Raw genomic sequence first — 432427 nt, forward strand, 5'->3', positions numbered from 1 at the left:
GCTGTGACCACACTGCTGGGACTATCACTGACTCATATTATCACATCTGTACCCTGTGACATGGACGCTCGGCGCCTGAAGGACTACTGCTCTGCTGAAAGTGGCAAGATTTTGTGAGGAAGCTGACAACGTGGTTTTTCAAAATCTGGGACTGAAGTGACAGAAGTAAGTGAGGCTGTGATGATTGATGAAGGACTGACATTGTTTTATAGAAAAACAGCATGACATCATATCCCACATGGTGCATTTTACTAACTTAACTTGTTTTTCAAGTCTTCACTGTGTACTTTTCTCACACTGTTCGCTGTCACTTTAAATCCACTGTTGGTAGGATACTGTATACAGTATCCAAGCAGATGTGCACCTGTTAATCCTGTGTGCGCGGACACATGCTCTGCTGAACAGAAAGTCATTTGAATCCTTATCTTTATTGCTCCACTTCAGGTAAGTGCAGGCAAACAAGCTCAAAACATTTTTTTAAATTCTTTGATCTGTGACAGCCACAAAGTGCCTCAGCTCATGTGATCACTTTTATATTTTTGTCATGTGCTTTACCTTGTTTGTCACCGGAATCAATAATTCACCTGTGTGATTTACATGTATGAAGCATTTTCCGCTGTTTCACATTTTGCTGCTCCTTCCCATTGTGAGATCTGCAGCAGGGGCAGCCTAACAAAGGCCTTTATTGGACTCAGCCGGTAGCCATCCCAGAGAGAAAGAGAAGGGGCACTCCCCCGTCCGTGAGCAGAGTCCTTGGGGATTTTTTGATTTGATTTGAGTGGCTGAGTGTAGTTGGGCCCGCGTGTGAAAGACAAAGAGATTTAAAGAGACAGAGAGCTGCTGTGACACTCGCTGAAATGCATCTTAAAGAACACAAAGATCTCTTCCATCTCTCCATCTCCACCTCCATCTCTGCTCCTGTCTGATAATAAACCATACAGCACATTGAAAACATCTCAAACAAGGAGTGTCTTTGCCAGGCAGAGCTGATGAAGCTTATATGTAAATTGACACCGGCACACCGTCACTTTTGCAATTTTGCCTTATTAATTGAAATCAATTTTTGCTTCCACCTGCTGACACAATAAACACTTCCTGGTAAGCGGTTGTAACACTGGTTAGCTCTTCCATCACATGCACTGTAGAGGCTGTGTGTGTGTGTGTGTGTGTGAAGGAATGCGTGAGCCGTAAAGTGACTCCCTTGTTATTTTGTGACTTGCAGTATTGTGAACAGTGTATCAGCTTGCGGGTGTTGGGTTGTAGGAGTGGAAACATGACCCTTTGTGGGTGCTGTGATCCCTCATGAATAATTGAAGTTTCTTGGTGGAAAGGACAGAGGGTGAAAACTTTGGGGATTGAATGAACCCAACTGTGTGTGAATGTGTGTGTGTGAACGTAAAAGACGGAAATATAAAAGCTTTCCGACACAACTTTCAGGAAAACGAGATGCCACTGGCTCTGTGAGAGGCTGATAATGCAACCGCTCATATCACCTTACTGACACTGAAATGGGAACCTGTGTGTGTATATGGGACTCTCGACAAGCAGAAAATGAAACAGTTCTCTTGTCAGTGAGGACAGTAAGCAGACAGTTTGAGTCCAAAACACGAGAGTAAAAGTAAAGGATAGGAACAGGAGGGAGAGTCTCCTCTTGAAATAGATCTGAGGGGTTTGACTCATGACCTCACCCACCCCTCAATTCCACGGTAGAGCGAGACAACCTCACCACACACACGTTTTACCACACACACATGAAAGTTAAAATAAGATTGAGCTTTTAAAGATGTCAAAACATGACGAGCACCTGATGTTCTGGCTCTGGAGACGTAGACTCTTCACCTAAAATGGATAACCGTTTATAAATGGTTGAATCAAAAGCGTCTTGTGGATTAAATCGATAACTTCAGGACGTAGTAGAAAATATTTTGACACTTCAGCCTCTTTGTCAGTGCATCAGTTTGGACACTTCTGCAGAGGAGATTCCTCAGTTTGTTTTTACGGCGCTTTGACGTTAGTGTCTGTTGACAAGCTCAGATAGCATCACTGCCCCTCTGCAGCAACTCTGACCCCTCAGTAACCTCGCTGCCTCCAGGTTCGCTCCGTCTCCTTATCAGGTCAAAGGCTCAGTGAGACATTTTTGTTGACGGGACCATTTAGATGTTACAACTTCCTCCTCTCTCCTCTCAGCCTGCATGTGAAAACATGTTATAGCCTTTTAGATTGCAGGACTGAAATCTTTAGCTGTTCAATGAATTAGCTGATGATCAGAAAATGAATTTTGCTGATTGTTTTACTGTTTTCCGAGCAAAATTCTCTTGTTTCAGCTTCTCAGATGTGAGGATACCTTCTCAAATGTGTGGGTTTTAAGCTGTTGTCCAGACAAAACAAGCATTTTGAAGATGCTACTGTGAATGTCAAATTCTGATCAGTAATTGTCATTAATCAATCGACCGAACAATAAAGCGATCAATAAAATGATCTGAAAATGTATCAATAATGAAAATAATCAGTTAAATCAGTCAGTTACAGCCCTGAAGTTTTGAACGTGATGATATTGCATAGATTATCTTGAATCTGAATTAAAATGTGACCTTTGGAGTAGAGAAAATAGGATCGTAAAAACAGTATAGAAATATATTGATAATGAGGTTTCATTAACTGTTAGCAGGAATACAAGCTATAGTGATACACCAAACACTACAGCTAGTCTAACTCCCACCCTGTGAGTTATTGATAAGAAAGGCAATGTTTGGCCATCTGTAACCCTTAATGTGCAAACACGCACACACCCACAACACAAACACGCGAAACAGAAACGTTATTTTATGGAAAACATTTCAGCAGCGACAGCGGTCCTACGAGATTTAATGACTGTAAATTCACATGGTTTACATCCATTCCCCCTGATACTTGTGTCACTGAGTGAAGGAGTGCTCAGGTCGTACCGTGAAACCATCTGTCTAGCCATCAACATACCAAGACTGTTTACCCTCTGCTCTGATAACAACGTAACAAGCAATTACAAGCTACTCAGCAAGGTGGTTAACAGGCTGAACGCCATCAGCGTCCTCATCCCAGCTGACCTGTAGTGAAGGGAGGTATACAAGGAGTAACATAACTGTGGTGGATATACTGCCAACTTGTGCTTTGTAAACAGTTTATTATCGCTGAGACAGTTGCAGATTATTGGAAACATGATTAATAATCACTCAGCATTCATGGCAGCTGGTCGCATGAAATAGAGCAACCATTGTTTGTGTCATTAATCATGTCTGTATCGAGTGCTCTTTGGCATGTGTCAATATGGGCTGACAGATGCTGCTCTCTCTGTGACATACATAATGTAGGTGCACATATGAAGAGTGAATTGTGCCACGTAAACTATAAACAGCCCCTAAAAGGAGAGTTATGGATCATTACGCCGTGGTTCTTGTGTTCATAGCTCTGGCCGTAATTCCTCGCAGTTATGATAACATAACGCTGATCGAGGAGACGTCACAACGATGAAGTCCGACGGGACTAAAAGAGAGAATGAGCAGTCAGGGAAATTGACAAACTGACAACAGTTCAGCAGATTGGCAAATAGGCAGTTGAGGTTGAAGCAGGAGGTTGAATGATGCCTTAAAATAGATATAACAGTGATTTTCAATAAATTTGGTGAGCTGTCACTGAAGTGGCATCTCTCTGTGCTGGAAATCTCATACACACCATCATTAATAAATGGTAAATTTAAAGGTAATTCAACTTCAGTGATAGCTATTTCACTGTTAACGATGGAATGCTTTATAAACCATCTATTAAGCAATTTAAAATAAAGGTTTATAACATCAGTTGCAACTCAACTCAAATTATGTTTATAGATGAACTACACATTGATTAACTATTCACTCTTTATTCTTAAAATCAGCTGCAACTTTGCAATAAACAACTGTTTAATAAATGGTTTATAAAGTGAAATAACTATAAACTATACGTTTAATTAATGTTTTAGGTTATTATAAAGTGTTACCAGCTTTTTTAAGTGTGTACATTCTGAAATCTAGTTATTACAACATCCACAAAAGTTTAAGTTTAGTCCTAAAGTTACGTCGATGATACAATTCTGTCTCCGTGACATGAACAGTTATGCTGAAAGACATCATGTCTCCAGGTGGCTAGCTTGTTCTGGTTACATCTTAACCGAGCTGCACATTCTGTTTCTGTTTGTTCTTTTATTATTTCTCCTCAGCTGTCTTGTACATGAAGCCCAAAAAAATATGAGCACCATGTTTAAACCTTCTTGCAATTTGCAGGAAACAAAATCGCTTCGAATCATAAATGGTCTACAAGCTTGAAAAAAAACCTCAAGGCTTTGTATTTTGGCCTCAGGGCACCAAACATCTGCTCTCAAATGTGGCATGCACAAGTTACGCCTATAGTTAAAGGGTGTGACATAATACAACCGCTTATTCAGCTTGATAAGAACTGAAATCTCCTGTATTGGCATCGACTTCCACAGTCTGTATAAAACAGGAATGTATTGCTCTTTGTCAGATAAAATGGGTGTTTTACATGTGGGGCAGACAGGAAGAGTGGAGGCACTAAAAAAATGCCTCATCCACATGTTTTAGATTGTATAACTCCTGTTTGATTTACTACAACAAAACTTTTAACTTGGGGGCATCCTCGACCTACTTCCTGTGAGGGCCTGAGATAGAGTGGCTCATCAGGCGGTGAAACATTTATTTTTAAGCTGCTTTCTGTAGCCTGAGAGACAGGAAAGAACAGACTGTATTCCCCCGAGGTTTGGGATGAGAAGGCTACTAGTGTTACGTGCTGTCAGAGGAGGGGAAGCATCGTTTTACTGACTCACACAACGTGTACTGACACATGCTTGGATTGTACTGGGTTGGTTTATAGACCATGTGTTTTTTTTACTAACATGATTATTGAAAGAAGAGTTTGACATTTTGGCTAATATGCTTATTTGCTTTCTTCAACAGCAATATCATGTCTGAATAGTAAATATGAAGCTACAGTCAGTAGCCTCAGACAGGTTAGCTTAGCTTAGCATAAAGACTGGAAACAGGGCGAAACAGCTAGCCTGGATCTGTCCAAAGGTAACAAATTGCACCTACCAGCACCTCTAAAGCTTGATAATTAACATGTTATGTTTAGGTACTGGTTTTGACCTGGAGTTGTGGCAACTGCAATGGTTTATGCACTAAACATCCTCACGTGCATCTAAAGCTGATAGATCCGTAACGGGTAAAGCGGCATCGTGTCCAGGGGCTGTCGCCGGAGCGGTCGGATTTGGTGGAAGGAGCATCCCTAGACATCTTTTATCTGACAGCCGTTATCTGTTCCTCTTTCTCTAAGCATGGCCTCTCAAGAAAACTTTGCATTTTTAATTAAATCTCTAGGCTTGAGCTGGCTAGCTAGCTATTTGCCTTAATGATCCGTTACTGGCCGCCAACTGAATAGCGTGAAGGCAGCATGAAGCAAACTTTCATTACAAGTTACGTGAAGTCGGTATTAGTCCATTCTTTCGGAATTATTTCAATAGGGTGAGTTTAATAGTGATATAATATTAGGATTTTGCAGCTAACTCATATAAGAATTTTGCTGGCAGTTTTATAACTAGATGGCACAGACACATCCGGGCACATCCGTGGTCACAGGATGGATTTAATGGACAGACAAGAATTTGGTAACATCTCTAAGAAATTTCCCAAAATGCCTAACTGTTTCTTTAATTTGGGAATAGTCTGATAATCATAATTGGCTTTCTCTGGTGAGTACAAGCCCAGAATGCAAATATGTATTTTTTGCTTGTTATATTTGTGACAGTATCTAGAAAGAACAAAGGACTAATAACAGAAATGGATGAGATTTTATATTCAGATGTCACCAGTGATGTAGACAATATACCTGTGGGAGAGAAATATGACTCTCCCAGGACATTCTGTCTTCATACGATATGATCATTTCTGCTGTGTAACTGTGTGCAGCATTTGTAAAGCTCACTAACTTGCACATTCTGGTAACCTGGTAAGCCATGTGACTTCAGTGTTTACGGTGGATTCATATAATCTAGCTGCATCACGACCCGACATGCCATTAAAGCTGCTCAAACAATGTCTCCAGTCATGTACCTCTGTTCGCCTCCTATCTCTAATTTGGACTGTGTTATGAAAACAAACAGTCATTTCGAAACATTATTCTATAATTAAGCAGTGAGCCACAAGGGGCCGTGCTCTGCTGCGAGTTCAGAGCAGCTCAGAGAGAGGCGGCGCAGGCACAAGGTGAACGCAAAGTTTAAAGAAAAGCCCCAGACGATTTTTCGTGCTCAAACCATGAAGGGAAAAGGTTTTGTTTTATTGTGAAGCAGAAATTATGACAAAGTCAAAGCTGGATTTGGCACCAGAGAAAACTGATTATGGCATGAGCAGAAATATGTGCTGCAAGCTGTGAGCCCGTCTTAAAGGTATTTTCTGCTTTTCTTTGTTGCTGTATTTCACCATGTCTATTGGTAAGAGTGAGGCGTTTTGTCTCTGTTGTTTCTTTTTCTCTTTCTTTTATTTCCTGGAAAGTTCACTTCCTGCAGCAGCGCTAACTTTTAGCCACCAGAGTACAGCTTAATATTTAATCGATAATAATAAAATATTACTGATGTTAAAAAGGTTGTTCTTGCATTATTTAAAGGAACATATATTAAACATTGCTTATCTGATCCAGAGTAACAGAGCAGACGTTTTTTTCTTTGCACACACTGACATGGGAGTCATGTTAACAGAGCGAGTGGGTCTCTGTCCGTGTGGTCTGTCATAAACACCACAGACATTACAGACTTCTGTCTCTCATCGTGGGGTGGTGGCAGGGTCACAGGAAAGTACTTCCACCTCCAAGATGCTTGACCCATGAGACCAGACAGTCACCTCTCCTCAGGTTAGCCGGCACCAGGCGCCAATAACTGTCCAAGAGGCTCAGAGCCGCTCCAGATCTATACTTGCCCTGTGTGTGTGTGTGTGTGTGTGTGTGTGTGTAGAGGGAAGCAATAAATCACAGCAAGACAGATGAGCAACAGGTGGAGAAACACTAAGCGGTGAGACTGGCAGCAGGAGAGGTAGGGATGAAAAGTGATCAGGAGGAAGTGGTGGAAAATCGGGAATCCGGGAATAATGGCGGGGAGAAAGAGAGGGAAGAAAAATGAGAACACATGGAGCGATGTGGAAATTCAAAGGGGACAAAAAGGTGGAGGAGAGATGTTTGGACGGATGGGACCTGGTAGAGACGTAGAGAAACCCAAACCCAGGATATGTCTAATTTATCTTTTCAAAGACAGTTTCTCTTGAATCCTTGTACATCTCACAGTATATTAAGAAGTGAGATTCTGTCACTGTCATTCATTGTATTCAGTTACATGTTTTTCAAACATAACCTCACCACATACTATCCCAGCAGGAAGGGAGATTATGCTGCCACTGCCACAAGATGACCTTTCAAAGTAAAACTGCATAGACCACTGATTCAGAGATTTGTCTTGCATTACAGGCCTACAGAATACATTTAAATGCAGATTAATGTCTGCCTTAGAGACACTATATATGTAACAGCAGGAGGGGCAGGTTTGTTGTAATTCTACCCGTGACTTTTGCTTACGTAACTCTGAAACTGTGTCTTCCAAGTTGCATAATTTGTCTTCTTTGCATATAATTGGAAAAGGAAGTTGTCTATAATTGTTATGACAATTGCATTTTCTTTAGATTCGGACGAAATTAAAGCTATTCTTGCAGGGGTTTTCATCACTGACACATTTAACATCCAGATTTGAGTAAATACGACCAGAAAATCCACAATTTCTGAAAATTTTACTTGAAAGCACTCTACGTTTTTGCCCTATCCTCTCATAATAACTCTTATCTCCTTTTCCAGGAAGGAGGCAGTTTGTCTTACTTCTTTCAAACTTTCAATCTTGTGCAGTTTCTCTTGACATTTGTGATCAGTTCACAGCACAAGACATGAGATGCACTTATTATTTTTAATATATTACATTATGCATTTAATTAAATTCCTGCAAAATTCTTAGACCACACAGTTCAACTCTTTTCTCCTTCATAGGTCATCCAGCTGTTCGCCCTCCTGTCTCCCCCCCTCCTTCCTCACACCATGAGCTCCTGGGTGGTGAACAGGAAAGGAGAGCCGCAGTACCGCCGGCACTTCCTGACAGACAACAGCATCTTTCACGGTAACCATCAGAAACACACACACAGCAGAACTGAATGCAATGTACAGTATGTTCTCTCTGATGACTGTAAGTCACGGGAACAAACAGCAGAGGGAGACTCGTCTCCACTGTTCTGCCTCAATGCAAAATAGGTTTTAAATTGCAGACAGCACAGCCAATGGTCAGTCCTGTGACATCAATAAAACCTTATTAATGTCTACTGGGACAGAAAAAAACCTGCTGCAAGCCTCTGAATCAGTGTGTGACATGAATAAAAACCTGTCCAGAGAACTTCATTCAGACTGGATTTACTTTAAGTGTAAGTAGCCGGCTGCAACACCTGACTTGTATTGCCCATGGACGATTCATACATATCTGTACATATATTAGGATATGGTTGAGCCAATTATGTTGAAGCTGAAGAAAAAAATTATATATTTTCATCATCCAGCATGAACAAATGGGTGTTCACTTAGTGTTTTTATGCATCAACTTGAGTACCATGGCACTTACATGCATACCTGTTAATGATGTTATTTTTTTATTGGATACATTTAAATAAGCCAGAGCGAATTGTGCATTTATTCCTTTCCATCCTCCTCACAGCTGAAATGAAACCAGACACATAAAGGCATCAGTCTGATCATGATTTATGAGTTTCGAGGCGGTGAGCCTGACCGATCCGCCAGACAAATCAATGACAAATCTCTGATCTCGCTCTGCCTCTGTGGCTCTCACACCGACTGCTAAAGCCTCAACCTGACTTGCTAGAGCCAGCGTCCACATCCCACCACCTGCAGACCGTGTGTTACATACAGTACCAGTGTGTGCTTTCTGCTTCTCAGCGAACCGTAGTAAGAAATCAGGCTTGTCTGCTGTGGATGATGGATTGACCTGGTTGACTTGATTGATCTGTTTCCCCTTCTGTCATGCTCAGAAATATGGATATTATCTCATTTAAGGGAATTTCATCCATCTGTCTTGCTTTGTAAATATACTTCTTCAAGCCAAAGTTGACTCTTCCAGAATCTGTGGTTAATTAATGTTGTTGAACTGAAAATCAATACCTTACTAAGCATGAAATGAGAATACTTTCTCATTAAAAAAATCACACCACCTTTCTGACCCAATCCCAATCAATTTATTACAAGATAGCATGCTCGGATGCTAATCTACAGCCTTTAAAGGACAACTTCACCCAAAAATGCAAATGTAGTCGTTATTAACTCACCCTGATGCCGATGGAAATTCAGGTGAAATTTCGTAGTCCACAACATTTCTGGAGCTTCACAGCAAAACAACTTTGCAGCATTCTCCCAAGCAACTGAAGTAGATGGGGACTAACGGAAAAGATAAAATGGCTCCATGCAGCTCATCCGACGTAATCCAAGTCTCCGGAAGCCCCGAGATTGTGCGTAGAGGGTGTGAATAACATATTTTCAAATCATTTTTGGGATCTCAGGGCTTGTGGAAACTTGGATAACACCGGATGAGCTGTATGGAGCCATTTTATGTGTTTTTTCTGTATTTTTTTGCGTTTTAAAACAAGTCCCCATCTACTTCAGTTGTTTAGGAGAATGCTGCCCGCAACACTGTTTTGCTGTGAAGCTCCAGAAATGTTTTGTTGTCTCCAAAACTTCACCTGACTTTCCATCGACATGAGGGTGCGCACATAATGACTGAATTTTCATTATTTGGTTGAACGTTGAGCTCTTCAGAGAATCAGAACAGATTGTCTGGGAGTAAATCGTCTGTTGTCTCCTTCACCAGACTTCAGATCCGGTTGATCTCTTGTCTATGTTCATTCCTTCATGACGCTGACAGTTTGTCCTTTCTCGTCAGTCAGAAAACGTACGCCTTTCCCTTTGTTTTTCCCAAGACTTTGCCTCACTCTCCCCAGTTGCTTCCAGTCGTTTGTGAATGACAGAGCGGCTGATGGTTTTTGTTTGGCCGTGGTACATAAATCAGTGTGAGAGGGTGGGGGTTTGCAGAGAGGGTGGAGGCTGTCTGTGATCAGGCAGGTGTGGACGAGGAGAGATTTACACACAAATCAAAGTGAGCAATCACTGGAGAGTCTTAGACAGACGGCACTGAACCGAGGGGGACACTGGTATCCAGACATGTCTTTTTTTGCCCCTCCAGACAGCACTAATCGATTTGGGCGACCCTCTGTCTCTGAACAAAACTGTCTCTCTCTCTCTGTGTGTATGTGTGTGTCACTCTGTGTGTATGTGTGTGTGCGCTTGGTCACTCAATAATTGTCTCCTGCAATCCTAAATTAAAAGGCTTTAATGTGGACCAATGAACATGACTAATGTGGGAGCTGCAGATTGACCAACATTTCATTAGAGAATTGACACACACACACACACACACACACCCACCCACCCACACACCCACACACACTTTAAAAGCTAAAAACCTGTCTATTAATTAATGTTTACACACAACCTGCTGCTCTCCCAGTCTCTTTTCTCTCTGTGGGGCTCACTGCAGAGCATCCCTCACATTTCCTGAAGTGTGTTTCCTGCTGTGTCTCTGAGGAAGCATCGCTACCTAAACTGACGCACACACACAGAGAGCATAAAGTGGGTCATAGCTCTGGCATCCCCTGCGCACTGGTGACTCCTTTTCACCCAAGGATATCCACCGAGGAGTAGCTGACCAAAAACAAACAAACAAACAAACAAAAAAACGGATGTGGCACGACTTCAGCTTGGTGGAGGGAATCCAAACTTGTCGCCAAACAGCTGAAACGTCCAAATGGCCAACTCTCACTGCTCTGTGCGCTCTCACCCACTCTAGCAGTCTAAAGCTCTTGCTTATTAACAAACCACTCTCAGCCTCCAGTCAACTGAGCGTGTAAGAAATCGGCTTATGTTTTTTTTTTTTTTCTTTGCCTCTGTGTTGCGCGGAGAGGAAGGAGAGGATGTGCGCGCAGTGGATGTGATGGTTAGTGAATCCACGCCGCAGATCACAGTGGGAATCAGAGGCTGAGGAGCAGGTTGTTTCATGATGGAGAAATGGACTAATCAGGCATGTTTTGATGGCTTTTCAACTCGCTACAACCGGGAGATGAAAATGATGTCCAAAACGCACGGAGGGAGCTGCTGAGAGCGACAACTCCGGTCCTCAATGGCAGAACTTGAAGTTTGCAGGAATCTCAGTTTGGAGAAGGGTGAGTGATGGCTTTCGAGCTTTTTCTCGTTCGGTTGTTTCATGTTTGAGTCCCTCATGGAGAGGAGGAATACTCGTGTGTGTGTGGTGCACGCACTCCTTTGGATTTCCTCTAGTCTTCACTGCGAGCGAGGCTGAAGCCCCATGCGTAATTTCTCCATTGCGCTTGTTGTTGTGGAGGAATTGCATCACCCACGCTGCTTCAAACACTCGGAATCTTAATTGAGGATTGTCATTCGCTGTGCGTTAATCGTTCAAAACGTCAGAATCAATTACTTGAGTTGAATTATTCTCCCATGAATTCATAAGCTGCTGTCAGATTTTGTGAGAGCTTTTGATGAAGAGGAGCAGTGGAGCAGCGGGAAACTGTCCCTGGTGCTGAAAATGCCCCTTTGTGCCTGTCACTAGGGGGCAGAAAAGCCTCTTAATGTGTCACTTTTGACAAGACCTGATCTGTCCACATAGGTGTGGATGTGCCACATTCTTTACAATCCTGAATCCCTGAGATGTTTATGTGTTGGGTCAGTGAGAAGATGCCTGAGATGCTGACAGACCACTTGGATTGGGCTGTCAGCAGAAACAGGAGTCCCTTGAAACCCAGAGAGGGCATGTTAGCACCACACAAGCTTTGATGGCAAATTGAATCCCCAGCAGTCCCTGGGCTGTTAGAGCATCCCCCTTTTGCTCTCATCTATACGCTGTCAAAAATATGGCGCACCCAAAGCCGGATGTGTCAGGCTGTCAGTGCTCACCCCTGCAGCGCCTCTCTTTCTTTATCTACGTGAGCGTTGGGTTGTGTGAGGGAGGCCCCTGCTTGCCTCAGAGCACAAGAGGGTTACCTCTTTATTCATTTTGCTGTTAAGAAGAGTTGCATGGCACCACGAGCTCTTGCTGGGTAGAAAAAGGAGAGAAGATTATTGAGGGAGGAAGGTTTTGAGGAGCGTGCATGGCTGCTAATCTTCACCACATGGAGGAAATGTCTTTTCCATGTAAAATGTGTTTTTCCTCATGTGTCTCTCCTGTACTGATGATGATGAATCTCAGCATGCTGGCCCCCCTCGCCCTTTTTGTCTCTGCCTCTTCCTTTCTGTCCCTCCAGGGCAGAGAAACAGCTAACAGACACCAGGGGAGGGAACATGCTTTCATCCTTTCAGCTGTTCCTTTTTTTAAAAAAAATCCCATTTCTTGTTGTTTTCAATCTTCTCTCCTCTTCGTAACACTTAATTGGTGTTGAGTGAAATGCATCTGTGAGTACTGAAAACTGTCACGTACAAAAACTGGAATAAAAGATCTGACTGAGTAGTTCCATTTAAAAAGAAATTTTGTCTCAAATTTAGGCAAATTTCTCAAAGGAAGTTGAAATGAGCCTAATTTTGGTATCGATGCCAATACTCAGATAATACCACAGACAAAAAATCTCAAAGGAACTTTATAAATGCTTCGACTGTGCGACAAAATACAATATCACAATATTTTTTGACCAGATATTGCTGTTGCAAAAATATTGTATGGATGACCTTTGGAGACTATTTGTAGACGTTGATTAAACGTTCACAGAGAGCCGAAGTCACGCCCCTTCCGGTGGATCTCATGGGACCTTATTTCGGAAAAACTTTATATGGTAGTGAATAGAGAAAGACAAATAATCTTTTGATCCCGCTTGAATTATGTCATGGACCACACATATGATGTTTGTCAATTTAAAAGACAATTTTCCAAGTCAAGAAAGTCACAGTTTGTCGTCATTAAAGTGGAATATCATGTAGTTTTGTGTGAAACTGCTCAGTGAACTACATCGTCTCGCTCAACACCAACATGGCCGCCAACTCTGCACAGAAAAGGTACTAAACAAGATGAAAATCACAATAAATCTGTCAATATTGACAAATGCAGTTATGTGAAAGGGTAGTTCATCATTTCTGTGACCAGCTCTATATTCAAGTTACGGGTTTTGGTGAGTGTTCACTAACGCCACTAATGCCACCTTTGGCTGTGTAGTCTTTATAATTACATAATTTCACAGTCTTATATTTCATTAGTTTTATGACAAACTGCGACTTTATTGACTTGGAAAATTGTCTTTTAAATGGACAGACATCATATGTGTAGCTCATGGCACATTCCAGATGGGATCAAACAATTATTCATCTCTCTCCATTCAGTACCATACAAAGTTCTTTTGAAAAAAGGTCTCATGAGGGAAACTGGAAGAGGCGTGACTGCAGCTCTCTATACTGGCTTTCAGCTGTCAGGCTCCAAAATGACGATATGCTCTTATCGCTGCACATTATAGATGATAAAGGTGTTTAGAAAGCAATAATCAATGTAATTGCAGGATCAGGGATCAAACCAACAATCTTCTGATTGCTAGCCACAACAGCCACTATGCTGCCAGGGCTTGAAGCCTCGTATCTATTTCTTCAGCCTGCCCACTTTGCTCCACAAGCCATGGTCCACAGTAGTAGACGCTGTAATGCTCTAAGTATTCCTTTTACGATGTCCTGGAAGCCTCTTGTTGGCAGCTCACAGTCTATATAGTTCAATATTTATGACATTTTAAAGGCAAATACATAAGAGTTTTAGTGGCAAACATTAACCAAAATTGTCAGAAATGAAAGTTTTTGATATCATGACAGCCATGTATTGTGTTGCAGAGATATCTCATGACATTAGCATGCTAACCAGCTGGCAACACCATCCCGATATAATATAGATGAATTGCCCAGACTGAAACATTTCCAACAACACCCAGCCCTGCATCTCCTCTCCTCCTTTTCACTTGTTGTAACCAGTCGAGCAAAAAGCTGTCCCATTTATTATTGTTCATAAATTAACTCCACATCCCTGATTTCCAGAGAGCCACTAACGTGCCTCTTTGTCTTTTCCACTTGATCCTAATTTGCATTTACATAGAATTTCACCGGTAATGAGTTTTTTTCTTTTAAATCTCTTTGTGTGTTGACTTAGCTGCTGCTGGCACGTCACATTTGCTCTTACATCAGTGTGAAGCATCAGCTCCTTAAACCGACGGGGAATCTCATCGGTGTGAAGCTGCAGCTGGACGGTTTGCAAATGGATTTAGAGTGCTCTATATATACCTGTGTTTGAGCAAGAAATAGAAAGCAAATCGCCCATAACTACTGGCTTTTTATTTCATTTGCTCTCTCAGCAGTTAATAAGCCACAAGGAAGCTTGGTCCACTTAGTCACACAGCTAACCCTTTTAAGCTTCTCCTGTGTCCCGAAACGGAGGACGGGGGGAAGGCAGTTACATTTCAGTTCAAACAGTTGAGATCAGACATTTAGCATAGCAGTCTGGCTCTGCTGCCAAAGATAATGTATCTCAATCTGTTCACAGTCATCCAGCCCGGCTCTGGGAGGAAGGAAGAACAAGCTTGAACAGTGCAGCAAAAGTCAACATCAATATATACAGAATGTGCACTTAAAACCCTCTCACACCCACACACACACACACACACACACACACACACGCTCTCTCACACACACCCACAAGCTTGAGTTCCCTCTTTGATGTCAGTGCTGAACTCCTCCACTCGGGGAGCCCCCTGTAGCATCGTCGGTGAATGCATTATCATGCTGCGGTTGTCTTGTGTTTATTTTTATTCCGGTGCTGCTCTACACTCTGCACCCCGGGGGGACCTGCGAACCCATTTGTAACATCGCCGACTCGAGCGCTGCCTTGGGCGCGCTTAATTAGGTGAAGTGAGCGACTGTGAGATAAGAGTGTGTGTTTTCCCCTCTTCTTACTCACTGTTTCCCGGTGTTTCCTGACCTTTTAAGTCGCTCATAAGAGGGAACGTCAAAATATTTCTGACTTCCTCCGTGAAGGTTTTGTATAATTAGTGTGCTTTAAAAAGGTTTTTATATGTGGATTTCCCCCTCAAGGTGCCAATCGTTCAGATTCGCCAGTCTGCTGCAGGATGTGAAGCTTTGAAGCCGTAATAGTGAGGGAACACTGCTGGGTGTCACTAAGGAACTCATGTAGGTTTTCTTAATGTTATTCATGTCACACGCAGAACATAAGTAGGAATTAGAAGGAAATCTAAAACATAAAAATACAGAAAACCCTCCCCTGAAAACCAATTTTTGAGGCTTTCCTAACTTGAAGCAACCTAAGGCCTGGATTAGGCTGTACTCACACGCAATCCTCCCGTTCATCTGAATGTGGGTAGAAGTTGCAAAAAGTTGACATGGAGTCAACTTCTGGAGAAACGCAACCCACGTCAAGCTGCAGTGGCCAATCGTGTTAGCAGATGATCAGACGGGAAGACACCCACAGGTAAAAGAACCCTCTCAGTTGTGTCCCCACTTGGTTAATTTGTGTACCCAGCTTTGGCGTCTGCATCTGGCCTGCGGACTATGTTGCAAAATGTTCTTGTTCTAGCGTAGGGACCACGACAGCTACGTGCAGTTACAACAAATTGGAGGAACGTCCACACAGAATCAACACAAACACCCTATGATGGTGAAATTTACATCATACAGACCCTTGTGCACTCGCGTACCTAGAAAGTATGACTTTAGGTAACTATGTATAGTGTGCAACCAAAGGAACAAACACAATAGCTGAGACTGACTGGAATGTTTTACAGGTATTTAGGCGTAAACCGAAGTGTTGGACAAAATAAAATGTTGCTCAGATGATGCCGCTATATGACAAGTCAGGACGTCAAAGGTATCACAAGTAATATCTGGGAACCATGAACGTGTGCAAGGCTGTCACTTTGTGTTGAAAAGTGGTGTTTTCTAAAAATAGTCTTAAAATAGTAATTAGGAGATAATATGAGGAAAGAATAAATAATTATGGCAGGAAAATAATTGCATAATGGCGCATTAAAATTCATGTTATCTCATTTGTTAGGTAACATTTTAGCCCATTTTTAACTAATTATGCTTTTAAAAAGTGATGGGGAAAAAATGGTAATTTCAAAAGCTGGTGGGAACATGAAGACACCTGTGTGGTGTGTACCAAATTTCACAGCAATTTATCCGATATTTGTTGAGATATTTCACTAAAAGACTAAAAATGTGACCTCATGGTGGCCTAAGAGGAACATCCAGTGACCATCGATGCATGGCTTAAAATAGCAGTGCTGGTCACCAGGTCAAACATTTGATCTATCGGGCATCGAGCAACAGTAAAGAGATGGCAGGAAATGAGACATAGAGAGCGATGCAACAAAAGTCTTTGGCTGGATTCAAACCAGGGAGGTTGGGATTCGTGTTTTTAATCAGTCACACAGTCACACATCGTTAACATTTTCCATACAGGAGACCTCTTGTGGTTGTGTGAATGATGACTGCTGTCTCTCAAGAGCAAAGGCACAAGTAGTGTGATGTGGTTGAAGGACTCCGAAGCCTCTCGAGGGGGACGCGGGGTGGTTAAATGCACATCTCTTTTCACCCATTGTTAATGTTTCTTTTATCCCTCATCATGATTTTTCTATAACCTCTAAAGTTAAGCACAGAGGTGCTGCGTGAATCGTTTTGATTCTTTTTGTACTGTTAGTTTGACAAATACTGAAATGGATCAAGTTGGAAGGCAATTATAAACAACCTGTTTTAACGTTTAGTCAGAGGAGTTGTTGAACGTTCTCAATCGGCTCTTCCTGTAAGCGACTGCATCCTTCATGAGCCAGAGTTAGAACCATTCTGGTTATTTGACATGAGAGATTTCTGCATTTGTTTTGTGCCCTTCATTCGAGCTGTTTGGGACCTTTGCTTGGCGATTGACCGTTTTTCCCTGCACCAATCAAAAATTAAAGATATAATATTATCAGAATCACAGTTGCTGTGTTGTTTTCTGGGTGTACAGAGATTATCCAGTGAATTACATTGTGGCTGACAGTATACAGTGGCTGCATGTTATCTCTACATTCATGCAGCTTCTGTGTCTCCACATCAGGTGGATTAGAGTCCAGCTGACCCACAGGTACGAATGTGAGCGTCTGTCTATCTGTGTTACCCCTGACTGGCAACTGATTCCGGCTGTTTCCGTGCCATCCACCTTTAAATTAATGCATGCTGGGAAAGCCTCCAGTCCTCCGTGACCCTGAGCAGAAAACAAGCAAGGAGACAAAATGAATAAATGAAGCGTCACTTCATTATCGGTTCATTATGTCTGTTTGTCATGCTTGAATAAATATGACCACACTTTAGTCTCTGTGTTGGCCATCACACTGGTGGAGCAGTTTTTGGAGTTTGGATTTTGCCAAGGCTGAAGCTCAGTGCTGTCACAAATGTGTTAGCACCATTTGTCCCACCATGGCGCAGCCTGATTTCCCCCCACATTCATCCAGGAGTCATCATCATCGGGTGTGTGCGCCTGACAAAATTCATTTCATAAGCTGTTGAGTGTCCTGAGAGGAAACAGGGCAGAGACTGGATGACATAACATTAAATTCAGGAGTATGTAAGAAGAAAATGTGATGGGATTACACGAGGTGTCATTTGGGGTTTATCATCTTTGATTTACAGCTGTGCAGCGATATTAAAAATCCTGCTATCTGCTCATCTAATCTGAAAAAGGACTTTTGGTGGTTTAATGGATTTTTCTGACATGTGTGCAAATTACTCATAGATCAAAAATGAAATTAACAACAGAATACGAGGATGTTAAATATAAGACCTTCAATGCAGAGTGGGCAGACGGTGATAATTAATATTTCTGAAAGGTTGTACAATGAACACCCCAGAAATAAAGCCTTGAAAATGGATGCTTCAGTTTCAGGATAAAACGGTGATATAACTATAACTGCTCCCAATCAATGCCAGTAAACCGTAATAACTTAAAGGCTGAAACTAACTTTGATTATCGATTAATCTGCTGGTTATTTCCACGATAAATCAGTTAATCGTTTGGTCTAAAAAATGCTCAAAACAATTTCCCAGAGCCCAAAGAGACGACTTCAAATAGCTTCTTTTGTCTGACCAGCAGTCCAAAACCCCAAGACTCCTCATTTGCTTTGATAAATGACAAAGTAAATCCGCAAATCCTCACATTTGAGAAGCTGGAACCAGCAAATGTGCAAATTTCAGCCCAGTCGCCAGGATGTAATGTTAGCAGTTAATGTTTCTGCAAACCACAGATTTGTATGTGCCAAAGGCCATCTCCTGTATTACATTTGTACAAAACATGCCATATCATGTTCACTTTACATGTTTATTACCTGACTTTCACATTCGGGAGGTGGAGGGGATGTGGTCGGAGTTACAGGTGACGAGGCTGCCAAACTGTGCGACCGCAGTTCGAGTCTGCATTTTGGCATTTCTAAGTGTGAAACTACTGGATAGAACTCAGGTCAATTTCCAGATGTCTTCGATGAACCAAAACCAGATTTTTTTCACTGGAATTCGGGCCATCTCCAGCCATGTTTGTGCCGACCAGAATAGGTATTTTGAGCAAAGCCGACATGTTTTCCTAACCCTAACCGAGTGGTTATTGTGCCTAAACCTAACTGGAGGATACACAAAGTGTTGTGACAAGAGAGAAATATGAAAATTAAACCCAAACAAACGTAAAGTTGCAACATAAAGAAAACGTTTATCTTCTGTTTTGCTGAAACTTCTTACATACTCACATTTATTCTGGTAATTGGGTTAAAACCTATTTGCTGGAAAAATGACAAAAACAATTAATGAATTCTAAATAATTGGCAATTATTTTTCCAATCGACTAATTGCAGCTCTTAAGTCCTTGTGACTGACTCTTTACTGACAGCCCTCTTGATGGCTAGATTTCATTCAGCCGACATCACTCATGAACATTTCCAAAATCATACAACAGGTTATCCGCGGACCCTCCTCACCTCTCACTTTGATTCACTGCAGAGTGAAAATCAGTGATGGCACGAGACCTTTATCCCTCTTTAGATCCATTTCCATCAAAGTGAAATCCCACTCTTCAGACACTGCTTTGTAATTCAGCTTAATGGTGTGTTCAGGTGCTAATCGGGAAGGTCACACAAGGGAGTTGAAAAGTTAGCTTTCTCTTTTACGTAAGGATCTAACAAATTTACATAAATCATGTTGGGCAGAAAACGCTTGCTCAGTGTTTTCTGGGACAAATGATTTTCAGGAGCTGACATTTAAATGGCAGATTTTGCGAATGCAATCAACACAGACGCGAGAAGTGTTTAAAACCACTCAGACCACCTGTAGACAAATGTAGATGTGAGGCAATTTTTGTGGTTTTAGTTTGCAGAGGTGCAGAGCTGGTGCAGCGTGGAGTCCTTGATTAATTATTTAAAGACAGCAGATTTAATGATAATTGTTTCTCTAAACACCCTGTTTTGCATTTGTTTATTTAAAAAGATACAAGGGCTGTTTCATTTGAATTTTTTCCACTGAATAAATATGGAAATTTTGCCCGATTTGTTGTTAAGTTTTGCTGTCGTCAGTATTCAAGCAGCTGCTACTACAATAAATATCAGGTGCCTGTTTATTCTACCACTTACAGCATATTTTTGTTTTGTTTTTTTAATCACATTTAGTAACCTTTTCTCTCAGATTCCTCTGTTTCGCCATTGCTGCTTTCAAAGGGGGCCGGAGGAGCTAATTAGATTAGTGTTAACTGAAACTCGCCCTGACTCCACCTGTTGATCCTGTATCACTCAGGGTTCCTGCAGAGTCTTGAACGTTTGGAAGATGCTTAATTTTCTCTTGTTAGGATTTCAGGGTTTTGAATATGCCTGGATTTGAATGTTCTCCTTGAAAAATTGCCTGATTTGGAACATAATCTGCTGTTCAATCTATACAGTCGCTGTGGTTTTGATCATTTTTGATATGTAAACCAAAAGTCTTGTCATATGTAAAAATGAAACAATCCTCTCAACATATTTGTTTGTTGCTGGCATTAAAATAAGCATTAACCAATTAGTATGAAAACATACAATCAAAGTTAACATGAACAGCTGGTAAAATAATAAATTGACATTACACAAAGATTGCTGTGGTTATAAGGGAATTGCATTTATAATAACAGTTTAGATGTGATGATAAAGGCTTTGACAGTGTAGACATTTTTGGTTTAGCTACCATGAGAGTGCTTGACAAGTGCTTGAATTTCACTCTTATGAAGCTGTATGAACCCTGCACCTCTACTAACACAGTGTATTCAGCCTCTCTTTCATGTCGCGCCCAGCTGTGCCTGGTTTGTGCCTGTGATCACCAAAACTGCTACATTTTCCGGTTACGTCCATTTGTGTTGGCGCCTGGAGATTTTGCTCGCATTTGTGCCCTACGTCAGGGAAACAGTGCCCCACTGGTTTCCCATCAAAGTGAAAAACATCATAATCTCCTTTGTTATTAGGTGTTCTGTTGTGTTGCTGCTAGAGAGCGGTTTCTTCCTGAAATAGAAGAGCGTTGAGTACAAGATGGACAGATGTGCTGTCTTCCTGCAGCACCCCCCCAGACACGCTCATCCTGCATGTCAACCCATTAAACCTTACTTTTAGAAGTGAATTATCACGAATGTTATGTCATCGTCCTTATCCTCGTATCCTGCTGGTTGACCCTAATGAACCCGGCTGATATGCAGAGACACACATCTGCTGCATGCGCTCTCCTCCTCCCCTACTCTTCATAACAATACAAGAGGTGGTAAACGCTAAATCTAAATCAGTGTCGCATGTTTACAGGACTTGTTTTGATAGACCTGCGAACATCAGGGAGATCAGAGAGAGATAGACCGGAGAGCGGATGACCGGGAGACAGGTGGAAACATGTGTGTGTGTTGTCAGAGAGAAGACAGGCAGCTGAAGGTGCCGCCGCAGATCAGAGGACGGCTCAGAGGAGGATGAGCAGCGGGAGTTTTGGGGTGCTTGCTTATTGTTTGGAGTGTGGATGCTTTCTGTCTGATGCTCATCTGGAGTGTCTGTCAAGTCTGATCTGAGGGAAAGCAAGAGGTCCTTTTTTTTGTTTTTAGTTTTTGGCTACAGGTGGAGCTGAGCCCACTGGCTCCTGATTTTTTTTTTTTTGCAGAGAAAATGGAGGAAATCTGTTCTTCTCTTTTTGGTCCCACTGCTCATAAAGTTCGATCCAACTTTATTTACGCTCCTGCGGAGAAATCGGCCATGTTGACCGTGGCGATGCTCCTGGCACGTAACGTCTACCATGTTGGTGGCACCGTGGCTGTGCCGCAGAAGTGCAGGCTTACACAGACTGGTAAGTTAACGACTGTGTGTGTGAGTCTGGACACAAGGGAACTCATTAAAGGGGCTCTGTAGTGTAGTTTGAGAAGAAACTAGAATTTTAATATTTATAATATTAATGATTAATGATACAAACTCAGAAATATAAATATATAATATAAATAAATATAATATATTTATAATATTTATTTTTCCCATAACTAAATAAACAAGTTGTAACAATGGTATGAAATTGTGTTGTCCTTTAAGGTCAGTTGGTTTATTTTTTTTTTTTTAGGTAAAATAAAATCAGTCAGCGAAGATCTTTGTCTTCTGATGAAAATGTCTTCCCCAAAACTACGTAGTGCACCTTTAAAACCAACGAATATAAGTGAGACTCTTTTTGTCCGCTATATTTTCCACCTCTCAACAATTGAGTCGACATATCTCGTCTAGAAACCTCTAAAAACTGTGCAGGTTGTCTTCTACCGACTAAAGTGTGTGTTTGTACAAACATATTGCATATTGAACATATTGCTGCCTGCTGCTATTTATATCCCAGGAAAGAGCAGGAGCTCATGTTTATGTATCAGAATATCCCCAGGACGATCGAAACGTTCACTTTCTGCTACCATCGTTTTGAGTCTTGTCTTAATGAGCTGCTCCTCATTACACGCAAGAGAAGACTTGTCTCATTTGTGTGTTGGTCTCTGTGCGTTTTAGCAATAATTATAAGTAAATGTCATTCATTTTGTCCCGTGGACAGTCAGCGGACCAAAAATGAATCACATCTTGATTAAACTTCGGCACCAAAACGAACCCTCAGGTCATGAGAGCTAACAGACGGTATCAGAGCAGTAAGAGAAAAATAACACTTTTATTTCAGTTGGATTGCCGTGCACTTGTTGGGTCTCATCAACAGTTGATCTGGCTTTGATAGTTGGGGTGGTGGTGCCTTATGTCACATGAATAGTGCATGAAGGATCAGGCAGATGCTGCTGAATATGAATTTATGTCGTTATGAATAAATTATGATAAATCTTTGGACTGTGGTCAATCCCAATCTTAACAGAGATCTCATCCACAGCTCTGCAAGAATTGAAACATTAGTCCTAACCGATTATAAGCTCACAGAAATGAGGCTGCAGGCCAGAGATGGCTGAGAGGAACCTCACATCATGTCGAGATTAAGAAAAATGACAGATAAGATTGAAAATGATGAATGAAAGCTGCTGTTGATTCTGTCGGCCTGACCTCTATTGTATGGATCAGAGCGAAGACGAGCTTTGTTCATCAGGCTTCTTCTATCACCTACCCCATTAAAATATGTTTGAATTGCCTGGGCCTCTGTGGCAAGACAAAGCTTTGATCTGCGGCGTCTGCTCTGCGCCGACAGCGATGATGAGTTTTTACACGTGCACACACACGCACATGCATGCAAACACAAACACACCAGTGATTGCAGACACAGACTCTATTTCGCTTAAAACAAATGAGATCCAAACGTAGAGGTCGGGTAGAGACCTCGCTGAAAATGTGTTTTTTTTACACTAGAGTTCTTATGTACGACCGTCTTTTTGAATGATTTTCTATGAGATTGCAAGGAGATAACTGGCAAAGCACTGAATCTGAAGCCACAGAAGATTTTCCGGTTATATGCTGTGCGTAAATGTCAGCTGGGGTTAAAAAGACATTGAGGCATCCTGCAAGATAGATACTGGAGTTAGAAGTTCAAACTAAACTGTGACTTTAAACTCTCATGCTCAGACGCTTTGAGTATTAATGCGAGAAAACGGACAAGCGATGGGATTGATGATGTGAAGGGCGCTGATCATCTCTGGTCTTTTGAGAGCCACTTGGATTAGTTCTCATCTTTGATTACGAGGCAGCTGCCCTCTCCCAGGCAGATATTAACCCTGCTACCTCCTCGCCTCCAGACTGACTAGGTTTGAGATTCTACTCTCAATGGTCCTTAATATGCTGATGGAGAGTAAAGTGACTGGAGAACGGCTGCAGAAATGTCAAGGAGCAACAGGGAGATAGACAACGAGAGAAAGTAAGAAAAAAGGGAAAGCGGACAAAAAATAGGGAGAATGTGCCACTTTTTAAGGAGACCTATTATGATTTTTCATTCCTTTTTGTTTTATAGGTACTTGTGCACATAAAAGGTCTTGAAAGTTAAAAAAGCCAAAGTCCACACCAACAGAAGCTCCTCTCTCCCACAGAAAACACTGCTCCTGAAACACCTTGTCAGTAGCCCCGCCTTTAATTCCGTGACTTTGTGACATCGCACCATGTCACCATGTCACACATTTGCATAATTTCTGCCTAGCAGCTAGTTTGCCAAGTAAGAATTGATTAAGCACAACTGCTCTGTTGTTGTTAGCGGTGCTGGCTCTGGCGTGTGTGAGCTGACCAATCAGAGCAGACTGGGTATTCAGGAGGGGGGGCCTTAAAGAGACAGGAGCTGAAACAGAGCATTTCAAATGGAGGGGGCAGTATGAGGCACGAAGCATGTAAACCTGTTCTTGTTGTAACCCAAAAGAGAATTATAAACTTGAAAATGAGCAGAATATGTCTCCTTTAAGTTGTGTTTGGTCACAAACAAACAGATGCATTGATACCTGTGCATGTTAGTCCTCTATTTCTGGAGAGCTGTCTCATGTTGGCGGTTGCACTGGATGAAAAGAAAATTCTGTTTTAGCTCTTTCTTGTGAAATATATCTGTCTGCCTCTCGCAAGAACACTTTTACATATTTATACTCCAAGGGAATTGTGGGAGAATGGGCATGTACTCTCCGGTGATGGCGAACAGCGTTTATTCACTCTGGGCCTGATTTATCGTGCTACATATCTAAGCACAGGGGAAGTGTTGCCGGATGCTCATCTCGTCTGACTCATGGATTTTGCAGCCTGAGATGTGTAAGATCGAAGACCTGCTCACCGGAGCAGAGACTGTGGATATGATCAACACGACAGCAAAGCCACATTTGACAGCGACCGCCATTGAATTCCAATCGTTAATGAAGCTTCGGATTTCAGAAGCAGCTGTGTGAGATAAATATTGCAACACAACCGATTTTCCTGTTTCTGATTAACTCTTTTTCCTGGGTCTCTCCGTGTCTTCAGCACCCCATTATTTTCTGCAGCTCTGAAGAGTTCTCACAGCACTCGCTCATAAATAATAAGCAGATATCAGTTTGTATTAGTTCTCTGCAATGTGATTAAGGATCAGATATTTTGCATGTTAAATGGATAACTTTGCATTTCCTGTGACTAGCCTACTTCAAAATAAGTCAACTTGTGTTTCACCAGTTAAACGCTTTCAAATTGAAGTTGCAACAGTAGGAAATGTTAGGTTTGCATTCGCAGTCATTAACACAGCGCTCTACAGATAGTGAGCGTCTTATCTTGCAAAAAGCCTGGCGTACTGGGGAACGCCGGTTGTGTCACTGCGGCAACCCTACTCTTACTGCTCTCACCTGATGTATCACTGCTTGTCGGCTGTAATAACGGCACAACCTGCCCCTCCTACTGCGATAGGTGGCTAATAAGCATATGGTACGTGATATGCCAGTTTTGTTACACATGTCAACCTTGGAAGTTACTGTGGTTTGCAGAAACGTTTACTAACATTATATCAGGGATAATATCCTAAACAAACAACACAACAAAGTAAATTTTATTTACAGCTGCTCTGTTGTTTGTTCCCATAGGGGCTTACGTCCCACTATTCATGTCAGATGTTCTCATCAGTAATCCCTTCTACTCAACATAAAGGCCATGGTATACTTTAAAAGGCGACCTTTTACGAACCATTAATCCTAATCTTACCAGATCCATCCATCCATCCATCCTGTGACAGACTTTTGACCGTGAGCTGATCCATCTCAGGATGGACACCTGTGGTGGGATATGTTAACGTGAAGATCCTGCAGAAATTACAACCACACTTTACTGTTTTATTTACATGGCAGCTTGTTTCTCTTCCCACGTACTCCCCTGTGTTATCAGCAAGGCGGGTTGCGTGACCATTGGTGTATTCATGACTTGTCAGGCACCTTGGGAATACACAGGGCTCAGGTCACGTGCATATATTTGTGTGTGTGTGTGTGTATTTTTCGTATAATACTATCCCTGGGGTGAGTATCTACGAGTGAAAGAACTCATTGAATATTGAGAGTAAAATTTGTGTCATTGCTAAGCCTGTCCTCAGGACAGAGAGCCTGTTAACAAGTACTCTGCTGAGCGTGTGCTGTAAAGAGCGCTTTATTATGTGTTTGCGAGGTTTGACTTTAGTTGTCTTTGAAGATAATCACCGTTGTCCTTTTTATATTTTCGTGCATATGTGTGTGTGTGCTGCTGTGTGTCATACAATGTAAGAACATTTTGTATTTCCTCATTTTTCCAAAACTGTTACAGTTTGTAGTTTTAAGCCCTGAAGACTTTGAGTCATTAGGTTCCTTCACCAGATTTCCCATGCTTGGCCTCTAAAATGGTTTGATTTCATGCAGGAAATAACAAATCTCATTACAGCATTTACACGTCTCGATGCAGAAAGTCAATAATGTCTCTCGGCTAGATCTGGTGAGGTAAGGCTATAGCGGGTTGAGCCTTGGCGGAGTTATACTCTTTAGTCAGTTGTAGGATACAATCACCTAACATCTGAACCACGAATAAACCATGCACTGCTGATTTCTGATGTATCGTAGGTATGTGGTTCAAATACAGTTTGTTTTTAACTTCTGATTATTTTAGGGATCTGCTGGGAGTTCTTTTTCTTTATTGATCCAAAACACTGAAAATGTGCCATGGGGACTCTGATCACAGCTAAAGGCCATTAGTTAGATATTGGTTTCAGGAGCAGTGTGTAGGATTTTGTGGCATCTATAGTGTTAAAGTTGCAGATTGCAACCAACGAAATATCCTCGCCTAACCCTCCCTTATGGTGGCCGCTTAAAATGCAGAAAACGTGAAACGAGCCTCAGAGCCTCATGACAACAATTCTTAGCTTCAGGTGATTTTACACTAATGAAAACAGAATTATGAATATTGTTTTCCTTTTCTGCCAATAGATCCCCCTAAATCCCCCTTAATCCTCCACACCGGGCCTTTAAAATAGGAGTTATGGTACATTATGGTAATGGTTAATGTTGGGTTGAAAGGCTTGTTGTAAAATAACGTCTTCACACACAAACTGTGCTGTCTCTGTTTGTGTCTGCATTTTCTTTTGAGTCTTTGTCTTAAACTGTGTGTTGTATAGGATTTCCTAAAGGTCGAAGTTGTGTGTAATTCCTTGTTCTCACCTCCCTTTTGGTATTTTAGGAGCGCACACATCGAGCTGTCAACAGATATCTTAAACCTCCCTCAGCTGCACGCAGTGGTGTAGCCTGGTGTTATGTAACAGATCAGTGCGGCGTGCTGAATCTTTAAACTGTCTTTGCATATGCTGTATGTGTGCTGTATGCATTTAATATCATGCTTTAAAGGGGCAATCTGTTGATTTTACATGTTAAGATAACTTTATTTGTCATGGGAAGTGCTACTCACCCTGTGAAAACAGTTATTTAATGTCTTTATTTGTTCTTTTCTGCTTAGACTAGGAATCTATAATGGACAATTTGCATTACAAACAGGACCTCTGAAGGATGTGGGCATTAAAAGAACATTCATGGGAAGTGTGCGATCCAGCTGTTTTGGCGCTCCATATATTTCAGTCTCTGCTGATTTGATTTCCTATTTTTACTCTCTATCATAGTCTCCAGCTTTATGTAATTCACCGAAGTACCCATTTAATATAACTATGATATTCCAGTCCTGTGGGAAATGTGTAATTTCTCCCCAGTCCTGTCCTCAAAAGTTTCAATAAATGATGACATCTCATCAGAGATTGTCTATATATACAGCAGCCGTGCACTTTCTCTCACCTATACCTAAAGAGGAGGGTTGAAACGTTCAGGATACAAAGAGGACTTGGGAACAAAGCAGCAGTGTGCAAGGATTTTTTCATCCTTCAGTGCAGATGATTATTCTTCAGCACCAGAGAGAATTTAAGGGTGCATGTGCCTCTTGGAGATTGCCTCATTAGAGGAGAGTCTGTCCTTCTCGCTGGAGGACTCAACAATCATCTCAGCAACTGAAGAGTCCTTAACAAAGTCCCCGATCTCTTAGCAGAGAGTAGGCTGTAAAGCTGACAGCGCTATTCAAGCACTTTGAGCAGTTACTGTAGCAGCAGTGTAGCCAGAAATATTAATTTAGTTGGGCCTGTGGCATATGAGCAATAAGTGATATGTAGATTAACCCTAACAGTCTTTATCAAAACATTATTTGGACTATTTGCCTGTTACTGATTTGTTCATTGTTGTTTATTTCTTTATTCAATGCTGCAGTAAAATCCCCAATAGCGTTATAGCACAGCTGTTCCAGCTATGTTGGGTTGTGGCGACTACCACGGTCTACTCATTAAACATCCTCACGTCACTGATAGATCCGTTTATGGTTACAGTGATATCATGTCCCAGGGCTGTGGCTGGAGCAACAGCTGGAGTGCTCAGCTTTGGTTTAGAGGTGCTGGAGGGTGGAGAAGCATCATGAACACCGGCGTCCAAGTTTTCCTTTGACAGCTCTTTTCCTGATTGCTGTTCTCTTTTCCTCTGTCTCGATACATGGGCTCATAAACCAGCTGTCCAGGGAGTTTTGTTTTGACATCTTCGCCGTTATGATCTGTCACTGACGGCCAGTTTAATAGCAAAAGGCAGCACATGTGCCAAGGGGATCTGAGCTTTGAGCTGTCAATACAAATGACGCAGAGTCTCTCCATTGGTCTGTTTTTTTCCAATTAATTTCAATGGTGCAAGGAATCATAAGAAATAACACTAAGATTTTTTAAAAATGTGCTGCTAACTTTCTTATGATTTTGTTGAGTGTGCCTGCTTTAGTTTTAGATGGTACAGGCACATCTGGGCACATCTGTGACACATTTTATTAGAGAAATAATAGATAAGAATGGCTTTTATCAGACTGAACCTCATCTCAAATATTTTGTTTCAGATGTGGCTTGGTTTGGGGTTGTATCTTTAGCAGCACAGATTCAATTAAATGATCATAGAAATATTATATGAATACTACATGATCCTCTTGCTTTTCTATGACTACACGTTGTTACTTGTCACTTTGATCTTGAAGGTGACAATACTCAATACATTATATAGGCTACAATATAGTAGAATTGAGTAGTAATAGTTGAGATAATATTAGATAGTCTGCTGCTTCAGCACCACAGACATCACTGTGGATTCATTTTTCACAGCACAGTTAGACTACTTCACAGTGAGCCCATTTCAAAACCATGGTCGGGTTCATGGATTCTAGCTTGCACAAACTTCAGTCAGATGAAGGATGAATGAGTCGACTAAAATATTAATCTAACAACCTCTCTGCTCCTGCACCCTCTCTGCTGCTAGGGGATGGAGACGGGGCATAGCGGGGTAGCAAGGGGGAATGCATTTTGGTCATTTTGCTAACAAGAGGGATGGCGTCCCTCCTCATACCACCTACTGAGTGTCCTTAATATCTTGTATACTGGAAACAGAGAGTTTAGTCTTCAATTATACGTGTTTCTGTTCTTTCACAATCAAACCAAACTGATGGCAAAGGGAGGCTTGTTAAGAGAATGGGAATGTGATGGATGCAGCTTCAGATTGTAAAATATCCTTCTCTGTCTTCAGACACCTGAATACTTCAAAGCCAATGTTATATAGAGTTAAATCTGTTGATGAAATATTGACTTTTCTTCACATGATCTGTAATGATTTGTTAAATTGTTTAGTTTCTTAAGTTTTGTATATACTGTAAAGACAAATGATTGGCTTTAAGTGTGTATTAATGCATGATGCATAGCCAAACACATGCACTCAACAACACACAGGCATGCATGCACACACTCCACTAATGAGGCTGGAAATCTCGCTGTCTCTCTGCTGATGTCAGTGTCTGTATCCCTGCCACCAGCTGTCAGAAAAAGTAAAAAGTTTGAAGTTTTTTCTTTCATCCTTCCTCGAAGCTGGACAGTGCCAGGCAATCAAACACAAAGTCACTTCATCATTTCAGTCCCTCTGTGCTCCACTTCAGAAACAAACAGTAATATGGGGGAAAGAGGGAGAATATTGATGGAGTGTTCTGGTGTCTTGAAACTGAGCTTCTCTTCCATGTATATGACACGCGTACTGTACATACTGTATACTGTTGAAAAACAAGTAAACATATTTTGTTCATTTCCAGGTCCATCATTTTATTTTGGGTTACTGCTAGAATAGGTTTAGATGCTTTAATGCTTAAATCCCCCTCTGTCTGAAACACTCTGTTTTAGCTCCTGTCTCTTTAAGGCCCCGCCGCCTGAACACCCAGTCTGCTCTGATTGGTCAGCTCACATACGCCTGAGCCAGCACCACAACAACAGAGCAGCTGTGCTTAATCAATTCTTCCTGCTGAACTAGCTGCTAGGCATAAAATATGCATGGTCAACGTATTGTGATGTCACAGAATTAAAGGTGGGACTGCTGACGAGGCGTTTCAGGAGCAGTGTTTTCTGTGGGAGAGACGAGCTTCTGTTGGTGCGAACTTTGACCTTTTTAACTTTCAAGATCTTTTACATGCACAATAACCTTTATAAAACACTGAAGGAAAGGAATAAAAATGAAAAATAATAGTATGTCTCCTTGAAAAACACCCATGATGCAGCAGGAACTGGTACCAACACCCTGCAACCAAACATGAGATCCAGCATGTTTAAAGGGCGAATATTTAAATCTTCAAACACTCTTATTACGCTTCTCCAGCCTTTAATGCAGCCCAGCCGTAGCTTCCACCTGCCTCCGCATGAGGTGGAGATTTCTTCTGGGACAGCCTGCAGGGCCTCTGAGAAATTTAGAACAGAGAGACACTCATTAGCTCCGTCTCCCTTTATAAGATCTTTCTCTTTCTTCCCTTTCAGCAGCAGGTCAGTGAGTAACAGAAAAGCATCCCTGTGCGTTCACACAGAAGCATCTCTGTTGCAGTTTGGACTCTGACCCACATCAGCTGCTGCCTGCGCCGCTAATTGTGCGACACTGTGACACTTTGCCTCACTCCTGTTCTCAGGCCATGCACCTGTTCCCTTTGTGTCTTAATATAGTGCTCCACTGACCCAACGGTCTGTGTCTGTGTTTGTGTTTGTGTTTGTGCGTGTTTTCTTCTGCAGTGGAACGATGCATGAGTGTGATGCAGTCTGGGACACAGATGGTGAAGGTGAAGGCGGGATCCAAAGGGCTGGTGAGACTCTTCTACCTGGATGAGCATCGCTCCTGCATTCGCTGGAAGCCCTCACGCAAGAGTGAGAAGGCTAAGAGTGAGTATGCATGAACACACACACACACACACATATTTGCATGAACACGCACTCTCTTTGTGTCCCTGTCTCACTGTCCTGCAGTCTCTCATATGCTGCTGCTAGAATTAAAACATCCCGACTACACTTCTTTATTACAATCATAAATCATTAAATCATTTTGCTGTGCACTGATTCATTTGAAGAGGCACTCCACTGATTTCACACACAAGGATCAGTTTACTCATCATGAAGAGTGTCACTCAACCTCTAAAAGCAGTTGTTCAATGTGTCGTTTGTGGCTCTGGATTGAGCTTTTAAAGACTCAAATTTGGAACAGTTACAGACTGGGGGAGTTGATAGACACGGGTTTAACTAAAATCGTTATGGAGCTGCACCACGGGAAATTTTGCTGTTATCTTGCTGTTCGCTGCTTTGATTTGGAACTTTTAAAAAAAAAATGTGTTTATCTCTTCAAAATTCTCCAACTTGCTGAGAAAAAACAGGCTACTTTTCTTAAAAGGGGCAAAAAACAGGAGCAATCAGCAACAAAACCCCTGGTCAGACAAATGAAAGAAATTATAAAATTAGCATGTATCACACTTAACAGATCTAAAGGGCCATGCACACCAAGAACTATAACAATAACTATAAAGTATGGATGAATTTACATGGCCATTAATTAGCTTGATTTCAGGGACATTTTTTTTTTTTTTTTGCTCACATTGTTATCTTTATAGTTATAGTTATAGTTATAGTTCAATATTTGCATGTTACACCTACAATACAGTCAAACATTTAATGTTTAAGTTGAGGCACTGGCATGCTGCAGCGCAAAACCAAGCCGCAAACAGGACTCAGGGTGTGAATCCCAGTCTCTGGAGTCAAAATCCTGCATTTTGTACGCCTGACTGATGGACCATCTCTGTTGAGTGCAGTGTTGTCATAACCACTAAAAATGATGGCCAAAGCTACAAAATATGACCCAAGTTAATTAACAATGAACTGGAATTATACTTTTTCACTTACATAATAACACTAATAGTTTTTTGGTCCATGTATCATGTTACAAAGTGCTCTGCAGATCGTCTCCACCTCCTCCACCCTCCTTTTTTCCCTAGAATGTCGGCTGGGTTTCTAAAATCTGAGTCAGCCACGCTGCTGTGGCTCTGAGGGGATTATCATTATATATTTCATGGCCCCCTCAAAGCATCATTGTCACTTCTTTACTCCACTGGTTTTTTGCATCAACCCTCTGAAGCATTCATCTGTCTCTGGGACTGTCCTTACAGTACATGTGTATAAATGGCTGTGTGTCTGTATGCGAGTGTGTGTGTGTGTGTTTGCATCAGATAAGCCTCTTAGATGCTCTCCATTGACACGATTAAGAGAAACACACAACAGCTGCCCAGTTCTTTCTTTGAATGTGTGTGTGTGTGTGTGCGCGCGTGCATGTGTGTGTGTGTGTGTGTGCGCGTGTGTGTGTGTGCTATCTGTCTGAGGAGGATCAGAATGAGGCGGCCATATTGTTACTTTCAGTCGGAGCAGAATTTCAGAGATGAGATTATATAAAGGGATGAGAGAGCTGAGTGTAATGGGGAAATGGACATGGATAATTTTTGGAGATGGATTATGGCAAAGTATTTTGAGATGGTTAAGAGTAAATTGAATAAAATCTTCATATCTGTAATTCTTTAATCAATTAATTAAACGTAAATGTTGGTTGATCTGAGAAAACACATTAGTGCATTCATGAGAGTCATTAATAAATTGCTTTGATTGAACGAGTCAGCCTTAACAGGAGTTAACAGGGATCTCAACTGTCAGGAGAAAACGAGCAAGGTGAAGAGACAGATGGAGCATAATGTGTAAATACTGTATATAGGACAGGACATAGTTCACTCCAGGCTGTTTCTATCTCCGAACAAAGAATCAAAGATAGCTGAGTTTACTTCAATCTCATTAAACCGTGATACACTCTGAAGCCTTCAGGAACCTCTCTCTGTATTTTTACTCACGGTAGAGGAAAGCAGAGAAAGTGAGGAGCTCATACAATTTTGGTCACGGTTACTTTTTCGAAAAGCTATAAATTTTACAGCGACTCATTATTCTGCCTTTTTCATCCCATCCCATAATTATGCTGTGTTTGCAATTGTGAAGCACTTGGTTGCATTATGAAAGGAAAAGTGTGGTGTTTTTGCTATTTTCAGCAAATCGTAGGAAAAGACCAAAACCAACTATGTTTATGTCTCTGAAACACTTTCCCACCCTGCTTGTGGCTCTCAGCCCCAAAACGTCAGACTAAAACTTTGAACATTCTGCAAACAGTTTCTAAAACACTCTCAATTCAATACTGATGCCGCTACATGACCTACATAAGCAAACGAGACCATCAGTGAGAAGATTGTCTATTTTCTGTATAGTTGTTTCAGATCATGAAATTAAAGCTGTTTTTTCAATACTTATGCTCAGTGCAGAGGATGAAATGAAGAGTCTCACAGACTGAGGAAAGAAGTTGCTCTGTAGTCTGGTGGCACAGCAGCAGAACAACTAGTTTATTATTAACTAGAGACGGATATCATTAATGAGTGTAAGTGTATTTCCACCGTTAATCAAACTGATCCTTCTTTTTCCACCCCACCTCCTCTCTCCATCAGTCACCATTGACTCGCTGTACAAAGTGACAGAAGGCGGTCAATCGGACATCTTCCATCGTCACGCAGACAGCAGCTTCGACCCGGCCTGCTGCTTCACGGTGTACCATGGAAACCACATGGAGTCCCTCGACCTGGTCACGTCAAATGCAGAAGAAGCCAGAACCTGGATAACTGGCCTCCGCTACCTGATGGCCGGGATCAGTGACGAGGACTCGCTGGCCAAGCGGCAGCGAACACACGACCAATATCCTTTAAATAAACAGCTTCACACAAACACAATTTTTTTATACATGTGATATACACCTCATTTTCCTTAATGTGTGTGTGACGTGGCTGAAGCAGACATTTGAGGAGGCTGATAAGAACGGAGACGGACTCCTGAACATCGAAGAGATCTACCAACTTCTCCACAAGCTGAATGTCAACCTGCCGCGCAGGAAGGTCAAACAAATGTTTCAGGTCAGAATATAAAGTGACTTCATTTTATTTACTGCTAAATTAAATACTTTAGTCCCTAAAATCAAATTCATGACCCAAAACATTTATATACACACATCAAGCCCTCTATTAGATAAAAAGAAGGTTTGGTTTCATTTGTACACATTCAATTCCTTCTGTAGATCACTGACATCACATTACAGCTGCAGCTTTTATACTGTGAATTTGTGCATTTCAAATAAATGTGCGAGAAATATTTCATATGGTCGTGCACGAAAGAAACACTTTCAGAGGAGGAGGAAGTAGTGAAAGGAGAGAGATGCTTCAATTTTTTAAACAGAAGTCACATTAAGTAATGTCAGAAATCCACATACTGGCTTTTCTAATGCGGGTTATGGTGTGTAGTGACACAGTGCTGTTTCAATTTCTCACTTTCTTCTTAGGCAGCAATGCAAAGCAGGCAGAACAAAACCAGGGCTGTGAATTTTAGGCAAAAAGGGCGATAAAGGCATTGTGGAGAGCGTCAGGTGGTATGTTTGGGTGGGTAGGTGACAAAATGCAGTTTCTGAAACAACAGCAGAGGTCAGACAGAGCCTAAAGGATGCTTTAGACCTGCATTACTGTCAGAGTAACCAGGGAAATTATAGGAAGTCTGTATTACTCACAGGGGCCAAAAAAAACCTCACTGCAGTTCACTTGGGTTTTGATCATTTTAAGAGTGACCCTGTTTCATAATCTAGTTTTAAGCAGTGGTGGAAGAACTATTCAGATCCTTTTTATTATTTAAATTATTAATACCACGCTGTAAAGTTACTCCACTACAAGTTCAATTCCTGCGTTCAAAACCTTACCAAAAGCAACATTATTTAACTTTTTTTACTTTAAAATAACTGCTTCTAAATCATTTTGATGGTACAGTGTCTGTTAACAGGGTGAATGGTGTCTCTGTCTGTCTCATAACATACATGTTGTCAACACACAACACTGTTATGACGTAATGATGCTTGTTTGTAGTTAGCATTACATTTACATTACGTTTAATTGTTACAGACCTGGGATTTGTATTTACAACAGTGATGTTGCACTCAGAAAGGGGGGGGGGCAAATCACACAAAATGACAATTTCTACATAATTTCTACTAAAAGTATGCAAGTATTATACTTAAAGTATCAAAAGCAAAGTAGTCATGCTGCAGGAAAATGGTGTGTTTGTTTTACAATTATTTCTGATGTTTATGGATTTATATTATTGCTGCATTTTTGAACAGTTTGTAGAAGTAGAAGCGTTTTCTCAACACATAAGGGAACACTTAATCCTTCAGATTATCACAAACGTTCAGAATCACCAAATTTGAAGATACGTGGTTTACACAGGACAGCAGGGTTTGGAAAATTTTAACCAGAAAAGTAACTAATAAGTATAAATGTCAGACAAAGGTAGTGGAGTAAAAAGTACAATATTTGCTCTGGAGTCTGATATGTAGCGGAATAGATGTTAAAGTTGCATAAAATGGAAATACTCAAGTATAGTACAATACCTCAAATGTGTAGTTAAGTACATTACTTGCGTAAATGTACTTAGTTTGATCCCACTGCTGGTTTCTAGACCTTAATAGTTTCAGTTTATAATGAGCTTACAATGCATAGTCCAAACAGACTGAGGTCTATGTTTGTGTGTTTGTGGGGATGCCCACTCTGTGACCCCCTCAGCCAATTAAAATAGTAATGCAAATCTTTTATTAATGCTCCAAACTGGACCAGTTTTCTCATGAATCAGAATGGGCCTTGTGTACTGATCAGAGGAAGTCTATTTCATCTTAAAACTTAACTTAAACTGCCCTGGAGTGTGTATTTTCATTTCATTTGATAAACTATCCGAACAAAGTGTCCACAGAAAGCCTCCTCTTCTCCATCCCTGACAGTTTTGAGTTGATACAGTGGATTTCAAAGATTTTATCTCCACATAGTGGGCTACACTGTCATTCCAACCGTAAAATATTACATTCTCTGGGCTTAGATCAGATAGGAAATTTCATCAATTTATCTCTTTCCATTCAAGCACTGGTAGACAGCAGTGTTGCCACCTGAACAGCTTGTGCAGTTGCTTAAAATACCCCAAATCTCTCTGCTTTCTGGTCATGCATTTCTGCTGAAGTCCATCACAGTGAATTATCCTGCTGGTTGTGTGTAGATTCTGTCTGTGATCGAGTCCCCAATGCACACGGGGAGCTCATTATGGGAGTGTGATGGAGGCATTAGCGAGTATTATTAGATTTGGTGTGGAGTGGAATGGGCCCCCCGTGAGATCCAGGTAATATGAGATGCAGGATCCCAGAGAGGTGGCAGGATAGAACGAGCAGTGAGCCGTGCTGTGCGTGTCCTTAGGCAACATGTAGTGAGATATGAGGTGAGGGGAGAAAAAAATTGGTTGCAAAAATTGGTTTGTGTCATAAAGACTGTGTGCGTGAGTGTGAATTTATGTTGTATCAGTGTGACAGAAGCATGAAAAGAGAGGAGACGGGGAAAAAAAAGATGAGACAGCTGTTCCCCCCTGTGCAGCATTATTCAGCTGCTAATTTTAGACTCTGTGCATTGACCACTGGAAGGCTGATCACTTACAGTAATTATTGGTCTTAGGCCTTATATTATAATCAGACTCAATCACCATTATGTTTCATTCATTCAGTCTGAAATGAGTTCATGTTAGCGTATTTCTTGTTAGGTCAAATAGTTTTGCCCTAACTAATCAGTAGCGAGTGATGTATCCATCCTGGCATCATTTGCAGCAGGCACAGAAGCTGAGGGAGAAGCAGAATTTACTTAATTATTTAAGGTATTTATAAAAAAATAAATAAATAAAAGGGGCTATGTCCTGTAGCAGTGTAACTAACTCATGGATGTATTATAAGAACTGGATATGGCACCGCCACTCTTGCTTGTAATTTTTCCCCAGTGGCCATTTGCGGTATTGTAACCAAATTTCCCCCCATAGAGCTGTAAAACTGTTGACTGGACACCTCCAGCTGTAAACATAGTCAATAATGACTTTTTGTATTGTATATACTTAAAGCCACGGGGGTTTAATCTCTGTAAAACTTATCCAAAGAAAATTATTTTTTCCTGGATAACGTCACCGCTTTGTACAAGCTCGCTAAGCACGTTTGTGTTGTGTCTAGGGATTGGTTCACATAGCCCAGCTCAAGCATGATGAGATTAACACTGATAAACATAATCAGCGGTCAGCACACACCCAGACGTAACCCCATGCCAAAAAATGTTCTGCCGTATGCACTAGACGAGCAATTCTTATCAGGCTGACAAGGCGCCGTATTCGGACTAGGTATCCAACTCTTATAATACATCCATGAGCTGCTGTCTATGTAAGAAAATGACATAATTCATGTTCTCACCTGCTGAGCTCTGACAGGTCGATCGTTGTTACAATCAGGGGAGAAAGCCGTCAATGGGAACAGTACCAGACATATTTAAATTCAGCTGTAAGATGAATGTCAGTGGCAGTGGCTATGTTTCACGAGCTCTTTTAGCTTTTCATGTAATTAATTAACTGAATACGATTACATCAATTTTCTTTCCCAAACAGAAAAATACATCTGTACACATTCTGAATACAAATTTCCTGGAAGGGAATCGCAACTGGCTCCCCGGCTAACTGAGCCATGAGCTATCTTGCTAATGTAACCTTTAAGGAACCTCAGAAGTTTCTGTTGCTTCAGATGAGGACTGTGTGAATCTGCAATCCGTGAACCTGTTCTTGTAGATGTGGTGTCGCCACGAATTTAGCTTGAGGTGTGTCACCGATGACATATCACCTCCTCACCCTCACAGGAAGCAGACACGGACGACCAGCAGGGCACGCTGACGTACGAGGAGTTCTCCGTCTTCTACAGGATGATGTCTCTGAGACGGGACCTGTTCCTGCTGATGATGGCGTACAGCGACAGGAAGGACCACCTGACAGCGGAGGAGCTCGCAAACTTCCTGCGCAACGAGCAGAAGGTGAGAGGTCGGGCCGGTCTCTGGTTAGAGCCGATAAATACCTGACACAGTTTTTATGATTAAGGTGTCCGAACTACTTTCTCTACAATGAGCCGTTTGAAGAGAAAAGAGATTGATTTCATCTCGTCCTACCTCGTCTTAATCTAACTCCCTCCGTCCCAGCTGTCTGCCCAGAGGAATCTGCTCCTCTGAGCCAATCGATCACTCCCGAAATTGATTTGTCTCATGGGTGTCCTTTTCTTGCACTAGTCTTTTTTCTTTCAGTATTTTCCTTTGTGCTCCTGACATGCTTTTTTCTTTCTTGCACTACAATGGTGTCATTTTTCATCATGCTGTATTTACTGTCGCCCGCCCGCCTGCCCGCCATGCTCCACAATAATACTGTTATCAGACCGTGCTGCTTGTTTGACATGGCTGACAATTAAATTAATAGCAACACAACATTTTTACAAAAATGGGGAATCATTATGACTTCAATGAGCATTTACACTTCAAAGAGTCTAAACAAGGTCTTTATATGTCTTATGTCCATCTTTGTGTCTCTACAGATGGCCAATGTGACTCCAGAGTATGTTGCAGAAATCGTTGACAAGTTTGAGGTGTCTGACGAGAATAAACAAAGAGGCGTCATGGGGATTGAGGGTAATTTTCTCTCATTTTTCTGTCGTCTTTCATTTGAAATTTCATCTTTATTTTTCATCCCCCCCGCCCCCCCGAATCGTACCTTTTTTCATCTTGAGCTCAGTCATTCTTCCTCTTTTCCCCTCCCCGCAGCGGTCATGGCACACCATCAGTTTACAAATTACTCTGTTATTATGTTTGATTGTTCACCCTCCTCTGCAAACAGATCTCATGATCAGGTATTTATTGTTTATGCCTTTTAGAGTTTGTTCGAGAGGTGTCAACCTGCAAGAGTAGAAACAGATTGTGTTCATTATGATTATAGATGCTGGCCAGTGCACAAAACAAATGAGATTTTTTCACACCACTACAAACACTGAATGATAAATTGTGAGCAAAGTGTGATTTATTGATGAAGAAGTTAATCAAAACAAGCTTGTTTTTATAATGAATTAAGTTTTTACTATTATTTGATGGTATCAATCAGCTCACTTGGGTTTACAAGTCACCATCAAAGTTGGGTTTACATTTTTATATATTACAGAACAAGTAAAAAAAAAAAGCAAGACAGAACCCGATTTGTCATTTGGGGTTTTGTGTCTGGAAGCACACAATCACAAGGCTGTAAGTGTAGTTTTTACAGGCAGATTTCATCGTATATGACATATTCATAAAAATATATAAATTATTAATATATAACTGCAGAAAATAAAGTAAATGTTTTTTTTCCAGGCTTTTGAGACTAACTTAGCAAACTTAAACTGTCAATAGACAAGTTTTCTGCTTCAAAGGTCTTTCCTCAGCTTTTGTAATAATAAGAAACAATACATTCAATTGTAACAGTCACAAGATTGCATTTGACCTTTTTCAAAACACTATTTCAATTATCTCCACCTCCGTTTCATGATACACATAAACTTCTTATATACTTCAACCATTGTTGTGTCTTACGTCAACCTAAGGTCAAAACACTTATACACAGAAGAGGCCTCACCAACCCCCTTCAGGATGAACTCCTTACCTAAGTTCCTTTATGTTAATTTCCACGGCACATTATACCATATACAATACATGAATACATCCATTCATACTCTGCAACCACATAAACATCACAAGACAGAACTCATGTCGGAAAACCCACAAACATAAATAATAATGTCGTATCTATATTGTTAAGTTTCATATGTAAGAACAATATATCAAAATAAGAAGGGACATTTGAGAATTTCTCTCACACCTCGCTATCACAATACAATTTTGTCTGCCACGGGGCACACGTTCACCCTGGAAAAGGAAGGTTAACTGGCGATCCATTTCTATCATAGACTAAATGATTGAATAAACTCATGTTTCATCCAGTGTTGTTTGTGGAAAACCAGTTGTCTTTGCAATAGTGGTGCCAGGGGGCCACGCATCAGAATTAAATAAACTTTCAAATTTCGATCGTATCTTCACCAGAATATTGTCGTTGAGCCATTTCATTAGAAACTGGCATCATAGTACGTTCAGTACAAAAGATAATGGGAGTCACTTTGCACTTCACACAGCTTCTGAATATTTATAAATCAGCCAACCTCAAAGATCTTTTAACTCTTAGTTAAGTTCGATGAAACATGATTCAAGAAAACCTTAATTTAGGCGGCTGAGGCTCCTCAAGGAGGCACAGCAGTGGTCCACTAATCGAAAGGTCGGTGATTTAATCCCTTCCTCGGGCTGCATTTTGATGTGCCCTTGGGCGAGATTACAGAACCACAAATTGCCCCCGATGGCTGTTCCATCGGTGTGTGAGTAGCCTAGCTGAGTGAAGGTCTGAGCGTAGAAATATTGTGATGTGCTTTGGATAGAAAGTGCTGTAATGCTCCTGATGATGATGGCAGCTTCTGCCTTGGGGTGAAAATATGGAATAGTTTACCATCAATACACATCAAACAACCGGTAAATCTGTTTAAACAAAGAGTTTAAAAAATATCTATGGAACAGGCTCGCTAGCGCTCCCATGGTTAGTTTTACCTAGACATATGAAATTCGGGCTCTTGTCACCATGACCTACACCCAACAGGAAATCCGCCATTTTAGCAATTTGCACATGCTGTACTTTAAACAAATCCCCTCCTCGATCTTTAACCCAATTGACTTCAAATGTGTCCTGTTACCTTGTGCTTTTTAATTGTTTAATGGTATGATGCACAGTAATTTTCTACTTGTGTGGACCCCCAGGAAAAATAGCCTCTATGTCGGCAGTGGCTTATGGAGACCTGAATAAATAAATAAATAAATAAATAACAGTGTGAAAATGTGTGTGAATGGGAGAATGTGGGATGTGTTGTAGAGCACTTTGAACAGTCGGTAGACCAGAAAAGCGTGAAATAAATGTAGTCCAATATGTGTGTAATTTTGGTTTTAACAATGAAAAGAATTAAGAGAAATTAAGAGCAATTGAAGAATAATAACAAAAATAACCATTGTTTTTTAATGTAATAGCAAATTTACCAATTCGACTGACATGTACATCAACCCTGTTTCCTGTTTTCATAACAGTGAGGTGCTGAAAAGATCAAATAACAACCATACATGTATTGGGACTGTCTCTTTGGCAAGTGTTCATCTGCGAGTGTCATTTTAAGTAACGCCACTTCTTGCTGAAGGGTGAGCTTAAGGGAGAAGGAGGAGTGAGGATTTTGAAGGGGTAGCTTGGGTGAGAAAATGGGGAAGCCAGAATGACGGGGGTGGGAAAGTAGAAAATGGAACTGTGACAGAAATGAGAGGAGTGAGTGTGGGGAGAGGAGATGAGAGGCAGAGGAGGAGGAGGAGGGGTGAGACTAATCTTGTTGTAGGAGGCATGAAGGCCGACACAGTGTGTGTCTGACTGATCAGACTAGCAGACCTGATGTCTTGCCTGCAGGCCAGATGTGTGTGTGTTTAAACATGCATTGTGCACAGATGTGACAGAAATGTACAAACAGATCCACATTAGCATTTCTCTACAGTGTGATGCTACCTACAGTATTTGCTCTCCTTATGTTTGTGTGACTGTATAGGACTGTGTAGGATTCAGTACACAGTGTTCTTTAACATGTGGATTTAACCATGATGGCGCCATGAAGAGACTGCATGTCCACTCTGATCACAGACTTGCCATTAGTCTCCCATAGGACGTTCTTTCCAATATTTGCATCATATTTTTCCATTTCTCCCCGTCGGTCTCCCCCTCCTGCTCTCTGACTTCTCTCCTGCTCTTGGGTATTCCTGTCTCATTTTTGTCCCTCCTCTCTGGATGAAAGGATGCCTTCTTCCCTCTCACTCCTCCTCATGCGGCACCACCTAAAAAAAGTTGGCTGTGTGAAGTAGTGTGGTTTCAAACCGCACCACTCCGGTTTCAAACCGCAGTGCTCTGGTTTGAATGTGCTTCTCTGTCATCCTTTGCGGTTTTCCTGGAAATCAACCTGCTGGTTATTGTCGAAGTCGCTCTTACAGGTTGTTACAAGGTGCATCATATTCAGGATTAAAAAAACAGGCAACACTGGTCGCTAATATCACTGCATGACAAATATATTCAGTTCTGTGTGTACTTGGAAACAGTGGTGCTTTGAGCTAAATGCTAAATGTCAACATGCTAACATGCTGATGTCAAGCAGGCATTATGTTGGCCATGTTTACCATCTTAATTTAGTTTGTTAGCATGCTAACATTTGCTAATCCACAATGAAACAAAAGTACAGCTGAGAGATTGTGCGAGTGTCCTTATTTTTGCAGGTATTTGATCATAAACCAAAGTATTCAATGAAATTACGCTAGAGGAAACATTAGCAGATTCCCAAAATCATCAGGATTCATCGTCTGGGACCACTGGATGATCTTACAAAATTTTATGCCAATCCAAAAGTAGATGAGGAGGATAAGTGAACACTCTGACTTGCTGATAGTGCTAGAGAAAAGAGTCCCGAGATCACAAAAGTTATTAGAATTCTTCCTTTGGGTACCTTAAACATCTATAAAAACATTAAATTCAAGTGGAATGTCTTGTCAAAACTTTCCACAACAAAACCTCAACATAATGATGGTGGGAAAGGAAAAGACAGTGGATTATCATCAGAATGATTCATCCCCTGAGCAACATGAATGTCTGCACAAAATGTCTGCACCTTGGCACTGAAATAGACCAGACCTTCTTTTTCTCAAAGCATGGAGAGGCTGCAAGATAAAAAGGCCCAGCAGTGATGTTTTCTGCTGCGGAAACTTTTAGGGTTCAATATAAATAAAAAACACACACAAAAACAAAATCCTTAGCAGTGTCGTCCAACCTCAAATTGCACTACAAAGTAAAGTCAAACCCTCCAGAGTTTATCAACACGCTGCACACAGACATCATGCTAAAGCACCAAAATAGAACGGACCACAAAATCTTTGATGACACATCCCACCTCCTTCATACCTTTATTTAATAGACAGGAGAAGAGCGACAGGAATATTGTGGTGAAACGAACCCTGGGCCCCTGCAGCGAGGACACAGCCTCCGTACATCGGGTGCTCGCTCCACCAACTCAGCTACTGGGGCTCCCCTTCATATCCTTTTTGAGCTGATGCCTTCAGGGCAGAGGTTCATATTCCCAGTGCACGTTAGTGCTGTTTTAGTGCTGTTTTAATTTACTGTATCCCCCATTGCCATCGCACAGCTCAACAGTTCAGCTCAACTAAGGAAGACCCTATGGACTCACTGAGCTGAGCCAGCAGACAGCACTCTATGTTTGATAGCCACTGGTCAACATTTTATCTTAAGTCTTGATGTGAAGATCAGAAGGTAAGCTTAGTTTGGACTGGAAGGAGGTTGCTTGCATTTATGGACAATAAAGTTTTTGAATCTTGAAGCTGTCCAATAGCGGTTGAGATATTTCAGTCCGGACCAAAGTGGTGAACTGACCAACAGACACACAGAACTCTGCTGCTAGCATGGCTGAAAACAAATGATATCTGTACCCATCCAACATTCAGAGCGATAAAACACAATCGAATCAAAAAGCAGAAACCTCTAACAAATACTTGTTTTGATTCAAAATGATTGGCTTCTTGTGCATTTGTATTTTCCTTCAGGTTTCACAAATTTCATGCGCAGTCCAGCGTGTGACATCTTCAACCCTCTGCACCACGAGGTGAATCAAGACATGGAGCAGCCTCTGTGTAACTACTTCATCGCTTCGTCTCATAACACGTACCTGACCGGAGACCAGCTCCTCTCCCACTCCAAGACCGACATGTACGCCTGGGTGCTGCAGTCCGGCTGCCGCTGTGTAGAAGGTAAGCGTATGTCTGAATCACAATAAGGATGACATGCCAGACTAATCTGACTGTGGCTATTTCACAGTATAGGAAAAGCACATGTGTAGATAATTAAATTAATCAGGTGTTTCAGGGTAATTGTGCATGCTGGCTCTCTCTCACACTGCCATGGCTCTCTGGGACACTGAATTTAATAGAGTCATGGTTAATGGTATCAGCAACGTGTGTGCTTGTCCTGCATATCAACATGTCTGCTGTGAAAAAAGTACATTTTGATTGGACAAGTTGCCTTTTATGAGTCTGAGGGCTCCAGGTTTATGTTTTTTATACTGGTTGCATTGGTGCACCAGCAAATGATTCATTTTAATTGAATGTCTTAACACATTATGTAAATTATTTTAAACAGGGATAAAGGTTTTACTTCACTTTAATCACAGAACACTCAAAATGTTTTAATAGGCTGCATTTTATTTTTTAATTATTTTGACGGTAATATATTTCAGTTTTGCACTTAACAAATAAAACCATCAGTGTTTGGGATGTTAATGGACTATTTACCAATTTTAATGCCTCTGCGCCGGTGATAGCAGTGGCCGGAGGCGCCATGTTTTTGGGTTGTCCGTCCCATTCTTGTGAACACGGTATCTCAACGATGTACCGAGGGAATTTCTTCAAACTTTGCACAAATGTTGGAATCGAGAATTAACTGATTAGATTTTGGTGGTCAAAGGTCACTGTGACCGCACAAAACACATCTTAAGCCATTACTCTACATTTCAACTGATAGTTATGATAAAATTTTACACAAAAATATAATAGGATATAATAATGAAGTGATGACATTTTATATTCAAAAAGTCAAAGATCAACAAAATATTTTTTAAAAAATGTTCTGGCCATTATTCAGTGCCACAGCTCAGGAACAGCAACCTGGCTGGTGCACAGATGCATACAGCTGTGAGGCATTAATTCTCCTTTTGTTGATGTTTTCAAATTTAAACCCAATACTGTTTATTACCATTTAACGCTGAAAAAAACTCCTCCAGTGCAGCACAATCCTGCTCCGGCTATCACTTAAACATTACTTTTATTCACACTCAGAATAATTCAACACCAGCGTTGAATGTGAAATAGTTCAGTGTAAGAGCAGTGACATCTATTCAGAATGAAATAAACTGTCTTTTTTATATTCAAAGATGAACCGTGAATACTGAGGAGAGGCTGAAAACTGAGAGCGGGAACACGACGCAGTGTTTTATTCATGCATCACTTCTCCTGTTTTTTCTCTCCCCCCTGCAGTGGATTGTTGGGACGGACCTGAAGGAGAGCCGATGGTCCAACATGGCTACACTCTGACCTCCAAGATACCATTCAAGTTTGTCATAGAGACCATCAATAAATATGCCTTCATAAATAACCAGTGAGTCCAAGCCCCATATAGCATGTGTGTGTGTGTGTGTGTGTGTGTGTGTGTGTGTGTGCATGTCAGTGTTTGTGACATTTTATGGAAAGTAGACACTTCCATTATCCCAAAGGTATTGTACTGGGAGAAAATGGCCCAGAATGCCAAATAGAAGCAGCATTTTGCTTATTTCTTACACATAAATCTGACTGAAACATCATTTCTGTAGCACAAATAATATTCTTTGGACAAACAGCACAACATTTCTCAATCTGCACACATAGATTGTATTATTGATTGCATATTGTCCTCCTCTGTTTTATTATATTGCTTTATGGTCCACTATAGGAGGATAGAGCTCTCTCTCTATCAGTCTACTGATAAAAAAAGTCTAAAAGCAGCATTTTTCACACTGCAATGATAAAATAGATTTGACGAGAGGATTCCCCACAAGGTTTAACAAGAAAGTTCTAACATTTTGACAGCCAGGTTTGTGTTTTTCAGAAAACACCATGATTTCTGGCAGTAATTAGCACCTATTACTGAGCCATCTGCTTAGCAGCATTTCCTCCGGCTCCCCGAGGAGTCTCTGTTGGGTCCAACAATACCCAAACAAAGTGATGAACGATGCAGCTTCCTGCTGCCATATTGGCCTCGTTTTAACATCTATGGCAGATACTTATGATTAGAGACCCTGTGTTGTATAAAACAGTTTATCTTATTCAAAGGGGCAGGCTGCTGGCACTGATTCAGATTCATGCCATTAAACTAGAAGTGTAAGTACAGTTGGAAATAGCTTGTTGGAAGTTTAACTAAAATTTGAAGGTTGTGCATCTGTTATGAAACCTATTTTTTTAGTTGTTATTGTTGCAATTTTGCACTTATAACAATAACTGTTATTGGTCTTTAAGGAATACTTTGACACTTTGGAAAATATACTCATTATTATCATATATCTGCACATAAAACAGCCCAGTCTCACCCCAAAGTGTGTCATAGAATAAATAAAAGGAGGTAAAACTAGGTTATTTAAAACTGTTAGACTGACAAAACAAACAGGTTGATGATCTTTCTGTGTTTTCCAATCTTTGATCGGCCAAACAATCAATTTCATCAGCAGATTAATCTGTAGTAAAGATAATTGTTGCTGGCAGCCCGACTTTAAGTATAATATCAAAATAATGTTAGCAATTAAAGCATTTTTCTCCCGAGAATAACTTTGATAAACATCTTACTTTTCCTCTCTGTGTGAATTCAATTAACACCATGTGTTCAATGTAACCTCCTGTAAGAAAACATGCATACCTACTAATCAGGAAATACCTTCATATTCTCATACTCTGATATCAAAGTAATTAGTAATCTGTAATAACACTGACAGCATGAACAGGTGAATAATTTGAACTTCCTGTGTGTTACCTCGCTCTCTTTACAGTCAGCTGATATTTTATCATCAGTGCCACCTGTTAATATGATTAATGGCCCCTGGGCTGTATTGAAATGGAGCGAGTCTCTGCACACACACACACACACACACTCTACACACACATTACACAGCTCATTGAGCCACCTCGCTGTTTCACCTGAGCAGCGCTCCTGGTTGTCACTGTCTGTGTGTTGAAATGAAATGACTCTGGATGCTATCTCTTCATTCTCCGTTTGTATTAGGCAAAGTATCCATTTCTGAGTTTTAGTGTGTGTGTGTGTGTGTGTTTGGTGTGTGTGTGTTTTGGGGCTCAGACGTGGAGTTGAGAGCTGGGCTGCATCCCCTGAGGTAGACCTGTCAGTCTGACAAACCTGACATTTGAGCTGAACCGCTGTGTGGCCACGAGTCATTTCACCTTTTCTAAATGAAAACACAGGAACAACACACATACACCACTCCTACATACACACACACAGCGTGTCACAGAGGTGTTTATGCAGCTGTGTTTTTTATCATTTACCTCCTCACTGTTCTCTTGGTTGAAGGTGAGAAAAGGAAGAACAGTTTGAGATGTGATTCACACTCACTTCAGTCCATCGGCTGCGTTCGAGACACATTTTCTAAGTGTTGACAGGTTTTGATGTAACCTATGGAAACCTGAGTATGTATGTTGATGTTTTTTTCTTTTAGGTTTCCAGTAATCCTGTCCATAGAGAACCACTGTAGCATCCAGCAGCAGAAGAAGATTGCTCAGTACCTGCGAGAAATCTTCGCAGACAAACTGGATGTGGGAGAGATCCTGAGCAGAGACTCCAAAACATTACCCAGTCCTCAGAGCCTGCAGGGCAAGATCCTCATCAAAGTAAGAACACATATACGGATGGATGTATGGTGGACTGACAGTTTGTGTGTTTAAATGCAAAAATAAATTGCCTAGTCAGTTAGTGCACTTGTTAATTAAAGCATCTGCATCGCACATCTCCACTTCCTTCCTCTTATTTGAGCGAAGAAAAGCGGAGCGCTCGTTATCCCTCCATATTTTGCTTCATGTGCGTTGCGGTGCTGAGGATGTTGAGATGTGGAGTGGGAGAGGCACTGCAAGCCGCTAATTAATATCCATAAACAGATGAAGAGAAGGAAGAGGAGAAAGGGAGGACTAAAGTAGGTCATTGTTTTAATCATAGAGGAGAAAGGAGAATCGGAAGAGATGCTGGAATGTGATAACTCAGTGACAGATTTGATTCTTCTGTCACACACAGACAGACATATAAGCACAACCTGGCAACTCAGTTTTGGCTGCCAGTGATCTAAATAATTCAGCAATTAACTATGAGGAATAGATGAATGTTTGAAGACGCTTTTTAATTACCTGTAAAATGAGAGAGAGTTTATTACAATGAATCCTCTACTTCTCGAATCCCTGGTCAAAACTAAAAAAGCATTTCTTGTTTTTCATCTGAGGCTCAATGTAACGATTTTTCCTAAATGATAAATAATGCAGCTTTTTTCATTAAGTCACCTCAGGTATCACACATGCCTGAGGTGACTTAATGAGAAAAAGCTGCATTATTTATCATCTAGACCAGATTGTAACCCCTGGCACACATTCAGACTGATTCGATGCTCCAAATGGACTGGATTGTAAACTGGTGCTGCTTCCTGTCCGTTTTACAGTTAGCAATTCCCTCCCTCCTCTCTATGTCACCACATGAACAAAGCGATGTTGCAGCAAATAGGAGGATCCTGCTCTCACAGTACCATCTATTTATGGAGTTCTCTGTCCTGATTGGATACAGGGATACCTGAAAATGTCCTTTTCTCTTTCACTGCATGAGCAGGAGGAGGAGATACATGGGTTACTGACCAAACACAATGATGTAGAGCTACTTAGCACTTATTTAATACCAATACATCACTATTGGTGAGTACATACAGGAAGGAGGTGGATGGTTGGATGTATAAAGTTTGTATAAACTCACTGGTGAAAAGTGAAGCATTACTTCTGTTTGGGCTCTCAAAGACACCATCTGTAGCTCTGCTAGATTTTGGGTAAACCTCCACCAAATCCCAAATTATAGCAGTTGTGTTGTCTGGAAATAACTTTTTGGCAAACAGTAGGAGTTTTATTTGGAAACCTTTCAGGAACAAAGTCCAACTGGAACACATGGACTCAGACAACAAACTTTTATTAAATGACTAGCTTTTGGATGCCTTGTGTGTCTTCATCAGAGTCAAACAATACAAAGACTCGTGTCCTCTTAAATAACTTCCCCTGATTAGGACCTAATCCAGCACAGGCTGGAGAAAGGGGGAGGGGGCAATCAATGAGAAGTAGAAAGGATTCACTTGTTCAGGTAAAATACACAGATGACCAAATCAATAATAAATCAATAAGCACATATAGGATGAGTTATATTTGTCCATGCATAGCCCATCTAACATATAAAACCTTTAAAATGTCCTTATTTGGTCTCATAACAATGCTTCACGGTCCGTTCTGTATTTTCTTATTATTTTCTAAGTCTAAAGATCAGTCCGTGGCTCAGGTTGGTGGGCTACCACTTCAAACATTTGTCTATATTTGGTTTTGATAAGGTCAGAAGGGAACAAAATAAATATGTTTAAAGATAGACATTGGTTTTTTTAGAGCAGTGGATATCCGCAACCTCTGAGTCATTTTTGTTAGCGACCTCTCCTTCAGACAGCACGTCAGTCAAATCAACAGAACTGCCTTCTTCCCCCTCAAAAACATAGCTCATCTCCACCCATAACTCTCCTCCTCTGCTGCTGAAACTCTGATTCATGCCTTTATCACATCCAGAATTGACTCCTGCCACAGCTTTCTTATATGGTACATCATCCAAAGTCCTAAATAAACTGTGTTGCTCAGCTCCTCACCCACTCCCATTGTCCCACGATTCAAAGTCTCTCTTCTCACCTACAATACCCTCCATAACTAGCCCCCCTCCTACCTCACTGGCCTGCTCAACGACCAAAAAAAAAATAATTTTTTAGATCAATTAAATAGAATAAAAACTGTATAAATAAAAACATATATTAGACATTTACAGAACCTAGTAGATTAACTTACCTAAATGTCACCAACTTTAACCAAAGAGCAGATCAGAAACCACGCATGAGCCATTCTGGAAAGCCCATGTGACTTGTCAATAGCAACGATTACCTATTATTCGCCTCTCTGCCATCAATATGTCACACTTTACAGTTTGTAAGTTTTCTCTCTGCAGCAGCCACTGGTACTGTCCCAAAAGACAGGGCAGGTGTCCATTAAGATGATCTGTGAAACATGGCTGATATGATCTTCCTCAAAAAGAATTTTAAAAACCCAACATTTATTCTTTGTTCTTAAATATCAGCTTTCACTTTGACGGCCTCGCACCCTGGAAGATCTGTATCCACGGCACAGTACAGCTACTCCACAGAAACAGAGAGAGACTGATCGGACGCTTTCAGCATTTATTAGATTCTTGTTATAAGCACCAGATAAAATTGACTTTATCTGTAAAGGGAAGAAAGCCTGCATTGTTCAGCTGGAACAGGGGCTCTGTCTTTGACCCTCCTGAGCCCGATGTCTTAAAAGTGAAAGCGCATTATTGATTTTCTATAAAGCCCTTTACTCCTCTCTAACAGTTTTCCTCCTCCTCTTCCCTCCCCCTCTCTGCCCTTGTTTTGAGACCCTTTCACCTCTCTCCACCCCCCCCCCAGCGGAGCGAGAGACAAGAGAGTCACAAGACAATAAAAGGAAAAATATCGAAAGGGTTTTTTGACAAAGGGAAGATAAGGCAGAGAGGGGATAGACTGGTTGTGGCAGAAGGCGGTGATGTCAGCGAGAGACTCGGCGTACTGGAGGAAGCTCGGAGTCTGGCATTGATTTTGGAAGAAGAGGCTTAGAAAAATCTTGACTCCCACTCACACCTTCAGAATGGCTCAGTAATGGGCTTCCACTCTGCTGAAAGAGCCGCTCAGGGAGCTTCTCAGAGAATCTGCTGCTGATTGTACTATTTGTGTGTGTGCTTGAGCGTGCACAAGTGTGTGTTTGGTAATGGCCCTCACTCTGCCTGTACATACTACTACTTCCTTAAAGGTGCAACCTGTGTGGGCGTTGTAGTGTATAAAAGCGAGGGTTCGTGCTTTATTTAACACGTATGCATGGGTCAAATATATATTTATCGCTCTCCTTCCGTCTTTGTCTGTCCTCTCTCTATCAAGGGGAAACGCCTGCCTGCCTATCTGTCTGCAGACGCGGAGGAGGGGGAGGTGTCTGATGATGACAGCGCTGATGAAATTGAGGATGACTTCAAGCTCAGGAGCAGCAATGTAAGAGCGAGGAATGTTGTGAACATTATGTGCACACAAACATGCACGAACACATCACATAGACATGTTACTTCACATTACTTGAGTCCTTTCTCTAGATGTGTGGGCGTTTTTCAATCTTGAAGGCCTCTGCAATCAACTTATTGGGCGAATCCTAGAAATTGTGGTATTCAGTGTCCTTTTATTTCTGTTTCCAAACTTCACATAACCTCGTTGACAAGCAGGTTAGTGCTATGTGAACGTACCAATACAGTCATGTAGCCAGTTAGTTGGCCATGCTGATTGGAAGAATTCCAATCAGCATGGCACTAACAGAGCTTCCGACTCTTTGGGAAAAAATATTAAAAAACTTTCAAAAGAGGCCAAAACAATGCCTGAACTTCAAATTGTTCAACAACAACTTTGAATTTACTTTGGTGTGTCTTCTTACAATTTTAAATGAAAGGATATAGCAAAACTCTGCTATTTTATCTTTTTCGTTTTACGTCCTTTTGAAAAATGAAGACATAAAAGTAACTCAATTTAACTTTTCCTCCTGGTTGTCTGGGCTGCTTTCCTTTGTGCTGCTATTTCAGTGATTTAACTGCTAAGTAATCAGTTAACTCAAAAAATTAAAGGCAGCAAAAATATCATATCAGACTGATGTAAGAGAAAAACCCTTTCTCTATAAGTTAGATAATGGCATCTTAATGACATTGCCGTGCTCGATATAATGACTTCAGTAATTGGGTAGTAATGTTGCTGCTTGTAAAGTTTTACTGTTCATCATTGCGGTAATGTTTTAGAATAATCAATGCTTAATGGAGCAGATATAAGCATAGAGAATAGCTTGCTTCTCCTCGCTTGCTTATGCTCATTGCCTGGCGCCGTTTTAATAGTCAGTCTTAATCCTGTTCATTTATTCTGTGATACAGTAGTGCCAGGGTCCTCCTCAACACATTTAAAGCACGAAAAACGCTCAGTTGTTTTCCAGATGGTTCAGTTGTGTAACCGAATATGGCATCATTCTTCCGCATTTAGCTGGAGGCATGAGGCTGCAGATGCCACTTTGGATGATTATTGCCATTTTAAAAGGGTGGTGGCAGGTTTCCACTGATGAGGGGTTTTGTTTTGAGCTCATTAAACCAGCATGCTCTCACAGCAGTCACCACTTACAATGCACTAATAGTGGGATATAGTTTTCATCAAGTAGTGATACACAGGCTGGGGAAAAATGGTGACTTGTATAGTGTTGTTTGCTCCTATTCTGTTTGATGTTTAATATTTCTGTACGTTCTCTTTATTTTTGCAATTTTAGCAAAAAGTATGCAGTGTTATAAGATGTCATACAGGATGTTTTTTTAAAGTTGAGACCTGCAGCTGTAGACCTGTTGTTGATGATGCCCCCTACAGGCAAGAAAAGTAATAGCTGCTGCTATTTTAACACATGTGGCATCTGCAGGCAATGAGTGTCCATAACTGGGTCTGAAATCACTCCTTATTTACTGTAGTGCACGATACTCACCCACCACCACTTTATTACAGTTTAACACTGTAAAATCTATAACAGAATGAAAAGAGAATTAACCATGGTAATAGTTTCAGCTAGAAGTCCCACAGTGCAATGTGTCACATATTTTAGATGAGAAAATGACCCTTGTACTGTTATACTGTTATCTTTTATAAATTTGTTATATAACCTTAATTGATTTATCTAATTGATCTGGAATGAGGAATTTCACCATCCGCTGTACTGTGTGTGTTTTTTGCATGCAACTTTAAAATGTTATTTGATTTGATGGGGAGAAAAGTGACATGAGAGTGTTTGTGAACACAGATTATGAGTCTGTATAGTTTGAATGTTTTAAACTTGTACCACGAATTGGCTAAATTAAAAAAAACATGTGACACTGACATATAGTGGATTTTTAAATAGTCCAACAGAAGTACAATGCTGCATCAACAAGATGTTTGTAAAGCATTTATTAGTCTTTTTTCCCCCCTAAACACGACATTAAGCTTTTTGTTCACGTAAAAAACTCTGCACTCTTTACAAAATTACAGCCCGTCCACATCATGTGCAAGCAAATGCATGTTTCTTGTTCGGTGGCGACCTCTTGTGGCCATAGTAATTATTGTGACAAAGGAAGAAGTCAGGTCAATTAATTTTAAGAGTGACAATGTCCGAATAGGTAAGAGGATGAGGTGGATGGTTGGGTAAACGCCCCTACACACCAGGTTGACAATCAACGGGAAAGACCTAGTTGGAGGTATTTTGGCGATTCAGCGCTGCAATGGTTTTTTTGTTTCAATTTTGTTTAAGGAACAGAGATATACTGTATGTTGTTTTGGGAGTCAATGGCAATTGACCTATTCAGTTGTTTAGGTATGGGGATATGTGACAGAATTAAGCAGAAAATAAACTCTTTTGCAGGTTTAAAATATTCAATTTTAAGCATTAAACACACTCTCCCCCCGCATAAAATAACATTAAAGTTGTAACACTTCATGCCTGCAGGTGGCACAGGATTCAAAATTGAAGCTTTTATTTTCCTTGCCTTTAGATGGCGCACATCTGTATGTCTACATCTGCAGTTCAGAACTGCGGCTGTAGTTACTTTTCAAAGACATGGTTCTGGTTCTGTAAAACTGGTGGTCTAACTGTGGTGCTGCGACTCTGCCGTTGATTGGGCCTGGTTTCAGTGCGAATCCTTGAATCTCAAGACAGCACTACTCTTCATCATCTCCTGTCCATTAATGTGTCCTTGCACCTTTATTGAAATGACCTTCTCGTGTCTCCCGCTTCCTTGCCTCTCTGTCTCCTCCTTTGTCTTAATAACCCTCCTCCTCCCTCACACAGGGCAACGGTCATCACCAGGTGGAGTCTCACATCAGAAAGAAACTGGACTCTCTTCTGAAGGAGTCTCGGATCGGCGACAAGGAAGACACCGACAGTTTCAGCATACGAGCTCTGCTCCGGGCTACGCACCAGGGCCTTCAGAAAAACCTGCGACAGGTACCACACCCAAAGCGATGTGCAGCGCTGCATATCAAGCAGAGTAATACTTGTCAACAGAAGAGGAAGAGGAAGAGAAGAGAGGGGGGGGATAAAACTAGGCCATGGCATTAGTCACGGAGGGAATTGGAGAAAATAAAGGAGTAGTTCCTGCACCGCTCAGAGGTCAAACACACCCACTGAATACATTAAAGTGGTCAGTCAAGCAGCAGCTCCTCGGTCCACTCTGAAGGGACAGATATGTTCTGACAGCTATATTAGTTTTTCATCCATAGCATGTCGAAAACAGACTGAAAGTGATGAGAAACTAAAAGTCTGCAGTGTTACTTAATATTTAATTTCCCAGCTTGTCTCTCGTGCTATTTATAGACGCTTCATTTTCCTGACAGCCATTTTATGTGGTGGGTGTTGTGCATCGGGGTTTCCTATTCTCTTTATTCTGCTGCCGCTTTGTTGGTGATCCCCTTCACCTCACTGTCTATAAAGCTTTTTATTTTTTCTCTCTCTCGTCTTCCTCACTAGTAATTTTCCTCATTTTTTTTTTTTATTCCTCACCCACTCTCTGCTTCAGCTGTGCTTTGCTTTATTGGCTGATGTCTATTGCAGCCCCTCCAGTTTCTGAGCTTTAGGGTTTAAGTGACTCACTGGGTGCTAATGTGGTTGTTATTAGATTCACATCAAACGCTCCACACATGTGAATGTAAACAGGCACTCGCAAACGCATATAAAGAATCTCTGAATGTGTTCTCCTTGTCTCTAGAACTCCAAAGGGGTTTTGAAGAAATCCCAGAGCAGATCCTTCATCACGACGCTCAAACAGAAGGTGAGGAGCAGGGGGCTCTTTTTTTTGCTTGATTCTTGATCTATTTCTGAGGTCTGAAATGGCAAATTCAGGTAAGTTCGGCTCCAAGATAGCTGGTAATGACATACTTTTCCAACTTCATACCACAAGTGTCACAGAACTTCAGGTAGGCTAGTTCTCTTCTTCAGACAGTCGTTGTCTTTCCACTGATGTATTTTTTAAGTGGCGACCATTTTTGTGTCGTCTTCTTCTTCTTCTTGTTCTTCTTCTTGTTTGTTTATTGGCGGATGACAAACAACTGGTTGTTTCCAGTTTGTGACCTTTACTTCTTCTACTCTGTTTATTACAGCCATGCATGATGTAGCTAACTGCCTTCTTCCTACGAAACTAAGTTGGACTCCTAACCAGTTGATGGGAATGCGCCTAATTGGCATTTTCTTTTTTGCAATGTTTCAAAAGATCATTTCAAATTTACTAGACAGATATAAACTATAAAACTATTAGACATTATCCAACTTTGTATTGGCCCTATTTGACACATCAAACAGGCAACAACACTGCCCTTTACCTGAAAAAAAAAGACAATCCAAGTTGACTAAATGAGTAAAATCACAGATTTTAGACAGAACTCTCTCAGGCTTCGGTCACACATACAAAAAATGAACAATTGCAAAAAAAATAAGCCAAACATTTGCATCCGGTTGTGAAGACAAATAGCAATGACGTGTGTGTGCTTGACCCCACAAACAGACCACAAATCAGCACACTGAGTTCCATGTCTCTCAAATCCAGCACTGCCCACATGTAGCCCTGGCAGGCGATTTTTTCACTTTTGCCTGCACTCGCGTATGTCTGACTGCAGCCTCATGATGGCCTTGGCTGCTGATCGAGCATGGCCAATCAGCTGAAGAGCTGTAAGAGCTGACTAGAGCCAATGGTGCTGGAAACACCACAAAATACAAAGGCTGGCTAAGACTTTCCAATATTATCTGGTGGCCAGTATTTGACTTGGTGTGTCAGAGCTCTTGGATAGAACAGTAAGAAGTTAGGCTGAGAAGAACTTCTCCATGCAAAGAAAACACTGGTAGATCCAAAATGATCTGGTCCACAATGAGGTAAAACATTGAATGGACTGTGTTTGTACTGTTGCATTATTTTATTACAAGCAGTGCTAATCCTTCTTGACATATTGAAAACTCTTGCGAGGAGTTCCCATCGAACTTGCCACTGATCATATTGTCTAAACATTAAAGGGCTGTCCACACCAAGAATGACATCTATAACAATAACTTTAAATATATTGTTTTAAAAATCTTTCTAACTTTCTCAAGTGGATGGTGGCATCCACACTACAACTTTAACAAAAGTGACAGCAGGGAACTATATGATTGGGATCACTTTCAGAGAGATTTGATGAACAAGTAACATTAGCAACCAATCAGAATCCATCTGAATTTACATGGCCATCAATTAGCTTGATTTTAGGAGGCATTTTCTACCAAATAATGTTGCACAACTGCTTATAATATTGGTTTCCAACTGACGCCAACCTCTTTTATGTAGGTATTTGGTAATTTGACGGTATTTAGGGAACACTTTTTAGATGGTCTACTCTGTGTAACTCAGTCTTGGTTATTTAAACAACTTATTAAACACTCTTTTAACATAATAATAGGTTGCAAATTACACATAAAAAATGGCATTTTTCCTAAGACAAAGACTACCAAATGGTCTTTGGGGGTGATGGGGACTCTGAGGTTCGTATTGTCTTTACTATTGTCTTCTTTACGATTGATAATTCAAAAAATTACAATATTAATGAGGTAATAATACAAACTCAGACATTTTATTTTTTTCCATAACTTTTTTTCCTCTCAGAGGAAAATAAGGTCCCCAGAACACTGTTTGAAGCTAGATAGGTGGCAGGGTCCACCAAATATAAACAAAGTAAAACAGTATGAACTTGTCCTTTAAGGTCAGTTTGTTTATTCAGTTTGTTTATTTATTTGTTTAGGCATAAAATTCAGTCAATGAAGATATTTCTCTCCTGATTAAAATCTTCCCCAAAACTACATATTGCACCTTTAATGTTGTTTACACTGTTTACAGACGGCTCTCTCTTTCTTCAGTGTGGATCCTCACATTGTTATCTTTAAAGTTGCACACAGAAAATGCATATATGAGGCACCCTTATCTTGAGCCTGTTGTAGGTAGCAGGATCATAATTAAAACCGCCACACTTATCTCTCAGTACCACGCTGCAGATCAATGCAGTGAATGCATGCTTTTGGCATATCTTTGAAACATGCAAATCTAATGCAAGTACTGTCTTTGGATCCGCTTTAAGGTGTATGTTTGTAATTCAGACAGCTGCTCTTGGTGTAGGCTGCTCATTTTACAGTATGTTATAGGTTTGGCCTTCAACGTGTGTGTCTGTGGTTGTTTTTGTCACATTTTCTCCACATTTCACAGCCTGGTTATTTCTTCCTCTATCCACTTGCTTCTTTTCCTCTCTGCCCTCCTCTGTTTACCCACTCACATCTCCTCTTCATTCTTTTTATGCCTCCCTCTATGCATATTATACATCCTCCCACGTGTGTGTATATATGTGCGCATGCATGGGTGCATGTAATCTGTTGGCAAGCGGCCTAAACCCTGTAATTACTGCGACCCTCATCCTCTTCTCAACTCCACTTTAGCCCTAATAGAGATGTTCCTTCTCTCAGAAAAAAGCGCACACTTCACCAAATGCACGCTCGCTATAATTACATACGTTACACCTAGAACACCCACCAACATGCACAAACACTCAAACTGCTGCTACAATAACAGCACTCTCAATGAATCTCACAGGAACACATACAATTTGCAAGAGATATTATCAACAGCCCTCTCCCACTGAAGAACTCTTCTACCGAGAGGTCGTGTGTGGGCGGTATCATGTATGAAGTGTATTGAACACATTTATCAGGATTTCAACTGAACATAAGAATATAGGCACCACTTTTCTGGTTTTTAAGCTCAAACCTTCATCGTGATGTAACTGTTTGTTTATGTATTCATGGTGTGTGTCTGTCCAGAGGCACTCCAAATCCAGGCTGTCATGCCAAAGTGTGGACAAGGAGGAGGACAGTCAGGAGAACTCTGCGAGGGAGGCCGGAGGGCAGTTCAACAGGTGACCTTTGACCTGCTTCACCACACCACTGACAATCCCTGATGATCGTGAGGTTTGATAGCTGCTGACTGCTGGAGGCATGGAACAATCCAGTGCATCAATCGCATCCTACAAAACACTAAAGCTTCTTCATTAATCATTTATGATTGTCTAAAGGAAAAAATTATGGACTTAAAGCCCAGAGCTACCAATATCTGCGTTTACATGGACTCAGAAACAGAGGAGGGCAGGTAGTATGACAAAAAGTGAGCTTTAATGAGCTGAAAATCCAAAAGTGTGAATAATAAAAAGACAGGCAAAGGAAAACACAAGAGTAATACAGAAACATAGGACAACCAGAAAACCACAGGGAACAACTCAGGAACACAGGGAACACACGAGGGCCGGTGTACTGGCACAGGAGACACAGGACTGATGCAAGGACGATAACAGACAAACCAACAAAGACTGAGGGAACAACGCAGGCTTAGATACAAACTAAACTAACGAGGGGATGCGGTGCAGGTGGAGAGACACTGGGAACAGGGCAGTGCTGACGAGGCTGATGTGAGACAGGTGTGAGGGGGAAAATCAGGCCGGGGAAAAGCACAGGAACACAGGAGGGACACATACACTGGGAACACAGGTGAGCAGGAAGTAGAAAGTGACAAGACACAAGAGGATATAACTACAAAATAAAACAGGAAATCAAAAAAACAAACAGAATTACAGCCCAATCAGAGCAAAAATAATCGATAATCCGTTTTTTTTGGAGGTCTTAAAAGATTTAATGACTGTTGAACGTCTCAAAGCTCAAAAGGAAGGATGGAAGGACAGGCTGGAAACAAGTTGTTCGACCAAGTGTTTGAAAAGATGACTAAAACCAGAATCCACCGAACCATTTTCTGAATCAAAAACCGTTGGAGTAGTTTTAGGAGCCATTTCTTACAAGGCTAAAAGTCAAGATGGCAAAGGTGTTCCGACTGAGACAGAGTGTTAAGGTTAACAATCTTGTTGTTGTTGTTGTTGTTGTTGTTGTTGTGGTTGTTGTTGTTGTTCTTCTGCTATATTTCTGGGAGATTAAACATTTCACAGTGGGCAGAACCAATTTGCATATATACAAAAACAAAGCTATATTCTGATTAAATGCTTTGGAGCATGTAACGCACATCTTTACAAGCATCAGAATGACTGATGAAGTCTTGTCCATGTAAGCACAGCTACTGACAGCAAATGAAGGGAAGACAAATTGGTTTTGATTCCTGTTGATTTTATGCATCATCTTCAATATCCAGTGAATGAAAGACGGCAGGAATGATAACTTATGTTATTGAACTTCCTGATCTGATTTTTTTATTTTTTCATAATATCTTTTTTAATGTGGCAAGTTTGCTGAACTGACTCACAAGTGCAAAAGACCGGAGACAGAACACCCGGGTTGAATGAAATTGAGGCCAAGACTTGAGTCATCCCATATGGTGTCATCGTGCAGCTCCAGTGGCTCAAAGCAGTGTTTATTGTATGTGATAAAATTCAGCTTTTTTTTTTGATATTTTCTTTTTTTAACTATACTTTTACAGACTTTTTTTACATTAAAGCTAGTCTCCTGTGACTAGTGGTTGAAGTAAAAGACGCATAAAACACTCTATTTCACAATATTGTTAGAATCAGATCTGATCCACTAATGAGTCAGAGAATCTAATTGCGTCTGTTTTTGTCTGCAGCATGAATATATCCGAGTGTCTATCACGCATTCTTTGTCCACCTCTGTCTCATTCTTTCTTTGTGACTGAGCATTGGGCAAGAAGTATGGAAATTCAGCTTTGTTTTTCTGCCTCAGTCGCTCTCTGTGTACGAGGCCTTTGTCTCTCTTTGTTCTCCCAGTCTCTGTCTCTGGTTGCGTATTCATATATGCCTGTCCTCGGGAACTGTCACATAGATCCCTGCAAGAATCTGTCTGAGTGGCTATGTGACTGACTACTGTCTTTGTGCAAGACTGCGTGTGCATGACCGTGTGTCACGTGTGTGTGTAGTTGTATGTGTGTGAATGTGTGTCTGGCTGCACTGCATGCGCTCTGGTCCCCATTAAGCTTTTTGCCTTTGATGCTCTTTCCTGTGGTTTGCAAGCTGCTTCACTGATGCACAGTACTCTGTTGCCTGCGATGCTCTGGCTGCTGTAAATGCTTAAACAACTATACGAGTGTGTACATGTCTTCTCACTCACTCTCCTCTGTCCTCTCTCGAAATTGACTTCTTCGGTATCTTTCTTTAGGGGTGGAAGGAAGAGGAAGACGATGAAGCTGAGCAGAGATCTGTCCAATCTGGTGGTGTTCACCAACTCTGTTGCATCACAGGAGTGTCTGAATGAAGGTGAAGCACCAGCACTCATACAACAAATAGGCACAAATAAGATCTTTATACCCTGAGGTCATTTTCTTACCTCATGTTTCTCTTCAGGTACTCCCGGTGACGTCTTGTCATTCAGCGAGACCAGAGCCCAATCCCTGGTCAATCACAGAGCCGAACAATTCCTGGCTTTTAACCAGAGGCAACTGTCACGGATTTATCCCTCGGCCTATCGTATCGACTCGTCCAATTTCAACCCCCAGTTTTACTGGAACGTGGGCTGTCAGTTGGGTAAGACCATTTTAGAGGTTTTCTGTTAATGAAAAGAACCGGTGCCTTCCCTCTGGCCACATACCTGTCATTAATTGACACATGACACACAAACAGATTTCCTCTGTGGCCTGTACACCACACAGTTTGTTTACACACATGACGTCAATGTAGTTTGCTTGTGGTTATGTGTGCTTACTGTATGTATGAGCATGTTGCGTGTAACTGAGTCTTCAACAGTTGGATCAAGAATGTGTGAGGATTAGGGAGAATTATGAATAAATAAAAAGCAGATAAGCTAATGAAGAAGTGTTGGAAGTGATATTTATATCCGTGCAAGGCGCCATCAGGAAATTCAAGATCCAAGGAATCCCTGCCCGTCCTGCCAATTATGTGTTTTTTCTGTTAAACTCAGAGAACAATATTGGCTTCTAAGAAATTAACTTTTCAGGTGAACAAAAATAGAAACAAAGAGAAAATGATAAACAAACACCATACTCTGAGCTAGAATATCTTTGCAGCAGCTCTGATTCGATCTTCTTCTTTCAGTTTTCTTTTTGCTTGTTTAATATGTTTCAAGGAAAGAGACAGGCTTAATGAATAATAACTGTATTAATCAATCAAGAGAGGAACATTTGATTAAATGTAGAAAATAATGGCCACAAGAGTGACAAATCAGTCTCCTCACATGATTTTTGCCACAGACTTGAGCTTCCTCAGTGATTTTAACAGGCTGTGAAAAAAGAGCTTTCAGAGGTATCCACAAATGGCTTACCCTCAACGCCGCAGCCCTCATCTAATCCTAAAAGAGATTAATAGAATAAATACAAGGATTTGACAGTAAAGTGATTTTTAATTAGTCCTACAGTCCTAACTCATATAAAATAAATTAAAAAAACATATGAATGTACAAAAAAGTGATAAAAAAAATCCACTTTGACATTTATGTCACAAAAAGGGAAGTTACCACACCAAGTGGAGTGAAATTTGGTTTGTTCATGCTCACCTCCGCCTCTGGGTTGGGTTGCCAGGTACACACACAACCCGAAAGAAAACTGAAACATTCCCATTTAATTTGTATCACCGTGAAATCAAGGGGAGAAATTACCAATCGGGAGCACAGGGGGAGAAAGAGTTAAAAGTAGGGAGATTGAGAGGTATGGTTTACGTATCCTACACCAACACTTGGATAATAATTTTGAAAAATGAATGTCTCATGTGGATTTTTATCTCTTTCAGTCGCTCTGAATTACCAGACAGAGGGCAGGATGATGCAGCTCAACAGAGCCAAGTTCATGGTGAATGGAGGTATTGGCTACGTCCTCAAACCTCCTCCCATGTGTAAAGGTACTGCAACACACAGACTGCACGTGCACAAACAAGCACAAATACACAAAACAAATCAGTGTTTGCTCATACACATAAAAGCTGATGTGCAAACCAGTGTTTATTTGTTGCCATTGGATTGAATAGCAAGTCTTAGAGAATAGGATTAGAACCATACTGGATGAACTGTTCATCGTGGAGCTACATGCACGGGCTACAGGAAGTAGGGATGCACGGTACGGCCAATGCTGATAACCGATAATAACCTGCTTCTTGTGGCCGATACACAAAAGATAACAGATAATTTCACATTTTTGTATTTCAAAAAGAAGTTCTTAACCTGTAGTTTATGCACACCTGAGGACAAGACATTTTCAGATGTAGTGAGCAGTGATGTAGTGATGGTTAATTTCATACTGTTCAGCGCTCTAGTCTACATTGCATGGCTTTGTGCCACTCTTCGAAGTCATGAGCGCGACAACAGCGCGCTGCACTTCTTTTTCTTCTTCCTCTCAGTGTTTATTAACAAAATGCAACTTAAGAAGACCATGCTGCCACCTACTGTATGTGAGTGTGTAACTTCTGCACTCGTTCAGTCACTAAAAGCTATTTGGTTTTGTATTGTTAGCTTCATTAAACCGCTAGAATTTCACTGATACCAAAAAATAGCAGATAACAGAAATTCACCAGTATCGTCCCCCATAATTTATCATTCATCACTAATGAGAAGTTTAAATTTATATTTGTCTCTTTACACTAAGAAAGCAGATAATGTTGCATTTGGGCATTGACATTACCATATATGAGAAGCACTGGTGGAAGCACAATGTGATATTGTTTTGCAGCTAAAGATAACTGTAATAATTTGTTATTATATATCATCAAGTCTTGAATTTACATTTAAATAAAAAATTTCACACTATTGCATACAGTATATTTTGTTTCTGCTTGTTCCTTTGAACCTAGAGGAAATGTTCAGCTAGTGAAATACTCAAACGCAAGAAGAAGCAGACTTGTTTTTATTGGAAATACATTTTCCTGCTGATTCAGTGTGACATATGTGCTCTCTTCAGAATCTTTGGGATCCTTCTTAGAATTTTTGTGTTGTGTTGTGAGGTATGTTTCTGCACCACATGAGGTTATGGAGGTGATCTCATCCCCATTATTTCATACAACTTAGGAGTTAACTATATGATAAAGCACAAGCTTGCTGCACATTTACCACATAACTCATCATTCGCCCATTCACACACACATTCATACACTGGTGGCAGAGGCTACCATTCAAGGTGTCTCCGGCTCATCAGGAGCAATAACCATTCATACTCACACTCACACACCGCTGGAAGAGCCACTGGGAGCAATTTGGGTTTCAGCGTCCTGCCCAAGGACACTTTGACATGTAGACTGCAGTGGCTGGGGAGCAAACCACCGACCTTCTGAGTACATTAGCTTATTAAGGGCATGAAAAATGTGTGTTCACCACTATATGTGACTGTAGCCACACATGTCAACATTATCCAATCAGGTACAGAAATGTGTGTGTGTCTGTATTTCTCACCTTTGCACATTTTGCATATGAATGTTCGGAAACCGAAACGAGCAGAATAGTCAGAGAGGATTGGATTTCAGAATTGAGTCATGACATAAATCAATGTTCTTGCTCTGCTGTCCTTCGTTCCCTCCAGGCTCCTTCAACCCATTCAGTGATGACCCGCTTCCAGCTTACCCTAAGAAGCAGCTCATTCTCAAGATCATTAGTGGACAGCAGTTGCCCAAACCACCAGACTCCATGCTGGGCGACCGTGGAGAGGTACAAATGCACCAAAACACATACACTGTGTGCCAACGTCCTCCATCTGTCTTTCTTTCTCTGTCTCACACACACACACAAACACACACATGCATTATTATACTCAACTACTCAGAGATTTTCAGCTTGCTCTGAGCATAACTATATTCAGCATCATGAAACAAAACATTAATTTTATTGTCCTTTCTCCTTTATCAGATTATCGATCCATTCGTCGAAGTGGAGATCATTGGTCTGCCAGTTGATTGCTGCAAGGAACAGACACGAGTTGTTGATGACAACGGTTAGAGAAAACACAGATCAATTTGAACAATATAATACCGTTCACTCACTGAACCACTGACAAATGCTTTAACAGTTCATGTTGTGCAACATAAAATTGCTTAAATAGGCTCTAATCAAATATTATAATAATTTTTCTAAATAAAACTGTGAAAACAATGTGACAGTCACCCAAATATGCAGCTGCCCTCAGCTTTCTGGAGCTTTGCAGTTGAGTTCAAGCTCATTGTTAAGCCAGCCTGCAGCTTTATTGTTTTGATTCACTCTCCCTGTTTTAATACCCTCATTTTTGGCTGCAGCTGGCAGCTGTTTTCAGTGAACAAAAAAAGCCATAAAAATCCACTGTGTACTACCTGCTCAGTACCAACAGGGAGACAGACACAGCTGACGACTCGTAACTGGTGAAAATAACACAACGTTTAGCAGCTAAAGAGCCAGAGGTTTCCCTCAGAAGTTGGCATGGAACAAAAAATAAGCTGAAAGAGAGTGAATGTTGGACTTGAATCAAGAAATACATTAAATGATGTTCCCCCTGAACTGCTGGTTGTATAAATAAGCAACTGTTTGCTGAAAAGTTCATCATAAAGGTTGATAATACACTGATCAGCCATGGCAGTGGCAGGACAATGCACCCCGTCACACTACAAAAACGCATTATGTTTGCCTGTCAGTGGTTTTAATCTTTTGGCTGATTGGTGTATGTTAGGTTGTGTTTACAGTTACATGTCGTTTCTGCTGCCCCCAAGTGGCCAAAAAATCAATTTGAAAAAGCTATATTATCTGATCTTAGCATCCCCCCTTTTGACTTTCTAGTTGCAGCAATTTTTTACCTCAAGTAGATAACAGACTAGTTCCTGTTGGTGTGTGAATGAGTCAGGCCTGCATAGTTTTGACAATGGAGCTGTGAGTAGAGATGCCATCTTACTGTCTTTACACTTAATGCCTGTTACTGTATTTTCAAAATCAGCTTTTTCACATGAGACATTTTGCCACAGTTGGAAATGTGTAAAAATAACCATGGCTGTATTTGAGTTACCTGCCTCTGAATAGAACTGAGGCCATTGTTAATGTTGTGAGTAACACCCAAGCTTTTCCTGTTATCGACAAGTCAAAATATCTGCTGTGAAAAAAGGCCTATTGATTAAAAATGTTATTGAATATTAACAAACTATATTATACCTTTAACCCACTTAGCATAGATCATGACCTCAGGTGGCTACTCTTTGTTGGCACTTTGTAGATGAAATATGTAGATAAAACATATCCAGCTAACTCACCTTCTAAGGCTCTGATACTTTGCAAGGACTACACCAAAGACTAGATAAATGGGTTGACCATATCTGTGAATTTTTTTTTATTTCTTGAAGTTTTATAATGCACTGATATTATCTATGACCTTTTCATTGTTGTGTTGCAACAATGCAAACTTGTATGACTAATGCCTTATTTTTATACTGTTTCACTTACCTGTCTTTGTTGCTATTGTATTTTACCTTTTTCATCCTCTGAAAAGTCCCAAGTGCATATGATATGCATATTAAGTTTTGCATATAATAGAACATTCTGTATGTACGGCACACAAACAAAAGCAGTGTGATGTCATCTCGCCTTTGCGAACTTATTTCTAAAATAAATAGAGCAGAGATGAAATGATGCCATAGCCACAGATGCTGCACATTGGGCTGTGGTGCACTGCAAGGATTCAAAAGTCAGATTAATTAATTAGAAGTGTAATGGAAGCATAACGAAGGGGTGAACTGGTGTCGACCCTAACATGTCTCCACAGATGAGGACACCCGGCAGGGGGAGGGGAAAAGCCTCCTCTGGGAAAGGTTATCAAGCCCTGGGAGCTCAACATGGTTATAAGATTAGTGTGCAGGGCATTGATCCATGAAATACTTCATTTGACACATCATTACAACCAACTCCATTTTTTCTAGTTCTCTGGATGTCTTGTATATATTATTTAATGAGATAATGATGAAACAGATTTTAGTTTTAATGAGCATGCATGTGTGTATTTTCTTCAGGTTTTAATCCAGTATGGGAAGAGTCTCTGTCCTTTACACTTCACATGGCTGAAGTGGTTTTGGTGCGTTTCCTTGTCTGGGACCATGACCCCATTGGACGAGACTTTATTGGTCAACGGACAGTCGCCTTCAGCAGCCTGATGCCTGGTGTGTGCAGACTTCCTCAGTACTTTCAGCTTAATTTGACAAAATGAACATTTTGCGTGAGAGTGGCATGAACTTCAGAGGGGGCACAGTTTGTCACTGCGAGTCAGAATCATTATAGTTCACAAATAGACAGACTAACTCAACATGTAATTCCCCCTATGGCTCTGGCAATGTTGTAGCTATGGGGCACATTATCTTCTGTCTGGTGAACCATGATTTGTTTGATTTGTAAAGTAAAGGACTTGTGCCTTGGTGGGTTATTTTTGATGTCTACGTCCATCAGAGTTGTCCCTGAACCCTTGATGCCCTCTCCTCGGGGAACTACTACACAACCATTAGTCTGATGACAGCTGTTATCTTTGACTTACTCTCTCGCTCACATGCTTTCTCCCTTCCTCTCTAACAACAGGTTATAGACATGTTTACTTGGAGGGACTGACTGAGGCGTCCATCTTTGTGCATGTGTCAGTGCATGATGTCTATGGGAAGGTAAGTTCTGTACAGTCCCAGTGTTTGATGTAGCATCCCCCCCTGTGAGCCACTTTTGTCAAATGAGGTTAAAAGAAAAACATGTTTCTCTCGACACATCAGTCTATTTAAGCAATCAATCCTTTGTCTTTCTAGTGGAGCCCTCTAGTCCTGAACCCCAGCTTTACCATAATGCACTTACTAGGATCTAACAAGGTATCCTGGGCTCTGTGTGGTGCTGCATGAAACAGTAATGCATGATGCAAAAGCACAGTCTGTATTCAGCTGTATCTTCATTGACTTGTTTTTGTGTGACATTAACTACTGAGTCATACAGTTTGCTCTTAAGGTCATTTTTGTTCAGCTGTTGTCGTCTCATTTTCAACAAAAATGGGATAATATGCAATGTAAGCATGCCTGCATAATCCACAACGGCTTCCTGCATATTGTTTGTTGTGATAACTTAAGGAGTAAGGGTGCCATCTATAGGTAATGCATATAAAAGCATGCCATTGTTACATCTGGTGTGAACTAAGTTCAGTACATGGCATATTGTTTCATTGTTTTCATTAAAATTAACACTTGTGTGAAAAAGTTGTGTTTGGTGTACATCAGAAGTCACTGCACCTTGGTTGAAAATATGTGAAGCACATCTCCTCTCCTCTATGTTGATATCTTTTTTCCCCTTCTTATTTCCTTCCTATTCTATTCCTCCTGCCCTTAGGGTAATCAGCTGCGAGGTATCCGAGGTTTGTTTAACCGTTCTTCCAAGTCCTCTGTGGATACAAACTCTGGTGGCCTTCGGAAACGCTCCATCAGTGATCACCTCCTGCGGCGCACAGCCAGTGCCCCTGCAAAGGGACGGAAGAAGACCAAGATGGCCCTTTCAGAGTCAGTGGCTTCAATATCAGACCAAAAGAATGCCTCAGGTGCAGGAGCAGGAGGAGAGGTCATGTCAGGAAAGGAAGCAGGGGTAGAGAAGCGTCTTCAGCCTCGAGCCCCCCTCACCCATAGACCTATCTCTATGCCCCTAGACAGGCTTCTGCAAGGGCAGCTGTCCCTCTGCTCCACAAACAAGGAACAGCATGACATGGGTGCAGACACTGTCATTGGTGGGTATTTTTCAATTAATCTCAGTCAAAGAATTTAATATATTTTGCAATGATTCAAATTACACATAAATTACATAAATTATACCTTAATTAGCATAAGGAATTTGTAAGATTTGTGATTCAGTATTTAACACTAAGGGCCCAGACACACCGAACAAACTAGCGGCGATGAAGGCCAACTGTTGCGCCACCTAATGCCACATTTGTCAAGGCTGAAAAGCTGCATTTGAACCCACTGCAAAGACTGCAAATGGCACTAGCAAAGAGGACAAGGCGACAAATAAGGAGAAACTGCATTAAATGGGTGAAATTATGGCTACTTTACAGCACGGGGCTCGAAGGGCTTTCCTTTTCTTTATCCATTTCTCTTCTTCTGCACTGATTCGCTCAGCTGAACAGCCAATCAGAGTGATTTCTCTCACTGACAGGCTCCCACACAGATTCAACATGGTCAGTTGGTCGAAAAACTGCAGACAAGGGCCAACTAGCAGACATATTGCAAAAACTTGGGCCGCCGGCCTGACGACAGACCATTGACCTGGTGTGTCAGGGTCCTTACACAAACCAAGTCACAGCAATCTGAGGCATTAGTTACAAAGTTCACTCTTTGGGAACAGTTATTGTTTTTTACAAGTAATTTCTTTAAACTGAATGGCGAAAATATGCTTTGAGATGGCATGTCTCAAAACAGCATTTTGGATTGACTTGCTTTGCACATTGATTAATGTAAGTTGTTTGCAATTTCTCTCCTTTGTTTTACTTAAACTGTTACAATTGTCTAAAGCTCATATACAGTAACCATGTAAAGTGACAGACTACAGCCTACTCTCCATGATACCTTAACATGCCTTTTCTGTCCCATCTTCATCTGTTGTGCTTCTTTATAGTAGAGAACTGACTAGGATATTCCTGCAGGTAATCTAAAATACCTATTGTCTGAAGGTTGCATCGTCCAAAAACATACCAGTATTGCGTCCACCCAGTGTATTTTGTTCCAAAGTGGTCTGAGAAATATATTGATGTGTCATTTGATCCCATGTGACCAAACCGATCCCATTTGACCATCTCTTTCCTATTCGGATGTACATGGATTCTTCCTTTTATTTAAACTTCCACAGCCTCATCTTCCAGCTTCCCCTTCACAGTTGTACTTGGTGATCCATTTGTCTGTGTATTGCTACTGCCTTGTTTTGGCTGGACTGTTAATTGTTGTCATTTAATCGTGGTTGGCTTGATGTTCTACATCAAATGCTAGTAGATGAGCCTGTCTTTATTAATCTTTGTGTTCTATTATCTGTGTCCACAGGAGCTTGCCCCTTCAACAGGCCAAGGTCTTCCTCTTTGGACCCTTTCATCGAGTCATCATTCTCTATTGAACCAAACATCTCCTCCCCTTCTAAGTCATACATCAACAGAAACAAAGAATTTGACCAATCAGAGGAGGTTTCTTATCTGGTTATTGGTGGTGGAGAAGTAAGAAAGGAAGAAGATTATGCCAATTACCAGTCAGGAGACAATGTAGTCCACAAATCAGAGATCATCTCCACAGGAACAGTGAAAAAAGGTTTGGTCTCACCTACAGCAAAGAGCAAGATGAGATCAGATAAATCAGAAACATCATCAAACAGCACAACATTCACAGGTGCACCTTCCATCTCCTCGTCCTCCTCCTCTGCCCCCTCCTCCACGGCCCCTCTTTCCCCTGTCAATATGGACTGTGATCTGAGGAGTCCCACCTCTTTGCATGACAGCACCATCTCCAGACTCATTGATGCTGTGTCCTTAGGCAACGAGCAGGACACATGTGGCTCTATTTCTGCTCTGATTGGTCAGTTTGAAAGCACTGTTGACCAAAATGATCTCACAATGTTATCTCATGATCAGACCCCGTTCCGTCATTCGAACTTTAGGCCTACTACTCCTAAAGTGCTCCAAGATTTAAGGTCTCCTCTCAAGACCAGCAATTCATCTACTAACAACAGGCCTACCGCTCCTAAAGTGCTGCAAGATTCAAGGTCTCCTCTCAAGACCAACACTGCATCTACTCACAACAAGCACCTACTAAGTCCCCAAAAAGTAGCTCAGAAAACAAATCACACAAAACAAGAAATCCTTTCCCAGGCAGATGCTCCTGTTCCAGCCATCCTCTCCAGCCCAGAAACTGCTGAGCTTGAAGAAGTCTACACCATTCTGGACGAGGAGGTGCTGTCGCCTGTATCCCTGTACAACCTGAAGAAACAGACAGTCCATGTTCGGGCAGAGAACTCAACAAGCTCAAACAGCTTGGGGTCATCCCCAGCAAAGGTGGGTCAAGGTTTCGGGAAAGGGCACAATGTGAGCTGGAATGATATGCACAGGAAAAGGGGCGGGACTGAAGAAATTGAGGAGGCCGAGGAGAGTGTATACGAGGAAGTGTATGATCCCCCAGCACCAGAGATAGAACGGGATACTGCTAAAAGGTACATGGGTTCCTCTGTAAACAATGACTGTTTTCAGTTTCTCCATGAGTCAGCTGGCAATGTTTTTGCAGAAGTGGAGATAAATGTCGATGAGGATCCATTGGAGAGGATGCTTACCTCACCAAGACATAGCAGTCAATTGGAGGGGCTCATAAGCCCAACAAAACGTCACACGATTTACCAAAACCATCAGTCCACTCCCAACTACTCCCAACAAAAACAGCCTTCGTCATACTGTAATCCTCAACAACAGTACCCATTACATGCATCTCATAGACCATTTTCCCAGTCTTCCTCCCCAATGAATCAACCCTGTTATCAGCTGCCTAATCACAACCAACACCAGAACAACTCCCAGCCTTCTCCGTTTCACAGAACTGCCAACTCCCGACCCTCCAACCCCAGTCCGCTGCGTCAGAACAGCTACCCTGTACCTAAGAGTAATTCTGAGGCCTTCAACAACAGCAGAGACTTCAGCAGTTCCTACACACAACAGAGGAGCTATATTGGCAGCCAAAACCTAAATAGGTCAAATCAAGATAGGCAAGGGTATAAACCGATAGACAGGGAGCAAGCAAGGTGCTTCCCCAATGGTTTCTCCTCTTCTGAAAGCCTCCCTTGTCAATCTCCCATGTCTTCAAACATCTGCAGAGACAGAGGACTATATTCCCCTTCTTCAGACTGCGATGCAGTGTACAGCCGCCTGGACTATGACTGCATTACGCCTCCACCAGATTCTTCAGCTACTCAAAACCCCCAACCACACTGCCAAAGTCCAACACAATCATACACCCCAAAGCAGTCATGGAACCAAAAGGTTTCCCTCAGCAATACAAGGCACCAGTCACAGCCTGAATCCAGAGTTTCACTGCACTCAAATGCAGGCCTTTTATCAACAAAACCCCAGCCTGGTACCACAGACTCCACAGCCCCCAGCCAATGTAAGTCTAAGTCCCTGGGAGACCTGACTTCTGAAGACATATCATGCAACTTCCAGAGCAAATACCACATTATTAGTCGCAGTTTCATCACTCCCCATATGAGAAAGCAAAAGAGGATGGCCACCATGGGGGAAGTAACTTTCCAATCACAGTCATGTGATCCGCTTACAGAACAGCTAAGAAAGCTGGTCAGTCTAGAAGCAGATGAAAGTGACAGAGAAAGGCCTCAGCCTCCTCAGTTGCGTCAGGAACCGAAATCCCCACTGTCGCAGCCGCAGGCAACAAGTATAGCTCCTGTTGTTCCCAGGGATGTAGATGATTCCCCTCCACTCCTGACTCGTCGCCTCTCCTCTCGGAGCCAAAGCCGAGTTCGTCACATCAACAACCGTGCCCGTGAAAGACAGCAAGAGGCTCTCAAGCCTCGGGCAGGTGTGGTGATCAATAGTACAGCCAGCATTGGTGGAGTAGTATTGAGGAATAAACCAGCCTCACAGAATCCACCAGCTAACAGACACTCTACTGGTTCTTACATAGCAGGCTACCTTGGTCAGCTGGAGGACAGAGGACTTCCTGAAGGAGCTTGTACATCATTACATTATGGAAATGGGGATCATTATGGAGATCGGTACTATACCGATGACTCTCTTCCACCTGCTGACTCTAATCACTCTGCGTCAGAGCCTGAGGTCTACTTTCTGCTCAGACTGTAGCTCTGACAGTAGCTTAAAGTGAAATTGACTATCAGGCAGTGACTCTTGATGATGTTTAGTTAAACCAAAAGCCAGAAGATCAAGGAAATAAATACTTGCCATTGTTTGTTTACATGTTCCCTTATAACAGTTAAGTAAATCTTATCTGGGATATTTCTTGAGAAAGATACAGTCTGTACAATGTAATCCATGGTTGGATCTGACAGCATGAATTTCCTGTATGAAATGTCCACTATTCAATAGTGAATGGTCTTTCTAGTCTGGCATTGTAATGTCTATATTCTGCTTAATGTGTACATGTTTTGGGGAACTTTGATTCCCTCAAAATGGCTTCCTAGACTGATTGTACAGATACATGTTATCTCTGTCCTTGTGATGTACTGTCCAAACTTCGTACATTGACTATGAAGCAAAAAAACAAGAATTGGGTTTTAAGCAGAGAGGGAATGTCTTTCTTTGTATCATTTGAATGTGTAGTATAATCAAACGGCTACTTTTAATAGATGGGATTCATCTTTTCAAAGATCAAATGTAAGTCTTCCTTCTCTTTTTCAGTGGTATCTCTTTATTTGTGTTGTGTGTAAATATTTCTGTCATTGTTTTTAATCTGAGATGGTTTTTAGTTGAGAACCAATTCTAACTGTACATTTATGTTTGTGCACGTTACCTGTGTGAACATGTCAGGCATGACTATGCACCAATTTATACAGTAGATGTTGCATCGCCCAACAACAATTGCACAGAACAAAAAGTTGCATTGGATACAACTGAGGACATAGGCTTGTTTGTATTAGGTGCAATACAGTACGTAAACTTCCATGTTTGGACTCGTTGCTCTCTATGATTTGTAGAATTTGAAGACGTGATTGCAAATTTTAAAGATTTGGAGTTTAAAGGTTTTTATTTTTATAATTGCTTTGATACAGTCTGCAAAAAAATCTGTTGTTGGTTATGGTTATTTTATTTTGTATAACTCAATAGAATGAAAACAACAGAGTGATAACTACACAGGGCCCGGCTGAGAAAGGGAGGGTGGCAAAGCAGCAGTTTTTTTTCTATTGTTTCAGTGTTACACCATCCTTTTTTTCTTTGTATTGTTGCTCATTTAAGAACTGTGAGCATTTTCCTACCAATGCAATAAAATACTGAAATATTTGATTTCAACAGATTCCATGTTTATTTCCTGTTATTCTCTGAATGCTATATAGAAACAGATAATTAATCACGATTGCAGCTCAAGCTCAAAATCAATTTATTGTCAGTCGTAAACATCTTCATCTTTCCCCATATGCCACCTTGAACATAATGGGATGTAATTGCTCATGAAATTACTGTATAATAGAGCTGACAGATGGCACACCTGTTGCTCCGGGCATACAATTCCCTATACAGGTTCCAACCCACACTCACCTACACTACACTAAACACTAAGTTTTATAGATCAATCACAGCACAATATTTCTGAGAGAAAAGGACACATACAGTTGGATGATGATGCTTTGTTTTATCTCAACTTTTCAGCTTGTTAAGATAAGTGTTGAGCAGCCTCCCTTTCACCTGCCCGTCCTGTGGTGCAATATCTCAGTGACCTTGGGCCTTTCGAATGACATCATACAGTACTGTATCTATAGGAATCATTCCGTACACGCATACGCACACCCACCATTGCTAACTTCACACACGCTAATCACTTGTTAGCATTTGATTGGTTTTCCACCATCACTCTAGAGGGGAATAACTCTAAGTGTGGGCTGCTTGTGTCATCAGTTTGACTGATTCGCTTTACACCTATTATAAATACTCACATCGACACTTCACTCGTTCAGACTGGGAGGGGGGGTTATGTAAGTGTTTGTTCATAATGTGATGCATTTTTGCAGGTACCTGACATGAGACTATGATGTTACATGTGGACATTTTGAATTCAATGGGATCTGTTTTTGGTTTACAGGGACTGTTGAACGTACATGAGGTACCTTAACATTTTTTATTTCATGCACTCTGTTTTCAGGTTTGATGAAACAGGATTGATATGGATTGTGTTCTATACCAACTGAATTTCTTTCACCAGTCATTGATACACATAATATGCATGTGCGGGAGGATAGATTTTGTTCAAGGTGCAATTGTCACTTTTCACAGTTTGTCTTGTGATATGTGTGATAAGAGCTTTTTAACAAAGGGAGACAATTTTCTGTTTGTAATGTCATTTGTTCTTGCAGGTAACTGGCATGAGGCTATGATGTTACATTTGGACATGTTGAATTCAATGGGATTCATCTTTGATAACAGGATCTGTCATTTATGAGGTACCTTACAGTAATTTACCATATTGTCTGAACTTAACACACTCTGTTTCAGGTTTGATGAAGCAGGGTTGATGTGAATTGTTGCTGTTTTACACTGACATTGATATATGTGTTAATTGAGATATGTGTTAATTGTCCAGAACAGCTGCATCCATGTCTTTGTCCCTCTGGTTCCTCACTCGGAGGCCCTCCTCAGCCCTCTCCCTGCTGCTTCTCAGTGTAGTGGGCATACAGACAGGGCTGGAGGTGGTTCAGGCAACAGTGTGCTCCCGGTGGGGTGTACCGAGCGACAAGAGCCTCTCCCAGGATGGAGATGTGATTATCGGTGGACTTTTTAATCTCTATTACATACCTTCAGCTGTAGAGCAGGGCTACACCAAGCTGCCAAGTTATGAACCTTGCACTGGGTAAAATTTAATCACAATTTATTTATTATTTGTTAAATGTTGACCAAGAAAGTTGGCAATGCAATGTTTATAGTGCTCATAATATTTAATAATGTGCCCACTGTTGATAAAATTTGTATCCATACCTGAGATAAGGATATTTTGATCATAGTAGAATTTCAAAAGCTGTAATACATTTATATTGGTATGTATACATTGTTTTGTATTTGTTGTTTTTCATGTCCATGATTATTATTTTCCTCTATTTTAATTTATTTTGTTTACTATTCCTGTCTTCTCCTGTGGTCTCAGTTTAGCTGTAGAGCCTTTAAAATATACATATGCTATGGCATTTGCGGTGGAGGAAATCAATCGTAACAGCACCCTGCTACCAGGAGTGAAGCTGGGCTACCGTATACTTGATAGCTGTTTTCGATACCCCTGGGCTCTGCAAGGTGCACTGTCAATGGTTGGAGGAGACACACACAGCTGCAACTTAACAGCTGCTACGCCTCAATCTGCAGGTGGACAGCTTGTTCCTTTGCTCATTGGTGCTGCTGCATCTACAACAGGCATAATGCTGTCGAGGATTCTGGGGCCTCTCTCTGTGCCAGTGGTGAGTTTCAGGAAACCTCAGGACATAAAGCCCATTTTTGTAAAGATTTCGTCAAAAATCTGATAATATTTAAAAATTAAAATTAACAGTATTAGTATAATTATTAATATTGCTATTCCGAGTATAATTGCTGTGTCAACTAAAAATTCCATGTCTTTTCTTCAGATCAGCTACTTGGCTAGCTGCCCCTGTCTTAGTGACAGAACAAAGTTTCCTAACTTCTTCAGAACAATCCCCAGTGATATTTACCAAGCTCGGGCCATGGCACGACTGGCCATACGCTTCAACTGGACATGGATTGGAGCGGTGATTGTAAACAATGACTATGGTCAATTGGCAATACAGGTGCATTGATTTGTTGTTTAACTGTAAATTTCCTCATGTGTCTCCTTCATGAATGATACAAAAAAGATTTATGTGTGAAAATATTTGTTGTTTTGACTTCCATATTTCAGGTATTTCAGGAGGAGATTCAGGGGAAAGGAGTGTGTTTGGAATTTATAGCGACTGTACGCAGAGAAACTATAGTGAGTGATGCCAGACGTGCAGCTCTCAAAATTAAAGCTTCAACTGCAACAGTGATTCTGATCTTTTGCTGGTATACAGATGTAAAGAAAGTATTTCTGGAACTGGCCAAGAGAAATGTGAGTAACTGGCATGAACATTTCTGTAGGCTAAAGGGTTGATCATTAAACATAGAAGCACAGTTGTATTTCTTGTTGTAGTTTATTTCAGTGTTTTCTTATTGTAGGTGACAGACAGACAGTTTCTGGCCAGTGAGGCTTGGAGCACCAGTGATGATCTTCTTCAAGATCTTGCCATCTCTAAAGTGGCAAGTGGTGTTCTTGGTGTGGCCATTCGAAGTTCAACAATACCTGGATTTGAAAATTATCTCAGGAGTTTGCACCCAAGTCATCGTCCTGAAGATGAATTCTTCAGAGAATTCTGGCAAAAGGAGTTTGGATGCACTCCTGGAGCTGAACAATCACAAGAAACACAATCTTCATATTCCTCTTCACAACTCCAAACACGGTCTGACCATTCATCAAATGTTTCTTCTTCATCTCCGACCAAAGAGACCCTTCTGAAAGCTTCTCTACCAGCCTGCAGTGGGACAGAGTCCCTGGAGGGAGTGCAGCATCCCTTCACTGACACCTCTCAGCTAAGGGTGGCGTATAATGTGTACCTGGCTGTTTATGCTGCAGCCCATGCCCTCCACAGCCTTCTCTCCTGCCCCAACAGAGACAGCCCTCCTGGAAACAACAGCTCCACTTGCTCCTCTCCAAAACACATCAAACCCAGAGAGGTAATATACATCACTGTGTCCTCTTATGCACAAATAGTAGTATAGTTTTTAAAGTTTTGATGAACTGTAAAGTTTTGCATAGGCAAATTTTCAACATTTGATGGTTTCAGCTGTTGCAGCACTTGAACAAAGTGAACGTCACCACACCACAAGGAGAAATGTTTTATTTCCAAGGTGCTGACATTCCAGCAAAGTACGACCTCGTCAACTGGCAGAACACCCCTGAAGGGTCACTTAAACTTGTTTTGATCGGTCGTGTGGACGGGTTTGACCTCCACCTTAATGAATCAGCTATTCAGTGGAGCACAGGATCCAATCAGGTAGTCGCATCAACAAGTTGCGTCAAGGCTACTAAAAATGATCTGTTGCAATGACTGTCTGGCTTTTTGTTTAGGTTCCTGTTTCAGTGTGCAGTGAGAGCTGCCCCCCAGGTACCCGAAAGGCCAACAGGAAAGGAGAACCTCTCTGCTGCTTTGACTGTATCCCATGTGCTGAAGGGGAGATTAGCAATACAACTGGTGAGGAAATCACTCCACTGGGAAAGGGAAATTCATGTTTGCAAGTTCAATTTTCCCAGTTGTGTTTCACTTCCTTCTCCCTCTACCAGGTTCTCTTCACTGTGAGCGTTGTCCATCTGAGTTCTGGTCCAACGTTGAACAAACAGCCTGTGTCCCTCGTCAGCTGGACTTTCTTTCCTTTAATGAAACATTGGGCATTACTCTGACCACTGCAGCTGTGTCTGGTGCTGCAGTGACAACAGCTGTGTTTGTGGTGTTTCTTTACTACCGCAAAACACCTATGGTAAGAACCAAGACTAATGTAACAGGTGACATTTCTGTCACATTTTTCTCTGATAAAACATTGCATTGTTTAAATGGCCACATCTTTGTCTGTTAATCTGATTCACCTCTAGGTTCGAGCCAACAATTCAGAACTGAGCTTCCTGCTTCTTCTGTCTCTGAAGCTCTGCTTCCTGTGCTCACTGGTCTTCATTGGTCGTCCATCAGTCTGGTCCTGTCGATTCCAGCAGGCAGCCTTTGGGATCAGCTTTGTACTTTGTGTTTCCTGCCTCCTGGTCAAAACCCTCGTAGTTCTTGCTGTTTTCCGCTCAGCTCGGCCTGGTGCTGAAACCTTGATGAAGTGGTTTGGTCCGGGCCAACAGAGAGGAAGTGTCTGCTTCTTTACTTCTGTACAGGTATGACTATTGTTTCATTGATTAAATCAAGCAAATATTTTATTACACTTGATATTGATTAATAACACTGAAATGTGTTCACTTTTCATTCAGGTTATCATCTGTGCCATATGGCTGTCCCTGAGTCCCCCAGAGCCTCGACGTGATCTGGGTTTCCAAGGGTCAAAGGTCACCCTGGAGTGTGCCATGGCCTCTGTGGTGGGCTTCTCTCTGGTTCTGGGCTACATTGGCCTGCTGGCCTGCACCTGCCTCCTCCTGGCCTTTCTTGCTCGGAAACTCCCTGACAACTTCAATGAGGCCAAACTGATCACCTTCAGCATGCTGATATTCTGTGCTGTCTGGGTGGCCTTTGTTCCTGCTTACGTTAGCTCTCCTGGGAAGTATGTTGTTGCTGTGGAAATTTTTGCAATCCTGGCCTCCAGTTATGGTTTACTGCTCTGTATTTTTGCCCCCAAATGTTTCATCATTCTCTGTAGGCCTGAGAAAAACACCAAGAAACACCTGATGGCCAAATAGTGTTTCTTACTTGAATGACTCATTTTTATTTGGTGGCTCCTAATTTGCTATCATATATTAGTTCATCAGTGTGTGATATGTCAATTATTCTAAATCTAAATAATGTTGATTTTTAATGTACTTAGCTGTATGAGGTTTATAAATATCTTGTAGCCACACATAATTATGAGTTTCATTCGTGACTGAATATGTAAGAATATTTCTGCTGCTCTTAATATCATAAATTGTAATACATTTTTCATCTTCCTCTAAGAAAAATGCACATTACAATAAAATCTGCACACTTAAATAGATTTTTTTATGTACATTTATTTTGAATTCATGTGGTTGGTTGTTCTCTTTTTCTATGTTTGATTAAATACTGTATCTCAATTGAATAAATCTCAGAAAATAATTTGGATTTTGAGAACATGCATTCTTTAAGTAACACTATAAATGCATAATAGTGCTAATAAGTCTACATAACCACAATTAACCATTTATTTACTCAATTGTGACCTTTTATTGTGAGGTTGAAAACATGTGTGTCTTTAGGAACAATTCATAAATGCATAAGAGTGCTTAATAAGCATTACTCAACCACAATTAGCCATTTATTTATGCTCTTTATCACCCTTATTGTACAGCTGAAAACACATATCCCTTAAATAACACGTCAATAATGCACAAGGATACTGAATAAGCATTACCATAATTTACAAAGAACATTATTAAATGGTTAATAAGTAATGCTTTTTCAGCACCTAAATGCTGAAAAAGCAAATTTTTTAACTTCACAGGAACTTTCACTGAGAGCATTCTGTTGCACACTCTGACACAAAAGAGACATCCAGTGTTTAGAGGAATTCCTTTACTCCTTATTTTCTTTCTAGAAATACAAAAACACAAATACATCAGCATAACGTGGCTATATAACTTGCTGCAGGCAAGGTTAACTGAAAGACTGATTGACTATGGCTGGCTGAGTAACCCTTCAAATATTACCCTCTTACAGTGGAGACCAAAAGCCCCTATGGTGAGTAGAAAAAACTCAGGTCGAGTCATCTGAACATCCTGTAGCGGAACTGGTTGTGTTATCAGTGGGCTGCAATAAACTGAAATTATAACCAAAGAAACAAAATAAAGCATTTAATTTCATCATCATTTAATCTAATCTATGTCAAATTAAACATTATGGTTTAAACATTAAGTTTAATGTCACTTGATCTTATCATAACACAACTAAAACAGCAGCCCAAGATTTTGCATGTGATTTCTACTGTTTTATACAATATAATTTATTAATCCCCAATTACTGATTTCAGTAGAAATATAAAAAGGAATAATTGTATTATTATTATTATTATTATTATTATTATTATTATTATTATTATTATTATTATTATTATTTATAATAAATTGTTTAAAAAAGAAAAACTGACTTGGAATAAGTTATCTATTAATGTACTGTGATCTGAATTAAAATATTCTGTTTTCTGAGAGGGAGACTTTTATTCAGTTGAGGTACAGCATTAAATCAAAATGCAGAAAAAGAAACAACCAACCACATTTATACAAAATTAAATGCAATTTTTAGTTTGTGCCATTTAATTGAAATATGCATTTTTCTTAAATGGTAGTTACTGATGTCTGAGAAGAGGATATATATTTTGGGAAATTCAGTTCAAATCAAAGCAATAATTACATGTGTAACATTATTTAGATGAAAATAATTTATATATCACACACTGGTGAACATATACACATTCAACCAGCCAACCAAGTTGGGGGCCACCAGATAAGTATGATACAGTCATTATCCTCACTTTTCAGCACAAATAACTATCTGGCCATCAGGTGTTTCTTAGTGTTTTTCTCAGGCCTCAAAAGAATGATGAAACATTTGGGGGCAAAAATACAGAGCAGTAAACCATAACTGGAGGCCAGGATTGCAAAAATTTCCACAGCGACAACATACTTCCCAGGGGAGCTAACGTAAGCAGGGACAAAGGCCACCCAGACAGCACAGAATATCAGCATGCTGAAGGTGATCAGTTTGGCCTCATTGAAGTTGTCAGGGAGTTTCCGAGCAAGAAAGGCCAAGAGGAGGCAGGTGCAGGCCAGCAGGCCGATGTAGCCCAGAACCAGAGAAAAGCCCACCACGGAGGCCATGGCACACTCCAGGGTGACCTTTGACCCTTTGAAACCCAGATCAGGTCGAGGCTCTGGGGGGCTCAGGGACAGCCATATGGCACAGATGATAACCTGAATGAAAAGTGAACACGTGTTAGTGTTATTATTCAATATCATGTTACAGTATGTAATAAAATATTGACTTGATTTAATCACTGAGACAGTATTCATACCTGTACAGAAGTAAAGAGGCAGACACTTCCTCTCTGTTGGCCCGGACCAAACCACTTCATCAAGGTTTCAGCACCAGGCCGAGCTGAGCGGAAAACAGCAAGAACTACGAGGGTTTTGACCAGGAGGCAGGAAACACAAAGTACAAAGCTGATCCCAAAGGCTGCCTGCTGGAACCGACAGGACCAGACTGATGGACGACCGATGAAGACCAGTGAGCACAGGAAGCAGAGCTTCAGAGACAGAAGAAGTAGGAAGCTCAGTTCTGAATTGTTGGCTCGGACCTAGAGGTGAATCAGATTAACAGACAAAGATGTGGCCATTTAAACAATGCGATACTTTGTCAGAGAGAATTATGACTCTGGGTTCGTACCATAGGTGTTTTACGGTAGCAAATAAACACCACAAACACAGCTGTTGTCACTGCAGCACCAGACACAGCTGCAGTGGTCAGAGTAATGCCCAATGTTTCATTAAAGGAAAGAAAGTCCAGCTGACGAGGGACACAGGCTGTTTGTTCAGAATTAGACCAGAACTCAGATGGACAACGCTCACAGTGAAGAGAACCTGGTAGAGGGAGATGAAGAGTGAAACACAAATGGGAAAATTAAACTTACAAAAATGAATTTCCCTTTCCCAATGGAGTGATTTTCTCACCAGTTGTATTGCTAATCTCCCCTTCAGCACATGGGATACAGTCAAAGCAGCAGAGAGGTTCTCCTTTCCTGTTGGCCTTTCGGGTACCTGGGGGGCAGCTCTCACTGCACACTGAAACAGGAACCTAAACAAAAAGTCAGACAGTCATTGCAACAGATCATTTTTAGTAGCCTTGACACAACTTGTTGATGCGACTACCTGATTGGATCCTGTGCTCCACTGAATAGCCGACTCATTAAGGTGGAGGTCAAACCCGTCCACACGACCGATCAAAACAAGTTTAAGTGACCCTTCAGGGGTGTTCTGCCAGTTGACGAGGTCGTACTTTGCTGGAATGTCGGCACCTTGGAAATAAAACATTTCTCCTTGTGGTGTGGTGACGTTCACTTTGTTCAAGTGCTGCAACAGCTGAAACCATCAAATGTTGAAAATTTGCCTATGCAAAACTTTACAGTTCATCAAAACTTTAAAAACTATACTACTATTTGTGCATAAGAGGACACAGTGATGTATATTACCTCTCTGGGTTTGATGTGTTTTGGAGAGGAGCAAGTGGAGCTGTTGTTTCCAGGAGGGCTGTCTCTGTTGGGGCAGGAGAGAAGGCTGTGGAGGGCATGGGCTGCAGCATAAACAGCCAGGTACACATTATACGCCACCCTTAGCTGAGAGGTGTCAGTGAAGGGATGCTGCACTCCCTCCAGGGACTCTGTCCCACTGCAGGCTGGTAGAGAAGCTTTCAGAAGGGTCTCTTTGGTCGGTGAAACATTTGATGAATGGTCAGACCATGTTCTGCGTGGCGAAGAGAAATATGATGATTGTGTTTGTTGTGATTGTTCAGCTCCAGGAGTGCATCCAAACTCCTTTTGCCAGAATTCTCTGATGAATTCATCATCAGGACGATGACTTGGGTGCAAACTCCTGAGATAATTTTCAAATCCAGGTATTGTTGAACTTCGAATGGCCACACCAAGAACACCACTTGCCACTTTAGAGATGGCAAGATCTTGAAGAAGATCATCACTGGTGCTCCAAGCCTCACTGGCCAGAAACTGTCTGTCTGTCACCTACAATAAGAAAACACTGAAATAAACTACAACAAGAAATACAACTATTTGTTCTTACAAACTGTGCTTCTATGTTTAATGATCAACCCTTTAGCCTATAGAAATGTTCATGCCAGTTACTCACATTTCTCTTGGCCAGTTCCAGAAATACTTTCTTTACATCTGTATACCAGCAAAAGATCAGAATCACTGTTGCAGTTGAAGCTTTAATTTTGAGTGCTGCACGTCTGGCATCACTCACTATAGTTTCTCTGTGAAGAGCCTCGATGAATTCCAAACACACTCCTTTCCCCTGAATCTCCTCCTGAAATACCTGAAATATGGAAGTCAAAACAAAAAGTCACTTCTTATACCCGTTTTATGATTAAAGGGGATACATGAGAGAATTTTTCATGCAATTTATCTTATGATAATGAAATCATACACCTGTATCGCCAATTGACCATAATCATTGTTTTCTATTACTGCTCCCATCCATGTCCAGTTGAAGCGTATGGCCAGCTGTGCCATGGCCCGGGCTTGGTAAATATCACTGGGGATTGTTCTGAAGAAGTTAGGAAACTTTGTCCTGTCACTAAGACAGGGGCAGCTAGCCAAGTAGCTGATCTGAGGGAAAGAGAAGGAATTTTTATTCTGACACAGTTTATACAGGAATAATACAATTTTCTTTTTAATTATAATGTTTTCAAAACTCTTGTCAGACTTTTTGTCGAATTAGGCAAAAGCTAGAAATAATATGGTCACTATTAGACAGTAAACAAAGACAGTTTATCCTAAATTTGTTACTAAGACGTAATAAGCCGTAATATTGAATTAAATCAAAGTAAGCAAACAATAGAAATAATATGTTCTTTAATAGAAAATACAAACACAGTCATGCCCTAAGTAAACTAAGACATAACAACCAAAATTTTATATGAAATTAGACGAAAACTAGAAGTAAGAGCAAACAAACAGTTATACCCTACAACATGCTGTAAATAGAAACTGCGTATATCCTCTAAGAAAGTCTAATAAGGGTCCAACAATTGGGAAATAAAAATGGTCTTTGCTTTATTTTGCAGTACAGTTATTTTGTAATGTGTTGCAAATTAACCTCTAAGAAAGACTAATATAATACTACCATAACTACGATGTTTTTGAACTTACAGTATAGTTTTCTTGTTATAAGGTAATAAAATGAAATTATGTTAAATAATGTCCATATTAATAATGTAATAATAATGCAAATAAATGCATTGTCCTCTGAGCTCTGTGTTTTGTCCAACCATTATTAATATGGAACTACATTTGTTAAATTACAGTTTTTGCTGTCTAATTAAGCCAAGTATGGTTTGTGCATCACTATTTGGTAGTAAGGGTAAAATAACGTCTAAAATATTTTGGATCTGACATGGCATTGAGTTTGATTTCTAATTATAGTATTATTTAGGTGTTTGGTTTATAATTAGGGTATAACTTATTTTTAGTTTTTGTCAAATTTGATACCAAATTTGGGTTGTTACTTCTTACCGGTTTACTTTGGTTTTAATTTTGTTTTGTGTTTTAATTTTCTAATAAAGAACATATTGTTTTTAGTTTTTCCTAATCTGACACAAATAATGGCTTATATGTCTTAATAGTTTACCTATGGTATAATTGTCTTTGTTTCCCATCTCATAAAGGCAATATTATTTCTAGTATTTGCATACTTTTACTAAAAGTATGGCTTATTATATCTTATTAGTCTAAAGTTATTTTAACAAAAAATGTGACTGTAGACTGTACAAAAACGATGTCAGAGATTTCCTGTTATAATGAAACTCACAACTGGCACAGAGAGAGGCCCCAGGATCCTAGACAGCATTATACCTGTTGTAGATGAGGCCGCACAAATGAGCAAAGGAACAAGTTGATCACCTGCTGATAGCATTAGACATACATTAGATAACAACGATCATTTTAAACTGTACTTGTAAACCTGCAAACTATATCAGGTCATACCTGCTCTCTCTCCTGGTTGGTCATAAGCAGCAGATCGAGGCATAGAAGCTGTTAAATTACAGCTGTTTGTGTCTCCTCCAACCATTGACAGTGCACCTTGCAGAGCCCAGGGGTATCGGGAACAGCTGTCAAGTATACGGTAGCCCAGCTTCACTCCTGGTAGCAGGGTGCTGTTACGATTGATTTCCTCCACCGCAAACGCCATAGCATATGTATATTTTAATGGCTCTAGATCTAAACTGAGACCACAGGAGAAGACAGAAATAGTGACCATATAAAGAGCAATATAGATCAGTAAAAGATTATAATAATTTAATAATGGATAAATGTATTACAGCAAACATTTTAACATTTTATGAATAATGGTGCTATTACAATATATCATGAACTTCAAACATTTCATATCTTTCTAAGTCAACATTTCATAGAACTGGATAATATTTTAACAAAAACATATGAGCGCGATTAAAAATGTAAAACAATGTGCTGCCAGCATATGAGCAACATATTAACCATTAGACACTCAACAACAATACATGGAGTCATTAAGTTTTACCCGGTGCAAGGTTCATAACTTGGCAGCCTGGTGTAGCCCTGCTCTACAGCTGAAGGTTTGTAATAGAGATTAAAAAGTCCACCAATAATCACATCTCCATCCTGGGAGAGGCTCTTGTCTCTGGTTGCACCCCGCCGGGAGCACACTGTCGCCTGAACCACCTCCAGACCCGTCTGTATGCCCACTACACTGAGAAGCAGCAGGGAGAGGGCTGAGGAGAGCCTCCAAGTGAGGAACCAGAGGAACAAAGACATGGATGCAGCTGTTCTGGATATTAAACACATATCTCAATGTCAGAATATGCACCAATGAGAAGTTCAACAAATTCAGTCTGTGTAAAACAAAATTCACACCAAACCTGCTTGATCAAGACTGAAGATAGAGTGCATGAAGCAGAAAGAAGGTAAGGTATGTCATGCACAATGTTCATCTGTTACCATAGATAAATCCCTTTAAATTCAACACGTCCAAAGGTGACATCATAGTCCCATGTCAGCTACCTGCAAAAAAAACCCATTACATTATAAACAGAAACATGTCTCACTTAATGAGACTAAAAAGCTCTTATCACAGCTATCACAAGAAAAACTGTCAACTGAAAACAGTACCTTGAATCAAACCTACCCCCCTTGCACTGTGAAAGTCAACTGTTGTGAGTATTTATAATAGGTGTGAAGTGCATCAGTAACACTGATGACACAAGCAGCACACACCCACAGTTATTACTCTCTAAGGTGATGGTCTTAATAGTTTACTTATGGTATAACTGTCTTTGTTTACCATCTTATAAAGACAATATTATTTCTAGTGTGTGCATAATTTGACAAAAAGTATGGCTTATTACATCTTATTATTCTAAAGTTATTCTAACATAAAGTGTGACTGTAGACTGTACAAAAACAATATCAGAGATTTCCTGTTGTAATGAAACTCACAACTGGCACAGAGAGAGGCCCCAGGATCCTCGACAGCATTATGCCTGTTGTAGATGAGGCTGCACTCTGCAAGTTAACTGTTGATTTGATTATTTGTAATAAGTGTAAAGTGTATCAGTAAAACTGATGACACAAGCAGCACACACCCAAAGTTATTCCTCTCTAAGGTGGAAAAATAATTGAATGCTAGGAAGCGATTAGTGGTTATGAAGTAAGCAGTGGGCAAAGAGCCTCCAAACCTCAATAAATGTACCTGTGGATGTACAGATAACATGCAGCTTCAGTCTCACCACAGAATGCTTTTCAATCTCACCTATTTTTTAGTTGGTTCTGGACTTAATGCCTCAAGAAGGTCCTGGGTTCGAGACCTGGCTGGGGTCTTTCTGTTTCTGTTTGCATGTTCTTCCCATGTCTGAGGGTACCTCCCACAGTCCAAAGTTAGGTCACTCTAAATTGCCCATGGGCATTGTCCGTTGGTTGTTTGTCTCTATACATCAGCCCTGTGATGAACTGGAAACTTGTTTGCCCAATGTCAGCCCACCCCCACGTCCATCTCATCCTCATGGCCAAAAGGTAAGTGAAGCTGCTCTTGTTGACATTTTGTGAGTTGCTAATTCTCTGTCTCTGTCGGTTATTCTTGATTAACGTGAGTTATTGTAGTAAGAACATTAACTAACAGTCAATTAATAGTTAACTAATGTGTCAAGTCATCATTTGCTAATAGTTTTCATTATAGTTAAAGTTTAAATGTATATATTATTTGATAGGTAACAAAGATTCCATTAACAGTACAACAATACTAAGGATACACAAGTTAACATTAGTTAATCCAGTAATAACCATTGACTAACATTTAATGTGTCTAGTAATCTTTTACTGTTCATGCTGTTCATGTTAAATAAGGTGTTAATTTATACATCATTATTTAATATTTTTTAAGATGCTATTAATATTAGCTTATAGTAGTAAGCATTAACTAACAGGTAATTCATAGAATAATAAGCATTATGTAATGTGTCTTTTGTTGACCTTTATTACAGGTTACTTAAGGTTTTTACAAATATTGGTATATGGTTGATAAAGATGTCAATTAACATGTAGCCATGAAGCTAATCATAACTAATCCATCTTCATCGGGAGGTTTCTTTTTATAATGTGTGGGGGAAATGATGTCCACTTATCCGTCCATCCTCCAGCTTATGACTTATTTTTTAGTAAAGGCTGGGATCACTGGACACACTCCATGGCCCTAATATGGAGGTTTCCTTTTTCCTTTATCTGCTTGTAGACGTTCCTTAACGTATTGTGTGTGTTATACTGTATAAGAATTACTTAACCATTAATCGCTATTAATTTATTGTACATTAATAGATGCTGTAGTGTCGCCACAGGGCTCCTTAAGACCAGACGATGAAACCCTGATCTTCTCAATGGGTGGCACATGTTGCTACCTTATTTCATTTTCCTATTTTTCCTTGGTGGATCGTGGATGTTCAACAATGTGTTGCTGTGCCTGAATGTCTACCTGGTGGGTGATCTATAATTTATTATTGCCTTCATTTAAACTCGAAGATCATTGAGGACAGGCCCTCATTGGTTTGTGGATTCACTGTTCAGAAAATAAAATGTAAAATAAAATTTCTTCCCTTTAAGTTTTCCAGAACCAACTGAAAACTTCATGCACACTAATCACTTGCTTGCTTGTTTTTTTTACCATCATCACTCTAGAGAGGAATAACTTTGGGTGTGTGCTGCCTGTGTCATCAGTTTTACTGACACACTATACACCTATTATAAATACTCATATCAGCACTTCACTTGTGCAGAGTGCGAGGGGCGTAGGTTTGATTCAAGGTGCTACACAACACTGAAAATCAGTGTTGACACTTAGTCTTGTGATACATGTGATAAGAGCTTTTAAACCAAGTGAGACATGTTTCTGTTTATAATGTCATTTGTTTTTGCAGGTAGCTGACATGAGACTATGATGTTACATTTGGACATGTTGAATTTAACGGGATTTCTCTTTGGTATCAGCTGAACAATGTGAATGAGATACATTACCTTTTTTATGCTTCATGTACCCTATTTTTTAGGTTTGGTGTGAGTTGTGTTTAACAAATATATTGACATTCTCAATGATGCATATTCTGACATTGAGATATGTGTTAATTGTCCAGAACAGCTGGATCCATGTCTTTGTTCCTCTGGTTCCTCACTTGGAGGCCCTCCTCAGCCCTCTCCCTGCTGCTTCTCAGTGTAGTGGGCAGACAGACGGGGCTGGAGGTGGTTCAGGCGACAGTGTGCTCCCGGTGGGGTGCAACCAGAGACAAGAGCCTCTCCCAGGATGGAGATGTGATTATTGGTGGACTTTTTAATCTATATTACATACCCTCAGCTGTAGAACAGGGTTTCACCAAGCTGCCACATTATGAACCTTGCACTGGGTAAAACCTAATGCCACATGTATTGTTTTTGAATGTCTGGTAGTTATTAAGTTATACAGTATATATGATGGCAACACACAGTCTTTATTTTTTACATTGTTTGTCATGCTCATATTTATTTGTTAAAATCTGATTTAGTTCTACCAAATGTGGATTTAAAAAGTTATGAAATGTTTGTAGTACTTGTGTTTTCTTATGATAGGTCCAATATTAACAGTGTAAATGTTATCTATTTCTAAAACAAGCAGATTATGATTATAATTGAATAATTTAAATATATTAAGCTGTAATACATTTTTGTCCGTGATGATTATTTTTTATCTGATTTTTATCTGATATATCTAACTGATATTCCACTTTTTTTTGTTCATATTTTCTTTATCCTCTAGTTTAGAGTCCTTGAAAAATATATATGCAATGGCGTTTGCGGTGGAGGAAATCAATCGCAACAGCACCCTGCTGCCAGGTGTGAAGTTGGGCTACCGTATACTTGACAGCTGTTCCCGATACCCCTGGGCTCTGCAAGGTGCACTGTCAATGGTTGGAGGAGACACACACAGCTGCAACTTAACAGCTTCTACGCCTCGATCTGCAGCTTATGATCAAAAAGAAGAAACAGCAGGTATGACCTCATTTTATTAATTTAGTGCCCATTACAATGAAAACTTACATGATTATAGTATTTAAATATTGTTGTAATGTAATTACATGTCTAAAGCAGGTGGTGAGCTTGTCCCTTTGCTCATTGGTGCTTCAAGATCCACAACAGGTATAATGCTGTCTAGGATCCTGGGCCCTCTCTCTGTGCCAGTAGTGAGTTTCATGACAACAGGAAATAAATCTCTGATTAACTTTGTTTTTATACAGTCTACATCAAGAGTCTGAGAAGATTATTAAAAACATTTTGATTAAAAATAAAATTGTATTATTCCTGTATAAACCGTGTCAGAATAAAAACTCCTTCTCTTTCCCTCAGATCAGCTACTTGGCTAGCTGCCCCTGTCTTAGTGACAGGACAAAGTTTCCTAACTTCTTCAGAACAATCCCCAGTGATATTTACCAAGCCCGGGCCATGGCACAGCTGGCCATACGCTTCAACTGGACATGGATGGGAGCAGTGATAGAAAACTCGGATTATGGTCAATTGGCAATACAGGTGTATGGTTTCATTGTTTAACTGTAAATTACCTGAAAAATGTATCTCCTTGATTTGTGGTACAAATAAGATATAATTGTACAATAGTTAGTGATTTTTTTGTTTTGACTTCCATATTTCAGGTATTTCAGGAGGAGATTCAGGGGAAAGGAGTGTGTTTGGAATTCATAGAGACTCTCCGCAGAGAAACTATAGAGAGTGATGCCAGACGTGCAGCTCTCACAATGAAAGCTTCAACTGCAACAGTGATTCTGATCTTTTGCTGGTACACAGATGTAAAGAAAGTATTTCTGGAACTGGCCAAGAGAAATGTGAGTAACTGACATTGAAATTTTATTAATCAACAGAATTTTATTTTGTAAGAACAAACAGTTGTTTTTCTTATTGTCGTTGATGTCAGTGTTTTCTTATTGTAGGTGACAGACAGACAGTTTCTGGCCAGTGAGGCTTGGAGCACCAGTGATGATCTTCTTCAAGATCTTGCCATCTCTAAAGTGGCAAGTGGTGTTCTTGGTGTGGCCCTTCAAAGTTCAACAATACCTGGATTTGAAAATTATCTCAGGAGTTTGCACCCAAGTCATCGTCCTGATGATGAATTCTTCAGAGAATTCTGGCAAAAGGAGTTTGGATGCACTCCTGGAGCTGAACAATCACAAGAAACACAATCTTCATATTTCTCTTCGCCACGCAGAACATGGTCTGACCATTCATCAAATGTTTCTTCTTCATCTCGTACCAAAGAGACCCTTCTGAAAGCTTCTCTACCAGCCTGCAGTGGGACAGAGTCCTTGGAGGGAGTGCAGCATCCCTTCACTGACACCTCTCAGCTAAGGGTGGCGTATAATGTGTACCTGGCTGTTTATGCTGCAGCCCACGCCCTCCACAGCCTTCTCTCCTGCCCCAACAGAGACAGCCCTCCTGGAAACAACAGCTCCACTTGCTCCTCTCCAAAACACATCAAACCCAGAGAGGTAAATTTAAAAAAAAATGTGATTGTCATCTTATCCATAAGAAGTATGTTTGAAGAGGTTTAAATAAGTATAAATGCATTTTTTGTTGTGCATAAGTTTTTTTCAACTTTTGATGGTTTCAGCTGTTGCAGCACTTGAACAAAGTGAACGTCACCACGCCACAAGGAGAAATGTTTTATTTCCAAGGTGCCGACATTCCAGCAAAGTACGACCTCGTCAACTGGCAGAACACCCCTGAAGGGTCACTTAAACTTGTTTTGATCGGTCGTGTGGATGGGTTTGACCTCCACCTTAATGAGTCGGCTATTCAGTGGAGCACAGGATCCAATCAGGTAGTCGCATCAACAAGTTGCGTCAAGGCTACTAAAAATGATCTGTTGCAATGACTGTCTGGCTTTTTGTTTAGGTTCCTGTTTCAGTGTGCAGTGAGAGCTGCCCCCCAGGTACCCGAAAGGCCAACAGGAAAGGAGAACCTCTCTGCTGCTTTGACTGTATCCCATGTGCTGAAGGGGAGATTAGCAATACAACTGGTAAGGAAATCACTCCATTGGGCAAGTGAAATTCATGTTTGCAAGTTTAATTTTCCCATTCGTATTTCACTTTCCTTCTCCCTCTACCAGGTTCTCTTCACTGTGAGCGTTGTCCATCTGAGTTCTGGTCCAACGTTGAACAAACAGCCTGTGTCCCTCGTCAGCTGGACTTTCTTTCCTTTAATGAAACATTGGGCATTACTCTGACCACTGCAGCTGTGTCTGGTGCTGCAGTGACAACAGCTGTGTTTGTGGTGTTTATTTTCTACCACAAAACACCTATGGTAAGAACCAAGAACAATTTACCGACTGTATGCATTTGACATTGTCACGTTTGTCTCCGATAAGGTATCGCATTGTTTAAATGGCCACATCTTTGTCTGTTAATCTGATTCGCCTCTAGGTTCGAGCCAACAATTCAGAACTGAGCTTCCTGCTTCTTCTGTCTCTGAAACTCTGCTTCCTGTGCTCACTGGTCTTCATCGGTCGTCCATCAGTCTGGTCCTGTCGGTTCCAGCAGGCAGCCTTTGGGATCAGCTTTGTACTTTGTGTTTCCTGCCTCCTGGTCAAAACACTCGTAGTTCTTGCTGTTTTCCGCTCAGCTCGGCCTGGTGCTGAAACCTTGATGAAGTGGTTTGGTCCGGGCCAACAGAGAGGAAGTGTCTGCCTCTTTACTTCTATACAGGTATGAATATTGTTTATTGATTAAATCAACAGAATATTTTATTACATTTGATATTGATTAATTACACTGAAATGTGTTCACTTTTCATTCAGGTTATCATCTGTGCCATTTGGCTGTCCCTCAGCCCCCCAGAGCCTCGACGTGATCTGGGTTTCCAAGGGTCAAAGGTCACCCTGGAGTGTGCCATGGCCTCTGTGGTGGGCTTCTCTCTGGTTCTGGGCTACATTGGCCTGCTGGCCTGCACCTGCCTCCTCCTGGCCTTTCTTGCTCGGAAACTCCCTGACAACTTCAATGAGGCCAAACTGATCACCTTCAGCATGCTGATATTCTGTGCTGTCTGGGTGGCCTTTGTCCCTGCTTACGTTAGCTCTCCTGGGAAGTATGTTGTCGCTGTGGAAATTTTTGCAATCCTGGCCTCCAGTTATGGTTTACTGCTCTGTATTTTTGCCCCCAAATGTTTCATCATTCTTTTGAGGCCTGAGAAAAACACTAAGAAAAACATGATGGCCAGATAATTTCTTCCCGAGTCTGTAGTTAGGCTACTACTTAATAGCCACATACTTCCTTGTCAGCACGTTACAAAAAACTGTTCTGCAAAATAAAACAAAAAACTATATTTTCATCCTGTTTGACTCTTATTTGACTCTTAATGGTTAATTTTCAACAAATTACAAGATAACTGTATTGCAAAATAAAGCAAAAACCATCTTTGCTTTCTAGCTGTTAGACCCTTACTGGACTTTCTTAGAGGTCAATTTGCAACACATTATAACAAATAACTTTTCTTGGCTCATCCAGTACAATTTCATACTTCTAGATCACATTTCGAGTCAAGTGTAGTTTTAAATGGATTGCAGAAAAAGTGACATCAGAATAAAGTGTTATGCTCGGTTAGAAGAGTGTAGACCCAAAAGCGGACACTGAGGCAAGGAGTTGAGTACAAGGTAATTTACTGGCTGCACAAGGAATTAGTAGGTGATGATGTGAAGAGTCCCAGACTGAGTCCCTGTCTGAGAGCATGTGGGTGGAGGAGAGGTAGCTCACAGTGGAGCTGGTGGAAGCATGGCGAGTTGAGGTCACTGGAGGACACAGGCTTGAGCTGCGAGACACAGAATGTGGGGTGTACAGGTAGGGATGCGGGCAGTTTGAGGTGGACGGCAGTGGGGTTGATTATTCTATCCACCTCAAATGGGCCAACGAAGCATGGAGCCAGCTTGCGGGAAGAGGGAGATCACGGGAGGACACACCTTTTGTCCCGGTTGATATTGGGGAGCGGGGACACGAGGCGATCCGCCAGCTGCTGACTCCACCAGGTGGAACAGGTAATGGAGTCACGGGCCAACCTCCAAACCTCCTTGCACTGGGTGATATGAGTGTGGACCGAGGGAACAGCGATCTCGCCCTCCTGGGCAGAGAGAAGAGGTGGTTGATACCTGTAGGTGGCCATGAATGGGGTCATTCCGGTGGCTGAGCTGGTCAGAGAATTCTGCATGTACTCGATCCAAGGGAGGAAGGAGGATCAGGAAGTGGGATTTCGTGTGGTGACGCAGTGATTGGCGGTCTCCAGGTCTTGGTTGGCTTTCTCCGTATGACCATTTGACTGCGGATGGCAACCTGATGTTAAGCTGGAGGTGGTGCCAAACACCTTACAAAAAGCCTGCCAGACCTGAGATGTGAACTGGGGACCACGATCAGAGACAATGTCAGTGGGGAGACCATAGAGCCGGAAGACGTGTGGTCCACAATGGTAAGAATGGCGGTGTTTCCATCTGAGAAAGGAAGACTAGTGACAAAATCCACCGCCATGTGGGACCAGGGACGACTGGGAACAGGCAGAGTCCTGAGGAGACCAGCAGGGGGCGATGGGATGACTTGCTCCGGGCGCACACCACACGGGCTGCCACAAACTCCCTCACGTCCTTAGCTTGACCAGGCCACCAGAAGTGCCGGCGAAGAAATTGCAGCATCCGCCGGGGTCCGGGGTGGCAGGTGAACCTGGATGGATGGCCCCACTGTAACAACTGGATCTCCCACAGCACGAATAGGCGATTCGGTGGACCTGTACCAGGGTCGGGGTGACTGCGTTGGGCCTCTCGGACTATGGTCTCGATTTCTCAGGTGGCAGCTCCAATGATCTGGGGAAAAGGCATGATGGACTCGGGGTCAGCAGAGGGTGTGTCAAAGGAAAAAAGGCGAGAAAGGGCATCTGGTTTGCCATTTCTGGAGCCGGGATGGTAGGAAAGGGTGTAATTAAAGCGGCTTAGGAATAGAGACCAGCGGGCTTGGCGGGAGTTGAGTCTTCTGGCAGAGCGCAGGTAAGCAAAGTTCTTGTGGTCTGTCAAAATGAGAAATGGCTCCAGGGTCCCCTCCAGCCAGTGTCGCCACTCCTGGAGTGCCAGAACTACTGCCAGCAGCTCACAATTTGAGGCATCGACGGGGGCCTGAGTAAACAGTGCCTTCAGCTCCTTGAAGACTGTGTCGGCACCGGGAGACCATGTGAAAGGTGAAGCCGTGGAGGTAAGTTGGGTGAGGGGAGCCGCCACTCGGCTGTAGTCACAGATGAATCGGCGGTAAAAGTTGGAAAATCCCAGAAAACGTAACTGCTTTCGGGTGGAAGGAGTAGGCCACTGGCCCGGATCTTGGCAGGGTCCGGCTGAAGCCTCCCCTGAGCTATAACGAAGCCCAAAAAGCTCACTTCAGCAGAGTGGAACTCATATTTCTCTAGTTTTACATATAGTTCCAAGAGTCGTTGGAGCACAAGCCTTACCTGCTCGACGTGCTCGTTTAGTGTTCTGGAGAATATTAAAATATTGTCCAAATAGACGAACATAACATGGTTTAGCATGTCGTGTAGATCGTGTCATTAATGAGGGCTTGGAACACGGTTGGGGCATTTGAAAGACCGAAAGGCATCACCTGGTACTCGAAATGTCCTAGTGGGGTGTTGAACACCGTCTTCCACTCGTCCCCCTCCCGGATGCGGACAAGGTGGTAGGCGCTCTGGAGGTCCAGTTTAGTGAAAAACCGGGCATGACACAGAGGTTTGAAAGATGGGTCGATCAGGGGTAGTGGATACTTATTCTTCATGGTGATGTCATTAAGTCTTCTTCCCCAGACAGAAGAAGCCAGCCCCGAGGGGAGATGAGGAGGACTTGATTAAGCCAGAAGCCATGGAGTTATTGATGTATTCCTCCATCGACCCTATCCTGGGGCGTGACAGGTTATACAGGCGACTGGAAGGGAGCGGTGTGCCAGGGAGCAGATCAATTGCACAGTCATAAGGGTGGTGAGGGGGCAGAGACAGGGCTCGTTCCTTGCAGAACACAGTGGCTAGGTCATGGTAAACAGGTGGCACAAGAGACAAATCAGGTAGTTTGGGAGTGATGGAGCCAGACACCTTGACTGTTGTAGTGGCGAGTGGAGACAGTGAGAGTGGCAAAAAGTGCTCCAGCTGGAAATAGAGGCGGAGCACCAGTCTATATGGGGGTTGTGTACTCGTAACCAGGGGAGACCCAGTATGACTTGAGAAGAGGGTGAAGAGATGACATAGAGTTGGAGACACTCACGATGATTTCCTGAGATGATCAGAGTGATGGGTAAGGTGCGATGAGTGATAGTAGCCCAGCGCTGCCCATTTAGGGCGGTTACAGTCTTGGGGATGTTGAGAGTTTCAATGGGGATTAGAGACTGTTCAACCAGGGAGGAGTCAATGAAGCTGTCATCAGCGCTGGAGTCCACAAAAACATGAATAGGTAATGACTTACGTGACCACTGGAGAGATGCAGGTAGGTTGATTGGGGCAAGAGGGCTGGGAATAGAGGTAGTCTGGCTCACCAATGGGCCCTCCTTGTGAAAGCGTGGCGAGTTGAGACTCTGATGAGCACAGGGCAAGGCTGTTGGCCGCAGAGGTGCAGAAAGCTGGATGGCTGGTAGTTGGAGTGCCGGTGAACACTGGGCACAGAGAAAACATGAGAAATGTTAGATCTCCAGGAGAGAAATACGAAAACACTAGTAGTCTTACTGAATAATGATCTGACCGAAGCCATGTACCACATCAAAGAGACAAAATCATCTGGCAGCAGGCAGCGTGGAGAGCAGGGCTTATCAACAGGGGCTGATTGCCAACCTGCTGCAGGTGCATGTGTGTCAGCAGCTCTGGTGAATGGAAAGCTCCACCCAGCCTCTCAGTGCACCTCTGCAAGCACAACAGAAAACAAACACCAAAACACAAAATCTCTACCAAAGAATTAAGACAGTGTAGGAGATACACTAATAATAAACACTCGTTAATGGGGCACCACCTCCGTTATTTTGTCTATTTGAATAATCCGGAGGTAATTAATCAAATTCGACTGGACAAGTTTAACTTGTATCAATTTTAATCAATTTCAGATCAATTTATTCATCTCATATATGAAGCAGTGAGATTCTACACATATCCATCGGTTCTCCACATTAAAAACAAACCTGCACAGACAATGACATGCGGTTAAATATGTTTATTGACTAAATAATTCAGGTTAAATAAATGAAATGGCAATTTAAATGAATAACACAGGTAACAGGAAATGTGAAATAACTAGGTCATGGGTTATTAGTGGAATATAGGCTGATGGTGAGATCATGGGTTAGGTTGAAGCATTTAAATATTACGGTAGTAATTTTTAATACTAACGAGACCCTAACCGAATTTCTCTTAAGCTAAAAGATCAGAACCAGAGCAATATACACCATCTCATGTATCATGTGTGAATCCAGCTGTTGTGAGTGATGGAGAGCCTACTTTCTCAGCCGAGTTGCAGGGCCGCGGCAGCGGATTCCCTCGGGTGATTTGCGACTCTAGCTGGCGGTCCGATGGCCGGGGGTCAGCTCGTCCGGTATCAGTCGGTTGGGCACCTCGGTCCTTTGTCTTAGGAAGAGGGCAGCTGGTCCCGTACCGATCCGGTGCAGATCTTGGCTCAGTGCCCAGCGGGATGGTACCGCTAGCGAGCGCTGGGGGCTTGTCAAAGAGTCTGTCTTTCGTTGGAAACCGCTTGCACGGTCTCGGACACAGCAAGTTGCTGTGTCGTGATGATGATTGATAAAGATGTTCTTCTTCGTTTCTTCGAGTGGTTTTCAGGCTCTGACTTTGTAAACTAGATTTAACTTCTTGAATAAAATAACTGAGGAGGATACGTTGATCAGGCGGAACTTCCGTTGTTAGTTAATGCAAGGTAATCTAAATTAAGTTTACTTCCTCAAAAGCGAGTTACGATACTTAACGGTATAAAACAAATTAAAACAGAACTTTGTTCTGGTACAAACTTAATAAAAGAAGCTAATCAATACTGCGAAAAATATAAAGTGAGAAAAATCAACGCGTGAGCACTTCTGTTGAGATCGCTGTCTTGGAGCGTGTTTCAAAGTAAAGTAAAGAGCTTCAAAATAAGTTACAAAAGAAAAACTTAAACAAAACTTTTTAAAAACAAAACAAAAACTGTAAACAAAACTAAAACAAAACTAAACCAAAAACTCTGAACCGAGAGACGTGATCTCTCCGTTTTATTACTTGCAAATCGAGGCGTGTCTAGGCGGGGCTTACCGGCTTTTATCTCCAAGATTTAGTGGAGGTGTTAAGATTCACAGAAACTCACTGAACTAAACCGTGCTTCACCTTCTCAGTTTCTCACCATGGCTCAATAGATGTACTTTGTCTATCATGACAAGGATTATGACGTGATTAAACATTAATTATACATATTCAGCTTAATACTTGTTAAAACAAAGACATATCAGAGTCATTTACTGGTTATAACCATGAACATATTAAACAGAATATTTCTCGTCCAACTGTATCAGGACTCACCATCAGGAGGTGCTGTGGTTCCACCGAACACAGTACAGATTAAACATTAAAATTTGATTTCAGTCAATCTTAATCGTAGAGAAACGGGAGAAAGATCAATTTTATGAGCTTCTCTTACTGTTTCTTAATATGTAAGAAATAAGATTGTGAGATACTGACTTAATGGTTAATTAGAAATGGTCTGAAATCTGGAAGAATACAGAGACCATTTGGTTTGGAATGCGAGCAGATAGCATCCAGATGTGTCATAAATTTAAAGAAGACAGAGTAACAGCATAGAAAAACACGTCAGAAGGTGTCCGATGTCCACTCTGTGAATGTTTGTGGATCAGAAGTCATAGAGACAGAGAGAGAAATAGGTAGAAAGTGATCAGGCATGTTACTTAATCTGCAAATGTAAAGACATTGTATTAACACATTCTGAAGACATTCGTTCGTCCTTCCTGGTGAACTGACACAGGTAACTTCATGACCTGTGTGAGGAGGTTCTGGTCAAAGGGAAAAGAGAGTTCAGAAATGGGAGTTTAGTTGTAAATTAATTAAAACTGTCCTCATTTGAAGTCTTTATGGTCCAGGAAACACTATCCTCTCTGCCAGGAGATAAGATGGCACCCCTGTAGCCTGTAAATCGTCTTCATCCAGATGAAAGGGTTAACAAGAAACAACAGGCCTCAATATAATGCAGAGGCGATGGACAGAGGTTCCTACAACAGAATGTGACATAAAGCATCAAATGTCCCCTCCTCAGTGTGTAGCTGTGTCTCGTCTGTCCAGCCTGGTGGACCATCATCTCAGTTGCTTGCAGTGTGTACCTGCTCCTGCTAACTTTGTCGAGCAGACCATGTAGTGTCTGTGAGTCGAGGCTAATATCTGGGTGAGGGTCAGTCTCCATCATCTCACATGCAGGTTGACCTGCAATGACATGAAACATTTTTTGTAGATAAATCCACGAGGAGTCCCACAAGGTGCTGACAAGAAGGCATGTGAGCTATGCACTAATAGCCTACCTACAAACTCCACGGGACTCCTGAGAACATCAGGCCTACGAGAGACTACAATGTTGTTTGACTTTTGCTTGACCAATAATATTTGGTATTCAGGGTAAAAGAGCGTGTAATTAATGCATTTTGGATCTGATATGGCATTGCATTTTATTTCTCATTGCATGATCTTGTAAAATAGTGTGTAATAGTGTATTAGGATCTCCTATTTGGCTTTATCTTAAATTTATCTTATTAGAATTTAATTTGGTACATTGTATTTAAGTATAGGTCTAAAAAGTTATTATATATGGTTTCTAATAACAGCATGACTTAGGTATATGACTTATAATAAGGTTATTAACTGTATAACTGTTATAGTTATTGCCTTATATGATATAAATTATGGCTTACTATGTCTTATTAGATTATTAAAGATATACCTGTCTTTGTTTACTATCTAATAAAGACCATATTATTTCTAGTTTTACAACATATTAGTGTATTTCAAAATGAAGTGCGACCCAATATTATGTTGTATTAAGAAAATGGTAAATTTGAAGGATAAGCTCATATCTGGTTTTATCATGACATGACTGCGTGCCTTCACCTCAACAAAAATTTTAGAGGAGCTGCTAAACATAGCAAAAAAGTGGTGCTGAAAAAAAAAACATAAAATAGCATATTTGTTCCCTTTAAATTTTCCAGATATTGAAATGGATACTGCAGTGAGATTGAAACTGCATGTTATCTGTAAGTCCACAGGAGCGGAGTGGAGAAAACTGTGGGTGTGTGCTGCTTGTGTCATCAGTGTTACTGATACACTTTACACCCATTATAAATACTCACATCAACAGTTAACTTGCACAGTGCAAGGGGGGTGGCTTTGATTCAAGGTACTGTTTTCAAAGTTGACACTTATTCTTGTGATATTTGTGATAGGAGCTTTTAACCAAGTGAGACATGTTTCTGTTTATAATGTCATTTGTAGAAGGCAGCTGACATGAAACAATGATGTTACATTTGAACATGTTGAATTTAATGGTATTTGTATTTGGTAAAAACAATGTGAATGAGATGCTTTACCTCTTATATGCTTCATGCACTCTATTTTCAGGTTTGATGAAGAAAGTTTGATGTGAATTCTGTTTTACACAGACTGAATTTATTAAACTGATGCAATTTCTGACGTTCAGATTTTTGTTAAATATCCAGAACAGCTGCATCCATGTCTTTGTTCCTCTGGTTCCTCACTTGGAGGCCCTCCTCAGCCCTCTCCCTGCTGCTTCTCAGTGTAGTGGGCATACAGACGGGGCTGGAGGTGGTTCAGGCGACAGTGTGCTCCCGGTGGGGTGCAACCAGAGACAAGAGCCTCTCCCAGGATGGAGATGTGATTATTGGTGGACTTTTTAATCTCTATTTCAAACCTTCAGCTGTAAAGCAGGGCTACACTAAGCTGCCAAGTTATGAACCTTGCACTGGGTAAAACTTAATGACACCATGTATTGTTGATATCTGTTGATTAATATGTTGTTCATATGATGAAAGCACATTGGGTTTTTTTTTCTCTTTTTTTCCCTTTTTTCTTTTCCTTTTTGTCAATGTATTATGTTTTTGTTCAATATGATTCAATAAAAAAAAAAGATGAGGTAGAAAGTGGTTTGTGTGTTTGTTATAGTTGTCTTATTTCGATATTCATGTCCATGAAGATTATTTTATTTATTTTCTTCTTTTGGTTTATGTTGCAGTTTATTTTGTTTACTATTCTTTTCTCCTCCTGTGGTCTCAGTTTAGATATAGAGGCATTAAAATATACACATGCTATGGTGTTTGCCGTGGAGGAAATCAATCGTAACAGCACCCTGCTACCAGAAGTGAAGCTGGGCTACCATATACTTGACAGCTGTGGCAGATACCCCTGGTCTCTGCAAGGTGCACTGTCAATGGTTGGAGGAGACACACACAGCTGCAACTTAACAGCTTCTATGCCTCGATCTGCCACTTATGACCAACCAGGAGAGACAGCAGGTATGATCTGATATAACTTTGTATGCACTTAACAATTCCTATGTCCATGTTAGTTGTAAAATAACAACTTATGTGATTTTAGTAGTAAATGATTGTTGTTATGTCTAATGCTGTCAGCAGGTGGTGAGCTTGTTCCATTGCTCATTTGTGCGGCCTCATCTACAACAGGCATAATGCTGTCTAGGATCCTGGGCCCTCTCTCTGTACCAGTTGTGAGTTTCATTACAACAGTAAATAAATCTCTGATTAACTTTGTTTTTATACAATCTACACCAAGAGTTTGATAAGATTTTTAAAACATTTTGATTAAAAATAAAATGGTATTATTGCTGTATAAACAGCATCCAAATAATAATTCTGTGTCTTTCCCTCAGATCAGCTACTTGGCTAGCTGCCCCTGTCTTAGTGACAGGACAAAGTTTCCTAACTTCTTCAGAACAATCCCCAGTGATATTTACCAAGCCCGGGCCATGGCACAGCTGGCCATACGCTTCAACTGGACATGGATTGGAGCAGTGATTGTAAACAATGACTATGGTCAATTGGCAATACAGGTGTATGGTTTCATTGTTAAACTGAAAATTACCTGAAAAAGTATCTTATGTATCTCCTTGACTTGTGGTACAAATAAGATATAAGAAATGATTTTTTGTTTTGACTTCCATATTTCAGGTATTTCAGGAGGAGATTCAGGGGAAAGGAGTGTGTTTGGAATTCATCGAGGCTCTTCACAGAGAAACTATAGAGAGTGATGCCAGACGTGCAGCTCTCAAAATTAAAGCTTCAACTGCAACAGTGATTCTGATCTTTTGCTGGTACACAGATGTAAAGAAAGTATTTCTGGAACTGGCCAAGAGAAATGTGAGTAACTGGCATGAACATTTCTGTAGGCTAAAGGGTTGATCATTAAACATAGAAGCACAGTTTATAAGAACAAATAGTTGTATTTCTTATTGTAGTTTATTTCAGTGTTTTCTTATTGTAGGTGACAGACAGACAGTTTCTGGCCAGTGAGTCTTGGAGCACCAGTGATGATCTTCTTCAAGATCTTGCCATCTCTAAAGTGGCAAGTGGTGTTCTTGGTGTGGCCATTCGAAGTTCAACAATACCTGGATTTGAAAATTATCTCAGGAGTTTGCACCCAAGTCATCGTCCTGATGATGAATTCTTCAGAGAATTCTGGCAAAAGGAGTTTGGATGCACTCCTGGAGCTGAACAATCACAAGAAACACAATCTTCATATTCCTCTTCACAACTCCAAACATGGTCTGACCGTTCGTCAAATGTTTTGACTTCATCTCCTGCCAATAGATCTGTTCAGAGAGCTTCTCTACCAGCCTGCAGTGGGACAGAGTCCCTGGAGGGAGTGCAGCATCCCTTCACTGACACCTCTCAGCTAAGGGTGGCTTATAATGTGTACCTGGCTGTTTATGCTGCAGCCCACGCCCTCCACAGCCTTCTCTCCTGCCCCAACAGAGACAGCCCTCCTGGAAACAACAGCTCCACTTGCTCCTCTCCAAAAAACATCAAACCCAGAGAGGTAATCAAAAAAAATGTCATTGTCATTTTATCCATAAGACGTAGAGTAGTTTGAAAAGGTTGAAATAACTATAAATGCATTTTTTGTTGTGCATAATTTGTCTCAGCTGTTGCAGCACTTGAACAAAGTGAACGTCACCACACCACAAGGAGAAATGTTTTATTTCCAAGGTGCCGACATTCCAGCACAGTACGACCTCGTCAACTGGCAGAGCACCCCTGAAGGGTCACTTAAACTTGTTTTGATTGGTCGTGTGGACGGGTTTGACCTCCACCTTAATGAGTCAGCTATTCAGTGGAGCACAGGAACCAATCAGGTAATAACATCAACAAGTTGTGTCAAGGCTACTAAAAATGATCTGTTGCAATGACTGTCTGGCTTTTTGTTTAGGTTCCTGTTTCAGTGTGCAGTGAGAGCTGCCCCCCAGGTACCCGAAAGGCCAACAGGAAAGGAGAACCTCTCTGCTGCTTTGACTGTATCCCATGTGCTGAAGGGGAGATTAGCAATACAACTGGTGAGGAAATCACTCCACTGGGAAAGGGAAATTCATTTTTGCAAGTTTAATTTTCCAATTTGTTTTTCACTTTTCAACTCACTCTACCAGGTTCTCTTCACTGTGAGCGTTGTCCATCTGAGTTCTGGTCCAACGTTGAACAAACTGCTTGTGTCCCTCGTCAGCTGGACTTTCTTGCCTTTAATGAAACATTGGGCATTACTCTGACCACTGCAGCTGTGTCTGGTGCTGCAGTGACAACAGCTGTGTTTGTGGTGTTTATTTTCTACCACAAAACACCTATGGTAAGAACCAAGAACAATTTACAGACTGTATGCATTTGACATTGATGTCACATTTTTCTCTGATAAAACATTGCATTGTTTAAATGGCCACATCTTTGTCTGTTAATCTGATTCACCTCTAGGTTCGAGCCAACAATTCAGAACTGAGCTTCCTGCTTCTTCTGTCTCTGAAGCTCTGCTTCCTGTGCTCACTGGTCTTCATTGGTCGTCCATCAGTCTGGTCCTGTCAGTTCCAGCAGGCAGCCTTTGGGATCAGCTTTGTACTTTGTGTTTCCTGCCTCCTGGTCAAAACCCTCGTAGTTCTTGCTGTTTTCCGCTCAGCTCGGCCTGGTGCTGAAACCTTGATGAAGTGGTTTGGTCCGGGCCAACAGAGAGGAAGTGTCTGCCTCTTTACTTCTATACAGGTATGAATATTGTTTATTGATTAAATCAACAGAATATTTTATTACATTTGATATTGATTAATAACACTGAAACGTGTTCACTTTTCATTCAGGTTATCATCTGTGCCATATGGCTGTCCCTCAGCCCCCCAGAGCCTCGACGTGATCTGGGTTTCCAAGGGTCAAAGGTCACCCTGGAGTGTGCCATGGTCTCTGTGGTGGGCTTTTCTCTGGTTCTGGGCTACATCGGCCTGCTGGCCTGCACCTGCCTCCTCTTGGCCTTTCTTGCTCGAAACCTCCCTGACAACTTCAATGAGGCCAAACTGATCACCTTCAGCATGCTGATATTCTGTGCTGTCTGGGTGGCCTTTGTTCCTGCTTACGTTAGCTCTCCTGGGAAGTATGTTGTCGCTGTGGAAATTTTTGCAATCCTGGCCTCCAGCTATGGTTTACTGCTCTGTATTTTTGCCCCCAAATGTTTCATCATTCTTTTGAGGCCTGAGAGAAACACTAAGAAAAACATGATGGCCAGATAATTTCTTCCCGAGTCTGTAGTTAGGCTACTAGTAAATAGCCACATACTTCCTTGTTAGCACCTTATTAGACTTTCTTTGAAGTTAATTTGTGACATGTTACAAAAAACACTGTTCTGCAAAATAAAACAAAAAACTATATTTTCATCCTGTTTGACTCTTATTTGACTATCTTAAAGTTTAATTATCAACAAATTACAAGATAACGGTGTTGCAAAATAAAGCAAACACCATCTTTGTATTCTAGCTGTTAGACCCTCACTAGACTTTCTTAGAGGTCAATTTGCAACACATTATAACAGACCACTTTTTTGGCTGGTACAGTACAATTTCATACTTCTGGCACACATTTTGAGTCAAGTGTTGTTTTAAATGGATGGCAGAAAAAGTGACAACAGAATAAAGCATCAAATGTCCCGTCCTCAGTGTGTAGCCTCATGTGTCCAGCCTGGTGGACCATCATCTCAGCTGCTTGCAGCGTGTACCTGCTCCTGCTTATTTTGTCGTGCAGAGTATGTAGTGTCTGCGAGTCGAGGCTAATATCTGGGTCAGGGTCAGTCTCCATCATGTCACATGCAGGTTGACCTGCAATGACATGAAACGTTTTTTGTAGCTAAATCCATGAGGAGAGTCCCACAAGGTGCTAACAAGAAGGCATGTGGCTATGCACTAACAGCCTACGTACAAACTCCACGGGACTCCTGAGAACATCAGGGCTACGAGAGACTACAATGTTGTTTGACCTTATTTTACAGTACAGTTTTATTATCATTAGCTTCAATTACCCAGTGATAAAGTGAAACTATTTTAAATAAAGCCCAAATAAATGCATCGTTCTTTGAGCTCTGTGTATTGTCTGACTGTTAATAAAATGGAACTTCATTTCTCAAATTACAGCCTCTATTTTCTAATCAAGCCATCGTAGGTCCATGTTGGTGACATTAAGTTTGGTGTCTCAAATAATATTTGGTATTCATCCTGAATGACATGACTGCGTGCCGTAACCCTCAGCAAAAAGTTTAGAGGAGCTGCTACATTAAACAAAAAAGTGGTGCAGAAAAAAAAACATAAAATAGCATATTTGTTCCCTTTAAATTCGTCTAGATATTGAAATGGATGCTGTAGTGAGATTGAAGCTGCATGTTATCTGTAGATCCACATGTGCATTTATTCAGATTTCAGTGCATCCTGAAAACTCTATGCCCACTGCTAACTTCAAACACACTAATCATTTCATAGAGGAATAACTGTGGGTGTGTGCTGCTTGTGTCATCAGTGTTACTGATACACTTTACACCTATTATAAATACTCACATCAACAGTTAACTTTCACAGTGCAAGGGGGCTGGGTTTGATTCAAGGTACTGTTTTCAAAGTTGACACTTAGTCTTGTGATATTTTTGATTGGAGCTTTTTTAACCAAGTGAGACATGTTTCTGTTTATAATGTCATTTGTAGCAGGTAGCTGACATGAGACTATGATGTTACATTTGAACATGTTGGTATTTGTCTTCGGTAAAAACAATGTGAATGAGATGCTTTACCTCTTTTATGCTTCATGCACTCTATTTTCGGGTTTGATGAAGAAAGTCTGATGTGAATTCTGTTTTACACAGACTGAATTTATTGAACTCCTCACTTTTGCAATTTCTGACATTCAGATTTTTGTTAAATATCCAGAACAGCTGGATCCATGTCTTTGTTCCTCTGGTTCCTCACTCGGAGGCCCTCCTCAGCCCTCTCCCTGCTGCTTCTCAGTGTAGTGGGCAGACAGACGGGGCTGGAGGTGGTTCAGGCGACAGTGTGCTCCCGGTGGGGTGCAACCAGAGACAAGAGCCTCTCCCAGGATGGAGATGTGATTATTGGTGGACTTTTTAATCTCTATTACAAACCTTCAGCTGTAGAGCAGGGCTACACCATGCTGCCAAGTTATGAACCTTGCACCGGGTAAAACTTAATTACAACATGTATTGCTTTCAAATGTCTGGTAATTATTATGTTATACAGTATATATGATGGCAGTACACAGTCTGTATTTTTTACATTGTTCGTCATGCTCATATGTTTATGTTAAAATCTGATTTAGTTCTACCAAATGTTGATTTTAAAAGTTATGAAATGTTTGTAGGACTTATGATTTATTATAATCGGTCCATTATTACCAAAGTGTAAAGGTTAGACATATCTAAAATAAGCATTTGATTATAGTAGAATAATATAAAGATATTTAGCTGTAATTAATTTGTTTTTTTTATTCATGTCCATGATGATTATTTTTTATCTGATTTTTATCTGATATATCTAACTGATATTCCACTTTATTTTGTTCATATTTTCTTTATCCTCTAGGTTAGAGTCTTTAAAAAATACATATGCTATGGTGTTTGCGGTGGAGGAAATCAATCGTAACAGCACCCTGCTGCCAGGAGTGAAGTTGGGCTACCGTATACTTGACAGCTGTTCCCGATACCCCTGGGCTCTGCAAGGTGCACTGTCAATGGTTGGAGGAGACACACACAGCTGCAACTTAACAGCTTCTACGCCTCGATCTGCAGCTTATGATCAAAAAGAAGAAACAGCAGGTATGACCTCATTTTATCAATTTAGTGCCCATGATAACAAAAACGTACATGATTATAGTATTTAAATATTGTTGTAATGTAATTACATGTCTAATGCTATCAGCAGGTGGTCAGCTTGTCCCTTTGCTCATTGGTGCTTCAACATCCACAACAGGTATAATGCTGTCTAGGATCCTGGGCCCTCTCTCTGTGCCAGTTGTGAGTTTTATTACAACAGGAAATAAATCTCTGATTAATGTCATTTGTATACAGTCTACACAAAGAGTCTGATCAGATTAAAATAAAATGGTATTATTGCTGTATAAATAGGGTCAAAATAATAATTCCATGTCTTTGCCTCAGATCAGCTACTTGGCTAGCTGCCCCTGTCTTAGTGACAGGAGAAAGTTTCCTAACTTCTTCAGAACAATCCCCAGTGATATTTACCAAGCCCGGGCCATGGCACGACTGGCCATACGCTTCAACTGGACATGGATTGGAGCGGTGATTGTAAACAATGACTATGGTCAATTGGCAATACAGGTGCATTGATTTGTCGTTTAACTGAAAATTACCTGAAAAAGTATCTCATGCATCTCCTTGACTTGTGGTACAAATAAGATATAAGAAATGATTTTTTGTTTTGACTTCCATATTTCAGGTATTTCAGGAGGAGATTCAAGGGAAAGGAGTGTGTTTGGAATTCACAGAGACTCTCCGCAGAGAAACTATAGAGAGTGATGCCAGACGTGCAGCTCTCACAATTAAAGCTTCAACTGCAACAGTGATTCTGATCTTTTGCTGGTACACAGATGTAAAGAAAGTATTTCTGGAACTGGCCAAGAGAAATGTGAGTAACTTGCATGAACATTTCTATAGGCTAAAGGGTTGATCATTAAACATAGAAGCACAGTTTATAAGAACAAATAGTTGTATTTCTTGTTGTAGTTTATTTCAGTGTTTTCTTATTGTAGGTGACAGACAGACAGTTTCTGGCCAGTGAGGCTTGGAGCACCAGTGATGATCTTCTTCAAGATATTGCCATCTCTAAAGTGGCAAGTGGTGTTCTTGGTGTGGCCATTCGAAGTTCAACAATACCTGGATTTAAAAATTATCTCAGGAGTTTGCACCCAAGTCATCGTCCTGATGATGAATTCATCAGAGAATTCTGGCAAAAGGAGTTTGGATGCACTCCTGGAGCTGAACAATCACAAGAAACACAATCTTCATATTTCTCTTCGCCACGCAGAACATGGTCTGACCATTCATCAAATGTTTCTTCTTCATCTCGTACCAAAGAGACCCTTCTGAAAGCTTCTCTACCAGCCTGCAGTGGGACAGAGTCCTTGGAGGGAGTGCAGCATCCCTTCACTGACACCTCTCAGCTAAGGGTGGCGTATAATGTGTACCTGGCTGTTTATGCTGCAGCCCACGCCCTCCACAGCCTTCTCTCCTGCCCCAACAGAGACAGCCCTCCTGGAAACAACAGCTCCACTTGCTCCTCTCCAAAACACATCAAACCCAGAGAGGTAAATTTAAAAAAAAATGTGATTGTCATCTTATCCATAAGAAGTATGTTTGAAGAGGTTTAAATATAAGTATAAATGCATTTTTGGTTGTGCATAAGTTTTTTTCAACATTTGATGGTTTCAGCTGTTGCAGTACTTGAACAAAGTGAACGTCACCACACCACAAGGAGAAATGTTTTATTTCCAAGGTGCTGACATTCTAGCAAAGTACGACCTCGTCAACTGGCAGAACACCCCTGAAGGGTCACTTAAACTTGTTTTGATCGGTCGTGTGGATGGGTTTGACCTCCACCTTAATGAGTCGGCTATTCAGTGGAGCACAGGATCCAATCAGGTAGTCGCATCAACAAGTTGTGTCAAGGCTACTAAAAATTATCTGTTGCAATGACTGTCTGGCTTTTTGTTTAGGTTCCTGTTTCAGTGTGCAGTGAGAGCTGCTCCCCAGGTACCCGAAAGGCCAACAGGAAAGGAGAACCTCTCTGCTGCTTTGACTGTATCCCATGTGCTGAAGGGGAGATTAGCAATACAACTGGTAAGGAAATCACTCCATTGGGAAAGGGAAATTCATGTTTGCAAGTTTAATTTTCCCATTCGTATTTCACTTTCCTTCTCCCTCTACCAGGTTCTCTTCACTGTGAGCGTTGTCCATCTGAGTTCTGGTCCAACATTGAACAAACAGCCTGTGTCCCTCGTCAGCTGGACTTTCTTGCCTTTAATGAAACATTGGGCATTACTCTGACCACTGCAGCTGTGTCTGGTGCTGCAGTGACAACAGCTGTGTTTGTGGTGTTTATTTTCTACCACAAAACACCTATGGTAAGAACCAAGAACAATTTACCAGATGTATGCATTTGACATTGATGTCACATTTTTCTCTAACAAAGTATTGCATTGTTTAAATGGCCACATCTTTGTCTGTTAATCTCATTCACCTCTAGGTCCGAGCCAACAATTCAGAACTGAGCTTCCTGCTTCTTCTGTCTCTGAAACTCTGCTTCCTGTGCTCACTGGTCTTCATCGGTCGTCCATCAGTCTGGTCCTGTCGGTTCCAGCAGGCAGCCTTTGGGATCAGCTTTGTACTTTGTGTTTCCTGCCTCCTGGTCAAAACCCTCGTAGTTCTTGCTGTTTTCCGCTCAGCTCGGCCTGGTGCTGAAACCTTGATGAAGTGGTTTGGTCCGGGCCAACAGAGAGGAAGTGTCTGCCTCTTTACTTCTGTACAGGTATGAATACTGTCTCAGTGATTAAACCAAGACAATATTTTATTACATACTGTAACATGATATTGAATTATAACACTGAAATGTGTTCACTTTTCATTCAGGTTATCATCTGTGCCATTTGGCTGTCCGTCAGCCCTCCAGTGCCTCGACCTGATCTGGGTTTCCAAGGGTCAAAGGTCACCCTGGAGTGTGCCATGGCCTCTGTGGTGGGCTTCGCTCTGGTTCTGGGCTACATCGGCCTGCTGGCCTGCACCTGCCTCCTTTTGGCCTTTCTTGCTCGAAACCTCCCTGACAACTTCAATGAGGCCAAACTGATCACCTTCAGCATGCTGATATTCTGTGCTGTCTGGGTGGCCTTTGTTCCTGCTTACGTTAGCTCTCCTGGGAAGTATGTTGTCGCTGTGGAAGTTTTTGCAATCCTGGCTTCCAGTTATGGTTTACTGCTCTGTATTTTTGCCCCCAAATGTTTCATCATTCTTTTGAGGCCTGAGAAAAACACCAAGAAACACCTGATGGCCAGATAGTTATTCTGGCTTGAATGTATGCTCTTGACTCTTTATCATATTTGTCTGGCGTTTTTATTTTTTTGGCTATATTCAAAATTACTTTATTACAGGGTCATTTGTTTCTAATTATGGATAATATGTACTGTAAAATAAAGTCAAACAACATTGTAGCCTGGATGCTCTCAGGAATCCCATGGAGCTTGTAGGTAGGCTACTGGTAGATAGCCAGATGCTTCCTTGTGAGCAACTGTGCTGCAAAATAAAACAACAAAACATTATTTCCTACCTGTTTGACCCTTATTAGATTTTCTTAGATGTCAAGTTGCAACACATTACAAAAGACCACCTTTTTGGCTGGTGCAGTGCAATTTTAGACTTCTGGCAGACAAATTTCCCCTCCTCAGCGTTTAGCTGTATCTGTAATAACCGGTCTGATTAGGGTCTAACAAGCAGGAAGCAAAGATGGTTTTTGCTATATTTTGCAGTACAGTTTCCTTGTTATGTGTTACAAGTCAACCTCCAAGAAAGTCTCATAAGGTGCTAAAAAGGATGCATGTGGCTATGTACTAATAGCCTAACGACAAACTCCACAGAACTCCAGAGAACATCCAGGCTATGAGAGCAGGGCCGGCCCTGGGCATAGGCTGTATAGGCGAATGCTAAGGGCGCCGTCATCCATGGGGGGCGCCGCAAACGGGGGGAGAGAAAAAAAACAAAAACAACAAAAAACTGTTTTTTTACCAGTGCTATTACTACTATTATTTCGAAATATTATATAAGCCCACGGCAACATAACTTCATAGCAAAGCTTATTAGATAATGGAGAGGCCTTTTTTCTGGTTTCCTGGCTCGTTGCACTGTACCTGCCCTCTGTGAGGGGGGCGGGGTCGAGAGGCGAGCTGCCTGAATCTGACCGGACCGTGACCCCAAGACCAAGACAGACATTTATTGATACTGTAGCAGAACCACAATGTCCAAAAGACTGAAACCATCCGACGCCCAGGGAAGGAAAAGAAGGAAAGAAGAGAAAGAAAAACGTGGAAAGAAAGAGGTACAGTAACGTCAATGTGATGAAGTGAATGACATGAATGGTTTATTGCATCGTAGTTACCGTTGTTGGAGCAGAGTGTTAACTTGCTAGCTTACTTTGGATGATAGCAGCATTGTTTAATAATCAGTAAATAGCTGAGTCGACGTAAGTTAATGTTACTCCACCTTAAATTCATCAGGGACATTTGGAAAGTTAACGTCAGGCCTGTTCAGGTGTTATTTTAACCTGTTGGCTGTGTTTTCCTGCTTGTTTGTCAGTTAAAATGCTCTTAGTTTTCCATCCCCTTTATAAGTAATAGGGCAGTTGTAAGCCTTTGGTTTATTGTGTCACAGTTTATGTTTGCTAAAGTGCAGCTAAAGTGTATTACTGTTAATACTCCATACCTTAGCTTTCCCATATCATTCATAGGCTACATATATATATTAATTTCACTGCACTTTACTGCTTTTTGCACTCTGGTTAGACTGAATTGCATTGCAATGACGATAAAGTTGAATGAATCTCATCGTATCTTCATTATTAGTCTATATTAGTCTTATGTATAGCACACACCAAGCATCTGTTTTTTTATTAAAATGTAACATCCAGTGGTCACATATACTTCTCTCTTCAGATGCACTTTTAAAATATTTCACCACCACCCCCAGTGACACAGCATCAGGTGCTCCTGTCCTCTACCTCAGCACAACAGAGTGACAATATTCTTTAATATGTTTGTGCATTACCTTATTTATATTGTATTTTTAATTTATCACTTGTTTCTTTCTTCAGTTTTTATTTGGTGTGATATTTTTGACTAAAAAGAAATAAAATCTTGAATACATACATGCAGTTTCTGTGCGAGTGTATGAAAAACGATTGTGAAATTGACTGCGATGCAAGGGGGCGCCAGCTAAAATCTTGCCTAGGGCACAAAATTGGTCAGGGCCGGCACTGTATGAGAGACTACGATGTTGTTTGACTTTATTTTACAGTACTTTGATAAAGTGAGCTTATTTTAAATAAAGCCCAAATAAATGTATTGTCCTGAAATCTGTGTTTTATTTATTAATATGGAACTACATTTCTCAAATTACAATTTGTGTTGTCTAATTAAGCCATCTTAGGTCCATGTTGGTGACATTAAGTGTGGTGTCTACAATAATATTTGGTATTCAGGGTAAAAGAGCGTGTAATTAATACATTTTGGATCTGATATGGCATTGCATTTTATTTCTAATTGCATGATCTTGTAAAATAGTGTGTGATAGTGTATTAGGATCTCCTATTTGGTTATTTTATTAGAGTGCAATTCCGTATCATAGTGTTTAAGTATAGGTCTAATAAGATATTATATGCGGTTTCTAATTACTGCATGATTTAAGTGTATGGTTTATAATGAGGGTATAACTGTCTGTTTACTCTTATTTCTAGTGATTACCTAATTTGATCCAAACTGTGTCCTTGTTATGTCTTCTTGGTTTTTCTCTGGGTATACCTTTGCTTTTTATTGTCTAATTAACAGATTATTTTTAGTTTTTTTCTAATTTCACACAAAGTTCAGCTTGTTACGTCTTATTAGTTTCCTAAGGATATAGCTGTCTTTGTTTACTGTCTGATAAAGACATTTTGTACTCCAAAATAAAGTGTGATCCATTATTCTGTTGTAGTAAGAAGATAATAAATTTTAAGGATAAACACATATCTGGTTCAAGTATCATGACATGACTGCGTGCCTTCACCTCAACAAAAAGTTTAGAGGAGTTGCTACACACAACTGGCCACAGCAAATAAGTGGTGCTGAAAAAAACAAAACATAAAATAACATATTTCTTCCCTTAATTTGTCCCAAACCAACTGAAAATAGACTATATTGAAAAGGATCCTGTAGTGAGATTGAAGCTGCATGTTATCTGTACATCCACAGGTGCATTTATTCAGATTTCAATGTGGCCTGAAAACTCTATGCCCACTGCTAACTTCATACACACTAATCACATCCTAGCATTGGATTGTTTTTCCACCATCACCTTAGAGAGGAATAACTTTGGGTGTGTGCTGCTTGTGTCATCAGTTTTACTGATACACTTTACACCTATTATAAATACTCATATCAACACTTCACTTGTGCAGAGTGCGAGGGGGGTAGGTTTGATTCAAGGTACTACACAACACTGAAAATCAGTGTTGACACTTTGTCCTGTGATACATGTGATAAGAGCTTTTAAACCAAGAGAGACATGTTTCTGTTTATAATGTCATTTGTTTTTGCAGGTAGCTGACATGAGACTATGATGTTACATTTGGACATGTTGGATTTAATGGGATTTGTCTTTGGTAACAGGAGCTGTTGAACATTCATGAGGTACCTTACCATTTCTTCTGAACTTGATGGAGGTTTTAGGTTCTATGAAGATCATTTAATATGAATTGTGTTTTACACTGATCAAAGTAATTGAACATCTCAATCATGCATACTCTGACATTCAAATATGTGCTACATGTCCACAACAGTTGGATCCATGTCTTTGTTCCTCTGGTTCCTCACTCAGAGGCCCTCCTCAGCCCTCTCCCTGCTGCTTCTCAGTGTAGTGGGCATACAGACAGGGCTGGAGGTGGTTGGGGCGACAGTGTGCTCCCGCAGGGGTGTACCGAGCAACAAGAGCCTCTTCCAGGATGGAGATGTGATTATCGGTGGACTTTTTAATCTCTATTACATACCTTCAGCTGTAGAGCAGGGCTACACCAGACTGCCAAGTTATGAACCTTGCACTGGGTAAAACTTAATGACACCATGAATAGTTTTTGAATGTCTGTTCATTATTATGTTGTTCAGATGATGGCAAAACATTTTTTGTCATGCTCATATGTTTTTGTTAAACATAATTTAGTTCTACAACATGTTGACCTAAACAGTGATGCAATGTTTATAATATTTTTTATAATTTCACAAGAGGTCCACTATTAACAAAATGTTAATGTTATACATATCTGAGAAATACATATTTTGATTATGTATGTTTATTTCAACAGATTTTGCAGTAATACATTTATATTAGCATACGTGCAAATAAATGTGTATGTACATATATCCATAACAATTATTTTCCCGTTTCATTGACAGCCGTTGTCATTTATTTTGTTCGCTATTCTTTTCTCCTCCTTTTGTCTCAGTTTAGATCTAGAGGCATTAAAATATACTTATGCGATGGCGTTTGCGGTGGAGGAAATCAATCGTAACAGCACCCTGCTACCAGGAGTGAAGCTGGGCTACCATATACTTGATAGCTGTGGCATATACCCCTGGTCTCTGCGAAGTGCACTGTCAATGGTTGGAGGAGACACACACAGCTGCAACTTAACAGCTTCTATGCCTCGTTCTGCAGCTTATGAGCAACCAGGAGTGAGAGCAGGTATTACTTAATATTATATACAGTATATCATATGCATTTAACATATATCCATAAAAATAACAACTTGTATAAGTACAGTTTCAAATGATTGTTGTTATATAATTAATGTCTAATGTTGTCAGCAGGTGGTGAGCCTGTTCCATTGCTCATTTGTGCGGCCTCATCTACAACAGGCATAATAATGTCTAGGATCCTAGGCCCTCTCTCTGTGCCAGTTGTAAGTTTCATTACAACACAAAATAAATCTCTGATTAATATCATTTTTATACAGTCTACACAAAGAGTCTGATAAGATTTTATAAAACATTTTATTAAATAATAACATGGTATAAACAGCGTCCAAATAATAATTCTGTGTCTTTCCTGCAGATCAGCTACTTGGCTAGCTGCCCCTGTCTTAGTGACAGGACAAAGTTTCCTAACTTCTTCAGAACAATCCCCAGTGATATTTATCAAGCCCGGGCCATGGCACAACTGGCCATACGCTTCAACTGGACATGGATTGGAGTAGTGATAGAAAACTCGGATTATGGTCAATTGGCAATACAGGTGTATGATTCTGTTATTATAGTGTTGTATATGTTGTATGTTTTTCCTTGATTTATAAAAATACTTATTTATATAAATAAGATATATGATATAATAATAACATATGAACTGCTTTTTTGTTTTGACTTCCATATTTCAGGTATTTCAGGAGGAGATTCAGGGGAAAGGAGTGTGTTTGGAATTCATAGAGACTCTCCGCAGAGAAACTATAGTAAGTGATGCCAGACGTGCAGCACTCACAATTGAAGCTTTGACTGCGAGGGTTATTCTGATCTTTTGCTGGTATACAGATGTAAAGAAAGTATTTCTGGAACTGGCCAAGAGAAATGTGAGTAACTGGAATCGGTATTTTCATAGGCAAAGGATTCCTCTTTTAGACGAGAGAATTTTATTTATCTAACAGTTGTTTTTCTTGGTGTAGTTATTTCAGTGTTTTCTTATTGTAGGTGACAGACAGACAGTTTCTGGCCAGTGAGTCTTGGAGCACCAGTGATGATCTTCTTCAAGATCTTGCCATCTCTAAAGTGGCAAGAGGTGTTCTTGGTGTGGCCATTCGAAGTTCAACAATACCTGGATTTGAAAATTATCTCAGGAGTTTGCACCCAAGTCATCGTCCTGATGATGAATTCATCAGAGAATTCTGGCAAAAGGAGTTTGGATGCACTCCTGGAGCTGAACAATCACAAGAAACACAATCTTCATATTTTTCTTCACCACCGAAAACGTGGTCTGACCGTCCGTCAAATGTTTCTTCTTCATCTCGTACCAAAGAGACCCTTCTGAAAGCTTCTCTACCAGCCTGCAGTGGGACAGAGTCCCTGGAGGGAGTGCAGCATCCCTTCACTGACACCTCTCAGCTAAGGGTGGCGTATAATGTGTACCTGGCTGTTTATGCTGCTGCCCACGCCCTCCACAGCCTTCTCTCCTGCCCCAACAGAGACAGCCCTCCTGGAAACAACAGCTCCACTTGCTCCTCTGCAAAACACATCAAACCCAGAGAGGTAAACAAAAGAAAAATATGATTGTCATCTTATCCATAAGATGTAATGTAGTTCGAAAAGGTTTAATTAACAATAAATGCATTTTTTGTTGTGCGTAATTTCTTTCAACATTTGATGGTCTCAGCTGTTGCAGCACTTGAACAAAGTGAACGTCACCACACCACAAGGAGAAATGTTTTATTTCCAAGGTGCCGACATTCCAGCAAAGTACGACCTCGTCAACTGGCAGAACACCCCTGAAGGGTCACTTAAACTTGTTTTGATTGGTCGTGTGGCCGGGTTTGACCTCCACCTTAATGAGTCGGCTATTCAGTGGAGCACAGGATCTAATCAGGTAGTTGCATCAACAAGTTGTGTCAAGGCTACTAAAAAATATCTGTTGCAATGACTGTCTGGCTTTTTGTTTAGGTTCCTGTTTCAGTGTGCAGTGAGAGCTGCCCCCCAGGTACCCGAAAGGCCAACAGGAAAGGAGAACCTCTCTGCTGCTTTGACTGTATCCCATGTGCTGAAGGGGAGATTAGCAATACAACTGGTGAGGAAATCACTCCAACAAAAACTTTTTTTTACAACTTTAATTTACCCCAATGTGGTTTATTTTCATTCCCTTTCTTCTCTTGTTAATCTTCCAGGTTCTCTTCACTGTGAGCGTTGTCCATCTGAGTTCTGGTCCAACATTGAACAAACAGCCTGTGTCCCTCGTCAGCTGGATTTTCTTTCCTTTAATGAAACATTGGGCATTACTCTAACCACTGCAGCTGTGTCTGGTGCTGCAGTGACAACAGCTGTGTTTGTGGTGTTTATTTTCTACCACAAAACACCTATGGTAAGAACCAAGAACAATTTACCGACTGTATGCATTTGACATTGATATCACATTTTTCTCTGATAAAACATTGCATTGTTTAAATGGCCACATCTTTGTCTGTTAATCTGATTCACCTCTAGGTTCGAGCCAACAATTCAGAACTGAGCTTCCTGCTTCTTGTGTCTCTGAAGCTCTGCTTCCTGTGCTCACTGGTCTTCATCGGTCGTCCATCAGTCTGGTCCTGTCGATTCCAGCAGGCAGCCTTTGGGATCAGCTTTGTACTTTGTGTTTCCTGCCTCCTGGTCAAAACACTCGTAGTTCTTGCTGTTTTCCGCTCAGCCCGGCCTGGTGCTGAAACCTTGATGAAGTGGTTTGGTCCGGGCCAACAGAGAGGAAGTGTCTGCCTCTTTACTTCTGTACAGGTATGAATGATGATTAAATCAAGACAATATTTTATTACATTTGATATTGATTAATTACACTGAAATGTGTTCACTTTTCATTCAGGTTATCATCTGTGCCATATGGCTGTCCCTCAGCCCCCCAGAGCCTCGACGTGATCTGGGTTTCCAAGGGTCAAAGGTCACCCTGGCGTGTGCCATGGCCTCTGTGGTGGGCTTCTCTCTGGTTCTGGGCTACATTGGCCTGCTGGCCTGCACCTGCCTCCTCCTGGCCTTTCTTGCTCGGAAACTCCCTGACAACTTCAATGAGGCCAAACTGATCACCTTCAGCATGCTGATATTCTGTGCTGTCTGGGTGGCCTTTGTTCCTGCTTACGTTAGCTCTCCTGGGAAGTATGTTGTCGCTGTGGAAATTTTTGCAATCCTGGCCTCCAGCTATGGTTTACTGCTCTGTATTTTTGCCCCCAAATGTTTTATTATTCTATTGAGGCCTGAGAGAAATACTAAGAAAAACATGATGGCCAGATAGTTTCTTCCCAAGTCTGTAGTTAGGCTACTAGTAAATAGCCACATACTTCCTTGTTAGCACCTTATTAGACTTTCTTCGAAGTTAATTTGTGACACGTTACAAAAAACTGTTCTGCAAAATAAAAAATAAAAAACATTTTCATCCTGTTTGACTCTTATTTGACTATCTTAAAGGTTCATTTTCAACAAATTACAAGAAAAGGGTATTGCAAATTAAAGCAAATGCCATCTTTGCTTTCTAGCTGTTAGACCCTTACTAGACTTTCTTAGAGGCCACTTTTTTGGCTGGTCCAGTACAATTTCATAGTTCTGGCACACATTTCGAGTCAAGTGTAGTTTTAAATGGATGGCAGAAAAAGTGACAACAGAATAAAGCATCAAATGTCCCCTCTTCAGTGTGTAGCTGTGTCTCTCCAGCCTGGTGGACTTTCATCTCAGCTGCTTGCAGTGTGTACCTGCTCCTGCTTACTTTGTCAAGGAGAGTATGTAGTGTCTGTGAGTCGAGGCTAATATCTGGGTCAGGGTCAGTCTCCATCATCTCACATGCAGGTTGACCTGCAATGACATGAAATGTTTTTTGTAGCTAAATCCATGAGGAGAGTCTCACAAGGTGCTGACAAGAAGGCATGTGGCTATGCACTAACGGCCTACCTACAACTCCACAGGACTCCTGAGAACATCAGGGCTACGAGAGACAACAATGGTGTTTGACTTTATTTTACAGTACAGTTTTATTATTATTATTCTTGTTAGCCACAATTACCCAGTGATAAAGTCAAACTATTTTAAATAAAGCCCAAATAAATGCATCGTTCTTTGAGCTCTGTGTTTTGTCTGACTCTGAATAATGTTGGGACCCACAGATGAAGTCGTTCATCGTGGATTTCAAAATGGACTCTGAACTGAACTCAGTTTCCCAGAATTCCCCAGTCTTCACACCTAGGTGCAAATTCAGCTTTGAGCTACTATTGGACAGGATGACAGACCGACCCTCTGCCCAGATAGTCAAAACTCCAGCTTCTTCCTTTGTTCTCTCTCTTCTCCACCTCTCTCCCTACGGGGCTGCCTGCCTTCAAGTTCTCTTCTCCTGGATTCCTCTGGGCCTAACAGCTGCTTAGAGCTGCAAGCTACATTTCCAGCAGCCCAAAGAACTTCTCCTCACTGCAGCGACACGAGGTCCTGCTAGTATTCCAGATCAGTTAGAACCAGCAGCTGCGATGCAAAGCTGGCCAGCAAACTCCACAATCTGAGGAGCATGAAGTAAGTCAGCACTAAGCTGCTATCCCTGCAAAGGAAAGGAGCGACCAGTTTCCTCCACCTGCTGCTGCTTTATCAAACTTTGCACAGCAAGAACAGCATTGTTCAACATTGGAATTACAACCTTCCCCTGTTTGGCTCATCAGACGGGGAAGTACCAGCACCTTTTCCTCAAAGCCTGGTAACGTTGAACTGGGCATGGATAGCACACAGCATAGCATAGCACGGCTAAGCACAGGATTTTTAACTCTGGTTAATGTAATGCACATGTGTTCAATCTATGTGTTTGATCATTGTTTTGGTGTTATTGTGATCTCAGGTCAGGTTATTGGTAGTTTGCTTTGCTACACGGCTAATTTTGAAGTTAGTTGAATTATGCTTCACACAGACTCTCTCAGGGTCTTTGCATGCAAATAACCATCTTTTATTACCTGGCATCATGTCACACGCACACACACTTCTTCAGCCTTGAGCATATCACATCCACATGTGATATCAGTGAGCACATAATGTGAGAACCACCATTGTTTCTTTGTTCTGCCAGACACACACATACACACACGTACACACACATACACACACAAACACACACACACACACACACACACACCTGTATATAGTACATGTTAGTTAGATTGTGTCTTTTCACACTGTGTTAAATAAAATACTTTTGAACCTTCATGCTGTTCATTTAATATTGTACAAGAGTAAATGTTGCCAACCTCTACTCTGTCAATGACTCCAAAATCCTTTGACCATTACTAGCTGTTATGGTAATATTGGTTGTAGTCATTAAGTTAATAATTAATCAGAGTTACAAACAGTTTAGTACCTTTTTCTGACACTGATTTGGTGAATTGCCTATCTCTTCCCTTCTTCAAGGGTGGTGCCCCAAGGTGAGCTCATGTAAATTGGATCTTATTATTTATCACAATAATTATCCCTGATAATAATTAATTATTATTGATAGCCAAATTTAACCCAAAACTCCCTATTAATGTTGCACGAAGCACTACAATAATATGGATCTACATTTCTCAAATTACAGCCTCTATTTTCTAATTTAAGCCATCGTAGGTCCATGTTGGTGACATTAAGTGTGGAGTCTACAATAATATTGGTATTCAGGGTAAAAGAGTGTGTAATTAAGATATTGAAATGGATGCTGTAGTGAGATTAAAGCTGCATATTAGCTGTACATCCACATGTGCATTTATTCAGATTTCAGTGCATCCTGAAAACTCTATGCCCACTGCTAACTTCAAACACACAAATCACTTTAGAGAGGAATAACTGTGGGTGTGTGCTGCTTGTGTCATCAGTGTTACTGATACACTTTACACCTATTATAAATACTCACATCAGCAGTTAACTTGCACAGTGCAAGGGGGGTGGCTTTGTTTCAAGGTACTGTTTTCAAAGTTGACGCTTAGTCTTGTGATATTTGTGATAGGAACTTTTTTAACCAAGTGAGACATGTTTCTGTTTATAATGTCATTTGTAGAAGGCAGCTGACATGAGACTATGATGTTACATTTGAACATGTTGAATTTAATGGTATTTGTCTTTGGTAAAGACAATGTCCTCACTCCTCACTGATGCAATGTCTGACATTCATATTTTTGTTAAATATCCAGAACAGCTGCATCCATGTCTTTGTTCCTCTGGTTCCTCACTTGGAGGCCCTCCTCAGCCCTCTCCCTGCTGCTTCTCAGTGTAGTGGGCAGACAGACGGGGCTGGAGGTGGTTCAGGCGACAGTGTGCTCCCGGTGGGGTGCAACCAGAGACAAGAGCCTCTCCCAGGATGGAGATGTGATTATTGGTGGACTTCTTAATCTCTATTACATACTTTCAGCTGTAGAGGAGGGCTACACCAGGCTGCCAAGTTATGAACCTTGCACCAGGTAAAACTTAATGACACCATGTATTGTTGTTGATATCTCTTGATTAATATGTTGTTCATATGATGAAAGCACTTTGTTTGTATTTTTCTCTTTTTTTCCTTTGTTTTTTTTCACACATTTTGTCAATGATAGCTAATAGATAGCTAACCAGCCTGCAGCCTCGTTGGCTATCTACTAGCTAACATTGAAAACTTATGTTTTTGTTAAACTGTTTTTCAATTTTAATTAAAATATGAAGCTTAAAGGTTATGCAATGCTTATACACATGGCATTTTATAATGGGTTGGCTATTAATACAATTGTTTAAGTTTTATTTTTCTTTGCAGTTTTTGATTACAGACATACATAAGACATATATGTGTATATATATATATATATACTTTATATATATATATATGATTATCAGTGATTATTAGTGGACTTTTATGTGAACGTTTATTTTGTTCACTATTCTTTTCTCCTCCTGTGATCTCAGTTTAGATATAGAGGCATTAAAATATACATATGCTATGGTCTTTGCGGTGGAGGAAATCAATCGTAACAGCACCCTGCTACCAAGAGTGAAGCTGGGCTACCGTATACTTGATAGCTGTGGCAGATACCCCTGGTCTCTGCAAGGTGCACTGTCAATGGTTGGAGGAGACACACACAGCTGCAATTTAACAGCTTCTATGCCTCGATCTGCCGCTTATGACCATCCAGGAGAGACAGCAGGTATGATTTGATACAATTTAGTATGCACTTAACAATTCCTATGTCCATGTTAGTTGTTAAATAATAACTTATGTGATTTTAGTATTAAATGATTGCTGTTATATAATTCATGTCTAATGCTATCAGCAGGTGGTCAGCTTGTTCCTTTGCTCATTTGTGCTGTCTCCTCGACAAGCATAATGCTGTCTAGGATCCTAGGCCCTCTCTCTGTGCCAGTTGTGAGTTTCATTACAACAGGAAATAAATCTCTGATTAACATCATTTTTATACAGTCTACACAAAGAGTCTGATAAGATTTTATAAAACATTTTATAAAAAAATAAAATGGTATTATTGCTGTATAAACAGTGTCAAAATAATAATTCTGTGTCTTTCCCTCAGATCAGCTACTTGGCTAGCTGCCCCTGTCTTAGTGACAGGACAAAGTTTCCTAACTTCTTCAGAACAATCCCCAGTGATATTTACCAAGCCCGGGCCATGGCACAGCTGGCCATACACTTCAACTGGACATGGATGGGAGCCGTCGTAGCAAATACGGATTATGGTCGATTTGCAATACAGGTGTATGGTTTTGGTATTATAGTGTTAATTACCTGACAAGGTTACTCATGTTGTTCCTTGATTTATACAAATAAGATATAAAATATAATAATAACATATAAACTGCTTTTTTTTTTACTTCCATATTTCAGGTATTTCAGGAGGAGATTCAGGGGAAAGGAGTGTGTTTGGAATTCACAGAGACTCTCCGCAGAGAAACTATAGTGAGTGATGCCAGACGTGCAGCACTCACAATTGAAGCTTTGACTGCGAGGGTTATTCTGATCTTTTGCTGGTATACAGATGTAAAGAAATTATTTCTGGAACTGGCCAAGAGAAATGTGAGTAACTGGAATTAGTATTTTCATAGGCAAAGGATTCCTCTTTTAGACGAGAGAATTTTATTTATCTAACAGTTGTTTTTCTTGGGGTAGTTATTTCAGTGTTTTCTTATTGTAGGTGACAAACAGACAGTTTCTGGCCAGTGAGGCTTGGAGCACCAGTGATGATCTTCTTCAAGATCTTGCCATCTCTAAAGTGGCAATTGGTGTTCTTGGTGTGGCCATTCGAAGTTCAACAATACCTGGATTTGAAAATTATCTCAGGAGTTTGCACCCAAGTCATCGTCCTGATGATGAATTCTTCAGAGAATTCTGGCAAAAGGAGTTTGGATGCACTCCTGGAGCTGAACATTCACAAGAAACACAATCTTCATATTCCTCTTCACCACGCAGAACATGGTCTGACCATTCATCAAATGTTTCTTCTTCATCTCCGACCAAAGAGAATCTTCTGAAAGCTTCTCTACCAGCCTGCAGTGGGACAGAGTCCCTGGAGGGAGTGCAGCATCCCTTCACTGACACCTCTCAGCTAAGGGTGGCGTATAATGTGTACCTGGCTGTTTATGCTGCTGCCCACGCCCTCCACAGCCTTCTCTCCTGCCCCAACAGAGACAGCCCTCCTGGAAACAACAGCTCCACTTGCTCCTCTGCAAAACACATCAAACCCAGAGAGGTAAACAAAAGAAAAATATGATTGTCATCTCATCCATAAGATGTAATGTAGTTTGAAAAGGTTTAATTAACTATAAATGCATTTTTTGTTGTGCATAATTTGTCCCAGCTGTTGCAGCACTTGAACAAAGTGAACGTCACCACACCACAAGGAGAAATGTTTTATTTCCAAGGTGCCGACATTCCAGCAAAGTACGACCTCATCAACTGGCAGAACACCCCTGAAGGGTCACTTAAACTTGTTTTGATTGGTCGTGTGGACGGGTTTGACCTCCACCTTAATGAGTCGGCTATTCAGTGGAGCACAGGATCCAATCAGGTAGTCGCATCAACAAGTGGTGTCAAGGCTACTAAAAATTACCTGTTGCAATGACTGTCTGGCTTTTTGTTTAGGTTCCTGTTTCAGTGTGCAGTGAGAGCTGCCCCCCAGGTACCCGAAAGGCCAACAGGAAAGGAGAACCTCTCTGCTGCTTTGACTGTATCCCATGTGCTGAAGGGGAGATTAGCAATACAACTGGTGAGGAAATCACTCCACTGGGAAAGGGAAATTCATGTTTGCAAGTTCAATTTTCCCAGTTGTGTTTCACTTCCTACTCACTCTACCAGGTTCTCTTCACTGTGAGCGTTGTCCATCTGAGTCCTGGTCCAACGTTGAACAAACAGCCTGTGTCCCTCGTCAGCTGGACTTTCTTTCCTTTAATGAAACATTGGGCATTACTCTGACCACTGCAGCTGTGTCTGGTGCTGCAGTGACAACAGCTGTGTTTGTGGTGTTTATTTTCTACCACAAAACACCTATGGTAAGAACCAAGAACAATTTACTGACTGTATGCATTTGACATTGATGTCACATTTTTCTCTGATAAAACATTGCATTGTTTAAATGGCCACACACACATGGCAGCTGTGTCTGGTGCTGCAGTGACAACAGCTGTGTTTGTGGTGTTTATTTGCTTTCGTCAAACACCTATGGTAAGAACCCAGAGGAAGGAAAGAGTTGAAACTTGTGTTACATTTCCCTCCCATAAAGCATTGCGTTGTTTAAATGGCCACATCTTTGTCTGTTAATCTGATTCACCTCTAGGTTCGAGCCAACAATTCAGAACTGAGCTTCCTGCTTCTTCTGTCTCTGAAGCTCTGCTTCCTGTGCTCACTGGTCTTCATCGGTCGTCCATCAGTCTGGTCCTGTCGGTTCCAGCAGGCAGCCTTTGGGATCAGCTTTGTACTTTGTGTTTCCTGCCTCCTGGTCAAAACCCTCGTAGTTCTCGCTGTTTTCCGCTCAGCTCGGCCTGGTGCTGAAACCTTGATGAAGTGGTTTGGTCCGGGCCAACAGAGAGGAAGTGTCTGCCTCTTTACTTCTGTACAGGTATGAATACTGGCCCTATGATGAAATCAAGAGAATATTTTATTACACTTCATATTGAATAATAACACTGAAATGTCTTCACATTCATTCAGATTATCATCTGTGCCATATGGCTGTCCCTGAGCCCCCCAGTGCCTCGACGTGATCTGGGTTTCCAAGGGTCAAAGGTCACCCTGGAGTGTGCCATGGCCTCTGTGGTGGGCTTCGCTCTGGTTCTGGGCTACATCGGCCTGCTGGCCTGCACCTGCCTCCTTTTGGCCTTTCTTGCTCGGAAACTCCCTGACAACTTCAATGAGGCCAAACTGATCACCTTCAGCATGCTGATATTCTGTGCTGTCTGGGTGGCCTTTGTCCCTGCTTATGTTAGCTCTCCTGGGAAGTATGTTGTCGCTGTGGAAATTTTTGCAATCCTGGCCTCCAGCTATGGTTTACTGCTCTGTATTTTTGCCCCCAAATGTTTTATCATTCTATTGAGGCCTGAAAGAAACACTAAGAAACACCTGATGGCCAGATAGTGTTTCTAGCTTGAATGTGAACTGATGACTCTTCATCATATTTGTCTGTTGAACCCCCAACTTGCCCTGGGCTGTTATCATGCATATCTTCATTTGTGTGCTATGTCAAGCACACAAGTTCGAGGTCGAGCTGTATGATATTAAGAATTATGTTGAAGCCACACATAGTTAAGACTTTGATACGTAACTGAATATTCAAGAATATTTCTGCTGTTCTTTGACATCATTAAATGCTAATGTAACATTCAAATGAATGGATTTAATGGTTGTAAATTAATATAATAAAGACACTTCACTTTCAAAATGGCTCACTGTCATATATTCTGGCCTTACATAGTTAAATTAAGTTGAACTTTTATTTAAAAAGCTGAGCTTTAAAATGACTCATTACATAGGACATCAAAATCACATTACTGAGAGAAATAATAAAGTCTATCACCCATTATTCTACACCCAGTTAATACACTGATAACTAATCACACATTGACATCTTTTTGCTTAAACTGCATGTACCCAGTAAGGACCACTAGATGGAAGTATTATACCACTAAATGATGCTCTGCTACATCTTTCCTCATCTCTCAACAAAGTTCCTTCCTTGTTTGGCTGGCAGTACATCTGCAATAATCTTGAGCAGCCTTGCAACAGCTTGATGATTCCCTACTTGTAATTTAAGAATTTGCTTTAAAGGTAACGAACAGTAACGTCCCTAATCTTATTGTTGTGCAAATTTATCAATTCTTTTGTCTCAAATTTAGAGCTCAAGTTCTGCCCAAATGCAAATTATTAATCAACACTTTAGAATGAGGTCAAGATACTTAATCCAATCAAATCCAATCAATTTTATTTATATTGCCCAAAATCACAATCACATTGACCACCAATGACAAACAATCCCCTTTAATAAAGTCAAGCCTAGTCCAATATCAAACTCAATAGCTCTGTTTCACTCTAAATTTTAAACCACCCGCAACTCCTTAACCATAATATGAGCTCACCAAAGCTAGAACCAAATTTAATTATTTACTCAAAGATACCAGCCACCTAAATACAGCTGATTTTTTTCATCAGAATCCATACATTATTCCCTGAGAAATTAACAAATGTGGGAAAATGTCCTATCTCGCAATGTTCAGGAAAGTGAGAAAGTATAGAGAAAGTCTGTTTCATACAGATTCACACCAGAAGGTCATGGAGTCTAGTCTGGGCCATGACCCATCTCCATCCAAGTTTTGTGTAAATCTGTTCAGTAGTTTTTGTGTAATCCTCCTGCACGACTGGCCAACCGCCCATCAAACTAACAGGCCCCAGACCACTTATAAACAGCAGATATATTAGTGTCACTGTCTGATACCACCTGCTAGGAGCAATTTAAAAGTGATATCTAATGCTACTTTTCCTAGTCATATAAAACATCAAAATATGTGCAGCAGTTGCTAAGATATTCTAAATCTGAACCGTGATAGGTTGAGCTCCAACAATTCAAATCATGCAGCTTCAGAGCATCTCTTTGTTACACAGTATGTGTTTGGTAACCATATATGTCTTCCAAATTTCACACCCTATAAAGTTCATTGCAGTGTTGGGCAGTAGCGTCGCTACAAGTAGCGGCGTTACTAGTTTAACTACATTTCTCAGTAGCGTGGTGGTAGCGTCGCTGTTTTCTGAATCAAATAGCTTTTCAGTAGCTTAGCTCTTTTATTAACCAAGTAGTGCGGTAGCGTCCACACAAGCTACATTTTTACAAACATCTCTGAAGCTCAGCGTAGCGGAGCTTTCTGCTGCGGTCTGAAATAAAAGGATCAGTCAGTGACGCCACCGCCATACACGGCCGTGTATGTGGAGCCGACAGAAGCACTTCCGTATGACGGTGACATCACGGACCAATCCTTGGGCTGGCTACAACGTCTCTGCTGCAGGGGAATACAGACAAGTTAGCTTGCTTGAGTGAGTTACGTTACTTGATGGAAAGATGGCAGAGGGTGAGGAGGACGGAGACGAATTGATCCCGAGGGAGTCGCCGTGGCCGTACCTCGAGAAATACATGAGTTTGAATGAAACAACAGAGAAAAATTATGTGTTCAGGTGCTTGCTGTGCAACCCCAAGAAGAAGCTGCTCTCAACGTCCAAGACTTCGAACACAAATTTAAGAACACACATTCAGGTGATTCCAGAATAAGCTAACACAACCATCGCCAACCAAGCTAATTATCACAAGTCAGTGCAGTCTGCAAACACCAGCTAACAACTTGCAAAAGACAAACTTAAATAATAAACAAATACAGTAACGTTACATATAGGAGGTAAGAGGTGGGGAAATGAGGGAACAGAGAAACACAAAATCAAAGTATGGTGGTTAGTCAAAATTATCAGCTTAAAATGTATGTAGATATAGCTACTAGTACAGAGTGGGCCTAAAAATACCACTTTTGAAACTGCCAGTTATATGGGATACTGGTAGATGGATAGAGTACTTTATTAATCCCAAAGGGAAATTAAAGTGTTACAGCCACTTGACATGATTCAAAATACAAAAACAATGAGAAACAAATACAATTAAAAGGCTGAATTATATAAATAACTAAATAGACTAACTCAAATATAAAATATAAATATAAAAGCTGAAACTAGAATACAGCCTAGAGAACCCTAACGAAAACTATAACTATAATATACTATTTGCTGAGTATACACTGTTTAATTATGTTAATGTGCTACAGTGTAGGACACTGTACATTAGTGCAAGTCAGGTGGATATTGCTATGGTAGTAAGGTGCATGATTGTCCATGGATGTTAGAATTAAGTGTGCATTGATAGTTGAATAATACAATATACAAAATTGTAGAATTTTATTTCTTTTGTAGAGGGTCCACCCAACTAAAATGGCCTCCATGGAAATGGAACGTGAGCTGATTGACAGTTTTATTGATCACTGAGATAGCTTTGCCTTGGAATGAAGTTGTTCCAATATAAAAAAAAAAATAGCTTCAATGTAGTTAAACTACTTTTGCCATGTTGCTGTAGCTTAGCTTGCTACATTTCTCTGGGGGGTAGCTTCGGTGTAGTGAAGCTTAATTTAATGTAGAGTAACTGGTAGCTTAGCTCACTACACTTTCCAAGTAGCTTGCCCAACACTGGTTCATTGTTAAATAGTGTTGGTACAATGCATCCATGCCTGTAACCCATCCAACACCTTTTACCATTAAGGAAGCAGGTAAGTGTGAGGGAGTAGTTTACCGACTTGTGTGGCCTTAACTTTGCTGTTGTCAGTGCACAGAAAGCCTGACTGGGCCACCTTCTCTCTCATGATCAGGTTCCTGCTCATTCTTGTGTCAGTTTTGAAGTAAAACATAAAACCTATATTATCTTTAATTGGTTGCCATAAAACCCTTATGCATTTTATAAAGCCATACCTCTGCATATGGTAGTTATGTTTCATGACCACAAAGAAGAGGTTTCAACCGCCAAGAAGAGGATTAAACAATGTATGTTAAGAAATCACAGATTGTAGCTTAATTGTTAGCTTGATTGTAAGCGCTTAATTACAAAGCAGCACTTCCCATCTTGTGGAGGTCGGATAGAAGTAGTATGTTCATGTTATTTTTCCCCCAAAGCTGATTTCGTATTTTATTTCACATTCGTATCTTGCAGACAGTGACCAATTGAGACAAATACGCTGTTTCAGTCAGTGAAACTGAAAAACCCTCTCTTAAACGCTCTTTTTCTGTAATGTCTTACAAAGCAGACACTGAATCAATCACAGTGAATTATAAATTAGTAGCCTGTTTCTTTGAGTGGCAACATTACTCAATCTCTTTCAAAAGTTGAATTGCATACAGCAGCTACAGTATAATAATGAATCTACTGTAGATATTTTTGTCAAATGATGTCAGTGTGCTAGTTATGATCTGCAAAACAAACTGCAAAACAACAACAGCCAAGCAAACAGCCTCAATTGATCCCCTCTGTGCCACCTCTTTGTCAGTGTGTAATGGGATATAATTGCTTGTAAAATTAACAATGATGGAGGTGAGGTGAGAAACACCTGCGGCTCATCAGTTCCCCCTTAACCCCCCTCCCGATTTAATGCTGATGAAACTTAGTCCTGTGAGATTAGATGACCATTTGAGCTTTTGAACTAGTTTCTCGAACCCATTCTCACTTTGTTAACTCACAGCATTCAAACCACCATGTCATGTTGAAGTTCCTTAAAGTCATAATGTAGTTGCTTCTTACTAGCAGCTATGACACAAGCATAGTTGTTGACATGCTTGTCTACATACATTGTGTGGATAATTACAGAGTATATAGGCGGATCAGAAAATCATGAAACTAGAATATCTTTCTTGGATGCCTTATCTTGTACACTGTAAACACAACTTAAAACGATGACACTTGCAGAGGTAACTTTGCTGGAGATTAAAGATCATAGGTACAAAAAGTGACCGCAGCAACAACAGCCTCAGTTTGTTTGTTTTCTTAAAGGAAAAGTTCACCCAAAAATGAAAATGTAGTCATAATCTACTTACCTCCTTGCCGATGGAAAGTCAAGTGAAGTTTCATAATGTACAAAACATTCCTAGAGCTTCACCGTAAAACAGTGTTGCAGCATTCTCCTCACCAACAACCCTTTTTAAAGCTGAAAACTTCTATTCATCTGCTGAGCTAAAAAGCGTTAGCAAATACCTGTCTGAAGTGTGTGCATGAACTTGACCGCTTGTCGATCGCGGTGACTTCTTGAGACCTGGACAACGCCGGAAAAACTGTATCCATTTGATTTTCTCTTTTTGTTTGTTTATTGACATTTTTAAACAAGTCCCCATCTACTTCAGCTTTTTTGGAGATTGCTGCAATGATGTGAAGCTCCAGAACTTCACCTGACATTATGTCAGCATGGGGTTGGGAAGATAATAACTGGATATTCATTTTTGGGTGAACCTTTCCTTTAACATTCAGCCATTGTTATAGCTGACGATATTCTGCTGCTGAACTTTGCATTCAATGTGCCTTAATCTGTCTTGCAGACATGTTTAATTAATTTCTAACATAATCTCTGTAACATCTGGTTGGACAGTCCAGTCCCATAGCTGGTTAGGTTTATGTAGATAGCTAGTATAGTGAATGGTTGGGAGAGGATTGGTTGTGGACCACTGCCACTGACTTGGTGTCCCCCTCCAAGTCTGCCAAGCTCACCAGAGTGCAATGTGCCAATCCAGGGACAATTAGACTTTGTGTCAGTTTCAGCTAACAAGAAAATGGGGTAGGAGTTACTGAGAGGTTTCATCACCTCTAGCAAAGGCCAGATTGTGGCCTCCTTTTACATAGAGACACGCCACACCTAGCTCTCTCAGTCACAGGTGCAGAAGTGGACTAGGCCTGTTTTCCTAGGCTCTCTTGCCATCTGCTGTATTTGAACCAGATGCAATTAAGATACTCCAACAGGCCCAATATGCCTGCTGTTGTGCTACGTTTCAGTGCATGAATAGTGCTGCTGCTTCCTGGCCAGGTGATGCAAGCTGGTGCTACACCTGAACCCAACACTGGGGTCTGATACCAACCTATTGAGCTGTACCCTTTCCACCCTTTCAAGGACAGTGAACCAGCAGTGAGAGGGTCAGTCGTGGAAGAGGTTTTCAGATCTTTGTTTTTGAGGCATTAAAGCATGTAAACCTATTCTAGCAGTAACCCCCCCCCCCAAAAAAAAATATGAACCTGAAAATGAGCAGAATATCTCTTTGACACATTCTCTTTTTGACTTGCCTTCACCATATGAATGAAACTGTGAGAAAAGTTAATGCCAAAACATTCTCCAAAAGGTCTTCATAATGGCCTGACCTTCACTGAAACAACACTGTGATAAGGCAGCCACGAGGGGCCCAGTTTTTGTAAGTCACTGTGGATTAATTTATCAAAATGAAAATCTAACTCTGTTGGGCCATCAGTGGTCACTGCCCTCCATGCAAATGCTGGATTTCTGTACCACCCACCATTGTATTATTGCTTTGCCCTCACCTTTGAGAAAGGTGATTTAATGCAGTGTCATCCTGTTTACTATCATTCTGCCATGGGCTTCACATGCTGTTATAAATATCCTGAACAACATCTGTGCTATGCAGAGCAGGAGGGGGGTATGTCATACTGTAGATATGTTAGTAGTGCAAGTTGGATCTGTCATTAATATAATTTGGTTTACAGGTGGATGTCTATGGCTAAGATATTAACTTTCTCCTGCTGTGTTGATAAGAATTTATTAGAAGTTGATATTTTTATTTTAGGAACCGTTGACTGTTTATTGCACCTCTTATCTGTATATGTAATACCAATGCTAAGTTGTCTAACTGAGTGTACTGTACATATTTAAAGTGTCCAGAACGGCTGCAACCATGTCTTCGTTCTCCTGGCTCTTCACTCTGTGGCACCCCTCAGCCCCATCCCTGCTTCTTGTGGGGCTTGTGGGCAGACAGCTGGGGCTTAGGGTGGGGTTGCAGGTGGTTCAGACAGTGACTTGTTCTCGTTTGGGTTCACCGAGCAACCAGGGTCTGTTCCAGGATGGAGATGTAGTTATTGGTGGGCTCTTTAGTCTTTACCACAAGACTCCATCTACAGCCCACGACTTCACCCAGCTGCCAGACTACAAACCTTGCACCAGGTAAAACTCTGAACTGCATTGTTGACTGTGAATACTGTATGCATATGTTTAACACATGCTAATTTTGTTGTTAAAAAGTTACAAAGATGTTGTTTTAATTGCTTATCCAATGATGATACAAATTGATTACCTATATTACTTACAGATTATTAGAAAGCAGCTTAACACATTTTTACTGATATTTCTCTCATCCCTTTCCTTTTCATCTTCATTTCAGTCTGCAAAATCTCCCGTTACAGTACATATATGCTATGATGTTTGCACTGGAAGAAATCAATCATAGTACAAACTTGCTACCAGGTGTGAAGCTGGGCTACCACATTCGTGATAGTTGTTCCCTGCACCCTTGGGCTATGCAGGCAGCAATGTCACTGGTTGGAGGAGACAGCACCAGTTGTAATTCAGCAGCCCAGCCAGACTACTCTGAGGGCATTGGAGAAAGGAGAGGTACTAAATCAAGTTCACATGGAACTGTTGTACATTCTTCTCTATTAATAACAAGTGAATGCAATGTGGACAGCATGAACACGGCTAACAGAACCAAGCACTATTTTGATTTAACAAATGACTTTCATTATATCTCATAATGTCATCAGGTGATCGGCCTGTTCCTTTGATCATTGGCGGTTCCTCATCTATAGCAGCCAAGATACTCTGCAGAGTCCTGGGGCCACTCTCTGTGCCTTTAGTGAGTTCCATCAACATCCCCAAAGTTATTGGTGTTTGTTTTTAAGGAGAGTTGGAATTGAAATAAGAAAAGTTTTTCACTCAGAATGTTAAAATCAGATTTTCACTTTGTGAGACACTCTTTGGTTTAACATTTACCGTTAAACATAACATTTATAGTGTTTTCAACGCACTTTGATGGACTTTGGTGCGTAAATAGTGGCTCATTTATTTTTTCTTTTCATGTGCTTTTACTGGAAGCATAGGTTCACTGGAAAATTGACACTAACTGTACTTAAATAAGTAAAATACAATGAATACAAGTTGTTTTTGCTTGTAATAAGAAAATAAAACCTGTCAATTGGACAAGTGCAAAATTGTTTAAAAAGAAGTCCCATTTATATCTCTGAATGCTACTTTATAAGTGATTGTGTCTTATGTTAAGTATAATAGATTTTTGCTGTCCTGAAAGTAAAATTAACTGAAAAGTAAAGCTGAAATACAAGAAACAAACACTAAATGTGAGAAGAAAATGTCTTAATACTGGTGAAATGTCTATCCATGTAGCAAGATAAATTGACTTGACAGGAAATCTTTAAATAGGCTGGTTTGGTCTAGTAATAAGTAGGTGTTCAAAGATTTAACATAATTGGAGACTGCTCGGTGATTTTTTGCTTTCTTAATGTTAGCACACTGACAAACTGATGGCAAAGGGACGAGAAAAATGTAAGTGTGAATGATTATGATTATGCTGATACTTTTTTGTGAACGATTATGGTATGCAGCTTCACTCTACTTTAATGTAGATTATTTCACCACTACATTACTCAGTTTCAAGATTTCCTGATGAATTAAGGCATACAAGACATATACTAGATTGTACATATATACCACGAATTAAATGGTTGAAAATACTAAAAACACTTTTAAAACAAGATGATTAATTTCATATTTCTATGATTTTAAATCCTGTCAAGGACAGAACTTTTTGTGTATTTCCTAAACTGTCTTCTCAGAGTAGACAACATAACCCCTGGGTGAAAATTAAATTACTACAATCTTTATGATTGTTTTATCCAACTGCCTGATTCCCAGACACTGGGAGTCCCCCCTCCTCCTGGGTGTGTGCCTAGATTCTACTGTAAACACGCCCATTCATTCAATTGCAGGGTCCCTCACAAAATCATACTCGGCATAGATACCGTATAAACCTGAACCATATTTTTCTACCCCATTACATCTCAGTGGCAAATATAACACTTTCATCCCACTACATTAATGTAAAGCTTTTGTTAGTTTAGTTAGCGTTAGCCCTACTGGTTACTTTACTTAATTTATTCATATATTTTTTTAACAATAATCTAAGGTTGTAGTTAGGTTATATTATTATAGGTTAAGCCACCCAGCAGTATATAAAGTTATTTAAACACATTAATGCATACATGTATTCATGTATGTATGTATGTATGTATGTATGTTTCTTGTCTTTTAGGTAAGCTACACTGCTAGCTGCCCTTGTCTAAGTGACAGGCGCCAGTTTCCTAACTTCTTCAGGACAATGGCCAGTGATATCTATCAAGCCCGAGCCATTGCTCAGCTTGCCATTCGCTTCAACTGGACCTGGATCGGAGCAGTGGTAGCAAACAACGATTATGGCCACATGGCAGTAAAGGTGTTTCCATTTTGTTGTAGAAATAGAAATAGAAGAAAAGTTATGCCATACAAGATACAATATTTTAATACTTTTCAATCATTTAATCTTTTTGCTCCTTTCAACTGTATATGTCAGGTATTTCAGGAGGAGACTCAGGGGAAAGGAGTGTGTCTGGCATTTGTGGAGACTCTCCAAAGGGAAAACATCGTGAGTGACGCCAGACGAGCAGCAGTCCGGATTCAGGCCTCGACTGCAAGAGTGATTCTGGTCTTTAGCTGGTATACAGACGTGAGGGAACTGTTCCTGCAGCTCGCCAAAATAAATGTGAGCAACTGAATCTATCAAAAGGCAATCTGGATATTATCCAATATTTTGACAGACAATGTGGCTTTTTAAAAAAACTTTTCTAACTTGATGATGATCATGTCATGTTGCTCTCACCAGGTGACAGACAGACAGTTTCTGGCCAGTGAGGCTTGGAGCACCAGTGGCAATCTCCTCCAAAATCTTGTCTCTTCTAAAGTGGCAAGTGGTGTTCTTGGTGTGGCCATACGAAGTTCACCTATACCTGGATTTGATAGTTATCTCAGGAATTTGAAGCCATCTAGTCGTCATGACGATACCTTTTTAAAAGAATTCTGGGAAAATGAGTTTGGCTGTAGTCCTGCGGCAAACAGATTGCTTCAAAAGACTTCTCTACCAGCCTGCAGTGGGACAGAGTCCCTGGAGAGAGTGCAGATTTTTTTTACTGACACCTCTCAGCTAAGGGTGACATATAATGTGTACCTGGCTGTTTATGCTGCAGCCCACGCCCTCCACAGCCTCCTCTCCTGCCCCAACAGAGACAGCCCTCGTGGAAACAACAGCTCCACTTGCGCCTCTCCAAAACACATCAAACCCAGAGAGGTAAACACAAATATGTTTATTTCAAAACTCCCATGAGAGGCATTTTAAACTTTCACAACCCATGTTTACAAATTTCCAGGGGATTGATAGTTGTATTGGGGACATTAAAACAAAGTACTGTTCATCTACTTTTGAGTAAAATGTCAACTATTTCAACATTTGATGGTTTCAGCTGTTGCAGCACTTGAACAACGTGAATTTCACCACACCACAGGGTGAACTGTTATATTTCCAAGGTGCCGACATTCCAGCAAAGTACGACCTCGTCAACTGGCAGAACACCCCTGAGGGTGTTAAACTTGTTTTGATTGGTCGTGTGGACGGGTTTGACCTCCACCTTAATGAGTCAGCTATACAGTGGAGCACAGGATCCAATCAGGTAATCACATCAAGTTGTGTCAACCTGCTGTTGAAATGTTTCTGTCAATTCACATGAAAACAAATAATAATTGGGTTTTTGTTTAGGTTCCTGTTTCAGTGTGCAGTGAGAGCTGCCCCCCAGGTACCCGAAAGGCCAACAGGAAAGGAGAACCTCTCTGCTGCTTTGACTGTATCCCATGTGCTGAAGGGGAGATTAGCAATACAACTGGTGAGGAAATCAAGACATAAGATGGTCCCTTAAACATTTTATTCAGCCAGTGCTACAATAGCAATAGTACAACATTCTAATATGCAACAACCTTGATGCTTTTCAGGTCATCTCTGTTCCCCGTTTAAGTTTATTTATGGCTTTTGCGTGTCTTTCTCTCAGGTTCTCTTCACTGTGAGCGTTGTCCTTCTGAGTTCTGGTCCAACGTTGAACAATCTGCTTGTGTCCCTCGTCAGCTGGACTTCCTTTCCTTTAATGAAACATTGGGCATTACTCTGACCACTGCAGCTGTGTCTGGTGCTGCAGTGACAACAGCTGTGTTTGTGGTGTTTATTTTATATCGTCAAACACCTATGGTAAGGATCCAGGGTAATGCAATAATGACACACTGAACATTTTTGACAACTCAATTTTGGTTTATTCTGGCAGAAATTAATTCTGCATTACTGTATATAACGTAAATATTTGTTTAAAATAATCTAAATTAATACATTTTGGGTTAAATGTGCTTGTCTTTTCAATTCTCATTCTAAGGTTCGAGCCAACAATTCAGAACTGAGCTTCCTGCTTCTTGTGTCTCTGAAGCTCTGCTTCCTTTGCTCACTGGTCTTCATCGGTCGTCCATCAGTCTGGGCCTGTCGTTTCCAGCAGGCAGCCTTTGGGATCAGCTTTGTACTTTGTGTTTCCTGCCTCCAAGTCAAGACCATAGTTGTTCTGGCAGCATTTCGCTCAGCTCGCCCTGGTGCCGCAGCCTTGATGAAATGGTTTGGTCCGGGCCAACAGAGAGGAAGTGTTGGCCTCTTTACCTGTATACAGGTCAGAGTTGCACATGCACTTTTTATGAACAAAACTGCTATATTTTTCAAAATATTATATCATTATATACATTAGCCTGACATTGTGCAATGTTTTCATTAAGGTTATCATCTGTATTATTTGGCTTTCACTGAGTCCTCCAGTGCCCCAAGCTGACTTGGACATCCCAGGATTACAGGTCACCCTAATGTGTGCCATGGCCTCTGTGGTGGGCTTCTCTCTGGTTCTGGGCTACATCGGCCTGCTGGCCTGCACCAGTCTCCTCTTGGCCTTTCTTGCTCGGAAACTCCCTGACAACTTCAATGAGGCCAAACTGATCACCTTCAGCATGCTGATATTCTGTGCTGTCTGGGTGGCCTTTGTCCCTGCTTACGTTAGCTCTCCTGGCAAATATGCAGTTGCCGTAGAGATTTTTGCAATCCTGGCATCCAGCTATGGTTTACTGCTCTGTATGTTTGCTCCAAAGTGTTTCATTATTCTTTTGAGACCTGAGAAAAACACCAAGAAACACCTCATGGCCAGATAGCTAAAACATTAACAATGCATGATGTAACATAAAAAATGAGAGTGATATTAATTTAGAAAATACATTAAAGCCAATGTATTAAGCTCTTATATGCCTATCAATCTGCATCCATTTATTTCATTAATATAGTATCTATATATAGTCATTTTTATCAGAGTAGTCATAACTGATGAATTTCTGCTACCATCAGCTTTTTTAGACAACATAATATTAGGTTTATTCACACAGACAACCAAAATGTTTTTTTTTATTGATCCAAAAAACAAATATTTTGTATTGTTTTTCAACAAATCAAACTTTAAACCATATACTATATTTTACTTCAGTTTTCACAACAGTTACTAATATAACAAGCCTTGTACAGCATAAGACAAATAAACATGAATAAAAGTAAGATCCAAGGTTGTGTTTTGTTTTGTGATGCAACAGTTGAAAAATGTATTTTATGTTCTGAGAGAATCAGAGTTCTGAAAGGGATTTATATCAAATTGAATTTTATAAAAATGTAAAGAATTGCCCTTATTGGGGAGGTAATTGTTGCACTGTTTCCATATATGAACTGGATCTAAAATTATGTAGCCCGAGGAAAGATAAAGCTGGTTTGGAGGACTTGAACCTATACTGGCTAAATCACATCCTGTTCAGTCAGGCCCCAGGATCTAACCAAATTTGCAGTAGTCTCATTCAAAGTGCCCATAATAATAATGAAATCAATATTTTAAAGCAGTAAATTATCATCATGTTTAGGCAGTTATTGAACACAGATCTGTATCCTAACCCTAACCCTTTTACCCCTCCAGATCAAGCTGTTTAGTGCCTCAATATTACACAGAAAGGGAACAGGAATCATCCTGTTTAACATCCTGCCTAATCTTGTGAATACCCTCAGAATATCTGACCTTAACCAGATGGAGATTGGAGTATTTTTCTATTCCTAAATAGCCTATGTACCATAATACCCAGGGCCACCCAAAGGGGGGGAAAGGGGGAACGCTTTCTGGGGTCCAGCCTGTAGGGGGGCCAGCAGTAATAATTTTTATCCTAAATACAAGCAATGATGACAACATTTTATTTTGAACCAAAATACTCACTGTTACTCATCAAAACAACAAAAATAAACGTTTTATTTATTGTTGCTTTGGTAAAATGTCGCCTGTTTAATTTCTCAGGTCATGTGGCAGCTGGACACATAACCTGCAAAAGGTACTGTTCTAAACTAACCAGTAGTTTGTGTGAGTGAATTTCCTTGTTATACCAGGACCTGCACATAAATCAGGGTTCCAGAAAGGAGATAAACAAGAGCTGGTGAGGGCTTCCGACCCAAATAATATTAAAATTATCAGCTTTTTTCCGTCAGCAAAGAAAGTAAGTTGTTCCTATCTTTTTTCTTTTTTTTAGGGAGAGTTCACTGAGAGCGATATTCTTAGTTACACACTCACACCGGGAAGCTGTCCAGTACAACCACAGTCTGATCTGTTGGCCACTGAGCAGCCATACTGGAGCAGTCGGGGATAAGTGCCTTGCTCAAGGGCACCTCAGTTGTGATAATGGGGGTGGAACAAGTGAGAGTTGGGTAGTGTCAGTAAAGGAGCCATCAGCACCTGCGAGAAAGAGGATGATGTCGATAGTTGCGAATATGTTCCGCATATATTTATGTAGGAAAGCGAGTACATGACATGTAATAGGAGAAAAGTAGATCTGGGCAGGGCCCATCACTGGACCATCTCAGTGGCCCTCAATACATTACCAATTCTGTGTTTTTGCCATGTTGAAAGCCAAAATTCTCAACACATTTTGACCAAGAAAGAGCTCAAACACAAATAACGCTCTAGGTATAGAGAAGTTATATTCAATTGAGTGTAAGCTTTCCTCAGCATACAAATAAATTGTATGATTCGTGTTTTTATTATTAATTGGGAAGATATCTGGATTCTGTATACAAGTCAATGTCCTAATGGTAATGTAAATCAAACTGGAGAGAACAAACAGTCTTGATGTGACCCTCTATAACTGTTAACAATGGTCTGAAAGTGATCATTTGTAATTTAGGATGCTAATCCTTTCCCCTTAACTAATTTCATGTTCTCATGGCAGAGATCTTAACAACAGCTACAACTCTGCACTCGAACTGTATTTCATGTGTCATTTGTCATTTAATGACTGCAGTCATAAAATCACATTAAAGTTTATAGCAGTTTTGATGACATGTTTGTATGCCAGCCTTACTCATACCTCTTCAAAAAGAGGTTACCTGTATGGTTTTCTTCCTTCATTTTATAAGCTTTGGTTCTTTTTGCTTGGAATGATCATTTGTGCTGTTTCACTGAAACACCGAAGGTAGCAGGATCTGTTGTAAATGAGGCAGACCTGTATGTATATATATATATATATATATATGTGTATATATATATATATATATATATATATATATATATATATATATATATATATATACATATATAAACATGTGTTTGATCATTCAGACAAGAAAAAGGATTGACTTGCACTTACATATGGCATCCACTGATCACCTCCACCACCTACCTAATCAACAATAAGCATTTGTAATCAAGCTGTTGTTGTTTTTCTGTTACTCTTGAGAGGAGTGATGTGGGGTTGTGTGCACGTGCCATCATGTTAACTTGCTTGCAAAAAGGCCTTACATCTATTATAAATACCCACATTAATAGTTGGACTGTTCTGAGGAGAAGGAGGGGGGGGTGTTATGGTTTTGTTAGTCAGTGCCTGACCCAAGTTATGTGTTTGAAAATATATGTTTTGAACTTCAAATTGTTGTTTTTCTCTCCACAGGTGGATGTTTTAAAGCAAAAACACCAACTTTTTTGTACTGTATTTGATCTGATTTGACTTTCATCAGAGGAACTGTTTATAGATGTTGAATGTATTGCCTATGAGATACAAGTTACCCAGCTGAGTATAAATTCAAAGTGTCCAGAACAGCTGTATCCATGTCTTGGTTCTCCTGGCTCTTCACTCTGTGGCATCCCTCAGCTCCATCCCTGCTCCTTGTAGGGCTTGTGGGCAGACAGCTGGGGCTCAGGGTGGGACTGCAGGTAGTTCAGACTGTGACTTGTTCTCAGTGGGGTACACCCAGCAACCAGGGTCTGTTCCGAGATGGAGATGTAGTGATCGGAGGGCTCTTTAGTCTTCATTACCATCCTCCAGCTATAGACCACGATTTCACTCAGTTGCCGCACTACAAACCTTGCACCGGGTAACAATCTGAACTGCACTATTAACTGTGATTATTGCAGAATGACAATGATATAACAGCAGTTTGTATCTTTGCATCATAAACTTCAAAATCTACACAAGTACTGGTGGCTTTACAGAATCAATCAGAAGTTTGACTGATATTTCTCTTGTTTCTTTTCTCCTGTGGTCTCAGTTTCGAACGTGTTCCACTGCAGTATATATATGCTGCTGTGTTTGCGGTGGAGGAAATCAATAATAGTACTATGCTGCTACCAGGTGTGAAGCTGGGGTACCATATTTTTGATAGCTGTGGTCGACCGCCTTGGGCTCTCCAGGCAGCACTGTCACTGGTTGGAGGAGACAGCACCAGCTGTAATTCAGAAGGTTTTACAGATTATTCTGCTGGGTATGGAGAGGGAATCTTAACAAGGAGAGGTAGCTTGTTGTGCATCTATATCATACTGTGTCCTTTACCAAATGAAATGATGACAGTGAAACAAATGCAAAGCTGTGTAAAAGAGAGATCTCTTTTTTTAAAACTTTCTGTAGAAATTATTTGTCATGTAACAAAACTTTCACACTGTCATCAGGTGATCACCCTGTTCCCTTGATCATTGGTGGCGCTTCATCCGTAACAAGCCAGATACTCTCCAGAATCCTGGGGCCACTCTCTGTGCCTGTAGTAAGTTTTGTTTTGCATACTGCATTAACTGTAACTGTAACATATACTGTAACTTTTAATCCTTATTTTCAGGTAGATGCTGCCATCTTTAATTCATTGTGTTTTATATGAAGCACTCTTTTAATTTTCCTCTGATTTTCCTCTAAACTGCAGTGAGGCGTCTCTTCTAAGGACAGAAAAACAATTTTTGAAGACGAAGACACAAATTCTGGATGAAAGTCATCTGCTTTTTTAAAGACTGTTTTTTATTTCAATAAAATTAACCGATTATCTTAATTATTTAATCTTTCAGATTAGCTACCTGTCGAGCTGCCCCTGTCTAAGTGACAGGCGCCAGTTTCCTAACTTCTTCAGGACCATCCCCAGTGATATCTACCAAGCCCGAGCCATTGCTCAGCTTGCCATTCGCTTCAACTGGACCTGGATCGGAGCAGTGGTAGCAAACAATGATTATGGCCACGTGGCAGTAAAGGTGTTTCTATTTGTAATGTACACTGTTGAGAACATTTTATAATAAGCTACATAAATGCATTTCATTCATCTAATCGTTTTGCTCCTTTCAACTGTATATGTCAGGTATTTCAGGAGGAGACTCAGGGGAAAGGAGTGTGTCTGGCATTTGTGGAGACTCTCCAAAGGGAAAACATTGTGAGTGACGCCAGACGAGCAGCAGTCCGGATTCAGGCCTCGACTGCAAGAGTGATTCTGGTCTTTAGCTGGTATACAGACGTGAGGGAACTGTTCCTGCAGCTCGCCAAAATAAATGTGAGCAACTGAATCTATCAAAAGGCAATCTGGATATTATCCAATATTTTGACAGACAATGTGGCTTTTTAAAAAAACTTTTCTAACTTGATGATGATCATGTCATGTTGCTCTCACCAGGTGACAGACAGACAGTTTCTGGCCAGTGAGGCTTGGAGCACCAGTGGCAATCTCCTCCAAAATCTTGTCACTTCTGAGGTGGCAAGTGGTGTTCTTGGTGTGGCCATTGGAAGTTCACCTATACCTGGATTTGCAAATTATCTCAGAAGTTTGCACCCAATTCATCGTCCTGATGACGAGTTTTTAAAAGAGTTCTGGGAAAATGAGTTTGGATGCACTCCTGGGGTCACACCGCTCTCTTCATATTTCTCTTCATCCCTCAAATCTAGCCATCCGTTAAATATTCCTAGTTCACTTGCCAATAGATCTCTTTGGAAAGCCTCTCTACCACCGTGCAGTGGGACAGAGTCCCTGGAGGGAGTGCAGCATCCCTTCACTGACACCTCTCAGCTAAGGGTGACATATAATGTGTACCTGGCTGTTTATGCTGCTGCCCACGCCCTCCACAGCCTTCTCTCCTGCCCCAACAGAGACAGCCCTCCTGGAAAAAACAGCTCCACTTGCTCCTCTCCAAAACACATCAAACCCAGAGAGGTAAATACAATTATCATCCTGAAGAGGGAAATCTATTCTTTAACAACCAATGATTTTAAACTTCTGTCAAATTTTCATGAGAATCATACTCCAAAAACAGTGTGTCAATATTTTGATGGTTTCAGCTGTTGCAGCACTTGAACAAAGTGAACGTCACCACACCACAAGGAGAAATGTTTTATTTCCAAGGTGCCGACATTCCAGCAAAGTACGACCTCGTCAACTGGCAGAACACCCCTGAAGGGTCACTTAAACTTGTTTTGATTGGTCGTGTGGACGGGTTTGACCTCCACCTTAATGAGTCAGCTATTCAGTGGAGCACAGGAACCAATCAGGTAGTCACATCAACAAGTTGTGTCAACCTGCTGTTGAAATGAATATCTCTGTCAACTCACAAAATTATCTAATTGAATGTTAATTGGCTTTTTGTTTAGGTTCCTGTTTCAGTGTGCAGTGAGAGCTGCCCCCCAGGTACCCGAAAGGCCAACAGGAAAGGAGAACCTCTCTGCTGCTTTGACTGTATCCTATGTGCTGAAGGGGAGATTAGCAATACAACTGGTGAGGAAATCACTCCAACAACAACTGATGATGGCAACTTTCATTTTCCCCAATGTGGTTTATTTTCATTCCCTTTCTTCTCTTGTTAATCTTCCAGGTTCTCTTCACTGTGAGCGTTGTCCTTCTGAGTTCTGGTCCAACATTGAACAAACTGCTTGTGTCCCTCGTCAGTTGGACTTTCTTTCCTTTAATGAAACATTGGGCATTACTCTGACCACTGCAGCTGTGTCTGGTGCTGCAGCGACAACAGCTGTGTTTGTGGTGTTTGTTTGCTATCGTCAAACGCCTATGGTAAGAATCCAAAGTAATGTTAACAAAACTAAACTGTGCAGTTGTATTTTCTTAATGATATGGTAAGATCCATTTAATTGAATTCCCTAACATGGCATTTTTTTCCTACAAGCTAAAGTGGACTACATTACTGAACAAAATACAAGGTTAATCTGAATTATTCCCCGTTTGTCTGTTAATGTGCTTGCCTTTTTTTAACATGATTTCTCCTGTGCAGGTTCGAGCCAACAATTCCGAACTGAGCTTCCTGCTTCTTGTGTCTCTGAAGCTCTGCTTCCTGTGCTCACTGGTCTTCATCGGTCGTCCATCAGTCTGGTCCTGTCGGTTCCAGCAGGCAGCCTTTGGGATCAGCTTTGTACTTTGTGTTTCCTGCCTCCAAGTCAAGACCATAGTTGTTCTGGCAGCGTTTCGCTCAGCTCGGCCTGGTGCTAGAGCCTTGATTAAGTGGTTTGGTCCAGGTCAACAGAGAGGAAGTGTCTGCATTCTCACTTGTATACAGGTACTACAGATGTGTGCAAGTTTCACGTAAGTGTTGGTGTACTATATTTTAAATCAATTCAGTTGCATTTTATTTAATTCAGGTTATCATCTGTGCCATATGGCTGTCCCTCAGCCCTCCAGTGCCTCGACCTGATCTGGGTTTCCAAGGGTCAAAGATCACCCTGGAGTGTGCCATGGCCTCTGTGGTGGGCTTCTCTCTGGTTCTGGGCTACATCGGCCTGCTGGCCTGCACCTGCCTCCTCCTGGCCTTTCTTGCTCGGAAACTCCCTGACAACTTCAATGAGGCCAAACTGATCACCTTCAGCATGCTGATATTCTGTGCTGTCTGGGTGGCCTTTGTCCCTGCTTATGTTAGCTCTCCTGGGAAGTATGTTGTCGCTGTGGAAATTTTCGCAATCCTGGCCTCCAGTTATGGTTTACTGCTCTGTATTTTTGCCCCCAAATGTTTCATTATTCTTTTGAGACCTGAGAAAAACACTAAGAAAAATTTGATGGCCAGATAGCTTGGATAAATTAACATGACTTGTCAATTTGCATGCATTTACTGCATTTATTCAGTACTGCATACTGGAATGAGAAAAGTTGTTTTATTATTTTGATTCCCCAAAAATAGGAAATACCATAGAATTATACTGTTTTTGCTAATAGTGTATCAACTGTGCATTAAAAATTCAGGCATTCATATAAAATTATTATCTTTGTTATTTAAAGGACCATTCAGTCATTTAAAAAACACTCTTTTCTCCACAGATTGTACCATGAATTTACACTGAAGGTTTTTATCAATGAAAATAATTAGTATCTGTACCTCACACATGCTTACATTGGGATCAATATAGGAAGACAAATACTATTAAGTATAGTGGCCATTAGTGCTCAGTGTACTGCAACATAATAACATACATGCAAAAACAGAACACACAACACAATATGAAGTGCTGCAATTTGTACAGAACAAAAATGGAGCAGGGTTACCAAGTAAAAAAAGTTTAAAGTGGACATCTGAGAGAACAAATTTAAACAAAGAGGAACAAAACAAAACAGATCTGAGTAAGAAAAAAAGAAAGAAGAACCGGTCAGGATACAGTTATTTCCATGGTTTGTGGGCTCATGTAGATACTTACTCCACACATTTAATGCTCTTATTAGCTATCATTATTGTATGTATATTGTCAGTTTGTTTGAATCAGTTGGTTTGAGAGGCTAACTTTATAAAGTAAACATCTATAATAAAAATCTAAATCATCAGAGTGTTAAAATTTGAAGAAAAAAAGTATATTATTGGCTCATTTTCCAACACCACGGAAACATAGACATGTTCAGAAACTTGCTGTTCATTCAGGTTAATTTTCATTTATCCTGAAATCATACACATTGAATATATTTGTGTTATCAAAACAACACATGGTCATTACTGTGTCTAATAATGTCAATAGAGCTTCTACTTAATGTGCATTACTTCACAATCCAAGGCTTTTCAAAACAAAGGCCTTCACCTTGTAGTACAGGTTCCTGGATGACTCCTTGCAATCACCCTCAATGATTAAAAACTCTAACTAATCCAACCAAATCCTGATTCACTGCAATTATTCTATAAAGCATACATAAAAACTTAAAAAGGAAACAGACACTGATACTGATTAGAGATATTATTGCAGTGCCTTTTGCCGCTTTCAGGCTGAATTTGGGTTTTTTTAAAGTTATGCACAAGGCATCAAGAATATTTACATTTGATGAAAAGGTGTAGCCATGAAACAAAGAGCATTTGGTTTCAATATCTCGCTAAATGTTTACAATATATGGCCTACCTCCAATAAACAGCTAGACCGAGTTGATGCACAATAAATATGTGACACTTTCAGACGGAGTGTTTATTATTCTTTAACATCAAGGTGAAACGTGAGGGTAAAATCTATGTTAACCACTGACACTGACTAGACGGGCGGCAAACATCATTGAAGTTTCAGCAGCTACTGTAAGTTTGGGAAACATACTGTACAATGCCAAAACAAAGAAACATGACTGCATTTCACAGTGGGCCATCACTTAGCAGTGTATGTACTAATATGTTTGTGTGAAGAAAGTGCCATCTCGTGGTGACACCCTGAAATTGAGTGCATGAGGCTTGAATGGGCATGTTTACTGTGGAACTTAGCTGGAAAATGTCTGGAAACTGAATCCCAGCCGGCTGGCAGCCAAAGTGCCTCCAATTCTGAGTGACTGGGACTGTAATGTTCATTAAAAATACAATCATAGGGTCTTTCATTGTCTTTTCTCATACAGCAAAACTATGGAAGAGGATAGGGCCACAGTAAAAACATTTTGAGCTCTGACCTTTTTCACAGAATTCTGACTTTCTGACAAAAAGTCAGAACTCATTTGGAAAAATCTGGTAGTGAATTGAGTTGAGATAAAAGAGCCCCAGAACATTCCAGCAGATCATTTGATGATGATCCGATTTCATCCCATTCACTTCATCAGCAGCTGGCAGTAGAATTTCAGATCAAAACTTGAATGCTGGTGGAAGAGATTTTTGTCCTGCCACTGAACTCTTTCTTGAATGAGAAACATTTCATCCATCTGCACAGCTATTCCTCAGAGATTAAAGTGCAGTCATTGAGTTATTTGAGAATAAATGAATTATTAAATATAGCAAAAGTTATATGTTGTAACTCTAGTTCTATGGTGTAAAGCAGAGCACGTTCAGCTTGTGACAGTGCCATTGCTAGTCATTGCCACAACATACTTTTACTTCTTTGCTTGTATATCTGTAGTGTATACAGAAGAAGTACTGATTCTGTCTGCTGTAATTAAGTGCAGTTCTTATGACTTGCTCGTACCTCGACCCATGATTGCTTTCTTTGTGTTCCTCTCTGGCCTCAGCAGGATTATGTAACATTTGGGTCCAAACAGTGCCACCAAGAGACCAAAACTGGAAGCCAGGATGGCAAATACCTCCACTGCATCTGCATATTTGCCTGGTGAGCTGACATATGCAGGGACAAAGGCCACCCACACAGCACAGAAGATCAGCATGCTGAAAGTGATGAGTTTGGCCTCATTGAAAGTATCTGGAAGATTCCTTGCTATAAATGCAATCAGAAAACTGAGGGAGGCCAATGAGCCAATATAGCTCAGTAACACAGCAAAACCAACCGTGGACCCAACTGCACACTCAAAAACGATCTTATCATTGTTGTATTGAGTGTTTTTATGAGGAGTTGGGGAGGCAGATACAAGCCAAGCAGTGCAGATTGCGGCCTGAATAGAAGTGAGAACAATAACTGTCCCCCTCTGCTGCAAAACACCAAACCACTTCAGGCTGGCTCCACCTCCTGGCTTGGAGGCCTTGAACACAGCCAGAACCACCATGGTTTTTACCAAAATACATGAGACACAAAGCACAAAGCTGATCCCAAATGCTGCATGTCTCAGCTGGCATGTCCACAGTCTGGGGCGACCAATAAACAGCAGTGAACACAGGAAACATAACTTAAGCGACAGCAGTAACTGGAAACTCAGTTCTGAATTGTTGGCACGTACTATGGGTGTGCTGTGATGACAGATAAAAATGCCCAGGACAACAGCACACATACATGTGCCCAGCAAAGAAGTTGCTGTCAAGCAGATACCCAGAGGCTCATGGTAGGAGAGAAACTCTGTTTTCTTAGGAACACAGCGGTCACGCTGGGGGCTGGACCAGAAGTCCTCAGGACAGGTGGTGCACTCCATGGCATCTATGAGAAAAGGAACAGACCTGATACTCTATGTGTTTATATTGTGTCTCACAACTGCAATGGTTAAAGTTAAAAAGTTTAAGTTAAAGTTTTGAGATATATGTATATTTCCACACTACAGTGTTTGAAACTAAATACCAACCAGTCTCATTACTGATCTTCCCCTCAGAACAAGGGATGCAGTCAAAACAGCACACTGGTTCTCCTTTCTTTCTGGCCATACGGGTACCTGGAGGACAGCTTTCACTGCACACTGAGTGGGGTGGCTATAGGGATAAAAATAAGTATCTGTTATTATATACTACTTAACACTGCTATAATGAGTTATACATGGTGTGTCTGAAAAATCAGATATAACCTGATTTGATTCAAAGTTCCAGAAGATTTTGTCTTCATCAATTGTGAGTTCTTCACCTTTGGAAGCCGACCTCTTGACCTCACCCACATTCTGCAGTTTAGTTCTTCCATCAGGGAGCCACAGCCAGTTCATGATATCATATATCGGTAAGGCATCACCATTCTCATCAAATGAGACTTGATCACCAAATGGTGTGGTGAAGTTGACCTTTTGCAAGTAGTACACTAACTATGAATATCAGAATAAGGGAGAGAGAGAAAGATTCAGATATAGAGTATAGATTAAAAAATATTTCTATATGACCACCATGAAAAGTATTCAATTGTCGAACTGTGGATTTTACTCATGAACAGATGTATACATTAACATATCCAACAAAATCTTTCCTTTAAAGTGAAGTCACACGTCTGCAGAAGCACTGAGAGGCAAGTAAGAAATTCTAGTGATCCATTTTTTCGATGTCTTTGAAGGCATTCGTGTTTTCTTCCAGGTGAGTTTCAGCATCAAACAAAAGGCATGAAAGTAAAGTTACATAACTTGCGATGAACAATATGTGTACCTTGTGTTTAGAGTGCATGGAGAAATTAAAGCTCAGCTAGAATGAAATATGAATGCTTTGAGTTTCATTTTAGATCATGGTGTATTGGTGGAGTTCAACCTCTTGTGGCCAACATGAGTATTACAAAAACAAACACTTCAGATTTGGTCATAACAAAAATATTTTTCACATAGCCAAACTTTTACCCCTACTTGTCAAAGATTAAGGAACTAAGAAAGATTATCCTGGCAAAACCCCTTTTCACCTGTTCTTAAACGTAGAAGAGAAAACAATTTAGTTCAGACTTCATCACAACAATTTTCTTTTCTCACATGCCTCTTAGGGCTTTGGTATGTCCGTGCTGTTGACAGGATATTGTTATCTCTGACCAGATAATACTATCCACTGCTATTACCCAGCAGTAGGAAAAATCGGATTAAATCTTATGAACTGATATCACACCTGCCATGGCTCCAGTCGTTGTAAAGTAGCACAGCTGTGCCCGCTGAAAGGCCCTCTCCCTGGCTCACACTGCAGCATGTCATCAAGGGCATAGGCCAGAGCATACACAGCTTTGTACACATTATACTCTGGCCTGAGGTTTGAAGTGTCCAGCAACTCAGTCTCCACATCCTCTAAATCTTCCTGTCCTGTACATAATACTCCTTCAGTTTCCACCCAACCTGCTGGAGGTGGTGCAAATCTACACTGAAATGTGTATTCCCAAAACAGTTTCACCTGCAATGCAACCCACATATAAACAGAAATAAAAACATGATATTATTCTTAGACTTTGTCATCACATTATAAAGTTAAACTCTCACTATGCTGTTTCTATAGCTGTTGTTGTGGTTTAGGTTAGGACGTATTTGTAGCAGGAATTCCCTGAGCCCTGGTATTTCTCCTCGACGAATGGCAATGCCCAGTGTGCCAGCTAGGTACGGTATGAGGTGGGGGGTCTGAAACACAGCAGCTGCTGTCCAAGCTTCACTGGCAATCCACTGCAGACCTGTCACATTCTGCCTCACCACCTGTGTATTGAACCAACTATATAAATGAATTCTGCTATACCACTTAAGTAATGCCTTATTATATGCAGTTTATATGGTTGTCTTAGTCACTGATACACAGGTGCAATCCTGTGTTTTACAGAGTATTATGAGCAAAGTGATGCATGCAATATGTTGTTGTAAACTGATTCTCTCAGTTTGACAATTAAAACATTAAGTTGTGGAATTAAATTGTGTCATATCTAAGTTTTATTTCAAGCCCAACCTCTTCCATGAGGTTAATCATGTGACTCTCATGTGCAAACCCAATGACCACACGAGCTGTGGATTTCTTCATCACATCCACGATCCTCCTTAGTTCAGCTCGGTCATTTTCCCAGGGTAAGATCTCAACGTAGGCCAGACAACCTCCACCAGACCGAACAAAGTCAGATTGGAAGGATCGAGCAGCGTGGAGTCCATAGTCATCATCACTGACCAGCAGACCTGCCCAAGTCCAGCCAAAGTGGTTCAAAATCTGGATCATAGCCTGCACCTAAGTGAGTAAAGAGTGAAGGGATTAATGCACAGAAAATTGGAAAACATGCTAAACATGTTTCTCAATGAATCATGTATAATTATTACTTTTCAAAGATTATATTTTTTGATGTAGTGAAGGGACGTTCTTTCTGAGCAACTTTTTTATGCATGTTCATTTTGCTGATGGATGGTCACCTGGAAAGCATCACTTGGGATTGTCCTAAAGAAGGATGGAAACTTCTGCCGGTCACTCAGACAGGAACATGTGGCAAAATAACTCACCTGTGGACGACACAGACTGTACATCCTAAAAACACTCAAAGCCTTTTCCAGCTCTTTCATTTTTTAATGTTGTAGGCATGTTTATAACTGACGTTAAATTTGAAATCAAATCAAAATGAGCCACAAAAGTTATTGGATGGCAAAGTGGAAAACTTACCATTGGTACTCTGTATGAACCTATGACGGAGGAGATGGCAATAGAGCTTGTAGAAGAAGAATCACCCACAATCCCTATGACTGGAGGGGTTCCTACACAAGTCTTGTCTAATATAAACTGCTCTTCTTGACCACTGATGAGGGACATTGCCGCACGAAATCCTATCTGTAGTTTGACACAGTTATCATAAAGACTGTATCCCAGAGTCACATTAGGGAGCAGCTTGGAGTTTCTGTTGATCTCATCAATTGCAAAGGTCATAGTCATGGCAGCCCTGAACCCTGGAATGTCAAAACTAAAAAAAAAAATGCCAACGTTTATAAAAGAGAAATACATGACACAATATCTGACAACTACAGCTATTGAAAACAATTAAGCCAGTTGAATCTTAACAGTTATTAAAATACTTGTTTAAAACTATTTTTAAAAAGTAATTTCTTTAAAAAAGCATAAATGCTAAATCTCATTCTTCCAGATTAATATTTAATTTGCAGAAAACCATTTTACGTATGCAACAGATTTTCCCCAGCTTCAAGTATTTGCTGCTTCCCTGATAAACTCACCCATAGCAGGTAGGCTGTTGTGGCTCTGAGGTAAAAGACAGGTCAGGAAAAACAGAGAAGAAGTGGATCTCAAACAGCCCACCTAGAACCACATCTCCTGCTTTGTGCATCTCATTTAGATGAAACTGTCCCTGTAACTGGCAGGATGAGGAATAAAGAGGGGAGGACACAGCAGAAGAGAAGTAGGAATACAACAACATGAAATACATGAGCGAGAGCAATTTAATATCTAAAAATCTCCACATGACTTTCCTCCTGTTCATCCCTCTCCTGAGCCCAGTCAGTTTTATTGCTGTCAACCTCTTTTATTGACTTGCAGCATTGTTTGATCTAAAGCACCACCCAATGGGGTATAAGCAAAAGTAGGGGCAGGGCCTAGAATTATTTTTAATTTCAGATTGATTTTGAGCATACTAAGACAAGTGGTGGAACATTATGTCTTCCCATCTATTTTGTCTTTTTCATGACAACAGACAACAGTGTTTGGGGTAACGCGTTTCAAAAGCAACGTGTTACAGTAATATATTTCTTTTAGCAGTAACAGAGTAATATACTGTATTGCAGCATTGTTTAATCTTTTGCATCACCCAATAGGGTATAAGCAGAAGTAGGGGCAGGGCTTAAAACATATTACATTAATTTCATTTGAGTTTGATTTAGAGCACACTAAGACATTTGGTGAAACAATATGGCTTGTGATGCATTTTTTCTTTGTACTGTCTGTTTGATTGAGAGCTATAACTCAGTAAGATTAGGCTTTGGAAGCTGCCAAAAATGTTATTTTTCAGTATTAGCACCTTAATAGACCATCTTTGAGGTTACTGCAAAACATCACAACAGAATGGGACTGCAAAATAAATTAAAAAAAAAAAAACATCTTTATTTCCTACCTGGTAGACCCTTTTTAGAAAACAAATTGTCACACATTACAATAGAACAGTACCGCAAAATAAAAAAAAATTGCAACACATTACAGCAGAACTGTACATCAATATATATACAAACATCTTTATTTTCTACATGTTCTGTCATGATTAGACTTTCTTAGAGCTAATTTGTAACACATCGCCACAGAATTTTACCATATATTAGAGAGAAATCACATATTTGCTAGTTGACACACACCTTCTTCGGCTGGTCAAGTACAATTTGATACTTCTGACAAGCATTTCCAGCCAAATGTAGGTCTAAATTACATGGCATGAAAAGTGGCAAGAGGATATAGCATCACCTGATGTATGTGAGTAGTCTGAGCATTGTGGATGCATGTGGCTATATGTTTGTATCTACAACCTCCTGAAAACTGTGGAGAACATCAGCCTACGAGGGATGTATGAAGCAGTGACCAGATGTGGACTGATGAAGTTTGACTTAGGGCACAGTTTTATCATAATGAACAACAAATGACCCAGCAAGAACGTGAGACTATGTTAAATACAACAGTCTTTCATCTCAACACCAATGAAATCCCATCCATCTTAATATAAGACGCCGTAGAATAACTTTTTCCAAGCTGTAAGACATTTCATATTCATTTCATATCCTTGTGGGTTAAATCCTTTACGTCATGTACATGACATGAGTTTCCTACGTACCTACGCCTACACCAGGACTGCAAATACCTCTGCTGCATATGCACATGTATGTGACATAAGAGAGCATACATAATGTAAGTTAACTTGCGTGATTGAGTTAAAATAAGTGAAGTTTGCATATGTTTTTTTTTTATTGTATTTCGAAAAAAGTTTCATTCTGTCTCATGAAGATAAGTGCAGTTACTAGGCCTGGATTTCCCGACCCATGATTGCCTTCTTTGTGTTCCTCTCTGGTCTCAGCAGGATTATGTAACATTTGGGTCCAAACAGTGCCACAAAGAGACCAAAACTGGAGGCCAGGATGGCAAATACCTCCACTGTATCTGCATATTTGCCTGGTGAGCTGACATAAGCAGGGACAAAAAGGCCACTCACACAGCACAGAAGATCAGTAAGCTGAAAGTAATGAATTTGTCCTCAAAATCTGGGAGCTGAGATGAAAGAGCCCCAGAACATTCCAGCAGATCATTTGATGATGATCCGATTTCATCCCATTCACTTCATCAGCAGCTGGCAGTAGAATTTCAGATCAAAACTTGAATGCTGGTGGAAGAGATTTTTGTCCTGCCACTGAACTCTTTCTTGAATGAGAAACATTTCATCCATCTGCACAGCTACTCCTCAGAGATTAAAGTGCAGTCATTAAGTTATTTGAGAATGAATGAATTATTAAATATAGCAAAGGTTATACGTTGTAACTCTAGTTCTATGGTATAAAGCAGAGCACGTTCAGCTTGTGACAGTGCCATTGCTAGTCATTGCCACAACATACTTTTTTGCTTTTATATCTGTAGTGTATACAGAAGAAGTACTGATTCAGTCTCCTGTAATTAAGTGCAGTTCTTATGACTTGCTCGTACCTCGACCCATGATTGCTTTCTTTGTGTTTCTCTCTGGTCTGAGAAGGATTATGTAACATTTGGGTCCAAAGAGTGCCAGCAAGAGGCCAAAACTGGAGGCCAGGATGGCAAATACCTCCACTGCATCTGCATATTTGCCTGGTGAGCTGACATATGCAGGGACAAAGGCCACCCACACAGCACAGAAGATCAGCATACTGAAAGTGATGAGTTTGGCCTCATTGAAACTATCTGGAAGATTCCTTGCTATGAATGCAATTAGAAAACTGAGGGAAGCCAATGAGCCAATGTAGCCCAGTAACACTGCAAAACCAACTGTGGACCCAACTGCACACTCATAAACTATCTTATCACTGTAGTATTGAGTGTTTTTATGAGGAGTTGGGGAGGCAGATACAAGCCAAGCAGTGCAGATTGCTGCCTGAATAGAAGTGAGAACAATAACTGTTCCTCTCTGCTGCAAAACACCAAACCACTTCAGGCTGGCTCCCCCTCCTGGCTTGGAGGCCTTGAACACAGCCAGAACCACCATGGTTTTTACTAAAATACATGAGACACAAAGCACAAAGCTGATCCCAAATGCTGCATGTCTCAGCTGGCATGTCCACAGTCTGGGACGACCAATAAACAGCAGTGAACACAGAAAACATAACTTGAGAGACAGCAGTAACTGGAAACTCAGTTCTGAATTGTTGGCACGTACTATGGGTGTGCTACGATGATAAATAAAGATGCCCATGACAACAGCACACATACATGTGCCCAGCAAGGAGGCAACTGTCAAGCCAATACCCAGAGGCTCATGGTAGGAGAGAAACTCTGTTTTCTTAGGAACACAGTGGTCACGCTGGGGGCTGGACCAGAAGTCCTCAGGACAGCTGGTGCACCCCATGGCATCTATGAGAAAAGGAGCAGACTTGAGATACTCTATATGTTTATATTATGTCTCAAAACTGCAATGATTAAAGTTAAAAACCAACCAGTTTTATTGCTGATTTCCCCCTCAGAACAATGGATGCAGTCAAAACAGCACACAGGTTCCCCTTTCTTTCTGGCCATGCGTGTACCTGGAGGACAGCTTTCACTGCACACTGAGCGGGGTGGCTATAGGGAGAAAAATAAGTATCTGTTATTCTCCATTACTTTTCACTGCTATACTGAGTTATCCATGGTGTGTTTGATAAATCAGATATAACCTTTTTTGATTCAAAGTTCCAGAAGATTTTGTCTTCATCAATTGTGAATTCTTCACCTTTGGAAGCCGACCTCTTGACCTCACCCACATTCTGAACTTCAGTTCTTCCATCAGGGAGCCACAGCCAGTTCATGACGTCATAGATTGCTAAGGCATCACCATTCTCATCAAATGACACTTGATCACCAAATGTTGTAGTGAAGTTGACTTTTTCCAAGTAATACACTAGCTACATAGAGAGATGAAAATCCAAAGAGGACAGATTAAACCTCAAAGACCAAAAGCAATTAATGGGATGTCTGACCCTCCTGTATTATTTTGTATTTCCTCACCTATTCTAGCACTACTTGACTATGTTGTTGAGGGTAAAATGTTTCTGTCTGATCATGGTAAACATGGGGGTACCCTGAATTCAATTATCAAACTGCATACTAAACTTATGAACATATCAAAACAAGAACCTATCACTGAGCTAATAATATTTAACACTGACGTCCCCCAGTAGTAGGTTATTTACTCTCACTATTTGTTCGGCACATTACAATAGTAGTACCACTTTACAAGAAACATGAAAACCCTATGATTTAGTCGTGTAACAGGTGAAGTGTAAACTGATATCACACCTGCCATGGCTCCAGTTCTTTCAAATTGCCACAGCTGTGCCCGCTGAAAGGCCCTTTCCCTGGCTCACACTGCAGCATGTCATCAAGGGCATAGGCCAGAGCATACACAGCCTTGTACACATTATACTCTGGCCTGAGATTGGAAACGTCTAACAACTCAGTCTCCACATCCTCTAGATTTTCCTGTCCTGTACATAATGTTCCCCCAGCCTCCATCCAACCTGCTGGAGGTGGTGTGAATCTACATTGAAATGTGAATTCCCAAAACTGGTTTACCTGAAATATATTCAAAACAGTCTTATAAATGATGACTATATATTATTCTTGCAATTACCAGATCAGATTGCACAGTTAAACTCTCACCATACTATTTCCATAGCTGTTGTTGTGGTGTATGTCAGGAAGCATTTGTAGGAGGAATTCCCTGAAGCCTGGTATTTCTCCTCGACGGATGGCAATGCCCAGTGTGCCAGCCAGGTACAGCATGAGGTCAGGGGTCTGGAGGACAGTAGAAGCTGTCCAGGCTTCACTGGCCATCCACTGCAGGCCTGTCACATTCTGCCTCACCACCTGTGTGTCAAATAAAATATATAACTCCACAATGCCATGTCACTAAAGTATTGTCTAGTCTTCTGAATTGTACACAGTACACACAAGTGATGTCTTACTTTTTCATACACAGATGCAATCCTGTGTTTTACACAGTATTTTATGAACAAAGTGATGCATACCATCATAACCACAGTTTTGTGTAATTTGTCTAAGTAACTGATCGTACTCTAAAACCCTGCTAACAGGGCTTGAACAAAAAGAGGTGTAACCTGTTCAATTAATATATTTGTCACAGTCCAATATGTTATTGCAACTTAAATCTTTCAGTTTGATAAATTAAAAAAAAATAAGACATATAATTTAGGCTGTAGTTCAATCCCAACCTCTTCCATGAGGTTAATCATGTAACTCTCATGTGCAAACACAATGACCACACGAGCTGTGGATTTCTTCATCAAATCCACAATCCTCCTTAGTTCAGCTGGGTCATTGTCCCATGGCAACACCTCTAAGTAGGCAAGACAACCTCCACCAGACTGAGCCAGGTCAGATTGGAAGGATTGAGCAGCGTGGAGTCCATAGTCATCATCACTGACCAGCAGACCTGCCCAACTCCAGCCAAAACGCTTCAGTATCTGAATCATAGCCTGCACCTAAGTGAATGCAGAGATTACATGCTAAAAATGTTTCCCATTGGATCATATTTAGTTATTGCAGTTCAAGGAATATAACTGTTTTTGCAGTGTAGAGATGTTTTTCTTGTGAATGTTTAACTGCACATGCTTTTATACTGATGGATGGTCACCTGGAAAGCATCACTTGGGATTGTCCTAAAGAAGGATGGAAACTTTTGCCGGTCACTCAGACAGGAACATGTGGCAAAATAACTCACCTGTGAAAGACACAGACTGTACATCCTGAAAACATTCAAAGACTTTTCCAACTCCAGGTTTACAAGTGACATGAAATCTGAGATAATATCAAAATAGTCCAATATAATTAATAGAAGGCAAATTGGCAAACTTACCATAGGTACTCTGTACAAACCTAAGACAGAGGAGATGGCAATAGAATGAGTAGAAGAAGAATCACCCACAATCCCTATGACTGGAGGGGTTCCTGCACAGGTGTCATCTAATATAAACTGCTTCTCTTGACCACTGACTGCGGATAATCCTGCACGAAATGCAATCCCCAGTTTGACACAATGATCATAAAGACTGTATCCCAGAGTCACATTAGGTAGCAGCTTGGTGTTTTTGTTGATCTCATCAATAGCAAAGGCCATGGTCTCGGCCCTCCTAAATCCTACAACATCAAAACTAACACAAATACCACTATTAACTATTGAAAAATACAACATACAATAACTGTGACAACATGAACACATTGCACAAGTACAAATGTTACAAACAATTGTGACAGTTGAATATCAACAATTATTTACAGTAAATAAATAGATACAATTGTAGGAACATGTTTAAAATGGCATACATGTAAAATCTAATTATTTCAGAGTGATATTTGATTTGCAGAAATATATATGACTCATGGAATTGATTTCCCAGTTTTTGCTTTTGCCACTTCCCTGAGAGACTTACCCATGGCAGGTAGGCTGTGGTGGCTCTGAGGTAAAAGACAGGTCAGGAAACACAGAGAAGAAGTGGACCTGAAATATCCCACCTAAAACCACATCTCCTGCCTTGTGCAACTTATTTAGATGAAACTGTCCCTGTAACCGACAGGAGGAGGAATAAAGAGGGGAGGACACTGCAGAAGAGAAGTAGGAATACAACAACATGAAAAACATGAGCGAGAGCAATTTAATATCTAAAAATCCCCACATGACTTTCTTCCTGTTCATCCCTCTCCTGTCAGCTTTATTACTGTCAACCTGTTTTATTGACTTGCAGCATTGTTTAATCTTAAGCACCACCCAATGGGCTATAAGCAAGAGTCGAGGCAGGGCCTAAAATTATTGTAATTTCAGATTGATTTTGAGCATACTAAGACAAGTGGTGGAACATTATGTCTTCCCATCTATTTTCCAACGTGTTACAGTAATATATTTCTTTTAGCGGTAACAGAGTAATATACTGTAACGTGTTACTAGTAATTTTCAGTAATATATATCCACAGTATTGTCACATAATGCGTTACAATCCGCGTTAACAACTAAATTGAAGCGTTTAGTGTTGTTTTATTAAGAATCCATCCACACCGAACATGACCGCGACCTTCCGCCACCGAAAAAAAAAAGACACTGTTTGACTGAAATGAGCCATATTTTGTAGGCCTAACGATGAAGCCTAATACTCTGAGCGCACTTTAATTAACAGGTTTTTACTTGAATCACATATACCCATACATTCCTTGTCCTCTGGACTATAGTAAAAAGGCATAGAAAAATATTTTTCTGTCTTGTCATGTCATTATGGGCTACATTATTGAAGGTATAGGTCTATTGTGTTTCATATGACTAAGCCTATCTTGTATTTGGACTATTTTGTGGCTTTTTTGGCGTTCTGTGTTTGTTCGTGTTTCAGAGGTGCTGTTGAGCTGCTGGCCAGAGCTGATACCTGTTCCACACCTGCAGCACATTGAGGCAATCAGCACCAGGATAAAAGCCCTGGTCTCCTCTCCATTAGCTGCAAGATTATAACAGACACGACATATGGTCCCCCAGTGTAACTCTCGTGCCTATAAGTGCTTCTAGTGTGTTTTTTGCTCGTCATCCCCAGAGATCTAATTTGTTTCTCTATTTCACTTTTCTTCCTCCACTCACTCTTGGATTTCCTCTGGCCTACCAAGACCCTATGGGGCGCCGATTGAAAATAAACAGCAACTTTTTGACACATTAAGCACCAAACCCTATTAAAAAAACGTATGTGAATTTTTTAATATTACTTTTGACCAGATTTACAGCAATATTTGTGAACTTTGTGATATTTAATTCTCTTGTAGAAATATAATGTCAATGTTAAATCTAAATGTTAAATCTTAATCTAAATGTTAAATATTAAATCTGAATCTTAAATGTTAAATCTAATTCGAAATGGTGAATATAAATGTTGAATATAAATCTAAATGTTAAATTTAAATCTAAATGTTAAATGTTAAATATAAATCTAAATGTTAAATATAAATCTAAATGTTAAATATAAATGTTAAATCTAAATCTAAATCTAAATGTTAAATCTCAATCTAAATCTAAATCTAAATCTAAATGTTAAATCTCAATCTAAATCTAAATGTTAAATCTAAATCTAAATCTAAATGCTAAATGTTAAATCTAAATGTCACGGGTGAAACTAAATATTTAGCTAATATGCAAATTCACACTGCCTGTCACCGGAAGTACCAAAATAAAAGCTACCGAGTGCTGTGGTGGCTCTACTGTGGTGAATGCTGTAGCTGACGCTAACCCTTTTCACACAGAGAAGCCGCATTATCGCCGGAGCAGCGTTTCGCCAATTCTCCGCTGTTGGTTGTTCACACAGAGCCAAGCAGCGCTGGCGTTAAGATGAACCGCTGTGTAATTCACACAGAAAGCCGGCGCTGCGGCTCCTAAAGAGGCGTGGCGGTACACGTCATGTTGATGACGTCTGTGTGTTCTTTTCAAGGTATTTCCCCAGGTGTCCTCCATTGACAGGAGTCCTGTCAATCTAAACATGTACCCGCTGACTGTTTATAATCATATGGATGCTGTTATAATGTGTTGGGATTGAGATCCTGACCCACCAATCATCAAGCTGCTTGGCTCTGTGTGAACAAACAACGGCAGAGAATTGGCGAACCACCGCTGCGGCGATAATGCATCGACTCTGTGAAAAGGGCTACTGTCGCTGTCGTTGCGGACGCATTGCTGAACCTCTGTATTGCCGCCAAAATGGCCCTACCAATGTTTCCAGCTAAGTCGTTGGACATGGTGGCAGGCAACATGAGAGGACAGTGAGGAGACGTGACTAACAGTGCAGCGCAATCCCTCGCCTGACTACCCGAAGAAGATGCGGATAGCGCTTGTTCGCACAATGAGCTTTTATTTTGGTACTTCCGGTGACAGGCAGTGTGAATTTGCATATTAGCTAAATATTTAGTTTCACCGTGACCTTTAGTTTTAACATTTAGCATTTAGATTTAACATTTAGATTTAACATTTAGAACTAGATTTAACATTTATTTTTAACATTTAGCATTTATATTTATATTTAACATTTAAATTTAACATTTAGCATTTATATTTATATTGAACATTTAAATTTAACATTTATATTTATATTTAAATGTAACATTTATATTTATATTTAACATTTATATTCAACATTTATATTTAATATTTAACATTTAGATTTAACATTTAGATTTAATATTTAACATTTAGATTTAACATTTAGATTTAATATTTAACATTTAGATTTAGATTTTGTATTTAGATTTAACATTGACATTATATTTTTACAAGAGAAGTAAATATCACAAAGTTCACAAATATTGCTGTAAATTTGGTCAAAAGTAACATTTTAAAATTAACATATGTTTTTTAAATGTGTTCTTTGCTAAATGTGTTGAAAAGTTGCTGTTTATTTTAGCATGCGCAACTTTACAATCGGCACCCCATAAAACCCAGCCTCCAGCACCTCTGCCACCAGCCAGCTTCACCAAGACTCTCAGTGTCATGCTCCCCCCTCGAGCATAGCCCATTCCTCTGTGAGTTGCATCATCTACTTGACGGAGCCTCGAGCCTTCTCCTCAGCCCTCTACTGCAATATACTCTGCTGTGTTCAATGAACTACCTCCTAATGACATCCCAGCTTCTGGTGTCTGCTTTTGGGACCCTCAACATCATACTACCCAGTGTAACAGAATAATCTGGCCAAGAAATGGACCCAGCAGACCCAGAGGCTCTACACCAAGCTTGAGCTATCTACCAGGGCCTGTAATGAATTTGCATCCTTCTTCACTGCCAAAATTCAGAAAATTAAACAAGCGGTCAGTGCCACCATACCTGGTACAGGAGGTGTGTTCATGTGTCCCTCTAAACCCAACTCAAAAACCATGACACAATTTGATCCAATCAATGACAATAACCTGCAAGACATAATACAACATATAAAATCTTCCTCCTGATGCCTCAATATTTTACCAGCAGGGTTCTTCAAAAAAGTTTAAGACTGCATGACTCCAGATCTGCTACAAATTGTCCGCGTCTCCTCTCTCAGGTGTCTTCCCACAAGCTATGAAAACTGCATTTATTAAACCTCTCCTGAAGAAGAACAATCTAGCCACATCGGTAATGAATAATTACAGGCCCATATCAAACCTCCCAATTTTCAGTAAAATCATTGAAAAGCTATTTTTCAACAGCTGAACAATTACCTAATAATGAATGGCTGAATTCAACCACATCAAAGCACTGACACTGCTCTTGTCAAGGTTGACAAGGGAAAAGGGTTATCCTAGTGGCAGAGTAGCTAGCCCCTCCCACAGCCAACCTTCTCCCTCTTCCCCTGAACAACGTCCTCCCCTCTGCCCTACCACCAGACTCGGAGCTCCCCCTGCTGCCCAGGAGGACCCCATGCAACACAGGTTGCGCATCTATTGTGGTCAATTTGGACATGCCCGTCAATGCCAAAAGGGAGGACTCGCCACTTAAAGAGAGCTCGCTGGTGAGCTGGACCACTTCATCCTCTGGCTCTCTTTGTTGCAACAACCTCCCTGCCTCCCTCCTGTGGTCACGTGAGTCTCTCCCGTTGAATTTACTTTTTGACTCTGGAGCTGATGACAGCTTTATTGATGCAGCCCTAGTCAAGCAAGCTACCATCGCTATTGAGCCTCTTGAGACCCCTAAGACTGTAAATGCCCTTGACGGCAGATTATAGGCCACAATCACCCATTGCACACTCCCTGTTACTCTGATTATTTCTGGAAATCACCATGAAATAATTCAACTGCTTGTTATCCCCTCCCCCATTTCCCCTTTGGTGCTTGAATGTCCCTGGTTGAAACTCCACAACCCCCATATTGATTGGGCAGCAGCCTCCATTGCCAGCTGGAGTGTCTACTGCCACTCACATTGTCTCCACTCTGCTGCTTCTACCCACAAGACACCTGCTACCACTCTCCCCGCCCCTCCTGATTTATCTCTAGTGCCTGCCTGAGTACCATGACCTAGCCCAGGTGTTAAGCAGGGAGCTAGCCCTGTGTCTTCGTCTACTGACCTTATGACTGTGCCATAAACCTTCTCCGCGGTACATTAACGACTCCCTAGCTGCTGGGCTGATCAGACTGTCAATTTCGCCCCTTGGAGCAGGATTCTTCTTTGTTGAAAAGAAAGACAGGACGCTACGCCCCTGCATAGATCATCGTGGCCTGAATGACAACAGACAACAAAATTCTTCACCAAGCTAGTTCTTTGGAACGCCTACCATCTGGCCCATATCTGTGAGGGGGATGAGTGGAAGACGGCTTTCAAGACACCTATTGGCCAATTTGAATACTTGGTAATGCCTTTCGGACTAACCAGCACCCCAGCAGTTTTCCAGGCCCTTGTCAATGACATTCTCCATAACATGTTAAACCATTTTGTGTTTGTGTATTTGGACGACATCTTGATTTTCTCTCGCTCCCGGGAAGAACATGCTGAGCAGGTGCAACTGGTTCTGCAGAGACTTTTGGAGAACAAGCTGTTTGTTAAACTAGAAAAATGTGAGTTTCATTCTTCCTCTGCCAACTTTATGGGTTATGTGGTTGCCCAGGGTCAACTTCAACCAGACCCAGCTAAGATTCATGCAGTGGAGGACTGGCCCACCCCTGCCTCTCTGAAACAACTTCAGCGCATCCTGGGGTTTGCCAAATTCTACTGAAGATTCATTCACGACTACAGCAGAGTTGCTGCACCACTCACCCAACTGACCCCAACTAACTCTACGTTCCTGTGGACCCCAGAGCTGAAGCTGCTTTCCTTAGAATCAAGGAACTCTTTACCCACACACCCATTCTCAAACATCCTGACCCTGCTCTACAGTTCGTGGTCAAAGTGGACGCCTCTGATTCTGGGATGGGATCACCCCTGTGCCTACTACTCTCAATGCCTCTCATCTGCAGAGAGGAACTATGACGTTGGGAACCAGAAGCTTTTGGCTGTTGTCCTGGCGCTGCAAGAGTGGCAACACTGGCTGGAGGGCAAAGTGTATTACAGTGGAGGGCTGAGGAGAAGGCTGGAGGCTCCACTGAGTAGATGGTGCGACTCACAGAGGAATGGGCTAGGTTCAAGATGGGAGCGTGACACTGAGAGTCCCTGATTAAGCCAAATGGTGGCAGAGGTGCCTGTGTCCAAAGCCATTTGTTTATTTAAAAAGATCTAGGCCATTTTATTCTTCTATACAGGTTATTTGGCCATTTTGTAGAAAGTAACTAAAAAGTAGTGTAATAAGTTATATATTACTCTATGCAGACTAGTATTGTAAGGTAATTTATTTCTTAAAAATGAAACTAACTGGTAATATATTGCATTTTGAAAAAACTTGCCCAACACTGCCAGACAACAGACTGTTAGATAACTGTACTGTGAACAGTGCAGTAACATTCGGGTATGGAAGCTGTCAAGATACTGCAATTTTATTTTCAGCTACAAGCAGCTTTTGACAAGCATTTTCAGTTAAATGTAGTTCTAAAATACATGGCATGAGAAGTGGCAAGAGATTATAGCATCAACTGATGTAAGCAAGTGGTCTGAGCATTGTGGATGCATGTGGCTATATGTTAGTACCTACAAACTCCTGAAAACTGTGGAGAACATCAGCCTACGAGGGATGTGTGAAGTAGTGACCAGATGTGGACCGATGTGGTTTGACTTAGGGCACAGTTTTATCATAATGAACAACATATGACCCTCCAAGAAAGTGAAACTATGTTAAACACAACAGTCTTTAATTACACCAATGAAAACCCATCCATTGTAATATAAGATGCTATAGAATAACTTTTTCTAAGCAGTAAGACATTTCACATTCTTGTGGGTGAAATCCTTTACGTCACGTACATGACATAAGTTACCTACATACCTACGCCTACACCAGGACTGCAAATACCTCCACTGCATATGCACATGTATGTGACATAAGAGAACATATGTAATGTAAGTTAACTTGCGTGATTAAGTTAAAAGTTTGCATATATATTTTTTTTATTGTACATACAAAAAAGATTCATTCTGTCTCATGAAGATAATTGCAGTTACTGGGTCTGGATTTCCCGACCCATGATTGCCTTCTTTGTGTTTCTCTCTGGTCTCAGCAGGATTATGTAACATTTGGGTCCAAACAGTGCCACCAAGAGACCAAAACTGGAGGCCAGGATGGCAAATACCTCCACTGCATCTGCGTATTTGCCTGGTGAGCTGATATAAGCAGGGACAAAGGCCACCCACACAGCACAGAAGATCAGCATACTGAAAGTGATGAGTTTGGCCTCATTGAAACTATCTGGAAGATTCCTTGCTATAAATGCAATCAGAAAACTGAGGGAAGCCAATGAGCCAATATAGCCCAGTAACACAGCAAAGCCAATTGTGGACCCAACTGCACACTCATAAACAATCTTATCATTGTAGTATTGAGTGTTTTTATGAGGAGTAGGGGAGGCAGATACAATCCAGGCAGTGCAGACTGCTGCTTGAATAGAAGTGAGAACAATAACTGTTCCTCTCTGCTGCAAAACACCAAACCACCTCAGGCTGGCTCCACCTCCTGGCTTGGAGGCCTTGAACACAGCCAGAACCACCATGGTTTTTACCAGAATACATGAGACACAAAGCACAAAGCTGATCCCAAATGCTGCATGTCTCAGCTGGCATGTCCACAGTCTGGGACGACCGATAAACAGCAGTGAACACAGGAAACATAACTTAAGGGACAGCAATAGCTGGAAACTCAGCTCTGAATTGTTGGCACGTACTATTGGTGTGCTTTGATGATAAATAAAGATGCCCAGGACGACAGCACACATACATGTGCCCAGCAATAAGGCAACTGTCAAGCCGATACCCAGAGGCTCATGGAAGGAGAGAAACTCTGTTTTCTTAGGAACACAGTGGTCATGCTGGGGGCTGGACCAGAAGTCCTCAGGACAGCTGGTGCACTCCATGGCATCTGTAAAAAAAGGAAAAGACCTTAGATACTCTATATGTTTATATTATATCTCAAAACTACAATCTTTAAAGTTAAAAACCAACCAGTTTTATTGCTGATCTCCCCCTCAGAACAAGGGATGCAGTCAAAACAGCACACAGGTTCCTCTTTCTTTCTGGCCATGCGGGTACCTGGAGGACAGCTTTCACTGCACACTGAGCGGCGTGGCTAAATGGTGAAAAATATGTATTGTTTATCCTCCATTACTTACACTGCCATACTGAGTTGCTCATGGTGTGTCTGACAAATCAGATATAACCTTTTTTGATTCAAAGTTCCAGAAGATTTTGTCTTCATCAATTGTGAGTTCTTCACCTTTGGAGGCCGACCTCTTGAACTCACCCACATTCTGAACTTCAGTTCTTCCATCAGGGAGCCACAGCCAGTTCATGACGTCATAGATTGCTAAGGGATCACCATTCTCATCGAATGACACTTGATCACCAAATGTTGTCGTAAAGTTGACCTTTTCCAAATAATACACTAGCTATAAAGAGACACAAAAACCTCAGAGACCTACAACAATTTTTGGGATGCCTGACCCTCCTGCATTTATTTCATTTTTTCCTAATTCTAGGAGTCTACATCCAGTAATGGCTCCTTCCAACCCAGATTGTATCACTGCCAGTGGTCGATTGGGTTGTTGAGGGGTACAAAATAATTCTCTGTGATCATTGTAAACGTGTGAGTATCTAGAATATAATTATCAGACTGCATACTATACTTGTGAACATACCAAAACAAGAACCTATCACTGAGCTGACCAACCACTGTCATCATCCAGGAGTAGGTAATTTTCTCTCACTATTTATTTAGCAAATTACAATTAGTAGCACCACTCTGCAAGAAACACTAAACCGTATGATTTGGTCATATAACAGATTGAGCATAAACTGATATCACACCTGCCATGGCTCCAGTTCTTTCAAATTGCCACAGCTGTGCCCGCTGAAAGACCCTCTCCCTGGCTCACACTGCAGCATGTCATCAAGGGCATAGGCCAGAGCATACACAGCCTTGTACACATTATACTCTAGTCTGAGATTGGAAACGTCCAACAACTCAGTCTCCACATCCTCTAGATTTTCCTGTCCAGTACATAATGTTCCCCCAGCCTCCACCCAGCCTGCTGGAGGTGGTGTGAATCTACATTGAAATGTGAATTCCCAAAACTGGTTTATCTGAAATATATTCAAAACAGTCTTATAAATGATGACTATATTATTCTTGCAATTACCAGATCAGATTGCACAGTTAAACTCTCACCATACTATTTCCATAGCTGTTGTTGTGGTGTAGGTCAGGAAGCATTTGTAGAAGGAATTCCCTGAAGCCTGGTATTTCTCCTTGACGGATGGCAATGCCCAGTGTGCCAGCCAGGTACGGCATGAGGTCAGGGGTCTGGAGGACAGTAGAAGTTGTCCAGGCTTCACTGGCCATCCACTGCAGGCCTGTCACATTCTGCCTCACCACCTGAGTGTCAAATAAAATACATAACTCCATAATGCCATGTCACTAAGGTATTGTCTAGTTTTCTGAATTGTACACAGTACACACAAGTGATGTCTTACTTGTTCATACACAAATGCAATCCTGTGTTTTACACAGTATTTTATGAGCAAAGTGATGCATATCATCATAACCACAGTTTTGTGTCATATGTCTGAGTAACTGATCGTACTCTAAAACCCTGCTAACAAGGCGTTGAACAAAAAGAGGTGTAACCTGTTCAATTAATATATTTGTCACAGTCCAATATGTTATTGCAACTTAAATCTTAAATCAGTTTGATAACTTAAAAAAAAAGACATATAACTTAGGTTGTAGTTCAAGCCCAACCTCTTCCATGAGGTTAATCATGTAACTCTCATGTGCAAACACAATGACCACACGAGCTGTGGATTTCTTCATCACATCCACGATCCTCCTTAGTTCATCTGGGTCATTGTCCCATGGCAACACCTCTAAGTAGGCAAGACAACCTCCACCAGACTGAGCCAGGTCAGATTGGAAGGATCGAGCAGCGTGGAGTCCATAGTCATCATCACTGACCAGCAGACCTGCCCAACTCCAGCCAAAACGCTTCAGTATCTGAATCATAGCCTGCACCTAAGTGAATGCAGAGATTACATGCTAAAAAGGTTACACATTGGATCATATTTAATTATTGCAGTTCAAGGAATACAACAGTTTTTGCAGTGTAGAGATGTTTTTCTTGTGAATGTTTAACTGCACATGCTTTTATACTGATGGATGGTCACCTGGAAAGCATCACTTGGGATCGTCCTAAAGAAGGATGGAAACTTTTGCCGGTCACTCAGACAGGAACATGTGGCAAAATAACTCACCTGTGAAAGACACAGACTGTACATCCTGAAAACATTCAAAGAATTTTCCAACTCCAGGTTTACAAGTGACATTACATCTGAGATCATAACAAAATAAACCAATAGAATTGATAGAAGGCAAATTGTCAAACTTACCATAGGTACTCTGTACAAACCTAAGACAGAGGAGATGGCAATAGAATGAGTAGAAGAAGAATCACCCACAATCCCTATGACTGGAGGGGTTCCTGCACAGGTGTCATTTAATATAAACTGCTTCTCTTGACCACTGACTGCGGATAATCCTGCACGAAATCCAATCCCTAGTTTGAAACAGTTATCATAAAGATTGTATCCCAGAGTCACATTAGGTAGCAGGTTGAAGTTTCTGTTGATCTCATCAATGGCAAAGGCCATGGTCTCGGCCATCCTAAATCCTACAACATCAAAACTAACACAAATACCACTATTAACTATTGAAGAATACAACATACAATAACTGTGACAACATGAACACATTGCACAAGTACAGATTTTACAAACAATTATGTCAGTTGAATGTCAATAATTACTTACAATAATTCAATAGATACAACTGTAGGAAAATTAACAGAAATACATATGACTCATGGAATTGATTTTCTCCAGTTTTTGCTTTTGCCACTTCCCTGAGAGACTCACCCGTGGCAAGTAGGTTGTTGTGGCTCTGAGGTAAAAGAAAGGTCAGGAAAGACAGAGAAGAAGTGGATTCGAAATATCCCACCTAGAACCACATCTCCAGCCTTGTGCATCTCATTTAGATGAAACTGTCCCTGTAACCGGCAGGAGGAGGAATTAAGAGGGGAGGACACAACAGAAGAGAAGTAGGAATACAAAAATATGAAATACATGAGCGAGAGCAATTTCATATCTAAAAATCCCCACATGACTTTCCTCCTGTTCATCCCTCTCCTGAGCCCAGTCAGCTTTATTACTGTCAACCTGTTTTATTGACTTGCAGCATTGTTTAATCTTAAGCACCACCCAATGGGCTATAAGCAAGAGTCGAGGCAGGGCCTAAAATTATTGTAATTTGAGATTGATTTTGAGCATCCTAAGACAAGTAGTGGAACATTATGTCTTCCCATCTATTTTCCTTTGCACTGACTTTTTCATGACAACAGACAACAGTGTTGGGGGTAACGTGTTACAAAAGCAACATGTTACAATAATATATTTCTTTTAAGGATCTATGGCCAGCACTGGGACCTACAATGTTAAATATTATCAATTTATCACTCATGACTGGTGTCCCTGCTAGCTTTAAGTCTGCTGTGGTTAAGCCTCTTCTCAAGAAACCACATGTTGACCCAGGGTCTTTAAATAGTTATAGACCAGTATCCAACCTTCCCTTCTTCTCTGAAGTCTTGGAAAGAGTTTGGCATCTCTGGCCTGGCTCTCGCTTTGCTAAAGTCTTACCTATCGGAAATAACACAATGTGTTTCTTATAATAATACTACATCAATATTTACTGATGTAAAGTATGGAGTTCCCCAAGGCTCTGTTCTGGCCCTTTGCTCTTCTCTTTTTATATTTCACCTCTTGGCAAAATTATTCACAGTTAGAGAGTACATTTCCACTACGATGCGGACTATACTCAGGTGTATGTGCCCATCAAAGCTGATAAAAACTCTCAAATCACAAAATTAGAGACCTGCTTGTATGCGGTGAAGAAATGGATGTCAGAAAACATCCTGCTCCTGAATTCTGATAAAAACAGATGTTGGTCCTTGGCCACGCTTGACAGAAACACCGCTTTGATCAGGTGGTGGTAACTCTTGACAACTGTGTTATTTCTCAAAGTTCAATTATCAAGAATCTTGGTGTTACATCTGATTCTACCCTCTCTTTCGATCAGCACATCAAAGAAATTACCAAGATCGCTTTTTACCAGCTGTGCGACATAGCTAAAATTAGGTCCTTCCTGTCCACAGCTGATGCAGAGATCCTGATTCATGCCTTTGTTTCATCTAGACTGGATTATTGCAATGCCTTATTTTCAGGTCTACCGCGTGAGAGCACTAAAAGTCTTCAAATGGTTCAGAATGCTGCAGCGAGAGTCTAAACACGTACAAGAAACTTTGATCATATAACACCAATCCAAGCCTCACTGCATTGGCTCCCAATTCATGTCAGATCAGACTTCAAGGTACTGCTGATGACATACAAAACCACATGGCCTTGCCCCATCGTACGTGTCTGATCTCATTATACCACTATATTCCACCTTGTGTATTACGCTCTCAGAATTCAGGGCTCCTGACGGTTCCAAGGATAAAAAGAAGTCAGCTGGCTGCAGGACTTTTTCCCGTTGTGCCCCCTTTCTCTGGAATAACCTCCCAGCTGACATCAGACAATTTGGCCTTTAAAACTAAACTCAAATTTACTTCTTTGACTTGACCTTTAATTAGTCTGTGACTTTGACTGCTAGCTTCTTCAGTGGGTTGGTCTCAGTCTCAATGAGTCTCTTACCTATAGTATTAGAATATACATTGTCCTGCCAACGAGAAATAATCTGTTTATTCTGATTAACATTGCATTTCTTTAATTTTAGTTTTTTTTGTTTTCTGTTCCCACAAGCTGCAAGCTGTGTCGGTCCCTCACTGTTCCCTCTCTATAGCTTTCTCCTCTGTCTCCTCCTCCTCTCTTTTAATTCAGGCTCCCTTCTGATGGACCGCGGGATCATTGCTCTCCTCTGTTTTACTCTCTCCTTATATCGTATTTCTGTAAAATGTGATGCCTCTTCATTCTGATGTCTTCTTTTTGACTGTGAATTATCTTGTATGGCCTACCCTCTTCCAGGTCACCATGGTGAAAAAAGGCATAGAAAAATAAATTATATTCTTGTCATGTCATTAAAGGCTACATTATAGAAGGTATAGGTCTATTTAGTTTCATATGACCAAGCCTACAATTAAAAATATTTATTCCTATCTCATAATATATCAGACTTTGATTCTTTGTCTGCCTGCTCATCCCTGTGTCCAAGGCCATTTGTTTATTTAAAAAGATCTAGGCTATTTAATTGTTCTATGTAGCTTATTTGACCATTTTGTAGAAAGTAACTAAAAAGTAGTGTAAAAAGTATTATATTACTCTATACAGACAGTAATATTGTGAGGTAATATATTTCTTAAAAATGAAAGTAACTAGTAAAATGTGATATATTGCAGTTTGAAAGTAACTTGCCCAACACTGCCAGACAACAAACAGTTATTAGATAACTGTACTGTGAACAGTGCAGTAACATTATGGTATGGAAGCTGTCAAGATACTGCAATTTTATTTTCTGCTACTAGCACCTTAATAGACTTCCTTAGAGGCTAATTTACAACACATCACAACAGAACTGTACTGCAAAGTAAAATGAAAACCATCTTTATTTCCTTCCCGTTAGATCCTTTTTAGACTTTCTTAGAAGTGAATTTGTCATACATTAAAACAGAACAGTACTGCAAAATAAAATGAAAACCATCTACCAGGTGGTAGTGTAGCGCCCTGTTGGATTATAGCCAGTAGGAGGCAGTATGAGTGTGTTAATAGCAGAATACTGCCAGGTTAGGGCAAAGAGGAAGTTTTTCGGTGAACGGCATTCTGGGAAGGAGAAAGAAAGAAAACGAGCGCGTACAGAGACTGCCCGACATGTTGATGTGTTTTTGCCAGTCCCGCTGTGAAAATAAAAGTAACATTTTCCACACCACGTCGTTGTGTTGTAGTGGTGTAACAATTTGGAGGTTCCACCGAGATTTTTGAAAGAATATTTTGCGGCGGACGACTCTTTTCAACTCCGGAAAAAGACTGAAGACGTCGGACATGTGCGAGAGCAGCAAGTCAACTGATAGGGAAGCGGTAGCTTAAGGTAACAGTTGAAGTCTAGCTAGGTCGACACGTCCCGTTTTGTTGTTTTTCCATAGTGTTGACAGTAAATAAAACGCTACGCAATATGTCGGAATGCAGAGAAGAACTCCTGATGGAGATAGAAGCTAAACTGCTCGGACTGACTGTGAAAGAACTACACCGAGTCTGTGAGCTCTGTAAAATGGCGGAAGACATTAAAAGTAAGACTCGTCGTGCTTTGGTCAAGCATATCACAAAGTTTTGTGAACGTGAGGACTTTCTGGAGAGGGAGGACGAAGGCATGTCGGTGCTTTTGGAGCTGAACGACGCACTCGACGCTCTGCGAGAGGGCCCGGTGGAGACCGACGACGGGGGAGCACCGCCGTTCGTCCTGGCACCTGCGGCTGCGGAGGAGAGAGAGGTCGAGGCGGCTCGCCCAGCTCAGCCCACGTCGGAAGGACAGCGGGGAGACCGCACACTGCTCGTGCCGACGCTGGAGACACACATCGCTCCGGAGACAGCGCGGGAGGAGGTGACTCCAGGCAGAGGTAGAAACTCCCTCGGTAACAGCTGCTGTGCTTCCAGTGGCTTCAGAAAGGACTTCCGGATAAATGGACATGTTGGTGAGTCCACATCAAGGGACACCCTCAGCTTTAGCAGTCTTGAACACCAGATTGAAGGGGGTTTAAGGAAGGGCTACACGGAAATGGAAATAATGGAGGCTGTGATTCGTGCTGTAAATCCTGGCTTGAAATTGAGAAGTTACCTGGAAGGAAAAAGAGATCTCACTTTAGCCACACTTAGACAAATCTTAAGAACACATTATGCTGAAAAGGATGCAACTGTACTGTACCAACAACTAACAAAAGCTGTACAGGGCCCTGGCGAAACTGCACTTGATTTCCTGGTCAGAGTTCTTGATCTGCGTCAAAAAGTTTTATTTGCATCTGAGCGAGCCCAGTCTGGCCTGAAATATAACCGAGAACTTGTACAAAGCCAGTGTTTCCAGTCCATCATGACAGGCTTATCAAACGATAACATAAGAGCAGAAATGAGGATGTATCTGCAAGATGAGCTCAGTAGTGATGAGTTGCTTCTACAGAAAATGCAGATCGCCCAGCATAATGAAAGTGAGAGGGTCCAAAAGATTAAAGTCACAAATAAAGCCACTCATAGAGCAAGTCTGAGTACAGTAGAGCAAAGTGGTGATGACAATGACTCTTTCACAACAACAGTAACGGCTAAACCAAACAAACCAATTCGAGAAAATCCTTTATTTGCAAAAATAGAGGAGAGCAACACAGCAATAAGGGAACTCACAGGCCAAGTAGCATCCCTTGTGCAAACTGTCCAATGTGGGAGGCAAAACAGTGATGTCAGTCAGACCAAAGCTCCAGCCAATGCTTTTAAGAGACCTAAGAGACAATGTGTAGCATGTCAGCAGGACAAAAAGGACTGCAACCATTGTTTTAGGTGTGGTAGTGACACACATTGGGCTAAGGGGTGTAGAGTCGGGGGCAGACAGAAGTCGTCGGAAAACTCGCAGAGGTTGTGACAGGGGGACATGGCATGACCTCAGAGTTAAAGTCCCAACATGACCCAAAACTGAACCCTCAAGCAGAACCTGTAAATGTGGGCACCATAAAGGGGTTAAAAAAGACATTGCCCACTCACCACCCCACAGCACAGTCAAAGTCACATGTGGAGCTGAAAGAAGAGAAACCCTCCGGCCCATACAATCTCAGTACAAAACGCAAACGAGTTGCACAGCTTATAGGCAAAAAATGTCTTGTCTGGTGCAAAATGAACACTGTGAAGACTCAAGCCTTGTGGGACACAGGAGCACAAGTGTCCATCATGAGTGAGGCATGGAAATCCCAAAACTTACCTGATACAGAAATCCGTCCAATCAGTGAACTGTTAAGTGATGATGAACTACTGGATGTAAGAGCTGCAAATGGCTCAGAAATCCCTTTTCAGGGCTGGGTACCAGTTAGTTTCAGTCTGTGTGATCCAAAAGTTAAAGAAGCAGTGTCTGACAATATACTGGTTCCAGTGCTGGTGAGTAAGGACATAGTTCAGAGACCCATCATAGGATTCAATGCCATTGTCGAGATGTTATCAAGCAAAAATGATCAGGTTCAGCCTAGTGACAACATTGCAGTGCTAAGAAACTCACTGAGGTTAGGATCAGGAAAGGTAGAAGCACTACTAAATGTCATTCAGGGAGCTACAAATGAGAATGTTCCTTACTTTGTCAGTACAGGGCGCACAGCTACTGTAGTTCCAGCAGGACAAATGAGGTGTATCACCTGTCCTTGCAAAACAGATCTGAAAGTGAAAGCTGAAATGTTATTTGAACCTGAGGTAAATCTGTCATTGGACGAGGGACTCACAATTAACTGTCAGCTGTTAAATGTTTCCTGTTCCACACGTAAAGTTAACATTTTTGTGAGAAATGCCACACAACATGACATCACAATGCCAGGCAAAACTGTGATAGGGAGCTTACAGAGAATCACAGACAGTTACCTTGTGCAGCCAGAGGAACAACAGGTTAATTCAGTAGCTGTTGAAACTCCCCAGGCTCCACCATGCTCCACCGCAGACCCACCTCAGGGCGACCCCCATGAAAAACTGTTTGATCCACCTGTCAGCCTGGACCACTTGACCAGTGAGCAGCAAGCAGTGGTCAAGCAAATGCTCAGGGAGGAGTCAGGAACATTTGCTAGAAACAAGGATGACATTGGATACATTGAAAACCTGAAAATGGACATTAATTTAACTGATGAGGTCCCAGTAGCCAAAACATACAATGCCATACCTCGTCCATTGTATGATGAGGTCAAGAATCACATCCAGGACTTGCTAAATAAAGGTTTCATCCGCAAATCTACTTCCCCATATGCAGCTGCAGTAGTTTGCGTGAGAAAAAGAGATGGGAGTCTAAGACTTTGTATTGATTACAGGGGGCTTAATAAAAAAACAATCCCAGACAGACATCCCATACCACGGATCCAGGAGATACTTGATGGTCTGGGAGGGAATGCTTGGTTCAGTGTGTTGGACCAAGGTAAAGCCTACCATCAAGGTAATGTCAGTGAGAGCTCAAAGAAATTCACAGCCTTCACCACCCCGTGGGGACTGTACGAATGGAACAGGATCCCATTTGGCCTCACAAATGCACCCTCCGCTTTTCAGCGTAGTATGGAGGAGAGCCTTGAAGGTCTCAGAGACAAAATATGTATTCCATACTTAGATGATGTGCTGGTCTATAGCAAAACTTTCACGCAGCATGTAGAAGATGTGAGATCTGTCCTCAAACAACAGCGAGCTTGTGGAATAAAATTGAGGCCAGACAAGTGTGACCTGTTCAAAAATGAAGTCCGTTATGTTGGTAAAGTGATCTCGGCTGAAGGCTACAAAATGGACAATAAAGAAATTGAAACTGTACAAGCACTCAAGACAAAACCCCCAACTAACATCAGAGAGCTGCGCAAACTTCTTGGTTTCCTAGGCTATTATAGGAGTTATGTGCAGGATTTTTCCCGTCATGCTAAGTGCTTGTACGACCTTCTCTCAGGAGGCGGAGCCCAAACTACTGAATCAAAACCCACCTTCCGGTCAGCAGGGGCAGGACAGCTCCCCCCACATCACAAAATAGTGTGGACTGACACTCATCAGACAGCCTTGAACTATTTGATTGATGTTTTAACTAACCCACCTGTTATGGCTTATCCAAGGTTTGAAGATCCTTTCATTCTTCACATCGACGCATCAGAACAGGGACTGGGGGCGGTCTTGTATCAGAGGCAGGAAGGCAGGCTCAGAGTTATTGGGTACGGTTCACGGACATTGACACCTGCAGAAAAAAACTATCGCTTACATTCAGGTAAGCTTGAGTTTTTAGCGCTCAAATGGGCCGTTACAGATAGATTTAGAGACTATTTGTTTTATGCGCCCTCTGTAACAATATACAGTGACAACAATCCAGTTACATATGTTTTGAGTACAGCTAAATTAAATGCCACCGGACATCGCTGGGTGTCCGAGCTCGCCGACTTCAATATAACACTCAAGTATCGCCCAGGGAAAGCAAACGTGGATGCAGATTTCCTGTCTCGTGCACCTGTGAATATGGACTCTTATATGAGTGAGTGTACAGAGCAGTGCTCCCCTGAAGCATTGAGTGTAATATTTAGCACAGTTGAAACATTGAAACAACAGGAAGTGGACTGGATCTCAGTCATTACCTGCAGTCCACATGTTCAGGAGTTAACTGCTGTAAATCAGCCAGATGTAAAAGTAACACATCAAGAGTTACTGCAAGCACAGTTACGAGACTCTGTCATATCCCGTGTGCTTCAGTGGAAAGCATCTGGTCAAAAACCAGACAAAAGTGTCATGAACAGAGAAACAGTGAAAACAAAACAGTTGCTTCATGAATGGAGGAGACTGTATGTTTCCCAAGAGGGTCTGTTACAACGCAAAACGTCAACTTTCACTCAAATCGTGCTTCCAGAAGAGTACAAAGACTTTGTTTACAAGTACCTTCACTGTGAGATGGGACACTTAGGGGTAGAGCGGGTGGTAAACCTTGCTAGGCAAAGGTTTTATTGGCCTGGGATGCAAAAAGACATTGAGTTTTTCATAACTAAAGTTTGTACATGTAACATCCAGAAAAAACCCACAGTGTATAGCAGAGCCCCCATGTGTCACTTACCTGCTACAGCTCCTTTTGAAATGGTCTCCATTGACTATCTTCACCTTGAAAAAAGCAGGGGAGGGTATGAATATATTTTAGTGATCATTGACAACTTCACTAAATTTGCTCAGGCTTATCCAACCCGTAACAAGTCAGGCAAGACAGCAGCAGAAAAAATCTTTAATGATTTTTCACTCAAATTTGGTTTTCCTGCAAAAATACACCATGACCAAGGTAAAGAATTTGAGAACCACTTGTTCAGACAGCTGCAAAAATACACGGACATGACAAACTCAAAGACAACTCCCTATCATCCGCAAGGGAACCCAGCTGAAAGATTTAATCGCACGTTGTTGTCGATGCTGAGGACCTTGGACGAGGAAAAAAAAGGAAATTGGAGTGACTATGTTGGTAAAGTTGTTCACGCCTACAACAGCACCACGAGCGAGGCAACTGGATATTCTCCTTTTTACCTGCTCTTCGGTAGACATCCCCGTTTGCCCATTGATTTGATATTTGGAATAAATGAAGAGGAAGGATTTATTTCACATCAGGAATATGCTCAGAAATGGCAACAGCAGATGAAAGAAGCATACGACATAGCATCCAAAACCATTAAAAAGACTAATATGAGAGGAAAAACATATTATGATAGAAAAAGACTGAGTTCAGTGCTTTACCCAGGTGACAGAGTCCTCGTTAGGAATATGTCAGAGCGAGGAGGACCAGGAAAATTGCGTTCATACTGGGAGGGTCAAATACACATAGTGGTCTCTCGTAAGGGGGAAGACAGCCCAGTCTATGAGGTAAAACCTGAACGTGGCACAGGAAGGGGCAGAGTTCTCCATCGCAACATGCTGATGCCATGCAATGCTTTGCCACTTCAGGAATCAGCTCAAAGCACTGTGAAAAGACAAAATCAGATTCAAAAAGAGAAGAAACACAAGAACAGTAAACCAAAGGAAACACCAGAGGACTCAGAGAGTTCAGATGAGGAGGCTTGTTTCTGGGCTCACAAACTGAGGCACCATCATCATCATGAGGAGCATAGGAAGCAAAGTGTTGCACCTCCTATCACTCCTGAACCAGAACCGCAGCCTGAACTTCATGCTGAAGAAGAGGAGTTCAGTATGGAAATGCTTGTGGACAATGGTGTGACTGAAAATGTCACAACTGGACATGACACTCTCGAGATCACACAAACTGTTCCTTCTGTAGACCTGCCCAGCACACAGGAGCCAGAGTCCCCTGACACTCTGCCACGCAGGTCACAGAGAGAGAGAAGACCTAGAGAGACACTGACATATGACTCATTAGGCCGACCCACTCATCGTGTGGTGGGGCCTCACACTAACTCCATGTATGTTGATACACTGGCACCCATGTATGGACAGTGTAGTGTGCCCTGGCTCCTTCCACAGATGTTGGGAACACACCTGGTTGGTCCTATTTTTGTGCCTACAGGATACTACTGAAAAAAGTTTGTTTTGTTTATTATGGACTGTGGTCAATATTTGAAAAAAATGGACACATGAGCACATAAGTTTGTGAACTGAGTTGTAACCGTCCATATGTGTGCCACAGGACAATACAGACTGAAGTAAGATGAACATAAAAAAAAAAAAGTTTTGTTTTTCAAGATGTAAGTAACACAGTACAGATGAAGTGTTATTACTACATTGTTTATGTTAATGAACAGAAGTTCTATTCACAACCCATATGGTAAAGATTAGTTATGACATTAAAAGATGTAAATGGAATAGTTTCAGTAGACAAGTTTAAGTCAAAAGTCTCCATGGAGTAAATAGTGAGAAGATGGAAATTATTTTTGTCTCAAAGCATAAATATGGTACTGTACTTTCGTTTCAACTACTCAGAAGTAGACTATCATCGAGTCAAGACACTGTAGCGTTTTTGCAAGAGTAAAGTGTGAAGAGATCACATAGTATATGATTGTACTGTACACTTATGGTAAAACCATTTAAATGCACTTTAATCCATTCATTTCTTTATAACTTTCAAGAGAAAGGTATTGTCATTGTGTTACATGTTGAATTGAAAATGTTATCTTCAGATGTAGTTATTAGTTGAATATTGCTGCCACATTCTTTAAGCAACCTGCACTATAAATGCTAATGTTGAGGACAACATGTGTTTAGCAGGGGAGGATTGTAGCGCCCTGTTGGATTATAGCCAGTAGGAGGCAGTATGAGTGTGTTAATAGCAGAATACTGCCAGGTTAGGGCAAAGAGGAAGTTTTTCGGTGAACGGCATTCTGGGAAGGAGAAAGAAAGAAAACGAGCGCGTACAGAGACTGCCCGACATGTTGATGTGTTTTTGCCAGTCCCGCTGTGAAAATAAAAGTAACATTTTCCACACCACGTCGTTGTGTTGTAGTGGTGTAACAGTAGCTCAGTGCTCGGTCCACTCCTCTTCATCATCTATCTACTACCCCTTGGCTCCATCATCCGTCGGCATGGTCTCCGTTTTCACTGCTATGCCGACGACATCCAACTCCACATCTCCACAAAATCCATCACCCCTGCCACCCACTCTACCCTCACAAACTGCCTGTCAGATCTACAATCTTGGCTGCAAAAAAACTTTCTCAAACTCAACAGTGACAAATCTGAAATCATACTCATTGGCCCAAAACATCTCACCACATCGACCCAGAACTTCACCCTCAGCTTTGACAACATCAACCTGTCTCCCTCTCCCTCCATCCGTAACCTTGGCATCATCATGGACAGTACTCTTTCATTCGAACAGCACATCAGCCGCCTCACCCAAACTGCTTTCTTCCATCTAAAAAACATTGCCCGCCTCCGCCCACTACTCTCCTTCTCTGCAGCTGAGACTCTCATCCACGCATTTATCACTTCAAGACTGGACTACTGCAACAGCATCCTCTATGGCTCATCTTCCAAAGTCCTCAATAAACTTCAATACATCCAAAACTCTGCTGCCCGCCTCCTCACCCACACCCGCTCCCGTGAACATATCACCCCCGTACTCCAAAACCTTCACTGGCTCCCTGTCCCTCACCGAATCAACTTCAAGCTCCTCCTACTCACCCATAAAGCCCTCCACAACCAGGCCCCTCCCTACCTCATGGACATGCTCCACCACCACACTCCTTCTCGAAACCTCAGATCCTCAGACGCTAACCTTCTCTCACCCCCCCTCAGGACCAAGCACCGTACCTGGGGGGATAGAGCCTTCTCCATTGCTGCCCCCTCCCTCTGGAACTCCCTCCCCAAACACATCCGTGACTGCCCAGACTCATCCACCTTCAAGTCATTACTCAAAACCCACCTCTTCAAACTCGCTTTTCATCTGCACCTGTAGCAGTTTGCTGTACTCAACCTGTTCTCCCAAAAACCTACACAGATCCATATCCTCATACACTGTTCTTTTTACTACATATTTCTCCTCTATCGCACTATGCACTTGAGTTTATGCACCATGCACTTGATTTTATGTATTCTTGTATGTATTCCATTCTTGTAAAGTGTCTTTGAGAGTTTTTAAAAGCGCTGTACAAATAAAATGTATTATTATTATTATTATTATCTTTATTTCCTATCTTTTAGAGCCTTTTAAGACTTTCTTAGAGGCTAAGTTGCGACAAGTTACAACAGGACCGTAACATAAATTAGGGAGATAACACATATCTGTTACTTCAGACACACCTTCTTTGGCAGGTCCAGTACAACTCAATATTTCTGACAAGCATTCCCAATCAAATGTAGTTCTAAATTACATGGCATGAAAAGTGGCAAGAGGATATAGCATCACCTGATGTATGTAAGTGGTCTGAGCATTGTGGATGCATGTGACTATATGTGAGTACCTACAAACTCCACAAAATTGTGGAGAACATCAGCCTACGAGATCCACGAGATGTGGACTGATGAAGTTTGACTTAGGGCACTATTTTATTATAATGAACAACATATGACCCTCCAAGCAAGTGACACTATGTTAAACACAACAGTCTTTAATTACACCAATGAAAACCCATCCATTGTAATATAAGATGCTATAGAATAACTTTTTCTAAGCAGGAAGGCATTTCATATTCATTTCATATTCTTGTGGGTGAAATCATTTACGTCACCGACATGACACAAGTTACCTACGTACCTACGCCTACACCAGGACTGCAAATACCTCCGCTGCATATGCACATGTATGTGACATAAGAGAAGGTATGTAATGTAAGTTAACTTACGTGATTAAGTTAAAATAAGTGAAGTTTGCATATTTTTTTTTTCATTGTGTACAAAAAAGATTCATTCTGTCTCATGAAGATAATTGCAGTTACTGGGTCTGGTTTTCCCGCCCCATGATTGCCTTCTTCGTGTTCCTCTCTGGTCTCAGCAGGATTACGTAACATTTGGGTCCAAACAGTGCCACCAAGAGACCAAAACTGGAGGCCAGGATGGCAAATACCTCCACTGTATCTGCATATTTGCCTGGTGAGCTGATATAAGCAGGGACAAAGGCCACCCACACAGCACAGAAGATCAGCATGCTGAAAGTGATGAGTTTGGCCTCATTGAAACTATCTGGAAGATTCCTTGCTATAAATGCAATCAGAAAACTGAGGGAAGCCAATGAGCCAATATAGCCCAGTAACACGGCAAAACCAACTGTGGACCCAACTGCACACTCATAAACAATCTTATCATTGTAGTATTGAGTGTTTTTATGGGAAGTTGGGGAGGCAGATACAAGCCAAGCAGTGCAGATTGCTGCCTGAATAGAAGTGAGAACAATAACTGTTCCTCTCTGCTGCAAAACACCAAACCACTTCAGGCTGGCTCCACCTCCTGGCTTGGAGGCTTTGAACACAGCCAGAACCACCATGGTTTTTACCAAAATACATGAGACACAAAGCACAAAGCTGATCCCAAATGCTGCATGTCTCAGCTGGCATGTCCACAGTCTGGGACGACCGATAAACAGCAGTGAACACAGGAAACATAACTTAAGAGACAGTAGTAACTGGAAACTCAGTTCTGAATTGTTGGCACGTACTATGGGTGTGCTACGATGATAAATAAAGATGCCCATGACAACAGCACACATACATGTGCCCAGCAAGGAGGCAGCTGTCAAGCCGATACCCAGAGGCTCATGGAAAGAGAGAAATTCTGTTTTCTTAGGAACACAGTGGTCACGCTGGGGGCTGGACCAGAAGTCCCCAGAACAGCTGGTGCACCCCATGGCATCTAGGAGAAAAAGAACAGACTTGAGATACTCTATATGTTTATATTGTGTCTCAAAACTGCAATGATTAAAGTTTGAAACCAACCAGTTTTATTGCTGATCTTCCCCTCAGAACAAAGGATGCAGTCAAAACAGCACACAGGTTCCCCTTTCTTTCTGGCCATGCGGGTACCTGGAGGACAGCTTTCACTGCACACTGAGCGGGGTGGCTATAGGGAGAAAAAATAGTATCTGTTATTCTCCATTACTTTACACTGCTATACTGAGTTATCCATGGCGTGTCTGACACATCAGATATAACCTTTTTTGATTCAAAGTTCCAGAAGATTTTGTCTTCATCAATTGTGAGTTCTTCACCTTTGGAAGCCGACCTCTTGACCTCACCCACATTCTGAACTTCAGTTCTTCCATCAGGGAGCCACAGCCAGTTCATGACGTCATAGATTGCTAAGGCATCACCATTCTCATCAAATGACACTTGATCACCAAATGTTGTAGTGAAGTTGACTTTTTCCAAGTAATACACTAGCTACATAGAGAGATGAAAATCCAAAGAGGACAGATTAAACCTCAAAGACCAAAAGCAATTAATGGGATGTCTGACCCTCCTGTATTTATTTTGTTTTTTCCTAACCTATTCTAGCACTACTTGACTATGTTGTTGACGGTAAAATGTTTCTGTGTGATCAAACATTGGGGTACCCAGAATTCAAATATCAAACTGCATACTAAAATTTTGAACATATCAAAACAAGAACCTATCACTGAGCTAATAATACCAACCACTGCCATCACCCAGGAGTAGTACCACTTTGCAAGAAACACTAGACCGTGCGATTTAGTCATATAACAGGTGGAGTGTAAACTGATATCACACCTGCCATGGCTCCAGTTCTTTCAAATTGCCACAGCTGTGCCCGCTGAAAGGCCCTTTCCCTGGTTCACACTGCAACATGTCATCAAGGGCATAGGCCAGAGCATACACAGCCTTGTACACATTATACTCTGGCCTGAGATTGGAAACGTCTAACAACTCAGTCTCCACATCCTCTAGATTTTCCTGTCCAGTACATAATGTTCCCCCAGCCTCCACCCAACCTGCAGGAGGTGGTGTGAATCTACATTGAAATGTGAATTCCCAAAACCGGTTTACCTGAAATATATTCAAAACAGTCTTATAAATGATGACTATATATTATTCTTGCAATTACCAGATCAGATTGCACAGTTAAACTCTCACTATGCTATTTCCATAGCTGTTGTTGTGGTGTAAGTCAGGAAGCATTTGTAGGAGGAATTCCCTGAAGCCTGGTATTTCTCCTCGACGGATGGAAATGCCCAGTGTGCCAGCAAGATACGGCATTAAGTCAGGGGTCTGGAGGACAGTAGAAGCTGTCCATGCTTCACTGGCCATCCACTGCAGGCCTGTCACATTCTGCCTCACCACCTGTGTATCAAATAAAATATATAACTCCACAATGCCATGTCAGTAAAGTATTGTCTAGTCTTCTGAATTGTACACAGCACACACAAGTGATGTCTTCCTTGTTCATACACAGATGCAATCCTGTGTTTTACACACTATTTTATGAGCAAAGTGATGCATATCATCATAACCACAGTTTTGTGTAATTTGTCTGAGTAACTGATCGTACTCTAAAACCCTGCTAACAGGGCTTGAACAGAAAGAGGTGTAACCTGTTCAATTAATATATTTGTCACAGTCCAATATGTTATTGCAACTTAAATCTGTCAGTTTGATAAATTAAAACAAATAAGACATATAATTTAGGTTGTAGTTCAATCCCAACCTCTTCCATGAGGTTAATCATGGAACTCTCGTGTGCAAACACAATGACCACATGAGCTGTGGATTTCTCCATCACATCCACGATCCTCCTTAGTTCATCTGGGTCATTGCTCCATGGCAACACCTCTAAGTAGGCAAGACAACCTCCACCAGACTGAGCCAGGTCAGATTGGAAGGATCGAGCAGTGTGGAGTCCATAGTCATCATCACTGACCAACAGACCTGCCCAACTCCAGCCAAAACGTTTCAGTATCTGAATCATAGCCTGCACCTAAGTGAATGCAGAGATTACATGCTAAAAAGGTTTCACATTGGATCATATTTAGTTATTGCAGTTCAAGGAATATAACAGGTTTTGCAGTGTAGAGATGTTTTTCTTGTGAATGTTTAACTGCACATGCTTTTATACTGATGGATGGTCACCTGGAAAGCATCACTTGGGATCGTCCTAAAGAAGGATGGAAACTTTCGCCGGTCACTCAGACAGGAACATGTGGCAAAATAACTCACCTGTGAAAGACACAGACTGTACTTCCTGAAAACATTCAAAGAATTTTCCAGCTCTTTTTACTTTTTAAAGGTTACTCCAAGTTTACAAGTGACATTAAATCTGAGATCATATCAAAATAATCCAATAGAATTAATAGAAGGCAAATTGTCAAACTTACCATAGGTACTCTGTACAAACCTAAGACAGAGGAGATGGCAATAGAATGAGTAGAAGAAGAATCACCCACAATCCCTACAACTGGAGGGGTTCCTGCACAGGTGTCATTTAATATAAACTGCTTCTCTTGACCACTGACTGCGGATAATCCTGCACGAAATCCAATCCCTAGTTTGAAACAGTTATCATAAAGATTGTATCCCAGAGTCACATTAGGTAGTAGGTTGAAGTTTCTGTTGATCTCATCAATGGCAAAGGCCATGGTCTCGGCCATCCTAAATCCTACAACATCAAAACTAACACAAATACCACTATTAACTATTGAAGAATACAACATACAATAACTGTGACAACATGAACACATTGCACAAGTACAGATTTTACAAACAATTATGTCAGTTGAATGTCAATAATTACTTACAATAATTCAATAGATACAACTGTAGGAAAATTAACAGAAATACATATGACTCATGGAATTGATTTTCTCCAGTTTTTGCTTTTGCCACTTCCCTGAGAGACTCACCCGTGGCAAGTAGGTTGTTGTGGCTCTGAGGTAAAAGAAAGGTCAGGAAAGACAGAGAAGAAGTGGATTCGAAATATCCCACCTAGAACCACATCTCCAGCCTTGTGCATCTCATTTAGATGAAACTGTCCCTGTAACCGGCAGGAGGAGGAATTAAGAGGGGAGGACACAACAGAAGAGAAGTAGGAATACAAAAATATGAAATACATGAGCGAGAGCAATTTCATATCTAAAAATCCCCACATGACTTTCCTCCTGTTCATCCCTCTCCTGTGCCCAGTCAGCTTTATTACTGTCAACCTGTTTTATTGACTTGCAGCATTGTTTAATCTTAAGCACCACCCAATGGGGTATAAGCAAGAGTCGAGGCAGGGCCTAAAATTATTATAATTTGAGATTGATTTTGAGCATCCTAAGACAAGTAGTGGAACATTATGTCTCCCCATCTATTTTCCTTTGCACTGACTTTTTCATGACAACAGACAACAGTGTTGGGGGTAACGTGTTACAAAAGCAACATGTTACAATAATATATTTCTTTTAAGGATCTATGGCCAGCACTGGGACCTACAATGTTAAATATTGTTAATTTATCACTCATGACTGGTGTCCCTGCTAGCTTTAAGTCTGCTGTGGTTAAGCCTCTTCTCAAGAAACCGCATGTTGACCCAGGGTCTTTAAATAGTTATAGACCAGTATCCAACCTTCCCTTCTTCTCTGAAGTCTTGGAAAGAGTTTGGCATCTCTGGCCTGGCTCTCGCTTTGCTAAAGTCTTACCTATCGAAAAGAACACAATGTGTTTCTTATAATAATACTACATCAATATTTACTGATGTAAAGTATGGAGTTCCCCAAGGCTCTGTTCTGGCCCTTTGCTCTTCTCTTTTTATATTTCACCTCTTGGCAAAATTATTCACAGTTAGAGAGTACATTTCCACTACGATGCGGACTATACTCAGGTGTATGTGCCCATCAAAGCTGATAAAAACTCTCAAATCACAAAATTAGAGACCTGCTTGTATGCGGTGAAGAAATGGATGTCAGAAAACATCCTGCTCCTGAATTCTGATAAAAACAGATGTTGGTCCTTGGCCACGCTTGACAGAAACACCACTTTGATCAGGTGGCGGTAACTCTTGACAACTGTGTTATTTCTCAAAGTTCAATTATCAAGAATCTTGGTGTTACATCTGATTCTACCCTCTCTTTCGATCAGCACATCAAAGAAATTACCAAGATCGCTTTTTACCAGCTGTGCAACATAGCTAAAATTAGGTCCTTCCTGTCCACAGCTGATGCAGAGATCCTGATTCATGCCTTTGTTTCATCTAGACTGGATTATTGCAATGCCTTATTTTCAGGTCTACCGCGTGAGAGCACTAAAAGTCTTCAAATGGTTCAGAATGCTGCAGCGAGAGTCTAAACACGTACAAGAAACTTTGATCATATAACACCAATCCAAGCCTTACTGCATTGGCTCCCAATTCATGTCAGATCAGACTTCAAGGTACTGCTGATGACATACAAAACCACATGGCCTTGCCCCATCGTACGTGTCTGATCTCATTATACCACTATATTCCACCTTGTGTATTACGCTCTCAGAATTCAGGGCTCCTGACGGTTCCAAGGATAAAAAGAAGTCAGCTGGCTGCAGGACTTTTTCCCGTTGTGCCCCCTTTCTCTGGAATAACCTCCCAGCTGACATCAGACAATTTGGCCTTTAAAACTAAACTCAAATTTACTTCTTTGACTTGACCTTTAATTAGTCTGTGACTTCGACTGCTAGCTTCTTCACAGGGTTGGTCTCAGTCTCAATAAGTCTCTTACATATAGTATTAGAATATACATTGTCCTGCCAATGAGAAATAATCTGTTTATTCTGATTAACATTGCATTTCTTTAATTTTAGTTTTTTTGTTTTCTGTTCCCACAAGCTGCAAGCTGTGTCGGTCCCTCACTGTTCCCTCTCTATAGCTTTCTCCTCTGTCTCCTCCTCCTCTCTTTTAATTCAGGCTCCCTTCTGATGGACCGCGGGATCATTGCTCTGCTCTGTTTTACTCTCTCCTTATATCTGTATTTCTGTAAAATGTGATGCCTCTTCATTCTGATGTCTTCTTTTTGACTGTGAATTATCTTGTATGGCCTGCCCTCTTCCAGGTCACCATGGTGAAAAAAGGCATAGAAAAATAAATTGTATTCTTGTAATGTCATTAAAGGCTACATTGTAGAAGGTATAGGTCTATTTAGTTTCATATGACTAAGCCTACAATTAAAAATATGTATTCCTATCTCATAATATATCACTTTGATCCTTTGTCTGTCTGCTCATCCCTGTGTCCAAGTGGAAGTGCAAGTGGTCTGAGCATTATGGATGCATGTGACTATATGTGAGTACCTACAAACTCCACAAAATTGTGGAGAACATCAGCCTACAAGATCCACCAGATGTGGACTGATGTAGTTTAACTTAGGGCACAATTTTATCATAATGAACAACAAATGACACTCCAAGAAAGTGACACTATGTTAAACACAACAGTCTTTAATTACACCAATGAAAACCCATCCATTGTAAAATAAGATGCTATAGAATAACTTTTTTCAAGCAGTAAGACATTTCATATTTCATATTCTTGTGGGTGAAATCCTTTACGTCACCTACATGACACAAGTTACCTACGTACCTACGCCTACACCAGGACTGCAAATACCTCCACTGCATATGCACATGTATGTGACATAAGAGAACATATGTAATGTAAGTTAACTTACGTGATTAAGTTAAAATAAGTGAAGTTTGCATATATTTTTTTATTGTATATACAAAAAAGATTAATTCTGTCTCATGAAGATAATTGCAGTTACTGGGTCTGGTTTTCCCGCCCCATGATTGCCTTCTTCGTGTTCCTCTCTGGTCTCAGCAGGATTATGTAACACTTGGGTCCAAACAGTGCCACCAAGAGACCAAAACTGGAGGCCAGGATGGCAAATACCTCCACTGCATCTGCATATTTGCCTGGTGAGCTGACATAAGCAGGGACAAAGGCCACCCACACAGCACAGAAGATCAGCATACTGAAAGTGATGAGTTTGGCCTCATTGAAACTATCTGGAAGATTCCTTGCTATAAATGCAATCAGAAAACTGAGGGAAGCCAGTGAGCCAATATAGCCCAGTAACACAGCAAAGCCGATTGTGGACCCAACTGCACACTCATAAACAATCTTATCATTGTAGTATTGAGTGTTTTTATGAGGAGTTGGTGAGGCAGATACAATCCAGGCAGTGCAGACGGCTGCCTGAACAGAAGTGAGAACAATAACTGTTCCTCTCTGCTGCAAAACACCAAACCACTTCAGGCTGGCTCCACCTCCTGGCTTGGAGGCCTTGAACACAGCCAGAACCACCATGGTTTTTACCAAAATACATGAGACACAAAGCACAAAGCTGATCCCAAATGCTGCATGTCTCAGCTGGCATGTCCACAGTCTGGGGCGACCAATAAACAGCAGTGAACACAGGAAACATAACTTAAGGGACAGCAGTAACTGGAAACTCAGTTCTGAATTGTTGGCACGTACTATGGGTGTGCTACGATGATAAATAAAGATGCCCATGACAACAGCACACATACATGTGCCCAGCAAGGAGGCAACTGTCAAGCCGATACCAAGAGGCTCATGGAAAGAGAGAAATTCTGTTTTCTTAGGAACACAGTGGTCACGCTGGGGGCTGGACCAGAAGTCCCCAGAACAGCTGGTGCACCCCATGGCATCTAGGAGAAAAGGAACAGACTTGAGATACTCTATATGTTTATATTGTGTCTCAAAACTGCAATGATTAAAGTTAAAAACCAACCAGTTTTATTGCTGATCTTCCCCTCAGAACAAAGGATGCAGTCAAAACAGCACACAGGTTCCCCTTTCTTTCTGGCCATACGGGTACCTGGAGGACAGCTTTCACTGCACACTGAGCGGGGTGGCTATAGGGAGAAAAAATAGTATCTGTTATTCTCCATTACTTTACACTGCTATACTGAGTTATCCATGGCGTGTCTGACAAATCAGATATAACCTTTTTTGATTCAAAGTTCCAGAAGATTTTGTCTTCATCAATTGTGAGTTCTTCACCTTTGAAGGCCGACCTCTTGACCTCACCCACATTCTGAACTTCAGTTCTTCCATCAGGGAGCCACAGCCAGTTCATGACATCATAGATTGCTAAGGCATCACCATTCTCATCAAATGACACTTGATCACCAAATGTTGTAGTGAAGTTGACTTTTTCCAAGTAATACACTAGCTACATAGAGAGATGAAAATCCAAAGAGGACAGATTAAACCTCAAAGACCAAAAGCAATTAATGGGATGTCTGACCCTCCTGTATTTATTTTGTTTTTTCCTAACCTATTCTAGCACTACTTGACTATGTTGTTGACGGTAAAATGTTTCTGTGTGATCAAACATGGGGGTACCCAGAATTCAAATATCAAACTGCATACTAAAATTATGAACATATCAAAACAAGAACCTATCACTGAGCTGATAACACTAACCACTGCCATCACCCAGTAGTAGGTAATTTCCTCTCACTATTCTGCACATTACAATAAGTAGTACCACTTTGCAAGAAACACTAGACCGTGCGATTTAGTCATATAACAGGTGGAGTGTAAACTGATATCACACCTGCCATGGCTCCAGTTCTTTCAAATTGCCACAGCTGTGCCCGCTGAAAGGCCCTCTCCCTGGCTCACAATGCAGCATGTCATCAAGGGCATAGGCCAGAGCATACACAGCCTTGTACACATTATACTCTGGCCTGAGACTGGAAACATCTAACAACTCAGTCTCCACATCCTCTAGATTTTCCTGTCCAGTACATAATGTTCCCCCAGCCTCCACCCAACCTGCAGGAGGTGGTGTGAATGTACATTGAAATGTGAATTCCCAAAACCGGTTTACCTGAAATATATTCAAAACAGTCTTATAAATGATGACTATATATTATTCTTGCAATTACCAGATCAGATTGCACAGTTAAACTCTCACTATGCTATTTCCATAGCTGTTGTTATGGTGTAGGTCAGGACGTATTTGTAGGAGGAATTCCCTGAAGCCTGGTATTTCTCCTCGACGGATGGAAATGCCAAGTGTGCCAGCCAGGTACGGCATGATGTCAGGGGTCTGGAGGACAGTAGAAGTTGTCCAGGCTTCACTGGCCATCCACTGCAGGCCTGTCACATTCTGCCTCACCACCTGTGTATCAAATAAAATATATAACTCCACAATGCCATGTCAGTAAAGTATTGTCTAGTCTTCTGAATTGTACACAGCACACACAAGTGATGTCTTCCTTGTTCATACACAGATGCAATCCTGTGTTTTACACAGTATTTTATGAGCAAAGTGATGCATACCATCATAACCACAGTTTTGTGTAATTTGTCTGAGTAACTGATCGTACTCTAAAACCCTGCTAACAGGGCGTTGGACTAAAAGAGGTGTAACCTGTTCAATTAATATATTTGTCACAGTCCAATATGTTATTGCAACTTAAATCTGTCAGTTTGATAACTTAAAAAAATAAGACATATAACTTAGGTTGTAGTTCAAGCCCAACCTCTTCCATGAGGTTAATCATGGAACTGTCATGTGCAAACACAATGACCACACGAGCTGTGGATTTCTCCATCACATCCACGATCCTCCTTAGTTCATCTGGGTCATTGTCCCATGGCAACACCTCTAAGTAGGCAAGACAACCTCCACCAGACTGAGCCAGGTCAGATTGGAAGGATCGAGCAGTGTGGAGTCCATAGTCATCATCACTGACCAGCAGACCTGCCCAACTCCAGCCAAAACGCTTCAGTATCTGAATCATAGCCTGCACCTAGGTGAATGCAGAGATTACATGCTAAAAAGGTTTCACATTGGGTCATATTTAGTTATTGCAGTTCAAGGAATATAACAGTTTTTGCAGTGTAGAGATGTCTTTCTTGTGAATGTTTAACTGCACATGCTTTTATACTGATGGATGGTCACCTGGAAAGCATCACTTGGGATCGTCCTAAAGAAGGATGGAAACTTTCGTCGGTCACTCAGACAGGAACATGTGGCAAAATAACTCACCTGTGAAAGACACAGACTGTACATCCTGAAAACATTCACTTTCTAAAGGTTACTCCAAGTTTACAAGTGACATTAAATCTGAGATCATATCAAAATAATCCAATAGAATTAATAGAAGGCAAATTGGCAAACTTACCAAAGGTACTCTGTACAAACCTAAGACAGAGGAGATGGCAATAGAATGTGTAGAAAAAGCATCACCCACAATCCCTATGACTGGAGGGGTTCCTGCACAGGTGTCATTTAATATAAACTGCTTCTCTTGACCACTGACTGCGGATAATCCTGCACGAAATCCAATCCCTAGTTTGAAACAGTTATCATAAAAACTGTATCCCAGAGTCACATTAGGTAGCAGGTTGGTGTTTTTGTTGATCTCATCAATAGCAAAGGCCATGGTCTCGGCCATCCTAAATCCTGCAATATCAAAACTAACACAAATACCACTATTAACTATTGAAGAATACAACATACAATAACTGTGACAACATGAACACATTGCACAAGTACAGATTTTACAAACAATTATGTCAGTTGAATGTCAATAATTACTTACAATAATTCAATAGATACAACTGTAGGAAAATTAACAGAAATACATATGACTCATGGAATTGATTTTCTCCAGTTTTTGCTTTTGCCACTTCCCTGAGAGACTCACCCGTGGCAAGTAGGTTGTTGTGGCTCTGAGGTAAAAGAAAGGTCAGGAAAGACAGAGAAGAAGTGGATTCGAAATATCCCACCTAGAACCACATCTCCAGCCTTGTGCATCTCATTTAGATGAAACTGTCCCTGTAACCGGCAGGAGGAGGAATAAAGAGGGGAGGACACAACAGAAGAGAAGTAGGAATACAAAAATATGAAATACATGAGCGAGAGCAATTTCATATCTAAAAATCCCCACATGACTTTCCTCCTGTTCATCCCTCTCCTGAGCCCAGTCAGCTTTATTACTGTCAACCTGTTTTATTGACTTGCAGCATTGTTTAATCTTAAGCACCACCCAATGGGCTATAAGCAAGAGTCGAGGCAGGGCCTAAAATTATTGTAATTTGAGATTGATTTTGAGCATCCTAAGACAAGTAGTGGAACATTATGTCTCCCCATCTATTTTCCTTTGCACTGACTTTTTCATGACAACAGACAACAGTGTTGGGGGTAACGTGTTACAAAAGCAACATGTTACAATAATATATTTCTTTTAAGGATCTATGGCCAGCACTGGGACCTACAATGTTAAATATTGTTAATTTATCATTCATGACTGGTGTCCCTGCTAGCTTTAAGTCTGCTGTGGTTAAGCCTCTTCTCAAGAAACCACATGTTGACCCAGGGTCTTTAAATAGTTATAGACCAGTATCCAACCTTCCCTTCTTCTCTGAAGTCTTGGAAAGAGTTTGGCATCTCTGGCCTGGCTCTCGCTTTGCTAAAGTCTTACCTATCGGAAAGAACACAATGTGTTTCTTATAATAATACTACTTCAATATTTACTGATGTAAAGAATGGAGTTCCCCAAGGCTCTGTTCTGGCCCTTTGCTCTTCTCTTTTTATATTTCACCTCTTGGCAAAATTATTCACAGTTAGAGAGTACATTTCCACTACGATGCGGACGATACTCAGGTGTATGTGCCCAACAAAGCTGATAAAAACTCTCAAATCACAAAATTAGAGACCTGCTTGTATGCGGTGAAGAAATGGATGTCAGAAAACATCCTGCTCCTGAATTCTGATAAAAACAGATGTTGGTCCTTGGCCACGCTTGACAGAAACACCACTTTGATCAGGTGGCGGTAACTCTTGACAACTGTGTTATTTCTCAAAGTTCAATTATCAAGAATCTTGGTGTTACATCTGATTCTACCCTCTCTTTCGATCAGCACATCAAAGAAATTACCAAGATCGCTTTTTACCAGCTGTGCAACATAGCTAAAATTAGGTCCTTCCTGTCCACAGCTGATGCAGAGATCCTGATTCATGCCTTTGTTTCATCTAGACTGGATTATTGCAATGCCTTATTTTCAGGTCTACCGCGTGAGAGCACTAAAAGTCTTCAAATGGTTCAGAATGCTGCAGCGAGAGTCTAAACACGTACAAGAAACTTTGATCATATAACACCAATCCAAGCCTTACTGCATTGGCTCCCAATTCATGTCAGATCAGACTTCAAGGTACTGCTGATGACATACAAAACCACATGGCCTTGCCCCATCGAACGTGTCTGATCTCATTATACCACTATATTCCACCTTGTGTATTACGCTCTCAGAATTCAGGGCTCCTGACGGTTCCAAGGATAAAAAGAAGTCAGCTCGCTGCAGGACTTTTTCCCGTTGTGCCCCCTTTCTCTGGAATAACCTCCCAGCTGACATCAGACAATTTGGCCTTCAAAACTAAACTCAAAATTTACTTCTTTGACTTGACCTTTAATTAGTCCTTGACTTCGACTGCTAGCTTCTTCACAGGGTTGGTCTCAGTCTCAATAAGTCTCTTACATATAGTATTAGAATATACATTGTCCTGCCAACGAGAAATAATCTGTTTATTCTGATTAACATTGCATTTCTTTAATTTTAGTTTTTTTGTTTTCTGTTCCCACAAGCTGCAAGCTGTGTCGGTCCCTCACTGTTGCCTCTCTATAGCTTTCTCCTCTGTCTCCTCCTCCTCTCTTTTAATTCAGGCTCCCTTCTGATGGACCGCGGGATCATTGCTCTGCTCTGTTTTACTCTCTCCTTATATCTGTATTTCTGTAAAATGTGATGCCTCTTCATTCTGATGTCTTCTTTTTGACTGTGAATTATCTTGTATGGCCTGCCCTCTTCCAGGTCACCATGGTGAAAAAAGGCATAGAAAAATAAATTGTATTCTTGTAATGTCATTAAAGGCTACATTGTAGAAGGTATAGGTCTATTTAGTTTCATATGACTAAGCCTACAATTAAAAATATGTATTCCTATCTCATAATATATCACTTTGATCCTTTGTCTGTCTGCTCATCCCTGTGTCCAAGTGGAAGTGCAAGTGGTCTGAGCATTATGGATGCATGTGACTATTTGTGAGTACCTACAAACTCCACAAAATTGTGGAGAACATCAGCCTACAAGATCCACCAGATGTGGACTGATGTAGTTTAACTTAGGGCACAATTTTATCATAATGAACAACAAATGACACTCCAAGAAAGTGACACTATGTTAAACACAACAGTCTTTAATTACACCAATGAAAACCCATCCATTGTAAAATAAGATGCTATAGAATAACTTTTTTCAAGCAGTAAGACATTTCATAGTTCATATTCTTGTGGGTGAAATCCTTTACGTCACCTACATGACACAAGTTACCTACGTACCTACGCCTACACCAGGACTGCAAATACCTCCACTGCATATGCACATGTATGTGACATAAGAGAACATATGTAATGTAAGTTAACTTACGTGATGAAGTTAAAGTAAATGAAGTTTGCATTCATTTTTTTATTGTATATACAAAAAAGATTAATTCTGTCTCATGAAGATAATTGCAGTTACTGGGTCTGGATTTCCCGACCCATGATTGCCTTCTTTGTGTTTCTCTCTGGTCTCAGCAGGATTATGTAACACTTGGGTCCAAACAGTGCCACCAAGAGACCAAAACTGGAGGCCAGGATGGCAAATACCTCCACTGCATCTGCATATTTGCCTGGTGAGCTGATATAAGCAGGGACAAAGGCCACCCACACAGCACAGAAGATCAGCATACTGAAAGTGATGAGTTTGGCCTCATTGAAACTATCTGGAAGATTCCTTGCTATAAATGCAATCAGAAAACTGAGGGAAGCCAATGAGCCAATATAGCCCAGTAACACAGCAAAGCCGATTGTGGACCCAACTGCACACTCATAAACAATCTTATCATTGTAGTATTGAGTGTTTTTATGAGGAGTTGGTGAGGCAGATACAATCCAGGCAGTGCAGACGGCTGCCTGAACAGAAGTGAGAACAATAACTGTTCCTCTCTGCTGCAAAACACCAAACCACTTCAGGCTGGCTCCACCTCCTGGCTTGGAGGCCTTGAACACAGCCAGAACCACCATGGTTTTTACTAAAATACATGAGACACAAAGCACAAAGCTGATCCCAAATGCTGCATGTCTCAGCTGGCATGTCCACAGTCTGGGGCGACCAATAAACAGCAGTGAACACAGGAAACATAACTTAAGGGACAGCAGTAACTGGAAACTCAGTTCTGAATTGTTGGCACGTACTATGGGTGTGCTACGATGATAAATAAAGATGCCCATGACAACAGCACACATACATGTGCCCAGCAAGGAGGCAACTGTCAAGCCGATACCCAGAGGCTCATGGAAAGAGAGAAATTCTGTTTTCTTAGGAACACAGTGGTCACGCTGGGGGCTGGACCAGAAGTCCTCAGGACAGCTGGTGCACCCCATGGCATCTAGGAGAAAAGGAACAGACCTGAGATACTCTATATGTTTATGTTGTGTCTCAAAACTGCAATGTTTAAAGTTAAAAACCAACCAGTTTTATTGCTGATCTTCCCCTCAGAACAAAGGATGCAGTCAAAACAGCACACAGGTTCCCCTTTCTTTCTGGCCATGCGGGTACCTGGAGGACAGCTTTCACTGCACACTGAGCGGGGTGGCTATAGGGAGAAAAAATAGTATCTGTTATTCTCCATTACTTTACACTGCTATACTGAGTTATCCATGGCGTGTCTGACAAATCAGATATAACCTTTTTTGATTCAAAGTTCCAGAAGATTTTGTCTTCATCAATTGTGAGTTCTTCACCTTTGGAAGCCGACCTCTTGACCTCACCCACATTCTGAACTTCAGTTCTTCCATCAGGGAGCCACAGCCAGTTCATGACATCATAGATTGCTAAGGCATCACCATTCTCATCAAATGACACTTGATCACCAAATGTTGTAGTGAAGTTGACTTTTTCCAAGTAATACACTAGCTATATAGAGAGACGGAAAAACAAAGAGGACAGATTAAACCAAAAAGACCAAAAGGAATTAATGGGATGTCTGATCCTCCTGTATTTATTTTGTTTTTTCCTAAACTATTCTAGCAGTTGGCATCAAGTAATTGCTACTTCTAACCCAGATACTGTCACAGTCGGTGGTTGACTAGATTGTTGAGGGATACAAAATAATTCTGTGTGATCATGGTAAACATGGGGGTACCCAGAATTCAATTATCAAACTCCATACTACACGTATGAACATATCAAAACAAGAACCTATCACTGAGCTGATAATACCAACCAGTGCCATCACCCAGTAGTAGGCAATTTCCTCTCACTATATGTTTGGCACATTACAATTAGTAGCACTACTTGGCAAGAAACACTCAACCGTATGAGTTCGTCATTTAGTCATATAACAGGTGGAGTGTAAACTGATATCACACCTGCCATGGCTCGAGTTCTTTCAAATTGCCACAGCTGTGCCCGCTGAAAGGCCCTCTCCCTGGCTCACACTGCAGCATGTCATCAAGGGCATAGGCCAGAGCATACACAGCCTTGTACACATTATACTCTGGCCTGAGATTGGAAACGTCCAACAACTCAGTCACCACATCCCCTAGGTTTTCTAGGTTTTCCTGTCCAGTACATAATGGTCCCCCAGCCTCCACCCAACCTGCTGGAGGTGGTGTGAATTTACATTGAAATGTGAATTCCCAAAACTGGTTTACCTGAAATATATTCAAAACAGTCTTATAAATGTTGACTATATATTATTCTTGAAATTGCCAGATCAGATCGCACAGTTAAGTTCTCACTATGCTATTTCCATAGCTGTTGTTATGGTGTAGGTCAGGACGTATTTGTAGGAGGAATTCCCTGAAGCCTGGTATTTCTCCTCGACGGATGGCAATGCCCAGTGTGCCAGCCAGGTACGGCATGAAGTCAGGGGTCTGGAGGACAGAAGCAGCTGTCCAGGCTTCACTGGCCATCCACTGCAGGCCTGTCACATTCTGCCTCACCACCTGTGTGTCAAATAAAATATATAACTCCATAATGCCACGTCACTAAAGTACTGTCTAGTCTTCTGAATTGTACACAGTACACACAAGTGATGTCTTACTTTTTCATACACAGATGCAATCCTTTGTTTTACACAGTATTTTATGAGCAAAGTGATGCATATCATCATAACCACAGTTTTGTGTAATTTGTCTGAGTAACTGACCGAACTCTAAAACCCTGCTAACAGGGCATTTAGCAAATAAGAAGTGTAATGTATTCTAATAAATATATTTGTCACAAGCCAATATGTTATTGCAACTTCAATCTTTTTGTTTGATAAATCAATAAACAATTAAGACTTATAACTACAACTAGGTTGTGGTTAAAGCCCAACCTCTTCCATGAGGTTAATCATGAAACTCTCATGTGCAAACACAATGACCACACGAGCTGTGGATTTCTTCATCAAATCCACGATCCTCCTCAGTTCATCTGGGTCATTGCTCCATGGCAACACCTCTAAGTAGGCAAGACAACCTCCACCAGACTGAAACAGGTCAGATTGGAAGGATCGAGCAGCGTGGAGTCCATAGTCATCATCACTGACCAGCAGACCTGCCCAACTCCAGCCAAAACGCTTCAGTATCTGAATCATAGCCTGCACCTAAGTGAATACAGAGATTAGTGCACAGGTTGAATAGTCTTTTTTGTGGAAAACATGCTACAAAGGGATCACATTGGATCATATTTAGTTACTGCATTTCAAGGAATATAACTGTTTTTGCTGTGTAGCAGCTCTTTCTTGTGAATGTTTAACTGTACGTCCTTTTATGCATTTTCATTTCGCTGATTGATGGTCACCTGGAAAGCATCACTTGGGATCGTCCTAAAAAAGGATGGAAACTTCTGTCGGTCACTCAGACAGGAACATGTGGCAAAATAACTCACCTGTGAAAGACACAGACTGTATAGCCTGAACACATTCAAAACCTTTTCCGGCTCTTTTAATCTTTAAAAGGTTGATTACTCAATGTTTACAACTGACATCAAACTTGAAATCATATCAAAATGATCCACTGAATTAACAGAAGGCAAACTTACCATAGGTACTCTGTACAAACCTAGGACAGAGGAGATGGCAATAGAACGTGTAGAGGAAGAATCACCCACAATCCCTATGACTGGAGGGGTTCCTGCACAGGTCTCATCTCGTGAAAACTGCTCCTCTTGACCACTGACTGAGGATAATCCTGCACGAAATCCAATTGCTAATTCGGCACAGTTATCATAAAGACTGTATCCCAGAGTCACATTAGGTAGCAGGTTTGTGTTTTTGTTGATCTCATCAATAGCAAATGCCATGCTCTGGGCCCTCCTAAGTCCTAGAATATCAAAACTAACACAAATACCACTATTAACTATTGAAAAATACAACATACAATAACTGTGACAACATGAACACATTGCACAAGTACACATAAAAACAATTATGGCAGTTGAACATAAACAGTTATTTACAGTAATGATATAGATACTTGTAGGAAAAAGTAACATGTTTAAAATAGCATACATGCAAAATCTAATTCTTTCAGAGTTATATTTGATTTGCAGAAATATATATGACTCATGGAATTGATTTTCTCCAGTTTTTGCTTTTGCCACTTCCCTGAGAGACTCACCCGTGACAGGTAGGCTGTGGTGGCTCTGAGGTAAAAGATAGTTCAGGAAAGACAGAGAAGAAGTGGACCTGAAATATCCCACCTAGAACCACATCTCCAGCCTTGTGCATCTCATTTAGATCAAACCGTCCCTGTAACTGGCAGGAGGAGGAATAAAGAGGGGAGGACACAACAGAAGAGAAGTAGGAATACAACAACATGAAATACATCGGTGAGAGCAATTTAATATCTAAAAATCCCCACATGACTTTCTTCCTGTTCATCCCCTTTCTGAGCCCAGTCAGTGTTATTGCTGTCAACCTCTTTTATTGACTTGCAGCATTGTTTAATCTTAAGTACCACCCAATGGGCTATAAGCAAGAGTAGAGGCAGGGCTACAATTATTTTAATTTCAGATTGATTTTGAGCATACTAAGACAAGTGGTGGAACAATATGTCTTCCCTATTTTTATCTATCTATTTATCTATTTTTCTTTGCACTGTCTTTTTGATGACAACAGAGAACAGTGTTGGGGATAACACATTACAAAACCAACACGTTACAGTAATATATTTCTTTTAGCGGTAATAGAGTAATATAATGCTTTAGTAATAATTATCAGTAATTTATTACATTTGTTATGTCATGTAATACGTTACAATCTGCATTACCAACCAAACTGAAGCGTTTGGTGTTGTTTTTTTTTTGAAGAATCCATCCACACCGCGCATGACAGCAAACTTCCACCACCGAAAAAAAAAAAAAAATACTCAGTCACTTGTGTGACTGAAATGAGCCATATTTCGTAGGCCTAATAATGAAGCCTAATACTCTGAGCGCACTTCGATTCACATGCCCAAGACAGCTCTGTCTTCATTTTATTCAGTTATCTACATTTGTCCGGACAAAGACTAATTCTGTCCGTGGAGGAAACTTTAACTTTAACCACACTGCATTTGACATGAGTAAAAGCTCACATCACAGAAAGAATACTAAAACACTTCTCACTCCATTGCAACCTTCATCGGGAAGTGTCAAAATGGTGGATGAAAAATAACCAGCTATCTCCCTCAATGTATTTTGAACAGAACTGCAATCGTCACGTGAGGCTGTTCTTAGTGACATGAAATCTGAAATAGCCAGCCTGCACCAAGAAATCAAAAGAGATATCTCATCCCTCCGGGAGGAAACCGAAGCAGACATATGCTCCATCTGCTCTGAACTAGCTAACGAGCTAGCCTTACTCCATGCTGCCCACACGGAGCTTTCACAAGAACAATTGGAAATGGGCAAATCTCTGAATGACACCATGGATCGAGTTGTGGCTCTAGAAAATAAACAGGGCTTGAAGGCAAAGGAGTACAAGAAACTACAAGAAAAGTGCCTAGATATTGAAAACCGGAGCCGAAGACAAAAGTTGAGGCTTATCGGTATCCAGGGTGGTGCCGAAGCTGGAAAACCCAACAAATGTTGAAGCTGCATTTTTCGCTGAAGTCCTGGGAGCGAACAATTTTGATGGCCCGGTGGTTATATACCACGCACAGAGAACAATGGCACCGATACCCACAAGAGGAGAGAGGCCCCAAGCTATTATTGCACTCTTGCATTACTTATCTGACAAAGAGAAAATTCTGGGGCTGTCAAAAAGTAAATGCCATCTAACCTACAATGGAACTCCGTTGCATATCTTCCCAGATATGAGCCCAGAGGTTGGGAAGCTGTGGGCAATAAGCTGTGTCGAGTGGTTGGTCGGCTGGCTAACCAGTTAACTAACTAGTCGGCTGGTTTGCATTACCAAGCACAGCAGGCTAGCACGGACTTACTGTTTATTTATTTTATATTACGCCTGGAGGAAATGACTTGTCTTCATTTTATGTGGTAACAGTGAATGTCAATGAATCATAAATTAATTTTTGGGTCATGCACAGTCCGGTGCTGACATAAACATGGACATTGTTGCAAGTTTGGCTAAATGCCCTCTCTCATTGACAACTGGGAACTTAAACTAAATTGAGTGTACGTTCTACCTATACCAGTCATACATTTGTGACAGCTTTATTTGGCCTTTTTCTCAGTTAGTTTGCAGGTAGTATTGGGTAGAGTCCTCTGTTTTAGAGTCCATGGTGGCTGACATCTTTGTTTACATTGTGAGGTCACTTACTACGGTGCGGCACTAGGCTCAGAATAGGTGATAGAGGAGAAAGTAAGATAGATGTAATTATTGATTTGTCCCATTTTTTTTTTCTCCTCTCTTTTCCCATTCCTTTGAAAACAACTTTGGATGTGTCTTTTATTTTTTGTGTCAATTGGATTGTGCTAATTAATCAATTCTTAACATATTTTAAAATATTTTACTGTGAATTTAGGTATAAATGTAAAAGACTTATGTTGTTAAGGAGCTAAGAGCAAAATTTTGCTAACAGCAGTCTAACTGAATGTCTCTTGTAAAGAGTAAGTTTAGTTTGGTTTTTTTCGTCTAGGTTTTTCTTTACCTCTCAGTTGGGGAAAGGTAAAGAGGGGTTAGGGGTTTGTTCTGAATGGGGGTTCTGTGTTTTTACAGCTTTTTTTTCTTTTTTTCCTTTCCTTTCGCCTTATTTTTTCTCAAAGCTCAGATAGTTGTCAAGACTGCTGCTCACTGTTTTTACTTTATCTACCTTTGACCTTGCTAATGGCTGGTTCCACAACAGTACCAAATAAAACAAAATGGGGAAGGCTAGTGCAGCTCACCTCGTAGAATAGTAGGGGCTTAAATTGGACTGTAAAACGTGGGAACATATTGGCTCATCTTAAAAGACTGGGGACTGTTATTGCCATCCTGCAGGAGACTCACTTAAAGAATCAGGAGCATACTCGCCTGCGTAAAAATTGAGTTGGCCAGATATTTCACTCCCACTTTAACTGTGAATCTAGAAGTACCGCAATACTAATTAGCAAATCTGTTCCATTTATATTATCTAATGCCATTCCAGATCTGTATGGCAGATATATTATTGTCACTGGGAAACTATATAACATCACTATTGTCTTAGCCAATATTTATGCCCCCAATTATGACACTGAGCACTTTATAACTTCTTTTTTGGGCACCTTACCTAATCCCGATACTCACCAACTGATTCTGGGTGGTGATTTCAATCTTGTTTTCAATCCAGTACTGGATAGATCTTCAGACATACCACAGGCACTGACTAAGTCAGCAAAAGTGATAAATACATTCTTGGACAGGTTCAAGATTGCAGGATCCATGGAGATATTAAATATATATATATATATATATATATATATATATATATATATATATATATACATACATATATATATATATATATATATATATATATATATATATACATATGTGTATTTATATATATATATATATATATATATATATATATATATATATATATATATATATGTGTGTGTGTATATATATATATATATATATATATATATATATATATATATATATACATATATTTATATTGTTTTCTCAGTTAAGTCTACTTCTTTATGATGCCTGCAGAGATGTTTGTTGTGTTGCCTGTGGATGCGTATGCTACACGCACATAGCAAGCAGATGGTGGTGCAGCGAAACACTGGAGGTTGGTGCGGTGGTGTGGGAGTGTCACTCCATGGTCCATGTATGTGATGTGTTGGGAACCCCCGCTGATCAGTTTGCCAAAAGGGGAAGCTGCTACGTTATTACGCTACTAGCATGCTGGACCTACTAGTGATCATTTGTCATTTCTCATCGACTGATTAAAAATAATAGTTAAGTCATTACTGTGTGTTTTAAACTGGGGGACAAGACCGAACCAAAGTGAAAGTGAAACTTAATGCTACACAGAGAAATGTCTGTTGTATTCCCTCTGCAGTATTTATCCATGCTAAATAACATGCCGTGCTACTGACCCGTTCGACTCTGTTTATGATCTCCGGTCATGTCTCTGCCACAGTAGGTTAAACATGCCCGTCCTACAGTGATCATCGGCATCCACAGATGTGTTTTAAACTGGTGCACAAAGCCAAACTGAGTGAATACACATGATGCATTACTTTACACTCCACTGTGGCTTCATATGTGGGCCGATGTGGTTTGACTTTGGGCGCAGTTTTATCATAATGACCAACAAATGACCCAGCAAGAAAGTGAAACTATGTTAAACACAACAGTTTTTAAATAACACCAATAAAAACCCATCCATGGCAATATAAGACGCTGTAGAATAACTTTTTCTGAGTGGTAATAAATTTCATATTCATTTCATATTCTTGTGGGTAATATCCTTTACGTCATGTACATGACATAAGTTACCTATGTGACATGACCTAAGCATAAGAGAACATATGTGATGTAAGTGAACTAACATAATAAAGTCAAGTCATAATTCATAACGTACATAATAAAGTCACTTGTAGAGTCAATTTAACGTTTTTCTGTATTGTATATAGCAAAAGTATTCATTCTGTCTCATGAAGATAAGTGCAGTTACTAGGTCTTGATTTCCCGACCCATGATTGCCTTCTTTGTGTTCCTCTCTGGTCTCAGCAGGATTATGTAACATTTGGGTCCAAACAGTGCCACCAAGAGACCAAAACTGGAGGCCAGGATGGCAAATACCTCCACTGCATCTGCATATTTGCCTGGTGAGCTGATATAAGCAGGGACAAAGGCCACCCACACAGCACAGAAGATCAGCATACTGAAAGTGATGAGTTTGGCCTCATTGAAACTATCTGGAAGATTCCTTGCTATAAATGCAATCAGAAAACTGAGGGAAGCCAATGAGCCAATGTAGCCCAGTAACACTGCAAAACCAACTGTGGACCCAACTGCACACTCATAAACAATCTTATCATTGTAGTATTGAGTGTTTTTATGAGGAGTTGGTGAGGCAGATACAATCCAGGCAGTGCAGACTGCTGCTTGAATAGAAGTGAGAACAATAACTGTTCCTCTCTGCTGCAAAACACCAAACCACTTCAGGCTGGTTCCACCTCCTGGCTTGGAGGCCTTGAACACAGCCAGAACCACCATGGTTTTAACCAAAATACATGAGACACAAAGCACAAAGCTGATCCCAAATGCTGCATGTCTCAGCTGGCATGTCCACAGTCTGGGATGACCGATAAACAGCAGTGAACACAGGAAACATAACTTAAGTGACAGCAATAGCTGAAAACTCAGCTCTGAATTGTTGGCACGTACTATGGGTGTGCTTTGATGATAAATAAAGATGGCCAGGACGACAGCACACATACATGTGCCCAGCAAGGAGGCAACTGTCAAGCCGATACCCAGAGGCTCATGGTAGGAGAGAAACTCTGTTTTCTTAGGAACACAGTGGTCACGCTGGGGGCTGGACCAAGAATCCTCAGGACAACTGGTGCACTCCATGGCATCTATAAAAAAAGGAAAAGACCTGAGATACTCTAAAGATTGTAGTTTTGAGATATAATATAAACATATAAAGTTAAAAACCAACCAGTTGTATTGCTGATCTCCCCCTCAGAACAAGGAATGCAGTCAAAACAGCACACAGGTTCCCCTTTCTTTCTGGCCATGCGGGTACCTGGAGGACAGCTTTCACTGCACACTGACGGGCGTGGCTAAATGGTGAAAAATATGTATTGTTTATCCTCCAATACTTTACACTGCTATACTGAGTTACTCATGGTTTGTCTGAAAAATCAGATATAACCTTTTTTGATTCAAAGTTCCAGAAGATTTTGTCTTCATCAATTGTGAGTTCTTCACCTTTGGAAGCCGACCTCTTGACCTCACCCACATTTTGAACTTCAGTTCTTCCATCAGGGAGCCACAGCCAGTTCATGACGTCATAGATTGCTAAGGGATCACCATTCTCATCAAATGACACGTGATCACCAAATGTTGTCGTGAAGTTGACCTTTTCCAAATAATACACTAGCTATAAAGAGACACAAAAAAACATAGGACAGATTAAACCTCAGAGACCTACAACAATTTTTGGCATGCCTGACCCTCCTGTATTTATTTCATTTTTTCCTTATTCTAGGAGTCGACATCCAGTAATGGCTCCTTCCAACCCAGATGGTATCACTGCCAGTGGTTGATTGGGTTGTTGAGGGGTACAAAATAATGCTCTATGATCATTGTAAACTTGTGAGTATCTAGAATATAATCATCAGACTGCATGCTACACTTGTGAACATATCAAAACAAGAACCTATCACTGAGCTGATAATACCAACCACTGTCATCATACAGTAGTAGGTAATTTCCTCTCACTATTTATTTAGCCAACTGCAATTAGTAGCACCACTCTGCAAGAAACACTAAACCATATGATTTGGTCATATAACAGGTGGAGTGTAAACTGATATCACACCTGCCATGGCTCCAGTCCTTTCAAACTGCCACAGCTGTGCCCGCTGAAAGGCCCTCTCCCTGGCTCACACTGCAGCATGTCATCAAGGGCATAGGCCAGAGCATACACAGCCTTGTACACATTATACTCTAGCCTGAGATTGGAAACGTCCAACAACTCAGTCTCCACATCCTCTAGGTTTTCCTGTCCAGTACATAATGGTCCCCCAGCCTCCACCCAACCTGCTGGAGGTGGTGTGAATCTACATTGAAATGTAAATTCCCAAAATTGGTTTACCTGAAATATGTTCAAAACAGTCTTATAAATGATGACTATATATTTTTCCAATTTCCAGATCAGATTGCACAGTAAAAGTCTCACTATGCTATTTCCATAGCTGTTGTAATGGTGTAGGTCAGGACGTATTTGTAGGAGGAATTCCCTGAAGCCTGGTATTTCTCCTCGACGGATGGCAATGCCCAGTGTGCCAGCCAGGTACGGCATGAGGTCAGGGGTCTGGAGGACAGTAGCAGCTGTCCAGGCTTCACTGGCCATCCACTGCAGGCCTGTCACATTCTGCCTCACCACCTGTGTATCAAATAAACTATATAACTCCATAATGCCACTTCACAAAAGTATTGTCTAGAGTATCTGGTCATACTCTAAAACCCTGCTAACAGGGCATTGAACAAACATGAAGTGTTAAGTATTACAATAAATATAATTGTCACAGGCCTATATGTTATTGCAACATAAATCTTTCAGTTTGATAAATAAAAAAAAATAAGACACATAATTTAGGTTGCAGTATAAAGCCCAACCTCTTCCATGAGGTTAATCACGTAACTCTCATGTGCAAACACAATGACCACACGAGCTGTGGATTTCTTCACCACATCCACGATCCTCCTTAGTTCAGCTGGGTCATTGCCCCATGGCAACACCTCTAAGTAGGCAAGACAACCTCCACCAGACTGAGCCAGGTCAGATTGGAAGGATCGAGCAGCGTGGAGTCCATAGTCATCATCACTGACCAGCAGACCTGCCCAACTCCAGCCAAAATGCTTCAGTATCTGAATAATAGCCTGCACCTTAGTGAATAAAGAGATTAGTTTGCAGGCTGAAATAATCTTTCTGTGGAAAACATGCTAAAAAGGTTTCACTTTGTATCATATTTAGTTAATGCTTTTCAAGGAATATAACTGTTTTTGCAGTGCAGAGACATTCTTTCTTGTGAATGTTTAACTGCACATCCTTTCATGCATTTTCATTTTGCTGATGGATGGTCACCTGGAAAGCATCACTTGGGATTGTCCTAAAGAAGGATGGAAACTTTTGCCGGTCACTCAGACAGGAACATGTGGCAGCATGACTCACCTGTGGAAGACACAGACTGTACATCCTGAAAACATTCAAAGCCTTTTCCTGCTCTTTTAATCTTTGATGGTGACTCTATATTTACAAGTGACATTAAATCTGAGATCATATCAAAATGATCAAACAGAATTACTAGAAGTCAAATTGGCAAACTTACCATAGGTACTCTGTACAAACCTAAGACAGAGGAGATGGCAATAGAATGTGTAGAAAAAGCATCACCCACAATCCCTACAACTGGAGGGGTTCCTGCACAGGTCTCATCTAATATAAACTGCTCCTCTTGACCACTGACTGCAGATAATCCTGCACGAAATGCAATCCCTAGTTTGACACAGTTATCGTAAAGACTGTATCCCAGAGTCACATTAGGTAGCAGCTTGGTGTTTTCGTTGATCTCTTCAATAGCAAAGGCCATGGTCTGGACCCTCCTAAATCCTACAACATCAAAACTAACACAAATACCACTATTAACTATTGAAAAATTCAACATACAATAACTGTGACAACATGAACACATTGCACAAGTACAAATTTTACGAACAATTATGTCAGTTGAATATCAACAATTACTTACAACAATTCAATAGACACAACTGTAGGAAAATTAACAGAAATACATATGACTCATGGAATTGATTTTCTCCAGTTTTTGCTTTTGCCACTTCCCTGAGAGACTCACCCGTAGCAAGTAGGTTGTTGTGGCTCTGAGGTAAAAGAAAGGTCAGGAAAGACAGAGAAGAAGTGGATTCGAAATATCCCACCTAGAACCACATCTCCAGCCTTGTGCATCTCATTTAGATGGAACTGTCCCTGTAACTGGCAGGAGGAGGAATAAAGAGGGGAGGACACAACAGAAGAGAAGCAGGAATACAACAACATGAAATACATGAGCGAGAGCAATTTAATATCTAAAAATCCCCACATGATTTTCCTCCTGTTCATCCCCTTTCTGAGCCCAGTCAGTTTTATTGCTGACAACCTCTTTTATTGACTTGCAGCATTGTTTAATCTTAAGCACCACCCAATGGGCTATAAGCAAGAGTAGGAGCAGGGCCTGGAATTATTTTATTTTCAGATTGATTTTAAGCATACTAAGACAAGTAGTGGAACATTATGTTTTCCCATCTATTTTCCTTTGCACTGACTTTTTCATGACAACAGACAACAGTGTTGGGGGTAACACATTACAAAAGCAACATGTTACAGTAATATATTTCTTTTAAGGATCTATGGCCAGCACTGGGACCTACAATGTTAAATATTGTTAATTTATCACTCATGACTGTTGTCCCTGCTAGTTTTAAGTTTGCTGTGGTTAAGCCTCTACTTAAGAAACCATTTTTTGACCCAGGGTCTCTACATAATTATAGAACAATATCCACCCTTTCCTTCTTCTCTAAAGTCTTGGAAAGAGTTGTGTCCCACCAACTTTCAGGCTACCTACTTCATATTAATCTTCTGGAACCTTTTCAATCAGCCTGTCATTCCAATGAAACTGCACTTACTAAAGTGGTTAATGACATTCTACTTACTATGGACTCAAACTCTACCTCTGTGCTTCTATTACTGGATCTTGGCACTGCATTTGATACCATAGATCACGGCATACTGTGAGACTGACTTGAAAGTCAGTTTGGCATCTCTGGCCTGGCTCTCATTTGGCTAAAGTCTTACCTATTGGAAAGGACACAGTGTGTTTCTTATAAAAATACTACATCAATATTTACTGATTGCTGGGACCCACAGATGAAGTCGTTCATTGTGGATTTCAAAATGGACTCTGAACTGAACTCAGTTTCCAAGAATTCGCCAGTCTTCACACCTAGGTGCAAATTCAGCTTTGAGCTACTATTGGTCAGGGTGACAGACCCCCCCATTGACCAGAGAGTCAAAACTCCAGCTCCTTCCTTTGTTCTCTCTTCTCCACCTTGTTCCCTATGTGGCTGCCTGCCTTCAAGTTCTCTTCTCCTGGATTCTTCTGGGCCTATCAGCTGCTGAGAGATGCCAGCTACATTTCCAGCAGGCCCAGAGAACTTCTCCTCACAGCAGCGACGCTAGGTCCTGCTAGTATTCAAGCATAGTTAGCGCCAGCAGCTGCAACGCAAAGTTTACCAGCTAACTACACAATCCAAGGAACATGAAGCAAGTGAGCACCAAGCTGCTATCCTTGCAAAGGAAAGGGGAGACCAGTTTCCTCCACCTGCTGTGTTCAATCAGACCTTGCACAGCAAGAACAGCATTGTTCAACTTTGGAATTACAACCTTCTCCTGCTTGGCTCATCAGCCAAGGAACTACCAGCACCTTTTCTTCAAAGACTGGTAACGTTGAACTGGGCCTAGATAGCACACAGCATAGCATAGTACGGCTAATCACAGTACTTTTTAACTCTTTTTAAATTTGATGTTAGTTGAATTGTGCTTCACACAGACTCAGGGTGTTTGCATGCAATTAACCATCTTCTCTAATTTGGCACCACGTGACACACACACACACTCCTCCAGCCTGGAGCATATCACACCCAAATGTGATATCAGTGAGCACATGATGTGAGCACCGCCATTGTTTCTTTGTTCTGTCCTATCAGTGAAACAAGTATTGATCCACCATCTTGGACCTGAGTCCAACCCTTTGATCAGCCATCTTGTAGTCCCTTTCGATCAGCCATATTGTTCGTAGTCTTCCTTTGTCCATGCCGTGCGGCGTGGTACTTTGAACCCTAGCTACTTTGCTTTTGTTCTTTCAGACACACAAACACACACGCCTGTATATAGTACATGTTAGTTAGGTTGTGTGTTTTCATATTTGTGTGAAATAAAATACTTTTGAACCTTCATGCTGTCTACTTAATATTGTACAAGAGTGAATGTTGCCAACCTCTACTCTGTCAAGGACTCCAAAATCCTTCGACCATTACTAGCTGTTATGGTAATTTTGGTTGTAGTTTTTAAGTTAATTATTAATCAGACTTACAAACTAACAGTTTAGTACCTTTTTATGAGACCAATTTGGTGAATTGGTTATCTTTTCCCTTCTTCAAGGTTGGTCCCCCGAGGTGATCTATTGTGAATTGGATCTTATTATTTATCATAATGATTCTCACTCATAATGATTAATTATTATTGATAGCCAAATTTAACCCAAAACTCCCTGTTAATGTTGCATGAAGCACTATATGATGTAAAGTATGGAGTTCTCCAAGGCTCTGTTCTGGCCCTTTCCTCCTCTCTTGATATATTTAACTTCTTGGCCGAATTATTCACAGTTATGGAGTACATTTCCACTGCTATGCGGATGATACACAGCTGTATGTGCCCATAGAGCTGATGAAAACTCTCAAATGACAAAATTAGAGAACTGCCCAAAACCCAAAACTCCCTGTTAATGTTGCATGAAGCACTATATGATGTAAAGTATGGAGTTCTCCAAGGCTCTGTTCTGGCCCTTTCCTCCTCTCTTGATATATTTAACTTATTGGCCGAATTATTCACAGTTATGGAGTACATTTCCACTGCTATGCGGATGATACACAGCTGTATGTGCCCATAGAGCTGATGAAAACTCTCAAATGACAAAATTAGAGAACTGCTTGTATGCGGTGAAGAAATGGATGTTGGAAAACGTCCTGCTCCTGAATTTGGATAAAACTGAGATGTTGGTCATTGGCCCTGCTCAACAGAGACACCGCTTTGATCAGGTGACGGTAATTCTCGACAACTGTGTTATTATTCAAAGTTCAACTGTCAACAGTCCTGGTGTTACATTTGATTCTACCCTCTCTTTCGATCAGCACATCAAAGAACTTACCAAGATCGCTTTTTACCACCTGCGCAACATAGCTAAAATAAGGTCCTTCCTGTTCACAGCTGATGCAGAGATCCTGATTCATGCCTTCGTTTTGTCTACACTGGATTATTGCAATGCATTTTGTTGGGGTGTACCGCGTGGGAGCACTAAACGACTTCAAATGGTTCAGAATACTGCAGCTAGAGTCTAAACACGTACAAGAAATGTTGATCATATTACACCAATCCTAGCCTCACTGCATTGGCTCGCAAGTCATGTCAGATCAGACTTTAAGGTTCTGCTGGTGACAGACAAAACTGTACATGGTCTTGGCCCATCGTACAAGTCTGATCTCATTATACAACTATATTCCACCTCTGGCATTATGCTCTCAGAATTCAGCTGGCTGCAGGACTTTTTCCCGCTGTGGCCCCTTTCTCTGGAATAACCTCCCAGCTGACATCACTCAGTTTGGCTCTATTGAGGCCTTTAAAACTAAACTTAAAATTTACTTCTTTGACTTAACCTTATTTATTCCTTGACTTAGACTGCTAGCCTCTTAAGTGGGTTGTCTCAGTCTCAATGAGTCTCTTATCTATTGTATTAGAATACACATTGTCCTGTCAACGAGAAACAATCTGTTTATTCTGTTTAACACTGCATTTCTCTAATTTTAGTTTTTTTGTTTTCTGTTCCCACAAGCTGCTATACAGGTTATTTGGCCATTTTGTAGAAAGTAACTAAAAAGTAGTGGAATAGGTAACATATTACTCTATACAGACAGTAATATTGTGAGGTAATATATTTCTTAAAATTAAACTAACTGGTAATATGTAATATATTGCATTTTGAAAGTAACCTGCCCAACACTGCCAGACAACAGACTGTTATTAGATGACTGTACTGTGAACAGTGCAGTAACATTATGGTATGGAAGCTGTCAAGATACTGCAATTTTATTTTCCGCTATTAGCACCTTAATAGACTTCCTTAGAGGCTAATTTGCAACGCAACAGAACTGTACTGCAAAGTAAAAAGAAAACCATCTTTAATTCCTTCCTGTTAGATCGTTTTTAGATTTTCTTAGAAATGAATTTGTCATGCATTAAAACAGAACAGAACTGGAAATAAAATGAAAACCATCTTTATTTCCTACCTGTTAGTTCCTTTTAAGACTTTTCAGAGGCTAAGTTGCAACACCTTACAACAGGACTGAAACATAAATTAGAGAGATAACACATATGTTACTTCAGACACACCTTCTTTGGCAGGTCCAGTACAACTCGATACTTCTGACAAGCATTTCCAGTCAAATGTAGTTCTAAAATACATGGCATGAAAAGTGGCAAGAGGACATAGCATCAGCTGATGTATGTTAGTGGTCTGAGCATTGTGGATGCATGTGGCTATATGTTAGTACCTACAACCTCCTGAAAACTGTGGAGAAAATCAGCCGACAAGGGATGTGTAAAGCAGTGACCAGATGTGGACTGGTGTAGTTAGACTTAGGGCAGTTTTATCATATTGAACAACATATGACCCTGCAAGCAACTGAAACTATGTTAAACACACCAGTCTTTAATTGCAGCAATGAAAACCAATCCATCGTTATATAAGATGCTGTAGAATAACTAAAAGACATTTCATATTCATTTCACATTCTTCTGGGTGAAATCCTTTACGTCACGTACAGGACATAAGTTACCTATGTGACATAAGCTACCTACGTACATTACATGTGTGAATTAAGAGAACATAATGTGATGTAAGTGAACTAACATAATGAAGATAAAATAAGTCAAATTGACATTTTTTTGTATTGTATATAGAAAAAGGCTTCATTCTGTCTCATGTAGACAAGTGCAGTTACTAAGCCTGGAGTTCCCGCCCCATGATTGCCTTCTTTGTGTTCCTCTCTGGTCGCAGCAGGATTATGTAACATTTGGGTCCAAACAGTGCCACCAAGAGACCAAAACTGGAGGCCAGGATGGCAAATACCTCCACTGTATCTGCATATTTGCCTGGTGAGCTGATATAAGCAGGGACAAAGGCCACCCATACAGCACAGAAGATCAGCATGCTAAAGGTGATAAGTTTGGCCTCATTGAAACTATCTGGAAGATTCCTTGCTATAAATGCAATCAGAAAACTGAGGGAAGCCAATGAGCCAATGTAGCCCAGTAACACTGCAAAACCAACTGTGGACCCAACTGCACACTCATAAACAATCTTATCACTGTAGTATTGAGTGTTTTTATGAGGAGTTGGGGAGGCAGAAACAATCCAGGCAGTGCAGATTGCTGCCTGAATAGAAGTGAGAACAATAACTGTGACTCTCTGCTGCAAAACACCAAACCACTTCAGGCTGGCTCCCCCTCCTGGCTTGGAGGCCTTGAACACTGCTAGAACCACCATGGTTTTTACCAGAATACATGAGACACAAAGCACGAAGCTGATCCCAAATGCTGCATGTCTCAGCTGGCATGTCCACAGTCTGGGGCGACCAATAAACAGCAGTGAACACAGGAAACATAACTTAAGGGACAGCAGTAACTGGAAACTCAGTTCTGAATTGTTGGCACGTACTATGGGTGTGCTACGATGATAAATAAAGATGCCCATGACAACAGCACACATACATGTGCCCAGCAAGGAGGCAGCTGTCAAGCCGATACCCAGAGGCTCATGGTAGGAGAGAAACTCTGTTTTCTTAGGAACACAGTGGTCACGCTGGGGGCTGGACCAGAAGTCCTCAGGACAGCTGGTGCACCCCATGGCATCTATGAGAAAAGGAACAGACCTGAAATACTCTCTATGTTTATATTGTGTCTCAAAACTGCAATGGTTAAAGTTAAAAACCAACCAGTTTTATTGCTGATCTCCCCCTCAGAACAAGGGATGCAGTCAAAACAGCACACTGGTTCCCCTTTCTTTCTGGCCATGCGGGTACCTGGAGGACAGTTTTCACTGCACACTGAGTGGGGTGGCTATAAGGAGAAAAATATTCTCCATTACTTTACACTTCTACAATGAGTTATCCATGGTGTGTCTGAAAAATTCGATATAACCTTTTTTGATTCAAAGTTCCAGAAGATTTTGCCTTCATCAATTGTGAGTTCTTCACCTTTGGAAGCCGACCTCTTGACCTCACCCACATTCTGAACTTCAGTTCTTCCATCAGGGAGCCACAGCCAGTTCATGATATCATAGATTGCTAAGGGATCACCATTCTCATCAAATGACACTTGATCACCAAATGTTGTAGTGAAGTTGACTCTTTCCAAGTAATGCACTAGCTACATAGAGAGATGAAAAATGACGATGAAAAACCAAACAGGACTGATTAACCCTCAAAGACCAAAAACAATTTTTGGGGTGCCTGACCCTCCTGTATTTATTTTATTTTTTCCTAACCTATTCTAGCAGCCGGCATCTAGTATTTGCTTCTTCCAACCCAGATACTTTAACTGTCCGTGGTTGACTCGGTTGTTGAGGGTTACAAAATAATTCTGTATGATCATGGTAAACATGGGATACCCAGTATTCAATTATGAAACTGCATAAAATACTTATGAACATACCAAAACAAGAACCTATTACTGAGGTGATAATACCAACCACTTCCATCACCCAGTAGTAGGTAATTTCCTCTCACTATTTATTTAGCAAATTGCAATTAGTAGCACCGCTCTGAAGGAAACACTAAACCGTATGATTTGGTCATATAACAGATAGGGCATAAACTGATATCACACCTGCCATGGCTCCAGTCCTTTCAAATTGCCACAACTGTGCCCGCTGAAAGGCCCTCTCCCTGGCTCACACTGCAGCATGTCATCAAGGGCATAGGCCAGAGCATACACAGCCTTGTACACATTATACTCTAGCCTGAGATTGGAAACGTCCAACAACTCAGTCTCCACATCCTCTAGGTTTTCCTGTCCAGTGCATAATGGTCCCCCAGCCTCCACCCAACCTGCTGGGGGTGGTGTGAATTTACATTGAAATGTGAATTCCCAAAACTGGTTTACCTGAAATATATTCAAAACAGTCTTACAAATGATGACTATCTATTTTTCCTGCAATTACCAGATCAGATTGCACAGTAAAAGTCTCACTATGCTATTTCCATAGCTGTTGTAATGGTGTAGGTCAGGACGTATTTGTAGGAGGAATTCCCTCAAGCCTGGTATTTCTCCTCGACAGATGGCAATGCCCAGTGTGCCAGCCAGGTACGGCATGAGGTCAGGGGTCTGGAGGACAGTAGCAGTTGTCCAGGCTTCACTGGCCATCCACTGCAGGCCTGACGCATTCTGCCTCACGACCTGAGTATCAAATAAAAAATAAAAATATATAACTCCATAATGCCACGTCACAAAAGCATTGTCTAGAGTATCTGGTCATACTCTAAAACCCTGCTAACAGGGCATTGAACAAATATGAAGTGTTACGTATTAAAATAAATATAATTGTCACAGGCCAATATGTTATTGTAACATAAATCTTTCAGTTTGATAAATAAAAAAAAATAAGACATATAATTTAGGTTGCAGTTCAATCCCAACCTCTTGCATGAGGTGCATCACGTGAGTCTCATGTGCAAACACAATGACCACACGAGCTGTGGATTTCTTCATCACATCCACGATCCTCCTTAGTTCAGCTGGGTCATTGCCCCATGGCAACACCTCTAAGTAGGCAAGGCAACCTCCACCAGACTGAGCCAGGTCAGATTGGAAGGATCGAGCAGCGTGGAGTCCATAGTCATCATCACTGACCAGCAGACCTGTCCAACTCCAGCCAAAATGCTTCAGTATCTGAATAATAGCCTGCACCTTAGTGAATAAAGAGATTAGTTTGCAGGCTGAAATAATCTTTCTGTGGAAAACATGCTAAAAAGGTTTCACTTTGTATCATATTTAGTTCATGCTTTTCAAGGAATATAACTGTTTTTGCAGTGCAGAGACGTTCTTTCTTGTGAATGTTTAACTGCACATCCTTTTATGCATTTTCATTTTGCTGATGGATGGTCACCTGGAAAGCATCACTTGGGATTGTCCTAAAGAAGGATGGAAACTTTTGCCGGTCACTCAGACAGGAACATGTGGCAGCAGGACTCACCTGTAGAAGACACAGACTGTACATCCTGAAAACATTCAAAGCCTTTTCCTGCTCTTTTAATCTTTGATGGTTACTCTATATTTACAAGTGACATTAAATCTGAGATCATATCAAAATGATCAAACAGAATTATTAGAAGGCAAATTGGCAAACTTACCATAGGTACTCTGTACAAATCTACGACAGAGGAGATGGCAATAGTATGTGTAGAAAAAGCACCACCCACAATCCCTACGACTGGAGGGGTTCCTGTACAGGTCTCATCTAATATAAACTGCTCCTCTTGACCACTGACTGCAGATAATCCTGCACGAAATGCAATCCCTAGTTTGACACAGTTATCGTAAAGACTGTATCCCAGAGTCACATTAGGTAGCAGCTTGGTGTTTTTGTTGATCTCATCAATAGCAAAGGCCACGGTCTGGACCCTCCTAAATCCTACAACATCAAAACTAAAACAAATACCACTATTAACTATTGAAAAATACAACATACAATAACTGTGACAACATGAACACATTGCACAAGTACAGATTTTTCAAACAATTGTCAGTTGAATATCAACAATTACATACAATAATTAAATAGATACAACTGTAGGAAAATTAACAGAAATACATATGACTTTTGCAATTGATTTTCTCCAGTTTTTGCTTTTGCCACTTTTCTGAGAGACTTACCCGTGACAGGTAGGCTGTTGTGGCTCTGAGGTAAAAGACAGGTCAGGAAATACAGAGAAGAAGTGAATCCGAAATATCCCACCTAGAACCACATCTCCTGCCTTGTGCATCTCATTCAGATGAAACCGTCCCTGTAACCGGCAGGAGGAGGAATAAAGAGCGGAGGACACAACAGAAGAGAAGTAGGAATACAACAACATGAAATACATGAGCGAGAGCAATTTAATATCTAAAAATCCCCACATGACTTTCCTCCTGTTCATCCCCTTTCTGAGCCCAGTCAGTTTTATTGCTGACAGCCTCTTTTATTGACTTGCAGCATTGTTTAATCTCAAGCACCATCCAATGGGCTATAAGCAAGACTAGGAGTGGGGCTTGGAATTATTTTAATTTCAGATTAATTTTGAGCATACTAAGACAAGTGGTGGAACACTATGTCTTCCCATCTATTTTACTTTGCACTGACTTTTGCATGACAACAGACAACAGTGTTGGGGGGAACACATTTCAAAAGCAACATGTTACAGTAATATATTTCTTTTAAGGATCAATGGCCAGCACTGGGACCCACAATGTTAAATATTGTTAATTTATCACTCATGACTGTGTAGGAGATACACTACTAATACATGTAATTTATTAATCACTTGAAATTAATAAAGCACTCGTGAATCGGAGCACCACCTCCGTTCTTTTATCTCTTTGAATAATCTGGAGGAAATTAATCAAATTCGACTAGACAAGGTTAACTTGAATCAATATCAATCAATTCTAATCAATTTCAGATCAATTCATTCAATCTCATAACTTAAGTAGTGACTTCAACACACAGTTACCATTGGTTCTCCACATTAAAACAAACCTGCACAGACAACGACATAGGGTTAAATATATTTATTTGGCTAAATAGTTCAGAGTAAATAAATGAAATGACAAATTAAACAAATGACAAGATTAACAGGTAACAGAAAGAAGTTGAGTCTGTAATGACTAATGTAATGAGTTTATGAGTGAAATATGTGCAGATGGTGAAATTGCGGGTTGGGTGAAAGCATTTAAATATTAAGAGAATAATTGAATGCTAACGGAGCCTTAACCAAATTGCTCCTAAGCTCAAAGAATCAAAATCAAAGCTAAAGACACCAACTCATATTTCATACGTATGGATCCAGCATGATGAGGGATGGTTAAGCCTACTTTGTTTGATGCACTGTCTTGTGGAGTCAGCAGGCTGCGGCTTTCGTCTCCAGCGTCCTTTCTGTCGCTCAACTGCAAGCTTGCAGTCTCGGTCCAATACCCAGCTGGATGGCACTACTCATGAGCGTTGGGGGCAGAGCCGGTTCGACCGGGCAAAAGAGTCTTTCTTTTGTTGGTAACCACTCAAATGGTTTCTTAAACAGCTGGTCGCCGTAACGTCTTTGTTAATGATGATGGTCTTGATGAAGAGGACGAAGGTGATGGTGGTATTCTTTGGTAACATGGTAACATTATGTTATGGAAGCTGTCAAGATACTGCAATTTGATTTTCTGCTACTAGCACCTTAATAGACTTCCTTAGAGGCTAATTTACAACACATCACGACAGAACTGTACTGCAAAGTAAAATGAAAACCATCTTTATTTCCTTCCCATTAGATCCTTTTTAGACTTTCTTAGAGGCCAAGTTGCGACACCTTAAACAGGAGTGTAACATAAATTAGAGAAATAACACATATCTGTTACTTCAGACACACCTTCTTTGGCAGGTCCAGTACATCTCTATACTTCTGACAAGCATCTCCAATCAAATGTAGTTCTAAATTACATGGCATGTGGATAAATCATCAGCTGATGTATGTAAGTGGTCTGAGCATTATGGATGCATGTGGCTATGAGTTAGTTACTACAAACTCCGCAAAATTGTGGAGAACGTCAACCTACGAGGGATGTGTGAAGCAGTGACCAAATGTGGACTGATGTAGTTTAACTTAGGGCACAGTTTTATCATAATGAACAACATTACACAAATGAAAACCAATCCATTGTTATATACAATGCTGTAGAATAACTGTATCCAAGCGGTAAGACATTTCATATTCATTTCATATTCTTGTGGGTGAAATCCTTTGCATTACATACATGACATAAGTTACCTATGTGACATAAGCTACCTACGTACTTAATGTACGTGACATAATAAAACATATGTGATGTAAGTGAACTAACATAATAAAGATAAGATAAGTCAAATTGATGTTTTTTTTATATTGTATAAAGAAAAAGTTTTCATTCTATCTCATGAAGACAAGTGCAGTTACTAGGCCCGGATTTCCCGACCCATGATTGCCTTCTTTGTGTTCCTCTCTGGTCTCAGCAGGATTATGTAACATTTGGGTCCAAACAGTGCCACCAAGAGACCAAAACTGGAGGCCAGGATGGCAAATACCTCCACTGCATCTGCATATTTGCCTGGTGAGCTGATATAAGCAGGGACAAAGGCCACCCACACAGCGCAGAAGATTAGCATGCTGAAGGTAATAAGTTTGGCCTCATTGAAAGTATCTGGAAGATTCCTTGCTATGAATGCAATCAGAAAACTGAGGGAAGCCAATGAGCCAATATAGCCCAGTAACACAGCAAAACCAACTGTGGACCCAACTGCACACTCATAAACAATCTTATCATTGTAGTATTGAGTGTTTTTATGAGGAGTTGGTGAGGCAGATACAATCCAGGCAGTGCAGACTGCTGCCTGAACAGAAGTGAGAACAATAACTGTTCCTCTCTGCTGCAAAACACCAAACCACTTCAAGCTAGCTCCCCCTCCCGGCTTGGAGGCCTTGAACACAGCCAGAACCACCATGGTTTTTACCAGAATATATGAAACACAAAGCACAAAGCTGATCCCAAATGCTGCATGTCTCAGCTGGCATGTCCACAATCTGGGACGACCAATAAACAGCAGTGAACACAGGAAACATAACTTAAGAGACAGCAGTAACTGGAAACTCAGTTCTGAATTGTTGGCACGTACTATGGGTGTGCTACGATGATAAATAAAGATGCCCATGACAACAGCACACATACATGTGCCCAGCAAGGAGGCAACTGTCAAGCCGATACCCAGAGGCTCATGGTAGGAGAGAAACTCTGTTTTCTTAAGAACACAGCGGTCACGCTGGGGGCTGGACCAGAAGTCCTCAGGACAGGTGGTGCACTCCATGGCATCTATGAGAAAAGGAACAGACCTGATACTCTATGTGTTTATATTGTGTCTCACAACTGCAATGGTTAAAGTTAAAAACCAACCCGTTTTATTGCTGATCTTCCCCTCAGAACAAGGGATGCAGTCAAAACAGCACACAGGTTCCCCTTTCTTTCTGGCCATGCGGGTACCTGGAGGACAGCTTTCACTGCACACTGAGCGGGGTGGCTATAGGGAGAAAAATAAGTATCTGTCATTCTCCAATACTTTACACTGCCATAATGAGTTATCCATGGTGTGTCTGAAAAATCAGACATAACCTGATTTGATTCAAAGTTCCAGAAGATTTTGTCTTCATCAATTGTGAGTTCTTCACCTTTGGAAGCCGACCTCTTGACCTCACCCACATTCTGAACTTCAGTTCTTCCATCAGGGAGCCACAGCCAGTTCATGACATCATAGATTGCTAAGGCATCACCATTCTCATCAAATGACACTTGATCACCAAATGTTGTAGTGAAATTGACTTTTTCCAAGTAATACACTACCTACATAGAGAGATGAAAAACCAAAGAGGACAGATTAAACCTCAAAGACCAAAAGCAATTAATGGGATGTCTGACCCTCCTGTATTTATTTTGTTTTTTCCTAAACTATTCTAGCACTTGGCTTCAAGTAATTGCTACTTCCAACCCAGATACTGTCACAGTTGGTGGTTGACTAGGTTGTTGAGGGTTACAAAATAATTCTGTATGATAATGGTAAACATGGGGTACCCAGAATTCAATTATCAAACTGCATACTACACTTATGAACATATCAAAACAAGAACCTATCATTGAGCTAATAATATTAACCACTGACATCACCCAGTAATAGGTAATTTCTTCTCACTATTTGTTAGGCACATTACAATAAGTAGTACCACTTTGCAAGAAACACTAAATTGTAAGATTTAGTCATATAACAGATGGAGTGTAAATTGATATCACACCTGCCATGGCTCCAATCTTTGCAAATTGCCACAGCTGTGCCCGCTGAAAGGCCCTCTCCCTGGCTCACACTGCATCATGTCATCAAGGGCATAGGCCAGAGCATACACAGCCTTGTACACATTATACTCTGGCCTGAGATTGGAAACATCCAACAATTCAGTCTCCACATCCTCTAGATTTTCCTGTCCAGTGCATAATGGTCCCCCAGCCTCCACCCAACCTGCTGGAGGTGGTGTGAATTTACATTGAAATGTGAATTCCCAAAATTGGTTTACCTGAAATATATATATATAACAGTCTTATACATGATGACTATATTATTCTTGCAATTACCAGATCAGATTGCACAGTTAAACTCTCACCATACTATTTCCATAGCTGTTGTTGTGGTGTAGGTCAGGACGAATTTGTAGAAGGAATTCCCTGAAGCCTGGTATTTCTCCTCGACGGATGGCAATGCCCAGTGTGCCAGCAAGGTACGGCATGAGGTCAGGGGTCTGGAGGGCAATAGAAGTTGTCCAGGCTTCACTGGCCATCCACTGCAGGCCTGTCACATTCTGCCTTACCACCTGTGTGTCAAATAAAATATATAACTCCATAATGCCACATCACTAAAGTATTGTATAGTCTCCTGAATTGTACACAGTACACACAAGTGATGTCTGACTTGTTCATACACAGATGTAATCCTTTGTTTTACACAGTATTTTATGAGCAAAGTGATGCATATCATCATAACCACAGTTTTGTGTAGGTTGTCCGACTAACTGATTGTATGTTATTGCAACTTAATTCTTTCAATTTGAAAAATAAAAAATAAAAAAAGACATATAATTTAGGTTGCAGTTCAAGCCCAACCTCTTCCATGAGGTTAATCATGTAACTGGCATGTGCAAACACAATGACCACACGAGCTGTGGATTTCTTCATCACATCCACAATCCTCCTTAGTTCAGCTGGGTCATTGCCCCATGGCAACACCTGTAAGTAGGCAAGGCAACCTCCACTAGACTGAAACAGGTCAGATTGGAAGGATCGAGCAGCGTGGAGTCCATAGTCATCATCACTGACCAACAGACCTGCCCAACTCCAGCCAAAATGCTTCAGTATCTCAATCATAGCCTGCACCTAAGTGAATAAAGAGATTAGTTTGCAGGCTGAAATAATCTTTCTGTGGAAAACATGCTAAAAAGGTTTCACATTGGATCATATTTAGTTAATGCTTTTGAAGGAATATAACTGTTTTTGCAGCGTAGAGACGTTCTTTCTTGTGAATGTTTAACTGCACATCCTTTTATGCATCTTAATTTTGCTGATGGATGGTCACCTGGAAAGCATCACTTGGGATTGTCCTAAAGAAGGATGGAAACTTCTGCCGGTCACTCAGACAGGAACATGTGGCAGAATGACTCACCTGAGAAAGACACAGACTGTACATCCTGAAAACATTCAAAGCCTTTTCCTGTTCTTTTAATCTTTGATGGTTACTCTATATTTACAAGTGACATTAAATCTGAGATCATATCAAAATGATCCAACAAGATTATTAGAAGGCAAATTGGCAAACTTACCATAGGTACTCTGTACAAACCTAAGACAGAGGAGATGGCAATAGAATGTGTAGAAAAAGCATCACCCACAATCCCTATGACTGGAGGGGTTCCTGTACAGGTCTCATTTAATATAAACTGCTCCTCTTGACCACTGACTGCGGATAATCCTGCACGAAATGCAATCCCTAGTTTGACACAGTTATCGTAAAGACTGTATCCCAGAGTCACATTAGGTAGCAGCTTGGTGTTTTCGTTGATCTCTTCAATAGCAAAGGCCATGGTCTGGACCCTCCTAACTCCTAGAATATCAAAACTAAAACAAATACCACGATTAATTATTGAAAAATTCAACATACAATAACCATGACAACATGAACACATTGCACAAGTACACATTTTACAAACAATTATGTCAGTTGAATATCAACAATTACTTACAATAATTCAATAGGTACAACTGTAGGAAAATTAACAGAAATACATATGACTCATGGAATTGATTTTCTCCAGTTTTTGCTTTTGCCACTTCCCTGAGAGACTTACCCGTGGCAAGTAGGTTGTTGTGGCTCTGAGGTAAAAGACAGGTCAGGAAATACAGAGAAGAAGTGGATCCGAAATATCCCACCTAGAACCACATCTCCAGCCTTGTGCATCTCATTTAGATGAAACCGTCCCTGTAACTGGCAGGAGGAGGAATAAAGAGGGGAGGACACAACAGAAGAGATGTAGGAATACAAAAATATGAAATACATGGGCGAGAGCAATTTAATATCTAAAAATCCCCACATGACTTTCTTCCTGTTCATCCCTTTTCTGAGCCCAGTCATTGTTATTGCTGTCAACCTCTTTTATTGACTTGCAGCATTGTTTAATCTTTAGCACCACCCAATGGGCTATAAGCAACAGTAGGAGCAGGGCCTGGAATTATTTTAATTTCAGATTAATTTTGAGCATACTAAGACAAGTGGTGCAACGAAATGTCTTCCCATCTATTTTTCTTTGCACTGTCTTTTTCAGTGCGTGCCAGTAATATATTTCTTGTAGCGGTAACAGAGTAATACACTGTAACGTTTTACTAATAATTTTCAGTAATATTTATACACAGTATTGTCACATAATGCGTTACAATCCGTAAAAAGTAAATTGAAGTGTTTAGTGTTGTTTTATTTAGTGTTGTTTTATTAAGAATCCATCCAAACCGCACATGACCACGACCTTCCGCCACTGAAAAAAAAAAAACACTGTTTGACTGAAATGAGCCGTATTTTGTTGGCCTAATGATGAAGAATAATACTCTGAGCGCACTTTAATTAACATGAATTTACTTGAATTACATATACCTATACATTCCTTGTCCTCTGGACTATAGTAAAAAGGCATAGCCTCTTGAGACCCCTAAGACTGTAAATGCCCTCGACAGCAGATTATTGGGCACAATCACCCATTGCACACTCCCTGTTACTCTGATTACTTCTGGAAATCAAGGTGAAAGAATTCAACTGCTCCTTATCCCCTCCCCCACTTCCCCTTTGGTGCTTGGACTTCCCTGGTTGAAACTCCACAACTCCCATAGTGATTGGGCAGCAGCCACCATTGCCAGCTGGAGTGTCTTCTGCCACTCACATTGTCTCCACTCTGCCGCTTCCACCCACAGGACGCCTGCTACCACTCTTCCCACCTCTCCTGATTCATTCAATTTCACCCCTTGGAGCAGGATTCTTCTTTGGTGAAAAGAAAGACAAGACACTATGCCCCTGCATAGATTATCGTGGCCTGAATGACAACACGGTGAAGAACAAATATCCTCTCCCCCTCATTGACCACTCCTTCGAACCTCTCTGTCATGTGAAATTCTTCACCAAACTAGACCTTTGGAACGCCTACCATCTGGCCCATATCTGTGAGGGGGATGAGTGGAAGACAGCTTTCAAGACACCTCGGCCACTCTGAATACTCGGTAATGCCTTTCGGACTAACCAACGCCCCAGCAGTTTTCCAGGCCCTTATCAATGACATTCTCCATAACATGTTTAACATGTTTAACCATTTTGTGTTTGTATATTTGGACGACATCCTGATTTTCTCTCACTCCCGGGAAGAACATGCTGAGCAGGTGTGGCTGGTTCTGCGGACACTGTTGGAGAACAAGCTGTTTGTTAAACCAGAATAATGTGAGTTTCATTCTACCTCTGCCAACTTTATGGGTTATGTGGTTGCCCAGGGTCAACTTCAACCAGACACGCTAAGATTCATGCAGTGGAGGACTGGCTCACCCCCTTCTCTCTCCTGGGGTTTGCCAACTTCTATTGAAGATTCATTCACAACTACAGCAGAGTTGTCGCACCGCTCACCCAACTGACCCCAACTAACTCTACGTTCGCGTGGACCCCAGAGCTGAAGCTGCTTTCCTTAAACTCAAGGAACTCTTTACCCACACACCCATTCTCAAACATCCTGACACTGCTCTACAGTTCATGGTCAAAGTGGATGCCTCTGATTCTGGGGTGGGGGCTGTCCTCTCCCAGCAAGACATCTCAACTCATAAATTTCATCCCTGTGCCTACTACTCTCTACGCCTCTCACCTGCAGAGAGGAACTATGATGTGAGGAACCGGGAGCTTTTGGCTGTTGTTCTGGCGCTGCAAGAGTGGCGACACTGGCTGGAGGGCAGAGTGTATTACAGTGGAGGGCTGAGGAGAAGGCTGGAGGCTCCACTGAGTAGATGGTGCGACTCACAGAGGAATGGGCTAGGCTCAAGGTGGGAGCACATCACTGAGAGTCCCTGGTGAAGCCAGCTGGTGGCAGAGGTGCCTGTGTCCAAAGCCATTTGTTTATTTTAAAAGATCTAGGCTATTTTATTGTGCTATTGTAAGGTAATATATTTCTTAAAAATGAAACTAACTGGTAATATGTAATGTATTGCATTTTGAAAAAACCTTGCCCAACACTGCCAGACAACAGACTCTTGAGATAACTGTACTGTGAACAGTGCAGTAACATTCGGGTATGGAAGCTGTCAAGATACTGCAATTTTATTTTCCGCTACAAGCAGCTTCTGACAAGCATTTCCAGTCAAATGTAGTTCTAAAATAAATGGCATGAAAAGTGGCAAGAGGATAAAGCATCAACTGATGTATGTACATGGTCTAAGCATTGTGGATGCATGTGGCTATACATTACAACCTACAAACTCCTGAAAACAGTGGAGAACATCAGCCTACGAGGGATGTGTGAAGCAGTGACCAGATGTGGACTGATGTAGTCTGACTTAGGGCACAGTTTTATTATAATGAACAACATATGACCCTGCAAGAAAGTGAAACTATGTTAAACACAATAGTCTTTAATTACACCAATGAGAACCCATCCATCGTAATTCAGGATGCTGTAGAATAACTTTATCCAAGCGGTAAGACATTTTATATTCATTTCACATTCATGTGGATGAAATCCTTTGCGTAACGTACATGACATAAGTTACCTGTGTGACATAAGCTACCTACGTACATTACGTATGTGACATAAGAGAACATATGTGATGTAAGTGAACTAACATGATAAAGTTGTCATTCTATCTCATGAAGACAAGTGCAGTTACTAGGCCTGGATTTCCCGACCCATGATTGCCTTCTTTGTGTTCCTCTCTGGTCTCAGCAGGATTATGTAACATTTGGGTCCAAACAGTGCCACCAAGAGACCAAAACTGGAGGCCAGGATGGCAAATACCTCCACTGCATCTGCATATTTGCCTGGTGAGCTGATATAAGCAGGGACAAAGGCCACCCACACAGCACAGAAGATCAGCATACTGAAAGTGATGAGTTTGGCCTCATTGAAAGTATCTGGAAGATTCCTTGCTATGAATGCAATCAGAAAACTGAGGGAAGCCAATGAGCCAATATAGCCTAGTAACACTGCAAAACCAACTGTGGACCCAACTGCACACTCATAAACAATCTTGTCATTGTAGTATTGAGTGTTTTTATGAGGAGTTGGGGAGGCAGATACAATCCAGGCAGTGCAGACTGCTGCCTGAATAGAAGTGAGAACAATAACTGTTCCTCTCTGCTGCAAAACACCAAACCACTTCAGGCTGGCTCCACCTCCTGGCTTGGAGGCCTTGAACACAGCCAGAACCACCATGGTTTTTACCAAAATACATGAGACACAAAGCACAAAGCTGATCCCAAATGCTGCATGTCTCAGCTGACATGTCCATAGTCTGGGACGACCGATAAACAGCAGTGAACACAGGAAACATAACTTAAGAGACAGTAGTAACTGGAAACTCAGTTCTGAATTGTTGGCGCGTACTATGGGTGTGGTACGATGATAAATAAAGATGCCCATGACAACAGCACACATACATGTGCCCAGCAAGGAGGCAGCTGTCAAGCCGATACCCAGAGGCTCATGGTAGGAGAGAAATTCTATTTTCTTAGGAACACAGTGGTCACGCTGGGGGCTGGACCAGAAGTCCTCAGGACAGCTAGTGCACCCCATGGCATCTATGAGAAAAGGAACAGACCTGAAATACTCTCTATGTTTATATTGTGTCTCAAAACTGCAATGTTTAAAGTTAAAAACCAACCAGTTTTATTGCTGATTTCCCCCTCAGAACAATGGATGCAGTCAAAACAGCACACAGGTTCCCCTTTCTTTCTGGCCATGCGTGTACCTGGAGGACAGCTTTCACTGCACACTGAGTGGGGTGGCTATAGGGAGAAAAAATAGTATCTGTTATTCTCCATTACTTTTCACTGCTATACTGAGTTATCAATGGTGTGTTTGATAAATCAGATATAACCTTTTTTGATTCAAAGTTCCAGAAGATTTTGTCTTCATCAATTGTGAATTCTTCACCTTTGGAAGCCGACCTCTTGACCTCACCCACATTCTGAACTTCAGTTCTTCCATCAGGGAGCCGCAGCCAGTTCATCACATCATAGATTGCTAAGGCATCACCATTCTCATCAAATGACACTTGATCACCAAATGTTGTAGTGAAGTTGACTTTTTCCAAGTAATACACTAGCTACATACAGAGATGAAAAATGACAATGAAAAACCAAACAGGACAGATTAACCCTCAAAGACCAAAAACAATTTTTAGGGTGCCTGACCCTCCTGTATTTATTTTATGTTTTCCTAACCTATTCTAGCAGTCGGCATCTAGTATATGCTTCTTCCAACCCAGAAACTGTAACTGTCCGTGGTTGACTAGGTTGTTGAGGATTACTAAATAATTCTGTATGATCATGGTAAACATGTGATACCCAGAATTCAATTATCAAACTGCATACTACAGTTATGAACATATCAAAACAAGATCCGATCTCTGAATTGATAATACCAACTACTGCCATCACCCAGTAGTAGATAATTTCTTCTCACTATTTATTTTGCACATTACAATAGTAGTACCACTTTGCAAGAAACACTAAACTGTATGATTTAGTCATATAACAGATGGAGTGTAAACTGATATCACACCTGCCATGGCTCCAATCTTTGCAAATTGCCACAGCTGTGCCCGCTGAAAGGCCCTCTCCCTGGCTCACACTGCATCATGTCATCAAGGGCATAGGCCAGAGCATACACAGCCTTGTACACATTATACTCTGGCCTGAGATTGGAAACATCCAACAATTCAGTCTCCACATCCTCTAGATTTTCCTGTCCAGTGCATAATGGTCCCCCAGCCTCCACCCAACCTGCTGGAGGTGGTGTGAATTTACATTGAAATGTGAATTCCCAAAATTGGTTTACCTGAAATATATTCAAAACAGTCTTACAAATGATGACTATCTAATTTTCCTGCAATTACCAGATCAGATTGCACTGTTAACGTTCTCACTATGCTATTTCCATAGCTGTTGTTGTGGTGTAGGTCAGGACGAATTTGTAGGAGGAATTCCCTGAAGCCTGGTATTTCTCCTCGACAGATTGCAATGCCCAGTGTGCCAGCCAGGTATGGCATGAAGTCAGGGGTCTGGAGGGCATTAGCAGCTGTCCAAGATTCACTCGCCATCCACTGCAGGCCTGTCACATTCTGCCTCACCACCTGAGTATCAAATAAAAAATAAAAATATATAACTCCACAATGCCATGTCACAAAAGTATTATCTAGTCTTCTGAATTGTACAAAGTACACACAAGTGATGTCTGACTTGTTCATACACAGATGCAATCCTTTGTTTTACACAGTATTTTATGAAGTGATGCATATCATCATAACCACAGTTTTGTGTGATTTGTCTGACTAACTGATCGTTTGTTATTGCAACTTAAATCTTTCAATTTGATTTAAAAAAAAAAAAACTGATCGTACTCTAAAACCCTGCTAACAGGGCATTGAACAAAAAGAGGTGTTACCTGTTCAAATAAATATATTTGTCACAGGCCAATGTGTTATTGCAACTTAAATCTTTTACTTTGATGAGTAAAAAAAAATAAGACATATAACTTAGGTTGTAGTTCAAGCCCAACCTCTTCCATGAGGTTAATCATATAACTCTCATGTGCAAACACAATGACCACACGAGCTGTGGATTTCTTCATCACATCCACGATCCTCCTTAGTTCAGCTGGGTCATTGCCCCATGGCAACACCTCTAAGTAGGCAAGGCAACCTCCACCAGACTGAGCCAGGTCAGATTGGAAGGATCGAGCAGCGTGGAGTCCATAGTCATCATCACTGACCAGCAGACCTGCCCAACTCCAGCCAAAACGCTTCAGTATCTGAATCATAGCCTGCACCTTAGTGAATAAAGACATTGGTTTGCAGGCTGAAATAATCTTTCTGTGGAAAACATGCTAAAAAGGTTTCACAATCGATCACATTTAGTTATTGCAGTTTTGGGAAAGTAATTGTTGTTGCAGTTTAGAGAGTTTTTCTTGTGAATGTTTAGTGCACATCCGTTTATGCATTTCCACTTTGCTGATGGATGGTCACCTGGAAAGCATCACTTGGAATCGTCCTAAAGAAGGATGGAAACTTCTGCCGGTCACTCAGACAGGAACATGTGGCAAAATGACTCACCTGTGAAAGACACAGACTGTACATCCTGAAAACATTCAAAGCCTTTTCCTGCTCTTTTAATTTGATGGTTACTCTATATTTATAAGTGACATTAAATCTGAGATCATATCTAAATGATCCAACAGAATTACTAGAAGGCAAACTGGCAAACTTACCATAGGTACTCTGTACAAACCTAAGACAGAGGAGATGGCAATAGAATGTGTAGAAGAAGAATCACCCACAATCCCTACAACTGGAGGGGTTCCTGCACAGGTCTCATCTAATATAAACTGCTCCTCTTGACCACTGACTGCGGATAATCCTGCACGAAATCCAATCCCTAGTTTGAAACAGTTATCGTAAAGACTGTATCCCAGAGTCACATTAGGTAGCAGCTTGGTGTTTTTGTTGATCTCATCAATAGCAAAGGCCATGGTCTCGGCCCTCCTAACTCCTAGAATATCAAAACTAACACAAATACCACTATTAACTATTGAAAAATTCAACATACAATAACTGTGACAACATGAGCATATTGCACAAGTACAAATTTTACAAACAATTATGTCAGTGGAATATCAACAATTACTTACAATAATTAAATAGATACAACTGTAGGAAAATTAACAGAAATACATATGACTCTTCCCTGAGAGACTCACCCGTGGCAAGTAGGTTGTTGTGGCTCTGAGGTAAAAGACAGGTCAGGAAAGACAGAGAAGAAGTGGATCCGAAATATCCCACCTAGAACCACATCTCCAGCCTTGTGCATCCCATTTAGATGAAACTGTCCCTGTAACCGGCAGGAGGAGGAATAAAGAGGGGAGGACACAGCAGAAGAGAAGTAGGAATACAACAACATGAAATACATGAGCGAGAGCAATTTATTATCTAAAAATCCCCACATGACTTTCCTCCTGTTCATCCCTTTTCTGAGCCCACTCAGTTTTATTTTTGTCAACCTCTTTTATTGACTTGCAGCATTGTTTAATCTTCAGCACCACCCAATGGGCTCTAAGCAAGAGTAGGAGCAGGGCCTGGAATTATTTTGATTTCAGATTAATTTTGAGCATACTACAAGTGGTGGAACATTATGTCTTCCCCTCTATTTTTTCTTTGCACTGTCTTTTTCAGTGCGTTACAGTAATATATATTTTTTTTAGCCGTAACAGAGTAATACACTGTAATTTGTTAATAATAATTTTCAGTAATATATATATATATACACAGTATTGTCACATAATATGTTACAATCCGCGCTAACAAGTAAATTGAAGCGTTAAGTGTTGTTTTATTAAGAATCCATCCACACCACACATGACCACAACCTTCCGCCACTGAAAAAAAAACACACTGTGTGACTGAAATGAGCCGTATTTTGTAGGCCTAACGATGAAGCCTAATACTCTGAGCACACTTTAATTAACATTAATTTACTTGAATCACATATACCCATGCATTCCTTGTTCTCTGGACTATAGTAAAAGGCATAGAAAAATATTTTTTTCTTGTAATGTCATTATAGGCTACATTATTGAAGGTATAGGTCTATTGTGTTTCATATGACTAAGCCTGTGTTGTATTTGGACTATTTTGTGGCTTTTTTGGTGTTCTGTGCTTGTGTCTGTTTCAGAGGTGCTGTTGGGTTGCTGGCCAGAGCTGATACCTATTCCACACCTGCAGCACATTGAGGCAATCAGCACCAGGATAAAAGCCCTGGTCTCTTCTCCATTAGTTGCCAGATTATTTCATCTACCAGACGCGGGATATGGTCCCCCAGTGTAACTCTCGTACCTATAAGCACCTCTTCAACCTGAGCCTCCACCTTCAGAGAGTGCCAGTGTTGTGGAAAACATCCTGCCTCGTCCCAGAACCCAAAAAAGGACGTCCTGTGGCACTGGATGATTACAGGCCGATTGCACTGACCTCTCACATTATGAAGGTCATGGAGAGGCTGGTTCTTGCACACCTTAGACCCATAGTGTGCCCATCACAGGACCCCCTACAGTTTGCATATCAGCCCCATGTTGGGGTAGATGATGCAATCATATACCTGCTGCAGGAAGCCTACTCGTCCCTGGACAGACCCAAGTACAGGGACCTGGTTGGCAATTTTGTAAAGTGGTGTGGGGAGAACCACCTGCAGCTGAACATGGCGAAGATGAAAGAGATGGTGGTGGACTTCAGGAGGAACAAGCCCCCGCCCTCTCCAGTCTGCATCGGTGGGACAGAAGTTGACATTGTGGACTCTTACAAATATCTGGGTGTGGTGCTGGAGAATAAACTGGAGTGGTCTTCAAACACAGAGGCAGTCTACAAGAAGGGCCTGAGCCGGCTTTACTTCCTGAGGAGGCTCAGGTCCTTTAATGTCTGCAACCGGATGCTCCAGATGTTTTATCAGTCTGTTGTTGTGAGCACCATCTTCTTCGCTGTGGTGTCCTGGGGTGCAGGCATCAAAGCAAAGGACGCGAACAGACTGAACAAACTCATAAAGAAGGCAGAGTCTGTTGTTGGCTCTAAGCTTGTCACCATGGAGGAGGTGGCGGAGGACAGGATGCTGGCAAAACTGCTGGCTATCATGGACAATGTCTCTCACCCCCTCCACAAAACTCTGGACAAGCTTAAGAGCAGCTTCAGCAACAGACTCCTTCAACCCCGCTGCTTAAAGGAACGGCACAGGAAATCATTCCTACCTGGTGCCAGGTGCTCTTGCTCGTGCTCTTGTACTACGGTAGCAGTAGCCGTCCTGCCAGTCGAGATGCGTCGATCCCCGAGTGCGGCGTAAGATGGAAGAGAAAGCTCCATGTTACGCCGGGGATCGGGGATCGACACGTCTCGACTGGCAGTACGGCGACGAGCGGAGCAAGCTACTGCTAACGTGAGTTGTTCAAAAACCTTCTTTTTAGCAAACTTTGTGTACACAATGTTCTCAATGCTCGTGTTCATGTGTAGAGACCCTGGTGATGCTACGAGCAAAGTTTCATGTTGTGTCAAGTCTTCTTAGTGTTTTATAAATAGCGATTTTGATGCTACCGTAAAGTTGCCCCTGCACACCATTGAAAATGAGTTTGACCAGGAAACGAAACTACGGTGAATCTTAAAAGTGGCTTTTTCGTCGTAATTATGCTTTCACATGAAGGTTTGACTCAAACAGATTCACAAAAAAAGCCTAGGTTGCATTTTGGCGAGAGTTTCACTTTAATATCCATGTTGACAAACCTGAGGACAGAGGGACTAAACAACTGTGTTGTGTCCTTGATAACTTTGGACTCACTCGGCATGTGACGCAGCCCACACACAACAAGGGCCACATCCTAGACTTGGTTATCTCCAAGGGTCTTAACATTTCTGCGCTTCTGGTTTCTGATGTTGCTCTCTCTGATCATTAGTAGTCCTTTTCACACAGAGACTCTGCATTATTGGCACAGCGAAGCCTCACCATTTCTCCGCCTTTGTTTGTTCACACTGAGCCAAGCAGCTCCGGCGTAAAGCCGCACTAGTGTGTCACTTCATACAGCACGCTGGCGCTGCAGATCCAAAAGAAGTGTGACGGTACACATCATGACGTTGACATGTGTGTGGTTTTTCTCAACATATCTCCCCCGGTGTCCATGTCAACATGTAACACCATCAGATCGACACACCCCTGATCCGCGCCTCTGGCTACACAGACGGCGGCTCGCCTCTGCTGCAGCTCTGATACCCCCTCCAGAGGCGCATCAGAGCCACAGCGAAACTGTCCCCCCTCTTCGCATCTGTAACTTTCACACAGACGGCGATGCAGAGAATCGGCGCATGATTCCCGCACTAAAAGGGCAGTGTGAATAGGGCTACTGTGTTTTCTTTGGGAGTGATACATCTGTGTACACAAATGTTCAAACTGAGGTCATCTCAAAGTGCTACAATACTGAAAACACCAGTATCGTATTCATTGAGGCTTTCTCTTCCACACCTCCCCTCTCCAGGTTCTCTGTCAATGACCTTGTAGATCATTTCAGTTCTAAAATTACAAATGTTATTGATGGCATTGCACCTACTAAAGTGAAGGTGGTCTCTAGTAAGAAAAGATCTCCTTGGAGAAATGCCAAGCTGGTCAAAATGGAAAAAATGGAACATTGAAAAGCTGAGCACAGGTAGTGAAAAAACAAATCTCCAGATTCATTTTGACATTCATAAAGAGACAGTTGACTTTACTTGAGATTCCAGAAGAATGCCAACGACGGTACTTAAACAGGTTGCAAATCTACTGTGGTCAATCTGGACATTTCCTCGCTGCCTGCCCGCCAATGCCAAAAGGGAGGGCTCGCCAGTGAAAGCAAGCTTGCTGGTGAGCGGGACCACTTCCTCCTCTCCTCTCTTTGGCACAAAAATCTTGCTGCCTCCCTCCTGTGGTCACGTGAGTCTCTCCTGTTGAATGTACTTCTGGAGCTGATGACAGCTTAATTGATGCAGCCCTAGTCAAGCAAGCTTCCATCCCTATTGAGCCTCTTGAGACCCCTAAGACTGTTGGGTTGTTGAAAAGTAAGGCAAGACGCTACGCCCCAGCAGAGATTATCATGGCCTGAATGACATCACGGTGAAGAACAAATATCCTCTCCCCCTCATCGACCAGTCCTTCGAACCTCTCTGTCATGTGACACCTATCGGCCACTTTGAATACTTGGTAATGCCTTTCGGACTAACCAACGCCCCAGCAGTTTTCCAGGCCCTCATCAATGACATTCTCCATAACATGTTAAACCATTTTGTGTTTGTATATTTGGACGACATCCCGATTTTCTCTCGCTCCCGGGAAGAACATGCTGAGCAGGTGTGGCTGGTTCTGCGGAGACTGTTGGAGAACAAGCTGTTTTTTAAACCAGAATAATGTGAGTTTCATTCTACCTCTGCCAACTTTATGGGTTATGTGGTTGCCCAGGGTCAACTTCAACCAGACATGCTAAGATTCATGCAGTGGAGGAGTGGCTCACCCCCTTCTCTCTCCTGGGGTTTGCCAACTTCTATTGAAGATTCATTCACAACTACAGCAGAGTTGTCGCACCGCTCACCCAACTGACCCCAACTAACTCTACGTTCGCGTGGACCACAGAGCTGAAGCTGCTTTCCTTAAACTGAAGGAACTCTTTACCCACACACCCATTCTCAGACATCCTGACACTGCTCTAGAGTTCATGGTCAAAGTGGACGCCTCTGATTCTGGGGTGGGGGCTGTCCTCTCCCAGCGAGACGTCTCAACTCAGAAACTTCACCCCTGTGCCTACTACTCTCGATGCCTCTCCCCTGCAGAGAGGAACTATGATGCGAGAAACCGGGAGATTTTGGCTGTTGTTCTGGCGCTGCAAGAGTGGCGACACTGGCAGGAGGGCAGAGTGTATTACAGTGGAGGGCTGAGGAGAAGGCTGGAGGCTCCACTGAGTAGATGGTGTGACTCACAGAGGAATGGGCTAGGCTCAAGGTGGGAGCACATCACTGAGAGTCCCTGGTGAAGCCAGCTGGTGGCAGAGGTGCCTGTGTCCAAAGCCATTTCTTTATTTAAAAAGATCTAGGCTATTTTATTGTTCTATACAGATTATTTGGCCGTTTTGCGTAAAGTAACTAAAAAGTAGTGTAATAAGTAATATATTACTCTACGCAGACAGGAATATTGTAAGGTAATATATTTCTTAAAAATGAAACTAACTGGTAAAATGTAATATATTGCATTTTGAAAAAACTTGCCCAACACTGCCAGACAACAGACTGTTATTAGATAACTGTACTGTGAACAGTGCAGTAACATTCGGGTGTGGAAGCTGTCAAGATGCTGCAATTTTATTTTCAGCTACAAGCAGCTTCTGACAAGCATTTCCAGTCAAATGTAGTTCTAAAATACATGGCATGAAAAGTGGATAGGGGATATAGCATCAACTGATGTATGTACGTGGTCTAAGAATTGTGGATGCATGTGGCTATACATTACAACCTACAAACTCCTGAAAACTGTGGAGGACATCAGCCTACGAGGGATGTGTGAATGAGTGACCAGATGTGGACCAATGTGGTTTGACTTAAGGCACAGTTTTATTATAATGAACAACATATAACCCTCCAAACTATGTTTAACACAACAGTTTTTAATTACACCAATGAAAACTCATCCATTGTAATATAAGATGCTGTAGAATAACTTTTTCTAAGCAGTAAGACATTTCATATTCATTTCACATCCTTGTGGGTGAAATCTGTAATTGACATCAGTTACCTATGTGACATAAGCTACCTACGTATGTCACATAAGAGAACATATGTAATGTAAGTTAACTTACATGATGAAGTTAAACTGAGTGAAGTTTATATATATATATATATATATATATATATATATATATATATATATATATATATATATATATATATATATATATATATATCTATATTATTGTATATAGAAAGCAGATACATTTTGTCGCATGAAGATAAGTGCAGTTACTAGGTCTGGATTTCCCGACCCATGATTGCCTTCTTTGTGTTCCTCTCTGGTCTCAGCAGGATTATGTAACTTTTGGGTCCAAACAGTGCCACCAAGAGACCAAAACTGGAGGCCAGGATTGCAAATACCTCCACTGCATCGGCATATTTGCCTGGTGAACTGATATAAGCAGGGACAAAGGCCACCCACACAGCACAGAAGATCAGCATACTGAAAGTGATGAGTTTGGCCTCATTGAAACTATCTGGAAGATTCCTTGCTATGAATGCAATCAGAAAACTGAGGGAAGCCAATGAGCCAATATAGCCCAGTAACACAGCGAAACCAACTGTGGACCCAACTGCACACTCATAAACAATCTTATCATTGTAGTATTGAGTGTTTTTATGAGGAGTTGGGGAGGCAGATACAATCCAGGCAGTGCAGACTGCTGCCTGAATAGAAGTGAGAACAATAACTGTTCCTCTCTGCTGCAAAACACCAAACCACTTCAGGCTAGCTCCACCTCCTGGCTTGGAGGCCTTGAACACAGCCAGAACCACCATGGTTTTTACCAAAATACATGAGACACAAAGCACAAAGCTGATCCCAAATGCTGCATGTCTCAGCTGGCATGTCCACAGTCTGGGACGACCGATAAACAGCAGTGAACACAGGAAACATAACTTAAGAGACAGCAGTAACTGGAAACTCAGTTCTGAATTGTTGGCACGTACTATAGGTGTGCTACGATGATAAATAAAGATGCCCATGACAACAGCACACATACATGTGCCCAGCAAGGAGGCAACTGTCAAGCCGATACCCAGAGGCTCATGGTAGGAGAGAAACTCTGTTTTCTTGGGAACACAGTGGTCACGCTGGGGGCTGGACCAGAAGTCCTCAGGACAGCTAGTGCACCCCATGGCATCTATGAGAAAAGGAACAGACCTGTTATACTCCATATTTTTATATTGTGTCTCAAAACTGCAATGTTTAAAGTTAAAAACCAACCAGTTGTATTGCTGATCTCCCCCTCAGAACAAGGGATGCAGTCAAAACAGCACACAGGTTCCCCTTTCTTTCTGGCCATGCGGGTACCTGGAGGACAGCTTTCACTGCACACTGAGCGGGGTGGCTATGAGGAGAAAAATAAGTATCTGTTATTCTCCATTACTTTACACTGCTATAATGAGTTAACTATGGTGTGTCTGAAAAATCAAATATAACCTTTTTTGATTCAAAGTTCCAGAAGATTTTGTCTTCATCAATTGTGAGTTCTTCACCTTTGGAAGCCGACCTCTTGACCTCACCCACATTCTGAACTTCAGTTCTTCCATCAGGGAGCCACAACCAGTTCATGACATCATAGATTGCTAAGGCATCACCATTCTCATCAAATGACACTTGATCACCAAATGTTGTAGTGAAGTTGACTTTTTCCAAGTAATACACTAGCTGCATAGAGACATGAAAAACCAAAGAGGACAAATTAAACCAAAAAGACCAAAATGAATTAATGGGATGTCTGACCCTCCTGTATTTATTTTGTTTTTCTCTAACCTATTCTAGCACTTGGCCTCAAGAATTTGCTATTTCCAACCCAGATACTGTCACTGCTGGTGGTTGACTAGGTTGGTGATGGTAAAATATTTCTGTGTTATCATGGTAAACATGGGGGTACCCAGAATTCAATTACCAAACTGCATACTACACTTATGAACATATCAAAACAAGAACCTATCACTGAGCTAATAATATTAACCACTGACATCACCCAGTAGTAGGTAATTTTCCTCTCACTATTTGTTCGGCACATTACAATAAGTAGTATCACTTTGCAAGAAACACTAAACTGTATGATTTAGTCATATAACAGATGGAGTGTAAACTGATATCACACCTGCCATGGCTCCAGTTCTTTCAAATTGCCACAGCTGTGCCCAGTGAAAGGCCCTTTCCCTGGCTCACACTTCAGCATGTCATCAAGGGCATAGGCCAGAGCATACACAGCCTTGTACACATTATACTCTAGCCTGAGATTGGAAACGTCCAACAACTCAGTCTCCACATCCTCTAGCTTTTCCAGTCCAGTACATAATGTTCCCCCGGCCTCCACCCAACCTGCTGGAGGTGGTGTGAATCTACATTGAAATGTGAATTCCCAAAACTGGTTTACCTGAAATATATTCAAAACAGTCTTACAAATGATGACTATATATTATTTTTGCAATTACCAGAACAGATTGCACAGTTAAACTCTCACCATACTATTTCCATAGCTGTTGTTGTGGTGTAGGTCAGGAAGCATTTGTAGAAGGAATTCCATGAAGCCTGGTATTTCTCCTCGACGGATGGCAATGCCAAGTGTGCCAGCAAGGTACGGCATGAGGTCAGGGGTCTGGAGGACAGTAGTAGTTGTCCAGGCTTCACTTGCCATCCACTGCAGGCCTGTCACATTCTGCCTCACCACCTGAGTATGAAATAAAATATTTAACTCAATAATGCCACATCACTAAAGTATTGTCTAGTCTTCTGAATTGTACACAGTATACACAGGTGATGTCTTACTTGTTCATACACAGATGCAATCCTTTTTTTTACACAGTATTTTATGAGCAAAGTGATGCATATCATCATAACCACAGTTTTGTGTAATTTGTCTGACTAACTGATCATTTGTTATTGCAACTTAAATCTTTCAATTTGATAAATAAAAAAAAAGTAAGACATATAATTTAGGTTGCAGTACAAGCCCAACCTCTTCCATGAGATTAATCATGTAACTGTCATGTGCAAACACAATGACCACACGAGCTGTGGATTTCTTCATCACGTCCACGATCCTCCTTAGTTCATCTGGGTCATTGCCCCATGACAACACCTGTAAGTAGGCAAGACAACCCCCACCAGAGTGTGCCAGGTCAGATTGGAAGGATTGAGCAGCGTGGAGTCCATAGTCATCATCACTGACCAGCAGACCTGCCCAACTCCAGCCAAAACGCTTCAGTATCTGAATCATAGCCTGCACCTAAATTAATACAAAGATTAGTGCACAGGCTGAAATAATCTTTCTGTGGAAAACATGCCAAAAAGCTTTCAAATTCAAATGCAAAGGGGCTTTATTGGCATGAAAGTTTAACATCAATGTTGCCAAAGCATCTGTCCAAACACTCGGACAGAACATAACAAATAACAACAGAAAAACACAACACCAAGATTTTCTTTCAAGGCTTTCACTTTGTATCATATTTAGTTATTGCATTTCAAGGAATATAACTGTTTTTGCAGTGTACAGACGTTATTTCTTGTGAATGTCTAAGTGCACATCCTTTTATGCATTTTCATTTTGCTAATGGATGGTCACCTGGAAAGCATCACTTGGAATCGTCCTAAAGAAGGATGGAAACCTCTGCTGGTCACTCAGACAGGAACATGTGGCAGAATGACTCACCTGTGAAAGACACAGACTGTACATCCTGAAAATATTCAAAGCCTTTTCCTGTTCTTTTAACTTTTAGGCAAATTGGCAAACTTACCATAGGTACTCTGTACAAACCTAAGACAGAGGAGATGGCAATAGAATGTGTAGAAAAAGAATCACCCACAATCCCTATGACTGGAGGGGTTCCTGCACAGGTCTCATCTAATATAAACTGCTCCTCTTGACCACTGACTGCAGATAATCCTGCACGAAATGCAATCCCTAGTTTGACACAGTTATCGTAAAGACTGTATCCCAGAGTCACATTAGGTAGCAGCTTGGTGTTTTTGTTGATCTCATCAATAGCAAAGGCCATGGTCTGGACCCTCCTAAATCCTACAACATCAAAACTAACACAAATACCACTATTAACTATTGAAAAATACAACATAGAATAACTGTGACAACATGAACACATTGCACAAGTACAGATTTTACAAACAATTATGTCAGTTGAATATCAACAATTACTTACAATAATTCAATAGATACAACTGTAGGAAAATTAACAGAAATACATATGACTCATGGAATTGATTTACGCCAGTTTTTGCTTTTGCCACTTCCCTGGGAGACTCACCCGTGGCAAGTAGGTTGTTGTGGCTCTGAGGTAAAAGAAAGGTCAGGAAAGACAGAGAAGAAGTGGATCCGAAATATCCCACCTAGAACCACATCTCCAGCCTTGTGCATCTCATTTAGATGAAATTGTCCCTGTAACCGGCAGGAGGAGGAATAAAGAGGGGAGGACACAACAGAAGAGAAGTAGGAATACAACATCATGAAATACATGAGCGAGAGCAATTTAATATCTATATATCCCCACATGACTTTCCTCCTGTTCGTCTCTCTTCTGAGCCCAGTCAGTTTTATTGCTGTCAACCTCTTTTATTGACTTGCAGCATTGTTTAATCTTCAGCACCACCCAATGGGCTATAAGCAAAAGTAGGAGCAGGGCCTGGAAATATTTTATTTTCAGGTTGATTTTGAGCATCCTAAGACAAGTAGTGGAACATTATGTCTTCCCATCTATTTTCCTTTTCACTGACTTTTTCATGACAACAGACAAAAGTGTTGGGGGTAACGTGTTACAAAAGCAACATGTTACAGTAATATATTTATTTTAAGGATCTATGGCCAGCACTGGGACCTACAATGTTACATAGTGTTAATTTATCACTCATGACTGTTGTTCCTGCTAGTTTTAAGTTTGCTGTGGTTAAGCCTCTACTTAAGAAACCATTTTTTGACCCAGGATCTCTAGATAATTATAGAACAATATCCACCCTTTCCTTCTTCTCTAAAGTCTTGGAAAGAGTTGTGTCCCACCAACTTTCAGGCCACCTACTTCATAATAATCTTCTGGAACCTTTTCAATCAGCCTGTCATTCCACCGAAACTGCACTTACTAAAGTGGTTAATGACATTCTACTTACTATGGACTCAAACTCTACCTCTGTGCTTCTCTTACTGGATCTTGGCGCTGCATTTGATACCATAGATCACGGCATACTGTGAGACTAACTTGAAAGTCAGTTTGGCATCTCTGGCCTGGCTCTCGCTTGGCTAAAGTCTTACCTATCGGAAAGAACACAATGTGTTTCTTATAATAATACTACTTCAGTATTTACTGATGTAAAAGTATGGACTTCCCCAAGGCTCTGTTCTGGCCCTTTGCTTTTCTCTTTATATATTTGACCTCTTGACCAAATTATTCACAGTTATGGAGTACATTTCCACTACAATGCGGACGATACTCAGGTGCATTTGCCCATCAAAGCTGATAAAAACTCTCAAATCACAAAATCAGAGAACTGCTTGTATGCGGTGAAGAAATGGATGTCAGAAAACATCCTGCTCCTTAATTCGGATAAAACTGAAATGTTGGTCATTGTCCCTGCTCAACAGAGACACCACTTTGATCAGGTGACGGTAACTCTTGACAACTGTGTCATTTCTCAAAGTTCAATTATCAAGAATCTTGGTGTTACATCTGATTCTACCCTCTCTTTCGATCAGCACATCAAAGAAATTACCAAGATCGCTTTTTACCAGCTGCGCGACATAGCTAAAATTAGGTCCTTCCTGTCCACAGCTGATGCAGACATCCTGATTCATGCCTTTGTTTCTTCTAGAATGGATTATTGCAATGCCTTATTTTCAGGTCTACCGTGTGAGAGCACTAAATGTCTTCAAATGATTCAGAATGCTGCAGCTAGAGTCTAAACAAGTACAAGATTTTTTGATCATATTACACCAATCCAAGCCTCACTGCATTGGCTCCCAATTCATGTCAGATCAGACTTTAAGGTGCTGCTGATGACATACAAAACTACACGGCCTTGCCCCATCGGACGTGTCTGATCTCATTATACCACTATATTCCACCTTGTGTATTACACTCTCAGAATTCAGGGCTCCTGACAGTTCCAAGGATAAAAAGAAGTCAGCTGGCTGCAGGACTTTTTCCTATGTGGCCCCATTCTCTGGAATAACCTCCCAGCTGACATCAGACAATTTGGCCTTTAAAACTAAACTCAAAATTTACTTCTTTGACTTGACCTTTAATTAGTCCTTGACTTCGACTGCTAGCTTTTTCACTGGGTTGGTCTCAGTCTCAATGAGTCTCTTACCTATAGTATTAGAATATACATTGTCCTGCCAATGAGAAACAATCTGTTTATTCTGATTAACATTGCATTACTTTAATATTTGTTTTTTTGTTTTCTTTTCCCACAAGCTGTAAACTGTGTCGCTCTCTCACTGTTCCCTATCTATTGATTTCTCCTCTTTCTCCTCCTCCTCTCTTTTCATTCGGGCTCCCTTCTGATAGACCATGGGCCCCTGGGAACATCTATCTCTCCTGGCTCCTGCTGCCTCACGTATTGACAAATCTGGATTGTCATACCCTGGGCTCTGCTGGATCATTGCTCTCCTCTGTTTTACTCTCTCCTTATATCTGTATTTCTGTAAAATGTGATGCCTCTTCATTCTGATGTCTTCTTTTTGACTGCAAATTATCTTGTATGGCCTACCCTCTTCCAGGTCACCATGGTGAAAAAAGGCATAGAAAAATAAATTGTATTCTTGTCATGTCATTAAAGCCTACATTTTAGAAGGTATAGGTCTATTTAGTTTAATATGACTAAGCCTACAATTAAAAATATTTAGTCCTATCTCATAATATATCAGACTTTGATCCTTTGTCTGCCTGCTCATCCCTGTGTCCAAGGCCATTTGTTTATTTAAAAAGATCTAGGCTATTTAATTGTTCTATACAGGTTATTTGACCATTTTGTAGAAAGTAACTAAAAAGTCGTGTAAAAGGTAATATATTACTCTATACAGACAGTAATATTGTGAGGTAATATATTTCTTAAAAAATGAAAGTAACTAGTAAAATGTGATATATTACAGTTTGAAAGTAACTTGCCCAACACTGCCAGTCAACAGACTGTTATTAGATGACTGTACTGTGAACAGTGCAGTAACATTATGGTATGGAAGCTGTCAAGATACTGCAATTTTATTTTCTGCTACTAGCACCTTAATAGACTTCCTTAGAGGCTAATTTGCAACACATCACAACAGAACTGAACTGCAAAGTAAAATGAAAACCATCTTTATTTCCTTCCCGTTAGATCCTTTTTAGACTTTCTCAGAAGTGAATTTGTCATACATTAAACAGAACAGTACTGCAAAATAAAATGAAAACCATCTTTATTTCCTATCTTTTAGACCCTTTTAAGACTTTCTTAGAGGCTAAGTTGCGACACCTTACAAAAGGACCGTAACATAAATTAGAGAGATAACACATATGTTACTTCAGACACACCTTCTTTGGCAGGTCCAGTACAACTCGATACTTCTGACAAGCATTCCCAATCAAATGTAGTTCTAAATTACATGGCATGAAAAGTGGCAAGAGGATATAGCATCAGCTGATGTATGCAAGTGGTCTGAGCATTGTGCATGCATGTGGCTATATGTTAGTACCTACAAACTCCACAAAATTGTGGAGAACATCAGCCTATGAGGGATGTGTGAAGCAGTGACCAGATGTGGACTTATGTAGTTTGACTTAGGGCAGTTTTATCATAATGAACAATATATGACCCTGCAAGAAAGTGAGACTATGTTAAACACAACAGTCTTTAATTACACCAATGAAAACCCATCCATCGTAATTCAGGATGCTGTAGAATAACTTTATCCAAGCAGAAAGACATTTCATATTCATTTCACATTTATGTGGGTGAAATCCTTTGTGTAACGTACATGACATAAGTTACCTGTGTGACATAAGCTACCTACGTACATTACGTATGTGACATGAGAGAACATAATGTGATGTAAGTGAACTAACATAATAAAGTTTTCATTCTATCTCATGAAGACAAGTGCAGTTACTAGGCCTGGATTTCCCGACCCATGATTGCCTTCTTTGTGTTTCTCTCTGGTCTCAGCAAGATTATGTAACATTTAGGTCCAAACAGTGCCACCAAGAGACCAAAACTGGAGGCCAGTATGGCAAATATCTCCACTGCATCTGCATATTTGCCTGGTGAGCTGATATAAGCAGGGACAAAGGCCACCCACACAGCACAAAAGATCAGCATACTGAAGGTGATAAGTTTGGCCTCATTGAAACTATCTGGAAGATTCCTTGCTATGAATGCAATCAGAAAACTGAGGGAAGCCAATGAGCCAATATAGCCTAGTAGCACAGCAAAACCAACTGTGGACCCAACTGCACACTCATAAACAATCTTATCATTGTAGTATTGAGTGTTTTTATGAGGAGTTGGTGAGGCAGATACAATCCAGGCAGTGCAGACTGCTGCCTGAATAGAAGTGAGAACAATAACTGTTCCTCTCTGCTGCAAAACACCAAACCACTTCAGGCTGGCTCCACCTCCTGGCTTGGAGGCCTTGAACACAGCCAGAACCACCATGTTTTTTACCAAAATACATGAGACACAAAGCACAAAGCTGATCCCAAATGCTGCATGTCTCAGCTGGCATGTCCACAGTCTGGGACGACCAATAAACAGCAGTGAACACAGGAAACATAACTTAAGAGACAGCAGTAACTGGAAACTCAGTTCTGAATTGTTGGCACGTACTATGGGTGTGCTACGATGATAAATAAAGATGCCCATGACAACAGCACACATACATGTGCCCAGCAAGGAGGCAACTGTCAAGCCGATACCCAGAGGCTCATGGTAGGAGAGAAACTCTGTTTTCTTAGGAACACAGTGGTCACGCTGGGGGCTGGACCAGAAGTCCTCAGGACAGCTGATGCACCCCATGGCATCTATGAGAAAAGGAACAGACCTGAGATACACTCTATCTTTATATTGTGTCTCAAAACTGCAATGTTTAAAGTTAAAAACCAACCAGTTTTATTGCTGATCTCCCCCTCAGAACAAGGGATGCAGTCAAAACAGCACACAGGCTCCCCTTTCTTTCTGGCCATACGGGTACCTGGAGGACAGCTTTCACTGCACACTGAGCGGGGTGGCTATAGGAAGAAAAATAAGTATCTGTTATTCTCCATTACTTTACACTGCTATAATGAGTTAACCATGGCGTGTCTGAAAAATCAGATATAACCTTTTTTGATTCAAAGTTCCAGAAGATTTTGTCTTCATCAATTGTGAATTCTTCACCTTTGGAAGCCGACCTCTTGACCTCACCCACATTCTGAACTTCAGTTCTTCCATCAGGGAGCCACAGCCAGTTCATGACATCATAGATTGCTAAGGCATCACCGTTCTCATCAAATGACACTTGATCACCAAATGTTGTAGTGAAGTTGACTTTTGCCAAGTAATGCACTAGCTACATAGAGAGATGAAAAGCCAGAGAGGACAGATTCAACCACAAAGACCAAAATGAATTAATGGGATGTCTGACCCTCCTGTATTTATTTTGTTTTTTCCTCACCTATTCTAGCACTACTTGACTATGTTGTTGACGGTAAAATGTTTCTGTGTTATAATGGTAAACATGGGGGTACCCAGAATTCAATTATCAAACTGCATACTACACTTATGAACATATCAAAACGAGAATCTATCTCTGAGCTAATAATATTAACCACTGACGTCCCCCAGTAGTAGGTAATTTCCTCTCACTATTTGTTCAGCACATTACAATAAGTAGTACCACTTTGCAAGAAACACTAAACCCTATGATTTAGTCATATAACAGATGGAGTGTAAACTGATATCACACCTGCCATGGCTCCAGTTCTTTCAAATTGCCACAGCTGTGCCTGGTGAAAGGCCCTTTCCCTGGTTCACACTGCAACATGTCATCAAGGGCGTAGGCCAGAGCATACACAGCCTTGTACACATTATACTCTAGCCTGAGATTGGAAACGTCCAACAACTCAGTCTCCACATCCTCTAGATTTTCCTGTCCAGTACATAATGTTCCCCCGGCCTCTAACCAACCTGCTGGAGGTGGTGTGAATCTACATTGAAATGTGAATTCCCAAAACTGGTTTACCTGAAATATATTCAAAACAGTCTTATACATGATGACTATATTATTCTTGCAATTACCAGATCAGATTGCACAGTTAAACTCTCACCATACTAGTTCCATAGCTGTTGTTGTGGTGTAGGTCAGGACGAATTTGTAGAAGGAATTCCCTGAAGCCTGGTATTTCTCCTCGACGGATGGCAATGCCCAGTGTGCCAGCAAGGTACGGCATGATGTCAGGGGTCTGGAGGACAGTAGTAGTTGTCCAGGCTTCACTGGCCATCCACTGCAGGCCTGTCACATTCTGCCTAACCACCTGAGTGTCAAATAAAATATTTAACTCCATAATGCCACATCACTAAAGTATTGTATAGTCTCCTGAATTGTACACAGTACACACAAGTGATGTCTTACTTGTTCATACACAGATGCAATCCTTTGTTTTACACAGTATTTTATGAGCAAAGTGACGCATATCATCATAACCACAGTTTTGTGTAATTAGTCTGACTAACTGATTGTATGTTATTGCAACTTAAATCTTTCAATTTGATGAATAAAAAAAAGATAAGGCATATAATTTAGGTTGTAGTTCAAGCCCAACCTCTTCCATGAGGTGAATCATGTAACTGTCATTTGCAAACACAATGACCACACAGGCTGTGGATTTCTTCATCACATCTACGATCCTCCTTAGTTCATCTGGGTCATTGCCCCATGGCAACACCTGTAAGTAGGCAAGACAACCTCCACCAGACTGAGCCAGGTCAGATTGGAAGGATTGAGCAGCGTGGAGTCCATAGTCATCATCACTGACCAGCAGACCTGCCCAACTCCAGCCAAAACGCTTCAGTATCTGAATCATAGCCTGTACCTAAGTGAATAAAGAGATTAGTGCACAGGCTGAAATAATCTTTCTATGGAAAACATGCCAAAAAGCTTTCATTTTGTATCTTATTTAGTTATTGCATTTTAAGGAATATAACTGTTTTTGCAGTGTAGCGACGTTCTTTCTTGTGAATGTTCAACTGCACATCCTTTTATGCATTTTCATTTTGCTGATGGATGGTCACCTGGAAAGCATCACTTGGAATCGTCCTAAAGAAGGATGGAAACTTCTGCCGGTCACTCAGACAGGAACATGTGGCAGAATGACTCACCTGTGAAAGACACATACTGTACATCCTGAAAATATTCAAAGCCTTTTCCTGCTCTTTTAACTTTTAGGCAAATTGGCAAACTTACCATAGGTACTCTGTACAAACCTAAGACAGAGGAGATGGCAATAGAATGTGTAGAAAAAGCATCACCCACAATCCCTATGACTGGAGGGGTTCCTGCACAGGTCTCATCTAATATAAACTGCTCCTCTTGACCACTGACTGCAGATAATCCTGCACGAAATGCAATCCCTAGTTTGACACAGTTATCGTAAAGACTGTATCCCAGAGTCACATTAGGTAGCAGCTTGGTGTTTTTGTTGATCTCATCAATAGCAAAGGCCATGGTCTGGACCCTCCTAAATCCTACAACATCAAAACTAACACAAATACCACTATTAACTATTGAAAAATACAACATAGAATAACTGTGACAACATGAACACATTGCACAAGTACAGATTTTACAAACAATTATGTCAGTTGAATATCAAAAATTACTTACAATAATTCAATAGATACAACTGTAGGAAAATTACAGAAATACATATGACTCATGGAATTGATTTACGCCAGTTTTTGCTTTTGCCACTTCCCTGAGAGACTCACCCGTGGCAAGTAGGTTGTTGTGGCTCTGAGGTAAAAGAAAGGTCAGGAAAGACAGAGAAGAAGTGGACCTGAAATATCCCACCTAGAACCACATCTCCAGCCTTGTGCATCTCATTTAGATGAAACTGTCCCTGTAACCGGCAGGAGGAGGAATAAAGAGGGGAGGACACAACAGAAGAGAAGTAGGAATACAAAAACATGAAATACATGAGCGAGAGCAATTTAATATCTATATATCCCCACATGACTTTCCTCCTGTTCGTCTCTTTCCTGAGCCCAGTCAGTGTTATTGCTGTCAACCTCTTTTATTGACTAGCAGCATTGTTTAATCTTTAGCACCACCCTATGGGCTATAAGCAATAGTAGTAGCAGGGCCAGAGACAGGGACACTATGTCTTCCCATCTATTTTTATTTGCACTGACTTTTTAATAACAGACAACAGTGTTGGGGGTAACACATTGCAAAAGCAACATGGTACAGTAATATATTTCTTTTAAGGATCTATGGCCAACACTGGCACCTACAATGTTAAATATTGTTAATTTATCACTCATGACTGTTGTTCCTGCTAGTTTTAAGTTTGCTGTGGTTAAGCCTCTACTTAAGAAACCATTTTTTGACCCAGGGTCTCTACATAATTATAGACCAGTATCTACCCTTCCCTTCTTCTCTAAAGTCTTGGAAAGAGTTGTGTCTCACCAACTTTCAGGCTACCTACTTCATATTAATCTTCTGGCACTAATCTTCAGCCTGTCATTAAACCGAAACTGCACTTACTAAAGTGGTTAATGACATTCTACTTACTATGGACTCAAACTCTACCTCTGTGCTTCTGTTACTGGATCTTGGCACTGCATTTAATACCATAGATCACGGCATACTGTGAGACTGACTTGAAAGTCAGTTTGGCATCTCTGGCCTGGCTCTTGCTTGGCTAAATTCTTACCTATCGGAAAGAACACAATGTGTTTCTTATAAAAATACTACTTCAATATTTACTGATTGTTGGGGCCCACAGATGAAGTCGTTCATTGTGGATTTCAAAATGGACTCTGAACTGAACTCAGTTTCCAAGAATTCGCCAGTCTTCACACCTAGGTGCAAATTCAGCTTTGAGCTACTATTGGTCAGGGTGACAGACCCCCCCATTGACCAGAGAGTCAAAACTCCAGCTCCTTCCTTTGTTCTCTCTTCTCCACCTTGTTCCCTACGTAGCTGCCTGCCTTCAAGTTCTCTTCTCCTGGATTCTTCTGGGCCTAACAGCTGCTGAGAGATGCCAGCTACATTTCCAGCAGGCCAAAAGAACTTCTCTTCACAGCAGCGACGCTAGGTCCTGCTAGTATTCAAGCATAGTTAGCGCCAGCAGTTGCAACGCAAAGTTTACCAGCTAACTACACAATCCAAGGAACATGAAGCAAGTGAGCACCAAGCTGCTATCCTTGCAAAGGAAAGGAGAGATCAGTTTCCTCCACCTGCTGTCTTTAATCAGACCTTGCACAGCAAGAACAGCATTGTTCAACATTGGAATTACAACCTTCTCCTGCTTGGCTCATCAGCCAAGGACCTACCAGCACCTTTTCTTCAAAGACTGGTAACGTTGAACTGGGCCTAGATAGCACACAGCATAGCATAGCACGGCTAAGCACAGGACTTTTTAACTCTTTTTAAATTTGATGTTAGTTGAATTGTGCTTCACACGGACTCAGGGTGTTTGCATACAATTAACCATCTTCTCTAACTTGGCATCACGTGACACACACACACACACTCCTCCAGCCTGGACCATATCACACCCAAATGTGATATCAGTGAGCACATGATGTGAGCACCACCATTGTTTATTTTTTCTCTCCTATCAGTGAAACAAGTAGTGATCCACCATCTTGGACCTGAGTCCAACCCTTCGATCAGCCATCTTGTAGTCCCTTTTGATCAGCCATATTGTTTGTAGTCCTCCTTTGTCCATGCCAAGCGGCGTGGTACTTTGAACACTAGCTACTTTGCTTTTGTTCTTCCAGACACACACACACACACACACACACACACACACACACACACACACACACACACACGCCTGTATATAGTACATGTTAGTTAGATTGTGTGTTTTCATATGTGTGAAATAAAATACTTTTGAACCTTCATGCTGTCTACTTAATATTGTACAAGAGTGAATGTTGCCAACCTCTACTTATGGTAATTTTGCTTGTAGTTATTAAGTTAACTATTAATCAGACTTACAAACTGACAGTTTAATACCTTTTTAAGGGACCGATTTGGTGAATTGGTCTTTTCCCTTCTTCAAGGGTTGTGCCTCGAGGTGATCTAATGTGAATTGAATCTTATTATTTACCATAATAATTATCCCTGATAATCATTAATTATTATTGATAGCCAAATTTAACCCAAAACTCCCTATTGATGTTGCATGAAGCACTACATGATGTCAAGTATGGAGTTCCCCAAGGCTCTTCTCTGGTCCTTTGCTCTTCTCTTTATATATTTAACTTCTTGGCCAAATTATTCACAGTTATGGAATACATTTTCACTGCTATGCGGATGATACTCACATACTCTGTATGTGCCCATAAAAGCTGATGAAAACTCTCAAATCACAAAATTAGGGACCTGCTTGTATGCGGTGAAGAAATGGATGTCAGAAAACATCCTGCTCCTGAATTTGGATAAAACTGAGATGTTGGTCATTGGCCCTGCTCAACAGAGACACCGCTTTGATCAGGTGACGGTAAGTCTTGACAACTGTTTTATTTCTCAAAGTTCAACTGTCAACAGTCTTGGTGTTACATCTAATTCTACCCTATCTTTCGATCAGCAGATCAAAGAACTTACCAAGATCGCTTTTTACCAGCTGCGCAACATAGCTAAAATTAGGCCCTTCCTGTCCACAGCTGATGCAGAGATCCTGATTCATGCCTTTGTTTTGGCTACACTGGATTATTGCAATGCATTTTTGGGGGGTCTACCGTGTGAGAGCACTAAAAGTCTTCAAATGGTTCAGAATGCTTCAGCTAGAGTCTTAACACGTACTAGAAATGTTGATCATATTAAACCAATCCTAGCCTCACTGCATTGGCTCCCAATTCATGTCAGATCAGACTTTAAGGTGCTGCTGGTGACATACAAAACTGTACATGATCTTGGCCCATCATACATGTCTGATCTGATTATACAACTATATTCCACCTCTGGCATTATGCTTTCAGAATTCAGGGCTCCTGACAGTTCCAAGCTGAAAAGAAGTCAGCTGGCTGCAGGACTTTTTCCCATTGTGCCCCCTTTCTCTGGAATAACCTCCCAGCTGACATCAGACAATTTGGCTCTATTGAAGCCTTTAAAACTAAACTCAAAATGTACTTGTTTGACTTAACCTTATTTATTCCTTGACTTAGACTGCTAGCCTCTTCAGTGGGTTGGTCTCAGTCTCAATGAGTCTCTTACCTATAGTATTAGAATACACATTGTCCTCCTCACGAGAAACAATCTGTTTATTCTGATTAACAGTCATGATCCTCATCATGGCAGCCCTCCCTTCTCCCTTTATGTGTGTGTGTGTGTTGTCATTCCCTTTCTGCATTATTCCTCCTGTGTCTCTCCCCCTGTCTGTTCTGTGTGTGTGCATGTGGGCGTGGTCTCCTTCCACAGGCAGCACCAGGTGAATCTACTTCAGTAATCAACCCTTCTATAAATCCTCTGGATTCCCTCCTACTCGTCGCCAGATCGTTTCATCAGTCTACGTGGTTGTTTGCATCATGGCTCCTCGGTGTTTTTGCCTTTGTGTCCTGTTGTTAGCTTGTGTAGCTAATACCGCTGTGTTTCTCCCACCTCGCCTCAGATTGCTGTGCTTGCCTCGTGATCTCCCGTTTGTTTCTGCCCTGCCTGCCTGTGGACCTGCCTGCCGGTTGCCTGCTCTTGTGTGTTTGCCCTCTGTTTGAGTACGCTCGAGAGACGGACTCCACTGCGCCATGCCGCAGCGCCGCCATTACCCCGTGGCAGACGCCACATCAAGACACTCTCACTCTCACCCTCACTGGTGAATTCACGAGCCACGTTTGGATCCTGGGACTACGCACCACCCCTCCCCCCTTGCACTTGTTTTGCACATTGAACATTAAAGACTTGTTATTTGCTGTTAAACCTGTTGTTTGAGTCGTGCATTTGGGTCCAGACTCCGTACAAATCGTAACAAACACTGCATTTCTCTAATTTTAGTTTTTTTGTTTTCTGTTTCCACAAACTTCTATACAGGTTATTTGGCCATTTCGTAGAAAGTAACTAAAAAGTTGTGGAAGAGGTAACATATTACTCTATACAGACAGTAATATTGTAGGGTAATATAATTCTAGAAAATAAAGTAACTAGTAATATGTAATATATTGCATTTTGAAAAACACTGCCAGACAACAGACTGTTATTAGATATCTGTACTGTGAACAGTGTAGTAACATTATGGTATGGAAGCTGTCAAGATACTGCAATTTTATTTTCTGCTACTAGCACAATAATAGACTTCTTTAGTAAACACACTAACTACACTTCCTGCAAAATAAAATGAAAACCATCTTTATTTCCTATCTTAATTTTCAGACTTTCTCAGAGGCTAAGTTGCGACACCTTACAACAGGAATGAAACATAAATTAGAGAGATAACACATATGTTACTTCAGACACACCTTCTTTGGCAGGTCCAGTACAACTCGATACTTCTGACAAGCATTTCCAGTCAAATGTAGTTCTAAAATACATGGCATGAAAAGTGGCAAGAGGACATAGCATCAGCTGATGTATGTTAGTGGTCTGAGCATTGTGGATGCATGTGGCTATATGTTAGTACCTACAACCTCCTGAAAACTGTGGAGAACATCAGCCTACAAGGGATGTGTGAAGCAGTGACCAGATGTGGACTGATGTAGTTTGACTTAGGGCAGTTTTATCATAATGAACAACATATGACCCTGCAAGCAAGTGAAACTATATTAAACACACCAGTCTTTAATTGCACCAACGAAAACCAATCCATCGTTATATGAAATGCTGTAGAATGACTTTTTCTAAGCAGTAAGACATTTCATATTCATTTCACATTATTGTGGGTGAAATCCTTTATGTCATGTACAGGACATAAGTTACCTATGTGACATGAGCTACCTACGTACATTACATATGTGACATAAGAGAACATATGTGATGTAAGTGAACTAACATAATGAAGATGAAATAAGTCAAATTGACTTTTTTTTTGTATTTTATATAGAAAAAGGTTTCAATCTGTCTCATGAAGACAAGTGCAGTTACAAGGCCTGGATTTCCCGACCCATGATTGCCTTCTTTGTGTTCCTCTCTGGTCTCAGCAGGATTATGTAACATTTGGGTCCAAACAGTGCCACCAAAAGACCAAAACTGGAGGCCAGGATTGCAAATACCTCCACTGCATCTGCATATTTGCCTGGTGAGCTGATATAAGCAGGGACAAAGGCCACCCACACAGCACAGAAGATCAGCATGCTAAAGGTGATAAGTTTGGCCTCATTGAAACTATCTGGAAGATTCCTTGCTATAAATGCAATCAGAAAACTGAGGGAAGCCAAAGAGCCAATATAGCCCAGTAACACAGCAAAACCAACTGTGGACCCAACTGCACACTCATAAACAATCTTATCATTGTAGTATTGAGTGTTTTTATGAGGAGTTGGGGAGGCAGATACAATCCAGGCAGTGCAGACTGCTGCCTGAACAGAAGTGAGAACAATAACTGTTCCTCTCTGCTGCAAAACACCAAACCACTTCAGGCTGGCTCCACCTCCTGGCTTGGAGGCCTTGAACACAGCCAGAACCACCATGGTTTTTACCAGAATACATGAAACACAAAGCACAAAGCTGATCCCAAATGCTGCATGTCTCAGCTGGCATGTCCACAGTCTGGGGCGACCAATAAACAGCAGTGAACACAGGAAACATAACTTAAGAGACAGCAGTAACTGGAAACTCAGTTCTGAATTGTTGGCACGTACTATGGGTGTGCTACGATGATAAATAAAGATGCCCATGACAACAGCACACATACATGTGCCCAGCAAGGAGGCAACTGTCAAGCCGATACCCAGAGGCTCATGGTAGGAGAGAAACTCTGTTTTCTTAGGAACACAGTGGTCACGCTGGGGGCTGGACCAGAAGTCCTCAGGACAACTGGTGCACCCCATGGCATCTATGAGAAAAGGAACAGACCTGAAATACTCTCTATGTTCATATTGTGTCTCAAAACTGCAATGTTTAAAGTTAAAAACTAACCAGTTTTATTGCTGATCTCCCCCTCAGAACAAGGGATGCAGTCAAAACAGCACACAGGTTCCCCTTTCTTTCTGGCCATGCGGGTACCTGGAGGACAGCTTTCACTGCACACTGAGCGGGGTGGCTATAGGGAGAAAAATATTCTCCATTACTTTACACTGCTATACTGAGTTATCCATGGTGTGTTTGATAAATCAGATATAACCTTTTTTGATCCAAAGTTCCAGAAGATTTTGTCTTCATCAATTGTGAATTCTTCACCTTTGGAAGCCGACCTCTTGACCTCACCCACATTCTGAACTTTAGTTCTTCCATCAGGGAGCCACAGCCAGTTCATGACATCATAGATTGCTAAGGCATCACCATTCTCATCAAATGACACTTGATCACCAAATGTTGTAGTGAAGTTGACTCTTTCCAAGTAATGCACTAGCTACATAGAGAGATGAAAAATGACGATGAAAAACCAAAGAGGACAGATTAACCCTCAAAGACCAAAACCAATTTTTGGGGTGCCTGACCCTCCTGCATTTATTTTATGTTTTCCTAACCTATTCTAGCAGTCAGCATCTAGTATATGCTTCTTCCAACCCAGATACTGTAACTGTCAGTGGTTGACAAGGTTGTTGAGGATTACAAAATAATTCTGTATGATCATGGTAAACATGGGATACCCAGTATTCAGTTATCAAACTGCATACGACACTTATGAACATATCAAAACAAGAACCTATCACTGAGCTAATAATACCAACCACTGCCATCACCCAGTAGTAGGCAATTTCCTCTCACTATTTTGCACATTACAATTACTAGTACCACTTTGCAAGAAACACTAAACTGTATGATTTAGTCATATAACAGATGTAGTGTAAACTGATATCACACCTGCCATGGCTCCAATCTTTGCAAATTGCCACAGCTGTGCCTGCTGAAAGGCCCTTTCCCTGGCTCACACTGCAGCATGTCATCAAGGGCATAGGCCAGAGCATACACAGCCTTGTACACATTATACTCTGGCCTGAGATTGGAAACATCAGACAACTCAGTCTCCACATCCTCTAGGTTTTCCTGTCCAGTGCATAATGGTCCCCCAGCCTCCACCCAACCTGCTGGAGGTGGTGTGAATTTACATTGAAATGTGAATTCCCAAAACTGGTTTACCTGAAATATATTCAAAACAGTCTTACAAATGATGACTATATATTTGTCCTGCAGTTACCAGATCAGATTGCACTGTTAAAGTTCTCACTATGCTATTTCCATAGCTGTTGTTATGGTGCAGGTCAGGACGAATTTGTAGGAGGAATTCCCTGAAGCCTGGTATTTCTCCTCGACGGATGGCAATACCCAGTGTGCCAGCCAGGTATGGCATGAAGTCAGGGGTCTGGAGGGCATTAGCAGCTGTCCAAGATTCACTCGCCATCCACTGCAGGCCTGTCACATTCTGCCTCACCACCTATGTGTTAAAAAAATAAATAAAAAATATATAACTCCACAACACCATGTCACTAAAGTATTGTATAGTCTTCTGAATTGGACATAGTACACACAAGTGATGTCTTACTTGTTCATACACAAATGCAATCCTTTGTTTTACACAGTAATTTATGAGCAAAGTGATGCATATCATCATAACCACAGTTTTGTGTGATTTGTCTGACTAACTGATCGTACTCTAAAACCCTGCTAACAGGGCATTGAACAAAAAGAGGTGTGACCTCTTCAAATAAATATATTTGTTACAGTCCAATATGTTATTGCAACTTAAGTCTTTCACTTTGATAAATAAAAAAAATTAAGACATATAACTTGTAGTTAAAGCCCAACCTCTTCCATGAGGTTAATCATATAACTCTCATGTGCAAACACAATGACCACATGAGCTGTGGATTTCTCCATCACATCCACGATCCTCCTTAGTTCATCTGGGTCATTGCCCCATGGCAACACCTCTAAGTAGGCAAGACAACCTCCACCAGACTGAGCCAGGTCAGATTGGAAGGATCGAGCAGCGTGGAGTCCATAGTCATCATCACTGACCAGCAGACCTGCCCAACTCCAGCCAAAACGCTTCAGTATCTGAATCATAGCCTGCACCTTAGTGAATAAAGACATTAGTTTGCAGGCTGGAATAATTTTAATGTGGAAAACATGCTAAAAAGGTTTCATAATCGATCACATTTAGTTATTGTAGTTTTGGGAAAATAATTGTTGTTGCAGTTTAGAGACATTTTTTCTTGTGAATGTTTAACTGCACATCCTTTTATGCATTTTCATTTTGCTGATGGATGGTCACCTGGAAAGCATCACTTGGGATCGTCCTAAAGAAGGATGGGAACTTCTGCCGGTCACTCAGACAGGAACATGTGGCAAAATGGCTCACCTGTGAAAGACACAGACTGTACATCCTGAAAATGTTCAAAGCCTTTTCTGGCTCTTTTATTCTTTGATGGTTACTCTATGTTTACAAGTGACATTCAATCTGAGATCATATCAAAATAATCCAAGACAATTAATAGAAGGCAAATTGGCAAACTTACCATAGGTACTCTGTACAAACCTAAAACAGAGGAGATGGCAATAGAATGTGTAGAAGAAGAATCACCCACAATCCCTATGACTGGAGGGGTTCCTGCACAGGTCTCATTTAATATAAACTGCTTCTCTTGACCACTGACTGCGGATAATCCTGCACGAAATCCAATCCCTAGTTTGAAACAGTTATCATAAAGACTGTATCCCAGAGTCACATTAGGTAGCAGGTTGAAGTTTCTGTTGATCTCATCAATGGCAAAGGCCATGGTCTCGGCCATCCTAAATCCTACAACATCAAAACTAACACAAATACCACTATTAACTATTGAAGAATACAACATACAATAACTGTGACAACATGACCACACTGCACAAGTACAAATTCTACCAACAATTACGGCAGTTGAATTTTCAACATTTTATAATGTAATAATAACTAAATCGATACAGCTGTTGGAAAAAGTAACATGTTTAAAATAGCATAGATGGAAAATCTAATTCTTTCAGAGTGATATTTGATTTGCAGAAATATATATGACTCATTGAATTGATTTTCTCCAGTTTTTGCTTTTGCCACTTCCCTGAGAGACTCACCCGTGGCAAGTAGGTTGTGGTGGCTCTGAGGTAAAAGAAAGGTCAGGAAAGACAGAGAAGAAGTGGATTCGAAATATCCCACCTAGAACCACATCTCCAGCCTTGTGCATCTCATTTAGATGAAACTGTCCCTGCAATTGGCAGGAGGAGGAAAAAAGAGGGGAGGACACAACAGAAGAGAAGTAGGAATACAACAACATGAAATACATGAGCGAGAGCAATTTAATATCTAAAAATCCCCACATGACTTTCCTCCTGTTCATCCCTTTTCTGAGCCCAGTCAGTTTTATTGCTGTCAACTTGTTTTATTGACTTGCAGCATTGTTAAATCTTAAGCACCACCCAATGGGCTATAAGCGAGAGTCGGGGCAGGGCCTAAAAGTATTGTAATTTCAGACTGATTTTGACTTTACGAATTATTTTTCAGTAACATATTATTATAGTTATGTCACGTAATGCGTTACAATCCGCATTACCGACCAAACTGAAGCGTTTATTGTTGTTTTTTTCAGAATCCCTCCACACCACCCATGACAGCAACCTTCTGCCACTGGAAAAAAAACAAACTCTGTGTGACAGAAATGATCCATATTTCGTAGGCCTAATGATGAAGCCTAATACTCTGAGCGCACTTTAATTTACATCCTTGAATCACATATGCCAATGCATTCCTTGTTCTGTGAAGTATAATACAAAGGCATTGAAAAATATTTTTTTGTCTTTTATTGACTTGCCGCATTGTTTAATCTTAAGCACCATCCAATGGGATATAAGCAAGAGTCGGGGCAGGGCCTAAAGTTATAGTAATTTCAGATTGATTTTGAGCATACTAAGACAAGTGGTGGAACACTATGTCTTCCAATCTATTTTTCTTTGCACTGACTTTTTCATGACAACAGACAACAGTGTTGGGAGTACATGTTACAACAGCAACATATTACAGTAATATATCTCTTTTAAGGATCTATGGCCAGCACTGGGACCTACAATGTTAAATATTGTTAATTTATCGCTCATTACTGGTGTCCCTGCCAGTTTTAAGTCTGCTGTGGTTAAGCCTCTACTCAAGAAACCACATGTTGACCCAGGGTCTTTAAATAATTATAGACCAGTATCCAACCTTCCCTTCTTCTCTGAAGTCTTGGAAAGAGTTGTGTCCCGCCAACTTTCAGGCCACCTACTTCATAATAATCTTCTGGAACCTTTTCAATCAGCCTGTCATTCCACCGAAACTGCACTTACTAAAGTGGTTAATGACATTCTACTTACTATAATAAAAATAATAATAATAATACATTTAATTCATATAGCGCCTTTCAGGGTACCCAAGGACGCTTAGTCTTTGTGTCTCATGTATGTATTGTATTGTATGTAAGTGGAACATACAAAACAAAGAATAGATGGATAAACAAAAATACATATAAGATAAAGAACTAGAAAAGTTGATTGTTGGGGCTGGACCTAGAGCTGATAGGCCTTATTAAAGAGATAGGTTTTTAAGTCTTTTTTGAAGTTCTCCAGAGAAGTCTGTTTGCGGATTTCAGCTGGGAGAGTGTTCCAGAGAGTGGGGGCTGTCACACAGAAAGCTCTGTGGCCGAGGGTTTGTAGTTTGGTGTGAGGGATGGAGAGCTCGTGTGTGCCTGATGAGCGCAGCTTCCGAGACTGGGTATAGGGGTGGAGGAGGTCAGACAGGTATTGGGGGGTGAGGGAATGGAGAGATTTATAGGTCAGGAGGAGAATTTTGTAAGTGATGCATGATTTGACTGGGAGCCAGTGAAGGCGGATGAGAGTGGGGGTGATGTGTTGCAAGGGCTTGGTGCAGGTGAGGACCCTGGCAGCGGAGTTATGCACATACTGGAGCCTGTCCAGGGTTGTGGAAGGGAGCCCAGACAGGACTCCATTACAGTAGTCCCGGCGGGAGGTGATGAAGGCATGGATAAGGGTCTCTGCCACAGGTTCAGAGAGGGAGGGCTGGAATCTGGAGATGTTTTTAGGGTGATAAAAAGCTGATGTGGTGATGGATTTTATGTGTGCTTGAAAGGATAGCATGGAATCGAGGATGACACCCGATGGTTGCGGACTTCCCTGGACGGGGAGATAGAGCAGCCGTCCACGTCCAGGAGAAGATCTACAACCTTCTGGAGCAGCGCCTTGGAGGCCACAACCATGAGCTCTGTTTTATTGGTGTTTAGTTTGAGTTGATTTGATGTCATCCAAAGTTTTATATCGTGCAGGCAGTTGACGAGTGACTGTGGACTCAAACTCAAACTGTGGACTACTATGGACTCAAACTCTACCTCTGTGCTTCTGTTACTGGATTTTGGTGCTGCATTTGATACCATAGATCACGGCATACTGTGAGACTAACTTGAAAGTCAGTTTGGCATCTCTGGCCTGGCTCTCGCTTGGCTAAAGTCTTACCTATCGGAAAGAACACAATGTGTTTCTTATAATAATACTACTTCAGTATTTACTGATGTAAAGTGTGGAGTTCCCCAAGGCTCTGTTCTGGCCCTTTGCTCTTCTCTTTATATATTTCACCTCTTGACCAAAATATTCGCAGTTATGGAGTACATTTCCACTACGATGCGGACAATACTCAGGTGTATGTGCCCATCAAAGTTGATAAAATCTCTCAAATCTGCAAATGGTTCAGAATGCTTCAGCAAGAGTCTAAACACGTACAAGATTTTTTGATCATATTACACCAATCCAAGCCTCACTGCATTGGCTCCCAATTCATGTCAGATCAGACTTTAAGGTACTGCTGATGACATACAAAACTACACGGCCTTGCCCCATCGTACATGTCTGATCTCATTATACCACTATATTCCACCTTGTGTATTACGCTCTCAGAATTCAGGGCTCCTGACGGTTCCAAGGATAAAAAGAAGTCAGCTGGCTGCAGGACTTTTTCCTATGTGGCCCCATTCTCTGGAATAACCTCCCAGCTGACACCAGACAATTTGGCCTTCAAAACTAAACTCAAAATTTACTTCTTTGACTTGACCTTTAATTAGTCCTTGACTTCAACTGCTAGCTTCTTCAGTGGGTTGGTCTCAGTCTCAATGAGTCTCTTACCTATAGTATTAGAATACACATTGTCCTGCCAACGAGAAACAATCTTTTTATTCTGATTAACATTGCATTTCTTTAATTTTAGTTTTTTTGTTTTCTTTTCCCACAAGCTGCAAACTGTGTCGCTCTCTCACTGTTCCCTCTCTATTGCTTTCTCCTCTTTCTCCTCCTTCTCTCTTTTCATTCGGGCTCCCTTCTGATGGACCATGGGTCCCTGGGAACATCTATCTCTCCTGGCTCCCGCTGCCTCACATATTGACAAATCTGGATTGTCATACCCTGGGCTCTGCTGGATCATTGCTCTCCTCTGTTTTACTCTCTCCTTATATCTGTATTTCTGTAAAATGTGATGCCTCTTCATTCTGATGTCTTCTTTTTGACTGCAAATTATCTTGTATGGCCTGCCCTCTTCCAGGTCACCATGGTGAAAAAAGGCATAGAAAAATAAATTGTATTCTTGTCATGTCATTAAATGCTACATTATAGAAGGTATAGGTCTATTTAGTTTCATATGACTAAGCCTACAATTAAAAATATTTATTCCTATCTCATAATATATCAGACTTTGATCCTTTTTCTGCTTGCTCATCCCTATGTCCGAGGCCATTTGTTTATTTAAAAAGATCTAGGCTATTTAATTGTTCTATACAGGTTATTTGACCATTTTGTAGAAAGTAACTAAAAAGTCGTGTAAAAGGTAATATATTACTCTATACAGACAGTAATATTGTGAGGCAATATTTCTTAAAAATGAAAGTAACTAGTAATATGTGATATATTGCAGTTTGAAAGTAACTTGCCCAACACTGCTAGACAACAGACTGTTATTAGATAACTGTACTGTGAACAATGCAGTAACATTATGGTATGGAAGCTGTCAAGATACTGCAATTTTATTTTCTGCTACTAGCACCTTAATAGACTTCCTTAGAGGCTAATTTGCAACACATCACAACAGAACTGTATTGCAAAGTAAAATGAAAACCATCTTCATTTCCTTCCTGTTAGATCCTTTTTAGACTTTCTTAGAAGTGAATTTGTCATACATTAAAACAGAACAGTACTGCAAAATAAAATGAAAATCATATTTATTTCCTATCTTTTAGATGCTTTTAAAGCTTTGTTTAGAGGCTAAGTTGCGACACCTTACAACAGGACCATAACAGAGAGATAACACATATCTGTTACTTCAGACACACCTTCTTTGGCAGGTCCAGTCCAACTCGAGACTTCTGACAAGCATCCCCAATCAAATGTAGTTCTAAATTACATAGCATGAAAAGTGGCAAGAGGATATAGCATCAGCTGATGTATGTAAGTGGCCTGAGCATCGTGGATGCGTGTGGCTATATGTTACTAGCTACAAACTCCACAAAATTGTGGAGAACATCAGCCTACGAGGGATGTGTGAAGCAGTGACCAGATGTGGACTGATGTAGTTTGACAATTTTATCATGATGAACAATATATGACCCTCCAAGAAAGTGAAACCATGTTAAACACAACAGTCTTTAATTACACCAATGAAAACCCATCCATCCTAATATAAGATGCTATAGAATAACTTTATCCAAGCAGAAAGACATTTCATATTCATTTCACATTCTTGTGGGTGAAATCCTTTACGTCACGTACAGGACATAAGTTACCTGTGTGACATAAGCTACTTACGTACATTACGTATGTGACATAAAAGAACATATGTGATGTAAGTGAACTAACATAATAAAGATAAAATAATTCAAATTGACGTTTTTTTTGTATTGTATATAGAAAAAGGATTCATTCTGTCTCATGAAGACAAGTGCAGTTACTTGGCCTGGATTTCCCGACCCATGATTGCCTTCTTTGTGTTCCTTTCTGGTCTCAGCAGGATTATGTAACATTTGGGTCCAAACAGTGCCACCAAGAGACCAAAACTGGAGGCCAGGATGGCAAATACCTCCACTGCATCTGCATATTTGCCTGGTGAGCTGATATAAGCAGGGACAAAGGCCACCCACACAGCGCAAAAGATCAGCATGCTAAAGGTAATAAGTTTGGCCTCATTGAAACTATCTGGAAGATTCCTTGCTATGAATGCAATCAGAAAACTGAGGGAGGCCAATGAGCCAATGTAGCCCAATAACACAGCAAAACCAACTGTGGACCCAACTGCACACTCATAAACAATCTTATCATTGTAGTATTGAGTGTTTTTATGAGGAGTTGGGGAGGCAGATACAATCCAGGCAATGCAGACTGCTGCCTGAATAGAAGTGAGAACAATAACTGTTACTCTCTGCTGCAAAACACCAAACCACTTTAGGCTGGCTCCCCCTCCTGGCTTGGAGGCCTTGAACACAGCCAGAACCACCATGGTTTTTACCAAAATACATGAGACACAAAGCACAAAGCTGATCCCAAATGCTGCATGTCTCAGCTGACATGTCCACAGTCTGGGACGACCAATAAACAACAGTGAACACAGGAAACATAATTTAAGAGACAGCAGTAACTGGAAACTCAGTTCTGAATTGTTGGCACGTACTATGGGTGTGCTGTGATGATAAATAAAGATGCCCAGGATGACAACACACATACATGTGCCCAGCAAGGAGGCAACTGTCAAGCCGATACCCAGAGGCTCATGGTAGGAGAGGAACTCTGTTTTCTTCGGAACACAGTGGTCACGCTGGGGGCTGGACCAGAAGTCCTCAGGACAGCTGGTGCACCCCATGGCATCTATGAGAAAAGGAACAGACCTGATATACTGTCTATGTTTATATTATGTCTCAAAACTGGAATGTTTAAAGTTCAAAACCAACCAGTTTTATTGCTGATCTTCCCCTCAGAACAAGGGATGCAGTCAAAACAGCACACTGGTTCCCCTTTCTTTCTGGCCATGCGGGTACCTGGAGGACAGCTTTCACTGCACACTGAGTGGGGTGGCTATAGGGAGAAAAGTAGATATCTATCATTATACACAACTTTACACTGCTATAATGAGTTATCCACAGGGTGTTAGAAATAACCTTTTTTGATTCAAAGTTCCAGAAGATTTTGTCTTCATCAATTGTGAGTTCTTCACCTTTGGAAGCCGACCTCTTGACCTCACCCACATTCTGAACTTCAGTTCTTCCATCAGGGAGCCGCAGCCAGTTCATGACATCATAGATTGCTAAGGCATCACCATTCTCATCAAATGACACTTGATCACCAAATGTTGTAGTGAAGTTGACTTTTTCCAAGTAATGCACTAGCTACATAGAGAGATGAAAAACCAAAGAGGACAGATTAAACCTCAAAGACCAAAAACAATTTTTGGGGTGCCTGACCCTCCTGTATTTATTTTATGTTTTCCTAACCTATTCTAGCAGTCGGCATCTAGTATTTGCTTCTTCCAACCCAGATACTGTAACTGTTGGTGGTTGACTAGGTTGTTGACGGTAAAATATTTCTGTGTGATCATGGTAAACAATGGGGAACCCAGAATTCAATTATCAAACTCCATACTACACTTATGAACATATCAAAACAAGAACCGATCTCTGAATTGATAATACCAACTACTGCCATCACCCAGTAGTAGGTAATTTCCTCTCACTCTTTGTTTGGCACATTAAAATAGTAGTACCACTTTGCAAGAAACACTAAACTGTATGATTTAGTCATATAACAGGTGGAGTGTAAACTGATATCACACCTGCCATGGCTCCAATCTTCTCAAACTGCCACAGCTGTGCCCACTGAAAGGCCCTTTCCCTGGCTCACACTGCAGCATGTCATCAAGGGCATAGGCCAGAGCATACACAGCCTTGTACACATTATACTCTGGCCTGAGATTGGAAACGTCCAACAATTCAGTCTCCACATCCTCTAGATTTTCCTGTCCAGTACATAATGTTCCCCCAGCCTCCACCCAACCTGCTGGAGGTGGTGTGAATCTACATTGAAATGTGAATTCCCAAAACTGGTTTACCTGAAATACATTTAAAACAGTCTTATAAATGATGACTATATTATTCTTGCAATTGCCAGATCAGATTGCACAGTTCAGTTCTCACTATGCTCTTTCCATTGCTGTTGTTGTGTTGTATGTCAGGACAAATTTGTAGGAGGAATTCCCTGAAGCCTGGTATTTCTCCTCGACGGATGGCAATGCCCAGTGTGCCAGCAAGATACGGCATTAAGTCAGGGGTCTGGAGGACAGTAGCAGCTGTCCAGGCTTCACTGGCCATCCACTGCAGACCTGTCACATTCTGCCTCACCACCTGTGTATCAAATAACATATATAACTCCACAATGCCATGTCACTAAAGTATTGTCTAGTCTCTGAATTGTAAACAGTACACACAAGTGATGTCTTACTTGTTCATACACAGATGCAATCCTGTGTTTTACACAGTAATTTATGAGCAAAGTGATGCATATCATCATAACCACAGTTTTGTGTAATTTGTCTGAATAACTGATCGTACTCTAAAACCCTGCTAACAGGGCTTGAACAAAAAGAGGTGCAACCTATTCAAAGATATATTTGTCACAGACCAATATGTGTTTGCAACTTAAATATTTCAGTTTGATAAATTTAAACATTAAGACATGTAAATTGGGTTGTCGTTCAATCCCAACCTCTTCCATGAGGTTAATCATGTGACTCTCATGTGCAAACACAATGACCACACGAGCTGTGGATTTCTTCATCACATCCACAATCCTCCTATTTTCATCTGGGTGATCGCCCCAGGGCAAAATCTCAATGTAGGCTAGACAAACTCCACCAGAGTGTGCCAGGTCAGATTGGAAGGATCGAGCAGCGTGGAGTCCATAGTCATCATCACTGACCAGCAGACCTGCCCAACTCCACCCAAAACGCTTCAGTATCTGAATCATAGCCTGCACCTAGGTGAATAAAGAGATTAGTGCACAGGCTGGAGAACATGCTGAACAGTTTTTATATTGGATCACATTTAGTTATTGCATTTTTGGGAAAATAATTGTTGTTGCAATTTAGAGATGTTTTTTCTTGTGAATGTTCAACTGCACATGCTTTTATGCATTTTCATTGTGCTGATGGATGGTCACCTGGAAAGCATCACTTGGGATTGTCCTAAAGAAGGATGGAAACTTCTGCCGGTCACTCAGACAGGAACATGTGGCAAAATAACTCACCTGTGAAAGACACATACTGTACATCCTGAAAACATTAAAAGCCTTTTCCTGTTCTTTTAATCTTTGATGGTTACTCTATGTTTATAAGTGACATTAAATCTGAGATCATATCAAAATGATCAAACAGAATTAACAGAAGGCAAACCGGAAAACTTACCATAGGTACTCTGTACAAACCTAAGACAGAGGAGATGGCAATAGAATGTGTAGAAAAAGCATCACCCACAATCCCTATGACTGGAGGGGTTCCTGCACAGGTCTCATCTAATATTAACTGCTCCTCTTGACCACTGACTGCGGATAATCCTGCACGAAATGCAATCCCTAGTTTGACACAGTTATCGTAAAGACTGTATCCCAGAGTCACATTAGGTAGCAGCTTGGTGTTTTTGTTGATCTCATCAATAGCAAAGGCCATGGTCTGCGCCCTCCTAACTCCTAGAATATCAAAACTAAAACAAATACCACTATTAGCTATTGAAAAATACAACATACAATAACTGTGACAACATGCACATTGCACAAGTACAAATATTACAAACAATTATGTCAGTTGAATATCAACAATTACTTACAATAATTCAATAGATACAACTGTAGGAAAATTAACAGAAATACATATGACTCATGGAATTGATTTTCTCCAGTTTTTGCTTTAGCCACTTCCCTGAGAGACTCACCCGTGGCAAATAGGTTGTTGTGGCTCTGAGGTAAAAGACAGGTCAGGAAATACAGAGAAGAAGTGGATCCGAAATATCCCACCTAGAACCACATCTCCAGCCTTGTGCATCTCATTTAGATGAAACTGTCCCTGTAACCGGCAGGAGGAGGAATAAAGAGGGGAGGACACAACAGAAGAGAAGTAGGAATACAAAAACATGAAATACATGAGCGAGAGCAATTTAATATCTAAAAATCCCCACATGACTTTCCTCCTGTTCATCCCTTTTCTGAGCCCATTCAGTTTTATTGCTGTCAACCTCTTTTATTGACTTGCAGCATTATTTAATCTCAAGCACCACCCAATGGGCTATAAGCAACAGTAGGAGCAGGGCCTGGAATTATTTTAATTTCAGATTGATTTTGAGCATACTAAGACAAGTGGTGGAACATTATGTCTTCCTATCTATTTTACTTTGCACTGTCTTTTCCATGACAACAGACTACAGTGTTCAGGGTAACACATTACAAAATCAACATGTTACAGTAATATATTTCTTTTAAGGATCTATGTTGTGTTATGTTACATATTGTTAATTTATCACTCATGACTGTTGTCCCTGCTAGTTTTAAGTTTTTTTGTGGGTAAGCCTCTACTAAGAAACCATTTTTTTGACCTAGGGTCTCTAAATAATTAAAGACCGGTATCCACCCTTTCTTTCTTCTCTGAAGTCTTGGTAAGAGTTGTGTCACACCAACTTTCAGGCTACCTACTTCATATTAATCTTCTGGAACCTTTTCAATCAGCCTGTCATTCCAATGAAACTGCACTTACTAAAGTGGTTAATGACATTCTACTTACTATGGACTCAAACTCTACCTCTGTGCTTCTGTTACTGGATCTTGGCGCTGCATGTGATACCATAGATCACGGCATACTGTGAGACTGACTTGAAAGTCAGTTTGGCATCTCTGGCCTGGCTCTCGCTTGGCTAAAGTCTTACCTATTGGAAAGAACACAATGTGTTTCTTATAATAATACTACTTCAGTATTTATTGATGTAAAGTATGGAATTCCCCAAGGCTCTGTTCTGGCCCTTTGCTCTTCTCTTTATATATTTGACCTCTTGACCAAATTATTCACAGTTATGGAGTACATTTCCATTATGATGTGGCCGATACTCAGGTGTATTTGCCCATCAAAGCTGATAAAAACGCTCAAATCACAAAATCAGAGAACTGCTTGTATGCAGTGAAGAAATGGATGTCAGAAAACATCCTGCTCCTGAATTTGGATAAAACTGCAATGTTGGTCATTGGCCACGCTCAACAGAAACACCACTTTGATCAGGTTACAGTAACTCTTGACAACTGTATTATTTCTCAAAGTTCTTCTGTCAACAACCTTGGTGTTACATTTGACTCTACCCTCTCTTTCGATCAGCAGATCAAAGAACTTACCAAGATCGCTCTTTACCAGCTGCGCAACATAGCTAAAATTAGATCCTTCCTGTCCTTGCCTTCGTTTTGTCTACACTGGATTATTGCAATGCATTTTTTAGGGGTCTACCGCGTGGGAGCACTAAAAGTCTTCAAATGGTTCAGAATGCTTCAGCTAGAGTCTAAACACGTACAAGAAATGTTGATCATATTAAACCAATCCTAGCCTTACTGCATTGGCTCCAAATTCATGTCTGATCTGATTATACAACTATATTCCACCTCTGGCATTATGCCTTCAGAATTCAGGGCTCCTGACAGTTCCAAGCTGAAAAGAAGTCAGCTGGCTGCAGGACTTTTTCCCATTGTGCCCCCTTTCTCTGGAATAACCTCCCAGCTGACATCAGACAATTTGGCTCTATTGAGGCCTTTAAAACTAAACTCAAAATTTACTTCTTTGACTTAACCTTATTTATTCCTTGACTTAGACTGCTAGCCTCTCAAGTGGGTTGGTCTCAGTCTCAATGAGTCTCTTACCTATAGTATTAGAATACACATTGTCCTGCCAACGAGAAACAATCTGTTTATTCTGTTTAACACTGCATTTGTCTAATTTTAGTTTTTTGTTTTCTGTTCCCACAAGCTGCTATACAGGTTATTTGGCCATTTCGTAGAAAGTAACTAAAAAGTAGTGGAAGAGGTAACATATTACTCCATACAGACAGTAATATTGTAGGGTGATATAATTCTAGAAAATGGAAGTAACTAGTACTATGTAATATGTTGCAGTTTGAAAGTAACTTGCCAAACACTGCCAGACTGTTATTAGATAACTGTACTGTGAACAGTGCAGTAACACTATGGTATGGAAGCTGTCAAGATACTGCAATTTTATTTTCTGCTACTAGCACCTTAATAGACTTCTTTAGTAAAGACACTAACTACACTTCCTGCAAAGTAAAATGAAAGCCATCTTTATTTCCTACCTGTTAGTTCCTTTTAAGACTTTCTCAGAGGCTAAGTTGCGACACCTTACAACAGGGCTGAAACATACATTAGAGAGATAACATATCTGTTACTTCAGACACACCTTCTTTGGCAGGTCCAGTACAATTCTATACTTCTGACAAGCATTCCCAATCAAATGTAGTTCTAAATTACATGGCATGAAAAGTGGCAAGAGGATATAGCATCAGCTGATGTATGTTAGTGGTCTGAGCATTGTGGATGCATGTGGCTATATGTTAGCAGTTATAAACTCCACAAAATTGTGGAGAACATCAGCCTACGAGATCCACCAGATGTGGACTATTGTAGTTTGACTTAGGGCACAATTTTATCATAATGAACAACAGATGACCCTGCAAGCAAGTGAAACTATGTTAAACACAACAGTCTTTAATTGCACAAACGAAAACCAATCCATCGTTATATGAAATGCTGTAGAATAACTTTTTCTAAGCAGTAAGACATTTCATATTAATTTCACATTCTTCTGGGTGAAATCCTTTACGTCACGTACAGGACATAAGTTACCTATGTGACATAAGCTACTTACGTACATTACATATGTGACATAAAAGAACATAATGTGATGTAAGTGAATTTACATATGAGGATAAAATAAATCAAATTGACATTTTTTGTATATAGAAAAAGATTTCATTCTGTCTCATGAAGACAAGTGCAGTTACTAAGCCTGGATTTCCCGACCCATGATTGCCTTCTTTGTGTTCCTCTCTGGTCGCAGCAGGATTATGTAACATTTGGGTCCAAACAGTGCCACCAAGAGACCAAAACTGGAGGCCAGTATGGCAAATACCTCCACTGCATCTGCATATTTGCCTGGTGAGCTGATATAAGCAGGGACAAAGGCCACCCACACAGCACAGAAGATTAGCATGCTAAAGGTGATAAGTTTGGCCTCATTGAAACTATCTGGAAGATTCCTTGCTATGAATGCAATCAGAAAACTGAGGGAAGCCAATGAGCCAATATAGCCCAGTAACACAGCAAAACCAACTGTGGACCCAACTGCACACTCATAAACAATCTTATCATTGTAGTATTGAGTGTTTTTATGAGGAGTTGGGGAGGCAGATACAATCCAGGCAGTGCAGACTGCTGCCTGAACAGAAGTGAGAACAATAACTGTTCCTCTCTGCTGCAAAACACCAAACCACTTTAGGCTGGCTCCCCCTCCTGGCTTGGAGGCCTTAAACACAGCAAGAACCACCATGGTTTTTACTAAAATACATGAGACACAAAGCACAAAGCTGATCCCAAATGCTGCATGTCTCAGCTGGCATGTCCACAGTCTGGGGCGACCAATAAACAGCAGTGAACACAGGAAACATAACTTTAGAGACAGCAGTAACTGGAAACTGAGTTCTGAATTGTTGGCACGTACTATGGGTGTGGTATGATGATAAATAAAGATGCCCAGGACAACAGCAGACATACATGTGCCCAACAAGGAGGCAGCTGTCAAGCCGATACCCAGAGGCTCATGGAAGGAGAGAAACTCTATTTTCTTAGGAACACAGTGGTCACGCTGGGGGCTGGACCAGAAGTCCTCAGGACAGCTAGTGCACTCCATGGCATCTATGAGAAAAGGAACAGACCTGATATACTCTATATGTTTATATTATGTCTCAAAACTGCAGTGTTTAAAGTTAAAAACCAACCAGTTTTATTGCTGATCTCCCCCTCAGAACAAGGGATGCAGTCAAAACAGCACACTGGTTCTCCTTTCTTTCTGGCCATGCGGGTACCTGGAGGACAGTTTTCGCTGCACACTGAGCGGGGTGGCTATAGGGAGAAAAGTAGATATCTATCATTATACACAACTTTACACTGCTATAATGAGTTATCCATGGTGTATCTGAAAAATCCAATATAACCTTTTTTGAGTCAAAGTTCCAGAAGATTTTGTCTTCATCAATTGTGAATTCTTCACCTTTGGAAGCCGACCTCTTGACCTCACCCACATTCTGAACTTCAGTTCTTCCATCAGGGAGCCACAGCCAGTTCATGACATCGTAAATTGCTAAGGCATCACCATTCTCATCAAATGACACTTGATCACCAAATATTGTAGTGAAGTTGACTTTTTCCAAGTAATACACTAGCTACATAGAGACATGAAAAACCAAAGAGGACAGATTAAACCTCAACAACCAAAAACAATATTTGGGGTGCCTGACCCTCCTAACCTGTTCTAGCAGTCGGCATCTAGTATTTGCTTCTTCCAACCCATATACTGTAACTGTCCGTGGTTGACTAGGTTGTTGAGGGTTACAAAATAATTCTGTGTGATCATGGTAAACATGGGAAACCCAGTATTCAATTACCAAACTCCATACTACACTTACATATCAAAACAAGAACCTATCTCTGAGCTGATAATACCAACTACTGCCATCACCCAGTAGTTTTTTCCTCTCACTATTTTGCACATTACAATTACTAGTACCACTTTGCAAGAAACACTAAACTGTATGATTTAGTCATATAACAGGTGGAGTGTAAACTGATATCACACCTGCCATGGCTCCAGTCTTTGCAAATTGCCACAGCTGTGCCCGCTGAAAGGCCCTCTCCCTGGCTCACACTGCAGCATGTCATCAAGGGCATAGGCCAGAGCATACACAGCCTTGTACACATTATACTCTGGCCTGAGATTGGAAACGTCCAACAACTCAGTCTCCACATCCTCTAGATTTTCCTGTCCAGTACATAATGGTCCCCCAGCCTCCATCCAACCTGCTGGAGGTGGTGTGAATCTACATTGAAATGTGAATTCCCAAAACTGGTTTACCTGAAATATATTCAAAACAATCTTATAAATGATGACTATATATTATTCTTGCAATTGCCAGTTCAGATCGCACAGTTCAGTTCTCACTATGCTCTTTCCATTGCTGTTGTTGTGTTGTATGTCAGGACGAATTTGTAAGAGGAATTCCCTGAAGCCTGGTATTTCTCCTCGACGGATGGCAATGCCCAGTGTGCCAGCAAGATACGGCATGAAGTCAGGGGTCTGGAGGACAGTAGCAGCTGTCCAGGCTTCACTGGCCATCCACTGCAGGCCTGTCACATTCTGCCTCACCACCTGTGTATCAAATAACATATGTAACTCCACAATGCCATGTCACTAAAGTATTGTCTAGTCTCTGAATTGTAAACAGTACACACAAGTGATGTCTTACTTGTTCATACACAGATGCAATCCTGTGTTTTACACAGTATTTTATGAGCAAAATGATGCATATCATAATAACCACAGTTGTGTGTAATTTGTCTGAGTAACTGATCGTACTCTAAAACCCTGCTAACACGGCTTGAACAAAAAGAGGTGTAACCTATTCAAAGATATATTTGTCACAGACCAATATGTGTTTGCAACTTAAATATTTCAGTTTGATGAATATAAACATTAAGAAATGTAACTTGGGTTGTCGTTCAATCCCAACCTCTTCCATGAGGTTAATCGTGTGACTCTCATGTGCAAACACAATGACCACACGAGCTGTGGATTCCTTCATCACATCCACAATCCTCCTATTTTCATCTGGGTGATTGCCCCAGGGCAAAATCTCAATGTAGGCAAGACAACCTCCACCAGAGTGTGCCAGGTCAGATTGGAAGGATCGAGCAGCGTGGAGTCCGTAGTCATCATCACTGACCAGCAGACCTGCCCAACTCCACCCAAAACGCTTCAGTATCTGAATCATAGCCTGCACCTAAGTGAATACAGAGATTAGTGCACAGGTTGAATAGTCTTTTTTGTGGAGAACATGCTGAACAGTTTTTATATTGGATCTGGTTTTTCTTGTGAATGTTCGACTGCACATGCTTTTACGCATTTTCATTTTGCTGATGGATGGTCACCTGGAAAGCATCACTTGGGATCGTCCTAAAGAAGGATGGAAACTTCTGCCGGTCACTCAGACAGGAACATGTGGCAAAATGGCTCACCTGTGAAAGACACAGACTGTACATCCTGAAAACATTCAAAGCCTTTTCTGGCTCTTTTAATCTTTAAACGTTGATTTCTTAATGTTTATAACTGACATCAAACTTGAAATCATATCAAAATGATCCACTGAATTAACAGAAGGCAAATTGGCAAACTTACCATAGGTACTCTGTACAAACCTAAGACAGAGGAGATGGCAATAGAACGTGTAGAAGAAGAATCACCCACAATCCCTATGACTGGAGGGGTTCCTACACAGGTCTCATTTAATATAAACTGCTCCTCTTGACCGCTGACTGAGGATAATCCTGCACGAAATCCAATTCCTAATTTGACACAGTTATCATAAAGACTGTATCCCAGAGTCACATTAGGTAGCAGGTTGAAGTTTCTGTTGATCTCATCAACAGCAAAGGCCATGGTCTCGGCCCTCCTAAATCCTAGAATATCAAAACTAACACAAATACCACTATTAACTATTGAAAAATACAACATACAGTAACTATGACAACATGAACACATTGCACAAGTACAAATTTTACAAACAATTATGGCAGTTATTTACAATAATTAAATAGATACAACTGTAGGAAAAAGTAACATGTTTAAAATAGCATAGCATCTTTCAGAGTAATATTTGATTTGCAGAAATACAAATGACTCATGGAATTGATTTTCCCCAGCTTCGATTTTTTGCTGCTACGCTGATAGACTCACCCCTGGCAGGTAGGCTGTTGTGGCTCTGAGGTAAAAGACAGGTCAGGAAATACAGAGAAGAAGTGGATCTGAAATATCCCACCTAGAACCACATCTCCAGCCTTGTGCATCTCATTTAGATGAAACTGTCCCTGTAAACGGCAGATGGAGGAATAAAGAGGGGAGGACACAACAGAAGAGAAGTAGGAATACAAACACATGACATACATGAGCGAGAGCAATTTAATATCTATATATCTCCACATGACTTTCCTCCTGTTCATCTCTTTTCTGAGCCCAGTCAGCTTTATTACTGTCAACCCGTTTTATTGACTTGTAACAATGTTTAATCTTAAGCACCACACAATTGGCTATTAGCAAAATTAGGGGCAGGGCCCAAAATTATTGTAATTTTAGATCGATTTTGAGCATACTAAGACAAGTGGTGGAACAATATGTCTTCCCATCTACATTACTTTGCACTGTCTTTTTGATGGAGGGCTATATTGTACATGGTTGGCACACAGTAATTTGGATGATGGTGGATATGATCTACTACTATGTTCTGTAGAAAAGTATGTGCAAGACAGGTTAACCTATCAGACCTTGGTCTATCTAATTTGTAATGTTGGGAATTTGAGAAAGACCATGCAATTACATATTAAATACAATATCATATCAGATCCGAAATATACAGTCCCCAGAAAAAATGTTTTTTTCACAAGGGAAAAAATGTTTATCTCACAAGTGAATTTTTATTTTTTTCAGAAGTTTCACATGAAGAAAGTGCATATTTCTGGTAAGAAATGATAGAAAACGAGTTGTGTCTGAGATGGAGGTTTGAAAACATTCTTTATTAATTCTGCAATTTACATTGTCCTTTGGCGGCACGAGGACAGTGAAAGTCCAATGCATCCATCAGCAAAACGCACAAGTGTCAGCGCAGTATTTATTTGTTTACAGCGATCAGACTGACTGCTTCACATGCCCAAATTATGCACGACAATCAGTGGTATCCCTCAGCCTTGGATATCATTTGAAAATGGAAGTTTGATAGGTGAACATTATTTATTCATTGAAGTCTAGTTACTGTGAACTTGGCCTGCATCATGATTAGGACTCATAATGAGAATATGGAGTGTAGCGATTATGTGAGAGCTGTCACTGACTTTATTTACAGGCTTTCATAAATCATACAATCCTGAGGACTGGGGACAGTGTGGAGAACGTCAGCCTACGAAGGATGTGTGAAGTGGTGACCACGTTTGGGATGCTCTGGATCGGCATATACGACAGCGTGTTCCAGTTCCTGCCAATATCCAGCAACTTCGCACAGCCATTGAAGAGGAGTGGACCAACATTCCACAGGCCACAATCAACAACCTGATCAACTCTATGCGAAGGAGATGTGTTGCACTGCATGAGGCAAATGGTGTTCACACCAGATACTGACTGTTTTTTTTGACCCCCCCAGACCCCCCCAATAAAGCAAAACTGCACATTTCAGAGTGGCCTTTTATTGTGGCCAGCCTAAGGCACACCTGTGCAATAATCATGCTGTCTAATCAGCATCTTGATATGCCACACCTGTGAGGTGGGATGGATTATCTCGGCAAAGGAGAAGTGCTCACTAACACAGATTTAGACAGATTTGTGAACAATATTTGTGGGAAATGGTCTTTTTTGTATATAGAAAATGTTTTAGATCTTTGAGTTCAGCTCATGAAAAATGGGAGCAAAAACAAAAGTGTTGCGTTTATATTTTTGTTCAGTGTAGTTATGTCACGTAATTCGTTACAATCCGCATTACCGACAAAACTGAAGCATTTATTGTTGTTTTTTTTAAGAATCCCTCCACACCACCCATGACAGCAACCTTCTGCCACTGGAAAAAAAGCAAACTCTGTGTGATGTAATGAGCCATATTTCGTAGGCCTAATGATGAAGCCTAATACTCTGAGCGCACTTTAATTTACATCCTTGAATCACATATGCCCATGCATTCCTTGTTCTGTGAACTATAATAAAAAGGCATTGAAAAATATTTTTTTGTCTTTTATTGACTTGCCGCATTGTTTAATCTTAAAGGAATAATTCACTCTAGAACGAAATTCAGTCATTACCGGTATTTACATCCTGCTGCGACTTTCAAAGTTTCAAATCACTAGTGCAGGCAGATCCCTCTTGTGTTTGTGTGTTGCTCGGTCGCTCACAGCAGGATGTAAATGCCGGTGTGTATCTATCGCGAGTCTCGTTGATCTTGTCTGGTGCAGCTTCCGTAGTGCATTCGGCTGTGAGGGAGACTCACGTGCACGCGGGAGCGTGCCTCCAGGCAAATATAGTATAGTGACTGTTTAGGCTAGAAAAATGTACTAAATGACGTTGTTTCGAGTAAACTGTGGATGTCGCCACTTCAGGACACTCGGATTGCAGCGGACGAGTTTTTGTGTAGTTTTATGGACCTTTTCGTGAGCTGATCCCAAATGCTGCATGTCTCAGCTGGCATGTCCACAGTCTGAGGGATGTATGAAGCAGTGACCAGATGTGGACTGATGTAGTTTGACAATTTTATCATGATGAATAACATATGACCCTCCAAGAAAGTGAAACCATGTTAAACACAACAGTCTTTAATTACACCAATGAAAACCAATCCATCGTTATATAAGATGCTGTAGAATAACTAAAAGACATTTCATATTCATTTCACATTCTTGTGGGTGAAATCCTTTGCGTAACGTACACGACATAAGTTACCTGTGTGACATAAGCTACCTACATACATTATGTATGTGACATAAGAGAACATATGTGATGTAAGTGAACTTACATAATAAAGATAAAATAAGTCAAATTGACGTTTTTTTGTATTGTATATAGAAAAAGGATTCATTCTGTCTCATGAAGACAAGTGCAGTTACTTGGCCTGGATTTCTCGACCCATGATTGCCTTCTTCGTGTTCCTTTCTGGTCGCAGCAGGATTATGTAACATTTGGGTCCAAACAGTGCCACCAAGAGACCAAAACTGGAGGCCAGGATGGCAAATACCTCCACTGCATCTGCATATTTGCCTGGTGAGCTGATATAAGCAGGGACAAAGGCCACCCACACAGCACAGAAGATCAGCATGCTAAAGGTGATGAGTTTGGCCTCATTGAAACTATCTGGAAGATTCCTTGCTATGAATGCAATCAGAACACTGAGGGAAGCCAATGAGCCAATATAGCCTAGTAACACAGCAAAACCAACTGTGGACCCAACTGCACACTCATAAACAATCTTATCATTGTAGTATTGCATGTTTTTATGAGGAGTTGGTGAGGCAGATACAATCCAGGCAGTGCAGACTGCTGCCTGAACAGAAGTGAGAACAATAACTGTCCCCCTCTGCTGCAAAACACCAAACCACTTTAGGCTGGCTCCACCTCCTGGCTTAGAGGCCTTGAACACAGCCAGAACCACCATGGTTTTTACCAAAATACATGAGACACAAAGCACAAAGCTGATCCCAAATGCTGCATGTCTCAGCTGGCATGTCCACAGTCTGGGACGACCAATAAACAGCAGTGAACACAGGAAACATAACTTAAGAGACAGCAGTAACTGGAAACTGAGTTCTGAATTGTTGGCACGTACTATGGGTGTGCTGTGATGATAAATAAAGATGCCCAGGACAACAGCAGACATACATGTGCCCAGCAAGGAGGCAGCTGTCAAGCCGATACCCAGAGGCTCATGGAAGGAGAGAAACTCTATTTTCTTAGGAACACAGTGGTCACGCTGGGGGCTGGACCAGAAGTCCTCAGGACAGCTAGTGCACTCCATGGCATCTATGAGAAAAGGAACAGACCTGATATACTCTATATGTTTATATTATGTCTCAAAACTGCAGTGTTTAAAGTTAAAAACCAACCAGTTTTATTGCTGATCTCCCCCTCAGAACAAGGGATGCAGTCAAAACAGCACACTGGTTCCCCTTTCTTTCTGGCCATGCGGCTACCTGGAGGACAGCTTTCACTGCACACTGAGCGGGGTGGCTATCGGGAGAAAAATTAGTATTTGTTATTCTCCATTACTTTACAGTGCTATAATGAGTTATCCATGGTGTATCTGAAAAATCCAATATAACCTTTTTTGATTCAAAGTTCCAGAAGATTTTGTCTTCATCAATTGTGAGTTCTTCACCTTTGGAAGCCGACCTCTTGACCTCACCCACATTCTGAACTTCAGTTCTTCCATCAGGGAGCCACAGCCAGTTCATGACATCATAGATTGCTAAGGCATCACCATTCTCATCAAATGACACTTGATCACCAAATGTTGTAGTGAAGTTGACTTTTTCCAAGTAATACACTAGCTACATAGAGAGATGAAAAACCAAAGAGGACAGATTCAACCTCAAAGACCAAAAACAATTTTTGGGGTGCCTGACCCTCCTGTATTTATTTTATGTTTTCCTAACCTATTCTAGCAGTCGGCATCTAGTATTTGCTTCTTCCAACCCATATACTGTAACTGTCCGTGGTTGACTAGGTTGTTGAGGGTTACAAAATAATTCTGTGTGATCATGGTAAACATGGGATACCCAGTATTCAATTACCAAACTCCATACTACACTTATGAACATATCAAAACAAGAACCGATCTCTGAATTGATAATACCAACTACTGACATCACCCAGTAGTAGGTAATTTCCTCTCACTATTTGTTTGGCACATTAAAATAGTAGTACCACTTTGCAAGAAACACTAAACTGTATGATTTAGTCATATAACAGGTGGAGTGTAAACTGATATCACACCTGCCATGGCTCCAGTCTTTGCAAATTGCCACAGCTGTGCCCGCTGAAAGGCCCTCTCCCTGGCTCACACTGCAGCATGTCATCAAGGGCATAGGCCAGAGCATACACAGCCTTGTACACATTATACTCTGGCCTGAGATTGGAAACGTCCAACAATTCAGTCTCCACATCCTCTAGATTTTCCTGTCCAGTACATAATGGTCCCCCAGCCTCCATCCAACCTGCTGGAGGTGGTGTGAATCTACATTGAAATGTGAATTCCCAAAACTGGTTTACCTGAAATACATTCAAAACAGTCTTATAAATGATGACTATATATTATTCTTGCAATTGCCAGATCAGATCGCACAGTTCAGTTCTCACTATGCTCTTTCCATTGCTGTTGTTGTGTTGTATGTCAGGACGAATTTGTAGGAGGAATTCCCTGAAGCCTGGTATTTCTCCTCGACGGATGGCAATGCCCAGTGTGCCAGCAAGATACGGCATGATGTCAGGGGTCTGGAGGACAGTAGCAGCTGTCCAGGCTTCACTGGCCATCCACTGCAGACCTGTCACATTCTGCCTCACCACCTGTGTATCAAATAACATATGTAACTCCACAATGCCATGTCACTAAAGTATTGTCTAGTCTCTGAATTGTAAACAGTACACACAAGTGAACTTAAATCTTTCAGTTTGATGAATATAAACATTAAGACATGTAAATTGGGTTGTAGTTCAAGCCCAACCTCTTCCATGAGGTTAATCATGTGACTCTCATGTGCAAACACAATGACCACACGAGCTGTGGATTCCTTCATCACATCCACAATCCTCCTATTTTCATCTGGGTGATCGCCCCAGGGCAAAATCTCAATGTAGGCTAGACAACCTCCACCAGAGTGTGCCAGGTCAGATTGGAAGGATCGAGCAGCGTGGAGTCCGTAGTCATCATCACTGACCAGCAGACCTGCCCAACTCCACCCAAAACGCTTCAGTATCTGAATCATAGCCTGCACCTAAGTGAATACAGAGATTAGTGCACAGGCTGGAGAACATGCTGAACAGTTTTTATATTGGATCTGGTTTTTCTTGTGAATGTTCAACTGCACATGCTTTTATGCATTTTCATTGTGCTGATGGATGGTCACCTGGAAAGCATCACTTGGGATCGTCCTAAAGAAGGATGGAAACTTCTGCCGGTCACTCAGACAGGAACATGTGGCAAAATAACTCACCTGTGAAAGACACAGACTGTACATCCTGAAAACATTAAAAGCCTTTTCTGGCTCTTTTAATTTTTAAATGTTGATTTCTTAATGTTTAAAACTGACATCAAACTTGAAATCATATCAAAATGATCCACTGAATTAACAGAAGGCAAATTGGCAAACTTACCATAGGTACTCTGTACAAACCTAAGACAGAGGAGATGGCAATAGAACGTGTAGAAGAAGAATCACCCACAATCCCTATGACTGGAGGGGTTCCTGCACAGGTCTCATCTAATATAAACTGCTCCTCTTGACCACTGACTGCGGATAATCCTGCACGAAATCCAATTCCTAATTTGGCACAGTTATCATAAAGACTGTATCCCAGAGTCACATTAGGTAGCAGGTTGGTGTTTTTGTTGATCTCATCAATAGCAAAGGCCATGGTCTCGGCCCTCCTAAATCCTAGAATATCAAAACTAACACAAATACCACTATTAACTATTGAAAAATAGAACATACAGTAACTATGACAACATGAACACATTGCACAAGTACAAATTTTACAAACAATTATGGCAGTTATTTACAATAATTAAATAGATACAACTGTAGGAAAAAGTAACATGTTTAAAATAGCATAGCATCTTTCAGAGTAATATTTGATTTGCAGAAATACAAATGACTCATGGAATTGATTTTCCCCAGCTTCGATTTTTTTGCTGCTATGCTGACAGACTCACCCCTGGCAGGTAGGCTGTTGTGGCTCTGAGGTAAAAGAACGGTCAGGAAATACAGAGAAGAAGTGGACCTGAAATATCCCACCTAGAACCACATCTCCAGCCTTGTGCATCTCATTTAGATGAAACTGTCCCTGTAAACGGCAGATGGAGGAATAAAGAGGGGAGGACACAACAGAAGAGAAGTAGGAATACAACAACATGACATACATGAGCGAGAGCAATTTAATATCTATATATCCCCACATGACTTTCCTCCTGTTCATCTCTTTTCTGAGCCCAGTCAGCTTTATTGCAGTCAACCTGTTTTATTGACTTGTAACAATGTTTAATCTTAAGCACCACCCAATTGGCTATTAGCAAAATTAGGGGCAGGGCCCAAAATTATTGTAATTTTAGATTGATTTTGAGCATACTAAGACAAGTGGTGGAACAATATGTCTTCCCATCTACATTACTTTGCACTGTCTTTTTGATGGAGGGCTATATTGTACATATATGGTTGGCACACAGTAATTTGGATGATAGTAGATATGATCTACTACTATGTTCTGTAGAAAAGTATGTGCAAGACAGGTTAACCTATCAGACCTTGGTCTATCTAATTTGTAATGTTGGGAATTTGAGAAAGACCATGCAATTACATATTAAATACAATGTCATATGAGATCCAAAATATACAGTCCCCAGAAAAAATGTGAAAAAATGTTTTTTTTCACAATTGAAAAAATGTCTCCTGCTCTCCCTCCTCCAGCCTCTTCTCTTCCTCTCCTTCCTCCAGCCTCTTCTCCTCCAGCCTCTCCTGCTCTCCCTCCTCCAGCCTCTCCTCCTGTATCTCCTTCTGCATCTCTACTATCAGTCACCTGACAAAAATATATTGATGCATTACATGAACAGTGGGACAATTTGGGGTGCAACAATCATCAATGTTGATGATACGGTTAGAGGAAAAAACTTTTCACAATTATCATGAGTTTGGATGTATAAAATCACATTTGTAATCCAAGGTTTCAATGTATTTTTCCCTAAATCTTTCATTGTTGGTGTTTTTTTTAAACAGTTGCTGCCTTTCAACATAAAAATAATACATGAAAATAAGTGTATCCCTTTGGCATTAAATATAAGCTTTTTTAAAATCTTTGCATTGTTGAGGCTCTACAGTTATAACAACAACAACAACAACAACAACAACAATAATAATAATAATAATAATAATAAAAATAATAACAATACATTTTATTTATCAGCACTTTCAATAAAACTCAAAGAGACTTTACAAGATTATTGAGAGCTTTGTAATTGATGAGGAGGATCTTGAAGTGGATATGCTGTTTTATTGGGAGCCAGTTGCAGGATGGGTGTAATGCATTTCTTTGAGTCACTTATACTTTGACTTCTAAAGAAGTCTCTTATGTCCAATTTTCTTTTTTTAGACATCCTGGCTGCGCCTAATTACCAAACACACATACACACGCACGCACGCACGCACATGGACACCGATTCAAACGTTAATGTAAATGAAACCTCTGATATTACAATCCTTCTAGCTGACGTGACCCAGGCAGAACAAATGCCCAACTTACCGTGGCAGATTAATAAGCACTCCTGGGCAACTAGCAGACCGGTGTGCAAACAAGATGGAGTGACAGCAGGGACGGCCAATCACACAAGAAACGCAGAACCAATCGAGAAGCTTGCGGGCGGTCTAAACTAAGGGAAACAGGCTTCAGCTTGAGCGGCCATTTTCCGCTTGGTCCTAGTGCTTGTCGAGTCTCTGTTTACTAGAGCGTAACATTGTTTTGGACGGTAAAAACTGCAGGGGACCAAAACAGCCTTTTGAAAAAGTGCAGGGGACATGTCACCTGTGTCCCCCCCCCCCAAATTACGTCTGTGCTGTGAACTCGGCCTGCATCATGATTAGGACTCACAATGAGAATATGGAGTGTAGCGATTCTGTGAGAGCTGTCACTGACTTTATTTACAGGCTTTCGTAAATCATACAATCCTGAGGACTGGGGAGACTGTGGAGAACGTCAGCCTACGAAGGATGTGTAAAGTGGTGACCAGATGTGGACCGATGTAGTTTGATTTAGGGCACCTTTTTTTTCATAATGAACAACAAATGACCCAGCAAGAAAGTGAAACTATATTAAACACAACAGGCTTTAATTGACAATAATGAAATCCCATCCATCGTAATATAAGATGCTGTAGAATGACTTTCTCTAAGCTGTGAGACATTTCATATTCATTTCATATTCTTGTGGGTGAAATCCTTTACATAACGTACATGACATAAGTTACCTATGTGACATAATTTACCTATATGATGTAAGTGAACTTACATAATAATGTTAAAATAAGTCAAGTTGACGTATTTTTGTATTGTATACAGAAAAAGTATTCATTCTGTCTCATGAAGATAAGTGCAGTTATTATGTTTGGATTTCCCGACCCATGATCGCTTTCCTTGTATTCATCTCTGGTCTCAGCAGGATTATGTAACATTTGGGTCCAAACAGTGCCAGCAAGAGACCAAAACTGGAGGCCAAGATGGCAAATATCTCCACTGCATCTGCATATTTGCCTGGTGAGCTGACATAAGCAGGGACAAAGGCCACCCATACAGCACAGAAGATCAGCATGCTGAAAGTGATGAGTTTGGCCTCATTGAAAGTATCTGGAAGATTCCTTGCTATGAATGCAATCAGAAAACTGAGGGAAGCCAATGAGCCAATATAGCCCAGTAACACAGCGAAACCAACTGTGGACCCAACTGCACACTCAAAAACTATCTTATCATTGTTGTATTGAGTGTTTTTATGAGGAGTTGGGGAGGCAGATACAAGCCAGGTAGTGCAGATTGCTGCCTGAATAGAAGTGAGAACAATAACTGTCCCTCTCTGCTGCAAAACACCGAACCACTTCAGGCTGGCTCCCCCTCCTGGCTTGGAGGCCTTGAACACTGCTAGAACCACCATGGTTTTTACCAAAATACATGAGACACAAAGCACAAAGCTGATCCCAAATGCTGCATGTCTCAGCTGACATGTCCACAGTCTGGGACGACCAATAAACAGCAGTGAACACAGGAAACATAACTTAAGGGACAGCAGTAACTGGAAACTCAGTTCTGAATTGTTGGCACGTACTATGGGTGTTCTGCGATGATAGATAAAGATGCCCAGGACAACAGTACACATACATGTGCCAAGCAATGAGGTTGCTGTCAAACAGATACCCAGAGGCTCATGGTAGGAGAGAAACTCTGTTTTCTTAGGAATACAGTGGTCACGCTGGGGGCTGGACCAGAAGTCCTCAGGACAGCTGGTGCACTTCATGGAGTCTATGAAAAAAGGAACCGACTTGTGATATATTGCTGTTTCCACACTACAATGTTTAAAACTAAATACCAACCAGTCTCATTACTGATCTTCCCCTCAGAGCAAGGGATGCAGTCAAAACAGCACACAGGCTCTCCTTTCTTTCTGGCCATGCGGGTACCTGGAGGACAGCTTTCACTGCACACTGAGCGGGGTGGCTATAGGGATAAAAATGAGTATCTGTTATTCTCCATTACTTTACACTGCTATAATGAGTTATCCATGGTGTGTCTGACAAATCAGATATAACCTTTTTTGATTCAAAGTTCCAGAAGATTTTGTCTTCATCAATTGTGAGTTCTTCACCTTTGGAAGCCGACCTCTTGACCTCACCCACATTCTGAACTTCAGTTCTTCCATCAGGGAGCTGCAGCCAGTTCATGACATCATAGATTGGTAAGGCATCACCATTTTCATCAAATGACACTTGATCACCATATGGTGTGGTGAAGTTGACCTTTTGCAAGTAATACACTAACTATGAATATAAGAATAAGGGAGAGAGAAAAAGATTAAGATATAGATTAAAACATAATTCCAAATGACCATGGTGATGAGGATTCAAGTATCAAACTGTGGATTTTACTCATGAACAGATGAATATATTAATAATTCCAACAAAATCTTTCCTTTTGAAGTAAAGACACACTTCTATAGAAGCTCTGAGAGGCAAGTAAGAGCAAAAATTCTGGTGATCCATTTTCAATGTCTTTGAAGGCATTGATATTTTCTTTCAGGTGAATTCCAGCACCAATCAAAATACATTTCCAGCCTACAGGAAGACATGATGATAATGTTACATAACTTAAAATGCACAATATGTGTACCTTGTTTAGAGTGCATAGAGGAGAAAGAAGAAAACATGAATGCTTTATTTTCCTTTCAGAACACGGTGTATTGGTGTAGTTCACCGTCTTGTGGCCAACACTAGTATTACATTAAACAAACACCCTTTTAACCTTTGTCCCCTCCTTTCACAGATGGAAAAAAAAGGAAACCTAGAAAACTGATCATGGTAAAGCTTGTTTTTCTCATCTGGCAAAACATATTCCTTACTCAATGAACAAAATTTAACAAAATTATCATGGCAAAAAACTTTTTCTCTTTCTCTTAAGTCATAAACAGGAGGAGAGGAAACAATTTCGATCAGAATTAGAAATCTGATCACAAGATTTTTTTTTTTTTCCTAACTTGCCTCTCAGGGCTTCTGTACATTTCTGGATAACTAGTGACAAGGTATTGTTGTCTCTGAACACACGATGCTATCTACTGCTATCACCCAGCAGTAGGAAAAATCTGATTTTGTCATTTAGTGTGAACTGATGTTACACCTTCCATGGCTCCAGTCTTTGTAAATTGCCACAGCTGTGCCCGTTGAAAGGCCCTCTCCCTGGCTCACACTGCAGCATGTCATCAAGGGCATATGCCAGAGCATACACAGCCTTGTACACATTATACTCTGGCCTGAGATTGGAAATGTCCAACAACTCAGTCTCCACATCCTCTAGATTTTCCTGTCCAGTACATAATGCTCCCCCAGCCTCCACCCAGCCTGCTGGAGGTGGTGCAAATCTACACTGAAATGTGTATTCCCAAAACAGTTTCACCTGCAATGCAACCAACATTTAAACAGAAATAAAAATACAATTATTTTTAGACTTTGTCATCAGTTTATAAGATTAAACTCTCACCATGCTATTTCCATAGCTGTTGTTGTGGTTTAGGTCAGGACGTATTCGTAGCAGGAATTCCCTAAGCCCTGGTATTTCTCCTCGACGGATGGCAATGCCCAGTGTGCCAGCCAGGTATGGTATGAGGTGGGGGGTCTGAAACACAGCAGCTGCTGTCCAAGCTTCACTGGCAATCCACTGCAGACCTGTCACATTCTGCCTCACCACCTGTGCATTGAACCAACTATATAAATGAATTCTGCTATACCACTTAAGTAATGCCTTATTATATGCAGTTTACATGCTTGTCTTAGTCACTGATACACAGGTGCAATCCTGCGTTTTACACAGTAATATGAGCAAAGCGATGCATATCATCATGTCTGGAAATTAGTGTAACCGGGGTGAGTAAATGATCTCACTCTGAAACCCTGCTAACAGCATCCTTAACTAATAAGTTAAATCAAACTAAATCTATTTTTTCTCAACCCGATATGTTGTTGTAAACTGATTCTCTCAGTTTGACAATTAAAACATTAAGTTGTGGAATTAAATTGTGTCATATCTAAGTTTTATTTCAAGCACAAACCTCTTCCATGAGGTTGATCATGTGACTCTCATGTGCAAACACAATGACCACACGAGCTGTGGATTTCTTCATTACATCCACAATCTTCCTTAGTTCAGCTCGGTCATTTTCCCAGGGTAAGATCTCAACGTAGGCCAGACAACCTCCACCAGACTGAACAAAGTCAGATTGGAAGGATTGAGCAGCGTGGAGTCCATAGTCATCATCACTGACCAGCAGACCTGCCCAAGTCCAGCCAAAGTGGTTTAGAATCTGAATCATAGCACGCACCTAAGTGAATACAGAGTGACGTGGTTAGTGTAGAGACAGAAAATCAAAAAATGCTCAACAGGTTTCACAATGAATCATGTTTAATTATTGCCTTTTAAAGATATTGTGTTGTGTTGCATTAAATGGAAACTCTTTCTGAGGAATGATTAACTGCAATTCTTTAATGCATTTTCATTGTGCTGATGGATGGTCACCTGGAAAGCATCACTTGAGATCGTCCTAAAGAAGGATGGGAACTTCTGCCGGTCACTCAGACAGGAACATGTGGCAAAATAACTCACCTGTGAAAGACACAGACTGTACATCCTGAAAATATTCAAAGCCTTTTCCAGCTCTTTTATCTTTTAATGGTTGATTGCATGTTTATAACTGACATTAAATTTGAAATCAAATCAAAATGATCCACAAAAAATATTAGATGGCAAAGTGGAAAACTTACCATAGGTACTCTGTATGAACCTAAGACAGAGGAAATGGCAATAGAACTTGTAGAAGAAGAATCACCCACAATCCCTATGACTGGAGGGGTTCCCACACAGGTCTTGTCTAATATAAACTGCTCCTCTTGACCACTGACGAGGGACATTGCTGCACGAAATCCAATCCCTAGTTTGTAGCAGTTATCATAAAGACTGTATCCCAGAGTCACATTAGGTAGCAGGTTGGCTTTTCTGTTGATCTCATCAATTGCAAAGGTCATAGTCATGGCAGCCCTGAACCCTGGAATGTCAAAACTGACAAAAAATAAAAATTAAATGCATATCTATCTATCTATCTATCTATCTATCTATCTATCTATATCTATATCTATATATATATATATATATATATATATATATACAGATTTTACAAAAGAAAAATACATGATACTACAACTTTTGAAAACAATTAGTCCAGTTGAATATTAACAATTATATATATATATATATACCCATGTATAAAAAACGTAATTAAAACCATTTAAAAAAGCATAAATGCTGAATCTCATTCTTCCAGAGTAATATTTAATTTGCAGAATTACATTCTACAAATGCAACATATTTTCCCAGCTGCTTCCCTGACAAACTCACCCATAGCAGGTAGGCTGTTGTGGCTCTGAGGTAAAAGACAGGTCAGGAAAGAAAGAAAAGAAGTTGATCTCAAACAGCCCACCTAGAACCACATCTCCAGCTTTGTGCATCCCATTAAGATGAAACTGTCCCTGTAACCGGCAGGAGGAGGAATAAAGAGGGGAGGACACAGCAGAAAAGAAGTTGGAATACAACAACATGAAATACATGAGCAAGAGGAAGTTGACATCTAAAAATCCCCGCATGACTTTCCTCCTATTCATCTATTTCCTGAGCCTAGTCAGTGTTATTGCTGTCAACCTCTTTTATTGACTTGCAGCATTGTTTCATCTTAAACACCACCCAATGGGGTATAAACAAAAGTAGAGGCAGGGCCTAGAATTATTGTAATTTCAGATTGATTTTGAGCATCCTAAGACAAGTGGTGGAACAATATGTCTTCCCATCTATTTGTCTTTGCACTGTCTTTTTGATGGAGGGCTATATTGTACATATGTGTTTGGCACACAATAATTTTGATGATGGTAGATATGAACAGTTCTGTAGAAAAGTGTGGGCAAGACATGTTAACCTATTAGACTTTTGTCTATCAAATTTGCAATGTTGAGAATTTGAGAAGAGAAGTATCATACAATTACAAATCAAATACAATGCCATATCAGATCCGAAATATATTAGTTAGACACTTGGGTCGGTTGGTTCAACAACTCACAAGTGGCCCTAATGACTCTGAAACTCAGAGTTCACGCGTGACCTTAACGATTCTGGAAGGACACTCCCACGCAGGGTTTAAAGCCTGCAACTCACTTCCATAGAACTGAGGAAGCCTCTTGGATGAGAGGTGAAACGTCTTCAAGAAACTGAAACAAGTCCAGTTGCCTATGATATAGCACTTAGAATTACCATTACCTGGATGACTGAGAACCTTCATTAGCTAGACGCTATTTTAGCCTTATGACCAAATAACACTGTTGTGAGATACTATAATGCTACCAACATATAATTACAGTGGCTTTATCAGACCACATAGACTGTTATTTGATATATGTAATGCCATATTTAAAAAGGTCAGACAAAACACAGAGATCAGATTGGGCTTTATTTAACATAGTTTTGCCTTCTTACAAATACACACACTCTAACCACACAACCTATCTCTTCTATATAATCTTGACGCGATGACTCTTATCATATCATCAAATATCATTACTGATCACAGAAATTGTAATTGTTTATTATCTATATATTTGCCTATTATGTCTTTGTATATCTCTTGTTTTCTTCTTGTTGTTGTTGTTTTGATGTGGTTTGACACCTCCACTGCATCTGCATATTTGCCTGGTGAGCTGATATAAGCAGGGACAAAGGCCACCCACACAGTGCAGAAGATCAACATGCTGAATATGATGATGAGTTTGGCCTCATTAAAAGTGGAAGTTGCTATGAATGCAATCAGAAATCTTATCATTGTAGTATTGAGTGTTTTTACGAGGAGTTGGGGAGGCAGATACAATCCAAGCAGTGCAAATTGGTGCCTGAATAGAAGTAAGAACCATAACTGTCCCTGTCTGCTGCAAAACACCAAAACACTTCAGGCTGGCTCAACTTCCTGGCTTGGAGGCCTTGAACACAGCCATAACCACCATGGTTTTTACCAAAATACATGAGACACAAAGCACTATTCAGGCTATCAACTAACACTGATGAAAACCCATCTGTGATAATAGCAGATGCTGTAGAATAACTTTATCTAAGCGGGAAGACATTTCATATTCATTTCATATTCTCCTGGGCGAAAGTTCTATACATTACATACAAACCCCAATTCCAATGAAGTTGGGACATTGTGTAAAATGGCATTGTCTTGCTGAAATAAGCAGGGACGTCCCTGAAAAAGACGTTGCTTGGACGGCAGCAGATGTTGCTCGAAAACGTGTATGTGCCTTTCAGAATGAATGGTGCCTTCACAGATGTGCAAGTTACCCATGCCATGGGCACTAACACACCCCAATACCATCACAGATGCTGGCTTTTGAACTTTGCGCTGATAACAATCTGGATGGTCCTTTTCCTCTTTGGCCCGGAGGACACGACGTCCATGATTTCCAAAAACAATTTGAAATGTGGACTCGTCAGACCACAGCACACTTTTCCACTTTGCGTCAGTCCATCTCAGATGAGCTCAGGCCCAGAGAAACCGGCGGTGTTTCTGGGTGTTGTTGATATATGGCTTTCGCTTTGCATGGTAGAGTTTTAACTTGCACTTGTAGATGTAGCGAAGAACTGTGTTCCTGAGCCCACATGGTAATATCCTTTACAGAAAAATGGTAGTTTTTAATGCAGTGCCGCCTGAGGGATCGAAGGTCATGGGCATTCAGTGTTCGTTTTCGGCCTTGCCGCTTACGTGCAGAGATTTCTCCAGATTCTCTGAATCTTTTGATGATGGACTGTAGATGATGAAATCCCTAAATTCCTTGCAATTGTACGTTGAGAAACGTTGTTCTTAAACTGTTGGACTATTTGCTCACACAGTTGTTCACAAAGTGGTGAACCTCACCTCATCCTTGCTTGTGAATGACTGAGCCTTTTGGGGATGCTCCTTTTATACCCAATCATGACACTCACCTGTTTCCAATTAACCTGTTCACCTGTGGAATGTTCCAAACAGGCGTTTTTTGAGCATTCCTCAACTTTCCCAGTCTTTTATTGCCCCTGTCCCAGCTTTTTTGTAACGTGTTGCAGGCATCAACTTCAAAATGACTGAATATTTGCAAAAAACAATAAAGTTTATCAGTTTGAACATTAAATATCTTGTCTTTGTAGTGTATTCAATTGAATATAGGTTGAAAAGGATTTGAAAATCATTGTATTCTGTTTTTATTTACGTTTTACACAAAGTCCCAACTTCATTGGAATTGGGGTTTGTACATGACATAAGTTACAAACGTGTCATGAGTGAACTTCAGTATTAATGTTAAAATAAGTCAAACTGACGTATATTTGTATTGTATACAGAAAAAGTTTTCATTCTGTCTCATGAAGATAAGTGCAGTTACTAGGTCTGGATTCCCCGACCCATGATTGCTTTCTTTGTGTTCCTCTCTGGTCTCAGCAGGATTATGTAACATTTGGGTCCAAACAGTGCCACCAAGAGACCAAAACTGGAGGCCAAGATGGCAAATATCTCCACTGCATCTGCATATTTGCCTGGTGAGCTGATATAAGCAGGGACAAAGGCCACCCATACAGCACAGAAGATCAGCATGCTAAAGGTGATAAGTTTGGCCTCATTGAAAGTATCTGGAAGATTCCTTGCTATAAATGCAATTAGAAAACTGAGTAAAGCCAATAAGCCAATGTAGCCCAGTAACACTGCAAAACCAACTGTGGACCCAACTGCACACTCATAAACAATCTTATCATTGTAGTATTGAGAGTTTTTATGAGGAGTTGGGGAGGCAGATACAATCCAGGCAGTGCAGACTGCTGCCTGAATGGAAGTGAGAACAATAACTGTCCCTCTCTGCTGCAAAACACCAAACCACTTCAGGCTGGCTCCCCCTCCTGGTTTGGAGGCCTTGAACACAGCCAGAACCACCATGGTTTTTACCAGAATACATGAGACACAAAGCACAAAGCTGATCCCAAACGCTGCATGTCTCAGCTGACATGTCCACAATCTCGGACGACCGATAAACAGCAGTGAACACAGGAAACATAACTTAAGAGACAGCAGTAACTGGAAACTCAGCTCTGAATTGTTGGCACGTACTATAGGTGTGCTGTGATGATAAATAAAGATGCCCAGGATGACAGCACACATACATGTGCCCAGCAAGGAGGCAGCTGTCAAGCCGATACCCAGAGGCTCATGGTAGGAGAGGAACTCTGTTTTCTTAGGAACACAGCGGTCACGCTTGGGGCTGGACCAGAAGTCCTCAGGACAGCTAGTGCACCCCATGGCGTCTGTGAGAAAAGGAACAGACCTGAGATACTCTATATGTTTATATTGTGTCTCAAAACTGCAATGATTAAAGTTCAAAACCAACCAGTTTTATTGCTGATCTTCCCCTCAGAACAAGGGATGCAGTCAAAACAGCACACTGGTTCCCCTTTCTTTCTGGCCATGCGGGTACCTGGAGGACAGCTTTCACTGCACACTGAGTGGGGTGGCTATAGGGAGAAAAGTAGATATCTATCATTATACACAACTTTACACTGCTATAATGAGTTATCCACAGGGTGTCAGAAATAACCTTTTTTGATTCAAAGTTCCAGAAGATTTTGTCTTCATCAATTGTGAGTTCTTCATCTTTGGAAGCCGACCTCTTGACCTCACCCACATTCTGAACTTTAGTTCTTCCATCAGGGAGCCACAGCCAGTTCATGATATCATAGATTGCTAAGGCATCACCATTCTCATCAAATGACACTTGATCACCAAATGTTGTAGTGAAGTTGACTTTTTCCAAGTAATACACTAGCTTCACAGAGAGATGGAAAACGACGATGAAAAAGCAAAGAGGACAGATTAACCCTCTAAGACCTAGAACAATTTTTGGGACGCCTGACCCTTCTGTATTTATTTTATTTTTTCCTAACCTATTCCAGCAGTCGGCATCTAGTAATTGCTTCTTCTAACCCAGATACTGTCACTGCCAGTGGCTGACTAGGTTGTTGTTACAAAATATTTCTGTATGATGTGATCATGTTAACATGGAGGTACCCACTAATCAATTTTCTAACTGCATACTACACTCATGAACATATCAAAACAAGAATCTATCACTGAGCTGATAATACTAACCACTGACATCACCCAGTAGTAGGTAATTTCCTCTCACTATTTGTTAGGCACATTACAATAAGTAGTACCACTTTGCAAGAAACACTAAACTGTATGATTTAGTCATGTAACAGATGGAGTGTAAACTGATATCACACCTGCCATGGCTCCAGTCTTTTCAAACTGCCACAACTGTGCCCGCTGAAAGGCCCTTTCCCTGGCTCACACTGCAGCATGTCATCAAGGGCATAGGCCAGAGCATACACAGCCTTGTACACATTATACTCTGGCCTGAGATCGGAAACGTCCAACAACTCAGTCTCCATATCCTCTAGATTTTCCTGTCCAGTGCATAATGGTCCCCCAGCCTCCACCCAACCTGCTGGAGGTGGTGTGAATTTACATTGAAATGTGAATTCCCAAAATTGGCTTACCTGAAATATATTCAAAACAGTCTTACAAATGATGACTATCTATTTTTCCTGCAATTACCAGATCAGATTGCACAGTAAAACTCTCACTATGCTATTTCCATAGCTGTTGTTATGGTGCAGGTCAGGACGAATTTGTAGGAGGAATTCCCTGAAGCCTGGTATTTCTCCTCGACGGATGGCAATACCCAGTGTGCCAGCCAGGTACAGCATGAAGTCAGGGGTCTGGAGGACAGTAGAAGCTGTCCATGCTTCACTGGCCATCCACTGCAGGCCTGTCACATTCTGCCTCACCACCTGTGTATCAAATAAAATCTATAACTCCACAATGCCACGTCACTAAGTACTGTCTTCTGAATTGTACACAGTACCGAAAGTGATGTCTTGTTCATACACAGATGCAATCCTTTGTTTTACACAGTATTATGAGCAAAGTGATGCATATCCTAACCAAAGTTTTGTGTAATTTGTCTGAGTAACTGGTCGTATGCTAAAACGCTGCTAACAGGGCATTTAACAAATATGAAGTGTTACGTATTAAAATAAATATATTTGTTACAGTTATTGCAACTTAAATCTTTCAGTTTGATAAATAAAAAAAAAAAAAAGACATATAACTTTGGCTGCAGTTCAAGCCCAACCTCTTCCATGAGGTTAATCATATAACTCTCATGTGCAAACACAATGACCACACGAGCTGTGGATTTCTTCATCACATCCACGATCCTCCTTAGTTCATCTGGGTCATTGCTCCATGGCAACACCTCTAAGTAGGCAAGACAACCTCCACCAGACTGAACCAGGTCAGATTGGAAGGATCGAGCAGCGTGGAGTCCATAGTCATCATCACTGACCAGCAGACCTGCCCAACTCCAGCCAAAACGCTTCAGTATCTGAATCATAGCCTGCACCTAAGTGAATACAGAGATTAGTGCACAGGCTGAAATGATCTTTCTGTGGAAAACATGCTAAATGTTTTCACATTGGATCATATTTAGTTATTGCATTTCAAGGAAAATAATTGTTTTTGCAGTGTAGAGACGTTCTTTCTTGTGAATGTTTAACTGCACATCCTTTTATGCATTTTCATTTTGCTGATGGATGGTCACCTGGAAAGCATCACTTGGGATCGTCCTAAAGAAGGATGGAAACTTCTGCCGGTCACTCAGACAGGAACATGTGGCAAAATGACTCACCTGTAAAAGACACAGACTGTACAGCCTGAAAACATTCAAAGCCTTTTCTGGCTCTTTTATTCTTTGATGGTTACTCTATGTTTACAAGTGACATTCAATCTGAGATCATATCAAAATAATCCAATAGAATTAATAGAAGGCAAATTGGCAAACTTACCATAGGTACTCTGTACAAACCTAAGACAGAGGAGATGGCAATAGAATGTGTAGAAGAAGCATCACCCACAATCCCTATGACTGGAGGGGTTCCTGCACAGGTCTCATTTAATATAAACTGCTCCTCTTGACCACTGACTGAGGATAATCCTGCACGAAATGCAATCCCTAGTTTGACACAGTGATCATAAAGACTGTATCCCAGAGTCACATTAGGTAGCAGGTTGGAGTTTCTGTTGATCTCATCAATAGCAAATGCCATGGTCTGGACCCTCCTAAATCCTACAACATCAAAACTAACACAAATACCACTATTAACTATTGAAATAAACAGCATACAATAATTGTGACAACATGAACACATTGCACAAGTACACATTTTACAATTATGTCAGTTGAATATGAACAATTATTTACAATAATTAAATAGATACAACTTAGGAAAAAGTAACATGTTTAAAATAGCATACATGCAAAATCTAATTCTTTCAGAGTAATATTTGATTTGCAGAAATATATATGACTCATGGAATTGATTTTCTCCAGTTTTTGCTTTTGCCACTTCCCTGAGTGACTCACCCGTAGCAAGTAGGCTGTTGTGGCTCTGAGGTAAAAGAAAGGTCAGGAAACACAGAGAAGAAGTGGACCTGAAATATCCCACCTAGAACCACATCTCCAGCCTTGTGCATCCCGTTAAGATGAAACTGTCCCTGTAACTGGCAGACGGAGGAATAAAGATTGGAGGACACAGCAGAAGAGAAGTAGGAATACAACAACATGACGTACATGAGTGAGAACAATTTAATATCTATATATCCCCACATGACTTTCCTCCTGTTCATCTCTTTCCTGAGCCCAGTCAGTGTTATTACTGTCAACCTCTTTTATTGACTTGCAGCATTGTTTAATGTTTAGCACCACCCAATGGGCTATAAGCAAATACAGGGGCAGGGCATGGAATTATTTTAATTTCAGATTGATTTTGAGCATACTAAGACAAGTGGTGGAACATTATGTCTTCCCATCTATTTATCTATTTTCTTCTTCTGTCTTTTTGATGGAGGGCTATATTGTATGTGGTTGAAAACAGGCACTGATTAAAGATAGTATGTATTGCAGTGCTCCAGCTCATCAGTATCTACAGAACTTCTGCCTTTTCAGGCTAAATTTTGTGTGTCTAAAATGATTCCCACGACGAGTATTTCCATGAAACATATTAGTATTTGGTTTTAATATCACTCAGTGTAGACATCATACAGCCGACCTTCAAAAAAGAGCTACAATAAATTGATGCACAATGAATATGAAATACTTTCAGATGAAGTGTTTCTTTTCTTGAACTTTAAAGTCATTCAGGTTAAATTATGAGGGTACCCAGATAGAAGATTTGACCAGACAACCTCACACAGCCGGCATACAATGTGGAATGATGGCACTTGGATGGTCCACAAAGAGCGGACTGAATAAACCACAACTGGCCCAAGTCTGGGCTAGATCCAGCCCCTGCTTTTGGCAGGCCATAGCATTGCCAGGACCGGACTGCCCAAGTGCCGTCATTCCACACGGTATGTGGGCCAGGTGAAAGTATCTGGTGTGGGCCACAACAATTTTGCTATCTGGGTAAAATCTGTGTTCATTATTAAAACATTTGAATAATAACCACTGACAGCTGGACTGGTGGCAAACAGTATGGAAGTTTTAGCAACTACTGTAAGTTTTGGAAACATACTCAACAAATAACTGGCAAAACAAAGAAACATGACTCTCCAGTGTACTCTGGCCCATCACACAGTGGTTTAGGTGCCAATGTGTTTGTAAGAAGGAAGTGTCATCTCATGGGGACATCCAAATTAATGAATGGAGCTTGAATGGGCATGTTTACTGTGAAAGGTAGCTGGAAAAAGACTCGAAACTGAATACCAGCCAAAGAGCCTCCAATTCTGAACGACTGAGACTGTTCATTAAAAATTTAGTTAATTTACTTTGAAAAGTGTTTCTCTTTTCTGATATAGCAAATCTGGTGGTGTTGTGAAATTAAAAAAACAAAACATTCCAGCAGATGATTTGATGACAATATTTTATTGAATAAAATTTGATTCATCCAGAGCACTGCATCTTTTCCTGTCTTCAGCTTGCACTAATTTCATCTCATTCACACATTTCACCCATATGCATTATTGTCATTGAGTCATTTGAGAATAAAAAATACACCAGCCATTCTCACTGGAATTATATTCACGCACTGTTTCAATTGATGTAAAGTGATGTGGCATTGCTGAATTTTTGTTTTTGGACTGTTCAGGGAATTCATGATGATAAAGAGATAAAAGACTCCAGCCTTATTTTGTTAGAATTCTAGAGACTAGAGCTAATGTTAAATGGAACAAAGGTTATACATTGTAACTCTAGTTCTATGGTGTAAAGCAGAGAATGTTAACCTTGTGACAGTGCCAATGCAAGTTATTACATAACATACTTTTTTGCTTGTATATAGTATTAATTCTGTTTTTAAATAATTAAGCGGAGTCTTTATGACTTTGTGGTTCCCCGACCCATGATTGCTTTCTTTGTGTTCATCTCTGGTCTCAGCAGGATTATGTAACATTTGGGTCCAAAGAGTGCCACCAAGAGACCAAAACTGGAGGCCAGGATTGCAAACACCTCCACTGCATCTGCATATTTGCCTGGTGAGCTGACATAAGCAGGGACAAAGGCCACCCACACAGCACAGAAGATCAGCATGCTGAAAGTGATGAGTTTGGCCTCATTGAAAGTATCTGGAAGATTCCTTGCTATAAATGCAATCAGAAAACTGAGGGTGGACAGAAGGCCAATATAGCCCAGTAACACTGCAAAACCAATTGTGGACCCAACTGCACACTCATAAACAATCTTATCATTGTTGTATTGAGTGTTTTTATGAGGAGTTGGGGAGGCAGATACAATCCAGGCAGTGCAGATAGCTGCCTGAATAGAGGTAAGAACCATAACTGTTCCTCTCTGCTGCAAAACACCAAACCACTTCAGGCTGGCGCCACCTCCTGGCTTGGAGGCCTTGAACACAGCCAGAACCACCATGGTTTTAACCAAAATACATGAGACACAAAGCACAAAGCTGATCCCAAACGCTGCATGTCTCAGCTGGCATGTCCACAGTCTGGGACGACCGATAAACAGCAGTGAACACAGGAAACATAACTTAAGTGACACCAAGAGCAGGAAACTCAGTTCTGAATTGTTGGCACGTACCATAGGGGTGCTGTGATGATAGATAAAGATGCCCAGGACAACAGCACACATGCATGTGCCAAGTAATGAGGTTACTGTCAAGCAGATACCCAGAGGCTCATGGTAGGAGAGAAACTCTGTTTTCTTAAGAACACAGTGGTCACGCTTGGGACTGGACCAGAAGTCCTCTGGACAACTGGTGCACTCCATGGAGTCTATGAAAAAAGGAAAAGACTTGAGATATATCTATATTTCCACACTACAATGTTTAAAACTAAATACCAACCAGTCTCATTACTGATCTCGCCCTCAGAACAAGGGATGCAGTCAAAACAACACACAGGTTCCCCTTTCTTTCTGGCCATACGGGTACCTGGAGGACAGCTTTCACTGCACACTGACCGCGGTGGCTATAAGGAGAAAAATAAATATCTGTAATTATACACTACTCGACACTGCTTTCATGATGATTTTCATTATCTATGAAGTCTCTGAAAAAGTAACCTTTTGTGATTTTAAGTTCCAGAAGATTTTGTCTTCATCAATTGTGAGTTCTTCACCATTGGAGGCCGACCTCTTAACCTCACCCACATTCTGCAGTTTTGTTGTTCCATCAGGGAGCTGCAGCCAGTTCATGATATCATATATTGGTAATGCATCGCCATTTTTATCAAATAACACTTGATCACCAAATGAGGTGGTGAAGTTGACCTTTTGCAAATAATGCAGAACCTGTATATCAGAATAAAGGAGAGAGGAAGACTTTTTTAAACATATGAACACAGCGGTACCTAGTATTTAATAATAAAACTTCATATGTTGCTAAACAAACATTTTTCTATACTTCGTGACAAGATATTGTTATGTTAAAATGCTTTCAACTATGTGGTGAACTTATGATTATTATTATACACCTCAGGGAATACTAAAGCACATGATTAAGTCATACAAACAGGTGGAGTGTAAACTGATATCACACCTGCCACGGCTCCAGTCTTTGCAAACTGCCACAGCTGTGCCCGCTGAAAGGCCCTCTCCCTGGCTCACACTGCAGCATGTCATCAAGGGCATAGGCCAGAGCATACACAGCCTTGTACACATTATACTCTGGCCTGAGATTGGAAACGTCCAACAACTCAGTCTCTACATCCTCTAGATTTTCCTGTCCAGTGCATAATGCTCCCCCATCCTCCACCCGACCTGTTGCAGGTGGTGCAAATCTACATTGAAATGTATATTCCCAAAACAGTTTCACCTGAAATGCATTTAGACCTTGTTAAGTTAACAGTTAAACATGTTAAGACAAAAACAAAAAAACAAACAATGTATTATTCTTGTTATTTGCAATCTTATTAGATTGTAAGGGTTAAACTCTCACTATGTTATTTCCATAGCTGTTTTTGTGGTGTAGGTCAGGACGTATTTGTAGCAGGAATTCCCTGAGCCCTGGTATTTCTCCTCGACGGATGGCGATGCCTAGTATGCCAGCCAGGTACGGCATGAGATGGGGGGACTGAAATGCTGTAGCTGCTATCCAGGATTCACTTGCAATCCACTGCAGACCTGTCACATTCTGCCTCAGAACCTGTGCATCATATAAAATATATAGATTTACAGGTTTACACACTACGAGCAAAGTGTTGCATATCATCATAACTGTTAAGGGGAACTGGTGAGTACACAATCCCTGCTAAAAGCACCTTCGACTAGTAAATTTAATTTAATTTAATCTATTTCTATAGCCCAATGCATTATTGTAACTTAAATCTTTTAGTTTGATGAATAAAACATTAAGAACCATAACTACATTCAGTTACAATTAAGTTATATTTCAAGCCCAACCTCTTCCATGAGATTAATCATGTTACTCTCATGTGCAAACCCGATGACCACACGAGCTGTGGATTTCCTCATCACTTCCACAATCTTCCTTAGTTCAGCTCGGTCATTTTCCCAGGGTAAGATCTCAACGTAAGCCAGACAACCTCCACCAGACTGAACAAAGTCAGATTGGAAGGATCGAGCAGCGTGGAGTCCATAGTCATCATCACTGACCAGCAGACCTGCCCAAGTCCAGCCAAAGTGGTTCAGAATCTGAATCATAGCACGCACCTAAGAGAGTAAAGAGTGAAGTGGTTAGTGCACAGACAGAAAAAATTAAACATTTATTGGAAAACATGCAAGACAGGTTTCGCAATAAATCATGTTTAAATATTGCCTTTCAAAGATTATAATTTATTTTTGCATTGAAGGGACGTTTTTTCTGAGGAATGATTATTTGCAACTCTTGCTAAAAATGTTTCACATTGGTTGACATTTGATTATTGCATTTTAAAGAAACTAATTGCTGTTGCATTGTAGAGACGTTCTTCCTTGTGAATGTTTAACTGCAAATGCTGTTATGCATCTTTATTGTGGTGACAGATGGTCACCTGGAAAGCATCACTTGGGATCGTCCTAAAGAAGGATGGAAACTTCTGGCGGTCACTCAGACAGGAACATGTGGCAAAATAACTCACCTGTGAAAGACACATACTGTACATCCTGAAAATATTCAAGGCCTTTACCAGCTCGTTTGACTTTTTAAAGTTAAAGACTACATTTTTACAATTGACATTAAACTTGACATAAAGTCAAAATCATCGACAATAATTATAATTTGGGAAAGCGGAAAACATACCATTGGTACACTGTATGAACCTATGACAGAGGAGATGGCAATAGAACTTGTAGAAGAAGAATCACCCACAATCCCTATGACTGGAGGGGTTCCTACACAGGTCTCGTCTAATATAAACTGCTCTTCTTGACCACTGATGAGTGACATTGCTGCACGAAATCCTATCTGTAGTTTGTAGCAGTTATCAAAAAGACTGTATCCCAGAGTCACATTAGGTAGCAGGTTGGAGTTTCTGTTGATCTCATCAATAGCAAAGGTCATAGTCATGGCAGTCCTGAACCCTGGAATGTAAAAACTAACAAAAAACAATACAACTTTTTGCAATTGATAAATACATGATACAGTGTCTGACAACTACAGCTTTTGAAAACAATTAATCCAGTTGAATATTAACAGTTAAAATGCTTAAATAATACTGTGAAAACAACTAATTTGTTTAAAATAGCATAAATGCTGAATCTCATTCTTCCAGAGTAATATTTAATTTGTAGAAATACATTCTACAAATGTGACTGACCTTTCCCCGCTCTATTTTTTACTGTTTCCCTGACAAACTCACCCATAGCATGTAGGCTGTTGTGGCTCTGAGGTAAAAGACAGGTCAGGAAAGAGAGAAAAGAAGTTGATCTCAAACAGCCCACCTAGAACCACATCTCCAGCTTTGTGCATCCCATTAAGATGAAACTGTCCCTGTAGCTGACAGGACGAGGAATAAAGAGGGGAGGACACAGCAGAAGAGAAAAAGGAATACAACATGAAATACATGAGCGAGAACAATTTAATATCTAAAAATCCCCACATGACTTTCCTCCTGTTCCTGCCTTTTCTGTGCCCAGTCAGTTGTATTGCTGTCAACTTCTTTTATTGACTTGCAGCATTGTTTAATCTTAAGCACCACCCAATGGGGTATAAGCAAGAGTCGGGCAGGGATTAAAATGAATTTCATTTGGGATTGATCTAGACCACACTAAGACATTTGGTGAATCAATATGGCTTCTGATCCATTTTTTCTTTGCACTGTCTGTTTGATTGAGGGCTATGTTATAAATCAGTGAGGTTAGGCTATGGAAGCTGCCAATAGTTTTATTTTCTGCTTTTAGCACCTTAATAGACCTTCTTAGAGGTTATGGCAATAGAACGGGACAGCAAAAAAAGCAAAAAAAAAATCTTTATTTCCTACCTGGTAGACCCTTATTAAACTTTCTCAGAGGATAAATTGTCACACATTACAACAGAACAGTAACACAAAATAAAATAAGAAACATCTTTATTTCCTTCCTGTTAGACCCTAATGAGCCTTTCTTTGAGGTTAATTTGCAACACATTACAGCAGAATTGTACCACAATATAAAACAAAAAAGCCTCTTTATTTTCTACATGTTCAACCCTTATTAGACTTTCTTAGAGGCTAATTTGCGACACCTTACAACAGGACTGTAACATAAATTAAAGAGATATCACATATCTGCTACTTGAGACACACCTTCTTTGGCTAGTCCAGTACAATTGTATACTCCTCACAAGCATTTCCAGTCAAATGCAGTTCAGAAGTACATGACATGAAACGTGGCAAGAGGATAAAGCATCAACTGATGTATGTAAGTGATCTGAGCATCGTGGATGCATGTGGCTATATGTTAGTACCTACACACTCCACAAAATTGTGGAGAACATCAGCCTACGAGAGATGTGTAAAGTAGTGACCAGATGTGGACCAATGTGGTTTGACTGACTCGATAATTCCACTGGATGCATGTCCGTTGCGGAATGACTCCGGTACGGTTTTGCTCCGTCGTCCGTCATCCGGAAACCCCTACCGGCTGCGTTTGAAAAAAAAAAAGAGACAAATCCAAGCAATTTCTCTAATCCTTCATTGGGAACACTTCTTGTTGCTGTGTTTATAACACATACAAACTGCAGACGCGCGTGATTATGTAATTATCGCGGAAACTCCTCAGTCCCGCAACTCCAGCTATCCGGCAGGGCTGCGCTGTGCCGGACTCAAAACGCAGCCAGTGGGGGTTGCTGGACAACGGAGCAAGACCGTACCGGAACCGTCTCACAACGGACATGCATCCAGTAGAATTCTAGAGTTAGGCTACCTCCTCTGTTCAAAGACGGTTGTTCCAGTTTGACAAAGATGGATTCCTTTACTCCTTTTTCAAACCACCTGTCTTCTCTGGCCAAGATGTTTACATTGTTCACCTCAAAGGAATGATTTTTCTCCTTCAGATGTAAGTGGACAGCAGAGTCTTGACCTGAGGAGTTGGCTCTCCTGTGTTGTGCCATTTGGTTATGAAGAGGTTGTCTTGTCTGCCCAATGTACAAATCTGTACATTCCTGGCTGCATTGAATAGCATAAACTACATTACTCTGTTTATGCCTGGGTGTTTTGTCCTTAGGATGGACAAGTTTCTGCCTCAGTGTGTTGGTAGGTTTAAAGTGAACCGGGATGTGATGTTTATTCTTTATTAAAGATCCTCCTGAGTTTCTCAGATTTCCCACGACATAGGGAATGACGATGTTGTTAGGTTTTCTCGTCTCCTCCTCTCTCTCTGCTCTGGATCTTTTCGCGGTTTTGACAAAGGTCCAGTTTGGGTAGCCACAGGTTTTAAGTGCTTCCCTGATGTGCTTCTGTTCCTTCTCCTTCCCCTCTGACTTAGTGGGCACGGTCTCAGCCCAATGGTTTAGGGTTCTGATGACCCCCACCTTGTGATCCAGTGAGTGATGAGAGTCGAACATCAAGTACTGATCTGTGTGTGTAGGTTTTCTGTACACCTCAATGTTGAGGCATCTGTCTTCTTCAATGTGTACTGCACAGTCCAAGAAGGGCTATTAACTAATTTAAATGAACATCCATCTATGATAATAGCAGATGCTTTAGCATAACTTAAGCAGTAAGAAATTTCATATTCGTTTCATTTTTCTCCTGGGCAAAGTCCTATACATTACATACATGACATACATTACCTACGGGATGTAAGCGAACTTCCATAATGATGTTAAAATAAGTAAAGTTGACATATTTTTGTATTGTATACAGAAATGGTATTCATTCTGTCTCATGAAAACAAGTGCAGTTATTATGTTTGGATTTCCCGACCCATGATTGCTTTCCTTGTGTTCATCTCTGGTCTCAGCAGGATTATGTAACATTTGGGTCCAAAGAGTGCCAGCAAGAGACCAAAACTGGAGGCCAGGATGGCAAACACCTCTACTGCATCTGCATATTTGCCTGGTGAGCTGATATAAGCAGGGACAAAGGCCACCCACACAGCACAGAAGATCAGCATGCTGAAAGTGATGAGTTTGGCCTCATTGAAAGTATCTGGAAGATTCCTTGCTATAAATGCAATCAGAAAGCTGAGGATAGACAGAAAGCCAATATAGCCCAGTAACACTGCAAAACCAACTGTGGACCCAACTGCACACTCATAAACAATCTTATCATTGTAGTATTGAGTGTTTTTATGAGGAGTTGGGGAGGCAGATACAATCCAGGCAGTGCAGATTGCTGCCTGCATAGAAGTGAGAACAATAACTACCCCTCTCTGCTGCAACACACCAAACCACTTCAGGCTGGCTCCTCCTCCTGGCTTGGAGGCCTTGAACACAGCCAGAACCACCATGGTTTTAACCAAAATACATGAGACACAAAGCACAAAGCTGATCCCAAATGCTGCATGTCTCAGCTGGCATGTCCACAGTCTAGGACGACCAATAAACAGCAGTGAACACAGGAAACATAACTTAAGGGACAGCAGTAACTGGAAACTCAGTTCTGAATTGTTGGCACGGACCATAGGTGTGCTTCGATGATAGGTGAAGATCCCCAGGACGATAGCACAGATAGATGTGCCAAGCAATGAGCCAGCTGTCAAGCAGATACCCAAAGGCTCATGGAAAGACAGAAACTCTGTTTTCTTAGGAACACAGTGGTCACGCTGGGGACTGGACCAGAAGTCCCCTGGACAACTGGTGCACTCCATGGAGTCTATGAAAAAAGGAACCGATATGAGATATATTTATATTTCCACACTAAAATGTTTAACACTAAATACCAACCAGTCTCATTGCTGATCTTTCCCTCAGAACAAGGGATGCAGTCAAAACAGCACACAGGTTCTCCTTTCTTACTGGCCATGCGGGTACCTGGAGGACAGCTTTCACTGCACACTGAGCGGGGTGGCTATGAGGAGAGAAATAAAAGTCTGTCATTATACATTACTTTACAGTATTTTCATGAGTTATCCATGAGGTGTCTGAAAAATCAGAAGTAACCTTTTTGGATTCAAAGTTCCAGAAGATTTTATCTTCATCAATTGTGAGTTCTTCATCTTTGAAGGCCGACCTCTTGACCTCACCCACATTCTGCAGTTTTGTTGTTCCATCAGGGAGCTGCAGCCTATTCATGATATCATATATTGGTAAGGCATCACCATTCTCATCAAATGAAACTTGATCACCAAATGATGTGGTGAAGTTGACCTTTTGCAAATAATGCAGAAGCTATGAATATCAGAATAAGGGTGAGAGGAAAGCCAAAGAAGACAGATTTAAAAAAAGAGTTTTATGTTAACATATGAACACAGCAGTACCTGGTATTCAATAATAAAAACTTTTTTTTCTATACTTCGTGACAAGATATTGTTATCCCTAACCTGATAATACTGTTGGGGAAAATGTCTTCAACTATGTGAGGAACTTGTGATTAGTGATTTCATATCTTTGGATTTAATCCTTTACCCTATACACCTCAGGGAATACTAAAGCACATGATTAAGTCATACAAACAGGTGGAGTGTAAAGTGATATCACACCTGCCATGGCTCCAATCTTTGCAAACTGCCACAGCTGTGCCCGCTGAAAGGCCCTCTCCCTGGCTCACACTGCAGCATGTCATCAAGGGCATAGGCCAAAGCATACACAGCCTTGTACACATTATACTCTGGCCTGAGATTGGAAACGTCCAACAACTCAGTCTCTACATCCTCTAGATTTTCCTGTCCAGTGCATAATGCTCCCCCAGCCTCCACCCAACGTGTTGGAGGTGGTGCAAATCTACATTGAAATGTATATTCCCAAAACAGTTTCACCTGAAATGCATTTAAAACGTGTTAACAGTTAAACATGTTAACAGAAATATAAAACACCGTATTATTCCTGCAATTTGTCATCAAAGTGGGAGGGTTAAACTCTCACTACGTTATTTCCATAGCTGTTGTTGTGGTGTAGGTCAGGACGTATTTGTAGCAGGAATTCCCTGAGCCCTGGTATTTCTCCTCGACGGATGGCAATGCCTAGTATGCCAGTCAGGTACGGCATGAGATGGGGGGTCTGAAATACAGTAACTGCTATCCAGGATTCACTTGCAATCCACTGCAGACCTGTCACATTCTGCCTCAGAGCCTGTGCATCATATAAAATATATAGGTTCACAGGTTTACACACTATGAGCAAAGTGTTGCATATCATCATAACTGTTAAGTGGAATTGGTGAGTACACAATCCCTGCTAAAACCACCTTCAACTAGTAAATTTAATTTAATTTAATCTATTTCTATAGCCCAATGCATTACTGTAACTTAAATCTTTTAGTTTGATGAATAAAACATTAAGATCCATAACTACATTCAGTTATAATTAAGTTATATTTCAAGCCCAACCTCTTCCATGAGGTCAATCATGTTGCTCTCATGTGCAAACCCGATGACCACACGAGCTGTGGATTTCTTCATCACATCCACAATCCTCCTTAGTTCAGCTCGGTCATTTTCCCAGGGTAAGATCTCAAAGTAGGCCAGACAACCTGCACCAGACCGAACAAAGTCAGATTGGAAGGATCGAGCAGCGTTGAGTCCATAGTCATCGTCACTGACCAGCAGACCTGCCCAAGTCCAGCCAAAGTGGTTCAGAATCTGAATCATAGCACGCACCTAAGAGAGTAAAGAATGAAGTGGTTAGTGCACAGACAGAAAAACAAAAAAAAATACTGGAAAACATGCAAAACAGGTTTCACAATAAATCATGTTTAAATATTGCCCTTTCAAAGATTTTTTTTTTTCTTGCATTAAAGGGACGTTTTTTCTGAGGAATGATTATTTGCAACTCTTGCTAAACATGTTTCACATTGGTTGACATTTGATTATTGCATTTTAAAGAATCTAATTGCCGTTGCAGTGTAGAGATGTTCTTTCTTGTGAATGTTTAACTGCAAATGCTGTTATGCAATTTCATTGTGGCTACAGATGGTCACCTGGAAAGCATCACTTGGGATCGTCCTAAAGAAGGATGGAAACTTCTGCCGGTCACTCAGACAGGAACATGTGGCAAAATAACTCACCTGTGAAAAACACAGACTGTACATCCTGAAAATATTCAAGGCCTTTACCAGCTCTTTTGACTTTTTAAAGTTAAAGACTACATTTTTTTAGAATTGACATTATCTGGACATGAAGTCAAAATTATCAACAACAATTATTAGACTGGAATGTGAGGAACTTACCATTGGTACTCTGTAAGAACCTGTGACATAGGCGATGGCAATAGAACTTGTAGAAAAAGAATCACCCACAATCCCTATGACTGGAGGGGTTCCTACACAGGTCTCGTCTAATACAAACTGCTCTTCTTGACCACTGACGAGGGACATTGCTGCACGAAATCCTATCTGTAGTTTGTAGCAGTTATCAAAAAGACTGTATCCCAGAGTCACATTAGGTAGCAGGTTGGAGTTTCTGTTGATCTCATCAATTGCAAAGGTCATAGTCATGGCAGCCCTGAACCCTGGAATGTAAAAACTAACAAAAAACAATACAACTTTTTGCAATTCATAAATAAATTACATTGTTTGAAAACTGCAGCTTTTGAAAATCAATGCATTCGAATAGTAAGTTATTAAAATACTTAATTAACAATGTGAAAATAAATAAATTGTTTAAAATAGCATTAATGCTGAATCTCATTCTTCCAGAGTAATATTCAATTTGCAGAAATACATTCTACAAATGTGACTGGTTTTCCACAGCTTCTATTTTCTAATGTTTTCCTGACAAACTCACCCGTGGCAGGTAGGCTGTTGTGGCTCTGAGGTAAAAGACAGGTCAGGAAAGAGAGAAAAGAAGTGGATCTCAAATATCCCACCTAGAACCACATCTCCAGCTTTGTGTATCCCATTTAGATGAAACTGTCCCTGTAACTGGCAGAACGAGGAATAAAGAGGGGAGGACATAGCAGAAGAAAAGTAGGAATACAACAACATGAAATACATGAGCAAGAGTAATTTAATATCTAAAAATCCCCACATGACTTTCCTCCTGTTCATCCCTTTCCTGAGCCCAGTCAGTTTTATTGCTGTCAACCTCTTTTATTGACTTGCAGCATTGTTTAATCTTAAGCACCACCCAATCGGCTATAAGCGAGAGTCGGGCAGGGATTAAAATGAATTTCATTTGAGATTGATCTAGACCACACTAAGACATTTGGTGAACCAATATGGTTTCTGATCCATTTTTTCTTTGCACTGTCTGTTTGATTGAGGGCTATGTTATAAATCAGTAAGATTAGGCTATGGAAGCTGCCAAGAACTTTGTTTTCTGCTTTTAGCACCTTAATAGACCTTCTTAGAGGTGATTGCAACATATTACAATAGAACGGGACAGCAAAAAAAGCAAAAAAATATCTTTATTTCCTACCTCGTAGACCCTTATTAAACTTTCTCAGAGGATAAATTGTCACACATTACAACAGAACAGTAACGCAAAATAAAATAAGAAACATCTTTATATCCTTCCTGTTAGACCCTCATGAGCCTTTCTTTGAGGTTAATTTGCAACACATTACAGCAGAACTGTACCACAATATAAAACAAAAAAGCCTCTTTATTTTCTACATGTTCAACCCTTATTATACTTTCTTAGAGGCTAATTTGCGACACCTTACAACAGGACTGTAACATAAATTAGAGAGATATCACATATCTGCTACTTGAGACACACCTTCTTTGGCTAGTCCAGTATAATTTTAAACTTCTGACAAGCATTTCCAGTCCAATGCAGTTCAGAAGTACATGACATGAAACGTGGCAAGAGGATACAGCATCAACTGATGTATGTAAGTGGTCTGAGCATCATGGATGCATGTGGCTATATGTTAGTACCTACACACTCCACAAAACTGTGGAGAACATCAGCCTACGAGAGATGTGTAAAGTAGTGACCAGATATGGACCAATGTGGTTTGACTGACTCTATAATTCCACTGGATGCATGTCCATTGCGGAACGGCTCTGGTACGGTTTTGCTCCGTCATCTGGAAACCTCCACCGGCTGCGTTTGAAAAAAAAAGAGACAAATCCAAGCACTTTCTCTAATCCTTCATTGGGAACACTTCTTGTTGCTGTGTTTATAACACATACGAACTGCAGACGTGTGTGATTATGTAATTATCGCGGGAACTCCACGGTCCCGCAACTCCAGCTATCCAGCAGGGCCGCGCTGTGCCGGACTCAAAACGCAGCCGGTGGGGGTTGCCGGACAACGGAGCAAGACCGTACCGGATGTCCGTAAACGGACATGCATCCAGTGGAATTCTAGAGTTAGGCCACCTCCTCTGTTCAAAATGAAAATCCATCCATGATAATAGCAGATGCTTTAGCATAACTTAAGCCGTAAGACATTTCATATTCATTTCATTTTCTCCTGGGCAAAGTCCTATACATTACATACATGACATACATTACTTACGGGATGTAAGCGAACTTCCAAAATGATGTTAAAATTAGTCAAGTTGACATATTTTTTTATGTATACAGAAAAAGTATTCATTCTGTCTCATGAAAACAAGTGCAGTTATTAGGGCCCGAGCAGGGAACCTGCGAGGTCCCTATTGTAATTGCAATGATTATTATTAGGGCCCGAGCAGGGAACCTGCGAGGTCCCTATTGTAATTGCAATGATTATTATTATTTTTAGTTTTTTTTCTTTGTCCAAAATGATCGCATTTTTCACTGCCTGAATGTGAATGAAAAGTCAATTTTATTTGGCAAACACATTAGGCTTGGCGAAAAATTTTATAATCTGTTGTCGTTGTGATTTTTCACCACTTGGTGGCGCTACAATCAAGGAAAGTGCGTTTTGGCTAATAACTCCCACATACTTTGTCGCACATTCAAAAACCTTATATCCACGCGTTCAGTGAATCGGGCTGAATCACTTAATATAGGCCACGCCCATTTCCGCCTACGTTTTTTTATGCTAGCTCGCAAAATGTCGCAAACCTACTTTTTCGAACTCCTCCCAGGCAATTTCACCGATTTGCACGAAACTTTGCACACAGCATCAGGGGACCCTCATGACAAAAAGTTATTAAAAGAATTTTGGAATTCCAAACAATACTCAAGTTATTAAATAACAACTTCCTATAAAATCGGGTCAAAACAGGAAGCGTTGCATATCTTCACATTGCTTTGTCGAAATGACATGGAACTGAGGATACCACTTTCCCATGAGCCCATAAGGCTCTGTGCGAAATTGTGGTGGACGACCACTAGGTGGCGCTCTTTAAATTGAAGTATTTTATATCTCGACATTGGTGGGTCGGATTAACACAAAACTTGGTACAATTCTTGCCACTGCCCTTCTGAGGACAGCTGACGAAGGTGTTATTGATCTGACACTAGGTGGCGCTCTGGTGGCAGTTTCTTTTTAGATTTGGCACTGTGCCCACACCATAACACTTATGGATATGAAATTGACAGGGGTGGTATAGACCGACCCCTGTAACTCACACACCAAAAATGACCAGCAGGTGGCGCTATCATCAACACAAACCGTTTTTGCCTAATAACTCCCACATACTTTGTCACACATTCAAAAACCTTATATCCACGCGTTCAGTGAATCTTGCTGAATCTCCTGATATAGGCCACGCCCATTTGCGGATAGCGTTTTTTTTCGCTAGCTCGCGAAATGTCGCAAACCAACTTTTTCGAACTCCTCCCAGGCAATTTCACCGATTTTCACCAAACTTTGCACACAGCATCAGTGGACCCTTCTGGCAAAAAGTTATTAAAAGAATTTTGATACCCCAAAGAATACTCAAGTTATTAAATAACAACTTCCTGTGGATTCGGGTCAAAACAGGAAGTGTTGCATATCTCCACATTGGTGTGTCCAAATGACATGAAACTCAGGACACTACTTCCCCATGAGCCCCTAAGGCTCTGTGCAAAATCTTGGCCCATGACCACTAGGTGGCGCTATTTAAATTGAAGTATTTTATATCTCGACATCGGTTGGTCGGATTAACACGAAACTTGGTACACTGATTGCCAATGGCCTCCTGGAAAGCTGACGAAGGTGTTACCGATCTGACACTAGGTGGCGCTCTGGTGGCAGTTTCATTTTATAATTGGCACTGTGCCCACACCATAACACTTATGGATATGAAACTGATTGGGGTGGTATAGACCGGCCCCTGTAACTCACACACCAAATATCACCAGCAGGTGGCGCTATTATCAACACAAAACCACTTTTTGGCTATCAATTAAGACATGCCCGCACAATAACGGGGCAATGGGTCCGGGTAAGGAGCACGCCCCGACAGCAGCACGGCCCGACCCGCGTGGCCTGCGAGGGCCCGTTCATCGCTGCTTGCAGCTTTAATTATTTTTAGTTTTTTTTCTTTGTCCAAAATGATCGCATTTTTCACTGCCTGAATGTGAATGAAAAGTCAATTTTATTTGGCAAACACATTAGGCTTGGCGAAAAATTTTATAATCTGTTGTCGTTGTGATTTTTCACCACTTGGTGGCGCTACAATCAAGGAAAGTGCGTTTTGGCTAATAACTCCCACATACTTTGTCGCACATTCAAAAACCTTATATCCACGCGTTCAGTGAATCGGGCTGAATCTCTTGATATAGGCCACGCCCATTTCCGCCTACGGTTTTTTATGCTAGCTCGCAAAATGTCGCAAACCTACTTTTTCGAACTCCTCCCAGGCAATTTCACCGATTTGCACGAAACTTTGCACAAAGCATCAGGGGACCCTCATGACAAAAAGTTATTAAAAGAATTTTGGAATTCCAAACAATACTCAAGTTATTAAATAACAACTTCCTATAAAATCGGGTCAAAACAGGAAGTGTTGCATATCTTCACATTGCTTTGTCGAAATGACATGAAACTGAGGATACCACTTTCCCATGAGCCCATAAGGCTCTGTGCGAAATTGTGGTGGACGACCACTAGGTGGCGCTCTTTAAATTGAAGTATTTTATATCTCGACATTGGTGGGTCGGATTAACACAAAACTTGGTACAATTCTTGCCACTGCCCTTCTGAGGACAGCTGACGAAGGTGTTATTGATCTGACACTAGGTGGCGCTCTGGTGGCAGTTTCTTTTTAGATTTGGCACTGTGCCCACACCATAACACTTATGGATATGAAATTGACAGGGGTGGTATAGACCGACCCCTGTAACTCACACACCAAAAATGACCAGCAGGTGGCGCTATCATCAACACAAACCGTTTTTGCCTAATAACTCCCACATACTTTGTCACACATTCAAAAACCTTATATCCACGCGTTCAGTGAATCTTGCTGAATCTCCTGATATAGGCCACGCCCATTTGCGGATAGCGTTTTTTTTCGCTAGCTCGCGAAATGTCGCAAACCTACTTTTTCGAACTCCTCCCAGGCAATTTCACCGATTTTCACCAAACTTTGCACACAGCATCAGTGGACCCTTCTGGCAAAAAGTTATTAAAAGAATTTTGATACCCCAAAGAATACTCAAGTTATTAAATAACAACTTCCTGTGGATTCGGGTCAAAACAGGAAGTGTTGCATATCTCCACATTGGTTTGTCCAAATGACGTGAAACTCAGGATACTACTTCCCCATGAGCCCCTAAGGCTCTGTGCTAAATCTTGGCCCATCACCACTAGGTGGCGCTATTTAAATTGAAGTATTTTATATCTCGACATTGGTTGGTCGGATTAACACAAAACTTGGTACACTGATTGCCAATGGCCTCCTGAAGACAACTGACGAAGGTGTTACCAATCTGACACTAGGTGGCGCTCTGGTGGCAGTTTCATTTTATAATTGGCACTGTGCCCACACCATAACACTTATGGACATGAAACTGATTGGGGTGGTATAGACTGGCATCTGTAACTCACACACCAAAAATCACCAGCAGGTGGCGCTATTATCAACACAAAACCATTTTTGCCTATCAGTTAAGACATGCGCGCACAATAACGGGGCTATGGGTCCGGGTAAGGAGCACGCCCCGACAGCAGCACGCCCCGACCCGCGTGGACTGCGAGGGCCCGTTCATCGCTGCTTGCAGCTTTAATTATGTTTGGATTTCCCGACCCATGATCGCTTTCCTTGTGTTCATCTCTGGTCTCAGCAGGATTATGTAACATTTGGGTCCAAAGAGTGCCAGCAAGAGACCAAAACTGGAGGCCAGGATGGCAAACACCTCCACTGCATCTGCATATTTGCCTGGTGAGCTGATATAAGCAGGGACAAAGGCCACCCACACAGCACAGAAGATCAGCATGCTGAAAGTGATGAGTTTGGCCTCATTAAAAGTATCTGGAAGATTCCTTGCTATAAATGCAATCAGAAAGCTGAGGATAGACAGAAAGCCAATATAGCCCAGTAACACTGCAAAACCAACTGTGGACCCAACTGCACACTCATAAACAATCTTATCATTGTAGTATTGAGTGTTTTTATGAGGAGTTGGGGAGGCAGATACAATCCAGGCAGTGCAGATTGCTGCCTGAATAGAAGTGAGAACAATAACTACCCCTCTCTGCTGCAACACACCAAACCACTTCAGGCTGGCTCCTCCTCCTGGCTTGGAGGCCTTGAACACAGCCAGAACCACCATGGTTTTAACCAAAATACATGAGACACAAAGCACAAAGCTGATCCCAAATGCTGCATGTCTCAGCTGGCATGTCCACAGTCTGGGACGACCAATAAACAGCAGTGAACAAAGGAAACATAACTTAAGGGACAGCAGTAACTGGAAACTCAGTTCCGAATTGTTGGCACGGACCATAGGTGTGCTTCGATGATAGGTGAAGATCCCCAGGACGATAGCACAGATAGATGTGCCAAGCAATGAGCCAGCTGTCAAACAGATACCCAAAGGCTCATGGAAGGACAGAAACTCTGTTTTCTTAGGAACACAGTGGTCACGCTGGGGACTGGACCAGAAGTCCCCTGGACAACTGGTGCACTCCATGGAGTCTATGAAAAAAGGAACCGACATGAGATATATTTATATTTCCACACTATAATGTTTAACACTAAATACCAACCAGTCTCATTGCTGATCTTTCCCTCAGAACAAGGGATGCAGTCAAAACAGCACACAGGTTCTCCTTTCTTTCTGGCCATGCGGGTACCTGGAGGACAGCTTTCACTGCACACTGAGCGGGGTGGCTATAAGGAGAGACATAAGAGTCTGTCATTATACACTCCAGTACTTTCATGAGTTATCCGTGAGGTGTCTGAAAAATCAGAAGTAACCTTTTTGGATTCAAAGTTCCAGAAGATTTTATCTTCATCAATTGTGAGTTCTTCACCTTTGAAGGCCGACCTCTTGACCACACCCACATTCTGCAGTTTTGTTGTTCCATCAGGGAGCTGCAGCCTATTCATGATATCATATATTGGTAAGGCATCACCATTCTCATCAAATGAAACTTGATCACCAAATGATGTGGTGAAGTTGACCTTTTGCAAATAATGCAGAAGCTATGAATATCAGAATGAGGGAGAGAGGAAAGCCAAAGAAGACAGATTTAAAAAAAGAGTTTTATGTTAACATATGAACACAGCGGTACCTGGTATTCAATAATAAAAACTCCATATGATACTTACAAACATTTTTCTATACCTCGTGACAAGATATTGTTATCCCTAATCTGATAATGCTGGTGAGGAAAATGTTTTCAACTATGTGAGGAACATATGATTAGTGATTTCATATCTCTGGATTTAATCCTTTACCCTACACACCTCAGGGAATACTAAAGCACATGATTAAGTCATACGAACAGGTGGAGTGTAAAGTGATATCACACCTGCCATGGCTCCAATCCTTGCAAACTGCCACAGCTGTGCCCGCTGAAAGGCCCTCTCCCTGGCTCACACTGCAGCATGTCATCAAGGGCATAGGCCAAAGCATACACAGCCTTGTACACATTATACTCTGGCCTGAGATTGGAAACGTCCAACAACTCAGTCTCTACATCCTCTAGATTTTCCTGTCCAGTGCATAATGCTTCCCCATCCTCCACCCAACCTGCTGGAGGTGGTGCAAATCTACATTGAAATGTATATTCCCAAAACAGTTTCACCTGAAATGCATTTAAAACGTGTTAACAGTTAACAGTTAAACATGTTAACAGAAATATAGAACACTGCATTATTCCTGCAATTTGTCATCAAATTGGGAGGGTTAAACTCTCACTACGTTATTTCCATAGCTGTTGTTGTGGTGTAGGTCAGGACGTATTTGTAGCAGGAATTCCCTGAGCCCTGGTATTTCTCCTCGACGGATGGCAATGCCTAGTATGCCAGCCAGGTATGGCATGAGATGGGGGGTCTGAAATACAGTAACTGCTGTCCAGGATTCACTTGCAATCCACTGCAGACCTGTCACATTCTGCCTCAGAGCCTGTGCATCATATAAAATATATAGGTTCACAGGTTTACACACTATGAGCAAAGTATTGCATATCATCATAACTGAAGTTCAGTGGAATTGGTGTGAGTACACAATCCCTGCTAAAAGCATCTTCAACTAGTAAATTTAATGAAATTCAATCTATTTCTATAGCCCAATGCATTATTGTAACTTAAATCTTTCAGTTTGATGAATAAAACATTAAGATCCATAACTACATTCAGTTACAATTAAGTTATATTTCAAGCCCAACCTCTTCCATGAGGTCAATAATGTTACTCCCATGTGCAAACCCGATGACCACACGAGCTGTGGATTTCTTCATCACATCCACAATCCTCCTTAGTTCAGCTCGGTCATTTTCCCAGGGTAAGATCTCAACATAAGCCAGACAACCTCCACCGGACCGAACAAAGTCAGATTGGAAGGATCGAGCAGCGTGGAGTCCATAGTCATCGTCACTGACCAGCAGACCTGCCCAAGTCCAGCCAAAGTGGTTCAGAATCTGAATCATAGCACGCACCTAAGAGAGTAAAGAGTGAAGTGGTTAGTGCACAGACAGAAAAAAAGAAAAAAAAAAATACTGGAAAACATGCAAAACAGGTTTCACAATAAATCATGTTTAAATATTGCCTTTTCAAAAAACTTTTTTTGTTTTTGCATTGAAGGGACGTTTTTTTCTGAGGAATGATTATTTGCAACTCTTGCTAAAAATGTTTCACATTGGTTGACATTTGATTATTGCATTTTAAAGAATCTAATTGCCGTTGCAGTGTAGAGATGTTCTTTCTTGTGAATGTTTATGCATTTTCATTGTGGCTACAGATGGTCACCTGGAAAGCATCACTTGGGATCGTCCTAAAGAAGGATGGAAACTTCTGCCGGTCACTCAGACAGGAACATGTGGCAAAATAACTCACCTGTGAAAGACACAGACTGTACATCCTGAAAATATTCAAGGCCTTTACCAGCTCTTTTGACTTTTTAACGTTAAAGACTACATTTTTAGAATTGACATTATCTGGACATGAAGTCAAAATTATCAACAACAATTATTAGACTGGAATGTGAGGAACTTACCATTGGTACTCTGTAAGAACCTGTGACATAGGCGATGGCAATAGAACTTGTAGAAAAAGAATCACCCACAATCCCTATGACTGGAGGGGTTCCTACACAGGTCTCGTCTAATACAAACTGCTCTTCTTGACCACTGACGAGGGACATTGCTGCACGAAATCCTATCTGTAGTTTGTAGCAGTTATCAAAAAGACTGTATCCCAGAGTCACATTAGGTAGCAGGTTGGAGTTTCTGTTGATCTCATCAATTGCAAAGGTCATAGTCATGGCAGCCCTGAACCCTAGAATGTAAAAACTAACAAAAAACAATACAACTTTTTGCAATTCATAAATAAATTAAAGCTGCAAGCAGCGATGAACGGGCCCTCGCAGTCCACGCGGGTCGGGGCGTGCTGCTGTCGGGGCGTGCTCCTTACCCGGACCCATAGCCCCGTTATTGTGCGCGCATGTCTTAACTGATAGGCAAAAATGGTTTTGTGTTGATAATAGCGCCACCTGCTGGTGATTTTTGGTGTGTGAGTTACAGATGCCAGTCTATACCACCCCAATCAGTTTCATGTCCATAAGTGTTATGGTGTGGGCACAGTGCCAATTATAAAATGAAACTGCCACCAGAGCGCCACCTAGTGTCAGATTGGTAACACCTTCGTCAGTTGTCTTCAGGAGGCCATTGGCAATCAGTGTACCAAGTTTTGTGTTAATCCGACCAACCAATGTCGAGATATAAAATACTTCAATTTAAATAGCGCCACCTAGTGGTGATGGGCCAAGATTTAGCACAGAGCCTTAGGGGCTCATGGGGAAGTAGTATCCTGAGTTTCACGTCATTTGGACAAACCAATGTGGAGATATGCAACACTTCCTGTTTTGACCCGAATCCACAGGAAGTTGTTATTTAATAACTTGAGTATTCTTTGGGGTATCAAAATTCTTTTAATAACTTTTTGCCAGAAGGGTCCACTGATGCTGTGTGCAAAGTTTGGTGAAAATCGGTGAAATTGCCTGGGAGGAGTTCGAAAAAGTAGGTTTGCGACATTTCGCGAGCTAGCGAAAAAAAACGCTATCCGCAAATGGGCGTGGCCTATATCAGGAGATTCAGCAAGATTCACTGAACGCGTGGATATAAGGTTTTTGAATGTGTGACAAAGTATGTGGGAGTTATTAGGCAAAAACGGTTTGTGTTGATGATAGCGCCACCTGCTGGTCATTTTTGGTGTGTGAGTTACAGGGGTCGGTCTATACCACCCCTGTCAATTTCATATCCATAAGTGTTATGGTGTGGGCACAGTGCCAAATCTAAAAAGAAACTGCCACCAGAGCGCCACCTAGTGTCAGATCAATAACACCTTCGTCAGCTGTCCTCAGAAGGGCAGTGGCAAGAATTGTACCAAGTTTTGTGTTAATCCGACCCACCAATGTCGAGATATAAAATACTTCAATTTAAAGAGCGCCACCTAGTGGTCGTCCACCACAATTTCGCACAGAGCCTTATGGGCTCATGGGAAAGTGGTATCCTCAGTTTCATGTCATTTCGACAAAGCAATGTGAAGATATGCAACACTTCCTGTTTTGACCCGATTTTATAGGAAGTTGTTATTTAATAACTTGAGTATTGTTTGGAATTCCAAAATTCTTTTAATAACTTTTTGTCATGAGGGTCCCCTGATGCTTTGTGCAAAGTTTCGTGCAAATCGGTGAAATTGCCTGGGAGGAGTTCGAAAAAGTAGGTTTGCGACATTTTGCGAGCTAGCATAAAAAACCGTAGGCGGAAATGGGCGTGGCCTATATCAAGAGATTCAGCCCGATTCACTGAACGCGTGGATATAAGGTTTTTGAATGTGCGACAAAGTATGTGGGAGTTATTAGCCAAAACGCACTTTCCTTGATTGTAGCGCCACCAAGTGGTGAAAAATCACAACGACAACAGATTATAAAATTTTTCGCCAAGCCTAATGTGTTTGCCAAATAAAATTGACTTTTCATTCACATTCAGGCAGTGAAAAATGCGATCATTTTGGACAAAGAAAAAAAACTAAAAATAATTAAAGCTGCAAGCAGCGATGAACGGGCCCTCGCAGGCCACGCGGGTCGGGCCGTGCTGCTGTCGGGGCGTGCTCCTTACCCGGACCCATTGCCCCGTTATTGTGCGGGCATGTCTTAATTGATAGCCAAAAAGTGGTTTTGTGTTGATAATAGCGCCACCTGCTGGTGATATTTGGTGTGTGAGTTACAGGGGCCGGTCTATACCACCCCAATCAGTTTCATATCCATAAGTGTTATGGTGTGGGCACAGTGCCAATTATAAAATGAAACTGCCACCAGAGCGCCACCTAGTGTCAGATCGGTAACACCTTCGTCAGCTTTCCAGGAGGCCATTGGCAATCAGTGTACCAAGTTTCGTGTTAATCCGACCAACCGATGTCGAGATATAAAATACTTCAATTTAAATAGCGCCACCTAGTGGTCATGGGCCAAGATTTTGCACAGAGCCTTAGGGGCTCATGGGGAAGTAGTGTCCTGAGTTTCATGTCATTTGGACACACCAATGTGGAGATATGCAACACTTCCTGTTTTGACCCGAATCCACAGGAAGTTGTTATTTAATAACTTGAGTATTCTTTGGGGTATCAAAATTCTTTTAATAACTTTTTGCCAGAAGGGTCCACTGATGCTGTGTGCAAAGTTTGGTGAAAATCGGTGAAATTGCCTGGGAGGAGTTCGAAAAAGTTGGTTTGCGACATTTCGCGAGCTAGCGAAAAAAAACGCTATCCGCAAATGGGCGTGGCCTATATCAGGAGATTCAGCAAGATTCACTGAACGCGTGGATATAAGGTTTTTGAATGTGTGACAAAGTATGTGGGAGTTATTAGGCAAAAACGGTTTGTGTTGATGATAGCGCCACCTGCTGGTCATTTTTGGTGTGTGAGTTACAGGGGTCGGTCTATACCACCCCTGTCAATTTCATATCCATAAGTGTTATGGTGTGGGCACAGTGCCAAATCTAAAAAGAAACTGCCACCAGAGCGCCACCTAGTGTCAGATCAATAACACCTTCGTCAGCTGTCCTCAGAAGGGCAGTGGCAAGAATTGTACCAAGTTTTGTGTTAATCCGACCCACCAATGTCGAGATATAAAATACTTCAATTTAAAGAGCGCCACCTAGTGGTCGTCCACCACAATTTCGCACAGAGCCTTATGGGCTCATGGGAAAGTGGTATCCTCAGTTCCATGTCATTTCGACAAAGCAATGTGAAGATATGCAACGCTTCCTGTTTTGACCCGATTTTATAGGAAGTTGTTATTTAATAACTTGAGTATTGTTTGGAATTCCAAAATTCTTTTAATAACTTTTTGTCATGAGGGTCCCCTGATGCTGTGTGCAAAGTTTCGTGCAAATCGGTGAAATTGCCTGGGAGGAGTTCGAAAAAGTAGGTTTGCGACATTTTGCGAGCTAGCATAAAAAAACGTAGGCGGAAATGGGCGTGGCCTATATTAAGTGATTCAGCCCGATTCACTGAACGCGTGGATATAAGGTTTTTGAATGTGCGACAAAGTATGTGGGAGTTATTAGCCAAAACGCACTTTCCTTGATTGTAGCGCCACCAAGTGGTGAAAAATCACAACGACAACAGATTATAAAATTTTTCGCCAAGCCTAATGTGTTTGCCAAATAAAATTGACTTTTCATTCACATTCAGGCAGTGAAAAATGCGATCATTTTGGACAAAGAAAAAAAACTAAAAATAATAATAATCATTGCAATTACAATAGGGACCTCGCAGGTTCCCTGCTCGGGCCCTAATAATAATCATTGCAATTACAATAGGGACCTCGCAGGTTCCCTGCTCGGGCCCTAATAATAATAATCATTGCAATTACAATAGGGACCTCGCAGGTTCCCTGCTCGGGCCCTAATTACAGTGTCTGACAACTGCAGCTTTTGAAAATCAATCCAGTAGAATATTAACAGTTATTAAAAATAATTAATACTGTGAAAATAAGTACATTGTTTAAAATAGCATTAATGCTGAATCTCATTCTTCCAGAGTAATATTCAATTTGCAGAAATGCATTCTACAAATATGACTGGTTTTCCACAGCTTCTATTTTCTAATGTTTACCTGACAAACTCACCCATGGCAGGTAGGCTGTTGTGGCTCTGAGCTAAAAGACAGGTCAGGAAAGAGAGAAAAGAAGTGGATGTCAAATATCCCACCTAGAACCACATCTCCAGCTTTGTGTATCCCATTTAGATGAAACTGTCCCTGTAACTGGCAGGACGAGGAATAAAGAGGGGAGGACACAGCAGAAGAAAAGTAGGAATACAACAACATGAAATACATGAGCGAGAGCAATTTAATATATAAAAATCCCCACATGACTTTCGTCCTGTTCATCCCTTTTCCGAGCCCAGTCAGTTTTATTGCTGTCAACCTCTTTTATTGACTTCCAGCATTGTTTAATATTAAGCACCACCCAATGGGGTATAAGCAAGAGTCGGGCAGGGATTGAAATTGATTTCATTTGAGATTGATCTAGACCACACTAAGACATTTGGTGAATCAATATGCCTTCTGATCCATTTTTTCTTTGCACTGTCTGTTTGATTGAGGGCTATGTTATAAATCAGTAAGATTAGGCTTTGGAAGCTGCCAAGAATTTTATTTTCTGCTTTTAGCACCTTAATAGACCTTCGTAGAGGTTATTGCAACAGAACGGGACAGCAAAATAATCAAAAAAAAAAATCTTTATTTCCTACCTGGTAGACCCTTATTAAACTTTCTCAGAGGATAAATTGTCACACATTACAACAGAACAGTATTGCAAAATAAAATAAGAAACATCTTTATTTCCTTCCTGTTAGACCCTTATGAGCCTTTCTTTGAGGTTAATTTGCAACACATTACAGCAGAACTGCAGCAGCACTTCTTCTAATCCTTCGTTGGGAACACTTCTTGTTGCTGTTTTTTTTTTACCACATACGAACTGCAGACACGCGTGATTATGTAATTATCGCGGGAACTCCTCGGTCCCGCAACTCCAGCTATCCGGCAGTGCTGTGCTGTGCCGGACTACGTACCGGAGGTCCGTAAACAGACATGCATCCAGTGGAATTCTAGAGTTAGGCCACCTCCTCTGTTCAAAGACGGTTGTTCCAGTTTGACAAAGATGGATTCCTTTACTCCTTTTTCAAACCATCTGTCTTCTCTGGCCAAGATGTTTACATTGTTGTCCTCAAAGGAATGATTTTTCTCCTTCAGATGTAAGTGGACAGCAGAGTCTTGACCTGAGAAGTTGGCCATCCTGTGTTGTGCCATTTGTTTATGAAGAGGGTGTTTTGTCCTTAGGATGGACAAGTTTCTGCCTCAGTGTACTGGTAGGTTTAAAGTGAACCGGGATGTGATGTTTATTCTTTATTCTGATCCTCCTGAGTTTCTGAGATTTCCCGCGACATAGGGAATGACGATGTTGTTAGGTTTTCTCATCTCCTCCTCTCTGTCTGCTCTGGATCTTTTAGCGGTTTTGACAAAGGTCCAGTTTGGGTAGCCACAGGTTTTAAGTGCTTCCCTGATGTGCTTCTGTTCCTTCTCCTTCCCCTCTGACTTAGTGGGCACGGTCTCAGCCCAATGGTTTAGGGTTCTGATGACCCCCAGCTTGTGATCCAGTGAGTGATGAGAGTTGAACAGCAAGTACTGATCTGTGTGTGTACGTTTTCTGTATACCTCAATGTTGAGGCTTCTGTCTTCTTCAATGTGTACTGCACAGTCCAAGAAGGGCTATTAACTAATTTAAATGAACATCCATCCATGATAATAGCAGATGCTTTAGCATAACTTAAGCAGTAAGACATTTCATATTCATTTCATTTTTCTCCTGGGCAAAGTCCTATACGTTACATACATGAGATACATTACCTACGGGATGTACACGGACTTCCATAATGATATTAAAATAAGTAAAGTTGACATATTTTTTTATTGTATACAGAAATGGTATTCATTCTGTCTCATGAAAACAAGTGAAGTTATTATGTTTGGATTTCCCGACCCATGATTGCTTTCCTTGTGTTCATCTCTGGTCTCAGCAGGATTATGTAACATTTGGGTCCAAACAGTGCCAGCAAGAGACCAAAACTGGAGGCCAGGATGGCAAACACCTCTACTGCATCTGCATATTTGCCTGGTGAGCTGATATAAGCAGGGACAAAGGCCACCCACACAGCACAGAAGATCAGCATGCTGAAAGTGATGAGTTTGGCCTCATTGAAAGTATCTGGAAGATTCCTTGCTATAAATGCAATCAGAAAGCTGAGGATAGACAGAAAGCCAATATAGCCCAGTAACACTGCAAAACCAACTGTGGACCCAACTGCACACTCATAAACAATCTTATCATTGTAGTATTGAGTGTTTTTATGAGGAGTTGGGGAGGCAGATACAATCCAGGCAGTGCAGATTGCTGCCTGCATAGAAGTGAGAACAATAACTACCCCTCTCTGCTGCAACACACCAAACCACTTCAGGCTGGCTCCTCCTCCTGGCTTGGAGGCCTTGAACACAGCCAGAACCACCATGGTTTTAACCAAAATACATGAGACACAAAGCACAAAGCTGATCCCAAATGCTGCATGTCTCAGCTGGCATGTCCACAGTCTAGGACGACCAATAAACAGCAGTGAACAAAGGAAACATAACTTAAGGGACAGCAGTAACTGGAAACTCAGTTCTGAATTGTTGGCACGGACCATAGGTGTGCTTCGATGATAAGTGAAGATCCCCAGGACGATAGCACAGATAGATGTGCCAAGTAATGAGCCAGCTGTCAAGCAGATACCCAGAGGCTCATGGAAGGACAGAAACTCTGTTTTCTTAAGAACACAGTGGTCACACTGGGGACTGGACCAGAAGTCCCCTGGACAACTGGTGCACTCCATGGAGTCTACGAAACAAGGAACCGATATGAGATATATTTATATTTCCACACTACAATGTTTAACACTAAATACCAACCAGTCTCATTACTGATCTTCCCCTCAGAACAAGGGATGCAGTCAAAACAGCACACAGGTTCCCCTTTCTTTCTGGCCATACGGGTACCTGGAGGACAGCTTTCACTGCACACTGAGCGGGGTGGCTATAAGGAGAAAAATAAGTATCTGTTATTATATACTACTTAACACTGCTATAATGAGTTATACATGGGGTGTCTTAAACATCAGAAGTAACCTTTTTTGATTCAAAGTTCCAGAAGATTTTATCTTCATCAATTGTGAGTTCTTCATCTTTGAAGGCCGACCTCTTGACCTCACCCACATTCTGCAGTTTTGTTGTTCCATCAGGGAGCTGCAGCCAGTTCATGATATCATATATTGGTAAGGCATCACCATTCTCATCAAATGACACTTGATCACCAAATGATGTGGTGAAGTTGACCTTTTGCAAATAATGCAGAAGCTATGAATATCAGAATGAGGGAGAGAGGAAAGCCAAAGAAGACAGATTTAAAAAAAGAGTTTTATGTTAACATATGAACACAGCGGTACCTGGTATTCAATGATAAAAACTTCATATGATACTGTGAAAAGTTAGCCCTCTTTTCCCCCAACTCGCCTGACATTCCCTGCAACATTTAAACGGACTACTCTCTATTACATGCACACACACACTTACACGCATACACACACACAGAGCTTTGTCCTTGTTCCAAAGAAGGATGGCAGCATGCGTTTCTGCATTGACAGGCCCTACACAGCCCTCAGGACTGTTCCAGTTTAAAGTTATGCCGTTTGGCCTGCAGGGAGCGCCAGCCACCTTCCAGCGGTTGATGGACCGTGTGCTGGATGGGACTGGTGCTTTCGCAGACGCATACCTGGACGACATCGTAATCTTCAGTGCCATCTGGGACGAGCACCTTGGGCATCTTGCTGAGGTGCTATGGCGCATACATTAGGCAGGACTGACTGCCCAGCCCAAGAAATGCGCTTTGGCCCAGCAGGAAGTGCCGTACCTGGGACATATCCTAGGTCATGGGGTAATCCGACCCCAGAAGGACAAAATTGAGGCTATCCGGGACTGCCTGCAGCCCCAGACCGAGAAGGATATTCGGTCCTTTTTGGGGCTTGCTGGGTGGTACAGGCGGTTTGTGCCAAACTTCGTGAGCAGAGCAGCGCCCCTCACTGACCTGACCGGAAAGTCTGGTCAGGTGAAGGTCAGGTGGGAGGAGCAGCATAAGAAGGCTTTCATGGATTTAAAGGAGGCTTTGTGCAATGGCCCTGTGCTGCAGAGCCCGGACTTTACCCAGCCCTGGACTGTACAGACCGATGCTTCTGGAGTTGGTCTGGGGACAGTACTATTCCAGGGTGAGGGAGAGCAGCAACGACCGGTGGCTTATATAAGCCGCAAGCTGTTTCCCCGGGAGACACGGTATTCCGCCATAGAGCTGGAATGCCTGGCCGTAAAGTGGGCACTAGACACTTTTAGGTACTACCTTTTAGGTAGAGACTTTGTTCTGGAGACGGACCACCGAGCCTTGAAATGGCTGGGCAAAATGAAGGACACTAATGCTCGCATTACCCGTTGGTTTTTGGCTCTGCAGCCCTTCAGATTTGAGGTGCAGTATAGGGCGGGAAAGCAGAACATGGTGGCGGATTATCGTCTCGCCACCCCAGTGGCGAGCCTCCACAGGAGGAGGGAAGTGTGAAAAGTTAGCCTTCTTTTCCCCCAACTCGCCTGACATTCCCTGCAACATTTAAACAGACTACTCTCTATTACACGCACACACACACTTACACGCATACACACACACGGAGCTTCGGGCGTTTGCAATTACACGCGGTGCCGGCAACCGCGGCGTAATTCATTCATGCGCGATTGCTATTTTACACATCTTTCAGTTACTCACCAAACTTCTGCCAACGTCATAGCGGACGACGCGGTACCCATCGATTTGGCTCCATAACCCATTCCATTCCGTTTGTCCATACATTGTGCACGCAAACACCAATATTACAGTGATAACTTTCACTTTCACTTCCTGGTCCCGCATCACTTTGCTTCCCCAAGGAACACGAGCCCCCTGACTATGACTAATTTATTCCCTGTTTGGGACAGGGGAAAGGGTTGATTTGAGCGGGGGAAGCTATGGTTGCATTACAAAATGTTTGACTGTAGTGAAATGTAAATATTATTTAATTATATTAATTAATAATAATAATTAATATATTACTATTATTATTAGTAGTAGTAGTATTGGAACAGCTGTGTGTGATGGATAAAATATCAGCTGAATCACTGTACCTAAAAAAACACCCTGTCACGTTGGTTGCTCCCAATTAGATGAACTGAAGGGCTATTTAAAGCGAGGGTTTTCGGCCTCGGGGTGGGAGTCTGGAGGGTGGCAACTTGCTGAGAGGTTGTATTGAATCAGAGAATTGTGCTGGTGCCTTTGAAGTTGAGGAACCTGTGGGTTCATTTTTTGTTTGTTTTTTTTGAAGTTTTCTTTTGTTGCCATTGGGCTGGAACACCTATTTTTTTAGCACTGTAAATAAATCTGCACTTTTCATCATAATCCACGTTTGCCATTGCTGTGTCTTCACCTCATCACCACCCAACCTCAGTGTGTCTTGTCGCCACCATCCTGTGTGGACGTGGGCTGCAAAGTCCATTTTTCACAGATACTTACAAACATTTTTCTGCACCTCGTGACATGATATTGTTATCCCTAATCTGATAATGCTGGTGAGGAAAATGTTTTCAACTATGTGAGGAACATATGATTAGTGATTTCATATCTCTGGATTTAATCCTTTACCCTACATACCTCAGGAAATACTAAAGCACATGATTAAGTCATACAAACAGGTGGAGTGTAAACTGATATCACACCTGCCACGGCTCCAGTCTTTGCAAACTGCCACAGCTGTGCCCGCTGAAAGGCCCTCTCCCTGGCTCACACTGCAGCATGTCATCAAGGGCATAGGCCAAAGCATACACAGCCTTGTACACATTATACTCTGGCCTGAGATTGGAAACATCCAACAACTCAGTCTCTACATCCTCTAGATTTTCCTGTCCAGTGCATAATGCTCCCCCATCCTCCACCCAACGTGCTGGAGGTGGTGCAAATTTACATTGAAATGTATATTCCCAAAACAGTTTCACCTGAAATGCATTTAAAACGTGTTAACAGTTAAACATGTTAACAGAAATATAAAATGCTGTATTATTCCTGCAATTTGTCATCAGATTGGAAGTGGGTTAAACTCTCACTATGTTATTTCCATAGCTGTTGTTGTGGTGTAGGTCAGGACGTATTTGTAGCAGGAATTCCCTGAGCCCTGGTATTTCTCCTCGACGGATGGCGATGCCTAGTATGCCAGCCAGGTACGGCATGAGATGGGGGGTCTGAAATACAGTAACTGCTATCCAGGATTCACTTGCAATCCACTGCAGACCTGTCACATTCTGCCTCAGAACCTGTGCATCATATAAAATATATAGGTTCACAGGTTTACACACTATGAGCAAAGTGTTGCATATCATCATAACTGGAGTTCAGTGGAATTGGTGTGAGTACACAATCCCTGCTAAAAGCATCTTCAACTAGTAAATTTAATGACATTAAATCTATTTCTATAGCCCAATGTATTACTTTAACTTAAATCTTTTAGTTTGATGAATAAAAAATTAAGATCCATAACTACATTCAGTTACAATTAAGTTATATTTCAAGCCCAACCTCTTCCATGAGGTTAATCATGTAACTCTCATGTGCAAACCCGATGACCACACGAGCTGTGGATTTCTTCATCACATCCACGATCCTCCTTAGTTCAGCTCGGTCATTTTCCCAGGGTAAGATCTCAACATAGGCCAGACAACCTGCACCAGACTGAACAAAGTCAGATTGGAAGGATCGAGCAGCGTGGAGTCCATAGTCATCATCACTGACCAGCAGACCTGCCCAAGTCCAGCCAAAGTGGTTCAGAATCTGAATCATAGCACGGACCTAAGAGAGTAAAGAGTGAAGTGGTTAGTGCACAGACAGAAAAAAATATATATATATATATTGGAAAACATGCAAAACAGGTTTCACAATAAATCATGTTTAAATATTGCCTTTTCAAAGATTTTTTTTTGTTTTTGCATTGAAGGGACGTTTTTTCTGAGGAATGATTATTTGCAACTCTTGCTAAAAATGTTTCACATTGGATGACATTTGATTATTGCATTTTAAAGAATCTAATTGCCGTTGCAGTGTAGAGATGTTCTTTCTTGTGAATGTTTAACTGCAAATGCTGTTATGCATTTTCATTGTGGCGACAGATGGTCACCTGGAAAGCATCACTTGGGATCGTCCTAAAGAAGGATGGAAACTTCTGCCGGTCACTCAGACAGGAACATGTGGCAAAATAACTCACCTGTGAAAGACACATACTGTACATCCTGAAAATATTCAAGGCCTTTACCAGCTCTTTTGACTTTTTAAAGTTAAAGACTACATTTTTAGAATTGACATTATCTGGACATGAAGTCAAAATTATCAACAATAATTATTAGACTGGAATGTGAGGAACTTACCATTGGTACTCTGTAAGAACCTGTGACATAGGCGATGGCAATAGAACTTGTAGAAAAAGAATCACCCACAATCCCTATGACTGGAGGGGTTCCTGCACAGGTCTCATCTGGTATAAACTGCTCTTCTTGACCACTGATGAGGGACATTGCTGCACGAAATCCTATCTGTAGTTTGTAGCAGTTATCAAAAAGACTGTATCCCAGAGTCACATTAGGTAGCAGGTTGGAGTTTCTGTTGATCTCATCAATTGCAAAGGTCATAGTCATGGCAGTCCTGAACCCTAAAATTAAAAAACTAACAAAAAACAATACAACTTTTTGCAATTCATAAATAAATGACAGTGTCTGACAACTACAGCTTTTGAAAATCAATCCAGTAGAATATTAACAGTTATTAAAATACTTAATTAATACTGTGAAAATAAGTACATTGTTTAAAATAGCATTACTGCTGAATCTCATTCTTCCAGAGTAATATTCAATTTGCAGAAATACATTCTACAAATGTGACTGGTTTTCCACAGCTTCTATTTTCTAATGTTTACCTGACAAACTCACCCATGGCAGGTAGGCTGTTGTGGCTCTGAGGTAAAAGACAGGTCAGGAAAGAGAGAAAAGAAGTGGATCTCAAATATCCCACCTAGAACCACATCTCCAGCTTTGTGTATCCCATTTAGATGAAACTGTCCCTGTAACTGGCAGGATGAGGAATAAAGAGGGGAGGATACAGCAGAAGAAAAGTAGGAATACAACAACATGAAATACATGAGCGAGAGCAATTTAATATCTAAAAATCCCCACATGACCTTCTTCCTGTTCATCCCTCTCCTGAGCCTAATCAGTTTTATTGCTGTCAACCTCTTTTATTGACTTGCAGCATTGTTTAATCTTAAGCACACCCCAATGAGGTATAAGCAAGATCCGGGCGGGGCTTAAAAATGAATTTCATTTGAGGTTGATCTAGACCACACTAAGACATTTGGTGAACCAATATGTCTTCCGATATATTTTTTCTTTGCACTGTCTGTTTGATTGAGGGCTATATTGTAAATCAGTAAGATTAGGCTATGGAAGCTGCCAAGAATTTTATTTTCCACTATTAGCACCTTAAAAAACCTTCTTAGAGGTTATTGCAATACATTACAACAGAACGGGACAGCAAAATAAACTAAAAAAAACATCTTTATTTCCTACCTCGTAGACCCCTATTAAATTTCTCAGAGGATAAATTGTCACACATTACAACAGAACAGTACCGTAAAATAAGATAAAAACATCTTTATTTTCTTCCTGGCTACCCTCATGAGCCTTTCTTTGAGGTTAATTTGCAACACATTACAGTAGAACTGTACCACAATATAAAACAAAAAAACATCTTTATTTTCTACATGTTCAACCCTTATTAGACTTTCTTAGAGGCTAATTTGCGACACCTTACAACAGGGCTGTAACATAAATTAGAGAGATATCACATATCTGCTACTTGAGACACACCTTCTTTGGCAGGTCCAGTACAATTCTATACTTCTGACAAGCATTTCCAGTCAAATGTATCTCCAAAATACATGACATTAAACGTGGCAAGAGTATATAGCATCAGCTGATGTATGTAAGTGGTCTGAGCATCATGGATGCATGTGGCTATATGTCTCCACAAGACTGTGTAGAACATCAGCCTACGAGGGATGTATGAAGTAGTGACCAGATGTGGACTGATGTGGTTTGACTTAGGGCACAGTTTTACCATAATGAACAACATGTGACCCTGCTAGAAAGTGAAACTATGTTGTACACAACAGGCTTTAATTTACACCAATGAAAACCCATCCACCGTAATATTAGCAGCTGTAGATTAACTTTATCTAAGCGGTAAGACATTTCATATTTATTTCGTATTCTTGTGGGCGAAATTCTATATGTTTTGTATGTGACATGAGTTACCTACATAAGAGAATATATGCAATGTTAGTAAACTTACATATGTCAAAATAAGTCAAGTTTACTTTTTTTTGTATGTATACAGAAAAAAGTATTCATTCTGTCTTATGAAGATAAGTGCAGTTACTAGGCCTGGATTTCCCGACCCATGATTGCCTTCCTTGTGTTCATCTCTGGTCTCAGCAGGATTATGTAACATTTAGGTCCAAACAGTGCCAGCAAGAGACCAAAACTGGAGGCCAGGATTGCAAATACCTCCACTGCATCTGCATATTTGCCTGGTGAGCTGACATAAGCAGGGACAAAGGCCACCCACACAGCACAGAAGATCAGCATGCTGAAAGTGATGAGTTTGGCCTCATTGAAAGTATCTGGAAGATTCCTTGCTATAAATGCAATCAGAAAGCTGAGGATAGACAGAAAGCCAATATAGCCCAGTAACACTGCAAAACCAACTGTGGACCCAACTACACACTCATAAACTATCTTATCATTGTTGTATTGAGTGTTTTTATGAGGAGTTGGGGAGGCAGAGACAAGCCAGGCAGTGCAGATAGCTGCCTGAACAGAAGTGAGAACCATAACTGTCCCCCTCTGCTGCAAAACACCAAACCACTTCAGACTGGCTCCACCTCCTGGCTTGGATGCCTTGAACACAGCCAGAACCACCATGGTTTTTACCAAAATACATGAGACACAAAGCACAAAGCTGATCCCAAATGCTGCATGTCTCAGCTGGCATGTCCACAGTCTGGGGCGACCGATAAACAGCAGTGAACACAGGAAACACAACTTAAGTGACACCAAGAGCAGGAAACTCAGTTCTGAATTGTTGGCACGTACTATAGGTGTGCTATGATGATAGATAAAGATGCCCAGGACAACAGCACACATACATGTGCCAAGCAATGAGGTTGCTGTCAAGCAGAAACCCAGAGGCTCATGGTAGGACAGAAACTCTGTTTTCTTAGGAGCACAGTGGTCACGCTTGGGGCTGGACCAGAAGTCCTCAGGACAGCTGGTGCACTCCATGGAGTCTATGAAAAAAGGAAAATACCTGAGATACTCCATATGTTTATATTGTGTCTCAAAACTGCAATGTTTCAAGTTAAACCAACCAATTTTATTGCTGATCTTCCCCTCAGAACAAGGGATGCAGTCAAAACAGCAGACAGGTTCCCCTTTCTTTCTGGCCATGCGGGTACCTGGAGGACAGCTTTCACTGCACACTGAGCGGGGTGGCTATAGGGAGAAAAAATAGTATCTGTTATTCTCCATTACTTTACACTGCTATAATGAGTTATCCATGGTGTGTTTGATAAATCCAATATAACCTTTTTTGATTCAAAGTTCCAGAAGATTTTGTCTTCATCAATTGTGAGTTCTTCACCTTTGGAAGCCGACCTCTTGACCTCACCCACATTCTGAACTTTAGTTCTTCCATCAGGGAGCCACAGCCAGTTCATGATATCATAGATTGCTAAGGCATCACCATTCTCATCAAATGACACTTGATCACCAAATGTTGTAGTGAAGTTGACTTTTTCCAAGTAGTATACTAGCTATATAGAGAGATGAGAAACCAAAGAGGACAGATTAAACCTCAAAGACCAAAAGCAATTAATGGGATGTCTGACACTCTTGTATTTATTTTGTTTTTTCCTAACGTATTCTAGCACTTGGCTTCAAGAAATTGCTATTTCCAACCCAGATACTGTCACTGTCAGTGGTTGACTAGGTTGTTGAGGGTTATAAAATAAATCTGTATGATGATGTTAAACATGGGGGTACCCAGTATTCAATTTTCAAACTGCATACTACACTTATGAACATATCAAAACAAGAAACTATCACTGAGATGATAATACCAACTACTGCCATCAGTAGGTAATTTCCTCTCACTATTTGTTCAGCACTGTTGGGACCCATGGATAAAAATCGTTCATTGTGGATTTCAAAATGGACTCTGAACTGAACTCAATTTCCCAGAATTCCCCAGTCTTCACACCTAGGTGCAAATTCAGCTTTGAGCTACTATTGGTCAGGGGGACAGACCCCCCACTGACTAGATAGTCACCTCTCTCCCCACAGGGAGAGAGGTGGACACACACACACACACACACACCTGTATATAGTACATGTTAGTTAGTGTGTTTTCATCTTTGTGTTAAATAAAAGACTTTTTGAACCTTTATGCTGTCCATTTAATATTGTACAAGAGTGAATTTTGCCAACCTCTACTCAAGTCAAGAACTCCAAAATCTTTCGACCATTACAGCCTAAGTTAATTATTAATCAGAGTCTCCAACTGACAGTTTAGTACCTTTTTATGAGAATTATTTGGTGAATTGGCTGTCTTTTCCCTTCTTCAAGGGTGGTGCCCCGAGGTGAACTTATGTAAATTGGATCTTATTATTTATCATAATTAATAATTATCCCTGATAATCATTCATTATTATTGATAGCCAAATTTAACCCAAAACTCCCTATTAATGTTGCGTGAAGCACTACAGCACATTACAATTAGTAGTACCACTTTGCAAGAAACACTAAACCGTATGATTTAGTCATATAACAGGTGGAGTGTAAACTGATATCACACCTGCCATGGCTCCAGTTCTTTCAAATTGCCACAGCTGTGCCCGCTGAATGGCCCTCTCCCTGGCTCACACTGCAGCATGTCATCAAGGGCATAGGCCAGAGCATACACAGCCTTGTACACATTATACTCTGGCCTGAGATCTGAAACATCCAACAACTCAGTCTCCACATCGTCTAGATTTTCCTGTCCAGTGCATAATGGTCCCCCTGCCTCCACCCAACCTGCTGGAGGTGGTGTGAATCTACATTGAAATGTGAATTCCCAAAATTGGCTTACCTGAAATATATTAAAAACAGTCTTACAAATGATGACTATATATTTTGCAATTTTGCAATTACCAGATCAGCTTTTGCACAGTAAAAGTCTCACCATGCTATTTCCATAGCTGTTGTTGTGGTGTAGGTCAGGAAACATTTGAAGGAGGAATTCCCTGAAGCCTGGTATTTCTCCTCGACGGATGGCAATGCCCAGTGTGCCAGCCAGGTACGGCATTAAGTCAGGGGTCTGGAGGACAGTAGCAGCTGTCCAGGCTTCACTGGCCATCCACTGCAGGCCTGTCACATTCTGCATCACCACCTGAAAATGGTGTGTACAGTATCATCATGACCAAAGTTTTGTGTAATTTGTCTGTGTAATTCATCGTACTCTAAAACCCTGCTAACAGGGCTTTCAACAAGTGTTCAAATACATTTTTTTGTCACAGGCCGGTATGATATTGCAACTTAAATCTTTCAGTTTGATAAATAAAAAACTTAAGATGTATAACTTGTTTTATATATATATATATGTATATATATATATATATATATATATATATATATATATATATATATATATTAACATGTTATTGTATCTTAATTATCTGACAAATAAAACATTAAGATCTATAGCTATATTCAGTTATAATTTGTATTTCAAGCCCAACCTCTTCCATGAGGTTAATCATGTTTTTCTCATGTGCAAACACAATGACCACACGAGCTGTGGATTTCTTCATCACATCCACAATCCTCCTTAGTTCAGTTCGGTCATTTTCCCAGGGTAAGATCTCAACGTAGGCCAGACAACCTGCACCAGACTGAACCAGGTCAGATTGGAAGGATCGAGCGGCATGGAATCCATAGTCATCATCACTGACCAGCAGACCTGCCCAACTCCAGCCAAAACGCTTAAGTATCTGAATCATAGCCTGCACCTTAGTTAATACAGAGATTAGTGCACAGGCTGAAATAATCTTTCTGTGGAAAACATGCTAAAAGGGTTCATATTGGATCATATTTAGTTATTGCATTTCAAGGAATATATCTGGTTTTGCAGTGTAGAGATGTTCTTTCTTGTGAATGTTTAACTGCACATGCTCTTATGCATTTTATATATGCTGATGGACGGTCACCTGGAAAGCATCACTTGGGATTGTCCTAAAGAAGGATGGAAACTTCTGCCGGTCACTCAGACAGGAACATGTGGCAAAATAACTCACCTGTGAAAGACACAGACTGTACATCCTGAAAACATTCAAAGCCTTTTCCAGCGCTTCTGATCATTAAAGGTTACTCCATGTTTACAAGCAGTGTTGGGTAAGTTACTTTCACAATGCAATATACAGTATTGCATATTACTAGTTACCTTCATTTCAAAGTAATATATTATGTAACAATATTACTGTCTGCATAGAGTAATATATTACTTATTACACTACTTTTTGGTTACTTTCAACAAAATGCCCCAATAACCTATATCGAACAATAGTGTAGATCTTTTAAAATACACAAATGGTCGTGGACACAGGGATGAGCAGGCAGACGAAGTATCTAAGGCTGATATCTTATGAGATAGGAATAAATATTTTTGATTGTAGGCCTGGTCATATGAAACGCAGTAGACATATACCTTCTATAATGTAGCCTATGACATGACAAAAATCTATTTTTCTAACACTTTTTATCATTATCCACAGAACAAGGAATGCATGGGTTTATGTGATTCCAGAATGTAAATTAAAGTGCACTTGGAAACACATGCATAGCCTATATTAATAATGTCATGCACAGTGTGGATGGATTCTTTAAAATACAACAACAAACACTTAACTTCGGTCGGTAATGCAGATTGTAACATGTTACAATTACTGTGTTACATTACTCCATCACCACAAAAAAAATATTACTGTCATGCGTTACTTTTGTAACTTTGTAACACGTTATACCCAACAATGTTTAGAAGTGACATTAAATGTAAGATCATATCAAAATCAAATAGAATTAATAGAAAGCAAATTGACAAACTTACCATAGGTACTCTGTACAAACCTAAGACAGAGGAGATGGCAATAGAATGAGTAGAAGAAGAATCACCCACAATCCCTATGACTGGAGGGGTTCCTACACAGGTCTCTTCTAATATAAACTGCTCTTCTTGACCACCGACAAGGGATATTGCTGCACGAAATGCTGTCTGTAGTTTGTAACAGTTATCATAAAGAATGTATCCCAGAGTCACATTTGGTAGCAGGTTGGAGTTTCTGTTGATCTCATCAATAGCAAAGACCATGGTCTGGACCCTCCTAAAACCTACAACATCAAAACTAAAACAAATACCACTATTAACTATTGAAAAATACAATAGTACAATATTATAATACTATAATTATAATAATACAATAACTGTGACAACACAAACAAGACATTGCATAAATAACTAATTTTACAAACAATAATGGGAGTTGAATATCAACAATTATTTACAATAATTAAATACATACAACTGTAGGAAAAAGTAACATGTTTAAAATGGCATACATGAAAAATCTAATTCTTTCAGCGTAATATTTGATTTGCAGAAATATATATGACTCATCAAATTGATTTTTCCATGTTTATGCTTTTGCAGCTTCCCTGAGAGACTCACCTGTGGCAGGTAGGCTGCTGTGGCTCTGAGGTAAAAGAAAGGTCAGGAAACACTGAGACGAAGTGGATCTGAAATATCCCACCTAGAACAACATCTCCAGCCTTGTGCATCTCATTTAGATGAAACTGTCCCTGTAACCGGCAGGAGGAGGAATAAAGAGGGGAGGGCACAGCAGAAGAGAAGTAGGAATACATCAACATGAAATACATGAGTGAGAGAAAGTTGATCTCCAGAACTGCCCACATGACTTCCTTCCTGTTCATCCCTTTCTCTGAGCTGATTCAGTTTTATTGGGATGTCTTCCCCTTTTATTGACTTGCAGTCCTGTTTAATATTATGCACCACCCATTCGGGCATAAGAAAAAGAAGGGGTATGGCAGAAAATGCATTTAATTTGAGATGGATTTTGTATTGAGCATACTAAGACATTTGGTGAAATAGTACCCTATCTTCCCATGTGTTTTTCTGTCTGTTTGATGTAGGGCTTTTGTGTCTGTCTGGCACACAGTAATTTTCTTTTTACTAGATGTGTTCTGCATAAAACTGTGTGTAATACAGGTTGTCTGACCATTTTGTAATGTTATAGATTTACTTTTTAGAGTATTAGTCATGTATTTATATCCACACATTCATGCTTACTATAATACAGTTGAATTCTTCCAGAAAGCAAGTATTTGAGCTGACTAATATACCAAGAATTCATAGCAAAGTAGTGCTACTCAAGAATGTCAGGTGTGGTTGTGGAGCCAATAATCATCTTTGCATGTAGATAATGGATTGCATGATTGGTTCACCACAATAGACCTGAAGGATTTCCATGTCGAGGTAGCATCGAAAACCAGACAATTCCTGCATTTTGTTGAGTACAACAGATTACCATATGGATACTCCCTGGCTCCCCTCACTTTCAGCAGATTTTTAGATGCAGCGCTTAAGCTGCTGCACAACCAAAGCATTTGGTTCTACTTTTACCTCGATAACCTCATTGTCATGGCCATGTTCCACACAGTATATCCCTGTATGTTCCCTGTATATTCTACACCTTACCAGGTTAGGGTTCACAATCAGTTAGAAGAACAGCACCTCCCCAGTCATGAAAACAGTTCAAGTATCTGGGCATGGTGCTCCATGCAACCAGGTCATGAGTTTCTCCATCAAAACCCAGACGTACACTGTTGATAGCATTGACTGTTATGCAGGTGTCAGGGCTCATGGCAAAAGCCCACGCAGTAGTCCCACTGGAGCTGCTACACATGCACCGCTTGCAGAGGTGGTTTGGCAGCCTATGTTTGGACGCCAAGAGGCACAAGCAACACATGATGACCATGCCCCCATCAGTGCAGGAAGACCTGCTTGGAGAAGAGGGACACTGACCTTATGTCCATGGATATGTTCGCCAAACAGCTGCTATTCACTATGGTTCTCTCTGATGCTATAAGATGTACCATCCTGGGGATGGCCAAGAAGGCTGCTTCATGCCTTCCCTACTCTTTGCCTCATCCCCCTCAGACCCAATGACCTCTGACCTAAAGATGGAATGATTTCAAGCAAGACAATGAACAGACCAGAAGTCCAGCCTCATCCACCAACTTTGAATGAATAACAACTTTGTTTGCTTATTTTAGATGTGCTCCACTGTTGGAGCCGCTCCACAATGCACATGCAACCAGTGGAATTTTGGAGTCATCCTCTTGTCCCTTCTGGTTCGTGTCCTGACACTGGCTTTTGCTCATCGCCATTTCAGGCTCTCGTTGGTGCAGCCGCCCCTGCTTTGGCATGTGACCAACAGGTATTTACATGTGCTGGCTTTTGTTTTTCACATTTTACTGAGAGCTGAACAAAGCTCCAGAATGACCTCTCAACTGAGAAGAAAGACTGCAAAGATTCCTAAAAGCCACAAGCAAAGCCTGCCATTTGCTATATTATCATCATTAATTTTGTAATCCTTAATTAATAATTTTTTTTAATGTAGTTAACTCTTTGACCTTTGAAGACTTTTTGTCTCCATGCATCCCGACTCTGCAGCCTGTCACTGAATGCTACAAGACCAGAGAACACATCCTGTGTGTCTCCTCTGTGGTCTCATATAGGCCTTGTCTGAGCCTGGATTCATCATCCTGAAGAAGAGAGACCAACTGCTTCACCGAACCTACTGTAAAGCAGTTATCTGGCTGTCACCGCAGCTTCCAAGGATCACAGAGTCTGCTCGCCATGCTTGGCACTTAGCGGGAAGTTCGCTTCACCATCTTCATGCATTCTGTCTGAGTTGATGCAGAGCTAATTCTAAAATGAGTTTTGCTTTGATTGATCTTAGTCAAGTATTCCCCTTATTGTGTCTCTGAATAATTTTTGATAAAATTAATTTGTTCATTCATTCTATTGGCAATAACTACATTTACAATTCATTCATGCCGTATCATTCATCCACTCTTGTTGTATACATGTACATTTATATGCATGTTTATTCATCATCCATGTCCCTTAGTAGTTCTATAAGTACATTGTTTTTGAGTTTTCCTCTGAGACAGAGATGGAGGTCAATTTAATCAGAATTAACGTCTTTCATATGTAAGACTGAATCATTTGATATGATTAATCTTCCTCAGACTTACTTAATCATTGATTAGTAAATCAATGGAGGTGGTGCCCCTTCTAATGAGCACTTAATAATGTTGCATATAGATGGTGAAAATAATACAGTGGTGATGGAGTGGCCAGGAAAGCCTTGTTCAAGCAGTGCCTTGCTAGTTGACTTTGTGAGTGCATCTCCCAAGCTTATTCACCTGACCTCTCCTTGGATGTTTTTACACCTGTTTTCAGGTGCTCCATGGTTACCCAGGGAAGGTGCTGTGCAGGGTTTCTATTTTATATCATTGACCCCAGCAGTGTTAGGCCATGGTCTTACCTAGTTAACTGTTTTGGGTAGGGTCCCTACTTCTCTCCTGAAGCAGGCTTGGTTATAAGTAGTGGGAGGGCCGTGGTGCCCAGCCTATAACGGGGTGGGATATAGGGGCTATATGTGAGGATTTGCGGCAGGGTGTACATTCATTAGGTTAAATTTGTTTAAGCCTCAGATGTATTTAGACAGACCGTTCTCATTCCAAGATGTCAAATACTGACATTTTGTCACGCCCCTCGGTGTCTTTGTACTATTTTTCTGTTTTTAACCTCTTGTTGGTCCCCCAACTATAGTGCAATATTATTCAGATTATTTTATTTGGTATATACTGTAATAATTTTATAAATGTTAGCTACAATTAGTTGACTGAAAATCCAGAAATAATTGTTTTTAAAAGACTGAATTGTAACATTTAATGTTTGGAAACTGAGGAGCGGAGAGGAGCTTTTTGCATTTGGGGGCATTATTTAATGGGCGAGTGTATCTTCTGGTCCATGTTTACTCCAGGCATGTCAAAAATAAATGCATACAGTAATGTCAGAGGAACTCAATTAGTGTGCATAATTTATTTAGAGAATGTTACTTACAGTTTAATGAGGTGAGGTAAAAGGTGAAGTTACACTATGAAATGTCACAAAAGCAATAATAGCTCTTCAAATGAAACTGCTTCATACTTTAACTTCATTCTGGATATCTGTATAATAACTTTAAATTTGAACATGTAATCTCATATAGCTTGGATAGTGACCATCTGTCCTGCTTTCTCAATATCTTAACTTTGCTTATCACTATTGACCTAATTTTTTCCTGTATTTTTATACGTACAGTATACAGAAAAAGGATTGATTCAATCCTTTTATCCTTTTCAATCCATTATGACTGGATGCCTCGACCCATGATTGCCTTCTTTGTGTTCCTCTCTGGTCTCAGCAGGATTATGTAACATTTGGGTCCAAACAGTGCCCCCAAGAGGCCAAAACTGGAGGCCAGGATGGCAAATACCTCCACTGCATCTGCATATTTGCCTGGTGAGCTGATATAAGCAGGGACAAAGGCCACCCACACAGCACAGAAGATCAGCATGCTAAAGGTAATAAGTTTGGCCTCATTGAAACTATCTGGAAGATTCCTTGCTATGAATGCAATCAGAAAACTGAGCAAAGCCAGTGAGCCAATATAGCCCAGTAACACAGCAAAACCAAATGATGACCCAACTACACACTCATAAACAATCTTATCTTTGTAGTATTTAGTGTTTTTATGAGGAGTTGGTGAGGCAGAAACAATCCAGGCAGTGCAGACTGCTACCTGAATAGAAGTAAGAAGAACAACTGTCCCTCTCTGCTGCAAAACACCAAACCACTTCAGGCTGGCTCCACCTCCTGGCTTGGAGGCCTTGAATACAGCCAGAACCACCATGGTTTTTACCAAAATACATGAGACACAAAGCACAAAGCTGATCCCAAATGCTGCATGTCTTAGTTGACATGTCCACAGTCTGGGGCGACCAATAAACAGCAGTGAACACAGGAAACATAACTTAAGTGACAGCAGTAACTGGAAACTCAGTTCTGAATTGTTGGCACGTACTATAGGTGTGCTGTGATGATAGATAAAGATGCCCAGGACAACAACACACATACATGTTCCAAGCAATGAGGCTGCTGTCAAGCCGATACCCAGAGGCTCATGGTAGGACAGAAACTCTGTTTTCTTAGGAACACAGTGATTACGCTGGGCATTTGACCAGAAGTCCTCTGGACAACTGGTGCACTCCATGGCATCTATGAAATAAGGAACAGACTTGAGATATATATATATATATATATATATATATATATATATATATATATATATATATATATATATATATATATATTATGTCTCCATACTCCAAACTGCAATGTTTAAAACAAAATACCAACCAGTCTCATTACTGATCATTCCCTCGGAACAAGGGATGCAGTCAAAACAGCACACAGGTTCCCCTTTCTTTCTAGCCATGCGGGTACCTGGAGGGCAGCTCTCGCTGCACACTGACCGGGGTGGCTATAGGGAAAAAATGTATATCTCTTATGACGCACTTCTTTACACTATCATAAGTCATCCATGGGCCAAATATTAGGTGTATGAAAAATCAGAAGTAACCTTTTCTGATTCAAAGTTCCAGAAGATTTTGTCTTCATCAATTGTGAGTTTTTCACCTTTGAAGGCCAACCTCTTAACCACACCCACATTCTGAACTTCAGTTCTTCCATCCGGGAGCCACAGCCAGTTCATGATATCATATATTGGTAAGGCATCACCATTCTCATCAAATGACACTTGATCACCAAATGTTGTAGTGAAATTGACCTTTTGCAAGTAATACACTAACTTCATGTATGGATGTAAGAATAAGGAAGACAGAGAAAAACCAGAGGACAGATTAAAATATAATTCTATGACCATATTGAACACGTGTACCGAGGATTCAAAAATCAAACTGCACATTACAGTTGAATGAATATTTGAAGACATAAACCCAATCATCAGAATGAATGCTGGCAACGTACATTTCTGCAAATCATGCATTCGTTGAAACTTTTCATTTCTCTATGTGGCAACAAGTGTTCAGCCAAAAGTAACATATCACAGTAATATATTACTTACGCAGTAACTGAGAATTACATTTTATTAATATAAAATAGGATTTTGGCAATGCTTTTACAATTACTATTGTTACATTTCCCTAGAAAGCAAAACCAGAACCATAGGGGTTGCAGGTTGGGAAACTAACAAAACACTGTTCAAATCACAAAAAGGGGCAAAACAATTTGGCCCCTTGGTGTCTAAAAGGTGGCGGTGGGTATTAAATTTGGCCAACACTGGTTGCAACTTTACATTTCTTTCGGTTCAAACGATCAATTTTATGTTGTGACAATGCTGTGCTTATGGTCTGGTGTGGTTTTGGCATAAAATGCCTGTGGATTAAGAATAGATCATGTTTTGGCATACCTTGTTTCGTCACCACAATCACAGCTATAAAATATCAAGTGGTTTTTATAGTACAAAAACTCTGTCTCTAAAAGTGGCACTTCACTCCACAGGAGGAGGGGATGCCTCCACGTCCTTATATGAAAGACAGCTCATGTTCATATGATGGGAACTTGATATGACACGTATTGCAGAAATGTTGATATCATATGTATCAAACTTACAAATTCAACGTATCCGTGGTTTGTAGAAACATACAATAGCAGCATTTCATACTGGTCACTGGACTGGAAAACCTTTCACTGACCTGGTAATACTATCCATTGCTATCACCCAGTAGCAGGGAATGTCATTTAAGCTATTTGTTTGGCACATCACAACTAATAATTATGTAATCTGTATTTAATACATTACTCAATACAAGAAAACCCAAAAAACTAAAGCAGTTGATTTAATCATATAACAGATGGAGTGTAAACTGATATCACACCTGCCATGGCTCCAGTCTTTGCAAATTGCCACAGCTGTGCCCACTGAAAGGCCCTCTCCCTGGCTCACACTGCAGCATGTCATCAAGGGCATAGGCCAGAGCATACACAGCCTTGTACACATTGTACTCTGGCCTGAGATTGGAAACATCAGACAACTCAGTCTCCACATCCTCTAGATTTTCCTGTCCAGTGCATAATGCTCCCCCAGCCTCCACCCAGCCTGCTAGAGGTGGTGCAAATCTACAGTGAAATGTGAATTCCCAAAACTGGTTTACCTGAAATATATTCAAAACAGTGTTATAATTGATAACTATGTGTTATTCTTGCAATTACCAGATCAGATTGCACAATTAAACTCACTATGCTATTTCCACTGCTGATGTTGTGGTGTAGGTCAGGATGTATTTGTAGGAGGAATTCCCTGAAGCCTGGTATTTCTCCTCGACGGATGGCAATGCCCAATGTTCCACCCAGGTAGGGCATGAGGTCAGGGGTCTGGAGCACAGTAGCCGTTGTCCAGGCTTCACTGGCCATCCACTGCAGGCCTGTCACATTCTGCCTCATCACCTGCGTATCAAATAAAATATATAACTCTATACTGCAGTGATCTATATCATTTAAAGTTTTGTGTAATTTGTTTGAATATTTGATCTCATTATAAAACCCTGCTAACAGAGCAGTTAACAAATAAGAGATCTGACTCATTCAATTAAATATATTTGTCACAGTAATAATTAAGTTGTATTTCAAGCCCAACCTCTTCCATGAGGTTCATTATGTGACTCTGATGTGCGAACACAATGACCACACGAGCTGTGGATTTTTTCATCACATCCACGATCCTTCTCAGCTCAGCTGGGTCATTACCCCATGGCAAAACCTCTAAGTAGGCAAGACAACCTCCACCAGAGTGCGCCAGGTCAGATTGGAAAGAACGAGCAGCGTGGAGTCCATAGTCATCATCACTGACCAGCAGACCTGCCCAAGTCCAGTCAAAACGGTTCAGAATCTGAATCATAGCCTGCACCTAAGTGATTACAGAGATTAGTGCACAGGCTGAAATAAGATTTCAGTGGAAAACCTGCTAGAAAAGGTTTCACAATAAATCCTATTCAATTATTGCATTTCAAGAAATATAATTTTCATTGCAGTAAAGAAACTTTCTTTTTTGTGAATGTTCAACTGCACATGCTTGTATGCAGTTTCGTTTAGCTGACAGATAGTCACCTGGAAAGCATCACTTGGGATTGTCCTAAAGAAGGATGGAAACTTCTGTCGGTCACTCAGACAGGAACATGTGGCAAAATAACTCACCTGTGAAAGAAACATACTGTACATCCTGAAAATATCCAAAGCCTTTACTGGCTCTTTTAATCATTTAAGGTAGATTACTCCATGTTTACAACTGACATTAAATCTTAGATCAATTCAAAATGAGCCAACACAATTCTTGGATGGAAAGATGGAAAACTTACCATAGGTACTCTGTACAAACTTAAGACAGAGGAGACGGCAATGGAACGTGTAGAGGAAGAATCACCCACAATCCCTATGACTGGAGGGGCTCCTGCACAGGTCTCGTCTAATATAAACTGCTCCTTTTGACCACTGATGAGGGACAATGCTGCACAAAATCCAATCCCTAGTTTGCCGCAGTTATCAAAAAGACTGTATCCCAGAGTCACATTAGGTAGCAGGTTGGAGTTTCTGTTGATCTCATCAATAGCAAAGGCCATGGTCTGGACCTGCCTGAATCCTAGAACATCAAAACTAACACAAAAATGACCACTGTTAAAATTAAACATCATATAGAAAGTGGTAGTACAAATAACTAAGACCCTTAAATAGCTACAATTATTAAAATACTTAAATAATTAAATTGTACAAAAATGACCATGTTTAAAATAGCATACATCCAAAATGTAATTCTTTCAGAGTAATATTTGAATTGCTGAAAAACATACAACTCATGGGATTGAATTTGCTCTCCTGACAGACTCACCCATGGCAGGTAGGCTGTTGTGGCTCTGAGGTAAAAGACAGATCAGGAAAGGCAGAGAAAAAGTTAATCTGAAATATCCCACCTAGAACCACATCTCCAGCTTTGTGCATCCCATTAAGATGAAAGTGTCCCTGTAACTGACAGGAAGAGGAATAAAGAGGGGAGGATACAGGAGAAGAAAAGTAGGAATAAAACAACGTGAAATACATGAGGAACAGAAAGTTGATCTCTAAAAATGCCCACATGACTTCCTTCCTGTTTACCCTTTCTCTGAGCTGAGTCAGTTTTATTGGGATGTCTTCCCCTTTTATTGACTTGCAGTCCTGTTTATTAAAGTATGCACCACCCAGTTACGCATAAGAAAAAGAAGGGCAGAAAATGCATTTGATTTGAGATTGACTTTGTTTTGAGCATGCTAATACATTTGTTGAAATAATACATCTATTTTTCATTGCACTTTCATTGTCTGTTTGATATAGGGCTATTGTATCTGTCTGGAACACAGTAACTTGGGTTATATTCGATATTAAGTGTTCAGTAGAAAACTGTGTGCAAGACAGGTTACCTGACCTTTGTCTGTCCACTTTGCAATGTTGTAGATTTGCTATTTAGAGTATTTGTAATGTATTTATATCAATAATTCATTTTCACTATCATACAGTTGAATTCCTCCAGAGACCAAGTATTTGAGCTGATTAATATACCAAGAATTCAGAGCAAAGTAGTACTACTCAAGAAAGCCAGGTGTCCTTGTGGAGCCAAAACCATCTTTGCATGTGGACAGTGGATTGCATGATTGGTTCACCACAAAAGACCTGAAGCATTTCCATGTCGAGTTGGCATCTCTAGTCCGTCTACCCTCTGTGTGTAGAAGGGGCCCTGAGTTCTTTCTGTCAATCAACTTAGATAACTCTGATAACTTAATGTTATTTATCTCTGGGGCACTCTAGAAACCTTTGACCTTTAACCAAAAACACACTATGCACACCTCAATAATAACTCTACAATAAACTGGCAAAAGGATATGTCAAAAAAAAAATCGTTGCAGACCTGTGTCGATGCTCGTGAACGTAGAGACCAAAAACTTAGCGGTCGCTTCACTCAAGCAAGAGCATTAAATCAAACAAAGCAGTACCTCTTTTCCAGAGTGATGAAGTCCTTCAGAGAAGATGAGCAGTCCATAGGTATCTGTTGATGAACAGGATGGCAGCAGGGGGGAAACATTCACAGAGTTGGGTGGTTATCCAGTAGTGCCAAATGAACTCCAAGCATTCCTGGGTGGCTCAGAGTGCTATCTGGATGTAGTCTCTTGTTTCCAGGTCGGAAACAGTCCAGACGAAGCCATGTATCAAGCTGGGTTAGCTAGCAGCTACAGTCTGTCCACATTGCTAATTGACCACTCACTTAGTTAACGAGCAGCTGCTTGCAGGTAACAGCACAGCAAACTTCAGATGGAAATTCTCTGTTACTCACAAAAGCATGTCCTTTTGCAGATTATCTAACAGACAACTTCGGACCTCCACACAAACGAATTCACTTGTTATCCCTCCTTACTCTCTTTTTTTTTCCTCTCACACATGCTCTGTCTGCATGTCCCTTGCACGTTAATTGACAAGCAAACCCATGTGACTCAAAATATTTCTCCAGAAAGATACTCTATCTAAGGTTGAAAGGTTTGGTCATGTTCCACACAACCCTGTAGATTCTACACCTTACCGGGTTAGGTTTAGCCATCAACTGGAAGAACAGCACCTCCCCAGTCATGACAACAGGCCAAGCATCTGGGCAAGGTGCTTAATTCAACCAGGCTATGGGTTTTTCATTCAAAACCCAGACATATAATGTAGACAGCATTGACTGTTATGCAGTTGTTAGGGCCCATGGCAATAGCTCACGCAGTAGTCCCACTGGGGCAGAGGCATAAGCACCACATGATGACCATTCACCCATCAGTGCAGGAAGACCTTCCCTCCTCTTTGCCTCATCCCCCCTCTGCTGGAGAGAGAGAAACAATACCAGTTTATGGTCATCCTACTAGCCCTGGCTCATCACTGAGCACTGTGGTACACAGGGATGACTCCGATGTTGGCTGACCAACACTGGACCACCCAACAATTCTGGGAAGCTCTGTCACAGGAAATACGTTTGATTGGTAGGTTGCATATCCTGAGCCAACCTCTTCAGGCTTGGCTCCCAACAGGGACACACTCAAGCTAGCATGTCTGTACAGGTCGCGCAGACCATCCAGGTGATGTCTGCCATCGTCCTTCAGTTGAACCTGGTGTTTGCGCTTGAGGCTTTGGTGAAGGATCCCTGTGAGCCTCTAAAGCACTCCTCTCTGAAGGTGTCATTTAGAACAGCTTTGCTGGTTGCACTGACCTTGGCAAAGAGAGTGAGTGAGCTATGTGCCCTTTCCAATCACCCCAGATGCATGCTGCTCCATGGTCACTGCAGTGCAACTACTCTAAGACCAAAAACCCCTCACACACACACACAGACCAAATGGCCTTTGACCTTAAGGAGGAAGGATGTCAAACAAGACAATGAACAGAAATAGGAAGTCCAGCCCCATCCCACCAACTTTGAATAACAACTTTGGTCAAAACTATCTACCTACATGTGTAAATACATATATACACAACCAGTCAAAAGTTTGGACACACCTTCTCATTCAGTGTTTTTCCTTTATTTTTTATTATTTTCTACATTGTAGATCAATGCTAAAGACATCCAGTGATACACCCTACGAAGGAACACATATGGAATTATGTAGTAAACAAAAAAGTGTTAAACAAACCAGAATATGTTTTATATTTTATATTCTTCAAAGTAGCCACCTTTTGCTTTGATGACAGCTTTGCACACTCTTGGCATTCTCTCAGTCAGATCAGATTCATGAGGTAGTCACCTGGAATGGTTTTCAATTAACAGGTGTGCCTTGTCAAGAGTTAATTTGTGGATTTTCTTGCCTTCTTAATGTGTTTGAGACCATCAGTTGTGTTGTGCAGAGCTAGGGTTGGTACACAGTTCAATACAATGAATAGCCCTATTCGACTACTGTTCTAATCCATATTATGGCAAGAACCACTCAGTAAAGAGAAATAACAGTCCATCATTACTTTAAAACATGAAGGTCAGTCAATCCGGAAAATATCAGGAACTTTGAATGTATCCTCATGTGCAGTCGCGAAAACCATCAAACACATGATGAAACTGGCTCTCATGAGTACCACCCCAGGAAAGCAAGACTAAGAGTTACCTCTGCTGCAGAGGTCTTTACTTGCTGGTACGACTCAGTACTGGTGAAAAGGGGTGATCTGAGTGTATGCACCAGATGTTTTTACACCTGCTGTCTACAGGGCTCTGCAGTTAGCCCTGGAGGGGGCTGTGCAGGGTTTTTATTGTATATCATTGACCCCAGCGATATAGGCCATGGTCCTACACAGTTGCAGATGCGTATTAACTGTTATGGCTTAGGCTCATCAAGCTACATTCATCAAGCTCCACCCACAAAACCAACAGAGTCCAGTTGAGGGCAGAACATGTGCGTTATAGAGTGAAGGTTACAATATCGAAACCCTTTTTCTATAACCACAGGGAGTGCCCTCTATCAATGTACCCTACCGCTCCATCAATACTTGTTGAAGGGTTTGTTGGATAGCAGATGGCGAAAATGCTGCCTTATGTATTGTGACAAACGTTCTTTGTAGCAAAGCCCTGGTTGGCCAGCTACTCACATGCAAATTTTCAGTGGGTGAATACGTGTGAGTGATGGAAATTTTCAGTGGGTGAATACGTGTGAGTGATGGAAAGAGAGTTTTGACAATATAGTCCAGTGAAGGACTCCACCTGCATTTATAGAACCAAGCTTACCATACCGTAACCATTATATAATGGGTGAGTGTATCTTTTGGGCCATATTATCTCCAGGCAGATCAAAATTAAATGCATACAGTAATGTCAGAGGAACTTGATTAATGTGCATACTTTATTTAGAGAAAGTAACTTGCGATTTAATTAGGTGAAAGGTTAACTTGCAGTTTAATTAGGTGAAATGTTAAGTTAAACTATGAAATGTCACAAAGCCAGTGATAATGCTTCAAATACAACTGCTTTATACTTTAACTACATACTGGACATTTGTATAATAACTTTATCCAAGCTCTAATAGATAACATATTTAAATTTAGTGACCATCTGCCCTGCTTTCTCAATATCTTATCTCTGCTTAATATTATTGAGCTAATTTTCTGCCTGTATTTTTATATGTATATAGAAAAAGAATTTATTCTGTTGCATGAAAATAAGTGTCGTTATTGTGACTGGATGTTCCGACCCATGATTGCTTTCTTTGTGTTCCTCTCTGGTCTCAGCAGGATTATGTAACATTTGGGTCCAAACAGTGCCCCCAAGAGACCAAAACTGGAGGCCAATATGGCGAATACCTCTACTGCATCTGCATATTTGCCTGGTGAGCTAATATAAGCGGGGACAAAGGCCACCCACACGGCACAGAAGATCAGCATGCTGAAGGTGATAAGCTTGGCCTCATTGAAACTGTCTGGAAGATTCCTTGCTATAAATGCAATTAAAAAACTGAGGAGAGCCAGTAAGCCAATATAGCCCAATAACACTGCAAAACCAACTGTGGACCCAACTATACACTCATAAACTATCTTGTCATTGTGGTATTGAGTGTTTTTGTGAGGAACAGGTGAGGCAGATACAATCCAGGCAGTGCAGATTGCTGCCTGAATAGAAGTAAGAACAATAACTGTCCCTCTCTGCTGCAAAACACCAAACCACTTCAGATTGGCTCCACCTCCTGGTTTAGAGGCCTTGAACACAGCCAGAACGACCATTGTTTTCACCAAGATACATGAAATGCTAAGCACAAAGCTGATCCCAAATGCTGCGTGTCTCAGCTGGCATGTCCACACTCTAGGACGGCCAATAAACAGCAGTGAACACAGAAAACATAACTTAAGTGACAGCAATAGCTGGAAACTCAGCTCTGAATTGTTGGCGCGTACTACAGGTGTTCTGCGATGATAGATAAAGATGCCCAGGACAACAGCACACATACATGTGCCAAATAATGAGGCTGCTGTCAAGCCGATACCCAGAGGCTCATGGTAGGAGAGGAACTCTGTTTTCTTAGGAACACAGTAGTCACGCTGGGGGCTGGACCAGAAGTCCTCTGGACAACTGGTGCACTCCATGGAGTCTATGAAAAAAGGAACAGACTTGAGATACTTGTTTATATTATGTCTCCATACTTCAATGTTTAAAACCAAATACCAACCAGTCTCATTACTGATCTTTCCCTCAGAACAAGGGATGCAGTCAAAACAGCACACAGGTTCCCCTTTCTTTCTGGCCATGCGGGTACCTGGAGGGCAGCTCTTGCTGCACACTGAGTGGGGTGGCTATAGGGAGAAAAATAAATACCTGTTATGATAAACTACTTTACACAGTTAAAAATTATTCATGGGCAAAATAATTGGTGTCTGAAAATTATAAGTAACCTTTTTTGATTCAAAGTTCCAAAAGATTTTGTCTTCATCAATTGTGAGTTTTTCACCTTTGAAGGCCGACCTCTTAACCTCACCCACACTCTGAACTTTAATTCTTCCATCAGGCAGCCACAGCCAGTTCATGATATCGTAGATTGGTAAGGCATCACCATTCTCATCAAACGACACTTGATCACCAAATGGTGTGATGAAGTTGACCTTTTGCAAGTAATACACTAACTACATGTATGAGTGTCAGAATAACAAAGATAGAGAAAAACCAAAGAGATTAATATATAATTATTTCTGACCATGATGAACACAGCGGTACTGATTATTCAAAAATGCAACAGCAAATTACCCTTGAATTAATATATTAAGACATTGACCCAATCACCATTATGAATGCTGGCAGTGTACATTTCTGCAAATCAGGGATTCGTTTAAACTTTCCTTAGGTTGCAACAAGTGTTGGCACATTACAATTGATAATTATATGGCTCTGCATTTAATCCTATACTCGACTTTATTTTACTCTATACTGTTAAAAAAAACTAAAGCAGATGATTTTGTCTTATGAACAGGTGGAGTGTAAACTGATATCACACCTGCCATGGCTCCAGTCCTATTAAATTGCCACAGCTGCGCCCACTGAAAGGCCCTCTCCCTGGTGTGCACTGCAGCATGTCATCAAGGGCATATGCCAGAGCATACACAGCCTTGTATACATTATACTCTGACCTGAGGTTCAAAACGTCCAAAAACTCAGTCTCCACATCCTTTAAATCTTCTTGTCCGGTGCATAAAGCTCCCCTAGCCTTCACCCAACCTGCTGGAGGTGGTGCGAATCTGCACTGAAATGTGTATTCCCAAAACAGTTTAACCTGAAATATATTTAAAACTGTGTTATAAATAAAGACAATATACAGTATTATTCCTGTAATTACCAGATCAGATCAGATTGCACAGTTAAACTCTCACTATGCTATTCCCATAGCTGTTGTTGTGGTGTAGGTCAGGGCGTATTTGTAGGAGAAATTCCCTGAGCCCTGGTATTTCTCCTCGACGGATGGCAATGCCCAGTGTGCCAGCCAGGTAGGGCATGAGATTGGGGGTCTGGAGCACAGAAGCTGCTGTCCAGGCTTCACTGGCCATCCACTGCAGGCCTGTCACATTCTGCCTCACCACCTGTGCATCAAATAAAATGCATAAATTCAAACTGCCTAAAAAAATCTAAAGTTGTGTCTAGCCTCCTGAAAAATACACGGTTCAAAAGATTGATGTCTTGTTTTTACTCAATTATACAGATTTAGTCTTGTGTTTTACACAATGTTATGAGCAAACTGATACATATAATCACAACTGGATTTTACTGTAATTGGTCTAAGCTCTTGATCTCATTATGAAACCCTTCTAACATTGAAACTTAAGTTCTCTTAATTTGACAATTAAACATTAAGATGTTTAACTATATTTAGTTATCATTAAGTTGTATTTCAAGCCCAACCTCTTCCATGAGGTTAATCATATGGCTCTCATGTGCAAACACGATGACCACACGAGCTGTGGATATCTTCATCACATCCACAATCCTCCTTAGTTCAGCCTGGTCACTTCCCCAGGGCAAAATCTCAAAGTAAGCCAGACAACCTCCACCAGAGTGCGCCAGGTCAGATTGGAAAGATCGAGCAGCGTGGAGTCCATAGTCATCATCACTGACCAGCAGACCTGCCCAACTCCAGCCAAAGTGGTTCAGAATCTGAATCATAGCACGCACCTAAGATTAGACAGAAATTAGTGCGCAGGTTTAAATAATCTTGTGATAATCCTCTGAGTAGAAAAACATGCTTAAAAGGTTTCACATTGGATCATATTTAATTATTGCATTTTAAGGAATATAATCTTCATTGCTGTGAAGGGACTTTCTTGCTTGTGAAAGTTTCACTGCACATGCTTTCTTTTATGCTTTGTCATTGTGCTGATAGATGGTCACCTGAAAAGCATCACTTGGGATCGTCCTAAAGAAGGATGGAAACTTTTGCCGGTCACTCAGACAGGAACATGTGGCAAAATAACTCACCTGTAGAAGACACAGACTGTACATCCTGAAAACATTCAAAGCCTTTTTCAGCTCTGTTAACATTTTAAGGCTGGTTACTCAATGTTTACGACTGACATTAAATCTGAGATCAATTTAATATGATCCAAAAGAATTATTAGATGGAAATGTGGTAAACTTACCATAGGTACTCTGTACAAACCTAAGACAGAGGAGATGGCAATAGAACGTGTAGAGGAAGAATCACCCACAATCCCTATGACTGGAGGGGTTCCTGCACAGGTCTCATCTAATATAAACTGCTCCTTTTGACCACTGACTAGGGACATTGCTGCGCGAAATCCAATGCCTAGTTTGAGGCAATTATCATAAAAACTGTATCCCAGAGTCACATTAGGTAGCAGGTTGGAGTTTCTGTTGATCTCATCAATAGCAAAGGCCATGGTCTGTGCCTGCCTGAATCCTAGAACATCAAAACTAACACAAAAAAAACAGCTTAGTATTATACATTATACATCATATAGTAACTGTGACAATATGAACACATTGACAAGTACAGAAATAATTATGACAGTTGAATAGCAACACTTATCATACTTAAATAAATATAACTGTACAATAAAGTAACATGTTTAAAATAGCATACATGCAAACTCTTATTTTTCAAAATAATATTTGATGTGTACAAATACACATGACTCATGGGATTGATCTCAGACTCACCCGTGGCAGGTAGGATGTTGTGGCTCTGAGGTAAAGGACAGATCAGGAAAGACAGAGAAAAAGTGAATCTGAAATATCCCACCTAGAACCACATCTCCAGCTTTGTGCATCCCATTTAGATGAAACTTTCCCTGTAACTGGCAGGAGGAGGAATAAATAGAGGAGGACACAGCAGAAGAGAGGAAAGAATACAACAACATGAAATACATAAGCAAGAGAAAGTTGATCTCTAAAACTGCCCACATGACTTTCTTCCTGTTTACCCTTTTTCTGAGCTGAGTCAGTTTTATTGTTCTGTCATCCCCTTTTATTGACTTGTAGTCATGTTTAATATTCTGCACCACCCATTGGGGTATAAGCAAAAGAAGGGGCAGGGCTGGAAGTGCATTTCATTTTAGACTGATTTTGTACTGAGCATACTGAGTGATCTGGCCAAAGAATACCTCTTCCTGTACATATTTGATGGAGGGCTATTGCATCTGCCTGGCACACAGTAATTTGGGAGATATTGGATATGATCAGTTTTGTCAAAGTGTGTGCAAGACAGGTTAACTTATTAGAATTTTGTCTGTCCAATTTGCAATGTTGTACATTTTTATTTTTCAAATATTCATATTCACACATACAGGCTCATTGACAATCAGTTGAATTATTCTAGAAAGCCAACATTTGAGCTGATTAATACACCTTGAATTCATAGCAAATTAGTCTGATTCAACAAAGTCACGTGTGGTTCTGGAGCTAAAATTCCCCCTGTACTTTAGTTAGCAGTTCAGACCCAATTTTCAATGGTTGCAGTGAAGCTCTGCTGTGATGAGATTGAGCTGGAGTTTAAAATCACTGTCTTCTTGTGTAACATGTGTTGCATGTGTCACTGTATTTCTCACCACCCATACTAACAAATGCTTTACTAACACACAAAATGAGCACAAAAATAGTATACCTGGATGGTCAATGTTAATGGTCAATAACTTTCATGTAACATGTATCAATGGTCTACTACCTCTTCGCCTGTGTCATTATCAAACCTCTCCATGAATAGTGTTAAGGTACCTTTATGTGTTCGCACATTAAACATTCACACAGAGGGAAGAATCCAATTTCTCAAAGATGCTGCAATAGATGCCAATGAATTTTAACTAATTTTGTGGCCAGTTTCAAGGACCAGAACAATCAGCGAAATGTCAAAACACTTCGGGCTCACAGTGAGCTTTCAGCTCAGATGATATTTTGGAGGCCTCACAGGAGATGGCGGCTAAGGCGGAAGCCCACAGGAGGATGGCTGGGTGGCTGGGAACCACTGGTGGATGTTGGCTGGACTGCCGATGGAGAAACAGGAGCTGGAGTTGGCCAGGCCGCAGACGAAGAAACACTGGAGGAGGACCACTGGGCTACCGACGGAAAACACTGGAGGAGGTCCGCTGGGCTGCTGATGGAGAAACACTGGAAGAGGTCGGCCAGGACACTGATTGGGATCCACTGATGGAGGTTGACCGGGCCGCCGATGGTTGTAAGTAGGACCCAAATTCAAAATACCAGGGAGGCAGTCAGGATGAGGAACAAAAGGCAAGCTTTATTGAACAAAAGCTGAATACTCCAAAAACAATAAATCCAAAAACAACCAAGAAGAGTAAAACCCCAAAATACAAAGTAGCAAGACAAAAAGTAAAACAAAGTACAGCAAAAAGCAAAGTACAAAACAGGAAAAACTCAAGGAATAAAGCGAGAAACTAAAACCAGAAAACATACCACAAGGAGACACTGGAAAACACGGAAACAGGCACAGGAGAATAACCAGGTGAATCATACATGTGGGTAACACACGGTAGTAACACAGGACAAACTGACAAAGACAAGAGGGGGCAAACAGACTATATATACACACAAGGGCTGATGACAGATGAGACACAGGTGGACACAGAAAAGGGGGGGGAATTAAACATTGGGAGGAAATGAAAAGCAAAACAAGACACATGAGGGTAAGATTTCAAAATAAAACAGGAAACCACAAACGCAAAACCAGAATCATGACAAGTTTTCAGTTTTTAAAAGACTGATTGCGACATTTAATGTTTGGAAGCTTAAGAGCTGAAATAGCTTTCTGCATATAAAATGGTTGAATGTATCTGCAAGTCCGCATCAATTAAGTTACACCATGAAATGTCACAAAGGTAACAGCGCTTTTAATGCAAGTGCTTTATACTTCGACTACCTCCTGGAAAACTGCAAAATAACTTGACCTAAGTTGTAAGAGATTTGATATTCAAATCTCTTTATTGGGTGTTAGCCTTGCTTGTCTTAATATTGCTTCTATGATTCGATGCTTCGGCCCATGATTGCTCGTTTCGTGTTCCTCTCTGGTCTCAGCAGGAGTATGTAACATTTAGGACCAAACAGTGCTACCAACAGGCCAAAACTGGAGGCCAGGATGGCAAAAACCTCCACTGCATCTGCATATTTGCCTGGTGAGCTGATATAAGCAGGGACAAAGGCCACCCATACAGCACAGAAGATCAGCATGCTGAAGGTGATAAGTTTGGCCTCATTGAAACTATCTGGAAGATTCCTTGCTTTAAATGCAATCAGAAAACTGAGGATAGCCAGTAAGCCAATATAGCCCAGTAACACTGCAAAACCAACTCTGGACCCAACCGCACACTCATAAACAATCTTATCATTGTGGTATTGAGTGTTTTTATGAGGAGTTGGGGAGGCAGATACAATCCAGACAGTGCAGACTGCTGCCTGAACAGAAGTGAGAACAATAACTGTGACTCTCTGTTGCAAAACACCAAACCATTTAATATTGGTTCCACCTCCTGGCTTAGAGGCCTTGAACACAGCCAGAACCACCATGGTTTTAACCAGGATGCATGAGACACAAAGCACAAAGCTGATCCCAAATGCTGCATGTCTCAGCTGACATGTCCACAGCCTGGGACGGCCAATAAACAGCAGTGAACATAGGTAACATAACTTCAGTGATAGTAATAGCTGGAAACTCAGTTCTGAATTGTTGGCACGTACAACAGGTGTTTTCCGATGATAGATAAAGATGCCCAGGACAACAGCACAGACACATGTGCCAAATAATGAGGCCACTGTCAAACCGATACCCAGAGGCTCATGGTAGGAGAGAAACTCATTTTTCTTAGGAACACAGTGGTCACGTTGGGCGTTGGACCAGAAGTCCTCTGGACAACTGGTGCACTCCATGGCATCTAAGAGACAAGGAACATACCTGAGTTACTGTACATATACTATATATATTATTTCTCCAAACTCCAATGTGTAAAAATGTATACTGACCAGTCTTATTGCTGATCTTTCCTTCAGAACAAGGGATGCAGTCAAAACAGCACACAGGTTCCCCTTTCTTTCTGGCCATGCGGGTACCTGGAGGGCAGCTTTCACTGCACACTGAGCGGGGTGGCTATAGGGAGAAAAAATATTTCCCCACTGATTTACACTGCTATCATGCAGAACCCAATGGAGGCCTTGACAATCATTTTTTATAGCACTACTTTTGCGTTACTTTGCCATATTTTTGCATTAACTCGTAATACCTTTGCGTTCCCTCATAATACTTTTACGTTACATCACAATACTTTTGTCCTTCTGAGCTGGGTTATTATGGATTAAACATACTGACCTCTTCAGCCTCTCTTCTGTCCTTCTGCTGCTCCTGTTTGGGTCACTCATCCTCCAGAGCTGCTCTTCACTGTCAAAGTGTCTCTGGGCTTGTTACGTGGGTGGCTTAGGAAATCGACAGCTCAAGTTACCACAGTGCCGGGCTGGGCTGCCCTGTCGCTACACTGCCACCCAGCCTGTCTGCTCTACCTAACAAGACAAGAGTCACTGCAGCTGCAACAGCAAAAGTGTCAGTGTGTTTACCAGTGGGGTAAGTTAGTCAGTTATGCTGACATAGATTGTTGACGCCCTGGGAGTCTAGAGGAGAGGGAGGAAGATTGATGGGACCCGCACACACGGCCGACTGCCTGATCTAAGCTGTCCTCCTGTGTCCAACTCCCTGGGTGCCGGGGTAGTCCCGCTGTACAACCACAGGGAGGGAGTCTAGGGCTACAATGAATTAACTTGTTAATCACACCACAAAATAGACAAGAATTAGCTATCTAGCATGCCATTACCTAACTATAGGGTCAGTGGTTGTCTTGTGTTAATGGGTAGTGCATGAGGTTTTCTGGGGGTTGACTTGTAAAAACAAACAGCCAGCAGCAAAGCTGATGCAGTGGATTGTGAGCCATTGCCCCACCGGTAAACACACTGACACTTTGGCTGTTGCAGCTGCAGTGTCTCTGGGTTTGTTAGGTAACAGACAGGCTGGGTGGCAGAGCAGCGGCAGGGTAGTCTTGTGGCAGCCGGCCTGGTGGCTCTACCAAACAAGACCAGAGACTCTCTGGCAGTGAAGAGCAGCTCTGGATGGTGAGAGAACCCGACAGGCACAGCAGAGGACCAGGAGAGAGGCTGTTTGATCCATAATAATGTGGCTCAGATGGAATGGATGTTAAAAAGTATTGCAAGGTAATGCGAAAGACGTCCTTTTTTGGTCCTAACCTTTTTTGTTTCAAACTTCCAGAAGATTTTGTCTTCATTAATTATGAGTTCTTCACCTTTGTAGGCTGACCTTTTGACCTTGCCCACATTCTGAAGTTTTGTTGTTCCATCAGGGAGCTTCAGCCAGTTCATGATATCATATATTGGTAAGGCATCACCATTCTCATCAAATGATACTTGATCACCAAATGATGTGGTGAAGTTGACCTTTTGCAAATAATGCAGTAGCTATGAATATCACAATAAGGGAAAGAGGAAAACCAAAGAGGACAGATTAAAAAAATATTTTATGTGAACATATATCTGTTCTGCATTTTGCAATTAGTCATCTCATATCTCTGTATTCAATCCTATACCCTATTCACTTCAAGAAATACTAAAGCATATGATTAAGTCATATAAACAGGTGATGTGAACTCATATTACACCTGCCATGGCTCCAGTCTTTGCAAATTGCCACAGCTGCGTCCACTGAATGGCCCTCTTCCTGGCTCACACTGCAGCATGTCATCAAGGGCATAGGCCAGAGCATACACAGCCTTGTACACATTATACTCTGGCCTGAGGTTTGAAACATCCAGAAACTCAGTCTCTATATCCTCTAGATTTTCCTGTCCAGTGCATAATGTTCCCCCATCCTCCACCAAACCTGCTGGAGGCGGAGTGAAGCTACACTGAAATGTATATTCCCAAAACAGTTTCACCTGAAATATATTTAAAACTTAATTAAAAGATAAACATGTTAACAGAAATGTAACAATATATTATTCTTGAAATTTGTCATCTGATTGTTAGGGTTAAATTCTCACTATGTTATTTCCATAGCTGTTGTTGTGTTGTTGATCAGGACGTATTTGTAGGAGGAATTCCCTGAGCCCCGGTATTTCTCCTCGACGGATGGCAATGCCTAGTATGCCAGGCAGGTATGGCATGAGATGGGGGTTCTGAAAAACAGTAGCTGCTATCCAGGCTTCACTGGCAATCCACTGCAGGCCTGTCACATTCTGCCTCACCACCTGTGCATCATATAAAATATGTAACTCTATACTGCCGCTTTATACAATACAAAGGTTACTTATTTATACACAGGTACAGTTCAATGTGTTACACACTAGTTAAAGAGAACATTTAACTAATAAATTAAATTAAGTTAAATTTGGCCCAACCTGTTATTGTATCTTAATTATCTGACAAATAAAACAATAAGATCTATAGCTATATTCAGTTATAATTTGTATTTCAAGCCCAACCTCTTCCATGAGGTTAACCATGTGACTCTCATGTGCAAACACAATGACCACACGAGCTGTGGATTTCTTCATCACATTCACAATCCTCCTTATTTCAGCTGGGTGATCGCCCCAGGGCAAAACGTCTAAGTAGGCAAGACAACCTCCACCAGAGTGTGCCAGGTGAGATTGGAAAGCTCGAGCAGCGTGGAGTCCATAGTCATCATCACTGACCAGCAGACCTGCCCAAGTCCAGCCAAAGTGGTTAAGAATCTGGATCATAGCCTGCACCTAAGAGAGTACACAGTGGAGAGATTAGTGCACAGGCTGAAATACTCTTTCTGTAGAAAACGTATGTAACAGGATTTCAAAATGCATCATGTTTAATTATTGCCTTTAAATTTGTTTTTTTCATTGCACTAAAGAGACATTCTTTCCTTGAATGTTCAACCTGCTTTATCGCCCCAGGGCAGAACCTCTAAGTAGGTGCTTTATTTTATATGTTTATATGTCTAACTTTGCCAGTAGATGGTCACCTGGAAAGCATCACTTGGGATCGTCCTAAAAAAGGATGGAAACTTTTCCCGGTTACTCAGACAGGAGCATGTGGCAAAATAACTCACCTGTGAATGACACAGATTGTACATCCTGAAAACATTCAAAGCTCGGTTACTACATGTTTAAAATTGACCTTAAATCTGAGATCAATTAAAAATTATCCAAAACAATTAGTAAATTGAAGGCAGAAAACTTACCATAGGTACTCTGTACAAACCTAAGACAGAGGAGATGGCAATAGAACGTGTAGACGAAGAATCACCCACAATCCCCATAACCGGAGGGGTCCCTACACAGGTCTCGTCTAATATAAACTGCTCCTCTTGACCACTGACTAGGGATAACGCTGCACGGAATCCAATCCCTAGTTTGACACAGATATCGTAAAGACTGTATCCCAGAGTCACATTAGGTAGCAGGTTGGTGCTTTTGTTGATCTCATCAATAGCAAAGACCATGGTCTGGGCCTGCCTGAATCCTAGAATATCAAAACTAACACAAAAAATACCACTTTTTGTCAGTGATACAGAAACTGTGCCACCAGACTGTACCAGCAGACTTCAGGGCTTCTTTCATCCTCAGCAATCCACCATAAAAAATAGTTTTATCTTTATGTTTTATCTGACCCAGATAAATCGGAATCTGACCCGATAACTGGCATTAAGAATAATAATAACAAAAAGAAAAGAAATACACAATCTTTCCCAATTAACAATTTTTTCGCTGATGGTCTAAACTGAGACTGTTTCATGACCACTTAAATGTTCTTTGTAGTACATGTAAATACAACTGTGCAAAAAAAGTAGAACATGGCATAAATGTAATTCTTTCAGAGTAATATTTCATCATAAAGACATATTCTACCAATGAAATAGATTTTTTGCTGTTTGGCTGACAAACTCACCTGTGGCAGGTAGGCTGTTGTGGCTCTGAGGTAAAAGACATGTCAGGAAAGACAGAAACAAAGTGCATCCCAAACAGCCCACCTAGAACTACATCTCCAGCTTTGTGCATCCCACTTAGATGAAACTGTCCTTGTGACCGGCAGGAGAAGGGATAAAGAGGGGAGGATGCAACAGAAGAAAAGTACGAATACAACAACATGTAAAACATATGCAAGAGCAATTTGGTATCTAAATATGTCCACATGACTTTCTTCCTGTGCACCCCTTTTCTGAGCCCAGTCATCAAGTTTTATTGCTCTTGACCTCATTTATTGACTTGCAGCTTTCTTTAATCTTAAGCACCACCCATTAGGGTACAAGCAAAAGTATGGGCAGGGCCTAAAATTATTCTGTACTAGGCAGAATTAATCTGTACACTGGCGATAACATTTCTGCCTGGCCATTTTTCCCAACCCCATTCTAAGTTGTGGATGACCATTATGGTTCAAGTCAATTCAAACTGGCATAACATACATATTATTGTGTTTTTTTTTGTTTTTTTTTGTGGCATAATAAGTGGAACTCAAATTTATGTTAAATTGTAGACAATGTAGATAGACTCTGTCACTTTTTTAATTAACTGAGCAGATACATGTATTAGAAAAGCCACTTTGTACTCAGTATAATCCAAAATTTGTGAACACATCTCCAAGCACATACAAGCGCATACAAGCAGGTAAGTACAACATAGTAAATGTATGTCTATAATTACAGGCAGAAACCTGTAACTCACCGTATTTAATAGAGAGTGCATGTACATACCCTTAAACTTACAATATGTGTTGGAATTGATGGTAAGGCAGGTGTGGTTAATAGAAATTAATAATTATTGATAGTAATTATTAAAAATAAATGTATCCAAGGGTTCACAAATGTTAATATATGTCAATAAAATATTGAGAATTAAAGGAACAGTGAAGGAAATGAATCTGAGAACTGACCATCACAACCAGCAGTTACCACAAAACATATGCACAAAATAATCACAGAAAACTGCTCTGTATAATATAATAGAATTTATTAATGTTAGCAAATTGATCAATAATCAATACTACTTCAGTCAACAAAATCTATCATTCAATTACAGTAGCTAAACTATGAAACTTAAACACTAAGACAAACTCATGCAACAAACAAGCATGCGGTGTGTGTGTGTGTGTGTGTGTGTGTGTGTGCGTGTGCGTGTAAGAGAGACAAAGAAATGCCTAGCCGGCGGCGCGTACGGACGCAGCGGCCCCTCTCTGTCCCGAAATGGTGTGTTTTACGTGTTTTTCGTGTTTGTCTTCCTCGGTGTGCTCGAGGAATTTTACGTTTTCGTCGCGTTTGTCCGTCCTAAGGCGCACATACAGCCGCAGGACTCTTTTTGACATCGGAAATACTTTTTCCTGGAAGATAAACCCGACCCACGCTGAGGAGCTTCACAACCTCGGCCTTCTCCAGCGGCCCGCATCGTCGCCGACCCCCACTACTGCAGCTCACCCGCAGAGGAAGCGCCGCAGGCGGTGCGAGAGGAGGCAGAAGCGAGGAAAGCGCGGAGGTATCCGGGCCAGGCTAGCGGCTAACCCGAACAAGCCGGCTTTTCCATCAATCGTACTAGCCAATGTACGCTCCTTGGACAATAAACTGGATTACATACAGCTCATGAGATCGACCCAGCGGACTGTGAGAGAGTGCTGTGTTTTTGTTTTCACGGAAACATGGCTGAACAACAACACACCGGACTCCGCCATCCAGCTCGACCGGCTAACGTGCCACCGAGCAGACAGAGCCCTCATTGAAGGAGGTAAGACCCGCGGTGGCGGGGTCTGTGTGTACATCAGGGATGCTTGGTGTCAGGATGCTGTGGTGGTTTGCAGACACTGTTCACCCCTTGTGGAGTTTATGATCATCAAGTGCCGGCCTTTCTATCTACCAAGGGAGTTTTCTGCCATCCTGCTGGTCGCAGTCTACATCCCTCCCAGCTGTAACAACAATGATAGAGACAAGGCACTGAGTGAACTGTACAGCTCCATCAGTGAACAGCAGACTGCCCATCCAGAGGGACTTCTCATCGTGGCTGGAGATTTCAATCATGCAAATCTCAAAACAGTGTTTCCTAATGTGTACCAACACATTGACTTTGCAACAAGGGGAAACAACACACTGGACCAGGTTTACACAACATTGAGAGGAGCATACAAGGCCTCACCCCTCCCCCATCTCGGCGCTTCGGACCACATCACTGTTATGCTAATGCCAGCATACAGGCCTAAGGTCAAAGTCACCAGACCGGTTCAGAAGCAGGTACGGGTGTGGCCAGAGGGTGCCTCCTCAGCACTCCAGGACTGCTTTGACACCACAGACTGGGACATGTTCAAGCAGGCAGCCACCTACAACCACCACATCAACATACAGGAGTACTCAGACACTGTTACTGCCTACATCAGCAAATGCATTGATGATGTCACGGACACCAAGACCATCACAGTACGGGCCAATCAGAAACCATGGCTGACGGGGGAAGTCCATCGGTTACTGAAAGCCCGGAACGCTGCTTTCAGAGCAGGTGATGAGGCTGGTCTGAGATCAGCAAGAGCCAACCTGTCCCGTGGCATCAGACTTGCAAAGAGGCAGTACAGCAACAGGATAACCCACCACTTCACCGACAGCAGAGACACAAGGAGCCTGTGGCAGGGGTTACAGACCATCACGGACTACAAACCTCGACCACAGACCTGTGACAACAACATCACTCTGCTGAACGATCTGAACCACTTCTTTGGACGGTTTGAAGCCGACAACACCACACCTGCACAGAAGACAACACCCCCTCCAGATGACCAGGTGCTGTCCCTGACTCCAGCCAGCGTGAGGAGATCCCTCTCCAGGATCAACGCTCGCAAAGCTGCAGGACCGGACAACATTCCTGGTCGTGTGCTGAAGGACTGTGCAGAGGAGCTCACAGATGTCCTCACAGACATCTTCAACACCTCCCTGAGCCAAGCTGTTGTCCCCACCTGCTTCAAGAACACCACCATCATCCCGGTCCCAAAGAAGACCTCCCCATCGTGCTTCAACGACTACCGCCCCGTGGCACTGACCCCCATCATCATGAAGTGCTTCGAGCGGTTAGTCATGCAGCACATCAAATCCATCCTACCTCCCTCCCTGGACCCGTACCAGTTTGCATATCGGGCCAACCGGTCCACTGATGATGCAATCTCCACCGCCCTCCACTCAGCTCTCACCCACCTGGATTCTAAGGACTCATATGTGAGGATGTTGTTCTTGGATTTCAGTTCAGCTTTTAACACAATCATCCCCCAGCAGCTGATACAGAAACTGGACTGTTTAGGACTAAACACCTCACTCCGTAACTGGTTGCTGGACTTCCTGACAGGAAGACCACAGGCAGTCCGGGTCGGCAGCAGCGCATCCAGCACCATCGTGCTGAACACAGGGGCTCCCCAAGGATGCGTGCTCAGCCCCTTACTGTTCACCCTGCTGACCCATGACTGCACACCAACACACAACACCAACCTCTTCGTCAAGTTTGCGGATGACACGACTGTGGTGGGGCTCATCAACAACAACAATGAGTCAAACTACAGGGATGAGGTGAGCCAACTGGCCAAGTGGTGCAGAGACAACAATCTCTCTCTGAACGTGGAGAAGACAAAGGAGATTGTTGTCGACTTCCGGAGAGCCTCCACCCAGCACCCTCCACTGACTATCAATGGAGCTGCTGTGGAGAGAGTGAGCAGCACCAGGTTCCTGGGTGTGCACCTCTCTGAGGACCTCTCCTGGAGCAGGAACACCGCATCACTGGCCAGGAAAGCTCAGCAGCGCCTCTACTTCCTCCGCAGACTGAGAAGAGCCAGAGCACCAGTCCACATCATGACAACCTTCTACCGTGGAACCACCGAGAGCATCCTGACCAGCTGCATCACTGTGTGGTACGGCAGCTGCACTGCATCCTGCAAGAAGACCCTGCAGCGCATAGTAAGAGCAGCTGAGAGGATCATCGGTGCCTCCCTCCCCTCCCTCCAGGACACTTACAGCACACGTCTGGCCCGCAAAGCACTCAGCACTGCGGGCGACCCCACCCACCCCAACCACCAACTCTTCAGTCTCCTGCCTTCCGGGAGGAGGATGAGGAGCCTCCGAGCGAGAACCAGCAGACTGAGAGACAGTTTCATTCATCAGGCCATCAGGATGCTGAACTCCCTCCCAGCGCTGCCCCCCCTTCCTTCTCCTTCTCCGCCCGCTGCCCCCACTAACTATGGACATTGTTGACCCCGCCCCCCCCATGGCACCAGCCACTTTTACAACTCAAAAACACTTTAAAATCTATTTGCACTGTGTAAGAATGTTTACAATTTCATTGTCATAGACCAGTTTACACCATTTTATACTGTCATATTTATATCAAACTGCCATATTTATATCCATATTTATATCCAATCCCAATACTGACATACCTATTCCACACTATTTATATCTCCGGACTTTATATTCCCGAATGTCTCTTAGCTGTACATATTTTATTTTTATTTTTATTTTTAGATCTATATTTCTATTTTATTTTATATTCTTATATTTCTTATTTCTGTCTGGACAGAGGGAAACACAATTTCAATTCTCTGTATGTCTTGTACATATTGCAGTTTTGACAATAAAGTCGACTTTGAACTTTTTGAACTTGAAAGAGAGCCAAGATGGCGGGGTATAGAGCCAAGATGGCCGACACGATCTCTTGAAAGATGACGTCATAGATGACTTTAGCTCCACAGGGTGGAGGGGCTCAAATCAGCTTGTGATGATCACAAAGAAAAACAAGCAACAAACGGTGTTTTACAGTGTAAAACTAGCAGCAAATAGGACTTGGCAGTCCAAAAAACTCACAATGTAGCTAAAAAGCATACAATACACGCTAATTTCTAGTATCTGCCCAGACACTAATTAAGGCTCACTTGTAGTGCGTGTCTTCTATCCAGCTTCCTCGGCGTGGATTAAAGGCGTTGCAGCGGAGTCATCATGGGCAAAGAAAATGGGTCAAAGTGGCTGTTTCTTCTGCATGGATGAGAGACTGGGTTGCGCAGCTCTTCTCTGGATCCGGAACGTGTTTGGTAAACACGGGGCATGCAGCTGTTTTTATCTTCTTCGTGTATCCGGTTGCTGCGGAACTGACTATGTATTCAGGTATGCTCTCAGACAGTGGGAAATGGGAGTTTTCAAACAGTCAGAACCATGTGGTGAGGGTCCCAACATATGTAACTTCTGCCGCAGGGGAACTCTCTTTCAAGCTAAACCAAAAGACATTTGCTTAGATTCACCCTGAGATGCTGAAGGCTCTGGACATTGTTGGGCTGTCTTGATTGACACGCCTTTTCAGTGTTGCCTGGAGGTCGAGGACAGTACCTCTGGAGTGGCAGACTGGGGTGGTGGTACACATTTTCAAAAAGGGAGGGTGTTCTCTAAATATCGGATTATCACACTGCTCAGTCTGCCTGGGAAAGTGTATTCCAAAGTGCTGGAAAGGAGGCTCTGACCGTTTGTTGAACCTCGGATTCAGGTGGAACATTGCATAATCTGTCTTGGTCATGGAACAGTGGACCAGCAAGGAGAGTGTCCGGTTTGAGAACCTCAGAATTGCATCTGCTTTTTGAAGATGATGTGGCTCTGCTGGCTTCTTCGGTGTCAGATCTCCAGCAGGCACTGGGGCTATTTGTAGCTGAGTGTGATGCTGCTGTGATGAGGGTCAGCAACTGTAAGTCGGAGGCCAGGTGATTTGCTTTGGTTAGGGCATGTGACTAGGATGTCTATGCCTTGCTTTGGAGGTTTTCTGGGCACAACCAACTGGGAGGTGACCCTGGGGCAGACCCAGAACTCACTGGAGAGATTATATAGCTCATCTGGCCCGGAAATGCCTCGGGATCCCCCAGGATGAGTTGGAAAGCATTGTCTTAGAGACTGCAGTAACTTTACTCCCTGACTGAGTCAGCAGAAGTACTGAATCATGCCACAATAAGAAGCCACAGCATCATAGCTCTGCTAAAGGTTTTTACTGCACTGAGGTTTTTAGGCTACTAGAAGGTTTTTTATATTGTACCACCCAAAGGCTCAATCCCATTTCAAATTTTTACCCCTACCCCTTGGCAGTTGTTGATGGCACTATGTAAACAGACGCGACCAGACTGTCCAACATGCTGCCTTCAGCTGTGGTAATTTCTGTTGGGTTACTGTGGAAATTATGGTATTGTCACAAAGCCATTTCCAATTTACCCGAGGGAGATACAGAAGCATGGACACTTGCAATTTGTTCACAACTTCACGCTATCAATTAAGTCATCAAATTAAAAGAACATTGCTTCATTACCTGGCCTCTAGCTGTGCTTCCTCAAGTCATTCTCCTACAATGCCTATCTGCACTAATATCCGAGGACCAATATCAAGAGCCCCAACTGCAATACTGGACTTTAGTTAAATTTCAAGCGTCGGAAGGGGTTACTGCAGGGCAAGTGGTAAAATGTGAGGTTGACAAATTTGGATGGGGAATGTCCAAGGGCATCTGGTGGACAGCAGGATGGTGGCAATGACAGGCCCTGGGAAAGTGTGAATGTGACTGGATCGCGGGACAAAGAAGCACTTTATGACATTTGATGATTGGAAATTCATTTGGGGCAATATAAAAACTGGTGAGTATATCTTTAAGTCTGCATCAGCCAGAGACAGGTCAAAATTAAATGCATATAATAATGTCAAATGAACCCAAAGAGTCTGCATAATTTGTTCAAACAAAGTAATTTGTAATAATTTGATCAGTTGTAAGTTTAACTTACACCATAAAAAGTCAGAAAGGCAAAAGAAACATTTGAAGTGTGAGTGCTTTATGATTTAACTGTAACCTGAAAAAAAAACAACAACTTGGGTGGAAGCATTTTCACATACAGTATGATCTAAGTGAAAATAGTTTACATATCAGTCACAGTTATGTGGCATCAACATTGCTAGAATTTACTGTTTTGAATTGTTGTATTGTGTAAAGAAAAGGTATTCATTCTGTCCATTAAATTAGGTGCAGTTATTATGGCTGGAAGCTACGACCCATAATTGCTTTCTTTGTGTTCCTCTCTGGTCTAACAAGGAGTATGTAACATTTGGGTCCAAACAGTGCCACCAAGAGGCCAAAACTGGAGGCCAGGATTGCAAATACCTCCACTGCATCTGCATATTTGCCTGGTGAGCTGATATAAGCAGGGACAAAGGCCACCCACACAGCACAGAAGATCAGCATGCTGAAAGTAATAAGTTTGGCCTCATTGAAACTATCTGGAAGATTCCTTGCTTTAAATGCAATCAGAAAACTGAGGACAGCCAGTGAGCCAATATAACCCAGTAACACAGCAAAACCAATGGTGGACCCAACTGCACACTCATAAACAATCTTATCATTGTGGTATTGAGTGTTTTTATGAGGTGTTGGGGAGGCAGATACAATCCAGGCAGTGCAGATTGCTGCCTGAATAGAAGTGAGAACAATAACTGTCCCTCTCTGCTGCATTGCACCAAACCACTTCAGGCTGGCTCCACCTCCTGGCTTGGAGGCCTTGAACACAGCCAGAACCACCATGGTTTTAACCAAGATACATGAGACACAAAGCACAAAGCTGATCCCAAACGCTGCATGTCTCAGCTGGCATGTCCACAGCCTGGGACGGCCGATAAACAGCAGTGAACAAAGGAAACATAACTTAAGAGACAGCAGTAGCTGGTAACTCAGTTCTGAATTGTTGGCACGTACTATAGGTGTGCTGTGATGATAGATAAAGATGCCCAGGACAACAGCACATACACATGTGCCCAGCAAAGAGGCAACTGTCAAGCAGATACCCAGAGGCTCACTGTAGGAGAGAAACTCTGTTTTCTTTGGAATGCACTGGTCATGCTGGGGGCTGGACCAGAAGTCCTCTGGGCAACTGGTGCACTCTATGGAGTCTATGAAAAAAGGAACAGTCTTGAAATATATTTATATTTCCACACTACAATGTTTAAAACTAAATACCAACCAGTCTCATTACTGATCTTCCCCTCAGAACAAGGGACGCAGTCAAAACAGCACACAGGTTCCCCTTTCTTTCTGGCCATGCGGGTACCTGGAGGACAGCTTTCACTGCACACTGAGCGGGGTGGCTATAGGGAGAAAAGTAAATATGTTATTCTTCATTACAGTGTAATAATGAGTTATCTATGAGGTATATGAAAAGTCAGAAGTAACCTTTTTTGATTCAAAGTTCCAGAAGATTTTGTCTTCATCAATTGTGAGTTCTTCACCTTTGAAGGCCGACCTCTTGACCTCACCCACATTCTGCAGTTTTGTTGTTCCATCAGGGAGCTGCAGCCAGTTCATGATATCATATATTGGTAAGGCATCACCATTCTCATCAAATGACACTTGATCACCAAATGATGTGGTGAAGTTGACCTTTTGCAAATAATGCAGCAACTATGAATATCAGAATAAGGGAGAGAGGAAAACCAAAGAAGACAAATTAAAAAATCATAATTTTATGTGAACATATGAGCACAGTAATACCTAGGGTGCAATAATGAAACTTCATATTTTACTTGCAAACATTTTTCTATACCTCATGACAAGATATTTTTGTCCCTAACATGATAACAATATCCACAGCAATCACCAAGTGGTTGTGAAAATCCTTTCAACAATGTGAGGCACTTCACAATTAGTGATCTCTTATCTCTATATTTAATCCTATACTTTATACACTTCAAGAAATACAAAAGCATATTATTACGTCATATAAATAGATAGAGTGTAAAGTGATATCACACCTGCCATGGCTCTAGTTTTTGCAAATTGCCACAGCTGCGCCCAGTGAAAGGCCCTCTCCCTGGCTCACACTGCAGCATGTCATCAAGGGCATAGGCCAGAGCATACACAGCCTTGTACACATTATACTCTGGCCTGAGATTGGAAATGTCCAACAACTCAGTCTCCACATCCTCTAGATTTTCCTGTCCAGTGCATAATGCTCCCCCACCCTCCATCCAACCTGCTGGAGGTGGTGCAAATCTACATTGAATTGTATATTCCCAGAACAGTTTCACCTGAAATGTATTTAAAATGTGTTAACAGTTAATAGTTAAACATGTTAACAGAAATAAAACAATATATCATCCCTGAAATTTGTCATCAGATTGGAAGGTTAAACTCTCACTATGCTATTTCCATAGCTGTTGTTGTGTTGTTGATCAGGACGTATTTGTAGGAGGAATTCCCTGAGCCCTGGTATTTCTCCTCGACGGATGGCAATGCCTAGTATGCCTGCCAGGTGTGACATGAGGTTGGGGGTCTGGAACGCAGTAGCTGCTATCCAGGCTTCACTGGCAATCCATTGCAGGCCTGTCACATTCTGCCTCAGCACCTGTGCATCATATAAAATATAAAATATAAAACTCCATACTGCCATTACAGTAAAGTAGTTTCTCATGCTACAAAGTTTTCTCATTTATACAAAGGTTAACTTTGAGCACTTTGAGCAAAGTGCTGCGTATCAGCACAGGTGGAGTTCGGCTTAACTGGTGGGAGTACATGTTATCACTGAAACCCTGCTAACAGCACCCTGAAACAATAGATTTAATTCAGTGAAATCTATTTTTACAGCCCCATAACTTATTGTAAGTAAATTATCTCAGTTTGGCCTATAAAACATCGAGATCCATAACTATATTAAGCTAAAATTAAGTGGTATTTCAAGCCCAACCTCTTCCATGAGGTTAATCATGTGACTCTCATGTGCAAACACAATGACGACACGAGCTGTGGATTTCTTCATCACATCCACAATCCTCCTTGTTTCATCTGGGTGATCGCCATGAGGCAAAACCTCTACGTAGGCTAGACAACCTCCACCAGAGTGTGCCAGGTCAGATTGGAAGGATCGAGCAGCGTGGAGTCCATAGTCATCATCACTGACCAGCAGACCTGCCCATGTCCAGTCAAAGTGGTTCAGAATCTGAATCATAGCACGCACCTTAGTGAATACAGAGATTAATGCACAGGCTGAAATAAAAGGTTAAAGGTTTCAAAATGGATCATGTTTAATTATTGGGTTTTAAAAGAATTCATTTTTCATTGCAGTGAATGATTGCAATGGACAGCACTAATGTATATTTTTTTGACAATTTTTTTTTTCAGGTTTGCTATATTATTCTTGAGACATACTGTATATGATAGTTATTCACCTGGAAAGCATCACTTGGGATCGTCCTAAAGAAGGATGGAAACTTTTGCCGGTCACTCAGACAGGAACATGTGGCAAAATAACTCACCTGTGAAAGACAAAGAAACTACATCCTGAATCATTTGAATCCTTTAATCTTTTCAGGTTGATTACTCCAAGTTCACAAGTGACATAAAATTTGAAAAATTAATTTTTGGATGGCAAAGTGGAAAACTTACCATAGGTACTCTGTACGAACCTAAGACAGAGGAGATGGCAATAGAACTTGTAGAGGAAGGATCACCCACAATCCCTATGACTGGAGGGGTTCCTACACAGGTCTTGTCTAATATAAACTGCTCCTCTTGACCACTGACTAGAGACATTGCAGCAGGAAATCCTATCCGTAGTTTGATGCAGTTATCATAAAGACTGTATCCCAGAGTCACATTAGGTAGCAGGTTGGAGTTTCTATTGATCTCATCAATAGCAAAGACCATGGTCTGGGCCTGCCTGAATCCTAGAATATCAAAGCTAAACCAAAAAAGCACCACTGTTTATCATTAAAATATACAACATTACTGTTTCAACAGTACATGTTGCACAACCACAGTAGGGGAGTCAGACAACCACAGTTACCATAATACTTACAGCTACCACAAGGGACTTTAATTTTGAGAAACTGCAGAAAAGTTATACATTTAAAATGGCAAATAGACAACATAACTCCTTCAGAGGAATATTTGATGATTCAAAATACACTGGATTCCTGGAATTTATTCTCTGCAGTTTCTGCTTTTTGCTATTTCATTCACAGAGACTCACCCGTGGCAGGTAGGCTGTTGTGGCTCTGAGGTAAAAGACATCTCAGGAAAGACAGAAAAGAAGTGCATCCCAAATAGCCCACCTAGAAGCACATCTCCAGCCTTGTGCATACCACTAAGATGAAAGTGTCCCTGTAACCGGCACACAGCAGAAGAAAAGTAGGAATACAACAATATGAAATACATGAACATGAGCAATTTAATATCTAAATATGCCCGCATGACTTTCCTCCTGTTCATCCCTTCTCTGAGCCCAGTCATCAAGTTTTATCGCTGTTGACCTCTTTTATTGAGTTGAAGCTTTGTTAAATCTTATGCACCACCTATTGGTGTATAAGCAAAAGTATGGGCAGGGCCTAATATGAGTCTGTATTAAGGCAGAATTCATCTGTGAATAATGAAACTTATTAAGAAAGAGTAATTCAGCCTGCGCACTAATCTCTGTATTCACTTCGGTGTGTGCTATGATTCAGATTCTGAACACTTTGACTGGACTTGGGCAGGTCTGCTGGTCAGTGATGATGACTATGGACTCCACGCTGCTTGATCCTTCCAATCTGACCTGGCGCACTCTGGTGCAGGTTGTCTTGCATGATCACCTAGCTGAATTAAGTTGAATAATGAATGCAATGTTTGAGGTCGGCATAAAAATTGCATAACAGTCATGTGTTTTAAATCATTCTGCAATTTAATATCTCAGCAGATAAGCTGGGCTGTATGCCAGGAGTGAGCGAGACATCGACTTACTGATTCACATCACCAGGATCTACAGAAAAGACATCAGAATGTCATTCAGACTAGATAAGTGTGGTCAGATGGTATTGAAGAGAGGGAAGATGATCAGAACTGAAAGGGTTGAACTACCAGAAGGCAACACAGCAGATGTACCTTGGGGTCCCACAAGCAAATTGCAACCATGAGGAGGTCACTAGGAAAGCAGCCACCATCAAATACCTACATAGAGTAAGGCAAGTCCTGAAAATTCAGCTGAATGGTAAGAACAAGGTCCGAGCAATCAACACCTATGCCCTGCCAGTCGTCAGATTCCCGGCTGGCATAATAAGCTGGCCAAAGGAGGAGATAGAAGCCACTGATATCAAGATAAGGAAGCTCCTCACAATGCATATGTATATATATATATATTTATGTATGTATATATATATATATTGACACCGTATTAACACTGACACTGTATTAAGTGTAATCCAAAATTTAACCTAAACTCACCAAATTGAATTCATCAAATTCAAAAATCATCCCTAAGTGTGTTGAATTCACTATCAAACATTAACACAGTTGAAGCAAATGGTGAAATAATAAATCTCCCCATCTATTTTTTTTTCACCATGTTTGATGGATATCTATTGTATCTGTTTGGCACATAGTAACTTACTGAATAATAGATATGATCAGTTCTCCAGAAACATGAATCCAATGTAGGTTAACCATTAGGCCTTTGTCTAAATTACAATGTCGTAGATTTACTCATTACAGTGCTTGTTCAATATTCATATTCATGTCAACATGAATACAAGCACACTGCATACAAGTATACAACATTGTAAATGTACATCTATGAGTACAGACAGAAACCTGTAAGAAGTTGTCAGTTTTTGTAACCAAATTTCCATATGTTAAGTCTCATAAGTTCATAGTTGTAAATTTGTCGACATACATCTCCCACTCTGTTCACCCAGGAGGGGAAGTTATGCTGAGGTCATACTCAGGGTGACAGGCTTCTGTGTATGCAGAGGTTTCTCATCCCCTCCTTACACCGTATCTTGGTCATAGAGGAATAGTTGTATTGAGCAGCTGGGGAAATGTGCTGTCTTCCAAGTAACAAAGGTCACATTCTTGTTCCTCTAGCATATAACCTTCACTATATATCATACATGAGACGCACTGGCTCCATGATCCAAACTCCAAATTTGTTGAACCTGAAAATTTGTGTGTTGTAAGGTTTTGCCAAGTAGGTGCAGGCAGAGCTGGGAGGGACAGCCGTGTCAGAGCCTGTCAGCTTTGGGGGAAATTAAATTCATATAACAATGTGAAATGAACCAAAAGAGTCTGCATAATTTGTTCAGAGAAGTAATGAACAGTTTAATCAGTTGTGAGGTTAACTTACACCATGGAAAGTCACAAAAGCAAGAGTACTATTTCCTGCCTGGATCCCTGCCTTGTTAATCTTAACATCGATACCGTTATACTACTTTTCTGCCTGTATTTTTTTTCATTGTGTATAGAAAAGACTTAATTTGTCACATGAAATTAAGTACGGTTATGACTGGATGCCCCGTCCCATGATTGCTTTCTTTGTGTTCATCTCTGGTCTTATGAGGATTATGTAACATTTCGGTCCAAACAGTGCTACCAAGAGACCAAAGCTGGAGGCCAGGATGGCAAACACCTCCACTGCATCTGCATATTTTCTCGGTGAGCTGATATAAGCAGGGACAAAGGCCACCCACACAGCACAAAAGATCAGCATGCTGAAAGTGATGAGTTTGGCTTCATTGAAACTATCTGGAAGATTCCTTGCTATAAATGCAATCAGAAAACTAAGGATAGCCAAGAAGCCAATATAGCCCAGTAACACAGTAAAACCAATGGTGGACCCAACTATACACTCATAAATGATTTTGTCATTGTGGTATTGAGTGTTTTTATGAGGAACAGGTGAGGCAGATACAATCCAGGCAGTGCAGATTGCTGCCTGAATAGAAGTAAGGACGACAACTGTCCCTCTCTGTTGCAAAACACCAAACCACTTCAGGCTGGCTCCACCTCCTGGCTTGGAGGCCTTAAACACGGCCATAACCACCATGGTTTTAACCAAAATACATGAGACACAAAGCACAAAGCTGATCCCAAATGCTGCATGTCTCAGCTGGCATGTCCACAGCCTGGGACGGCCGATAAACAGCAGCGAACACAGGAAACATAACTTAAGGGACAGCAATAGCTGGAAACTCAGTTCTGAATTGTTGGCACGTACTATAGGTGTTCTGCGATGACAGATGAAGATGCCCAGGGCAACAGCGCACATGCATGTGCCCAGCAATGAGGCGGCTGTCAAGCAGATACCCAGAGGCTCATGGTAGGAGAGAAACTCTGTCTTCTTAGGAACACAGTGGTCACGCTGGGGGCTGGACCAGAAGTCCTCTGGACAACTGGTGCACTCCATAGAGTCTATGAAAATAGAGAAACTCTTGAGATGCATGTTTATGTCTCCAAACTGCAAAATTTGAAATTAAATACCAACCGGTTTTATTGCTGATCTTCCCCTCAGAACAAGGGATGCAGTCAAAACAGCACACAGGTTTCCCTTTCTTTCTGGCCATACGGGTACCTGGAGGACAGCTTTCACTGCACACTGACCGAGGTGGCTATAGGGAGAAAAGTAAATATGTTATTCTTCATTACTTTACAGTGCAATAATGAGTTATCCATGAGGTATATGAAAAGTCAGAACTAACCTTTTTTGATTCAAAGTTCCAAAAGATTTTATCTTGATTAATTGTGAGTTCTTCACCTTTGAAGGCCGACCTCTTGACCTCACCCACATTCTGAACTTCAGATCTTCCATCAGGGAGCCACAGCCAGTTCATGACATCATAGATTGGTAAGGCATCACCATTCTCATCAAATGAAACTTGATCACCAAATGGTGTGGTGAAGTTGATCTTTTCCAGGTAATACACAAGCTAATTATATCAGAAAAAGGGAGATAGGAAAACCAAAGATGGCAGATTAAAAAAGAATGTCATGGTGAACACAGGGCTAATACTACACATGAACTCATCACTGACCTGATAATACTATCCACTGCTATCATCCAGCTGTAGGGGAAAACCTTTCAACTATTTTCTCTGCACTTGATCATTAGTGATCTGCAGTGTTGAGCAAGTTACTTTCAAAATGTAATATATTACATATTACTAGTTACCTTCATTTTAAAGTAATATATTACATTACAATATTACTGTCTGCATAGAGTAATATATTACTTATTACACTACTTTTTTAGTTACTTTCAACAAAATGCCCAGGCAAGGATCAAAGTCTGATATATTATGAAATAGGAATAAATATTTTTAATTGTAGGCTTAGTCATATGAAAGATAATAGACCTATACCTTCTATAATGTAGCCTATAATGACATGACAAGACAGAAATCTCTTTTTCAATGCCTTTTAATTTTAGTCCACAGAACAAGGAATGCATGAACATATGTGAGGCTTCATCATGAGGCCTACAAAATACGGTTCATTTCAGTCACGTAGAGACACGGATTGTAACGCGTTACATGACATAACTGTCGTAATATATTACTGAAATATTATTAGTAACACGTTATATTACCCCGTTACTGCTAAAAGAAATATATTACTGTAACGCGTTGCTTTTGTAACGCTAACCCCCAACACTGGTTATCTGTTTATTTTATCCCTGTTTTTAATTCCATACCCTAAACACCACTTTGCAGGAAATACTTAACCATATGATTTAGTCATAAAACAGATGGAGCGTAAACTGATATCACACCTGCCATGGCTCCAGTCCTTTCAAATTGCCACAGCTGTGCCCGCTGAAAGGCCCTCTCCCTGGCTCACACTGCAACATGTCATCAAGGGCATAGGCCAGAGCATACACAGCCTTGTACACATTGTACTCAGGCCTGAGGTTTGAAATGTCCAAAAACTCATTCTCCACATCCTCTAGATCTTCCTTTCCAGTGCATAACGCTCCGCCAGACTCTACCCAACCTGCTGGAGGTGGTGTGAATCTACAGTGAAATGTGAATTCCCAAAACTGGTTAACCTGAAATATATTCAAAATAGTGTTACAATTGATGACTAAGTATTAATCTTGCAAATAATAGAACAAATTGCACAGTTAAACTCTCACTATGCTATTTCCATAGCTGTTGTTGTGGTGTAGGTCAGGGCGTATCTCTAGGAGGAATTCCCTGAGTCCTGGTATTTCGCCTCGGCGGATGGCAATGCCCAGTGTGCCAGCCAGGTATGGCATTAGATCGGAGGTCTGGAGCACAGTAGCTGCTGTCCAAGCTTCACTGGCCATCCACTGCAGGCCTGTCACATTCTGCCTTACCACCTGCGTATAAAATAAATTAATTCATACTGCCATGACACTGAATTAGTGTCTTGTCTTTCACACGTTTGTTATCTTTTCTCACTTGTTCATATGGGGATGCAATCTTTTACAGTTTTAATATCAAAACGATGCATATCATCACAACTGAATACCTGATCTCGTTCTTAAACCCTTAACAGGGCAGTCAACGCTGAGGTTTATAAGACAATAAGAGGTTTTACTTATTAAAAGAAATATACAGTATATTTGTCAAAGGGGAATATATCATTGCAACTTAAATCTTTCAGTTCGAAAGGTAAAACATTAGGATGCATAATGATATTCATTTATTTTTAAGTTGTATTTTTAAGCCCAACCTCTTCCATGAGGTTAATCATATGGCTCTCATGTGCAAACACAATGACCACACGAGCTGTGGATTTCTTCATCACATCCACAATCCTCCTTAGTTCAGCTTGGTCAGTTCCCCAGGGCAAAATCTCAAAGTAGGCCAGACAACCTCCACCAGACTGAGCCAGGTCAGATTGGAAGGATCGAGCAGCATGGAGTCCATAGTCATCATCACTGACCAACAGACCTGCCCAACTCCAGCCAAAACGCTTCAGTATCTGAATCATAGCCTGCACCTAAGAGAGTAAAGAATGAAGGGATTAGTGCACAGGCCGCAATAATCTTTCAGTGGAAAACCTGCTTAACAGGTTCGACAGTGGACCTTGTTGGATTCTTGGCTCTCAGGTTTGTTATTTGAGACCCAACACCCCCATAAGTGACCCCCAGAGTGACTTGTTTTTACATAAAAGGAATTTATTTTTTTGTTGCATATTTGTTCTGAGGAAGATTTCTCTACAACTCTTTTATGCATTTTCATTTTGCTGATGGATGGTCACCTGGAAAGCATCACTTGGGATCGTCCTAAAGAAGGATGGAAACTTCTGCCGGTCACTCAGACAGGAACATGTGGCAAAATAACTCACCTGTGAAAGACACAGACTGTACATCCTGAAAACATTCAAAGCCTTTTCAAGCTTTGTTAACCTTTTAAGGTCAATCCTCCATGTTTACAACTGACAGTGAATTTGAAATGACATCAAAATCATCCAGAAGAATTATTAGATTGAAAGGCGGAAAACTTACCATAGGTACTCTGTACAAACCTAAGACAGAGGAGATGGCAATAGAACGTGTAGAAGAAGAATCACCCACAATCCCCATAACTGGAGGGGTTCCTACACAGGTCTCGTTTAATATAAATTGCTCTTCTTGACCACTGACTAAGGATAACGCTGCACGGAATCCAATCCCTAGTTTGACACAGTTATCATAAAGACTGTATCCCAGAGTCACATTAGGTAGCAGGTTGGAGTTTCTGTTAATCTCATCAATAGCAAAGACCATGGTCTGGGCCTGCCTGAATCCTAGAATATCAAAACTAACACAAAAAGTACCACTGTTCAGTATTGATAAATACAACATGCAGTAAGTGTGACGATATGAACATGTTGCACAATTACAGATTTTACAATTAAGACAGCTGAATAACAACAATTATTAAATTAAACTAAAGTGTGCAAATAAATAAAATATTTAAAATGGCATAAATACAAAATGTAGTTCTTTCACAGTAATTGCTTATTATCAGAAATGCATTCAGGCAATGGAACAGATTTTGCCCAGTTTCTGCTTTTGCTGTTTCCCTGAGAGACTCACCCGTGGCAGGTAGGCTGTTGTGGCTCTGAGGTAAAGGACAGGTCAGGAAAGACAGAAAAAAAGTGGATCTCAAACAGCCCACCTAGAACCACATCTCCAGCTTTGTGCAGCCCATTTAGATTAAACTGTCCCTGTAACAGGCAGGAGGAGGAATAAAGAGGGGAGGACACAGCACCAGAGAAGTAGGAATACAACAACATGAAATACATAAGCAAGATAAAGTTGATCTCCAAATATGCCCACATGACTCCCCTCTTGTTACCCCTTTTCAGAGCCCAGTTTGATAGCTGTTAACCTCTTTTATTGACTTGCAGTATTGTTTAATCTTATTCACCACCCATTGGACTATTGGGGTATAAGCAAAAATAGGGGCAGGGCCTGTAATGCATTTCATTTGTAAATAATTTTGTGTTGAGGCAGAATTAATTTCAGCATTTTTGATAACATCTCAGGCCATGGGAGCAAAATTTCCAACCCAAATTTTTGTTTTTGGATGATGAATGATTGGGGTGTTGTGGAATATGAATTACAATCATATGTTTATTATCATATATTTTTAGTCACAAATAATTTGACTTTGATGTGTAAGTTATGTTGTTAAGTAGATAGAGTCGACCATCCAGTAAAGCATCTACTTGCATTGTTGTAAAAAACACGTTTTCTTCAGATATGCTCTGCAATCTAAAACCAAAGCATATCAGAAGAGCCACTTTGTGCTGAGTATATTTCCAAATTTAAACTAAACATGACAATTTGAACTCACAAAATGCAATTAGCTTCAAGTCTGTGGCTTTCACTATCAAACATCAACAAAGTCTTTTTAAGTGTCCACTAGATGGTAGCAACATACTAATACAATTTGGAAATAATACATCTTCCATTTTCTGCACTACCTTACACTGCTATAATGAGTTATACATGGGGTCTGAAAAAATCAGAAGTAACCTTTTTGGATTCAGAGTTCCAGAAGATTTTGTCTTCATCAACTGTGAGTTCTTCACCCTTGAAAGCCGACCTCTTGACCTCACCCACATCCTTAACTGTAGCTCTTCAATCAGGGATATTATTAGGGAGTTGGGTCTTGTTGATGAATGTAAGTTATGATGACTTAATTTTGAGACAATAAAGGCATCCTGGTAAACATGTTCAGTGACTTTAATTTAAAAAAAAATAATTTTGTAAAGTTGGGTGTAAAAACTGGCCTGTTGGTATATTTTTTTAGTTTTCTGTAAATTGTTATTTTATTGGTTTCTTTTTTTGTTTGTTTGTTTACTTTGATATGATAATGTCCAACAATTAATTGATGCTTAGATAACATTCTCAACTAAATTCCAAAAAAGCACAACTGGAATTCATATTTGCAGTTGATGTCATCACCCTAGCACCAAATCTACTAATCATCAAAATTATTATGTTTTTAAATTTATATTTTAAGTATTTTCCATTGTGCTACCAATTGAAAAGAAAAAGTTAGTGCTGCTGCCAATTCTGTTTGTAATATTTGATTGGACAGTCACATGCTTAAATTCATGAGAATTCTACGGTCACCTTCACCATGATGTGGAATTGCAGAATTGTACATGCAGTTAAAAATGTATGTTGTTTAATCTTTCAAATCCCGGAGAATGTCAAAATTAAATCATCAGACAAAAACAGAATTATTAATGTAAAATCTTTAATCCACATTTTGTGCTAAAATTATAATTTTGTGGTGCCTCGAGCCATGATAGCTTTCTTTGTGTTCTTCTCTGGTTTCATCAGGATAATGTAACATTTGGGTCCAAACAGTGCCACCAAGAGGCCAAAACTGGAGGCCAGGATGGCAAATACCTCCACCGCATCTGCATATTTGCCTGGTGAGTTGACATATGCAGGGACAAAGGCCACCCACACAGCACAGAAGATCAGCATGCTGAAAGTGATGAGTTTGGCCTCATTAAAGTTGTCTGGAAGATTCCTTGCCAGAAATGCTAACAGGAAGCTAAGGATAGCCAGTAAGCCAATGTAACCCATTAGCACTGCAAAACCAACTGTGGATCCAACTACACACTCATAAACTATCTTGTCATTGTGGTATTGAGTGTTTTTATGAGGCTCTGGTGAAGCAGAGACAATCCAAGCAGTGCAGATTGCTGCCTGAATGCAAGTAAGAGCTAAAACGGTTCCTCTTTGCTGCACAGCACCAAACCACTTGAGGTTGGCTCCACCTCCTGGCTTGGAGGCCTTGAACACAGCAAGAACCACCATGGTTTTTACCAAAATACATGAGACAGAAAGCACAAAGCTGATCCCAAACGCTGCATGTCTCAGCTGGCATGTCCACAGTCTAGGGTAGCCAATAAACAGCAGTGAGCACAGGAAACATAGCTTAAGTGACACCAAGAGCAGGAAACTCAGTTCTGAATTGTTGGCACGTACTATAGGTGTACTACGATGATAGGTGAAGATGGCCAGGACAACAGCACAGATAAATGTGCCAAGCAATGAGGTGATTGTCAAGCAGATACCCAGAGGCTCATGGTAGGAGAGAAACTCTGTTTTCTTAGGAACACAGTGGTCACGCTGAGGGCTGGACCATAAGTCCTCTGGACAACTGGTGCACTCCATGGAGTCTGACATAAAGGGGAAAATGGTGAGATATTCATCCATAAAGTAAAAAATTAAATAAAAATGAGTACCCACCAGTTTTATTGCTGATCTTTCCCTCAGAACAAGGGATGCAGTCAAAACAGCACACAGGTTCCCCTTTCTTTCTGGCCATCCGGGTACCCGGAGGACAGCTCTTGCTGCACACTGATCGAGGTGGCTGCAGGGAGAAAAGTAAATTTTTCACTTCATATTGTTAAAAACTGCAGATATACTGTGTGCAGTCCAAAGAAAGGAGAAATGTCTGAAAAAGCAGAAATAACCTTGTTGGATTCAAAGTTCCAGAAGATTTTATCTTCAAGAATTGTGAGTTCTTCACCTTTGAAGGCCGACTTCTTAACCTCACCCACGTTTTGAACTTGAGTACTTCCATCAGGGAGCCACAGCCAGTTCATGACATCATAGATTGGTAATGCATCACCATTCTCATCAAATGATACTTCATCGCCAAATGCTGTTGTGTAGTTGACCTCTTGCAAATAATGGACAAGCTAGAAAAAATGATAGAAATAATGAAGAAAATTAGATAAGGACAGAGACAGTCCCCATACAAACAGAGGTTTATCTTACCGTTTAAATGATCCGCAACAAAATCATGACATTTTCATTTATGTCTTACTGGTTCAATACCATGAGTCAGTCATCATATTCACAAAACAAAAAGGGAATGTGTTAAATCCTGGGACCTCTAGTATTAAATGTAAAATAAAATGAACATATTACTTTTGAAAGTATATCATAAATCCATAGCCAGCACACCAATGTCACTTTGACAAAATGTGTCTTTTTAGACAATATTCACAAAACTACATTTAGTATGTACCTCAAGGTGAAGCAGCTTTTTTGAAAACATAAACAGGTGGAGTGTAAACTGATATCACACCTGCCATGGCTCCAGTGTTTGCAAAGTGGCACAGCTGTGCCCACTGAAAGGCCCTCTCCCTGGCTCACACTGCAGCATGTCATCAAGGGCATAGGCCAGAGCATACACAGCCTTGTAAACATTGTACTCAGGCCTGAGGTTAGAAAGATCCAAAAACTCAGTCTCCACCCTTTCAATATCTTCTTGTCCAGTGCATAGTGCTCCACTAGCTTCCACCCATCCTGCTGGGTCAAATTTACATTGAAATGTGTATTCCCAAAACTGTCTCACCTGAAATATATTGAAGTTATTATTAATAGAAATAACATGATATTATTCTTCCAATTTTAGATCAAATCATAAAACTGAACTCTTACCATGCTATTTACATAGTTGCCATTGTCATTTTGGTCGGGACGTATTTGTAAGAGGAATTCCCTGAGCCCTGGTATTTCTCCTCGGCGGATGGCAATGCCCAATGTGCCGCCCAGGTATGGCATTAGACGAGGTGTCTGAAGCACAGTAGCTGTTGTCAAAGCTTCACTGGCTATCCACTGCTGGCCTGTCACATTCTGCCTCATCACCTGTGTAAAACATTATAGAAAATGTATATTTCAGACCTCTGTTGGAAAAATACAGTGCACTTTGTAGAAAATATTGTTTAGTCTATTATGCAGCTAATTTTTAAGGCATGTGAGTGTAGATGCTGAAAATACTAGTTAACAATAGGGTTTGCGTATGGTAATATTAATAAGTTAATAAAAAAGAGCAGTTATAAAGCAAACAGTGTATTAATTTAATTTAACATGACAACAATCCAACTGGAATTGAAATTTGCTTTTGCAAATCACTTTGGTTTGATTGAAAATGATGATTTCCAAAAAAGTGGAGATTTAATTTTGGTTAGACAAACAAATGATAATAATAGAAAAAAAAGAAAACAAGAAATGTCATCATGGTAGGTTTCTGACAATCATAGATTTCTAAACCATATTACATCTAAATTCCAACCTCTTCCATTAGATGCATCATGTGGATTTCATGTGCAAACACCATGACAACGCGAGCTGTTGATGTCTTTATCATATGCACAATCCTCCGTAGTTCACTTGCATCACTGTCCCAGGGTAAAACCTCTAAGTAAGCCAGACAACCTCCACCAGACTGAACCAGGTCAGACTGGAAGGATCGAGCAACATGGAGTCCATAGTCATCATCACTGACCAGCAGGCCGACCCAAGTCCAGTCAAAGTGTTTCAGAATCTGAATCATAGCACGCACCTAAGTGGATAAATTGTTTTGACGGGATTATTGCACAGACACATATATTATTTCAAATGGATGTGCAACCTACCTTAATTCATATACATTATATATTCACGTGTTTCACAATTGATAATAATATTAGTTTGAAGGGATAAGTGCATAGTTTGAATTCTCTTTAAGTGGCATAAAATGAACCAAATAAAACAAAATAAAGCAAATAAAAAAAATAATAATAAAAAAACAGTATAACTTTTAAAGATCATACTATTAAATATAAGTTTCCAATGGAATCAGGGTTACTTAAGCTTGTTAAGAATTAAGAAAATGATTGTCTCATTAAGACCGTATTTTACATGCTGGCTGCACTTCCTGTGAAACCTTTTTTGCTGTTCCTAATTTTGCAAATGACTTTTCACCTGAAATGCATCACTAGGGATTGTTCGAAAAAAGGATGGAAACCGTTGCCGATCACTCAGACAGGAACATGTGGCAAAATAACTCACCTATGAAGAAACAAATGCACACAACTGATCTCAGAGTCAACTCAGACCCAGTCAAAATACCTCATATTACTTATTCAAATAGTCATATTTCAACAATGTTAAAGATGAAGATAATTTATAAATGTACATTAAAAATACAACAGAACAGGATATAAAAGACAGAAAACTTACAATGGGCATTTTGTATAAACCCAGTACATTGGCCATGGCAATAGAAAATGTTGAATAGTGATCACCCACAATCCCCAGGATTGGAGGGCTCCCTAAACAGTTCTCCTGAAGCAGAAATTGCTCCTCTCGGCCACTTGCCAGTGATAAAGCACCACTGAATCCAACAACAAGTGCTCCACAGTTATCATAAAGACTGTATCCCAGAGTCACATTAGGTAGCAGATTGGAGTTGTTGTTGATCTCATCGATAGCAAAGGCCATGGTCATGGCATGCCTGAACCCTAGAGTGTCAAAACTAACACATAAAATATCACTATTAACAGGCAACCGTAAAATGGCACTGTAAGAACTGTGAGAACACTGTAAGATTAGATATATGTCAACATCAGCTTTTTTGTTATTTAGAAGTATTACTACAGATGTCAGGAAAAGCTACATTACTTATGTCACCATGTCCCTTACCATAAATAATCTGAAAAGGCAGCATAATTTGCACAGATTAATGCTGTCTGCTGTATATGTGTCAAACTTACCCCTGGCAGCTGGGCTGTTGTGGTTCTGTGGTAAATGTCAGCTCAGGGAAGACAGAGGTGTAGTGGACCTCAAACAGCCCACCTAGAACCACATCGCCAGGCTTGTGCATTTCATTAAGCTGAAACTTTCTTTGTAAATTGCAAGATAAGGATAAAGGGGATGATGCAGAGCATAAAGAGGAGAATGAGAAGAAGAGAAAGATAAGGTAAATGCAAAAGAAGAAATATGAGTCAAGAAAAGCTCCCATAACTGCCCTCCTCCTCCTTTTACAACCGCTCATCATACACAGTTACTTCAATTTATATACAGGGCTTGCCTCTTTTACATCCCCCATGAGGCTATGGGGGCAGAACATGATATACATACAAATGTTTGTCATTATAACTGAAAAAAATACTTTATAAAGTTCTATGCCTTATCAGGAAGTATTTTAAGCTAATAAAAGCCAGGAAACATATTTTATATTTTGTGCAGCAGTTTAATGTCAATCTTCTTTTCTTATACTGACAAATTGAATTGTATCTTGTTTGACTGTTTGTCTACCATAGTCTGACTATACCTCTTGGTAAGGCTTTAAGGCATGATCTTACTGTACTTTAACCATGTTTTAGCCAGGAATGGTGTTCTTCCAGAAATAAAGTAATTCTTAAATGGCACCATGTGGTGTTGATATAGTGTTATCAAGAGCTTAAGCAAGATGAGTTAACTTCATGTTAAAAGTTTCAGTCAGTGTAAAATTTTACTTAACTGAATATATGGTGTACCTGAATTGGCTTACTTATGTCATAATTGCAGTGTGGAAACCTAAGGGGACACGTCAACCAGATGTATGATGCTTGCAGGCAAGTGGGCTGGGAGCAGGACGGGCAGAGTAGCAGATGTCAGGCAGATGACCTGGGGGCAATGCAACGGCTGAGAAGGAAACCACAGGCAAATGACCAGGGGGCAAGACCAAGCAAGGGCAAGGCAAGGCAAGTTTATTTGTATAGCACAATTCAGACACAAGGCAACTCAAAGTGCTTTACAGGCGCATAAAAAATACAGTAAAAGCATTTAAAATACATTAAAACAAAACATTAAAACAGTTAAGAAATAGGAAAGTAGGCTAAAATAGAATATGTTTCCTACGCCAGCTTCCTGGTTTTTGCAGGGCTGACCAGGAGGAAGGGCCAAAGTATGGAAGAGATTTAGGCAAAGGCCTGGATGCAGGCAATGCAGATAGAGCCACTCTGGAGTCCTGTGACCTAAACTGAACCACTCTGGAGGATGGGCAGCAGGACAACCAGACAGGCTGAGCTGCTCCTGAGGAAGGGCAGGAGGCATACAGAGCTGCTCTGGAGGACTACCTGGAGGCTGGTTGTGTAGACAAGCAGGTGAGGAGGTGGAGTCAGGGAAGCAGCTGACAGCTGCAGCTCTGGAACTGGCAACTGCTGCGGCTGATAGATGGCAGGTGTGTAGGTGAACACAGATCCAGGACCTAGGACAGTGATTGGCAAGACGGAATGAGAATGAAGATTAGCATGTTATCTAGCCCTAAAAAGAGATTATGAATTAGCAGAATATCTCTCTACTGTCAGAGATAGAAAGCAGAGACAGATCCTCACCAAGTACAGGCTCAGTGACCACAAACTGACAATCGAAACAGGAAGACACAAAAAATCATGGAAACCAAAAGAAAACAGAACATGTGGTCACTGCTCGACAGGTGAGGTTGAGACAGAGATGCGCTTTCTCCTACAATGTAAAGCATTCAACGAAACCAGGAACATTTATTTTAATAAATTCAATTCGGTAATCTCAGAGTTCAAAGAGCTGAACGACATATCAAAATTAAAAATACTCCTGGGAGAGGGAGATAGGGCATACCTTGCTGCCCAATATGTGTCAACATGCCACAACCTGAGGGACAGTGAGTGACGGACACACACACGTACTGTATATACTGTATATATAATTAATGTAAATCAATCTTGGTGTTGTGTTTGTGTTGTTATTTGTTGTGTTCTGTCCAAGTGTTTGGACATATGCTTTGGCAAAATTGTTGTTAAACTTTCATGCCAATAAAGCCCCCTTTGAATTGAATTGAAAAAAATTGAGAATCAGAATTCCTTTATTTGTCCCGCAAATGGGGAAATTTCTTTGTCACAGCAGCCAAAGGACAGTAATTACAATAAACAATAATAAAAAGTAAAAATAAACAATATAATAAAAAGATAAGAAATAAAATTGACTCGTATATACATATTTAAAAAAAATGCATTATATGGAGTTGATATTGTGCTGTTTGTCCAAAATCCAACAACTCTATTCATAGTATCATACATATGCCCAACGTTTTAGCAGCTCTTCAAGTAGTCATGTAAGTGCAATGTGGATAAGTCATGTTTTCTTTTTTGACTCATACTATGGTGTGCCCAAACTTTCCGTGGATTGTTTCTTGTATTTGCATAGGTAAGGATTGCTTTTAATGTCAGACTTGTTTAAATTACACATGAAAATATTTTTAATAATAATAATATTTTGATTCTCCCCATTGCTCTTTCTCTTATTTGGAGAAAGTAGCCTCCTAAAAATTAGAATACCTGTTTTAACAACACACATGGTATTGTTTTTTTTACTTTCACCTTTTTACTCTGATGGAAATTGAGGAAATGCCTTTGACAGTCTTAACCCTAGCGTGGTGTTCGGGTCAAATCTGACCGATTTACAACTTCATAATATCATAAAAATGTTATTTTTCCTCTGATTACCTCAAGGCCTTATGATATCCTCCACACTAGGCATTTGAACATGTAAAGTTGTTGATTACCACTTTCATTGAATTTTGAGTGGTCTAATCAACTTTGTAACACCTGTGGTGTTCCCAGTCAAAAATGACCAGCACAGGAAATGAAAGGGTTTTAATACAAGATTATGTTCTTCCAATAGATGGAAAACATCCCCATGCACACCCACACACTCTCTCTCTCACACACACAGAGAGAGAGAGAGATGACTATTCATGTTGATTTTCTGATGTTCTGTGAATTTGGTCTCTGGTTTGATTATTATTATAATTTTCAGTGTCTATTCTTTGGATATTCACTGCAGTTATTCATGTTCACCACTAGTTGGATACATTATTTACAGCATTAAAAGGTGTTAAATACAATTTGCTGATGATTATGTTTGAATGATGTTTTTTGTGTTAATGTAAGAGCAGTTAAATCAGACCGGTCAAATTTGACCGGGAACACCAAAGTAAGGGGGGAGAAACAAACATAATACAAGGGTTAAATCCCACAATATGTGATCAGACAAAATAAGACAGGCAATAATCAGAGTCTGTTTGACACAAATGCTTATTTATTGCTTCCAGTTTTTTCTGAATTTATTCTTGACAGAATAAAACATTTCTGGAGTTAAAAAGTAGATTACGTATTTGTTATATATTGGTATTTCAATGGCAAATCACGACTCAATGAATGAAAAATACATATTGGTTTGGACAAGTTGATAATTTTAGTATACATAAATATGTTTTTTATGACTTGCTAGTACCTCGACCCATGATTGCCTTCTTTGTGTTCCTCTCTGGTCTCAACAGGATTATGAAACATTTGGGTCCAAAGAGTGCCACCAAGAGGCCAAAACTGGAGGCCAGGATGGCAAATACCTCCACTGCGTCTGCATATTTGCCTGGTGAGTTGACATAAGCAGGGACAAAGGCCACCCACACAGCACAGAAGATCAGCATGCTGAAAGTGATGAGTTTGGCCTCATTAAAGTTGTCTGGAAGATTCCTTGCCAGAAATGCTAACAGGAAACTAAGGATAGCTAATAAGCCAATGTAGCCTAATAACACTGCAAAACCAACTGTGGACCCAACTACACACTCATAAACTATCTTGTCATTGTGGTATTGAGTGTTTTTATGGGGAGCTGGTGAGGCAGAGACAAGCCAAGCAGTGCAGATTGCTGCCTGGATAGAAGTAAGAATCATAACTGTTCCTCTCTGCTGCATTGCCCCATACCACTTCAGACTATCTCCACCTCCTGGCTTGGAGGCCTTGAACACAGCAAGAACCACCATGGTTTTTACCAAAATACATGAGACAGAAAGCACAAAGCTGATCCCGAACGCTGCATGTCTTAACTGGCATGTCCACAGTCTGGGGTGGCCAATAAACAGCAGTGAGCACAGGAAACATAACTTGAGTGACACCAAGAGCAGGAAACTCAGTTCTGAATTGTTGGCGCGTACTATGGGTGTACTACGATGATAGGTGAAGATGGCCAGGACAACAGCACAGACAAATGTGCCAAGCAAGGAGGTGGTTGTCAAACAGATACCTAAAGGCTCATGGTAGGAGAGAAACTCTGTTTTCTTAGGAACACAGTGGTCACGTTGGGGGCTGGACCAGAAGTCCTCAGGACAACTGGTGCACTCCATGGAGTCTGACAAAATGGGAAATGTGGTGAGATAAATCCTTGCTGTAGCAGGGGTGACATCCTCTGCAATATTCATATATGCTCAAAATGCCCCAATATCTGCACTTCACACATTAAATAATGCATAGATTTCAGTTTCAATGATTATTGGTATGATTGTAATTTATCATTTCTTAACTATGGTATTATTTACAATTAAAGAGGAAAAGGTAAAAGTAGAAGCAGGGCAATGTAATACAATACATCATTAAACATTATTGTAAATAAGAATAATAATAAGAAAAGTTCAGTTCAACTTGACTTCATTTTTACAGCCTTGTGTAGTATATATACAGTATATAATTCCGTAAAATTAAATAAAATATTGAAGCATGAACACCAACCAGTCTCATTGCTGATCTTTCCCTCAGAACAAGGGATGCAATCAAAACAGCACACAGGTTGCCCCTTTTTTCTGGCCATACGGGTACCTGGAGGACAGCTCTCACTGCACACTGACCGGGGTGGCTATAGGGAGAAAACTTAATCTATAACTCTATATTATTATACACTGCTAAGATTTACAGTCTAAAAAGAAGAGGTGTCAGAAAAAGCAGAAATAACCTTGTTTGATTCAAAGTTCCAGAAGATTTTATCTTCATCAATTGTGAGTTCTTCACCTTTGAAGGCCGACCTCTTGACCTCACCCACATTCTGAACTTTAGTTCTTCCATCTGGGAGCCACAGCCAGTTCATGACATCATAGATCGGTAAGGCATCACCATTCTCATCAAATGACACTTGATCACCAAATGGTGTGGTGAAGTTGGCTTTTTGCAAATAATGTACAAGCTACAAATGGATAATAGACACAAAAATGACTTAAGGTTAAGAGATGTGAATAGCTCATACTGAATAAAAAATGTGGTTTATCTAACTGTGAAAGGATACATCATTACATGTTTATCTTTCTAATGTCTTTTTAACTATTGAACCCTCAAGATAATCAGGCTGTCATCTAACTAGTTTATTAGCATTAGCCTGTCATCAATTTAGTATGCACTTCAGCTGTAGTACCTATCTTAAAACATAAACAGGTGGAGTGTAAACTGATATCACACCTGCCATGGCTCCAGTGTTTGCAAAGTGGCACAGCTGTGCCCGCTAAAAGGCCCTCTCCCTGGCTCACACTGCAGCATGTCATCAAGGGCATAGGCCAGAGCATACACAGCCTTGTACACATTGTACTCAGGCCTGAGGTTAGAAAGATCCAAAAACTCAGTCTCCACACTTTTAAAATCTTCCTGTCCAGTGCAGAGTGCTCCCCCAGCTTCCGCCCAACCTGCTGGATCAAATCTACACTGAAATGTAGATTCCCAAAACTGCCTAACCTGAAATATAGTGTATTATAAAGTCAATATTGACAGAAATTACAATTTATTTATTACCGCAATTATAGTAAGAATAATATTCTTACTATTATTGTGGTTGTTTTTAAAGATCTGATTGTCAAATCAAATACTTACCATGTCATTTCCATAAATGTTTTCATTTTGGTCAGGGCGCATTTGTAATATGAATTTCCGGAATCCTGGTATTTCTCCTCGGCGGATGGCGATGCCCAGTGTGCCACTCAGGTACGGCATGAGACGAGGTGTCTGGTACACAGTAGCTGTTGTCCAAGCTTCACTTGCTATCCACTGCTGGCCTGTCAAATTTTGCCTCACCACCTGTGTATAGCATTATATTAAAATTATGTTTGAAATCTCTGTTAAAAAATACCATTTGTCTAGAAAAATTCCCCATGTCTCATGTCACACAAAACATCATGGATTTCGAAATCACAATACATTTAAATGTATCCTCTTCCATTAGCTAATTCAAGTGGTTCTCATGTGCAAACATGACCACATGAGCTGTTGATGTCTTTATCAAATTTACAATCCTCTAGATCACTTCTCACTGCTGTATTATTCAGTTAAATCTACTTGTCACAGGGAAATATGTTACTGTAACTTAAATCTTTCAGTTTGAGAAATAAAACATAAAGCTGTACAGTAATATGATGTCATAATTAAGTTCTAATTCAAGCCCAACCTCTTCCATTAGATTAATCAAGAGGCTCTCATGTGCAAACACCATGACTACACGAGCTGTAGATTTCTTCATCACATCTACAATCCTCTTGAGTTCACTTGGGTCACTGTCCCAAGTCAAAACCTCTAAGTAGGCCAGACATCCGCCACCAGTCTGAACCAGGTCGGATTGGAAGGATTGGGCAACGTGGAGTCCATAGTCATCATCACTGACCAGCAGGCCGACCCAAGTCCAGCCAAAGTGCTTCAGAATCTGAATCATCGCACGCACCTAATTGCATATATTGGTGTGAAGGGATTAGTGTTAAAGACAACCATACCATTAACTTCAGCTTCCATAAATTGCATTATTTACAATAGAAATACAGTTAATTAATCCCATATAGTAAAAAGAAAAGATTTGTGTCATGAGGGACAATTTCTACAACCTTGCTGTACTGCCTGAAACAGACAAAATTTGAAGCTCTCAACTTGGTAATAGGGATTCACCTGGAAAGCGTCACTTGGGATTGTTCTAAAGAAGGATGGAAACCGCTTCCGATCACTCAAACAGGAACATGTGGCAAAATAACTTACCTATAAAGAAACATACAGTATAAACCCAAGGTAACAATCACATTGTCAAAACATTTTTATAGTTCAATGTGTCAGTTAAAGAGATGGTATTAATTTAGATACAGCACATAAAAGTACATTTTGTTTTGACAAAAAGTATAAGATTGGAAACTTACAATGGGCATTTCGTATAAACCTAGCACACTGGAGATGGCAATAGAAGATGTAGAGAATGAATCACCCACAATGCCCAGGACTGGAGGGCTCCCTACACAGTTCTGCTGAAGCAGAAACTGCTCCTCTCGGCCACTTGCCAGTGATAATGCACCACTGAATCCAATAACAAGTGCACCACAATTGTCATATAGACTGTATCCCAGAGTCACATTAGGTAGCAGATTGGAGTTGTTGTTGATCTCATTAATAGCAAAGGCCATGCTCATGGCTTGCCTGAACCCTAGAGTGTCAAAACTAGCACACAAAGTATCACTATTAACTAAAAAGTAATATGGCTGTATGAGAACTGGGTACATATACACAAAAGACTAAACCTATGTTTACGACATATGACACAGTTGCAAAAAATATATATATTTACATATGTTACAATTATGTTATAATTATGTTACAAATATGTTATATATTACAAAAGCATAATTTAAACTGTCATGAAAAGTTAAATGACTCATCTTTCATAAGCATTTAAGCACAAAGAAACTTTGAGAAACAATGAATACTCTATAGTGAATGATAATACTGAATGATGAGACAGCACAATTTGCACAGATACATGCTATCTGTGGTGTAGCCTATGTGTGTGAGTCTTACCCTTTGCAGCTTGGCTGTTGAGGCTCCATGGTAAATGTCTGCTCTGGGAAGACAGAACTGTAGTGGACCTCAAACAGCCCACCTATAACCACATCACCAGGCTTGTGCATTTCATTAAGGTGAAACTTTCTCCGTAATTTACAAGATGAAGGAAAAGTGGAAGATGCAGAGCATAAAGGGGCAAAATAGAAAAAAGAAAAGATAAGGTAGATGCACAAAAGGAAATATATGCCAATTAAAGCTCCCATAACTGCCCTCCTCCCTTCACAACCGTTTCTATTGTTCATGCGAGGATACTTAATTTTATATGCAGGGCTATGTCAATCCATTTGCATGCTTTCCGTCGTTGTTTAATCATTCACACCACCCATCAGGCCATGGGCTGGGGGCAGGACTAAAAACACATATCAACTTAATTAAGTTAATACAACATAGAAAAGTCAAAGTTCAATGCAATGCCTCATCATGTGTTTCAGCAAATATGAGTCACAAACAATATTATATATTTTGGCAAGTGCTTGCATTTTAACTGCTTTTTTGTGTTCTTAAGGAAATTTAAATTCATGTTATTAATTATTTATTTACCTACCCAGTTACAGGTACATGTTAACTTGGTTGGGTAGTGCTCCCTACTCCCTACTGAAGTGGTATTGTCGTAAGAATTGGGAGAAGTGGCGAGTCCAGCAGAGGCCGGAGCCTGTGTGAGATAAAACAAAAGCTATGATATGGTAGTTCTGTGAGAACAAGCAGAGCCCTTTAACAATGGACCTTGCTGAACTTACACCGTTTGCTGAAGGGGTAGTAGAAAAGTAGTTAGTGGCCTGATTGCCTTATGTATGGTGACGCACATACTTAGCTAGGACTACACACATGTAAATTTTCAGTGGGCAAATGTGTGTGTGATTGATGAGTCCATTAAAAGTTCTGTGCTTATAGAATTAAGGTTACCATAACATACCTTCCATACTTCCTGTGGCGTTTTCTCTTAGTATGTGGAAAGTAACTTCGTGAAATTTAAACAACCACAACACACAACAGTCATATAAAACTGTTATAATGTCATTATCAGTGTAAACTGAGGGAAGGCAAAGCCAACTAAATTTTACTGAATATGATCGGCAAAAGGAAGGCAATAACACATTAATAATCTGTTTCACACTTTCACAAAGACTTTTTTATTGTTTCCAGTTTCTTCTGAATTTATTTTATACATTGTAATTATTTCTGAAGTAAAATACCATTTAACTTATTTGTTATATATTTACCAATCCAAGGGCATGTCACAAATTGCATATTGGTTTAGACTAGACTATGAATTTGTCGTACCGCGACCCATGATTGCCTTCTTTGTGTTCATCTCTGGTCGAAATAGGATTATGAAACATTTGGGTCCAAAGAGTGCCACCAAGAGGCCAAAACTGGAGGCCAGGATGGCAAATACCTCAACTGCATCTGCATATTTGCCTGGAGAGTTGACATAGGCAGGGACAAAGGCTACCCACACAGCACAGAAGATCAGCATACTGAAAGTGATGAGTTTGGCCTCATTAAAGTTGTCTGGAAGATTCCTTGCCAGAAATGCTAACAGGAAGCTGAGGATAGCCAGTAAGCCAATGTAACCCAGTAACACTGCAAAACCAACTGTGGACCCAACTACACACTCATAAACTATCTTGTCATTGTGGTATTGAGTGTTTTTATGAGGAGCTGGTGAGGCAGAGACAAGCCAAGCAGTGCAGATTGCTGCCTGGATAGAGGTGAGAACAATAACTGTTCCTCTCTGCTGCATTGCACCAAACCACTTCAGACTGTCTCCACCTCCTGGCTTGGAGGCCTTGAACACAGCAAGAACCACCATGGTTTTTACCAAAATACAGGAGACACAAAGCACAAAGCTGATCCCAAATGCTGCATGTCTTAACTGGCATGTCCACAGCCTGGGACGGCCAATAAACAGCAGTGAACAGAGAAAGCATAGCTTAAGTGACACCAAAAGTAGGAAACTCAGTTCTGAATTGTTGGCACGTACAATGGGTGTATGAAGATGATAGGTGAAGATGCCCAGGACAACAGCACAGACACATGTGCCCAGCAATGAAGTGGTTGTCAAACAGATACCCAGAGGCTCATGGTAGGAGAGAAACTCTGTTTTCTTAGAAATGCACTCGTCACGTCGGAGGCTGGACCAGAAGTCCTCAGGACAACTGGTGCACTCCATGGAGTCTGAAAAAAAAGGGAAAGATGGTATTGTAGATCCTTACTGTAGTAAAGATACAAGTTTATGTCCTTAGTAAAATAATATATTAAAGCATAAACACCCACCAGTCTTATTGCTGATCTTTCCCTCAGAACAAGGGATGCAGTCAAAACAGCACACGGGTTCTCCCTTTTTCCTAGCAATACGGGTACCTGGAGGACAGCTCTCACTGCACACTGACCGGGGTGGCTATAGGAAGAAAACTTAATCTGTAACTCTATATTATTATCTACAGTCCAAAACAAGCATAGGTGTCTGAAATAGCATAACCTTGTTTGATTCAAAGTTCCAGAAGATTTTGTCTTCATCAATTGTGAGTTCTTCACCTTTGGAAGCCGACCTCTGGACCTCACCCACATTCTGAACTTTAGTTCTTCCATCAGGGAGCCACAGCCAGTTCATGATATCATAGATCGGTAAGGCATCACCATTCTCATCAAATGACACTTGATCACCAAATGGTGTGGTGAAGTTCACCTGTTGCAAATAATTTACAAGCTATAGGTGGATTATAAACATAAAAATAAACAGCAGCTGTCTTCAAAACATAAAACGTGGAGTGTTAATTGATAACGCACCTGCCATGGCTCCAGTGTTTGCACAGTTGAACAGCTGTGTCCACTGAAAGGCCCTCTCCCTGGCTTACACTGCAGTATGTCATCAAGTGCATGTGCCAGTGCATACACAGCTTTATAAATATTATACTCAGGCCTGAGGTTAGAAACATCCAAAAACTCAGACTCCACACTTTCAATATCTTCCTGTCCAGTGCAAAGAGCACCCCCAGCTTCCAACCAGCTAGATGGATCAAATTTACATTGGAACATGTATTCCCAAAAATGTCTCACCTGAAATACATTAGTAATAAGTCATTATTAACAGAAAATACAATGTATTATTTTTGGAATTTTAGATTAGATTAGATTAAGATAAAATTTACCATGCTATTTCCATAGCTGCCACTGTGATTTTGGTCGGGACGTATTTGTAAGAGGAATTCCCTGAACCCTGGTATTTCACCTCGCCGGACGGCGATGCTTAGTGTGCCGCTAAGGTATGGCATGAGACGGGGTGTCTGTAGCAGAGCAGCTGCTGTCCAAGCTTCACTTGCTATCCACTGCTGCCCTGTCACATTCTGCCTCACCACCTATATTGAGCATTATATAAAATATATGTTTTAGATTTCTGTTGAAATGTGCTGTTGAAATTGTCATGCGCTTTTGACAAATATTCTTTTGCTTACAACAGTTAAGTATTAATTAAGTACTAAGTGCAAAACGTCCAATTTAACATAGGTAAAGTTAAATACTATATGTATTGTCTGCATATGTTCAAAAAGAAGTCCTCATGATGTAAGGTAGATAACCACTTCTATTGTTTCATACATAATAGGTGGTTTGAGCTCACAACAAGATTAACTTTTAAACAGTTACTATTAGTTAAGAATTAAAATAATTTATCATGATACATTTTTTAAAATAAGGATTTCTATCCTCCTCCTATTTTCCATTTGCTAATTCATGTGGATCTCATGTGGAAACATGACAACCTGATCTGTTGATGTTTTTGTCAAATATACAATTCCCTAAATCCTGGCTCACAGCAGAGGTCTGTATTCGCTATGAAATCACAATACAATATGTTACCGTGACTAAATCTTTCAGTTCGACATATACAAAGTTGTATAATAACATTAAGTTATAATTAAGTTCTATTTCAAGCCCAACCTCTTCCATGAGGTTAATTGTGTGACCCTCATGTGCAAACACCATGACAACACGAGCTGTGGATTTCTTCATCATATCCACAATTCTCCTTAGTTTAACTGGTTCACTGTCCCTGGGCAAAACCTCTAAGTAAGCCAGACAACCTTCGCCAGAGTCTGCCAGGTCAGATTGGAAGGATTGGGCAACATGGAATCCATAGTCGTCATCACTGACAAGCAAGCCCACCCAAGTCCAGCCAAAGTGTTTCAGAATCTGAATCATAGCACGCACCTAAGTGAATATATTGTTGTGAAGGGATTAGTGCATTGACAAGTATATTCTCATAAAGTGACTTATAACACTAACTTAAATTAATGCAGCTGAAATTATTTTTTACATATGCTTCACAATGGAATCACAATTAATTAATGCTATTAAGAGAAAAGTAAAGGTTTGTGTCATGAGGGACAATTTCTACAAGCTTGCTGTACTGCCTGAAACAGGCAAAGTTTGCATTTTAAACTTGGAAATAGTCATTCACCTGGAAAGCATCACTTGGGATTGTTCTAAAGAAGGATGGAAACCGTTTCCGATCACTCAGGCAGGAACATGTGGAAAAATAACTCACCTACAAAGTAATATACAGTTTAAACTCAAGTTACCCATGTCACTATTAACAATAATATATCACTTTTGTAAATGGCATACATTCAAATGCAGTACAAAGAAGTCCAACAATACAAATGTAGGAGATAAAAAACTTACAATGGGCATTTTGTATAAACCTAGCACACTGGAGATGGCAATAGAAGATGTAGAGAATGAATCACCCACAATGCCCAGGACTGGAGGGCTCCCTAAACAGTTCTGCTGAAGCAGAAACTGCTCCTCTCGGCCGCTTGCCAGTGATAATGCACCACTGAATCCAATAACAAGTGCACCACAATTGTCATAAAGACTGTATCCCAGAGTCACATTAGGTAGCAGATTGGAGTTGTTGTTGATCTCATTAATAGCAAAGGCCATGCTCATGGCTTGCCTGAACCCTAGAGTGTCAAAGCTAACACACAAAGTATCACTATTAACTAAAAAGTAATATGGCTGTATGAGAAATGGGTACATATACACAAAGACTAAACCTATGTTTATTATACATTACAGATTTGCAATAATATGCTTTTTAATGGATGTAATATTTATTCCAAAAAGCATCACTTAAACTGTCACGAGAAGTTAAAATACTCATCTTTTATAAGCATTTGAGCACACGGACATTTTCTACCTTACAAAAGGTTGATGCTGTCTGCTGTGTGTGTTTATCTTACCCTTGGCAGCTGGCCTGTTGTGGCTCCATGGTAAATGTCTGCTCAGGAAAGACAGAGGTGTAGTGGACCTCAAACAGCCCACCTAGAACCACATCGCCAGGCTTGTGCATTTCATTAAGATCAAACTTTCTCCATAGTTTACAGGATGAGGGAAAAGAGGAATAGGCAGTGTATAAAGTTGAGAAGGAGAAAAAAAACAAGGTAAGGTATTGACACAAGATGAAATGTGTAATAAGAAAAGCTCCCATGACTGCCCTCCTCCCTTCACAACTGTTTGTATTCTTCATACAGGGTTGCTTAATTTTATAAGCAGGGCTATGTCATCCCCTTTGCATGCTTTCTGTCATTGTTAAATCATTTTCACCACCCATCAGGGCAAGGGCTATAGGGGCAGGGTAATACACATATAAACTTAATTGAGTTGATGCAGCACACATTAAATGCTATTCCATATCAGCAAGAGTTTAAGCAAAGCACAACTCACATTTTAGTCTTTTGTCAGGTAAGCAACATTTTTTTTCTTTTTCTATTTATTGTACTTTATTTCTCTTGGTATGACACACCCCACACATTTTATTAATAAAACTTGATATTTGTACCGTATGTTTGTGTCTTTCATCATTGCAAAAAGACATTGCCGAACTACCCAACAGATAGTACTTTAACATGTTTTAGCCAGAAAAGGTGTTTTTCCAAAATGATATTGAGTTTTGTATCTTTGATATGGTGTAGCTATGTATTACCACCAAGCTTAAGCAAAATTAATATTAGAATGTGTAGCGCCCTCTAGACGTCAGATCTACCTTACCGAGGTGCGCTCCCCAAGTTTGTTGTTTTTCTTACAACCTCTTTATTAGTTAGCTAATTAATGCGATATGGTAAGTACACTGTAACACCTTGTTTATTATCAACTGTTATTTATAATGTTCTAACTAATTAAAATGCTTTTTTCCCACTAGTGGTGTTTTGTTTCTTTGGATGTTTTTTAATCACTACGGTACATAAATGACAATTTTCTTCCTAATGTGTACCCTTTAACTTGTAGTTCTCCCTCTTGAGCACTCTTAGGTCAAATACAAGTATAAGCAACACTATTTATAATATGCAAGATGAAATAAATAACCACAGGTAAGTGTTAACTATTTACTTTGGTTAATATTCAGCAACAAAACAATATTTGAATCATGGAAAAATAAACAAACAATAATTCAATTTCGAGTCCTCCTATTTAAAGGTATGTTCCAGTCAATAACCCAAAATAAAAGATATCTCTGACAGTTCCAGTGAACACAAATGTCTCTTCAATGTCCCTAATTAACCATTCAATATGAAAAACAAACACCCAAAATATCACACCTAAAGCCGGCACTCTCACTAATTAAATGAAAATAAAATGGGTACCCTTTAATCAGAGGATCGATGCAGGCCTGAGACGTCGCTTGGGTTCAGGGAAGCCTTACTCCAACATGGCTGCTTCGCGCCTTGCGCAGAAAGAAAAGAAAAAGAAAAAACACCGGTGATAATGACCTCACTGTGATGGAGTCGTCCTGGTCCGTCTGGTCCGGCAGCGGGTTGCTTGGACGTGGGCCGTAGAAGAGTCCCTCGAGCTCCAAGTGATGTCTGTGGTAGACAGTCACACACGGTCTCTCCAGCAGGTGTGTTCACACAGCAGGCGAACGTCGGCTTCACTTATGGGAGTGCTGAGGTAGCGGCTCTTTCGTGAAGGACGTCAGGGAAGCTAACATGAGCTATGCTAACTTTAGCTGTAATCCTCGTGGACATTTATGTCCGGAGACCGACTCCTTTCAATTCAACAAGAGGTTAAGTTCAATGAACAGTCAAACGAGACTCTCTGTCCGATTATCTCATGTACCTTCCTTAACCAGCATCTTTCTCAATGTCTTTTCGGGCCGTAGCTCCGCTCCGCCATGCAGCTCCTCGCTTGCTTCTCTCTCCTCTTCCCCTCTTCCACATCCGGGTGACCTCTGACCCCGCGCTCTCATGGGATTACCCCAGGTAAGTAAAACTTAAACCAATGTATATTTTCACTTTTAACTATTACTCTTACACTCTTCTTAAACCAAAATATGCACTTATTACAGAGAATAAGAAAACAAAACAAAATAAATAAATAAATAAAATGAGTGCTTTTTATTCCATTATCTACTTATTTATCTTTTTAATAGGGTTACAAATGTATTATAATTATTATTAGGACGTAATTATTAGAACTTATTATTTGATGTTAAAAGTTTAAAACACAAAATGTAAAACTTTGTTTACTCCATGACAGAGCCAATGTGCTTTCCAAGACAAACCTTAAATGATTTGGAATATGTGAAATAAATGTGTGGCATATTCATATTAGTCTTCAAAAGCTAAGGGAGTGTAGGTTTTTTATTTACTTTTTATAGAATATACAGTATTTAATATGTTTGCTTCAATTTGATAAATCAGACCAAATGGCCTGGGAACAAAAAAATGACAAACTTGCATTATATGCAGATGACAATTTGCTGTTGTTTAAAATCCCAAAACTCAAAATTGTTTACATTAAATATGAATATTTTCTTGAAAGCATAAGCTAGTTCTGTTCTATTTTCACACAGGCCCCACACTCTACTGGCCTCTTTGGGTATGGCACTCCTCCAATCATACACACATCCACTGAAAATTTACGTTTGGCACTAGCTAGCCAATCAGGGAACGGCTATCGAGTCTGTGCCTCACCATACATAAGGCAGTAAGGCCACTATCCTATTTTTCTTCAGCAATGGCAGGTTTTCCACTAATTTGATTTCTCCTCGAATGGAGTCAGAGCATCCAGAAGTTTGTCAGGTCCCTTCATTCCCCAGCCTAGCCCTATCCATTTTGGGTGCCTCAGATGACAACACACAGAGGGCAGCAACCTACAGCTGCCGCCCATTGTGGACTGCAGAATGCTTCCCAAGATGAGATGCTCGCAGTGATACTTCACTGTGATGTTCCGCAGAGATGAAATTGAGCCAGGGACTGAAATTGTTGACTTTCAAGAGGCGCAAGCACTGCATGGTGACAATTGCCCCATCAGTGCAGGAGGACCTCCAGTAAAAAAGGGGCAAAAATTAATCAAGAATCTGTTTCACACAAACACTTTTTATTGTTTTTAGTTTCTTCTGAATTCATTCTTTACAGTAAAAACATTTCTGAAATTAAATAGCAGGTTACCTATTTGACAAATATAGGCAGTTTCAAAAGCATTTCACTGCTGAATGAATTGAAAATAGATATCGTTTTCAACTACTTGAACATTTTATTGTAAAATGTCTTTTATGACTTTGTGGTGCCTCGACCCATGATTGCATTCTTTGTGTTTCTCTCTGGTCTCAACAGGATTATAAAGCATTTTGGTCCAAAGAGTGCCACCAAGAGGCCAAAACTGGAGGCCAAAATAGCAAATACCTCCACTGCATCTGCATATTTGCCTGGTGAGTTGACATAAGCAGGGACAAAGGCCACCCACACAGCACAGAAGATCAGCATGCTGAAAGTGATGAGTTTAGCCTCATTAAAGTTGTCTGGAAGGTTCCTTGCCAGAAATGCTAACAGGAAGCTAAGGGTAGCCAGTAAGCCAATGTAGCCCAGTAACACTGCAAAACCAACTGTGGACCCAACTACACACTCATAAACTATCTTGTCATTGTGGTATTGAGTGTTTTTATGGGGAGCTGGTGAGGAAGAGACAAGCCAGGCAGTGCAGATTGCTGCCTGGATAGAAGTGAGAACCATAACTGTTCCTCTCTGCTGCATTGCACCAAACCACTTCAGACTGTCTCCACCTCCTGGTTTGGAGGCCTTGAACACAGCAAGAACCACCATGGTTTTTACCAAAATACAGGAGACACAAAGCACAAAGCTGATCCCAAATGCTGCATGTCTCAGCTGGCATGTCCACAGCCTGGGGCGGCCGATAAACAGCAGTGAACAGAGAAAGCATAACTTAAGTGACACCAAGAGTAGGAAACTCAGTTCTGAATTGTTGGCGCGTACTATGGGTGTACTACGATGATAGGTGAAGATGGCCAGGACAACAGCACAAATAAATGTGCCCAGCAATGATGTGGTTGTCAAACAGATACCCAGAGGCTCATGGTAGGAGAGAAACTCTGTTTTCTTAGGAACACAGTGGTCATGCTGGGGGCTGGACCAGAAATCCTCTGGACAACTGGTGCACTCCATGGAGTCTGGAAAGCAGGTGAGAAAGATCCTTGCTTTAGTATACAGTTGTTATCCTTAAAGTAAAATAATATATTGAAATATGAACACCCACCAGTCTTATTGCTGATTTTTCCCTCAGAACATGGGATGCAGTCAAAACAGCACACAGGTTCCCCCTTCTTTCTGGCCATGCGGGTACCTGGATGACAGCTCTTGCTGCACACTGAGCGGGGTGGCTATAGGGAGAAAAATAAAACTGTAACTCTATATTATTATACATTGTGTAGATCTACAGTCTTAAAGTGACAGGTGTCTTAAAAAGCAGAAATGACCTTGTTTGATTCAAAGTTCCAGAAGATTTTATCTTCATCAATTGTGAGTTCTTCACCTTTGAAGGCCGACCTCTTAACCTCACCCACATTTTGAATTTTAGTTCTTCCATCAGGGAGCTGCAGCCAGTTCATGACATCATAGATCGGTAAGGCATCACCATTCTCATCAAATGAGACTTGATCACCAAATGATGTGGTAAAATTGACCTGCTGCAAATAATTTACAATCTACAAATGGATTATAAACATATAAATAAGAAGATTAGCAATGTGAAATACTCTACCCAAACAGAGATGCATCAAATTATTAAAGGATTTACTACAATATCAAGGCACTTTCATCTTTCTTTTATCTTTTTATCTTAGTATTGAGACAACCTAAAATGTATGCGGATATTTTGTTTAGCAGGTATTTTTCAAATGTAAATAGGTGGAGTGTAAATTGATATCACACCTGCCATGGCTCCAGTGTTTGCAAAGTGGCACAGCTGTGTCCACTGAAAGGCCCTCTCCCTGGCTCACACTGCAGCATGTCATCAAGGGCATAGGCCAGAGCATACACAGCCTTGTAAACATTGTACTCTGGCCTGAGGTTAGAAAGATCCAAAAACTCAGTCTTCACACTTTCAATATCTTCCTTACCAGTACATCGTGTTCCACCAGCTTCCACCCAACCTGCTGGGTCAAATTTACATTGAAATGTGTATTCCCAAAACTGTCTCACCTGAAATGTAATGTATTATATAGTCATATTTGACAGAAATAACATTATTATTATTATTATTATTATTATTATTCTTATTATTCTTATTCTTATTATTATCATTATTAATTCATTAACTTTATATGGTAAAATTGAAATCTCACCATGTTATTTCCATAGTTGCCGTTGTCATTTTGGTTAGGACGCATTTGTAGGAGGAATTCCCTGAACCCTGTTATTTCTCCTCGCCGGATGGCTATGCCCAGTGTGCCGCTCAGGTACGGCATGAGCCGGGGTGTTTGTAGCACAGCAGCTGATGTCCAAGCTTCACTTGCTATCCACTGCTGGCCTGTCACATTCTGCCTCACAACCTGTGTAGAGCATTGTATATAATATATGTTTTAGACTTTTGTTTCAAAAAGACATTCTGCTTCATAGCAAATATTTATTTGTCTACAACAATTCTTCTCTATGGCATGCAATGCAAGATGTCCAATTTAATATAGGGTCTGCATGCTGTGTATGTTAAAACCTGTAGTCAATGAACTCTACTTGTCACAATACAATATGTTACTGTAACTGAATGGTAAAAGATAAGGTTGTATTATAATATTAAATTCCAATAAAGTTCTATTTCAAGCCCAACCTCTTCCATGAGATGAATCATGAGACCCTCATGTGCGAACACCATGACCACACGAGCTGTGGATTTCTTTATCACATCCACAATCATCTTTAGTCCTGCTTGGTCATTATCCCAAGGTAAAACCTCTAAGTAAGCCAGACAACCTCCACCAGACTGAGTCAGGTCCGATTTGAAGGATTGGGCAACATGGAGTCCATAGTCATCATCACTGACCAGCAGGCCAACCCAAGTCCAGCCAAAGCGTTTTAGAATCTGAATCATAGCACGCACCTAAGTGAATATATTGTTGTGAAGGGATTAGTACAAAGATGAGTATTTTCTCTTGTAGTGACATACCACTAACTTAAATTATTGCAGCATAGATTATATAATTAACATGTTTCCCAATTAAATCACAGTTATTTAATACCATGAAAAGGAGTGATAAGGTTTGGGTCACAAGGGCCAATTTTTACAAGCTTGCCGTACTGCTTGAAACAAACATATAGTTTGTAGTTGTCAACTTAGTGACTCACCTGGAAAGCGTCGCTTGGGATTGTTCTAAAGAAGGATGGAAACTGCTTCCGATCACTCAAACAGGAACATGTGGAAAAATAACTCACCTATAAAGAAGCATACAATATAAATTAATGTCAACCCATTCAAAATATGTTCATGTTTCAGCAATCACTTTTAAAATGGCTTTTATTCAAATTCAGTAGATACAAGTCCAACAATACAAAAAATAGGAAATAGGAAACTTACAATGGGCATTTTGTATAAACCTAGCACACTGGAGATGGCAATAGAAGATGTAGAGAATGAATCACCCACAATCCCCAGGACTGGAGGGCTCCCTACACAGTTCTGCTGAAGCAGAAACTGTCTCTCTCGACCACTTGCCAGTGATAGTGCACCACTGAATCCAATAACAAGTGCACCACAGTTATCATAAAGACTGTATCCCAGAGTCACATTGGGTAGCAGATTAGAATCGTTGTTGATCTCATCAATAGCATAGGCCATGGTCATGGCTTGCCTCAACCCTGGAGTGTCAAAGCTAAAACACAAAATATAAATTTTCACTAAAAAGTAATGTGGCTTTGTAAAATCTGGGTAGAAATACAAAAAACTAAACCTGTGTCATTGACATATTATACAGTGACAATGACATTTTATGGATGGATTTTAATATTCCAAAAGCATCAGTTAAACTGTCACAAGAAGTTGTATTACTAATGTTTCATAAGCATTTCTGCACAGTGATATTTTCTTCCTTCAATGAATTATCTGATCAGACAGCACATTTTGCACAGATTGATGCTGTCTGCTGTATGTGTGTGAAACTTACCCTTTGCAGCTTGCCTGCTCTGGCTCCGAGGTAAATGTCTGCTCAGGGAAGACAGAGCTGTAGTGGACCTCAAACAGCCCACCGAGAACCACATCGCCAGGCTTGTGCATTTCATTAAGATTAAATCTTCCCCATAATTTACAAGATGACGGAAAAGAGGAAGAAGCAAAGCAAAAAGCGGAGGAAGAGAAAAGAAACAAGATAAAGTAGATACAAACATATGTGTCAATAAAAGCTCCCATAACTGCCCTCCTCCCTTCACAGCTATTTCTTTTCTTCATACAAGGTTACTTAATTTATATGCAGGGCTTGGTCATCCCCTTTGCACCATTTGTCATGATGTTTCAGCATTCACACCAGCCATTTGTGTATGGGCTAAGGGGGAAGGACATAATACACATATAAACTAATTTATGTCATAATAACATGGTAAAGTTAACGTAAAATTCTTTGCCATGTCAAAAAGTTTTTTTTAGCAAATATAATCCACAAACCATATGAAATCCATTGTGTTAGTTATTTAAATAGATTTCACAATTGATTGATTTTAGTTTGCCAGATTTACACCTGGCCAGGGACTATAGACAAAAACTAGCCTCTTGGCTAGTTTAACTTAAGCTGGTGCTGATGCTTCCTGCTGCTTTTCTCCACTTTAGGCATTCCTTAGTTACATGGAATGAGGCTGAAAGTGAGGCAAAGCTTTTTAAGGTCTTCAAAATCCATTAGAATGTCATCAGGCAAGAAATGGGCAATATCACAGAATCAGTTTCACATAAACATTTCTTTATTGCTTTGAGTCCCTCTTAATTTATTATTTACAGTAAAAACATTCCTGAAGTTAAACAGCAGGTTACTTGTTTTTTATACTGTACATTGGAAAGTTCATGGAAGGTATCTATTGAATTAATGTAGAATATTCTTTCAAACAAGTTGATCATTTTACTTTAACTGTTGCTTTTATGACTTGGTGGTGCCCCGGCCCATGATTGCTTTCTTTGTGTTTCTCTCTGGTCTGAGCAGGATTATGTAACATTTTGGTCCAAATAGTGCCAACAAGAGGCCAAAACTGGAGGCCAAGATAGCAAATACCTCCACCGCATCTGCATATTTGCCTGGAGAGTTGACATAAGCAGGCACAAAGGCCACCCAAACAGCACAGAAGATAAGCATACTAAAAGTGATGAGTTTGGCCTCATTAAAGTTGTCTGGAAGATTCCTTGCCAGAAATGCTAACAGGAAGCTAAGGGTTGCTAGTAGGCCAATGTAACCTAATAACACAGCAAAACCAACTGTGGACCCAACTATACACTCGTAAACTATCTTATCATTGTGGTATTGAGTGTTTTTATAAGGGGCCGGTGAGGAAGAGACAAGCCAAGCAGTGCAGATTGCTGCCTGAATAGAAGTAAGAACAATAACTGTCCCTCTCTGTTGCATTGTACCAAACCACTTCAGACTGGCTCCCCCTCCTGGCTTGGAGGCCTTAAAAACAGCCAGAACCACCATGGTTTTTACCAAAATACATGAGACAGAAAGCACAAAGCTGATCCCAAATGCTGCATGTCTCAGCTGGCATGTCCACAGTCTGGGGCGGCCGATAAACAGCAGTGAACAGAGAAAGCATAGCTTAAGTGACACCAAGAGCAGGAAACTCAGTTCTGAATTATTAGCGCGTACCATAGGTGTTCGTCGGTGATAGGTAAAGATGCCCAGGGTGATAACACAGAAAAATGTGCCCAGCAATGAGGCAGCTGTCAAGCAGATACCCAGAGGCTCATGGTAGGAGAGAAACTCTGTCTTCTTAGGAACACAGTGGTCACGCTGGGTGCTGGACCAGAAGTCCTCTGGACAACTGGTGCACTCCATAGAGTCTATAAAAAAGGGGAAGGTGATGAGGTACATTCTTGGTGTATAATCTCTTTAACATAAAATAAAAACATTGAACATGAGCACCCACCAGTTTTATTACTGATCTTTCCCTCAGAACAGGGGATGCAGTCAAAACAGCACACAGGTTCCCCCTTTTTTCTGGCCATGCGGGTACCTGGAGGACAGCTCTCACTGCAAACTGACTGGGGTGGCTATGGGGAGAAAAATAAATCTGTAACTCCACATTATTATTGACTGCAAAGATCTACAGTCAAAAACTGGGAAATTGTCTGAAAAGCAAAACTGACCTTGTTCAATTCAAAATTCCAGAAGATTTTGTCCTCATCAATTGTGAGTTCTTCACCTTTGTGGTCAGATCTCTTGACCACACCCACATTCTGAACTTTAGTTCTTCCATCAGGGAGCCACAGCCAGTTGACAATATCATAGATTGGTAAGGCATCACCATTCTCATCAAATGACACTTGATCACCAAATGGTGTGGTGAAGTTGACCTTTTGCAAGTAATGTACAAGCTACAAATGGATGATATGAATTAAAATAAACAGATAATGAGTGCAATAGAGTCCATCCAAAGGGAGGTTTATCCAACCGTTTAAACGATTAGCAACAAAATCAGGACCTTTTGTTATCTTTTCAAAGATAAACATCAGTATTGAGACAGCCTGAATTTCAGGCTGTTTTTTGTGTAACTAGCTCTTTATTCTACTCTTTGCAATGATAATAATTTACTTTGAAGGAAAGTAGTTAAATTAATAGCTGGAATACCAATGTAATTTTTACAAAATGTGGGTTTTTTTTCATACTAATACTTTCATAATCAAAATTAAAATCAGTACAAGGTATGTACCTCAAAGTGTAGCGGCTGTTTCAAAACATAAAAAGGTGGAGTGGAAATTGATATCACACCTGCCATGGCTCCAGTGTTTGCAAAGTAGCACAGCTGTGCCCGCTAAAAGGCCCTCTCCCTGGCTCACACTGCAGCATGTCACTGAGCGCATAGGCCAGAGCATACACAGCTTTGTAAATATTATACTCAGGCCTGAGGTTAGAGAGATCCAAAAACTCACTGTCCACACTTTCAATATCTTCCTCTCCAGTGCACAGTGCTCCTCCAGCTTCCAACCAACCTGCTGGAGGTGGTGCAAATCTACACTGAAATGTGTATTCCCAAAACTGCCTCACCTAAAAAGTAGTGTATGGAAAAAAAAAATAATGATAGAGATTACAAAATCTTTCTCATTGACATTAGTTAAGATACATTTTTAAGATTGAAATCTTACCATGTTATTTCCATTGTCATTTTGGTCAGGATGCATTTGTAAGAGGAATTCCCTGAGCCCTGGTATTTCTCCTCGGCGGATGGCAATGCCCAGTGTGCCGCTCAGGTATGGCATGAGACGGGCTGTTTGGAGCACAGCAGCTGATGTCCAAGCTTCACTTGCAATCCACTGCCGGCCAGTCACATTCTGCCTCACCACCTGAGTAAAACATATGAGACAAGCTATCTAATCTATCTGTAAACTAAGACAAAGAAGCAATCATTATAATTGCATTTTTTCATGCATAATAGATAATTTGGGGCTCTCTCAAAATGCATAACTGAAGTTTACAACAAGCTTCCATTTTTTGGTAAGGTTCCCTTACCCAACAAATATATAATATATAATGATATAATTATTAGAATAATTCATTACACTTTTCACTCTTTATGAGTTGTCCATTCAAACCCACTAATATACAAATAGTACAAGCACAATTCACATGTACACATGTAACATCTTCAATTTGACCTGATGACATTTTTCAGGGAGCTGAAATTTTATTTTATTGATTAAAACTGATGATCATTCATATGCTTTTGTTGAGTCATCATGTTGTCATTCTTAAAATCATAGATTTCTAAGTTATATTTAACTCCAACCTCTTCCATTAGATGAATCATGTGGAACTCATGTGCAAACACCATTACCACACGAGCCGTGGATGTCTTTAACAAATGTACAATCCTCCTGAGTTCACTTGGGTCACTGTCCCAGGGTAAAACCTCTAAGTAGGCCAGACAACCTCCACCAGACTGAGCAAGGTCAGATTGGAAGGATCGAGCAACATGGAGTCCATAGTCGTCATCACTGACCAGCAGGCCGACCCAAGTCCAACCAAAGTGCTTTAATATCTGAATCATAGCACGCACCTAAGCGAGTGGTGTGAAAGGATAATTGAACAGAGAATAAAATTATTTTAAAATTGCATACACAACAAACCAATACAAGATATACAATTTGTATTTTAAAGCTTCACAATGGTATATCAAGTAATTAATCCTATTACGAGAAAAGAAAAGGTTTTGGTCATGACGGATCACTTCTACAAGCTTGCTGTACTGCCTGAAACAATCATATAGTTTGCAGTTCTCAATTTAGTGATTCACCTGGAAAGCATCACTTGGAATTGTTCTAAAGAAGGATGGAAACCGTTGCCGATCACTCAGGCATGAACATGTGGAAAAATAACTTACCTATAAGGAAACATACAGTAGAAACTCAAATTACTAATGTCATGTAACTCAGACACCAATGGAGATTTTTATATTATTTCAATAATGTATTAAAGATAGCAAAAATACAACACGAGAAAAGATATGACAGGAAACTTACAATTGGCATTTTGTATAAACCTAGCACATTTGATGTAGCAATAGAAAACGTAGAGGGGGAATCACCCACAATCCCCAGGACTGGAGGGCTCCCTACACAGTTCTGCTGAAGCAGAAACTGCTCCTCTCGGCCACTTGCCAGTGATAATCCACCACTGAATCCAACAACAAGTGCACCACAGTTGTCATATAGACTGTATCCCAGAGTCACATTAGGTAGCAGATTGGAGTTCTTGTTGATTTCATCAATAGTAAAGGCCATGCTCATGGCATGCCTGAACCCTAGAGTGTCAAAGCTAACACACAAAGTATCACTATTAACCACTAAAATGCAATATGGCATCATGGGAACTAAGTAGATTTGTACACAAAAATTGAAATAAAATATCTACAGTTATATTAATAACAATACACAATCACAATAGTGTACTTTATATAGATGTATTTCAACATTTCAAAGGCATTACTAAAACTGTCACAAAAAGCTAAATTGAATTTTTAATTAGAATTTCAGCACAGTAGATTTTATTCCTTACCCTTTGCAACTGGGCTGTTGTGGCTCTGAGGTAAATGTCCACTCAGGAAAAACAGAGCTGTAGTGGACCTCAAACAGCCCACCTAGAACCACATCGCCCGGTTTGTGCATTTCGATATGATAAAACTTTCTCCATAACTGACAGGATAAGGGAAAAGAGGGAGATGCAGAACAGAAGGAAAAGATGGAGAAAAGGAGGGCATACGAGTCAAGAAAAGCTCCCATAACTGCCCTCCTCCCTCACAACTGGTGTCACAACTGTTTCTATTTGTCATACAAGGTTACTTCATTTTATAAGCATGTAGGGCTATGTCATCCTCTTTGCATTCTTTCCGTCATTGTTATACTTTTCAATGACCCAAGAGAGCTGAAACTGCCAAATATCAAGATATAATAAATGGCTTGATAAATAAAATGAAATATACCATGAATCCACTAAAGTAATATTAAAATAAATGCAGGTATTAATGAATTAATTAAAATTGACTTAAATTGATATTTCTGTTTTCCTTTGCTCCTGTATTAATTTACTTTCCTTATTAACTGTATTTTCCATTTTATTAATTTATTAATTTTAAAAATTATTCATTTATTTTCAAGTTTTTATTGGTGTGTGAATTTCTGTATTATTTTCTCCTTGCATTTGTCCCCTAATGATTTCCAAAAACGTATTTATTTCTCTGTTTTCTTTTTAAATTTCTCTATGCATTAAGAATATTAAGAATAAAGTCTTTGTAAGTATTTGAATACTATTAATACATTTACCACTCCTTGTTTAGTTAGTCAAATGGTATATACTATGCAGACATTGTCTAGTTACGAGACCCTTCATGAATGTAACACCAAACTGCTGCATCAAAACAATCTTATTTCTCTTAACGCTGAAAAAACACAAGTGATAGTATTGTGAGAAAATACCAATTTGTAGTGATCATAATGGAGTCAAAGGTTGGAAAAAAAAATGCTTTAGGCTTTTAGGATGTCATGCTGTTCAAGCTTTCACGGAATTGTTTGTCATATTGGGATCGCTTATAGAGGTCTGCAACCCGACCTGAGACCTACGGAACCTGAGGCCTGACCTCGGGCGAGGGCCCGGGTCGGGCCAGGCTCCGTGCTCTCTCTCTCTCTGTCAGCCATGGAAGAACTGAGGCACAAGATAGTGAAAGGGGAGCTAATTAAAATCCCAAATCCCATGAATATTATCTTAAAAGCATAAGATGGCGTTGATTCCTCTCAATGCTGTTCACTTACTTCAGTTAAAGTAGCTAGCAAAAAGTTGAAATGGTAATTCATAGGGAACCTGTTTGAATGACTACAAAAGTCACATAAAAAGTGGTTTCATTTCATCTGTGAGATTTAGTCAGGTGTACACCCAAAGCGTTTAATAGACACAAGGGCAATGAAGTAAGAATTTGTTTCACACACAAAAACATTTATTTCCTGCAGTTTGTTTTTAATCTCTTTTCTCAAATATCAAAGTTAAAAAGCAGGTTACTTATTTGTTATATATTGGCCATCCCATGAGCAAATCACTACTGAATGACTGGTTCAGACCAGTTGATCATGTTACTTCAACTGTTGCTTTTATGACTTGGTGGTACCTCGACCCATGATTGCCTTCTTTGTATTCCTCTCTGGTCTCAGCAGGATAATGAAACATTTGGGTCCAAACAGTGCCACCAAGAGGCCAAAACTGGAGGCCAGGATGGCAAATACTTCCACCGCATCTGCATATTTGCCTGGTGAGTTGACATAAGCAGGGACAAAGGCCACCCACACAGCACAGAAGATCAGCATGCTGAATGTGATGAGTTTGGCCTCATTAAAGTTGTCTGGAAGATTCCTCGCCAGAAATGCTAAGAGGAAGCTAAGGGTTGCTAGTAAGCCAATGTAACCCAGTAACACTGCAAAACCAACCGTGGACCCAACTACACACTCATAAACTATCTTGTCATTGTGGTATTGAATGTTTTTATGGGGAGCTGGTGAGGAAGAGACAAGCCAAGTAGTGCAGATTGCTGCCTGGATAGCAGTAAGAACCATAACTGTCCCTCTCTGCTGCATTGCACCAAACCACTTCAGACTGGCTCCCCCTCCTGGCTTGGAGGCCTTGAACACAGCCAGAACCACCATGGTTTTAACCAAAATGCATGAGACTGAGAGCACAAAGCTGATCCCAAATGCTGCATGTCTTAACTGGCATGTCCACAGCCTGGGGTGGCCGATAAACAGCAGTGAGCACAGGAAACATAACTTGAGAGACACCAAGAGCAGGAAACTCAGTTCTGAATTGTTGGCGCGTACCATAGGTGTGCTGCGATGATAGGTGAAGATGCCCAGGACAACAGCACAGATAAATGTCCCCAGTAACGAGGTGGTTGTCAAACAGATACCCAGAGGTTCATGGTAGGAGAGATACTCTGTTTTCTTTGGAGCACAGTGGTCACGCTGGGTAGTGGACCAGAAGTCCTCTGGACAACTGGTGCACTCCATGGAGTCTGTGAAAATAGGGAAATCTTGAGATATATGTTTATTCATACCTCCAAGCATCACTGTTTCAAACTTTATACGAACCAGTCTCATTACTGATTTTTCCCTCAGAACAAGGGATGCAGTCAAAACAGCACACAGGTTCCCCTTTCTTTCTGGCCATGCGGGTACCTGGAGGACAGCTTTCACTGCACACTGAGCGGGGTGGCTGTTGGGAGAAAAATAAATATCTCTTATTCTACACTACTTTGCACTGCTACAGTGAGTTACCCATGGAGTGTAGGGAGAAAAATAAAATTGTAACTCCATATTACTGTACACTGCTCAGATCTACAGTCCAAAAGAAAAGTTTTCTGAAAAATCAGATATAACCTTTTTTGATTCAAAATTCCAGAAGATTTTGTCTTCATCAATTGTGAGTTCTTCACCTTTGGAGTCCGACCTCTTAACCTCACCCACATTCTGAACTTTAGTTCTTCCATCAGGGAGCCACAGCCAGTTCATGATATCGTAGATTGGTAAGGCATCACCATTCTCATCAAATGACACTTGATCACCAAATGGTGTGGTGAAGTTGACCTTTTGCAGGTAATTTAAAACCTATGAATGGATTATAGGAATATTGAAGAAAAAATTATAATGACTGCGATATATGTGGACTCCATCCAGACCCTTTTTTATCTTTTTAAAGTTTTATCTCATTATTAAGACACCCTGAAATTCAGACTGTTGTTTTGTCTGGTTTAATAGCAATTGCTGTCTGACAAAATAGGAAAGTGTTTTCTCCTGCTATGTTGGATTAAATATTTTTCCTCTAGGAAAAAATAATGGAATCAGTATTCAGTTTACCAATCTTGGTTATAGTATTCTTTACTCGCAAAACAACATTCAGTAAGGACCTCAGGGTGTTGCAGCTTTTTTTCAAAACATAAACAGGTGGAGTGTAAATTGATATCACACCTGCCATGGTTCCAGTGTTTGCAAAGTGGCACAGCTGTGCTTGCTGAAAGGCCCTCTCCCTGGCTCACACTGCAGCATGTCATCAAGGGCATAGGCCAGAGCATACACAGCTTTGTAAATATTATACTCAGGCCTGAGGTTAGAAAGATCCAAAAACTCAGTCTCCATACTTTCAATATCTTCCCCTCCAGTGCAGAGAGCACCACCAGCTTCAACCCAACCTGCTGGAGGTGGTGCAAATTTACACTGAAATGTGGATTCCCAAAACTGCCTCACCTGAAATGTAGTGTATAATAAAGTCAATATTATCAGCAATTATCGATTGTTAATATTTATCATTTATTTTCTATCAAATTGTACCGTTAACCTCAGATGTATACTTTTTGTCATATGTGACTCGTTCTTTATTATATCATTCCAGTTATCATGACTTTGTCAATCAGTTTGTTCCTAATTATTTCATATCATATCATTTTATGTTTGTTTTAATTATAGCTTTTTAAAAATACCATTGTGTTGGGGTCAAAAGCACCCAGTTTCACTAATGAAGTTTTAATTGATGGAACTATTTATTAATACATTAATTAATTGAAGGGTCCCAGGTGGAGTAGGGGTCCTCTGTCAGTCATTTTGTAGGAGACAGACACGGATGCAGCAGACAGTTTAAAAAGGGGCAAAGTTTGAAGGACTGTGGGATGATATCAATTATTTTATAGTGAGGTCAAAATGACACTGGCTAGTTTCAACATATAACTATTACATAGGTAATGTTTACATGTAAGTACTGACAACTACATGATACTACAATCTAAAATGTGTATTCAATAAAAGTATTTATTTTGATTTGACACAATATGCAAATTAACTGTAACTTTCCTCAACTATTTATTTTACATTTTGTTATTATGGTTGTTTTTACAGTGCTTTATTCTTCAGTCATCCTTCTAAACATGTTTGTAGACTGAGGGCTGAACTCTTACCATACTATTTCCATAGTTGCTACTATCAATTTGGTCAGGACGTATCTGTAAGAGGAATTCCTTGAATCCTGGTAATTCTCCTCGGCGGATGGCGATGCCCAGTGTGCCGCCCAGGTACGGCATGAGGCGGGGGGTCTGCAGCACAGCCGCTGTTGTCAAGGCTTCACTTGCTATCCACTGCCGGCCTGTCACATTCTGCCTCACCACCTGTGTATAGCAATATATAAAATATATGTTTCAGACTTTTGTTGTAAAAAGTAGTGTGCTTTTTGACAAATATTTGTACTCCTCTGTTTAGCTTTTTTTAATGTCATATAAGCACAGATCTAAAAAATTATTGGGAGCAAAATGATTTAACAATCTAAGAAAAAGATGCGTTCGCTGTAAAGTAAGGTAAATTCTCTTTTTTCATACATAATGGATTTGGTTTGGCCTGCATGAAAATGCATAATTTAAGTTTATAACTGTTTTTTGTATTTATTTTTTGTTAGCTTCACTTTATAACCTTTAATTTAATTTTATTAGAATAACGTTTTATTCCTTTTACTGTTAAGGAGTGGTCCTTTCATGCCAGAACACTGATGGGAACTTGATACTGTATTTAAATATTTTAAGTTACAGCAAACTCTTCTACAGTCTGAAATCTTTGACATCTACTCAGGTAACAATATCAAACAAGATGACCTGATGAAGAGCTAACTGGAACTGAAATTCGCTGTTGTAGATCATTTTGTTTGATTGAAAGTGATGATTATTGACAAGATTTTGCCAGAGAAGGAAAACACAAACACGCCAAAAATTCATCATATTTCTTGAATCATGTATTTCTAAATTACATTATATTTAATTCCAACCTCGTCCATTAGATGCATCATGTGGAACTCATGTGCAAACACCATGATCACACGAGCTGTCGATGTTCTTATCAAATGTACAATCCTCCTGAGTTCACTTGGGTCACTGTCCCAGGGTAAAACCTCTAAGTAGGCCAGACAACCTCCACCAGACTGAACCAGGTCAGATTGGAAGGATCGAGCAACATGAAGTCCATAGTCGTCATCACTGACCAGCAGGCCGACCCAGGTCCAGCCAAAGTGTTTCAGAATCTGAATCATAGCACGCACCTAAGTGGATATATTGGTTTGAAGGAATTATTGCACAGACAAATATATTATTTCAATTTGATGTGCAACCTACCTTAATTTACATACATTAAATATTCAAATGCGTTTCACAATTGAATCACAACTAATTAATCCCATTAAAAGAAAAATTTGGTGTCATCGGTGACAATTTCTACAAGCTTGCTATACTGCATGAAACTTACATAGTTTGCAGTCAACTTGGTAATAGTGACTCACCTGGAAAGCATCACTTGGGATTGTTCTAAAGAAGGATGGAAACCGTTGTCGATCACTCAGACAGGAACATGTGGAGAAATAACTCACCTACAGAGAAACATACAGTATAAACTCAAGTCAGACCCAGTCAAGGTAAGATAATGTTTCAGCAGTCTATCATTTTTTAATATGGACTAAATTTATGTAGCGTACATACAAATGCAACAATCTAAATGAGAAGGGTAAATAAACTCACAATGGGCATTTTGTATAAACCTAGCACAATGGAGGTAGCAATCGAAAATGTAGAGTAGGAATCACCCACAATCCCCAGGACAGGAGGGCTCCCTACACAGTTCTGCTGAAGCAGAAACTGCTCCTCGCGGCCACTTGCCAGTGATAATCCACCACTGAATCCAACAACAAGTGCACCACAGTTATCATAAAGACTGTATCCCAGAGTCACATTAGGTAGCAGATTGAAGTTTTTGTTGATCTCATCAATAGTAAAGGCCATGGTCATGGCATGCCTGAACCCTAGAGTGTCAAAGCTAACACACAAAATATCACTATTAAACACTAAAGCGTAATTTTCTCTGTGAGAACTAAATATATACAGAATAAAAGATTGCAAAATATCACATGAAAATGTATATTATCCATAACTATTTCAGCACAGTAACATGTTCTTCCTTACCCTTTGCACCTGGGCTGTTCTGGCTCTGAGGTAAATGTCCACTCAGGGAAGACAGAACTGTAGTGGACCTCAAACAAACCACCTAGAATCAAATCACCAGGCTTGTGCATTTCATTAAGGTGAAACTTTCTTCGTAACTTACAAGATAAGGGAACAGAGGAATATGCAGAGGGTATAGAGGAGGAATAGAAAAAAAACAAGATATGGTACAGAGACAAGAGGAAATGTATTTTGGGAAAAGCTCCCATGACTGCCCTCCTCCTTCCACAACTGCTTGTAGTTTTCATACAACGTCACTTCATTTTATATGCACAGCTATGACATCCCCTTTGCGTCCTCTCCATCACTGTTTAAACATTTACACCACCCATCAGGGCACAGGCTATGTGGGCAGAACATAATACACATACACAAACATAACTAGTATAACATAAAATAAAAAGCGTAAAAAAAAATGTCAGTAAATAGAAACCATGACCCATAGTGTATAGTTTGTAAATCACTTTAATGTTTGTTGTTAATAGACCCTTAATTAATATTACACCATGCAAGACCTGTCCCATACAAATAATCTTATTTCTCTTAGAGCTGATAAAATACATTTGATAGTATTGAGTGGAAATACTTGCAAAAAAACAAAACAAAATCTTACAGTGTGGATTTTACGGTATTTATTGGCGCTTCGCACTTTTGTATTTTACAACAATGGTGACATGGTTGTCCTATCTCCTTATTTCTGTTTGCTCACTCACAGATGACACTCATAATAAAGGTATCAATCTCGGAATGAAAAGTCACAAAATCACTTTTTATGCAGATTACATTTTGCTCTTTGTCAAAGATGCAAAAACTCTATACATGATGTAATGATTTAGATGCTCATCTGGTGTTAATTTAATAGCAACTTGGATGATGCCAGCATTTGCCTTTCAGGCTGTCTTATTATTATATTGCCTTATTTGAATATATAAACATTTCCCTAAATGTGTCAGACCAAATTAAATAAGTATGTTTTCTAGAAAACTTATGGTAAATACTTACCATTTACAGCAAAGACATTTCTGAATTTAAAAAGCATGTTACTTATATGTTATACATTGGCCATTTTAATGGCTGATCTCTACTGAATGATTGCAAAATAAATATTGTTCAGGCCAAGTGATGATTTTACTGTTAGCACTACTTTTATCACTTAGTGGTGGATCGACCCATGATTGCTTTCTTTGTGTTCCTCTCTGGTCTCAGCAGGATTATGTAACATTTGGGTCCAAACAGTGCCACCAAGAGGCCAAAACTGGAGGCCAGGATAGCGAATACTTCCACTGCATCTGCATATTTGCCTGGTGAGTTGACATAGGCAGGGACAAAGGCTACCCACACAGCACAGAAGATCAGCATGCTGAAAGTGATGAGTTTGGCCTCATTAAAGTTGTCTGGAAGGTTCCTTGCCAGAAATGCTAACAAGAAGCTTAGGGTAGCCAGTAAGCCAATGTAACCCAGTAACACTGCAAAACCAACTGTGGATCCAACCACACACTCATAAACTATCTTGTCATTGTGGTATTGAGTGTTTTTATGAGGAGTTGGGGAGGCAGATACAAGCCAAGCAGTGCAGATTGCTGCCTGAATAGAAGTGAGAACCATAACTGTCCCTCTCTGCTGCATTGCACCAAACCACTTTAGGCTGGTTCCACCTCCTGGCTTGGAGGCCTTGAACACAGCCAGAACCACCATGGTTTTTACCAAAATACATGAGACACAAAGCACAAAGCTGATCCCAAATGCTGCATGTCTCAGTTGGCAAGTCCATAGTTTGGGATGGCCAATAAACAGCAGTGAACAAAGGAAACATAATTTAAGTGACACCAGGAGCAGGAAACTCAGTTCTGAATTGTTGGCACGTACAATGGGTGTGCTGCGATGATAGGTGAAGATGCCCAGGACAACAGCACAGACAAATGTACCTAGCAATGAGGCAGTTGTCAAGCAGATTCCCAGAGGCTCATGGTAGGAGAGAAATTCTGTTTTCTTAGGAACACAGTGGTCATGCTGGGGGCTGGACCAGAAGTCCTCTGGACAGCTGGTGCACTCCAAGGAGTCTGAAAACACGGGAATTTCCTTTTAGCATATTTCCCCCTTTTTTCCCGTGCCCTTTTGTTGCTATTACAGCAACAAGGACATCACCCCTCCCACCTTTAAACACCGTCATTGATGTGCAATTGGGCACCACTACCGGGGATAGAACCAGAGTTCTGCAGTGCTGGGCATGTGCTTTCCCTCAACACCAGCTGAGCACCCACAGTGGATTACAGTACTGAAAACTAATTGATGCTCCACAACAAATCATCACATTTTTAATTGATACCAACCAGTTGCATTGCTGACCTTTCCCTCAGAGCAAGGGATGCAGTCAAAACAGCACATAGGCTGTCCTCTTTTCCTGGCAATGCGGGTACCTGGGGGGCAGCTCTCGCTGCAAACTGACCTGGGTGGCTAGAGGGAAAGCATAATGAAAAGAAATCACTGTTATCTACAACATTTGATGCTGCTACTGAATGCTATACTAAAGCAAAAACAACAATAATAAGAAGTAACCTCTTGTAATTCAAAGTTCCAGAAGATTTTGTCTTCATCAATTGTGAGTTCTTCACCTTTGGAAAGAGACTTTTTAACCTCACCCACATTCTGAACTTTAGTTCTTCCATCAGGGAGTTGCAGCCAGTTCATGATATCATAGATTGGTAAGGCCTCACCATTCTCATCAAAAGACACTTGATCACCAATTGGTGTGGTGAAGTTGACCTTTTCAAGGTAATACATAAGCTGCAAATGGGAGAGATACAACAGGCTCATAATGTGCAGTGTTCCTGGTCGGGAATCTGTTTGCATGTTTTTGACTAAATGTAATCACTGATTACATTTCTTCTCAGATGGAGTCTCCACTTCAAGTCACCTGAGGACACCGCTGACATATGCATGGCAACAGTGTGATGTGCACACTGTCTTTTCATATGGCTCTATTTTTTGTTTGTGACGGGCTTCCTTTTAAGGGTCTTTACTTGCTGGTATGACTCAGGACTGATGGAAGGGGGGGTGGAAGTGACCTTGTCTTAGATGTTTTTACAACTGCTTGCCCATGCTCTATGGTGACCCAGGGAGAAGGGTGTGCAGCGTGTCTGTTTTATGGTGTTGAACTCTCCAGGGTTAGGCCATGGTTCCACCCAGTTCCAGGAGTGTGTTAAGTGGGTTGGGTTGGGCTCCCTATTTCTGCTCTGAAGTAGTCATAGTTGTAATAAGTTGGAGAACTGTGGTGCCTAACTTCTAGCTGTTCGAGATCAGTGGGCAAGTTCTGAGGACATGTCACAGTAGGGTGTACATTCATTGGGCTCCACCCACTGTACCCATTGATAGAATGAAGGTTACGATTTGGTAACCCTCATTCTATAGCACAGGCTGAGCCTTGTACATATGGATGCTGCCGCTCTTAGACTGCTTGCTGAAGGAGTTGTCTGATGGCAGACTGCGGAAACACTGCATCATGTACTGTGACACATTTAGTCTGTAGCAAAGTCGATGTTGGCAGGCTACATACAATGACATTTTTAGTGGACAAATACATGTGTGTGATTGGAGAGAAGCAATATCCATAGAGTCCAGTACAGGGCTCCAGCTATACTTAAATAACTTGGGTTACCATATCGTAACCTTCATTCTCAAAGAATTGACATTAAACTTAAAGAATGTTAATAGCAGGCATAATTCTAATTACTTAACATAATGGGGTTTTCCATGATGAGCCACTCTCTCAAAAATGAAATCAGTAAGTACCTCTAGGTGTAACAGCTATATTCAAAACATTAACAGGAGTGTTAATTGATCTCACACCTGCCATGGATCCAGTCTTTGCAAAGTAGCACAGCTGTGCCGTCTGAAAGGCCCTCTCCCAGGTACACAGTGAAGCATGTCATTGAGGGCATATGCCAGAGCATACACAGCCTTGTAAATATTATACTCTGGCCTGAGTTCTGATGCATCCAAATAGTCAGTCTCCACATTCTCTAGATCCTCCTGTCCAGTGCATAATGCTCCCCCAGATTCCACCCAACCTGCTGGAGGGGGTGCAAATCTACACTGAAAGGTGAATTCCCAAAACTGCCTCACCTGAAATGCATATAAAATCACTTGATAACATATCATATCAATATAGTATTCTGACAATTTGTTTGATCGAAGGGTTTAACTCTCACCATGCTGTTTTCATAGTCATTGCTTTGGTGCTGGTCAGGATTAATTCTTAACAGGAAGTCCCTGAGTCCTGGTATTTTTCCACAACGGATAGCAATGCCCAGTGTGCCAGCCAGATATGGCATGAAGGCAGTGGTATGAAGTCCCTCAACTAATGTCCAAGCTTCACTGGCGATCCACTGCAGGCCTGTTACATTCTGCCTCACCACCTGTGTATGGCATTAAAAATATCTTCTGTGAAATAATGACAGTCTACTTTGTAGTACGCAATACATAACAAATGAATGTACATAACAATTTTCTGGTATAGTTGTTTTCTTTAGTTAGAAAAGCACAGACATGATTACATTTTTCACAGCAAGGTGATTCATTTAAATCACCATCTATGTATTTTGATCTGTATTCAAAGGCAACTGAGTTATAGAAAAAGAAGTACAAAGAGCATATAGGATTGGTAAATGTAGAACACAGGTATACAGATGAACATAGGTATGTGTATAAATATTGCATAATTTATATTTTGGGCAAGAATATATAGTTTAGCCACACCAAAGTTCTTTTCATGCAAAATTAAAAAAACAAAAAAAAAACAATCACAGAATCAGGTGTGATTGCGTGAATTTAGGTTAAGAAAGAAATAAAAAATCATGGAATCATGCTTTGGATTGAGGTCTCTTGTCATTTTTTTTTTTTCTCAATGGGGAATTCCTTGTAAAATAAAAAAATAAATAAAGATATATCATTGCATTTTCATCCCCCAACCTCCTTCATGAGTTGAGTCATCTGCATCTGATGTGCAAACACAATCACCACACGAGCTGTGGATTTTGTCATCACATCCACAATTCTCTTATATTCATTTGGATCATTGCCCCAGGGCAAAATCTCTGAGTAGGCCAGACATCCTCCACCTGACTGAGCCAGGTCGGATTGGAAAGATCGGGCAGCGTGGAGTCCATAGTCATCATCACTGACCAGCAGGCCGACCCAAGTCCAGCCAAAGTGGTTCAGAATCTGAATCATAGCACGCACCTAAGTGAATCCAGAGTGGAGGGATTAGAGTTCAGGCTAAAATATTCCTTGAGTGGAACTTAATACGTATGGCACTTGTCTAATAATGCGATCATAATTAATTCATCCCATTATGTTTAAATCCCTAAATACGTATTTTGTTTATAAATGATGCACAGAGTAAGTATAGTTTATACACACAAGATTGGCATGACTTATTTTCAGGTTTACTGTACTTTACTTGAGACATATATGTAGTTATTAATTTGGTGATAGTGTTTCACCTGGAAAGCATCACTTGGGATTGTTCTGAAGAAGGATGGATACCTTTGCCGATCACTCAGGCAAGAACATGTGGCAAAATAACTCACCTATAATGAAACACACACAATGCATACAGGTTGCGCATCTCATGTGAGTTAGTAGAAACATTCAATATATTTTGCTCATTTTAAAAATAATTAATCAATTCAAATACAGCACTTGAAAAGCACTCAAGAATTTAAAGACACTAAACTTACAATGGGCAGTTTGAATAAACCCAGAACATTGGAGGTGGCGATAGAAAAAGTTGAGAATGGATCCCCCACAATCCCCATAACTGGAGGGGTCCCTAAACAGTTCTCCTGAAGCAGAAACTGCTCCTCTCGGCCACTTGCCAATGACAACGCAGCACTGAAACCAATACCAAGTGTAGCACAGTTGTCATATAGACTGTATCCAAGAGTCACATTAGGTAGCAGATTGGAGTTCTTGTTGATCTCATCAATGGTAAAGGCCATGGTCATGGCATGCCTGAAGCCTGGAGGGTCAAAGCTAACATACAAAGTATCACTATTAACCACTTAAATGTAAGTGTATTTTGTGCATGTTGTCTGCTACATGTGTGAGACTTACCCTTGGCAGCTGGGCTGATGTGGCTCTGCAGTGAAGGTTAGCTCAGGGAAGACAGAGGTGTAGTGGACCTCAAACAGCCCACCTAGAATCACATCACCGGCCTTGTGCATCCCATTAAGATGAAACTGCCTCCGTAATTTACAAGATGGGGAAAGCTTGGAAGACTCAGAGAAGAAAAAAGAGGAAGAACGCAAGATCAGATAGACACATAAGAACAAATATTTGACAAGAAAGGCCCCCATAACTGCCCTCCTCCTTTTGCTCCTGTATGTAATCTTCATGCACAGGTACTTTTATACTACAGGGCTATGTCATCTCCTTTCGTCAATGTTTAATTGTTTACACCACCTTTCAGGGATTGGGCAGCAAGGAAGGATGGGCATAATATACAATACATTTCAAAGAATACTGTCCTAAATTATGCCACATAACTAGGTATTTAGGCATATGTATGCCCTAATCCATATTACATATATTGTGAATGACTCTCATGTACATGGTCTTTTGCAATGAGAATCAATAGCCCATTTTGACTCGTTGTCTATAAAATACTAGAATCGGGTTAGTGTGTTAATGATTGTTAATATGGCAATTGTGCTTGTTACATCACATTCACAGATGATGAAATACTGAATTGAAAAATAAAGAATTGCAAAACAATTACAACAGCACCTCCTTTGTACAATTTTACAATATTTTCTGGGGATTAGAGCAACATTATGTAACTTTTTTACACGTAAACCTTTTTAACAGCTTCAAAATCATTTTGATGGTACAGTGTCTTGTAATAGGGTAAATGGTGTCTCTGTCTCAGCCACTCCGTCGCCCCCCCATCACTTGTTTCTGCTCTATGTAACTTCAGTGAGAGGGTAGGATCACAGCGTTACATACATGTTTACTTCAAGATACAAATTTTCAACACATGACATTGTTATGATGGAATGAGTTTTGTTTGTAATTAGCACCTACATTACATCTGACAAAGAATGACAGACCTGGGATTTGTATTTATGTCAGTGGTGTTGCGCTCAGAAACTGTGGGGGGCGCCAAATTGCACAATATGCCAATTTCTACATAATGTTGCTTTAAATTCTTACCTTCATAATAAATGTGGTTGGCATAAGGAAGTGTTAAAAATTGAAATGAGACAATTTGCTATTTGCTGTTATTTTTGTTTTTTAAAAAATGGCCAGATGAAAAACAATATGCGGAGTACATTAATAGTACACCTCAAATTCAGTACGGATTCAGTAATCCAGACTACTGACCGGGTAAACCTACAGCAGGAGCTAAATGTTTTTTTACAAGCAAAAGCAAAAAGGAAATGGGAAATGGGAAAATTAGATAAAATAAATATTTGTAACCTTGAACCTCAAACTAATTATATGAATACAATAAGAAGCCCAGATACAAGTCAAATTTTTCTCAAATATTGATTTTTGCGAACACATGAAGGGTCTTACTTAAATCTCACTACGTCTATAAAAGCCTGACCGCTGAGCCAAGTAGAAATAAATGCCTGAAAAAAATATTATTTAGAGGAAATGAAAAAGATAATTAAACCATTATAAATCCCAAGGTTATTGTAACCTCAAGGGCCAGATGGTTTCTTAAACAGAATCATCTGGGAAAAAAGCTGTTTATGAAAGGGCAGGCCCTTTCAAAAAAATATTTTGCAGGCAAATGGACGAACCATCTATCCATCACCGTCATTAAGATGGGGTAACTTCTAACCCATCAGATTAACGTATCATGAAGTGGTTTGCTATTTATGTGCCATCCAATGAGATCACATTAGTTTGAGCTACTGCAACTGTCTTTTTTTTTTTATTTTCCATCTTTAAGATTGGATTGTATGACTGACACATTCACACTGTGTAGTCACTTCAACATAGTTTTTGAGTATTTCAAATCCCCAGGAATGTAATCAGCCAAAACAGGCAATGATGAAAATGACAAAAAACAACAGAAATCTGAGTTCTTAAATAATGTTTAAGTATATATTCTAGTTTAATTTTTACAGTTACAAAGGTGTGTGTCATTTCATGACCATATCACTGTTGAAACAAATACAGGCAAAAATACAGAAAAAAATACACAATAAATACAGACTTAATGAAACTAATTACATTTACTGGAGTTAGTTTTATGTTTTGGTAGTGCCCCGACCCATGATTGCTTTCTTTGTATTTCTCTCTGGTCTCAGCAGGATAATGAAACATTTGGGTCCAAACAGTGCCACCAAGAGACCAAAACTGGAGGCCAGGATGGCAAATACTTCCACTGCATCTGCATATTTTCCTGGTGAGTTGACATAAGCAGGGACAAAGGCCACCCACACAGCACAGAAGATCAGCATGCTGAAGGTGATGAGTTTGGCTTCATTAAAGTTGTCTGGGAGATTCCTAGCCAGAAATGCTAACAGGAAGCTAAGGATAGCCAGTAAGCCAATGTAACCCAGTAACACTGCAAAACCAATTGTAGACCCGGCTACACACTCATAAACTATCTTATCATTGTGGTATTGAGTGTTTTTATGAGGAGCTGGTGAGGAAGAGACAAGCCAAGCAGTGCAGACTGCTACTTGGATTGACGTAAGAGCCAAAACTGTCCCTCTCTGCTGCATTGCACCAAACCACTTCAGACCGGTTCCACCCCCAGGCTTGGAGGCCTTGAACACAGCTACAACAACAACGGTTTTCACCAGGATGCAAGAGACACACAGCACAAAGCTGATCCCAAATGCTGCATGTCTCAGCTGGCATGTCCACAGTCTGGGACGGCCGATAAACAGTAGTGAGCACAGGAAACATAACTTAAGTGACACCAAGAGCAGGAAACTCAGTTCTGAATTGTTGGCGCGTACCATAGGTGTGCTGCGATGATAGGTGAAGATGCCCAGGACGATAGCACAGATAAATGTGCCCAGCAATGAAGCAACTGTCAAGCAGATACCCAGAGGCTCATGATAGGAGAGAAACTCTATTTTCTTAGGAACACAGTGGTCACGCTGGGGGCTGGACCAGAAGTCCTCTGGACAACTGGTGCACTCCAAGGAGTCTGAAAACAAGGGAAGAAGTATATATATTTTTTATTTCCCCATCCTTTCTCTTGCCTTTGAGTTTCTATTGAAATGACAAAGACATCATCCCTCCCACCTTTAAACACTTTCATTGCTGTACAATTGGGCACCACACAGTTTCTGCAGTAGTAGGCATGTGCTTTCCCTAAACACCAAGTGGGCACCCACAGTGGGTTACATTCCTGAATACAAATTATTACTCCATAACAAATCATCACATTTTTAATTGATACCAACCAGTTTCATTGCTGATCTTTCCCTCAGAGCAAGGGATGCAGTCAAAACAGCACATAGGCTGTCCCCTTTTCCTGGCTGTGCGGGTACCTGGGGGACAGCTCTCACTGCAGATGGACTGGGGTGGCTGCAAGGATTGTCAGGGTTATATCATGGTTACTCTACACTGTATGTTTTTGTTATTGTGTCAACTGTACTAAAGTGAAAGCGACAATAAACAGAAGTAACCTGTTTAGAGTTAAAGTTCCAGAAGATTTTGTCTTCATCAATTGTGAGTTCTTCACCTTTGAAGGCCGACCTCTTGACCACACCCACATTCTGAACTTTAGTTCTTCCATCAGGGAGCCACAGCCAGTTCATGATATCATAGATCGGTAAGGCATCACCATTCTCATCAAATGACACTTGATCACCAAATGATGTGGTAAAGTTGACTTTTTCCAAATAATGCATGAGCTACAAAGGGTTATAATACATATGAATACTATATCTCAAGAGGCAGTAGCTGTTTTCAAAAAAACTAAATAGGTTGAGTGTACACTGATATCATACCTGCCATGGCTCCAATCCCTGCAAAACAGCACAGCTGTGTCCACTGAAAGGCCCTCTCCCTGGCTCACACTGCAACATGTCATCAAGGGCATAGGCAAGAGCATACACAGCTTTGTAAATGTTATACTCAGGCCTGAGATTGGAAACATCCAAAAACTCAGTCTCCACATTCTCCAGGTCTTCATCACCAGTGCATAGTGCTGCACCAGCCTCAACCCAACCTGCTGGAGGTGGTGCAAATCTACACTGAAAGGTGTTTTCCCAGAACTGCCTCACCTGAAATGTATTTAAAACAGTCTTAATAGAAATAATAATATATATTTGTTGTAATTACAGATCTTGTTGTAAGGTCACTCAATCTTACCATGCTATTTCCATTGTTATTGCCGTCATGCAGGTCAGGACGTATTCCCAACAGAAAATCCCTGAGCCCTGGTATTTCTCCCCGGCGAATGGCAATGCCCAGTGTGCCACCAAGGTACGGCATGAGGCGAGGGGTCTGGAGCACAGCTGCTGCTGTCCAAGCTTCACTGGCCATCCACTGCAGGCCTGTCACATTCTGCTTCACCACCTGTTAATTGCATCTCATGAATGGTTTTTGTCTGCGTTATGTGGACTACTGTGTAGGACTGATTTAAAGGACAGTTGGTTTTAACATTTAGAAATATAGGATTTCTAGAAAACATAACAAATTGTTGAGGTTAGAGTGTAGTTCTTCAGACCATGATCATGAATGTAAATGAACAATTGATGTTTAGGAAGAATTCATCAGTGTGGTCCACCAGCTCTTAGGTTGGCTCAAGAAGCATTATATTTATTCATGCACAGTGAAGTTTTAAATAATCGTTTTTCTCAGTGTTCTGATTTTATAAATCTGTCATCATAATCAAATGTGGTGTGTATATAGATACCTCTTCCATGAGTTGAATCATGTGGATCTGATGTGCAAACACGATGACCACACGAGCTGTGGATTTCTTCATCACTTCGACGATCCTCTGTAGTTCAGCTGGGTTGTCACCCCAGGGCAAAATCTCTGAGTAGGCCAGACAACCTCCACGAGACTGAGCCAAGTCAGATCGAAAGGATCGGGCAACGTGGAGTCCATAATCATCATCACTCACCAGCAGACCGGCCCAGGTCCAGCCAAAGCGTTTTAGAATCTGAATCATGGCACGAACCTTGAATACAGAGTGAAGTGTAAAGGTTGTAGTCGGTGGAAACTTACTTATCCATGTCTCACACTTGATCCCATTACACTCTTTCTTCTAAATCCATCTCATTTACATGCACTTTTCTGCACAAGACAAAAGATTTCTTTGATTGAGGGTTATTATTTTTTGATGCTCACTACACTTCCTTTGAAAAATATTTTGTGTTTGTTACCTGGAAAGCATCGCTTGGGATTGTTCTAAAGAAAGATGGAAACCTCTGGCGATCACTCAGGCAGGAGCATGTGGCAAAATAACTCACCTATAAAGACATATACATTGTACACCCAGATTGTGCATTTCATGCAAGTCAGTAGAAATCATTTAAAAAGTCAAAAATAAAGAACATATCTGCCTACTCAATAAATGCTTGTTGGAGAAGCAGGACTTGAGATTTAAAGAATATGCCATATATGCTCTTATTTAAAAAATGTGTTCGTTCAAACAGTTCATTCAAATACAGCACATCTATAGTACATGTCAGATTGAAGGAAGGGAACTTACAATGGGCAATTTGAATAAACCTATCACATCAGAGGTTGCAATAGAAAATGTCGAGAAGGAATCACCCACAATCCCTAGGACTGGAGGGGTCCCCAAACAGTTCTCCTGAAGCAAAAACTGCTCCTCTTGACCACTTGCCAGCGACAATGCAGCACTAAATCCAATTACAAGTGTAGCACAGTTGTCATAAAGACTGTATCCCAGAGTCACATTAGGTAGCAGATCGGGGTTCTTGTTGATCTCATCAATAGCAAAGGCCATCGTCATGGCATGCCTGAATCCTGGAGGGTCAAAGCTAACACACAAAGTATCACCATTAATCGCTAAAAAGCAGCATATTCTAAATGATAATCTCCACAGATCTGTGCTTTCTGCTGCATGAGTGTGAGACTTACCCTTGGCAGCTGAGCTTGTTTGGCTCTGATGTGAATGTCAACTCAGGGAAGACAGAGGTGTAGTGGACTTCAAACAGCCCACCCAGAATCACATCACCAGGCTTGTGCATCCCATTCAGATAAAACTTTTTCCTTACTTTACAAGATGAAAAAAGAGGGGAAGGCTCTGACATGAAAAGGAAGGAAGAGAAAAAAATCAAGATCAGATAGACATACAAGAACAGAAATGAGTCTAGAAATGCTCCCATTACTGTCCTCCTCCCTCTTCCAGATTCTTACCTTCATGCATGGTTACTTAATTTTATATGCAGGCCAATGTCATCTCCTGTGGTGGTTTTCGTCATTGTCTCACACCACCCATAAGGGCATAAGTTGTCGTGTGGGGGGTGGGTATACATGTCTAGAAGTAGTCGTAAAGACAGAATATAATAACATCATTTATGTGCTGTATTTTTTTTCATTCTTTATCAGAATTACATATTTTTTGTACAAACAGAATAGGGTCCTTAAGTCACACAGATGCAAATCCAGGGGCATCCCCCTTGTTTTGATACCAACTTCCAACGAACAGGAAGCCAAAAAATTGGTTGGCTACTTGGGGGGTGTTCTCTGATGATTCTGTAATGGTGTCTTATTAACAAACATAGGCCACCACACTTTGTATCTGACACATTTCAGGTCCGTTTTGCAGGTCTATTCCCAGTGTTGATACCACAGGCAGTCAAGCAATAAATACTCCTATTGTTCACTGACCCCTACATGGTTATGTGGCATCCTCATGTCATCAGTGTGCTTAGCAACCTTCACAAGGTTAAAGCTCCCGCTCCTGACAAAGCATGTGACAATATGAACGTGCTCCTCTATGAAGAGTGGTCAAGCCTTAACATGGCTCCCTGTGCACATAGAACTAGAGTTACATGTACACGTATAGCCTATATTTTCTATTCTTCTTTTTCATGATATATACCAGTAACTTTGATTTTTTTTTTTTTTATGCATTTGCTGTTATGATTCATGTTACCATATGGTATGATACTATTAGGATCCTGTTCTGGTTTATAGTGGCATCCATTTAAACTACAGAGCTGTAATTTCTGTCATACAGTCTCTGAGTTTGACAACTATGTCCACTAGGTGGTAGCAGCAGAGTTTACAGTATACCTGGTGGCACCTTGCATTTGGGAATTAGGCAGATAAGCATATGAGTATGCAAGACAAGACATGTAACCTAACTAGATATTTTATTGCTCAGTAAATGCTTTACTAAAACTACATGCAAATTTAATTTTGACTGGATGTCAGTCAAACATGCATGCATTCTTCTAAATTGTATGACTGTTGTGACTTACTTTAACACACATCGGACTGAGCAACACTACCTTATCAAATTCAAATGCACTCGATCAGGCTAAATATAATATAAATATAATACATTGTATACATACAACAACAACAACAACAACAACTACTACTACTACTACTACTACTAATAATAATAATAATAATAATAATAAACAGTTTTCTTTATTAAAAATGCACATATACATATACACACACATATATAGTCAGAATGTAGAGAAGCTGAACTTTAAAGGTGCACTATGTAGTTTTGCAAAAAGAAATTCAAACTCAGAATTTTTATATTTACAATATGAATGAGGTTATAATACAAACTCAGAAATATTTATCTTCTCCATGACTGAATAAACAAGCTGTTCTCAGAGGAAAATAAGGTCCGCAGAACACTGTTTGAAGCTAGAAAAGTGGCAGGGTCCGCCAAATATAAACAAAGTAAAACAGTATGAAATTGTGTTGTCCTTTAAGGTCAGTTTGTTTATTGAGTTTATTCGGTCATGGAAACAAAGAGATTTTATTTATTTAGTTTGTTTAGGCATTTAAAAAAAATCAGTCAACAAAGATCTTTCTGTTCTGATTAATTTTACCTTTAAAAATGAACTCACCAGCCCCTTGAATAAAGCATTATTATGGATTTTTACTGGATATTATTTTCAAAGATATCATAGCGGATCAATATGTCTTGTGATTTATTTAAAACAACCCATTAAAGCTGTAATATTAACAAAGTAAAGACCATATAAGGGTAGGACAAAATTAGGAAGATTTACAATGGTGACTTGGAAGAGAAAGAGACAGGATCATGGATAGAAGTGGTTTGGAGGGCATCCTCTCTCTAGTGTACAGTAAGCTGACGTACAGGAGAAGGAGGGAAGCTTTGTCTGAAAATCTATATAAGCCAGTGAAAACACAAATACAGTATGCCCACAAACAGACACTTGAGGGATGAAGAGCTCGGCTTTACTTATTGGCCTGATCCTGCCTCTGAGTTTGTGTGAGCTGAGCTCAGCTCTGAAACAAAGCACTGGGCTTACAGAGGAAAGGACTGGTGCTGGAGTCAGCACTGAGGCCTCATCTGTGAAATGTAAACTACAGGGTACCACTCGTTTACCTGCATTCTCATTGGATGGTGACTACATTATCGGGGGTGTTTTCTCAATACACTACTACATGCACACAGTGAAGCACAACTACACCACCATGCCTGAGCCACCAAGGTGCACAGGGAGGTTAGTAAGAGGGAGAGCCTGTGGATAATGGGATGTTACACTGTATGTTGATAGAAGTGTTTTGTTTTGTGTATGTTTATAATCATACTGAAAAACAAAATAATTTGGACATTAAAAATGAAGGTATTATTTACGAGAGAGTGACTATATGAAAAAAAAATATAGCTTGAACTGAAAATATGGGTGTGTTTAAAAAAACGGGATTATTAACAAAAAAAACTTTTGAATAAGTTTACGATTCATTCGTGCATTGAAATTCCTGTAAATATTGGACTGATATATAATCCTGTGTTTTGAATTCTGGCAGACAGTAACTTATGATTGTAACTTATTATTGCTTTTCTCGTTTATTGTGTTTTTTCTGCTGAAATTGTGAATTGTCCTCATCATGTAAATTTGAACAGTGACATGATTGTCTGTGTGCAGCATGGACTCTCGTGAACTGCGCTTCTCACGCGCAATGGTCTTCGCCATCGATGAGATTAACAACAGCACAGAGCTGCTGCCAGGCATCAAACTCGGTTATCAGATCCACGACTCGTGCGCCTCAGTGCCCGTGGCGGTGCAAGTGGCATCCCAGTTTTCAAATGGCCTGGACCCTGTGTTTTACACCGGCGACAACTGCTCGCAAGCTGGTATGGTGATGGCTATTGTCGGTGAGTCTGGATCAACGCCATCCATCAGCATGTCGCGCATCCTCGGGTCCTTTAACATTCCTCAGGTAAATATTTTGAATTCCTGCAAACTATGTGTTTAATGTCCAGCGCTGATTTTTCGTCGGTCCCGTTAAATAATTACAATGCTGAAATCCTTTAGGTGAGCCACTTTGCCACTTGTGCATGCCTGTCTGACAAGCAGCAGTACCCGAATTTCTTCAGAACAATCCCCAGTGACCAGTTCCAGGCTGACGCGCTGGCCAAGCTTATAAAACACTTTGGCTGGACTTGGATAGGTGCTGTCCGGTCGGATTCGGACTATGGCAATAATGGCATGGCGTCTTTCCTACAGGCAGCACAGAAGGAGGGAATCTGTGTGGAATACTCTGAATCTTTCTACAGGACCCACCCACGTAGCAGGATCCAGAGAGTAGCTGACGTTATCCGCAGGTTTCTAAATTACTGATTGTGCCTTTGTATTTTTTCCCCTGTACTGACACTGACCTTCTGCACTTCTGCAAAACCACATGCAATGTTTGATATATATATAGATGGAATTGTATTATTATTATTATTATTATTATTATTATTATTATTATTATTATTATTATTATCATCATCATCATCATCATCATCATCTCTGTTTCATGATGATTATTTATCTTATATTTATCACATACATTTGTTATGTTAAGAAAAAAAGTAGAAAACACCATAAAACGCAGGTATCTGTTTGTTTGTTTGTTTGTTTGTTTGTTTGTTCTAACTATCCTGATACTTATATTTGTATAATATGATTCATTTAAATGTGTCTTCAGGTCGACAGCTGTGGTTATTGTGGCATTTGTAGCCTCTGGAGACATGAGGATTTTGCTGCAGGAGCTGTCGCACAAACCTCCTCCACCTCGCCAGTGGATAGGCAGTGAGTCCTGGGTAACTGACCCAGATATGCTGAGGTTCAACTTCTGTGCTGGAGCCATCGGATTCGGCATTGAGCAATCTGTCATCCCAGGTCTGAGAGAGTTCTTGCTGGATATGTCTCCTACGGAAGTGGCTGCCTCTCCATTGCTTACTGAGTTCTGGGAGGATGCGTTCAACTGCAGGCTGGAAAAAAGTGAGAAATTTGTTTAGATTTTTTTTTTTTACAGAGATGACACTCACAGTTGGGTGCTTGTGTTGTTTTGTTGATTGTCTGTCTGAGAGGAGCTTCCCCTGCCAAAAAGTTATCAGCTGCTTTAAGGTTAGATCAAACCCCAGATTTCCATTGAGAGGAAAATCTATTATTGATACAACAAAGACATGAAACAGACATAAGGTGCATCTCTGTGAATATTCTCACTTGACAATCTTTTCAATAGATTTTACACCAGGGTTCAAACTCAAATGAGCTGTGGGCCACTGCTGGTATTGTTATCTAATAGGAGGGCCACTTCAGCATTTCGGCACTATAAAGTGTAATTTCTATGATAAACAGAATAATACTAAAATGCAAATGCCATTTTGTATACATTTTTTATTTTTTTACAGTAAGTTTAGTGCAAGGTTTACTTAAAAAAAGTTATTCATATGGACAAAAGTTTTGCACTAATACATGCAATCCCTGAATACATTTGTACTTCATTACATTTGCATTTTTGTTCATATTTTCTTCATACATAACCAAAACCATACACTGACTGACAATTTCTTCTATAAAGGCCCAGAAGTGGTAGTGCCGTAAACTCGTGGACCTGATGTAATTGATGCATTTCAGGACAACAGACATGAAATGTTCAAATTTCAAGCATTTGTTGCACAGTGTCTGTTGATGTATAATGCAGTGCAGAACAACTGCCGGCTCTGCATATTTGTCCTCTATTTTTCTTCCGACCAGCACTACCAGTCGATTTTTTTTGCCTGTCATGGACGGGGCTCCATCAGTGGTAATGCCTACCAGTCTGTTCAACAGCAAATCAACCCATTCAATCGCGCCGCACAGCTGCTGAAATATAACTTTAGCTGTGGTTACGGCCATGCATTGGACACAAACTCAGCAACTCATCTGTCATCTCAAATTTGTCATTTATACCCATAAAGAAAATGTCTAGCTGTGCTTTGTCGGTCCGGTCTGTGCTTTCATCAAGCGCCACAGAGTATGCAGTGAAACCTCAGGCTTTGTCCCGTAACTGTTCATAAATGTCACTATATAACTCTTTAATCTGCTCTGCCACTGTGTTTGCCGATAGAGAGATATTGTTAAACAAGCTCTTCTTTTGTGGACATAGGATATCAGCGACTTGCAACATGTAATCCTTCAGAAACGGCCATTCGGTGAATGGCTTTCCTGCTCTGGCGATTAATTCACTCACCACAAAACTTACTTGAACTGCATCATAGAGACAGGATTTCCACTGAACTCAACAAAAAAATTAGGAATATCTTGAAACTGTCTTTGTTCATCATCCACTTTTCTTTTTGGTTTGGAAAGAGACATCTTTGGTTTTCACAGCCAAACAACTATACTCTGATTCAGCTCTCTACTCATCTAAAACGGCACGGACACATGCAGACACCTGTAACTTTTGCCATTACATATTTTGCATCATATGAAATTCATTGTATAACATACAATTGTGTTTTTTATTTCAATTGCATATGAAGGGGTAGTTTAAATTGGTGTGAAACAACTAAAGAAATAATTAAATTTAAAAAAGGCCAGATTACATTACATTTTTGACATCAGGATGCAGGCCAGATGGAGGGGGAGGGCGGGCCAGGTTGGCCCGGGGGCTGGGAGTTTGAGACCCCTGGTTTTGATCCACTTCATCCCCCTTTGAAGATTTTGTATGAACCTAGCTTAAGTGGTTTCACAAAGCCAACACTTTAATGAACATTACTGATCATCTGATCTGTGTTAATGTGAGTTAGTATACATGAAGGTTAAAAAACAAAACAAAAACAAGGACAAGCACAAACTGAAATAGCAGCTATTTAAAAGAAAATAAAGGCATGTCTGCAAAACAGTGCTTTGAAACAGAATGGAAAGCCTTTGTCAAAGTCAAAAAATACCTTCCTCTGTTTCTGTGTGCTTTTAGATGCAGCCATAGATGAGAGTGTGTGTGATGGAACTGAAGACATACAAACGCTCCAGCGCCCGTACACTGACACATCTCAGCTCCGAGTCACTAACATGGCGTACAAGGCTGTTTATGCAATAGCTCATGCCATTCATAATGCAGTGTGTCAGGACACAAATTCTACAGCTCAGTGTGACAAATTCACTAGGATAGAGTCCAAACAGGTCAGTCGTAATGAGTAAGTTAACACTCCAATGTGTTTGTTTCCACTGTTATTTCACTTTTATTATAAATAAAATTAATTTGTTAACTACACTTTGCGTGTTTTCCTTTCTTTCCCTCATTGTCTTACTTGATCCTCACAGGTTCTTACTCAACTGAAGAAACTTAATTTTTCCAAAAATGGTTATGATGTGTCATTTGATGCCAACGGGGATCCTGTGGCCAGATACGAGCTGGTTAACTGGCAAAAAAGTGAGAGTGGCAGCATTGAGATGGTGACAGTAGGGCACTATGATGCATCACTGCCAGTGGGACAGGAGTTCCGCATCATGAGGAACCTCACCTGGGTGGATGGTACCACACAAGTAAGGAACCCAAAGGGAGTTATTTAACAAATTAATATTTCAAATTTAATGATCTCAAAACAGAGAACAAAAATTCTTCATACTGTGCTAAAATATTTTCAAAAATACAAATAATATAACACTTGAGTCATCTGAGATAGACAAATCAAGTTGGTATCTTCAAAAGCTTTAATATTTTCAGGAAGAGAAAGTGTTTCCTTGCTGAGCTGTGGCAGAGGCAATAGTAACAAAAATAAGGAATTTGAACGACATAGACTCTAAGTGTGGAAGATGACCACTAGATTTGTCTAACTCTGACTGTTGGAGCCTCATTTTAACTTCACCTGAACTTTAGAAGATCTAAAATGAGTGCTGTGGATTTGGTGCCCTGAAGTTACCTGAAATGGCTGTAGGAAGGGATTTCTTCACAGCCAGTATTAGCAAGACTAATCCTTACAAAGAAAAGACAAACTTTTGAATGTTCATTTCTTATGTGCCAGGTGCCTGTGTCAGTGTGCAGTGACAGCTGTCCTCCAGGAACTCGTAAAGTGCTGCAGAAAGGAAAACCCATCTGCTGTTATGATTGTATACCGTGTCCTGAAGGAAAAATTAGCAATAATACAGGTGATAGTATTATTTTTTTGTGATTCATGTAGAATATTGAGTATATTACTGCTAAAAGCCCTCTCCTGTTCATTTCAGATTCCCCTGATTGTTTCCCTTGCCCGAAGGAGTTCTGGCCTAATGCAGAGAGAGACACTTGTTTCCCCAAGCCTGTAGAGTTTCTTTCCTTTGATGAGGTCCTAGGAATCATCCTGGCTGCATTCTCAGTTGGTGGTGCCTGTCTTGCCATCATAACAGCAGCTGTGTTCTTTCATCACAGGACATCCCCAATTGTCAGGGCCAACAACTCTGAGCTGAGCTTCCTGCTGCTCTTCTCCCTGACTCTGTGTTTCTTATGTTCATTGACTTTCATTGGAGCACCCTCTGATTGGTCCTGCATGCTGCGCCACACAGCGTTTGGGATCACCTTCGTCCTCTGCATCTCTTGTGTTCTTGGAAAAACTATAGTAGTGCTAATGGCCTTCAGAGCTACACTCCCAGGTAGTAATGTCATGAAATGGTTTGGTCCTCCACAGCAAAGGATGACTGTAGTGTCTTTCACATTTATTCAAGTTTTAATATGTGCTATTTGGCTAGGTCTGAGTCCCCCCTTCCCAATGAAAAACCTAACTATATATAAGGAGAGAATCATCCTGGAGTGTGCATTAGGCTCAGCTATTGGGTTCTGGGCTGTACTCGGGTACATAGGCCTACTGGCTGGATTTTGCTTAGTGTTAGCTGCCCTAGCACGGAAACTACCTGATAATTTTAATGAAGCCAAACTGATCACCTTCAGCATGCTGATATTCTGTGCAGTCTGGATCACCTTTATCCCAGCATACGTCAGCTCTCCTGGTAAATTTACTGTGGCTGTGGAGATATTTGCTATTCTGGCCTCCAGTTTTGGACTGATACTGTGTATATTTCTTCCAAAGTGTTTTATCATATTGTTTAAGCCAGAGAAAAACACCAAGAAACATTTAATGAACAAAAATCAATCCTGAGACAATTGAGGTTTTAAAATTGTTAAGATGGCAATATTAAACCGACTGACATATAAAGTTAAATACTCTTGTTGCTATATGCTCTTGCTACATCTTGTTACAATGCATTGTTCTGCTGGTAAACCTTGGGTCCTGGCAATCATGTGGATGAGACCTCACATACATCACACTCCCAAACATTGTCACAGTCAAGGCCTCCCCATTAGC

The 432427-nt window shown here is 40.8% G+C and overlaps 47 protein-coding genes across 48 annotated transcripts; 10 read left to right on the top strand and 37 right to left on the bottom strand.

Moving 5' to 3' along the window:
- The first annotated feature begins 8148 nt into the window (after positions 1-8148).
- plch1 (phospholipase C, eta 1) lies at positions 8149-71925 on the top strand. Of its 2 annotated transcripts, none has more exons than XM_073489299.1 (24): positions 8149-8227; positions 30772-30918; positions 33555-33798; positions 33884-34013; positions 37839-38009; positions 38558-38651; positions 43719-43922; positions 45204-45324; positions 47423-47594; positions 50963-51070; positions 53910-54065; positions 54826-54888; positions 57948-58042; positions 60294-60391; positions 60479-60658; positions 61877-61984; positions 63652-63776; positions 63975-64059; positions 66089-66235; positions 66645-66724; positions 66860-66919; positions 67428-67815; positions 69122-69758; positions 69831-71925. In XM_073489299.1, exons 1-24 carry the CDS (start codon positions 8149-8151, stop codon positions 71923-71925), a joined length of 5787 nt encoding a protein of 1928 aa, XP_073345400.1. The 2 variants fall into 2 exon arrangements, with proteins under 2 accessions (XP_073345400.1, XP_073345407.1); XM_073489306.1 differs by lacking the exon at positions 8149-8227 and adding an exon at positions 21441-21567 and having other exon boundaries at positions 69122-69813; positions 69901-71925.
- Positions 71926-74387: 2462 nt separating this feature from the next.
- On the top strand, positions 74388-78253 carry LOC141012588 (extracellular calcium-sensing receptor-like). The gene is made up of 10 exons (XM_073486105.1): positions 74388-74641; positions 74933-75236; positions 75402-75581; positions 75692-75880; positions 75988-76542; positions 76653-76862; positions 76937-77060; positions 77150-77343; positions 77456-77737; positions 77831-78253. The coding sequence occupies exons 1-10, from the start codon at positions 74388-74390 to the stop codon at positions 78251-78253; spliced, it is 2715 nt and encodes a 904-aa protein (XP_073342206.1).
- Positions 78254-80074: 1821 nt separating this feature from the next.
- Positions 80075-85110, bottom strand: LOC141012665 (extracellular calcium-sensing receptor-like). Its single transcript, XM_073486197.1, has 12 exons — positions 84857-85110; positions 84397-84539; positions 84125-84219; positions 82744-82923; positions 82442-82630; positions 82104-82317; positions 81772-81974; positions 81452-81661; positions 81254-81377; positions 80970-81163; positions 80599-80880; positions 80075-80497 (listed from the first exon to the last, which is right to left on the bottom strand). The coding sequence occupies exons 1-12, from the start codon at positions 85108-85110 to the stop codon at positions 80075-80077; spliced, it is 2511 nt and encodes an 836-aa protein (XP_073342298.1).
- Positions 85111-86320: 1210 nt separating this feature from the next.
- On the top strand, positions 86321-92095 carry LOC141012673 (extracellular calcium-sensing receptor-like). Its single transcript, XM_073486209.1, has 13 exons — positions 86321-86364; positions 87972-88103; positions 88628-88764; positions 88960-89051; positions 89215-89394; positions 89517-89705; positions 89811-90024; positions 90163-90365; positions 90488-90697; positions 90772-90895; positions 90986-91179; positions 91299-91580; positions 91673-92095. Exons 1-13 carry the CDS (start codon positions 86321-86323, stop codon positions 92093-92095), a joined length of 2424 nt encoding a protein of 807 aa, XP_073342310.1.
- Positions 92096-99633: 7538 nt separating this feature from the next.
- LOC141012682 (extracellular calcium-sensing receptor-like) lies at positions 99634-103690 on the top strand. The gene is made up of 12 exons (XM_073486221.1): positions 99634-99887; positions 100195-100337; positions 100554-100645; positions 100808-100987; positions 101106-101294; positions 101419-101632; positions 101771-101973; positions 102080-102289; positions 102364-102487; positions 102578-102771; positions 102894-103175; positions 103268-103690. The coding sequence occupies exons 1-12, from the start codon at positions 99634-99636 to the stop codon at positions 103688-103690; spliced, it is 2508 nt and encodes an 835-aa protein (XP_073342322.1).
- A 1690-nt stretch (positions 103691-105380) lies between these two features.
- On the top strand, positions 105381-109521 carry LOC141012692 (extracellular calcium-sensing receptor-like). Its single transcript, XM_073486232.1, has 12 exons — positions 105381-105634; positions 106037-106173; positions 106376-106467; positions 106612-106791; positions 106910-107098; positions 107223-107436; positions 107575-107777; positions 107902-108111; positions 108186-108309; positions 108400-108593; positions 108716-108997; positions 109099-109521. The coding sequence occupies exons 1-12, from the start codon at positions 105381-105383 to the stop codon at positions 109519-109521; spliced, it is 2502 nt and encodes an 833-aa protein (XP_073342333.1).
- Positions 109522-113055: 3534 nt separating this feature from the next.
- LOC141012735 (extracellular calcium-sensing receptor-like) lies at positions 113056-117231 on the top strand. The gene is made up of 12 exons (XM_073486244.1): positions 113056-113309; positions 113708-113850; positions 114072-114163; positions 114316-114495; positions 114635-114823; positions 114942-115155; positions 115294-115496; positions 115621-115830; positions 115905-116028; positions 116126-116319; positions 116442-116723; positions 116809-117231. The coding sequence occupies exons 1-12, from the start codon at positions 113056-113058 to the stop codon at positions 117229-117231; spliced, it is 2508 nt and encodes an 835-aa protein (XP_073342345.1).
- A 2906-nt stretch (positions 117232-120137) lies between these two features.
- Positions 120138-124539, top strand: LOC141012743 (extracellular calcium-sensing receptor-like). Its single transcript, XM_073486255.1, has 12 exons — positions 120138-120391; positions 120867-121009; positions 121235-121323; positions 121487-121666; positions 121798-121986; positions 122105-122318; positions 122457-122659; positions 122768-122977; positions 123052-123175; positions 123265-123458; positions 123743-124024; positions 124117-124539. Exons 1-12 carry the CDS (start codon positions 120138-120140, stop codon positions 124537-124539), a joined length of 2505 nt encoding a protein of 834 aa, XP_073342356.1.
- A 6384-nt stretch (positions 124540-130923) lies between these two features.
- Positions 130924-136346, top strand: LOC141012753 (extracellular calcium-sensing receptor-like). Its single transcript, XM_073486268.1, has 11 exons — positions 130924-131189; positions 131407-131618; positions 131786-131877; positions 133348-133527; positions 133645-133833; positions 133954-134415; positions 134588-134794; positions 134881-135004; positions 135167-135360; positions 135539-135820; positions 135924-136346. Exons 1-11 carry the CDS (start codon positions 130924-130926, stop codon positions 136344-136346), a joined length of 2631 nt encoding a protein of 876 aa, XP_073342369.1.
- A 2969-nt stretch (positions 136347-139315) lies between these two features.
- Positions 139316-143516, top strand: LOC141012761 (extracellular calcium-sensing receptor-like). Its single transcript, XM_073486280.1, has 12 exons — positions 139316-139581; positions 139756-139946; positions 140153-140244; positions 140537-140716; positions 140821-141009; positions 141130-141340; positions 141467-141663; positions 141789-141998; positions 142098-142221; positions 142319-142512; positions 142730-143011; positions 143094-143516. Exons 1-12 carry the CDS (start codon positions 139316-139318, stop codon positions 143514-143516), a joined length of 2559 nt encoding a protein of 852 aa, XP_073342381.1.
- A 2320-nt stretch (positions 143517-145836) lies between these two features.
- Positions 145837-150368, bottom strand: LOC141012769 (extracellular calcium-sensing receptor-like). The gene is made up of 9 exons (XM_073486293.1): positions 150178-150368; positions 149615-149909; positions 149371-149457; positions 148922-149191; positions 148471-148677; positions 148109-148384; positions 147109-147336; positions 146893-147016; positions 145837-146750 (listed from the first exon to the last, which is right to left on the bottom strand). Exons 1-9 carry the CDS (start codon positions 150285-150287, stop codon positions 145837-145839), a joined length of 2511 nt encoding a protein of 836 aa, XP_073342394.1. The 5' UTR covers positions 150288-150368.
- A 1587-nt stretch (positions 150369-151955) lies between these two features.
- Positions 151956-156812, bottom strand: LOC141012777 (extracellular calcium-sensing receptor-like). Its single transcript, XM_073486303.1, has 10 exons — positions 156604-156812; positions 156030-156324; positions 155808-155894; positions 155386-155655; positions 154814-155020; positions 154451-154726; positions 153829-154056; positions 153613-153736; positions 152633-153529; positions 151956-152107 (listed from the first exon to the last, which is right to left on the bottom strand). Exons 1-10 carry the CDS (start codon positions 156810-156812, stop codon positions 151956-151958), a joined length of 2745 nt encoding a protein of 914 aa, XP_073342404.1.
- Positions 156813-163237: 6425 nt separating this feature from the next.
- On the bottom strand, positions 163238-167347 carry LOC141016795 (extracellular calcium-sensing receptor-like). The gene is made up of 9 exons (XM_073491347.1): positions 167199-167347; positions 166674-166968; positions 166452-166538; positions 166030-166299; positions 165457-165663; positions 165096-165371; positions 164450-164677; positions 164235-164358; positions 163238-164151 (listed from the first exon to the last, which is right to left on the bottom strand). Exons 1-9 carry the CDS (start codon positions 167306-167308, stop codon positions 163238-163240), a joined length of 2511 nt encoding a protein of 836 aa, XP_073347448.1. The 5' UTR covers positions 167309-167347.
- Positions 167348-179424: 12077 nt separating this feature from the next.
- LOC141015459 (extracellular calcium-sensing receptor-like) lies at positions 179425-183518 on the bottom strand. The gene is made up of 9 exons (XM_073489543.1): positions 183340-183518; positions 182815-183109; positions 182570-182656; positions 182148-182417; positions 181577-181783; positions 181214-181489; positions 180638-180865; positions 180422-180545; positions 179425-180338 (listed from the first exon to the last, which is right to left on the bottom strand). Exons 1-9 carry the CDS (start codon positions 183447-183449, stop codon positions 179425-179427), a joined length of 2511 nt encoding a protein of 836 aa, XP_073345644.1. The 5' UTR covers positions 183450-183518.
- A 2685-nt stretch (positions 183519-186203) lies between these two features.
- On the bottom strand, positions 186204-190314 carry LOC141015449 (extracellular calcium-sensing receptor-like). The gene is made up of 9 exons (XM_073489531.1): positions 190136-190314; positions 189611-189905; positions 189388-189474; positions 188966-189235; positions 188395-188601; positions 188032-188307; positions 187417-187644; positions 187201-187324; positions 186204-187117 (listed from the first exon to the last, which is right to left on the bottom strand). The coding sequence occupies exons 1-9, from the start codon at positions 190243-190245 to the stop codon at positions 186204-186206; spliced, it is 2511 nt and encodes an 836-aa protein (XP_073345632.1). The 5' UTR covers positions 190246-190314.
- Positions 190315-193000: 2686 nt separating this feature from the next.
- LOC141012788 (extracellular calcium-sensing receptor-like) lies at positions 193001-198139 on the bottom strand. Its single transcript, XM_073486310.1, has 10 exons — positions 198134-198139; positions 197135-197271; positions 196557-196851; positions 196317-196403; positions 195850-196119; positions 195269-195475; positions 194897-195181; positions 194214-194441; positions 193998-194121; positions 193001-193914 (listed from the first exon to the last, which is right to left on the bottom strand). Exons 1-10 carry the CDS (start codon positions 198137-198139, stop codon positions 193001-193003), a joined length of 2553 nt encoding a protein of 850 aa, XP_073342411.1.
- A 3467-nt stretch (positions 198140-201606) lies between these two features.
- Positions 201607-206458, bottom strand: LOC141012791 (extracellular calcium-sensing receptor-like). The gene is made up of 10 exons (XM_073486316.1): positions 206442-206458; positions 205524-205682; positions 204999-205293; positions 204755-204841; positions 204286-204555; positions 203846-204052; positions 203486-203761; positions 202817-203044; positions 202601-202724; positions 201607-202517 (listed from the first exon to the last, which is right to left on the bottom strand). Exons 2-10 carry the CDS (start codon positions 205631-205633, stop codon positions 201607-201609), a joined length of 2508 nt encoding a protein of 835 aa, XP_073342417.1. The 5' UTR covers positions 205634-205682; positions 206442-206458.
- A 4039-nt stretch (positions 206459-210497) lies between these two features.
- LOC141012799 (extracellular calcium-sensing receptor-like) lies at positions 210498-214620 on the bottom strand. Its single transcript, XM_073486328.1, has 9 exons — positions 214430-214620; positions 213907-214201; positions 213663-213749; positions 213194-213463; positions 212747-212953; positions 212384-212659; positions 211697-211924; positions 211492-211615; positions 210498-211408 (listed from the first exon to the last, which is right to left on the bottom strand). Exons 1-9 carry the CDS (start codon positions 214537-214539, stop codon positions 210498-210500), a joined length of 2508 nt encoding a protein of 835 aa, XP_073342429.1. The 5' UTR covers positions 214540-214620.
- Positions 214621-216725: 2105 nt separating this feature from the next.
- LOC141012809 (extracellular calcium-sensing receptor-like) lies at positions 216726-220886 on the bottom strand. The gene is made up of 9 exons (XM_073486336.1): positions 220705-220886; positions 220180-220474; positions 219936-220022; positions 219467-219736; positions 218971-219177; positions 218608-218883; positions 217934-218161; positions 217718-217841; positions 216726-217636 (listed from the first exon to the last, which is right to left on the bottom strand). The coding sequence occupies exons 1-9, from the start codon at positions 220812-220814 to the stop codon at positions 216726-216728; spliced, it is 2508 nt and encodes an 835-aa protein (XP_073342437.1). The 5' UTR covers positions 220815-220886.
- A 2872-nt stretch (positions 220887-223758) lies between these two features.
- LOC141012827 (extracellular calcium-sensing receptor-like) lies at positions 223759-228038 on the bottom strand. The gene is made up of 9 exons (XM_073486360.1): positions 227848-228038; positions 227359-227653; positions 227117-227203; positions 226651-226920; positions 226019-226225; positions 225655-225930; positions 224969-225196; positions 224753-224876; positions 223759-224669 (listed from the first exon to the last, which is right to left on the bottom strand). The coding sequence occupies exons 1-9, from the start codon at positions 227955-227957 to the stop codon at positions 223759-223761; spliced, it is 2508 nt and encodes an 835-aa protein (XP_073342461.1). The 5' UTR covers positions 227958-228038.
- A 5615-nt stretch (positions 228039-233653) lies between these two features.
- LOC141012851 (extracellular calcium-sensing receptor-like) lies at positions 233654-237858 on the bottom strand. Its single transcript, XM_073486401.1, has 9 exons — positions 237698-237858; positions 237173-237467; positions 237001-237087; positions 236395-236664; positions 235900-236106; positions 235537-235812; positions 234864-235091; positions 234648-234771; positions 233654-234564 (listed from the first exon to the last, which is right to left on the bottom strand). Exons 1-9 carry the CDS (start codon positions 237805-237807, stop codon positions 233654-233656), a joined length of 2508 nt encoding a protein of 835 aa, XP_073342502.1. The 5' UTR covers positions 237808-237858.
- Positions 237859-241523: 3665 nt separating this feature from the next.
- Positions 241524-245539, bottom strand: LOC141012863 (extracellular calcium-sensing receptor-like). Its single transcript, XM_073486409.1, has 9 exons — positions 245379-245539; positions 244855-245149; positions 244683-244769; positions 244214-244483; positions 243719-243925; positions 243358-243633; positions 242734-242961; positions 242518-242641; positions 241524-242434 (listed from the first exon to the last, which is right to left on the bottom strand). The coding sequence occupies exons 1-9, from the start codon at positions 245486-245488 to the stop codon at positions 241524-241526; spliced, it is 2508 nt and encodes an 835-aa protein (XP_073342510.1). The 5' UTR covers positions 245489-245539.
- Positions 245540-250688: 5149 nt separating this feature from the next.
- LOC141012872 (extracellular calcium-sensing receptor-like) lies at positions 250689-255008 on the bottom strand. Its single transcript, XM_073486421.1, has 9 exons — positions 254818-255008; positions 254229-254523; positions 253985-254071; positions 253516-253785; positions 252938-253144; positions 252574-252849; positions 251891-252118; positions 251686-251809; positions 250689-251602 (listed from the first exon to the last, which is right to left on the bottom strand). The coding sequence occupies exons 1-9, from the start codon at positions 254925-254927 to the stop codon at positions 250689-250691; spliced, it is 2511 nt and encodes an 836-aa protein (XP_073342522.1). The 5' UTR covers positions 254928-255008.
- Positions 255009-259708: 4700 nt separating this feature from the next.
- LOC141016842 (extracellular calcium-sensing receptor-like) lies at positions 259709-263872 on the bottom strand. The gene is made up of 9 exons (XM_073491406.1): positions 263733-263872; positions 263210-263504; positions 262966-263052; positions 262513-262782; positions 261945-262151; positions 261584-261859; positions 260913-261140; positions 260706-260829; positions 259709-260622 (listed from the first exon to the last, which is right to left on the bottom strand). The coding sequence occupies exons 1-9, from the start codon at positions 263840-263842 to the stop codon at positions 259709-259711; spliced, it is 2511 nt and encodes an 836-aa protein (XP_073347507.1). The 5' UTR covers positions 263843-263872.
- Positions 263873-266845: 2973 nt separating this feature from the next.
- LOC141012879 (extracellular calcium-sensing receptor-like) lies at positions 266846-270990 on the bottom strand. The gene is made up of 9 exons (XM_073486432.1): positions 270851-270990; positions 270293-270587; positions 270046-270132; positions 269628-269897; positions 269060-269266; positions 268697-268972; positions 268056-268283; positions 267840-267963; positions 266846-267756 (listed from the first exon to the last, which is right to left on the bottom strand). The coding sequence occupies exons 1-9, from the start codon at positions 270958-270960 to the stop codon at positions 266846-266848; spliced, it is 2508 nt and encodes an 835-aa protein (XP_073342533.1). The 5' UTR covers positions 270961-270990.
- Positions 270991-273746: 2756 nt separating this feature from the next.
- On the bottom strand, positions 273747-277708 carry LOC141018040 (extracellular calcium-sensing receptor-like). Its single transcript, XM_073492901.1, has 9 exons — positions 277569-277708; positions 277010-277304; positions 276763-276849; positions 276361-276630; positions 275996-276202; positions 275633-275908; positions 274960-275187; positions 274744-274867; positions 273747-274660 (listed from the first exon to the last, which is right to left on the bottom strand). The coding sequence occupies exons 1-9, from the start codon at positions 277676-277678 to the stop codon at positions 273747-273749; spliced, it is 2511 nt and encodes an 836-aa protein (XP_073349002.1). The 5' UTR covers positions 277679-277708.
- Positions 277709-280000: 2292 nt separating this feature from the next.
- Positions 280001-284657, bottom strand: LOC141012889 (extracellular calcium-sensing receptor-like). The gene is made up of 9 exons (XM_073486440.1): positions 284548-284657; positions 283917-284211; positions 283672-283758; positions 283208-283477; positions 282640-282846; positions 282280-282555; positions 281199-281426; positions 280983-281106; positions 280001-280911 (listed from the first exon to the last, which is right to left on the bottom strand). The coding sequence occupies exons 1-9, from the start codon at positions 284655-284657 to the stop codon at positions 280001-280003; spliced, it is 2508 nt and encodes an 835-aa protein (XP_073342541.1).
- Positions 284658-287602: 2945 nt separating this feature from the next.
- On the bottom strand, positions 287603-291832 carry LOC141012895 (extracellular calcium-sensing receptor-like). The gene is made up of 9 exons (XM_073486447.1): positions 291696-291832; positions 291118-291412; positions 290874-290960; positions 290406-290675; positions 289855-290061; positions 289492-289767; positions 288804-289031; positions 288597-288720; positions 287603-288513 (listed from the first exon to the last, which is right to left on the bottom strand). The coding sequence occupies exons 1-9, from the start codon at positions 291803-291805 to the stop codon at positions 287603-287605; spliced, it is 2508 nt and encodes an 835-aa protein (XP_073342548.1). The 5' UTR covers positions 291806-291832.
- Positions 291833-293645: 1813 nt separating this feature from the next.
- LOC141012905 (extracellular calcium-sensing receptor-like) lies at positions 293646-298501 on the bottom strand. The gene is made up of 10 exons (XM_073486454.1): positions 298456-298501; positions 297584-297737; positions 297025-297319; positions 296777-296863; positions 296187-296456; positions 295723-295929; positions 295324-295599; positions 294849-295076; positions 294631-294754; positions 293646-294559 (listed from the first exon to the last, which is right to left on the bottom strand). Exons 2-10 carry the CDS (start codon positions 297691-297693, stop codon positions 293646-293648), a joined length of 2511 nt encoding a protein of 836 aa, XP_073342555.1. The 5' UTR covers positions 297694-297737; positions 298456-298501.
- Positions 298502-300107: 1606 nt separating this feature from the next.
- On the bottom strand, positions 300108-304255 carry LOC141012915 (extracellular calcium-sensing receptor-like). Its single transcript, XM_073486463.1, has 9 exons — positions 304086-304255; positions 303530-303824; positions 303281-303367; positions 302691-302960; positions 302227-302433; positions 301845-302120; positions 301306-301533; positions 301090-301213; positions 300108-301018 (listed from the first exon to the last, which is right to left on the bottom strand). The coding sequence occupies exons 1-9, from the start codon at positions 304253-304255 to the stop codon at positions 300108-300110; spliced, it is 2568 nt and encodes an 855-aa protein (XP_073342564.1).
- A 5142-nt stretch (positions 304256-309397) lies between these two features.
- LOC141012926 (extracellular calcium-sensing receptor-like) lies at positions 309398-317175 on the bottom strand. The gene is made up of 9 exons (XM_073486473.1): positions 316967-317175; positions 312833-313127; positions 312586-312672; positions 312006-312275; positions 311537-311743; positions 311148-311423; positions 310591-310818; positions 310380-310503; positions 309398-310308 (listed from the first exon to the last, which is right to left on the bottom strand). The coding sequence occupies exons 1-9, from the start codon at positions 317173-317175 to the stop codon at positions 309398-309400; spliced, it is 2607 nt and encodes an 868-aa protein (XP_073342574.1).
- Positions 317176-318860: 1685 nt separating this feature from the next.
- Positions 318861-325178, bottom strand: LOC141012936 (extracellular calcium-sensing receptor-like). The gene is made up of 9 exons (XM_073486483.1): positions 324970-325178; positions 324412-324706; positions 324165-324251; positions 323570-323839; positions 323101-323307; positions 322717-322992; positions 320059-320286; positions 319843-319966; positions 318861-319771 (listed from the first exon to the last, which is right to left on the bottom strand). The coding sequence occupies exons 1-9, from the start codon at positions 325176-325178 to the stop codon at positions 318861-318863; spliced, it is 2607 nt and encodes an 868-aa protein (XP_073342584.1).
- A 1297-nt stretch (positions 325179-326475) lies between these two features.
- LOC141012947 (extracellular calcium-sensing receptor-like) lies at positions 326476-332004 on the bottom strand. Its single transcript, XM_073486494.1, has 9 exons — positions 331859-332004; positions 331241-331535; positions 330345-330431; positions 329877-330146; positions 329321-329527; positions 328952-329227; positions 327684-327911; positions 327468-327591; positions 326476-327386 (listed from the first exon to the last, which is right to left on the bottom strand). The coding sequence occupies exons 1-9, from the start codon at positions 331966-331968 to the stop codon at positions 326476-326478; spliced, it is 2508 nt and encodes an 835-aa protein (XP_073342595.1). The 5' UTR covers positions 331969-332004.
- Positions 332005-335630: 3626 nt separating this feature from the next.
- LOC141012958 (extracellular calcium-sensing receptor-like) lies at positions 335631-340471 on the bottom strand. The gene is made up of 9 exons (XM_073486505.1): positions 340227-340471; positions 339700-339994; positions 339452-339538; positions 338982-339251; positions 338585-338791; positions 338224-338499; positions 336906-337133; positions 336683-336806; positions 335631-336541 (listed from the first exon to the last, which is right to left on the bottom strand). The coding sequence occupies exons 1-9, from the start codon at positions 340469-340471 to the stop codon at positions 335631-335633; spliced, it is 2643 nt and encodes an 880-aa protein (XP_073342606.1).
- Positions 340472-344539: 4068 nt separating this feature from the next.
- LOC141017645 (extracellular calcium-sensing receptor-like) lies at positions 344540-348733 on the bottom strand. Its single transcript, XM_073492366.1, has 9 exons — positions 348525-348733; positions 347984-348278; positions 347736-347822; positions 347250-347519; positions 346724-346930; positions 346351-346626; positions 345755-345982; positions 345532-345655; positions 344540-345453 (listed from the first exon to the last, which is right to left on the bottom strand). Exons 1-9 carry the CDS (start codon positions 348731-348733, stop codon positions 344540-344542), a joined length of 2610 nt encoding a protein of 869 aa, XP_073348467.1.
- A 2101-nt stretch (positions 348734-350834) lies between these two features.
- LOC141012970 (extracellular calcium-sensing receptor-like) lies at positions 350835-355957 on the bottom strand. Its single transcript, XM_073486514.1, has 9 exons — positions 355791-355957; positions 355084-355378; positions 354865-354951; positions 354350-354619; positions 353909-354115; positions 353528-353803; positions 353100-353327; positions 351834-351957; positions 350835-351745 (listed from the first exon to the last, which is right to left on the bottom strand). Exons 1-9 carry the CDS (start codon positions 355898-355900, stop codon positions 350835-350837), a joined length of 2508 nt encoding a protein of 835 aa, XP_073342615.1. The 5' UTR covers positions 355901-355957.
- A 6939-nt stretch (positions 355958-362896) lies between these two features.
- LOC141012981 (extracellular calcium-sensing receptor-like) lies at positions 362897-366991 on the bottom strand. Its single transcript, XM_073486525.1, has 9 exons — positions 366882-366991; positions 366296-366590; positions 366079-366165; positions 365598-365867; positions 365052-365258; positions 364666-364941; positions 364088-364315; positions 363879-364002; positions 362897-363807 (listed from the first exon to the last, which is right to left on the bottom strand). Exons 1-9 carry the CDS (start codon positions 366989-366991, stop codon positions 362897-362899), a joined length of 2508 nt encoding a protein of 835 aa, XP_073342626.1.
- Positions 366992-369158: 2167 nt separating this feature from the next.
- Positions 369159-373903, bottom strand: LOC141012992 (extracellular calcium-sensing receptor-like). The gene is made up of 9 exons (XM_073486535.1): positions 373704-373903; positions 373131-373425; positions 372884-372970; positions 372353-372622; positions 371790-371996; positions 371427-371702; positions 370357-370584; positions 370143-370266; positions 369159-370069 (listed from the first exon to the last, which is right to left on the bottom strand). The coding sequence occupies exons 1-9, from the start codon at positions 373901-373903 to the stop codon at positions 369159-369161; spliced, it is 2598 nt and encodes an 865-aa protein (XP_073342636.1).
- A 1498-nt stretch (positions 373904-375401) lies between these two features.
- Positions 375402-379794, bottom strand: LOC141013003 (extracellular calcium-sensing receptor-like). Its single transcript, XM_073486545.1, has 9 exons — positions 379685-379794; positions 379152-379446; positions 378894-378980; positions 378223-378492; positions 377601-377795; positions 377233-377502; positions 376613-376840; positions 376386-376509; positions 375402-376315 (listed from the first exon to the last, which is right to left on the bottom strand). The coding sequence occupies exons 1-9, from the start codon at positions 379792-379794 to the stop codon at positions 375402-375404; spliced, it is 2493 nt and encodes an 830-aa protein (XP_073342646.1).
- Positions 379795-380929: 1135 nt separating this feature from the next.
- LOC141013014 (extracellular calcium-sensing receptor-like) lies at positions 380930-387684 on the bottom strand. The gene is made up of 10 exons (XM_073486556.1): positions 387575-387684; positions 386923-387217; positions 386681-386767; positions 386193-386462; positions 385622-385825; positions 385217-385486; positions 384720-384947; positions 384500-384623; positions 383226-384122; positions 380930-381162 (listed from the first exon to the last, which is right to left on the bottom strand). Exons 1-10 carry the CDS (start codon positions 387682-387684, stop codon positions 380930-380932), a joined length of 2718 nt encoding a protein of 905 aa, XP_073342657.1.
- Positions 387685-388883: 1199 nt separating this feature from the next.
- On the bottom strand, positions 388884-392987 carry LOC141018138 (extracellular calcium-sensing receptor-like). The gene is made up of 9 exons (XM_073493038.1): positions 392863-392987; positions 392303-392597; positions 392079-392165; positions 391559-391828; positions 390772-390978; positions 390410-390679; positions 390102-390329; positions 389897-390020; positions 388884-389797 (listed from the first exon to the last, which is right to left on the bottom strand). The coding sequence occupies exons 1-9, from the start codon at positions 392970-392972 to the stop codon at positions 388884-388886; spliced, it is 2505 nt and encodes an 834-aa protein (XP_073349139.1). The 5' UTR covers positions 392973-392987.
- Positions 392988-396171: 3184 nt separating this feature from the next.
- Positions 396172-400180, bottom strand: LOC141013025 (extracellular calcium-sensing receptor-like). Its single transcript, XM_073486567.1, has 9 exons — positions 400071-400180; positions 399485-399779; positions 399256-399342; positions 398741-399010; positions 398259-398465; positions 397846-398115; positions 397392-397619; positions 397172-397295; positions 396172-397085 (listed from the first exon to the last, which is right to left on the bottom strand). Exons 1-9 carry the CDS (start codon positions 400178-400180, stop codon positions 396172-396174), a joined length of 2505 nt encoding a protein of 834 aa, XP_073342668.1.
- Positions 400181-401027: 847 nt separating this feature from the next.
- LOC141016176 (extracellular calcium-sensing receptor-like) lies at positions 401028-405262 on the bottom strand. Its single transcript, XM_073490413.1, has 9 exons — positions 405153-405262; positions 404618-404912; positions 404392-404478; positions 403885-404154; positions 403244-403441; positions 402870-403145; positions 402248-402475; positions 402028-402151; positions 401028-401941 (listed from the first exon to the last, which is right to left on the bottom strand). Exons 1-9 carry the CDS (start codon positions 405260-405262, stop codon positions 401028-401030), a joined length of 2502 nt encoding a protein of 833 aa, XP_073346514.1.
- Positions 405263-406735: 1473 nt separating this feature from the next.
- LOC141019120 (extracellular calcium-sensing receptor-like) lies at positions 406736-411728 on the bottom strand. The gene is made up of 9 exons (XM_073493940.1): positions 411619-411728; positions 411178-411472; positions 410943-411029; positions 410436-410705; positions 409582-409788; positions 408602-408877; positions 408014-408241; positions 407726-407849; positions 406736-407649 (listed from the first exon to the last, which is right to left on the bottom strand). Exons 1-9 carry the CDS (start codon positions 411726-411728, stop codon positions 406736-406738), a joined length of 2511 nt encoding a protein of 836 aa, XP_073350041.1.
- A 1078-nt stretch (positions 411729-412806) lies between these two features.
- Positions 412807-417881, bottom strand: LOC141019126 (extracellular calcium-sensing receptor-like). Its single transcript, XM_073493953.1, has 9 exons — positions 417772-417881; positions 417396-417690; positions 417159-417245; positions 416626-416895; positions 415866-416072; positions 415504-415779; positions 414214-414441; positions 413988-414111; positions 412807-413717 (listed from the first exon to the last, which is right to left on the bottom strand). The coding sequence occupies exons 1-9, from the start codon at positions 417879-417881 to the stop codon at positions 412807-412809; spliced, it is 2508 nt and encodes an 835-aa protein (XP_073350054.1).
- A 2037-nt stretch (positions 417882-419918) lies between these two features.
- On the bottom strand, positions 419919-425229 carry LOC141012654 (extracellular calcium-sensing receptor-like). The gene is made up of 10 exons (XM_073486185.1): positions 425208-425229; positions 423751-423886; positions 423356-423650; positions 423027-423113; positions 422552-422821; positions 422005-422211; positions 421641-421916; positions 421317-421544; positions 421092-421215; positions 419919-420832 (listed from the first exon to the last, which is right to left on the bottom strand). Exons 2-10 carry the CDS (start codon positions 423858-423860, stop codon positions 419919-419921), a joined length of 2511 nt encoding a protein of 836 aa, XP_073342286.1. The 5' UTR covers positions 423861-423886; positions 425208-425229.
- A 939-nt stretch (positions 425230-426168) lies between these two features.
- On the top strand, positions 426169-432220 carry LOC141019134 (extracellular calcium-sensing receptor-like). Its single transcript, XM_073493966.1, has 8 exons — positions 426169-426335; positions 426762-427056; positions 427152-427441; positions 427810-428105; positions 430066-430271; positions 430413-430634; positions 431114-431237; positions 431316-432220. Exons 1-8 carry the CDS (start codon positions 426277-426279, stop codon positions 432218-432220), a joined length of 2397 nt encoding a protein of 798 aa, XP_073350067.1. The 5' UTR covers positions 426169-426276.
- Positions 432221-432427: the final 207 nt, after the last annotated feature.

The sequence above is a fragment of the Pagrus major genome, chromosome 2 (assembly GCF_040436345.1).
Source record: "Pagrus major chromosome 2, Pma_NU_1.0".
Classification (NCBI taxonomy): Eukaryota; Metazoa; Chordata; class Actinopteri; order Spariformes; family Sparidae; genus Pagrus; species Pagrus major.

What these genes read in the sequence shown, in the direction of transcription:
- LOC141012863 (XM_073486409.1), bottom strand. Translation starts at nt 245,488, where the DNA reads ATGCACAAGGCTGGAGATGTGGTTCTAGGTGGGATATTTCAGGTCCAC. An exon ending in TGATTCACCTCATGGAAGAG is followed by an intron (nt 243,926 to 244,213) that starts GTTGGGCTTGAA and finishes TTTGACACTCAG; the next exon opens with GTGGTTAGGCAGAATGTGAC. An exon ending in ACAGCTATGGAACTAGTATG is followed by an intron (nt 243,634 to 243,718) that starts GTGAGAGTTTAA and finishes AATATATTTCAG; the next exon opens with GTAAACCAGTTTTGGGAATT.
- LOC141012851 (XM_073486401.1), bottom strand. Translation starts at nt 237,807, where the DNA reads ATGCACAAGGCTGGAGATGTGGTTCTAGGTGGGATATTTCGGATCCAC. An exon ending in ACAGCTATGGAAATAGTATG is followed by an intron (nt 235,813 to 235,899) that starts GTGAGAGTTTAA and finishes AATATATTTCAG; the next exon opens with GTAAACCAGTTTTGGGAATT. An exon ending in GGAGATCAGCAATACAACTG is followed by an intron (nt 234,565 to 234,647) that starts GTTGGTTTTTAA and finishes CTTTTCTCATAG; the next exon opens with ATGCCATGGGGTGCACTAGC.
- LOC141012992 (XM_073486535.1), bottom strand. Translation starts at nt 373,903, where the DNA reads ATGTTGTTGTATTCCTACTTCTCTGGTGCTGTGTCCTCCCCTCTTTAT. An exon ending in GTTTGTACAGAGTACCTATG is followed by an intron (nt 372,971 to 373,130) that starts GTAAGTTTTCCG and finishes TGTCTTTCACAG; the next exon opens with GTGAGTTATTTTGCCACATG. An exon ending in TGATTAACCTCATGGAAGAG is followed by an intron (nt 371,997 to 372,352) that starts GTTGGGCTTAAA and finishes TTTTATACGCAG; the next exon opens with GTGGTAAGGCAGAATGTGAC.
- LOC141012777 (XM_073486303.1), bottom strand. Translation starts at nt 156,812, where the DNA reads ATGTTTTTCATGTTGTTGTATTCCTACTTCTCTTCTGCAGTGTCCTCC. An exon ending in TGATTAACCTCATGGAAGAG is followed by an intron (nt 155,021 to 155,385) that starts GTTGGGATTGAA and finishes TTTGACACACAG; the next exon opens with GTGGTGAGGCAGAATGTGAC. An exon ending in GGAACTTTGAATCAAAAAAG is followed by an intron (nt 153,737 to 153,828) that starts GTTATATCTGAT and finishes TTCTCCCTATAG; the next exon opens with CCACCCCGCTCAGTGTGCAG.
- LOC141012895 (XM_073486447.1), bottom strand. Translation starts at nt 291,805, where the DNA reads ATGCACAAGGCTGGAGATGTGGTTCTAGGTGGGATATTTCAGGTCCAC. An exon ending in ACAGCTATGGAAATAGCATA is followed by an intron (nt 289,768 to 289,854) that starts GTGAGAGTTTTA and finishes AATATATTTCAG; the next exon opens with GTAAGCCAATTTTGGGAATT. An exon ending in GGAACTTTGAATCAAAAAAG is followed by an intron (nt 288,721 to 288,803) that starts GTTATTTCTGAC and finishes TTCTCCCTATAG; the next exon opens with CCACCCCACTCAGTGTGCAG.
- LOC141012769 (XM_073486293.1), bottom strand. Translation starts at nt 150,287, where the DNA reads ATGCACAAAGCAGGAGATGTGGTTCTAGGTGGGCTGTTTGAGATCCAC. An exon ending in TCCCAAGTGATGCTTTCCAG is followed by an intron (nt 149,192 to 149,370) that starts GTGACCATCCAT and finishes TTACTCACTTAG; the next exon opens with GTGCAGGCTATGATCCAGAT. An exon ending in AACGACTGGAGCCATGGCAG is followed by an intron (nt 147,337 to 148,108) that starts GTGTGATATCAG and finishes TGATATTCATAG; the next exon opens with TTAGTGTACTACTTGCAAAA.
- LOC141012947 (XM_073486494.1), bottom strand. Translation starts at nt 331,968, where the DNA reads ATGCACAAGGCTGGAGATGTTGTTCTAGGTGGGATATTTCAGATCCAC. An exon ending in TGATTAACCTCATGGAAGAG is followed by an intron (nt 329,528 to 329,876) that starts GTTGGGCTTGAA and finishes CACCATTTTCAG; the next exon opens with GTGGTGATGCAGAATGTGAC. An exon ending in ACAGCTATGGAAATAGCATG is followed by an intron (nt 329,228 to 329,320) that starts GTGAGACTTTTA and finishes AATATATTTCAG; the next exon opens with GTAAGCCAATTTTGGGAATT.
- LOC141016795 (XM_073491347.1), bottom strand. Translation starts at nt 167,308, where the DNA reads ATGCACAAGGCTGGAGATGTGGTTCTAGGTGGGATATTTCGAATCCAC. An exon ending in GTTTGTACAGAGTACCTATG is followed by an intron (nt 166,539 to 166,673) that starts GTAAGTTTGACA and finishes TGTCTTTCACAG; the next exon opens with GTGAGTTATTTTGCCACATG. An exon ending in GGAACTTTGAATCAAAAAAG is followed by an intron (nt 164,359 to 164,449) that starts GTTATATCTGAT and finishes TTCACCATTTAG; the next exon opens with CCACGCCGCTCAGTGTGCAG.
- LOC141018138 (XM_073493038.1), bottom strand. Translation starts at nt 392,972, where the DNA reads ATGCACAAGCCTGGCGATGTGGTTCTAGGTGGGCTGTTTGAGGTCCAC. An exon ending in CAATTAACCTCATGGAAGAG is followed by an intron (nt 390,979 to 391,558) that starts GTTGGGCTTGAA and finishes TGCTCAATATAG; the next exon opens with GTGGTGAGGCAGAATGTGAC. An exon ending in AAAGATCAGCAATAAGACTG is followed by an intron (nt 389,798 to 389,896) that starts GTGGGTGTTTAT and finishes CTTTTTTTTCAG; the next exon opens with ACTCCATGGAGTGCACCAGT.
- LOC141019134 (XM_073493966.1), top strand. Translation starts at nt 426,277, where the DNA reads ATGCACACAGTGAAGCACAACTACACCACCATGCCTGAGCCACCAAGG. An exon ending in CCACCAAGGTGCACAGGGAG is followed by an intron (nt 426,336 to 426,761) that starts GTTAGTAAGAGG and finishes GTCTGTGTGCAG; the next exon opens with CATGGACTCTCGTGAACTGC. An exon ending in GTAGCTGACGTTATCCGCAG is followed by an intron (nt 427,442 to 427,809) that starts GTTTCTAAATTA and finishes ATGTGTCTTCAG; the next exon opens with GTCGACAGCTGTGGTTATTG.
- LOC141017645 (XM_073492366.1), bottom strand. Translation starts at nt 348,733, where the DNA reads ATGTATTTCATGTTGTTGTATTCTTTCCTCTCTTCTGCTGTGTCCTCC. An exon ending in TGATTAACCTCATGGAAGAG is followed by an intron (nt 346,931 to 347,249) that starts GTTGGGCTTGAA and finishes TTTGATGCACAG; the next exon opens with GTGGTGAGGCAGAATGTGAC. An exon ending in GGAACTTTGAATCAAAAAAG is followed by an intron (nt 345,656 to 345,754) that starts GTTACTTATAAT and finishes TTCTCCCTATAG; the next exon opens with CCACCCCACTCAGTGTGCAG.
- LOC141012936 (XM_073486483.1), bottom strand. Translation starts at nt 325,178, where the DNA reads ATGTATTTCATGTTGTTGTATTCCTACTTTTCTTCTGCTGTATCCTCC. An exon ending in CAACAGCCTACCTGCCATGG is followed by an intron (nt 324,707 to 324,969) that starts GTGAGTTTGTCA and finishes GTTTTTTGTTAG; the next exon opens with TTTTTTAATTTTAGGGTTCA. An exon ending in TCCCAAGTGATGCTTTCCAG is followed by an intron (nt 323,840 to 324,164) that starts GTGACCATCTGT and finishes TTACTCTCTTAG; the next exon opens with GTCCGTGCTATGATTCAGAT.
- LOC141016842 (XM_073491406.1), bottom strand. Translation starts at nt 263,842, where the DNA reads ATGCACAAGGCTGGAGATGTGGTTCTAGGTGGGATATTTCGGATCCAC. An exon ending in GAAGATTGGAGCCATGGCAG is followed by an intron (nt 261,141 to 261,583) that starts GTGTGATATCAG and finishes CTCTCTATGTAG; the next exon opens with CTAGTGCATTACTTGGAAAA. An exon ending in GAAGATCAGCAATAAAACTG is followed by an intron (nt 260,623 to 260,705) that starts GTTGGTTTTGAA and finishes CTTTTCTCATAG; the next exon opens with ATGCCATGGGGTGCACCAGC.
- LOC141012743 (XM_073486255.1), top strand. Translation starts at nt 120,138, where the DNA reads ATGTCTTTGTTCCTCTGGTTCCTCACTTGGAGGCCCTCCTCAGCCCTC. An exon ending in CTGGCAAAAGGAGTTTGGAT is followed by an intron (nt 122,319 to 122,456) that starts GCACTCCTGGAG and finishes CTTCTCTACCAG; the next exon opens with CCTGCAGTGGGACAGAGTCC. An exon ending in GGAGATTAGCAATACAACTG is followed by an intron (nt 123,176 to 123,264) that starts GTGAGGAAATCA and finishes TCACTCTACCAG; the next exon opens with GTTCTCTTCACTGTGAGCGT.
- plch1 (XM_073489299.1), top strand. Translation starts at nt 8,149, where the DNA reads ATGAGCTCCTGGGTGGTGAACAGGAAAGGAGAGCCGCAGTACCGCCGG. An exon ending in CGGCTGCCGCTGTGTAGAAG is followed by an intron (nt 43,923 to 45,203) that starts GTAAGCGTATGT and finishes TCCCCCCTGCAG; the next exon opens with TGGATTGTTGGGACGGACCT. An exon ending in ACCTCCTCCCATGTGTAAAG is followed by an intron (nt 61,985 to 63,651) that starts GTACTGCAACAC and finishes CGTTCCCTCCAG; the next exon opens with GCTCCTTCAACCCATTCAGT.
- LOC141012753 (XM_073486268.1), top strand. Translation starts at nt 130,924, where the DNA reads ATGTCTTCGTTCTCCTGGCTCTTCACTCTGTGGCACCCCTCAGCCCCA. An exon ending in GGAGCACAGGATCCAATCAG is followed by an intron (nt 134,795 to 134,880) that starts GTAATCACATCA and finishes GTTTTTGTTTAG; the next exon opens with GTTCCTGTTTCAGTGTGCAG. An exon ending in GGAGATTAGCAATACAACTG is followed by an intron (nt 135,005 to 135,166) that starts GTGAGGAAATCA and finishes TCTTTCTCTCAG; the next exon opens with GTTCTCTTCACTGTGAGCGT.
- LOC141016176 (XM_073490413.1), bottom strand. Translation starts at nt 405,262, where the DNA reads ATGCACAAACCGGGCGATGTGGTTCTAGGTGGGCTGTTTGAGGTCCAC. An exon ending in TTCCAAGTGATGCTTTCCAG is followed by an intron (nt 404,155 to 404,391) that starts GTGAATCACTAA and finishes CCACTCGCTTAG; the next exon opens with GTGCGTGCTATGATTCAGAT. An exon ending in TGATTCATCTAATGGAAGAG is followed by an intron (nt 403,442 to 403,884) that starts GTTGGAGTTAAA and finishes TGTTTTACTCAG; the next exon opens with GTGGTGAGGCAGAATGTGAC.
- LOC141012915 (XM_073486463.1), bottom strand. Translation starts at nt 304,255, where the DNA reads ATGTCCTCCCCTCTTTATTCCTCGTTCTGCCAGTTACAGGGACAGTTT. An exon ending in TGATTGACCTCATGGAAGAG is followed by an intron (nt 302,434 to 302,690) that starts GTTGGGCTTGAA and finishes TATGATGCACAG; the next exon opens with GCTCTGAGGCAGAATGTGAC. An exon ending in AAAGATTGGAGCCATGGCAG is followed by an intron (nt 301,534 to 301,844) that starts GTGTGATATCAC and finishes TGATATTCATAG; the next exon opens with CTTCTGCATTATTTGCAAAA.
- LOC141012692 (XM_073486232.1), top strand. Translation starts at nt 105,381, where the DNA reads ATGTCTTTGTTCCTCTGGTTCCTCACTCGGAGGCCCTCCTCAGCCCTC. An exon ending in ATACCCCTGGGCTCTGCAAG is followed by an intron (nt 106,174 to 106,375) that starts GTGCACTGTCAA and finishes TGCTATCAGCAG; the next exon opens with GTGGTCAGCTTGTCCCTTTG. An exon ending in TGGAACTGGCCAAGAGAAAT is followed by an intron (nt 107,099 to 107,222) that starts GTGAGTAACTTG and finishes TTCTTATTGTAG; the next exon opens with GTGACAGACAGACAGTTTCT.
- LOC141012735 (XM_073486244.1), top strand. Translation starts at nt 113,056, where the DNA reads ATGTCTTTGTTCCTCTGGTTCCTCACTCAGAGGCCCTCCTCAGCCCTC. An exon ending in ATACCCCTGGTCTCTGCGAA is followed by an intron (nt 113,851 to 114,071) that starts GTGCACTGTCAA and finishes TGTTGTCAGCAG; the next exon opens with GTGGTGAGCCTGTTCCATTG. An exon ending in GGAGATTAGCAATACAACTG is followed by an intron (nt 116,029 to 116,125) that starts GTGAGGAAATCA and finishes TTAATCTTCCAG; the next exon opens with GTTCTCTTCACTGTGAGCGT.
- LOC141012981 (XM_073486525.1), bottom strand. Translation starts at nt 366,991, where the DNA reads ATGCACAAGGCTGGAGATGTGCTTCTAGGTGGGCTATTTGGGATGCAC. An exon ending in GTTCGTACAGAGTACCTATG is followed by an intron (nt 366,166 to 366,295) that starts GTAAGTTTTCCA and finishes TGTCTTTCACAG; the next exon opens with GTGAGTTATTTTGCCACATG. An exon ending in GGAACTTTGAATCAAAAAAG is followed by an intron (nt 364,003 to 364,087) that starts GTTACTTCTGAC and finishes TTCTCCCTATAG; the next exon opens with CCACCCCGCTCAGTGTGCAG.
- LOC141015449 (XM_073489531.1), bottom strand. Translation starts at nt 190,245, where the DNA reads ATGCACAAGGCTGGAGATGTGGTTCTAGGTGGGATATTTCGAATCCAC. An exon ending in GGAACTTTGAATCAAAAAAG is followed by an intron (nt 187,325 to 187,416) that starts GTTATATCTGAT and finishes TTCTCCCTATAG; the next exon opens with CCACCCCGCTCAGTGTGCAG. An exon ending in GAAGATCAGCAATAAAACTG is followed by an intron (nt 187,118 to 187,200) that starts GTTGGTTTTTAA and finishes CTTTTCTCCTAG; the next exon opens with ATGCCATGGGGTGCACCAGC.
- LOC141012809 (XM_073486336.1), bottom strand. Translation starts at nt 220,814, where the DNA reads ATGCACAAGGCTGGAGATGTGGTTCTAGGTGGGATATTTCGGATCCAC. An exon ending in CAACAACCTACTTGCCACGG is followed by an intron (nt 220,475 to 220,704) that starts GTAAGTCTCTCA and finishes TATTTGTTTTAG; the next exon opens with TTTTGATATTCTAGGAGTTA. An exon ending in GGAACTTTGAATCAAATCAG is followed by an intron (nt 217,842 to 217,933) that starts GTTATGTCTGAT and finishes TTCTCCCTATAG; the next exon opens with CCACCCCGCTCAGTGTGCAG.
- LOC141012872 (XM_073486421.1), bottom strand. Translation starts at nt 254,927, where the DNA reads ATGCACAAGGCTGGAGATGTGGTTCTAGGTGGGATATTTCGAATCCAC. An exon ending in ACAGCTATGGAAATAGCATA is followed by an intron (nt 252,850 to 252,937) that starts GTGAGAACTTTA and finishes AATATATTTCAG; the next exon opens with GTAAACCAGTTTTGGGAATT. An exon ending in GGAACTTTGGATCAAAAAAG is followed by an intron (nt 251,810 to 251,890) that starts GTTATATCTGAT and finishes TTCTCCCTATAG; the next exon opens with CCACCCCGCTCAGTGTGCAG.
- LOC141013025 (XM_073486567.1), bottom strand. Translation starts at nt 400,180, where the DNA reads ATGCACAAGCCTGGCGATGTGGTTCTCGGTGGGCTGTTTGAGGTCCAC. An exon ending in AAACACTGGAGCCATGGCAG is followed by an intron (nt 397,620 to 397,845) that starts GTGTGATATCAA and finishes ATCCATTTGTAG; the next exon opens with ATTGTAAATTATTTGCAGCA. An exon ending in GGAACTTTGAATCAAACAAG is followed by an intron (nt 397,296 to 397,391) that starts GTCATTTCTGCT and finishes TTCTCCCTATAG; the next exon opens with CCACCCCGCTCAGTGTGCAG.
- LOC141012905 (XM_073486454.1), bottom strand. Translation starts at nt 297,693, where the DNA reads ATGCACAAAGCTGGAGATGTGGTTCTAGGTGGGCTGTTTGAGATCAAC. An exon ending in TCCCAAGTGATGCTTTCCAG is followed by an intron (nt 296,457 to 296,776) that starts GTGACCATCTGT and finishes TTACTCTCTTAG; the next exon opens with GTGCGTGCTATGATTCAGAT. An exon ending in ACAGCTATGGAAATAACATA is followed by an intron (nt 295,600 to 295,722) that starts GTGAGAGTTTAA and finishes AATGCATTTCAG; the next exon opens with GTGAAACTGTTTTGGGAATA.
- LOC141012926 (XM_073486473.1), bottom strand. Translation starts at nt 317,175, where the DNA reads ATGTATTTCATGTTGTTGTATTCCTACTTTTCTTCTGCTGTGTCCTCC. An exon ending in TTATTGACCTCATGGAAGAG is followed by an intron (nt 311,744 to 312,005) that starts GTTGGGCTTGAA and finishes TATGATGCACAG; the next exon opens with GCTCTGAGGCAGAATGTGAC. An exon ending in AAGGATTGGAGCCATGGCAG is followed by an intron (nt 310,819 to 311,147) that starts GTGTGATATCAC and finishes TGATATTCATAG; the next exon opens with CTTCTGCATTATTTGCAAAA.
- LOC141012665 (XM_073486197.1), bottom strand. Translation starts at nt 85,110, where the DNA reads ATGTCTTTGTTCCTCTGGTTCCTCACTTGGAGGCTCTCCTCAGCCCTC. An exon ending in GGAGCACAGGATCCAATCAG is followed by an intron (nt 81,378 to 81,451) that starts GTAGTCGCATCA and finishes CTTTTTGTTTAG; the next exon opens with GTTCCTGTTTCAGTGTGCAG. An exon ending in GGAGATTAGCAATACAACTG is followed by an intron (nt 81,164 to 81,253) that starts GTGAGAAAATCA and finishes TCCCTCTACCAG; the next exon opens with GTTCTCTTCACTGTGAGCGT.
- LOC141012970 (XM_073486514.1), bottom strand. Translation starts at nt 355,900, where the DNA reads ATGCACAAAGCTGGAGATGTAGTTCTAGGTGGGCTGTTTGGGATGCAC. An exon ending in GTTTGTACAGAGTACCTATG is followed by an intron (nt 354,952 to 355,083) that starts GTAAGTTTTCTG and finishes TGTCATTCACAG; the next exon opens with GTGAGTTATTTTGCCACATG. An exon ending in GGAAGTTTGAAACAAAAAAG is followed by an intron (nt 351,958 to 353,099) that starts GTTAGGACCAAA and finishes TTCTCCCTATAG; the next exon opens with CCACCCCGCTCAGTGTGCAG.
- LOC141012799 (XM_073486328.1), bottom strand. Translation starts at nt 214,539, where the DNA reads ATGCACAAGGCAGGAGATGTGGTTCTAGGTGGGATATTTCGGATTCAC. An exon ending in TCCCAAGTGATGCTTTCCAG is followed by an intron (nt 213,464 to 213,662) that starts GTGACCATCCAT and finishes TTATTCACTAAG; the next exon opens with GTGCAGGCTATTATTCAGAT. An exon ending in AAGGACTGGAGCCATGGCAG is followed by an intron (nt 211,925 to 212,383) that starts GTGTGATATCAG and finishes CTCTCTATGTAG; the next exon opens with CTAGTGCATTACTTGGAAAG.
- LOC141012673 (XM_073486209.1), top strand. Translation starts at nt 86,321, where the DNA reads ATGTCAGCCCACCCCCACGTCCATCTCATCCTCATGGCCAAAAG. An exon ending in CAGGCGACAGTGTGCTCCCG is followed by an intron (nt 88,104 to 88,627) that starts GTGGGGTGCAAC and finishes TTTATCCTCTAG; the next exon opens with TTTAGAGTCCTTGAAAAATA. An exon ending in CTGGCAAAAGGAGTTTGGAT is followed by an intron (nt 90,025 to 90,162) that starts GCACTCCTGGAG and finishes CTTCTCTACCAG; the next exon opens with CCTGCAGTGGGACAGAGTCC.
- LOC141013014 (XM_073486556.1), bottom strand. Translation starts at nt 387,684, where the DNA reads ATGCACAAGCCTGGTGATGTGGTTATAGGTGGGCTGTTTGAGGTCCAC. An exon ending in GTTTATACGAAATGCCCATT is followed by an intron (nt 386,768 to 386,922) that starts GTAAGTTTCCAA and finishes GTTTCTTTATAG; the next exon opens with GTAAGTTATTTTGCCACATG. An exon ending in ACATTTATGGAAATGACATG is followed by an intron (nt 385,487 to 385,621) that starts GTAAGTATTTGA and finishes ACTATATTTCAG; the next exon opens with GTTAGGCAGTTTTGGGAATC.
- LOC141012827 (XM_073486360.1), bottom strand. Translation starts at nt 227,957, where the DNA reads ATGCACAAGGCTGGAGATGTGGTTCTAGGTGGGATATTTCGGATCCAC. An exon ending in TGATTAACCTCATGGAAGAG is followed by an intron (nt 226,226 to 226,650) that starts GTTGGGCTTGAA and finishes TTTGATACTCAG; the next exon opens with GTGGTGAGGCAGAATGTGAC. An exon ending in GGAAATCAGCAATAAAACTG is followed by an intron (nt 224,670 to 224,752) that starts GTTGGTTTTTAA and finishes CTTTTCTCATAG; the next exon opens with ATGCCATGGGGTGCACTAGC.
- LOC141012958 (XM_073486505.1), bottom strand. Translation starts at nt 340,471, where the DNA reads ATGTGGGCATTTTTAGAGATCAACTTTCTGTTCCTCATGTATTTCACG. An exon ending in CAACAGCCTACCTGCCATGG is followed by an intron (nt 339,995 to 340,226) that starts GTGAGTCTGTCA and finishes TTTTTGTGTTAG; the next exon opens with TTTTGATGTTCTAGGATTCA. An exon ending in AAAGACTGGAGCCATGGCAG is followed by an intron (nt 337,134 to 338,223) that starts GTGTGATATCAG and finishes CCATACATGAAG; the next exon opens with TTAGTGTATTACTTGCAAAA.
- LOC141015459 (XM_073489543.1), bottom strand. Translation starts at nt 183,449, where the DNA reads ATGCACAAGGCTGGAGATGTGGTTCTAGGTGGGATATTTCGAATCCAC. An exon ending in ACAGCTATGGAAATAGCATA is followed by an intron (nt 181,490 to 181,576) that starts GTGAGAGTTTAA and finishes AATATATTTCAG; the next exon opens with GTAAACCGGTTTTGGGAATT. An exon ending in GGAACTTTGAATCAAAAAAG is followed by an intron (nt 180,546 to 180,637) that starts GTTATATCTGAT and finishes TTCTCCCTATAG; the next exon opens with CCACCCCGCTCAGTGTGCAG.
- LOC141012879 (XM_073486432.1), bottom strand. Translation starts at nt 270,960, where the DNA reads ATGCACAAGGCTGGAGATGTGGTTCTAGGTGGGATATTTCAGATCCAC. An exon ending in CGATTAACCTCATGGAAGAG is followed by an intron (nt 269,267 to 269,627) that starts GTTGGGATTGAA and finishes TTTGATACACAG; the next exon opens with GTGGTGAGGCAGAATGTGAC. An exon ending in AAAGACTGGAGCCATGGCAG is followed by an intron (nt 268,284 to 268,696) that starts GTGTGATATCAG and finishes GTCTCTATGTAG; the next exon opens with CTAGTGTATTACTTGGAAAA.
- LOC141019120 (XM_073493940.1), bottom strand. Translation starts at nt 411,728, where the DNA reads ATGCACAAGCCTGGTGATTTGATTCTAGGTGGTTTGTTTGAGGTCCAC. An exon ending in GGAATTTTGAATCAAAAAAG is followed by an intron (nt 407,850 to 408,013) that starts GTTATATCTGAT and finishes TTCTCCCAACAG; the next exon opens with CCACCCCGCTCAGTGTGCAG. An exon ending in AAAAATCAGTAATGAGACTG is followed by an intron (nt 407,650 to 407,725) that starts GTTCGTATAAAG and finishes CTATTTTCACAG; the next exon opens with ACTCCATGGAGTGCACCAGT.
- LOC141012761 (XM_073486280.1), top strand. Translation starts at nt 139,316, where the DNA reads ATGTCTTGGTTCTCCTGGCTCTTCACTCTGTGGCATCCCTCAGCTCCA. An exon ending in CACTACAAACCTTGCACCGG is followed by an intron (nt 139,582 to 139,755) that starts GTAACAATCTGA and finishes CTGTGGTCTCAG; the next exon opens with TTTCGAACGTGTTCCACTGC. An exon ending in GCTATCGTCAAACGCCTATG is followed by an intron (nt 142,513 to 142,729) that starts GTAAGAATCCAA and finishes TCTCCTGTGCAG; the next exon opens with GTTCGAGCCAACAATTCCGA.
- LOC141012682 (XM_073486221.1), top strand. Translation starts at nt 99,634, where the DNA reads ATGTCTTTGTTCCTCTGGTTCCTCACTTGGAGGCCCTCCTCAGCCCTC. An exon ending in TGGAACTGGCCAAGAGAAAT is followed by an intron (nt 101,295 to 101,418) that starts GTGAGTAACTGG and finishes TTCTTATTGTAG; the next exon opens with GTGACAGACAGACAGTTTCT. An exon ending in AAAACATCAAACCCAGAGAG is followed by an intron (nt 101,974 to 102,079) that starts GTAATCAAAAAA and finishes AATTTGTCTCAG; the next exon opens with CTGTTGCAGCACTTGAACAA.
- LOC141018040 (XM_073492901.1), bottom strand. Translation starts at nt 277,678, where the DNA reads ATGCACAAGGCTGGAGATGTGGTTCTAGGTGGGATATTTCAGGTCCAC. An exon ending in AAAGACTGGAGCCATGGCAG is followed by an intron (nt 275,188 to 275,632) that starts GTGTGATATCAG and finishes CTCTCTATGTAG; the next exon opens with CTAGTGTATTACTTGGAAAA. An exon ending in GGAGATCAGCAATAAAACTG is followed by an intron (nt 274,661 to 274,743) that starts GTTGGTTTTTAA and finishes CTTTTCTCATAG; the next exon opens with ATGCCATGGAGTGCACTAGC.
- LOC141012588 (XM_073486105.1), top strand. Translation starts at nt 74,388, where the DNA reads ATGTCTTTGTCCCTCTGGTTCCTCACTCGGAGGCCCTCCTCAGCCCTC. An exon ending in GGCCTCTCTCTGTGCCAGTG is followed by an intron (nt 75,237 to 75,401) that starts GTGAGTTTCAGG and finishes TCTTTTCTTCAG; the next exon opens with ATCAGCTACTTGGCTAGCTG. An exon ending in ATGGTCAATTGGCAATACAG is followed by an intron (nt 75,582 to 75,691) that starts GTGCATTGATTT and finishes TCCATATTTCAG; the next exon opens with GTATTTCAGGAGGAGATTCA.
- LOC141019126 (XM_073493953.1), bottom strand. Translation starts at nt 417,881, where the DNA reads ATGCACAAGGCCGGTGATGTGATTCTAGGTGGGCTGTTTGAGGTCCAC. An exon ending in GTTTATTCAAACTGCCCATT is followed by an intron (nt 417,246 to 417,395) that starts GTAAGTTTAGTG and finishes GTTTCATTATAG; the next exon opens with GTGAGTTATTTTGCCACATG. An exon ending in TGACTCAACTCATGAAGGAG is followed by an intron (nt 416,073 to 416,625) that starts GTTGGGGGATGA and finishes TGCCATACACAG; the next exon opens with GTGGTGAGGCAGAATGTAAC.
- LOC141012889 (XM_073486440.1), bottom strand. Translation starts at nt 284,657, where the DNA reads ATGCACAAAGCTGGAGATGTGGTTCTAGGTGGGCTGTTTGAGATCAAC. An exon ending in CAACAGCCTACCTGCTATGG is followed by an intron (nt 284,212 to 284,547) that starts GTGAGTTTGTCA and finishes ATTTTTTGTCAG; the next exon opens with TTTTGACATTCCAGGGTTCA. An exon ending in AAAGACTGGAGCCATGGAAG is followed by an intron (nt 281,427 to 282,279) that starts GTGTAACATCAG and finishes TTATATTCATAG; the next exon opens with TTAGTGTATTACTTGCAAAA.
- LOC141013003 (XM_073486545.1), bottom strand. Translation starts at nt 379,794, where the DNA reads ATGCACAAGCCTGGCGATGTGGTTCTAGGTGGGCTGTTTGAGGTCCAC. An exon ending in TCCCTAGTGATGCATTTCAG is followed by an intron (nt 378,493 to 378,893) that starts GTGAAAAGTCAT and finishes TTATCCACTTAG; the next exon opens with GTGCGTGCTATGATTCAGAT. An exon ending in GGAACTTTGAATCCAACAAG is followed by an intron (nt 376,510 to 376,612) that starts GTTATTTCTGCT and finishes TTCTCCCTGCAG; the next exon opens with CCACCTCGATCAGTGTGCAG.
- LOC141012788 (XM_073486310.1), bottom strand. An exon ending in AAGAACTCGAGCCATGGCAG is followed by an intron (nt 194,442 to 194,896) that starts GTGTGATATCAG and finishes CTCTCTATATAG; the next exon opens with CTAGTGTATTACTTGGAAAA. An exon ending in GGAACTTTGAATCAAAAAAG is followed by an intron (nt 194,122 to 194,213) that starts GTTATATCTGAT and finishes TTCTCCCTATAG; the next exon opens with CCACCCCGCTCAGTGTGCAG.
- LOC141012654 (XM_073486185.1), bottom strand. Translation starts at nt 423,860, where the DNA reads ATGCACAAGCCTGGTGATGTGATTCTGGGTGGGCTGTTTGAAGTCCAC. An exon ending in TCCCAAGCGATGCTTTCCAG is followed by an intron (nt 422,822 to 423,026) that starts GTAACAAACACA and finishes TCTGTATTCAAG; the next exon opens with GTTCGTGCCATGATTCAGAT. An exon ending in ATAACAATGGAAATAGCATG is followed by an intron (nt 421,917 to 422,004) that starts GTAAGATTGAGT and finishes AATACATTTCAG; the next exon opens with GTGAGGCAGTTCTGGGAAAA.
- LOC141012791 (XM_073486316.1), bottom strand. Translation starts at nt 205,633, where the DNA reads ATGCACAAGGCTGGAGATGTGGTTCTAGGTGGGATATTTCGAATCCAC. An exon ending in CAACAACCTACTTGCTACGG is followed by an intron (nt 205,294 to 205,523) that starts GTGAGTCTCTCA and finishes TATTTGTGTTAG; the next exon opens with TTTTGATGTTGTAGGATTTA. An exon ending in ACAGCTATGGAAATAGCATA is followed by an intron (nt 203,762 to 203,845) that starts GTGAGACTTTTA and finishes AACATATTTCAG; the next exon opens with GTAAACCAATTTTGGGAATT.